This window comes from Thermobia domestica, chromosome 1 (assembly GCF_964235325.1).
Source record: "Thermobia domestica chromosome 1, izTheDome1.hap1.1, whole genome shotgun sequence".
Classification (NCBI taxonomy): Eukaryota; Metazoa; Arthropoda; class Insecta; order Zygentoma; family Lepismatidae; genus Thermobia; species Thermobia domestica.
In genome coordinates, this window is record NC_137454.1 from 22,912,339 (window position 1) to 23,463,313 (window position 550,975).

The 550,975-nt window shown below is 35.8% G+C and overlaps 3 protein-coding genes across 5 annotated transcripts; all 3 read right to left on the reverse strand.

Moving 5' to 3' along the window:
• Positions 1-38,449: 38,449 nt before the first annotated feature.
• On the reverse strand, positions 38,450-68,746 carry LOC145683728 (dolichyl-diphosphooligosaccharide--protein glycosyltransferase subunit 4). Of its 2 annotated transcripts, XR_014131173.1 has the most exons (3): positions 68,622-68,746; positions 54,684-54,845; positions 38,450-38,542 (listed from the first exon to the last, which is right to left on the reverse strand). XR_014131173.1 is itself a non-coding variant. In XM_081755220.1 (2 exons), the coding sequence occupies exon 1, from the start codon at positions 54,842-54,844 to the stop codon at positions 54,728-54,730; it is 117 nt and encodes a 38-aa protein (XP_081611346.1). In that variant the 3' UTR covers positions 38,450-38,542; positions 54,684-54,727. The 2 variants fall into 2 exon arrangements, 1 of the variants encoding a protein (XP_081611346.1); XM_081755220.1 differs by lacking the exon at positions 68,622-68,746 and having other exon boundaries at positions 54,684-54,844.
• A 37,596-nt stretch (positions 68,747-106,342) lies between these two features.
• Src42A (Tyrosine-protein kinase Src42A) lies at positions 106,343-445,438 on the reverse strand. 2 transcript variants are annotated; one of them, XM_081755251.1, is made up of 8 exons: positions 444,612-445,438; positions 152,865-152,986; positions 144,709-144,872; positions 121,562-121,730; positions 118,914-119,072; positions 112,741-112,919; positions 110,932-111,088; positions 106,343-108,351 (listed from the first exon to the last, which is right to left on the reverse strand). In XM_081755251.1, exons 1-8 carry the CDS (start codon positions 445,007-445,009, stop codon positions 108,143-108,145), a joined length of 1,557 nt encoding a protein of 518 aa, XP_081611377.1. In that variant the 5' UTR covers positions 445,010-445,438; the 3' UTR covers positions 106,343-108,142. The 2 variants fall into 2 exon arrangements, with proteins under 2 accessions (XP_081611377.1, XP_081611367.1); XM_081755241.1 differs by lacking the exon at positions 444,612-445,438 and adding an exon at positions 212,804-214,220.
• Positions 445,439-501,702: 56,264 nt separating this feature from the next.
• On the reverse strand, positions 501,703-537,504 carry LOC145683737 (BAG family molecular chaperone regulator 2). Its single transcript, XM_081755264.1, has 3 exons — positions 537,011-537,504; positions 524,760-525,098; positions 501,703-511,362 (listed from the first exon to the last, which is right to left on the reverse strand). The coding sequence occupies exons 1-2, from the start codon at positions 537,216-537,218 to the stop codon at positions 524,767-524,769; spliced, it is 540 nt and encodes a 179-aa protein (XP_081611390.1). The 5' UTR covers positions 537,219-537,504; the 3' UTR covers positions 501,703-511,362; positions 524,760-524,766.
• Between the last annotated feature and the right edge of the window lie 13,471 nt (positions 537,505-550,975).

Sequence of the window (550,975 nt, forward strand, 5' to 3'; positions counted from 1 at the left end):
AGGATACTAGGAGGAAAATTGCATTCTAGTTATGAACAAGACATTTAAAAAAAAATACACTCAAATGACTACTGTAGTTGAGAGTGATTTTAAGTGTGTGAATTACGATTTTCCTATGAATAGGAGACTACCAATCTCTGCTACTTTCTAATGCTGTCAATAAATGAGTTTTGTTAACATACGATAGTTGTCAGTGTTGCAAGTTTTAAAGAATTTATGCAAAAATCACGTTTTGTCCCAAAATTTTGGGTTTTGCGCTTCTTCCACAAATTGGGGTTGATTAGTATAAGTGTTACCTCGTTCGAATTTACGTTTCTTAAGATTTCTAATGATATATAACTCTTGGTCCTATGTGATAAAAGAAGCTGACTAGAACCGTGAAAGTATATGTCACCTTATGCACTTTTGTACAAAGAGGTCAGAAAGAAAAACATAAGTTATATTTTTTCTCGGCTTGTATTGCACCGATTTGTGTCATTGTTGGCTATGATTGAGATAAATATCAAGGATATCTTTTGGTGGTGTTTCGTTAGTGTGCAATAACTGTCAGAGTTGCAAACTTCTCATGATTTCTGAAAATATCTTTTTTTTTAAATAAAAAAGCTGTTTTCTTCTTCCTCTTCTTTTAGAAATTTAGCACGATGGGCATATATGTTATTTACTTAGATTCTCTGTCTTTCAAGCTTTTCAACCATATATGATTCATTGCTTTGTGATAATTAGAACGGTGGGTAGAAGAATAAACATAAAGGGTGGCGATTTCCATAAATTGCTTGTCGTCATCTAAAGATGGCGGACATTTTTCAAAATTGCGGGAAAAGCTACAGTGGGATTTTAGGGGACTTTCAGTATGTTATTCCTGACACATCCCCCTACTTCCATACAAATTTTCAGCTTGTTACTAATTTGTTCCTTTCTTGGCAGAAAAATGGGCTATCTTTACTGGACTAGTACGCGCGATGGAGTTTTCATAAATGCTTTCTTTATATTTGATACAAGCTCGTCTACTTCCAGGTATTAGCATCTGATTGTTTCTGCTCCACGATGAAGAATGTGCGCAAGACAAGTCAGGTGGACTAATTTTGGATACAACATTTTATTCTATTATTCCATACAACGTTTTATTCTATATCTGCGTTTACAAAGTGATTCAGTTGAATTTAAATATAACCTACTTTGTTGTGATATAGTCTGAAATATGCTAGTATGCAGCAATAAAATTCGGAAATATGCAGTATCCTGCAGTTTACGAAATATGCATGCACATCGAAATTCACTCAAAATATGCACTTATATGCTCTATCATATGCGTCTCAAAAGAATCCTTACAAGTCAGTCGGAAAGACAAAAATATTTTCCATACGTTTCTGCACGCTAATATAAACATGCATTTTGCATATAAATCTGGGCTGTATTCATGAGTATTTGCTTTCACCTCTCAGTAGATGCCAATTTTATCAGCCAAGAAGTCGAGCTGCGGTCATGCACGGTATTCAAAGTCACACGTATGTCCTTATCGTGTTGTTTCGAAAATGACCGTGGGAACACAGGTTAGTGCTGTTGTAACGAGTGGATTATAAATTCGGACTTGTTGAATCTACAGTATTGATAAGTGAAAAATTAATAAATTCTTTGTACGTAGGTGTTTCTTTTAAATAAAACTGTGGCTGCTGTTCAATCCGGTTTCACGGTTGCCCTTGTGTACTCATATATTACAATTGCTATTACAGCAAGAATGGGGTATTCACATAAATTTTTAATAAAATTATGTAAACCGAAATGAAAATTCATTACACCATTTTCTGGTAGCAATATTAAGATTTACTATTGATAATTTCTTTCCTGATCTTTTATCATGTCGCAACCTTGGTAGGTAATTCCATTACGACCACCCTGTAGGCCTATGTGTTCACATGATTTGCATAAATACACAAAAACTGGGTACTTAACACAGTTCGTGGATCACAAGTGCGTAGTGAATATTCATGTCCTTACGAAAAGATTTGGTCGTGCCTGTTCCGAAGGGTATATCCTCCCCCCCCCCCCCGAAAATATTTCGGGCTACATGCAGTAGGCGTTCCTTTGCAGCTTATCGTGCCCCTTGTTCACGTATACTGAATTCGCCAGTGCTAACTTTACATTAATTTGTCCGTATTTTTTTTTTTTTTTTTAATTACAAATTTCAGCCATCCTAAGGCGAGATGAAAAAGATTATGCTAATAATTACTGTGTTGTTCTCATAAATATTGCTTCATAACATGTACCCGGATTCTATATTATAATATAATGGTATAATGTACGATGTGGATACTAAAGAAATGTGTGCTTTATCTAAGATGATAGTGTACTTTTATCGTGAGAAAACAGTTGGCAATTAAGGTAATGGTGATTGGAGAGCATTGAGAATTCGGGGCCAACACAATATGTCAGCCGCCGAGGCTTACTAGTAGCCAGTCCGGCCCTGTTGGACCCCCATTAAATATTAAATCCTTCCCAACCAAAATTTCTGAGTGCGTGCCCGATCCACACACATTCTTTTCACCTAAATCTTTCTTGAAACACTGTATTTTGTGTTGTCGATCTCCTTGCGAGTTTCATGTTTTGTTCACTATAAAAAAAATTAGCTACTACGTTTGAGAAAGAGATTACACACACACATGTTTCTAGAATGTAGTTTAAAAAAACTGCCTGTTGATTTATTCTTATTTAGTACAGTCTCATTGAAAAATTATTTCACAAACTTGATCAAATTTTCTTGTCTTGATGACGGCGAAAATATGAAGGTTTTTTTTTTTAAAAAAAAAAGAACTAAAATAAATATCTTAATTTTCTTTCTTTTAAAGTATAATTTTAATATTTAGTGAGCAAATAAAAATTTAATTAAAGTGAAAATTATATAAAATGTAAGTTTTGACAGGCACCAAAATCTTCCATAACTGTATTATTTAAAATAAGTATATCTTGTTCAAACAAATCCCAGCGTGTGAATTGCTTGATCGTTGTCAAATACAAGAACGCAATTCTCGAACAATAGCAAACTCCTTTTCCATTTAGGTAGTTATCACAGTTTTGACAGAGAAAACTAGTTTTGTTTTTGTCATAAACTAGTTTTGCTTATCACTGAAGGTGGAAACAAGTTTTTTTTTTTTTTTTTAATTTTTAAGAGATTGTAACCGTTTTCCGGGATCTGTCCGTTGCCCTGCCAATGAGTATTTTCATGAGACCTGGACTTACCTGAGTAAGACGCTGAAGGACATCTCCAAAAAGGAATTACAGAATCGTTCCCAAATTGCCCGCCGGTCTCAATAACGAGATGAGCATTGGGCACCGAGAGGTTCGGATGTCTTGTCTCAAAAACCTCACGGACGATCAGGCGGTCATTCAGACTACAACGCACACAAACATTATTCATACATACAACAAAAGTATACTGGATTAAACGACACTATGCTTATAAAATACTATTACAAAATAACGTAGTAGAAAAACAATCACAACACTCAACACTGAATACATATAATTATTTTCACTAATAAGATCACACTTCGCTTTTTCACTACACTATATCCCTGTATCACTTTTATATACTAGAATGGAAGATTATGAGTAGGATTCCACTACAGATACTTTTCTCACACCGTTAATGTACATGGAGGATTAGCACTGTGGTAGTAATATCGGGATGATTCCACGAAGTAATACGGTTGCTGCTCCAAAAATCCTTGGAGGTCGACGTTAGTCTTCAACAAAAATATGTAGTCACCAAAATGAAATGATAATGTTGGAGGGCGCGTTTATAACTAAGACGCACTAGGTATGTGAACCTGGAATTTCACTGATTTGGGGCTAGCCATAAATAGGTCCTTGACTGGCTAATAACGTATGCCCCTTAGCACAACATTATGCTTGATGCCCGATGAAACGTACATGGTTGCTGCTTCGAAATACGGAGTAACACTCCTCGAACTCAGAGATATGAGCTGCACAGATCGCCTAGTAATGCTGGCAGTTCATTCCAAAAAAACACTCAGGTTAAATCACCTGTATCTACATGCAAATTGAATATAAAAAAGAATTAATGTTAATTTTAGTTCACTGGCCACGACGCACAAGACATTGCGAGGAAATTTTTGTGGATTGCGGGAAATTCAGATAACGAACTGGTAAAACGATGTGGCTGGCGTCGTTCTGGCGCTCAGACACCTGATGTACTCTGGGTCGCAGTATTTCCATAAATGATTGGGAGATACTTGATTCAGTTCCAAGTAACCATTGAATGTATTAATAAGTCAGGGAGAAACACTGAGAACCTTCGTCGCTCACTAAAACACTCTCACCACAAAGCAACGTTTCATATATATATGAATAAACGATGAAAGACTTCTTTGGCCTGTTGCGTCGGAAGAAAAACAGTTCCCATCGAAAAAAGAACTATTTGCGTCGCAGAATAAAGTATAATTCAAAAATAGTTACTGTCTTTACGAAATATACAGAGCGTCCGCAAAATCTACTTCTATAACCTGGTGACTTATATAGATTTATAAATGGAAAATCTAGAAATAAAGATAAAAGAACAAGTTCCACTCTAATTTCAACCAATATTTATAGATGTACTACTTCAAGTTTGAGTATTGAATTCGTATAGTTTGGAAGTCTACAATATTTTCGCCCAGTGAAGCAAAGCTCGCTTTCTTTTTTAATTAAATTACTTGTATTTAAGTTGTGGTATTTTAGTTGATACATTTCCTTCTTCTCTCCCCCATTATAGCGGGTCTAGGTCAAAACCCCCACACTCAAGAAATGTCAAAACGCCCACACGATCGGTCATAACTCCCACACAAATGGACAAATCCCCCAAACACACGAACGGTCAAAGCCCCCACAGCCAAAACCCCCACACTCAAGAAATGTCAAAACGCCCACACGATCGGTCATAACTCCCACACAAATGGACAAATCCCCCAAACGCACGAACGGTCAAAACCTCCACAGCCAAAACCCCCACACTCAAGAAATGTTAAACGCCCACACGATCGGTAAAATCTCCCACACAAATGGACAAAACTCCCACATATAGCAACGGTCACAATCCCCACATAAATGGACAAAACCCCCACACAAGCGGACAAAACTCCCACACGCAGATATTGTCACAACTGCCACACAAATGGACAAAACCCCCACACAATCGGACAAATCCCCCACACTCTGAAAATACCGGGAACCGGTCAAAACCCCCACAGCCAAAACACCCACACTCAAGAAATGTCAAAACGCCCACACAAACGGTCATAACCCCCACACAAATGGACAAATCTCCCAAACACACGAACGGTCATAACCCCCACAGCCAAAACCCCCACACTCAAGAAATGTCAAAACGCCCACACAAACGGTCATAACACCACACAAATGGACAAATCTCCCAAACACACGAACGGTCATAACCCCCACAGCCAAAACCCCCACACTGGTAATCGGTCATAACCTCCAACATGGAGAAAACAGCCACACATAGCAACGGTCACAATCCCCACATAAATGGACAAAACCCCGACACAAATGGACAAAACTCCCACACAATCGATCAAATCTCCCACACTCTGAAATAATCCTGGTTGTATGTCTTGCCCTTGTACTTTTTAATAACATTTTTTATTCCACTTAAACCGATGTTGCAACTATTCTTCTTGCACTGTTTTGTAATGACAGAAACACTAAAGTGGGCGTCGTAAAGAGCCGCAACAAAGACATGCAATCACGATATTTTCAGAGTGTGGGGGATTTGTCCGATTGTGTGGGGGTTTTGTCCATTTGTGTGGGGGTTTTGTCCATTTGTGTGAGGGTTTTGTCCATTTATGTGGGGATTGTGACCGTTGCTATGTGTGGGAGTTTTGTCCATTTGTGTGGGAGTTTTGACCGATCGTGTGGGCGTTTAGACATTTCTTGAGTGCGGGGGTTTTGGCTGTGAGGGTTTTGACCGTTCATGCGTTTGGGGGATTTGTCCATTTGTGTGGGGTTTATGGCCGATCGTGTGGGCGTTTTGACATTTCTTGAGTGTGGGGGTTTTGGCTGTGGGGTTTTGACCGTTCGTGCGTTTGGGGGATTTGTCCATTTGTGTGGGAGTTATGACCGATCGTGTGGGCGTTTTGACATTTCTTCAGTGTGGGGGTTTTGGCTGTGGGGGTTTTGACCTAGACCCAAAATACCGTGATTGCACGTTTTTGTTGCGGCTCTTTACGACACCCACTTTAGTGTTTCTGTCATTACAAAACAGTGCAAGAAGAATAGTTGCAACATCAGTTTAAGTGGAATAAAAAATGTTATTAAAAAGTATAAGGGCAAGACATACAACCAGGATCATTTCAGAGTGTGGGAGATTTGACCGATTGTGTGGGGGTTTTGTCCATTTGTGTGGCACTTGTGACAATTTTTGCATGTGGGAGTTTTGTCCATTTGCGTGGTGGTTTTGTCCATTTATGTGGGGATTGTGACCGTTGCTATGTGTGGCTGTTTTGTCCATTTGTGTGGGAGTTATGACCGTTGGAGGTTATGACCGGTTACCAGTGTGGGGGTTTTGGCTGTGGGGGTTATGACCGTTCGTCTATTTGGGAGATTTGTCCATTTGTGTGGGGGTTATGACCGATCGTGTGGGCGTTTTGACATTTCTTGAGTGTGGGGGTTTTGGCTGTGGGGGTTATGACCGTTCGTGAGTTTGGGAGATATGTCCATTTGTGTGGGGGTTACGACCGTTTGTGTGGGCGTTTTGACATTTCTTGAATGTGGGAGTTTTGGCTGTGGGGGTTTTGACCGGTTCCCATTATAGCTATAAGCGTGGTTCCAGTGATGATTTCAGATTTTCCCCCGGGAGGAGAAACTTCAAAACACTGCGGGTAAAAAGTAGTAATACGGAAATATTGAAAATCCACAATTGAGATATAGCCCTGGGGGGATTCGCAGCTCCGAAAGAGGTAAATCCTCCAAGGCCATCCCCTGATATTTCCACTGTGTCCATGTCTCATACAGTAGCAGCACACTTGGTAGGTCCAACGTTGGCTAATGGTAGCTTCAACGTTGGCTAATGGTAGCTCCAACGTCAGATAATGCTTCACATAAATTTGGGAATTAGTAATTGTAAAATACAGTTGAAAAATACATTGTCCCAACATTGGTTTAAAGTTTATGTTGGCCAACCAACAATTTGCTGTCCTTTATCCAACAGTTAATGTTGGCCAACGAGTAATTTGCCGTCATTTACGCAACAGTTTATGTTAGCCAACCAACAATTTCCCATCATTTATCCAACAGTTTAAGTTGGCCAACCAACAATTTACCGTCATTTATCCAACAGTTTATCTTGGACAACCAATAATTTGCCGTTATTTATTCAACAGTTTATGTTCGCCAACCAACAATTTGCCATCATTTATCCAACAATTTTTGCTCCGTACCCAACAATTTAACGTCATTTATCCAACAGTTAACGTTGGCTAACCAGTAATTTGCTGTCATTTATCTAACAGTTTAGACCTCGCACTTCAATTTGCTACTTTATTTCATTCGTAGGGCTACATTGGAACTGAGATGGCTGGTAAATGTTCGGCAAAGTGACGAATTACACCGTGGAGCTAACGCTGGCAATTGACTACTGTCTGCGTTGCTACGCTAGTGTTTCCAATCATCCTACCGTTTTCCGTATAATAGTCTTCAATATTAGGTAGGTGCAGGTAAATATGCCATGTTAAGGGTGTTGGATTTTTTATGGCATAATTTTCATAAGGCATAAAGAACAACATATGTGTGTTGCAGGGTAGCCTTTTTTGTGTGTAGAAAAACATGTGACAATGATGCGACTCACTTCTATTTTGCACCCAAGGTAAAAGAGAAATTTGCAAAGTGGCGTATTTACCAACACGTGCAGGTAATTACGCTAAGCCTAGGATACTACTAGAAACCTGTAATAAATTTTGCAGCTGCTTACATCGTCTGTATTGTACGAACTCAAATATTACTACACAACATGACTGAAGCAGAAAATAGAATAACCAAACTGCAAGATGAAGATTTAAAAAAAAAATAAAATAAAATGTAAAAATGATCATCTTCAAAGTTGAAATGAAGTTCCAAACTGAAAAGTTTTAGTCCATAAGAAGATTAAGAGTGTTACTGTACTATGACTTAAAGAAACTACACCGATATTACATGGAACATGAGGCAGAAATGAAAATATCTTTTGTTTTCTGCAGTCAATGTTGCACAAGCCCTGGCATATTTCGCTGCACCATTCTTGGTATTGATTTAGTAGCCATGGATCACAAATACTGAAATCTAACTAAAACTAACTAACTCTATGGCCTATGGAACCCGGAGGTTCAGTGCCGCGTTCACAAAAGCTCTCCAATGACTTCTATCCTTAGCTAATTGCATCCAGTTTCTACTTTGTATTCCTATCTCTGCGAGATCCATCTTAATATTGTCCTCCCATCTGCGCCTAGGTCTTCCTAATGGTCGTTTTCCTATGGGTCTACCAGTCAAGACTTTGAAAGCGTTTCTACTTTCTTCCATTCTAGCTACATGACCCGCCCAACTAAGCCTCCTAGACTTGACGACCCTAACAATGTTGGGTAAACCGTATAAACTATGTAACTCCTCGTTATTAAGCTTCCGCCATTCCCCATTCTCGTTCCTCTTGGGTCCGAATATTCTTCTCAGGATCCTGTTCTCAAATACTTTCAGTCTATGTTCTTCCCTCAGAGTAAGCGACCATGTTTCACAACCATACAGAACAACAGGCATGATTATCGTTTTATATATTTTAAGCTTCAAATTCCTCGACAGAATTCGCGACGACAAGAGATTTTGAACCGAATAGTAACACGAATTCCCTGCTTTTAGTCGACATTTAATTTCTTCGTGAATATGATTTTCGTCTGTTAATATTGATCCTAAATATTTGAAAGTATCCACTTTATCAAAAGCATTATTTAATATTTTAACGCCTCCACAATTTGCCGTATTACGGTCCCGACGCACTTCCATGTATTTAGTTTTCTCTGCATTTACTTCTAAGCCCATGTCCCTGCAAGCGTTTAATAAGATCTCTGCATTTATTTCGACTGTTCTCCTATCATCCCCTATTAAATTTACATCATCAGCATATGCCTTAACCTGGTGAATGCCGTTCAACTCTAGGCCCTGGTTGCTATCTTTGATTTTCCTTATGGCGTATTCCAGCACAAAGTTAAATAATAATGGCGACAACGCATCTCCTTGTTTCAGGCCATTTTCGACGTGGAAGCTCGTGGACAAAAATTTTCCTACCCGGACTTTACTTTGGGATTCACTTAAACATATCTTAATTAATCTAATTAACTTTCTCGGTATTCCAAGTTCTGTAAGAACGTTGTATAATGTTTCTCTCCTAACCGAGTCGTAAGCCTTTCTAAAATCAATAAATAGTTGATGTACCGGGGTATTGTATTCCCACTTCTTTTCGAGTATTTGGCGAATGGTAAATATTTGGTCGATAGTTGATCGATTTTGTCTAAATCCGCACTGATAATCTCCAATAATTTCATCTGCGTATGGGGTCAATCTTGCTAACAGAATATTTGAAAGGATTTTATAGGATGTTAACAGAAGAGAGATGCCTCGATAATTATTACAGTCAGTTTTGTCGCCTTTCTTGTGAATTGGAACAATGATTGATTCTTTCCACTCTTGTGGCAATTCTTCCTTGTTCCAGATAAGGAGAATGAGTTTGTGTATCTTGTTCCACAATTTTTCGCCTCCAGCTAAAATTAACTCAGCCGGAATTTCATCTACACCCGGAGATTTGTGTTTCTTCAATTTCTTTATAGCGGCTTCCACTTCTATTCGATTGGGTTCTGGAATATACGGTTCTGCGGTGTGTATCTCCTTTTCTCCACGCACATTAGTTTTTGACTGCGTGTTCAGCAAATCGTCAAAGAAATCTTTCCATCTATTTAAGAGGCTATCCGTATCGGTGAGAACTGTTCCGTCAGATTTCTTTAATATATAAGCACGAGGTTGATAGCCTTTCTTAAATTCGCTGATCCCCTTATACATGTCCCGAATATTTTTATTTTTACTATTATCTTCAAGTTCCTTAATTTTAGCTTTCAAAAAATCCCGTTTTTTTGTTCTAAAAGTTTTGGAAGTTTCCCGCCTGATATCTGCGAAATTTTGTATAGTTGTTTCATTCGGATTTTGTAGCCACCGTAATTTTGCCTGTTTTCTCTTCTCTGCTAGTTTAATGCATTCTTGGTCGAACCATGGTTTGTTCCTACGTATTTCCGCGTGTCCCACTCTAATTTCAATCCAAGTATCCTCAACACTAGTGCACTCCGAGTCTTCTAAAACCGCGAATCTATTCGAAACTTCAAATACTGAAATCATACTTACAAAACAAAATGTTCCTAGACGGACACGAAATAAGGTGTACATTGCTGTAAACAACCTGCAGTGTTCTGAGTTAGCACGGTACTAATAACGGGAGGATTCTTACATCTATTGAAATAATAACGTCCTTCCATGGAAGCTACCCGAAGTAAACAATACTACACGGCGTGGCGGTCTCACCGCTGTCTCTCGAAGTATTCGTCAAATCGGACTTGTCCAAGACCGTGGAACATATTGAAGGCGCGTTCTAGCGGATTTCGTCGGAAACGTCCCAGCACTGAACACATGGCGCATTTAACTGCACTGGCGTATATACCTGCGGTTACCTAACTTCTATAATTTCCAACACTCCGTCATTCGATACTTTGTGAAAATAAGATACGTGAATGAGATTTTATCGGCATTTAAAGGAATTGAAACATTAATTATCCCTGAATCTAATTTAATATTTATGACGAATAGTTATAAGAATTTTTAATTTTCACTATTATATATATTAGATTACCATTTTCTGATTATTATTTTAGTGAAATGTGGTTTACAGAAACCGCTATCCACTATAAATAGACCAGTACGAAAAACGGTCCTTAATCTTTCTGTATGGACGTCTCTTAAACTTCAATATAAGAGTCAGGAACACTATTCGTGTTTTACAGAAAAATACCTTTAAAAAAAGCCTTAATATCACAAGTTTAACTTTGAACATGAAAATATTTTCGCGACATCATTTCAGAATTGTAATTCTTCTCCTTTCATTTAAGGCTTTAGGACATACTATTTGCATAATAAAATGTTAAAATAAATCAGAAGCATTTATTTTATCTAATCCAGGCTATGAGAATCTTTTAGACTGCTGTACCTGGCAACCCTATTCATAATCAGGTAGATACAACAGCTGAAGAGATTATTATGTTTGTGGTTTCTGTGGGCATAGACTGGAAGCATTTGTTTTCGGTTAATGGCACAAAATGATACAATGTCCTTGACATACGAGCAACGTGCAGAACCTGAACTTCCTGATTTCTTTGAACCAATGTGGCGTTAGTTGAGTAAGTAATAGTTCAGAGAATTGCAAACAAGAAATAAATTTTTAGCAAAGAGCAGAAACTTTAATGACATGAATATTGATAATTCCAAAAAAAAAAAAAAAGTCTACAAAATGATACGATAGAACCAAACATATTCAACATGTCAGTCAGTAAATAGTCGCATAACCAGTGGTGCTATTCTAAGCTTTTAACAACCGGTTCAGTATTATATATATATATATTCTGTATTATATATACAGTGGCGGTGGTTGGACATTAAATGTGGGGGGAAATAAAATCTTCGAGTTTTACGTCCCACGTTTATGCCGGTTAGGCTAAAGGAGATGGTGATGATGAGTAATGAATGAAAAAAGTGGGAGGAAACGGGAAAACCCCGAGAAAACTCACGAACACGGTGTTTATCCACCACAAAGTTCACTTGGCGGGGGCTGGGATCGAACCCGGGACCCCACGCACCAGAGGTGAACGCTCTACCACTGAGCCACCGCGGCCCGTTAAATGTAGGAGTTAAGACATAATGTTTGTATATTAATGTTTGTATATCAATGTTGGTTTCCTAGTTGTTTCTAACATTTTGTTTAACTAATAGGATACTATATTTTCCAGTTTAAATACCGAATCGTATTTCATATTTTCTTAGGTGAATTAACAAGAGCAACGGAAGTGGGTACTAGCTCTTTGTACTCTTAAACAACGAAGGTGTAAGAAGAGATTTGATTCCTTGCTCATGAACATCTTAAAATTCTGTCTGGAAAATTGAGTGATCAGATTATTTAATAACCAAATTTGCAAAAAAAATTAAAAAAAAGGATAAAGGAATCGAACCAAGGACCTCCGACGAATAGTATCGTAACAGTAGTAATGAATAATCAGGCTTGTTTTACAAAAGTTATATTGAAATTGGGAATTAATGAACAACTCAATTTTTAATTCCACAGATGCTATTAAATGCATGTTATTACTCTAAGAAAATGAAAGACAGTAAATACTATAAGCATATGCTACGACATTTAAAGAAATATTTGCTTTTGCAGCTTCCCAAAACATGTTCGTTGTCATTAGATGCAGTTTTCACTTTCTTTGAACACATCAAAACACAACAGTACTTAGAATCACTTCATACTCCAGTTATACAAAATAATCCCAAAACTTAGAATTATGTTGAATTCACTAAATATGATAGTATATACACTCGTACACCCCTAAACACACCACTTCATTCGTATATTACACTGCAAAACAATGGAAAAGGTAGAAGTTCTTTCTTATTACTCTCTTTTTAATCAATATTCCTTACTATTAGAAAGAATAAAAGACATTTTAGGAACCGTCCATTTTTGTGCAATTAAGGAATAACTTGTGAAAGACTTTTTTTTTTTTTTTTTTTTTTTTGCGAAATGTTCTCTCAATTAGTTTGAAAGCGGCTGACTAACATATCGAGCCTTTGTAAGAAGAAGTTAAAGTATGCTGGAGTTGTTTTGCTCCAATAGGTTAATTTTTGGGCCATTTTTCGTGGCAATTAACACGCAATTCCTGTAGCTTTCTTAACTCCACGGGAGGACAACCAATACGTACGTACTCACGCAACGACAAATATTATATGGCACAATTTTTTTTCTATGAACCAGTGATACTTACAAAAACTAAACATTTCCAAATGAAACTATATACATTAATGGCTTACTTCAAAAAAGTGGAGGAGCAACTGCCCTCCTTTGTCCCCCCTAATCGCCGCCCATGTGTGTATATATAGGGTGTTCTAAAAGTGGCGCCCACGGACTACAGGGTGCTATTTTACAAGTCAAAAGAAAGTAAACAATATATATAATTGTATACCGTTCGGGCCCTTGTTTGGAGACGCGAATTACACTATGTGGCAACGTCGCAGGTAAAGAACCACAGAGAAGATCTACCAATCTATCAAATAGTTACATCGATTCTTTCCAGGTGGAAGTTAAAGTCGAGAGATATTGACTTTATCATACCTTATTAGTGTAGCAATCGATGTAACCGCTTGATGGATTCGTAGGGCAATGCTAATGGTTTCAAGTTAATCTGCAACGTTGCCACATATTGAAATTTTGATTCCCCATAGGAGCTGACGGAGACCCCGAATGGTATGCCATTAGGATTTTCACTTTAATTTTACCTGAAGAACAGCGCTCAGTTCTTCGTGGGCGCCATTTTTAGAACACCGTATATATATATATATATATATATATATATATATATATATATATATATATATATATATATATATATATATATATATAGTGAAACCTCTCTAAAGCGGACAACCTTGGGAAATCAAAAATTGTCCTCTATAGAGAGGTCTCCGCCTTAGACAGGTTTCAATATTTTCTTACGTAAATTAGTAAACAAGGTAATATGCAATTAGAAAAAAATGCACGAATCAGGTATTTACAAATATTACCAAAATGTTGCTATATCTGCATTATTCTCCGCCATCCAGTACTCTATGTTCGAGGCACAATATGGAAATAAGATGATATAGTTCTCTGCACTTTACACTTATTACTACTTACCACGTTTTCAGTATGACGCTTTAAGTTGTGAGTTAATTGCAGTCCAGTAGTGTCTTTTTTCAGACAATATGCGTTCCCGAGGGCAAAAAATATCTAACTTGTCTTCTGCTTGCTTAGAGATTCCAGCGAGACAGTAGCATAATGTGTCATCCCAAACGGCGGGCAACTGTCAATCACTTTTGTGTCTAAAACAGCTTGAGTGGGAGTGGGATGCAAGCAAAGGACGTGAGTGTTATTAAGCCGAGATCCTTCATTTGGGTTGCTGAGCAGACAGTTGAGGAGGCAAAATGTTGTGACAATGCTTCCTTGGTGACACATGTATGAATTACTAAACATGTATTTTTACTATACTTTTCAACTTGTTTCTAGAGAAAGTGTCCGTAAGATGGAGGTAAATAATACATAGAAAAGACAGATAAGACTGTCCGTGTCCGTAGTAGAGAGTGTCCGCTTTAGAGAGGTTTGTCAATATGTTTTCCTATTACAGTGTTTGGGGATTACAAAATATGTCCGTTACGGGAGATGTCCGCTTTATAGAGGTTTCACTGTGTGTGTATATATATAACCACAGATAGTAGATGGATAGGTAGATATACAGATACAATTCTCTTAGAAAACAAATCATGCCAGGTAGATACAAGAGTAGTTACGTTCTAGAACGCTACGCAAATTTTACTACCTTGGGTTCGTACTAAGAACTGTTTCTATTGTACTTTGTAGCGTCACGTTCAAACAAACCCGACTGTAGGAGGGGAAAACATCTGAGAGATTATACAATAGTGTATTTTTGTTAGTGAAAGTTAGTCAAAGCTTTACTAAAACCAGCCTCTTCTGCTGTCTGAAAATTTCAAACGTTTATTTTCACCAATACAAATATGGTACACTCAAAAGTAGGGTTGCCATAATTTTCTGATTCAAAATACGGCTTAAAATGACGACCCATCACAGGCACGGTGCCCAAACACAGAATAAATATTTTGAAATTTCTTACTTAAAAATCACCTTTTTAGGTTATCATAGAATTGTTTACTGTAATACTTAAAACACTCTTGGACACTAACATCCCAAGTAGCATTTTGGGTTGGCCAACGGTAATTTTGTCGGTACTGCAAATCGTTATGCCAACAATTATTTGCAACGTTGGGCCAACAGAAGATTGTGTACAGTTGGCCAACCAATCAATGGACGACAGTGTGCCAACCATGGAGGAGTTAAGTCAACGAAATTGCAACATGATGCCAACAAGAAAATCACAGTTGGCCAACGATCGTTATCCTACAATCTACCAACTATGGTGTGGTTGGGCCAATGAAATGCCAACAAAACATCAACGTGAAAAAACAACAGTTGGCCAACGATCGTTATCCTACGGAACGCCAACATTGTGACAACAAAATAGAACATCTTTCGATGAGTTGCCGAAACAACGATGCACCTACATTGAACTACTGTTTTGTTTTCGCTTGTTTCCATCGATGGTTGATGGATTGTCGAATTTGCCGTTGGCTCTTTGATAGTGGCTTTGCCAACGATGCCTCCAAATAGACAACGGTTGGCACACCGTTTGACAACGAAAATGTTACTTGGGATGTTTCTTTTCTTTTATTAACACAAATATAATAAATTATGCAATTAAATTACGCATATTAAATCTAAACAAAAGAACACTGGAGTGGAAAAATGAGATACATTTTAAAAACATAACCTACTTTTTTTAATATTGACTAAAATATATGGTGAAAACACTTCTTTTCGCCCAAGATTTTAGCGATTCCCGACACGGAAATTTTCGTGCAGCTCCACAACTGTCAAATACGGACATTTTCCTCTTTCATGCTTTGTACGATACGGACACGGACACGGACTCAAAAATACAAACAGTCCGTACAAAATACAGACATGGCAACCCTACTCAAAAGAATAAAAAAATTAAGACCCGGAAACCTTTCATTGACATGACTGGAAAACTCTTTATCGCTCCCATCAGATAAATATCGTGGCGCCCGTCCATTCAAATTTCTGTCTGCCCATTGAATTGTAACATTCCAAAGTTGCTTGTTTTCACAATGCAAGCAAGTGAGAAAAACACAGAGGTGTTTTCACAAATTTGATTGGTCTTCTTTCTTTCACTATTGGTTAGGTCATGCCTTATGTATGTGTATGTCTGTTTATATCTGAGTTTAACAAACGGTTCTGCGCAGTGTTCAAAGTGGAAAAAAGCAGAGGCGGTATGTTTTATTACGATTTTGACTCAACATACCGGCTATTTAATTATTTTCTTGATCACTGAAAAACCAGAGACGGTATGTCCTCATTATTGAAAAACCAGAGGCGGTATGGCATACCACTGCATACCGTCTCACTTCGACCACTGGTTCTGCGAACTCGAAAACCGGCTGAATAGCACTACTGCACATAACTAATCTATTACTTTAGTTCATATCTGTATATTAATAAAAAAAATACATAATTTAGTGTAAACAACTTGCCTTTACAGCCTAATTATGTTGGCATTACATAGGTATTATAGGGAGCTAGCTTTAATGCGAGGCTGAGGAATTCAGAGTTGATTGGCAGGTTCCCCACCCCGTCGCCAAGAAACGGTCACTCGACGGTCCTGGGCAGGGTTGCCAGTGCGTTGTGAAAAAATTCAGCTAATACTCACTTAATTCAAAGAGTTTATGCAATTATGCAATCCCTATCGAATATCTCTGTATACGTGGACACACGCAAATTAGGCTGTGATAACAAATGCTTCAGTTTTTTTCCCTCGTTTCTTCGTCGCACTGCACTATGGCCTTCCTTATTACTTCTCTAGCTTCGCTGTGTATAGTTTGCCCTCTCTTACGCTGTGAAGCCATTGTCAAGTTAATAATAAGCAAAAAAAACCGCAACCACAACAGCACACAACAAATAACCAACTCACACTAACTCTTCAGAATGACATTCATGTGACAATTTTTTAACCCTGGCAACGCTGACATATAGAAGGAGGGTAAGGGAGTATTGCAAGAGTCAGGAAGAAATATTGTTGAAATTTTTCCCCCTTTACCTCAGCCCCCACTGGTAAACAAGCTAGCTCCCTATAATACTAGTACGGAGCAGGGGCACCCGAAGAAAATTTTCTAGGGAGGGGCCCATCCCCATGGTTGCTATATTACATCTGGTATTTAATATACGTGGTTTGCTATATTACGTATATATTTTCATGAGCCAGAGGGAGGCCCGGGCTCCACCCTGCCCTCCCCTTCGGGCGCCCATGGTATGGAGGGTATACGGTGGCTCAGAGGTAGAGCACTTAGCTCATGTACGTGGGTTCCTGATTCGATCCTCGCTCAAGTAAGTTTGTGATGAACAACATTGTGTCCGTGAGTTTTCTTGCGGTATTTCCGTTTCCTCCCACTTTCTCATTCCACCAATCCTTCCTTCATCATTCACTTGCTTTAATCATCGTCTCCCTTAGCCTAATGGACATAAAAGTGAGACATTAAATTGAAAATTTCATTTCATTACTATACTAATAGCTCAGGTTTTGCAATGGAGTAAGACAGAAGGAGAGCAAGGCAGTTCATCGACATAAAAACTTCAAGTTTTTTATAAGTATACAGTTTATTATTTTAAAAAAAGATTCTAAAATTCAGGGGATATATATATATATATATATATATATATATATATATATATATATATATATATATATATAACCCTACAAACAATAAATATGTAAGACAAACAAATACTTTTCAGGTGTTTTTCAAACGCTTTTTTAATGCTTTTCTTCGGCCGTTCGTCTGTTTGTGCTCCTTCTATATGTAACTTCTTTGGTAGCAGCGGGCAACGCTGGAAGGCTTTACAAGACTATTCCCAAGGATAAATCTCCGGAAAATGAAATGACACTGAAAAAGCTCTCTCGAACACGGTGGGATTCAAGTCATAATTCCGTGTTCGCACTAAGAAAGAGAGACATGTGGATGTTATGAAATGACTTAATGTCATGCGCCTTACTGGGACAGAAAAATAACGGACAGAAGCAGCTCGTTATAAACGAAAAACGGAAAGGTTCGATGTCGTGGCAATGCTTGTGTTGTGAGAAAAAAGTTCTAAGAAACATTAATGTAGCGTCAAATAAGCTACAGAGTTGTCCTAGTATGTGCTTGTCAGAGTGTCAACGAGAACTGAAAAAAAAGCTGTACAGTGGTGCAAGATCTTAGAAAGAATGTGTCTCATCTCAAGTATTCGAGAAAGTCAGTGTTTGTTCGCGCAAATTTGGCGTTCAGATAAGTTAGAAGAAAGAAAATGAAATGAAATGAAATCTTTGTTTTACGTCCCACGGTTATGCCGGTTAGGCTAAAGGAGACGGTGATGATGAGTAATGAATGAAATGGTGGAAAGAAGAAGATGGGAGGAAACGGGAGAACCCCGAGAAAACCCACGCACACGGTGTTTGTCCACCACAAAGTTCACTTGGCGGGAGCTGGGATCGAACCCAGGACCTCAAGCACCAGAGGTGAATGCTCTACCACTGAGCCACCGCGGCCCCAAGTTAGAAGAAAGAAAGAAGCCAGTGCCGAAAATATTCTTTGATTAATTGGCACAAGATACGCGATTTACTGACCCTGTTAAAGAATTCGAGATTGCTATTGCCTATCCTCGATTTCGGAAGAGTAAACATAAGGATACGCTTCGAAGGAATGGGGAACTTTGTAGATTTTCGTTCTTACACCCGTCAATGTTACAAACCACTCCTGAAGAAGAGATCACAAAGCAGTCTTATGACTTTGCGCTTCTGTATGCAGTCGATTTATCCAGTGACTTTCCACGAGAAATATTGACTTTCAGAGACACTTTTCAAGACAGACTTTCAAATTTTTCAAGCCGCGAAGAGATTCTTCATTTTGAATCTGACCTCATCTCAGCATTTCCAAATCTGATGACAGCACTTTGTTTATATGTGACTCTTCCTGTTCTCTACAGTTGCAACTGCAAAGCGATCATTCGCTGAGTGAAAATTAATCAAGCATATCTCGGAAATAGTATAACCCAAGAACGCCTATGGGATGTACGCCATGCTGAGTATTGAGCGAAAAAGAGCTCATGAATTGGACATCTCTGATTTGATAAAGAATTTGCAGAAGCAAAAGTGAGAAAGAAACGCTTCTGATTTTGTGTACAATTTGTCGATTAAAAGAAATAGAAAAAAATGCTTATAAGAGGTTCCTACTTTATAACTATGTAAAATCGTAACATACTATCTAAATATATATATTCATTTGAAATCCTTTTGGTTGATATTATTGATTTTATATTATACTGGCTGTTTATTTACACTACCACTGCAGAGTGTCCGAATTTTATATGAATATAGACGCTAAACTAAAAAAACAAATCAAACAAACCATCTCTAGAAGAGCTTTCTGCTACCCAAGCCTTAAGAGATTTTGTAGCTGAACAAAAATGCATCCTGAATGGGGTGTTGATGTTTCCCAGATATTAAGAAGCAGAGAGACTAAATTGAAAACTTATAAAAATTAAATATGTAAGTAAACAAAAAAATAGTGTGCATTATTTGTGAAATGATCCGCCTATATTATTTTGCTGACTTCTATACTAATATTATAGAAGAAGAGTACCTTCGTGAAACGTGTCCCAGGAAAGCTGGCACTCAATTATCTGAAAAGCAACGCAGTACAGATTGAATTGCTAAGTACTGCTCTCAAAGCTGTAAGTAAACTCACCAGTAACCCAAATGGCTTTTTCCAAGCAACCTGATTATGTCACTAAAACAATACATACAAAGTACTATGCAAAGTATAGTTATTAAATCTTGAAGAACTTCTGCAGTTTTTAACGGATAAGATAAAAACTATTTTTCATTTTTTACAAGATAATACAGGTATGTAACGAACCTTTTTTTTTATCTGTTCTATTTTACACAATGCACTCTTGCTCCTTTTATTGGACATGCAACAACCATAATTATTATAATCTAGTAAACGAAAACAAACATTTCATGTGAAAATTTGTTAAGTCCTTGTTACACATATAGTTCACTAACAATGTTTTATCTTCCACACAAATGGATATAGAGTGGGTCAAAAAAAATTCCGTACAGAAGTTTTCCGGTTATTTATTGTAATATACCTTACAAAGTACAGAAAGGAAATGACAATTTCTATGAGTTTTCCATAAAGAACTCCATAATAAGTAGGGGGAGAAAATCAAATACACACGAAATACTGACCATATTTCAAATCAAAAAGTTTCCGTACACATAAATAAATGCACGTAAATAGGAACATCATGTTGCGTTTCGATTGCAATTAGTAACCAGTTTCTCCTCGTCTGGTCTTAAGTACTTCTCTCATTCGTTTCTACATTGCAGTGACGAACTTTGATGTAGTTGCAGGGGGAATGTTCCTCCATTCTTCACGTAATGCATTTTTCAACTGGTCCTTGTTTCTAATATTGTGTTTCCTAATGCGCCTCCCTAATTCATCCCACAGATGCTCAATTGCATTACAGTCAGGAGACTGTAGAGGAGTATGAAGTTGTTTCGGTACATTACACAACAAACACTCGCTCACTTTTCGAGTAGTATGTTTAGGATCGTTATCTTGCTGCAATATAAAAGAGGCTCCCATATTCAGTTTCTGTACGCTGTCGTGGAGATTCTCTTTCAGAATGTTCAGTTAAACATTCTGGTCCATTTTATCTTCGATAAAATGCAAATTTCCTACTCCAGTTGTACTCATGCACCCCCAAACGAGCACACCACAACTTCCGTGATTACAGTAGGACACAGATGCTTGGGTTCCATGTGAGTATTTGGTTTCCTCCACACAATAACGCTTCTGTTGGATCCATGAATGTTGAACGTGCTCTCAGCACTAAATAAAACGGTTCCAGAAACTAATTGGCTTGTTCACATGAGCTTTTGCGAACTCTGCACGTTTCTTGGCGTTTGCGTTACTAACATATGGTTTATTTCTGACTACGCGACCGTTGTAGTCTGCTTTTCTGATGACAGTACGATCTGTTTCAGGAACCACTTCTACACCATAGTCAGTTTCAAGCACACTAGCTAGCTTTGGAGCGCTAGTTTTGGGTTCATTTCGGATAGTTCTTAAAATAGCAGATTTATGATTATCCTTCAGCTTTGTTGGACGGCCACTGCACTATTTGAAACTATTTGTTGCAATATACATATTTAGAATGTATTGTACTGTAGAATGTGATTTCTTTAGTATCTCTGCTATATTTCTAAGAGATTTACCTTCTTGTCTCAATTTTACTATTAGTTCGCGTACTGGAATTGGCACTTCCATTTTGACGCGTCGTTTTATTGGCTTTGTAGATCTCCCTTGCCCAAATGTAACTGTAGTAGTACCTTATCACTAGTAGAGCACGCTACTGTCAACTGTAAACACTGCAAAAGCTATTTGGTGTGTGTTTTGCTTCTTTCTTTTGTATATTTGTGCCGTGTACGGAAACTTTTTTGACCTCAGTTTTCAGCAACTTAACTTAAATCGTCCGTTATATTATTGCTATATTTAGTACCCTCACTAAAATGTGTACACATTACAAGTAGACAGGAACAAATTCAGCTAATGTAATTGCGTTTTATTATTTATATATTTTAACATATTATAACATTTTAAAATTACTAATCTCTGGTGTACGAAAACTTATTTGACCCACTGTATAAGTTTCTTTCGCTGGTTTGTGTCTATTTCTTGTTATTAAAAGAATACAATCGGAATACTTGTATATTACATTTTCAACCCCAAACTACCGACAAAACATACAATATTCTATAAAACTCTGGTTGTGTTTAATAAATGTTCAGGAAAATATGTTATATAAAAATGGAGAGAAAGCGGCCCCTTATTATTGGTCCATTTCAACTGGGAAGAAATGAGAAGATTGGAAATTCTCAGAAAACTGGAGTATTTTGTAAAGTTCTCTTTTAGGGTAGAGCTTGAAATGGAACGCGGGAATTTTGGATATTCCCAATCACTTTCCATTATAAATATTCTATCTAGACAGTAATAATGATTACAGTGTCAAATACTAAGTTTTTCTTAGATATTTGGGGATCCCAAAGACCGAGCGTCCTAGAATGATAGAATCCAAGGCTCTTCTGGTCAAGGAGTATATGTAAGTACCTCTCAAAGACCAAACGTCCTAAATAAGTGGATAAAATTCAAAGACCAGACGTCTTAGAGCGTGGTGAAGTTATTGCGAGCATTAGGCGTCCTACAGTGTGGTGATGACGATCAATCCGTGAAGATTGATGCCTTCCGTGGTGCTATGTCTTCTTTTATAATAAAATGTCGGCAGTCTTCGTTGATCTTCGTTATTTGGCGACTGTTGACGATGGTCGACGACGTCTTCCTCGTAGTTATCGTCTGAAGTTGTTTACAGCCAGCACGTCGTGTTGGGAACACGTGCAGATCATTACAATATTCAACAAGGTTGTGCTTTTTACAAAAGTTACCGTGTAACTTTTATCTAAATCTTCAGGAGGTGGGGTGGGGTAAGTCAATCCTTATATTTAATTGACTTTGAGAGTTGGGATTATGTGAAAATTTCAACATATTTTATTAAAATCGAATAATATTACGAATGTTATCATAGGACATATTTTTAAACGGCATCGAAATTGTCTCAGCGACCCAGAAAACTATAGATTCGACATTAATATCAGTCGTTTGAAATCATTTTATATATATATCTGACCCTCCTCTCCCCTAAATTATGGGGATGAATTAGGATTTATGCGGCATCGGAAGTGTCACTGTTCATCTCAGCGACAACGAAAACTATGGATTCAGCATTAATATCGGTCATTTTCAATCATTTTTATATATCTCCCCCTCGCCTCCCCTAAGTTGCACCGTCAAAATGAAAATACAAAAAAGCCTAAATGACTTTCTCTTTATAAATAACTATTTTAGATGTTCTACTTATAAATAATAATTCTATGACTTTTTACTTATAAATAAAAATTCTATTTGGTCTAGGAATTAATTCGTGCGGTTGGTACGCACACATTGAAGCTGTAGTACAAACACAAAATACATAAATACCTTAAGAAAAATATAGTCCATCGCTAGCCACCACTTTCGCCCATCTGTCAGGCAATGTACGGATTCCGTGGCGAAAGAAGTCCTCATCCTTGGAAGCGATCCAGTCAGAGACCCATGTTTCGATATCTTCTGAAGAAGTAAACCGCTGTCCAATCAAATCGTTGTTCATGCAATCGAACAAGTAGTAGTCCGAAGGAGCAACGTCTGGTGAATACGGCGGGTGGGGTAAAACTTCCCATCCGACATTTTCTAAATAGGTTTTGACCGGTTTTGCGACTTGTGGGCGAGCGTTATCATGTTGAACAATAAGTTTATCATGTCTGTTCTCCCATTCTGGTCGTGTTCTGGCCAGAGCTTGCTTCAAACGCATTAATTGTCGTCGATAACGTTCTCCATTCATAGTTTCACCCGGTTGCAGCAGCTCATAGTACACCACACCTTTCATATCCCACCATATATACAGCATAACCTTTGCACAGTGAATATCTCGTTTTGGTTGTGATGGACCTGGTTCACCTGGTTTCACCCAGGCCTTTTTTCGTTTAGGATTCTCGTAATGGATCCACTTCTCATCACCCGTAATAATTCGATGCAGAAACCCCTTTCTGCTCTGTCGTTGAAGCAGCAATTCGCAAATGGTTTTTCGTCTTTCAACGTCTCTGTCTTTCAATTCATGTGGAACCCAATGTGACATCTTTTGAATCATTCCCATGGCTTTCAAGCGTTTGGAGACTGTTGTTTGATCAACGCCTAATGCTGCTGCAAGTTGTTCCTGCGTTTGACACGAATCCTGCTCGAGCAATGCTGTCAATTCTTCGTCTTGAAATTTTTTTGGCTGTCCAGCTCGCTCTTGGTCTGCCAAGCCGAAATCACCACTTCTAAACCGTGCAAACCACTTCTGACACGTTCGCTCAGCTAGAGCACGGTCACCATACACTTCCACCAAAATACGATGACTTTCAGTCGCACTTTTCTGCATGTTAAAGTAATGCAGCAGGACACCCCGCAAAAACACTTTATCAGGCACAAATTGCGCCATCTTTTATTTATACTCCATTTCTAGACACAGACAAAACAACTTTCCTCCATTTTATTGTTCTTAAACAAATCACATAATGACCCATACCTTTAGTTCGGCCTTATTTGTTAGCTCTAAATTTCATGCGTCTCGATTAATTTTTATTTACTTTTTTACTTGTGTTCAAGAATTAAAAATGGTTCTTCGCGGGAATCGATCCGTGGACTACAAGTTTCTCAGACCACCTTGCTATCGAATACTGTACGAGAGAGGATGGCCAGAGCAGAGAAACTGATTTCTTTGTTCAAGAGACATACGCACATTACTCTGGCTTGGTTACCTCGATCTGTGCGCGAATTTACACAACTAACTCGGTCTTCAAATTTTACACGTGATTTCGCCAACAAGTTATTACTAAATTTAACGCTACATGCAACGTTGATAAAGCATTAAAGGAATAACACAAATTACAAATAGTGATCGAACTTACAACTCTAGTCACAAGAACGATTCTATTCAAGGTGTCACCTCACCTTCCTATCGAGAAAAAGTCCCGGGTTCGATTCCCGGTAGGAGCTCATGTGTTTCAGATTCCACGTTAATCAGTAGGTCCCGTCTCATATAGTCTTGCTGCTGAAAAGGATGTTAAACTCAAAATCAACTCAACCTATCTAGAAGAAGGGCGAAACAAGATTCATTACTGCTACCAGCTAACATATATTTATACTCCATTTCTTGTTCTCATAAAATAATAATTCTATCTGTCAATCTATAAATGTAATAATATTATTACGTTCATGTGTAAACCTAAAAAGAATCTGATATAAAGTATATCTCTTCTGTTCCTATCAATAGCTTCGACTATGTGTCTTTTTCTTTCCTTCTTTTGTTATTCTAGTAGTAATAATAATAATAATAATAATAATAATAATAATAATAATAATAATAATAATAATAATAATAATAAATGAGCACTGTTTTCCTCAGAAACTTGCGACTTTAAGGTCTACAGTATAGAGCTCTGCCGACGACAACACACTGGATATTGTTTATAAAAAGACCGAAAAACATTATTCACTAACTTATTGTCTACGGTTTGAACCGCAAGAAATGATCATATTTCTTCGCGATAATATGAATACAAAAGTGAAATGTTGTGTTTCTACACAATTTCCTTTCCTCGGATAACTGGATAATTTAAAAAACATCTATTGTTTTAAGAAAATAAAAAGTATGACTTCTGGGGGAATCGATCTGAGGACCCCATGAACTTGAGCTCACGGTGTTACCGATTACACCATCAAGATCTGCTTGCAAGGAAAGCGCTACATTGAGTGATTCATCGAAAGAGTCCAAGAACTTTACATCGCATTGTATTTCTTTCCTTGTTTCGTTTTTTATTGCGTTCACTCTTTGTGTTTTTCGTTCAATGCACGAAAAAGCAAATACACTTTTCGCCACGATGCCCAGGAATATTGTTTTAACTGATCAGCAAATAGAGAGCTACTGGCGAAATGATATGGGGTAATGTATAGTATTTTATTTTCATAGCAGCAAGGGGCAAGATACTATCCTGTAGAAACCATGCATTTATTTGTTTGACAGACAATACAGCTCTTGCCAAGACATTCATTTCGACACAAAGTTGGAGGTTGGTGGATTTGTAATACTTGATAAAACCTGTTATTAAGCTTTAGTCTTGTAAGAGTGTTTAACCTTTGTATAAATTCATGAGATACGCTATAAACTTCAACTATGCTACATAAAAAGGGTTGTGCGTGAAACATGTCCAACATATGTGAAATGTATTTATTGGTATTACACGTTTTGGAATAGATTGTTACGTAGTCGGATATATGCATGGGCGCCCGAAGGGGATGACAGGGTGGGTCCCTAACCCCCCTCCCTCCGGCTCACGAAAATGTTTTATATTTCTTAAAATTTTCTTTATATAAAAATGAAAAATACCAAACGCAATATAGTAAAAAGGGATTTGTGTCCCGCTAGAAAATTTTCTTCGGGCACCCATGGATATATGGTAGAGTGACTCCTGATGTTATTCATATAACAAAACTGTTTACAATATAGCAGTAATCATGTCACCATTAGTAGTATTCAATAAATGCTGTTCGATATTATTTTGTGTATACATATCGGTACAAAAATAATAATAATAATAATAATAATAATAATAATAATAATAATAAACACAATGTAATTGATACCATGTTTATAATTTTAAGTACTAAATACTGTATACCTATATCACGTATTTGAACATTAAGTTTTCTTTTTATATTCTAAAATATTAAAATCATTGTAACAAGATATAAAATATAGGCAAGGATTAGAGGGGCACCAAAAGTCACTTTACCCGGGTGAAAATTTTGCCTTGGTCCGCCCCTGTGTGTCTCACTATAGTGCTTGTTTACCCTCCATATTCCACTATTTTACATCAATTATTTCTTTGTACACTTTTCATTACTTGACATAATTCATATATTCTACACATTTTATTTCCCAATAGTTAGCATATCGTGCATTAATATAAATTGCCCATAAGTTTTTCTCGATGTATTTCGCAATCTTTTGTGTTACTGTTGTGGCACTTAACAGCAAAAATTTTTAAGTTCGTGGAAATGACATTTCTTTTCTTCTAGCTTGCGTGTTAACCTATGACACTGTTTTCTTTACAGGTAAAGTCATTATTCAATTTCTGCCGGAAATACCAACGAAAGGAATCAAAGTGGAGAAGGTGGAATGATTCATGCACGAGTCAAGGACAGCAATGGAGAATTATTACTGCGAGCTCAGAGACAAAATAACTGCTTCTTAATTTGTAATTTCTTTTCCTTTCTTTTTTTATTGTTATTTTTCTTTTCTATTCCACCCCTTGTACACTGGAGTTCGCCTAATCCGAATTAATTCGGACCGAGCCCTGTTCGGATTACATGATTGTTCGGATTAGTCGGAATAACAGTAAAATCGCAGTATGAACGGGTCTATTGTGTTGTAATACATAGCGTATAGTATTTCAAAATACGTTTTCTGACTACAGTATATGAGGAGCCTAGTGTCAAAATGCGCTAGAGCCATTTCGCTTAGTTTCGAGTAATCTCGCAAAATGTGCAGTGAAGTACACGTATACAAAGTCCCATATTTGAACTAGTTTTTTTAGTATGAAATATTAAGCTTTTAAACAAACTTCACTTTTCATGGAATTCTTTTAGATTAAATATATAACAAGCGATATATAACTCAATTTCGGTTTAAAAAAAAAAGATTTATCGGCTTTTAAAACTAAAGATATGCCACATTGACTTGATCCCTAGTCTTCCGTAACAAGCGCTGCTATCGGCTGAAAGAATTCCACTCGCTTTCTCTCGCTTAGCAACAGCTGAACCCTTATTGGCTCAATGCCTGGGTGTGAGCTTTAGTTCGCATTTTTGCCACGGCTCAAGACATTTTGGCAGCACAATAGGCACCTAATATGTACTGTTGGAAAAACTTGATGCCTTTATTTTTCCACGTATAGCACAGTACAGTTGTTACAAATCTTTCCATTAGGGGTATTAATATCTTTGTGTATTTAAAACTTTCCATTACTTTGTTTTCTACGAAAACATGCACCCATTTTCATCCTTTTAGTTATTAATTTCCTCAAACTGAGTATTTTCGCCATAAACATAAATAAATGAGTGAAATTATCGTCCCGGACCTGTTCGGATTAAATGTGTTCGGATTACCGGTACTCCACTGTATATTGAACATCTCTATTTAATTCGTGAAATGAAACAAAAAATGAAATCTTTAACGTCCCACGATTATGCCCTTTAGGCTAAGGAGGTCAAGGCAAGTTAATGATTATGGAAAAATAGGTAGAATGAGAATGCGTGAGGAAACGAGAGTACAATGAGAAAACTCACTGTCACGATGTAGTCCATCACAAACTTACTTGGCCGGGATTGAACCAGGGGCCCTCAGCACAAGAGGAAAACGCTCTACCGCTGAGCCACCGTGCATCGCATTTATTTCATTCGTAACAGACCTAGCAATAAATACAAATTATTTCACAAAGTGTTTTTAAATCAAATTTTGTTCAATTCTACTATATATAAAGGAAACCAAGAAAGTTCTGTCGCTTTTGTGGAGGTCTGTGTTCAATTGGCTCTCACACCGTGAGTTGAATGCGAATGGAGATAAGGCGAAGGTCAGTTGTTGGTATATCCAATATACTACCTGGTTGTGGCATTTCAGTTACACCGTGAACTTGCGTAAGGACAGACTGAACATAGGATCTACACAGAGTGACATAAGGGCGTGTATGTTGTACGAGTTCAAACTGGGGTCAAACGCCGCTGCAGCGGAGCGGAAGATATGCCAGACGTTTGATGAGGGTGTCTATGTGGACAGTGAAGCGGTGGTTTAACAAGTTTAAGGACGGTGACGAAACACTCGAAGATGCTCCACGTGCCTGAAGACTGACACATGTACAAAATGTAGATCTTCAGGCAGCAATTGAGGCGAACAGTGGCCAGACATGTGAGGAACTGGGACTACAATTCAGTGTGAGTGGAGAAACTATTCGGCAGCACCTCCATCAACTTGAAAAGCACTATAAGTTGGGTCGATGTTTCCCACATCATTTGACTCCGAGCCAGAAGGCAACACTAGCAGACACCTGTGTTTCTTTGCTGTCTCGTCTGAGGAATGAGCCATTTCTGGACATGGTATTGACATCTGATAAGAAGTGGATCCTGTACGAAGCTCCATGGCGCCGTCATCATTGGTTAGCATCCCATGAACCGGTTCCAAAACAGCCGAAACCATCACTGCACCGTGTTTGGAGGACTGCTCGCGGCATCGTGCATCGGGAACTGCTACCAGCTGGTCAGAGCATCAATGCAACGGTGTACTGTCAGCAGTTGAGCCGTGTTCAAGAAAAACTCAAACTCTGGATCAGGGGCGTCATTTCAGATTTCCCTTGAGGGGGGCAAGACCACCACCAACATTTCACGTTTTGTACTAGGTAGACAATCGACTAAAGTATACGTATTCCTCAAACTCTTGGGGGGGGGCAATTGCCCCCTCCTGTCCCCCTAAATGACGCCCCTGCTCTGGATCCAGCATTTCTGAATCGCAAAAGGGTCCTCATATTACAGGACAACCTAAGCCCCACATGGCTAGGATGACCCTGGACACCATTCTACGCCTTGGATGGGGAACACTATTCCGTCCACCATACTACCCAGATATAGCACCCTCCGACTATCACCTCTTTCATTCCTTGGACAATCACCTTAGAGGACGAAAGTTCAAATCCCTAGTAGAGTTGCAAAATGCACTTGATATCTTCTTCGCTTCACGGCCCAAGCTCTACCGAGATGGAATCCATGGCGTTCCAGAACGTTGGCAGAAAGTCGTCGATACTGGCGGGAACTATTTTTGATCTTCCAGGTACGTCTTAAGTGGCATATCGATGTTCGAAGGTGGTGGGTGAAAAATCGATAGAACTTTCCTGGTTACCTAAAATTGGACAATAGAACTTTGATACGTGTTCTTACATTATGTTTTCAATGAATATAACTTCTTGTAGAAATAGTGTTGCTCAACAGAAGAGCTCGTTTTCTGGACAAGATTACCATGCTTCTGGTCTCGTCTCGCGTTTTGTAGTCAACTTTACACCAAGATTCATGCTTTGTACAGTACTTTACTGCTATTACATGGAAGACTTGTCAAAAGTGCAACTGCTTCTGAAAGATCATGATCCCTTTTTAAAAATGTGTTCCCAACACTAATTTTTAAGTTACAGTTCCTTAGTTTAGCAGGCTTCGTGTGACACCTTGTCTGCTGAGCACAGGAGCTAAGTGCTGTTCTTAAGACATGTAAGGAAGGAGGGTTTTTACGGATGGATTTTTTTTTTCATTTAAAACAATTGGAATTGTTACATTGTACTTACAATCAGGGTGCAAATTACCGGGGGGGATGAGGGGGATTTTCCCCCTCAATCACATTTTGTTCCCCTCCAAAGAAGTCAGCTGAAGTATCCCCACCGGGGATGCTCGCTTTCCCCCTCAAACTATGCTTAGTATAACTCCAAATTTCACTGATTTTTGTTATTTCTTGTAAATTTAATCTTCTAGCTGTATTTCGAAATGATCGATGTAAACTGATCAGTTTTGGTCATTTCTACTTACCACCTAATTACCCACTATTTTCAACGTTGTTTAGCAGAACTATATTATTATGTTAACGTACACGCTGGGGGATACGCTCCTAGTGAGCAGACATGTTAATGAAGGTGATTTTTAGGTGAATGAGCGAATAATTCAAGATTTGTTTCAGCATTTGTTAATACGACTGGTTCTCCGTGTCATTGTCCGTGTCTGTATAAGTATTTCAACTGGAGCAGTTTTTTTTTTTTTTTTTTTTTTTTTTTTTTTTTTTTTTAAGTTAACCCTTCATTTTTCCATCTTTTCGCTGTACAGTTTGTTGTCCCCACAATTAATGTTGTCTGAAAAACTTCAGTATAATGTTTTACTTTATTTGAATAACGTAGCCCATAGTGAATTAACTCATCTTCAACCTAACAGTAAAGTAATTTTTAAGTGTTGACTTTCCGTGCCCATCACGGAATCGATATTTGGAGAAAAAAAGTCGTGATGAGCACAGCTTTAGCGGGAAGTAGAAGCACAAGTTCGAAATTTGAATTGAGAGATTTTAAATATTTGGCCTTCGATTTGACCTTGATGTGAGAAATCGGGACCAGCAACAATCCATTTCTTATTTGATAGGCTAATATCTAGATTTTCTTTAAAAAAAAAAATGTCCAGTTTAACTGATAATTTTAGTGGTTTTCACAAGACTGAAGTAGGTTTCTTTTCGCAACCTGTATGTATTAATGCAAAGTGGAAGCTTTCAATATGAGTGGAAAAATTAACATATGCTTGTGATTATAGCTATCGCTCAAGCCGAATTATTAACTAAATAAACCTTAGAGAGCTACAGGGACAAGAGTGAGTACAACATTAAAACACGTTCAGAAAGGTTTAGTGGGGTGTGTGTATGTCAGACAATATATATGTGCATAGTTATTGTCGGAGGATTTATTAAATTAATAAATCTCTTATTTATTACAGATGTCACACACACACACACACACACACATATATATATATATATATATATATATATATATATATATATATATATATATATATATGGGGGTAAGGCGTTTATTGTCTCATTTTGAAATTTGAACCTTCAGACTATGTCCTTTGGCCTAATTTTATCCCCCCCAATATACACTATCTAATTCGCACACTGCTTACAATCAATATAGAAACAATAAAACAATGTTTGAAATCTATGACTTTTGTGAACCTAGTGTTGTCCAATAGATGATCTCGTTTTCAGGACAAGAATTTCCATACTTCTAGTCTCGTCTTGCGGATCGTGATCAACTTTACTCCAAGATTTGTGCTTCTTACTTTACCGCTAGGTAGAAGACGGGTCAAAAGTAGTTTGAGAAGGGCTTCACTCACAATTCCTGGGAAGAAATTTTTGGGAGGAGGGCTTGCAGCTTATACGCATAGGAATGATTAACATTAGATTAAAAAAAAAAAAAAAAAGCATGCAATTTGGGTGGGCTTCAGCCTGAAAGTCCCAAACCCCGTAAATTTTTCACTGATTACGGTTGGGATGATATTCTTGGACATAAGGAACAACCAAGACAAATCAGTTCACGGGGATTTTTTTGTTCCTGATTTGGCATTTTTGTGGTAGTACATAAGCTAAACTATTAGAATGTAGTTCCTGTGCCGGTACTAGAAAATACATAATTTTCTTTACAAATATCGATAATTCAAATTAAGTACTGATACCGGTACCATCATTCTAAAATATCAATATTTGTAGACTGCATGCAGTTTTGTGTAGCAAGTAAAATGTATAAATACTGAAGGGATAACATTGTACAGAAACGTTATGTTCGCCTATGGAAGAAGAACTTGTCTTAAAAATGTTTCAAATACTAACTTTTTACGTTAGATTTTGCCAATTTTTCAGCCTTCATGTGACACCATGTCTGCTGAGCACATGAGCTAAGTGTTGTTCTTAGAGATGCAAAGAAGTAGGCTTTCTTGGAACAGAGTTTTTCATTTAAAAAAAAAAAGTAGGAATTGTGCAAAAAAAAAAAAAAAAACTGGAAATTATCACTCTTTTATCTTTTTGTTGACTTTCTTGATCAATTATCAGTTTTGTTCTCTTGTAGTCAATTCTACAATCAAGAAGTTGAGTTTACAACATCCAGTACTTGTGAGTTCCTGATGTTCAATCAGGAGCAGGGCTCTTAATTGATTTTCAAATTGGCATTACATTTGTTGCCAGTAAACGTAAGTTATGCAACCCACCATATCCTAAGTGTCATTTTGGCTGCCTAACCACCTAATCAACTACCGTAAGACGGAATTATTTCGCACAAAATATGAAAAAAAGTTTCACAGTCCTTTGTCGGCAAAACCATGACGAGTAAACAGGAAGTTTCAACTGACCCCGTAAGATAGAATATCTAACTGTATTTTGGCTATAATGTTGGCGGTTAACATCAGTTCTAATTACCGAGAGGGTTCGCTGTTGTAGAGGTATGGAAAGCACTCACTGTAAAGGCAGCCAAAATTTGAAAGATATCACGTACAAGAATTTCTGTCTAAGTCAAGTCAGTTTCGTAGAATACTACTGTGTATAATGGGACTTTGTTGCAATAGTTGAAATGTGGAAGTTTTAAAGTCACAAAAAAGTAAAATTGGGAGAAGGCGGTTTCAGCTTCTACTCGAGGTTACTTCGCACCGGTTCAAAATACCGCTTAAATAGGAAATTAACTGGAACCTCCTGCATTCTAAATTTAGGTAAATTTCCTATTTAGGTAGATACCGAAATGAATTTCTTATTGGAAAATAAATTATGAACAGTGGCGGATTCAGAAAAATAGTTTGAGAGGGGCTTCACTCACCAAGGTTTTTTTTTTTTAGAAATCTTCTGGGAGGAGGGCTTGCAGCTTATACGAGCTGGGATCGAACCAGGGACCCCAAGCATCGGAGGTGAACGCTCTACCACTGAGCCACCGCACCCCCTTATACGCATAGGAATGACTAACATTAGATTTTTTTAAAAAAAAATCATGCAATTTGGGTGGGATTCAGCCTGAAAATCCCAAAGCCCGTAAATTTTCCACTGATTACGGTTGGGATGATATGCTTGAACATAAGGAACAACCAAGGCAATTCAGTTCACGGGGATTTTTTTCTGTCCTGAGTTGGCATTTTTGTGGCTAAACTATTAGAATGTAGGTCCTGTGCCGGTACTAGAAAATACATAATTTTCTTTACAAATATCGATAATTCAAAGTAAGTACTGATACCGGTACCATCATTCTAATATCAACATTTGTAGGTTGCATGCAGTTTTGTGTAGAAAGTAAAATAAATACTGAAGGGATAACATTGCACAGAAACGTTAATTTCGCCTATGGAAGAAGAACTTGTCTTAAAAATGTTTCAAATACTAACTTTTTACGTTAGATTTTGCCAATTTTTCAGCCTTCATGTGACACCATATTTTCCTTATATATCTAGCTATAATCTGCTTTATGCGGAGTCGTTTTGACACATGATTAGCGTCATACTAAGAGCCTGACTACTGCAGGAAACATAATAGTTGAACTTTAGTATGGTACTAGTCACGCGTCAAAACGACTCCGCATGAGGCCCTATGTTTAAAATACAGTGTTCTAAATCATGTTTGTAAGCTACATCAATACTATTAAACTTTCCATTTAAACATTTTTATCATTGAACGTTAATCTAAAATTTCTATAAACAATTCTTTGGAACTAGAAATTAACTGTGTTCACCAATTTACTTTTTTTTCTTTCCCATCGAATGACTGATTTCCGTTGATTCTTGAATATTTTAAGGATTTTTTCCCTTCAAATTGTAGTAATTAAATGTTTCTTTGTGTTATAATGGGAAAATAATTGTAGAACGTGCTGTTACATCTCCATTAAAGCTAAAAGATTTTAAAGTCCAAAATTTCTCAGGCGAAGCAGAAGCGGTTTCGAAAAGAATAGTCTTTTTTCTCCACGAGTCCTTGCATTGTTCTAAATGGAGGAAGAGAATCAAAAGTGGAAACCCGCGTCACGTACCTTATATTTTATTTTCTCTTCACGTGCATAACACATATACGAGGGACAGTCAAAACGTTCCGGGAACTTTATTGTAGCTCTTTGTTACCACAATATAAGTACACATTTGCTTAATCGCCTTCAAGGGGGCGCGGTGGCTCAGTGGTAGAGTGTTCACCTTCGGTGCTTGGGGTCCCTGGTTCGATCCCAGCTCGCGCCGTGTGGACTTTGTGGTGGAGAAGCACCGTGCTCGTGGGTTTTCTCGGGGTTCTCCCGCTTTCTTCATTCCACCATTTCACTCATCTCTCATTATCACCGTCTTCTTTAGCCTAACCAGCATAACCGTGGGACGTTAACTTACAGATTTCATTTCATTTTCATTTTTAATCGCCTTCAAAGTAGGCGCCTTCGGAATATACACTTTTTTTTCCACCGCTTCTCCCATTGCAAGAAACACCGAAGCATCTTCCGAAGTTCGGCCGTCGTGTTGGTTTTGGTGTCTTCTACGATGGCGAAACGAGTACCGGTGCTGTTTTCCTTAAAGCATTGTCACCGTAAATTGACTTTAAGGCTATCAAAGTAGGTATATGAGACATACTTCCCCAAATTTGTATAAAAGCTTAATATTTGCGCGTTGCTCCAACTGCGACAATTCATCGACTAATTACTACATACTCCTCCATTTAGCTACACTACATGTAATGTTATGACCTGTTCACACTTGTCATATTCATAATTAGGGAATCTAAGGACCGTATTGTACAAGATTCATTGGGATTACATGACAAATGCTAAAACTACAACATTTCGGAAACTTCTTGACTGCCCCTCGCATTTCCTACATTTACACTGTTTCTGACACATTGTTTTACATTATACACCCCCCCCCCCCGCCTCGTTTTACGTTTGTCCACCTGGACACTAAGCCTTTCATTCTATGAACTCCTTTCCTGATTTTGATGTTTCTTGTTTCCTGATTGTGACCTTTTGTTATCTTAACATTCCTTGTTCAATTACTTTACCATACTTTTTTTTTGTTGTTGTTGTTTATCTATTATATAGTCCAGAGTAACATTCGATATCTCACATCAAACTTAAAAAGAAAAGAATTAATAATTTGCAGAAAGAAAGCAAGAATGAAATGTTGAGGGTAAATTTTCAAAAAGGAAGAAAGAAATGTTGAGGATAAATTTTCAAAATGAAACAAAGAAAGAAATGTTGGAGGTAAATTTTAAGAAAAAATGTTGAGGGTAAATATTCAAAAAGGAAAAAAGAAAGAAATGTTGAGGTAAACTTTCAAAAAGAATGAAAGAAATGTTAGGGTAAATTTTCAAAATAAAAGAAAGAGAAATTTTTAGGGTAAATTTTCAGAACGAAAGAAAAATGTTGAGGGTAAATATTCAAAAAGGAAAAAAGAAAGAAATGTTGAGGGTAAATTTTCAGAAAGAAAGAAATGTTGAGGGTAGACTTTCAAAAAGGAAGAAAGAAATGTTGAGGGTAAATTTGGAAAAGGAAAAAAAGAAATGGTAAATTTTTAAAAAAGAAAGAATGCTGAGGGTAAATTTTCAAACAGGAAAAAAAGAAAATGTTGGTAAACTTGCAAAAAAAAAAAAAAAAAAAAAGAAAGAAAGAAATGTTAATAGTCCAGTAAATTTTCAGAAAGAAAGAAACGTTGAGGGTAAATTTTCAGAAAGAAAGAAATGTTGAGGATAAATTTTCAAAAATAAATAAATGAAAGAAATATTGCGAGTAAATTTTCAAAATGAAACAAAGAAATATTGGGGTGAATTTTCAAAAAGAAATGTTGAGAGTAAATTTTCAGAAAGAAAAAGAAAGAAGTGTTGAGGGTAAATTTGTGCGTAGCTTTAGAGAAATCAAGAAAGACGAATTTTATGGATCTACTTAGATAAAAAGTATGTCGTTTCTTGTCGAAAATAATCGATATTTTTTAATCTTCTGCAACAGTACATATCTTGAGTTTGAAGAAATTGAGGATGCTCCACAGACTGTGATCTTCACAATAATTAAAATATAAAGTAATGATGAAAGGATGAGAATTAAATATAATCATATGCACGTAGCACGGGATGAACTAGAGCATTTAGATAGTAAACTCTCATAATCTGGAAATCAAACCAAAACTTTCTTTAAAATTTACCTAGTTTGCAGTTCATAGTAAAGGTAAGACTTGAGAAGTGGAAAATAGAAGGAATAGAAGAGTCTAAGAAATCCTGCAAGGTTTAGTCTGTTTGGCTATACTTCGTAAGTGATAACATCCATGTTAGGCTACTAGGCATAGCAGCAATCCAGGCTCCCCTGAAAGCATTCCACTCGGTAACTCAGTTTGCTCCTAAGGCTTACAACTATGTCATCTTCCTGCACAAAAGTTAAGACTTTAAGCAAGTATGTCAACAATGCTGCTCATTCTAGCCTGGAACTAGAATAAACTTGACAATAATACCTGACTAAAGCCACTTCATCCTTAACGGTTCACTACCTTTTCTGTCTGCTATTCATCCTTAACGGTTCACCACCTTTTCTGTCTACTATCGGCACTGCTTGCAAAACAACATATCCACAGACTACTTCCCGCGTAAAATTCACCAGAGTTGTCACCAGGGGGCAATAACTGCTCTATCATCGCGGAGAGTATGTACACAAATAACCACACCGAACAATACCCGAAAATAATGCTCTTCAAACGCAATAGGCAAGATCAAAAATATGTGTGGCCAAATGGTAACGAAAACTCGTTAAGGGTTACGGTTTCGGTAATATATCATTGCCCTCATGGGATTGCTTTGGTCAAATCTTTTAAATGTCAACTAATGGTGATACATTTCTTTAGTGTTATTTTAATTGACAAGACTTCAAACAGCGCCTGCCCCTGCGCCCTCTCTGTGCTATTTCCCTGCCTGCTAACGGCGAGACTTACTTGTAGCTTGTTCGAGTCCCGTTCAGGGCACAGATATCATGTATAGTCCTCTCACCGTTCATTTATCATTCTTCGTTGTCTGCCTTAGCTTAAAGGGCACAATCGTAGGTTGTAGAACTCAAACATAAGTAAATAGTTCAATGTTTCTCTTTTCCCTTAGCCTCAGGAGCATAACGTGAGATGTTAAACTGGAATATTTCATTTTTGCCTGCTTCTGTTCAGTTTCACACCCTTTGATTCTTGTTCTTTCCAATGGTTACGAAGAAAAGCTCTCTTAATCATGTGACTCCTATAAGTTATGCGACATTGACAAACATACATACATACACTCTGCATAAAACATACAACATACAAACAGAAATTGCTGCATATGTTTAGATTTCGCTTTGCTTGATTCAAATTTATGAGACTAATGTTTTTCGGTGATTATTTCTCCGAACTGGTTCAACCGATTCCAGATCTTTTCTCTAAACCTTGCCATTAATGATGTCAGTTTTGAACACTATGCGAAATTTGATCAAGATGGGTCACGTGGTTCGAAAGATGCATCGGGAATGTAGTGCACTTCTCGGGGAATAATGAGACTCCGTTCAACCAGATTTTATCATGTCAGTAAAATATAAATGCAATGATTATAAATTATTATAAATTTATAAATGCAATGATTATAATATATGTAAATTACATATATTATAAATGCAATGATTTCAAAAATATCTCAAAATAGAAATGAAATGAAATGAAATCTTTAAGTTTTACGTCCCACGTTTATGCCGGTTAGGCTAAAGGAGACGGTGATGATGAGAGATGAGTGAAATGGTGGAATGAAGTGGGAGGAAACGGGAGAACCCCGAGAAAACCCACGAGCACGGTGTTTGTCCACCACAAAGTCCACACGGCGCGAGCTGGGATCGAGCCAGGGACCCCAAAAGCACCACTGAGCTCTTGAACCACTCCAAGCACCCACCAGTGAACGCTCTACCACTGAGCCACCGCGCCCCCTATCTCAAAATAGAGTACGCCTTTACACCAACAAATACAGTAAATTAATTAAATTACGCCTGTATAGAAAATTATAGCTTTATATGTTTTATATCGCTTACAGTTCCAAATTTAGACCAACATACAAAAAGTTCTTAATTACCACAATAGTTTGGACTTCTTCTCTCCGGTGAAACTTTCGTGACAACTCTTATGAAGAAAACAACAGTTGAGGTAACTCAAAAGATTTTATTTGAAAGTTTTATTACAAAAATACATTTAACAAAAAGAAGAACTTCACGTGTTATCCTCACATTTACACCTGAAACGATAAAAAAGAAAAATGCAATTTATTTCTACTTGAACTTACATATCATTGAACAACAAAAAATCTACCAAAGAACTATTTTACTGGTACTAACAAATACGAGGGACATCCAGAAAATAAAGACTAGTTATACATAGTACAAAACACAATATTTATTGGAAAAAACAAGTCTATTACACACCTAAAGCTGCCCTCACTTCTCTACATAATTACCACCTTCATTTAAACATTTGTCGTATCTGTTCTAAAAATTTAGGTTCCCAATGTTATCATCTTCTGCCAGTGGAGGAACAAGACAAAGTCTTCGATTAGAAATAATGTTACAAACTTGCAAGTAGTCACGAGGAAGCTGATATAAAAATATTTTATAATGTTTACATGTATCAGCCCTTGGTTCTACTCCCCACATCCATTCAAATATAGATGTCTTTGTTCTGTTATTGAGCTAGTCACAGTTGCTCCCACCAGACAATGCGTTTGTGACCGGAACTGGAGCTAATAGGAGGCGAATAGAACTTAATCGTATTTATCCTTGCCTAAATCCCAAACTAGTTGAGGTATTATTAGGACTTCATTCTCTGTCTGGGTGTGACACAGTAGGTTGCTTCAAGAATAGAAGAAAACAATCTTTCTGGAAAGTTTTTTGAATCTTCTGAAGAAAATGTTCTAGAAGCATTTGATAAATTAGGCTCCCAGAAAGTTTTACATTTGAAAGAAAGAAAAGTTGATAGAAAAGTTCAATTGTCGCGTATATTTACAAGGTAAACAATTTTCAGACATTGGTAAGCTCCGGTGGTAGCTGTTTACCAAAAAAGACGTTCAAAGTGAAAATTTGCTGCCAACAGGGCCAGTTTCTCATCAACACATCTTAAGAACTCACTTCCAACTGATGGAGTGGCAGCGAGCTAATCTTCCACAACTGGATGTCCCTGACCATTTACGTTTTGATAGGAAAAGAGTATTTTCCTATCATGCGCTCCAGAAGCTATTTTAAAATTGATACGTTGCGGTTCTGTCAAAGGACGATGTGTTATCAATTGTATCAATTGCAAATGCTATGCTCAATCACTTAGACGTACAGAACTGTGCAAATGTGGAGTAGAGGAAGAGCATTGTAACAAAGAGTGAAAATGACGATCAAATGCAATTGTCTTACTCAGATGATGACTCATAAGACAAATTGTTATTATTAGTTTCCTTTCTAAACAACTGTGTAATAATAAAAAGGGTTTGTTTGTGTATTCCAAATATTTTACTAATTGTTTTGCTTTCATAACCCAATATCTTTACTGATTTTTATTTTTGTTTAATTAGGATGCGAATCTTTCTTTTAACAGTAATAAAGAAGTAGTCCACTACAATACGAAAATAAATTACCCTATAATCGGAAACTTTTTGTTTAATTTCACGTATTTATCGGCATAATGATTTGTTAACATTTTATACTTCACACCATTTTCATTATCGATATTTGACTGCATATCTTTCAAGAGACCCAATTTTACATCAATTTTGCCGACTTTCTGTTAAATCTGTAAATAAATACAATTATATATTGACAAATATCTTATGCAATATATATAAATAATAGCCATGGAGGAAAACGACACTTATTAAAACATATTCGATAGTTTAGTCGATATACCCATTGAAGTTCGAAAAAGCAATTTAATTTTACCTCAGTTTTTATAGTTTTCTTAATTTTTGACGTAGTGAAACTATTTATTTGGCAAATACAAAGCCACATGTAGCAGCCAGAAGGAATAAAATGGGCCATCTCCCATGAAAATCGGTTAAGCACTTTATAGCCTGTATAGTGCTAAAAAAAAAAAATCGATGTCGGCTTTAGTGGCGATCTTAGAAGTATGATGTCATACACCGGCTCGGTCACAGTTTGAAGCAAGACACCAGGTAGTACAAGATTCTATAGTTCATGACCCATCCATCGCCACCAATCATATAACTGCTCCATTCAAAATCAAACGGACTTTGTTATATTTACACATGCCCCTATACTATTAGGCAAGGAAAGATATCCAAAATAAAGAGGTGGTGTCCTATTAATTAGGTGAAAGGTATTTTATACCAATCCTTATAACATACTAAAAGTTCCCATCGATAGCATGCTGGCTCCACTTTCAAAATGGCGTTTCAAGATGAAGGCGCGGGAATTCCCACGCTCGCACTTGAACAAATATTCATGGATTTTCATCTTGTAAACGTCAAATTGCACCGAAAGAAGTGGACAGGTTAATTATATTTACAAAACTAATTTGGTCGCTAAAATCTTCTTCATGTTCTTCACTTTCGTCAATCTCATTTTTATTTTACTTTGAAATATCTAGAAAATACGAGGATTTTCAGGGGAAAAAAAAGTTCCTAAGAAAGTTTTAGATAATAATGTCTATTTTCAAACTGTTTTTGGAACATCAAAATTAATCAATTAATTCATGAGATATGGATAAAATTAGTGAGCGATACGCATTTGATGCATGAACATGCTATCGGTATTTCCCCTCTTCATTTTCTTTCGATTACATTGATTATTATATTTTCTCATCCAAGTTTTATTCTCCCTATAATATTTGCCATTTCTTTACTTAGCTAGTGTTGCCTACGATTGTCCCCATTTTTATTTATTTACCATATTTCATTCAGCACTAGACCAATTAGCTGAAACTGTACAACATAAAGACAAAAAGAAAAAGAAAATAATAAAAAACAGATAAAATACAGAAACAAGTTCTTCTGTCAATATACAAACTTCTCATCAATTGAATTCTAAAGCTTCTCTCAAAGGTAAAAATGTTACATCAATTGACAATGTATTCTAATCATGCACTAGTCTATAAAACAAAGAGCGCTTTACAATTGATAACCTAGGTGTCTCATAAGTTAGCCAATTGAGAAAGCGAGTTCGCCGCCGAGGAACACGAAAGTTAATGTGATAGTAAAAATTCAGAGTCAATTTTGCCATTGATGATTTTACACAGGTAAAGTAAGTCAGCTCCGCGGCGTCGTTTGTCAGGGGAACATAAAGACATTAGTTCTGGTTTCGAGAAATTATAACTTAGGAATTCTAAATCTAACTATGGCAAGAAAGAGGTTTAATACAGAGTCAATGCAAGATAGATTTAGTAGGTACTGCCCTGTTCCATACAGATGAACAATATTTAATGATCAGAGAAATACAACATTGTAAGAACAGGGAGACGTTGTAATTCCGGAAATCTAAAAAGCAGACCAAATAGTTCCATAGTCCTGGATGAAATCGAACTTATATGATGCTCAAAGGAGAGTTTTCCATCAAAGACAACACCTAGATCTTTTTGAGATGAGACGTGTTTGATAGATACATTGTTGACATTATATATCTGTTCGAAGAACATTCTTTTTTTAAGGAAATAGAGATTGTAATACATTTATTGAAATTTAGAGACAGATTCCAGGTAGAGCACCAATTATAAAACATATTTATGTCAGCTTGCAGTGAAAAAGCATCGTCCATGTTTACAGTCATAGATTTTCTAGATTACTAGAAATTTTACGACTTTCGTCCACAACAAATAGTTTATCCAAATCTTTAGATTTCAAACAGTTTCAGTGTTACATGATTCATAGTATAAAAGCTACAAACTGATGAAGTGGTTGTAAATCAGGGTTGGCAAAAACCATGTTTCTTTATAGAAAAAAACAAAAAAAAAACAGGTTTTTTTGGTTTAAACCAGGTTTGTTTGGTTTAAATAATTTACTCTATGTATTTATATTAGATATGGACAGAAATTAGTTTCTTTCGCCTTGGTATTATGCAACAACAAGGTTATGCTGGAAGGGGTCACATAAGCTTAACGCGGAATCCAAACCGCTTCTCGACTTCATCCAAGAAAAATTGTCCATTTCGACACGAAACCGGGACTAATTGCTCACAAATGCGATTGCAGACTCACTCACGAAGGACTCCTGATAAAAATAAGTTGTACTGATCTTTACATAGGCCTAGTTGTTAATATAATTGTCAAGAGTCATTTCAGAAGGACAAAAAGATAAACAGTTACACAAGTAAAACAATTATACAATTATATATAAATCGGGAAACTCCCTTTATGTATTTGTATATAAAATTTTAAGGTCAACGTATCATAACCACTACGCTAAAACTGAGGTATTAAATTACAAATTTGGTATGTAGATATCATTCAATAAAATTAAAACAAAGTCAAATCCAAGCTGATGTTGGAAGCTGCGTAGGCAGTTGATAAATTTTGCCAATTTCTATCAATATATTTAAGCAACCTTGGCTTCTTTATAAAATAACAGGTATTCAGGCAAGTACAAATATATAATTTGGTTTCGTTTCGTTTCGTATGTTTAGGCTTAACATTCTTATGAAATACCAAGGTTATCACGGAGAAGACTTTCGCTTAAAGGGACACCTCGAATCGCTACTTGGTTTACACTTGAAATATGGGCTGTGGTTTGACCGACAATTGAACACGGGACCCCTTGATTAAAAGGTGAAAAGCAGGGTTGGCTGGTTTAAACCAAAAAACAAAAAAATGTTCGTAAAAGTGTAAGTGTTTGTAAAATCTTGATGAACACACATTTGTGGGTTATCACGTTTCGCTCCCGTATATTATTCGTATTATATTCAGACCTAAATTCCCCATTCATTACTCAAAAAGATTATACTACAAAAGCAACTTTTTTTACAAGTTTATAAATGTTTATTTTGTGATTTTTTTTTTTTTTTTTTGTAGTTATTATTGTTATGTAATTGCAATCGAAAAAAATTCTAAATATTGTTTCGTTTCAATGTTTACTATTGATAAAATACATCGAAAATGCCGTACTTTTTTTGTGTGGGGGGGGGTCATACAGACCCCATGAGAGGCATTTAGTGAAATAAGTATCTTTGGTATCTATTTATGTATAAATGAGTTTGAGCAAAAGTGGACTCAAATAATTCGTATCTTTATTCACTTTTCTTATTGATATGCAGATTAAGTCGGTGTATTTCTTTAGTTTGGACCAATAAAAGTCGTTGTTAACTAACTTGAACTAAATTAGTTCTTCTGTACTCCGTAGTACTTTGAAATTGTTCATATGTAATTCTGTGTAATGGTTTCACTTGTGCAACTGTTTATCTTTTTGTCCTTCTGAAATGACTCTTGACAGTTATATTAAGAAGCATATAAAGATCAGTACAACGTATTTTTTTTATCAGGATTCCTTCGTGAGTGAGTCGGCAGACGTATTGCATTTGTGGCCAATTAGTCCTGGTTCTGAGTTCAAATGGAGGACAATTTCTCTCGGATGTAACTCGAGAAGCGGTTTTTATTCCGCTTTAAGCTTATGTGACCCCTTCCAGCATAACCCGGTTGTTGCATAATAACATCAAGGCGAAACAAACTTATTTCTGTCCATATATGATATGAATATATAGAGCAAATCATTTAAACCATAAAAACCTGGTTTAAACCAAAAAACCGGTTTTTTTGGTTTTTTAAATAAAAACCATGGTTTTTGCCAACCCTGGTGAAAAGTACATAAACGTAATGCAGATGGTTTCATATGTGGAGACGTCACCATGAGATTCCCACGATTTAAAGCATTTTTCGTTCTTTTTTTTTTTTTTTTTTTTTTTGTTTGGTTTAAGCCAGTTTTTTTTTATTTATTTATTTATTTTTTAAACAACTGGTTTAAACCACATTGGTTTAAACCAGCCAACTCTGTTGTAAATACAATAAAAGTACATTTATCAATGTTCAAAAATACGCAAATTATCACACAATATATTCCAATTACATATATAGTTTAAATGTACATTTTGCTATTTGATACGTTACAATCGTACATCAGGGTGTACACTGAGTTTCATTTTCAAAATTCCAGTATATTTCCAGCATACTCAGTATAACTATCAGCAAAATTCCAGTACCTAATATAATGATATTTTAAAGTTCTTTAGGAATAATCACTCTCTTGATAATTTCAGGTTTGTAATTGTTTTACCATCAAAAGAATATTTTTTAATTTAGTTAACCTTGATTTTTTTAAAAATACAATGACTTTTTAATGTTTTTTTTAACGGGCCTCCCAACCCCCCCTCACAGCCCTCCACTTCACCCATTATTTAAATGTCTAATTACAAAATATATATACAACTCTTGATTTGGAAAAATTTACAATCTCAATGAATACAAAATTGTTTCTAAGACTACTAAAACAATTACAAAAAAAGTATTGCTGACAAATTATCAGCAGTTTCATAATTTTTTCCAGTATGTGGATCAAAATTCCAGTATATTTTCAGTATTTCCAATATCAAAATTAAATTCCAGTATTTCCAGTATCAGTAGACACCCTGTATATATTTTCTATATCATTTAACATCATTTGAATACATAGTGCATTCTAAATATTTAATTTCCTCTTGTAAATAGATCACGTAATAGACAAGAAGGACCGAAGTTAAAAATCTGCGTCATATGTCATTACACGATTCAATGATTTCGGTTTTAACTATTTATACAATATTATTTAACTATTTTCTTTAATTAAACATTTGAAGCAGTTCTAAATGAAACGTAACTGCTAAGCAACCAACTCAATATGAAGATCATAAGAGGAAAACAAAAATTGGACATACGATAGAAAAGAAACATGGAAAGTCAACATAAGATCACCGGCAGCAGAGGAACATGAATTCTATTACTTAAAGAGGTACAATAACAAGCAATAATAAGTGCAAACAAGACGTGAGATCAAGCCGAAGAAGACGTTTGAACCAAGAGCTTCTGAGGAGAAATATAAACACAAAACTGAAGAAAATGCTGATGAACACATATGTATGGAGTGTGACGTTGTATGGATGTAAGGCTCGGACACTAGAAAGAAAACAAAAACTTCTAACAGAAAACTAGTCTACTTCTAAAATTTCTTGGTTAGGCTTAGAATTTATGTAACAACACTCATAAAGCAAACTCTGAAACTAGAAATGTACTCAGAAACAGTATTGAAAAAAGTAATTATGGTCACATTAAGTTAATTATTTCAATTCACGTTTGAAGTGTATATTTTTCGAGGTGGATATTGTGGGTTTTACCTGAAAGAACCTACTGGATATTTTTGGGCTGGGGAAAATTGCAACCATCCTAATTGTGTAAGAAATGAAGATCGGTAGCCGAATTCGGCCAGAGACAGTCTAGGCTCGACTTTTATGTGGTACTTTATTTCTCGGAAACTACAGGCCGGATCTAACAAAAATTTACTGGTCAAGTAGCCAATTGTCTCAGAAATAAAGATCGCTATATTTGGTGCACGAGCTCGGCCAGAGACAAGCTCGGTTTGGCTTGTATATGGTACTTTGATTAACGGCAAGTACTAGCCGGACCTGTACGAAAATTTGGTAGGGAAGTAGCCCAATGTCTATGGAATAAAGATATTTGGTGGTCTAGCTCGGTCAGGGACAAGCTTTGATCGTCTCGGTTCAGACACAGATTTGCATGCTGGGAGCGAGTTCGGTTCACCGGTTGTTGTAAGCACTTGTTCAAAACGCAAATTGACACCTGTCCAGGGTTTTAGAAAATTCTGCTTAAAAGGCAGACGAAGGCTGCAATTTTTACATTTTAATTTCCCATTTTATATTCGTAAAATAACGAAAGTTATGAAACTGTTAAACTGAAACTTTAAAATTATTTTTTCAACATAGTTAGCATATTTGAGTTGACCTGAATTTTCATTGAAATGCATACCCTAGGGGACAAGGAGTTTTTTTTTTTTTTTTAAATAATAATAATAATAATAATGGCAGAACAACTTGAAATTGATTGGGTCGAGCTGTTATAATTTCATTTCGATTCAAATACGTTTTCTAAGTACAAGGTGTTTCAAACCAACACTGATAACGTTTGGGAGGTGATTCCTGACACCAAGATAAAACAAAAAGTATAGACCAACCTGGGTACAGAAATTCGTTATTTCGGAGTTATAGGCTGCTGAAAACATGAAAAAATAAACTTTAAAGATCCATAACTCTAATACTATGAGACATACCGTTGTCGGGTGAAGACTTCACTCAGAAGCAAATATGTGCCCTATCCAAAAAAATACAGGTTTCAGAATCCTGAGGTAATCAGGACGTCGTCTCTATGTTTTTTTTTCTTTCTTTCTTTCTTTCTTCCAATCTCTTCCCTGTTTCTCCTATGTACTTCACATTACATTCTTTACAGCTGATTCGATATACTACTCCTTCCTCTTCTGCCTTTATCTCTTTCCCTTTCTTAAATTTTCTTTCTGTCTTACTTAGTCTAAAATCCTCCTTTTTTAAATGCTTAAACGTCTCCTTTCCTCAGAAACATTATAAGAACCTTTGTTTTATCACCTAAGCTCTTAATTCCAAACTACCTTCTTTCTTCTTCAAGCGCTCCTTCATGGTTAAGCGGTTAACGTAGACGCCTTTGGCGTGGGAGACCCAGATTCCACGTTAATCAGTCAGTTCCGTCTCATATAACCTCGCTGCTGAAAGGGACGTTAAAATCAACTCCTTCTTCTTCTCTTTTCCTTCCTTTCTGTCTCTTCTCCATTCCTTCAAAGTTTCTCTTTTGTATTCATTTCTAATTAGTAATTGGTGTAGTATTTCCATGTCCTCTTCCATCGTCACTATCATTTCTATCCTTTGCATATTTCTTATGAAGTTCTTCTTGGTTCCTATATCTACATTATTTAATTTTTTTTATAAGTACCTAGGTATATGAGAAGTTTTTTATTGTTGATAATAGCGATATCTTGATTTAATTTAGATACATTTTATTTTTCCTCTTATGGCAGTATATTCTAGCAGAGCATTCTTTCCTGTACCACCTTGTCCGGAATTTTCCACTGACTTACTTTATCGTCATATCTATAAGTTTATCTTATTCTTCTCTTCCACTTCCTTTTCTACCTTGATCCCTTTATGTCCATCCTCGATTCTTTTACCAAATTTCTCCAATTGCTACCTACTGTCTTTCCATATTCCCACACAATCGTCTATATATCTATAAAACATTATACGATTCTGCCCTTCTTCTTGAACCTTATGTTCTTATTGTTCATTACGTAAAAATCTTTCTGTCCTACGTCCCATGGTTATGGCGCGTAGGCTAAAGGAGACGGTGGTGATGAGAAATGAATTAAATGGTGGAAAGTGAAAGTGGGAAAACACCGGAAAAACCCACGCACACGGTGTTTGTTTACCACAAAGTTCACTTGGTATGAGCGGAGATCAAACCAGGAACCTCACACAACAGAGGCGAACGCTGTACCACTGAGCCACCGCGGTCCCTTACGATTTCCGAGAATACCGGACTCAATCTCGACATTACGCTTAGCCCTTCTTTTATCTTCACCAGTTTTTCACATATAGTACACACACTATTCTCCCAACTCACCCTTAAGGGGTCTTAATCACTTTCTCCTCTCTCCACTTTCTTATAATGTTATCCTTCATTTCATCTTCTACTGCTTTTATGACATTATCTCTTAATGCTATGGAACACGGCCTTCACATCTATACTAAACAAATTGCTATTTTCTCTCCTCTTATCTGCACTAACCTTCTCTTCACCTCTTCTCTGTTTTTCATTCGTCTACTTTCTTCTTCTCTTATTTCTTCCGCAACCCTTTTCATTCCTTCTTCTAACGGTTAAAAAATATTATTCCTACAGTCCATCACTGGACTCAATTTAACTTACGTATTTTTGGAAATACTTTTATATTTGGTATTCTACCTGTCTTATTCATTAATTTCTTGAATCCTTTCCTCTCTAATATTCTCTTCCTTACATCTTCTTTCACGTTCTTATCCCGTATTACTTCATATGCTTCATCGCATATTACTTCCAAAGGTGTAATGAATAAGTTACAAGTTGCTTTTTCATTTAATATTGGACGCCTTACCAGTGTAGAGCCCAAACAGCTGGTGCGATTGTAAAAAAATTCCAACATTTTAATTAAAAATAATCTATTTCCAACAGCTTTTCTCTCTTTCCATTTTTTTCGTATCTTCAGTCATAATGGGTTTGGCCAATAGCCCCGGATTTTTTATACACTCGGCACCGTACATACAGTCTCTTTCGAAAAAAGGAAAAGGAAAAAACTGACCAATTAACTTTTCTTTCGAAGCCCAAATTCTCGTATGTACAGAACTTTAACACTTTGGCGTGTATTAAAGATTTCACCTGAGACATGGAAAGTCACATACTGGATCTATTTGGTTTCATTTCATTTGAAAGTAAGAAACAAAATTGGGGCTCCAAACCTGTCTACTCTTATATTAACACGAACAGCCCTCCCGTTGATCTAATGGTTAGCGCGCGCCCCTTTAGTGAACGAGGTCCCGGATTCGACTCCCAGTTGGAGAGCATTGAACACATTACAGTAGTTTCGATTCCATCTTTAAAGTGTAGGACAACCTCTCATATAGATTCGGTGGTTAAAAGGGACGCTCAATTTAATCAAACAAACATGTACAATTTCTTACTACAAAATATGGCTAAACAATAAAGACTGGAACTTCGTACGTCATATGTCATCCCTTTCGTACGTCATATATATATATATATATAAAATAACAAGAACAAGAAGGCATGAGCAATTAATAACACTTAGTTTACGGTGATTCATTCTGTATTTTCTTTATTCATTCTGTCGCACATGCACAATTCTAAATTTGAAGTCATTTGAATGACTTGATTTGATTTTCAGTTTAGCGTCCCTTTCAACAGCGAGACTATATGAGATATGGACCTACTAATTAACGTGGAATCCGAACCACATGAACTCCCGCCTGGAATTGAACTTGAGTCTCCCACGCCAAAGGCGCGTACGCTAAGCGCTTAGCCACGAGGGAGCTCTGTTAATGACCTACCGCAATTTTCATTCTGAAAAAAAAAAAAAAAAGTCACAAGAAAAGTGGAAAATAATACATAATTCAAAATGTTCTTTTACATATTGTGGAACTAATGAGAAATTGTCAGGTGCTTATAGATGGGATGGTTATTTTTGTTATCTTGCAAATCATACAGAACTAGGGAAGATGTCGATATATTCACACACTCGTCCAAATCTGAAAATAAATTTGTGTTCCTGTTCATGACTGTTTCAAATGTCTTCTTCCTTCTCTACCCTACCCATTCATATGGGTTGCTATCAGATCATTGACCTCCCAGGACAATAGTATACTTGCCACGTTCAAATCATCCCCAAATGGCTTCCTTTATACCAAAGCAGAAATTTACCTTAACTGCATTCATACATAACACTCTAAACAAGCTATAAATGACACAAATGCGGTCTCGACGGTGCGAGTTGTTGCCATTGTTAAACTTATGTTAAAAATGGTTACATTTTGGGTATGTATCAATAATAATAATAATAATAATAATAATAATAATAATAATAATAATAATAATAATAATGTCACTAACATAAAAAGCATTAAAAATATCCCTTTCAAAGTAATCAACATATTAAATATGGAGCTATAAAGATGAAACAACGTGTTGACTAAGTTTGTACATCGCTTTCTGTACAAGAGGATTTAAAAAATTGCAACATCGCTTTTTTTTCAGCAGATCAATTGGAAGATCATCCTCAACTACAAGGACTTGTTGAAATATCTCTCTGATGTTAACAAAGAAACATGTTGGTTACTTTAATGGCGTTCCGCTTCTTTCGAAGCCGCCTGAGGATGATTTCTCCGCGCCAACTTTACGTCTCGGGAATGAATGTTTTTGTCACTGTGAATCAAGAGGTGTACGAACACATGAACCTGGCTCTTAAGCTCAGTAAATCAGCGCCAGTGCGTGTGAGAACGAGTTCTATAAATGGATAGCAAGACAGAGCCCGAATCCGACCGAATGCGTATCTGAGAGAGCATGAGCAGACTAGAAGTGCGATGTCCATTGAGATCAGTGAGCCTGAGCTTGAACTCTAGTAAAACAAGACTGCAGTCTGGTCAGTCCACAGTGTTGATTCGCATGCAGACCTCCCTTTGACAAGTTTGAAAGTCAGTTGTTGCAACTACCTACCCAACTTTCTTGGTGGTTACCGTGTAAAATTTTCTTTCATCACAGAATTCCCGTATTTTCCCAACTTTTAAAACTCACCGCTTATTCCCGATTTTTCTGGTAGAGTGGCCACTCTGTCTTTCAAAGCCATCTTCTTAGCCTACCTAAAGGTCATTTAACTGGATGCAGAATGATTAATGAAGATAAATGGTAATAAAGCATTGCTGGAATGAGAAAGTGAAAGGAAATGGAAGAACTCCGGAAAAACTCACGGACACGATTATCTAGATCGCAAAATCAACCTGGGTCGAATCCTAGCATTAGAGGAAAGATTTCCTGGATAAAATGGTAACTGTTGATAAAACATGGATAAACTGTTACGATCATACGATCAAAAAGCAGTCTAAGGAATCATGACACAGTGGCTCCCCCATCTCAAAGAAGTTCCGTGTGCAGAAATCAGCGCAGAAACAAAGGCAAACAATCTTTTGGAATCACAAGGGAATTCTGCTAGTCCACTACCTCCAACAACGTTCAATCATCAATCTAATACATTACTGTTCTCTATTGGCGGAGTTTAGGGAAAACATCTAGAAAAACGTCGAATAAAGCTCTCCAAATGTGTCAACGTTTCATGATAATGCCTCATCGCATATTGCAAGTGAAACAACAGCGAAATTGACTTCCTGAGGCTTTATAGCATTACCCCATCTATCCTACAATCCTATTCGCCTTTCTGACACTCTCCGACTACAATCAATTTTTCAATCTCAAGGAACACCTAAAGGGACGTATTGGGAGTGTTCAGAAGGCATGAATGCTGCAAGTAAGTGGTTACACCAACAGTCAGAGGAATTTTATTTGCAGGGATTTCAGAACATACGTCGCAAGTACAGAGATTTATAGAAGATATATATGCAATGACTTACAGGGGGAATATATAGAATAGTGTGACTGGTTCAGATTCCCAGCTCAATTCTTTCAAAGCAAGGCTAAATCTTTATCAGCAATCCCTCGTATACAATGCTGTGTATGAAAATGTCTAAACTCTGCAGATCTGCATAGAAGGGAATGATTTATGAACGATTATAACTGCAGGAAGATCCACATGCGTGAGCTCATTAACGCCTTCGATTCCTTGAGCGTAATAGTATCACAAGAGACAGTTTACAAACCACTCATGAAGTACGTTCCTTTTTATTGTGAAGCCAATTTATGTAATTTATCTTTTATTTTGTGACTGTAAATAAATAAATATTTACTTATCACAAAATAAAATATTTATTTATTACATAAATCAACTCTACAAATAGAAAGAAACTTATTTGACAAGGGCACAAAATTTCAAAGTCAGACGCACTGATCAATCGAAAAATGATGGCCACCAGTATCTCTTACGTACAAATTATGAGGTGCTCCCCTAAACGATTTTTGGTTTGACAAAGAAAGACTTCAAATTCCGTGTTTTCTCTCACTCAGTGACAATTATTTTCGTGCGAAACAAACTGTGCAGCCCCTGTGAGTTTGGGGAAAAACCATTCCTACTGAACACTGGTCGCCAGCTCTAAATTTCTAGGGCGACCAGAAATTTTGCGCCCTATATTTCAGTCTTCCTACACGTGCACAAAGAATCCAGAATTCAATACACAGGAAATTCGAATAAAGACTGCGGTTATTACCATCAACAGTTAAAATTATTTACTCGCCCACTTCCATTTTCAATGGATATACAAATTCATTTACTTATTGGGCTTACCAACACTGAAAAATTATATGGCAGAAGTCACAACTATTAAAAGCAACCATTCCCCCCCCCCCCCCTTTCTCCCAGAAGTTAGTGCCTGTGAAGTGATTAACGCAGTGCAAGTTTTTGTGTTACTATATTAACAATTTAGTCAAAAATGTGTTTTATTTTGTCAAAGTGCGCTGTATTCTTTGGTGTTTCCAGTATTATCTCTTCTTAACAAGTAAACTTCACTAATCTTTGGAAAATGATACTACAAGACAGGTATTTATGTGTAAGGTATGAATTATGAATTTACGATATTTTATAATAATTTATAAACGTATTTCTTTTTTTATTAACAATATTACTGCAGTACTTATTACATCTTAATAAACTGGCTATGTAATATAAATATTTATATATTTTGAACAATTCCACGACAAGTTAAAGAAGTGTGTAATTACCGAATTTTAACGTATAAATAACGTTTAACATAGAAGTAAGATTATACCCACATTTTCATAAAGTGCCTTTTACAAGAGAGTGAAATTTCTAGAAATTAGGTCATCAAATTACAGAAGTCTTCATAAAAATCTACGCACGCTTTACACAGCAATATTTTCACAAGATAATCCTAGAGCAAAGATTTCATATTATCAAGGTTTTTTCTCTCTTATCAAAGATTACAGTGCACACATTTCGATTTTGAGTTTTGAGTCACTTTCAGCAGCGGAACTATATCAGACGTGGAGCTACAGCTGGACGTAGGATTCGAACCACCCAAGCTCCCGTCAGGAATCGGACCCGGGTCTGCACTGCAGACAAAATAGTGCAAGATAAAATTCCGAGGAAAAAAAAAAAAAAAAGATGAATTGCACGGTAATTGCCCAGGCCTACTAAGGAAGATGGCAGGGAACACTGACACAATAGTTACAGTACGCTGAGTATTAAGATAGTAAATACAAGAAAATGAAAATGAATCTTAGTTTTACGTCCCAGGTTATGCCGGCTAGACTAAAGGAGATGATGATAATGAGGAATGAATGAAATGGCGGTATGAAGCAAGTGGGAGGAAACGGGGAACTCCGAGAAAACCCACGCACACGGTGTTTGTCCACTATAAAGTTTACTTGGCGCCAGGGTTGGCAAAAACCATGGTTTTTATTGAAAAAACCAAAAAACCAGTTTTTTTTGTTTAAACCAGGTTTTTTTGGTATAAATAATTTGCTTTATGTGTTTATATCACATATGGACAGAAATAAGCTTATTTCGCCTTGGTGTTAGTATGCAACAACCGGGTTATGCTTGTAGGGGTCACATAAGCTTAAAGCGGAATCCAAACCGCTTCTCGGCTTACATCCAAGATAAATTGTCCTCCATTTGAACTCGAAACCTGGACTAATTGGCCACAAATGCGATACGTCTGCTGACTCATTCACGAAGGACTCCTGGTAAAAATACATTGACTAATCTTTACATATTTGTCAATATAATCATCAAGAGTCATTAGGACAGAAGGACAAAAAGATAAACAATTGCACAAGTGGAACCATTACACAGAATTACATATGGACAATTTCAAACTACTACAGAGTACAGAAGAACTAATTTAGTCCAAATCAGTTCACTACGACTTTTATTAGTCCAAGTTAAAGAAATATAACTACTTACTTTGCATATCCGTAAGAAAAGTGAATAAAGATACGAATTATTTGAGTCCACTTTGGCTCTGACCCATTTATACAAAAACAGTTACCAAAGATTCTTGTTATTTCAATAATTGCCTCCAGTGGGGTTTGTATGACACCCCCTCCTCAAAAAAAGTACGGTATTTCGATTTATTTTATCAATAAACATTATTAAAACGAAACAATGTTTAAAATTTTCATTTGGTTGCATAACAATAATAACAAACTATTTAAAAAACCACAAAAGAAAAATCCACAAAGTTACATAGAAAGTTGCTTTTGTAATATAATCTCTTTGAGTAAAAAATGGGGAATTTAGGTCTGAATATAGTACGAATAATATATGGGAGTGAAACATGATAACCCACAAATATGTGTTCATCAAGATTTTACGAATAGTTGCACTTTTACGAACACTTTTCGTTTTTTGGTTTAAGCCAGTTGCTTTTTTTGAAAAAACCAGCTGGTTTAAACCACCTTGGTTTAAACCAGCCAACCCTGCTGGCGCGAGCAGTAAATATAAGAGTACGTTTACAAATTATTACAGGAGCGGTAGTTAAGTTATCAAGCTATTTTCAATTAAAAACACAAACAATAATATGGTTAGTAAAATACCAAATGCGTTCCACGCTAATAACTTTAAAATGTATATGATATAATTTAAACCATACCTTGTTCCACTGTGGATATGGATTTTCCATATCCGAACCCGGTTTCATTCCAATTTACCCTTTGAGTAATTAGCCGAAATATAGTGATAAAGCACCACAAGTAAGAACAGCGTTACTCCCAGAACATTGGAGAAAATCGCCAACTGAATGTCTGTTATCATCCTGAAAGAACAATGATACAGTTAGGAATGAATATTACGTAAGATTGACATGAAAGTTGCACCACAACCTTTATTAAAGCTAAATACATCAGTCTTGCTTATGAGGAGTGTTCAAACGAAAAGGTACGAAATGTCACTGTGAGTATAATCGAAGTCTTTATTCAAAAGTAATCAGCAGAGACCTGAGCACAACTATCCTATTGTTTTACGAGCCGAAGGATTCCCTGTTCCCAGAATTCCTGTGGCTGTGACAGCAGCCAGTCCTGCACCTGTGTCCTTCAGTTCGTCGTCTGAGTTGAAGAGCTTCCCTTTGAGATGTTTTTTAGAGGATCAAATAGATGGATGTCGCAGGGCGATATGTCGGGGCTATATGGCGGATGATCAAGCTGTTCCCACTTGAACTTGTCCACTACACTTTGTGAGACCTGGGAGACGTGTGGACAAGCGTCATCATGGAGCAGAATCACTTCCTCTGTGAGAAGTCCAGGTTGTTTGCTCTTGATAGATTTCCGTAGATTACGGAGTATTTCACAGTACACGTCACTGTTAACGGTTTTTCCGTACTCGAGGAATTCGATGAGTATCGGACCTCGGACGTCAAAAAAGATGGTGAGGATCACCTTTCCTCCTGGGAACACAACTTTGAATTCCATTGCAAGCTGTCTCGCTTTGGCTCGAAGTTATGGCACCAGCAATCGTCACTGGCAACGATCTGCTCCAGGAATGCGAGGTCTTCATGATACCGGAACAGGTGCTACAGTGTTACGTTCTCCCAAAGTGACTTGTACGACGTTTCGTTCCTTTTCATTTGAACACTCCTTATATATACATATTATAAATCCCCTAATGTTAGGGAATACCTATAAAGCCCTACGGAAAAACAGATACAAGGTCTGTATGATAAGTAATGAGACTCGCCGCGCCGCGGCGCGCGTGTCGCTGGAGCGGGTTTGTCGGTGATGGAGGATGTAGGGGGGGGTCCGAGCAAAGCAACGCACCGCGCGTCAGTTGGCTCCGAGCCTTAGTGGAGCGCGGACAAGCCTTGGACAAAGCCCTTGTGAACATTCTTGTCACGGCGGAAAATCAACAAACATGGAGGGTTCCATCGAACAGCGTTATGCGATCAAATTTTGCGTTCGCCTGGGGAAAACGGCTACTCAGACGCTTTCTCTCATCACGGAGGCCTACAAAGAGGAAGCCCTATCCAAAGCCCAGGTGTTTCGTTGGCACAGTGCGTTCCGGAACGGCCGGGAAAGCGTTGAGGATCTGGAGAGGGCTGGACGCCCGACAACAGTGACTACGGACGAAACTGTGGCAAAAGTGAGGGATCTCCTGAACTCAGACCGTCGATTATCGTTGAGATTGATTGCTGATGAACTCGATATGAACCACACAACAGTGCACAAGATTGTGACGGAACAATTGGGAATGAGAAAAATCTGTGCGAAACTGGTGCCGCGAGTGTTGACTGACGAACAAAAGCAACGACGTGTTGATTGTTGTCAGGAACTGTTGAACCTCATGAACAGTGACCCTAACTTTGAAGATGACGTCATAACAGGTGACGAGTCGTGGGTGTTCCAGTACGACCCTGAAACGAAACGTCAAAGCGCGGAGTGGCACACTCCTGCGTCCCCGCGCCCCAAGAAGGCCAGAATGTCGAAGTCAAAGGTGAAAACAATGTTGATTGTTTTTTTTGACAATGTGGGGGTGGTCCACAAAGAGTTTGTACCCCAAGGACAAGCCGTCAACGCCGCCTTCTACAAACAAGTCCTTGAGAGACTGCACAGGAGCGTCAAGCGGAAAAGACCGGCGATCGCTAGCCGGTGGAAGTTGCATCACGACAATGCCCCTGCCCACACCGCCTTCTTAGTGACCTCCTTTTTGACCCGGATTGGGGTGGAAGTCCTTCCACAACCACCCTACAGCCCAGATGTGAGCCCGGCCGACTTCTTCCTCTTCCCGAAGCTGAAGCCACGCTTGAAAGGAACCCGTTTTGCAGACGTCACAGCCATCCAAGCAGCCGTGACCACATTTCTAAAGGACATGCCGGCTGCTGACTTCCAGGGGGCGTTTGCAGCGTGGAAACATCGATTGCAGAAGTGCATCGACGCAAGAGGAGAGTACTTCGAAAGCTTTTAAGTCCCTGTACAGATCAGATCAATAAAACAATGTTTCCAGACCTGGTCTCATTACTTATCATACAAACCCTGTATTAATACACCTCACCTTCACCCTGGCAAATCACTCAGGTGTAATCAAACCTGGTGCACGTTGAAGCTCACCCAGCATGATATGAGAAGCAATTGTGCAACCTTTTATTAGTAATCCGAGACAAGAGAAGGAAATTTGCAACCTAGCAGGCCATACATTAATTCAATACAAAAAACTGCAAGTTCATAATCCACAAAGACGCCTTACCGACTTCAATTGTTTACTACTACCAAATTGTTAGAAGTTTTAACATAAGTGTGCGAATCCAAATAGTTGTTTGTATCTCAAGGAAAAAACACAGACATTGATTGTCATAGCTTATGATAATTCACTCAACAAAAAATTTATAACATATCAAAATTACTTTTAATTATATAACATTAAAAAATATATTTTGTTACAGTGGCTAGTTTTCACACCTCAGCTTTTACGTCAAAATAGAGTTGTCACATCTCAATTCTGCAACCACTTAGGTATTTGCTAGATAAGAGCATGATATAAATGGTTTATTAATATCGTTTCTAAGCGAATTCCTGGGTGTCTCCTGGCTAGATAACCTACTGAACGAGTTTAGGGAAGATATATACATACTGGCTATATATTCTACGAGACTCGCAGTAATAATAAAATGAATTTACTTATCACAGAATAATGAAAACATAATAGCATACAACGGAAACTACATGCTCTTTCGTTAAACACTTTATCAGTTAAGAAAATGAAATGAAATCTTTAAGTTTAACGTCCCACGATTATGCCGGTTAGGCTAAAGGAGATATGAGTGATAATGAGAAATGAGTGAAATGGTGGAAGAAAGTGGGAGGAAACGGGGGAACCCCGAGAAAACCCACGAGCACAGTGTTCGTCCACCACAAAGTCCACACGGCGCGAGCTGGGATCGAACCAGGGACCCCAAGCACCGGAGGTGAACGCTCTACCACTGAGCCACCGCGCCCCCTATTTATCAGATAAGAGGCGGAAATGAAAACTTGGAACATGAGCGTATGGAACATATTTGAAATAATAATAATAATAATAATAATAATAATAATAATAATAATAATAATAATATAATGACTTACGTGTAATGTTCCCGTCAGTGCGTGTTTTTTAACCAACAGCGCCAGGTACACAGCTTAAATTATTTTTCTGTATAGACCTTTACATATTTATTAATCTAACAGAGGTATGTTGTAAAAAAAAATTTATTATTATTATAGGGTCCTTATATGAGGAATGCACAACGAGCTAACTATCTTACTAGTTAAGAGTTCTTAATCTATTAATATCATATAAATACCAAACCAACCCACTTGGAGTAACAGCCCGCAACCGGCTGCGACGCCCTGTCCCTATCAGGCGCATCACGAGCTTTCTAGACCACCTAGTGGTTGCCACGTCTAGTTGCCACGTGACTTCCCAGTTTGCCTCACGACGGTGGGTAGACGCCGAAAATTGGGAAGCACTGGCTGGAAATCGAACCCGGGACAACGCAGACATGAATCCAACGCTGTAACCACTAGACTATAATGTCAATATTACATTAATATTTTATTAATATATATATATATATATGAATAAAGTAAGAGAAAGCTAAATACATGGAAATACATGGAAGTGTATCGGGACCGTAATACAGCAAATAATAGATGCGTTAAAATAACAAATCATACTTTTGATAAAGTGGATACTTTCAAATATCTAGGATCAGTATTAACAGACGAAAATCATATTCACGAAGAAATTAAATGTCGACTAAAAGCAGGGAATTCATGTTATTATTCAGTTCAAAAGTTCTTGTTGTCGCGAATTCTGTCGAGGAATTTGAAACTTAAAATATATAAAACGCCTGTTGTTCTATACGGTTGCGAACTCTGAAAGAAGAACATAGACTGAAAGTATTTGAGAACAAGATCCTGAGACGAATATTCGGACCCAAGAGGAACGGGAATGAGGAATGGCGGAAACTTCACAACGAGGAACTACATAATTTATATGGTTTACCCAACATTGTTAGGGTCGTCAAGTCTAGGAGGCTTAGGTGCGCAGGTCATGGTAGCTAGGATGTAAGAAAGTAGAAACGCTTTCAAAGTCTTGACAGGAAGACCAATCGGAAAACGACCATTAGGAAGACCTAGGCGCAGATGGGAGGACAATATTAAGATGGATCTCGCAGAGATAGGAATACAAAGTAGAAACTGGATCCAGTTGGCTAAGGATAGAAGTCAGTGGAGAGCTTTTGTGAACGCGGCATTGAACCTCCGAGTTCCATAAACCATAGAGTGAGTTAGTTTTTTTATGAATAAAGTAAACCTGTTTCTTTCTTTTAGTAGACCTCACAGATTAGTACAAGAAAATAGCATCGAGAACGTCTTTAAAAAATCGCTCAGACGCTCAGGAATTCTATCATTCTATTTACATATCTATGCAATTCCTGAATACCACTTACACTTCCGAGCTTTCGACTCTCCTTTGAAGTGTTGGTCACATAGGATAGAAACAGGAAAAAGAAAAACACCAGGAAAATAAAAGTAACGGACCTATCAACGGTACAGCTGTGCTGGAGCACTTTGTCCAAACTAAGATTACATGTCAAATGGTGGAAACGTGGGTTGCAAGTATGGATTACTTTGACACATTCTCTTGTTTATTGGTGGAAGGTTGCCAACTCACGTTGTTATTTTTATTGTTATGCCAATGCTGTACAAAATTTTATAATTGTTGCTTCCCATTCATCGTTTAACCAACCACTATCTAAATTTATTTATTTATTTTTTTTATAAATAAATAAATTTTCTTTCATTTTTAGCACCAAATAAAATCATTATTCTTCTATCCTCTGTTTCTTTTAAATGTTTCGACAGATCTGACACCAGACTTTCCGACTTTCCTTCATACAGACCTTGACATGAATCAACGAATTCGTAATTTAGTTAATGCCAACCACATTAAAATAGTCAACAGATGTAGTTGATGTGTACCTACTCATTCCCTTGCTACTGGTGTTTGAATGTGTAACAGCCACTTCGTACAACAAAGACTTTAGTTCCTTTAAGGTGAAAAAAAAAAAAAAATACTTAGGGTCCTTGAAGGTTGCTTCGTATAAAATATTCTCTCTTTTGAAGGTAATATTTACTATCAAGTCGAAGATTTAGCCGTAAGGAATCCATTATCACCTTTATTAGTCAATCTGGTACTTCACACGTTTGAAAGTAAGATATTGAAAAAACAGATACTGGGTACAGTACGTTACTACAGATAAGGGACGACGTACCTTTCCTGTACAAAGATAATATACAGTTTGATATTTTATTGAAAAAATGAATAGTATACACAGTAATTTGACATTCACGGTAGACAACCAAAAAGAAGGCAAACTTACTCCCTCAGATCTCAATATAAGGAGAGGCAACAATAAGTTCGTTACTAGTGTCCACAGCCGGCACTCAACACAGGATATAAGATTCAAAAATTCTATTTGCTGCTAAAAACAGAATAGAAAGACTCGTGTTTGAAAATCTGTTTACTCATTTATAATAATAATAATAATAATAATAATAATAATAATAATAATAATAATAATAATAATAATAATAATAATAATAATAATACGGATAGGGATGGTTGAATGGGAAGCAGTAGTTACAAAATTTGTACAGCATTGGTGTAAACAAACATGAGTTGGCAACCCTCCATCAACAAACAAAAGAATGCATAAAGCAACTTCGCCGTATTGCAATCCATCAACCAATCGCGCCATGTTTCCATCATTTGACATGTAATCTTCGTATTTTGTTACTCCTACTGCACAGTTATAAACAATCAGAGCTTTAATATGTTTCTTGCTATTTCTCATGTCGTTTTATTTCCATATGTATGGTGTTCCAGCTGTAGTGTTAAATGTGCCAAATCGGTTCATTTTCGTCTTTGCTTTGGCATGTGCACTATGTGTAAGATACGAATTTCTGGAGATACTTTCCTATATTTCGAGTACGTCATATGTCTGAGAAGACGTGGGACATGATACAAGTTTGTTATTTTCACGCTCTATCAGAATTTGAACCATGCATTAAGAGATTTCTTTTCATATGTGTCGACTGTGGGACAATGTCCCAAACAAAGAGGGACATTGATACAATCGTGTTCTAGTTACGTTCTACCAAAAAGTGCACCAGATGTAATAGCAAAATGTACAACGTTATTTTCCTAGTTTTCGCATGTGAGATGGTGTCCCAGCAGTAGTGCTACATGTTGACATTTGTCCATGAGCTAATGTCGATATCAACACACACATCAGCCACATTTCAAAATCGATCATTCGATCCCACTAGTGGCATTCCTTTGGTTTACCCAGTTTCTTAGTGAGTCCAATTGCACAATTTGAACTTGGAATCAGTTGTTGCATCCTTATTGGTATGCAACCGTGTACATCATATTGCATCGGGAATATTATTGGTGAATTAGCAATGGCTTTCATGTTCTTGACGCTAATCCTTACATTTCTGACGCTTTGAACTCACGTTTACTGAGCACGAGTGCATTTCTGGTCATTTTTCGTTAAGTGTTTCCACACATGTGAATCACCCTGCTTCATCTGTTATGCTCTACCGACACTCCAGATGTCTTTCTAGAGCATTTGAGTACAAATTCGGTACACTTAATACTCAGAACGTCACTGTTGGCCAGCATCTGTACCTGGCGATTATGCAACCACACACAACGAGCATGAAGGTGTCCGCCATTTTGTATTTCTTCCAGATATCGACTTAATACAAACAAATTATTGTTACCTGGTAGAAAGCCTATCAATTCATATCCATTTAGACCAAGTTTAATTTGGCAGATTATCCGGGACTCCCTACGTTCCTTTGGGGAATCCCTTGCGCGTGCATGGTAGGATTGTGAAACATGCAAAATTCAATAGAACAGGTATGACTTCTTTAGTGAATTTTTTACCCGCCCTCTTTATGTTGGATAGTTTCCGAGCTATTGGCGTCCGAAAGTCATTTTCCCACGCTTTCGGCACCTTGTAGATCTGAAACTATGTCCGATAGCAGAAACTTGAAAAGAACTTCTCTTCTTGTCTCTGTGGCAGGAGTCACCTCCCAAGAGTTGTAACGCTTATTTTGCAACACCCGATATATATATATATATATATATATATATATATATATATATATATATATATATATATATATGTGTGTGTGTGTGTGTGTGTGTGTGTTTAATTGAATTTAATCGTATTCTTTTAAGTTTCTTTGTAGTATATGTTAAAAACTGATTTATGTACAAAGCATCATTGACATAACTCACAATAATTTTCTATTCACTGGAAAGAGACATGATCGAAAAAAAAAAAGACACTGGAAAGAGACATGTTACAAAGCATATAATTTTTGTTATTCTCTGTAAAAATTTGGATGCTATCCCATGTTATAGGGCTATAAACGTGTAAAATTACGGAAGAAACATGTTAGTTGATTTCACCATAGGATTGTACAAGTAATCAAAATATCAGTATCAGTATCGGGAACTTACCTCCTACGTGTATAAGGTAAAAGTACGAAATGGAAAGTGTGCTCCTTATTATGTAGAATTCCATAAGAAAGACACGATGAAGTAAAATGTTATGTAAAGACAATGTACAAAGTTATCATACAACAAGAGTCGCAAAACTGTGCCACACGCACGGTATGTGCTATTATGCTATATAAAGTGTCCACCAACGTCGTTCATGCGTATACACACCGTCACTGATGCGTCTGCTACCTACGGATGCAACTCGCTACCGCTTGGTCCCACTGCTATGCTTCTGTCCAGAGTCAGTTAGGTAGCATTCGTGTTTTTAGAGGTCCCTTAGCACAACTTCGTTCATGTTTTAAGTTAATTTGTACTTTATGTAATGCAGTTCTTACAGTCGCGGCCCCCGATAAGCATCCCTTACCCATACCCTTCGCAAGAAACAGCCCCTTCCGCAAGCATGACCACAAGTGACCAAAAAGTGTTTTCTGCACGTGCTGAGGGACAAAGCTGTCACATTTTTTCCTGAAAATGTCTGGACACCATATGTTCTTTCTTCTACAGAAAGCCATTGAATAAACTGTAGTAGAAACGTATTGATTCGTGAATTGTGTAATAAAAAGTGATCTAAGAAAACTGTTAAATGATCGAGTGCCAACAACATAATTCAAATAGGACGAAAATACTAAACTGAACACGAATTATTTATGAGTTTTTAAAAAGATATACTAGGTATATACACTATTATATTTAAAAAAAAAATAAATGTGACTTACTCATCAATACCTTACTCAAACTATTATAGATAGAAACATGGATTTGTACAGAATATTCCTTTATCAAAAAGCAAAGGCTAATAAAAGAATTTTAAAAATATATGTTCTATAGAAGACTGAAAGAGTTCAATTTCTTTTTCTTTTTTTATTTTCTAAGAATAGAACATATCGTAAATTCTTTGAAGTTAAGAAGATGGAACTAAGGGATAAATTCTTTATTAAAATTAACCGAAAACACGTTTCAACGTTTCGCTTCTATAGGAGAAAGGAGGGGATTTGTATTAATATTCAAATTTCCGATTATTTGTTTAGGAAATGCCGAATGTGAGGATTCGCTTAAGAAGGCGTAAAATTCAGCATATGCACTTCTCATTAAAAATTACAGACCACGACCTTTGGATTTTTTTTTTTTTTTTTAATCCGTTCCTGAGAAGGGGAAATGGGGTCAATTTCTACAATATTATAATTTTAGTTTTATAAAAGAAATGTCCTCAGGTAATTAGAAACAAACATTAGTGCAAAATGTTAGCAAAACTGCAAATTTGATTAGCACTCGGTTGATAAATCTGTCAGCATCGAAACTTAAAATAAAATTGAAAATAAGCTGTTGAGAATGATATATGTAAATACTTTACTTTTGTATTGAAATCAATGTAATTCAATTGAGTGCAAATATCTTACATGAAAACGTACCCTAAGGTTAGTGACGTGGGCTGGATATATGGCTTCATCATTGAAGCCAAGAAACTGGTGATATTAAATAAAAGTTGTTTACAATTATTTTATATTATTCCGATATGTGATCTCCTTTGATTAAAGTAAGGTCACTGGTTTTGAGACGCGGAAAAACGATTTAACTCGGCCTTGACTAGTGTTGTCCACGAGACTAGATGTCTTGTTAAGTTTGAAGAAGTTTCGTCTTGTCTCGATTCTCAAATAATTCTTTATCCTATTTTTCGAAAATTTTCTCGTTTTTTGAGTAATTTTATATCCTCGACTTTTGAAAGTAATGTACGTCAATTTTGCACTTAATAATAAGAAAATTAAATGCTTTATGGGGCTAAGTGTTGAATAATTAGTATTAATTAAAAAAGATACATATCGCCCGGATTTCTTAACCAATGTTCATATCGAAATCAGACCCTAGCTAGGGGTTGAGCCCCTTTCGACCACCTTCAGCCCCGAGAAACTTGCATGTTTTGTTTCCTTTGCTTTGCTTCACTTCCAAGTACACGATTTATCTATTTGTTACTTAGACTTCTCTGACCAGAAGGACCAGGTTGCTTATTATCTGGTACCGCCGAAAGAAATTAGATATTTCCAAACAGCGAGCAAATACATATACACCACCAGCATACTACAATATCTTCGAACAAAATCTCAAGGGCAAGCAGAGAACTAAAACTTACCAACTGACAACTATGAAAAACATTGATGGTCATAAACAATAAACTGAAGCATTCTATAAGGAATGAAACTTTTTGAGAAAGTATTCCAAACTAAGATTTCACTTCCTTCTCTTCGTTTCTTTAGTTTTCAAAACAATACAAAAAAAAAGTTTTAACTTGTTTTTGTGTTGTTATTCAATCGTGGATAAAGACGTAAGACACACTGTCTTTCTTTTTTATATATATTAACTTCAAAAAATTCATGCTTAAATTTACAAATATATGATTCATTTTATTATGGTTTGCAAAAAACGGAAAACTATAAAGGGAAAAAAGGAAAATCACCCTACTACCTGCCTTAAGTTGTAAACTATAGCGCCAAAAGTTCGGCTCTTGCAGAAATTGAGAATAAATATTTACCTTTTAAGTGCATAAATTTTTCCCTTTCCATACTTTTTTTTTCCTTTAAAAAAATGTCATCCTGAAGAAAATAGAATCCGTTTTTTTAAAAAAATGAGATACTTCGTTAGCTGATTTTCCCTACAGATCTTTTATGGGTAATAAATAAACATATCACTTTATCGAAAACTTTCTAATTCTAACATAATACAAGTTGGGTCTAGGTTGAACTAAAAAGTTTTCTACTCCTGCTACGAAGTTTTTACTTCTGCTGTTCCCATATGACAATCTGGAAAGGAAACCTTCAAACAGAGAGGAACAAGTTCATTCAGTTTACAAATCCGGCAGGATTGGCTCCTTCGCGACCTCCAGTGCATTTTGCGGTTGCTAAGCCACAGAGGGTAGAGGAAAGTCTTTCCTCTTCCAGGAAAAATAGTCGCTTATCCATGGCCCCGAGATTATGTCATAAGTGCACAAGTTGTAGTTATACTCAGCTCTTCTAAAGTCAATCTGAACGCATGAATGCAACTCCTTCCCCTACGAAACACACTCTAAGGCAGTAAGAGTTGCTATGTATCCCCTTGTGTAGCAACCTAACACAGGAAAGAACTATTTTCGTAAGCTTTTTGTAATTTTTGATGTCCCAGTGATATATATTTGATTGAGGGCTCCGCGCCCTCTAGAACTTGATTTACATAATTCTGTAGTATTGTGTTGTTTATAGGGAAATCTTTAAGTTTTATGCCCAATGGTTATGCCGGCTACGCTAATAGAGACGGTGATACTGAGAAATGGTGGAATGAAGAAAGTGGGAAGTAACGAGAGTACCCCGAGAAAACCCACGCACATGGTTTTTGTTCACCACAAAGTTCACTTGGCGCGAGTTGGGATCGAAACAGGGACCACATGCACCAGAAGTAAATACTCTACCACTGAGCCACCGCTGCCCCCTGTTGTCTATAGGGCTGGGTGTAAACATGAGAAGGTAAGGACTCTTGCTTTTGTTATTTCTGACTAAAGTACGGAAGGTATAACGTCGTTGGATTCCGTGAAAAGTTGTAGTGACGTTTATGAGAAGTTGCCTGCTTGGTTACTTGTGGCTCGCTGAGCGCAGTGAATGGTGGGTGGTGATTGGTTACCCTCTTACCACACCCCCAGTGACGAGCAGGTTCAAGCACGGGAAGCCAACGATGTTATACCTTCTGGACTATAGTGACTGTAACACTTAACAGATTGAATGTACTAATTTTTTGCAGTAACGTAACACAGGTGAATATATATCTAATGAAAAGCAAAGAAAGGAAAAAGTAGTAGAACACACGTCCCCCTTCCCATTGAGCTGTAATGAAGACAGAAAACAACGTGCCCCGCGAGGCTCTAACCCTTCACTCGCTAATGCTCGCTCGGCAATACTATGTGAATTAAATATTAAACTTTGGTACAGAAATGGGCAAGTCTTTACTTTGACTCCAACTGTGACTTTAATCGGTTCTTATAGGTTTAGTCACTTCCTGGAACTGTTTGTGCGTGAGTCACTTGTTGGAACTGTTCGTGCCTTTGGTGTGACGTCTTAGTTCATATTTTTCCCACTAGGTGTCTGTGTAGTCATATGGTAGTTTGTTAGTGTGATGTCACATGTTCTGTGTGCATGTATGTGTGTGCTGCTGTTCGTGGCATGCGGGAAGCGCGTAATTGAATTGGTTGAATTGAGTTAGAGAAAATTTATCATGGTTGTGGTTTAAAGCTGAAGATATTTTCGACGTATTGTAAAAGTGGACGTTTATTGCTTTCTTGTTTGTAATAATAGCAAGTGTGCTCGGTTTAATAAAACGACGTGTGTGGGGAAAGGAACATTTTTCAGTAATGTTGAGTATTGCGCATGTGTTCTTGGTATCTTATTTTTTCGTGTGTGGAATCAGCAGTTATGAGTTCATTATTCATGAGTGTTCTCCTATGGCAAATTGGTGAGTGTTCTTTTTTTAATTCATATTATTTTTATTCTTGATTTGTTTTGCATTTGAGTATTAGGCAAAGTATTTGGTTTGCTGCTGCTTGTCCTATTGTCTTGTTGAGATGTAATTTTTTTTCTTTGTCATGCACTGATTTATGATTAGAGACGAGTGTTTTTTTTTTTTTAATTTTTCCCTTCTTATCTTAGCTTTATAGTAGTGGTGTGATTATTTATTATTATTTTGGATGTTTTTATGGTACTTGAGCTGGGGGTTTGGGGGGCAGTAGCCCCCCACTTAGATCTCAAAATTCATAGTCACCGCTTCACCTGAATTGATGTTTAGTAACATTGTGGCCCTTGTACTTATAGTATAATTCTTAACATCGTACATTACTTTCACTGTGTTAGTAATTGTAATCGATTCATCTGATCCGGTTCCGGGAGCAGTTTAGGAATGATTCCTAAACTGCTCCGGGAACCGGATCAGATGAATCGGTTGAAGTCACTGTTTGAGTCAAAGTAAAAATTTGCCAAAAGATATTTTTGATTAATAAGGTCTAGTCAAGGGCTGTTATCTCCAAATTAGTCTTTGATGAGTGCATATACAAGGTATTAGTACGTGTATGGAAATCACATGACAGTGAGACTGTTTGGATTGAGTATAGCCCGCTCCCCCCAGTGATTTTTAACGAATCATAGTGATTCTAACGATTCATATTAGTTCATAATGAATCGGAATCGCATGTTATAAAGATATAAGGTGTAAATCTTGTTGTAAGGAAGCTTTTGTATAAGTAGTAGTAGTAGTTAGTAGTACTAGTAGTGGTGGTGTTTAGTAGCAATAGTAGTAGGAACGGGTTAGAAGCCCTGCAGGGGTTGGTTGGGTTCTGTTCTCTATATAAGTAGTAGTAGTAGTAGTAATGACTCTTCCAGTTCCGGTTATAAAGATGGGGGGGAGCGGGCTATACACAAGCCCTCTATTTCCTTAGTTATACTCATGCAAGCTGCGTAAATAAATTCGTGGTTTTACTGCACGGATCCATAGTAGAAGTAGTAGGAGTAGGAGTAGCAGTAGTAGTAGGAACGGGCTAGAAGCCCCGCAGGGATTGGTTGGGTTCTGTTCTCGACATGAAATGGGCAAATTAAAGACTTCCTCACATTTTCCGTGCAAAACCCGTATAGTAAAACTGCTCCGATAAATTACCTGCATACTAATTTTTTATTTATGAAATAATAGAATTTACTCGTGCTATTTAAATTTTTATGCTAGTGTATTCCTTATCTGCACTTACTTGTATCAGTGCAAGTGTGATTTGTGAAACCTATCTTATGTTGTTACTTCACGAAAAATTGTAAACTTGGTTCTCTCTTTTTACTACATAAGAATAGATATAAATAATTCCAAAGTTTTACTGTTAGTTCATTTTACATCATCTTGCATGTACCACGTCACCGTTCTGTTCAGCACCTAGCTCGACCATATTTTAAAAATTTCAGTCTATATACGTATCTTTTAAAATTCTTCATACCTGTATAAGTGTATTGAAAACTACACGCTAATATGGTGATAATTTTTCCTGCCGTAATAATGTACACAATCTTCCAACCACTTAATATCTGTCCCTATGCTTCAAGCACTCTTTTCTACCGGTCTCTCTCTCTCTCAATGTTTTGATGCTCCAGGAACTCGTCCGCTGAGCAATACAGACGGTTAAATGGGTATCTATACTTGTAGAGATGAATGGTCCAGGATCAATTTGGGAACAAAATAAACAAACACAATAGAAACAATCACTTCATGCGGAACACTAACTATGTCGAAGAAACTATATATTACAAACTGCGATGAATAACATGAGCACTGCACTGTTGATCACTTTGACACCATTACAAGTCGTAGTTGTTCACTATGTAATATTGAAGCAGATGATACAGAACAAGGTGGTTTTTGTTAGCTAGTAAGAAAGACACTGTTACGGGGCTTGTGAAATAAACAGAATGAATGACTGTGTTGAGTATCGGACGGTAGCCAGGCGTTAGAGAGCACTGAAAGGTCAGGTGGTCAATAGAACCTTCAGTTAGTCCACAATAACACAAGCGTGAGGGGCGCTGCTGCTGTTTATACTGCTGGATGGGAGTCTGAGCAGTATGTAGACGAAGGCGAGAATATAAACAATGATGTTTTCTTGTCCAATTATGAGGGGCCTCCCATTTTCTCGTGGTGGGAGTCGGTTCTAGTTGCCAATAATAAATTCCTGGTCCTGATCGTTGTTGTTGTTGGTAGGTTCGCCATTCGGTTTGCCGTTTCTGTAGCAGCATCTCGGCGAAAGAAGATGCTGGGAGCCGGAGATCTATCGGTGTGCCATGTTGTGTTGCATATCTGCTCAGGATATCGCTAACTTCGTTCCCGGGGATGTCGCAGTGTGAGGGCGTATGAATTAACGTAACCACTTGATGATTATTATGTAATATTCGAAGCTGTTGGCGAATATTGATGTGTAACCATGTATTGGCAGATGCCCATGGGGTTCTACATATTCCTTGTAACGCACTAAGGCTATCACTACAAATTCCCACGTTAGGTAGTTTTCGTTGTAGGGCGACTTTCAATGCCGTGCGAATTGCCCAGCTTTCTGCTAAATAGATGGATGTATTCGGTGGAAGTCTGTGAGTCTCTGCGTAATTAAGCGCTGGTATATAAATTCCTGCTCCAACCACAGATCCTTGTTCGGTATGCTGTTTAGAAGCATCCGTATAAATTAAAATGCTATTGGAGTGATGCGATTGAATGTGATGTTCCCAGAGATGGCGCACTATCTGAGGCTGAGTGGAGCGAAGACGTTTGAAAGAGACCACCGGTTGCTCAAGTGTGGGAGAATGTAGAAGAGTATAATATTGTGCAGTATAACATGGTAGTTTCGGTCCTCGATGCAATAGATTGAGCCAGTTATGAATACTAACGAATGCTCGATAAATCCAAGGTAGCTGTTTATAATATGGAAGTCGGGTCTGAAGGTTGCTATTGTATAGGAATTGTAATTTCGGTAATAAGAGGGATGAGGTGCAGCATATGCGTTGAAGGAGGAATTTTTTAGCCTCAAAATATGTTTTCACTGGGAAAGGAATTATTCCAGCTTCTTCTAAAAGTGCTGAGGAAGGTGCCGTCTTTGGTTGTCGGAATATAATTCGCTGTGTTGTGGCTTGAAGACGGATGTGATGTTCGCTGATCCGTTTGGGTAGTGGAGAGAGTAATATTCCGCCATATTGAAGTTTTGCATCCACACATTGGGTACTGACTTGTTGCAGGGAGGATATATCTGTTCCCCACCCCTTGTGGCTGATGCAAGACAGCAACTTAAAATAAGGTTGGGCTTTAAGTGCTATTGTTTTGAGATGATGCTTCCAATTTAGTTTAGAATCAAGATGAAAACCAAGATATTGTAAAGTAGGTGTAACTGGTAAAGAAGTGTTATTTACCGTGAGATGGATGGGAGGTTGAAAACGTTTCCGGGTGAAGAGAGTGCAAGAAGATTTCGCCCAGTTGACTGACATGCCGTTTTCAGAGGTCCAGGAGTGAAGTTCTAGGAGAGCGTCGTGCAAAATGCGTATCCCGTCCACTATGTTGGAAGTTTTGACATATAACAACATGTCATCACAGTATTGTTGAATACGAACCAGTTTTCTAAGTCGTTGATGGAGAGAGAGTGTGTATATATTAAATAAAGTGGGACAGAGACTAGAGCCTTGAGGAATACCCAATGATGTTGAACGATAAGAAGAATATCTGTTATGGTATTTGATGCAGATGCGACGTTGTACCAACCAATTATGAGTATATCGGAGAAAAGGTGTAGGAAGTTGGAGTTGTGCCATGTGAGTGATGAGGCGATCGAGAATGATGGAGTCATATGCATGTTCCAGATCCAGTTTAACAGCAATCAAATACTGTCGATGTTGGAATGTGTTCCAGATATCGAGAAGAAGAGCAGCAACCGAGTCCAAAGATGACATGCCTTTCCGGTAACCAGTTAATGTGGGTGGGAAGACTGAAAAATATTCCAAGTGCCAGTTCAATTTAGAGAGGATGATCTTCTCAAAAACTTTCACGACGCATGAAATAAGAGTAATCGGACGATAACTCTGAGCCAACCCGATAGGTTTGTGTGGTTTAAGTATAGGGACTACCGCTAAATCTTTCCATGAAGATGGAATGTGTCCTGTCCTCCATATCTGAGAGTAGATTTGAAGAAGTGCGGCTCGACCATAAGGAGATAGGTCGTACAAGTGTCGATATCTAATCTGATCTCTCCCAGGAGCTGTGGATCGCCGAGCAGTTAACACCAGATTCAATTCTTGGATGGTGATATTCTTGTAGATTGGTGAATCACACTCCGGATCAAGAAGAGGTTGTATAGTTCGTCTGTCATTCAGTGGTTCTGGAGGCGTGAGAAGGCGATGAAATTCATCAATCCAAGGCGGTAGACTGTCAGTAGGAACTGCGCGTGGAGGAGATCCTGTAATTTGGTTTCGTATAAACGTCCAGATAGAAGACGAAGTAGCCTGTGGGTGGAGCGTGGCACAAAATTGTTGCCAGTGTTGTTTGCGACATTGCTGGATGTATCGTTTATACATCGCTTGGGACTGGCGATAGAGTACATATGTTTGTTGACTCTTTTCTTTAAAAAAGGCCTTTTGCTTCTGTTTACTATCATTTAGGAGTTGTTGGCAACGTCTGTTCCACCAAGGAAAATGGGAACGGGATGTTCGGGTTCGAGTCTGGCCAGGAATTTGAGAAGTAGATGTGGAGGCTTCTGATGATGCTGCTTCTATAATATGTATGAGAGAAGAGGTGTTGATAGGAGTGACTTGTACTGAAAAATACCGGAAAAGTTCGTCGGTCGTATTCTGGTATGTTGTACGATTGTATGATTGAGAAATGCGAGAAACGGTTGGAGCATATGGCGAAAGGTGAGCCTTGGGCGTTCTCGGAAAAGTAACTCCTTCAAGTGTAGTTATAATAGGAAAATGATCGCTGCCACCTGTATATCCATATACACTCCAACTATGGTTTGCATACAGAGCAGAACTGAGGATGGTGATGTCAGGCGCACTGGGATAACCATTGAGGTTTGGGAGGCGAGTAGCAGTCCCATCATTTGCAATGAGGTGAGTTGTATGGTCCATTGCAGCGAGAAGGTTCCGAGCAGCTACGTTGGTGTAACGATTGCCCCATTTTACACTTTTACAGTTCGGATCACCCCCAATAACACAGGGACCTTGGATTGAAGTAAATAATTGTTGCCAGTAATGAGTTGTAGGAGGGCTGTCTGGTGGGGCGTAGATGTTGATAAAAGTGAGTCCAGCACATAGCACTCCGAGCACTTGTATTTTTGTTGAGCCGGTTGGTGGAAGTGTTGAGATAACACGAGCCGGTAAGGAGGTGTGGATACCCAAGGCGATCCCTCCGTAGTGGTCATCTCGAGGACGATGATAAACTCGGTATCCAGGAATTCTTAAGTTGTCTTCAAGGCGGGTCCAGGTTTCTTGTAACAGTATGATAGCCGGAGTAAAAAAGCGGCATATTTGCGATAAAAACACCTCCTTGCCACGAAATTGTTGGAGATTCCATTGTAGTATTCTTAACTGCTGCAACTGAGTCATTCTTGGATATGTTCCAGAAAGCGAATAATTCGTAGTAGTAGCGCCTGTAAATCTAATGCGGTAAGTGGCTGGGTGTCGGACTGAAGTTTGGGAGTTAACTGATGCAATTCCTGTAATAGTTCCTGTTTCTTGGCATGACTAGTATCACTTTCTTGGTTCCAAACTGGCTTCGAAGAGCCGGTGTACAAGGTATCTCCTCTGAACGTGCGAGTCCGTCTAACCGGAGAGGATCCTGGAGAACCTATTAAAGCACGTGCTTCTGAGGAAGAGTAATTGGTCGAGGTTGGAATAAACGATTGCTTCTGTGAAGCCGATTGGTTAGGATCATGTCCAGTAGGTCGTCGTCGTTTTGGAGAAAGAACGTGGCGATGTTCATCGTGGAGTTCTATTTCATTACGAGAGGGAGGTCGTTGGGGTTTGGGAGAATAGTGGTAAGAAAGGGTGTTAACTTTCGTGGAAGAGGAAGGAATTGGCTGGCACTCGGGCGTGAGCTGCTGAGGTAGTGCAAGGAGTGGGGAGTAGAAATTAGAGGTTGGTACACCCGAGGAAGGGTTAGAAGATGAGCGCTGCAAAGGAGGCACTCGTTTTTGCGCTTCGTTATAAGATAATTTTTCCAATACCATGAGTTGATTAATTCGCTCATGTCGTTTCCGGGCCGGGCAGGTGCGTTCAGTGGCAGCATGCGGTCCGTGACAATTGATGCAGCAAAGTGGCTTGATGCAAGTGTTAGTATCATGTGAATCTCCACATTTAGCGCATATTGTTTGTTTGGAGCGGCACCCAACTTTTCGGTGTCCCAGGCGGAAACATCCCCCCCAGCACTGTTTGACTGAGGGAATATACGTTGCTACTCGGAATTTCGAATAGTAGAGCGAGCATTCCTCTGGCAGATTTTGAGAAGCAAAAGTAAGTACCACTGTGGTGGTGGGGACGAACTCATTATCGCGCCGGCGATGAATGCGGCGGATATGCGTTATTTCTGCCCTACTTTTTATATCTGTTTTGAGTTCGGCATCCGTTATGTCAGTGTCCACCCCTGTGATTACGCCAACGGAATGTGTGGCGTAGGTTGGTATGTATGCTTTCCAACCATTTTCTCGTAGAATCGGGTTAGTCAGAAAATCATTAGCTTGCTGTCCGGTATAAAAAAGCACTTTAATTAGATTTCGTCCCGTAGGTTGAAAAGATTTTATTCCTGGAACCTTATTGTGAAATAGTAATCTACCAAGACTTAAGGGGTGTTTGCGCCCAATATTTGGATTGGTATTAGAAGAGGGATCAGATGTCACGTGCACTACGAAATCAGGAAAGTGATGTGTTTGGTAAAGATTTACCGGTGGTATAGTTTCAACGGTGACCTCTGACGCTATAGGGATTGCAGAATCAGCAAATGTAGTGTCTGTGGGAGGGTCCGTGACCATGGAATGTGCAGGAGGAGGGTCTCCTCCCGATTGTTCAGCCATGATTAGCACTTCCCTATATCATATAATGCGTAATATGAATTAAATGAATCACTGTCACAAGTAGAACAAATGAATGAAACACGTCAATTAATAACACTCAGCACTTCACTCGCGATTATGTAATCACTCGACTACACAGTACCACGCGCGAAAACGAACTCGTACACAAGATCACTTCACTCCTTAATGAACCACAACAGACTAACCTTTCTACCGGTCCGTGCACGGTCCGTGCACCGCAAACACAGCAGAGAACACAATAACAGCATTGGAAACTTTTTCATTATGAAAAAACAGAAAATTCTAGAAGAGTCTAAAATTCATATTCCGTATCGATCTACGCAAAATTTGCAGATAACAACTCAGCGCAAACAGTTCTATAGCTATACAATTGCAACTGTTATGCCCATTCACGCAAAATAAAACTAAATATTGCATTGTTGAGTTGCGATAACGCAAAACCGGTATTATACTATATGGTACTTAAAAAAAAAAAATACTGAAACGAGGACATTACACAAAAGTGATGAAAAACAACTGGAAGCTTTCGAAATGTAGGTGTTGAAAAGGATGGAAAGAATTAGTTGGGATGAGAGGAAAATGAATGAGAGAGTGTTATATATGGTGGGGGAGAAAAGAACAATTTTAGCATCTGCCCCAATCTTGGTAGACCTAAGATCATCAGCAGCGGCGTGCCGTCAAGGGGACTAGGCTAGTCCCCTGGAATTTTAATTAAAGTATTTTGTGATAAATATATACCAAAGAAAACGAAAACATTGTTTGTATTTCTCTATTTTTGTAAAATAACACTATTTCAATTGTTCTGACACAACTATAGTCAGCGCCCGTGTGCTGGGTGCGACAACAAAGTGGAGATCGGAAACGCTCGGGTTTTGATAGGCTTTTCTCGGGAAAGGGAACAGGGTCCAGTCAGCTAGTCCTCATATTATGTTGTCTAAGCTCTAAGCACGGGCGTTCTGTCGTAAGCGAATTTAATGCTCGTTTGCTTTTTACAGTTAATAGTTTTAACGCTATTAAATTTACAGTATTAATCTTGACACTTTGAGAAATCTAGTGAAGTGTGAACTTTTTAGATTATCAATATATTTTGCAAATGACTCGAAGAATAAAGTATGGAAGAGGACTCGTCTGAGAAATCGAGTCCCTTGCAGCAAAGCGATGGCGCAAGCAGTGATATTACTTCAACTGGTATAGGGGACAGTAGGGGTGGGGATCGGCCGTTTCAGTTTTGTATTCTGGACCATTGGATTCCTTAATTTTCAAGAAATGCAACAAATAATAACCAGTGGTAGAACAACTCCAAGCATTTTCATTTAGACAAAAATGAAAGATTATATACATAATATCAAAACGGATTATTTTGCTTCTTCGAAATAGTTAACTGCATATAAGACAAGAAACAAACTGTATTGTATTCTGTTCCACATAGAAAAGGACGTGTAGAATAATGATGGCTTTTGTGACATGAACAATTTTCACAAACCCAAGTTGCGCCAAGAAAAATGTTATTCACACCTGTCCACAATAACTAAATTGAAAACTTTCGGGAAACCAGAATTGATTTTTAATTGAGCAAGCAATGCAGAAGTTGATTGAAACCGAGAACTAATGAATCGATTGATTTATTCCTCTTGTTTTGTGGCTAAACAAGAGCTATAACAAACAGGAAGATTCTGGCAATTAGGGAAATTATATTGAAGTAATTCAGTTACTTTCTAAGTACGACACTAAATGGACTTGCTGGGGCGCCTGAAGAAAATTTTCTAGGGAGGGGCCCATTTCCATGGTTGCTTTGTTGCGCCTAGTATTTCTGGTATTTAATATACGTGGTTTGCTATATTACGTATACATTTTCGTGAGCCAGAGGAAGGTCCGGGCCCACCCTGCCCTCTCGTTCGGGCGCCCATGTTGACTTGTCATCTTCACAGCATGGGAGTGTTTAAACGAACGTCAAACAGAATTCAGAATTATGTTATTAAATGTGTTGGTGAGTAATTCTGGATAAAATTAGTAAGTCAGAAATAAACAATACACTTCTTACAGCAATAATGTTGGACAAAACTACGGACATTGCAAAGATCTCTCAACATTCAATCGGTACGTGAAAGACGGCAATTCATGAAATATTTATTTGTTTTGCAGATGTTACTAGTGATTGCACTGCGACCGCTCTAAGTGAGCATGCTTTCCAAATTCTCTCTCATTTTAATTGTAAGCAAAATCTTGTAGCACTAGGCTATGGATGGAGGTGCCACATTTTCTGGACATTTGAACGGTTTACAATCTTTTTGAAAAGGTGTTTGAGTGCACTCACCATACACTGCTATCATCACAGACTCAATCTCGTTGTTCCACAGTCTGTTAATCACATCAAGGAATGTAAAATATTTTTTTAGAATAAGTTTCATTCCAAATTTCTTTTCATATTCATCGAAACGCTGTAACGCGCTTGTTGAATCAAAGTAACTAAGCGATTTCCAACGGTTGCCACTATAAGATGAAATTACAATTCCAAAATTGTGAATACAGTACATGAAAATCAAATAGAACTCTTTCGGTGCTCTGAGAACATTGTAGAAGATTCAGATAACTGCGACACCGAAGCTTTCATGACTACAAAAAAGAAAAAAATGTGTGAGTTATCATTGAAGGATTTCGATTTTGCATTTCTCCGCACGGATATACTATTCAACATTCTTTAAAGTGGAACCTTGGATGTGAAATATTGCATCCAAAAAGTACAAAAGATGGTATCTCAACTTAGAAATGCAAGAAACGATTTTGAAGACTTATAGAAAAGTAGAATTGGATGACAACGGGAACCTTCTAATAAAAGACGTAAAGTAGATGACTCAACAGATTCAGAAATTAAATATGTGCGTATCTTCAATGACATTATTGATACTGTGATTTCAAGAGCTGTTAGATTTAAAGAATTTTCAGTGCTTGAATCTCGATTTCCTGATTGCTTGTTTTGACCCTTAAATCAATTTACGGGAGTTTTTTTTTTTTTAATTTTAACAATTTGCGGAGTGAATTACTATAGGTTTGCAGACTCTTAGATTTTTTAAAATAAAACTGTGACTGAAATTATCCATTTCTTGAAAGAAAGAGGCTTGGTAGAAGAAGCGTTTACAGAAACATATAAATTGTGTTATTTGGTGTCAACAATACTACTCAAGACCTCCACTCTACAGCACACATTTTCTTCGAACCTAGTCCCCTGTGAGAAAAGTCACGGACGCCACTGATCATCAGTGTTACTTATTTTAAAAAAAATATAGCTGAGCCAGCGACAGCCAACAAAGGGGGTTAAAAGCTCCGCAGGACCCGCGTTTTCTTCCTTTATCAGAATTTCGATAAAAACAAGGTACTCAGTTCTGGAGCCATGAAACGCGTCGGGGGAGATACTAAGTGCCATCCGTAGATATTATTGAAAAAAGGAAGAGAAACTGGTTAGGACATTGGCTAAGAAGAAATTATATCATGAAGGATGTACTACAGAGTATGGTGGCAGGAAAGAGGGAGAGGGTACGAAGAAGGCTACCATTAATGGACGGTATCAAATGAGAACAATCATAAGTCGGAAAGGTTAGCTGAAGACCATGGAATAAAGAAGCTTCTCAGTTGCTGCAAGTGATCTTCCAATAATGACAGAATACTATGATAATGACGATGATACGCAAAGTTGCATGTAATGAGTATACTAGAGTCAATTTTGTTAATGTAATAATAATAATACGTAAGGAGAATAGAGACAGGAAAGACATCTGTATCTCATTTATTCAGCTTTATTCCTCTTTAATCTTCATTCAGAAAGCCGGAAATATATATCAATATATATCCGTCAATATATATATACTAGCTGAATCTGTGCTCTCTACACAGCGCATCATTCACATATGAGCATGAATCTCCTTGTTATTCCTCACATTTGTACATGTCCCTTTACAGACACAAGTGAAAGACGTTCTGATAAAAATTGGCAAGAGATACCATAAAAGGGAGATTTTTTTTCGATTACTTGTTCAATATCTCGCACCGTTTGCAAAATTTGAGCATACTTCCGGTTGAGTTTTTAATTCATGTATGGTCAGTGTTTTCTTCCTTTTCAACACTTCCAGTGTACCCGTAAAAATGTAATAAAAAATAATGGCTATGTTTTTTTAAAAAAAATATTCGGTTAGAACTGGACAATCTACACAAAATTTGCAATCGATCAGTGAAAACGTCATCTTTCTAGAGCCTGTAGTTTCCGAGATCTCATTGTCGAAAGGATTCGCCACAAACATATAAACTTACAAACGTATAGTTTAAAAGAACTCCAAAAGACGCCAGCACAATTCATTTGCATTGATTTTGGAAAAGGCTTATTAAAATGCAAAGGCTTTGAACAATATTTTAAAAGCATAAACTTTATGGAAAAGGTCTATTTAAATTATTTATTTAAAGTACACATACTTTAAAACATTTGTTTTTGTTAAACGTAAAATCACAAATAACCGTAAATCAAAGGTTTGAAATCTAAAGTTAAAGGTTGGAGCTCAGGCGCTTTTGTTGATATTGTAGCATTTTAAAAGATAGATACTCAGTAGGTTATATCCGTCCGATATATATATATATATATATATATATATATATATATATATATATATATATATATATATATATATATATATATATATATATATATATATATATATATATGAATCGGTGAGTTGAAAAAGGTACACATTCCAAAAATACAAACTTTCGGAAAACTAAGAAAAACTGTTTTGTGAGAAAACTAATTGTTCTACCAAAACATTTACTATTGTCAATTTGTGTCGTTTAGTGTAGCAAACCTATTGCACATGGTACCTGTACATGATTTTTTTTATATATACCATATAATTGTGTAAAGATGTTTAGGAATATGTTCCTTTTTCAACTCAATGTTTTTATATGCAGAATACTTTATCCCAATTAGTGGATTATGTTAAACAGGTTTCAGAAATAAGTGAGTGATATTATTCAATCTTTGTATAAAGGCAAACAAATGTATTTCAAAACTGTTAGCTACATATACTGAGAAAAATCACAATGTTTTCCGATAAAACAATGGTTATTGTTGAATTTTCCAGATTAGACAATCGTCAATCATCTTGATCTAGCGGATCAGCAGCTGAAAAACAAAAGCCTTGATCGAAAAACATTATAAAAACATGTTCCCTTTCAGTTTAACCATCATTAGTAATTTCTTTATGTGATTAAAACACACCGAGCTGCGAAAAAGTGCTGAGATAATAAGATTAAAAGGATTTATTTTACTTTGCCATTGCAAATCAGTCTTTTTTTGTTACATACAGGGTCGAATGTCATAACCTACCATAAAACATGTCTGTAATAAAGATAGCAATACTTAGGTTAGGTTAGGTTAGATTGTATTATGAAGTTTCGTGTTATATTCAGACTATAGTTAGAATAGATAAGTTCAGGTAAAATGAAAATAGTCTAAACTAATTTACAAAATATAAAATACTGAATATAAAATTTACATGTTTTCCACTGTCATTAAGCGTATTCGATTTAATTTTGATATTCAGGTCTTCACAGGTACTGCAGACACTGACCTGAGGTCTGCCAAATAGGTAACCTAAGTTTTTCGTGAAATATTCCAAATAAAACTCATACTAAATTACATTCTACAACTCAGGAAACTTTTCTATGAAAAGTTCATGCATTTTTGCCACATTAGGCTGAGCATCGAGATATATGACTGATGTAGACGTATAATGTGCAACATATTTATGAAATTAATGAATATGTTCATGTATTTTAACTAGATGTGATGCTGGAATAGCATTAGAACGGTGTTCGTGTTTACCTCTCATGTCAATAGGGAATTTCCAAGAAGCCAAAATCTTTGCCAACTTAATAACAACTTTGTGTGACACCGCATGAAGGCTTATGTACGCATTACGACATACTTCAACTCTGCTCGTTCCTTTCATGGCAAATTACTTGAAAGAGGACTGGTATTGCTTTGGGTTTTGATTTGATGGTCTGAGCCTTGCAACCTCATGCGTCTCAATTAGCTCACTAATAATGTATCCTGCTCTATCTTAGGTCTACCACTATATAGGGTTTTAATAATTTTCTCCTTTTCCTCAATAGAGAAACTATCCATGCATTTTTTTCCTACACTTACAGTTTGGGCCGGTTGTTTTGGCTGGAACAAGAACGCCTGCTGAATTTACAAACTCCTCACCTCAACGCCTTGCTAACTTTTCCATCTTCCGTACACGTTTTCCTTTGTTAAGTCTACCCTTTTTACGGCTTGGTTCACCACTGTCACCGTCTGTTTTGGACATTGTTACTAGGTTAAAACAAGAAACACTAACTCCACTACACTACTTTTCGCAATGATCTTCACTTTCCACTTTAAACATAACCAACATGACCTTAAACAGCAGCTCACCTGTTAAGTCATAATACATAACTGAGCACTAGCGCTGTGGCGGCACTAGCGCGGCTGTGAGTTGAAGAAGGGACATATTCCTGGAATATGTTCCTTCTTCAACTCAATCGCTTCTACATATTTTTGGCAAGCTTATTTGCAATAGTGAAATATGTTTCTTTCTCTGCTCTATGGATGTAGATACGTCCAAAGAAAAAAATGGCTATCTCAGTTTAATTTGTGATATTTTTGGAATATGTACCTTTTTCAACTCACCCATTCATATATATATACTCAATATGTATTGTAATATACTCAATAGATTTTACATAATACTAATTTTATATATATTATATTAGCTGAAAGCCCGTTCCTCACAAGGGGAAAATATGTTTCTGGTATTTGAATCCTTTTCTCCTTAGAATATTTATTTCAATAAAAGTTTAAAGAAAAAAGTATGGAAGACACTATTTTTGATATAAATATTGAAATACTCTACCCCACAAATATACCTTTAATCAATTTGATATGATTAAAAGGCCCAGCTTGAAGTGAGTACTAACTACTAATTATCTTCCAAAAGTCATTTCAAATGGGTCAAACGTTTTCCCAAGGCCCAGCTTGAAGTGAGTACTAACTACTAATTATCTTCCAAAAGTCATTTCAAATGGGCCAAACGTTTTCCCAAGGCCCAGCTTGAAGTGAGTACTAACTACTAACTATCTTCCAAAAGTCATTTCAAATGGGTCAAACGTTTTCCCAAGGCCCAGCTTGAAGTGAGTACTAACTACTAATTATCTTCCAAAAGTCATTTCAAATGGGTCAAACGTTTTCCCAAGCCCCAGCTTGAAGTGAGTACTAACTACTAATTATCTTCCAAAATTCATTTCAAATGGTTCAAACGTTTTCCCAAGGCCCAGCTCGAAGTGAGTACTAACTACTAACTATCTTCCAAAAGTCATTTCAAATGGGTCAAACGTTTTCCCAAAACCCTTCTCATTCACTGGAAACCGTGCTGTGTTGCAGAAGCACTGCAACGACCAGACCCTTTAACTTCTGAGATATTGGAAAGGAGACTTAACATTCGCTCCAATTCCCACACTGAAGGAATCTGGTCGTTGTATGCTCGCTGCAACACAATATAAATTAGAGACTCTGTGACGGATTATTTTTCGCTTTTCGAAACGGATTAACAAAACGGTCAGTTACAGAAGTAAAAAAAAAAAAAAAAAAAAGTTATTTCAAGTATATATGGGAGAATTAAAAAGTATTTTTCTGTTCTTTACTACTATTGCTAAGAATAATAATAATAATAATTATATATATATATATATATATATATATATTTCTTGAAATATTTTGGTCGTTGCGCAATGCTGCAACACTAACATTAGCCGTCACTGGTTGATACTGTAAATATCATTCTCTGGTTTTCGCTCAAAAATTCTTATCCATTTCCCACAAAATGTTACCGTATATTACGATAAATTACGAAGGGGTACTGTCCGATTTTTTTTTTTTTTTTTTTTTTTTTTTTTTAATGCTATGTGCTTCTGATCCAAAATTAAAGCGCTGGGACTAATGGACCTATTTTTGTTGCAGGTGAGGAGTGAAGAGACAAGTCAGCAATGATGTTGAAACTAAAACAGTCATCGAGTTCCTCTTCCTCCAGGGAAAATCTGCACAGGCCATCAACGATGAGATGCTACAAACAATGGGAATCGGCGCTCCGTGCTATAGCACTGTTAAGAACTGGGTTGTCAAATTTAGAACACAACATTGAAGATGAACCCCACCTTGGGAGATCCTGCATACTGATTGTACACAAAACAACTGAAAAGATGCACGATTCTCTCAGACCAACGGAGTTCTGCTTAAAAGTTAACAGAGAATTTAGACGTCTCTCATCAACTCGTTGGTGTCTTCATTCGTGATCGTCTTGACATGAGAAACTTTCCGCAAAGTAGATGCCCAAATGTTTGCATGCAAGGATGTTTGCTTTCAGACACGTTTTAAGCCGTTTTGAGAGAAAGCCACTACTTTAGTCTCACGTTTGGTTACGGAGGGTGAAACATGGATCTATTTGTATGATCCAGACACAAAAGAACAATCAAAAGAATGGTGTCTCAGTGGTTCATACCGACTCCAAAAAAGTTTCGGGTGCAAAACTCCAGTTAATATTTCTTGCAAGTATTTCCTGGGACCAGGATAGGGTAATTTTGTTGACTATCTACAAGGTAATACCAAGGTAGTCCATAGGGACTTACTATGCATCATTACTAGATAGGCTTCACTCAGAACTGAAGACAAAATGCTGCGGACATTTGTGTATCTTCGTGATAATCATCCCTCACAAGAGTAATGTTGCAATGGAGAAATTGGCAACATTAGAGCTTGGTTTTTAATTCTAAATTTGTAAGATGTACTATGTATATGTTCCTTTCTTCTAGATCTGTATTTCCTTCTTGTAGTATTATTATCATTATTACTATTTGGTAGTGCATTTGTTATCCAATCGTTAAGTTTATTTTGTCTTTATTTTGTCTTTATTTTTTTCATTTTTAATTCCGTTTTTCTTTTGTCCGGCGGTGTTACTTTGCGCTCATTACATTTTGTTGGTTTATTGGTTTTCTGTATCAAAGAAAGTGGGTATTTATGTATTTAAAAATCTATTGTTTTGCAATTGTTCTTTCGTGTAACAACAACTTACATGTGGCGCATTCTTTTTATTTTATTATTATTATTATTATTATTATTATTATTATTATTATTATTATTATTATTATTATTATTATTATTATTATTATTATTATTATTATTATTATTTTGTTTCACATTTTTCACATACGCAAATCTTTGTTCTTACAATTGACCTTTTCGTGATTTCTCTCTCTGCAAAACAAACAGGCTTTGTTCTCTTCGTTGCAATGTCTAATCACAGGTGGAACATTTAGGCACTGTCATGATTCCATGTTGAGTTTGATTTGTTCCATTGAGTTTGATTCCATGTTTTTCCTACATCAAGTGAACTCTTCCATTGTTGACTAATTTTCTCATTTGTCCACTTGTTTCGATTACGAAATGACACCTGTTGTGTCCTAGCAGATCTGTCCTGAACTTTCGCTTAATCTCTCTCTTTTCGCTTCTTTAATCTGTTTTCCAGGAAAATTTTGGTCTATCAGAGTCTCTACAATATTTACATTCAGTTCGCACAATATAGATTATTAAAAGTGAGTTCTATTTCTTTAGTTTTTCTATTATTACTGTCTCATTTTGGTGTTTGGTTTTCGATTAGCTTCTTTATATGCACCTCTGTTGCTGTCTCAACGATTACTGTTTCTTTGTCATTTTTACAGCTCTTTTTTATTTTTCTCCTAGCAGGGTTTACTGCTTTTATAATTTTCTTCTTTGTTATCTCCATTCGTTTCTTTATCTTCTGCTTTGAGGTAGATTGTCGGTCTTTGTTTCGACTTTACTCAATAGTTTGTTGTCTTTTGTTAGTGTGTTATCTGTGTTGCTGGAGTAGTTATCACAACAGCCGAATACAATGGTTTTGCTTTAATGTTTCCTTTTTCCATCTTTGTTTTACCATTTCTGCCTTGACTTTTTCAACTTCCTCTTCTAATTACTTGTTTTGTCGACTTGATTTATTCCCTCCGTTTTAGCTTGTTTTGCCCAACCATTGAATTAGATGTGTCCTAATACTGAGATGTTGCTACTAGCTTTCCTCTTTTCCTACTACTGTCTATGAATTTTTACCGATTTCTCAAATTCCTTCGTTATGGGTCTAGCTGTATTTTCTGTTTTTACCATCCTCGTCTTCACTTTTAGTTCCCTCTAGTGAAATAAGTTCGTCCTTTTTCTCTCTCTCTCCACGGGTGATTCCTTTTTTTTTTATTTTCGTGGCCTCCACTTCGTTTTATTCCGATTTCTCTTCCTTCCATGTTCGTAATTTCGATTTTCCTCACTTACCTGTATATGTATTTTGAGGGCGTAAAACACTGATAATTGAATTCAATATCAGTGGCAGCAAGCGAGTTCCACTCACACTCCGCTGTGAACGCCAAAAGAATACTGCTTAAAATGTATTGATTTGCTGTATGATGTGTCTGGATTAAAAAACAAATATTTAGATATTTGAAATATTTAATTATGGTTTCTAGATTTGTTTTGTGTTCAATTCATATCCGAGTGAATACACAACTTGCCAACAAAATGTAACATCATATGAGCAAGACTAACTTGTGTGCAAAATGCTCTGCTTCCACAATCCTCCCTCGATGTCGGTAGCGATGAACCTCTTCCTGGCTGGTCGCCTATGTTGATCCTTTTACAGCGTGGATCATTGATCTACGATGTTTCCTGATGACGTAGTAAATGTTCTTCCTTTTTCAAACTCATTTTGACTGGCTTTACTTGTCTACAGTGTTGTCGGTCCGTAGTTTAAAGAAGACCAAAACTGTTGAATGAACCTCACAGAATATATGATGCCGGTTGCCCAAAGATGAAGTTGAAGTCAAATAAAGGAATTTAAGACCAAATATAAGTACTGGGACCTTAGGCAAGAGAATGACGACGATTTTAAGATGAAGCTCCGGATTTATCAAGACGAAGACGCAAGACAAGGCAAGATGCAGGACGAGACTAAGACACTTGCTCATTCCAGATTTCAGTATTAATATCGTTTTCCTGTCTGTTGCCTTTTTGTTTTCTTCACACTTGGTTTTTGTTCTTTTCTTCCTGATATTGAAACCAAAGGGTTTCCACCTTAGTTCTTGCTCAATATGTGTTCATTAGTTAAAATGTTGACAACTTGTAGATTCTACTAAGCATTCCTTGAAACACAAGAAACTACAACGTTTGCTATTTCATAACAGTTCCACATATTGTCGCATGAGAACAAGAGGAACGTAACTCCAAAAATGCTGTTTCCGTTTTCTTCGTGTTTGGACATAATTTTGAAAACTGCACTTGGTGTAAATGGAACGTAACGCCATCTGTTCTCCTTGTTGATCATCTTTTGAAATGCAGCTCAATTACCATCTTATTAGAAACACATCTTTATAAGAAAATAATATTTTTGTCCTCTCGCCTGTAAACCTACGAAAATGGAGTTACGTTCCTCTGGTTCTCATGCGACGATATATAAGTGTACATTACTTTGCAGTTTCATTCTTTTAAAAGTTAGTTACAATTTCTTTTGTTTTATTCAACACGCTATTTCTTCCTGATTCTAAGGTTATTGTCTCTACGTTACATTCTACAAAGAAGCTACATGTTAATAATTTCTATCAATGAATGAAAGTAATACCAGAGTAATATCCCTGCAGATACTTGTAGACTTCTATCTTTTCTCAATTTCTTCTATCATTTCTAGATAGGATCCACCTGAAAATGTTGCTGCCCTGTTCATCTAGTTTTATTGTGAATACGAATGTATAAGGGAAATGTACCTCTCCAGGGGCTATTAATTTAGATTATTTCTTGTATTACCTTGTGGTGTCTTTATTATGCGTTATTTTCCATTATGGTACGCGACCCAGTCGTCCCTAGCGTCAAACCCGGTTAAGAACCTTGCAGTCACTTACTAATTTGTAAGTTTTTTTTTAAGTTTATTTATTTTCAGGAAATATGTTTTCACAGTTCCTTTGGTCCCTCCTGTGGCACTTATGTAGCTATAGTTATATACTAATTTTGATAGAAGTTCGTACTTACCAACTGAGGGGTAGAAAGTACCTAACGCCACTCACATTGGTTTGTTTCTGTGTCCTTTCCTGGTAAATGCATTCATCACATACAAAGCTTATTATATGCCGCAAACACACGCGTATTCATTCCTATATTCTCCTATTTTGTTTACGATAATGTTAAATTTTATTTAACCTAGCTGCTGAGCAAAACAATACGTTTATCGTAAATAATATTAATATGTAACAGTTTCGCCAGTTATCCACGTTGGCTTCATCAGACACTATGAATACACAGGTAGTGACAGATTTAATGACAAGATGAAATGGATTGATGAATATGGAAGACTGTCTCACAAGACATTGTTGAGCTAAGGGGCATAACTGGCAGCAGTACTCAAAAATCACCTGGAGGGACCTGTTTCTACAAGCATAATCCGACGAGAGCTACAAAATTAAAACATTTTTGTACTGTCAGCTTCCAACTTCAAAACGCCAGGTTTTCGCCGCATTAATTACCAACAACGATTGGGGGGAAGTTGTATGAGGTATATCGAAAGTTAGGGACCGTAGACCAACTCCGTTATGGGTAAAGGTATATATATATATATATATATATATATATATATATATATATAAAATCTGGGAAATAGGTTGTTTTCCATTCTAATATGGTGGGATTTTTCCAACCGCATACTATTTGGGCTCCACACTGGCGAGGCGCATTATATTAAATGAAAAGGCAACGTTGTCAGTTCAGCAGATGCTTTTCTTCGATCCTCACCACACTAACAATACAACATTGTTGGAAAATGTATTCCAGGTGTTTTAGATCTCCCCTCACACAACAATGTGCGCTTTCCCCCGAGTCATTTTTGAAGCTCAAACGACTTGTGCGATTGGAAAAATTCCATCATTTTAGACTTCCTAACAATTTTCCATTTTCGACCCCGAACTTTTGATACACCCGGTATATCATGGTTATCCTTGTTTTCAAAAACAGGTCAGAATACGTATAGTGAACACCTTAGAGGTGTATGCTCCGGAAAGACTATTTTCTACCGTTAGACATGCCAGGAGTTTTATGTTGGTGAGGGCCTGAATTTCGAATATGAATGGGCAAAATTAAAAAAAAAAAAAAAAAAAAAAAAGTAAAATAAAATAAAAATATGAAACCAGTTTGTAGAACCACCAAAATCCGTTTTGATACAAAACCGAAACTGTTTTCAAAAACCAGTGTCGGTTTAAATGACCCCGTATCTATCTTTTACTTCATACCTCTTGACCCACTCGTCCGATCTCAATCAAATTTTCAACGTAGATGAGGTTCGGGCCTATGATGGTAGTTATTATTTCACTTTGACGATGCAATTTAGAAGAGTGAAAAGGGGATATTTAAAACTGATCGAAAATGACCAATATTAATATCGAATCTATAATTTTCGGGATCGCTGAGATGAGCAGTGACACTTCCGATGCCGTTTAAATCCAAATTCAGCCCCGCAACTTGGGGAAGATATATATATAGATGTATATATATAGATATATATCTATCTATCTATATATATATATATATATATAGGATGTTCTAAAAATGGCGCCCATGGACCACAGAGCACTATTCTGCAGGTCAAAATAAAGCAATATATATATATATAATTACATACCTACTATGTGGCATCATCGCATTTCAGGTAAAGAAGCATGCAGTTAACTTACCATCAAATAGTTACATCGATTCTTTCCAGATGGCAGTTAAGTCTATAGACGTTGATACTAGCACCATCTATTAGCATCGGTACAAAATAAAACAATTCAGATGCTAATAGAAGAGCAAATACAGTACTTGTCGATCTAAGCCAAACTGTTTCTACAAAAATACGTATTCTAACGAAATCAGTGAAACTTTATTTTGTAATGAATCTCAAATAAAGAATTGTTTTAAAAAAGAAAATGACTCAGATCAAAAAATTTGCTAGATTCAAATAATAAATTCTGCTTCATTGCTTGGATGTTTTTATAATGTCTCACCGTAGTCTCAGTGAGATCTCAAAATATAGGCCTGTACATAAATTTTTAAAATTCATTCTAAAAAAGGCATAATTACATAATATAGATATTGAAAATGAATACCTTAATCATACAATCAGATCGCAAGGGGAAAAAATAAAACGTAGAACACAGTGAGATTTGAACCAGATAAAAATGCATCTTAAATTTACGAAATAAGTGTTAAAGAAACATGACAGCATGCTCGGCTACCAAACCAACTGCGAAATAAGATGCTGTTACACTATACTGTATACAATCTTACAACTATCTTTAGCTTTTTTTATTCATTACTGTCTTTGGTAAACAAAGGACATAAATTATTTTATTCTCAGTCAGCAAAGATAAAATAATATTTTCGAAAGATAATTTAAACATACTTTATGTAATAACAGAATATTTGACATTCCAAAATTTGAAATGGCGGAATGATTGTTGATAAAGTTGAAACATTTTAAAATTTAGTAAAATAAATGAATATAATTGTTATTTAGATAACTTTAGCTTGTGTCTAAAACCTAGATTTAGAACCGGACCAAAAACCAAAACAAATGTCCTCTAGTAATTAAAGCAACTTCCCAGGGCCGTGCCGTGGAAAATCAGCGCCCGGGGCGAAAGTATACGACGGCGCCCCATACATATATTCCAAGCAATTTTTCCTATCTTTTTTCCTTTTTTCTCCCGAATTTTTCGCCCCCTTACTTAGGCGCCCGGGGCCGTCGCCCCGCCTCCCCACGGCACGGCTCCGCAACTTCCCAAATCAGAAGAAAACTTTTGAAAGAAGGACAAGTACATCTAATGTTCGAAGCTCATGGATAAAAGGACTTTATTACTGTCTCAAAATGCAATATTTGTCTTGATTATGGTCACATCAGTAAACACTGTAAACAAGAAAAAGTATGTTTTTTTTTCTGTGGGCAGAGGGGGCACGATAAGTCGGGATGTGTGAATACAGACAAAGCCAAGGTTTGTATCCCATGCACCAAGAGAAAGGAAAAGTACAATGCTAAAACCGAACAAGAGTGTGCAACATATAAAATGCTATACGAACGCACAATCGCAAAAATCGACTTTTAAATACAGGGAAAAAAACAATTTTAAGATAAATTATGACAAACTCAAAAGCATTTTATGACAAATTTCTTAAATGAAGAAAAATTAACAATCATTCAAATCAATGCTATGGGAGCAAAGACGGCTATGGATGAAATTAAAGAACTAGCAAATAAAGTAGAAGCAGACATAATAGTTATACAAGAGCCTTATACAAGAAATGACAAGTTGATTAACATGGGAGACTGTGAAACAATTATTGAGAAAAACCACACAGGAGAGATCCAGATTCCTCAAAACGTAGGTGAGAAACCAAAAGCTGCAATCATAAACAGAAATAAAAACATCAAAACATTAAATATAACACAACTTGGAAATAATTGGACGGTATGTATGGAATTGAGAATAAATCTAGGGAACATTAAATTAATCAACTGTTATTGTCAATTTTGCATGGACATATAACTTTTTCTTTTTTTCTTTTTTTTTTTTTTTTTGGATAATATAGAAAGATTTTGTCAAAAGTATAAAGAAGAAAACATCTTAATATGTATAGATTCAAATGCCAAATCAACACTATGGCACGGCAATAAAACGGACAATAGAGGGGAAAGGATTGATGAATTGGTCATGAATAATAACCTAATAATAATAAATGAGGAAGGGAATCCACCAACATTTAAGAACAGTCAGGGGGAATCAAACATTGATCAGACAATAGCTTCTACAAGGTTGAGTAATAAAATAAAAAATTGGAAAGTACTCGATTCAGCAACATAAGTATTTGATATCATAAAACCAACCAAACAAGAAGGAACAAATTATTTTCAATCGTCAGACGAAACATTAATATATAACCCAGAGAAGATAAATTGGACAAAGTTCTGGCAAACGATAAATCTACCACAGATAGAAGAAGAGAGCAACTTAGATGAATTAGTCCAGAAAATAGAAGATATAATAAAATTAGCAATTAAAAACTCAACAAAAACAAAAAAGACAACTAAAGTATTACACAATAAAACAAATACCTTCTGGACCAATGAACTACAAGACCTGAAAAGAAAAAGCACGTAAAGCTAGGAAACTTTATCAACATACAACAGAAAATAATCTAAGACAAAACAGATTAAACAAATATAGAGAGTTAAAACAAAAATATGAAAACAAAATAATAGAATCAAAGAAAAATAGCTGGAAAACATACATTGAAACTAATTTAAATCTAGATCCCTAGGGTGAACCCTACAAAATTATAAGTAATAAAGTTAAAACACCTACCACCCTCTCAACTCTAAAAAGAACAAATGATACATATAAAAATAATTGGGAAGAAACAATAGACTATCTAATAAAATCTCTATTACCACAGGATATACCTGAAGAAGATAATAGCTCACAAAGTTTCATTAGAAGAGAAATGCAATTACCACCTTTAGAAGACAGAATAGAAGTAATAGAAAACCAAGAAATAATAAATCACATAAAACGACTTAAAAGCAAAAAAGCTCGGTCACCATACCTAGCAAAACTTTTCAACTTGTGTTTTAAAAACGGACGAATTCCAAAAAGGTGGAAACAAGCATATTTAATCATATTCAAAAAGTCAGATGACAAGAAAAATGACGATCAAAAATCTTATCGCATCGCCCTATCTGCTTATTAAATGTAATAAGTAAACTTTTCGAACGAACCATTGTGAAAAGAATAAACAAAAACAGAATTGTAAATAATGACAAATTGCAATATGGTTTCAGAAAAGGAAAAAGCACCGAAACAGCTGTAAAAAGACTAATTGACCTCATAGAAAAAGGTAAACTGGAGAAGTACCAAGTTGGTATTTATGCCGAGATTAGTGGTGCTTTTGACAATCTATAGTAGCCCGCACTTTTTAAAGAACTCAAAAAACTAAAAATTAATAAAGTTCTTTACAACATCATGCTAGATTACTGTACTGACAGAACGATTACATTAAAATTTCCAGGAAAAGATATAACAACAATAAGCACTAAAGGATGCCCACAGGGTTCAATATGCGGACCTACAATGTGGGACATTACTTTTCAACCATGCTTAAGAAAACTAAACAATCTAAAAGAAACATTGGACGTAGTTGAATATGCGGATGATTTAGCAATTGTGATGACAGCATTCTCAAGAAGACAAATAGAGCAAAAAGGAAATATAATATTAGAAAATCTAGAAAGATGGTGTATATAAAATAAATTAACTCTATCGGTTAATAAAACGAAAATTACAGTATTTGGCCAAACTCTAAGAGAACCTATAATCAAAATTAGGAACACAAAAATAGAAATTGTGAATGAATTCAAATATTTGGTATATGGCTAGACAAATGGCTAAACTACGAAAAACAACTGAAACAACAGAGAAGATAAAAAAAATAGCCAACAAACTCTTAACAGTTCTATAAAAGATTTGAAAATTAACAGAAAAATTTTTAAATTGTATAACAAAGCTATTCTAATGGCTATTGCACAACATTGTGCTGAAATCTGGGGTCATAGACCAAGGATCTTATAAAATAGAGGATCTGCCCTTACAACAAAATCTTGAAGCCATACATCACAGATTCGCCACGCCTACTCTACCCACTCTGCCCAATAGGATTGCAATGTTTTGAGCCAACAATCATGGCGGAAACGAAAGTAGCCAATCAGACGATGGCGGAAACGAGAGTAGCCAATCAGACGTGCCGATGCTCGATTGTTTTTTGGCTTCATTGATTTAATAGGATGAAGATATATATGGGCAGATTCTCTATTTTATAACATCCTTGTCATAGACTGTTTCTAAACAAAAACCTACGGCAAAAATTAATAAGAATGCTGCGATTAATGCTAATTAGAACCCATGGCATCATAAAAACTATCTCTGCAGAAACAATACAACTTTTGGCCAATGAAGAACCCATACACCTTCAGATATTAAGATGTATTAAGACGTGGCTAAAGAATAATGAGAGAACCAAGATATTGGAAATCACGGGAGAACTGCTAAGCACCGAAGACGATATTAACAAACTGATTAAACGGAAGTGGGAAGATGAATGGAGGGATTCGATAAAGGGACAAAGAACAAGAGCCATTATCCCGAACTTAAAAATAAGAGAAGAAATGGGGACAATAAGTAGTGAATTAATAGAATACGTCTCTGGACATGGACCGTATAAATCTCATCTGAGAAGACTTAATATAATTAACGACGATAAATGTACATGTAATGAAGTACAAACACCAGAACATGTCTTCTGGGATTGTAATAATTATATAACAAATAACAAAATAAGAGAAATAAGAGACCAATTAAAAAGGGATAATATACAAACTATAATAAACTATAAAATGAAATTAGAAAAATTACAATTTGTTGCAAGACACGTATCAAGGAACTTGTGGAAGGAAAGAAAGGATGAAAGAAGAAGAAATTAACAAGACCCACACCCTACATTGTAAATATAAAGAAATAAAGAATTAGAAGAAAATACAACTAATCAAATCAAACAGATAAAAAAAAAACTAAGTTCTGATGACAATTCCAGAACTTAAAACCTCACGATCTTTCCTTGTGTTAGTGTTAGTGTATAGTGCCTTGTTTAGTGTTTTGCTAGTGGTGACAGGATTTTAAAATATAACAAGCGTTTTAAAGGAAGAAGAGAGAAAATAAGACTTTACAAAGCTGGTGAGAGATATTCAGATAGACCAAAACAGTTCTGATGTTGATTTCCAGAACTAACAACTACCGAAAAATTGGAAATCTGGAAGTCAGATTTCCTTTCAAAGAACTTTCTTTTTTAGTGGGAAAGACAGGTATAAATAACATCAAGAAATAAATTCACACAGAGGAGATAACTATTTAAAGAAAAAAAGATCCTGGTAATACTTGTTTTAAATTATTTACTAATTATTTCTTTTTTCTTTTCAGCTTATACTTTTACAGGTTATGCAAGGTGTTTCCTGCTCATGTATATGTATGTATGTATGTATGTATGTGTGTGTGTGTGCTATTGTGTATGTATCTTTTCATTAAAAAAAAAGAAATAAAAACAATAAGAAAAAAGAAAGAAAAAGATAAAGAATAGGGCATGATATAAACTTTGTTTTAGGTATCATGCCAATAAAAGGTAACCCTCGCCTCAACCTAACAGGCCAATCATAAAAAGAGGAGAGAAATCATACGAAAAAAATAATTAATTAAAAAAAGTAGTAGTAGAGAGAATTACGAGTAAGAGGCAGTAGCGTCTGCCATTTAACCCTTAAAATGATAAGGTGAGTCCATTGGACACATCTCGGAAAATAAATCAATTCCAGTAGTTTACTATAAGCATTATAGATGCCACCGTCAATATATGATCCCTTTTCTTTACTATCATCGAAGAATAAACAAACATCCCTGATGCATGTGAAAAATTTATTACGTAAAAATATGCCTAAAATTCAAAATAATCACGAAAAACAAGTTGAGTCGAATGGACTCACCTCATCATTTTGTGTTACAAAAAAGGCTTATCATTTTAAGGGTTAATAAGACCATATAAAATGGCAAAGGCAGGGGAAAGTGGAGGCTTAAAAAAAAAAAAAAAAAAAAAAGGAGAATCTGGTGTACCCGTGCTCACTCGTGTCAGCACTCATAAGAGAAGGTAGTGAAAAGAAGTGGGTTTTGACAATGATACTCATTTCAGTTGCACTTGTCATGGTTTTATACTAGTAACGCTGCACTTGTAAACATAAAATACAACTTCTGTACACTATGCAGAAATACACTGCCGGTGAAAAATAGCATCTAACAGAGTCACCTTTCATACGTACTCACTTATTTTACCCTTCATAAAGCACTTGTATTGATTTTACACTACTAACTCTACTTCTAAACCTAAAATACAGCTGTATTACTTTGTATTTAATTCTGTAGCCTGCAGAAATTTGTTCCTTTCAAATATGTCTTTTCAGGTAAAGTATCTAATTTTGCCTGTAAATCTTTCAAAATGTAGTGCGCCAAAACTACACCAGCACCCCTTAATTCATTCTAGAGTGTTATTTTATTGGTGCATGTTCAAATAATTGTACAGATAGGGTTGCTATTCATCTCGGAATCGAGATCTGAGTCCCGGGGTCCCGAAAATATTTCTTGGGACACTTAAATGTTCCACATTTCAAGAAGAAGAAAGGAAGGTAAATTATAGTTCATTTTTTTCACAGGATATAATAATTCTCTTGAACTTCTGAGCATGGCAATTCAAAAGTTGAAAAAAAAACTTGAATACATAAAACATGGATTTAATTAAGTTCACGATTTAACTTTTTTGACATTGAACGAAGCATTCATTTCATTGAGCCAGGAACTAAAGGTTTTACTGCTTAGTTTTATTGTTATATTTTGTACTTTGTTTCAATCTGCGTCTTCCTTCTGATATTATGTTAATCAATAATCCCTGAATGATATTTTTGGTAATTTTTCGCTGGCGATTCAAGAAGAACCAGTTCAGAATGCTCCAAGAGCATTGCCATAACGAACTTCAAAAGATTGGTGAGATGGAGCGGGAAGAATAACTGTGTTCCTACATGTAAAAGTTTTTTTTTTTTTCTTCTTTTTTCATCCGCACGTTCTGTTTCTCGCAAAATATCCTCTCTCTATGGCATACGGTTCCTGATACATGACTCCTTAAATCTCCCGAAATCGGAAATAATTTTTGGCCAATATCTCGGGAACGGTAAGTCATAGAGAGATGATGTTCGTGTTGATCAATACCTAAGAGGATGGTAAACATTTTGGTACCGATATTGACTGTTGGCAAGTGGCCAAACTATTTGGTACCAAAATGTTCATCATCCTCTTAGGTATTGATCAACACCAATATAATCTTTCTATAACTTATGGTTCCCGAGATATGGCTCCTTAAATCTCCGGGAATCGGCCATTTTTTGGCCAATATCTCGGGAATTGTAAGAGTGACGCGAAAAATTCCATCACTTTCTTAGATAGTTTTTGATGCTCTATCGAATGGAGGGCTTAGACTTGAAAAAATCGCAAATAACATACAGACGGACAGACAGACACACAGACATAGAGAATTCAGTAACGAACTTTTTAAGTTTGTTGAAAATAATTATTTTAATTAATAAATCTGAGCAGACAACAATGGGAAAATGTTGGAGTTTTTTTTTTTTTTTTTTTTTTTAAGTAGAAGCTTATGAGTTGGGGAAAACGGATTCTGAAACATAACAAACCCTGAGAAATTTTTAAAAAATTCTTACCAAGGGGGCGGTAGGTCATCTGCTTACATTTGCTTAACTTGGGAGAAGGTCTACTAAAATGACTAAAAATGTGATTACGTAATACTTGAACAACTCTATCTCGTATATAACACTTCTTTTCATTTTAAGCAGTTCAAAGATTCTCGTTATTTAGTAGCGTTTTGGATTTTCATTTTTGAAATATGCCAACGCTATGTGCAGATCAATAACATGCCTGCAAACTGATACGCCTTTAAAATGTTAATATAAAGAAACATATAGCAACTGTGCAATAATTGTATATATAGTCTCCTTCATGGTTGGACGAAACTTATGGGCCTGTGCAGGGTTAAACCTGTAGGGTGTAGGCGCAAAGCGACGGTGAATATAAGCTTAAACGAAGATCCTTTGGAAACTACAGTAGCTACCAGTGTTGGGCTAGGTACTCATTTTTTGTACGTAGGTACAAGGTACTAACCAAAATTGTACCTAGGTACAGGTATTAGGTATTAGCTGGCCAATGTACCTAGGTACAGGTACAGGTACTGATCAAAGTACCTAGGGTATTTTTCTTCGTACATATAAGTTGCCACCCAAAAAATTTCACATATAAATGAACAGTCGTCTGTCAAATGAAGTTAGAATATATGATCTTTAATTATAGTATTAGACCTTGGGGGGAGGGGAGCTTATTATACATTAAATAAGGACAGTTGAGTTTTGTAGATTAAGAGGGGATATCCATTTTGAGTTCAATGAACATATTTGCATTTTCTGGTTCATTTCTCAAACGTCTTTCAATATATAAAATATTTTCTTTCGAAAATGTGTGCCGTGTAAATAAAAAAATTTAAAAAAAGTCATCAGAATCGCAGTCGACGTGTGAAGTACAGAAATTGTTTGGTGGTTTGAAGCCATGCAATGGTGAGCAAAGAAAGCAGTGATGCCAGTTCTTACCAAATATAACCAACCGAAAAAAGTGAAATTACATCAGGTCTTGACTTATTTGTGCTTTGGATTTGATACTATCTTAAACTAAAACCAAGAACAACATGAGCTAACGAATAATGATATAGCTGAACTTTGATCATTGATGAAGCAGGTAACAAATTATGATTCACTGAAAATCAATGTCTGCGAGATGGATCAAAAAAATTACTTCAAAGAAACAAGAAAATCTGCAATATTTGTTTTATATGCGACCTACCTGAAAATGTACCTAAAGATAGGCACTAGGTACTGTACCTAGAAATAGGCACTAGGTACAGGAAAATCGTACCTAGGAACAGGTACTAAGTACTAAATATTAATGTACCTAGGTAAGGGCCTTAGGTACGTGTTTTGTACCTCCCAACACTGGTAGCTACTCATATTATAACTTAAAAGCACTAATATCTCTACTAAGGACGGAAGTGTTAGAAATCTATTACCACTTCCGGTTTCAATATTAATTGAAAAATATATAATGCCATATGAATAAATTCCTTCACGGGATGTACACGTAACACTGTTACTTGTTTTTATTCGTATGTTACAACTATAAATTTTGAACTATAATTTTCATGCTTGACATATATCACGACTGACGTTGAAAATGGCGTGGCGAGCACTAAGGTCGGGGGGTTAGAATCTTAGAGTATCCCTAGTTGCAACGCAATACCCTCATCTAAGAATACATATTTTCCACTGTGAAAAAAACAAAGAAAAAAGAAACACGATAAGAATCCATTCATTCAAAATACCTGAAATTGTCGTTTTAGGAGAGCCAATTTCATGAATTATCTGAGAAAGGGTCCTCCTCCCATAAGCTTGAGTGGTTTCCGTACCCCTAGATTCCCGGTCTTGAACAGTTAATTGAAGGACCTCTACTGATTTACAAAAACAGGCGTTTCTCCATCGAAATATTTCTGAGGATTGGCATTTTTGGTCCTGTTTCAAAGAAAGTAGGTGTACTTTCCTGGTAATACTAATTATTAAAAAATAATAATAATAATAAGTTTTCTTATATTTCTACAGTTACATTTAACATGTCAATTATTTCACTACAAGTATTTACAAATTGTTATGACGTTAAACAAGATAGCACCACGAGACTTGCTTCTGTATCAATCCGCTGCCTCAGTTGTGTAACACACACACACACACACACACACATATATATATATATATATATATATATATATATATATATATATATATATATATATATATATATATATATATATATATGTGTGTGTGTGTGTGTGTGTGTGTAGGGTGCGGCAGCGTTCATATCGTAATTTCACTTGCGTAGTACAATGACGTACTGCATGAATGCGCGCCAGCTCGTGCTGCATTCGTGTACTAATGAGCTGCCATTTCGAGAGTGACAGTGATATGGAGTGGTGGAGTGCACAGCATCGTGTCTTTGCTGTTGAAAGTTGTTTCAAGAATAACGACTCTGTTATTGCTACCCAGCATCTATTTCGGCAACATTTCAACTTGGGACGTCATGGGAAACCTCCAGATGAACGGACCATTGTGAGGTAGGTACGTGCATTTCGAACAACAGGTTCTGTTTGCAGTGGCAAACCGGGAAGAAGTGAAAAAACTGTGCGGACACCAGAAGCCGTGGAAAATGTTCGTGCTGCAAATTTGCGTAGCCCAAAAAGATCTGCTCGTCGTCATTCGCAAACTGTACATACGTCCGATCGCTCATTTAGGAGAATATTGCACGAAGATCTCCATTTTCACCCATATAAGCTGAACATTGTCTAAGAAATTAGGCCTCGCGATTGGGTTTCACGAGAAACATTCTGCGTAACCATGTGTGATCTCCTTCGCCAAAATCCACAAATGTTGCACACCATCCTGATGTCAGATGAAGCTCATTTCGAGTTATGTGGTTCAGTGAATAAACAGAATATGCGTTATTGGAGTGATGTAAACCCGCATGAACTGCACATCAAGCCCTTGCACAGTTCTCGTGTCACAGTGTGGTGTGGAGTTGCTTCCTTTGGAATTATTGGCCCTTACTTCTTTGAGGATGACAGCGGTGTGGCTGTAACTGTCACCAGTGAACGCTACCTAAAGATGCTGCAAGACTTCGTTCTTCCCCAATTAGGTATGGTCGATGTGGATGTGGAACAATTATGGTTTCAACAAGAAAGAGCGACCTCGCATACAGCCAGAATTTGCATGGATTTCTTGTGACAGACATTTCCAGGTAGAGTAATTTCCCGTTTTGGTGACATTTCCTGGCCGCCTCGCTCACCTGATCTTTTATATGCAGACTTTTTCCTTTGGGGCTACCTGAAGCAAGAAGTTTTCCGAACACGTTGTGCCACCATTCCTGAGTTGAAGGATCTCATCAGAACTGCCGTCGGCAATGTTCCAGGGAATACATTACGCCGAGTTATGGAAAGCTTCCAACGCCGCCTAGATGAATGTATTGTGCAGAGGAGGCATCATTTGACAGGAGTCATATTCAAAAAGTAATCCACGCAATGGACAATGACTTACACATTAGTAAATGGCATACCTTTAACTATTAATTGACATAAGAGGTAATAAATAAATTACAGTTACTGCCTGATGGTGTGTTTTTAATATCCTACTATGAACGCTGCCGCACCCTGTATATATAATTACTCTAGTTGTGTCTTTTCTTGGACTGATATAACGCTACCGATGGTACTGCTATAGAGCGTCTCACCCTTAGATTGCAGTACAGGAGTAAATGGCAATGCTTTTCCTTATGCCTATTGTTGTCAAATTTAGCCTGAATTTTAGAAATAGTTTGTTTTGCTAGATATGGATAGGTTATTGTAGAGCAGTGTATTCTCTATCAAATAATCTATTTTTCTCATATCAAGAAGAATTTTCAAGTATTGAAATAAATTGAAATAGTGAAATCTTGCTTATGACAAATTCTAAGTCGCCTTAAATATATAACGTCATAAGTTCGGAACTATAAGAGATACGAAATTGAGACTTATACAGCTATTAACACCATATTTGATGCCAATGTTGGAAAAGTTTGCATTCAAAGAACTTTTTGAATTTTAAAATAAAAAAATAAAATGTAAGGGAAAATGCGTACACTATTGCAATCCAATATCTAAAAAGTTGAGTAGTGAGAAGCTTTTTATTTTTCAGGTTAGATGGGGGTGCAAAGCGAGAAAAATATTGAGTAATGATTGAAGTTATTTTAAAAACAATTCGCAGGTCGATATCTTTCTTTATTTGGGTTTTATGACTTTTACAGTTAAGAGTCAACTTTCCAAAGCGCGCGCATCTGACCAGAAGAAAGGCAGTGACAAATCTTGCCAATGCTATTTTCCTTATAATGTTTGTTTTAAAGTTACTGATGTAGAGTGTCGTGCTATACCGATGAGAATTCACTGTTGATGCTATGTGAGCATGAATCTACTGATATACAGTAGGTATACACCCCTGCATTCATCAAATATAATATTCTAGTTTATGGGTTTATTTGCTTCAGCTCTTCGATAAGTAAAAGCATATTCAGAACAAATAATGAAAAAAACTAATGGGAAACAAAATGAATTTTCGGAGGGTTTATTTTGTTTGGGTTTGTTTCCTCGCCCAACGATCTGTACCTTGTTGGCTGTCACTATACGTTATTTAAAGTCACAACTTGGTGCGTTTGTTTAGAATAGATATAATAGGGTTTCTTTTCATTCTTCTTCTGTTTCCAGACTGTCATTGTGTCTAAGGTGTCAGAAGTGAGTATAGAAACAAGAGCGGTTCAGTTTCGGGTGGAGATTGTTGAAATATTTAAAATATTTGCTGTGTCGTGTACAATAATATTATATTTACTGTATTGTTCATAATGGAAAGTGAAGTGCGGAAAGGACGTTCAATTGGTAGGCTGCGTGCTGAACGTGTTTAAACATTTTGCACAAAGTATGAATGTTAGTTCTGCAGTTAAAGATGCCTCAAGAGCTACAGGATGTTCAGAAAGAACTATTTACACATTACGAAAGGAAGAACAAAAGGGAAAATTGATGACTCCTGCGAAGGTCAAGCAAAGAAGAAAAGAACTGCACAAAAATACAAGATCGGTGATCTACGATGATATTGTTCAGAGTGGAGTGCGCCGTATTGTTCACTCATTACTTTTCACAAATATTCCACAACACTGAATATCATTTTAAAAAACGTTAATGAAGACGAAACTTTGCCTAATTTTTCAAGATGTACTTTGCACAGGTTTCTACATGACATCGGATTCCGATATGTAAGGCGAAGTAATAAGTGTGCTTTCATAGAAAGCGATGATATACGTTGGCGTCATAGGTACCTGAGGCAAGTCAAACAGTTTCGAGCAATGGGTTTACCGATCTTTTTATACAGATGAATCTTGGGTAAATGCTGGGCTTACAGTGGATAAAGAATGGAAGGACACCAACATTAAAAGTGCTCGACAAACTGTGTTAGAAGGTGTGAGTTCTGGCTTGAAACCTCCACTGGTAAGGGGACCGCGATTTGCGCTAGTTCACGCGGGGAATAAAAGGAGATTTGTAAAAAAATTTGTCGAGTTGACATTTCTTTGTAAGAAAAATATCGCTGACGTCCACGATGAGATGGCAGCAGATACTTATGAAAAATGGTTTGCGGAACATTTAATACCAAATACACCGGAAAAGGCTGTTATTGTACTTGATAACGCATCTTACCATAGTAGATTGTGCGAATCCATTCCAACACAAAAATGGCGTGTAGGTGAAATCAAACAATGGTTAAGCGAAAAAAGTATTGCATTCGAAGATATGATAAAACGAGAGCTTTTAAACATAGTGGCAGGAGTAAAAGAAAGAAAAAAAAAAATGAAAAGTACCGAGTCAATGAAATGGCAAGAAGTGTGGGGAAAACAGTGATTCGGCTACCTCCATACCACTGTGAGCTGATTTCATAGAATTGATTTGGGCGCAATTAAAAGCATTCATTAAATTACACAACATTCAAAGTCAGTGATATGGAAAAATTAATATCTGAAGGTTACTCCCAGATTTCCCCACAAAAATGGAGCGATTGTGTGGACCAAGGATATTATAAAATAGAGGATCTGCCCACACAACAAAATCGTGAAGCCATACGTCACAGTTCCGCCACACCTACTCTGCCCACTCCGAGCCACTAAGATCACAATGTTTCGAGCAAACAATCATAACGGAAACGAGAGTAGCCAATCAGACGTGCCAGCTCGGACGATGCTCGGTTGTTTTTAGGCTTCATATAGTTCATATGATGAAGCTACGTATGCAGATCCTCTATTTTATAACATCCTTGGTGTGGACCATGTAAAATATTGGAACAAGAATTATGGAAGGCCGATGAAGAACGTCTTCTCATAGCACTATCATCATCATCTTCAACTTCATCGTCGTCGTCGTCGTCGTCTTCACCTCAACCATGCTCTTCAGGTTTTCAGCTACAGACTGAATACATGGAAGGCATTTCACCTTTAAGTGGTGGCAGTGACAGTGATCAAAAGGTATTTAGCGTGCGTTCTTTTCTTATCCTTTTATTTTACATTTACTAATCCTTCGTTAATATTCACAAATACATTTATAATGTCTACTATAGTGCGGTGTTTCATTTAGACCTCCTGGTATTTGTTAAAATATCATACTGTTGTTCCGCGGAGAAAATCGGATCTAAACCATCAGAATCGGGGAGCAGCCGCCTTCACAATATACTTTACGATATAACTTTTGTTTAACAAACGGAATTGGATTTGCGTATATTTTGCGTACACAGACGGAGTGAGCGTTTTCGTACGTCATATTTTCTGGTCACGTATCATCATCACCCTACTCCAATTTTCACTCTTATCCAATTTCAGTAGCAGTATCTTACCCAATGCTATTCCTTAGTTTGCAGCACAATCGGTACAGAAAATTTTTTGTGTGAAACTGTTTAGTCTGTAGTCTATTTCAATCATATGTTTTCTATTCGTTCATATGTTCTCTCGATTCCCTATGGCCCTTATCGAAATTTGATTGCAAATATTTATAAACCATCATAAAAGGAAACCTCTAAACACACAATTATTAGACTGTTTCGTACCCTCCAATTCACCGTTCCAAGTGAATTTGCGCGAATGGAATGACAAAAAGGTTGAAAATATATGAATTTAAAAAAGATTTATTTACAGATACAGTCACTCTGTCTTTCTTCTTTCTTCAGAAGAAAACATCGGCGGTAGAAATGTGGCAACAGCGCGCTCCATTTACTCTCTACTGCAATCTAAGAGTAAGACGCTCTATAGGCTTGTTCACACGTAGTTTCAGATTATCAAAATGAACTTCATCAGCTAAATACTCCGATTTGGAAATTTATTAAAGATTTATGGTCAGCTTTGGAACAGCAAGTCTAGGTCAGAATTATTCCTCCCAACATTACTGATGCTAGTGAGTACCGCCGCGCTGCATGGAAAATGGATCACTGTATCCCTAGAAACAGTTCAACAGTTATATGCCTCAAAATTCTGTGTTGACTAAGGGTGGCGGTCCAATGCTATATTAACCAGATGTTTTATTTTGTGGCGAGATGTCCGGGAAGTCCTCATACTTCTAGATTCATATGAAACTTCTTTTCTAATGTGGTCATGCATTGTTAAACGCGGTATATTCAGTTCAGCTGCTATTTTGCGAAGCAATTTCCTTGAAGACATCACAATTGACAGAGTGACAAGACATGTGTTTTCACGCGGTTTCTTACGTCCACAACACACACAGTCTGTCTTTGACACTTTTAGAAGCACATGAACGTTTCTCCCAACAAGATAAGGTTGCTTTACGAGGTGGATCCTTGCCAAAGCAATCTCTAAACGCAGTCATTACCTGTGTTATCGTTTGCTGTGTGTGTGCTCATTTGTGCAGCCGTACATATGCTATAGAGAGCTGTTATAAAGTCCTTGCTATAAAACAAATGCTTATAATTGTTTTGTAAATAATGGTATTGCAGTGAAATACATTTTAAATTGTGCGTTGATCTGAAAATTTTTGGTTAGCAACACTATCACAATGATGAGGCTGACAACACATCCATGACATTTCTGACAACGCCAGACGTAATAGCATTCACGGATTTTGCCGGAGGTTGCAGGAATGTATGGATGTCAACAGAGCCCAGCTGGAAGTGTGTCGATGACGGCGGCGGTGTATCTTTGGATGATGATATAAGTCTCACTAAAGATCTTAACATTTATTTCATTTACTGCAATATTATTATTATTATTATTATTATTATTATTATTATTATTATTTTTAAAGTTATAAGCATTTGTTTTATAGCAAGGACTTTATAACAGCCCTGTAGTGTATTAACCGTTCAACTGTGTAACTTTAATCACTCAATCAGACATGGCTTCACAACTGAAATACTCCAAGTGACCATGAATACAGGAATACTAGATAGTGCTGTCTGTGAACATGAAAGCAATGTTAGCAATAAAATTCCACTGCACATTGCTCTCAGTAATATTCAAACCTAGGGGTACAGGGGCTTCTCGGATACTCTGTATACAATGAAATCCAAAAATTCCACTGACATTGCCCTCTGTGATACTGAAACCAAGGAGTACAAGGACTTCTCGGATACTCTGTATACAACGAAATTCAATAATTTGTTTTGAAATGTTTTACAAGTTTACCACACAAGTAAATAATCTATCTATTAAAATGCTACAGTACCACTTAAGAGCGACCGAGCTCTAACCTATAACCTTAGCTTTCAAACCTTTGATTTACGGTTACTTGTGATTTCACGTTTATAACAAAGACAAATATTTTTAAAAGAGTGTACTTTAAATAAATTGCTTAAAGAAATATTTTTCACAAAGTTTATCCTTTTAAATTATTGTTAAAGGCCTTTGCCTTTAATAAGCCTTCTCCGAAATAAATGCAAATGAATTGTGCTGCCACCTTTGGAGCTCTTTTAAATTACGTTTATATGTTTCTGGCCAATCCTTTCGACAATGAGATCTCGGAAACTACAGGCTCTAGAAAGATGACGTTTTCACTGATCGATTGCAAATTTCATGTAGATTGTCCAGTTCTAATTGAATATTTAAAAAACATGGGCACTATTTCTTTATTACATTTTTGCGGGTACATTGGAAGTATTGAAATTAAAAAAAGCATCACATCCTAAGTATTATACATTCCAACACCACACTGTTGTATATAGGGGTTGTATATGTCTCAGGCGTTTGTTTCATGGCCAAATAATAATGGAAAAGGAAGGATAACCATTTCTCCAGTCTAAGATGAACCTTTTTTTTTTTTTTGGGGGGGGGGGGTGTTTTGCCCAATGAACACCATATATAACTGACATTATAATTAATTGTGTATGTAATGTATTTGCTTATTACATACTGCATGCAAGAAGAAAGAAAACACTGGTCATACATGAATTAGAAACTCCAACCGGAAGCAGGCTCAAATCTTGCAAACGGTGCGAGATATTGAGAAAAAATAATCGAAAAAAGTCTCCCCTTTATGATACCCCTTGGCTTTTTTTTAAATGAATACGTCTTTCACTTGTGTCTGTAAAGGAAATGTACAGATGTTGTAAGGAATGATAAGGAGATTTATGCTCATATGCGAATGATGCGCTGTGTAGAGAGCGCAGGTTCAGCTAGTATGATATAACATTTTCACTTTGTTGCTCATGAACTTAGAATTCGTTAAAGCAACTAACTCGAGACTTCTCTCCAAAATTCATTTTCAACAAAGTTAAGTATAAGTATGCGACAAGAGTGTACAGCAGAAACATATAAAACATGCTGGTTACTTCTGTCAAAAACTTACAAAATGGATATGCAAAATAATAACAGTTTTGATGAAATAATTGGTTTATTGGAATCAGTATCAAACTCAAAGTCCTACACTACACGTTTTGGCTTCCGATTCAAAATATTAAACAAAAGTACCCGAAACAAATCAATATTCATACACTCTAGTCTTGGAACTATCCAAGAAAATAAAATAATAGCAATATTATAATAATAGAAAAAAAGTGTCTGGCAAAATACATATACATTATGTAGGTACTTTGTTTTTATAAGATTGGATACTTATTAAATAAAGATATTATATACAAATACATATACATAGTATAAGAACATGATTATGTTCACGAACAAAATACGAACTGTAAAAAGTTTTTCTTTTTCAAAAACAATTGAAAAAAATGGTTGTGACAAGTTCATTTTTCACGTTAATACTACGAAAAAAAAAAAAAAAAAAACTGCAAATACGTTTTTCAAATCTCAAAAATCTGTCTTTCACTCGAGTTCATTCACATGCCACTTACTATGTAACTTCCATTCACGCACCACATATTCAATATAATTTACACATATTTCCTTGCAAAATAATCTGCAGAAAACTTGTATAAAGAGTATAGGTTAAGAAGGAGAATCCAAATTTTGCTTGTTTATATGTATATATATATATATGTAAATATGTATATATCTTTCACTAAAAACAGATTCGTTTTTGAAGTTTATATATTATTCTGTCCATAATATATATGTTCTATCATGAGTTTTAATATGACGTCACACGGGCACTACTCAGTCCATGAAAAAAAAGGAAATCTTTTTTAAAAAAAAATTATCACACAGTACTGTTCTTGGTTTTCTTCTGATCATCGATATTACATATTAATTCACCCTGTTTATTTCATGACAAGAAATAAGCATGTAAGTCCAGCAGGCTGTACACACACGAGTGAAAAAAAATATTTATAGATGTATGTAAATGATGACAGAAATATAAGCGTATCATTCAAAAAAACAAACAAAAAATGACTCTTCTTTTTTTTTAAAACTAAATTAATGTTTTTACCGTCACCAAAATATTCACAGTTGTACACACGTATTTGTAGCTATATATACTATTATTATGTGAGAGGAAAAACGTATTTGATAAAACATAAGAAACTCGTATTTATATATTTACACACTGTTCCTATTTATATCTCCATATATATAAAACTGTGATTCTCTCTCACACACACAACACACATGCATACACAGAAACATTACATTAAAATGTCATGCATTTTACATATTTTTTTTCTTTGCTTTTATTTTGACTCATTTCTTTTTTACAGAAACCCTGGTGCTACATCGTTGTGTTGAACTAGTATATATATATTTTTTTTCTATTATAATATTATTGTTTTGTTATATGGCTAGTTTATATACATTTTCTGTAATAACTTGTTGAACCAAATCATGTTCATGTTTATTGGGCAACATTCTTTAATTGTATACCTTGTTTACGAAGATAGGCATTAATTATTTTTTTTTCTCGTAGTATTTACAAACATGTGCAGTGTATTCATATATCTAATTACATATACATGATGATTATGACTGTCAATCATCATCATTATCATCATCATTATCATACACTCATCACACTAAAATTCATATATATGTGTATTCACATACAGAAACGAACAACAAGCAAACGAAAAGTGACACACAAAGTGAATGTGTGCGTGTGTGTGTGTGTAAAAAGTTTGTTTTTTTATTCAAAAGAGTACATACTACATACGTACATAACCTAATACAGAATGGGAATGTAAGCATAATCTGCAAGTTTTCTGTGTTTTTTGTATTACACACACATATATATAAAATATATACATAGACATATACAATATAGTGATTGCGCCACAAATCTCTCTGGTGAATATAAGTATTTAAAAAAAAAAAAAAAAAAAAAAAAGTTAGAAACAATACATACGGGGAGAGAGCTGAACTCAAATATTTCCACACACACATTACAAAAACGTAGGACATGGTTTTGTGAGCTTATCTATTTTATCTTATTTTCTACACGAAACTAAATAGTATTTGATTCATTTTCTTTTTTTCATAACTAGAGCAAAACACAAACGTCAAAACAAAAAGTTATTTCCCGATCATTTACATCGTCTTCTCTATCTTTCTTTTCTTTGAAGTTCTTTTGTTTTCTTTTTTCTGGTATCATGTCACTGGTACCTTATATTTATCAACTATTAGAACTATCCCCACCATTCCCGAAATTATCCTCCTGCAAATTCGTTATTCGTAGCATTTCCATTAACCTTCACTTTCGCTTTATCTTGAACCTTCCTATTCTTAAGTGGCGATAATGCTTGCCATGCGTACGATCGCACAAAACTTAAAACAAAAAGAGTCAAGAACTTTTTGTATTCAATCAGCAACAGAAATATCGTTAACACAATATTTTTGTTTTTCTTTCGTCTTTCTGCGGAAGTTCTCTCTACGCTCTACGTTGCCATTATAAAGATCTGTTATTATAAGCTTCTTCGAGGTCACTAAACAGGTATCGGCGGCAGCGGTAGATGAAAGTGAAGAGGATTAAGAGGCCATTCCGGGAGGTGGGTCTCTACTCAGTAAGCCGATGCTTCTTTATACTCGGAGCCTTCCATAGTGAAGAAATCCTCCAGCTTCCATTGTAGCGTCTCGAAAGTTGGTCGCTTCATTGGGTCCTTATGCCAACATTCCAACATTATGTCGTACAAAGTACCTGGACAACCTGGTGGGCAAGGCATCCTATAGCCATGTTCTACTTGATGCAGTACCTCAGCATTCGTCATGCCTATAAAACAGAAGACATTCCTTTTGTTATACAATGAAAACTTACAGGTTACAACATTAAAAGATAAAAAAGCACAGAGAAATCTAGCAACACGAGTGGAAAGGGAAATCTCTAACTTCAATGTCGGCATCCCAAACGGTTGCCCTGCCAACTTAGGTTCCCGTCAATCACTAGTTAATCCAGAAGGGTCATACTAGAACAAAGAATACTTGAAGAGGTCGATCAATTTAAATATCTGGGAAGTATTTTGACGAAAGATGCGTACTGCACCAAAGAGATCAGGTAAGAATTGCCATAGCCAAAGAAGCATTCAAAAAGAAGAGGAAGTCACTCTTAACAAGTAGCCTTAATATTGGACTAAGGAAGAAATTGGTCAAGTGCTACATATGGAGTACTGGACTTTATGGTACAGACACTTGGACATTACGGAAGTTAGAGAAGAAATATTTAGAGAGCTTCCAAATGTGGTGTTAGAGGAAGATGCACAAAATAAAATGGACAGAAAGAGTAACACACGAAGACGTTTTAAAACGGATAGGAGAGAAGAGGACGCTTCTAGTCACCATCCTTCGTAGAATGGCCAATTGGACTGGACACATCTTGCGAAGAATTTGTCTTCATAAAGCCATAGAAGGAAAGATGGAAGGAAAGCAAGGAATAGGAAGACGAACACAAGTGATCAATGATTTGAAAAATTGAAGAAAATATTGGGAGCTAAATGAGGAAGCTGCTATCGAGAAACATGGAAAAAAACATTTCCAGGCCCAAACTGAAAATTAACAAGAAGAAGAAAAGACCCTCATTAGTCCCAGAACCTGCCAAAAGGCAGAATACTTAATAATAAAAATATACAAATTTAGGAAAATGAGAAAAACAAATTAACAGGAATCAGAAGAGAAGAAACTACCGAAGAGCAACGAAAACACTAATACAGTTTTACAATTACACCTTGCTTGAAATGTGAATTCTAAGGGAAAGGGGTTTGCGTATTTCGTAAACAGTAACGAATGCAACGTTTGAAATATATTTTTAAACACTTGAATTTTTACCATTTCGATCGAAATACATATATTAAGGGGAACAGAAACTGCTTTCGGGAACTCAAGACCAACGCGTTTTTTTCAATTGCATTGAACTAAGAAGAGTATTAAAATACAGAATAACTTAAATTATACGTGATCTTCGATAAGAATCAACCAGCTAAGTACGCAAGATCCTTGGCCTCCTAAGCAAGAAAACAGTAATGAAGTATGAGAATTTATGGTTGAATTACAAAAGATGAAAAATACAACCATTCCACAACTGCTACTCTTCAGTTACGACCTATAAACATTACACTGAAAGAGAGAATTGTAATTCATGTCGAAATTTCTGAAACAAGATAAGTATTGGTATGGTATTGGATAAAAAACAAACCGGACTATGCTTTGATTACCTGGTAGCCATAATATTTGGAACAAAAATGCAACTTCTGGACCTTTGCACTTTTCTTAACACCGGGATTTACTTAATTCGTCCATTATTTAAACTACCTTAAATGCACAGCATTTCCATAATCTAGAAGCAACAGTTCTAAGAACTGCTTCTAAGGTTCTACCTAAATCCCTTATGCAATTTAAAATTCGTGGAATGTAAGCGAAAAGATCGTCTTTGAAGTTCAAGCCACAAACAAGATACAGAATGATTTAAAATACTTTAACAAGCAAACAAATACAATATAATTACCTACATAATATTTATTTAAATTGACTTTTCAAAGTTATCTGACCTGCATATTTCCCAATGACAGCAACACCAATACATATTTTATATATATAAATAAGGATCCCCACTATACAGTATATTTTCCTTCAAGCACATGTCACAACCAGAGAACACGTACTAATGTTTATAACCATTCAGTCAAGCAGACAACACACGGAATAAACAGGAAGACACGAAGCCAGCACGACGAAACCCGATGAGGAATGAGCTTCCCAGAAATCACTTATAAAAGAAGCCCAGAAGAGAACCAAATTATCGGTGGAGCACTGCTCAAATAACCTACAACACTTGCTCCCGAGGTCGCATTGGGCAAGGGGGATCCCACTTCACCTAATCTCTGGTAGCTGCATTAAGCGAAGGAGATTCCTTGCTACAACCTACCTGCTACACTCCTGGAGGATGCACTGGGCAGGAGTGTCCTCGTGAGACCAGTCTTTACAACACCTTCGAGGCCGGATTGAGCAAAGCATGTTCGTAAAACCCTCCTTCATCCTTCTACATTCTTCAAAACCGAGGCCACTTTACGTGTGCCGAAAAGAACTTCGTATTCATTTTATAGAGAATCGTTTTATAATAAAATTGGTGAAGAGAAAAATCCCGGACTATTATTGACTCTACCGAACTATTATTGACTACAGTATGTGATTGAAATACCTTGTTCTACCGATAATGTTACCGATATCTGAAATATTAAAACTGTCTCGGAATATGCAGGTCACTAATTTGAAGTCAATTTAAAGAAACGCAACTTGCAATTACTCTTGGTCTTTTGTTGTTTCATTTCAGAAGTAACATAAAAAGTAACTCTCCACTCACCTGGATATGGAATCCTGCCATACGTAACTAGTTCTGTGAGCAGAATACCAAACGACCATACATCGGATTTAATTGAAAATTTGCTGTAATTAGCAGCTTCCGGTGCTGTCCACTTGATTGGGAATCGGGCGCCCACACGAGCTTCATATTCATCCTCCTGTAACGAAAATAGAAGAAACGAAATAAATAACGGAGCATACAATGAAAAGCCTCATAACAAAAGTGCTAGTGATGTATTAATTTTTTTTTTTTTTTTTTTTTCGTGTACGTACAACAACTGAATTATAACATAATCCTGAAAACACGTTATAGACAACGAATTGTTTATTCTACATTAAGTTTACCCCATGTCTCTAAAACCCCGCAACATTTCCGAATATCCTCATGTAAGTTCAACCCATCAATTTCCTCTAGTTTATATAATGTTGTTGGATCAAAACAATCCGGGGTTGAATTTAGTTTGTAATAAACCAAATTGTTTTAACATGCAGTTATTAAAATTAAATAATAATGTTATTTAAAAGATAGTTCACAGGATACCAAAACAACATGACACATCATCAAATGTAGTTAAGTTCGTTCATCTAGTCGCTGCCTTCAACTTTGATTTTGGGGGAAATGTTATTCTGGCAACACTGTAATTTCTATGGATGACAACATTTAAAATTCGTCAGGTTCATATTTTCTGTTGTAGAATAACATTAACTATAATTGTGGTAATTTGTATTTCATTATCTCCTTTCACTTATGAATAAACAAATAAAAGAAAAATTGTAAATTTTGTATTGTTTTTTATTATGTCAGTTTCTTAACGACATTAAACTGTCATCCTGAGTATGTGGGGCGCTTTGTTTAAACGTGCTGGTCCATTTTGTTCACACGCAAATTGAAGGTAATTTATTTCAATTCATTTAAATCACAAAGTTCGTTAAATGACTCACGACTAGGAAATTCACTCAGACTTCTACAACTTATTATTTATTCCACGGACATTACTTACAAACATCAACCGATAATCAATGAGTACTAGGAAAATTCAAATTCTACGCAGTAATGTAATAACGTTCACAAAATTATCTTCATCCTTTTCACGTTTGAGAAGGACCAGAAACATCAACAGTTAAACAATACTAAGCAACTGATTAACAACTTCCCCTATTCTTTCAGTTTAGTTTCCAATATAGGAAGCACTTATCGCCAAATCATATAATTCGTACTATACAATATACAGCAAATACAACACATGAACAAGTAACTCCAAATCCATGAACACTGTAAATCCAAAATCATACATTACACATTAAGAATCGTAACTGTGGAAGAAGAGGAGTAACACTGTAGATTCCAACCGGCTTCAGAGGTTTGTCCTGAAGATGTTGGTAGATAGATAATCGAAATAATAGCCCCGATAAATTAATCTTGAAATGAAATGAAGTATTAAGTTTTACGTCCCATGGATAATGCCAGCTAAAGGGAGCGGTGATAACGAGAAATGAACGAAGTGGGAGGAGAATCCCGAGGAAACCCACGCACATGGTGTTTGTCCTCCACAAGGCTCTCACTTGGCGCGAGCTGGAATCGAACCAAAGACCTCATGTACCAGAGGTGAACGCTCTACCATTGAGCCACTGACCTCTCCCCGAAAAATTACATCACGGCATATACAGGTAAGCAATTTCCTTGGCCCATTTAAAATGTCATTTTTTTCATTAAAAATAAATAAATAATAATATCTGCATTTCTACACTGCATTCAGCTTTTTTTTAAAGTAACTTTAGTGTGTATCATCATAAATATATCTATGCATACCTTGATGAGACGAGCCAATCCAAAGTCAGCTATTTTGACGATATTGTTGTCTCCCACGAGCACATTTCGTGCAGCCAGATCTCTGTGGATGTAGTTCTGGGATTCTAAGTAGGCCATGCCAGCTGCAATCTGGGCTGCCATGTCGATCAGCTGAGGCAGCTTAAGCGTTCGACCTTTCCCTGAAAAGTAAATAATGTATGCTTATTATATTGTGTGCTTTCAGTTTTTACAGTAAATATTGTGTACTTTCACTTTTTACAGTAAATATTGTGTACTTTCACTTTATTATATTGTGTGCTTTCAGTTTTTACAGTAAATATTGTGTACTTTCACTTTATTATATTGTGTACTATCACTTTTTACAGTAAATATTGTGTACTTTTACTTTATTATATTGTGTACTTTTACTTTATTATATTGTGTGCTTTCAGTTTTTACCAGGGTGGATTGATTTAAATCAGTCTGATTTAAATCACGATTTAAATCAAGATTTAAATCACTTGATTTGTTAAATAAAAATCATTGATTTAAATCGAATTCCGAAATAAATTAATTTAAAGTGAAAATAAGTAAAAATCCCGTTTCTGTTTTGTTATTTCGATTATGGAAATTAATAATCATGATACAATGAGACTCAAATATACAGTATAGTATGAAAACAAATGTGATGCAGAGGATGATTAGGGAAAATCCCGTTTTGGACAGGTAACGGAGCAATCCTGCTTCCTTCTTTTCGTAACATTGGGTTTGGGTTTTAAGATCGTTAACTATTCAAACGGGGAAATCACTATCGACATTCAAGACGAAAATTCTTTTTTGTGTGTGTCTGTTTGTTCCTAGATAATAGGGTGTATTTAGAGGGATCCTATCCCCTCTCCATTTTTGTTTTTTGTTTTATAACTTTTGGAGAAATTTATGTATTTCATGCTGCAAGCTAGTTCTGAGTTTTTTAAAATAGGCCCCTGCCAAATATAAGTAACTTTTGTGAAAAAAAAGTGTCATTTTGATAAACGTTGCTGTACTTGTTCCTTAATGCTTAACCTTTTAAATTATATAATTAAATTATTATATTTAATTTATATTATATTTTTAAGTGATAGGGTAGAATCTTCATTATTCTATTAAAAAGTACCAATAAGGCTTTTTACTTCGTTTTCTTCAAGACTGGAGGCATTCTAGAACACGTTACATATGCTTTCACGCCTTTCTGCGTTGAGGCATAGTGTGTGATGACGTCATGAATTTAAAAAGATGATATTTTTTGTTATGCGTATTATTATTATTATTATTATTATTATTATTATTATTATTATTATTATTATTATTATTTGGCGGGTTATATTTTGCATTCAGAAGACTGAAATTTTGCACACTCGTTCAGTGCACCCCTTAATAATTTTCAGATGTTTTCAGATCTCTGTGTGGAAACAGCGGGGTTCAGAGGGGCAAAAATGATTTAAAAAAGAATATTTTTAACAAAAACAGATTTTTTCGTGATTTTCCCGCCTCAGATGGAGACATATGAATGGTACGGTTTCAAAGGCTGTTCTATTCTGAAGAAAATGATGGGTACTATGCTCCTAGGATAAATAGGGAAAACTGTTATCTGAGATCCTGTTTTATACGGGAATCTGGGGTATTTGGGGAATATTATTTTTCGCGGGCTTACTTTTGCACCTACAAGATTGAAATTTTGCACATTTACTCAGTGCACCCCTCAGTATTTTTCAGATTTGTTTCAGATTTCTGCTTTAAAACAGGGAAGGGGTCCACAAAGGTAATTAAAAAAAAAAAAAAAAAAAAAAAAGATATTTTTAACAGAAAATTCCTTTTTTTTATGATTTACCCGCCCCAGAAACATGATGGGGACATTTGAAGGGACCCATTTGAAAATTTGTTTTATTCTTAAGAGAATAATGAACAAATCATGATCCTAGGATAAATAGGGATGTCTGAGAAAATTTTTACATTACATCTGGGTCATCGTGGGAATGTTCTTAGCTCATTGTTAAATAATTTCCTCACCCTTACTACTCAAGATAGAAGTTGAAACTTTGTACACACGCTTAGTACACCCCTTAGTATTTCCCAGTTGATTTTGAGATCTATGCGTTAACACAGGGGAATCCAGAGGGGATCAAAATTTAAAAAAAAAAAAAAAAAAAAAAAAGCCGATTACTCTCAAAATTTCCCGCTTCAGAGACATGATAGGGAAATGTAATGTTACCGTTTCAAAAGCTGTTCCATTCTAAAGAGAGTGATGTATGTACCATGATCCTAGGATAAATAGGGATGATGCTGTAGCTGCTTGACTGAAAGTCTATAATTTACGTTTAAAAGGAGCCATAATTTAAAAGGGTTAAGAAACATTGTTTGGGATTGATATAGGTTAACGATTGGGGATAATTCAAAATTCAACCCCAATACTTTCACTTAAATGGCATAATTAGCATTTAATACTAATTCCTAATGCTTTTTCTTCAGTTCGCGACTTGCATTATACGAGGAGAAAGATTTGATTTAAATAAAAAAAATCGATTTAAATCAAAAAAATCAACAAAAATTATTTTTTTAAAAAAAAATCATGATTTTTTTCCACCCTGGTTTTTACAGTAAGTAAAATACATTAAACTTTCTTAACTTAGCCGCCTGCCTACCTTTCTCTTAGTTTTTTTGACACTGAATTTTTCTGTGACATACATTATTTTCATTGCAAGTTGACCACCTTTGTATCTTGAAATTTCGCTACACTGAAGCAATATTATTCCTTCCTCTTAATGTTAAAATTTACTCGTCTCTGTTGGAGACAACCTTCGATAGTATTCATAATCTTCATTTCTTATAAATCCTTTGCTGTTATTATGACTCGGAAAGAAAATAAACTCAAGCGAGACTTGTCCATTGAATGTAATTTCTCAAAAAAGATTTTGTTTGCTTTGTATGTCAGTGAGTGTATGAACAGATGAGTGGCATTAACCTCTCTATTCATATCTTCGACTGAAAAAAAAAAAAGTCTCAAAACGGATTTATTCAATTACAGATGAACTTTGTTTCATCCACGTGTTGGAAGTCTTTTTCTTCTGAGTAACCGGGGCAGACTCTACCATATGTGCAACATGTGCATTTGCAAGGAGGTGGCAAAATCTCTCATAACTATATTATTTAAAATAAGCATTTCTTGTTCGAAACAGACTTCATGATGATGGTATATTTACTAAGCTAGCCTTCTTCTATTTGAATACTACAATCATAAATCATGGTTAGGTCTCCTAAAGTTTAAGATCACATGGACAGTGGTAAAGCAAATAGTCAAACAGATCTCAGCATGAATTGTTTGATTGTTGTCAAATACAAAAATTCAATTTTCGAACAACTGTTCCATTTAGTTAGTTATCACAGTTTTGATATGAAAACTAGTCTTGTCTTTGTGACAAACAAGTTCCTTATCACTCAAGGTGGGAACTTTTTTTTAGATGTAGAAGGAAAATCAACAAGTAGAGATAAAAAAATTAGTTGCACTGCAATTGCAAAGTGATATATTGAGATTGACGCTCGATATTGAATTCTATAAAAAGGATTACTTTTCCTCTGCAGGTGTGTTTGCTTTAATCTTTCAGTAACATATTTTAAAGAAAGAAACAAACACAACAAGACTATATTTCTAATGTTTAGGCCTTTCGGGGTGCGATGCTTTGTCCCTCCTCATCATTGCGCATGATCGTGTAGCAAACTTAAAATCGTGGCTTTCAAGATTTGTTCTTTCTGGAGAACCGGAGGGGGTGTAGATGATACCATTGCACGAGGCGGCAAATTGCCCTGTGGGTAACTTACAGAAAATTAATAACAAATGACGATTAGATTCATGTAGAAAAGTGAAAAAAAGATTTTTTTTTTTTTTTTTTTTTTTTTTTAACTTAGAGGGGTAAAACAATACGGATATTTCATTGAATTGATTATCTTATGTGCACCCACCCTTGAGGTGGAAGGGATTTAATAATCAATAAAAAATGTTCCTTGGAATTTTTCAGGTAACTAGCATACCGAAATTACATCGAAAAGTGTCCGATAATTCTAAGATTCTCGGATGCTGAAAATTTAACAGTTTAACTCCAATGTCTGGCAAGCTTTCGTTACCGATTACTGGATAGAAAATCTCTTCCCATCTTCCCGTTGACCGCCTATTGTGACTTTCATTTCGTACATTAGATACTGATCAAAAACAAAAGGTTTCAGCTCTTCGTAGTAACTGTCTTGAGTTTCTTCGGTAAGAAATGCATTATTTTGTAATGCGTAGGCCATTTCTCCTTACAAGACTTTAATTATTTAAAAATTTAATCTTACGAATACCAGTAAGATTTAAGTAATAAATGGAAGTTCTTAATAAAATATACCATTCCTAAGATACCACTGTCAATTTTCCCATTATATATATATATATATATATATATATATATATATATATATATATATATATATATATATATATATAGAACCGTGGAGCAAACGAATCCCAAAGTGGTTACAGTAAACACGTACTTACATTCGCTTAAAAAACTATGACAACTTTCGCTAAAATGCGTCATCAGATAAAAGGGGAAGAAGTAAAGAGAAGAAACTAAAGAACAGAAAAAAGTCGGACGCGCCCAGGTCTGTAAAAGTTCGTATTTATATAAGAGCAGTTTGTACATCCCTGTCTAAACCAAGAAATCCAAATGAGGAACTATAAATTCTCCGAAATATTCACAACACGAAGATCTACAAAAACATTTGTTGTAACATTTCTAGATAAATTTCTTTTAACAAGATAGGTCTTATTAACTCCATGCCCAAATGAGGACCACACATGTATTAGTCAGCACATCTAGTAACACCTGCATACAAATCCATTAGCAAAGAAAGTCCACCGACCTTTATCCACATCCGTTATTCATAGATACGTTATACACCACTGTGCAGGACACCGTACGGAATAAACCTGCTTAAATTTCTAATATACAGAAAAACACAGGAAAAACTGCACTTTCATTCTGAATTGGTAATACTATTATTACGTCAAGCATCTTGTTCATTATAGCCTTGTAAATAATCCACTCTTAATAAAACAAAAGTGACCAAAGCATCAAATATGTATTAATAATACTTGTGTAACATCACCGTCATCAGACATTATGAAAGAGCACGAATGAATTGCTCTGTCACAACATGTCTAATGAAGGCGATGTTACATTGCCAAAACTGTTACACAAGTATTATTAATACATATTTGGTGCTTTGGTCACTTTTGTTTAGTTAATCAAATTCTACTTAAAAATACTATTTTGTCGCTCAAAGTAGTTACTTCATTTGGTTACGCTACTGGTCTCTAAATATAACTGGCTTCCAAAATTTGCAGAAACTCCTGTAAACATTCTAGAAACATACTACTACAGAAGTTGTAAAAAAGCAGTATCGCACCGTAATTTGCGATGCAAACACATGGAAATGCGATACAAATTTTAAAAAAGTATCGCAAATTGCGATACATTTTTGGTCTTTCATTATTACCACAGAAGCTAATATTATATATATATCCCTTGAAGAAAAGGCGCATTGACAGCAGAGAACACAAGTTTAAACTATACTGGGCCTAGCCGATGTATGGTGTAGCATGAATGGGGCTTGAATATGGTTAGTAAAATGCAGATGTGCGTACAGCAGATCACTGAAACAGTAACGGTATTCTTCAGCATCGAAAATATAGAAAAAGACACTTTTCGCTTTTCATTTGAAGTATTGCCCATTTACGCCCCTTGTAGAAACCAACACACAGTATTTGCAAGATTTCTCCTCGCGAGACGCCACGAACCTAAATCGAAAAACATCCTGACCAAAGGGAAACACACACTCTCTCTCTATAATTATTCTATGATTACTCGTTATAGTATAGAAAATACGGTATCTACAAAATTTTCAAATTGCGATACAAATTGAAATTTGTACCACAGTTTGCTTCACGGAATGTAAATTGTAAAAAAAACACGCTGATATATCATATATATAAAAGTTTTAGTACATAATCCATTTCTAATAAACTTCCCTGACTCAAGATATTTTCCAACCTGTCCTGTAAGTTGATATACATATAAGCATGAATTGTGTGAAAAAACAAGAGGTAGATTAATAAAATAATTTACCTTGAAGATATTCCAACAAACTACCATTCTTCATCAGTTCTGTAATAATGTAAATGGGTTCCTCCATTGTGCACACAGCATACAACTGAATCAGTTTTGTGTGCCTTAACTTCTTCATAATTTGAGCTTCTGCTAAGAAGTCCTTCGGATCCATTGTTCCTAAAAACAAAATTAATATTTAACAGTAAATTCTTGTACAGTTAAACTTAACATCAATCCGAAAACAGTAGTTTGTCCATATTTATTTTACAATTTGCATACATGCGAAATTTAAAAAAAAAAAAAAAAAAAAAAAAAAAAAAAAAAAAAAAAAAAAAACTTATTTTCTTTGTTTCACTGAAAGTACTTTGCAAACTGGAACTACTTTTAAATTTCCATACGCAGTCTTGTTTAGCTTCAAATAATAATAATAATAATAAATAAAAATAAAAATAATGGTGCTCCTCATAAGTCTGACATTTGATACACGTATATACAGGTGAACAATAATATCAGTTACATACATAAAGTTTCATTCTTTCCTACTTCTTTCATTGCTTACTTATAGTATTTTTCATCCTTTGCAAATAGTATCTTGATTGATGCAAAACTGTATTTTTAAAGATATTTGAGGCACCTGGTCCTCATGTAGGTAAAAGTTCGCAATATTTATTTACAACTTTCGCTATAATCTTCATAACACTGTTTATAGTGAGGGCATACACTTCGCATAAACACTATATTCTTGAACCGCTGAGACTGGTACCGTGGTTTTCTAATCCAGCTCTTGCGGGCGAGATAATGTGGTGAACTACCTGTACAGTGAGGGCTGATTTCGCAAAAGGTCTGTGCATCCGTCTAACTGCAATGAATACAATTCCTTGTTATAGTTCCGTGCCCACGTTAACAGTAAGTAATGTTCTTGAAAGAAAAAGTATGAAATCTTTAAGTTTTAAGTCGCACTGTTATGCTGTTGGCTAGGCTAAAGGAGACGTGACTGTAGATGGCCAAATGAGAAAAGATTACTGGGGGACTGCAGCGAGGACAAAGTTTATATATATGTAACGGAAACTATATATATAAAATCAAAATGCGAAAATACGCCTAGGAAAACTGTATACAAATTTACAAGACATATTACATGCCCTCAATAACTTACGCTCCGGAAACATGGATACTGATGAAAAGAACGTGGTGAAAATTCCAAGTAACAGAGATGAGGAATCACAGAAAGACCAAACGTAAGTAATTAAATAATCAGAAAACCACTCAACTGAGCTTGGATCCAAGAAAAAAACTGTAAAATCCAGGCTACATTGAAATGACCATACAGAAAGAACCAAAGAAGAACGCTTGCCTAACAAGGTTCTACATATGGAAAAATGTCAGAGAAACGACTCTGAGGAAGACCAAGAAACAGGTGAAAGGACGTGGAAAGAAGCAGAAGGTTCACGATGTAAATCGGTAAAACGAAAGAGGTCTTTGGATAACTATCATACGAATTCCGATCCGGCAAGATGAATCGGAAATTTATGCTAGTGAAATATAATATAGAACAACGAGTTGAGTTTAACTTAATGTTGAACAATGGAACTTAATTACCAACTACAATAATTATGAAGAGTTAAAGTGACTGTGATATAAATATCTGACTGTTCCACCCCGTAGTTACTACAATAAGCGAAAAGTCAAATACAATATAACCTGTATTATGAGATACACTTAACCACAACGAAAATTAGATAGTATCATAAAATTCCCATAAGCATTTCTGCATTGCTTATACTAATGTCCTGTACTGTACAAGAAACCTATAGTATTAAAGAAACATTTGATTGCATACTGGTATACTTCCACAAATGATGTGTCGTACTAATTTGCAAACATCTCACACAAAACTATCATCAACTTAAAATCACTGTTTGTTTCTTTATATTATTACGGAAAAGACAGGTTAGTAAATAAATAAATAAATAAATAAAGTGTTAGTTACTACAGGATTTATTAAAACAGTGTTCCGAAAGTGGAGAAAAGTTGAGCGATGATTTGTCGACAAATATTTCAAGTAGATAGTTTGGCAATATTTCATTACATAGCCTTCCTCAGGCACTTAGAAAAGTGGACATTTATGGGAAACTCTTTCATAAAGAAAAAAGTAAAGAACGTTAAGAATTATTACTTTTTCACTAAGTTTGGTCATACGACTTTTCTCAAACAAGACATGAAGATCGACAGAACGAAATCTAAAAACATGAGAGCACTACGTTCATTTTACGACCAGAATTTTGCGGAATGTTATGTTGTCATTGTCTGTATGAAGACATTATTGTTAAATTAACATCTTATAATGATAATATATAGTTTCCGTCTCTACGTATTTTAGTTCAAATAATACACACATCTATACAGTGTATCAAACAACATGTACTTATTCCATATTTTCATATCTTTGTCTTAGTATAAACCTGTAAAAGCACCCATTTTACCGCTTATAAACGGAAATTACGATTTCAGTTTTACAAGTTCTGCAATGAAATAGCAGTAAAGCTAGTAACATTGTCAGTGTTCTGCTATTCGATTTTGAACATTGCTAGGAAGTAATTTTCTTTACAACTCCTAGCTTTACCCTAGACTTCAATCTTCTCAGCAAAACTAATAGCAAATCATACCTGGCTTGAGAGTTTTGATGGCGACTGGGGTAGTGTTGTTCCACAATCCTTCCCACACTTCTCCAAACTGTCCATGGCCTAGTTTTCGTACAAATTTGAGAGACGATCTGTCAATCTCCCATTGGTCCCTTGTACTGTGTGATAGGCCTCCAGTTACGGGCTTCTCAACCTAAGAAAACAAGAATTGTATACATATTATAACAATATTCAGTAAACACTGTAATTATACTGTGGAGCGCGCGCACACAATTGTCAGTAATGTTTAATTATACAAAAGTAATCAATCAAATTAAAAGTAACCACACTATCTATCCACAGTATAGTATCTAACTATGGATAGAAAAAAAAAAAACTTTTAACATTTATAGATAATACAAAATATACTAAGCGTTCACTGGAAGCTTTAAAAGGTAACATTTAGCAACGAAATACACCGAAAAGCACTTCAAATACTACAACACGTAAAGCTGGTTGGTAGTGAAATAAAGACGCTGAATTTTGATTGCAAATTGAATTTCTACTGGGTGAAAAATCAATTAACTAAAAACTGTATAACAATAACTGAAGCCTGAAGTAACTGTCTACAGGAAAACTGACATAAAAAAAAGCACATATTTTACGATACGTACAACAACAAACATTATTATTTTGGAATATTTACACTGTACTTATTTAGGACGATTGTAATAGCAAATAAAATTATGTAATAATTTGGTTTCAGAGATTCTTTTCATGACCGCACCCAATTTTCATTTTCTTTTTAATTGTGATTTATTTTCGTATGGCTCTTATAGCTATGCTATTAATGGATTTCAATCAGTTCTTATTTCTCAATACATTTACACATAAACACTTTTTTGTTCTTTTCAAATTTCCCGATAAAAAAACACGCTTTCGACTATAAAAAAAAGAGGACTTATTCCTAAAGTTTACGTACTGTAATATTTTTTATTAATTCCTAACAGGCAATATTAAGAACAGGACAAAGACAAAAACAGTTCAATCGTCGATGATAACCTAAATCATATTAACATTTCCGTAAATCCAAATGAACAGTGAGTTGCCAAACTGTATTACAATACGGAACATAATCCATCAATGTACAGATTATTCATAACAACAACGATACCGTAGAAAGTTAATTTTTGTCCCAAAATGTACCTGTATTGTTTAACGTTCCATGTTCTGATTTCAATCTAGTTTGTTCCTGTTTTATAAGTCACGAAGAGACATTCAATGTTGTCAGGGTTTTCTGAGTGATTACATTCAACTTAAAGCAAGCATCAAGGCTTACCGGAGTGTCACTTAAGTTGGAATTTTCTTCAATAGTTTCTGATATGCAGTAATCGAAATAACAGTAGTTTCTGACATGCAGTAATGGAAATGATAATAGCTTCTGATACTCAGTAATGGAAATGATAATAGCTTCTGATACTCAGTAATGGAAATAATAATAATAGTTTCTGATACCCAGTAATGGAAATAATAGATTTCTGATACTCAGTAATAGAAGTAATAATCAAGTTACTATCATACTAATTTTCATTACCTTGGAGAAATTACGATAAAACGCTACTTAAATTACATCGAAATTTCCGAATAACTAAACAAATACAATTCTGAATTCGTCAAGTTCAAGTATTGACAAAGTTCGTTAAGTAACTGAAAACTTGTATGTTAATTCAGCCTTGTAATATCCGACTAACAAATCAAGTAACTAACTAGAGAGAAAAAAAAAAGTCATACTTCGAGTATATTTTCGGCTATCCTTGTAAATATTTTGCAGTGTTGGTACATATTCCTTAAAAACGCACCACTACAATGCTTATCTCTAGTGTATATGACTGAAGGTTCGATTTGAGATTATAATATACAGTATCACGCCCAAGAAATTTCTCGGAGTTATTCCGTTTCCTCCGTATTTCGAAACTAATCACTGATCGCGAGTATATTTAATACAAGTTTCCCTTTAGCGTATACAGAGAGAAGTTTACCTGCTAAAAATTTACATTGGTCTTTTCGCTCACACTTTCCAAAGAACTTTTCAAAATTGTTTCTCTGTAGCAGTTCCCTCAACTTTTCACAGATATTCCTATTTGTTTCGTGTGAATTCTGTCTATACTTCCAATATTATATGAAGAAGTTCCTTGAAGCATCAAAACGACAATTTCAGCACTTCATACAGGTTACTATGCTTAAGAAATTAGTCTGCCGCGCCGAAGATACGTGTAAAATGTCGGTAGTAAATATTCCAGTAAACTATTTCGTTGATCAAAAAATTACAATCTGCCCTGATACTTTGTACATAATTCATGAAAATAAAATGAAGTCTTCGAGTTTTACGTCCCACGGTTATGCCGGCTAGGCTAAAGGAGACGGTGATGAGAAATGAAAGAAACGGTGGAATGAAGAAAGTGGAAGGAAATGGAAGAACCCCGAGGAAACCCACACACACGGTGATTGTCCACCACAAAGTTCACTTGGCGCGAGCTGGGATCGAACAACGGACCCATGCGCCAGAGGTGATACATAATTTATAGTATATAAAAATGTAATGCTTCCAAAATGATGATGTTTACTTTATGTGGTGATTTATTTTAAGACTAGTACTGTGTACATATCTCTAAATATAGTTATATTAGAACAAATATCCTAGTATTTCACATTGAACATGATTAAAGGCGTTCACCAGTACTGATGAAGTTAGCAGCAATACCGTGAGAATATTCCACTCAGGTTAGAGTAATCGAATTACACTAATTTTAAACTCTTAATTGTATAATTTGGCACCTAATCTTGTATAGAAACAACACGACTAAGAACTTGCACTATAAGTGAATATAATACCACTTTTACAAAAAAAAAATCCTCATTTGTTATTATAAATATTGAAGTGTTTCAGAACTGTAAACGCAATTATTACAAGTGATAATATTTTAAAATGTACAAATACCGTATAATGCTTAAACTATGTGACATAATTTCGATATTTTTTCAATGAAATTCGACCATTTTTTGTAATTCTTCACAATAAACCAGCTTTGTAACAAATTTTCAAATGTAAATTCTACAGCTCACGAGACAATTCGTTCCTAAGTAGATCCATTGACACTGTCTTCGTAGATTTACTTAGGTATATTCACGTTTATAAGTATATCGTCATTCCATTCTTTTGTTCTTTTATAAAAATTGTGTTTGTTCCAATTACTTCAAACAACAATTGAGAGAAATAAATTAATTTCAGTGAATATATATACTGTTATGTATAAAATGCACAATAATTCAGCCACATTAAAGAAGCGTGTGTTGAAACTGCCCCAAAACGAACTGAATTAATAGAGAGAAACGTAAGCAAAAAGCTAGTACTCATCACAAAAAACAAAATAGTCTTCTAAGACTAAGTAGTACTTTCGGAAGATCCTCTTCCATCTTCAGTTTAAAGCCAGTTCGAAGAGGATTTAAAACATGAAGGGGGAATATGGATAGGTAAAAAATGATTAAAAGGATTTTAAAAAGAAATGTGGAGCACAAGTCTCCTGTCAAAAATAGACACATGCAAATGGTCACTCACTCGTCACTGTTCACTGTTGTTCACTATTTTTTCCCTGCCTTCCAGACGGCGGAAATATGTAGTAAAATGACTGCTCTAAATCACATTTATTTCTCCTTTATCTGGAGAAATAAATGTGAATAGTCGAGGTGTTATACGCGCTGGTCAAGTGATCCCAAGGTCCACAGTTCAAATCCACTCTACAGCAACAGTGACGAGTGAGTGACCATTTGCATGTGTTTATTTTTGATAGAAGACTTGTGCTCCACATTTTTAAAATCCTTTTAACCATTTTTACCTATCCACATTCCCCTCCATGTTTTGAATCCTCTTCGAACTGGATTTCAGCTGAAGATGGAAGAAGGATCTTCCAAAAGCGCTACCTAGTCTTAGAACAATATTTTGTTTGTTGTGATGAGTACAGCTCTCAGATGACGAGAACCTTAGCAGAAGTAGTGTGACGTAGGTATGCGCTCGCCCACTTTTCGCATGGGGGTTTCAAATGACACCACGGAATAGCACACAGATAACTACCCGGAGTAGCAAACGACATCTAAGTATAGACCACACCTCAAAAACCGAAAATGGACTTCACCGTGTCGTTGATCTTTCCCCGCAACCCCTGTTTTAGGGTTCTTCTCGTCATCTGTGAGCTGTACTAGCTTTTTGCATACATTTCTTTCTAAACATCATCACAGCTCGCAATACTGTGAAATAATAAAGGATTATATGTATATTTTATTGTAGCATATACATATATTTTCCATTATTAAAAAGATATTAATTCAACAGTAGTCATGTAATATCGTCTCTTCCGGGGGACAACAAAAGCCCAACATTTTAAATGATCCTAAATAGTATGGTTGCTAGATAAAGAGAGCAAGATCAGTGTATAATTCACGTTTATTTTACACTATACGTTTCCTTATCTTCCTTATGTTTAATGTGTTTTTTCTTTAAATTTTCTGGTTTTGAATATAAACATTACAATTCTCTTTGTCATTGTAATGTTTAGAGGTCAACGCACAACAACGATTGTACGTTCCATAAGTAACACATTTCTCTGGAATGCACCTAAAACACATAAAGGCGCAAGTACTGGCAAAAGTATGTCATATTTGCCCCATCCATTTGTCTTTGGGTGAATGTTTCAACATCTCTTTCCTGAATTTAACTGAATTATTTTCAATATTGCTACTCTTAAGAAAAAAAAGTTCAATTGTTATCGATTGTGCAATAACATTCTTTTACACACTATTTGTCCCTCTATATATACTAAACTGAATGGATACACGAGCTAAATACAACTATTCTAGCATCTTGTTATGAAAGAATACACTAAGATATTTTATATAATTTCTTTATCTTGTATTTCAACAACAGAATTCACAGATTAATGATCATAGCGTAAATACAGCAGACCACAACAATGTAAAAATTCTAATTTACTTTTCACTATGCATGAATAAGTCGACTATTTGACGAGGATGAAAAATAAAAGATATACCTAGACAACAATTAGATCCTATTATTTTCCCAAACACTAAATAAACTACAATCCTTTAAAAAAAATATTAATATACTGAAGTAGACGTAGATCGTTTGAAAAATACACTATTTATTGACTGCATAAATTAACCCCCTAGCATTTCTAGCGCACCGATTAATGAGAAATAATTTTTGTTTTCTTTCAAATTAACTCGAATTTTACTTATGTAGATTTACTGATTTCTTCTTCTAGTTCAATATCTCTTGTTTTTTCAAAATTAATTTACATTGTATACAAAATTTATTTTCAGGAAGTAAGGAACATTTAAACAAGTTTCAACAAGAAATGATTAAAATCGAAAAATTAGTTTATTTCAAAGAAAATATTTTTTTTTTTAAATTCTCCATATAATTAAAAAAAGAAAAAAAGATGGCACCGGCATACAACCGTTAAATCAACAATCACAATAATTTCAGAATTAAAAAAAAAAAAATCAATGTGTTAAATTATTCATTGGAATAAAATTACACTGTTAAAGATAAACTATTTGATTCTATAATACCCTAATAAATTCTTAACTTAATCTACAGCAAAAAATGTTAGTACCGTAACTAGATTAAACCTAATATTTGTAACGCAGGGTCTCATTCTGCTAGCGACAAAGAACATGCTTTATATAAAAATGTATAAGGGTAAAAAAAAAAACCTAAAGAAATTTAAATAATCAAATGAAGATGCCTGCCAGAAGGAATATGTTGCCAGTTAATAGATTAAGGAAGCTTTATGAAACATATCAGCCGAAAATTTGTCTTCTTTATCGTCAGTATTAATAGAATATTTTATAAAGATGTTTTGTTTCTTAATAAATCATGCAATTTGGCACTGCCAATCACATTACAGTGTCACATTCACTGCTCCCCTTATAAAAGACAAATCAAAATAATAATGAAGAGTAAAAAAAATTACGTATATAAATAATTACAAGCGAGATGCATGAAATAATTCCATGACACCGAAAGAATAACAATAATTGAAATAATATCTTTCATATGGAACTTGAACAATACATATTTAATATTAACATTTAGGAGTAGTTTTTATTTAATACTTACCATTCTATATACTTTACCACCACCACAACAGGTGTAGACGAGTTTTAATTCTATTATGATGGAACGTCGTTTTGGTTGATACAGTTTTAAAAACAAGACACAACTGACAGCAAAATAACTTTAATTTCGCTTAACGGGGACAAACATGCATAACATGTAGCGTTTGAACTAAATATGAGTAAAAATGACCAAAAAAAAAAAAAAAAAGTAAATAAATAAATAAATAAATAAATAAATAAATAAATAAATAAATAAATGACACGCGTTTCTCTTACATTAAGTCTACTGCTAAACGCTCAATATCTTCAATCCGTTCATTGGTACCAGTTATTAAAATATTCGAGTTCTCCGTTTGCCGAGAGGAAGAAAATAAAAAAAGAGGTGAAAATCAAATGCTTGCATCTCTGCATTAAGAGGCCTCATCCTGGTGAAATTAAAATACCGCTAATTTTACAGTAATTATGTGATAGCTTCAAATAGATAAAAGATAATTGAAATGTGGAACAAGAGCGCCCTAGACAATATTATTTTGCGTAAGGTACCGTTGTCACAAGTCACCTAGTGGCTTTCCGTTTCCAGCCGTTTAAAAACGCGAAAATAAATGCCGATTTTCAAAATGGCTCGAAATTGAAAGCAGATAAGTGAGTCGTGATAACGGTTTCTCATGTAAAATAATACTGTCTAGGGCGCTCTTGTTCCACATTTCGATTATATTTTATCTATTTGAAGATATCACATAATTACTGTAAAATTAGCGGTATTTTAATTTCGCCGGGATGAAGACTCTTAAGAGCCTGATAGTAAAAATAATTCAAAGTTTACCATTTATCTTTTGCTTGTTTTTTCCATAAGTGAACGGAGATAATGAAATGCAACTTACCACAATCATAGATAAAGTTATTCTACAACAGAAAATATGAACCTGAAAAATTTTCAGTGCTGGCATCCATACAAATTACAATGTTGCCAGAATAACATTTCCCCCAAAATCTACGTTAAGGCAGCGACTAAAGGAACGAACTCAACTGCACTTGATTACGTATCATGCTGTTTTGGTATTCTGTGAATTACTTTTTTAAATAACATTATTATTTAATTTTAATAACTGTATGTTAAAACTATTACGTTTATTACAAACTAAATACCACTATTATTTAAAAAGTTCACAGGATTGCAAGACAACACGATACGTAATCAAATGAATTGAGTTGCTTCTTCTAGTCGTTGCCTTTAACTTAAATTTCGGGGGAAATGTTATTCTGGCAACACTGTAATTTCTATGGATGGCAACACTGTAATTTCTATGGATGGCAACACTGAAAATTTTTCAGGTTCATATTTTCAGTTGTAGAATAACATCTATGATTGTGGTAAATTACATTTCATTATCTCCGTTCACTTATGAAAAACACGCAAAAGAAAATATTAAATTTTGTATTACTTTTAGTATGTCAAGCTCTTAAGACTGAGGAGTCTGAAAACGCTGAAACTTAATCTTCTTGCTGTTTCAATACTTCTTTATAAATTACTACCAAACGTTAGAAGGTACCTCAAATACAATTTTAAGAACATGTTACTACTCGCAAAAGTATAATGTAACACGAGCTTTCTTATCCACCCGACTTAATCCACTAATGCATTATTAATGAATTATTACAATTCCCAGTTTTCACTTGTTAATATTAATGTGATTTCAGACATTTGATACTTTAGTTCATCTAGCCACCTTCGGGTGATCCTTCCTTGTTACTTAGATATTTCTTAATTCCTTCTAAGAACATTACGTTTGGTACGACTCTTTTTGTAATTTTTCTTGAGTAGTAATTATTTCAAACACTTAATATAAAATTCGGTTGTTCGGTTTAGCTAGCAGCTAGACGCTCACTGTCATAAATTTTGATTTACCTAGGTATTTAACTTATGAAGGGTATATCATTCTTTCTCCCTCCCGTATACGAATATGGAGATTAAAATAAAAGTTATTTTCATGATTGTTTAACTGTTAAAACACTGAAAAGGGGGACTTAGCTTTCAAGCATGAATTGCCCCGTCATCAGAGAGTGAGGAAGAAGAAGAAACAAGTATTTTAAGAATCATCAAAAAAATACATCTTAAGATTGTGATCTTAGCCAATAATTACTTTTCTGATTTGTTTTTTAACGGAATAAGCACATCACACTGAGTTAAGTGATAGTTTGGGTTTGGCACTTTGGCTACACTATATGTAGTTCTCCAGATATAAGGCATACGACAAAATTTCTGATTAAAATATATTGGATCTTTTGATGCGTTTTTGGATTAAGGGCCACAAAATTTTTGAACGATCCCTAAATCGAGTTTTCGAAATTTTTTTACAGAATAAGCACATCATACTGAGTTAAGTGATAGTTTGGGTTTGGCTACACTATATGCAGTTCTCCAGATATAAAGCCTGTAAGAAAATTTTTGCCTGAAATATATTGGATCTTTTGATCCAATAATAGTAGAGGGGGGGGGGGGGGGGAAAGTGTTCGTTAGACAAGAAACTGCTAAAGCAGAAGGAATTAGTTTGAAGAAACAATATTTAGGACAATGATGAGGTAAAAAAAAAAAAAAAAAATAACAGAAACGTGAATAATACCAATATAAAAAGCTACGAGATGTCATACAATATATAGTGATGCGATCTGGTAGTTTACTCGTATTTAGTGATTTTTCACGATCTGTACATCTGTCTCTTCATGAAAAAGACCTTACAAAAAAAGATTACATGCTATTCACTCTGAGACAGTCGAAGTTTCGGACATTACTATATTATCAACTGAAAGTGAGTTCTTAACAGGCACTTATTTCGATAAAATTAGAGAAGTTGTAGCTTTGAACTTCAGAAAAGGAGCAATTTGATTTACCATGTGGTCTGTAGGAGAGCAGGTGGGTATCTATAAATTCCCTAACTTTATTGTCTAGCATTCGTTTTCTTCTTTACACTCTGTTGACGAGCAGTTGGAAACTTGAAAGCTAATCAATTTTCATCAGGACTTTCATTATTTTCTAAGCAATTTTGTAAGTATCTTTTAAACGTATAAAAACAATGCATACTTTTGAAGCATAGCACACATTTATACACTAGTAGCACATTAAATACAGTATTGCACTCTGAATTCGAATTCCCCCAAACTTGAACAACTTGGAATATGTGAACCATTCAAATAGATTTTAGCCCAGAATATGAATGCTGCTTTAGAATGCTAACGCCCAGCACGTTGTTTGTGTGTATTTTTCTCCTGTGCTTAGACCACCCATATGTTTTATCGTTTAGTTCCATGTCAGAAGCTCTAATGAAAGCATGTCCTGTGATATTATAAACAAGTGTATTCGCCATGGGTTTTAAGAGGTTAATTTTTATTCAAGTATTATTATTTGTTAATGTTTTACCTTAAAATTCGCTATATTTACTATTAAAATCATTTCGAAGATGATGGTTTGTGGGATCCTGGAACGCACTAATTCAGTTTATATTATTTAAAATGTATTTAAAAAAATCTTGGAACTCGAATAGTTCTGGAAGGGATTGAGTTCGTATTACAAGGTATGACGGTATAAAAATGATTATTTTCAGTAGTTAAACGCAGTTACATACTACACATATCTGCCTTAATTAAAAATAAAATCTGACCAAACCAAATAACTTTTAATAAACGATAAATGTTACACTTTCGGGAATGTATCACTGTCGAAACTATGATACTATTATTTATTAAAAGTGATTTGCTTTAGTCAGATTTTATTTTAATTAAGGCAACGTATTTTTAATTAAGGCAACGTATTTTTAATTAAGGCAACGTATTTTAAATTAAGGCAACGTATTTTAAATTAAGGCAACGTATTTTCAAAGCTTGAATGAATGGCATTCACACACAGATTGCACTGATGATTATATGTTAAATTGTATTGGCCGACTAAAATTCTTTCGTTTCTGACCAAGACATACACAATGACACCGAAATTGAAATCATAATAGTTCTGAAATCACCTACTCTTTGTTACTGTTTCCCTACACTAAATCTCCCTTCGCAAAACGAAAAGGAAACAAAGGTGACTCAATATTCCAATGAAGCATTTAAAGTTAAAAATAAATAAAACGCCGAAAAAAAGCACTTTTAAAACTCATTTCTTTAGTTTTGTAAGCTTTCTTATATATATGCATGCTCTGCGATTAGTTAAGACGATTTGACACATTTATTGATCAGATAATGATGAAAACAACAAACTTAACGATTACAGTTTCCGGAAGTGGAGGCAATTAGAACACAACGACAGAAAAATAAGTACAAATATAGTAGCTAATGAGTGCTACAGGATATAATGTAATATCCTTTCGGGATACAAAAATTAGTACTTAATTTTAATAAATAGAGCTTGTTGATTATACATTTAACAGGTATTTAAAACAGACAAATACATCTTTAATTTATTGGCATGCAACGGCCGTTTTTAAGGAATTTGTGAAGAATCTTTCTTCAACGCTGACCTACACAACTTCTAACTGTCAGATTACAATTAATATTATTTGTTTTGAAAGTGTATTATTGGTCATAGACTCTCAACATGTGTAACTATATTTTCCGCATGCTATATTTACAAGAAAGGAACAACCCTAATTTTGGAAACTCGTAAATTAAACTGATTTTTTTAAATAATCTGCTCTGACGACACCCTAGTACGGCTATGAGCTAAATACTAGCAGCACCGAAGACAAAAGGCGGGAAAATGTTTAAAATTTTATTTGCGTAGTGGATTTGTGCATATAAAAAGTAGACTTAATGACATTTTCATTTAGTTTCTGATTATTGTATGAAAGAGGATTTACTATTGCTTCGCTATGAATTAATAATATATATCGAATATTATTGATTATACGAGAATCTCGTAAATAAATAAGAAAATATAATTTAGAATGAGTTTACTTCATTTTATTTTTTCCCCTTATCACTCGATACTGTAGAATTGTACAGCCAAACTGTCACTTAAATACAAACTTATGACCTATAACACAAAATGCTGCCGATTTACATTATATAATTGAGCACAAAGAAGTTTAAAATGGTAATTTAATTACGTTTTCAAGCTACTCTAAAGTCTTAAAGTGGAATTGAAGAAGAAAAAAACATTCTATTGGTTTAGTTTTCAAAATATGAGGCCTACACTACTTCTAAACTATCATCAATGTCTTATTTTCTAGTGCAGACAACGTACTTATTGTTTTTCTTAAAACTGACCGTTACGAGAATAATACTAAGGATTTTCAGCTGTCATGGGATTTCGAGAATTTTTAATACCAATAATAAGAACGCAAACAAATATCACACATGCAGTTGGTACATCACGTTTGACGAAATAAGAAGCGCCACTAGCACAAAAAGAGGGCGAATGAACTACTACTCAGCGCAAAAAATCTGAAACGATACATATGTACATTCTGTTTATTTCGTTCGGGGAAAAGTATTAAAAAAGCAGGGAAGAAAACATTTCCTTTCTCAAAACTTTTTTTCCTTATAATTATAATGTGTATTCTAAAAAAATATATAAATACTGTGCATAAAAACACTGTTTAAAAATCTATATCAAACAACGTTTGCTACTCCAAATTTTTATTTATGCAGGCCATGTGCAACAGCTGGACCCCGGGACAGTCCCGTTCCACTGAACCCTTTCAGCTTTATTGACTCCTCTGAACTCTTTCATCCGTCCTGTCTGACTCAATCTTAAACTGAATTGAAAATATTTCTTGGATAACTGTTGTCCATCTTGGAAAATACTATCCGCGTTGCAACATCTAGTGTACCAGGGAACACTGAGAGACTAGTTCAGAACATGAAAGAAACAAATTTCCCACTAAAATCATAAATAAATATTTTTTTCTGCCTTTCTTCAGTAAATAAATATTTTGGTTCCCGTTATAATAGTTTTTGTGCTCTTGTGATGTTAGAGCAGGATAAACCAATTTCTCCATTAAATATGGCCATTCGATTGTTATGAAAATGTTATACATAGTTTCATACGGCCCTCGACACCAGTAAGTAGTGTCTGATTGGCCCATCCCCTGTTCCAACGTGCACATACCTGATTTACACAAAAATATTATGAAGTTTTTACAGATATTTTTGCAATACATGATATTTTCTATCCTCCCCCCGCCCGTGTGTTTCCAGCCGACTCATGGTAAATAAAATAAATTGTTAATGTTCTGTTGCCATGTCTATTACCTTGATTTGTAATTCAATTAGTAGTTTTAATTATACTTATTTAATTTTATATACAATAATAATTAACTTGATTTTATTTATTTATTTATTTATTTATTTATTTTTTTTTTTAATGGAGCACCATACAAGTCGGTGATTCATTTTGTCCGCTCTTCAGAACAGGATTAAAAGTAGTTACGCTAAGATAACCCAATGAAGAAGTGTCAATTACAAAGTTATTTATTCTGATTAGGCAGTTAAGAGGAATTTCAAAGTGGGTTTATTGTACTTATGACTTATTTACTTAATGAATTAATAAGTGCATACGTAGTATTAACAAATTATTTTAATATGCAGGTTGTTCATTTATTATGTAGCCAAAATCCACTGTGAAATTCTCACACCTAAACAATAAAAAAAAAAAAAAAAAAAAAAAAAAAAAAAAAAAAAAAAAGTCCATATGAATATAAGGTGAAAAACGCGTTATTTCTAAGTTACGAGATGCCGAAATCGAGAAAATTGTAACTTTGAGGCTGCCTAGCTCGAAAACTATGAGATATATCAAATGCGGTTAGAGAACTATTATTAAAGGAACTAGTACACTCTCTATCTAAATACCTATGTTTCAGAGCGGAACCTATACCGCAGCTCCCTCTATAAAATCCGTTGCGCCGATACGTCCCAACTCTGAAACATGGCTATTTAGATAGACATTGTACTCTGTAGTAGTTTCTCTAATATTTCTTTAACCGCCTTTGATATCTCTCAGTTTTCGAGCTAGGTAGCCTCAAAGTTACAATTTTCTCGATTACGGCATTTCGTTACTTTAAAACAACGCGTTTTTCGCCTTATGTTCATATGGACTTTTTTTTTTATTGTTTAGGTGTGAGAATTTCACAGTGGATTTTAGCTACATAATGAATGAACACCTGTATATATGCAAAGATGTAAGCTATATTGACTATATTTCAAAGTTTGAATCCAGATAAAAGGAAAGCAACATAAAGTAAAACTAAGGAAACTTACAACAGTGTTTCTTTAATCCATCAAGAGTTGATTTTCTGCAGTGAAGATGTACATTCATAGTCACGAAAAACACAGGTCAGTTCAAATTGTTTCTACAGTGCAAGGTATCTACCGAGGATGTAACTCAACCAGTAACGTTGATTTCTTAATGTACTAATGAAGCAATTGGTGAAACGTTTACGTCAAGATTTTTCTATTTATGTGTTCAATCTAGTGAGTTAATGCAACATTTAAAATAATTTAGGTTACATATCATTTTTATATCAAAAACAATGACCCAAAAAAATACTTGATGTTAATTGCATTTAGTCCTTCAAAATTTTATCTTGTAATCAAAGTTCAGACTTCTGTGACATTGCCATATTTTTATCGTGACATCTTTGTTTTTACATGTCTTACTAATATAAATAAGCACATTTCTGACACTTGTGGACATGACAAGTTTTTATTGATCACTTTAAATGTATATTTTAACCAGATTTTATAGCTTTAGAACATACATGGAGTCAAGGTGACATGAAAACATAATTTTTGAACATATTCGAGGCGAGTTTGACTTCTTGTTCAGAAATATTCTCCTAGTATCGACAATGAAGAAAGTGTCATTCAGTTTCTCCTTGTATAGTGTACGCAAAGTGCTGTAGTGATGCTTCAGAACTTACAAATATTTATTCAGGACAAAACTTCGTGAACTTCTTAATAACTGCTTTCTTCAGAATTTTTGATAAATATTTATTTATTTATTTATTTATTTATTTATTTATTGTGGGTCATTCTTCCATATTTTAGATTATAATCTGCCATTTTAGGTTATGAATGCATATTTTCGAAATTTTTCGGTCATAGAAATCCGAGCCCTACTTATGATAATCTATTAATTGGTCTCCACTTAAATTTGTTACCGCAAGCCGCCACTGATTAACTATTCTCGTGCATGTGTTGAGAAAGGAAATGTTACTTAGCTTCAATGCAATTAACTGAATGACCACTACGCCTACGACAAATATATATATATATATATATATATATATATATATATATATATATATATATATATATATATATATATATATTATTTATTTATTTATTTATTTATTTATTTTTTTCAACTGACTTTGGCAAAATTCACCTTCTGGTTCCACAGCCATAGGAAGAGATTGGTAAGATCAAGATGGTTTCTGAGGGGAACACATGCATAGACTGAAAGAAAGGTGACTACACATCACAGCAAGATGCCATATAAAACATGTCTACACTAAATACATGATCATTTACCAAAATATCCATTTGGGGAAGCAGTGAAAAAACAAGATGATTGGCCAATCAGCACCAAGTAGCATATATAGAGAGATATTACACATGATTGATTCACTAATGTTGTTTCATTTAGCTTACACTTTTGGTACACATTCAATCTAACTACACCCATACACACGAAAACAGTTACACACACACACACTTTCTAATACCATTTTTCTAATTATAAAGTTAGTCCCAAACCTAAAACGACAAAAAGTTTTCTACTAATATTACCACAAAATAAAACCTTACCTCCTATTACACTACGAAAAATACAAGAAACATTCATTTGCAGATATTATCATTAATATGATAATGATTTTTAAAAAAATAATCAGAAAATTATAACAGAAAAGGAAGGTACTTTTGAGACCCAATCACTTTTTGACACAGTCTGCTAATTTCTTAAAGAAAAGTGCCGAATATTCTTACAAAACTTCGACGAATCTGAAAACAGAAGTTATCTGAATCGTTAGTTTCTTCAAAAAATTGATTCAATCAGAATTTCCATTCAATAATACATTCGTCCCTTTATACGTAAAAAGTCCTTGAATAATTACGTATATATATATATATATATATATATATATATATATATATATATATATATATATATATATATATATATATATATATATATATATATATATATATAAAAATACATTACTTGCAGTACTTTCACAAAAAAATTATTGCTTGTTGTAGTAAAGAGTAATTTTATCTATATAAACCTGAAAACAGAAGTTTGAAGAAAAAAATGCTATCCCATTGTGATTTCTACAAGAGAAGCAGACAGACAACTTCTCTAAAGGTAGTAACATTTTCAGCTCTAATACAGAATAGTAAATAAGAAGTACTATAATTCTAATATATCAATTGTTATTCTCGTGTTTCCTTTGAGCATGAAAGAAAGAAAACAAACGCTCAGCTGAGATGGTATGAGGCATAATGGGAATATAATATATTTTCTTCTATCTTCTTCACTAAAGAGCTTTATTCCTTGCACTCTCTACAAAAACGACTTTTAGTTTCTTTATTTGGAAGTTAGGTATTTATATAACGCATTCTCTGTAACGGGAAATTACTTACTTTTTAATGTATTCTTTGAAATATGAAAACAAAGCAATGAAATAAAAGTTGTACTAATTTTATTACTACCATTGCACTTTCTGCACTTACAGATTCAATTATTCATCACAATGTAACTCAAAACACAACCAATAACAGTGTCTAAAAAACAACGTAACACATTCAATATTTAATAAAAGTACCTTTATAAGATCCCCAAACTTTTTTTTTTTTTTTTTTTTTTTTTTTTTTTTTTTTAAATTTTCGACTTCAACCCCTCATTTTCTTCTCCGTAAAAAAGTTGTTGTTGTTCGAAGTTAAAACCATGATATTTTATTCTCTTAAATATTGAAGAAATTTTTGAAATAAATGAGTTGCCAGCAAGGGCATTTCTCTTATTGCAAACGCTATAAGACGATTGTTTGCCATACATAGTATTACAATAATGTTACATGTACGATCCCGTCACAATGACCTTTTCGCCCACCAGCTATTGCTAGCACTTGCTTAGACTGATTAATTTAATCTTACAAACCATTGCAACGTATCACACACCTTGCGAGACATCGTACATTTACTTACCGTATTTGCGCGAATATAGGCCGCACCTGACTTTTGCAGAGTGTCTACAAAAATTCCAAAATGAAATTTCGTGAATTTTTCGTGACCTTTTCTTTACCCAATCTTAAAATTTCCTAACATTTTCAAGAGCGATTTGGATGCGAATTAGGCCGAATTTCCATCCATGAGATAGAAACGTACTTTGCTTGCGATTTGATAGCGTCTAAAGTTGACCATAAACATTTTTGGTGGTGAAGTTTGACGTTTTACGGAACAAAATTTTCCAACTTGTACTTACATTTGCACAGAAAAAAAAAAAAAAAATAAATAAAATAAATTTCGTGACTTTTATGACCGTTTTCTGATTTCGTGATTTTCGTGACCGGTAGACACCCTGTTTGAAATGAAATGAAATCTTTAAGTTTAACGTCCCACGGTTATGCCGGTTAGGCTAAAGGAGACGGTGATAATGAGAAATGAGTGAAAATGGTGGAATAAAGAAAGTGGGAGGAAACGGGAGAACCCCGAGAAAACCCACCAGCACGGTGTTTGTCCACCACAAAGTCCACACGGCGCGATCTGGTAGACACCCTGTTTTGACACGAGATTATAGAAAAAAGTAAATCCCGAATATAGGCCGCACTACTAAATTTACGAGAAAGTCTAATTAGATAGTACTTTGAGTTGCATCTCTCTTCTTTCCCTTCTTCAGTTTGCATAACTAAGGATGACTTACCACCAACAGAACAGGTTTTTCGTATTGGGAGGTCTGGTGACAAGACTAATTTAAGCGACAGTATAAGGAAGTTCAAAGTTGATTTTAGTCGAGAAAAGTTGATTATTTGATTTCTGAATGACGATGGGAAAGGAGCATATTAGTTACACTACGAAATTTAAATTTCAAGTTATGAAGCTATGCAAAGGATCATGGAAAGCGAGAAGCTGGACATAGATTTGATGTTAATAAAAAAAAAAAAAAAAAAAAAAAAAAAAAAAAAAAAAAAAAAAAATTGTCGGTGGTGTGCAAGTGAAGAGAAACTCTTAAGAGTCTTCATCCCGGCGAAATAAAAATACCGCTAATTTTACAGTAATTATGTGATATTTTCAAATAGATAAAAGATAATTGAAATATGGAACAAGAGCGCCCTAGACAATATTATTTTGCGTGAGGTACCGTTATCACAAGTCACCTAGTGGCTTTCTGTTTTCAGCTGTTTAGAAACGCGAAAATAAATGCCGATTTTCAAAATGGCTCGAAATCGACAGCAGATAAGTGAGTCGTGATAACGGTTTCTTATGTAAAATAATACTGTCTAGGGCGCTCTTGTTCCACATTTCAATTATTTTTTATCTATTTGAAGATATCACATAATTATTGTAAAATGAGGGGTATTTTAATTTCACCGGGATGAAGACTCTTAAGTAGTTTGAAAAGTCGGTATTCGTTTCAAGGGCAAAAGTGCAAATATCCAGATGTGAAAAAAGATTTGCTTTATTTTGTAGTTTAAAACAGGAAATGTGAATATGCCGTTACAACTAAATGATTCAAATTGAAGGCTGCAAAATAATACGTGTACATGTGATTTTGAAACTGACGATTTATGATCTGAGGGGGGGGGAGTATCTCGATTACAGGCCGCACCATTATTTTTCAAGCCAAAATATAGAAAAAAAAAGTGCGGCCTACATTCGCGTAAAAACGGTATTTATGCAAGGGTGATAGCGAAATTCTAATATTTTGCTAAGTAAAATACTTTTTGAGTGCACTGTGATGTTTTCACGGTCAAATCAATACATCTGCTGGGTTCTTGCCCTCTGCCGTTAACGCTGAAAAACATCAACAGTGTAGTGCACACAAACTGTTCGAAAGAATAAAACTCAATGCTCAACACAAAGTAAGATTTTTATTGCTACAACAGCAATAGCAAGAAACTCTAAAATCCAATAATACGAGACGCTTCGGATACTTTATTTGACTTGCAGCAAAATCAAATAAACATGGCTTTCCATCAGATTAACGTTAACATCTTGGGGGAAACGTTTTCGCATCGAATCCCTTCTGAAACCTTATTACGTTTTCACAGCAACCTGTATTTGTCAGGAGGAACAAACAAACAAACAAAATGAGACGAAAGCACAAATATATGTCTTATCCTGGAAACAATCTTTTATATTTGATAGCAGTTTTTACTTACTGTTTCGTTCACAGTGTAATAAAAAATTTAAATTAACAATTCTCTAATATATTTGATTTCGCACCCTACACGAGCTTAAAAGTGTCGATTTTAAATTAAAATACATTCGTAATGAAAATATATATATATATATATATATATATATATATATATATATATATATATATACACACACACACACATATATATATATATATATATATATATATATATATATATATATATATATATATATATACAAGACACCATTGGTTACAATTATCCGTCCAATCATTTTCAGACTAATAAAATCACTACGATTAAAGTGAAGATCTGGAAAAATCTAACAATCGTAACAGAATAAAGAGAAAATGTTTCAGTCTGTGTGTCTCGTTAATAGATGTTGATACCTGCACTATTAGGTGCTAAGCCATGTTGCCAATACCCCATTTTTTTAAAATTTTTTTTAAATTTTTTATTTTTTTATTTTTTTAAATCGTGTTGATTTAATTTAGGATTGCCAACTGGCCGGTTTTCTACTGGTCGGGTCGGAAATATTGCTGTTATTTTGATTAAAGTCGGTGACCGATACAAACTTCTTACCAGCCACTTTATGACCGGTTTTTTCAAATTTGTATCTAGTTCGAAGGAATTTCACCTAGTTCGAAGTATAGATTAAAAAGTAACTTTTCATTCTGTAAATCCAAAACTGTCACCTTTCACGAACTAACAACGATTAACATATTTTGTTCATCTGTTTAGATAATTTTAAAGAGATGACAGGGACTGTATCAGGGAAAATTTCTAAATTTACTTGTAAGGATTTTTATACATTTATTAAGAGTGAAAAAGGACTTCTTAAAGCAATTTCCTGTGGTTGAAGTATAAGTTTAAAGAATAAATTTCATTTTCCAAATCCAAAATTGTCACGTAAAGATTAATATACTTTGGTTCATTTGTTTCGATAATTTTAAAGAAGTGGCAGTTACTGATAAATACTACAATAGAATGACCAATGCCGGTTTCAGTTTATCATTTATAGCACAAGGTATCTATTAAGCATATTATTGAATGTACTAAAGATATGTAGAATACAGGTGCTAACACACTTTTGTTTATGATAGTACATTTCCTTCCCATGGGTAGGTCGAACAGATACACTTGACACTTAGACCTATATCATATGGAATCTTGAGGAGGTGCCGGTTTTATTTTCCAGAGTTGGCAATCCTAATTTAATTGCAGGTTGGAAGCTGTATTGTTTCAATTTAATTTAAAAAAACAAAACAAAAAACAATTAGAGCTTTTACTTAAGCATAATTTTAACCTATAGTGTACAGCGAGCCGAAGGCTTGATCGTCACAATAAATAATATTGAAAGAAAGTAATGGAAACATTTTTCATTGATACTTTATGAGCTAGACTAAATATGAACTAGATAGCTGGATCACGATTTGGTATACAAAAATTTCGGTCCATAATCGTAGTAATAAGAACCTGGCAACCTTGCGTAAGAACAATAACATAGTGCAAAGTAGACTAAACGGCTATTTTGAGGTTCACCAGAAAAGAAAGAAAAAAAAAGTGCCTTTAAGAAATGTCCTTTCAATTTTACCTGATAATTGTATATTTCCTATTTTTAATTTGCATCTATTGAAAGGGGCCCGCGGCGCCTCGAAACGTACCTTGGAAACAACGTAGTTAATTTGAATGGCAGATTAGACATGTTTATTTTAGCTTTTAGTCGAATAACAATAACAGTTATACAAAGTGATTTGAAACTTTTTAATAATAGTCTTTAAATCCTGTTTTCCACTTCCATAGTAGCTGCTACTAGTATCCTCGCTTTCAAGTCTGGGAATTCTTGAGGCAAAACGAAGTAAAATTGGCGGGAAAACTTGCTTTATTTCATTCAGCCTTTAGTCTTTCACGTGTGTAGCGTGTGTCATACACTCATGCATTATTATGAAAGTGAGTTGGCCAAATTCCATGGCGCATTGACGTTGCTAATTGCCTCAAGTTGCTTCCATCACCGGAAAAAGAACTACCAGTCGATAATCACTTTTAAACGGTACATACAAACTGTCGACCTTCAAGCTGTTAATTTTTGAGGAATGTCATTGTCTTCCGTATGTTTACAAGTACAATGGCATTGCTAAATCAACGAGTTAAAAAAAAAAAAACACTAAGATGGCGATTTTTTCGTTAAATAAACATTAAACTCAATCACTGAATATAATCTAGAATGGATTTTATGAACGTTTCATTTGGAACCCAACAGTAGTAAGTACACTAAATAACAGAAGTGGAAAAATGCTTCAATTATTGTGCGATGTTCGTTTATTTTTAATGAACCATTACGCTTAGAAACGTACTCAAGCACATACATTTTCAACGATCTTCCTCTGCAGTTGATGACATTTTATAGCCATGGAACGCAAACGCAAAAATATAGTGTAAGACAGGCTTTACATTCAAACATCCGTAAAAGCGAAGTATTCCGAGAAAAACAATGAGCACTTAAAAAAAAAAAAGATTTTCAATATCATGACCTCTCAAGATTTCCTACGTAATGGAAAAAGGCATTTTTTAGACGTCTACCTGTCTGTAGATTATGTAAAGAAGTGTTACCGTTCGAATCTTTGTTCAACGGATTGAAATCTGAAGTTTTTGTTTCAAAATATTACATTATTATTATTATTATTATTAAACTTTCCCTTAGTTCTACAACTGCGAATAGAATTTCCATATTTTCTAGTAAGTGCCGATCACAATATTATCCACTTTCTATTGCACGAAGTGATCCTTTGATATCAGAGACGTAGAGATTTTAAAATTCTGAACACAACAGGAAGGGGGGGAGAAAAATGAAATCTTTAAGTTTTACTTCCCACGCTTATGCCGGCTAGGCTAAAGGAGACGATGATGAGAAACGAGTGGAAATGGTGGAATGAAGAAAGTGGAAGGACACGGGAGAACCTCGAGAAAACCCAAACACGTGGTGTTGGTCCACCACAAAGCCTACTCGGCGCGTGCTGGAAGAACACAAAAGGGAGAGAGAAATAAAATCATTCACAGTAGGACATGGAAATCAATAATTATTCCACATAGAAATTAATAATTATTCCACATAGAAATTAATAATTATTCCTTATGGAAACAAAAATTATTCCCGATAGAAATGAATAAGCTTAAAAGAAGAAATAAGATAGTGCAGATACTGAATGCACTTAACACCGTAAAGAAGAGAAAAATAATTTTAGGAATAATGTTGATCAAATCCTATACATTTAACAAACACATTCCGGTATTCTTCTAGTGGAACTGAAGAATGTTTGTTTCCTTTTAGAGTTTTTTCAGTGCAGTAAAACATTCACCATATGTTGCCAATCTTTTGTTTCCCATCAAACAAACAAAAAAGACTGCTTTTTTTATCAATTCAAAAATGAATATATGATATACTAAATAAATACTATTTCCTTGAGTTATTGAAAAACATGAAAAATAAACTAATATATCAACTGAAATGCATTGCTGAACTGATATCAAACAAGAAAATGTTAGAGTGGGATAGATATTTCTTTTAAATAAATAAATAAATAAATAAATAAAAAGCCCACTTCAGAAACAAGTGTGAAAAATTTACTTTTTATACTAAAAGGAACTTCAAGAAATATTGGGGCCGCGGTGGCTCAGTGGTAGAGCGTTCACCTCCCGGGTTCAAACCCTGCTCCCGCCAAGTGAACTTTGTGGTGGACAAACACCGTGTGCGTGGGTTTCCTCGGGGTTCTCCCGTTTCCTCCCACTTTCTTCATTCCACCATTTCATTCATTTCTCATCTTTACCGTCTCCTTTAGCCTAACCGGCATAACCGTGGGACGTAAAACTCACAAATTTCATTTCATTTCATTTCAAGAAATATTCCAGGTATTCTGGTTAAATTTCAGGCTTTTCCTAAGTTTTCCTGGCGAACAGACAATCTAAATTGAGGAACATCTTTTGGTATCTCCAGTCATAAAGCAGAGTTCGTACGTTCCCTCAAGAAAATTTCCCTCGACCGACACAAAATTTTCCCCCGTTTGTTGAGTGTTCAGTTCGTATGACAGAAGTTATGTCATAAAATTAATATAGCTATGCACAAATATACCCAGTCAACAATGAGTGTAAATTATGCTACTTCGAACACAAACACAAACAAACAATTGCAATGTATTGGTTTATATCTGAAGCACAAAGGAAAATTTGAGCATTTATATTAGCCAATCAGTCACGCGAGAATTTTCCAATTAGGTTTTCTCGTTTTATCGGAAAGTTTCGTTTTTCCCTTTTTGTTAAATTTACCTATGAAACTTCTCTAGAGAAGAGAAATTTCCCTGTAACTACGAACAATGGTCATAAGACGGGACTGACTATTGCTCATTTTTAAATATAAAATTAAAAAAGAAAAAAGAAAAGAAAAGAAAAGAAAATAGGGACTCCCAAATATGCCTCATACTTCCTCATAGATTTTCACACGTATTTTCAACTTGCTGTAATTAAAAATCATTAAAAATCATTTGGTTACGTTTGATTACAACCAAGGCTGTAACATCTACGTGGAAAATGGCACACAATTTCAGTCACTTTATTAGTACTAGTACTAACCTGTACACAAGGCTTTCGCAGATTGACACAAAGTCCATCGGCGTCCTTACTGTAGTGTTCGACGAGTTCCTGCAGTGTTCTAAAAGTAGTTCTGCGTGCGATGAAAAACCCACCTTCATCCAGTTGACGAATCCTATAATGTTTAACCGTGTCGCCATCGCGAACTGAAAAGAAAAAAAAAATTAAACAATCTCATATAACACCAGATGAACGTGACTTGAAAGCAATGTACAAGTAGGAAGCAAAAGTTCATAGTTATGCCAAAGTTTTATAGCCTTCCTATGATGAAAACAAGTTTTCCGGAATTTGAAACCCACTTTTATTATAAATGCAGCTAATATCACATCACATCATTTGGAAGCTTTCAACAAATACCATTACTACTTAATTACTTAATTTAGTGTTGACCCTTATATTTTTAATATGTTAATATTTATCCCCATATGTTAACATTATTTTAGATGCAATTTCTTTCTTTCGTCCCCCCCCCCCCAAAAAAAAAAAAACTTTAGTTGTAATTCACTAAAATGTGACTCCTTCCATTTGTATCTTTTTAAAAAAATCCTTCCAGTAAAAATTCTCTAAAAGGTGGCTCTTTCCAGCTAGAATTAACCTAGAAAGTAATCTTTCCAGTTGGAATTATCTAAAAATGTAACTCATTCCACAAAAAAAAAAAAAAAAAAAAACAGCTATAATTTTTAAAAAGTGATTTTTCAGCTGTAATTCTTTGGAGTGATATCTTCCACATATAATTCTCTTTAAAAAGCACTCTTTTCAGCTGCACTTCTCTAAAAATGACTCTTTCCAGCTAAAATTAACCTAAAAATGTACTCTTTCCAGCTGGAATTCTCTTTAAAAAAATAGCTCCTTCCACCATCAATTCTTTAAAAAGAAAAAAATCTCTTCATCTACAATTCTTTAAAAAAAATTATTATTTCCAGCTGGAGTTCTCTAAAGATTGACGCTTTTCACCTACAATTCTCTAAAAAAGCACTCTTTTGAGCTGCAATTCTCTAGAAATGACTCTTTTCAGCTAAACTTAACCTAAGAAGTTACTCTTTCCAGCTGACATTCTTAAAAACACCTCCCTCCGTCATAATCCTGCTTGTTGTTTTAGAAAAAAATCAACTATAATTCTTTTAAAAGTGATTATTTCCAACCGCAGTTCTCTAACGAGTGATATCTTCAACATACAATTAAATTTATTAAAAAAAAAAAAAAAAAAAAAAAAAGAACTCTTTCCAGCTGCAATTCTCTAAAAAGCAACTCCTTCCATCACCAATTTTTTTAAAGAACCTCTTCAGCTACAATTCTTTAAAAAGTAATTCTTTCCAACAGCTATTCTCTATAAAGTGACTCTTTCAAGCTGTAATTTTCTTTTCTTTTTTTTTTTTTTTTTTTTTTTTTTTTTTTTTTTTTTTTAAGTGTGTTACTTTTTCCAGTTACAACTCGTAATAATCCCTTGTTCTTATTACCTCAAAGGACGAATTAGTGCCAGTGATAATACAGACGATTTAGATAACGAAGTACAGATGTGGTGTTGTATAAGGGCGCCGATTACTCTGTAATTTTGGGGGAGCCAATTCGGATGCAGAAGGCATATATGATAATTTTAAGACAAATTTAATGCAACTTATGCCAAATATGGTATTCATAAATTCAATGAGGGGGCCACATGAGCTTTGAAAGGGGGGGGGCATGATCGGCGCCCTTGGTGTTGTACCCTAACAATGACACTGTCTTTCCAATGCGTCAATATATATAACCAGAACCGTTTAGGGGCTGTTCACATATACCGACATTTTAACGCCAGCAAAATTCGCTTCAATGAATTTTGAATACGTAAAATGCTCACATAGGCTGCCAACAGTAATGTTTACCACTGCGTAGAAGAAAAAGTTACGTTCGCGATGAGTGAATACATGCTAAGGAGGGAACTCAATGTTGCCGGGTCTGATAATTACCATAAACAGTAAGATAAAGTTGGATTTTTATAGATATTCGACCTTTGTATGATTAATAATGGATTTTACTGAAAAACTTGAATTTAACAGAACTAAATTCTTATGAATCAACAACTGTTCCGTAAGTTTAGTCAGAAGAAAGTACTTACATACGTAGGATAAATATTTCTATTAAACAAAATCTTAATAAATTGAAAGAGATTGTTTGATGTACTAAAAATTCCATTATCCAGGTTTGGAAGCAAGGAAGTATTATATAACTGCGTGTTAGATTAAAAACAACGTAATAATGGTTTGTTTGTTTGTTGAATTTATATATCTGAAAAAAAAAAAAAAGACTTATTTTACCATAGGTACTTTGGAAGCACATGTTCACACTTGGGATTTCAATTGGGGTGCAGTTATGGTTTCTTTTCAGCATTATGAGACAATTGGAGGGCTACTTGAATTAAAAGGCTTTTAACTTCAGTATTAAAAGCAGATGTATACAGGGTTTGTATGATAAGTAATGAGACCAGGTCTGGAAACATTGTTTTATTGATCTGATCTGTACAGGGACTTAAAAGCTTTCGAAGTACTCTCCTCTTGCGTCGATGCACTTCTGCAATCGATGTTTCCACGCTGCAAACGCCCCCTGGAAGTCAGCAGCCGGCATGTCCTTTAGAAATGTGGTCACGGCTGCTTGGATGGCTGTGACGTCTGCAAAACGGGTTCCTTTCAAGCGTGGCTTCAGCTTCGGGAAGAGGAAGAAGTCGGCCGGGCTCACATCTGGGCTGTAGGGTGGTTGTGGAAGGACTTCCACCCCAATCCGGGTCAAAAAGAAGGTCACTAAGAAGGCGGTGTGGGCAGGGGCATTGTCGTGATGCAACTTCCACCGGCTAGCGATCGCCGGTCTTTTCCGCTTGACGCTCCTGTGCAGTCTCTCAAGGACTTGTTTGTAGAAGGCGGCGTTGACGGCTTGTCCTTGGGGTACAAACTCCTTGTGGACCACCCCCACATTGTCAAAAAAAAACAATCAACATTGTTTTCACCTTTGACTTCGACATTCTGGCCTTCTTGGGGCGCGGGGACGCAGGAGTGTGCCACTCCGCGCTTTGACGTTTCGTTTCAGGGTCGTACTGGAACACCCACGACTCGTCACCTGTTATGACGTCATCTTCAAAGTTAGGGTCACTGTTCATGAGGTTCAACAGTTCCTGACAACAATCAACACGTCGTTGCTTTTGTTCGTCAGTCAACACTCGCGGCACCAGTTTCGCACAGATTTTTCTCATTCCCAATTGTTCCGTCACAATCTTGTGCACTGTTGTGTGGTTCATATCGAGTTCATCAGCAATCAATCTCAACGATAATCGACGGTCTGAGTTCAGGAGATCCCTCACTTTTGCCACAGTTTCGTCCGTAGTCACTGTTGTCGGGCGTCCAGCCCTCTCCAGATCCTCAACGCTTTCCCGGCCGTTCCGGAACGCACTGTGCCAACGAAACACCTGGGCTTTGGATAGGGCTTCCTCTTTGTAGGCCTCCGTGATGAGAGAAAGCGTCTGAGTAGCCGTTTTCCCCAGGCGAACGCAAAATTTGATCGCATAACGCTGTTCGATGGAACCCTCCATGTTTGTTGATTTTCCGCCGTGACAAGAATGTTCACAAGGGCTTTGTCCAAGGCTTGTCCGCGCTCCACTAAGGCTCGGAGCCAACTGACGCGCGGTGCGTTGCTTTGCTCGGACCCCCCCCTACATCCTCCATCACCGACAAACCCGCTCCAGCGACACGCGCGCCGCGGCGCGGCGAGTCTCATTACTTATCATACAGACCTTGTATAAGTATAATAGAATATAATCAATAGAATATACCTCACACTCAAGAGAGTGACAACCGCACCCTAAAATGGCACCCCTGCCCCTACGTACCTTTAAAAGGCACGTAAGAAATAAAAAAATCTTTGTAAGTATAAAGTATTATGAACGCTAAACACTGGATTTTACCAATACTTTTATCCTGCTGGATTGAAACCCACGTATGGCATGGAACAACGACGAAATATTCTTCTGTCTTTCGTCGCTGTATGTACTGACGTGGCAGCACCAGTAAATGTGTCAATATTTGTGTCCATATCGATGAAGATCGTACAAAACTTTGGTGCTTGGTTTTATACGTAGGTGTCACTAAACTAATGTAAATACAAGACATCAATAGTCACTTTTGGATCAATACAAATCTCAATCAGACAGGGATAAATCTGAAGCTTTGAAACTTTATAATAGTTTTTGAATTACATTTAGAAAATCGAGTTTAATTCTAATATATCCGAAGACTGGATACAGTCCCAATATTTCCCAAATTGGGTAAACTCCTCATATTTCCAAAATTTGAGTTTAATCCTAATATTTTCTAAATTGGGTATAATACAATCTTATTTTTCCCACATTTGAGTTTAATCCTAATATTTCCCAAATTGGGTAAAATACTAATATTTCCAAAATTTGAGTTTAATCCTAATATTTTCCAAATTGGGTATAATATAATCTTATTTTTCCCACATTTGAGTTTAATCCTAATATTTCCCAAATTGGATAAAATCCTAATATTTCCAAAATTTAAGTTTAATACTAATATTTTCCAAATTGGGTATAATATAATCTTATTTTTCCCACATTTGAGTTTAATCCTAATCCTAATATTTCCAAAGTCTGCATATAATCCTAATTTTTCCCAAATCGGGTATAGTTCTAATATTTACAAAGTCTGCATATAATGCTAATATTTTCCAGATTTGAGTTTTATCCTAATATTTCCCAAATTTGAAGTTAACAGTGTGTGACTTTAGACTGCCATCATCTGATCGACATGACAAATGTAGGCATCTTCCTCTTCAATAAAAAAAAAAAAAAAAGTATAGAAAAGCATATCTATTTCTTTATTTTTTTAATAGCTCCTTATTAAAACTTGACCGTTTTAATGGGAATTCTCTTCAAAGCATCCTTAAAATAAGAATAATGGAAGCACTTGCGTAACTCCACCCTGTCTGATGAAAATGCAATACATTTTTGATAAACATACGTTGTAACAGCCCAATCATTTAGAGAAACTTAAATAGGGAATCTAAATAAAGGGTAGATACACATTCTTTTCCATTAAGGCTAAGCATTTCCAGGAAGCTATCAATAAAGAATATGAACTCTGAAACTAAAGCAAGCTCAAGTATGCGAAAAGCATTTTTTTTTTTTAACAGACTCTACCAATTACCTGCAATCTATGGTATTTAATCACTCTTTTGTTCAGAAAGCTTCGCACACAAAATGCATTCCATTGCCCTAAAGGAGAAGTTGATTAAAAACAACTTTTGTTCCTGCACATAACAAGTTCCTTTAATCGGGCGGAGCAATAACTAATGAACCTTTCTCTTTGCTTAGTTAACGATCTTTTCTTATTTAAAAACACTGTCTTTTTTTATAAGATTAATTTGCTATTTCAATGAGTATAGCAGACGGCTTTCATATTTCCAGAGAATTCATCTACTTGAACCAACTTCAAGATTTGATATAATGCCGCTTCCTGCCAACTTACAAACAAAGAATGGCATGTAAGACTAAGCTTACGTCCTTGTGTGTTTCTAATATGACCTAAATAGTTTGTCATCTCAACAGAATAGTACAGACGCTGGAAAAAGTGCATACTCGTTCGTATCCATTTCACACATCAATACATTCCAAATCGAGTAGCTTTCTTTTTGACCCAAACGTAATATATCTTTCAATTTGTTTTGAATTTGTGTATTTACGGAAAAAGAAAAGCTAATTCCATACAAGTCGTCAACGATTTTTGGTAGTTAAGGTAGTTTCTACAAACCGAGAACCTTACATGCATAACGGTTCCCAGCTCATCTCCTCGTCTTGACAGCGATTTTGTCTTAATACCATGAACTGTAGACTCTCTTGCTCCTCCCTCTTTCTCCTTCCGCCATACCTTGTCACGCCCCTCATGATATAGTTTCTTTTCAACCAATTTTCTTCATGTTTTGACTACATTTAGGCTTATTCCCCCCCCCCTACAATTCCTAACATTTTCTGATTCGTTTTCCATTGTAACCAGTTAACTTTCTTTATTTTTCTCCATACCCACGTTTCGAATGCCTACGGTCTTTTTTCCTTGAGATGTACAAAAATATCAAGTCATATACGGGGTTCTCCTGATTTGATTGATTCAATCGAACTTAATCTTCAGAAATATTTCATTCGGAGATATTATAAAATGATGAAATCCATTTTTTGTTGGAGACTGCAGAAAATAATAGACAAAGCAATTTCACGACGGACAAATGTTATTTCAGGTTACAGAACTACAATAATCATGACACAAAATTATTGATTTTGCACTATGTCCTGGATTAATTGAAACTAAGATAATTTGCAACACAGGGTGCTTCAAATAGGCAGTTCATTAGGCGGATGAAACTCAGGGAAAAATCACTGGTTGAATCTAATGTCTGGATGGCCAGACGCGAAATCTCTCGATTTCCAAGACTGGCACTCGTTCGTCTACGTCCGCAGTGAAGAACATGGCAACCTTTTTTAAAAATGTCTTTCTATACTACCCCCGAACACATTGGCCAGACTTCATGGCGCATCCTTTTCCCTCTTGAGACTTCTACAGTTTTGTATATGTGATATACATTAGTCTCATCTGTACTACTTTGCCTTGCTTCTTTGCTTCCATACATACGTAATTAATTAAACTCATTAAAAAAAAAAAAAAAAAAAAAAAAGATTGTTCCCTGAACAAAAAAAAAAAGACTTGCTTTTAACTTGATTACTCTTCCAACTCATTTCTTGCCATAACCCCTTTACTCTGCGTTGGTGGCACCATTGTAAACATGATTTTTATGTAAAGAAAAAAGTACAAAAAGATAGATTTTCTTTTCATGTCAACTGTATGCCAGATGTAGTCTCCCCCCCCCCTTTCCTTATTGTTTCTGTTCAATTTTCATAATGAAAGAAACTTCGAGTTGGCGAATGAGTGTTATCTCGCAACGTCCGTATAACTAAAGTATATACTTAATTCTTGATTAAACAATACTACACATTTTTGACATGATATAAACTGGAATGGAAGTAATATCTTCTGACGGCAATTTTATCTTTGACTTTCTAAATAAAAAAAAAAGGAAAGGAAGTATAAGTACGTACGAGGGTAAGTCAAAAATAAAAAAGGAAATGAAGTACGTACGAGGGTAAATCAAAAATAAAAAAAAAGGAAATGAAGTATAAGTACGTACGAGGGTAAGTCAAAAATTGTCCGCAATTTTAGCGTAACTCTTCTTACGTTGTTGATACTGACCTCTGTCCTCGTTTATTTTATTGCTATGTTGTTGTGGCCACGCTGTAAAAGTTTGATCCTAATTCCTCCATTTGTCTTCCTTTTGTTGCAGATAGATCATGGCCGCTCCATTAGAAGTTTGCATCAAAGAGGAACAACAAGCAATGATCCAGGTTTTGTGATCAAAAGGTGTATCAGTAACTGCAATCCATCAAATACTTTGGGCACAATACGGGAGAAGTGTCTTGCCGCAACGGAGTGTCTACGAATGGATTGAAAAAATTCAAAAATGGTCGCACATAGATTATGAACGAGGAAGGAGCCGGACTACCATATACGACCACAAATGACATAGAGCGTATACGTGACATGGCACTGTTAGACAAATCGTCTGAAAATTAGTCATGCTTCCTGATACACCTTTTGACCACAAAAACTGAATCACTGCTCCGGTTCCTCTTTTCCCCGGTTTGTTCCTCTTTGGTGGAAACTTCTTATGGAGCGGCCATGATCTATCTGCAACAAATTGGAAGATAAATTGATGAATTAGGATAAACTTTTCATAGCATAACCACAACAGCCTAACAATAAAATAAATGAGGACAGAGGGTCAGTATGTACGAAGAGTTACGGGTAATTCTGACTTACCCTCGTATATATACATCTTGGATATACTCTTGAGTTCAAACATCATCATCATTATTATTATTATTATTATTATTATTATTATTATTATTATTATTATTATTATTATTATTATTATTATTATTATTCGTAGACAGGATGAATCGTACTCGGAGGTTTAATTTGGCCATCATTGCTTTTTTTTAGAAAAAAAAAAAATAAGAAGAAAAAATCATGAAGGGCTAAAATAAATACCTGATAAGGAATAGTCGTTCCGCCTGCTTTCGGAGTCTCGGATGAGGAACGCTCCATGGTCGTTCTCCGGTAGAAGCAGTTTCTTCTCAGCCTCGATTCGTTTGATTTTACCAAAGTACCATCTATCGGAGAAAAAACAGAATTCAACACATTAGAGAGACTCAATAAATAAATGGTAATACGGAATGTACATTACTCAGAAATCAAAATATTAGAGACTCTCAATTAGTAAATGGTAATACAAAATGTATGCATTATTTAGAAATCAACACATTAGAGAGACTCAAGCAGTAAATGAATTCAGAATGTATGGGTTGCATCAAATAAAATACGAAATTTGTATTTTCTAGCTACAATTACTTTAGATATTATACACATCGTACAAAAGAATTTTCCAACGTTAAAATTTACTCTAGAAACTCTTTACTCCTTTAACTGTGTATTTTGATTTGAAGAAAGTCGTTCAGCTTCATAATTTAGGTAATCTAAAGAAATTTTGACATTAATTTCGAAACTTGTCACCCGCCTGGTTTTCCACAAAAAGCATAATAACAGCTACGGAAATTTAAAAATTATCAATTTTTAGGACCGCTTTAAAAGGGTATAATAGAGTAGAGTAAGGTAAGGATAAGTAGGGTAGAGTAGGGTCAGGTTAGCTTAGCGTTAGGAAAGTTTTGCTCCATTTTATTAAAATTAATGCAGTGCAATTTCTCGTTTCTGAGTAAGGATACCAACTGAAGCGTCTCTGTACACCTATAACCATGTCCAGAATACAAATGCTCATTGCTTTCACACAATCCAACCATGCAGTAATCTTGCGCGGAATAGTTCCCTCCGCTTGCCAAATAGTTTCATGTTGGTAACCGCTTATAAAATAAAATAAAATAAACACAACTTCCGTTCATGTTACCTATTATCAAGCACACAAATGATCAAATTATCCATTTCTTTCCGCTAAATTTTCAAAATTTTACTAGAAATGAACAACCAACTTTAGAAACTTAACTCGAAATTTAATCACCTATACAGTATTTTGTTTTTCAATCAGCAATAATTAATTTTGACGTTCTTTTCCTGGTACAGAGGTGCAGGTCCCCCTAAATTTCTGCTGCCCCCCCTAAAATTTTCACGGTAGTCTTGTAAATGAACTCTATAATATGGTGATGAACTATAATATGGTTGGATCGGGCCCCCTTAACTTCTACCGCCCCCTACATTTTTCGGCTGGCTACCGGCCTGCACAGGTATTTCATATCGCTAATTACATATATACCTTATTATGATATTGCCGTGCAGATGTAGTTTACGTCGACAATTATAGAAATGATTGTTCTACAAGTAATGAATTAAATAAACATTAAAATTTGACAATAAAATAAAGAATATAAAATAAACTATAAAACAAAACTAACTCTGTAATGGTCCGGAGGATTGCATGTTGATGCGGACTTGAATGATCGAGTTGAGCAGCCTACTAAATCGTTGCATTGTGAAATTAAAGAACCTTAGCAGCAAGGGCCAATGGCAGCCTATATTGTAGTTGGCCTCTGTCAAGCAAGGGCCCCAATAAACATTTCGGATAACACATTTGCAACCTTTTATCTACACTGGGCTAACGTGTTTTATGGTTGTTGAAACTGCACTTGGGGTACGAAATCAAAACTGATGGATAAATATTGGCAAATTGTTAGTAGGCCAACTTCTATCCTTTAAATTACGTCGGTCGTCGTATTATTCAAGTAATTTTTGCAATTACCAACTCTCAACCATGTCGACAATGCAAAACCAACCAAATGTGCTCCTAGGGCATGTTTATATGAGTAACGACAATATCTTTAATCTACTACGCTGGAATGATTTGTTTACTTCCTCCTTCAATTAAACATCAAAAATACTCCTCCGTACGGGGGATTCTATATTCTGTAAACTATTTAGTGAATATTCATCCCCAAATTTTCATTACACCTCCTACATATAAAAAGTTCTAATGAAATTTGTATCGCTTTTTGCAAAAAGTGAAATCCAAAATGCGACACTGACTGTTTAATTAATACATAAGATTTAAAGAAAATAACAAAGCAAGATTTTTGTTTGTTCAAAGACGGTTATTAATTTTTTCTTGTTCTTTTGAGAAAGTTTTATTATAAAACCTTAACATTTAACATCATTATTAAAATAATTGTAACCTTTTCCACTTAAAAAAAATTAACAATAATTAGGTCAGTGCATTGAGAGTAGTAATTATCTTCAGGTCATAATGGTTTATCTACAAAATTGCTTGTTACAGGATTAATTAAAACGTTTTCCGCCCAAGAAACTCCAAGCACTCTTTATTTCCCTTTAAACCAAGGTCACTAATTGACTTTTTATTATTATTATTATTATTATTATTATTATTATTATTATTATTATTATTATTATTATTATTATTATTATTTAATGTAAACACCAGAACTATGGTTGAATTGAGCTGACCATCTAAGTCATCCTTGAAATGAGAAACTGAACAGATGAATTTTTCAAAAAAGTCAGGAAGCGAAAGTGTTGTTTTGTTTGTTATTCTAACGTACAATGAATGACGGATGGTCTCTACACACATATTACGCAAGGCATTACACATATGAACACAAATACATCACACGTCTTGCATTAAAGGTTGTTTACAGCAACTGGAAGGTTCTCGACAGACACATTGCCGAATTGCATAGTAAAAAGGAACGTGTTTCCTTTGGAAATTCGCCAACACTGAACTTGTTTGCCGAATTGAAAAAGGGAAAAAAAAAAAAGATTCAATCTGATATTAGTATTAGTATTGAAGTGGGCCAAGAATTAAACAAGGAAGACATTTCACTGAACATATAAACAATTTGAACAAATAAGTAAGAATCTTGTGTTCTTTCCAGTGTGTTCTATGGGTTACTTGGCAACTATGAAAGCCTTTTGTACCAGATCCAGAGAAATGAATTATACACATTAGCGTAAAAGGAAAGTCTACAAAAAGAAGTAGCGTGATGCAGAACTGTAACCGTGTCGGAGTATTCCTTTCAATGCCCAAACTATCATTTTCACAACTATTTTGTAACTGTATTAGGTACTTCTGCCATCATTATTTTTATGCTCATTGATTTGTATGATCAATTGTTTTTTTTTTTCTTATTTTCTTTTTAGTTAACTGCAATTTTAATTCTACATTGTTTTACACGTTTTTAGAAGATTTCATCCAAGGGCAAATCCAGGACAGACTTCTGGGGGGGGGGGGGCAGTGGGTTGTAATACTGCTACTTAGATATTCTTTTAAAAAGCTCCAAACTCTGGGATGGGTTTTATTTATATACAAAGTTTAAAAAAAAATCTTTCTTCTTCCGGGGAGGGGGTTGCCCCCCTTGGATCCGCCACTGACACATACATAAGCAGTCATTCTTGGATAGTTTTTGAGTGCTGAACACAAAAATGATCATTAAAAAAGCGAGATTCGTTCTCACAGTGTAGCCAGATTGGGCTAAAAGTAGCGGATTGAGCGACAGTGCCCTCGCTACCAAAATTTCAAACTGGGCGACACGCTACTTTTAATTATCTGCGGGCTATAACTGTTAAGAATGCGCTACATTCCTATTTTCATATGTGACGTCACAAATTATTAGTCTTATATAATAGAATAAAAGTTTTTTGTTTCTGGAGCATTTTATTCACAATGAACAATAATTATAGTAGGACTGACATATTCAATACTAGTTTAATTTTTGTTTTAAGTCTCTTCATCCCGGCGAAATTAAAATACCGCTAATTTTACAGTAATTATGTGATATCTTCAAATAGATAAAAAGATAATCGAAATGTGGAACAAGAGCGCCCTAGACAATATTATTTTACATGAGAAACCGTTATCACGACTCACTTATCTGCTTTCGATTTCGAGCCATTTTGAAAATTGGCATTTATTTTCGCGTTTCTAAACAGCTGAAAACGGAAAGCCACTAGGTGACTTGTGATAAACGGTACCTCACGCAAAATAATATTGTCTAGGGCGCTCTTGTTCCATACTTCAATTATCTTTTATCTATTTGAAGATATCACATAATTACTGTAAAATTAGCGGTATTTTAATTTCGCCGGGATGAAGACTCTTAATATTTTATAATTTCCAGATCTGACAACACTATACTTCTGTTGATTTTGGGATGCTACAGTATCACTGACTGTGCTCCTGTCTCAGTGCCTATGCTTATAGTTGTGCTGGGTTCTGTAAACGTAAACATCGCAATTTTAATTGTGTTACTATATTATCCATATTAAAATAATGAGTAGTGAAGTTACAACGAAAACTTCCAAAATTAATGGCTCCCAGATAAATAATTTAGCAAATGAATTAATTAAACAAGTGGGGAATAACAGTGGAAAAAAAAAAAAACTGTACACGTTGTAAAGTATATTTAAAAGCTGTAAACTGATTTAAGCAAACATGTCTCCTAGGAAATCAGAAAGGCTGAACATTTTACACTATCATATCTACTGTCCCTAACGAAGTACGGATTTTGTCCTAACACACCACCCCCAACAGTCCGAAACTGAGGTCGCTGTTGCAAACGCAGATCTCTCATTCCAACTCCAGATGTTTCCATTTAATTGATATGGATATATCGATTCGTAAAAGTGAGGCTGCAAAATAATTCATTTTTAGGTTTGGGCTACAAATGGTTCAAATCCGCTATTTTTGGAGCAGCACCTCGCTATTTTTTAATCTCCAGATCTGGCAACGCTGGGTTCTTGTATTGAAGTTTAAGATATGTGATGTGATTTGAGTTTAGTGTTCCTTTCTACAGCGAGACTATGTGAGACGTGAACCTACTTGCTTAACGTGGAATCCGATCCACCTGGGAAACAAATCCGGGTCTCCAGTGCCAAAGGTGCTTACGATACCCATATATCCATGAAGAAACCCATTAGAATTTTTAGAGGGAAAATGAAAAAAATCCCAACAATAACGAGAAATGTACGTATTTCTGCGATTTTCATGACCCCCATTCTACAAATTTCTTCATACTCGAATCTTCGTACTGTTTTACGGACAAAATCTGTATCACTTTATTCGAAAGGAACTGGGAAAATTTAAGAAAATAGGGGAGTGTTTAAACTATCATGAAATCTGCCCAAACAAAACGTTACACGTCCTTTACCTTTCTAAAAATGGATTTGTAATACATAATTAATTAACTCTATGACCTATGTAATACTGTAAATTATGGACGCGTTAAAATATCTAATACTTTTGATAAAGTAGATACTTCCAAATATCTAGGATCAATATTAACAGACCAAAACTATATTCACGAAACATTTAAATATCGACTAAAAACAGGGAATTCGTCTTATTATTCAGTTCAAAGTCTTTTGTCGTCGCGAATTCTGTCGAGGAATTTGAAGCTTAAAATATATAAATGATAATCATGCCTATCGTCCTATATGGTTGCTGAACATGGTCGCTTACTCCGAGGGAAGAACGCAAACTGAAAATAATTGAAAATAAGATCCTAATATGAATATTCGGACCTAAGAGGAACGGGAATGGGGGAATGGCGGAAATTTCATAACAAGAAACTACATAATTTATACCGTTTACCAAACATTGTTACAGTCATGAAGTCTACGAGCCTCAGGTGGGCGGGTCATGTGGCCGGAATGGAAGCAGGTAGGAACGCTTTCGAAATCGTAACTGGAAGACCAAACGGAAAACGACTATTAGGAAGACCTAGAGGTAGATTATGAGGACAATATTAAGATGCATCTCGCAGAAATAGGAACACAAAGTAGAAACTGGATCCAGCTGGCTAAGAACGGAAATCAATGTAGTGCTTTTATGAACGCGGAATTGAACCTGCGGGTTCCATCGGTCAGAGTTAGTTATGACCTATGGCACCCGAAGGTTCAACGTCATATCACAAAAGCTCTCCATTGCCGAAGAGATTAATATCAATTTTCATTTCAGTGAGTGTAGTCGTCCTCGTATAGAATCAAATTTTTAGGTTTACAAATTAATTTGTTTTCCCACCATACGACACACGAGCTTTTATATCATTCTGTTCAGTTCATTAAGAGCTATCGATTGGTAAGTGTCTCATATTTGAAGATTTTTTTTTTTTTTTCGTTAAGCGCTAATAAGATTTTAGGGGCATGGTTACAATGGAATTCTTTAATTTAACGTTACTCGATTAAGCCGTAAGGGAGACGATAATTATTTAAAACAAATGAATAAAGATTGAATACTTGGTAAAATGAAAATGTAGGAGGAAACTGGAGTACCCGGGAAAAACTACGGACACGATGTTGTCCACCACAAACTTACTTGAGCGGGGATCGAACAAGGGACTCGACACGTCAAAGATAAGAGCTCTACCAGTGAGACACCGTGCCCCCTGCAGATAGTCACGTTAAAATTATCATGGTTTTTCAATGTTTACTTTTATTCCATCTTTCCTTCCGCTATATTAAAGTAGTAAAAAAAAAAAAAAAAACACTACATACAAACACAGAGATTATATAGAATTTTAAAGGTTTTGGTAAGACGTGAAAAAGTTATGGTAGAACTTCATGGTAATGCATTTTCTAAACCACTGGAACTCACCTGTAACCTTTCCAACCCCGTATTTACCCTTTGGGCTCGACCCAACCAGTTAACCTGACACCAGACTCGAGTAAGCGACAGCAACGCAAGAATAATCAATGTTGAACAATGGAGGAAAAAAAAAAAACGTTAATTGAGAGAGAGATGATGATGCATTAAGAGCCTAGCTTACCTAATCTCCTTCTGCTTTCTAGATGGGTTTTAAAACTTTCATTACGTTTACATCAGATACACTAGCTACTGTTTCTAAAACAAACTTTTTTTTTTTTTATTCATTCATATAACGGAACGAAACTCGAAACTACACGTAAGCTGTAGTCGTTTGAAACACCGTGGACCGAGATTTAGCGAATATACACAGAAGCGGATTGTCATACAATTTTCACAAGGCTAAATGCAACAGACAGGAACCTCACAACATGCTTTTCAAGGTTGAAACGATGACTTTTTAAAAATGTAATCTACAAACAAACAAACAAACAAAAAAGATTCACATTCTGCTTGAACTAACAAACAAGACACATTCGTTAATAATACATGAATTTCCTCAAGAGAATACACGTCCTGCTCTACGGATTATGTACTCTTTACCAACGTGCACTGGAAAATGAAGAAAAAAGTATTGCCTGGAAGCTTTTAATGCTAAATCCAATGCCAGTGTTTATATACAATTTTGAAGACAATACATTGGAAGAGCAATACACAAAAGTCTTTGAATAAAAGTCTAAAACATAAAATAATCAAAGGGTTGGGGTATATTTTTTTAAAAGCAACAAATCTTGTAATATATATATTGTATGTAAAAGTCGTAGAATATCAAGAGAAAAAATCTTTTAAATTTTACGTCCCACGATTATGCCGGTTAGGCTAAAGGAGACGGTGATGATAGGAGATGAGTGAAATGGTGGAATGAAGAAAGTGGGAGGAAACGCGAGAAAACCCACGAGCACGGTGTTTGTCCACCACAAAGTCCACACGGTGCGAGCTGGGATCGAACCAGGGACCCCAAACACCGGAGGTAAACGCTCTACCACTGAGCCACTGCGCCCCCTAGAATATCACGAGATAGGAAACTCTACGTAGAATAACAGTAATTATTTGTCCATCTATTTTGTTGTGATTTCATTATTTTTATACTATATTAGAGATCCCTTTTCGGACCGAACCAATATGACATTTGAACAACACTACTTTAAATGGTATTAAGTATCTATCCTATCATTGCTTTTTAAGCCCGGTATTTCCCAACTGGTGGCCCGCGGGACAAATTTAGGGGGTCCGTGACATTTACATCGTATATAATTTATAACAGATGAAAATATTACCATAAAACTCTTGTATGCATGTACTGTATGCTGTATGCTTATAACAACATGAGAGACCGCGGTGGCTCAGTGGTAACGTACAACTACGATGCTTGAGGTTGCTGGATTGATCCCAGCTGTTATTTATCTGTCAACTGCTATCATTATACGTACTATTAACTAGCAGATTGTTCTTGCCTCTTCCTAATGAAACGTACTCTTTACGCGCATACTACTTGTGAGCAAGCAAAATAGTAAATGTTTCCAGAGGCGTACACAGCGGTGGGTCTGGGGGCTCCGGACCTCCCGACTTTTCTGTAAATTGAGACTAATTTTAGGATTGATTTTACAAATTTTAATATAATTTATCCCCATATTGAATTTGGATAATCTTTTCGACCCCCCACTTTCCGAAATAAATTCCTTCGTACGTGCTTGCGCACCTCATAAGACCAAGAATCTGGGTTCGCATTGTAAATTGTCATAATTGCCGAGCGCCTAAGTTTCCGCGCTTCTTAAGAGAAGAATCTTAACAAATGAGTGTATCACATTCATCACAAATAATGAATTCGATTGTAAAACACGAACGCCAATAGCGATAAGGATAGCATCTCTCTCCATCGCCAAATTAAGACTTTCAATACTTATTTACATTATTAGCACTTACAACATGTTTTCTGTTGTGTTCGCGGACAACACATTGAGAGACACTGAGCTTGAGTTTAACGACCTTAGTTTTTATTAATACTTTTTTTCTATCCCAGAAAAAAATCCAGAGCTTGAACAATGACAAAACACTGCGTCAAAAGGTATTTATTCTTTTTTTCTCCTTCTATAATATCCCATGTTATCTCTGACTCAAAACGATTGTATTAAGACTTCTTTCTCAGCGAAACATCCTGTTTTTCGTCCACGCCACGATGCACTTGAGGAATGTGGAACAATTTTCTCTGCCTTTTGCCTTGAATGCATACGCCCTCTTATCAGAAAAACTTGTTTTTATTCATTCAAATGTTTTCTACGCCCGCCCACTTTTCTTTTTTTTCCTTCGTCTGCACTTATTATTCAAGGTCAATTGTCGACATTGCTCTCAAACTAAACATAGTACGAGTGTCAACTGTTGTTACTTTATGGTCGAATGATGGAGCGCAATGTTTGCTAACAGTGATCTCATAGGAGCGACACTCCTACCGAGGGATTTACAATGTTTAACAATCTCCATGACAATAAAGTCAAGCGTTAACTTTGTGCGTTGCAGCATAAAGTTAAAATGGTTGGACCGATGTTATACAAAGACTTAACTCTGCTTGGCTTCCATATATATATATATATATATATATATATATATATATATATATATATATATATATATATATATATATATAAAGTAAATTGTATGATTAGCTAACTTCAACTGCTTTACTTACTAAAACATTTTTCTTATTAGTATGATATATTGCCGAGTTTCTCAATCTGGGGGTCGGGATCCTTACCGAGGGGTCCCAGAGAGAATTTTAAAAAATACAGATATAATTAGGATCTATCAACTTTTTTTAAAGATTATTTTGTATTCCTTATTTTGGTAGACATATTTTTTTATATCTATACTTACTAACAAACTGTTATTCCTATTCCTATACACGCTTACACATATATACAACTATGAGTGATAAGTAAATTAAAACCTTAAGAAGAAACGGAAATAACACACGGGATCGCTGACAAGAGGATGTGACCAAACGGAGCCGTGATGCGAAATAGATTGAAAAGGGATGATCTATTGTATTTATATATAAAATACATATATTATGCACGATATAAACTCTCTCTCAATATATATACACCTGGAACCGTATACTTTACGAGAATTACCGTATTTCTAAGGTTAAAACCGTACGTCTAGTAATGCTAGTGCAGTGGAACAAATCAGAAGTTACACCGGAGCCGTTCCAAGAAAAGCCTACTGCATGGCTCGTACAGCTCGATTTTGTATTAAAATGTGTTACACCCTCGAAAAAAGAAGAAGAAGAAAACGCAAAACTTTTCTATTTTCCCTTGGAACATTTGCATATTTCCTTTTCATTTTATTCATATTTTCTACTGCAATAGCTTTTATCGTCGTTGTATGGAAGTCTGCTTCAGGGGTACGCGAAGATATCTCTGGGGGTAGGTAATCCTAAAATAAGCATATTTCCAATATTTATTGAATGATCATAGTTGAAGAAAATTTTGAAATTTCCCATGTTAATTTTTTCGGATGTGCATTTTATCCCCCTGTAAATACTATTTTGATTGGCATATTGAGTGTCCTTTTGTTAAGTCTCTATTTGTCCCCCTTTTTAATCAATAGAACATTTGTATTAAGTTTAATAAGTTCATTTCGATTTAATTTCTTTTAAGCAGCTTTAGGGGTACACAATTGGATGGCGAACTGTGTCTAGGGGGGTACGCGAGTAAAAAAGGTTGAATGGCACTGTATTATCAGATTTAACGAACCATGTTTCCGCTACAGATGTTGGTACAGTATATTATGTTTGTTTAACTTAGTTGTCCTTTTTCCATTATTTGCTCATTTGCTTAAGACTGTAACATTACGGGAATTTTATACGTAGAGATATCCATTCCCAGCTACAAGGCACATTTCCCTGAATTCTCTTGACATGTGTCCCCACAAATGGGTTTAAATATCTCCTTCCCCCCCAAAAAAAAATAACGACTCACTTTTTCCTCTCTATGGGCACCCTTGATATATACTTTATAGCTGTCTGTAGATAAAATTTAAGCTATTCTCTAAATTTTCTCTCTCTCTGATAAGCCTTTAACCAAAGCTCTCATGAGGCTGAGATAGTATGATGCTAAAAGCCCTATGCTATTAGGGCTATCTCCGAATGATGGTCTGTGCACCCGACAGATTAAAACCCCGAGTCACGGTTCGGAGCCCACGTTATTTTTTTCGACTTCCTAGGATTATAGTAGTATAGGCATGTAGTTCAATATTTTTTTTTGAAATAGAGAAAAATATACCCGACAAAAAAACTCAACAAGAAACCACAAAATTACTGCAAGAAGTCACGACAGCATTATAAACTCGTCTTGGATGGGCGGGATACGTTCCTCATGATATATATATCTACATGAGAAACATTATTTTATTATTATTATTATTATTATTATTATTATTATTATTATTAATTATTATTTACTTAAATATTCAGATGTAACCTCCGAGGTCAACATACACTGGAATCACCAATATGCATTGGAAAGATAGTGGGAGTAAGTCGGAACTGACGCATATTTATAAGAAAAAAATACCATTTTTTTATTCGCCTCGTAAAACTGCAGAAAAACAGAAAAATCCTGTCAGTAGGATTACCTACGAGAAGAGACAACACTTTCACGATACATTTCCGAGACGAGACAGCTTCAACACTTGTACTGTAGGCAACTCTACTTTTCAGGATGACCGACTATTGAATTCGAACCTGCAGCCTCCTGACAGGAAAGCCATAATCATGACCGCTAACCTACGCATGTTAATCTTACAAAAGAGAAGTCTCCACGAAGGAAATTTTCGGGAAGAAAATGTATAAAGTTGCAAAACAGTCAAACATTACCTTGGAAAATGAAAATGAAATGAAATCTTTGAGTTTTACGTCCACGGTTATGCGGTTAGGCTAAAGGAGACGATGATTATGAGAAATGAATGAAATGGTGGAATGAAGAAGGTGGGAGGAAACGGGAGAACCCCGAGAAAACCCACGCACACGGTGTTTGTCCACCACAAAATTCACTTGGCGGGAGCAGGGTTTGAACCTGAGACCCCATGCACCAGAGGTGAACGCTCTACCACTGAGCCATCGCGGCCCCAAACATTACCTTGGGTAGCTACAGGATAACATTCAAAGTACTATTTCTGTTTCGATGAACCTTCAGGTTACTTAAAACCAAAATGTGAGTTCCAGATACAGCCGGAAGTCCATTTTTACTCTTTATAAACATGAGCAGCGGTAATTCGGAAATGTATTATTTGTAAAGAGCAGGCCAGTGCCAGGGTCTACATTAATAAAGGTAACATCCTACCAATCGCCTTGTGGAACTAAGGAAAACTTCATGGATAAATATTCATCAGGATTACGAACTTTTTGATTGCAAAGCGAGCACGATACCCATTCATTTCTGTCAGTAAAATATAGGGCTAGCATAAATGATTCATTCATTTTGAAAAGGCTATATTTTCAGAAGTATTACACGTGCACACACCGGCAATACTCGAGCTCATACAATACATTTTGTAGCATAGTTCTGTCAATTGTCTGCAGGAGCGTCATTTCAGATTTTGCTTGGGGGCAAGACCCCTTGATATAAGTAAAATTTCGCGTTTTTCACTGATTTACTACTATTCTATTGATAAAATCTATATACACCTCAAACTCAGGGGGGAAATGCCCCTCCCTGCCCCCCCTAAATAACGCCCCTGATTGTCTGCAGCGCTAATGCGTTCTTTGAGCTCGACTAAGGACTGTGGTAGTTGAAGTACGTAAACAAGGTCCTTAACGTACCCCCTCATAGGAAGAAGTCGCAGGGCGTTAAATCCGGAGATCTGGAAGGCCAGGTGCTTTTCCTTTTACACAAGCAACCAGTCAGTGTCCTTGAATTGCCGATACCATTGCAAATTGCTTTGTTTACATGGCGGTTATTTTCCTTATTCTCTTCTGAAAGCGCGTAACAGTCGAACATCTGCCATATGCAAGCACAACAACAACTGTCTTCTTGCTTTCCCTCCATTTTCGACAGGTACTAACCTTGTACAGCCACACTACCACACCCGATCGGAAAGATAAGGGACTCGTGCTGCCACACAGTACAAACTTGGTGAATTTGTGGTTCTTTTCATGTATCTTTCATGTGTGTACGCAGTGGCGTATTTAGGGGGGTGGCTTCCGGGCTTAAACCCCCCCCCGAAATCTTACTTAGTATAGTAAAATAAAAGAAATATCTTGCAGAATTTTCACATTTCCAGGCAAAGCCCCCCCCCGAAAGTTAGCAAAGCCCCTCCCGAAACAAAATCGTAAATACGCCAATGTGTGTACGCATAATACTTTTAAAAATATAGGCTTTTCAAAACAAATGAATCATTTATGCTAACCCTGTATATTTGCCTGAACAAGTTAGTGTACTCTATGAATCTGCATGAAACACGTATAAACTCTAGGATAAGGGTAATAATAAACTCTCATTTTTCTGCTCTAATTATAAACAATACTAAGCACATAATATCAATTTGATCAAGAATAATACTCGTGAAGACACGATTTCATAGAGAATTTTGATTTGAAAGAAAACAATGAAAAAAATGTTTACTGACAAAGTAACAAAGACATTTGAAGATGTATTGTGTCTTCCCCAACTAATCTCCAATCGTATAATGACACAGAGTGATAACCTCATTTCTTCTTCTTCTTCAAATTTGTAATGAAACTAATTTTCATCTACGGTGACATCAGTTTTCCCATCCCAACACAGTGTTAATGTCTTCTGACAGTAAATCGTCTTGATGGAACAAAGACATCAGAAAACAGATCATCACATCACAACAATTCGTACGAAAGCAGCCCAGAACACTGTACAACACTTCTCATTAGTGGAGAATATACCGTTGGAATAATCTGTGTCACTTGCTTGGATTTTTTTTCTTTCTTTTTCTTTCTTCGCAAACATAGCCTTACTTTCCAAGGGCACACTGCTTGCGTAACCAAAACAATTCTTGCAAACAAAAGAAATAATTTACAACTGCTCCTACATAAAATGATTGGAGGCGTAATTAAATAAAATCTTAGATTTCATTGTATTTTTGTCACTCTTAATACTGTCAGAAAAAGAAAAGATCAGGCTAGGCCAGCATTGATGTCGAAAACAGGGCCAATAAATTATCTCATTCTTGAAAAAAAAAAAAAAAAATACATGAACAGGCATATCACATTGGGCAGTCCCGAGAACGAACCGAGTGGCCAATCATCTACGCTGCTATTATCTCAGAAATTTACCCTCAGTTCCACAAGGGGAATATGTGAAAGGACAACACAGGATACGGAAAGAAAAGCATTTCTTTCTATAATTATAAGTAGCCGGGGCCGGTGGTAACGTGCGAAGAAGAAATTATCTTGCATGAGGTCCGTCAACTGCACCAGATTCGAAGACCATATTAAGTACGTTCCGCCCTTCATAACCTTGCTGCTGCATATGGGCACAACAAACAGAACCTCAAACCCCAATTATAATTTTAGTTGCTTCAAGTTTGGAAGGACTAACAAGTATCTCGCTTTTGGAAAATGAAATGAAATGAAATCTAAGTTTTACGTCCCACGATTATGCCCGTTAGGCTAAAGGAGACGACGATGATGAGAGATGAATGAAATGGTGGAATGAAGAAAGTGGGAGGAAACGGGAGAACCCCGAGAAAACCCCGAGCACAGTGTTTGTCCACCACAAAGTCCAAACGACGCGAGCTGGGATCGAACTAGGGACCCCAAGCACCGTAGGTGAACGCTCTACCACTGAGCCACCAAGCCCCCTATCTCGCTTTTGGGAAGAGTGGGGGAAGGTACCACTATATTGATTGATACATTGCAAATTACCTTCTGCAACACAATATTATTTACGTGGAGTTCCAGCCACGCTTGAACTTTACAATTAGTGCAGTGTGCAGGTGCACCGGACAACCTCTAAGAGCACATTGCACGGAAAAGGACCTTCCCCACCACAAGGCCTCGCTTCCACGACAACTGGATCCACATAACTACTTTCGACTTTAGGTGCCAAATTTAGGAAAATTCTCTTCGAATTTGATTTTTTTTTTACATATTGCTAATGAAAAGGTAACCAGATTTGGTTATTTTCCCCATACTGCATCGAGCGGGATTGTTTTTATGATGTATGTAACGCTTCTCCAATTACAAACACTACTTATAAATTCGGCTTGCACTCTCTTTACTCTCCCTACAAATCTGCCTTGTACTTCACATAACAGATCCAGATATACCATGAAGTTTGTAAACAAAAACGCACAGTGAAGGGGAAAAAAAAATACACAAATTGTTAATCGTAATATTCAAATATTTTCTTCCTTTGGAAAGAAAGAAACTAATGACTAGTTCTTTTGAGGCGGAAGTGAGTTAAAAGTAGTTATTTCAGGAGACTGAATATTGATCGCCTGGTGAAAGCGCTAGCTGAATTCTTTGGTCTACATAATGAATACGAAAGCATAGACGGACGGAAGGGTTAAAAGAAACGTCCGTCAATGGTCGCCATCACAATTCAGAAAACGAACAAATATAAATTATACGCTTTCAACCAACTTTCACTAGAAGTAATTCAAGACATATCACAACCTGTAAACGACATTACTTTTAATTGTTGATACAACGTAAGAATTTTAATATGTTTCTAATTTCACAGCTAACTTTAACTTGTCTTGGCCTGTTCCAGCATTCGAGGAGACTCATTAATATTGTAAAGTACAATTCTAGTAGAAAAGAGGTTCGATCAAAGCTGATCTTGTAACAAATACAGTGTTAAAGAATTTTAAAGTAAAGGACGTGTAAGAATGCATAATCACTGTGGTTATGAAAAATCATACCTAGTCAGGAATACCACAATGATTTGAAGATGTAAGTGTTTATAGGCCTATCTTACAAAATTTGTGATAGTTTATTCAAAATTTATGCAAAAGTAGTATGAATATGTGAATGCTCACACGCCTAGTCGTCTTAACCAACAACACTTTCGCGAGAGTATGGGTTGTAAACAGGCCCGTATCCAGGGAGGTCTAGGGGGCCACCCCCTAAACTTTTACTGGACCCCTCTAAAATTTTCACAGTAGGGTTGCAAATGAACTATAATATGGTGATGAACTATAATATTTTTTGATCGGGTCCTCCCTAACTTTCATCGCCCCCCCCCCCCCACCTTTTCGGACTGGCTACGGACCTAGTTGTATAAGCAGATTATTGATAGTTATTTGTAGATTGATTTTTCAGTAAAATTATAAGCTCAAGCAACAATTAGAAAAGTATATGTGAAAGTATTGTATTATGTAACATCGAAAAGTCGAAAGTCATGAGAATATTCCGTGAAAACGCGCCCTTACGGGTTAGAGTAGAAGAAAGAGAACTTGAAGAGGTCAAGAATTTCAAGTACCTGGGAAGTGTTTTCACGAGAGACACTTACTGCACCAAAGAGAGCAGGTCAAGAATGGCCATAGCCAAAGAAGCATTCAACAAGGAAAGATCACTCGTAATTGGACTGAACTGTATGGTTCAGAGATTTCAATATTACGGAAGTTAAAGAAATATTTGGATAACTTCGAAATGTGTTGTTAGAGGAAGATGGAGAAGATAAAATGGACAGAGAGAGTAACAAACGAAGATGTTTTAAAACGGATAGGAGAGACGAGAACGCTTTTAGCCATCTTTCTTCGTAGGAATGGCAATTAGATTGGATACATCTTGCGAAGAAATTGTCTTCTTCATACCGCCATAGAAGGAAAGATGGAAGGAAAACGAGGAATAGGAAGAAGAAGAACACAAGTGATCGATGATTTGAAAAATAGAAGAAAATATTGGGAGCTAAAAGAGGAAGCTGTAGATCGAGAAATATGGAAGAAAGATTTCTAGGCCCAAATCTAAAATTGAAAAAAAAAAAAAATTGTCGCAGGACCTGTCGAAAGGCAGAATGCTTAATATAATCGAATTTATGTATCTGTATAAAAGTTTCAGTACTCTATAGTGCGTATGGAAATTTCAATTGCAAGAATTGAATCTAGCTAACATACTGAAAAGTAAACTAACAAAAGGATTGTATAATTAATAATAAATTACTGTTTTCAGGAAGTAAAGGAACTTTTTTATCTTATCGCAAAATATTCTTTAAAACTAAGCATTGGGTTAGAACTCTTGCGTTATCGCGTCTCGTTAAAATAGGGAAAAGTGTGTATGGTTCTGGAGTTTCCGCTGTAAATAAGGAATATTGCCTCAAGACATTAATAAAGGGGAGTGCATTGACGTCATGTCCAATATCTCTTCCATAACTAACTCAAAGCAACTTTTTTTCTCTCTCTCTCTCTCTTCTTTGATACGATTTTATTTGTTTCACGCTAATGTATAGCATAGATATCTAAACATTTCCAGCGTAATAGATTACACACAAAACAATACAACGCGTTAGCTGCTTCCATACATTATATCAGCGTTTCCCAACCTTTTTCAACATACGGCACACTACGGGTGTTACTTGGATTCTCGCGGCACACTTACAGATATTATTATTTGTAAATATAAAACATAGTGGTATTTTTCTGTGATTATTGATCTCCTTCTCACAGAAAAGAATGCTCTATCACTGGTTTTTCCTCGTGGTAAATCATTATGCTTATTTTTCATTCTAATTTTAAAATAGAAAACAATTCCAATGGAATATTGGACTCAGGTTTTTAAAAATACGCTTTCCTTTTAAAAACTGTATCCAACCTTTTACTAAGAAGGAAGATCACTAAATAATGAAAGAACAAACGAATCTCTTTCACTTTTAAAACACAAATGTAGGTAATCTGTCTTAAGGATTGAATGATATTTTAAATTTTCAAGTTACGAAATAGTCTGAAACATTAAAGAAGCAATAGTGCAATAATAACAATAACAGATACTTTTTTTTTTTTTTTTTTTAACATTAGAAATGTAGAAAACAGTAACACGGTATGAAACTTAAAATTGTAGATTCATATTAGAGGTTCATAGTAAGGTGAAATACAAATATACATTTTTCCCTACGTTTTGCAATTTGATTGCTATAAAATTAATAATTTAATTTCGATTCCTCGCGGCACACCTGCGGCCCATTCACGGCACACCGGTTGGGAAACGCTGCATTATATCAACAACGTGTAATCTTGTATTTATTACTATAGAAACAATGTCATATTTTCACCCAAAGACAGAGACTATTAAAGGAAATCATACGTACACAATTTTTTTTTTGTTGTTGTTGTTGGGGGGGGGGGAGAATTAGGAAAATATTGAAACAAATTCAAATTCTCTAGAGCAGTACCGGTAGTTCCCAACCTGTGTGTCGCGAATTTTACAATTTTAAAGTCATGAAGCATTTAACTATTAGTTAAAATCAGTTTTGAGCCTGACTGTACCAGTAAACGCCTCCAGCTGCAGTAACAATACTTAGTACTACATATTAATTATTAGCGTCAATTACATGCTTCACTGGGTTAAAATAGGAAAAGATTGTAATATGTTTCGTTAGTCAGCCACTTTTTACTACTATTAAAGCGCTCTCTGATATCGGTCATTTTCGATCATTTTTATATATTCCTTCCTCCTCCCCTCTCCTCCCCTAAGTTGCGGGAATGAATTTGGATTTAAATAGCATCGGAAGTGTTGATGTTCATCTCAGCAACCCCGAAAAAAAAATATGGGTTTGACACTAATATCGGTCATTTTCGATTATGTTTAAATATCTCCCACTTCCCTAAGTTGCACCCCGATGAAGTGAAATGATAAAAACTGTCCCAGGAGGCCCGAACCTCATCTATGTTGAAAATTTAAAGGAGATCCGTCGAGTGATTCAAGAGTTAATTCTTCACTACAGCGAAATTACACTACCGCTAATTTTAGAGTTTTTTTTTCTGTAATATCTTCAAAACAAATAAAAAAAAATATTCAAAAAGCAGAAACGAAGTGAAGTAGATAATACGATTTTGCATGTGATACCTTTACTACAATTCACCTATCTGGTTTTGCTATGCCACTATTTACACAACCCGCAAAAAAAAATGCTAAATTATCTACAGTTGCAAATCGAAAGCAGATAGATGAGTTGTGATAACGGTATCACATGCAAAATCGTATTGTCTAGTTCACTACGTTTCTGCTTTTTAAATATTTTTTATTTGTTTTGAAGGTATTACAGAAAAAAGTCTAAAATTAGCGGTAGTTTAATTTCCCTGTAGTGAAGACCCTTAAGTCACTTTCATTTTTATTTATATAGACAGATAGACATAAAAATCAAACAGATGAGTTGCAATGTTGTGAGTCTTCGGTAAAGTATGCCATCACTCAAAAGAAGTTCGGAACCACTGCCCTAAAGTTTTATGCACCAGAAATGTTCACTAGCTCTACGACAAAACATATAGTAGTAGGTTTACCACCAAAATATATTTCTATAAAAATCATGGCCTCCAAACTGATCAATTCCCAAGGATTTTCAACAACAGTATGTGTAGAAAGAGACTTTTCCCCCTGCATGCTGAATCAAACTGAATTATGCAACGGTCCAAAACCTTCAACTGTCAACAGTTCGCGAAGAAAGGAAGGAAGGACAGTTATTATTTTTGCATTCAACTAGTATCTAAGAGGATTGGATTGAATGAATTTAATGCAGTCAACCGAGAAGTGCATGGGAACACTAAATATAATCACCACCATCACCATTAAGTATTCTGGTATCGCTGCCAGATTACTTGTCGCAAACTTAAAATCTTCCATGCGTTAGTTTCCTCTTTAACTTCTTCATACTTTCTTCTATCACACGCCTAATATCACAATTTCTTATCAAATTATGTTCAACAGAGTTAATTTTCTTCTTTCTATCCATCTTCACTGCTGCTGCTCTTTTCCTTATTGTTTTTTTTTTTTTTTTTTTTTTTTTTGTTCAGCCCAGATAATTTTCTCCACTATTCTTCATGTCCACATTCCGAACACTTCTACTCTTTTTTTTTTTTTCACCAATCTTTCGTAATGACCACCTTTTTGCTCTACGTACTATAATGTAGAAGAAGCAAAAACCTATTTTTCCCTAACACTTTATTTAATGACCCAGAAAACATGCTTCTATTCTTCATAAATGCTTCTACTGGCAATCCTATCTTTGATTTTATTTCCGTTTCATATGTCAGATCTTCACTAATAATAGTTTTCTTCTTCCTCAAGGCTCCTTTCGTTATTCCTATCCTTCCCTTTACATCCCATTCACATTTCATATCTTCACTAATAATGCTTTTCTTTTTCCTAAACGCTTCATTCACCATTCCTATCCTTACTTTTATTTCCCCTTCACATTTCAGATCTTCACTGAAAATGTTTTTCTTCTACCTAAAGGAGTCTTCCCTCTTGGGATGCGCACGAGACGAGTCGAGAAAGGATTTTCCTGACAAAATTCGAGTCGAGACACGGCTCTTCCAATATAGAAATATACATTTTTCAAGTCGAGACATCACTTTTACAGTAGATTTTCGAGACGACACAGCTACAAATCTTGTTTCGTGCGCATCCCTACTTCCCTCATTCCTATCTTTACTTTTATTTCCCCTTCACATATCAGATCTTCACTGATAATGCTTTTCTTCTTCCTAAAGACTTCTTTCCTCTATTCCTATTTTTTGCCTTTATTTCATATTCATATTTCAGATCTTCACTAATAATGCTTTCTTTCTCCCTAAATCTTTTCTCGCCATTCCTATTGTGGGTTTTATTTTCTATCCACAGATCATGCCTTTAAGAGTCTTCATCCCGGCGAAATTAAAATACCGCTAATTTTACAGTAATTATGTGATATCTTCAAATAGATAAAAAGATAATCGAAATGTGGAACAAGAGCGCCCTAGACAATATCATTTTACATGAGAAACCGTTATCACGACTCACTTATCTGTTTTCGATTTCAAGCCATTTTGAAAATCGGCATTTATTTTCGCGTTTCTAAACAGCTGAAAACGGAAAGCCACTAAGTGACTTGTGATAACGATACCTCACGCCAAATAATATTGTCTAGGGCACTCTTGTTCCATATTTCAATCATCTTTTATCTATTTGAAGATATCACATAATTACTGTAAAATTAGCGGTATTTTAATTTCGCCGGGATGAAGACTCTTAATAATGTTGGCTAGTCCCTGAAACCAGCCTGTTACACTTTCTCCCTTCCAAAGAGTGTATGAAACACAATTCCTTGCTCCACATCACCAAGGCAGGAGGTAACATAACTCAGTGGTAAAGAGCTCACATCTGTTGTGAGGAGCACTAGTTCGATTGCAGTCTGCTGATTTTCTGGTAGACAATACAGCTCTTGAGTTTTTTCGGGTCTCCCGTTTCCTCCTACACTTTCATTATGTCAGTTCTTTTATAATGACATCACTTTTATTAATCACTTGCCTCCTTTATTCTTGAAAGACATAATAGAATCAAAGTTTTCACGACTTCAACTTACACGTGAAAAATATCATTTTAACACAGAAAAAAAAATTGATTGTGCTGTTGTAAACTGATATTCATTGTGGTTACAATTGACGGTATATATAGTATATTACATTCTCTGACTAATTACTCGAACGACTTTTCGTTATTCGAACAGTAGTTTGAACAAGTATTTGAATTTTAACAACAATAATAATTTAAGCAAAGCATTTCCCACACAAGACATGGCAGGCATGTTCTTATTTCTGAATCATAACCCATAGAATATTATAAAAATGAAACTGACTATGTTTGTGGCTTAAGTCTTGAACGACCCGACCAATCACGATTAAAATTTGAACATAGATGAGGGCTTAGGTTGGGTTTTTATCATTTCGCTTCGATGGTACAATGTACGGGAAGGGGTCGAAAATGACCGATATTAGTTGAGTTGAGTTGAGTTGATTTTAAAGTCCTTTCAGCAGCGAGGCTATATCAGACGGGGACCTACTGATTAATGTGGAATCCGAACCACATGAGCTCCCGCCGAGAATCGAACCAGGGACCGATATTAGTGTCGAATCCATAGTTTTCGGTGTCGCAGAGATGAACAGTGACACTTCCGATGTCGTTTGGATCCAAATTCAGCACACAATTGTAATATTTATCTTTTATTTATGTCGATTACTTATTCTTTTGTGTTTTTTATTATATTTTATTTGTTTCTATTGATTTAAATTCTTATTTTAAAACAGTAAGCGGGGAGTTGACGCTAATAATGTATAAATCTCTCAATTATGAGCACGTGTTACAAATGACCAAGGGCGTCCATGTTGTGGTTTCCAAGGGGGGCAAATATAAGCGAGGTTTCAAATACAGTTTCAAATTTTGCTATAACTAATGTAAAAATTCTATTGGGCTTTCGATATTCCCAAGTACGATTTCCTCTTAGGGGGCGGCGAGCACCCCACCTTGCCCCCCCCCCCCTGATGGGCGCCCTTGCAAATAACATACGGTATCAATGTGCAGACCATACATTGCCATCCATTATATGCCAACTCTGTAGTGCTTGCTCCCATACTGACATCTATCATAATTTCCGAATAAACAAATTTAGTTTAACTAATTGCTTTCCATTTTTGATATTTATGAGCAGTGCGACTCTACAGAACAAGATGTATATTTCAAAGAGAGATCTGATCTATTCTTTTGCGTTCCATTCTCTCCTACCGAGAATCGAAACCCGGTACCTCGGTACCAAAGCCACATACCCTAACCATTACACCAGGAGGGGAAGCTGATTTTTCACAAAACTATTTCCAATCTACATTACTATTTCTCAGCTTTCTTATAAATTTTGAAAACTGCAAGAAAGAAAACGTAAACAAATTAATACTGTGTTTCGTTCAAACAGAGCACTAAGACTTATAATAACAAAATATACTACAGAGGGAGAGGAAGTTTGGTTAATATCTTCTGGACGGCGCGCCCGCCAGTCATGCACAGTGTATGGAGGAATTAACGGAAAAGCCTGACCTCTACTGCACTTTTGGAGGTGAGCTCTCTTAGCACCTTGACCTCAACAAAAGTTCACATTCTGTAGGTACGATTCTACTTTACACCAATTTTCTTCTGTGTTTTATTAGTTTCCTTGTCGCTGGTGGTCTTGGATTTATCTGAAACAACTATTTCCTCAATGACACTGTAGGCTACATATTCAAGAACATTAATTTCATTAAGTTCTATTGGATTTTACAGTATTTACATATTTGCTTGACAACCGTTATCAGAAAGGCGTATAAATAATCAAATAAATGCTCTGATATAGCAGGCTAACAACTGTTGGACTAAATATAATGGCTATCAATGTAGAGGTAGTGTTTCTTGAAAAGGAAAAAAATTAGTTTAACGTCCCATGTTTATGCCCTTCCGGGCTAAGGGAGACGATGATTAAGGGAATTGGATGATGGAAGAATTGGTGGAATGAGAAAGTGGGAGGAAACAGGAAGTGGGAGAAAACCCATGAATACGATGTTGTCCACCACCAACTTGGTTGATCGGGGATCGAACCAGGGACCACACACACCAAAGGTAAGAAAGCACTCTACCACTGAGCTACGAGCCCCCATAGATTTAAAAAGCGAATTGAGTACATGTTGGTACATTGTTGATTAGTACTAAGAATAGTACAACCTCAATATCCTATTCTATACGCTTTAATTTACAAATGAATTTGTGGAGGAGGCGGAACGACGCATTAGCGGTACATACTTTTTTTTTTTTTTTTTTTTTTTTTTTGGGGCGAGAGGTCACTTCGGTCCATGTAACTATATTGATTAACATTGTGTCTTCTCAGGTTCTCTGATTTCCTCCCTCATTTTTATCCTACCAATTCTGCCATACTTATTCACTTTTAATTAAGACAAAAACCATGGTGATTTGAACTAAGCAGTGGGTGTCAAACATAGAAACACGAGAGGAGAAAATAGAACAGGTGACTAGTTTTCCATACCTGCGTAGTATTCTTAGTAATGACAAGAAGTTTGAGCGTGAAACAAAAGCAAGGATAGGAATGAAAAAAAGAAGCCTCTAGGAGGAAGAAAATGCTATTTTGTTGGACCTTGAATAAAGAGTTGAGGAAAAAAAAACAAACATAAAATGCTTCGTGTGGAGTATTGTACTGCATGAGGCAGAAACATGGGCATTACGCAAAAACGATGAAAAACGACTGAAAGCTTTCGAAATGTGAGTGTGGAGAAGAATGGAAAAATTAGCTGAGTCGAGCGGAAAACGAATGAGAGGGTGCTAGAAATGGTGGAAGAGAAAATAACAGTTTTAGATATTATTAAGAAGAGGAAGAGAAACTGGTTTGGATATTGGCTAAGAAGGAATTGAATCAGTGCTAGAGGATATGGTGGCAGGAAAGAGAGGGTGGGTCGAAAGAGGTAACAACTGATGGATGGTATCAAAACAGAAAAATCATACGTAAAGACGAAGAGGTTAGCGGAAGACCGTGGAGCACGGAAGCTTCTCAGTTGCGGCAAGTGATCTACCAATAATGGCAGAATACCTATGATTCAGCATCAACTGTCTAGTTTAGCCTTGAGGACATGATTGTAGGATGTTCAATTAAAGATTTCGTAAAATAATACTGTTTTGTTTTATATTAGTGCAAGTAGATAAAATTTGATATGTTTTATTGATACATTTCCAAATTCACGCCAATCTTTTATTATTTATTTATTTATTTATTTATTTGCCCGTTATTCACCTCAAAAAGAGATATAAGAACACAATCCTCGTAAAATCTTAAAACGCGTATCCGTATTCTAACCGCATGTATGAAAATAGAGCATTACATAAACTAAATTTACAGTACAAGTATCTTTTTCTCGTCCAACACAACGATCAATACAACAATAGAAATGACAAAGCACCACAAGGCGAAGATAATTATAGGGAACAAGGGTAATCTTACAGGGATGGCATCACACATTTTTGGTGATTTTCGTATTGTAGTTTCATAGATAAATGTGGCATTTAGCGCAGGGCGATTTTTCATTATGTTCTCCCAACGTGTAACCATAATCTTAGTTAATTTTATATCCTTTCATACAGTGGTCCATGAGGGAAACTCCTTCAAGCAAAGAAATTTCTCCCCGGAACCATATATATCCTGTCGTCTTCAATGTAGATTCCCAGTACTTTCGTAATATTACTTTTCACTCCCTGTATATTGAAATCCCCCCTCCCCGGAGAAAATCTTCTGAAACCATTACTTCTTTCAGATGCTCTGCAAGCAGAGGCGGATCTAAACCGGTGCCCCAGTTTTTTGAGTGACAAAAATAACTGAAGCTATTATTTATATATTTTTGAAAGTTTATAGTAAACTCATGAATATATCTATCATAGTTCGTGTTCTGATTACCCCCACCCTCAGTTTTTACCTTTCAGATCCGCCACTGTCTCCGAGACATAGAATTTCAAGCTACGCGGAAAATATTGGTAAGAATGGACAACCAAACTAGTCTATTATGCTATTATATCAAGGTTCATACGGCAGAATCTGTAATAGAGTAACCTACTATTCTATTGATATATATACAGTTTATAATAAGCAGAAGCACAGAATACAACTATGCTCTAACTGTCTATGAAACTTGTTCTAATAGTCTAATGCAGCGATTGGCTTTGCTACCCTTTGTTCAAAAGACAAATTTGTTTCAGGAAGAAAGTTTAATTTTTTGTGACTTCTTAATAACTTAAGCATATGGTCTTCTGTCACAGTTAAGACCCTACGCGCTGCTATTACACAACAGTTGTTACATGTTGTATCAAATTACAATTCCCGGATGCATGTTCGTACACAAACACACTGCTAGCCACAATGGAAGTGCTTTAGAAGGAACGTAAATTTAAGCACAAAGAGAAAATATATCGAAACACTCCCTTAAGAGGCCTCATCCCGGCGAAATTAAAATTACCGCTAATTTTACAGTAATTATGTGATATCTTCAAATAGATAAAATATAATCGAAATGTGGAACAAGAGCACCCTAGACATATTATTCTGCGTGAAGTACCGTTATCACAAGTCACCTAGTGGCTTTCCGTTATCAGCCGTTTAGAAACGCGAAAATAAATGCCGGTTTTCAAAAAATGCTCGAAATCGAAAGTAGATAAGTGAGTCGTGATAACGGTATCTCATGTAAAATGATATTGTCTAGGGCGCTCTTGTTCCACATTTCGATTATCTTTTGTTATCTATTTGAAGATATCACATAATTGCTGTAAACTAAGCGGTATTTTAATTTCGCCGGGATGAGGCCTCTTAAATGTTGCGTCATGCAATATTTCTCCGTTTTAGTATCAATTAATCATTATTATTTATGACCTCGGTACAGTAACGTACAAAAAATTCGTTACCCTTTCTCTTTCATTATATAGGCTTACTTGCATCCTATGCACATTTTCTTTGGTTTCCTCATTTCATTGACTCCCTTATAAACTACGAGGATTCATTATCAGCTTTATTAAGTCTTAATTCGTTTGCACGAAATCGCCCTAACTTATGCTGACACTTTTAGAATGGTTTGTTTCAGTGCCGAAGAAAAATTCGGAATTAATGAAATTATCTACATTAGTAATCATAAAGGTTATACATTCAAATATTTAAGTACTGTCAAGTAAGAGTAAATCACAAAATTACAGAACGCCAAGTGAACTTTGTGGTGGACACACACCGTGCTCGTAGGTTTTCTCGGGGTTCTCCCGTTTCCTCCCACTTTCTTCATTCCACCATTTCACTCATTACTCATCATCACCGTCTCCTTTAGCCTAACCGGCATAACCGTGGGACGTAAAACTTACAGATTTCATTTCATTTCAAAATTACAGAAGACAAATCAAATTGAACGTACTGATCCTCTGGTAACCTTAACATTGCCCTATGTTGTTCCAAGCTAGGATGTATTTTGAACATTGTTTCCTTACTAATCTAGTGGCTAGAAGGCATGCCTTTGGTACATGAACTCACAGGTTCGCTTCCTGTGGGAGAACACCGAACGCACCACAGTGGTTCAGATACCATTTTTAATTTAAACTGCAGACCTCACCTTATATCGGGTCATTGCTGTGTTGGTAAAGGGCGTAAAGCACAAGTTACTCAAACGAACCCTTATTTCAAAGCATATTGCCTTTATTTTAAAAGAACTACATTATACGAAAAGAAGTTTGAGAACACCCTCTGATTCGTTCCCTGCTTTCTTAAGTTATTGAACCATTTTCTGAAAGAACGACGAGAGAAAGTATAGATTTACAAAAGCCCGTCAGTTTGCGTTCTAAGAAGACGCAGAAGAAGAAAAGTGTAATTTGCATTTTTGAGCTTCTCCATTCTGATGAAGAGGCCAAGTTGATTACGTCATTCTGAGCATTCCTTACACCAGCAATTTCACAGAATTTGACGAAATATTTCTCTCTCTTTTTTTTTCCCAAAAGTATTACAGTTATTTCCTCCAGCTGCAACCAGAAACTGTTTTTGGTAATAACCAAAGATTATGTCTACACTCTTGTTCTTCAGGTTTACGGCTAAAAGAAATATTATTGTATGTTGTAAAAGAGTCAAAAGTGTAAAGAAATGTTTTATTTTGATAATTATTTATTTCCTTCTCTTTATGTGTACGCATTACTTCAAAAACTCGCGTAAAAATTGGTGAAAGAGGTGATGAATACACGAAAATAGGAAATAATAAACAATACTGTACATCACAAACTTATACGACGTAACCATAAATCTTTTCATCTGAGAAGGGTGTTCTACCATTATGTAATTGTATTCCCAAGATCAGTCGCGTACCCAGACATTTTTATGAAAAGGGGTCCCAGCTTTGGTGGGGGGAGGGCAATGCTACAAGCCACTACGTTAGGGTGACCAACCGTCCCGTAAAAACGAGATTGTCCCGTTTTTTCCACTACCATTCCCGGTGTACCGAAAAATTTTCCCGGTAAGCCAAAATGTCCAGTGTTTACGTACATTGGGTACGAAAAATCTTTCCAATCTAAAATTTCCATATTTATATTATTTTTTTTTATAAGTTATGTGATTATATTGGAATATGTCTAATTAGTGAACAACGTCATTACAACGTTTGGAATATTGGTTGTGGTAACTATAATGTTTTCCCTCCAAGACTTCCACTATGCAGACGACAGTCCAAGGGGTTAGAAAGTCTTATGAAAAACAAACTGTTTTTACTCTCTGTTTCGGACAGTGGAAGACTGAGGCGCAAGGGCGCCCATGTTGTTGTTTCCAAGGGGGAGGGGCAAGTATACGCGATATTTCAAATATAGTTTCAAATTTTGCTGTAACTAATATAAAAGTTCTATTGGGTTTTCGATATTCCCAAGTACAATTTCCTATAGGGGGCAAGCGCCCCACCTTGCCCTCCCCTTGATGGGCGCCCTTGCTGAGGCGCTGTCATCAGTACAGTACAGTGTTTCTGTGATTTGACTAAGGTGTAACATACTGTCATTTACGAAAGGGGAACAAAAGTATAAAACTATAAAAGTGAAAGTAAAAAAGAAAAACAGTTGTAAGTGAAATAATGTTTAAAAGTAAAAAAAAAAAAAAAAAAGCAAATAAAGGAAATTGCAATCAGATGCTGAGAGTAGTTCGTTTTCGTTATAAATTGTGTCGGTGACGGATTTTGTTGATTGACAGATATTGATAAATGTTTTACATAGTTTTGGTAATGTTTTCAAAATTTCATTTTTTTTCTTTCTTTCTTCTTTTTTCGTTACTTGCTGATAGTTACTTGTTATTTAATTAATTCCACAACCATTTCAATAGGTTTTAAACCAAAAAAGTGTAAATTTGTCCTTTTTTGTGAGAGATACAGAGAGAGAACTAGAGAACGGAAGTGGCAAAAATATATATTTAGAGGAGCAACCTATCCAAAAGTAAAAAGTTGTCCCGCTTTTTTCTAGTTGACGATTTGGTCACCCTACACTACGTCAAAGTAGTACTGAACGCGTATTACTCTGTATGCGAAAACACGATAATTAATTGTAAAATACTTTCACTTGTATTTTCGAAAAAAAAAAAGAAAACTAGATTGTTTTTATAAGAGAAGAAGAACAGATCAAATTTTCATATTGCAGGATCAAATTTGTGAGAGAGGAAGTGTAATATCAATTTTTTATGCTATATCAATCATTTTCCTGTTAAACAAGTATCGTTTTAAGTATACAAATGTATGTGGTTAGGAAGTTTTTTGGGGGGCAGGGGGGGCTCGGACCCGGTTGGCCGGGGTGTGACCCTGCTCAGAACGGAGAAATGGATCAGGCCCAAAAAGAGTTGTATTTCTTTTAACAGACAGAGAAACGAGTTGGAAGTTTTATGTTTTACGGCATTATACAACACCGAGTTTATGAACGACAGAGCCTACTACGTATTAACGAGAGTTCCGAAGTTGAACCGATGCAGTTGACAGATGGACGAACCATAGGCCTAATGCAAGATCAAATCTCCCTCAAGGTTCTTCCCCACCACTCCCTCCTCTCCTCCAAGAGACAGAAGTTACATATCCTTATTTTCCTTATTTGTTCTATATACTTTAAAAATATATCTCCGAGTTTAATATCAAAATAAAGTTTCTGCAAAAAATCAAGCATTTTTGACTATTGAAATGTATGACCGATTTTTTTTTTTTTTTTTTAATCCGTGATTTCGGTTTAAAATGAAATCTTTCAGTTTAATGTTCCACGATTATGCCTTTTACGCTAAAGGAGACAACGATCAAGACAAGTAAATGATGACTTGGTAGAATGAGAAAGTGGGAGGAAACGGAAATCCTATAGCATGATGTTGTCCACCATAAATTTACTTGGCCGGGGATTGAAACAGGGACCCCACACACTAGAGGTAAGCGCTCTACCAGCGAGTCATCGTGCTCTCCCCCCTTCCTCATTAACGAATTGGGCGAAGATAATCACACTAGCTATTACAAAAAAAAAAAAAAAAAATTCAAAAATTCGCTTACATGCATGGGATACAGGTTACGGATAGCCACTGTTAAAAGTCGTAAAAAAATACAATTTTGTCGAATATGGTCTAATGATTTCTGTGAATTAATAATCGTTTCAACTGACTGTAGTTGAAAGAGACCAATAATGAATGATAACGTTCACCCTAATTTTATTTTGGCCTAACATTTTTTCCTGAATAAAAGCACTGAGATTTCTATAGACTATTGTGTCTGTTTAGTCAGGGATTGGAGACTGCTTGCTAAAACAATGCACAGTATCTCTATAATAATAATAATAATAATAATAATAATAATAATAATAATAATAATAATAATAATAATAATAATAATAATAATAATAATAATAATAATAATATACGGGCGGTGGTGGCTCAGTGGTAGAGTTCATATCTGCTGGGGTCCCTGGAAATCAGTTTAACTTCCCATGATTATGCCTGTTAGGCTGAGAGAGACGATGATTAAGGCAAGTGAATGATGGTGAAAGAATTGGTAAAATTACCAAGTGGGAGGAAACGGGAGTGCCCCGATAAAACCCACGGACACGATGTTGTCCACCACAAACTTACTTGGGAGGGGGATCGAACCAGGTATCCCCACACACCATAGGTAAGTGCTCTACCATCGCTATCGTGCCCCGCTGGGGTACTTGGTTCGATCCTAGCTCACTCCAAGTGAACTTTGTAATGGACAAACATCGTGAGCGTTGAATTTCTCGGGATCATCCCGTTTCCTCCACTTTCTTCATTTCAGTCTTTCTTATCATTACAGTCTCTTTTACCTTACATGGTCCAACCGTGGGACATAAAAGGTATTTAATAATAATAATAATAATACATATTCAACTTAGTAACAAGTAGGATATATGATGTTACCTTATTTAAGCTGAAAGCAAGACGTCAAGCTTGCTTCATTTTATCTGCACCGAGTCCCATGAACCATTAGCTACGCCACTACCAGCAGGAAGGAAAAAAATGAAATCTTTTAGTTTTACGTCCTACAGATATGTTGGCTAGGCTAAAGGAGACGGTCATTATGAGAAATGAATGCAATGATGGAATGAATAAAGTGGAAGGAAACGGAAGAACTCCGAGAAAACCCACGTACATGGTGTTTGTCCACCACAAATTTCACTTGGCGCAAGATGGGATCGAACCAGGGACTCCATGCACCAGAGGTGAACGCTGTACCACCGTGGTCCCCTGCAGGGAAGAACAGTCCCTACTTTCCCCCACCCAAAAAAAAATCGTTCTTACATTTTGTACTCATGAAACTAGCAGACACGTAATTGGCTGACCTCTTTTAATGTCTATTTCCCTTTACCCGAATATGTGGGCCACGATACGCTTCTGGAAGCAATTCTCAGAATTTTGATTTCCCCAATGACCTGGTGCTTTATACCAACAATAAACCCGGTCAAGGTTACAGACGAGCTAGTTCAATTATATATGACCTAATACAGTCAAAAACCATATAAGCCTCAATCTAAATATAGCCCTTTTATTAATAACGTCGTGCTAGAAATGTCTCTTTCGTACACACAAAAGTTACTTAAAAATTAAAACTTCTCCGTGACCTGATGCAACGCTTAAAAAAAAAAAAAAAAAAAAAAAAAAAAAACTTTTAGCAAACCTCTCATAGCTCACTTTCGCGTCGAGATATAAATAATCTAACAAGAGCAATGTCTATTACTTAATTATGCAATTTTCGGTTGCATGTTACATGAGAAAATTGCAACGCACGGGTAAGCTTCACCTTTCGTGCTATATTCTGCCACAAACAACCAGCCATCCAATAGACCTTAACACAATTCTCCTGACCTATTAGCCTGAGAAACTAGAACAGGTCAAATCAATACTCACCAATCTGAGTCATCAATGTTAGAATAACAGGTTGATAAAGTCTCGGATACTTACCTAAAAAAAAGAAAAGAACGAAAAAGATTAGAATTATGTAATAATTGGTAATTCGAATTCGTAATATTATAATGAAAATACACACAAAATATGTTTTTATCTGATAAGGTTACGACAATCTATCGTCAACACACACAAAAAACATGTATTGCATACATAACAGGATACACCACAATAACTACACATGTTTTATAGGTTTACAATGTAGATTATCTTTAATTCATCATTCAAAAATATTACCTCAGAGAAGCGTCTTCTGATAATTTCGTGTAAGTTTACACTGAAGTAGTGTATACTCTATTTTCAAAACAGTTGATTATATGTTTAATTACACGTGATCATACTGGTAAATTTAACAAAGAATGTTAATTTATTACTAGCTGAACCTGCGCTCTCTATACAACGCATCATTCACATACGAGCATGAATCTCTTAGTCATTCCTCACAACATCTGTATATGTCCCTTTACAAACACAAGTGAAAGACCTCTTGATAAAAATCGGCCAGGGGTATCATAAAGGGGAGATTTTTTTTCAATTATTTTTTTTTCAATATCTCGCACTATTTCCAAGATTTGAGCCTACTTCAGTTGGAGTTTCTATTTCATGTATGAACATGTTTTCTTTCTTCTTGCATGCAGTATGTAATAACCAAATACATTACATACACAATTAATTATAATGCCAGTGAAATAAGGTGTCCATTGGGCAAAACACTCCAAGCAATAAAGATTCATCTTAGACTGGAGAAATGGTTATCCTTTGTTTTCCATTATCATTTGACCATGAAACAAACGCCGGAAAGATATACTAACCTCATATACAAATATGTAGTGTTGCGATGTATAATTCGTAGGATATGATTTTTAAAAAAAGAAAATCAACACTCCTGGTGTACCCCTTATAATTATAATAAAGAGATAACGGCCATGTTTTTTTTTTTTAATATTCAATTAGAAATGGACAAATCTACACAAAATTAGGAATCGACCAGCGAAAACAGCACGTTTCTAGCCCTTGTGGTTTTCGAAATCTCATTGTCGAAAGGATTGGAGACAAACATATAAACTTCTCTTGAGCACAAACATATAAATCTAGCATTTTAATATATAGATTAGGGTGTCAACGCCTCATTCATATGCGTTTAGGAACCCTTGTTGCCTGTTTAGTGCACATCTCATTATTATTTGTGGCTAATTAAGACAAGATCACCTACCAAGAAACCGAACACGGGACAATATCTAGAAAAAGGAAAACACAAGTACCATTTACGCTGATATCTAGAGATTCGATCCTCTAAATGAGGGTGATGCCTCGTCTCGGAAAGTATGTATTTCTATTGGAAGAGCTCTGTGTTGTCTGTAAAATATTGTGAAAGTGAAGTCTCGTCTCGGAAAGCATATCGGTTTCTATTGAAAGAGCTGCGTAATCCCGAAAAGGTGTCATGAAAGTGAAATTTCGTCTCGAAAAGTCTATTAGTTTCCACTGAAAGAGCTAAGTATCGTCTCAAAAGCGTGTCGTCAAACTGATGTCTCGTCTCGGAAAGTATATTTGTTTCTATTGTATTTGAAAGTGTGTCTTGTATGGTATCCCGTCACGAAAATTCTGCTTCGTCCTGTCTCATGGCAAATCCTTTAAGAGGGTTAGTTCATACATAGAAAAATTTGGTTTTCGATCAACTGTTAAACGTCAAGATGGTTCTTTCATTCACCACACACAATTTCCTTTTTGCATACCTAAATTCTGATCACAGGAAGGCAGGAATTTTGAATTCCGCGTTACTTGGAATCAGTAAACCCAAAAGGCCTATTCTAGAAATTTTAATTCAAGTTGAGTTTAGTTTATGTACTGGAATTAATTATTCTTTCTTGTAGATATAAAATAGTCATTGTTTATTATGCTGGCTGGGAGTAACAATACCAAAAAGTTCGTACTTGTTTTTGCAAAGGAATTAACTAGGATAATCATGCCTATTGTTGTGTATGACTGCGAAACATGGTCGCTTACTCTGAGGGATGAACATAAACTGAAAATATTTGAGAACAAAAACCTGAGACGAGTATTCGGACCCAAGAGGAACGAGAATGAGGAAAGGAGAAACTTCATAAAGAAGAACTACATAATTTATACCGTTTATCAAACATTGTGAGGATCATCAAGTCTAGGAGGCTAGGTGGGCAGGTCATGTAGCTAGAATGGAAGAAAGTAACTAGAAACACTTTCAAAGTTTTAACTGGAATTCAACTGGCAAATGATCATTAGGAAGACCTAGGCGCAGATGAAAGGATAATATTAAGATGGATCTCGCAGAAATAGGAATACAAAGAAGAAACTGGGCCCCGTTGTCTAAGGATAGAAGTCAGGATTGAATCTCCGGGTTCCATAGACCATCGAGTTAACTAGTTAACTAGGATTGTCACCTATTTTCAAAGAAAACACAGTAGCAACACACAGAACTAGCATGTAAGAAAAATCGTGTCAGGATGGCACACCACGAAATTTGAACCGAAATCTTCCCGATTACGAAGCGAGATCACATTCACCCGTAAGCCTGTAGGATATTGAATTGACATACTCGACAGGTTAATAACTGACAAACATTTAAAAGAAATAATAATAATAATAATAATAATAATAATAATAATAATAATAATAATAATAATAATAATAATAATAATAATAATAATAATAATAATAATAATAACAATATAAATGTAGCTTTCTTCGCGGCTGATAGTCCAAAATAATGTGTATATAATGTGGGGCACAATAAGCTTAATCGTTTACCATGTCATCTTCAGGCTACCACAACTTTCTCTGCACAAGTTTCTCTTGGTTGTACTAAAAACAAATTAAACAACCAAGAAAATAAGGAAAAAAGGAGCGGAGAGATGATGAAGAAAGTAACGTGGAGTTATGTGTGCTGCTTGGCATTTAATGCAATATCAATATCTAATACCTTTCTCCTTTTACACAGTTTTTAGAGAAATAAATTACTTTATTCATTTGTATCACATCACATCTATTCTCCACATATCCTTTCTGTGTTTTTCAAATACTCAAATGTTCCTTTATGTTTTTCAAATACTCAAATGTTCTTTTTTGTGTTTTTCAAATACTCAAATGTTCCTTTTCGTGTTTTTCAAATACTCAAATGTTCCTTTTTGTGTTTTTCAAATACTCAAATGTTCCTTTTTGTGTTTTTCAAATACTCAAATGTTCCTTTTTGTGTTTTTCAAATACTCAAATGTTCCTTTTTGTGTTTTTCAAATACTCAAATGTTCCTTTCTGTGTTTTTCAAATACTCAAATGTTCTTTTTTTGTGTTTTTCAAATACTCAAATGTTCCTTTTCGTGTTTTTCAAATACTCAAATGTTCTTTTTTGTGTTTTTCAAATACTCAAATGTTCTTTTTTGTGTTTTTCAAATACTCAAATGTTCCTTTTTGTGTTTTTCAAATACTCAAAATGTTTCTTTCTGTGTTTTTCAAATACTCAAATGTTTCTTTTTTGTGTTTTTCAAATACTCAAATATTCCTTTCTATGTTTTTCAAATACTCAAATGTTCCTTGCTGTGTTTTTCAAATACTCAAATGTTTCCTTCTTTTGTTAACGTGTTAATGTTCCGTATAATACACTTTTTCCACATCTTTAGTGTATTACACAGATGGTGTCGGTGATACAGTTTCAGTTCCAGATCACGTGGATTTGTGGAAGACAACATGTATCCACGAATTTTTAGCGCGATTTATCTCATTTTCTCTCGTATTCTCGTGATGATTCACTTGTATTTATGATGCAAATTATTCTACTTATGGATACGAATAGTTACTTCACAAATTAAGGTGTATTTTAACGTTCCTCTTCTGTATTGATGCCGTTATGATACGAACTACGAAGCCCACTTGATGCAGTTTTTTTTTTTTTTTTTTTTTTTTGGTGGTATTTTGAGTCTTATCGAGGAAGAAACTGGGAGCATTGGTCCTAACCAGGCGCCCAAAACTTCCAGGGAAATGATTGATGTCGAATGAAAATTTGATCTTGCACTTTATCTGTACTCTTTCTCTTTGTGTGTGTGTGAAAATATTGGTGGACTGCTCAGGTTTAATCGTTTCATTTAAAGAAACAAGCGAAAACGTCTCTCTTCTTCATCATTTAATGCTATTTTGATCACAATTTTCTATAACTTATGGTTTTCTTACATTGAATTTCTCAGCTAAGAAACATCGGGTGCTTCAATTATTTAACGTTCCCAATAAACTTCGGAATCTTATACAGTTTGACAAGTAGCTTAGATGACCAACTACTAACCGTGTTTGTAACTCCAGAATTTCAGAAGATTCCTCCTAGCTATGGTTAGCGAAAGTGCCTTTGGCGCGGGAGATTCGAATTCGATTCCCGGTAGAAACTCATGTAGTCCGAATACAATGTTAAGGTATACATTCACGTCTCATATAGCCTCGGTGCTGAAATGGACGCCAAACTTTAAAATCCAAGCAACCAGCCCAGAATGACACAAAACCGATACTTTACTTTGCAAGTAAGATTTCCGAGTTTTACGCGAAAGTAATAAAGAGATTTAGGAAATATTTATTCGAAGAATTAAAAGAATAAATTACACTAACAGCATAAATTTGCTTTTCACGTTTATCCATATCTGAGTTTTACATAGTGGGTAGTACAAATAGACAATCCTAACTATATATTAAACTACATTAACTGACAAAATAAAGGAATACTTTCAGTTGACGTGGAAAGTTGAAATTTGGCATGATTGTAGCTTCCCTGGACTAACTGACAGGAAAATTGTTAAAAGTAACTATTTTTAGTTTTTAAGGGATCTAAAAGAGAAAGGAGGAAATTCCCATGTTATTTAAATTGGAGTTTTCTTGGGATACAAGATCTTATCTTTTAGATAGTTGACACAGGAAAAGAAACTTGAAATTTGGTAGAATTGTGGGTTTAAGAAGTGCAAGGCCGTACGCCGATTTAACGCGGGGGGCAGGGGGTGAAGCCCCCAGCTGGGCCAAATTCAGGAAATGTAATTAAAGAGCTAGTGCATGAAATTCACTCTTGCAAAGGGTGATACGTAGGATATGAGAGGTCGTAGGCCGAGCAAACGCGGGGGCTTGGGAGCGGAACTCCCAGCTAGCCAAAGGCTAATAATATTATTCTATATACGTATATTAATTCACTGCAAATAAGAATTTAGATAAAATCAACTCATTTCGAACTATATGTAAAGGAATATCAACAAATATTGGAATGCCTAATATCGTATTTTAAGAAAAAGTAGGAATCAGAATCTGCTTTCGATACGTGCTGACGCATATGCTTAACTAAAACTTACGTGGTTTTTAAACTGAACTATGTTAAACAGAGTGCTTTCTCTAAGTCTCATCTATTCTTTTAAATCTTTAGAACGCAAATGGATTATATATATATATATATATATATATATATATATATATATATATATATATATATATATATATATATATATATATATATATATATATATGTACATGTATATATATACTAGAAATGCAATGGATATACCCGATTGCAATGAAATGAGCTGAGCGAGCTTAAACTACGTAATCAGGAAGCGTTTTTCGGTGATTATTCCTCGATGGTACATCGGATTTTTGATTTCGACCTATGTTCTCACTCAGCACGACATACTCTATCAGCGTGCTAAGTTTGGTTGAGATCGGCCAAACGGTCTAGGAGGAGTTCGCGGACAACCAAACGGCTAACCCGAGTATAAGAGCTTCGCTTCGCTCAGCTCAATTCTGTGAAATGTCGGAAGTAGCTTTATAATTGACTGTGGAAATCCCATATTGCTTCAAGAGAGAAATTTCGCCGAAAAAAAAAAAAAAAAAAGACGGTGCTGCAAGACAAAACGGTTGCAATATGTCTACCAGGATATTATTGCTTTGCCTTGCTGTTGCCCCTACCCACGCAATAATAGAAAATTGGTGTACACTTTGCCCCAAGTCACTTTTTTCTTGCCCTCGGTATTCTAGCCCCCAAAATTTTTCTTTGGCCATAACTTCAGTGAAAGTATCAGATACTTCTTCAAATGCGGACAGTTTCTCTGTCAAAGCACCTTAAATTGATTACGATTACACGCCATTAAGAAACTACTGACTAGGTTATAATCTTTTAAATTATGTGTGTGTCCAGCGCCGCGCGTACAGTATAACAATTTATTACGTCACATTAGAAACAAGAAAACATTACTAGAAACAATCATACATGCAAACAGAAATAACTAGAATTAGGTCTGCCACACAGGTCATAAAGATGAAAGTACTTTTAAGAAACAGAATCACGGATCCTGTAGGAAAAAAAAAATACGAAAAGGCGCCGACACGCACAAATTCTCACAAGGAAAAAAGTGTAACATGTACCACAGACTGACTATTCCTCGAAATAAAGAAAGTTAAGCCCGACCATCACTTGAAGAGAAACATATAAATAATAATAATAATACATGACGATTTTTATAGTCCTTCCTGATCGGGCATTCACTGAACATACATACATACATACATATGCACACATTTACATCGCATTCACTTCTTCCTTACTGGAATTGTCATTACCGAGAATTTTAAAGATTTCACAATGCGCAATATAACGTTTGGGATATTTTTGGTACGGAGAAAGTATGCTGCAGGCTCTTAAATGACGTAAAAAAAGTTATCATTGGCGCCAAGCTAGAAACTAACCTATTTTAAATATTTTTTATTATTACTACTACTATTCTTATACTTCAACCAGTATACAATTAACAAACAACATGCAATTACTACACATCTCGTACAAAAGAAAATTGGTTAAGAGTATGACTTGTACACATTTCTCTTCGCCATAATCACGATGCATCGACAATAAAAATGTTATTTTTAGAAATATGTTTACAGGAAATGTAATATAGAGAAACACCAAAACGAATAATTATGTGAAAATATTCCTTGTACGTCGTTAAATTATAGGTGTTTCATTTTGGATTTGTTTCATTTGTTGATTTGTGTGTGTTTCATTTTGGATTGGTTTCATTTGTTAATTCATAGACGTTTCATTTTGGATTCGTTTTATTTGTTAATTTTATACGTGTTTCAGTTTGTTTTATTAGTTAATTCATGTTTCATTTTGGACTCGTTTTATTTGTTAATTTATACTTGTTTCATTTTACATTGGTTTCATTTGTTAATTTATGTGTGTTTTATTTTGGATTGGTTCTATTTGGTACTTTATACTTGTTTCATTATGGATTGGTTTTATTTGGTAATTTATAGGCGTTACATTTTCGATTGGTTTTATTTGGTAATTTATACGTGTTTCTTTTGGACTGGTTTTATTTGTTAATTTATACTTGTTTCATTGTGGATTGGTTTCATTTGTTAATTTATACTTGTCTCATTATGGATTGGTTTTATTTGGTAATTTATAAGTGTTTTATTTGTTAATTTAGACGTGTTTTATTTTGGATTGGTTTTATTTGGTAATTTATACTTGTTTCTTTATGGATTGGTTTTAATTGTTAATTCATAGCCGTTTTATTTTGAATTGGTTTTATTTGTTAATTCATACGTGTTTTACTTTGGATTTGTTTCGTTTGTTAATTTATATGTGTTTCATTTTAGACTGATCTTATTTGATGATTCCTGTACGTATAAAATGGATTTTGGTTTGGTTGTGAGTTTAACGTTCCTTTTCAACACCGCGGCTATATGAGGTGGAACCTAATCCACAATGCGAATCAAACACGTGCATTTGTCACTTGCATACGAAGAAGAACAGTCTATTATTTTGTTTCATAGAAATATGACTAGAGTATTTGAGGATTTGGATTATTTATATTTAACCGAATGGCTAGCACACGGTTAAGAGTTCAGTTACCGGTAGTAAATCAAAATTGAAAAGTGTTGACTCAACATCATAAAGAAATTTTTTAAAAAATGGATTAAATTTAAGAGGAAGTGAATTCCGGTTCAAGCCAGAAACAAAGAAGTGGAGCAGACCACCAACAAATTGCTGGAAATTGCCTCTCATGCGCTGTGAAGCTACAGACAGTTTAATTTTCAGTATATATATATATATATATATATATATATATATATATATATATATATATATATATATATATATATATATATATATATATATATATATATATATATAATTTTAAATGGAAGCTACAGATAAACTAGTTTCTTTTTTAAAATTGCTACTACTGTATACTGGAATCAACCCTCCTCCTGTTCTAGTGCCTAACGCGTGTGACCTTGATGCACGCGGTCGCGGTTTCGATCGCGGTCGAGAGCGTCGAACGCACACTTTAAACTGTACGCATTGTCCTGTTATAGCCTCGCTGCTCTCATAGAATGCAAATATTGACTCAATCAATCAATCAAAGAGCTGGAAATTGAAACTAAACAATGTTAAGAGTTGGGGAAAAGTATCTTTTGCCAGACATTCTGTGTAATAGAACTGACAAAGAAAAATGAAATGAAATCTTTGAGTTGTACGTCCCACGGTTATGCCGGTTAGGCTAAAGGAGACGGTGATGATGAGTGATGAATGAAATGGTGGAATGAAGAAAGTGGGAGGAAACGGGAGAACCCCGAGAAAACCCACGCACACGGTGTTTGTCCACCACAAAGTTCACTTGGCGGGGGCTGGGATCGAACCCGGGACCAGAATTGACAAAGAAGTAATGCGAAAAAATAATTTTAAAATGTTGAACAGCGTAAAGTTTTTGTAAAGAAGTTCGTTGTTCAAGCAGATTGAGGATATCTGTACACAGTATTTATGTGCAAAGCACTAATACTAGAGCTACAATAACTAACAAGTTGAATAAAGAAAGTGCTTATCGAAAATATATGCTTCCTGATATTATCAGCATTGCTGACAGCATTACGATAAAAGTTTAAATTCCAAGACAACCTAGTTTGGGTTTTACCACTTCATTTTTCCAAACGCAGTGTTTTTTTGACCAGAACGTATTGTTATACGAAATGTACATTTTATTCTATTCTAAATCTCAACTAATCTTAATCCAACATGACCTATTGACCTATTTTATGTCAATTTTTCTATTCTCTCAACCTCATTATCACTCCTCAGGGTCAATGATGTTGTCTACCTCTAGTTGTTATAATCTAATTTTGTTCGATTTGTTACAAGGTACCATCTTCTTAAGCTTATCCTTGCATTTAGATAATACTATTAAATCTGTAAGAAAAGTACAGCAAGCTTTCCCCCCTGATCACTACCTTAAAAGGAAACATTGGTTGACAGGATATGCAAAATCCACTGAAGAAAAATACAATTTTCACAGTGTATCGATTGGGTTTTTCGAGGTCCCCAGTTCTTGGTTTGATTTTAAACGCAGTGAGAAAATAACTATTATCAGTACTGCATGTGTCCCTGAAAAAAAAAAAAAATGACCTCAACAACATCTTAATTCACGTAAGATATTATATATATTTCTAGAACTTAATATTCGGATTAAAGTATAGAAGAATCTCATAAACGTATAGTAATGATGACTAATACATCTAAAGAAAAGAACTTCAACCCTGCCTTAAAACAGAAATTAAAAAAAAAAAAAAACTCTTCCCAATTTACCGACCACGTCTCATTGTGTGTTAATGAACCGCCTCTTAAGTCACTGAGTTCACCTCGACAATTTACCAAGGTCAAACACACACGTTAAGTAGATACTGTGTATGCACTCACATCATGCAGCGAGATGTATGGAGTAACCTAGTTATCCCTCTTTAAGCCAATATTGGCTCTGCAAATAATTCACACGCGCAAGAGATGTTTATTGTATGTAGTATGTACTATTCTCGCGGTCGTTGGTACACGATGAAGCCGCAAGATAAGGCATTGTCTTCTATGAGAATTATGGGTAAATGTCAGTATTGAGTAAGTTACACAGGAAGTATTAATATTTTAACATAGTCATCCACTTGTTATAGTGTTTGAACACGATTCAGAGGACAATTCTAAGAAAATTACGCGTTAAAATTCGACACACTGAATATACCACAAGGTTACAATGTCTTAAAACAAGAAAAGTTGGAAAGTAATAAGAAAAGCTACGAATATCAAAGTCTGAATCATTCAAGGATCTGCCCTTACAACAAAATCTTGAAGCCACACGTCACAATTTTGCCACCCCTACTCTGCCCACTCCGCCCAATAGGATCGCAATGTTTTGAGCCAACAATCATGGCGGAAACGAAAGTAGCCAATCAGACGATGGCAGAAACGAGAGTAGCCAATGCTCGGTGCTTTTTGGCTTCATCGATTTAATAGGATGAAGATACATATGGGCAGATCCAATATTTATAACATCCTTGGAATCATTATACACCGGGTTCGTTTCCAAATACAATCTAACACTTCCAGTCCCTCAGCTCCAATGCTAGCCATTACGGTAAATAAGGAGAGAGCAAACCTCAAATTCACGAATTTCTTCATTTTACACAAGAATCTTAATGCGATATCCGATATGATTAGATTCATTCCAAAATGCATTCTATTGGCCGCCTTTGGTAAGATGTCGAGACGAACTTCGTATACTGTATATTTTTCTACACGGAAATATGTGTAGATAAATGTCGAACTGAGATATTTCAGATTGCATATCCCTTCTGATCCTATTTATTTCTTTCTAATCACAATCTTGAACAGTCTTTGCAAAATGAATTTGTCACTTTCAAACCCAGGCTGTAAATATACAGCAACTGGACAAAGGAACGAGAAAACATTCCTCTGATTAGTACTCGACTACAGAAGAATTGGAATTTTTACAGGGTATATTTCAGCCATACTAGTAAAGAACAGTGCGGGAGAATACTAATTCGCCGCTGTGTCGCGAATACAAATCAGGTATGTCGCGAAATTTTTAATGTCTTTCACTATCTCACTAGTTTTAAATTTTAAGACTTCTTATATTTCTGATGGTAATATTTCTTTCTCACATTCCTGCTTAAGAGTCATAAGTTTCTTTTATGTTAAGGGGGAAGAATACTAAATATTTTTCAAAAGCGAACAATTTTTCTTTTGCCCGTTTTTCGTAAGTGAAAAGAGATAATGAAATGTAACTTACCACAATAATAGATAATGTTATTCTACACTCAAAAATAGGAATCGGAAGAATTTTCAGTGTTGCCATCCATAGAAATTACGGTGTAATCAGAATTTGAATTACTCAAAAATCTAGATTAAGGCAATGAACTCAACGGTAATTGATGGCTTATCATGCTGTCTTTGTTCCTTGTTAACTACTTTTTAAATAATACTTGTATTTATTTTGATATTAACTTATATATGTTGTAACAACTTATGTAAGTTATTACAAAATAAATACAAATATTATTTAAAAAGTAGTTAACAAGGAACCTAGACAACATGGTAAGTAATCAATTACCGTTGAGTTTTATTTTTCTAGCCACTGCCTTCACCTAGATTTTTGGGTAATACAAATTCTGGTTACACCGTCATTTCTATGGATGGCAAGACTGAAAATTCTTCCGATTCCTATTTTCGAGTGTAGAATAACATTATCTATTATTGTGGTAAGTTACATTTCATTATCTCTTTTCACTTACAAAAAACGGGCAAAAGAAAAATTGTTAGTTTTTGAAAAATATTTAGTAGTCTGCCCCCTTAAGATGTTTCTATTCAAGAGTCTTACGTAATTTTCTTCTAAGATTTGTATCTCATAGTTCTATCACTTAAAAAAAGAAGTATTTATGTATTTTTGTGTATATGCTTTTTTGCATCTAGGAAAAAAATCACATGGAGGGGTATCGCGAAAGTTTGAAACATATTTTGGTGTGCCCCAAACGAAAAAAAAAAAGGTTGAGAAACGCTGTACTAAGCTACTCCAATGTGCACTACTTCTAGTAATCTCCTTAATTTCTCTACTTTTCAATTTCCTAAATGTTTTACTTGGCAAAACAAACAAATGTTTGTGAGATACTGTTTACGAGCAGTTCGTCCGCAAAATATATGACGTTGGTTATACCTACTTCACTTGAAGTTTTATTTTTAACAATTTAACAAGGAATACCATTTAAACAAAAGTAACTATTTCACCTCATAACGTTTTCTTATTACAAGGAAAAAAACGCAGATACGAGATCAGCCTTCAAATTTACCGTCGTTATATATATATATATATATATATATATATATATATATATATATATATATATATAAGTGGTAGACCGATAAGCAATCTTGCAATTAATGTACTAAAAATATCAAAACTCAAAGTGTAAAAGTTCATAAAATGTTAGCAGATTTATTATTATTATTATTATTACGCGAGTACAACTGATATTTCATAATTATTGCTAACATTCTTTGGAACATAAGGTTAAAAATATACACATATACTGTATTACATAATAGTTTATTACCGCACTGCCAACCTCAGCAAAATTCTGTGACGTAACCAAACTGAGGTAACAAGCGGTAATTAAATTACAGTAGGAATTCAATAAATAAAAACTAACAAAAAAAAATGTGCATAAAGACACGCACGCATTTTCATTCCAAATAGATAAATCTGCAGGTAAATATGTTTTTGTCTGCGGAGGTAACTGATTTCGGAAGTTAACGAAATCGTGGTCCGGAAAGCTTAAAATAATAATAATAATAATAATAATAATATGAAGAACGGGTCTAGTATTAACGTGGGTTTCAAACATGATCGAGAGTTGAATCCGATGCACGGCGATGGCAATTCTCACTGTAAGTACAGGGGCCGCTATGGCTCAGTGGTAGAGCGTTCACCTCTGGTTAATGGGGTCCCTAGTTCGATCCCACCTCGCGCCATGTGAACCTTGTGGTGGACAAACAAAGTGTACGTGGGTTTCGTCGGAGTTCACCCGCTTCAATCATTTATTCTATCATTTCCTTCATTTCTCATAAGTACACATCGTTCCTCAGCACACTATCTCAGCCCCGAGAACTTGATCAAAGGACCACGCTACCAATCCTGGCACAAATAGCGTTGGAAATGAATGGGCAAAATTACATTTGTCAGCACACGTGATATGCTGAAATGATCCAATGTAATAATAATATCCTAATAGAAAAGAAAGAAAATGCCATTCTCACTGGTCTAGTGGGTATGACTACCGCGAGTACGTTTTTCCACGAAGTTACACGACACACTGTAGTCACTGCAGTGGTTCAAGTCTCCCTTTCTATTTTTTTTAGGTTTCGACTTATACAGCCTCAGTATTGACAAGGGAGACAAATATTAATCAATCATGAAAAGAAAATATTTCATACACATAGCGATACTAATAAGAAACAATATTTTGTACTTTTACTAATATTTTTTTAATTACCTACTTTGTGTCTTAATTTTATGTGTATATAAGTTTCTGTAAATTCTGAGTTTCCAATGAACTATTGTAGTGATGTATATTATGAATAGTGTAACTTTTTTTTTTAAGTAGTTCTTAATAATCGAGTAAACTATGTTAAAGACAGTAAACAGCATCTAGAGAGCATTACGCGAAATATATGTTTTAAATATAGACAGCCACTGTTTGCCGTTAAGAAGTTACTTATCCTTGTATTGTAGGCAACCAACATTTCTTTGGTGATGTACAGATTGCATAGAAGCTAGGGAATGTTAACGGATTTTAAACAAGATATGAATTGCCACCATTACCCGTGAAGATATTAAGGGATTGACTCCATTAACGAGCTCAACCAAGATAATTGTACTAAGAAAAGTTACTTATCCTTGTATTGTAGGCAATCAACATTTCTTTGCTACTGTGTAGGTTGCATAGAAGCTAGGGAATGTTACAGATTTTAAACAAAATATGAACAACCACCGTTACCCGTTAAGAGATTAACGGATTGGCTCCATTAACAAACTCTGCAGAGGTAATTACTCTAAGTATCTGTTCCACCCGCCATATCCGTGCGACGTAAAACTTAAAGATTTTCAATTTTCTAAGTATCTGTTACAAAAAAAAAAAAAAAAGAATTAAAAGTAAGCTATATGTATGGAATACGGCCTACAGATAGCCACCGTTATAATCACCGTTATTCGTTAATTCACTAACGGATTCACTCCATTAATGAACCTTTACCGACAAATAAATTTTCGCATACTTCAAGAAAATGAAATGAAATATTTTTTTTAATCTCCCATGATTATACCTTTTAGGCAAAGGGAGATGATGATTAAGGCAAGTGAACGATTAAGGAAAAATTGGTGGAATGAGGAAGTGGCAGGAAACGGGGATATCCCGAGAAAACCCACGGGCATGATGTTGTCCACCACAAACTTACTTGGCCGGGGATCGAACGAAGGACCCCACGCATCAGAGGTAAGCGCTCTACCACTGAGTCACCGTATCCCCTCCCCACATTCCTCAAGTTATTGTTCGGAGTAACGGACAGACGTACGTACGTACGAACAACACCATCTTATAAACCTCATTAAGTGGTCCTAATAACATGAAGAATATGAACAAACAAGGAAGAGTAACAACAGTCCCGTTGATAATATCAATTGCAGTAATACTTCCACCAAAAATCAATCATAATGAGCGAAATTAACATCACCTTCTTTCCCGAATTACAAGAATCACTACTGTTATGAGCAAACAAAATAGCAAGAAAGTTCTCCAATGAACAACACGCATAAGAAATATGAAAAGGTCTTGGCAAAGTGCTACCATACAAATGCCTACCACAAAAATTCTGATATAGTTTAAGGTTTGTCGTAAATATATAATTTATCTCGTTCTGACTGGTATTGAAGTTAGTAATCGAGGTTCTTTGCCAGTTGAATCAAATAATTCTTGCGACAAAACTGAGTTCGCAAGAACGTACAAATGATTATTTTAAATCTATGTCATGTTTCCGCAACATTCAGACCTTATTTCGTAACTAACCTAGTGGAAATCTCCATTGCTCACACATATACTTTGTACGATCTAAACAAAGAATCCATCCATCAAATTAAACTATTTATGGTCGTTTCGTGTTTTAAAAATATTACAATCGACATATAAAACACTGAAAAAACACGAATAGGCCCTATATGTTGTGATAATTGATGTATAACTACTTGTCCTTGAGGTCGACCTCTAAGGATTATGTCAGAATACCGGGAACAGTTTCCAGTGATTTATTGATTCATGTTGTCTCTCCTCTATAATTATAATGCTGGAGTGCAGAAAGGAAATCGACGAAGGGTTTTGATGTTCAGCCAATAACACTGACGCGAATACAAGGCCAAGTAACATGTCATTGCCTTTATTTATTTATTTATTTATTTAAGATATATTTTCTTCCTGTATATTCCTCTCCACTAACAACGACTCTTTTCGAAGCTAATCTCTACAATTGCGGGGTGTTAAAATTGCGGGGTCTTTTATTTTCATTAGCGTATAAAAGGCTTTGTCTTCGTATTTATCTTTTTGACAAAAACAAGAACGTACACACAAGTCTGTTTGTATTTCATTCAATAAACAACTGTCTTAAGAAAGATTCTCAATTCACATTGAATTAGCTCCTTACACCATTTTTCACCGTCATCCAAATTTAGTCTTCTATCCGTAATGCAAAGAAAGGAATGCCGAAAGAAGATTACGAAGAAGGCAAAGCGTATCTTATTATTTTTAAGTATTCTGGCTTTTGGTAGGTCCTGGCACTACTGAGGGCTTTTCCTCCTTAATTTTCAGTTTGGGCCTGGAAGTGTTTCTTCCATGTTTCTCGATCTTCAGCTTCCTCTTTTAATTACCAATATTTTCTAATATTTTTCAAATCATCGATCACTTGTGTTTTTCTTTTTCCTATTCCTCGCTTTCCTTTCATCTTTCCTTCTATGGCGGTATGAAGAACACAATTTCTTCGCAAGATGTGCCCAATCCAATTGGCTTTTCTACGAAGGATGGTGGCTAAAATCGCCCTTTTCTATCCTATCAGTTTTAAAACATCTTCATTTGTTACTCTCTCTGTCCATTTTACCTTCTCCATCTTCCTCCAACACCACATTTCGAAGCTCTTTAAATATTTCTTCTCTAACTGTTAATATCCAAGTCTCTGAACCGTCTTGACCAATTTCTTCCTTAGTCCAATATTAAAGCTCTAGTTAAGAGTGATCTTTTCTTGTTGAATGCTTCTTTGGTTATGGCAATTCTTACCTGATCTCTTTAGTGCAGTACGCGTCTTTCATCAAAATACTTCCCAGATATTTGAAATTATCGACCTCTTCAAGTTCTCTTTGTTCTACTTGTGAATCGCTAACTGAAGATATATAAAAAAAACGTTTCGTGAGTTTTTGGGTCTTTATGTAACATCAAGGTTATTAATGGGAGACTTTATTGCGAAGGACTTGAAACAACAAGTGGAGCTTGAATCCCTCACAGGTCGTTCCCCATCACGCTTTTGCGCCTTCAAGAGAGCGCTAGATTACAGGATCACACCACAGGCTGCGGTTAAAATATTTCGTACAGGGAGGAACAAATGCATGAAACATTACGGAAAACCAATTTAAAAAATATGAAAACGTGTAAAGTATGGGTGTGAAGAAGAATGGGGGAAATTATGCTATCTGCAACGAAATCTAAAAACAAGTTTAACGAAATTTAGTGAAAAAGAAAGCAATATTGCAAGAAGGAAATGGAATAGAACAGGACCTTATTTGGGAAGTCGTCTTACAGAGCACTGGTGGTGTAGTTAAGCACGATGTCTTACTTTTTCAATTGACGGCTCGAATTCGACCTCCAGTGGGAGGCGGGATTTATTCTTTCGTTCAAATGTAGCTTCACTTCTTAGCCTGTCAAATGAGTGCATTAAGGAAACCAGATGCGCATCGGCATCCGGTCTGATATAGTGTTAATAAAATTTCGAATTCGAATATTGAAAATGAATATTTAAATAACAGCAGAAAATTAAATTTTAATAATTACAATATGTTAAGTTTAATTCAGCAAAATTAATACTACAACTACCTTTCCGAGATAGGGGTCCACGTCCATTTCCTAGAAATTTCAAGTTTTACATTTCATGGTTCTGTCCCGCAGGCTAAAGGAGAAGGATGGATAATAAGAGTGAATGATCATTAAACAATACTGGAATGAGAAATAGACAGAAACTGGAGTACTCGAGAAAACACGAATACAAGGTTGCCCACCATAAATTTACTGTTGTTGAGTGAGTCTGCTATGAAATGAGGCTGAAGGTCACGGACTACTAATATTATGAAATAATGCACATGCCTAAAGCATGATACTGTGATACTGTGTTATAGGTTTCATGCTGTGCAAATAATGTGTCTAGAACATTGAGATAATATATATTATCTCAACGGTCTAGAATTGGAAGCGGATTAACATGAATTAGGATTCACGGAATATTTTGGATGTACTCTTTGGAAAGAAGACGTTCTTGCTCTATGATGTTATTTGCATTATTATGTGAATTAGATATAGCTGATTAGTTGCAGTAATTCAATGTGGAATGGATCCTATGGTGTAATAAATATATAGGGCCTAAAGTGTCTTAGTGTGTATGTTGATTGGATTAGATGCTTAAGTCTAACGGAAAATAGGAATATACTCTTGGGATATTAATATACTCTTCGGTGGATAATAAATAAGAATAGTTCTGGTGCAGTTCCAGTTTAGACGCTCTCCCTTAAAATTCATTTAAAAGATGAAGTTTAGGAATGATTTTTTTAAAAAATGGGTCAAATGATTGCGATCCTGCCCAAGATTTTTAAGGAATGATCCAAAAAAAATGCATCAAAAGATTGCGATCTTGGCCAATAATTAGTTTTTGAATTCTACGGAACAAGCATATCATACTGAGTTGAGTGATAGTTTAGGTTTGGCGACACTGTATGTAGTTCTCCAGATATAAAAGGCGTACACGAAAATTTTTGACCGAAATATATTGGATTGGAATCGAACCAGGGACCTCTCGCGCCAGAATTGAATATTCTGAGCGCTATCCACTAACCCACCGTAACCCCCCCCCCCCCGGATGTCCATTTTCATAAGTACACTATTGCCCCATACGTGCTTTAATCTAGTAGATTTAATTACGTGTATTGAAACTAGTAAATGAAAATTTAATTACAACAGTTATTAGCAGAATACTCTTTTACACAAGATATGTATTTTTAAAAATCAAATTTACTCAACTGAGTGAGCACATCAGAACCGTAAAGGTTAAAGCCATTGAATAACTAAATAAGTTAGTCCACAAATTACGCATTAAGAGGCTAATAAATTGATTAAAAACAAAATCGATGACAGAGGAAACATAAATGACCCAGAACAATTTATTCTGCTTCTATCCTGAGTCATTCTTATACTTTTACTGTCAAGCTGACAATCAAGATAACATCTATAACCAAACATCAATATCACATTCTGCGTATTTTATTACTCAGCCACGTGCTTCTGTACTATTGACTGTCAACAGCACGAATCTAATAAAACGTCCGAACTACCACAACTGACTAGAATCTGTAATAATTCGGAAAAACATTTGGAAAATGAAGCAAGGGTTATTTTCGTCTTCCATGTTACGAATTCTAAATTGATTTTGCTTTAGGTTGTATTTGTTTTTATGCTCGCATGCTGAAGTTTGAAAAAAAAAAAAAAAAAAAAAAAAAAGTTTCAACATTCTCATTTATTCGCATCGACACAACATCGCCTGCAATATTTATAAAATAGAGTGCGTTCAATCTATCGCAAAACAAACTAATTTACTTTTCTTTAATGATGGTGCTGTGCTATGTCACATCTGAAATCATGTGTAATAACGTTGTTACTATAGTTTTTTTTTAATTCGAAGACTAAATACTACTCAATTAATAATAATAATAATAATAAAAGCCGTTAGGAGGGATATTATTATATATATATATATATATATATATATATATATATATATATATATATATATATATATATATATATATAAGAGGAGAAACGATCAACTATTTCAAAACTATTTTAAATGAAAATATAAAAGTTTGTTCCAAATCTCTGTTCTCATTAAGTGTAACACACACAAAATAAGACATTTGCGAAGACGAAGGTAATAAAGATAGGTACTGTATCATCTAAGGAAAATCTTTATGTCAAACTTTTTTTCTCGTGTGATCTCTGCTATTGGATACTATACTAGGATTTGGTCTCTAAATAAAGAAATGAAATTAATGATACAGTACTTAAGTAAATGAAGCACAAATCAAGAAATCATACATTACTTTAAAAAAAAAAAAAAAAAAAAAACATCGTCGTTTGCTTTAATGTTTAATGTTATTGTGGCTAGACAACAGCGAGCGTCAGAAACGAGTTTGTGCATGTAGTTTTTGAGAAACTTTGATGATTCCCATTCCTCCCTGATCCTTATTACCGCCATCTCCCCTAATTATTGTAATCTGACGACTGAAAAAATATTCAATAATAATAAAAAAGGATCATTATATAGTATATATGAATTATACAGTATATATGAATGAATGAAATAAAGATATTCATATATATAGATATCTATATTAAATGAGGCGCCTAGTATGAAAATCCGACACATCCATTTCGCTTAGTTTCGAGTAATCTCGCAAAATGTACAGTGAAGCTCCATATACACGCGTACATCTCGCAAAATGTATAGTGAAGCTCCATATACACGCGTACAAAGTCCCATATTTGAACTAGTTTTTTTAGTATCAAATATTAAGCTTTTAAACAAAATTCTGTTTCCAAGGACTTCCTTTAGAACAAACATATAACAAGCGATATATAACTCAATTTCGGTAAAAAGTGGATTTGGCGGCTATTGATACGAGGCGCCTCAAATAAAGTAACTGTTACTATCGCAACTAAGGATTATACAACTGCAATTCATTTCTTTAATTTTGAAAATAGAACTCACATTTAGGCTCTTCAAGGTTTTTAAAAAAAAAAACTTGCTGAAAAGTGTGTTTCAACAAGTATGAATCGACATACTAGGAAATCTCCAAAAATTTAGTTTCCGTATTTTTATGTACCTCTCTTGGTTCAAAAAGGTTTTTTTTTTGTTTGTTTGTTTGTTTGTTTTTGAGCTGAAGTTAGGCAACCCAAGAATTTGGGATGTATAAAATTTAGGCAACCCACATAACATCAATGATAAATGGGTTGCATAAATGTTGCTGATAAGGTAACGAGACAAAAAAAGTCAGTCAGTGTTTCGGAAAGAAAGTAGGACTTGTAATTATTGCATTTCTAGCAAAGCAAAGGTGGAGGCTTTAAACACGCTCTATGCTCTTGAAAACCCTATAATTTCCATAATTGGCCCTTAAAATGTAGACTCAATTCAAGAAAAAATCATCCCTCCGTTGTTTTCCTAATGATTCTTTAGGTATTGACTAAAAGAAGTTTTAATGATTTAATGACCTATGCTAAGACTGCAAGTAAAGTAGCTACATCGACTTTTGGTTGGACTCCTTCAGTCACACATGGCTGCTCTACATGTATATTGCTCAACATTGGTATGCATGGCTGGCGATTCGATTTCGAGCCACGTGCTCTTTGAGATACACCATATCTACAATTGTTTTAGAAATACTGTTATCATGGTTTGAAACATGTTACCTAGCCCTGGTAAAATACTTTTGGTTTGCATCCTATTTCCAAGTGTAAATATTAGTTTCGTACAACCTTTTGTGCCGACTACTAACGTTAACAGTGTACTACAGATTGACCTTCAGGTTTCACAATTTACATCGAATATTAGGGTAAATAGTTTACTACTTAAATTCTTGAATAACCGGACAGTTTGAAGCATGTGGTTTCAGATTCGATCCCCACAAGAGACAACTTTATTACCGTACAAGACAATCGTCAAATAAAATATAGAAATTTTATTTCCATCTTGTTGCTGCGATTAATTAATTATAATACTTTTCATAGGAGTTTTATTTCACGCTCTCGTCTTACTACCAACTACTATAATATTTATTTCATATCGTTTTAGTTGAAAAAAATACATTCTCCGACCAAAACAATAAGTCATAATTATCTACACAAAGTCAACTCATTAATATTTGCAAATCAAGAAGAAATTGGAGCGCAGATCTATTGATTCGTACCTCCTAAAAATCATGGCAGCATATTGCAGCTTTTATTTCCAATTCAAAGGCCCTTTCAACAGAAGGAAGTATGTTCGCTGAGAAATATGCAACATAGGAAAATCTTTCCGTATTATCTTGAGATTTTTCAGCCTTGCTTGTTGTTTAAATGCACTTAAAAAATTAAAAAGTTGTTCATGAACTAATTTTTACAAATACTGTCCACAAAATGACAACTGCTCGAGGCCAATGTTGATAATCACGCTTGCGTGCATATGAGTTATTTCATTTGAACTTGTTCCACCGGAAGATCAAAAGCATTTCCGTGACTTTAAGGAGATATTTCACTCCTTAAAACGAAAAAATAAAGCCTTGCTCTTGACGCTAAATACTAGCTCTAATTGTCATTCAATTATGAAATGTCTTAAGTTTCCTTCGGACACTGACAAATTAATGTAAGCTAAACTCAAGTGGCAAGTTTTTCAGTTTCAAAATTTTAGCGGTTCAAGACTTTTTTTTTTTTTTTTTTTTTTTTTTGTTCATCTCAACATAAAAATATGAATTGAATTCACGTTTAAATGGATATTGAACATACACTATAGTCCCTACTATCGGGCTTACGCTTTAAAAGAACAAATGAATGTTGTCGCAGTAATAGTACAAGATCTTAATTGTGCAGTTTTGATTCTGTACTTTATGTGTCCCTAGTAAACTCCCGTAGATACATTAAATTTGGTCCATTTGACCTTTCGGTTCGTTTCCCCACTGAGCTTTCTGATGTGAACCGTAACCAATGAATGATAATGTCATGTTAACTATCGAAACCAATTAGAAAACAAGGTTTCTTCTGGCGTTATCCTATGTTGACAAATTTCTGAAAACATTTGGCAAGTGGTTAAATCTTCGTAACAATAGCAACACTGATTTACAGTCTGAATGTGGCCTTAATACAATTTTGACAGTTTTACTAATTGATAAAGTTGGTTTACTTTGTATTTTACAATAAACAGAATGGTTATGATTTGCCAAACTTGGCCACAGTAAGTGTTACCTGAGCCTAGATGCTTATCTTTTTTATTATGGGATCGATGACACTGGATCTTGGTGTTGCCATATAATTGTGTACTATCCATCTTTCATCATTTTTTTTTCATTAAAATTACTATAATACAAAACAATTATTTATAACACAATTCGGCGATACAGATAACTGGGACCTAGGACTGCACCTAGTGATGTAAAACCACAATCCAGGTTACGGAAAAAGTATATAATTCTAAAAATAATTTTTCCATATTTGACCTGATTTTCATGTTATGTTGGAGACTAATTTTCTTGTTTAGCAAGTCAAAAAAGTAATTTACAAAATAAGTATCAGTAAGGAAGAGAGACAAAGCCATGGAAGAAAGATGATTAGGTAGAGAAGAAATAACCCAGAAAGTTTGGATGTTACTAGTTTAAGAACACAGGTATCTCGTTTAAATTTAAGAATCACACACACATTTATTGTATTTATACATTGATATTGATCAAGCTACGAAGAAACTTATCATAATACACAATTTAATTCATAGAATTTCTGTTGGGCGGAAGCAGAAGACGGATTCTGTGATTACAACGAACCGTTTTGATCTACAGAGAAAATTATATGTTCCACGTGGAATATTCAAAACTTGACTTCAGCTTTCACATACACGCATCTGTTTAAGAAAGCAAGAAAGAAAAAAAACTACAAAAGTAGAAATGATTCTTTTTTAAATTCTCTTTTTCGTCTACCGCTATGATTATTGCTTGTTCACAGAGTATCATCCGGATACAAACTAGTTAGGCCAGGCTCTGTGACGCCCTTAAATGTAGAATTAGCCTCAATACAAGATGGTTTCTTGCTATTTCAGATTATTATTATTTTCTTTAATATTTAATTTTTTGTCTTTTGTTTTTGTTAGCAAACAAAGTTTATTGACTTCTTGAAGAGTCAAAAAAAGGGAAATGCATGAATGAAGTTCGCACGCGATATACATTCAGGATTAACGACCGCTAGCAATCATCTTCAAGTTATATTTCGAGCAAATGATACGAAATACGAGCACAGAAGACTCCTAGATCAGTGATTTTTTTCTCGTCACACTATTATATAAACGGAAACTAGTGGAAGTTTTGCACCCGTTCATCGCACGAGAAAAATATTTTTAAAAAACTACGGAACAAGTGTTTAATTATCTGAAGTGAAAAGTACAAATTCCAAATTTCATGCCTTTAAACTTAAAGCATTCGTAGCTCAAGTGGTAGGGTGTTGGCTTCGCATTCGGGAGGTCGTGGGTTCGTTTCCCGTTGCCGACCACCCTGACTGGGGTTTTCCTTAGTCCTACCAGACAAATGCTAGGGTGGTACCTACTAAACAGGCCCTGACCGATACCTTCCCAAATCCTTTCCATTGTTGTTGTTGTTGTTAGATATCCAGTATAAAATGGCACCTGAGCTGTATCTGATGATTGTTAAATAAATAAATAAATACATGTGGACATCATAATAAAATAATTGAAACCCCCACCCCTTTTCCCCCTTTCAGTGCAAGTATTGAAAAGACAGGAAAATATTATTTTAAATGAAAATTCCAGATGCCAAATTTCATATCACTAACCTTAAGGGATTCCAAGATCCCATTATATTTACAACCCTATCCCCTCTTCCACTCTTTCAAGTCGAATTAAAAAAAAAAAATTCATTAGCGGTACCATATATCACAAATGCTATGAAATATCCAAATTTCAAGCTTCTAACTTAAGTGGTGCTGTGTGGTTGCGAAACGCGATTGCTTACCTTAAGGGAAGAACGCAAACTCAAAGTATTTGAGAACAAAATCCTGAGACGAATATTCGGACCCAAGAGGAACGGGAATGGGGAATGGTGGAAACTTTATACTGAGGGACTACATAATTTATACCGTTTACCAAACACTGTTAGGGTAATCAAGTCTAGAAGGCTCAGGCAGGTAGGTCAGGTAGCCAGAATGGAAGAAAGTGAGAACAGTTTTAAAGTTTTTCTGGAAATCCAATCGGAAAAGGGCCATTAGGAAGACCTAGGCGCAGATAAGAGGACAATATTAAGATGGATCTTGCAGAAATAGAAATAGAAACAGCGTCCAGTTGGCTAAGGACAGAAGTCAGTGGAGAGCTTTTGTGAACGCTGCATTGAACCTCCGGGTTCCATAAGGCACAGAGTTAATTAATCAGTTGGTCACGTTACTCAGGACTTATATAGAGAGATTCTGTCGCTACTGAAACTGCACATAAAGCAAATGTTAAAGGTTAGAAGAATAAAAAGATTAATAATTTCATATAATAAATCAACAGCAGTGGGAAAATAACTCATCGAGAGCCAAGAGTATTGCAGGTACTTCGGTAATGAAATGAAATCTTTAGTTTTAAGTCCCTTGATCACGCTTTCTGCAATTATATCCTCTTGGCAGCGATCTCCTAAGTAATTTCCGATGTTTAAGAGCTTTCTGACTGTTGCTGCTTATCGCTTATCACGTAAGCCTGATGTAGGAATAAAATTGAACGTTAAACACGGATTTTTTAAAATGTGTCTTAAAATAATCTTTATTATCACTAGATCCTAATTACATTTATCTTATTCACCACCTTTCGTGATCCCCAGTCTGAGAAACCCCATCCTAGATTACGCATTTTGCTGGGCTTGTGATTGGATCTTGTAATCCAGCTGTTGTGGATGGGTGATTTACACATTACGGTTATTATACATGCTTAATAATCTTTGTCGCCTATTTCCTATTTTGTGGTTTCTATTCCGTTTCAAGAATCTTTGGCGTGGGAGTACCCGGGTTCGATTCCCGGCGGAAGCTCATGTGGTTCGGATTCCACATTAATCAGTAGGTCCCGTCTCATATAGCCTCAAGACAAGTAAGTTTGTAATGATCAATATTTCTAGGGTTTAGGAATTAGATTTCTGGGGATTCAGCATCTATGGTCAGTAACGTACGCAGGAATTTATTTCGGAAGGGGTCCAGACTTAATGTGAGGGTATTTTATATTAAAATTCCTAATATTGCTCCTAAAATTAGGCTAAATGTATACAAAAGTCGAAATTTCGGGGTGGGGGGGGAGTCCGGTCCGAATTAGAATTAGAATTTAGAGAATATTTTCTTTAAAGTGAAATTGTAAGAATTTCCTAGAGAATCGCTTTCCAAAGTAAGGTAGGTGGCCAAGATTTTTAACCCTTTATTTGGCAGTGTTGCTCTCAAGCAACATGGCATTCTATTGCGTTATCCGCACGAATTATAACTTCAATAATTATTTAATTGGCATTATTGCTTTCATACAATATTCATACACATGATTTGTGGGTCGCTTATTTAGATATTTCTAATCTTCGTCAACAGGGAACAGTGAAATTTCGTAATGTAGAAACTATCTCCTCCTACGTTCCGCGAAAGTTATTTTTTATTATTTATTTATTTATTTATGGTTCCTTGCTCTGTAGGAAGATATTTCAACGAAAGTACTGCTAATTACAGAAAATGTTCTTATGATACTTGACCATAATTAGGACAATACTGCTCAGTAGCAACATACAAGACCTATTTTATGGCAATGTTGCTTTGAAATAAGCACCCTGTATTTTGTAAGCAACGTACAAAAATACTTTAAAAATTACGAAATTATGATTAGGTAGACATGGTTCAACCATAAAAGCAAACTAAATATTTTAATGGTAATGCTATCAATGCTTTCCAATTAAAGGATTAAAACAAGATTGTACATTTAGAATAGGTCTGTGTAAAGCAGCGAAGATAGGTCAGAAACTGGCATACGTTGAAGAAAAAAGAACGAAGGAACTTTACAGGTGTTTATATTTGATGCTATAGTAATAATACATTGGAAAGTGTAACATATCCTACTACTCGGAGACCATCAGTAAAATTACTGTGAATCCCTGGCAACTCTCCTGGCATCTCATTACTAATTGGTAAATAATTCTAGAAGTCTCCAACAGAAATATATAGTTTTGAAATTATATAGTTAACGCTATAGTAAGTTTTGTTAAAGCTGTATACACCCTGTACTAAAAGAGACTTTTACAACTATGGAAACGAAGTATATAAACGTGGAATTCCATTAACTATATGTTGTCTATATTTTCTGAAATACAATTTAAAAATCGAATGCCACCTAATTTGATACATGACATGGCCAAGATATGGAAAGTAACCACAGCAGATGCGGAGGCAGGACCACTGCTTTTCAAGATATCGTGTGAAGACCATGGCAAACTATGTGAAGAATGTGATGAAGGGGAAAGGTGGAGGGGACTCACGAACATCATGCAAATAATATTTGCGTCAACACTAGACACGCAAAAAGCAAATATTAAAAAAAAAAAAAAAACCTTGAAAAAAAATATTGATGGGAAGTCAGTCGAAATACAAATATGTCGGGGAAAGTTATTCTAGAATTCTCCAACAGAAATAAATAAATCGATTGGAATTCTTAAAATTTAAAATTTAATGTCAAAGGGTAGATCATGGACGGATATTATTTATTATTCATTACGGATATCAATGTATAACATAGCAAATGCATTGTATATAATAAATAATATACAACGCGTTTGCTATATTATACATTTGATTATTAATTAACGTGTGTCTATTTTTAAGGACTTAAAAACAGTCACTGTAGGCATACCTTAACTTTTTTCTTCTTTTTTTTTTTTACAGTATTGTAAATAAAAAATAATTTTTAGAAATTTTACGGTTCTCAAAATAAACTTTTTGATCTAAATACAATTTACGAATTAGTGTATATTGTTAAAACTTCTCACACAATTGCATGTGGATTAACAATGACAAAGGTGTATGTATGATCCTTCTAAATTGTACGCTGTGATTAGGTGTACTAGCTTCGATTCCCGGAGGAGATATTGACTTTTATCAGTGCTAATTCAGTATGGTGAGGCAACTGAGGAGCTACTTAAATTAAGAGTCGTCGAAATCCTGTTCAAAAAGCCAAAAAAAAATGCCTCTGATTTGCTGACTACACATCATGTATCTAAAAATCAGTTGGCTGACAGTAGTAGTTCTAAGTGGGTTGTAATACAAACTAATGTTGCATTAAAAAAAAAAAAAAAACTACTAGGAGTGAACAATCTGCAATGCTATTTTAAGCATTAACTCTACATGAGATATATTTCGGATTAGATATAAGTTTTGCGTACCTTTCAGAAGCGAGACTATATGAGACGTTGACCTACAGCTTAATGTGGGATCCGAACTATATGAGCCGGGAATCGAGCCCGGTCTCCTATGTCAAGGGGGTTTGTATTGGTTTGCAAAATGTGGCGACCTTACTGCTTGTAGCAAAACAAATATTAACAAATTAAACCACTTAGCCAATGTTTCTTTTTCTTGCAGTTTGAATTAAATTTACAATATTTGATCATAATCTACAAGTAATTTTGATATTACATGGGAAATCAAAGAAGTTCGAGGCCTAAGTTTTATTATCTTAAGAAACAAGATAGGATTATGTTATTTAGTGCCTACTGCCTATAACAATTTCGTTTGGTTTTGGTTTAATAAAACTCCTCTTTAAAATAATGGAAGTTTTCGTATGGAGACGATGATACTTCTGCAAATGAAGAATGGAAAGAAAACTTCCTTATGTTTAAGTAGTGTATATACATACAGAAAACATTTAAATAAATTTATCAGTGTATCATCATCGTCTAGATACGAAAACTTCCCATTATTTTTAAGAGAACTTTTATCAAACAAGACCAAACGAAATTGTTCTAGGCAATGAGCACTAAATAAAATTATCTTGTTTCTCAAGTTAATAAAACTAGCCCTCTAACTTTTTTTTTTTTTTTTTTTTTTTAATTTCCCTTGTTGACGTCCAAAAAGCTGAAAGTAAAATACAGAATGCGTCAACTTTCACGAGCTAAATTGATGTTTAATTGAACCTTTTTTAGTAATGAACAACATACTTGTAAACATACAAATAAAAAAAATCATGTCCTATATATTGTATTAGCTAACAACATTAAATTCACTTCCCTCCAAAACAAACAAACAAACAAAAACAAAAAAGGAAAATTGTGGTTTCTATTCCTCCAGAAATAACAAGTTAAAAAGAAAACGATAAAAAAATGAAAACTACTCACTGAGATGTGGCAAGAACACAGTATGAGCTGCTAGAGCCATTGCTTAGCTTTCTCATGTGAGCCGCTTTCTTTTGGAGGTCTTGCAGCTGATGTTCATGACGATGCTGTTGCAATGATAACTTACGATGTCGTGGGAGTTGGTCGTTTTGGGGCCGAAATGGATGATCATGCTGCAAAGAAAATTTTCGGAGTCGAATCGGCTTTCTTCTTGTAAACGGAGCTGGCGAGTCTTTTGTGTCTACAGGAAGATCGTCAATACAAACTGACGTATTATTATCAATAAGAGTCGGAGATGAATTGTCAACCGGTTCTACACCAACGGAAGCGCTATTTTCTATTTTGGTAATATCACCAACTGTCTGGTTCGTAGATTCATTGTGCTGAACAATTACGGATTCAATTCGTATACACTCACTGTTAACAGTTCCACGTTTATCACTGTCTTGTAACAACGTTTTACTAGATTCACTAGCGCCAGTATTTTCTAGAACTTTCCTTTCTCGCAATAAATATTCCAAATCTAGTCTTTGGTCTTTTTGGAAATTACTACACTGTGATTTATTATTGGTTGTAGGTATTGGTAATACTGTATTATTTGTTTTTCTTTCGGACAACTTTTGGGATTCTCCTGACGTTGAGTTTGCATCACGATGATTTTGTAAAACGAGATCTTGAGGAGATGACGTACGCGAAGTAACGTCTTGAGTGACTTGATGAAATATTAACTGTTCTTGATTACTAGTTTGGGTCTTTTCCTGTTGCTGGCCAGTCGACACCTCGTTATTAGTTTGTTTGAGTAACTGTCCACTAAGTTGACCGACTTGTTTGTTTTGTGGCTCATGATGGACAAGCGAAATTTGATTATGGCTTCCTGGTGGATCTTTCAGAAGTTGTAATTGTTGTTGCACAAACACTGATTGCTTCTGCTGCAAAAGAAGCAATTCTTGTTGTTGCTGTGCGGAGAGTGGTTGCTGGTTGTCCGGTTCTCGAAGAACGAGTCGCTGAGATGCTACCAATGATAGAAACTCACTCACAGCATCCCAATGAGCTTTGGTCAACGTCCCAAAAAGTTTAATAGACGAGAGTCGAAGGGGTACCCACTGACCATCGCGTAAACACCACACCAAAGATCCTGTGACCATACTTTGATTGTTGACGCCACTTCGAAAAATCAAAATGAGAGATCAAGAAATACACGTAAGAAAACCACACTGCACACGGACCAACTAAAGAGAAAGCCCGACTGGAATGCACTGTTCAGCTGTGAAGGAGCAGTGGACTTGGATGCTAGGTAACTACACGAAAGTCTTCTCTTTCGTTTTTTAGCGTTTTAGTGTTGCTGTTCTTTTAAGATCACCTCCCTTCTAGTACTCCTGGAGCAATGGACTTCCCAGAAAGCCATACATAAGTACCGGCCGCTAGTCGCCACACAACTAGACTTGATCCACGAAGTAGGTTAGGTAACGTTGTACTGTCGCCAAAGTGTCGGCAACCGTCTGCCCATAATGGTAGGTAGCAAGTGGTCTTGAGAGAGCAGGAGAGATGCAACACGGGCGGAGAGGAAGGAGATGCCCACGGGGGGAAAGGCAAAAGAAAAGAAAAGACATGACTGCGAAACACCAGTTGAAGAGAACTCGTACTGATTTATTTATAATTTCCAACAGAAGCCGGCGAACTGACGATACCAAACCTCGAGGGTAACAACTGCCCTAGTTTCCGTAATGGCTACTACAATATAATAACCTCCAGTTCTTAATTACCAATAATTTTAATCTCTCGATAAAAGTATTTCTCCTCAAAAGTTCCAGCGACTCAATACACAAACTGTCGCTGTACATTTCACAGATAGGTCAGTTACAGCATTACAAGGTTACATGTACACCAACACGAATCACAAAGACATTAGCGAACCCAAAACCAAGGATCTTCGAACCACGTGAGTTAATCGTGATGTGACGCACAAACTAAATCGCATATACGAAAAACTAGCGTCATCGTCAGAAGACAAGTATCAATTTACTCCGAAATTCTACAACTTTTGTTGTTATTATTGCTGTACTTAAACGAAAAATTTACTTCCCACTTCCTTCTGAAAAGCACATGGCACGAAACGAGAACACAAAGAACATAAATTCTATTCTAATCAGGTCCCTTCACGTTCGCATTCGTATAATCATCATCGGGTAATTTCTATCAGCAGCCACCGAAAAAAACACAATTGGTTTGGTTGGTCATGAGAAGAGTCACGTTCGAAAATGTGCCACCGACCGAACGGTGGCCTCATTGATGGTATCAATGTCTGTGTTGTTTGTTTGTTTATTTACTGTCATTTAGTTTTTGGGGGAACGAAGGTATGCAAACCCCCAAACTCATGGAAAGTTCTGTAGGAAGAGTGTCTCCGTTTACTGTTTAGTGGCAATGTTTGATGTTTCTAACTTGAATGTAAGAGCTTCAAAATCGTTAGTTCTTTACATTTCATTTCTGAAAGGAAATTTTCAGAAGTTTTTATTCTAGTGGATATTCCATAGGTACAGAAGAAAAACTTTTTCGCAACAATTTTGATATTTTGTAGCATTAATTATCACAATTGTCGCATTTATTTTTTAAAATGTAGCACAAGTTTTTTTTTTTTTTTTTTTTTAATATGGTACTTGTAAACAGTATATTTTTGGTAGTAAGTTGTATCTAATACAAAAATGAGGATAGACCTTTATTAGGTGCACATTCTAGCTAATGTATTCACTGAAATATAGAAATTTAATGCAAAAATTTAGCACTTCCTTTAACCTCATACTTAGTTAAAGGATAACATGCAGCGAGACATTATCAATTCTTCTTACTTTTTCTTTTAAGAGTCGTGCACGTTTTCGGTAAAATGCAACGATTTTTAAGTTAAATAATACTGGAAATGCGCTTTTTAGTTATTATTAGCAATAATTAGCAAGAATTCAAGGTTTTCGTTTTCATTCGCATTTATCACAAGTAATGTCGAATTTCTATAAAAAAAAATTCGCGATAAGATAAACGTGATTTCTGACTCTCAAACGAAATGTTTGAGGATTCCTGAAACATATACGCATTTTTTTTCTAACGTTTCGCACACACCGCATTAGCGAAAAAGTTTTGTCTCTATCCATAGGCCATTCATCTATTGCTAGAGTAGAGCGGTAGAAATGAAATGAAATGAAATCTTTGAGTTTTACGTCCCACGGTTATGCCGGTTAGGCTAAAGGAGACGGTGATTATGAATAATGAATGAAATGGTGTAATGAAGAAAGTGGGAGGAAATGGGAGAACCCCGAGGAAACCCACGCACACGGTGTTTGTCCACCACAAAGTTCACTTGGCGAGGGCTGGGATCGAACCCGGGACCCCAAGCACTAGAGGTAGAGCGGTAGAGTGGGCTAGTGGTACAGTGTTCACTTCTGCTGCAAGGGACCTATAGTTTAATCCCAGACCATATGAGTTTGTGGTGGACAATACTCTGTGGTTTTTCTCTGATTTTCCCGTTTCCGCTCACGATATTATTCCACGAATTCTTTCATTAATTATTCACTTTCACTGATCCTCCATGTTCGTTAGCTCACAGCGCAGAAACGTGGGACAACAAATTGAGAGATTTCATTTCATTTATGTACAATCACTTTATCTAGAGAAAATTTGTTATTTAACAAATCGCTACAATCCCATCATGCACGCTGGGGATTTAAACTTCACAGAAGGGCAGAGAACAAAACATTTTTTTTTAAAAAAAACTAGGAATTCGAATGGATGTTATTACCACAGGGAGAAATTTAATTTCATTTCGTACAGTTGATGGTTACAAAATAACTCAATTTAATTTCCGAGAAACAAAACTATTTATCTCTAAAAATTAAAATTGTGGACATTACAAATAAAAAAAAAGAAAAAGCCGCACCAAGCCAGATGCAATATTGAATATGATGAATATGACGAGTGTAGCTACCACAAGATAATACATACATACTGTAATATGTGATATTGCAATTTTTTTATACGTGAAAATGCAATATTAAACTTCTCTTTCGCAATACAAAACAATCACGTATTTTGAACAAACGTAATTATTATCGTTCACTAATATTTAAATTGATGTGAGAGCAGGGTACAAAATTTCAGACAGACACACTCGCCAATCCAAAAATGATGGTCGCCAATATCTCTCAACGTATAAATTATGAGAGATACCCCCTTCCCTTGCCCTACGGCCTTTGGTTTGACAAAGAAAGAGGTTACATCAGGGCATAAAAGACGATTCCAAACCATACGATTAGATACAGGACAATCAATTTTGAATTGGACAATCCATATACGTGTTTAAAATACCTTATATTTTTTCATTGAGAGTGGGGAAAAGAGGGGCGAATTACAACGTTGTGAGGACTTTATATTTTCCATGTCTGTTGTGAAGACTTCACATTTCGTGTTTTCTCTCACTCAGTGACAATTATATTTGTTCGAAACAGACATTGTACAGCCCTGTGAGTTTAGGCAGAAACCATTCCTACTGGACACTGGTCGCCAGCTCTGAATTTCTAGTCGCCAATGGCGACCGGGTGCCCGGAAATTTTGCGCCCTGTGTGAGAGAGTACTTACTATGTTAATTTAAGAAAAGTACTCACCGACATCTTCAATAATTTAGACTTCTTAGTACATTGTTCGAAATTTGATATAATAATAATAATAATAATAATAATAATAACAGAGTGCTTGTGGGGTTATTTTTGTGAAATTAACATATTATAGCTATCTTTCCTGTGGTTCACATGGCATCTGCTTTGGTATACATACACCAGGGTCGGATCCAGGGGGGGGGCGATCGCCCCCAGAAGAGGAAACTTTCTTATTTTATATATATAAATAAAACCCATCCCAAAGTTTGGAGCCCTTAAAAGTAGCAGTATGACAACTCACCGCTCTCCCCCAGAAGTCTGTCCTGGATCCGCCCCTGACATACACCTAATTATAATGACTAACTCCCGAATGCTTCGTACCAGCCGGATCTATAGAACTTAATCATATCCTTCACTCTACCTTATGATGGGTTGTATTCCTCCAGAGCCCTTTTAAACCTATATGAAGTGTCGTAGCAGTTGGAAACTAAGTCATTACAATGTAGGAATGTAAATGGAAATTTTCGTATTATCCTGGTTTCATGGATTAATCATTAACATTTTTTTTAATAGACTTGTGACAATATTCACTCTTAACTAGACTTGATATTGAACTAAAGTAAAAACTGGTCAAGTGCTATATATGAAGTATTGGACTGTATGGTTCAGAAACTTGGACAGTGCAAAGTTAGAGAAGCCATATTTAGAGAGCTTAAAAATGTGGTATTAGAGGATAATGGAGAAGTCAAAATGGACAGAGAGAGAGAGAGAGAGAGAGAGAGAGTAACGAAAATGTTTTAAAACGGATAGGAGAGAAGAGGAAATTCTAGCCAGCATCTTTCGTAGGAAGGTCAATTGAACTGGACATATCTTGCGAAGAAAATATCTTCTTTATACAGTCATAGAAGAAAGGATGGAAGAAAAGCGAGAAACAGGAAGAAGAACACAACTGACCGATGATCTGAAATACAGAAAAATATAGGGAATTAAAAGAGGAAGCTGAAGATCGAGAACGTGGAAGTAACATTTCTAGGTACAAATCTAATTAATAATAATAATAATAATAATAATAATAATAATAATAATAATAATAATAATAATAATAATAATAATAATAATAATAAACTCCATTAATTCCAGGACCTGCCGAAAGACAGAATACTTAAATAGTGACAATATTCACAAGTACTTAGTGAATTTAAAGAGATGGGTGTTAATAAAATTTTTATTTACGGACTAAGTGAATCAGTCATTATCTAAGAATTATGAGAGCATTTATTATTTATTAAGCAAGTTTAATTCTTGAGAAATATATTGTGGAAATGCACTGACTCGAGTCCGAGTCCCTTCAACAAAGAAAAATCAAATAAACTAATGAATAAATACGAATACCAACATACTAGCCAAAACCACTACTTTTAAAATGAGATCGGGTCGGGTTTTCATTATTATTTAAGTCGGGTTTTCATTAAGCTGTGGAACCCCCTCCCTACTGCCATAGTGTCCGTTTGGTTCTAGGGAATCCCGGGTTCGATTGCCGGTGATAAAGGCTTGAAATTTGAACGTATTAAAATTGTTGGGATTCCACCTTAAAACTGTAGGTCCACTTCTCGAACAGCCTCGCTGCTGAAAAGGGCTGCTAAATCCAAACCAACCAATCAATCATTATATTCAAGCCGGTGGCGTACTCCTGTCATCAAGCTCTCTTGGAGGCGAAATAGTGTGATGAGCAACGGCCAAGTCCTCATACTTCATGACCTTGGTGTTACATAAAGTCGCAGCAAAACACGAAAATTCATTAGTTCCCAATTTGCTGCAACTGTCGCTTTAAGTGAGTCGATTGGTTATTGGCTTCTTTAAGACCAATGACAGTGCATTACATAAAACATTTACTCTTCTTCATAACGCAAAGAAATACCAACCTATACGTGCACTAACAAGTGACGATAATATAACAAAAAGTCTTACTATGATTTCAATAGTTACTCTGTATTTCGAATCCTCTTTTCTTTAGTTCAATCACACTATTCAATGAATTCCTGGAATATGAGTTGTCAGTCAGTCATTAATACATTTGCTTTCAAGTTACTTCCTTTTCTTATCGCTTCACCCTCTCAAGAGGCAGCAAAGTCTTTTTATCTTGGAACTGGATGTTCAAGGTCCGAGATAGAAGGTTCCCCAGACACGTATAAATAAATACTCCTCCTCCTCTTTCTCCCACAAAAATGTGTACGACATATATAGAGTGGTATCCGCGCTGAAGAGTTTTTTGTATATTAATTTTACTTTCTTTCCTTATCATTAGCTGACAATTTATAACCACAATTTACCCAGATTTTTCAGTCTCCTTACTAAATACTTTCTATTTTTTTAAAGAACAACTTTGCTAGTCGTTTTAAGTTAATCTTGATTGAAGGTGAGAAACGTGAACATTACGCAAAAATTATGAAAAAAAAAAAAAAAGACTGGAAGCTTGCGAAATGTGGGTGTGAAGAAGAATGGAAAGAATTACCTGGGTAGAGCAGAAAACGAATGAGAGTGTGTTAGAAATGGTTGTAGAGAAAAAGAACAATTTTACATATTATTAAAAAGAGGAAGAGAAACTGATTGGGACATTGTTTAAGAAGGAACCGTATCATGAGGGATGTGCTAGTGGGTATAGTGGCAGGAAAGAGAGGGAAGGGGCGAAGGAAACAACAATTTATGGACGATACTTGGAAAAATTTTAGATCAACTAATAGGCACTTAAATCTTCTTCCTGCTTTGGGAAGTGGTCCTATACTGTTACTCTTGTTAGGAAAATACATGTGCACATATATAAAATGGAAGGGAAAAAAGTGATTTAAAAAAAAGTGCTCGAAATCAAGGAAAAGCAGGGTTTATTTTTGAATTTTTTTTTTTACGCTTCGCGGCAGGTCTGTCGACCTCACTCATATGTACGGGGGCGTCGTCTTATACTGCCGCCCGTGCTCTAATTTTTTCACAACACGGCACTGTTTGTAAGTACTTCTTAAGCTTTCTCCAAACAGTTACTCCATATTTAGGGAGATTAAATTTGTCATTTTGTGTATTTCAGTATATGTTAAATTATATATGTGATTTATTTAAAATTAACTTTGGTGGGAACATAGATAATAAGCCAACACAAAAAATGACTAATAGTATTATGCTATGTAACCAGACAGAAGTACATAAGTGTTCAAATTATCCCCCCCCCCAAAAAAAAGAAAATAAATTAATGTCCCCACGACTGTCTCCTTTAGGCTAAAAGAGATGGAAGATTAATGAAACTGAATAATTACAAAACAGTTGGTGGAATGACAATGAGAGAGGAAACAAAAAACCCACGGACACGATGTTGTACATCACATATTCAAAATGATCTGGGACCGGGCCATGGGCTCCTCGTATCAGGGATGAAACCTTTCTCACTGTGTCACTAAAAGAGATTTGCACTGCTTAGAAAGTAGTGGTGGGCACAAAAACCGGATTTTTCGGTTTTCGGTTTTTAGAAAAACCGGTTCCGGTGTTTTCCAAAATTTGTTCTATTTCTGACAAGAACAGGTTTCGTCGCTCTCCGGAAACCAAATCTGTTTCCACACGAATAGTTTTGTTTTCCAAAAGTTTTCATTGGAACCAGTTTCGATGAAAACCGAAACCGGTTTCGGTGAATAGCCGAACCGGTTTTGAAGAAAACAAAGTTGTCGGTTTTCGGTTTTCTAGAAACCGGTTTTGCCCACCCCTAGTAATGATTAACGTATCATTAATTTGGTCAAAACCACACAGAAATGTAATTCCTAAAATCTTTCACTGTTTAAATTTTCCAAATTTTGTTAGTTACATTTTCCAAATTGGACGAAATGAATTCAGCGTAAATTTATCCTAACTTCCTGTTAGGTTGAAAATGATACTGTAGAAAAAAGATGGATTACACCGAACTATTTCCGCCTTTAAAATATGCAAGAGGCGTACAGTACATAAATTGAAGTGCTTCTTAATGGAGATCTCCCTGCCCATCAGACCGGAAACATTGTTGCGAGATAATAATCAGACATAAATTCAAAGTAATGAGAATTAATTTGCTACAATGTTCTACAGAGAGAGAGAGAGAGAGAGAGAGAGAGAGAGAAAAGAGAGCAAGAAATGGATAAACATCGGAAGCTGACCATTCCGCACAGACTGTCCAGACACAATTGTAAATAAAAAGTTTCTTCTTGCATCGTGACTAAGCTCTCGGACGAGGAAGGAAGCCCGTGAAGAGGTAAAAGGAACGGTACTTCAACAGTAAAAAGACATCACACACACACACTTTCACCCTTTGGCCAGCCACACGTGGCACCTCAACACTTATAGTTACATCAACCAACAAACAAACGCCGCCAATCACCAAACTACATTTCTGAAAGTTTTATACCAACAATTTTCTGAACGTTCGAACAGACGCGGGTATGACATATCGTTGTTGAAAGAATAAAGTCTTTCATTTGAACGTCCCGCGATTATATGCCCTTTGCGCTAACGGAGACTATGATTAAGGCAAGTGAATGATGATGGAAAAATTGGTGGAATGAGAATGTGGAAGGACAAAAGTATTCCGAGAAAACCCATGGAGACAATATTGCCTATAGAAAGCGCGTCCAGACGATAGTCAGTCGAGAGACTTTGAATTTAGCACAATGAAACCGTTATCAAGTTTGTGGTCCATTTGGAAGAAAAAAGCTAAACGTTGCCATACGTAGATACTGCCTTCTTTTCTCTCTCCCCCTCTCTTCCATCCATGTTTTTAACAGTGTGTGTGCTGGGTGGTGTATGTGGGGGAGGAGGGTTGTATCAAAGAAACAAGATCATTGACAAAGATTTGGCAACAGTTTCTGTTCAGTTTATTTCCTGTCAGTTACTTTTCAAGGGAGAGGAAAACCGAACTCGACAGTATGAAAATAAACCGCACACAGGGGCGGCATCGCTTTGTGAGCAAGTGGTTGTCTTTAGACTGAGGCTACTATACCACAAACTTGCTTGGGTAGGGATCGAACCAGGGTTCCCACGCACTAGCCACTGAGCCACCGTGTACCGATATCGCTGTTGACAAATGTCTTACTATATGGGTATCCGTACAAATATGCGACCTACCGACAATAAAGTTAACACCATCATACTGGTGTTTGTATAGATACGCGATCCACTCAGACAAGTGCCTCCGCGAGCCTCCTACACAAGATCACCCAAGGTTATTAAAAAAAAAAAAAAAAAAAAAAAAAAAAACTTTCATTCTAATGTTTTCATTGTTCGTTACCAAAAGAGACTGCTGAGTTATACAAAGCACCCAGGACGACTCAACTTTAAGGTTAGTGTAAAGGGACAAGTTTTGTCGATAGATGTCAGTACAGTCTTCGTATCTCTCCCATGTATTTTTTACCTTTCACGAAAATTTACGATTTCTTTTATAAATTCCAACCGAGAGACTTCAAACTTTTAGAGAAGGAACTTCATAACCTATTAAAGGGAACCAACCACCCGTGCCGATTTTTTATTTAGAATGTTCTTTATTGTTGAAACAGTTCCATTTTTAAAGGTTTGAATAGCTATTTCAACAATCAAGCTATTTCAACAATGAAGAAAATTTTAAATAAAAAATCGGCACGGATTAATACCTTCGATTGATTATGAAGTTCCTTCTCTAAAACTTTGACGTCCGTAGGCTGAAATTTGTAAGAGAAATCGTGAATTTTCATGAATAGTAAAAAAAAAAGGGGGGGGGGAGAGATACGAAGACTGTAGTGCCATCTATCGGCAAAACTTGTTCCTTTAAACCAATAAAACATACCGTACATACAACAGAACTGCAAGAAAATGTTCTATATAATTTGTAAGATCCTGAATTTACAGACTACTTCGGTTACGTCTTCATACGTTCCGTATATTATATAGTACGAATTATATGATTTGGCAATAAGGAATTAGATTTCTGAACTTTTGGCGTCTATAGCTATGTCAGCCCGTCACGTATGAGGCTCCTCGGTGACCACACTATTCGTAGAAAGGGAAGGAAGAAAGGATTGGAGAAAGAAGGCAGCGGTCTGAGACCTATATATTAGGTACCATCCCGGCATTTGCCTGATGTGAATGAGGAAAACCTCGCTCAGGATGGCTAGCCCGAAAAACAATGTTAAACCTTTTCGACCGAATGTCCCCACCGGGAATCGAACCTAGGAACCTCGCACCAAAGACGAGAGCATTAGCAACTACGCTACGCGAGACCACAACTTTTGTTAAGAATGAAATTACTATTTTCATGAAGCATAGCGTCGATTTGCTTGGGAGGATTACGGATTATGTCTACTGGTTGGAGATTGAAATCGGTGAACTGTATGGTGATGTAAACCTCATAACTTATAAAAATTCTTTCTCTCGATTCTACAGTGCACGATACCATTAGTTAGTAACATATGGGACTATTAGATTAACAGCATGGTAATAATATATCAAAATACTCCACACGTTCCGGAACAGTGATTACCTGTGACTTTTCCGTCATTTTTTTTAAAGTAGAAAAAATCACGGAAGTTACACACACACACACACACACACACTTATTCGTATTCCCACGCACGTTCACATATTTACAGGAGGAGAGAGAGATAGAGAGAAAGAAAAAGAAAGGCATGTATGTATATTTAAAGAGAAAGAACAGCTTTTTCGAAAAGTGCCCTAAAGGAAAATTATTAAAAATAAAATTTCCCTTCGTTCAAAGAGTAATTAGCATTCCATTCTACGAGAACTAAACAGCACTAACAATTTCAGCTCCCCATCTCTCTCTCTCACGACTTAATCTAATGCATAGTAAAGGAAAACAAAATATGAGCGGATCCCAAGTCAATGACACGATTTTTACTATATATATTGTTATAGAGCACTTTCCTGGATCGTGATCCGTTGTAAAACTAATGTTCACGACGGCTTCAGGCCCTGCGTCTGACTGACGAGGTAGCATAATTCAAAACCTGAAACCGTAAATACGAATGTAACGGTATTATTATTATTATTATTATTATTATTATTATTATTATTATTATTATTATTATTATTATTATTATGTGCACGCGGCTTTGGCATGGAAGACGAAGATTCGTTTCCTGGCGGGAGCGGTCACCTCTGGTGCATGAGGTCCCTTGTTCGATACCAAGTGGACTTTGTGGTGGACAAACACTGTGTGCGTGGGTTTTCACTATGTTCTCCCATTTCCTCCCACTTTCTTCATTCCACCATTTCATTCATTTCTCATTATCACCGTCTCCTTTAGCTTAGTCGGCATATTCGGGAACGTAAAGATTTCATTTATTATCCTTATTTCATTTTCCTGGCGGGAGCTCATGTGGTTCGGGTTCCATATTAAGCTATAGGTCCACGTCTCATATAGCATCGCTGCTGAAAGGGACGCTACACTGAAAAAATCAATTACTATTTATAGTGTTTTTCATGGAACAGAAGTTCCCAAATTACGGATATAGGAAAAAGGGTTGGTTGAGTTTGATGTGAGTACTTGTGTCTTGGTTATAGATATCACTCATATACACGGTATTCTTGACCTCTTAACACTATCAAGAAGCCAGATATTCCACAGAGGAAAGAAAGCGTCCTACGGATTAAAATACATGTGAAACATAGGCGTACACTATAAGATGGCTAAGCCCCTTTAGAACACTGTTGCCCTCTAGATTACCGACGAACCACAGATAAGGTTTCACTCAATTCTTAGAAGTAAGGGGCCATGCCCTCTCCGTAGCAAAATCCTAGTTACGCCAATGATGTGAAACATACCCCGATCTCTTTGCTTTCTTTATCTATAAATTAAGATGTTTTTGTAACTATACATACAGAAACTAGAACATGTTTCGTTGACATCTGAAGTGGCGAAAACATTTGACTCATCCATGGCATGTCTCATAACATTGACTTTCGAAGAATGCAGAGGAACTGGCTAACATTACTCATAGATTATCAGGGAACGACTAGTTTTTCTTTTCTGTAATATTTCAACAAAGTTGTATACGTATGTTTGGACACTTGCCATTATTATTATTATTATTATTATTATTATTATTATTATGAGTTTGATCTCAACTTACAAGTTGAGAAAAAGTGAATGAGTTCTTGAACCCCAAAAGTTGTATCCCGTGTGTACGTCTATGGGTGCGACTACAAAATTTGTTTTAAAGAAAATGTTATGTGACCTTGCGAATTCGCAATATTCATGCAAATTTATGTATTTATGAAATATTTAACGTTCCACAATTGTTTTTAGACCAGTGGTTCTAAATAGGAATGACCTTTTTCAAAAAAAAAAAATAAATAAATAAATAAATAAATAAAAAAGTTTTTAGTTTTTCGGATTTTTTTCGTTTTTTCGAAAAATTTTTCGTTTTCGAAAAATTCATTTTTCGAAAAAAAAAGTGGTCATCCCTAGTTCTCAACCGATGTGTCGCGACACACTAGTGTGTCACGCATCTCCCAAGTGTCGCAAAATTTTAGAATTTAAAAATCGTGAAGAATTTAATAATAATTAGTTAAAATGGAGGCAGACTGTACCAATCAACATCTCCTGCGGTAACAATAATCCCCAGTACTATATAGAGTCATTATAAATACTACCGGTAATAGGCTTTACTATTATAATGGATATTGTTTGTTATTTATGATAAAAATATCAAAGAAGTATGTCGCGATGTGCTGGACTATCAGTAGTGTGTCGTCAGTCAAAAAAGGTTGAGAACCACTGTTTTCGGCTAAAGGAGACGGGTGATTAATGATATTGAAAGATTATGAAAGAACTAATGAAATGAAAATGTAGAAGGAGACGAGAACTATAGTAAAACCCACAGACACAATGTTAATCACAAATTTATAAGGAAAGGAATCGAACCAACGATCCACTGCACCACAAGTGTGCGCTCTACCACTGATCTACCATTGTCTCTCAAAATGATTATAACACATGTACGTGTGTAAATTATGGAAGAAATTAAAAATGACATTTTCGAAAGAAAAGAAAAAAATACCGTTATGATAATGTGTCGGCAACCTTGGTTAATTTACCAGAAAATGAATGTTGTGTGATTGAATAGGTAGTTACGTAATTCCAGTAGCAGTTACCAACCTTGCAATTAGCAAAAGAAATTAAACACTGTGAAGGAAAAAGAAAATAAAGGCAGTAACAACAACATCTTTATACTGTATTTGTTACGCGTCCTCTCAAATAAATTAGACACCACAACTGAATCAGTGCCTTTTAAAGCAAGGTTACTGATCGTATATTTCAGTAGCAACGGTCAGCCATGTAAAGGTATTTTAGATTAAAACTATACTCAATGCAACAAAAAGAATAGAAAAATAACCTGTTAACTTTCATAGGGTGTTATTATGACATACTGCAAATTAAGGGTGAAACCAGAAGTAGTTATAGAAAATGCTTTTTTGACTTTGTTCCAAGGAAGACGTGGTTCGGTGTTACATAACTGCTTACCTCACATTGAGTAACCATTAACAGCTACGGGATGTGCATTGAGGTCTTCACATATCATTAAACGATTGTTGATCTTGAGTAAAAGTGATTTAGCATTGACGGACTCATTTAAGGAAGGATAGTTCTCATAAGTTACAGCAAGTTGAAGGTTTTGGCTAGTTGTATTTTCCAATGAAGTGTCGCGTTCTAGCGACTTCCATGAGTTTAAGGCCAGGGTAAACCCTTTCTCTACTTTTCCAAGAACCATAATGCCCTCCGTGCTATTCGAGGTGGCTAGCTCGCGTGCCTTCGATACACGGACTCCTGGTGGGAGAGCCTTAAAAGTTCAAAATATTAAAGTGTTCAGACTCCAACTTTAAAAACGAAAACGCTAAATTTCTGCTAACGCAATATTCATAATATTCGGATTTTACACGTTTTCTTGGAATTTAAATAAACGCTACATCTAAGGGTGTGGTCGACAAAGTTGATAACCTACAAGCACCAAGTTCTTGAATAAACGCGATTAAGTTATAAACAAATGTGTATCCTAGTGTAAATTAATATATATAAAATCGTATCTTCCAACCATACGCTCGAACTTCCCTTTTTAATTGATTTTTCCTCATAATTGTCTATGCTTAAATTGTTATAATGCAGTATTTATTACTTCGATGAATACATTATGTTGAAGAAAATGCATGCATCAGGTGTATACAAGGTTGCAATGAGATTATTTTAGTTTTTAGACCACATCACCTATTTTTACTTTTTTTGGAATCAGTAGGACTTTTTCTTTTTTTGTGTGTGTCATGAATCACCTCCCGCAGTTTGTGCCTATCCCTCAAGTTCACCCTATATGATAAGCACGAACTATAAAATGACCTAAGACCTGAATATACCAGGTTTATAAGTGTCGGTTGGGGTTGAAATACATGAGCTAACATTATAGTCATTGTATTTATGGAGTCTAATACAAAAACAGTAGTGTCATACACGATAAATATGAAAAGCACAGATATCCAATGTCGAAACTTGTGTCCACAATATATCAAAGAACAGGGCAACTGTATTCACGCAGAGACATCAGTATAGAATAGAATATGCCCTCCTCGAACAAAAATACACGACTGACATCGACGTGCCATAATGGAAACAAGATTACCACGCAGTTCTTGTAGCATGGCTTGCCACTCCTCCTTGAGGGCCCGTCGCAGGTCTGGAAGAGTACTGAGTGGAGGTATACGCTCGGCAACATGTCTCCCTAGAGCACCCCAAGCATGCTTAATCGGGTTGAGGTCCGAGGAGTATGCTGGCCACTCTTTTCGATGAATATCCTCTTGCTCGAAGAGGGTGGTCACGACAGTTGTACGATGTGGACGAGCATTAACGTCCATAAAACGAAACTCTGGACCGACAGCTCCACGAAACAAACGAACATGATGGAGATCATCATCATTACAATATCTGGCGCCAGTTAAAATCCCTCCTTCTACAAACTCCAACTCACTATATCCTCCATCAATATGCTGGCGCAGACCATGATTCCGACGACTATTATGCTGCCAAAATGTCTTGAGCCGTGGCAAAAATGTGAACTAAAGCTCACACCCCGACACACCCACGCGTTGAGCCAATAAGTGTTCAGCAGCTGCTAAGCGAGAGAGCCTTAGCGAAAGAGAGTAGAATTTCTTCAGCCGACAGCAGCGCCTGAAACGGAAGACTAGGTGTCAAGTCAATGTGGTATATTTATAGTTTGTTCGTTCCCACAATGTTTTCTTGGCGGTACCGAGTGCCAGATTCACACCAGATATACTGTTGTCCAGAATCAGATGATAGACAAAAGCGGCTTTCATCAGAAAACATCACTCGACCCCAGTCCTCGTCCGACCAGGTAATGTGCTCTTGACATCATCGCAGGCGAGCCCGTTTATGATGCGATGTTAATGGGATACATTTCACTGGTTTACGAACATAAAGTCCTACCGCGCGTAATCGTCTAGTTACAGTTTGGCGCGATACACGTGTCCCCATGCTGACATGAAGTTAAGTAATCAATTGCCGAGCACCAATGCGCCTATTTCGTTTCGCACTTAACGCCAAATAACTGTCTTTTCCAGGGGTGGTACATCTGAACGACCACATCCTTGACATTATGTTGTGGTGAATTCCCAAGTCTCGTGCCACACTGTTTATTGTCGCCCCTTCTTCGAATTTCAGTATGCGACCACGCTCAAATTCATTCAGATGCTGTCTTTGAGCCATACTACCAATACACACTTAATTGCTGTTTCAATGTCCTTCAGAAAGCAGCCGTAATTGATTGCCTTCTCACCATGCACACGCACACAATTGCACTAATCACGCTCACTGACTACTGCTCAACTCGCGTATGCCATTCATTCATGGGTAGATTAGGTGGCTTTGCTCTTCCTTTCCTTCGTGTATGACATTTGTTTTGGCCATAAGCATCAAAATGAGTACATTTGTGGGAAAACCACACCCGTGCTTAAGTTTTGGACATCAGTGTATTCATACATATTATATGTATACGAGAATATATACAAACACGAGAATACGTAGAGTAACAGGAAATATAATGCTTCTATTTATCCGCATCACGCGTTAAAATTATAATTGTAAAATTAGCAAAGATTTGCTTTCTAAAACTGGGAATCTATAGGAATCTGTACTTCACACTGAAATGTAAAAATATTTCTCGTATGAAAATAATAATAATGTTATAAGATAAATACAGAATATATTCTAGTATAATACACATACATACACATATTGGCATTAGTAGATCAGTGGTAAATTTCGATTTCTCTCGGGGAACATTCAACACACATGGGGTGGGTGGGTGAAAGTAGTAATACGAAACTACTGGTAAATCATGTTGAGTACGAACCTATTACTGAAATAGATGTTTGGCATTATAGATTAAAATACTTCGGAAATGAGGTTCTACTTTTTTAAAAAGTAATCTTCAATGATATCACTCATTTCTGATTTGATTTAAACTATTAGCTGACCAAATAATATGTTTATTATAAAAAATTATTAACGCGTAATAGTTTCACCAACTATCCACTTTGGCTTCATCAGACACTATGAATACACAGGTGGTAGTGACAGGTTTAAGAGAGAGATGTTGCTTTCCTTTTCTGTGATTCGCATGCGCCTATACTCTGAGCTCTTGCAGTTATATTTCAGTGTAGTGCTTTTACACACATACAAGATCAAATACTATGATAAATTTAGCGAGAAGAGACGGACAGGGATAGAATTACATAGGTTAAATTTTCGTAAGCTAACAAGCGGTTATTCTTATGTATGACCCAAGTTCACGGGTCTTACTGCTTTCAGACACGAACTTCATAATCCGTTCTATCATTGTTCCATTCGATTTAGTTATTTTCTCCATTCCTCCCTGCATCTACATTTCAAACGCTTGTAGTTTTTTCTTTGCTTTCACGTAGTGCCAACTTGCATGTTTTACAAATAATAATACTATGCAGAAAATATAGGGCTAAGCGTTCCTCCCCTCTTCGACATTGATTTTATAACGTTCCACGTTGGCATCATTGTACTTTACTCACAATTATACAGACTATACTCTCTCCTGAGACTGATTTTGTAACGTTTGAGGTTGGCATCACTGCATATCAGTCAGGCAATCATCGGTTTGACGCTGGGCAACTCATATGCTAATTTCAATTTGTAAGTACAAATCGGCAGACCATTTTTTACTGTAACAGAAAACACAACGCTGTGACGTAATAAAATCGTTGTTTAAGAACAAACATAAACAGCACACCTGTGGATATTTGCAGTATTAAGTAATTAGAACATTGTCTAGCTTAGTTACACAAGAACAAATGAGAAATGACTTACTCACACGGTTAAGGAAACAGTATAAAAAGAACGAAGAACAACAGAACACAGTCATAAATTACATTTATAGATATGGGAGACAGGGAGTTAGTAGGTTACCAGAATAATTACTATTTTAACGGACATACAAAGAGCATACATCCTCGTTGTTCAGACGCATCAACAGAAATAAAAACCCTTGCAATATTTTTCAGTTTTCTTCAAATGAATGTTTCATAAACATTCAACTAGCATTCATAACAAATACTGAGAAATATATTTACTTGGAATCATACCAAGTCAGGTCACACACTTAGAAGCATAGTAACGGAGTAACACACTAAAGTTAGTAGTTTCTTCTCTGCACTACCTAAGAATATGTTAAATCATTATCGATTCACTGCTGGATGAAGGTCTCCCAAAGGCCTACTGAACAACGATATGAGATTTGATTTTGAATTTAGCGTCCCTTTCAGCAGCGAGGCTATATGAAACATGAACCTACAGCTTAATGTGGGATAGAACCACATGAGCTTACGCCGGGAGTTGAATCCGGGTCTCTCAGGTCAAAGGCGCGTGCGCTAACCGCTTAGCCACGCGGGAGCTTATGACGACATGAGAGAAGAAAAAAGTTTTCTGACTGCGAAAAGGAAAATGAATCCGAGAACTTACACATCTCATGACCCCTACGTTTATCCTGATATATGTACACACAGCGTTAAGTCAATTTATCCAGACCAAATTTTAAGCTTACAGGTAGAGAAGCTGGGGTTGAATTTTCTTTCTACTCTCAAAAATATAAAGGTAACCAAAAAGTTCTGTCGCTTTTCCACCTTCGAACATCGATATGTCACTTAAGGCGTACCTGCAAGATCGAAATAGATCCCCATCGGCATTGACGACCTGCCAACGTTCTGGACGGCCATGAATTTCATCACGGTAGAACTTGGTGGGCCGTAAAGCGAAGAAGGTATCAAGTGCATTCTGCACCTCTACAAAGAATTTGCGCTGGTGTCCTTTAAGGATTCGAACTGATTGTCCAGGAATGGAACAGGTGATAATCAGACGGTACAATGTCCAGGGAGTACGGTAGATGCAATAGTGTTTCCCCTTCAAGTCGCAGAATGGTGTCCCGAGTCTTCCTACTAACGTGGGACTTAGCATTGTCCTATAACAGGAGCAGCCCTTTGCGATTTTAGAAATGTTACCTCCCAAGTTTTAAGTTCTTCTTGAACATGGCTCAAACTGCTGACAGTACACAGTTGCATTGATGCTCTGACCAGCTGGTAGCAGTTACCGATGCACGATGCCGCGAACAGTCTTTCAAACACACAGGAGGGCCATCTTCTGATGCAGTGCTAGTTTCGGCTGTTTTGGAACCGGTTCATGGGATACTAACCAATGATGATGGCGCCGTGGAACTTCGTACAGGACCCATTTCTCATCACATGTCAACACCCTGTCCAGAAATGGCTCCTTCCTCAGACGAAACAGCAAAGAAACACAGGTGTCTGCTCGCGTTGCCTTCTGGTTTGGAGTCAAATCACGTCGGACCTACGACCCAACTAGTAGAGACCTGCACGGGCCTAATTTTTTGGCCCGAGCCCAATCCAGTCCGAATGTACCTAGGCCCGGCCCAGCCCAGGCCCGAAAAGTTTTTTTTAATTCCTGGCCCAAGCCCGGCCCGAGCCCGAAAAATTTTTAAAGTCTCATTTTGTAACATTTTTCACGGGCACACTTCTTCATTTGCCTTTATTCTAATTATTGTTTAAAGAAAGTGAATAATTATTAAAGAATTGCAATTAATTGGTCCTAGCCCTCCCGACTTGAAGAGAAATCAGTGTCGGCCCGCCCAAGCCCGGCCCAGCCCAAAGAAATAACAGAGTCGGCCCACTCAAGCCCGGCCCATGCAGGTCTCTACCAACTAGTAGTGCGTTCCAAGTTGATGGAGGTACTGCGAAATGGTTTCTCCTCTCACACTGAATTGTAGTTCCAGTTCCTCACATCTCTGGTCAGTGTTCGCCTTAATTGCTGCCTGAAGATCTTCGTTTTGTACATGTGTTGGTCTTTACACACGTGGTGCGTCTTCGAGTGTTTCGTCACCGTCCTTAAATTTGTTAAACACCGCGTAATCACGACACCCTCACCAAAGGCCTGGCATATCTTCCGTCTCACTGCAGCGGCGTTTGACTCCAGTCTGAACTTGTACAGCATACATGCCCTTATGACGCTCTGTGGAGGTTCCATGTTCACTGTATCTTTATGCAAGTTCACGGTGTAACTGAACTGCCACAACCAGGTAGTATGTTGAATATACCCACACCAACAACTGACCTACGCCTTATCTCGATTCGCATTGAACTTACGGTGTGAGGGCCAATGGAACACCAACCTGCAGAAAAAGCGACAAAACTTTTATAAAAGGTAATTTGGGGAGTGAAAGTCTCAAACTACAATTCTCTTGAAAACTGCTCTAAATATTTTCTTTGTATTTAATTCAGTAAATATTTCCTTAACAAACGTCGTACAAGATAAGAAATTTCTTCTGAAGGACCGCAGTTTCTCAGTGGTAAAGCCTTCGCCTCTGGTGCGTGGGGTCCCTGGTTCGATCCCAGCTCGCGCCAAGTGAACTTTGTAGTGGACAAACGCCGTGTGTGTAGGTTTTATCGAGGTTCTGCTGTTTCCTCCCACTTTATCATTCCACATTTCATTCATTTCTCATTCTCACCGTTTCCTTTTGCCTAGTCGGTATAAGCGTGAGACGTGAACTGAAAGATTTCATTTCATTTTTTAAAAAAAATTCTTCTGAGAAGACACACAAGGGAATTAATTTTACTCTTGGAGATAAATTTTCTCCCCAGATGAAATTTTCCAAAAACGCATACTGTAATTTCGTGTGTTTCATAAACATTTCAGCAATAACTGACGCATGAGCAAGAAAAGTTTATTTCAGTGATCCATACTTCTTACTTATTTCGTGTTGTTCCTGAAACGACTGTCCCAATTTGGATTTATAGAAAATTGGTCTCGTATGAAAAGCCCTCTTACCATATAGCCTGGGTGCTGGACAGAAATGCGCTAAATTGGAAATAATATTTAAGAGTCCTCATCACTGCGAAATTAAAATACCGCTAATTTTACAGTAAATATGTGATACCTTAAAATAGATATAAGATAATCGAAAAGTAGAACAAGACCTCCCTAGATAATATTATTTTGCGTGAGATACCTAGGAATGCGCACGAGACAAGATTTGTGGCTGTCTCGTCTCGAAAATGTGCTGTAAAAGTGATGTCTCGACTCGAAAAATGTATATTTCTCCATTGGAAGAGCTGTGTCTCGACTCGAATTTTGTCAGGAAAATCCTGTCTCGACTCGTCTCGTGCGCATCCCTAGAGATACGGTTATCATGACTCATTTGTCTGCTTTCGATTTCCAGCCATTTAGAAAATCGGCATTTATTTTCGCGTTTCTAAATAACTGCAAACGGAAAGCTACTAGGTGACTAGTGATAACGGTACCTCATGCAGAATAACATCGTTTAGGGAGGTGTTGATCCACTTTTCGATTATCTTTTATCTATGTGAATATATCACATAATTACTGCAAAATTAGCGGTATTTTAATTTCGCAGTGATACGGACTCTTAAAGAACCCGACTGACTTTTGTCCAAAATTTAACTTTAATGTTTCATTTAAAACACACATTCTCAGTTTAAAATTCGTACAAAGAAACGAAATCTCTAAGACGAAAGCGTTCTAAAATGCTGTGAAATGAATTGATAATATAATGAGTGAAGCCTGGTTAACTTGATCATCTGCTCAGCGAGGCGACACTTTTTGGAATCTGCATTTGCCCGTAAGATATGCATTCCCCATTACTTATAGACTGACCACCTGTCTATCTCGGGGCTTGGACGCACTGACGCCACGTAATTTCTATCTTCTTAATAATAGATTCATTTCTGTAGCTAGGTATGTTGGACACAGAGAGCTAAACTGAACATTCGACTGTATCCATAATCTTATCACGTCTTAAGAATTTTATTCACAAAAATCTTTTTTCGATTCTTGTTTCAGATAGTCATTAAACTCGAAGAGGAAGGATAAAACATGTAATACTTGAGAGTGGCTTGTCCAATGAAAACAAAGGATGTAATGATATCTTGAATTGCTTTTCACCGTATGTATCCTCGGAAAGTGTATTAATAGGTCGATGTCATTCAAGTTTTTCTTAATATTCTAGAATTTCAAAATGAAATGGAATTTTCAATTTCAGCAAACGAATGATTTATGGATGTTGGACTAAACGGATACAACAAGAAAGAAGAAAAAAAAAAAGCAAGAACACTATATTCTCACCGTAGACTCACATGACCTAGGACCAAACCAGAAATGACCCCTCCAACCACTGATGCACTGTGTGCCTGCCCCTTCTAGAATTTCACGATCTTTTTGGTAGTCCATTGAAAGATATTTGTGTTCTCTTCATGTATTCAAAGAGTATTACTTCTGGAAAACACATGTAATCTGTATCAGGAAATTTCGGACAAATGACAATCAGATTCTTGTTGCAAACTTAGGGTTACAGACGTACTCTTTTACCTGAACATATTCTTTTGGGGGCTCTGAAACTGGTCCGGGTTGATTTTTTTTTTTTTTTTTTTTTTAGAAAAACTGGAAAATATCTTCTGTTCTGCGATAGGTGAATATACGATAATTTTAGAACGCGCACTTTTTTTTTTTTGCCGTTTTTGAATGTGCAAATAAATTGTAGATGTGCCTTAAATAATTATAAAACACACGCACTGAGATCTCTAATACTCATTCTGGCTAAACATAAATCAATAATGATTTGAGAATTGGAAAATGGCATCCTTGCATCTATGTCTTAAAATTCAATTACGTTTATGAGATTATGGAAATGATGATGTTCAGACAGAGTAGTTAATAAGTTTTTTTTTTTTTTTTTTTTTTAATGATGAGTCATTGAGCTGATTTGGAGTTTGAAACTAAAGATTACTATCGTTGGACTTCGAAACTAAAGTTTATTATATATTATTACTATTATTATTAGTAATATTATATTTCTTTCTACAAGTATTAAGTGCATAACGAATATACATTTTTTTTCTTAATATAGCTATGATAATTTTAAAGACGAAAATCAATAATTTTATATTCTGAGGTTGGCAACTCTGGTACAGCGCAACAGATAAAGATTCGATCTACAGGATTAAGACCAAGATCTACATAGTTCAGATCCCACATTAAGAAGCCTCATCCCGACGAAATTAAAATAATCGCTAATTTTTACAGTAATTATGTGATAATCTTCAAATAGATAACAAAAGGTAATCGAAATGTGGAACAAGAGCGCCCTAGACAATATCATTTTTACATGAGATACCGTTATCACACGACTCACTTATCTGATTTCGATTTTCGAGCCATTTTGAAAATCGGCATTTATTTTCGCGTTTCTAAACGACTGAAAACGAAAAGGCACTAGGTGACTTGTGATAACGGTATCCCACGCAAAATAATATTGTCTAGGGCGCTACTGTTCCACATTTTAATTATCTTTTATCTGTTTGAAGATATCACACAATTACTGTAAAATTAGCGGTATTTTAATTTCGCCGGGATGAGGCCTCTTAATTGACTGACCACGTCTCATATCTGTGTGCTGCAAGGGACGCAAAATTTTTAACCCACCAACCATCCAATAACACATTCATATATCTGGCATATCCAAAATTTCGTTAGGTAGGGTTCAAGCACTTAATTTCACTTCCATTGAGGACAAACGTGATTTTTATACATGCGTAAGTTAATATAGTAAATATTTATTTTTTGCTCATAATTCTTTGTTCTACGGAGGGATTTAAACCCCGAATACACCCTTGTGCACGCCACTGTTCAAAATTATTATCAAATCATTTCGTACTTGTTTCTAAATGCTAAAATAGCACGTGGTCTTCAAATTTTGCTTTTTATTTCTTAATTTTGAGAAATAAAAAGAAGTAAAATCACGTACGTAATGCTATTTCGAATGATTTAACTTCTCAATGTAAAATGAGTTTGGCGACCGATCTTAATGCCACTAGAGGATAAACTATTTGTTTCTCGTTCGTAAGGTAAATACTTTCGACAAATGATTCATAACGAAATCTGTATTATTGTTAACCGGAATAGGAAACAGGAAAGCCGAGATAGCCACTGGTTTTGCCCCTCTCCCTTCAATTTAAAGAGAGGAAAAAAATGATAATATGACGTGGTTTTTCAGTAAGTCATGGCGCGCTCCGCTTCGCTTCTTGCATTTGAAAGTATTCACAAGCATTCAACAGATGTCAGCACCATCTGTGAAGTAATTTTCTTCGCTTGGCAGTTTACAACTACTATAAGCTCAGGGAACTTTGTCGTCGACAAAACATCAACCACACAACATGCAGATGTCGCTCTATTCAACAGATATTCCATATGGAATTTCTATGTTCTACGTTTCCTTATAAACTGGATAATTACTTTAATATTCAAAAGTCGTGTGACATACGAACACGAAATGCCTGTGTTCTACACAGGGTTATCATATGACAACTATTCAACCTTATCTTACATTTCCAAATCTGAGTTGAAATCAAACAATATACTAGATCAGTGTTGCTCAAAGTGTGGGTCGCGACCCATTAATGGATCGCTTGTTTTTTGGTGGATCGCTTGTTTTTCCTTTTAATTATGAAAATTTTATTTGATGCAGAAACATATGTTGTAAAGTAAGTAATATTCAGGAAATGAAAATTGGAAATGTTTGTTAATAAGGTGAAGAGTAAGTGGTTACGCAGAGCCTTGTCTTGTTGTACAGTCAGTAGAGATGCTGGGTTAGGATGGAAAGAGAATGGTTGAGTCAAAAAATCTGTTAAGGGGTAGGATATTGCGTTGGGAATAGTGTTAGCTCAGAATATACCTTTATATGGAAAAATCAGAAATATGATTTACAAAATTTAATTGGTTTGAAATACACCACCATTGCGTAGAATGACAATATGTATTTGAATAAAAATAGGTGGGCCACAAAATACTTTTTAATATTTAGTGTGGGTCGCGGTAACAACAAGTTTGAGAACCACTGTACTAGATCATAGTCACGCTGCCTACAACAAAATTTTACCTGAGATGCTCTCCGTGGCAAACAAGAAGTATTTAAAAACAAAATCTAACGAATTTATTAAAATATTATTATTATTCTCTACGAATGAGAACATCTAGTCTGTGCAGGGGCGGCTTTAGAATTTTAATTTTGGGTAGACCCGCTCCCTCGTTTATGGATACATATACGAATTTGATTGATTAATGACAGTAGGAACTTACTTGTATAGTAGTGGTTGATGCTATTTGTTAAATAATTATCTACCATTAATATAAAAAAGTGGAAAATACATTAACTCTTTATTGTATCTTTTAGCGTTTATATATTTTTGGGTAGGCACGTGCTTATCCACTAAAGCCGTCATTGGGTCTGTACCGACTCACAATAGTTTACGCTCACAATATATATATAGGATACGCTCAAATAAGTACGACCATGAAAAGCGAATTAAAGGAAAAGACAATTTCTTTCTTTTTTTAAAAAAAAAAGAAAAAAAAGTACTTCATTTATCATTGTACAGATTGTCTAAAGCTGGTTTCGAGTGTGTCCATATGAACTTTTTTTTTTTTTTTTTTTTACTGAAAGTGGAATCCATAATGCAGAGGAAGAAGGAATTGGAACAATGCAGTCCACAAACTGAACCTCCATGTTTACTCAAAAAAAAAAAAAGTAAAAATTTCACAAACACACATGTCCATTCCTTAATTCGTACCGAAGCAGCAGTATCATTTCACATTTTGCTTACGGGAAGGGGGAAGACTCCCTGATGTAAGTAGACGTTACGTTTTTTTACTGGTATGGAACTTCTCAAAACTCATGAAGGGAACAGTGCCCCCCCCCCCTTGAAGACCCAAATGACGCCCCCGTATTGAAATCCAATGTTATGAAGATCCAACCACTTTTTTTTTTTTCATTTTTATACATTCTAAACCGAGCACTACTTTTCTTCCGCTATTTCAATAAATAATACGAGGATGTGATAAAAAAAAAATTATTTCTGGGTCGATATTATGATAAATTAAATACGTCATTTGTGATCCTCTATCAGAGCTTGACAGAACTATGAAAAGACAGATGGGCAGAAAAGAAAGTACTGCTGAAGTCCTGTGTTTTTGCCAGCAATCTAGTTTCCTAAAAGTAAGCTTGGGGTCCTGTATTTCGTTGGAATGTACATTCTCTCTTTCTCGTTAGGAAGCAAAAAATGAAATGAAATGAAATCTTTGAATTTTACGTCCCACGGTTATGCCGGTTAGACTAAAGGAGACGGTGATAATGAGAGATGAGTGAAATGGTGGAATGAAGAAAGTGGGAGGAAACGGGAGAATCCCGAGAAAACCCACGAGCACGGTGTTTGTCCACCACAAAGTTCACTTGGCGGGGGCTGGGATCGCACCCGAGACCCCAAGCACCAGAGGTGAACGCTCTACCACTGAGCCACCGGGCCCCCCTCGTTAGGAAGCAGTTTCTAATGATATGGTGTGCGGTCTGGAGTGAGCTGATTGGTCTCATTGGAAACATAAAATGCACTTAAAGAAAACATCCAGTTTTCGAAGAGACTTCTATCACCGAACTTTAATTGTGAGACCGAAAGGAAATCGAACTGCCATGAAGAAAAGATAACGATACACTGTTTTTTTTTTTTGTTTTTTTTTTTTGTCACAAAAAAAGCTCACTTAAGGTAATACATTATATATAAGAATCATAATGCATATAAGAAGCCTATGAAGTTTTATTTAACGAGCATTATAATCAGGGTTTGCCCAAGTAGGCCCAGCCCGAAAAAGCCCACCGGTTTTTTTCGGGTTGGACCCACCTGAAAAACCCCACTTTAAAACCCACCTGGGATTTTGAGCTTCTTGGTAGTATATTATGGGTACAACTAAGGTGATCACATTAAAAGTGACTTTTATCAGATTTTGGACTTCCCTTGGGCGAATTAGATGCTTTCATGTTAGAGTATACAACAACATTCAATGCTAGACCTTTATAAAGTTTTGAATCCACTGAATGAATAAAAGTAGTTTACCTTAGCTTGAGATAATTATAGAACAAATTAATGTACGGATTGTGTTTATAGCCTAGTTGAAGTAAAATATTATTTTAGAAAATACTTTCCGTGGATAGTGTGCTCGGTGACGCCGTGGGACTTTATCCATCGTACATTTGACGAGTTTAAGGCCATAAATGCATGTACTACCAGTAAATATGTAAATACACTAGATTTTTGGGTAATTCAAATTCTGGTCAAACTGTAATTTCTATGGATGGCAACACTGAAAATTCTTCCGATTCGTATTTTCGGGTGTATAATAACATTATCTATTATTGAGGTAAGTTACATTCCATTATCTCTTTTCACTTACGAAAAACTGGCAAAAGAAAAACTGTTAGCTTTTGAAAAATATTTACTAGTCTGGCCTCTTAATAACTTTACAAGGAGTAAAAGTACTGGGTTTGTTAGTTACTTCTTTCATTTGCATAAAACGGGACAAATATTGCTTATCTCCCACCTACTGACGGGACGGTCGGGACACGCCGCTAAAACGGGACTGTCCCGGTCCATACGGGACGTATGGTCGCCCTTTCAGTAGATCCCTAGATTTCCGCCATGCAACAGTTGAACTGAGTTGGGTTAGCTTGCTCCCTTCCCTGTGGTTCACAAAAGACATAAGGAAATTCAATAATTTTATAGGTCAGATAAATTGAAAATCAGGATGCCACGTACATAGAAAAAATATATATATCATTGCATAGATTTTATATATTCACACTATTTACACCTCCAATAGAATGTTCCAGCAGAAGCAGAAAAAGAATTTGTCTGCTTGGCGATCAGTCAGTCGGCCGGCAGGGCGTCATAAATTACAAAGGAAGAAAAAGTGAAGGTAGAGAGCGGAGAGAAGGAATATGATGCAACTCATTAATCACGACACTCTATGACCTCCAATGGGAGACTCGTTCCTTCTCTCTCTTTTTTGTTCCTCCTCTGATTCAAGACAAGAAAGAAAAAAAAAAAACGAAAACACGAGGAGGAACTGCATAACTAGCAGTCCAGTTCCAGTGAAATTGGCATTAATTATACCAGCATTTTAAATTTTAGCGGACGTGAATCCGGATGCTCAGAAACCGGAGCTGGATATAACGAAACTGTCGAATCAATATATTTCGCATAAGGAGGTCATTCCTATAATATATTAACTTCTGTACGTGCCTAATTTTAAACCAGCATAGATAAGAAAATATTCGATTTTTTTTTTTTTTTTTTTAACTGGAATCAATATAAAGACAAGCTCGAATTCGATTCAGCTCATTTCCTACTGCGAAGGATGTGAAAGAAAGAAAGAAAGAAAAAAAAAAGGAATGAATGATGAAATTCTGTAATTGATGTGCAGAAGGAAAACAGAACCCCGAGATAGTCACGCAGCGCTTCTTTTTTTTTTTTTTTTTTTTTTTTTTTTTTTGTTGTTGCTTTTTTTATTCTGACGATCCAAGCCACAGAACACGATTTGCCCCTGAACACACGACCCTCGCCTCAATAGATAAGAAAATGAAACAAACTAAATCTTTTAGTTTAACGTCGTACGATTATGCCCTTTAAAAGCTAAGGGAGACGATGAATAAGGCAAGGGAATGATGATCGAAGAATTGGTAGAATGAGACTGTAGGAGGAAACACAAGTACCCCGAGAAATCCCACGGACACGATGTTGTTCATCACAAACTAACTTGGCCGGGGATCGAACCAAGGGCCCTACCCACCAGAGGTAAGAGATCTTCCATGAGCCACCGAGTCCCTTCCCCTCCCCCTTCCGTCAATAGGTAAGAGTTATACTGCTGAATCTTTACTGATCGAAAGATAAAACAGTGACATAAGGGTTGGTTCAACAAAGATACTGGTGGAACTTCAAAATACATTTTCACACCCCCTCTCTTTTTCTTTAACAAACAGTGGCTATCATTCCGATGGAAATGCATTGTTTCCAGCAACTAATATAGTACTTTATTATTATTATTATTATTATTATTATTATTATTATTATTATTATTATTATTATTATTATTATTATTATTATTATTATTATTATTATTATTACAGACCGTATGTTAGGCAAAATGCCTATGGTTTAATATTAAAGGTATGGTCAAAAATAAGTTTTAAAGTTTATACGGGGGCCAATTTTAACATTTCAATGTAAGCCAATTTATTTTGACTATTTCGCTCATTCCTGCCTAAATAATTGCTTAATGCCTAATATTGTCTATTCTAGGCATTTTATAATTTAGTATTTCAAGAAAGGATTCTCTCTCTTCCGAGAAATATAAGTGTTGTGTGTAGTGATAAGATGTCGGTAAAACTTTGGACTGCTGTGTATACTGATAAGTGTATAAAATTTGGACTGTTTTGTGTAAAAGTGCCGCAGAGAATGTATTTATCAAATATAGATGGACTACATGTCAACTTCATTTTTTTATATACAGCAAAAGAAGATATTAACTATTAGGTATGTTTCTATATTCTTTGAACATTATCTATTACCTGATTTTTTTTAAAAAATTGTATTGAGTATCTTCATTATTTCGAGTTACATTTTAGTGCCTATTTTTTTAAAAATTATACGTGTCTATTTTCCAGGTTTTTAATGCTTAAACATCCGGTCTCTAATTATTATTTACAAATATCCTAGCAATACACTTTGGTGGTTTTGTGCCTGTTCTTTCTCGATGAAACGTTTCCGTGACACAACTGAACTGAGATGATCTGATTTCATGGCACCCTCGTTTACCACATATTAATCTGCATGGACTTTTTCTGGTGGGTGTATCGAGTCCGTCTATCGTACCAAAGAATGAGATATTGCACATCTGAAGCCAAGGATTTAGGACCACTTGACCCCACCCAACGCCTAGAAATACACCAATTATTGAGCCGCAGTTACACCGAACAGCAATAGGAAGTTGAATACTGATTGGAATGGATGCAGAACAAATGATGCACACACTGAGATCCGGTGATTGATTTTAAAAAAATAGACAAACCGTAAAATATTTTTAAAGTAATACTTTTATAAATGCACTAGAAAGGAGAAAATAATAAAATGAACTAAAATGGAAAAAAAAAATAATAAAGTACAATACAAAGAAGAAATAAAACAAGTGAAAATAAAATGCACTAAAAGGAAAAATGGATGCACTGAAACTGAAAATACTGAATTGCACTAAAAAGGAGAAAATAATAAAATGCACTAACATGGAGAAAATAAAATGCACCAAAAAGAAGAAAATCAAATGCTCTAAAAAGATAAAATAAAATGCACTAAAGAGAGAAAATAATAAAACACAAAGAAGAAAGAAAAGAACTGAAAATGGTAAAATAAAGGAAAATGCACTAAAAAAGAGAAAATATTAAAATGTACTAGAAAGGAGGAAACATTTTTGTAGCAGGGTAAAACGGAGAACTAAGACTAAAACAACTGGATGCAAACCCTCAACCTTATGAAGAGAGGGGAGCGTTATTGTTACAATTATTATTTATTTAACATTCTGCAATCATTTTATTACTACCAACTTCCTTCACTTTTAAAATAATGCATGATTTCAATGTATGATTTTACATACAGTAAAACCTGTCAACTTGGCCATCTCTCTAAGTTGGCCACCTGCTTATCTTGGCCTGCTTCCTCTTGAACTTGCATTTTCCTGTAAGACAATCAGTGCTTTTTACTCTAAGTTGGCCACCTGTCTATCTTGGAAGTTGGCTACATTGAAGCAATGTTTAACCTATGATAATGATAATAAATGTACCTGCGTATCTTGGCCACACAAAATACAGTTTTATTTTCCCATATGAGTATTCCCATATGAGAGGCACTTGTGTCCCTTATTTGTTACTGAAGACTAAAAAAAAAAAAGCATGAATTTCCACGATTTGTTCTTGGAGGTCAATGGCCATAACATTACCCTGATAAAGGGGTGGTGAAGGAAGACGCGAATAAGAAAAAGCACGTACAGGAATTCAGGAAATGGTTGTATGTATATGTTTACCATGTCTATTTTGGTATAACTATTAGCTGTATCGGCTTCTTTCATTAGTGGGGAGCTATAGTAATTTCGGAAAATTCTCAAGGTTAAAGCTAATCATCTCAATTGTCAACTATTGGCATCTGACGGCTTGTCAAAAGGTAGCGGAGGTTTTGAGATATGAATTCCCTTCATTTTCTCAAAACATCTTTTGCTCCGAGGGAAACATTTGTAGCTCATTAACAAGCCAAAAAGAATCAAAGAAATACGTTTAGAATGAACCACCATGAATAAATTTGTTTCATCTGTACAACAGAATTGAAGCACGTTGGTTTTTATTCAAAATAAAATGAAAGCAAAGAAAAATAGGGGACAATTTTGCAATAGAAAAGAACAGTAACCACTGAAAAAAAAAAAGTCTCAAACTCCATACACATTAATTTATAATTTTGCTTTTTTTTTTTTTTTTCAATCTGAGTAACTCATTGTGCTACAATATCAATTTCAATAAACTGTGAACATACAGTATGTTTCTATTTTGTGGTTGTTTGTGTTCTTGTGTTTTCAATCCGAATAATTCAGTGTAACAGACTAATTTTCAGAAAGAGGAAGGTATGTAGCCTACATATATTAAACATATGCAATATTTTTTCTACTACTCTATATTGTTATGACCACTCTATATACGTTATTGAAAAGTAGATGTTGTGCCATTGCTTATTACAATTTTAAAATCAAGTAATACTAGAAATCCTATTCTAAAAATACATCAATCACACTTATTTTCCATAAGTTGGCCACTTTTGAATGGAACCGGTGATGGCCAACATAGACAGGTTTCACTGTATTTTGTTTTCTAAGGTCATTCTACAGAACTTACCAATTTATTGTAAATTTTTGTAAAAGGATATTTTTTTAATGTGAATACTCAAACTTTTTGATACGAAATCAACAGAACGCCTGCTACCAACAACACTTCTGTGAGGGTCTCGGTTGCATAAGCGACAGGCGCTCCATAATTACTTTTAGAATAGAACTATAACCTACAGCAAAATACACTGTATGTGCAAAGTATTGTATTATTCTGTGTATTACGTTTCAGAGCTCTAACTACGTGGAATTCATGCCGTAAGATTCGATGCTAACAAATAGAAAAGTTATCTGAATAAAGCATTGTTTTTAATCACTGTCCTCGTTGCGGGAAACTCATCATTACTGAAATGCTGATTCCTTTGCATGTTCAAATTATTAAAATGCTCTTATGAACGATTTTCAGCAGAAATGACAGAATTAATTACTGCCATGAGCGGAATTACATGTATCGTACTTATATTTGTGTTTATTATCTCAAAGTAGTGTTGTTCTTTACGTGTTTTTAATCTAACACACACAGACACAGAGAGAGAGAGAGAGAGACATAAGAAAGAGAAGGAAGAGGGAAAGAAAGAAAGAAAAAGAAGGGAGAGAAAAAAGAGAGAAAGAAAAAAAGAAACTAGATCAACTGAATCCAAGTCTTTCTATGATACACACAGTCGTGTAAAAAAAAAGAAGAAGAAGAAGAAGAACTATTATCTAGCCAGACACGAATTTCCCAATGGATTGATTGGATTATTGATCGAGCCTACAGTGACAGTCTTGTAAGAGTAGGCAATTACTTCCTTACCTTCTTCTCTCCATTTTTGAATAAATTCTGCCTTTTTAAAAAAGAAAAAAGAAAAAGAGAACGCAAAACGTATATTTATGAATGAACGGACTTGCGTTCGTATCAACGATTAATATCCACTAAATATGTTCCGCCTGGATGTTTATACAACCCGAAACTCATAAATGTTCTGAGGGTTTGCATATTATCGTAACTTGGAACGTATTATATATATACAGTAGTGTGCGACCAAGCGCTGGCTTCCTTTCCCTGATGTCGCTATGTAGCTTGTTTATATGGTAGCAGACGGTGATTTTACATAATTGCGAACGGCTCAAAGCATTACGAAACTAAACATGCTAGAGACAGAACCTGGAAGTAATCGAGAGGGAGAGGCAATATCAATAGTAGATAATACATGTTAGTCTTCGATATCTTATCTTTCTTAAACGATCGGCATACGAACAACAGAAAGAATGATTATTTCAAAAATAATAAAAAATTGTGCTTTCTTATAGTATTAAACAAGACGGCATGACCATTTGAAAATAATAATAATAATAATAATAATAATAATAATAATAATAATAATAATAATTATTATTATTATTATTATTATTATTATTATTATTATTATTATTATTTAAAAGTTATGATGCATTTGTCGTGTCAGTGACGTCGCAAGCGGGGGGTGATGACCCAGGGTCTCACACTTTTAGAGACCTCATAAAGCCAAAGAACCTAAACACAATTTGACACTGATTTTATGAAGACCCATCGATTCAATGTAAACACAAACAATTATGAATTCGGATTTGTTTACATAAAACATTACATAATGGTGGCTTGAAACAAACTTATATATTCTTGTAATATTAGGCCACTAATATAGGAGACAGGCAGTGAGCTTACTTTAACATTGCAATAAGGAAACCAAACAAATATTTCATTTGTTTAGTACTAACAGCATCGTTGAGATTAATTGCATTGGAAAATTTATTATTATTATTTATTTATTTATTTGTTTTAAAAATCGGAAGCGTTACAAACTTTTCTTGCCCAGGAATCCGCGAATATTTCTCGTCAAGGTCATCGTAAGAATTTACTTCTGCTCTAGCTGTATGTTGCCACACTAAATAGGAATTAATTTCTTTCTAACAAGCAACGTTCGAAAACTGCTTCTGTCCAACGCAAGTGTAATGTTATACTGCAGTGTATCATTTCTGTAAGCTTCTCAGCTTTTAATATGATGACTACCGACTGATTTTTTTTTCCTTTCTGGTTCTTTATCAGAAACAAAGGAGATTATCTGGAGTAGATAAGACATGAGGGTAAAAGAAATGTTCAGGTGGTGAGGTTAATGAATGGACCCCGCAGATTTCGGTGAAATAGAAACACCTTACAACTTCTTGTCATACTTTTCGTGGAAACATTCGAAATTCCAGTACGATGAATCGGTTCGCACAATTGTCACTAGTGACAGAGTGTGAAACTACATGAGTGATTAAACGGAACTGGTCGTGTGATCTTAGTAAACACTGCGTAGATGTCATGCCATTAGTGTGCGTAATTGGTATCGAGTTGTATTTTGTGTACACGGTATGTGTACTTGGTAGAACAAATAAGAAGTTAGCATTTAGCATTCTGGTTACAAAATCGCTTAAATCTCAGGTTCAAATCCTAGATTCGTCTATTAGTAGTAAGAACAATTGTTCCGCGAACTAGGGATTATAAATCAATGTTACTGGCGAAAAGTCCAATTGACCATCAATTACCAGTTATCCGACTAAATTTATCAAATTCCCTCTAAGCACAGTATTGAATAATCTTGCACAACATTATTAAATTAATAATGTACTGAATAATATTTCAAAGTTCTCGTACATTTCATACGACATTCGATCAAACAAAAATGCGTGAATGGTATTTTACTTGGGACGCAGATTATTGAAACATATTCTGTAGTTGGTAACTCTGCTGGCAAGGAATATTTTCATGTTAGTTCCACTTTCGGCCACGACCCGCTCACCGCTCTGTCGACCTGTATATATGAATCAACAGGATACCCACCGTTAAAGTCGCCGTAACCCATGATAGATGTTAACGATTTGACTGCATTAACGAGCTATGGCAGATATTCACTCTAGCTGTCTACTGTAAAAAAAAAATAGAATTCAAAATTCGCTATCGTTTAACATCGTTGCTCTCGTGTGGAGTAACGTACGTACGTAGTTATATTACAGTCTTGTAAGTTCCACTAACATGATCCCCTAATAACGCTATTTAATGTGTTATAGTCTAATATATTGTCACCCTTACGAGAATGAAAGAAGTTCTTCCGTTTATAAAAGAAGCACCAGCAACATTTCGCTTGTCAGCAAGGGCGCCCATGTTGTGGTTTCCAAGGGGGGGGGGCAAGTATAAGCGACATTTCAACTATAGTTTCAAATTTTGATGTAACTCTTCTAAAAATTCTATTGGATTTTCGATATTCCGAAGTACAATTTCCTCTAGGGTGGCGAGCGCCCAACCTTGCCCCCCTGATGGGCGTCCTTGCTGGTCAGTAACCTTAAATCAGTTAAGGAGTACAATCTATTGTCAGTTAAGGGGTACAATTTATTGAAGTTCATGAATGTACAGTACTTCCAACTAGTACCTGAACAAAACAAACAAAAAAAAGTCATAATAAATAGTACTTCAAAAAATACTGGAAATCGCTATCAAACACTAGCGAACGGTCCTCGAAGGAATGCCACTGAAATCATTACCGGTACTATCTCTAAGTATAAGCCCTTTAAATGGGAAAAAAATAACTAGGTTCTTTTAACATAACCGTAAATTATTAAAATTAGCTTTAAAATGCTATATTTATGGGTTAATGGTGATGAATTTCGCGGCCCAGCCCGCAGCAACGATATGTTCGACGTTGATTTACTGCTTAAACGTGGGATCCAAATCCCGAATCGAACCCGGGCGAACGGTACGTACGCTGACCTTCACAGCTACAAGGGAGCTCATTTATGGGTTAAAAGGTTTGATGCCATTATCAAAACTATATATTAGGCTGATAGCTCGAGAAACAGAACAGCAAGACATGAAAAGATTTTGCGCCAGCCATGTAATGACAGTTAGTACAGATGAGACAAAATACCCACAAAACTGCAGCAGAAAAGTAAACTTGGGGAGATCATTTGAAATTTTTCTTCATTTGCAAGTGCAGGAACGTACGCAGAAATTTATTTCGGGGGGGGGTCCAAAAATTTTCAGGGAGTCCTAATTCAATATGAGGATAAGTAATAATAAAAAAAAAATTAATTGACTTCTGAAAGTAGATTACATTTACAGAAAATAGGAATTCCGGGGGAAGTTCGGACTCCTCCTCCTGCGTACAATCCTGTGCTAGCGCCACCTCTGGAATTATACGAGAATTGCTTGAAGATTATTTGAAACAGAACAATGGTAATACAGACTTTTAATTTGTTGTGATAATGCCAGATTCAAAAAGTATCAAAACAAAACAATTTGGTTTCCCACTTTATATATATCTTTCAGCGCATGCAATCATAATTATAAAACATCTTTCAGGCAATCGGGTATTTCCGTCTGGTCTAACCAACTCTGACGTTACAGTAATCCATCAATCTGTCAGCACAGAGAATACTATCTTCCACGTAAAACAAACTAATTAACAGTTGAATGAAATCTTATCTCACGCACGCTACTGATTGTACCACTTGCACGTGCTTATCTCTTTATCAGTACTTGTATGAAATGAAATGAAATGAAATCTTTGAGTTTTACGTCCCACGGTTATGCCGGTTAGGCTAAAGGAGACGGTGATGATGAGAAATGAATGAAACGGTGGAATGAAGAAAGTGGGAGGAAACGGGAGAACCCCGAGAAAACCCACGCACACGGTGTTTGTCCACCACAAAGTTCACTTGGCGGGGGCTGGGATCGAACCCGGGACCCCAAGCACCAGACGTGAACGCTCTACCACTGAGCCACCGCGGCCCTATCAGTATTTGTATCGCTATCTATTGGCTTTGGATCCAATGAAGAAATTCTGTCAGCGCCAGGAATAGTATTGCCTACAAGACAAGATTGAGGGCTACTACTTCATCTCGAGTTGAGTTGATTTTAGTTTAGCTTCCGTTTCAGCAGCGAGGCTATATGAGACGTGGATCTACTGATTAACGTGGAATCCGAACCACATGAGCTCCCGCCAGGAATCGAACCCGGGTCCCCTACTTCGTCTCGAAAATGACCTGAAAGTCCAGTCTCGTCTCGAAAATTATATTGGTCTGCATTGGAACTCGTCTCGTGAGGAACACACCCTATGAATTATGCTCAAAAGCGAGCACCCAAACATATTGACACTAGTGTCCCATTAAAATAATAATGCCCACAGCATTTACTTATCTGCGGTGACTGCCCCTGCTTTTAAAGCATATATCGGGTGTTGCAAAATAAGTGTTACAACTCTTGGGAGGTGACTCCTGCCACTGAGACAAGAAAAAAAGTTCTCTTCAACTTTCCGATATCGGACGTGGTTTCAGATCTACAAGGTGCCGAAAGCGTGGGAAAATGACTTTCGGACGCTAATAGTTCGGAAACTATCCAACATAAAGAGGGCGGGTAAAAAATTCATTGAAGAAGTCATACCTGCTCTATTGAATTTTGCATGTTTCACAATCCTACCATGCACGCGCAAGGGATTCCCCAAAGGAACGTAGGGAGTCCCGGATAATCTGCCAAATGAAAATTGGTCTAAATGGATATGAATTGATAAGCTTTCTACCAGGTAACAATAATACGTTTGTCTTAAGTCGATATCTGGAACACATACAAAATGGCGGACACATTTATGCACGTTGTGTGTGGTTGCATAATCGCCAGGTACGGATGCTGGCAACAGTGACGTTCTGAGTATTAATTGTAGCGAATTTGTATTCAAATGCTCTAGAAAGACATCTGGAGTGTCGTTAGAGCATAACAGATGAAGCAGGGGGATTCACATTTGTGGAAACACTTAACGAAAAAAGCCCAGAAATGCACTCATACTCAGTAAAGGTGAGCTCAAAGCGTCGGAAATGTAAGGATTAGCGTCAAGAACATGAAAGCCATTGCCAATTCACCAATAATATTCCTTCAAACTGATGCAATATGATGTGCGCGGTTGCATACCAATAAGGATGCAACAACTGAGGCCAAGTTCAAATTGTGCAATGGACTCAGTAAGAAACTGGGTAAACTAAGGGAATGTCACTAGTGGGATCGCATGATCGATATTGAAATGTGGCCAATATGTGTGTTGATATCAACATGTAGCTAATGAACAAATGTCAACATGTCCCACTATTGTCGGGACATCGTCCCACGTGCGACAAATAGGAAAATAAGTACTTGGGTCTTGAATCTGAGGCCGTGGGGTCCCAGTAGGATTGGAAACTGCGACTACGCGAGCAAAAGCGAGCCTCACTTTCTTTTTTTTTTTTTTTTTTTTTTTTTTTTTTTTTTTAGGAGTACCCACTTTCTTTGGGAAGCTCTCTTGTACAGCCTCCCGACATACTTGTGTGTTTCATTTTGTTACTCCTACTGCACAGTTGTAATCCATTTCTCATGTCGTTTTATTTCCCATATGTATGGTGTTCCAGCTGTAGTGTTAAATGTGCCAAATCGGTTCATTTTCGTCTTTGTCTTGACATGTGCACTGTGTGTAAGATACGAATTTCTCTAGGCATTTTCCTATATTTCGAGTACGCCATATGTCTCAGAAGACGTGGGACATGATACAAGTTTGTTATTTTCACGCTCTATCAGAATTTGAACCATGCATTAAGAGGTTTCTTTTCATATGTGTCGACTGTGGGACAATCACAGAAACATAGAGGGACATTGATACAATCGTGTTCTAGTTACGTTCTACCGAAAGGTGCACCAGATGTAATAGCAGAATGTACAACGTTATTATCCTAGTTTTCGCACGTGAGATGGTGTCCCAGCAGTAGTGCGACATGAAGACATTTGTCCATTAGCTACATGTTGATATCAACACACACACGGCCACATTTCAATATCGATCATGCCATCCCACTAGTGACATTCCTTTAGTTTACCCAGTTTCTTTGTGAGTCCAATTGCACAATTTGAACTTGGACTCAGTTGTTGCATCCTTATTGGTATGCAACCGTGCACATCATATTGCATCGGTTTGAAGGAATATTATTGGTGAATTGGCAAAGGCTTTCATGTTCTTGACGCTAATCCTTACATTTTCGACGCTTTGAACTTACGTTTACTGAGTATGAGTGCATTTCTGGGCTTTTTTCGTTAAGTGTTTCCACACATGTGAATCCCCCTGCTTCATCTGTTATGCTCTAACGACACTCCAGATGTCTTTCTAGAGCATTTGAATACAAATTCGCTACAATTAATACTCAGAACGTCACTGTTGGCCAGCATCCGTACCTGGCGGTTATGCAACCACACACAACGGGCATAAAGATGTCCGCCATTTTGTATGTGTTCCAGATATCGACTTAAGACAAACGAATTATTGTTACCTGGTAGAAAGCTTATCAATTCATATTCATTTAGACCAATTTTCATTTGGCAGATTATCCGGGACTCCCTACGTTCCTTTGGGGAATCCCTTGCGCGTGCATGATAGGATTGTGAAACATGCAAAATTCAATAGAGCAGGTATGACTTCTTCAATGAATTTTTTACCCGCCCTCTTTATGTTGGATAGTTTCCGAACTATTAGCGTCCGAAAGTCATTTTCCCACGCTTTCGGCACCTTGTAGATCTGAAACTATGTCCGATAGCAGAAAGTTGAAGAGAACTTTTTTTCTTGTCCCAGTGGCAGGAGTCACCTCCCAAGAGTTGTAACACTTATTTTGCAACACCCGATATATTACCCAAGGAAATTTAATCAAATGAGAACTTTCCTTGCAGTATTCATTTTCAATGTAAAATATCTTCAGAAGGGACTGATTCACATTTTAAAAAAACTTGAGTTTTACGTCCCACGATTATGCCGACTAGGCTAAAGGAGATGGTGATGATGAGAAATGAATGAAATGGTGGAATGAATAAAGTGAGAGGAAACGGGAGAATCCCGAGAAAACCCACGGTATTTGTCCACCACATAGCTCACTTCAAGCGTGCAGGGATAGTTCCAAGGACCCCATGCACTAGAGGTGAACGCTCTACCACTGACCTACCGCGGCCCTAATTCACTAAAAGTATCTATCTTGTAATGCAGGTGTAAACTGTACATACACAATATCTGTTTTCGTTTCATAATAGGCCTATTAGTATTGTATGGCTTGTAAGATATTTTTTTAAACTTGTAATTTTTTCTCACTCCACTATCAAACAAGAAACATTCTTTTTTTTTTCACTTTATTGAGAAAGTGCATTTGTACAGCTGACATCTGCAACTACGTTTTTTTTTCTTTAAACAAAACGTAAAATATTTGAGTGGTAAATGCTTTCAAATGGGCAAATAAAAAAAAGCGTTATGCCTTGAGGGCTTGGAGATCCTTCGAGAAACTCGGCAGGTGAAAACTGCCAGCGAAAGCAAGCATTAGGGCGTATACCTTGAGAAGCAGACTGGTTGGTCACTGTACAGCAGCGACCTCCGCCGGCAAATATTGTAACTACTATATGAAGATATTGCTTTTGAAAACACACCTTGGATGACCAAGTAGTTCAGCATTCTCCAGCAGGTAGAGCCACTCGAAGGTTGTGAGAAAACTCTCGTTATCTTCGTGTTACTTCAACGTTGAATCCTTAGTACATGTCAACACAGTGAATTTTCCTTCTTTAATTGAATTAGCTTGTATTATAATTCTTAAAATACGAAATACAGAGTGTAAAGGGAATATTTAAGCAATTATCCAGATACACCATCAAGTTATTTTATATTGAAAGTAACCAATTGGAAAGTAACACTAAACTAAGGGAAGGTATTTTGGAAGGAAACAAATTACACTGTTCTATCAACTGTTAGATATTCGATACATGAATAATTATTGTTTATATATAGTATATTAGGGAGCTGAACACTAAATGACCGAATATCAAAGAAAAGTAAAATTGTTTCTTGTTTGGAAGTTTCTAGGGAAAGAGGGATACTGTATTCTTATGGTCAACCCTATTTTACTGCTTATAATTGTACGGATGCTGGAATATTTTCATTTAAAATAACAGGTGGAGACACTCGGTCAAAAAGGTGTAAAAGCTTTTTCAGGCCAACCATTCTGAGAGGTTTTCCTGGGTTTTTCTCATTCACACTAAGTAAATGTCGGGACGGTACCTAACACACGTCCCAGGCTGCTTCCTTCCTTCCCTTTCCGTCGGATAGTGTGATCGTCGAGGACGTCATCCCTCATACGTGAAAGGCTAACATGACCATAGATGTCGAAAGCCCAGAAATCTAATTTATAATCCTAATTAACTTAAAAGATATTTCGTTAATATTTACTGTTCGTATTTTCTATCACATATGTAAAGACAGGACGAAAATTTCCTTTTTCTGATGAAGAGATGCGTATTTCTGATGATATAGTCCACTGACAAATAAAAAGAAAGAGGCTTTGACTATTTCACGATGGCAGCTCTATTTGATTGCAGGAATTTATATCTTAAACTAATCTACAAGTAGAAAAGACTATCTTAATTCTTTATTACAAAGAAATAAGTTATTTTATATAATTTATGTATAACTACAGAATAATAATAGTTTTAATATTAAGCTGTTACCGCTGTAATTAACTACGTTCGTAACAGCATTGCAATTGTACTGTACTGTCGCAATTCTATGTAATGGTGGCAAATTTCAGAACTAAAGGAACTCTGTGGAACAAGCACAAGTCCTAAACGGCAGAAGACTTAAAATTTAGAGTGTGTCCATAATTTTAGGACTTGAGGCGTTTAGGGTTTATGTATGTTACTCGTGCGCGCCTAGCCGCATGTGTTACTGCTATGGAACCAATGAATGCTACTAACTACTGTCCTGGTGTTAGGCAACCAGTACAACAGTTATGTAAAGCAGGTTACCAGACATTCCAGGATCTTTGCTTAAATCTAAATGATGTTAACCCTAGCAGGACCAAAGGAGAAACTACAAAAGTCCACTTTTTTTTTTTTTTTTTTTTGAAATTTCCGTTTTTTATCTTGTTTTTTGACTCCCTTCTGCATATTTTTATTTTGTCAGTAAGTGTCTCACATATTACTTTTAATCGGACAAATGTTCCTCCTTCGTCTCCTTTATGAGTAATATATAAAAAAAAATTCGGGTCGGTGGACACAAAATACACCCCCTTGGTTTAATTCCGGATCCTGAATTTTAAGAATTCTTTTTGTCTAGTTACAGTCTTTAGTTGGCAACTATGCTGATATATGGTTGACACATTACTGTCTACATCTTTACTATTAAGCTGAAGAAATGTAAGTTTTGAAAGCGTTACACAACAGAGTACATACAAAATTGTGGACAGTAAATTCAATTACTACAGTGCTGTCAAAATTCAGTTTTTATTATTTTAGCACATAATTTACTCTTATATTTTGCAGCAGGGATGCAAATAAGCAACAAAATTTTACTCACCCAAGAAAAAAAAGCTACTAGCCACATCCCAAAATAGAAATCATTTACTTACCTTCTATATGATATTAAATACTTGCCCGCACCGATGAAACCACTCGCCCCGGGCGAGTGGTTATTTGCATCCCTGTTTTGCAGACTACAAATATACTTTAAATTCATGTTCACTTCGCATAACGTATAAAGATACCTTACAGTATGTTCGAAAATATGCCGTAACTAACATTATAAACAATTTACATAAAATAGAGAATAAAAAACATATACTGTAGGTTAGTAACAATTTCCAAAACAATTTATCATACTATATCATATAAAATAATTTTCATCATGTGACATGTGCTTGCGCTGAAGGTGGGGATTCTTGTAATATATATTATATTAGAAGGATTCCCACCTTCAGCGCAAGCACATGTCACAACAACACGTGCTACTATTTACAAATACCACAAGCAGACGAGAAACTACAACCACGAAGACACGAAACCAAACGATGGAGCCCCAGAAGGAACGAGCCACCAGGAGAACATCTATAAAAGCGAAACCCGAAGAGGAACAAACTTTTACAGGCATTTCATCCCCCTTTCCCCCGTTGCTTCTTAGTAAAACGCTCTGACGCTTGGTCCTGCAAGGGTTAATAAAATCTATTGCCCTCTTGCAACTTAAAGAAGGGCACAATGAAGGGTTACCAGGTATTGGTTTATAAGAAAGAAAAAAAAACTTTTCTCTTTGACATCTTGACATCGGTCACCGTTTCAAGTCTGGTAAAAGCTCATCTGAACATCTTGTATATACAATATTGGACAGCATTAACCATCCGTAACACAGCCTGAGTAAAACAGTGTTGCTGAACTACTCAAACTATCTTCGATATTACTCCTAAACAAATTTACGGGTTCAAGAGACGGAAAATCAGATATTTCAACAAGACGCGAAATTTTTAAGCAGTATTACCTACAAAAACTGATTTAGTACATGCTCAAAGAAAATGAAGCTAATAAGATTACCTTTCTTTCTTTCATTATCAGATAGAACTTCTAATAGGTGCTAGAATCTTATGACGAAAGACAAATCGATTATTTACACGAACTGTGAAAATGGACAAAACTTGAGAAAAACTGTTTTTGACAATGAAAAATTTTAACAAAAGTTACAAAATTTAGACGTGAATTTTCCAAAGTTTTAGTACTCGGAACCAAGTACCTGAAGATACCTAATATATCAAGATACAGGTGCTCTCCACCTTCGAAAAGTCTGCAGTTGGAACTTACCTGTCTGGATTAGAAAGTACAACATAAGCTGATGATGGATACGAGTGGATACTTACCTGAAAAGAGGGAAACAAATAATTAAACATGGAGCTTTTCTTTAAAATAATAATAATAATAATAATAATAATAATAATAATAATAATAATAATAATAATAATAATAATAATAATAATAATAATAATAATAATAATAATGCTTACTAGAGATCTTAGATCAATAATATATACACCTTTACAACAAGCATTACAAGAAAGATATAACTACCAGCAGCATAATGACTAGTGCTGCTTAGGGGACGGAAAATTTCTCGTCTCAATTCGTCTCAAAAACAAGTCGAAACAAAAATTTCATTTTTGAATTCGAGACTAGACTAGAGATACAATCCTCGTCTTCCTTAATTGACAAAAAAATTTCACAAGTCTTGTGGTAACATTAATTTACTCACTAAGATATCTCATGATGTTTTACTGTTAATATTGAAATTGATTTATTATTGTTGGGTGTTTTATAATTATGTAATAATTAATTATTCATACAATAAATGATGATTCAATTATGAATAAAAGAAAAGACCAAATTTTATAAAACGTACCCTATATAAAACCAAATGCGCTTGCAGCTACATCTGTTGCATTTCATTGGAAATTGAACATTGCACAAATAATAACTATTATAATACACTACGAATCTTCACGTTGAAGCAGTGTCTGTACACACTCCCGCCCCACTCCCTAAAAGAGGACATTTTTTATTTCGAATTTTCTAAAAAGCTCGCCCGGAATAAGCCCGAAAATGAGGACATCTGTCAACTTTAGGTGGAGATACTTGCTTCGGATAATACGCCAGTAAGGTTCGAATTCTACTTGAAACGTCAGGTCCAGTTTCACAGCCTAAGTGCTCCAAAGGAATTTAATTTAAATTTTAATCAATCAATTTTACCCGCTCACACTTTTTGACATTTCCCAGGATGAAATCCTGAGCCGCATTTGGATTAGAATAAAACGAAAAATTAAGATCCCCACCCCCAAATTGAAGCCTTACCGCCTGCGCTTTTTTTTTTTTTTTTTTTTTTTTTTTTTTTTTTTTTTTTTTTTTTTTTTTTAATGATTGTACGAGTATACACCTCTAACTTCACAGCTACGAGAACCTCTCCAAAAGTCGTATATTCATTCACTATAAACGCGCAACTTGTTGCCTTCCATAAAGCACGCCTACACTAAACACTGTAGTTGTTGATTTCCACATGCGCCTTCTTTTCTAACAGAAAGAAAGAAAGAAAAGAAAAGAAAAAATGCCGTTAAATATGCGGTAAGCTTTTGCACAAGATTCAAAATGGCAACAAGTTGAATTTCCTGATGTCACGATATAAAACATTTATATTCGAACAACAAATGCCAGTGTATTTGTTTCTATTACCTGACCAGCGAACGAGTGCGGGCGGCCGGTTTTGGAACTAAAATACAAACAACAGTGTTTCTAACCGGATTACTTGTAATTAATTTATCACAGTTATTTTTGTCCTGTTCGTAATAAACCACTTTATGCACATGTTCAAGTTAAGACAAACACAGTTTCAAACACGAGAGTCTCTGGCGGGGGACGAGGGGGACGCGTTCCCCCGAATATTTTGAAGTACAAAATATTCTATATTTTATTCTAATTTAATTTATATATTAACGACAGAATAATATATAAATACTATTATATTTATTTGGAATATAATATTCAGGTTGTGAAACGATTATAACACAGTTCTTGATACACCTAAGGGAGTCTGTGAAGATAAGCAGAAAGGTAAGAAATAGAATCGAATATTATACACAGGTTCGGCTAGGTAGTGTCATTTTAATAACTTTCGTTGATGCCCCCCCCCCAATTTTACATTGTAGAGACGCCAGTGGTTTCAAAAGTTATAGAAGCTATTTCCAGAACACTTTAAGGGAGTACAAAAAAGTACGTACACTCTCTATATTAATTTGGCAGTAACTTGCGAATAAACCTCAGTGTTGTACAAAGAAACACTACGAACTTCGTAGCATTAGAGTGAAAGAAATTCTTACTTCTTCTATTAACAAAACCTCGAACTTCAACTATATGAATCTAAATTATACTTTGGTAACTGCGTTTTCGTTGTTTAAAGCAAGTTCTATTGTGTAATTTTGAGATAAGACATCTTCGGAATTGCGATGAAGTTGGGCCATGTAATCTCCGATCGACTATCTAAGCAGTGTCTTGAGTAACAAAATTCTTTTACATTGAGATCATTTTCGGATGTGCTGCAATAATCCGGTGAGAGAGAAACTGATAATCTTTCACCGCCATACTCTAACCACCTCCGAAGGAGACTTGAATCCGCCCCTGATTGAGATGGTAGATAAAGATAACTCTCTCTGATGTCTAACCTGCCATTATTTAGCATGGTTTGGCAATTTAAAAAATCCAGTATTTCTGCCATATTTTGAAAACTTTATTTAAAAGAAATATACCAACCAGTGTTACATTGGAGGCGATGGGGGAGCGATTGAAGTTTAAAGTGGGATGCCTAACAATTGAAGGTTCCTTGTCCTTCCAAGGAACTGAACTCCAGTGAAATTCAGGAAAAAATGAATTATGTATTAAAAAAGAAATACAAAATATATTTTCAGGGTAACTTTACAGGCATTATGTTATTATAAAATTAATGCTACTTCTCAAACTGATTAGAGTGAACAGATGAATATTTGAATAACAAAACCACTTGCATAAATTTCTCAAAGTATCAAGTTTGAAAAACAAAGTTTGTCTTTCATTGTTATCTCATTGCACAAAGATACCGGTGATGAAACAATTGGCAGAAAATCACGCGGCCGCTTCTTTCATCAATTCATGAAAAAGATGAGTGCCAATATTAGGTACCTAAGTTCATTATTAGCAAAAAAAAAAAAAAAAAATCTTGCAACCATACTTAGCACATTTTAATACTTAGACTTGAAATCAAAATACAGCTGTTTAAAGATGATTGCCTCTGTCTTTGAATTTCATATGTGGACAACAATATAGGGCTTTTCAGATAGAGGAGGGAGAGGGGCAGGTTTTGTTAAACAAGACCGTACATCTGATATGTTTGAACTATATGCAACTTGTGCTTACGGGCTAAACTCAGTCCTCTGAAGTTAATCGACAAATGATTATGTATTGCAGGCACAAAGATAACACTAGGCTCCCAAGTTTTAAAATTATATTGTGTGTGAAAACAGACAGTAGAATTAATTCTTTGTCACCTGAGACCTAGAGTCTGAAAGAAATTTAGAGTGAGTTCAAGGGAAATTTCTGTAATCATAAATAAAAATTGTGAGTTTATCATGTGTTGAAGCAATGATACGCTTATATTATCCATACGCTGACGTTTTATCAATACTTTTATTCCACATTTACCAAAAGGCTCGATTACGATAATAATTCTAAAAGAAAGATGAATTGTAATCAGATTTTACATGCCAATGCCGAAAGGCAAGTTATCCAATCCCATAGCCCTTTAAAAAATGAAGGAAAAATTTCTTCTTCACCTCCTTTTTCTCCCAAAGGGTTCACATTCATCGAAAAAATGAAATGAAATTTCTTTAGTTTAAGGTCCCATTATTATACTCTTTATGCTAGAGAAGACAGATGATTAATGAAAGTGAAAGATTGTAAAATTAATTTTTGAGTTCACTCGGATTTCAACCTAGAACCACGTACAACAAAGGCACATGCGCTAGCCAATAGACCAACGGAGAAGACTTCCACAGTTCTCGAGTGGAAAGGAAACCGGAATTCTTCCTTGGCTTAAACTCGAGAAAATAACTTACCAACCGATAAACATACATTTAAAACAAATACAAGCATCACGAGCCTTAACTTTATTTAAACTTACAGTTACAAGGTATTGCGCAAGTCTCTAAGCTATCAACCCTAATTAATCTTTTAGTCATTGGCATTGTTATTCCTGTGTTTTACAGGTTGCTCCTGTCTTATAATGAACTCAAATAAAACACAATTTCTATACAAGCTGCCTAATACATGGTAGAAACTCAATTGCGTGCTATGTTATTCTTAAATTGTTAATTTCCATGCATATGTCATTATCCACAATACATCTGCATTACTGCAGGAATAACCATTCCTGCATTCAATAAAAACTATATAATTTATAGCGTTCTTATTAAGCGAAACAGATTAGGCTACTTATAACATGTAAACTGCAACTTTTAGAAATCGTTGGATACACTGCAGAGTGACACTCTCCTCTCCCCTGTCCCACGGCGCTTACCGAGAAACTGATGTAAACACAACAGCAGCGACCTCCTCGAAAAACCGCACTAATATCCTGGTCAGGTTATAACAGCCGAATAGCGCAACTATCCTTTTCTTCTGCTGGTACATATATATATATATATATATATATATATATATATATATATATATATATATATATATATATATATATATATAGAATTAACAATTATATGTATTGTAAGGTTAAAAAAAAAAGAAAAGAAAAGAAAAGCACTGAAATGAAATACGCAACCTTTTCCTTAACAAACACCTCCATATAACACGGACAGAAATTCCTGTCCTTGTAAATGAATCTGACATATAACGGGACAAAGCACTGTCATTTACGAAAATTTGCAGCACAGGGATAAGGACAGTTTTCCCCGCTCCTAAATATTTTAGTCACATCTTCATAGGGGACCGAGTGCTATTCTCAGTTCATAGGGGAAACCATACAGTTATTGGCACTTTAAGGATTTGTTTTCATTCATATCATTATAACAGACTCATTTTATAACATATACTGGCGATTTTTTAATATATACTTTCTGGGAATCTCTAATTGAATAGTATGTTGAGAAATTACAATACAAATGTAAAGTTTGGCAATAAAAATATAGGGGAAACCATATAGTCGTTGGCACTCTGACAATTATTGGCACTTTCCTTAGTTTTTTCACTTTACTAAGGAAAAATGAATACGTGTTGGTAAAAATTTCCTCCAGCTGGCAGCTCTGATCCTCTCTGCCCGCGTTCCCGTTGTTTGTTTTGCCGGAAACCTTTCAATTGGAGGCAAGCTCTAGTCGACAGTGGAAGCTATTTGGATTTTTCAATTTTGCAGGTAATTCTTATACTTTTTGTTAAGGATATCTATCAGCTTAAGAGAAATGTAATTAGTTTGCTATTGTTTAAAATGTTCTAATATTTTTTGCACGAGAGGAATTGGGTCTACTAATCATTCCAATGGTACATTTTCAACGATTTGTTTGTCCTGCGAGTGAATACGTGGGGTGCCAATAACTGTACGAATGAAAATATAAAATGTCAGTTATTGGCACTATAGTGCCAATTACTGTCTCTGATGCTGAAGAATAAAATAGCTTGAAAACTGTCCGATAATGCTTTCCATCTCCACATCTGTTCTTGGTCAAAATTTTAGTTTCCTACTCTAATAAGTAACAGTTATTGGCACAGTGCCAAGAACTGTATAAATGACCATGCCAATGACTGTAAGGATTTGCAGCAGAATAGGTTCTGGTAATGAAATATGTCTAATATGCCTATTGAAATTATTTGTTCATGTAGTCGAGTTCAGGGGCAGACTGGCAAAGTTTGGCCCACCCGGCTGAGTTACAGAGTTAGCCCACCATCAAAATTTATTATAATAGTTTGAACTTTGAGTTACAGCAAGAAAGTATTTTTCAAAACTCAGCTAGTCGGCATGAAGTGCGCGTGGTCAGACAGAAACATAGTTATTAACAATAGCGAGCTAGCCTAAGTCAATGTGAGTAACGGAGTAAAGAAACTCCGGTAAAGAAAAGACTGCTGTGAGATTCAAAACGTTAGTCCCAAACGTCTGGACCGTTATGGACATTGTTGGTTTTAGCAACTGGGCATTTATTTTCTACTTTTTTTTTAAATGGTAGGGCCTAGATCAATGTCAAACTTAAATTATTTCATATAAAATTAATTACAAAACGTTTTCTTATTGTTGCAGAAATCGGCACGCAATGCCAAAGATTGGAAGAAAAAGATATGCACTATAACAGAGAAGTGCTTCCCTTGAAGCAATATCAAAAAGTGTAGGAATAAAGACAGATCGAAGCAGTATGGCGTTCCTCGGTCTACATTACAATTCCATCTGAGAAATCAAGATGTGAAATCTTCCGGACCACGACCCATTTTAGAATAGGAAGAACCATTGTTGGTGAAATTGTTAATAAAATGTGCTGAAAAGAGTTTTCCCAGAAAGAAACAGGATATTCTTAAAAGTGTTAAGGACTTTCTCGTGAAACATCCTCGTCCTAATCCGTTTCCAAATAACATGCCGGGAGATGGATGGTATAAATCGTTCTTTCAAAGAAATCGTAAGGTTGCGGAAAGAACGTGCGAATCTGTTACAGGTGCGAGTGCTTGTGTAACAGAAACCGACATAAGATCATGGTTTCGTAATATACAGAAGTATTTTGAAGCCAATAACCTTACAGATGTTCTGCAGGATGCAACACGTGTTTACAACGGTGATGAAACTAACTCTTTGCTTTCGCCGAAAACTGGAAAGGTGTTAGCGGAAATGCAAAGGAGTCTTTAACAGTTTTTTTTATGTTTACTTTCAGTGCTGCAGGTGACGTAACACCCCCAATGATAGTTTTCCCTTATGTTCGTGTGCCTAATGATGTGGCTCTATCTGTGCCTACAGGATAGGGTATCGGTCGCAGTGAGAACGGGTGGATGAAAGCCGAAGTATTTTATGGATATATAGGTAATATGTTGTATCCGTAATTAAAATCGAAAAATGTCAAGTTCCCGATTATATATTTTGTGGACGGTCATAAAACTCATCTTACTTACCAACTTAGCGAACTTTGCTGCAAGCTTCAAATTGAACTCATTGCTCTGTATCCCAATTATACAAGAATATTGCAACCTGCTGACGTTGCCGTATTTACACCATTGAAGGATGGGTGGAAGCAAGTGGTACGAGAGTGGCAACTTTATAATCAATTGCAGTCTCTGACGAAAGCTAAATTTGCTCCTCTGTTGAAACAAGCACTTGACACTTACATTTCGCCATCTATTATACAAAATGGATTTAGGGCATACGGTTTACACCCATTTGATCCCAACGATATAGATTACACTAAATGCGTTGCAAAACCAATACAAATAGTTCAAGAAATATGCGGTGGTAATGAGCAAACTAAGAATGTAGTATTAACCAGAACCGAGTTTGAAAGTATAGTAGGAACTGATGTAATGAGAAGACTTCAGGAAGTTGACAATGAACAAGTCCTTGTAAATAAGAACGAAGAATTCCATGTACTGTATCGCTTATTTCAACATTTTATAGATAATAGTAGGCCTAAGTATTCGGTAGAGAGATGTGTTAATCTTCAGTCGGGGCAGGCGAACAATCAGGAAGGTTTACCTGTATCATCTGCATGTATCCAACTCAATGATTTCAACCACTCAGATACTGCTAGTGATGCTCATACTCTTTGTGAAGTAAACCCTAGTACACCTACCAATGGCAGTACTACAGATGCAAATGCTTTACAAAAAGGTTCCGGCTCAACTCCAAAAAAGTTAAAGACCGAACACCCATTGCTGCAAGATGTTTTAGTATGGCCAGAAACTCCTAAGAGAAAGGGGAAACGAAATGTAGAAAGATTGCCGTTTGCAAGAACGTCTCATAAATATCAAGCTATTTTGCACGGCAAAAATGAAGAAAGCAATGAGCTGAACAAGAAAAGATCAGAAAGCAAACAAGGAAGATGTCTGAGAGAAAAGAATAAGAGTTAAAACGCAGGGGAAAAGCATCTGCAAAGAAATCAAAGCATGAGGTCTATCTCGATTATTCAACGCAGATAAGCGGTCCTTCAACTTCTAACCTTAAACAAGACAAAGAACTGACTGAATCATTACAAAATGGAACGCTTACAAGGATGCTGAACTTCGATTCGTCATCAGCTGCGAGAAGCAACGTAATATCCTGCAAACACTGTTTTCAGCCATTCTTTTCGGGAAGGATGGATCTTGAATGCGAGTTGTGCCACAGTCGTTGCATTCCATAGTACCATAAGGAACACATACCAGAAGACATAGAAGATGGATTTGTGTTTCACGGGTGCTACGTTCTACAGGATGACAGTGAATGTGGTCTCAGATGAGGACGAGATTAATGAAACGGATTGACATAAATCATTGAAACATACAATTTTGATTGTGCATTTCCCATTTCTTCAATTTTAAAAATATGTTGTGCATTCCCCGGTTTCAATTTGTATTTACTTCATAATGTTCAAGGTCTAAAATGTCTATTTCTTGTCTATTAATACATATAAAAACTGATATTACTTCCAGTCAGGCCTACAAGCCTTATTCCTGTCAATCGTATCTTCTACTGTATGCTTTATAATGGTGCCAATAACTGTCCTCATTGGGTGCCAATAACTGTTTTTTGAGTGCCAATAACTGTAAGATCATTGTCACATTACAAAATATATTTTTATTGCCAAACTTTACATTTGTATTGTAATTTCTCCACATATTATTCAATTAGAGATTCCCAGAAAGTATATATTAAAAAATCGCCAGTATATGTTATAAAATACGTCTGTTATAAAGATATGAATGAAAACAAATCCTTAAAGTGCCAATAACTGTATGGTTTCCCCTATTTTGTAATGTGACAATGATCTTACAGTTATTGGCACTCGAAAAACAGTTATTGGCACCCAATGAAGACAGTTATTGGCACCATTATAAAGCATACAGTAGAAGATACGATTGACAGAAATAAGGCTTGTAGGCCTGACTGGAAGTAATATGAATTATTATATGTATTAATAGACAAGAAATAGACATTTTAGACCTTGAACATTATGAAGTAAAAACAAATTGAAATCGGGGAATGCACAACATATTTTTAAAATTAAATAAACGAGAAATGCACAAACAAAATTGTATGTTTCAATGATTTATGTCAATCCGTTTCATTGATCTCGTCCTCATCTGAGACCACATTCACTGTCATCCAGTAGAACGTAGCATCCGTGACACACAACTCCATCTTCTATGTCTTCTGGTATGTGTTCCTTATGGTACTATGGAATGCAATGACTGTGATACTTGCTGTGGCACAACTCGCATTCAAGATCCATCCTTCCCGAAAATAATAGCTGAAAACAGTGTTTGAAGGATATTACGTTGCTTCTCGCAGCTGATGACGAATCAAAGTTCAGCATCCTTGTGAGCGTTCCATTTTGTAATGATTCAGTCAGTCCTTTGTCTTTTTCGAGGTTAGAAGTTGAAGGACCGCTTATCTCCGTTGAACAATCGAGATAGACCTCATGCTTTGATTTCTTTGCAGATGCTTTTCCTCTGCGTTTTAACTCTTGTTCCTTTCTCTCAGACATCTTCCTTGTTTGCTTTCTGATCATTTTCTTGTTCAGCTAATTGCTTCTTCATTTTTGTCGTGCAAAATAGCTTGATATTTATGAGACGTTATTATAAACGGCAGTCTTTCTACATTTCGTTTCCCCTTTCTCTTAGGAGTTTCTGGTCATATTAAAACATCTTGCAGCAACGGGTGTTCGGTCTTTAACTTTTTTGGAGTTGAGCCGGAACCTTTTTGTAAAGCATTTGCATCTGTACTACTGCCATTGATAGGTGTACTAGGGTTTACTTCACAAAGAGTATGAGCATCACTAGCAGTATCTGAGTGGTTGAAATCATTGAGTTGGATACATGCAGATGATACAGGTGAGTGAAACTTGCTGATTGTTCGTCTGCCCCGACTGAAGATTAACACATCTCTCTACCGAAGACTTAGGCCTACTATTATCTATAAAATGTTGAAATAAGCGATACAGTACATGGAATTCTTCGTTCTTATTTACAAGGACTTGTTCATTGTCAACTTCCTTTAGTCTTCTCATTACATCAGTTCCTACTATACTTTCAAACTCGGTTCTGGTTAATACTACATCCTTAGTTTGCTCATTACCACCGCGTATTTCTTGAACTGTTTGTATTGGTTTTGCAACGCATTTAGTGTAATCTATGTCGTTAGGATCAAATGGGTGTAAACCGCATGCCCTAAATCCATTTTGTATAATAGATGCCGAAATGTGTCTACTGCTTGTTTCAACAGAGGAGCAAATTTAGCTTCCGTCAGAGACTGCAATTGATTATAAAGTTGCCACTCTCGTGCCATTTGCTTCCACCCATACTTCAATGGTGTAAATACGGCAACGTCAGCAGGTTGCAATATTCTTGTAGAATTGGGGTACAGAGCAATGAGTTCAATTTCAAGCTTGCAGCAAAGTGCGCTAAGTTGGTAAGTAAGATGAGTTTTATGAGTGTCCACAAAATATATAATCGGGAACTTGACATTTTTCGATTTTAATTACGGATACAACACATTACCTATCTATCCATAAAACACTTCGGCTTTCATCCACCCCTTCTCACTGTGGCCGATACCCTATCCTGTAGACACAGATAGAGCCACATCATTAGGCACACGAACATAAGGGAAAATTATCATTGGGGGTGTTACGTCACCTGCAGCACTGAAAGTAAACATAACTGTTAAAGACTCCTTTGCATTTTCGCGTGTCTACATCGTACACGTTACTTACTTCTTTTTTCCGCTAACACCTTTCCAGTTTTCGGGCAAAGCTAAAAGTTAGTATCATCACCATTGTAAACACGTGTTGCATCCTGCAGAACATCTGTAAGGTTATTGGCTTCAGAATACTTCTGTATATTATGAAACCATGATCTTACGTCGTTTTCTGTTACACAAGCACTCGCACTTGTAACAGATTCGCACGTTCTTTCCGCAACCTTACGATTTCTTTGAAAGAACGATTTATACCATCCATCTCCCGGCATGTTATTTGGAAACGGATTAGGACAAGGATGTTTCACGAGAAAGTCCTTAACACTTTTAAGAATATCCTGTTTCTTTCTGGGAAAACTCTTTTCAGCACATTTTATTAACAATTCCACCAACAATGGTTCTTCCTATTCTAAAATGGGTCGTGGTCCGGAAAATGATTTCACATCTTGATTTCTCAGATGGATTTGTAATGTAGACCGAGGAACGCCATACTGCTTTTATGCTGTCTTTATTCCTACACCTTTTGATATTGCTTCAAGGGAAGCACTTCTCTGTTATAGTGCATATCTTTTTCTTCCAATCTTTGGCATTATGTGCCGATTTCTGCAACAATAAGAAAACGTTTTGTAATTAATTTTATATGAAATAATTTAAGTTTGACATTGATCTAGGCCCTACCATTTTAAAAAAAGTAGAAACTAAATGCCCATGCTGCTAACACCAACAATGTCCATAACCGTCCAGACGTTTGGGACTAACGTTTTGAATCTCACAGCAGACTTTTCTTTACCGGAGTTTCTTTACACCGTTATTCACATTGACTTAGGCTAGCTCGCCATTGTTAATAACTATTCTTGTGTCTGACCACGCGCATTTCATGGCCGACTAGCTGAGTTTTGAAAAATATTTTCTTGCTGTAACTCAACGTTCAAACTATTATAATAAATTTTGATGGTGGGCTAACTCTGTAACTCAGCCGGGTGGGCCAAACTTTGCCAGTCCGCCCCTGGACTAGACTACAAGAACAAATAATTTTAATAGGCATATTAGACATATTTCATTACCAGAACCTATTCTGCTGCAAATCCCTACAGTCATTGGCATTGTCATTTATACAGTTCTTGGCACTGTGCCAACAACTGTTACTTATTAGAGTAGGAAACCAAAATTTTGACTTAGAATAGATGTGGAGATGGAAAGCATTATCGGACAGTTTTCAAGCTATTTTATTCTTCAGCATCAGAGACAGTGATTGGCACTTTAGTGTCAATAACTGACATTTTATATTTTCATTCGTACAGTTATTGGCACCCCATGCATTCACTCGAAGGACAAACAAATCGGTTGAAAATGTACCATTGGAATGATTAGTAGACCCAATTCCTCTCGTGCAAAAAATATTAAAACATTTTAAATAATAGTAAACTAATTACATTTCTCTTAAGCTGATAGATATCCTTAACAAAAAGTATAAGAATTACCTGCAAAATTGAAAAATCCAAATAGCTTCCATTGTCGACTAGAGTTTGCCTCCAACTGAAAGGTTCCCGGCAAAACAAACAAAGGGAACACGGGCAGAGAGGATCAGAGCTGCCAGCTGCAGGAAATTTTTACCAACACGTATTCATTTTTCCTTAGTGAAGAGAAAAAACTAAGGAAAGTGCCAATAATTGTCAGAGTGCCAACGACTATATGGTTTCCCCTACTTATTTGGCAAAAAATAAATAAATAAATAAATAAATAAATACTTTCTGCAATTTGACAGAAAATTCGCAATATAGAAAACAGTACAGGATCACCACACACTATTCCACAAAAAAACTCAGACAGTCATGATTGCTGAGTTCTATGTATAGTCATGTCCAAAATGATTGTCGCACACCAATAAATATGTTGTTGTAGGAATATAATTTGATAACGAATTCGCCCGGTATTTCTTATAATGTTAGTAATGTGTATAATCGGCAAAGACATGTATGTGGTAAATTTCATGTCAAAAGAGCAGAAAATAAGAACAATAAAACGAAAATAATAAAAAACAACTTTCTTGTCCATTTAGCAACATTTTGTTTTACTCATTCTAATTTTCCTATTAATAATTCTTTTCCTATGGAATTTACCACAAATATACATTTCCCGATTATACACATAGTAACGGTATTAAAAGTGCCCTATTCCCACAACAAGACAGTTATAGATATGCGACAATCATTTTGGACATGACCGTACATTTTCCGTAAAAATGATGAGTGTTCTTACTGCGTTCATTTTACTTTTGGTATAGTCAGTATGAGTTAATAGATTTTTACTACGGGAGACGTACTTGAGGTAATTCCCATACATGAAGTAAATTTTATAGTATACATCCATATTAACGCCCCTCCCTTCTCCGCTATAGTCATCTTTCTTTACAGAAAACATTCATTTCCTCCCCTCCCAGCAATTCGAAGTATTTCGATATTACCCTATATTTATAACTAATGTATTTACTGCATACAATTACCTCAGCTATGAATAATCAAACTGTGTAAACTCCCTATAACGGACACTTCTTTTTAACATAAATAATCATGTCCCATCGATGTCCGTCATTCACAAGTTTCACTGTATTGCTGAAATATAATGTGTTTTTGAAAGTGTGTAGACATTCTCTTTATTATTGTTTTGATGCATACCGGACTTCGCAACGAATTAGTATACAGGGTGGCCCAAAAGTAGGTATACACCCCTGCATAGATCAAGTATAACATTCTAGCTTATGGTTTAATTTGCTTCGGATGTTGCGAGCTTAAGGTATAAGTAAAAAGACTTTAAGAACAAATAATAAAGGAAATGACGGAATTCAAGAAAAAAATTATATGAAATGCAGTGAGCTGATCAGTACGGGACTGTATACCTACTTTTGGACCTCCCTGTACAATGGGAAACAATGGCAAAGTTTTGTTCAAACGGCTACGAATTTTCGATTTTCCTAAGGCAATTGTTCCCAATTACTCCAGATTTGTGGACCTTTGGAGAACGAAAAGTCTATATTGTGGGACCTTAAATAAAGATTCGAGAAAAAGATTCATAATATGATTCGTGTTGAATATTGTGCTGTACCGGTCAGGAACTTGGACATTACGCAAAAATGATGAAAAGCGACTGGAAGCTTTCGAAATGTGGCTGTAGAGAAGAATGGAGTGAATTAACTGGGTCGAGCGGAAAACTAATGAGAGGGTGCCAGAAATGGTATGGGAGAAAAGAACAATTTTAATATTATTAAAGAAAGGAAGAGAAACTGATTGGGACATTGGCTAAGAAGGAACTGTATCATGGAGGACGTGCTAGAGGGTATGATGGCAGGAAAGAGAGGGAGACGGCGAAGGAGACTACAATTAATACCGAGCGAAGTAGCTAAAGTGGTACAGCGTTGGCTTCGCATTCGGGAGGTCGTGGGTTCGATTCCCGCTGCCGACCATCCTGATTGGGTTTCCCAGCGTTTTCCTCAGTCCTACCAGGCAAATACCGGAATGGTACCTATTAAACAGGCCCTGGCCGATACCTTCCCAAATTCTTTCCATTGTTATTGTTGTTGTTGTTAGATATCCAGTGTAAAATGGCATCTGAGCTGTATCTGGTGATTGTTAAATAAATAAATAAATATCAAAATCGTATGTGAAGATGAAGAGGTTAGTGGAAGACCGTGGAGCATGGAAGCTTCTCAGTTGGAGCAAGTGACCTGCCAATAATGGCAGAATACCTGTGATGATGATCTACGTCACAGAGGAAACAACGTAGCAATCTCTCTTCCCATGATGGCAGAATACCTGTGATGATGATCTACGTCATAGAGAAAACAACATAGCAATCTCTCTGCCCATAATGGCAGAATACATGTGATGATGATCTACGTCACAGAGGAAACAACGTAGCAATCTCTCTGCCCATAATGGCAGAATACATGTGATGATTATCTACATCACAGAGGAAACAACGTAGCAATCTCTCTGCCCATAATGGCAGAATACCTGTGATGATGATCTACGTCACAGAGGAAACAACGTAGCAATCTCTCTGCCCATAATGGCAGAATACATGTGATGATGATCTACATCACAGAGGAAACAACGTAGCAATCTCTCTGCCCATAATGGCAGAATACCTGTGATGATGATCTACATCACAGAGGAAACAACGTAGCAATCTCTCTGCCCATAATGGCAGAATACCTGTGATGATGATCTACGTCACAGAGGAAACAACGTAGCAATCTCTTTGCCCATAATGGCAGAATACCTGTGATGATGATCTACGTCACAGAGGAAACAACGTAGCAATCTCTCTGCCCATAATGGCAGAATACCTGTGATGATGATCTACGTCACAGAGGAAACAACATAGCAATCTCTCTGCCCATAATGGCAGAATACATGTGATGATGATCTACGTCACAGAGGAAACAACGTAGCAATATCTCTGCCCATAATGGCAGAATACATGTGATGATGATCTACATCACAGAGGAAACAACGTAGCAATCTCTCTGCCCATAATGGCAGAATACCTGTGATGATGATCTACGTCACAGAGGAAACAACGTAGCAATCTCTCTGCCCATAATGGCAGAATACATGTGATGATGATCTACATCACAGAGGAAACAACGTAGCAATCTCTCTGCCCATAATGGCAGAATACCTGTGATGATGATCTACGTCACAGAGGAAACAACGTAGCAATCTCTCTGCCCATAATGGCAGAATACCTGTGATGATGATGATCTTTATTTTCTAGTCTTAGTACAGGACTCACACTTTTCATATTTTGGCATTTGGTACTGATACCAGCAATTAGAGAGATAGGTATAAATATTAACAATTAAACTACAAACCTTTATTTATGTTATGTACATGTAATATACACTGCAAATATACACAGATTTTCATGGCGTCATTCACATATTATATAAATTATGAGACTGAATAATATCGTGAACCCACTAAATTTGTTCCACGGACCCGGATCATCAATTGAGAAAGATTGTCCTAAGGTACACGTTACAAAAATTTAATTGTTTTATCTATGGACGGTGCAGAGATGGAGTGGGTCAGTGGGTCGGTGGGTCAAGTTTTCTGGGTGGGTCAGTGGGTCTTGGGTCAACATCATGTGACCCACTGTGACCCACTACCCACCGTGACCCACTGTGACCCACCACCCACCGTGACCGACTGTGACCCACCACCCACCATGACCCACTGTGACCCACCACCCACCATGACCCACTGTGACCCACCACCCACCGTGACCCACTGCGACCCACCGACTCAGTATGATCTACCGACCCTCTCTGCTCACTGCATTGTAGACAGTATCTTCTGAGGACTGGTAAATTTGTCTCCGTTTTACTTTCAAGACCTTCATTTCCCTTTCTTTTCCACTTGTTTCCGTCTACTTACCTGAGGTGACTATATCTAAAAAAGTGAAAAAAGAACTTCAGGCACTTTTGGATATTGATATTTTTAATAGTAATACTAGCAATAGGACTTACACTACTACTTGGCTTTCGAGACCTGTGAGTTTTTAGAGCTAACTACTGGAAAAAATACATTTTTGAATCACTGTAATATATAAATTATTATATAAAAAAATTGAATGTAACTATGTGTGCCTGATCATCACGGTCAAATTGCAAAGTCAAATGAAATTACTTTTGGTATATAGTTAGGCCTTAATCCAAATTGGGATGTTATATTGCTTTTATTATAATGCATAATATCCTAAGGAGGTAGTGAGGATCCGAATTTTTGCGGAAAAAAAAAATGAGTATCTCGCAAGCCGTTAAACTTACGGAGCTGAAATTCAGTGTATTAACTCTTTATTGAAAATAAACAATGTGTGTCCTATCATTTTTTAAAATTCTCCTTTATGTGGGGGGGGGGGGCTTCCACTTTCTATATATGGAAAATTGGTAGTGAGTTGGTTTGTAAAAATGATCGAAAACGATGGATGTTATTTAAGAAAAAAAAAATAGAAACAAAAAATACAGTGCTTGGCTTCATATATCCATTGTTTTCTGCTATAATAATTGCTGAAGCTTATGTTTATTATTTGGAGCGCTTACAACACAGGGCAATCCACCCATAAAGTTGTGAGAAAAATAGGCATAAAATTTGTACTGTAAGCTTAATTACACGGAAATTTGAAGTGTGGATTGTACGCATAATTGTATGGAAAATTTCACGCTTTTTCTCCCTTTACGTTGGTCTACTTACTTTGATTTGGAACTTTAAAATTTCATCCTTTTTCCACTGAAAAGTATTGATAATTCAACAAGGAAATAATTATACTATGATAATTTAATTGAAATTCATCGTAATTTGGCACATGGCAAACAGCAGTGTGGTAATTGAAGTTGAAGAAGGAGGGAAATTCCCACTCAACTCTGAACACTTTCCAGGAACCTCGTTCCCTTTCGCTTTCTAGACGGGGGAGGGAACTTGGTAATGGTATCAAACCTTCATGTGTAATTACAAAAATTAAATTTATAAACAAATAAGAAATCATCAGTTTATCAGGCTTTAATTGATAATTTATTCACAAGATTCCCTATCAAAGGCGTGGTAGATGAAGTTTGTTCTACATGGGTCGACATTACCAACTGACATGGTCGATATGGAAAAGATGTTGTATGGTGATAGGGAGATGATACTTCTTGCTGAGTATTTCAAACCTAACCAAGAAAAATCGTTATCAGACTTAAGTCGAACAAGTAGATTGTCGATGAGAAGTTGCAGAAATCGGGTAGAAATATTATCAATTTCCACGACAGAGTGCGAACGGGGATTTCCCCTTATGAATTTACAGATGACTAATATTAGAAATAGACTAAGTGCTCAAACATTGTCTAACTTGTTGCTCATCAATGTTAATGGCCCACCGCTAGACAAGCTGAAAATAGACGAGCTAGTTATTTCTTGGATGAAGAATGGACATCATTCCACTGCGGATGATTTACCGCCAAAAAGTTACCAACAGGAAATAAATCCGATTTCAGATTTGTTTTAAGGTGGAAAATTACGTGTTACGGAAAATGTATATTTGTATTACTAATGGCTTATTTGTGTTATTCAACTTTGTACCTAATTTTTAGGAAGTCTCTTCTTTGCTTTAGGTAAACTACTTTGAATAAATATTCATAATAATTGCAATTATGCATATTTATAACTTAAGTTTAACATGGTGTTTTAGTGATTACACAAATTACAATTATGAGCATACTTTATGGAGATGGTCTCACAGAGGGTAACCGAGCACCTTTATACCCTATGAACAACTGATTTTTCAGATCTTTTGTGACAAAAATATTGTGAACTGAGAAACCATAACCTTTTCCATATTGTACAGGGGTGTTTTCCTGCCAATAGAAGTTTCTTGTGGAATGCGTTCAGAAATTAACACTTGAAAGAATACTCTCTTAGTATAAGTATATTTTAGGCACACACTAATTTCCCCCCACCTCGAACTGTTTCAATTTCCTCACTGACAAACACTTTACTATTTTATATTGTAAAGGTCAGATCCACTGTTATTGTAACAGAGTGGTGCTTGAGCGATTGACTAGAAATTCAAACTCCGATTAGTGACAATTTCACAGTCTTGTTTTATTACAAGTGTAAACTCTTTAGTCAGTTTAGAAGAGCCCATGGATCGTGTTCAGAGTTGATGACGATGGATTTTGGTGAGTCAGAGTAGGTCAAAGTGGATGAGAGTGGTTCATGGCGGGTGGTAGGTCACGGTGGGTGGTGGGTCAGAGTAGGTCACGGTGAGTGGTGGGTCATGGTGGGTCGTGGGTCAGAGTGGGTCATGGTGGGTGATGGGTCAGTGGGTCGTGGGTCACGGTGGGTGGTGGGTCAAGTTTTCATTGACCCACGCCAACTCTGGGACGGTGTTTTCCTGTTTCCATTTGACACGACAATACTGTCCAGAAGTTATCAGGGAAAAAGTAGAAAAAAAAGCATTCACTAATCTATCTTCTGTCTAGAAGTTATGGAGCCTTCAAAATTCGATTTATTCTTGGTGACAATGAATCAAAAGAAATAATATACACCAGGCGCGCACTCACGAATTTTTATTGACAGGTGTCCAATACTGCAAACCACTACGTCTATGTAGTATTGAACGTGCATTATTTTGCATCCGAAAAGACGATAAAGTTATTGCAAAATACTTTCATCTATATTATGAGCAAAAGTGATAGAACTACATTGTTTTTATAAGAGAAGCAATACAGATGAAGTGTAAGATCACATTTTCACGTTATATCAATCATTTCCGGACCCGGTGGACCCTCTTCCCGCAGATGCGCCCCTGATTCTGCACTGAACAATAGTTTTAGATATCTTCGTGTGAACAGAAAAGTAGAGCAGATTCAACTAATGACGCACTAAGCGATACTGACCAACGGAATTACCTATTAAGTGAAAAAGAATTGTTGCCTTATCAGGGGGGAAAAGCCACTAAAAGTACTATTATTTTCCCTTTCCTATCTTCCAGCTCTGCAGCAAGCAGCAAAAACCGAGAGAGAGATAATTCCGTCACGCGAATGGGTAGCGCATAGCTACAACACTTGCCATAGACGACACACGTAGAAATGAAAAGGTTATTTGAAATGTGGATAAACAAAATATAACACGAGTGAACTTATCTGTATACAGTAATGTCATATATTTATGTTCGTGTTGGTGGAAATGTTTCGCATTTGACATTAATGGACGTTGATTTACCAAAAAAAAAAAAAAAAAAAAGCTTCATATTTTAAAAGATTCTGTAAATACGCTACTAGGGCTCAAGGACACAAAGCGAATGAAACATAATAAACTCTGGTAAATAAACATATTAAACAATATTGTGCGAAACTAAGGCTAACGAAGATACTACAGTAAGAAAAAAACACATATCCTTTTACACTAGGCAACTAACAACGCTTTGTTGCTGTACAGGTTGCATATCATTTAGGGAAAGGCATGGCATTTTAAAAATACAGTAATGTTAAAATTAATGTTACTCATGAAAATGCTACCGGATTGATGCAGTAAGAAAAATTACATGTCCTTTATCATAGGCAACCAAAAATGCTTTGCTGTTGTACAGGGTTGCATAGAAGTTAGCGAATATCATGGCTTTCTAACGATCCAATATGTTAAAACTAGGAATGCAATGGATGTACCCGATTGCAATGAAATGAGCTGAGCGAGCTTAAACTACGTAATCATTCCTGGCCATTATGCAATAATAAATGCCATTTTTAATTGTTGACAAGAAAATCGCGTGAAAACTTTTTCCCCATGTTAAGTCTATGCAAGCGTTTTTCGGTGATTATTCCTCGATGGTACATCGGATTTTTGATTTCGACCTATGTTCTCACTCAGCACGACATACTCTATCAGCGTGCTAAGTTTGGTTGAGATCGGGCAAACGGTCTAGGAGGAAGCGTTTTTCGGTGATTATTCCTCGATGGTATATCGGATTTTTGATTTCGACCTATGTTGTCACTCAGCACGACATACTCTATCAGCGTGCTAAGTTTGGTTGAGATCGGCCAAACGGTCTACGAGGAAGCGTTTTTTGGTGATTATTCCTCGATGGTAAATCGGATTTTTGATTTCGACCTATGTTGTCACTCAGCACGACATACTCTATCAGCGTGCTAAGTTTGGTTGAGATCGGCCAAACGGTCTAGGAGGAGTTCGCGGACAACCAAACGGCTAACCCGAGTATAAGAGCTTCGCTTCGCTCAGCTCAATCAATGTTACTCATGAAGATACTACCGGATTTGCATAGTAAGAAAAATATATATAGATATATCCTTTTACCTTAGGCAACCAACAATGCTTTCCTACTGTACAGGGTTGCGTAGAATTTAGGGAGTGTCAAGGATTTTAAAAATGATACATTAGGTTAAAGTTGCCATTACACATGAAGGTGTCAACAGACTGACTTCATTAACGAAGTCTACCGAGATCATTTCTCTAGCTATCTGGCTGCAAAACAGAGTGAAAAAGATGCACACATGTATGGAATATGAGCTATAGCGATATGCGACAAGAGATATATACATCCATAACACAGCAAAGATGCTTAAACACACGAGCATGGCTCTCATTAGGATCACTCGGCTCTAGAACGATCAACGAGCTTAAATACTTGAGTCCTATAAGCAGTGGCGGCTCCTAAGAGAAGTCAGATCGCTCAGAATTTAAACTGTATCGCTACAAGCTTACCTAATATGCTTTTTGTACCTGAAGGTGAATGAAGTTTTGTTGCCTTAAGTTGCTGCGACAAAGTTAAATTTTTTTTTACTGTCATATCCCTCAACGGCTGCCAATGACAGAGTACCATTTCAAGAGAATATGAGGCCCAATAAGGCTACTAGTGATCGCAAACACGAGCGACTGCGTGCCTTAGCTATAGTGAGGCTGACTCTGACCCAGCGTGAGCCTCATTCAGTACGGTGAACCTGCGCCTATGCGGACCGCGATTGCAAAACTATTGTCTTTACTAACGTTCTTAAAATTATTCAAGTTATTCGGGCATTCGTTAATTAAATATTTTTTCTGTTATTCTAATATTTTCAAAAATTCCAATAATTATACTTTGTCCGAATATTCGAAGAGCCCATAATTCGAATACTCGAATAATGAATTGTTCGAATTTTAACAGCACTAGTTTATACAACAGAACAGTGTTTACTTGTTACACGTGTATAACTCGACGCATGAGTAGGACTTTCACCATTTTAGCCTAAACATCCGGAACACCTAAAAGGAAATTTATAGTGCAGTCATGGAAATTTACACTGCAATCATGAAAATTAACAGTGCAGTCATAGAAATTTACAAGTCATGGGAATTTACAGCGTACTCATGGAAATATACAGTGTAGATATGGAAATTTACAGTGCAGTCATTTGAATTTACAGCACAGTCACATTAGCTCATTGCTGAAAACCAGAATTAATTAGATAATTGGTCAACATTCACTACAACCGAATGGCAGTCATTTATTCATATTAGCTGAATATCGCTGGCTAACAGAAACGGGATTTTTTTAAACATCGCGCGAATTATAGTAACTTCACCTCTGGAAGCCCTAAGTATGAGTCATCATTGTTGAGTGAACGTTACCTGAAATTCACTGTTAGAGCGTTCACCTCTCCTGCGAAGGATCGCTGGTTTTATGTCGGGACACGGGAGTTTTCAATGGATAACAATGGTCAGTGGTTTTCTCAAGGCAGTGCTCATTTAAGACGGTTTCTCCCGGGGGAAGGAGGATTTTCATACGCAGAGTTAAAGTAGTACTACGAAAATACTGGTAACTCTTACTGAGCACAGGGGGCACGGTGACTCAGAGCTAGAGCGCTTATCTTTGGTGCGTGGGATCCCTGGCCAATTAACTTTGTGGTAGACAACATCGTGTTCGTGGGTTTTCTCGGGGTACTCCCTTTTTCCTCCCACTTTCTCATTCTACTAACTTCCATCATCATTCACTTGCCATGGTCACTGCCTCCCTTAGCCTAAAGGGCATAATCGTTGCAGTTAAATTGAAATATTTTATTTCTCATTGAGCCCTATCGAAAAATTTTACCCCGGGGGTAATTTCGTAACTCCGGGGGGAGTTCTCCCAGGCCCCCTGAAATAATCACTCTTCTCAGTTCTTCAGTTTCATTTCAGCAGATCTACAACCATTCACTTTCATTAATCAGAGACTGCTCTATCCCACAGAGCGTAACAGCGAGACGTTCAAAACGAAACATTTTTATTCTTTTAATAAAAGGCCGGTCTGCTCGACCACTGATTGTCCTTCGTGGGTTGAACCGCCAGAGAAAGGCTGGAGCAAAACGGATTCCATTTTTTTAAAAGTCTCCAACTTTCTAGCACAAAAAATCTACAACACATTTTTATATATATTTTTTTTAATCACATGCTAGGTTTATGCGACAACAGTACATTTTATTAAAGAAGTAAACTTGTATATAACACGAATAAAAACAAGAATCAACACACCGGTTGTTGACATGTTCATCATTTAAGAATGCATGTGGTTTCGCATGGGTGAGTAAGCAGGCAGTCTTGTAGTCGTAAAACCAACAGCATGACAAACCCGGTCACCTACAGACCAACCACATCACGCTGCTATAAATGTTGGATGCAGAACACATATGAAGCATCAACATCTCCAATTTCAGAAAAAAGAATATGGAAATACTGTATTTTTTCTTTCTTTTAAAAAAAAAAGTTACACTATGCTGCAGTAAACAGTTTTATAACGAACGATATTCTAACCGTCTAGCATCAGCTCGCTTATATATTCTGCAGTCTTTTTCTTTACACGATTCTGACCTCCAATTTGCCCTGTAAACTATTCGATCCATCTAACTACCGTACACTGAATTTTAATCTCAGAGACAGTAGCGAATCTAGCCTGGGGCCTAGCTCCCCCATTTTTTTTTTTTTTTTTTTGAGTGGTGAAAAATGGAAGCTATTATTTATATATTTTAGAAAGTTTATAATAAGCGTTGCGTTTTCCTCTTTATTGGAGATTTTTTGAAACATTGGGTATGATTTTAGTTGCAGTTTTTCTGTTATGTAATGTGTAAAACAATGCTTAAGGTCCACAATGTCAACATCTAATCTAGCCATAATATCCTTCGGGAAAGAGTTAAGTTGGAAAGTTCTGCAGGACTCATGAAAATTTGTAGACTCATGATATACTTATCATAGTCAGGGTTCTGGCTAGTCCTCTAGTTTTTAACTTCTGGGTCCGTCACTGCTCACAGAATTGTTCAATTACTAAAACTAAAGAATTAACGAAACAATAACGGTTATGTATTTGAAGTAGTGGTAATTGCTTTAACAAAATGTGTTCATACCAATCACAAAGCAATCACTGAGATTATTCAATAACAATCTCTGCTTTTAATTATTCTCAACCTTAGCTTCTTACGTATCTCACAAATCAGTCAACAATACGCCCTTTACCGGAAATACTTCAGCATATCGTTATACCTTGATACATTCTTACTAGAACTTATCTATCTTCCATATCTACGAAGACATTTACGTAATGTAGCATCAATATTTCATTTTCTTCTGCTTACTCTACTGATTGGGAGTACAAAACTAGTCCTTACAACAATCAACTATTATTTAAATGAAGTTCTCCGAATTCAATCTTCTAACAAGAATGTTATCTATAATTCCACTAAACTTCAAAAGTATTCTCCTTTTCATACACTCTGTATATTATTGTAGTTGTTTCTTTTTCTTTCTTTTTTCTTTTCTTTTTCTTTTTTTTTTTTGACCAACGACACATTTTAATGAAATTCCACGACATTGTAACAAACTTGATTGATTGATTGATTTATTAATATATTAGTAGTAGTAGTAGTAGCAGTAGTATGGAATTATCAGGTCCAAGAATATGCTAAGTACTTTGTCATAATCCTAATATGATTCATTTTTTTTTTAATGTAAAGACGTTACCGCGTGATTTATTTCATACTTTTCCATGTTTTTCATACTCTGGGATACAAACAATGAAAACTAAAACAGAATTGACGAATAAATAAGAGATTACAGAAAATTAAAGCCTCTCTATTCCAACTGTGCCCCTGTTTGCGCTGCTGTCGTTGTGTGATTTCCCGTACCTCCCTCGAAACAGGGGCGGATCCAGGACCGACTTCTGGGGCGGGCGGTGGGTTGTCATACTGCTACTTTTAAGGACTCGAAACTTTGGGATGGGTTACATATATATATATATATATATATATATATATATATATATATATATATATATAATAAGAAAGTTTCCTCTTCTGGGAGGGGCAATCGCCCCGATCGCCCCCCTGGATCCGCCCCTGCCTCGAAAGAGGAGGGACAAGTTGCTGCGGACGAGATCTTTCAATTGTTAGATGCGGAAGCGTTGCTACAATGAATTATTTCATGGACTTTGCTCTGTACTGTCTTGTTAGCCATTCTAAGTAGCCTATGATCTTCACTCATCAAAACCAAACGACTGAATGACAAATTGGCAACATAGCTGAGGGCATTCATTTCTTTACCTTAAGCAAAGGGAGGGTTTCCTCCGTCACAGGGTGGCGGGGGTTGGGCCGAAGTATAGTTCGCATAGTTTCCGAGGGCACAGGTGGAGTAGACAGGCTCTAGTAATTATTTTACTCATGCACTATTTCGACGTTTTCTACGTACAAAGTTTTGGGAGTGCCATGGGGGGAGGATGATCGTTCCTTATCCCCTATCCCAAACAGTGTTTCTTTCAGACATGTTTGGGGGACGGTCACTGGCCCCCAGAGTTCTGAGTGTGCCACCCCCAGAGACGACCAAAATAATACGTCTATAATTTAATAATAAATAGAATAGTACCAGCAGTGCCCCCTCGGAACATTTTTTTTCTAAAACAGCGACTGCCTCCAATATGGACGACTATAGATACTGTTGCCCATGAACATCTTTCAGTTTCACGTCCCACGATTATACCTTTAAGACTAAGGGAGACAGTTGATTAAGGTAAGTGAATGGTGATGAAAGAATTGGTGGAATGAGAATACGGGAGAAACAAGGGTGCCCGGGGAAAAACACGGACATGATGTTGCCCACAAGAAACTTACCTGACCGGGAATCGAACCAGCCATGCAGCCACCGTGCCCCCAATGTTACCAACGAGCCAAGACTAGTGGAGAAATAAGGTTATATTTCATCTCGATTTTCGAAGAATTCTTTCTCATCTTGTCTCGTCTCTCAAAAAGCTTTTCTCGTCTCAATTTATGTAAAAAAAATGATGCCCTGATTTTTTTTCTTTCTTTCATGTAGATGTAATTAGAAATCATTCCAGGTCCACACCGGATGTGATATATTCAACATTCAAATCTATTTAGTAATTGGAGTATATTGTATAACGATTTGTCTATCTGATTGTGTAATGACTTGCCTATCTGATTGTATAACGATTTGCCTATCTCCTGATTGTGTAATGATTTGCCTATCTGATTGTATAACGATTTGCCTATCTGATTGTGTAATGATTTGCCTATCTGATTGTATAACGATTTGCCTATCTGATTGTATAACGATTTGCCTATCTGATTGTGTAATGATTTGCCTATCTTTAAATGTTGATAAATGATCTTCATTGTGTTCGCACAATCCTTTATCGATTTGTAGTTTTATACCATGAATCATGTAACACTAGATTAGTGTTTATGGTCTAAGATTTTAGTGAATTAGTGTTTCCCACGAGATTCATGATATTTCTTGTCTCGAATTCAAAAATATTTCTTGTCTTGACTTGTTTCCGAGATAAGACGAGACAAGAGATTTGCCTCCTGGACAACACAATATATATATGAGACACTTCCATGACCTTTTAAGAATTATTGGTTTTCGTTACGTTTAATACATTTTAGATGATGAACTTTCTCGGAGCTCGTTTAAAAAAAAAAAAAAAAACTCGGCAATCTCTGATTATTGTGAAGAAAATCTTACTTTCCAATTATTTCCAATGGTTTTTAACATGTATCAAAGGAATCTATCAGCGTTCTTTGCTTTCCTTCACGATTCTCATGGGTGTGAACAACGGAAATTGATGTTACGGTTACAGTTTTCGCTAGAGTGCTGAAAATTACGTTAATTCATTCGGAAGTCCTGTGCATGAGAGTAAGAATATGCATATAAGAGCTATATGAAATCTTTGTTGGACACAGAAGCACTACAAGAAATGTGGAACAGCTACACTTAAAATTTGCACATTTCAGAAGCACAATCATTCATAAACCACTGACGAAATCTATTCACATGCAGATGCAAAGTCATCTTATATTCAAAGGTGTGAAACGAGGCTATACACACACAAGTGAAGTAATTATTAACTGGCACAGAAGAGAGGTTTATGGTATCCGTATTGATGATACTAAGGCCTTGTGAAATGGAAGAACAATCACAATGCATCCTAGTTTATTTCACTGACAGGTGATAGTCGTCATAGTTCAGTTTTGTCTGCGTGTTCGCTCAGTCATATTTTAGCTTATTTACCTTGCGTGGGTTCATGAGATCACAAAACTTGTACAGCACGGGGCCAGATGGTCAATTCTTTACCCTGTGATTCTTCTTGATTTATTGATTCATTTGTTTCTGACCTTTATCACCAGAGGTGCTGTATAGGGCAAAATTGCCGTTTAAAGTGGAATTTGAACCATTGTAGTGAGTTGAATGGTCTCCCATTGGGAATCGAACCCGGGAATTCGTGCATCAAAAGCAGGCGAGCATACCTTATGGTTCTAAATGGTAGGCTAATTATATGGAAAACTATAAATTACACACATTCCTAGTTTCAGCGGACTAGAAAGGTACAATAAGCAGTCCCATATTGACCAGATAGGGACGGGGAAATACTATTACGATGAAAAAAAAAAAAAAAAAAAAAGCTGGGAACTACTGGTCTACAGTAATGCACTAAATGTACTGAACTTGGATTTTTAAAGGTGCAACGAAATTTCTCAAACTAAGTTCAAGTTAGAAGGTTCGATTTTGAACTCGTTTACATAAACGTTCATTTGCACTTTGTTGGTGCACATGGCTTTGGCAAATAAATATCCACAATTACATTATGAAATAAAGAGGAATAACACAAGTACTGTTCTTTTACTCAAGTACATTGTAACTACGTACAATCTGTCAGCGTACACTGTAATTATACACTGCAATATCGTAAAAATCAACATTTTAAGTTTCAAAATCAAGATTTCCAGACTGAACCGGCTCTTAAGATTTCATTTCGTCCGTTCGGAACGAGATGAGAATTGACTAGTTTCGTCTTGTTTCTAATTTTTTTAAAAAAGGTACTTCTGGTCTCGTCTCGTGAGCAAGGGCGCCGATTCCGGGGGCCCAAGGGGGCCCGGCCCCCCAAAGCTCATGTGCGCCCCCTTACTGTATTCGTAAATTACAATATTTGGCATAATTTGAATGCAATTTGTTTTAAAATTTTCATATATGAATGCCCCCCCCCCAAATTTACAGAGAAATCGGCGCCCTTGCTCGTGAGCAATAACTAATCTCATTCAACTCTCAGGCCGAATCTGTTAACCGAACTGAATAAGACGTTTCGTACAAACATCTCGTCTAATGTGAGGAGATTGTTCAAGTCTTGTTTTCAAATACTCCAAGTTTCATGTCACTTAGTTATGAAATCTTTCAGTTTAGGGATGTGCACGAGACGAGTCGAGACACGGCTCTTCCAATAGAGAAATATAGATTTTTCGAGTCGAAACATCACTTTTACAGCACGTTTTTGAGACGAGACAGCCACAAATCTTGTCTCGTGCGCATCCCTATTTCAGTTTAACAATTATGCCCTTTAGGCTGAGGAAAATCATGATTAAATCAAGTGAATGATGATGAAAGAAAAATGCGGTGCAATGAGAAAGTGGAAGGAAACGGAAGTACCCCGAGAAAACGCCAGAGACATGGTGTTTTTCACCATAAACTTACTTGGCCGGGAATCGAATCAGAGACCGCACGTATCAGAGGAAAAGTGCTCTACCATCCACATATTATACAGCACCACAGGCTGTTAAGATTTTCAAATATTCTTATCGGAATATCTGAATTTTAATTTTCAATATTCGAATAATTGTTCGTCGCCCGAATAAATATTCGAACATTTGTTCGAATAACGGATATTTGCAAGGATTCATTATTCGGATAACGGATATTCGAAGAATTCATTATTCGAATAACGGATATTCGAAGAATTCATTATTCGGATAATGGATATTCAAAGAATTCATTATTCGGATAATGGATATTCAAGGAATTCATTATTCGGATAATGTATATTCAAGGAATTCATTATTCGGATAATGGATATTTAAGGAATTCATTATTCGGATAATGGATATTCAAGGAATTCATTATTCGGATAATGTATATTCAAGGAATTCATTATTCGGATAATGGATATTCAAGAAATTCATTGTTCGCATAATGAATGTTTGAAAAATTAATTATTCGGATAATGGATATTCGAAGAATTTATTATTCTCATAATGGATATTCGAAGAATTTGTTATTCGAATAAAGAATTATTCAAATTTTAATCAGCACACGTTTGAACTCTCTCGACAGAGTGCGATTTCAATTGGGACTATAGTAAGCTGGGTTTTCAGCTTATATCCTTGGTTTGACATCCGTGAACATGGTGCATTCTTTGTTAAAATCACTCTCCCAGATATTTGAGCTCATGAACCCTCATGTGTGATCTACTTGCCAATTTTCAGTGGCTGAATTGGTTCTCTTGAATATATTTGGTTCCTCATGGTTATGACATCAACTTGATTTGCCCTTCTCTTCCAACATGTGAAATTAAAGCCACCCAGAAGTACCAATCATTTCCTATGGTTTTGCTAAAGCAAAACACAATTTACATGCAAGTATGTCCTCATACCATCCCTCTGAATTGATTAACTCGCATACCAGTCAATATACTTAGAACGAAAATTCCCCGAATGATAAATCAAGAACCGGAAATAACCAAAGTCCGCTCGCTCGCTGTATGAAGCCCACACGTCATTACGATTTACCATGCCAATAACAGACAGGGAAAAACCTGACAAGGTAATGAACGTATGGGAAGGGGAAATGCATGCAAAGTCGCTGGCCTTGAAGGAGGGGGAAGGGATTGTTGTGGATATGTATAATACACATACGAATACAGGAAGTATAGTGACAGGTGTAATGCCTTTTGCGAGCGTTACCTTATCGATTCGCTATACAATCAATAATAATAATAATTTTATATGTTGTTATCCGTTGCTTCCCGCTCCCCCATGTCTTCTTGGAAGATTAATGATGTTACTGAACCACAAATACGAAAAATATTTATTGTTTAATTTGAATTGCACATTCAGTGACTGTTCTGTGAGTTCTTTTTAATCGACTACGTAACATATTATTCAACTTAAAAAGTAAATAAATTTATAAAAGGTTTTGATAAACAGATAAGGATATGAAATACGTAGCACGTATTGTCATATTATGTTCACTGATAAAAACAGTAAATATTGATATAACAGTACAATGGTGCAGCCCCAACATGTCTTGACACGATGTCGTCATAAGCCACTGGAATTCAAACTTCCATGAATAAAGATAACAAGACCTCGTGTGATATGTGCAATAAATATCTGAAGTAATGCGCTCTATAAATATGCTACTAGCACTAGTCTCAATTTCTGTATAGCTTTCTGGAGGAAGGGGTATTCAAGTATGTTACAAACAATGATCCAAGCAAATACATCCAGATCATAGGGAACCAAGCAAATTTTTGCTCCCCTCTCAACTGAATTGGCCACCATGGTCATAAAGTCAATGTTAACAGCAAATTCCCAGCTACTTCAAACTTGAGACAAGTAGGGCCGCGGTGGCTCAGTTGTAGAGCGTTCACTTCTGGTGCATGTGGTCCTTGGTTCGACCCCAGCTTGCGCCAAGTGAGCTCTGTGGTGGACAAACACCGTGTGCGTGTGTTTTCTCGGTGTTCTCCCGTTTCTTCTCACTTTCTTCATTCCACTATTTCATTTATTTCTGATCACCGTTGGACGTAAAACTTAAAGATTTCTTTTCTATAAACATGCCATTAGCAGTGGCGTATAGCTCTGGGGAGGGACGGAGCATTCAAATATATCTACTTCGGTGTGAGATAGGCAAACAATGATCCAAGCATACGCATCCGGATCCTAAAGTACCAAGCAAATGTTTTCTTCCCCCGCCCCTCGAGGATTGGCTCCCAGGGCCATTCAATAAACGTTAACTGCAAATTTCTAGTTATCTATTATTACTTAAAACTTGAAAACAAATTTTAATTTCCTAACTTGACCATTATTTTGTTACTTCTCGAAATTACACTATCCGAAGTACAATAAGACTTACATGGTGTGGCCCAGCTCTTCAAGGCAAAATAGTGTGGTGGGGAATGACCTATATGTTAGCGTTAATCTTGCATAATAGTCTACACACATGCCAACTGCACTGGATTTAAGCTCCAGTAGGTTTGGAATCCACATTAACGATACCAAGAACTGGTTTCAGTGGCGGATCTAGAAGGTAAGAACTAAGAGGGCCAGTCAGAACACAGACTACGCTACGTATATCACGAATTTATAATTTTTCGTGGGTCGTGCAGAAATTCCAACTTAACTCTCTCCCTATGAATATCATATGTTTCATTTTCTAATAAAAGAATAAAAGGAAACACTTACTAGGCCTATAAACTTTCAAAAATATACAAATAATAATTTCAATTATATTTGTCACTCAAAAAGCTTGGGGAGGGGGATAGGCCCCTCCGGCCGCGGCTCCGGACTAGAGCCGCCTTTAGAATTCGTTTCATTTCTGTCCATATTAACCTACTGAAAACTTACGTCGTATAATTTCAGCACTTCCGGTTTGAATCTTCACTTCTGCGGATCGCGAAAGGAGTGAAGAAGAAACATAAGCGAAATATTTTTAGTAGCGCAAAATATATCTACTTTCATACATACTGTCGAACAGTTATTCATATTCCTATACAAGTCTTTACACACATAATTATGCAACTATCAGTGAGCAGAGACAGTAATCGTAAAAACTGTTACAAGCCGGAAAATTATTTATGGAAGTTGCTGGTAAGAGGATGTGATGAAAGAAGAGGAGGGTCACAATATGAAATACGTTGAAGAAACTGCTCTAATAAAACCCGAGTGGTAGATTTAAAGACTTCCGGTTTCAATGATAGTTCCGTGTATACCAAAAAAGGATTTTAGGATTTACATTTCTGGGCTTTCGGCATCTAAGGCCATTCAGCCCGTCACGTTTTGAGGGATGACGTCCCTCGGCGAGCACACTATCCGCGGAAAGGGAAGGAAGAAATGATGGGGGAAGGAAGGAAGCGGCCTGGGACCTATAAGTTAGGTACCATCCCGGCATTTGCCTGGTGGGAATGAGGAAAACCCAGGAAAACCTCATTCAAGGTGGCTGGCCTGAAAAAGCGTGTTACACTTTTTCGACCGAGTGACCCCACCGGGAATCGAACCCGGGACCGCTTAGCGACTACGCTACACGGGGCTACTATATACCAAAGAAGTCAGATATAATGTTAGCAACAAATATGTTTTTTGATAAGAATGTGTTTCATCTCCTTTCTTACCATAATAGTGAAACTGGTGTAGCACTTCCGGATTTAATATTGTATGACATAGAGTGAACATGGTAAGAGACTGCAAGACTTTTTTTTTTCTTTATATCAGGGTCAGCTCTACCATATGTGCAACACGTGCAATTACATGGAACGACAAATTTCAACGGGTGGCAAAATCTGTCATAACTATATTATTTAAAATAACTATTTCTTGTTGGAAACAGACTTTATGATGATAGTAGTTAAATTTTACTAAGCAGACCTATTTGAATACTAAATTCATAAATCATGTTTAGGTCACATTAGTTTAAGGACATGGACAGTGTTAAAGCAAATGGTCAAACAAATCCCACCATGAATTGCTTGATTGTTGTCAAATACAAGAACTCAATTCTCGGACAGTAGCGAACACCTGTTCCATTCAGTCAGTTATCATAGTTTTCATATGAAAACTTGTCTCGTCTTGGTCACAAACAAGTTTCTTACAATTAAAGGCGGAAACAATTTTTTACAACTTTTTAACATATGTAGAAGGAAAATCAATAAATAAAGAACTAGTTGCACAGGAATTGCAAACTGATATATTGAAATTGAAGTTCGATATTGAATTCTATAAAAAGGATTACCATCTTTCTTCTGCAGCAAGGGCGCCGATCCTGGGGGGCCAGGTCCTCCCCAAAGTTCATGTGGGCCCCCGCATTGTATTTATGAAAATGTACAATATTTGGTATAATATTTGGTATAATTTGAATGCAATTTGTCTTTAAATACTCATATATATGCCTTCTGCATGTGAATGGGCCCCCCAAATTTAGAGAAATCGGCGCCCTTGCTCTGCAGATGTATGTGCTTTATCTGTCACTAACATAATACATTATTATTTAAAGACAAAAACAGACACAACGAGATTGTATTTGTAGTGTTTAGGCCTTCCTAAGTGGAAGTCATTTTTTCCATCCCCTTTGTTGTTTATGATTGCGTAGCATACTTAAAATTGTGGCTTTAAGATTTTTTTCTTTCTGGAAAAAGGGAAAAGTAAATTATGACATTGTACGGGTCGGTTCGGCACATTGCCTAGGGCTGGCCTTGCTTCATATACATAGTTTCTTCCGAAGAAAAGTTTTTCTCTATATTTCAACAAGGTATGTCTGCAAATTTGGAAATCCACACTTTGACACTAAAAAAAAAAAAAAAATGAACGTCGCTTGTTTCTTTTGAAACCATCTATCTGACCAACAAATCAAGTATTAGCATATGGTTTGTTAATGCAAACAGAGAAACGTTATTTTAAAACTCATTAGCAAAGTTCAATACTCAACATGGTATGTAAACCTGGAATTTGATTAATTTTATTTACTGTTTAGAACATCAACCTGTAATCTGCATTCCAAATCCTCCTGTGAAATTGGAATGAATATAAAAATCCTGGTCATTACACTCGCGACAGTACAGTATGCTATGAATTTTAATGAAATGAATTAATTTGTTTTGAAGCAATGTATGTAGGTACAAAACTTTTAAGTACTCATATGTTTTTAAAAGAAAGAAAAAAGAAAATATAAAGTACGAAAACATGTATTTAGAGAATTGCATAATTTCAAAGTTTGTTTTTTATAACCGCTAATGTGGTATTAACAAATGAGAATATCTTGTAAACAAGTAATTTTATATGCAATTGAATATAATTTTTCCTCTCAGTGAACACAGATGTTACAGCTCTGAGTAACAGAATCAGTTATAGAGAGCTTTGGAATACCTCAACCTCAGTCACCCCTCATATTCAGTGCGTACGATTGAGGAACTAGAGGTATTTTGAGGCTGAGTAATGCTGAAGGGTTACTCCTTTCAGAGAGTGGCACAGTTACAAGTAGCCCGCATCTCCTTTAAATGCGAAGGCAACATTTCGACTTCTGAAATTGAATAAACAGCTACAACAATTGACAGGTTGTGCAATTATTGATATTTTTATTATTGATTATTTCTTCAACAATCGATAATATACAAAAATCGACATATAAGAATTTTCGATTGTTAGCATTCTTGAATAACATCAAGGATGGTTTGTTAGACCCTTTCCATTACATCATGAGTGATGAAGCATGGTTTCATCTTTCCAGTCATGTGAATTCACTGAACACGAGGTACTGGGCAACGGAGAACCCTAACATTGTCAGCAAACACTCTATGATTAAAAATTAAAAAAAAAAAAAAAAAAAAAAAAAAAAAAAAAATCGGTGTTTGGTGCGGTGTAACAGAAATGCGGATCACTGGATCGATATTTTTTTATATTACCCTCAACACGGTTGCATATATGGATTTTTTATGCATTTTGTGCTCAACTCACTGAATGTGAAAGACAACACTGTTTCTTCCAGCAAGGCGGGGCAACATGCTACACTTCTAAGGTATCCCTGGAGCGAGTACATGATGTCTTCTCTGAGAAACGAATTGTCAGCGAAGGTTTGTGGCCACCATTTCGCCACAAATATCTAATAATCTGTGGGGACATCAGAGGAGCAAGATCTATGAAACTAATCCACCCACAATACAGGAACTGAAAGACATTAGCCATGAAGTTGCCACCATCAATATCCGAACTTTACGCCGGGGGTATCTGAATATACTTATACGTGCAGAGCTGTGTATTGATGTCGCAGGGGTCCACTTTCAACATAATCTATAAATTTATTTTTCTCTCTATTTTTCATTGTAAATAAATGGTAAGTCCATTTCAGTTTTTTGTATCTGTAATTTCACTGCATTTCCTTTATTCTTACATGGACTACTTTCTTCTGCGCCACCCTGTACCTGTAACATGTTTAAATATGTTGCTCTAATTTGCACCAAGTACCTTGCCAGCTATAAGGGATAATAATAATAATAATAATAATAATAATAATAATAATAATAATAATAATAATAATAATGTTTTGGAAAAACGTTCGAAAATGATACATTTATCATCGATTCATCTCATGAGCGAGCTGAAGAAAATGATATATGGGTGAATAAATCCTCATCACTAGTTTTTAGAGAAAATCAAAAAGGAAAAAAACTTTTTGTAAACCTAAAATTTGATGTACGAAAAACACGCTACCTATTAAGGTTGATGTAAAGGGACGAGCTTTGCCGGTAGATGTCACTACAGTCTTCGTATCTCTCTCATGTATTTTTTTTTTTTTTTTTTTTTTTTTTTTACCTTTCATGAAAATTCAAGATTTCTCTTACAAATTTCGACCTAGAGACTTCAAATTTTTACAGAAGAAACTTCATAACCTATTGAAGACAACAACCCATGCCGATTTTTTATTTAGAATTTTCTTCATTATTGAAATAGTTATATTATTAAAGGTTTGGATATCCATTTCAACAATCAAGCCATTTCAACAATGAAGAAAATTCTAAATAAAAAATCGGCACGGATTGTTGCCTTCGATAAGTTATGAAGTTTCCTTCTCTAAAAATCTGAAGTCTCTAGGTTGAAATTTATAAGAGAAATCGTGAATTTTTGTGAAAGGTAAAAAATACATGAGAGAGATACGAAGATTGTAGTGACATCTATCGGCGAAACTTGTCCCTTTAAACTAACCTTAAAATGAAACAGACTCAAGTATACTCTTATTAAGCTTTTTTATTACGACACCAGCAAAAACGATATTACACACGAGTATGGCTAGTCAGATATACCTCAATATTATGATTAACTCTTTTAGCATTTAAGGTATATTTTTATACCATGGCGTAGTATCGTCTTTGACCATTTATTTAGGTTCTACAACAGCTATTTAATCCGTTCTTTTATTGGTCAAATCAAACATGGACCAAAGAACACTCCAGATGTTAGAGACCTGCACGGGCCGAATTTTTCGGCCCGAGCCCAATCCAGCCCGAACGTGCCTAGGCCCGGCCCAGCCCGGGCCCGAAAAGTTTGGACATTTTCGGCCCGAGCCCGGCCCGGCCCGATAAGTTTTTCAAAATTCTTGGCCCAAGCCCGGCCCCGATAAATTTTAAAAGTTTTTGGCCCGATAATTTTTTAAAAAAAATTAGCTCGAGCCCGAATCTTTCTCAAAATTTAGTACTAATTTTTACCTAACCCTCAGAAACATTTTCTAAACTTTGGTTCACAACCTGACGCTTGCCTTCCGAATCGTACCATTGCCTCCTAGAACTTTGCCTGTCATAGAGAGAACAAAAACTCCATTCCCTGCAACAAAAATCTAACTTTAATTGATTTTTAGCATAAAGTGAAGATGGCAATATTGTTTAGCGACAGGCAAAACATTCCCATCCCTTCTTTTTATATTTTGAGTTCAGTAAAGGTCAAGATCAGAGCTCAATTTACCGCATAATGCCTGTAATCCTCTATAGTGAAAGTGGAGCCGCTAAGCAACACAAACTTTAAATAGCTAGTGCATTCTTTGTAACGTTTTTCACGGACACACCTCTTCAACGTATTCCAATTATCGTTTAACGAAAGTCAATAATTATTAAAGAATTGCAATTGATCGGCCCCAGCCCGGCCCGAACTGAAGAGAAATCAGCGTCGGCCAAGCCCAAGCCCGGCCCGACCCAAAGAAATAACAGTGTCGGCCCGCCCAAGCCCGGCCCGGCCCAAAGAAATAACAGAGTCGGCCCGCCCAAGCCCGGCCCGTGCAGGTCTCTACCAGATGCGTTTTGGAACTGGATAGTCAACTTGGCCGCGCCAAGTGGTGGGGCGGAGGGACATGACTTTTCTTTCTTTCTTAAGGCAAATTTCAAAAAAAAAAAAAAAAAAAAAAAATTCACGCCTTTAGTATTCAAGATATCAGATTGACACTTTGCATACGGACTGTGTGTACCGTTGGGTATTTCTCAAAATTTTTTGAGATTCCTACGTGAAACCGGGCCCGGGCCCGAGAGGCGCAAGTGTTCCGAGGAGATTATTTTTTCCAGAAGAAATTCCAGATTTTCCAATTCAGATGTATGATACGGACATGTGAGTGGTACCGTTGGAAAGGGGTCGTTATGCTAAAGGAATTGGTGTTTGAACCATGACTCTAGGTCAAATAGTAATGACGCAGTACATTTTTGAAGTATTATATATATATGAAAAACATGGGTCACCTTCAGACTCAAAATTTCTCCTAACCTCAGTTTTCAAGATACAAGACTGAAATTTTGCACACGTATTATGTACATTTTTGAAACGTTGTATATTATGTACAACGCTTTTTAAAAAAGAAAACAGATCCTTACGTAAACTCAGGCCCGGGCCAGAGCGGCGCAAAAATTTCAAAAAACATTCCGAAAAATTTCCCGATTTTCCCGTTTTTGGTGTATAATACGAACATGCGACTGGTACCGTCGGAAAGCATGCTCTCTTGAAAAAAAAAAAAGAAAGAAAGAAAACTAGGTATGAACCATGATCCTACGACAAATAGTAAGGAAATAGTAGCTGTTTGAGTGAAAGCCTAAAATTTACCTCAAAAAGTGGAAATCCTAAAAGGGTGAACTTTCGAACGGGCGAACCTACTTCAAAACTTTCAAATAAACAAAATCAAACTTCTCATTTGGATGTCTTTATCAGTATATTATCATTTGTTAGGTTATACGCCTTTCAAATAGCACATAATTTCAGTTCACAATACGCAAGAAAAACTGCCCATACTTTATCTCTCTCTTATAACTGCTCACTTGTTATCGTTTCCTGACGTCACGATTACTCACTTCCGTCATACGTCACAAGTTCACACAAGAGAGAGATCCAAAGTCTTTACCACAGATTATTCACTGCCATAAACTACTATCACATGAAAGTAATTATCTCTTGATTCTGGTCGGCCGATTTACATACTAGGAGCTGGAGACAAAGAAGAACGGAAGACTCATATCAGTATTTCCAAAGAGCTTGTTACACATTTTACTTGTATATGATAGAATTTGATATATGAAAAATAAGGACTTTAAAAAAATGCTATGAATTTGTCATTATCTTCTCTATTTATTTAATTTGAAATAATACACAAACATAGAATAAACTTTGGGCTTCGCTGAGTAACATTTGAGGAAGAGCACCCTAATCAGCAGTACAATCCGTGAGTTCTGACCCGCGTCTGTAAAACGCGTAAAAAGTAGGGTTGGGCAAAACCGGTTTTTATATAAAAAACGGTTTCTAGAGGAACCGAAACCCGAAAAACCGACACTTCGGTTTTCTCCAAAAATCGGTTCGGTTTTTCACCGAAACTGGTTTCGGTGAAAACTTGGAAAAAACAAAATTATTTCTGTGGAAACGGATTCTTTTTCCGGAGAACAACGAAACACTATTCTGGTCAGAAATAGAACAAATTTTTGGAAAAAACCGGAACCGGGTTTTGAAAACCAAAACCGGTACAAAACCAAACAGTTTTGAAGAAAACAGACACAGTTTTTTGAAAATTTTCAAAAACCGGTTTCGGTTTCCCTAAAAACCGAAAACCGAAAAACCTGGTTTTGTGCCCACCACTAGTAAAAAGTAAGGTTACCAGACGTTTTCGGATTTGTAATCAGGCTTCCAAACTATGCCATGCATAAGTAAAGAAATTCTTATAGAATTGCTGTGTACGTCTGTCGACATAACAGATATTGAAAAGCTTTTTTAAAAATATTCTTTTGGTCTATAGTATGTCCCACAAATAGATTTCATACCTTCTCTTAATACTCTATCCCAGTGGTTCTCAACCTAATTCCTACCACGACCTCCATTTTATCACACCTCTTGCCAGCGAGCCCCTTATAATTTCTCATTTTAATAAGCTTGTGTGAGATTTTTAATAAACCTATTGCGGAGATCTCACGATATCCATCTATTTCTATAATAATAGAATCCATTTCTTATATATAGTGGATGTTAAACACCTTCACTGAAGAGGCCATCAAAGTACCTGATCTAAGCCCACAACTTCCTGACGAACTAATAGAATTATCCTACGAGAAGTCATTGCAATTGGTTTTCTATAACGAAGACTTGGATAAGTTCTGGCTGAAGGGGAGAGAAGAATATCCTGGTCTGGGTATCTGATGCTTTAAAAGTAAAAATTCCATTTCCTAGATCGTACCTGTGCAAAAGTGGTTTTCCTCCTGTGGTAAGCATTAACACAAAGACAAGGAATCGCTTATCAGCTGAAAATGACTTGATAATGTGCGTCACGAAGATTGAACCGGACATTGCCGCACTAGTGAAATCACATCATGTCCAGGTATCTCGTTAGCTTTCCATTTTAATTGTATTTCAACACTCTGCACCTGTTGAAAATGTTTAGTAGACCTGTTCTTAACAGTATGTATAAAAATAAAAATATGTCTATCAGAACAAAACTCAAAATAATAGCTATTTTAAAATATTTTTCCGGTGTTAGATTCTAATTATATTTCTCTCTTCCGCTTATCTTCGCGACTCCCAGGTTGCAGAGGTCTCCATGGGTTAGGGCAGAGCCCTTAATCCCGACCCTACCCGCTTGTCGGACTCGGACCTACACAGCACAGCATATCGCTTCGGGCTCGGGCCGTAAATTTTTAAATATACAATCATATTTCTCGGGCCTTTTCGGGCCTAACTTTGTAAATATAATATAGAGTGTACAATGATAGGACTATTTATCGGACCACTCTTTCTGGAAAACTTTTTAAAGCACAACGGCAAAATTAAACCTCTAATTGCTGTAAATAAAAATACAATTTTGCGTTATTATTAAGTTTCTGTTCTTCTGGGCTTATCTCAAGCTCATCTGATTATCACACGAGTTCGGGCTGAACTCGGGCCTTAAGACTAAAACATATTTCAGGCTCGGGTTGAGCCTCACCAAAAATTCCGGGCCGTGCAGATCTCTACCAAATTGAGAAACCTTGCTCTATCCAAATCAGAGAAATTGACCATTTCTGGTTCTAACGTTTATTACTATAGAGCAAACACAGATAACGATAAGCGATTTTTTAAAATTGATTTTGATTAATTGAAGTTTAATTGGAAGTCCGCAATAAGGCTATTTGTCTCTGTCACGATCAACAACGATTACCGTAAACACGGACTGCAGTAAATAAATAAATCTTAAAAACGAACACGTCAATATATACGAAAAAAATTATGAAAGAATTGGTGGAATGATGAAGTAGGAGTACTCCGAGAAAACTCACGGATACAATGTTGTCCACTATAAACTTACTTCGCCGAAAATCGAACCAGGGACCCCATGCGCTAAAGATGAGCGCTCCCTCACTAAGCCACCGCGTCCCCCCTTCAGTTTTTGGAAATATATGTTAAAATATAATAATTAGCTCTCATATCATATAATACCTTATATATTTAGCGTGAATGCTATAGTAATATAGTTTATTTACTGTAGTACTATAAGAATACGTGCGTAAATAATTGTTTTATTGATATATTATTTGCACACGTTCATCAAAGTGTGTATTCGCAACTGTATACTTGTCTCCTCCTCTCCCCCTCCCTCTTTGGAAAATTTCTATTAATATTTAAACAAAATATCAAAAAACAAACACTGTAAAGAAATCGCTCCTTTGTCTGTTGAGAAATGTTAATTTGTTGAAAACTAATTAGAACAAAAAAGCCTTCTTAAGTTTTTATTTTGTTTATGAAGTTTCTTGACTCTAGTCAGCTCTAAAGAAACGTAAGCCAACAACACATTGAAATGCATATATTTTAAAGCACAAATACGAAAAAGAAAGATATATAAAAAGAAGATCTAATTGGCTGTTGTATACGCGTCTAATGAATACATCACACCTCCGCCAGTGGAACGAGAAGAATGTTCCGTACTAATCAACTGCACTTAGCTGCTGTTTTTCTTAACTTTCACTCAATAAATAGACGTAATTAACGGTAGACGAAAAGTCGTGGGAACATTGTTCTCATACCACGATTCTGCCCAATACCATTAGCAAGAGAGTTGTGTAAAGGTTCAATCTTTCGATTTTCTAATGGATGCGGGAATGATAGCTCAATGATAAATCGTTCACCCTATGCTGAAAATTGATTCCGGTACGATCCCATGCAATAGTGGACTGGCCCGCTAAGCAAACGCCTTTTTGAAGGTGCATACCTGTAGTTACAGCTATAATTTCGATGCATCTCGGCTGTCTTTTGTGATCAAACATCAAATTAAAAACAGCTCCTTGATATCCTTCGAAGTTAGTCATGCCGTATGTCCTTTGACAAGATGCAACATCTATAAAAGACACAATATCCTCCAGAGCATAATCATAAAATCACTTCGCCTACAGGGTATAATCATAAGACTTTTGCCTATACGGCATAATTAGACTCTTTCGCCTACAGGGCACAATCATGAGATTCTTTCGCCTATAGGGCATAATCATGAGTTATTTCGCTTGCAGGGCATAATCATGAGATTCTTTCGCCTATAGGGTATAATCATGAGATTGTTTTGCCTACAGGGTATAATCATGGGACTATTTCACCTACAGGACATAAATCATGAGGTTATTTTGCCTACATGGTATAATCATGTGATCGTTTCGCCTACAGGTCACAATCATATTCTTTTGCCTACTACAGGGCATAATCATGAGACACTTTCAGTACAGGGCATAATGAGATTTTTCCCGCCTACAGGCCATAATCATGATTCTTTTTCACACTACAAGGCATAATCATGAGATTTTTTCGCACACAGGGCATAATCATGAGATTTTTTCGCCTACTGGGTATAATCGTGATTCTTTTTCCTACTACAGGGCATACTCATGAGATTATTTTGCCTACAGGACATAATCATGAGATTATTAGGCCTACAGGACATAATCATGAGATTATTTGGCCTACAGGACATAATCATGAGATTATTTGGCCTACAGGATATAATCATGAGATTCTTTCACCTACAGGGCATAATCATGAGATTCTTTCGCCTACAGGGCATAACGTGAGACATGAAATTAGAAATTTCATATCATTTCTGATAGGATAGCACTGAACACATTTATGGTGGTTCGGAATGTATTGTAAACTGTAGATCGTCGTCTCATATAGTATCCACCCTTAAAAGAGAATCATAACTTTCAACAATCAAACTATCCTTCAAGTTCTTAAGATGAACGGTTTCGAAAGATCTGGTGGTGAGTGAGTCAACTAATCCTTTGAAACCTAGAATTTCTGCAATCATTATGAAATCAGACACTACTAGGATGAAATCGGCTGAGAATTTTGCAATCAAGGTATATATAAACTACTGTGTAGGCAATTGGCACTAAAATTTTTTTCATTAAGACTTTTTTTTTTTTTTTTTGAGAAAATTCCGGATAGTTGTATAAAGACTGTATAATCAAAGCGATCCCTTTCCAAAATCGAAGCTGAAGAACACATTATGTAGATCTAAACCCACTCTTGCTGGAGAATGTGTATATATTAGCTAGAAAGCGAAAGGCATCAGCACTCCGAGTATTGATCTATGAACGATGCTAGCTGGAAATCTTCCAGAGTACCCGCCTGGAGCCTCCAGCATTTCCGGTGGATACACAAAGAAATGACAAGAATACCAACAGAACCCGCATCACATTATCAATTAATAATTCCGCCTTTCCCTTCAGAACTATTAACATTAAAATCATTCGCCAGCCCAATTCCATTTTACTCTTCATACAAAATATCTAAGAAAACACTGCTCTTCAATTTATTACGTCTTAAAAATTCTGTGTAGAAAAATTGACTCGTTTACCCCATATAATTCCGCATTGTTCAAACATTCTACTTTAAATTAGTTACAACTTTACGGATTAAGAACATCTTTAAAAACTTATATATATTTGGTTAAAATCTCATCGATCAGGAATATTTCGAAATTTTGTTGATCAGAATTTGGAAGTTCTAATGAATTAACTAAAGGGGGGGGCGTGTATATCTATGCAATGAATCGATAACTTACGTGATACTCCTACTCTTATTTAATAAATAATAATAAAAAAAACTTTAGCTGTGTAATGCCTAGTTTTCCATGGGACGAACTCCCAGTGGAAGTCCATGTACATCAGTTGAGCTCTCGCCCATACCATAACGGGGACAAATAGCCTTGCAGGTGACGTCCTCATTCACCCACTCCATGTGCATCAGAGCCATGGGATCGAACCAGGGACCCCTGAACTAGAAGTGAACGGTGACTCCGCGTAGCATAATCGCTAATGCTCTCAGCTTTGCTGTGAGCGGTCCCGGGTTCGATTACGGGTGTGGACATTCGATCGGAAAAATGTAACGATTTTTTTCAGGCCAGCCATCATGAGTGAGGTTTTATCCAAGTTTTTTTTTCATTCACTCCACGCAAATGCCAAGATAGTACCTAACTTATAGGTCCCAAGCCGCTTGCTTCCTTTCCTATACTCGAATAGTAAGAGCCGTGATCCCTCGTACGTGACGGGCTAACATGTCCATACATGCCGAAAGCCCAGAAATCTAGTTCGTAATAATCCTAACCAGAAATGAATGCTTCCTTTAAGTCACACCGTCAGCTCAAAAAAAACTGAGAAATTTAAGGATCTTCAACTTTCCTCTCCACTATTTTGAATTTTAATAAATAGCTTCGAAGCAATGAAGAATGTCAAAATGTAGGAAACAGTCCGCATAGTGCAAAATGCTGTTACATAAATATTAATAACTGTTCCCAAACCTTGTATTGTACACCACACATTTGGGTACTTGTCTTAAGTCATAATAGGTGGTCACTCGAATTTAAACAGATACGAAAAACAACTGAATCGGAATTTGTTAAAACAACATCAACTATGTGACTTCCCTCAAGACACGCCACTGACCGTGGCGATTATATGTATAAGTTGGCATGCTTATCATCTGATCTCCAGTTACCTTTTTTTATTCTATCGTTAACCTTCTTTACTTCACTTCACTTGCGGCCTTTAATCTGACAAAAACCTTCGATTGAAGTCCAAAAATAAATACATAAAACTGCCTAAAAACAAATAAAATTTCGCCATAAAACCACGCATGACAGATATCATCATCACCATCACAGGTACAGTATTCCGCCATTATTGGCGCGTCATTTGCCGCAGCTGACAAGCTCCAATATTGCAGGGTCTTCCACTACCCTCTTCCTCTTCACGTACAATTTTTCTGTTTTGATCTCGTCCATTAATTGTAGTCTTCTTCACCCCCTCCCTCTCATTTCTGCCACCATATTCTTAGCATGTCCATCACGATACAGTTACTTCTTAACCAATGTCCCATTCACTTTCTCTTCCTCTTCTTAATAAAATTAAAATTTTTCCTCCTCCACCATTCCTAACATCCTATCATTGGCTTTTCGCTCGACCCAGGTAATTCTTTCCATTCTTCTCCACACCCACATTTCGAAAGCTTCCAGCTCCTTCTTCTTATTTTTTTGTAATGTCCATGTTTCTGCTCCATACAGCACAATAGTCCACACGAAGCGTTCTATGAGTCTTTTTTCTCAACTCTTTATTCAAGGTCCCACAAAATAGTATTTTCTTTCTCCTAAAGGCTTCTTTTGCCATTCCTATCCTTGCTTTTACTTCACTTTCGCACTTTATATCACTAATAATAATACCCAGATATCAAAAACTAGCCACCTGTTCTAGATATTTTCTCCCCTTTCTACTTTTATAGTTAACATCGATCGCTTCGTTCCAATCACCATGACTTTTGTCTAATATATACAAGGTGTTTCAAAACAATATCGACAACGTTTGAGAGGTGATTCCTGACACCAAGATAAGACAAAAAGTATAGAACAACTTGGGTGCATAAATACTTCCTTTCGGGATTATAGGCTGCCGAAAACACGAAAAAAAAAAATGAACTTTAAAGGTCCATAGCTCCAAAATTATGGGGCCTACCGTTGTCGGATCACTTAGGAACTAATATCTGCTCTATCCAAAAATCAAAGTTTCAGAACCCTAAGGTACTCACTCAACAATTTTTAATAGAGGGAGTTTAGCTACGGGCATATAATTTGAAGTACTCATCAACTACCTCTATAAAAATTGTTGCGGAAGTACCGTAGGATTCTGAAACTTGAATATCTGGATAGGGCACATACTAGTTTCTAAGTGAAGTGTTAACCCGACTACGGTAGGGCACATAGTTTTGGAACTATAAGACCTTTAAAATTAATTTTTACATGTTTTCGGCAGCTATAACTCCGAAAGGAAGCATTTATGCCCCCAGGTTGTTCTATACTTTTCGTCTTATGTTGGTGTCAGGAATCACCTCCCAAACGTTGTCGGTTTTGTTTTGAAACACCCTGTATTTTCATCCCAGATTCTTCGCAGCCGTTCCTCAAGTCTTCTAATACCTTATTGATTTTCTTGTCCGATTCTGAAAGAAGCGTCGTATCATCTGCATTCGTAGTATAAAAACTATAAATTAATAAAGTAATAGTAAAACTATAATGTAGAGCATTTATCGACTTTAAAGACACGTAAATCATTGCACAATGTAATTACTACAGTAATAAAAGTTATAACACTCCCTTCGTGGGCCTCTTGTTGTGAGATAGTATTCTGATATAACTAGATGAAATTATTAAAAAATCAAATCATAAATTTTCAACAAAATAATTTTAAAAACGAGACGAGATCCTTTCCGAGACGAGGTGAGATAAGAAAACCTTATTCTTCGTCTCGTCTCGTGAACAAAACTACTGATAAAGACCTCGTATATAAATTCAACCAAGAGACAGCTTTTAAAAATCTTCCGAAATGTGAAGAACAATCGCCTGAAACGTACCCAATAATTTTATTTATTTATTTATTTATTTATATTAAGAAAAGTTTAAATATAAAGAGAAAGCCATAATTTACAATGAAAATTTACACGTAAATATGGTTAAGTTAAGATCACACTAATTAAAAACGATAAAAAAAAAAACGCTTTTCTTTATTTCTTTATTTTCTTTATTTCTTGTGACAGCTGTTGTAGATAGGAACAATGCGCTCTCTGTAAATGTTAATAAAAAAGATTATCAGCTGTATTTACTAAAACAGAGAAAGTGTTAATACCGTTATTAAAACAAAGTGAATCTAATGCGCTTGTGATATAATTTGGTAATCTAAAAATCGAAATCAATATAAGAGTAATTAAAGAATTTGAACTTTCTGTTCTGTTATCGGATTTAACATCTTATTCATTGTATTGAAACATCACATCTTTTTTTTTAAAAAAAAAAAAAAAAAAAAAACTGCCTTTCCCAGGGCCACAATAATCAAATATTTATGCATAGGAGCGGATCCAAGGGGGCTATAGGGGCTATAGCCCCCCTTGACGCTCTGATATACACTGGATAAAATGGGCTTCAATCCTTCTTTACACTAAATAAAGCGGCAACCTATGGTTTAGTCCCTCCCTTAATCATATTCTGGATCCGCCACTCTTTAAGCAGACAGGCCCGCATTTTCAGATTTAAAATTTCTCTCCGAAGTTCACCTGTACTGTCTTCCTTGTGTGGGTGGTGTAGTCGCTAACGCTCTCGCCTCCGGTGCGAGAGGTCCCCGGGTTTGATTCCCGGTGGAGGCACCCGGTCGAAAAAAAGTGTAAAAAGCTTTTTCAGATCGGCCATCCTCAATGAGGTTTTCCTTGGTTTTTCCCATTCACACCAGGCAAATGCCGGGATGGTACCTAACGTATAGGTTCCAGGCCAATTCCTATCCCTTTCCCCGCATAGTGTGCTCGCCGAGGGACTTCATCCCTCAAACGTGACGGGCTAAATGGCCATAGATGCCGAAAGCCCACAAATCTAAAATCCTAAATCCATCTTCGTCTATCAGCGCTCGATCAAGAATGTACGGGACTGGCTGTGTTAGCACGACAATCGCTCTTGTGATGTCTCGGTGGTTTCTTTTTCCGATGCTGCCCACCACAAACTAACTTGGCCAGGAATCGAACCAAAAGACCCCACGCACTAGAGGTAAGCGCTCTACCACTCACCCACCATGCTCCCTCCCCTTACACACCATCAATCTCGACACCACGCTCACTCGATATTGCATTCACATCACTTACCGAACATAACACTCACTCCACTCTCTCAACTTTATGCTCACTCAAACCAATGTTCGCTTTGTGAGTGACTCGGGTAAATTAGAACTTCCACTCTCATGAGTTCAAGCATGTATGGGGGGACGGGGAGTGTATTGGAGAGAGGCCGGCCCGCCGGAAATATGTGAAGTTCAAGCGGACTATACCTGTATTCTACGTGATATATACGTTTACGTATGATATATACGTATAACCAGAATATATAAAAAGCAGGAGCGCCATCTGGAGAGTACGGGGGGGGGGGGTAGAAATTCTCAACTGGGTTATAGAAGCATGTGTCTTTAATAAATTATATACTAATATAAAACGTGGGACTTTTATGTCGGTGAACAATTCCCCCCCCCCCCGCAAAATCTGAAATTGCACTATTGACAAATTAGTCCTACTTGGCTGATCAACAAATAGGCAAACTGCTAGAAAACGGAAATTTGGAATTTATGACTTATCGTAAAGATTTTTTTCCTTTCTAATTTGACGTGAAAAGGGTTGCAATAGGGGTTGATAGCCATGAATTTTGGTATTTAGACTTATAACACATATTTATTATAATTATAGAATAATTAAACAAGTGCTTTAGTCTTGCTTGATAAAGAAACGGGATAGGAGTAGGTTATTAAGGTGTCCACTTTCCGCAATTCCTTAATTTTTAAAGAAATGAAATTTGCTATTTCGACTTTTTATTTCAAATAGTTACACACGTGTTTCAACTGTTTTTCTGTACCTGACCTAGAAGGAAAGAAAAAGAGGTAAGGATGGTGCATCTTCGTGAATATGGAATGTTTTACGAGTTCCGACCAATTCCACACAAAAGACGCAGAAGGGGTGACTCAAAATATTGATCGCAGTAACATGTAATGGTATTTGCTACTATATATTGTATACTGTATATATTGTTTGTGTGTATGCATGTACGTTCAGAGCCATGCACAAGCGAACGAAATCGCTTTGCACTCTTCAATTATTTGCTACATAAATACCGTCAGAAGAAGAATGCGTGCATTGCGTTTCGCTTTCTCAAAAACACGCACACAGGCTACTGGCCAACAAGAACTCTTGAGGAAGAAAGAGAGAAAAAAAAAACACATATATCCTTGATTAAGAGAGAAAACACGCCACGAGGAAATAATACAATTGTTCGAACAAAGGAGATACTTTAGTTTTTTTTTTTTTTTTTAAGACAGTGTTGTCAGATATAATGAATTACTTTTCCTCTAACGTAAGATATATATTTTTTAAAACAAAAAAGATCTGTATTATGATATTCCGTATATCATTTAACAACTGCTGTTATATGCAGAGGATACTGCTTAAATTTAGACCATCTTTATTATTTTTTTTCTTTTCATGTTATTTTGATTAGCAAAATAACATCCCGTCGCCGTGACACTCCATGTTTTATAATCTCCCCTCCCCCTCCTCTACGTCAGCCTTAACCAATTCAAACAATTACGCGTTTGGATTTGTATTCTCAGTTGCAAAAAAGTTTCGTATACCAGAGCTCCATGGTTTTACGTTCCGTTCAGTGGCGGCTTTGACGGGTACTGTAAAAGTAATTTCCTACTGTCATTAACCAATCAAGTGTATATGTATCTATAAGCAAGGGAGCAGGCCTACCCAAAATTAAAGCTGCCCCTGGTTCAGTTGTTCAAAATTCTACTAATTAATATTGTACACGCGTGTACATACATTATATAAAAGAACACTTACTTACGCAATATCCTTATCAATAAATAAACTACAGCACTATAGTTAGGGATATCCTTTTTCGAAAAATTTTCCATTTTCAATTTTTTTTTCCTTTCTCGTTCTTCGATTTTTTTTTTTTTTTAATCAAAAACTGCGGTCATCCCTACTATAGTATTTAAGATTATTATAGTATGTGAGTACACAAATTAGTGTGTCTTTGGACATGTACTTCCAAGAACTATACAGCGTTCGAAAATCGAAGAGGGGGTAACGGGTGGCCATGATAGTATAGAAATCTTCAGAGGTATTTTTTTTAAGATCCTAGCAACTGATACTGTACGATGACGGAAGTGATACTGAAATATATATATATATATATATATATATATATATATATATATATATATATATATATATATATATATATATATATATATATATATATATTAACAAATAAAACACAGTTCTGACCAGAGCAGAATGAAATATATTAAAAACTATACTTACAATGTGTTACAGTTTCAAGGACCTAACGTCCTCTTCATCCGACACCAACACTCTGATGAAACAGGTCCTTGAAACTGTAACACATTGTAAGTATAGTTTTTAATATATTTCATTCTGCTCTGGTCAGAACTGTGTTTTATTTGTTAAGCTACTTATCCAGAGCTATGGAGTTTGTTCATATATATATATATATATATATATATATATATATATATATATATATATATATATATATATATATATATATATATATATATATATTAATAGAAAACAACAACTGTATACAGTATAGTTAGTTGATCGGCAGGATATATTGGCGTTTATTTCAGCATCCAGGTAATATGAGACAGTACCCAGTGTACGGTTGAGATCAACGATGTCCAAACTCATGAGGTCGGCGGAAATCACGCTCACTCAACCTCATCCTCACGAAGTGAGCGTGAGATCGAGTGAGTATGATGCTCGGGTTTACGATGTACGAATCATGTCGGAATAATGTGAGCGTGATAACAAGAGGATATTTTAAGTGAGAGGTCGCGTGAGCGTAATGTCGACATGATGCTATAAGCGTGATGTCGGGTTGACGATATGAGCAGGCCCGTATCCACGGAAGGTCTAGGGGGCCAGCCCCTCTAAAATTTTCACGGTAGGCTTGCAAATGAACTATAATATGGTTAGACCGTCCCCCCTACATTTTTGGGCTGACTACCGGCCTGGATATGAGTGTGGGATCGAGAGAGCGTAAAGTAGAAATGATGTGAGTGTGAGTTTGAGTGAGGTTAGCCCAAAGTGGGCACTTTGAGTTGAGATACAGCTTAAAGTGAAATGCATGAGGGTAAATTCTCATTAATAAGACATTCCCAGGAAAAAAATGTACTATCATTATATTGAAAAGAATGTCGTTCGTTCGTAATAATAATTAATAGTATTTATTCTGTTGTTTATAGCACTTTTTATATCGCTGTATACATAGAAAACCCACACTTAAGTATTTGTGTCTATATGACATACATGATGGATTAAGAAAGTTTGCAACACTGAATGTACATTGGTGTGGTCATAGGAAACAACCTTACGATTTCCCATTTAAGGACTGTAAAACTGTTCTTTATATTATATCTAAAGAGAACATACGAACGATTTCCTTCCTTCCTTTCTGAAACACTTTCTCTTTTGTTAATTACAGCCATTATCTTATTTCGCTTCAATGTATTTGCTCTTATAATGTACTTTTAATAACAACAATAATCTTGTCATGAAAACTTTCATATATCAGGTTTGTTTATTCATTAATAAGCTAAATATTGCCTCTAAGTTAATTCATACTGCGTATAATAATATCGTACCTCTAGAAAGGTTTATTAGAACAAATCAAATATTCATAAGAAAAAATGAAACATTCACAAGACCGTCAGATTAACTTTTTTCTTTTTTTAAGCATACAGGAACGGAGACATTTGTCTGTGGCCATACACTCAACCCATTTCCCTCTCTTCCGATTCCCAAAACTCTATGGGTACATATGCTATTAAATAAATTAGCAGCGTTCTCAATCTCTTTTATCGTAAGGCGGATGCAGTTCATGACGCCAAAACTAATGATCACTAACATCACTCGTATTCTGCCATTACTGGCAGGTCAATTGCCGCAAACCGATAAATTTTCATGCATTACCGTCTTCGGCTAACCTCTTCACGTAGCAATTTTCTGTTCTACTTCCGTCCATCAACTGTAGCCTCTTTCTACTCCTCCCTCTTATTCTTGCAACCTTTAGTTCGTTCCTCGTAATACAGTTCTTTCTCTACCAATATTTCACTCACTTTCTTCTCTTTTACGTCTAAAGTATTGATTTGATCTTTTCTTCCCTACCGTTTCTTAACTTTTCTCATTCGTTTTCTCGTTCTACCCAGCTAGTCTTCATTCTTCTCCATACCCACCATTTAAAACCTTCACCTTCCTTTTCGTCGGTCTTTGTACAGTGTGACCCATAATGATGTATATGATTTTTGACTGACTGTAATATTTGTAATTATGGACGGGCCGCGGTGGCTCAGTGGTAGAGCGTTCACCTCTGGTGCTTGGGGTCCCGGTTCGATCCCCGCCCTCGCCAAGTGAACTTTGTGGTGGACAAACACCGTGCTCGTGGGATTTCTCGGGGTTCTCCCGTTTCCTCCCACTTTCTTCATTCCACCATTTCAGTCATTACTCATCACCACCGTCCCCTTTAGCCTAACTGGCATAACCGTGGGACGTAAACTCAAAGATTTCATTTAATTTGTTTCTAATTGTGGACAAAAAATGTCGATATGGCAACACTGTGCAGCCTGAAAGTGGGGATAACGGTCACTGGACTTAGAACACAGCCTTTCCGCTGGATCCAAGGACGCCCATCAGGGGGGCCAAGGTGGGGCGCTCGCCCCCTTAGAGGAAACTGTACTTTGGAATATCGAAAACCCAATAGAATTTTTAGAATAGTTACAGCAAAGTCAAACTATATTTGAAATGTCGCTTTTCCTTGCCCCCTTGAAAACCACAACATGGGCGCCCTTGGCTTGATCGGTCCACGGGGATCTGTGAAGTGGCCAGTTCAATCTCCCGACTTGACCCACCTGATTTTTTCTTAAGGGTTAATGTACAAAGTGTATCAACATCATACACACACAATTTGGCCGAACTACGAGAAGCTATCACAGAAGAGTCCTACAGGATACCATTACGGGTCTGTCAAGTTGCTTGTGACAACGTTATTCTTCGTCTATCGCTACTCTTCGGCATGTATCGATTTCCATGGTACATTGGTGGAACATGCCATCGGAAACAGAGATTAAAATTTTTGTAAGGAAAGATATGAGAGTAGTGTGTATATTCAAGTTATGAAAAAATAAAATCTTGGAAGTTTTACGTCCCACGATTATGCCGCTTAGGCTAAAAAAGACGGTAATAATGAGAAGTGAATGAGATGGTGGGATGAAGAAAGTGGGAGGAAACAGGAGAACCCCGAGAAAACCACAGTCCACACGGCGCGAACTGGGATCAAACCAGGGACCCCAAGCACCGGAGGTGAACGCTCTACCACTGAGCCACCGCGCTCCCTATGTTCAAGTTATGTTGCTAGTTTCATTACTGCAATCTTGGAAAATACATAATTATAGGGTACCCTGTATAATGCTCATGCTTCTGACCCAGCACACTACGCGAAACATTTTATGAGTCATTTGCTTAACTCTTTTATTCAAAGACGCATAAAATAGACTTTTCGTCTTCCTAACTGCTTCTTTAGCCTTTCCTATTCTTGCTTTTATTATTTCACATTCGCACTTTTATGTCCTCAGTAATAATACTGGTCAGGTATCGAAAAATAGTCACCTATTCTCATTTCTCCCCGTTCTTTCTTTCTTTCTTTCTTCCTTCTATGAATATATTTGATAGATTGTTTTGTTCCAATCATCACTGCGTTTAGATTGACTATTGATTGATTGATTGAGTGATTTTGAGTTTTACGTCTCGTTCAGCAGCGAGGCTATATGAGACGTGGACCTACTGATTGACGTGGAATCCGAACCACATGAGCTCCCGACGGGAATCGAACCCGGTTCTCCTGCTCCCCGAACCCCGTACGCTATCATTGCCTTTGTCTCGGGCACTCAAATTTGTGTACTACAAATATCAAAATAACCTACTTTCCCCATTTTCAATATAATTTTCTTTATATTTTTTTTTAAAAATAAAAAATAAAAGTGGGGAGAAGTGCAGGGAAGAACCTTAATCGTATCTTTTTGTTTTTAAATCGCCGCATCCATATTATATATATATATATATATATATATATATATATATATATATATATATATATATATATATATATATATATATGAAAATTTACTCTCACCTATGTTTTTTTCTAGGGACTGAGTAGACGTGGTTGTGTCTGAAGGTCTTCCACCTGACAGTGAAACAGCCATAGAAAACATTCTGTTCTTGCGCTGAACGTCTGAAAACGATTTGGTATGGAGCGTGGCGCTTTACGTTTCAGAGACGTGAACATTGAGAAAAGTTGAAATATCCAAGCTGGAAGCATTTCAAATGTGGTGGTGGCGCAGAATGATGAGCATATAATGGTCCGAAAGGAAAAGGAATGAAGACGTACTAAAGGACGCTAATGAAGGACGACAGATCATGAAGATAATAGGAAAAAGAAGAAACAGTATGCTTGGCTATCTTATTCGGCACTCCGATTGGATCACCGTGTTGACACAGGGAAAGGCAGAAGGAAAACCAGCAAGAGGAAGACCAATGATAGAATATCTAGATTCAGTTACGAAGAATAGACTTTATCAAAGTATAAAACAGCTCTTCCAAGGGAGAGAAAATAGTTTTTAAAATATCCATGTTGCCCACCAACCTATGAGGAGAAGGTGAGAAAAAAGACGACCCTCACTCTGTAAATCGAACAGGCATACAATCACGAAGTAGATGGGCAGTGTGGCAGACGATTTCATGTACGTGCTTATACGTGACAAAAGAAGTTAGAACTACTCCCGTTAAGCGAGTTTTCCCATTGAAGGAAAAAAATAATAATAAAATACATTCATATAATCTTTTCTTCTTTCTTTTTTCATATGCTAATACACACACCATTGCGTGTATGTTTCTATTTTGTGTACAGGAAGAAGCTGCCGTCAAAGCAGATAAAGTTTTCTTTTTAAACTGTGGTCTACTTTATTAAAGAAAAAAAATAAATAAATAAACATTAAATATCCATAAAATAAGCCGCACCCAAAATAGCATTACTACTTCCAAAGACCTACTTGAAAACAAGGTCACTGATTTATTTGCTAAAGGAAGTGAACACGTACGGACCTTGTTTCAAGACATTTGCTACCCACGTTTCTTCCAACAGTCAATCCATTAATTCTCACACAAGAAGTACAGTGGAGTTCCGCTAATCCGAACTAATTGGGATCGAACCCTGTTGTGATTAGCCGGAATAATAGTAAAATTACGGTTTAAAACGGATGAAATGGGTCTATTGTGTTGTAATACATAGTGCATAGTATTTCAAAACAAGTTTTCTGGAAAAAATGTTTTAAAATGTTGGAAAAAACTTGATACCTTATTTTTCCACGAACAGTACGTACACTAGTTACAAAACTATTTAACGAAAGTTCACTTTATTTTCTACGAAAACATGCATCCATTTTCACACTTCTAGTTATTAATTTCCTAAAACTGCGTATTTTCGCTACAAAAAATAAATAGAAAATTTTTTTCTCCCGGACCTGTTCGGATTAAATGTGTCCGGATTACCGGGACTCCACTGTATTAGTTTAATAAAACAGGAAATCCTAAACTTCGTGATTTCGTGTACATATTATATATATATATATATATATATATATATATATATATATATATATATATATATATATATATATATATATATATATATATATATATATATATATATATATGATGTGCACTTTGCTGAACCCTTAACTATTTCGTTAACAGAACGTAAGAAAATATTTTTGTATGTATGGTACTACCTATTTTTCACTATCAAATTTAGTGCTTACGTTCGACTGTCAAAAACAACTTAACTTAAAAAAGAAAAAAAGGTTACATAATAGATATCGGCATCATGATCATTATACTCGTATAAAGTAACAAAGTTAAATTTGATATAAACTAGTAGCTGAGCTAAGCAATACGTATTGTAAACATTATTAACATTAAAAGTTTCGTCAACTATGAAAGTGTCTGATGAAGCCAAAGTGGATAGTTGGAGAAACTGTCCCACGTTATTATTATTATTTTTTTAATATAATGAATGTATCGCTTTACTCAATGAGCACTTTAAATCAAATTTAAGTCTATAAGAAGCACCGGACTGCCGATTATATGCCCCAAGAACCCTCAGGGCAGTAGCAAAACTGATGACGCATGCCCCTCCACCCCCACCCGCGAAAATAAAAAAAAAGCTCCCTCTTGGTATTTCAACAATACGATATGTTTATTATTATTATTATTATTATTATTATTATTTAGATCGAAAAGCAGTTGATAAATCTTTTGAATGGAATACACAGTCTACAACTACACAGTTCCTTTCTCACCTAAGATACAGAATAGTTATGGCTGCAGTAGTAATAATTTATCGATGTCCATACTTTCATAACGCAGTTAATTTATTTTTATCATCATTGAGTTGAGTTGATTTTGAATTAAAGTCCCTTTCAGTGGCGAGGCTATATGAGACGGGGCCTACTGATTAACGTGGAATCCGACTCACATGAGCTTCGCCGGGAATAGAACCCGGGTCTCCCACGCCAAAGGCGCAGACGCTAACCGGTTAGCAAGGAAGGAGCTCTTTTTATTATTTATTTAACATTCAAAACTATCGTACATTGTCGAGTAAGATAAAAATGAAAAGAAGGTCGATTCGGCCCATTGACAAATTAAGGTGAAGGCATCCCTTGGAAAGGTCTACTCTCCCTCCCCCCCCCCCCCGGCGAAGTTTTACGCCATAGTAGTTACGCCTCTGCCCCAGTAGTCAAAAGTTCATGAATTGCTGATTTAACGGAATCTGTGCATGCGGCAAAAAAAAAAAAAAAAAAAAAAAAACTCTTGAATAGGGCAAAACTAGGTTTAAATTTCGTAAAGCACCCTGCAGCTGTATTAGTGAGTAATTATATAAATTGTATAAATTTACTGAATTGATCTCTTCAAGCTTTTTGTATGGTAACTTGAAAACTTAAAAAACAAACAAAAAAAAACTGTTAATATCAGAGAATAAAATACGTATAGACGGACTTCCTTACATAATTATTTTTTTTAACCTTTTACTTTCAATTATACTGATTTTTTTTTAAATGTTAGGAAAATACATATTTATATACTTATCTACACATCTTTTAGTGTTTTCTTTCCTGGTGAAACTCCCACTACAATTAATTATGGCCTTCATTATTTTTTCTTTTAAGTAAATAGGACAAATTAACTTGCATTATTTTGTTATTAAATTAACACATAAATATTTCTCCACTTAAAAATCGGGTTTCATTGAAGATAATTACGATGTCAGTCACATTTTTTTTTTCTTTTTCGAGGGAAAAACGCCATACATCCTCCTGGTATTCTCATTTACTAGAATATCATGACTTTCAAATAATTTCATCGTATACTTTATATGTATAAACTTTTCTTTTTCACCTTCTTTTATTCTACAGGCGATATCGATGAAATGCTGATCTAGAGACGTCATTTGATTTTGCAGTAAAGTACCAAGTGACTTCCGAAAAAGAAAATGCAATTAACTCTGTACTTTTATGTCCGACGTTTATGCGCTTTAGGCTGAAGGACAGGAACTGATGGATTAAAATTGCCCACGAAACAAGAGGTGAAGCTGTTCTTGTTTCGAAAAAAATGACACGAAAACGTAGTCTCGTCTCGGACAATGTTTATCGGTTTGTATTGAAAGAGGTCCGTCTCATCGTGTTGTATCTCGTCAGGAAAACTCTGTATGGTCTCGTCTCGTGAACAAGTCTACGTATGATTAATGAACGTAAATGATTTTGAAGTAAAGAATTTGTGGTATGAGAACCTCAGACAAAAAAACGGAAGAACACGAGACAACCCACCGATACGATGTTCCAACACCTCAAAATCACATGCCTTGCGATCGAACTAAAGACTCCCTTGTAAGAGGTGAGCGCTCTACAACTGAGCTACCATGCTTCCTGGTTGATGCGACACTGAGAAAGCTTTACAGCGTTAAAAAAAAAAAAAAAAAGTATTTATAGGAAACAATATTATCTTTAGAACCGAAACTTCCTTTTCGCAACATCTTGATAATGTATTGATAGCATAGTAACTGAAATGTGCAAGAAAATATCCTGGTAAAATAAAGCCACTCTGGTGTGCTGCATAGTCCCATAGGGTGTGTCGCGAAATTTCAGGATATAAAAATTATGAAGCATTTAATAATTAATATTAGTTGAAATCAATTCTGAGACAGGTTGTATCAACGAAGCTCAGTGACTACTTCCACGGAGTAACAACTACTTTATAGGAACTTATAGTCTTCATTATTATAATTAATTTATTATTAACAAAAAAAATAAAACAAGTGTTTCCTGATATGGACGTTCAGTAAAGTTAGGATTAGGATTAGGAATTAGATTTCTGGACTTTCGGCATCTATGGCTATGTTAGCCCGTCACTAGGATTAGAATTAGGAATTAGATTTCTAGACTTTCGGCATCTATGGCCATGTTAGCCCGTCACTAGGATTAGGAATTAGATTTCTGGACTTTCGGCATCTATGGCCATGTTAGCCCGTCACTAGGATTAGGATTAGGATTTAGATTTCTGGACTTTCGGCATCTATGCCATGTTAGCCTGTCACTAGGATTAGGAATTAGATTTCTGGACTTTCGGCATCTATGGCTATGTTAGCCCGTCACTAGGATTAGGATTAGAAATTAGATTTCTGGACTTTCGGCTTCTATGGCCATGTTAGCCCGTCACTAGGATTAGGAATTAGATGTCTGGGCTTTCGGCATCTATGGCCATGTTAGCCCGTCACTAGGATTAGGAATTAGATTTCTGGACATTCGGCATCTATGGCCATGTTAGCCCGTCACTAGGATTAGGAATTAGATTTCTGGACTTACGGCATCTATGCCATGTTAGCCTGTCACTAGGATTAGGAATTAGATTTCTGGGCTTTCGACATCTATGGCCATGTTAGCCCCTCACTAGGATTAGGATTTAGATTTCTGGACTTTCTGCATCTATGGCTATGTTAGCCCGTCACTAGCATTAGGATTTAGATTTCAGGCTTTCGGCATCTATGGCCATGTTAGCCCGTCACTAGGATTAGGAATTAGATTTCTGGACTTTCGGCATCTATGGCCATGTTAGCCCGTCACTAGGATTAGGAATTAGATTTCTGGACTTTCGGCATCTATGGCCATGTTAGCCCGTCACTAGGATTAGAATTAGGATTTTGATTTCAGGCTTTCGGCATCTATGGCTATGTTAGCCCGTCACTAGGGTTAGGATTAGGATTTAGATTTCTGGGCTTTTGGCCATGTTAGCCCATCATGTATGAGGGGTGACGTCCCTCAACGATCACTATCCGATGAAAGGAAACGAAGGAAGGATTGAGGAAGGAAGGAAGCGCCCTGGGACCTAGATGTCGGGCACCATCCTAGCATTTGCCTCAGGAAAAACTTTACTCGGGATGCTGGCCTTAAAAAAAAGTTTACACTTTTTCCACCAGGAATCAAACCCGGGACCGCTCGCACCAAAGACGAGAGCGTTATCAACTACGCTACGCGGGTCAACTTCGTTCAGGAAACTGTGTCGTCAGTTTAAAAAAGGTTGGAAACTACTATATTATTGTACAGCTCCGATATTGTGAGCAAAGTAGTAGGTTAAATAAAAATTAGGAGGGTAAGAAGAATACACAAATAATTAGATATATAGTTAACACGGGTAACTCATACGTCGCTCATGCCCAAGGAGGTTAGATTTGTTTTTATTATTATTATTATTATTATTATTATTATTATTATTATTATTTGCAACTAGTGACAGCAAAATGCTCATGATTATGATAACTACAGATTCCCATCCACTACTAGCTCACGAGCCAGTTACATGGCACAATTCGACTGGAAGATGCATAATTAAGAGTCTTCATCCCGGCGAAATTAAAATACCGATAATTTTACAGTAATTATGTGATATCTTCAAATAGATAAAAGATAATCGAAATGTGGAACAAGAGAGCCCTAGACAATATTATTTTACATGAGAAACCGTTATCACGACTCACTTATCTGCTTTCGATTTCGAGCCATTTTGAAAATCGGCATTTATTTTCGCGTTTCTAAATAGCTGAAAACGGAAAGCCACTAGGTGACTTGTGATAACGGTACCTGACGCAAAATAATATTGTCTAGGGCGCTCTTGTTCCATATTTCAATTATCTTTTATCAATTTGAAGATATCACATAATTACTGTAAAATTAGAGGTATTTTAATTTCGCCGGGATGAAGACTCTTAACACGGAAGTCATCCCTATCGTCCCAATTACAAACGCTGAAATATAATCTTTCTCCATCAGAAATCGAACCTGGGATTATGTGTACTAACGATTTGGCTGCAACAGAGTACTTTGCCATATCGTAACACGTACACTACAGCGATCTTGGAAACTAAACGTTAAGGATATTCCACTTATCTTTGCTGCGCTAACAATTCCATATACATAACTTCCGCACAGTCAACATTATATGTATATATCAATGTAATTTAATGTAATATCTGATAAAATTAAAAAAGCGATAATGTGAAACGTGCTGTGGAACAAAAGCTAAAACCCTCCCACCATTAAACGCAAGAAAAAGAGAACAATTCTTCCCCATAACTCACTTTCTAAATCACACATTGTTACATTCAAGTTTCCTTGTTTATTTTTATTCAATTTTCATGAAAAAAAAAATATATATATTATCGGTAACAATCTACAGTTGTAAAGTATTTGAATGGTAAAATTAACGTAAGAAATAAATTCATATAGTATCCACGTTGTTTGAGGTGCTAATATTATATATATATATATATATATATATATATATATATATATATATATATATATATATATATATATATATATATAAAGAATATTACCTTTTGAATTTAGATTGCCTCTTCGAAAATATTTGCTTATTTGATAATGTACTGGTAGAAAATTAGTTTATATGCAATAAGTAAATATTGCGTTATGTAGCCAGCCATTAACCTTAAATTGCAATTTGATGGCAATTAACACCATAGTGAATTAATAACAATAAAGAAGAATAGCAACATTAGCAAATGCTGCACGCTGATGCCACGCAGCATCAATACAGAATGTCATCTACCACGTTGTTTCCGACAAAGTGGCAGAGGTCACACCACTACCGTCAGTAAGCACGTCCAGATGAACAAAATATACGTGTTTGTTTCCGGTAAAATAGCTTAGAAATTCTTATTTTCTTCCTGCCTAAGATCAGAAAGTAATTGCTTCACAATCTTCTACACATGATTTGTACTGACAAGCAAGGTTTTCCAAGTGTCACACTCTAATTTGCTTGAAACTTCTACAGTGAGTAAAGGAATCAAAAGTAACGAATACATGTTATATATATATACATACAGTAAAACCTGTCTTCAACGGACCCTTTATTAAACGGAAAACTGTCTTAAACGGAAATATTTCACGGTCCCATTAATTTTGGAGAACAAAACGTGTAAAAAGTCCCTTCATTAAGCGGAAACTGTGTTACGCGGACAACGGAAAGAAAAATAAACATTTAACGGAAAATTCTGAGTTCCGGACTACAGCGTTTAGAAGATGTTTAGACATTCTGTGAGACATATACATTACACTGTCTGTGATAAAATGTTCGTTCTTTTGTTAAATATTTCTGGACAGTGTTGACTTTCCCCAACCACTACTCATATTCACCCCCACAAATTGTCCTTAATCCCCGCAACTTAATCAAGAATCATACGGAATGTCGGAAAGAAGAAAACGAGATAGAGGAAGAAGAGGAATACGATACCGAGTTCCAAGAAGAGTGTAGAATAAATACATATCAAGATTCTCTCAGAATTTTAAAGGAACTGCAAAAATTTGCCTTACGAAAAAATGATTCTGATTCACTTAGTATAATTTCTCAGGCTAAAGTGTATGCTGAAAGTCAGGCAGCCAAGCAGCAATGTACACAAAAAACCCTACTTGGCTATTAGAAAAATAAAGAAAACGTGTGCATAGCATATTTTGTATTCATTTTAATTTTTTGTGTATTTATTCGTAGAAGAAAGAAGTACTGTAATCGAACAATGTACGTACAGCAATATATTTTCTCAGTATGCCCCTTTATAAGCATTATTTTTTTTAAAGAAAGGAAAGGTCTACCTCCACTAAGCGGAAACTTGACTTAAACGGAAATTTTTGCAAGTCCCGCTCGATTCCGCTAAAGACAGGTTTCACTGTATATATATATATATATATATATATATATATATATATATATATATATATATATATATATATATATATATATATATATATATATATATATATCCGCCAACGTCGGGGATAAAGGGGTAAACATCCCATAAACTGCGAACATAGGGCAATATGACACCTTTTAGCAAGGTCATAACTAGCAACGCACAATGCGTATTTTCTTGAAACTCCTGCAGTCAATAAGGGGGGATTCCCCCCTTCATCCCTTACGTTGGCCGAGATAAAAAAAAAATCTTTATCTTACTTTTATCTTACTTTTGATTCCTTTATTCACTGTAAGAGTCTCAAGCTAATCGGAGTGTGACACTTGGGACACCTTGCTTGTGAGACTGGCAGCAAAATTTGTTTTTACTAGTGTAGCATTAAGATTTGATACTTCACACATATGATTTTTAATGTGTATTAACTCTACATTTTCCTAGGTAATACATAAAGATTTTTTCAACACCACCAAATTATTGTGCATTAAGGGGTAATTTATTCTTTCATTCCATTGTACTTACCTAGAGTCGGCCGAAAAAAATCAATTTTTTTTTCGAGTTCGTAATACCACAGTGGAAAAGTTCCGAATTGGGGAGACTAAAATGGGGATAACAAAAATAAATGTTCCGGTCGTGCATGTGTTTTAAAGTTTGCAGAAATTTGGAAAAAGTCACATTTTTACGGTAATTAACATTTTTTTTAAATTACCCTCTTCCCGAATGTAATACCTGAAATTCTTATGCATTAAAATTATAGAAAATAATGTTTAAATATTATATTAATTAAATCCATCAATATCTTCTGGACACGCATTTTGTTTTCTTTATTGAATGCAAGTTTAAATGTTTCATGTTTCAACACAAATTATTTTAGACCATTAAAAATTATCGTAGAAAACAAAAACAAAATCGTAGAAATGTGAATTTTTTTTTTCAAATTTCGGCATATTTTAGAGCACATGTGCGACCGGAAGATATAAACAGATTTTATTTATTTTTTTGAATCAAAACATCCAATATATTTCAATCAAAAATTTTCTCGTAGGCCTTACATCTGGAGAACTACATACAGTGTAGCCAATATGCTTATTCCGTATAAAAAAAAAAACTGAATTTAGGGGCCCTTCAAAAATTTTCAGGCCCTTGATCCAAAAAATAATTAACAGCCAAGATCGCAATATTTTCTTCCATTTTTGGATCAGTTTTCTAAAATTCTTGCTTTACTCCTTATCTCCCCAATTCGCAACTTTTCCGCGGTATTACGACTTGAAAAAAAAAATTGAATATTTTCGCCCCCACCAATACTTACATCTAGTTTCTTCTATATATAAACCAGGTCGAAAGAAACTTACCATCCTACCTACTGTGCTAATGTACTTGAGCGACAGGGACTTTGTCAATACGTCATACTTTTATGATTTAACAAAATTATTTTCGACAATGTTCTGTACATCCCAGTGTATCTGCAAGTGCAAATGGTCTTTCTCGTAGAAATTTCCCCCTTTCATATAGAAGCACAAGCATCTTTCTTCACAAGAAATAAAGAATAATCACGTGTTCTGTTTATTACAATCCATATACCATACATGTAGCACATAAATCAACCAAGTAATTTCTCTTCTTTACCGTGTCACTTACGACTCTTATTTTTAACCAAAAAGATTTATTTTTTTCGAGAGAACAAAACATGAAATATCGGAAGCAAGTCAGGCAACAATCACTGCAAGATACTTTTAGTTTTATTCTCCTTCTTCCGAAAGCTAGACGAATAAAATTAAGAAGGAAAAATTTTAAAAAATGAAGTTATTCCCTTGCACGACACAGACAGAAGGGAAAATCTGTTAGGGTAATCTCACGATTTCTCCATAACGCAATCTTTCCTTCTTAAGTTAAACGCTGTATCTCCATGCGTTGGCCTCAATACAAAGCACAAGAGATAACAGCATCTCAACATTAGGTTATCCCAACAGAGATTAAATGCCGATCTGCTCTTTTTTTTATATATATATTGAAGGCATGTTAGAAAGATGACACTAAAAAACACATTCTATTATTTTTAATATGTTATTATTTTTATGGGGAACGACAATAAGTTACATTCTCATAGGAAGAGTTATAAGAAATGCTTTACAAGGTTCACTTTATATTAGAAATCAGTTAATTTTCGTTGGTTCGGAAAAGTGGAGCAGGGGATAGGTAAAAGAGCCTAAGAAACTTTGTATTTCGAACACTATCATTTAAATGAGTTAGCACTTCAAATAATTTTGAAGATAATGAACTTATCCTAACAATAAACGAAAAACGTCTTTGTCAGTCCATGTGTTTTGCTAATTCCTAATAATAAAGAGTTGCGCTAGTATACGTCGATAGCTGCGCTATTGCTTCCTACTCGATTTATAAATAAAATGTTGTGTAGAAAACAAGTCCTTGAATAATTACACAAGCATCGTTGTGAAGTTTTTGGGATTACTGTTGAGCGAACTACAATAATAATAATAGGCCTAATAAATAAATACATTGTTAAATGAAAATAATTAAGAAGTTTAAATTAAACCAGGGAGAACCAGGGGCGTTATTTAGGGGGCAGGAGGGGGCAATTCCCCCAAGAGTTTGAGGAATGCGTATACTTTAATCGATTGTCTACTAATATACTAGTACAAAGCGTGAAAGTCTTATATGTCAGTAGTGCTTTTGCCCCCCCCCCTCAAGCGAAGTCTGAAATGACGCCCCTGGGGAGAAAAAAAAAGGAGTATAGCAACATTTAAACTAAACTACTCTTTGATAGCAGCAGGAAAACTGTCAGAAAGGCAGTTCTCAACCACTTAGCAGTTGCTGCCATAAGAAAATTAGCTTCGTGTGATTGCCACTAACCACTAAGACTCAACGGACACTGGTCACAGATTTTCAGATACAAATTTCCTCTCAAACACACAAAAAATTAACATTTTTTTGTTAGTCTCTCTAGTTTGTAAATGATGACTTTTCTGTACTTACGATAATAGTCTTAGTAGCATGGTAATGAAAGGATGCATTTCGTTCTATGTATGATGAAGAATGTGTCAAACAATAGTTCAAGAAAAATTCTATAAAATACAGGGTATGTCAAAATGAAGGACACGAATTCAGAAATTCTGTGAAATCTACTAGACATAAGTTGTTATGAGACATGTGCTAAGGAAAGTAAATTGTGAATGTTTGCTTCAGCCATAACACAAGCGCAGGAATACAATGCTATTAATCCCAGAAGTCCAGAACACTGTTCAAACAGGTAACATTTGCCGTAATATTTATTTTCTTCATTTCTTTTTCATTTTTTTTTTTGTGTGTGTGTGTGTGTGAAGGAAAGGAGAGCAATATGATGTTGTGTTTCCTATTCTTAAATATTATCGGAATAAAGTGCGGCAAATAAATAAATAAATAAAATAAATAAAAATAAAATAAAATAAAAAGTACAAAAAGGTGATGATATTGAGAAAAGTTGCTTACATTTTTAAAAAGTACAAAAAGATTGGAAAATACAGGAATATTTGTTTAATGTTTTCTTTGCGAGAGACAAGCAAATTTGGGTTTTTAATAGCAAAATAATAATACCAATAATAAATAATGCTAATTTGGGGATTTTAATACCAAAATACTAATACCAATAATAAATAATGCTAATTTGGGGATTTTCATAGCAAAATACTAATACCATTAATAAATAATGTGCAGCACCTAGCTCTAGTCATAACACTTTTTTGGGCAACAGAGGAAGAAACTGGCCATCCTACTTGCTCTACTGGATTAATGGCTCCACTTATTTAGCTTTGGATAAGTTGACTAAAATCCGTCTCCGGGTAGAGCATCCAAAATAAATACGTCAGTAGCTGGTCGCTGTATAGGTAAACGTGCTTCCTTGAAACGACCTGGAGGCGGTATAAAGAATGAAAAACGTGAAAACAATGTAACAGCATTGCTATTGAGGACCCACCCATTGCAAGCAGAGAATGGAAGATTAACAACTTCTCCTTTCACTAGCTGTAGTTGTAGTAGTTAGATGTGCATAACAAGGCCAGCAGCAGATAACGAAGGCGAGGAGAGAAGTGCATTTAGAAGCTGCTTACGTTGAGGCAAAAAGCATCTGCAGAAAGTAGATAGTCAAGTCTCTCTTCTACTTCCTCAACAACCAGGAATAATTAATCTCTCTCTGTTGGCCTTTTACTTTCTATATAGCAACTGCCTCTTGACAACAAAGGAAGTCCCACAACCATTTTATGCAAGGTTTTCGTTGCCCTACACTGAACAAAAAGCAAAATAGTAAACCAAGTGTAATGCAACACAAAATTTGCATTAAATGAGGGAGCGCTGGGTCTAAATACAGGACAGGAGTACAACGACAGCTTGAAACTTGTTAACCAACAAAAATATTATTTCTAGGGGGGGAAAAAAGACGTAAGTCGCTAGTACAATATTTTCAACAAACTTAAAAAGTTCGCTACTGAATTCTCTATGTCTGTCTCTCTCTCTCTCTCTCTCTCTCTCTCTCTCTTTGTGTGTGTGTATGTGTTATTTGCGAATTTTTCAATTTTGAGCCCTCCATTCGACAAAGCATCAATTATCTGAGAGAGTAATGGGATTTTTCGTGTCACTCTTACCGTTCCCGGGATACTGGCCAAAACATAGGTCTGATTTCAGGAGATTTAAGGAGCAATATCTCGGAAACCGTAAGTCATAGAGAGATAATATTTTGCGATTTTTTTTCAATTTTGAGCCCCCCATTTTGAGAATGTATTTTCATAAAACAATATATGGTAGTACGTGTTAACAGAATCTTTAAACAAAACATGTGAAAAAAATTGAGTACTCAAGGAAATTATAAATGGATAGATACCTTACTTACAAGAATTGAGGAGTTTCATGCAATAAGGGCGTAAGTGTGAAACATGCAGCTGGAGAAAAACGATGTTGAAAATTTAAGTAGTATTTTTTTCGTACATAAAACAATGTAATATGCAGCATTTTATTCCGATATTGAATTGAAATATTACCAGGAGGCTAAACAAGCATGGCAAAAGCCCCAATTCCGTTTGATGCAAAAAGGGCGTAAACTCACTTACGCCCTTATTACAATCAACTCCTCAATTGTTTAATGAGTATAATAATTAATGAATTTAATTTCGTACATAGAACAATTAGTATGATGATTGTAGAAGTTAATAAGAAAAAATAATTCTTTTTAAGTTTGTTCTGGCAATGCTCTTGGAGCATTCTCAACTAATTTAAATTGTATCAGTCATACAGAGTATTTATTCTAGGTATCAAGGAAGATATCCATCGTATGATATAAACTGTAACCTACCCTTCTCAAAATTTGCCTCAAATCAAAATGGAACTAATTTTATAAATATACACTGCGTTGAATAATGAAATATCTACTGTGTTATCCACTATAATTAAAAGTAGTTTGGAGTTTTCTTTTGTTATTGGCTGCAAGCACTCATCGTCGCCGGTTCTTAATTCAGAACCTAGATAAAAGCAAGAGAATGTCCACTGCCCGGACAGTTATGTAACCCCGCATTACCAATATGTAATTTGGATTGCATATAAACAATGAGTTCTTGGAAACTGCTATAAATGTGCATACATTTTCGCATATATTTCCAGCCACCCTTATGTGGATTTCTCCATCCCACGAGCCGAAAAAAGAAAAAAACTGCTCGGTACGAGGTACGGTCCGGGGCTCTAGGTGAGTATGTGACATGCATTATTTTATATAGGCCTACAAGTATAGTTATAATAATAATTATTATTATTATTTTAAAGAAACTGCATACAATAAATGGGGCAACTTTTAAAACATAACTGGCTCAATAATTCTTTATACTCCTCTTCTTTTATGGAAGGGGTACTTTTTGTTTGTTTTCTTTCCCTAATCAGTAGTTGCTTTCAAGGGCGCCTATGTTGTGGTTTCCAAGGGAGGGGGGGCAAGCATAAGCGACATTTCAAATGTAGTCTCAAATTTTGCGGTAACTATTCTAAAATATCTATTGGGTTTTCGATCTTCCAAAGCACAATTTCCTCTAAAGGGGGAAGAGGCAAGCGCCCCACCTTTCCCCCCTGATGGGCACCCTTGTTTGCTTTAATTTAGTCACATGCATAGCGTTCTTGTCTCGTAATCATAAGCTCTGGGTTCAAATTCCCCCCTTGGTTATCTCGACAGATTCTTCAGGTGTTTCTTTTCCCATAACCACAGAGAAATGCGCTTAGATGAGTTTCTGGAAAGATCACTGTCAAATGAAAAGGATAAATAAATATATACTACAGAAGGTGCAAATAATAATAATAATAATAAATATGTTTTCTGTTAGAGACAGCCTTATAAAGGGGGAGGGGGAGTTAACCAAAAGGAAAAACAGGAGCAATTTTCTCGAGGAAACCTTCAGTAACAACGAGAGGTCTTCCTTCTTCATTCCAAACGTCCTTTCCCGAAAAGAATCAGAGACCGAAGAACCACAACACCAAATGATAACAATCTGACCCTTTTCTTTTTCCACTCCATCCACAGATATTTAACATGATGGAACTCAAGTGAGTTGAGTTGATTTTGAGTTTAATGTCCTTTTCAGCAGCGAGGCTATGTGAGACGGGATTTACCGATTAACATGGAATTCGAACCACATTAGCTCCCGCCGGGAATCGAACCCGGGGTCTCCCACGCCAAAAGGTACGTAACGCTAACCGCTTGGCCACGAAGGAGCTCGGAACACATTAGAATATTATTGAACTGCAGTAGTGCACGCAAAAGGAGATTCTGGGTTTAACCCTTCCCCCCCATTCCCCGAACAAGACCTGGAGAGAGAAACATATATCATGCTTCTATTGAAAGGGTATGAGATTGAACCAGTCTCTTGATGAAATTCTGTGTACGCCACCCCTGAACTGTGTATCTGCTATACTAGAGATCTTCACAATAATCGGGGGTCATTTTTAAAACCCGACATTGTTCATCGATTTAAAATCTAAGGAGCAGCCGGAACACGAAATAAGTTTCCATTTTAGTACCAAAGTTTGCCCTGAACACGCCACATTTTCAAATGATTCTCAATTTTTAAAAACGTATTAATTTGAGAGGCTCAAAGTTTTCATCTCGAGTCAATCTTCCCGAATTTACGGGTATAAAAGAAATCTTAAAAACTACTCAGAAAAGGAAAGGAATGTAGAACACAGGTTTTTATATTTTCAAATTCACGTTCCGAACTCGAAGACCTCAGCACACTACAGATGCCTAGCTTGACCGAGGTTCGTTTTCCCTATTGGCAGCCCCTTCCCTTCACTCTGACAGACTCCTGTGAACTCCGCATTTATGAAAGTACTCAAGGAATAATTCAAAAGTTGCTAAATTTTTTGTACTATCGACACACTAAACTTTATTGATGTCATCAAAAGGTGTTTAGAAATTTGCTAAATTTATACTTTTCAATTTAATGTTATTTAAATTTAATCTCTAGAAAATGAAATAAAGTCTTTACGAGTTTAACGTCCCACGATTATGACCTTTAGGCTAAGAGAGACGATGATTAAAACAAGTGAATGATGGAAGAATTGGTGGAACAAGAATGTGGAAGGAAACGGAAGTACCTCGAGAAAACCCATGGACACCTAAAAATACATCACGAGCTAACTTTTCCGGGGATCGAACCAGGAACCCCACGCACCAGAGGTAAGCACTCAACCACTGAGCCACCGTGCCCCCTATTTAGTCTCTAGACTATTATTCTGTCGCTGTTGAAATTTCGAAAAGTGAAAACCCAAACTAAAAAATTTTAAAAATTTCACAGTTCCCCTACCCCCAATAACTGCCAGGGTTGCTTACTTAAGGGCAAGCTTTGCTACTACTCTAATGGCTATAGAACCGATCTTGGGTTCGATTCCCGGTGGCAGAGCTTTGAAATTCGAACGTATTACGATGGTCCAGATTCCACTTCAAACTGTAGATCCATATATATCTCTCATAGCCTCAGCGCTGAAAATAGACGCTAAATTCTAACCAACCAATCAACCGACGTACGAGCAGACCTCTTAATCCATACACATTTATACATATGCTAGCGTTGGGTTACGTTTCTACAGCCTCAAATAAACATAACCGCAAAAACCAGCGGAATCTCGTGTTTGAACATCCTGTCATCGCATGAGTATACGGGAATTATTTATGTATTCAATCACCTTCATACATTTTTACGTAGTAATCATATAGTCACGAAATAAAACACGTTTCAGAATACATACATAAACATATCAGGTTTTTATCGACAAAATGCTAAATAAATAGACCTGCGCTTTGGAAAGTATCTGGCTAAACATTACCGTTTAGCAAACAACTGAAAAGAAACTACGTTTTCACTCGTGCATTTATATTGTAATGTATCAGTTAAGTAACAGAAACGAAGGAGATGGTTTTCACCTGGCATTGAAGGCGAAACAACCAATACAAACTTTAAAAAAAAATAGCTGACCTACTTTCTCGAAAAGTGAAGACCTGCCTTCAGCTTCAACAGTTGAAATGTTCCTGAGAAACTGTGGATATATTTGTATTTGCCAGTGGCAATTTCCGTGCTTTTAGGAGAATCTGAGGCATACATTTTAATTAAGAATTACAGCATAAAATCACGTCCTTTTCTATGGTCGTTACGGAACCTCAGCTCATAATTGACAAACGATGCGGCACGAAGCTGTAAATTAAAACTTCCGACATTGTCCAGAACGAGATTCTTCGACAATTTAAAAATAAATCTCAGTTAAGTCTGACAATGTTGTGCCCGAGCATTAGACCTGCTGAACACTATAGGTTAAAATCGCACTTAAATAATAGCTCTAATCATATAAGCTTTACTTGTATTTATTTATTTATATAGATTTATTATAGTTATCTTACTTTGATTGTATATACAGAGATTGATTCATTATTAATATACACTACCGCTCAAAGGTTTTGGAGCATTCTGGATTTTTGTAAGCATCTACTGTGATCCTATTATTTTGGCACGAGAACTTTACCGCCAGGCATCAGAGATACATTTGTCTAAAGCATAGAATTTGACGAGAGTTGAATCGAGATCTGAGAGGTACCGTACTGTCATTGGCGCAAATCCCGGGGAAGACATTGGGGGACTGTCCCTCCCAATAATCCGATTTGAAATGTGTTTTGGGGGAGAAATGGGATGATGTGTGTTCGACTACCACACAGGAAAGTGAGATGTAATTAATCCCCCCACCAGAATAAGCCTCAAATCTGCCCACCTTTCAATGTTGAAGACAACTCTGCTCCCCTGATCCTCTACAACATTGTTTTTCAATTTCATAAATATTTTGAATATCGCTTTAAAAAATGGAAACTGTCTTACCCCCCCCCCCTGGTTGAAGAAAGATTTGCGCCATTGGGTACTGCAGGTGATGTCCCAAATTATAGTTCTTAAAACTGAAGCCAAAAACAAAGAACATTTCATATAGATATTACATAGAATAAATAAAATTGTGGAAGGCGAGGCAACTTGTTAGTACTGTTGAAAGATGTAGACACAGGGAGGCAATGTATGACAGAAATTTAAAAGAAAAAGCAATTTTCCGGATTTTGCAGTTCCCTATATACCTTGTGCAGTCCGCAGCAAAATACCTGCAACATGAGCAGGTAAGTTTATTGTGAAACGACGAAGTCTTTTGCTCCAAAATAAGTGTGCATGGGAGGACGCCGAGGTTTCTCCTGGCGTGATTCGTACCACTTAGACTTTATATTGATTCCCTGAGCTTTAAGGCGTAGTTTCACAATAAACTTACATGCTCATGTTGCAGGTTTTTTTTTTTTTTCTTCTGCGGACTGTACATATGCTGGCGTTTAAAAAGCCAAAAACGTCATTCTTTGAAAATTTTTACGACGGACAATACATATCCTTCTGCTCAACTGTCGCTCGAGTAACTGGAACATACAAAACCATCGTAAACACTTTTCATGTATGGTATTTTTGGGGTTTTAAACGTTAGAATACCAATAAGGTATAAAGAACGGCAAAATTTGGAGAACAACTTTTTCTTTCAAATTCCTGTCACTACATTGGCCCTCTACGTCTACACTTTCCAAACAAAACTAATATCTTGTCTCACCTTCCACAATCTTGCTTATACTATGCAATATATATATATATATATATATATATATATATATATATATATATATATATATATATATATATATATATATATATATATATATATATATATATATATATATATTACTTTTTTATTTCAATTGAAAAATTATAATTTGATATATCATTTGCAGTACCCCTTAGACCTCGATTCAACTGTCATCAAATTTTATGTTATAGGCCGGAGTACCTCTGATACACAACGGCAAACTTCTTGTACTAAAATAATGTAATCACAGTAGATGCTTACAAAAATCCTGTATGTTCAAAACCTTTTGAGCGGTAGTGTATGTATATTGATGATTTGGTCAGTTTCTGCTTTATTAATACTGTAGAACAGTGGTTCTCAAAGTGAGGTACGCGGACCCCTGGGGGTCCGTGGGACGTTGCCAGGAGATCCGTGGCGCCTAAAAATTAAAATGTATTATAATAAAATGGCACTCACAGCTGTTATGCAAGAAGTATTCTTTTCAGTTACTAAAAAGAAAGCAATTAGAAATTATACTTAAGTTTGCAAATTTAAATGTTTTCCTACTTTACTAAATTTCTGCCCTGTAAATATGAATAGGGATGCGCACGAGACAAGATTTGAGGCTGTCTCGTCTCGAAAAACGTATATTTTTCTATTGGAAGAGCTGTGTCTCGACTCGAATTTTGTCAGGAAAATTCTGTCTCGACTCGACTCGTGCGAATCCCTAAGTATGAAGAGTTGCAATATTTGAGGCCTAAAAAGGCATTGCAATATTTGATGCCTTTCCCTGCAGCGTACTTTTGCAGTATTAAAGCCTGAAAGCGAAATCGTTTTAATGTGGAATCGGACCTAAGATTAATGGTGCCAAAACTTATTCCGGATCTCAGTGCAATTATGGAAAAACAAAGAATTTCATTCCTCATATCATCATGAAATTCTTCATCAAGTGAATTTTCTTTATAGTAATAATAATAATAATAATAATAATAATAATAATAATAATAATAATAATAAAAGCATTGATTTTCAGTCTTGAAAGTTACTGTATTTTCAATTGAAATTTCGTTCAGTAGAAAACAATCATGTATCTTTAGAATAAATTACTTATTGCAATATTTTTCTTGATCTTTTTCTTGTCAGTAGTAATTCTAATCAGTATAGTTTTTAATACCATGTGAAATTTCAGATAGCATTGCCAAAGGGTCCGCGGATCACTTTCCAAATGCACAGGGGGTCTGCGTTATTGGAAAGTTTGAGGACCACTGCTGTAGAATATTTCAGAAGCTACAATGAACAATATAGCTTCGTACATTCTTCAATTACCTTCAAATTATATGCACCTTGTACACGTATCACGGGAAAAGTATTTAAAACACTAATGCTAAAAATCTCACCTAATATACACAAATTTTAATTGTTTAAAAAATGCCAATGCTTATTAAATGATAAAAATATCATGTTCTTTTAAAACGTATGTATTTCTTCTCAAAGTGATAAAAAATTCTCTCCTCCCTTCTTTTTAACAAATTATTATCACAACATCTAAAACAATTGAGTGGTGTATATATATACGTATATATACACATCGCGCTTTGTAATTCGATTTTCATTTAGAAAGTTGTTTTTATTACAGCCAAAGATCCATTTGGTGCATTTATGTATACAGTATGTAGCGATCCCACAAATTTACAAATAGCACAAATGATAGCAGTCATAATAAACTTTATTCGAGCACTGCTCTCTATAGTGCCTGTATAACGCAACATCAAACTTTTTTCTTTAATATCATATATGTATACTGTACGTACACATATTTATGGAATACGGTATTTTTTTTTTACATCAAAGCTATAAAACTACATGTGATTTACATATATGGGCTATATTTCTTGATTTAGTTCACGGCAGGATACGTAATGAAAATTCAGCTGGATTGGCTGCAATCCTTTCTTTCTATATTATGGTAATGCATTCAGAATAGCTTCATGGTTGAGAGAACAGGAATTAAATGAAATGATTCCCCCGCCCACCCAACGAACGCATTATGCGTATTTTTTTTTTTCAATATGTAATAAGAAACATGGATACGAAAGTTTTTCTTTTCTTATTTATAAAAAGACATTTTAAACGACCTCCGATGTTACATGTAATAAAGGAAATGATCCAATCCGTAGTGTACTTTCCGCCAAATATTTGTTTTATGAATTTTAATATTTCGAATGTGTATATATAAAGATTCCATACTCCCAGTGGCGGTTCTTCTGAAAAATCACCTAGGGGGAAAATCAAACTTTTATTGTAACAAAGGGAAAAACAGCCTCCTTAAGAGTCTTCATCCCGGCGAAATTAAAATACCGCTAATTTTACAGTAATTATGTGATATCTTCAAATAGATAAAAGATAATTGAAATATGGAACAAGAGCGCCCTAGACAATATTATTTCGCATGAGGTACCGTTACCACAAGTCACCTAGTGGCTTTCCGTTTTCAATTGTTTAGAAACGCGAAAATAAATGCCGATTTTCAAAATGGCTCGAAATCGAAAGCAGATAAGTAAGTCGTGATAACGGTATCTCATGTAAAGTAATATTGTCTAGGGCACTCTTGTTTCACAATTTTATTATCTTTTATCTATTTGAAGATATCACATAATTACTGTAAAATTAGCGGTATTTTAATTTCGCCGGGATGATCCAATATACATGCAGAAGCGGAGTTTGGGGGTGGCCAATGGGGCAACCGCCCAGGCCTCACGCTTACAGGGGCCCTGCGTTTTGAGCATGTTTCGTCCAAGTAGATTAAAAAGCACATCGCACACACACACACTCGCGCGCGCTAACACACACACACACACACAGGAATTAGACAAAAATGAAAATTTTTGAGTTTTACGTCCCACGGTTATATGCCGGTTAGGCTAAAGGAGACGGTGACTATGAGAAATGAATGAAATGGTGGAATGAAGAAAGTGGGAGGAAACGGGAGAACCGCGAGAAAACCCACGCACACGGTGTTTGTCCACCACAAAGTTCACTTGGTGGGGGCTGGGATCGACACAGGAATTAGAGTCAAGCATCTGTAGAAACAGCTTATTACTTTATCGGCTTTAGAACTAGCACATCCGCGCTCGGCGAATTTTATCAGTACTCTGGCCCCGCGGGGTCATCATTGGGACCAGGGACCAGGGCCCGCGCGCACCTAACGCCGCTTCTGTATACATGCATTAATAGGCAAGCTTCCTTTCCTTAGTTTGCAGTGATAAAATTCTAATATACTCACTGTAGTGACTTCCCTCAAGATACGCTACTGCATTTCATCAGATGGTTATTAAAGGCCTGCAATATTTCGATCAAGTTTTTATATGTATTGATATTCGAAAGTCTGATATGCCATTATCGTATTGACTCTGAAAATTGATATTACCTAAACACACAATATAATTCGTGTGTAAAACCACCATCCTCAACACTGTTTCTTGAATGTTCCTCTTGTTACTTCAATGCTCTTACACCAGTGAAAATTCAGAGAAACTACTGGTTGTATCGCAGTACAGATGACTTCGAACTCTTCATAACTTTCTGAGTATAAAATTATAGTTAACTGCAGTAACCTTATACGTAATAAAAGCACTTACTTTGGAAACTTACTTCACAGCAGTATCATCAAGCAGAATCCCTTTGTTATAAGGCCTGGGTCTCCAACACATCAGGCTACACAAGTGACCAGAACGAAGACTAACCCACCAGAGATGCATGTAGCACAGAAATTACACTTATTTGAAACAAGCGACAAACCAATATATCGCATTTACTGATCTGCACATCCATATTACTTCCAGAGAACTAAACCACATAACCACTTCCACCACTAAAACTATATCATTAGCAATTGCATATTGCTATCGCAGTAGGGAAATGAACATTTCCTTTTTCTTACATGTTTGCCAGTCACGGTTGTTTTTTTTTTTCTCATTCTTTGCCTGTTATTTGAATAAATAATGTCCAGGGAACTGACTTATTAAAGTAGGAACAGTGTATATTCGCTTCATAAATAAAAAAAATAATAATAAAAAAAAAAGAGTTTGATACATTCATTTCTAAACAATTTTCAATTAAGATCAGCTTAATGAACAACTCTCTTCCCTACTCTCCCTTTGAATGAAGAATGTTTACAGCTGATGAAAGATGTACAGGAATTCTGTTACTTAGACAATAAAAGAACAAGCGATAATACGTACAAACGAAATTTTAAAAATCCAAAATAGATCACGTAAACGAAAAAAATGAAATGAAACAATCTATCAGATTAACGTCTCATTATCATGTTCTAGGCTAAGGGAGACGATGATTAAGGCAAGTGAACGATGATGGCAGAATTGGTAGAATGAGAATGTGGGAGGAAACGGGAGTAGCACGAAAAAATTCTCGGATACAATGTTATCCAGTACACACTTACTTGGGGAGGAATCGAACCAGGGACCTCAAGCACTAGAGGCTAAGAGTTCTACAACTGAGCCACCGTGGCCCCCTAGATCACGTAAAGAAGAAATTCGAAGAAAAAATACTTCTAACTGGAAATATCAACATAAAAGAAAAGACTGATCAAGGGATAAGCCTACATAGTGGAGTAGGACGTTGTACAGAATAGGGATGCGCACGAGACGAATCGGGACAGGATTTTCCTGACAAAATTCGAGCCGAGACACGGCTCTTCCAATAAAGAAATATATATTTTTCGAGTCGAAACATCACTTTTATAGCACATTTTCGAGTCGAGACAGACATAAATCTTGTCTCGTGGGCATCTCTAGACCAGATGTGAGGTATGGGCTCTAGGAGAAAAGGAAAACTGGAGAATAGAAGGATATTGATAAGTAGTACTATAGAAGGATGTTGAAAATTAGTAGGCTGGATAAGTATCAAATAAAAGAGAATATGATAGGAAGAAAAGGAGTGTACTGGCAAATAATTCGAAAAGAAGTGATAGGATGATTGGACGCATGGAGGAATCATATTAGCTATGGAAGGAATACGAGAATACAAACCAAATAATACAAGATGTAGTGAAGAAAAAGAACATGAAGTTTGAGTCAGAATAGGAAAAAATGGAAAGTTGTGTCAAAACAATCCGAAGTTTGCTTGATTTCAGAACACATCAAATATTCAAGCAAACAATTCCGGGTTCTTTCATAATAAATTTTGTCTTGAACACAAGCTTGACGATTCTCATGAAATAGTTTTTGAATGTGATATAGTAAATGGGGTTCGATCTCGATTTCGAAAAATCTTTTTCGGGAGTATCTACGAATTTTCAATTCAAAAACAGACGAGAAACTTTCCCAACGGTACTACGACATTAGAGTGTACAAATATGACTGAACACCGATATGAAGGTAGTTGTTTTATTATATTTTCTTTCTTTCCATGTAAAATTTCGGAATTGTATCTAAAAAGATAAAAGGGGACGAAACTGAAAACAAGATCTAACTTTCTAATAACAATGCCCGTCTCACCGCCCATTGGTTTACTCCCCAGGCTCAACTCGTGATATAAATATACTCCGAGTTCGCTACGAGATAACGCTACGATTGAATTGATACTGCATAAAAGTTAAGTGGTTACATTATCAAGAAAATAGCTTGTGTTACGTTTCTTTCAAAAGTCATTAACGATGGGACAGGAGGATTTTTTTTTTTTTTTTTTTTTTTTTTTTTAAGTTTTAACTGGATCTTACCTGGCTGAATTACACACAAGACAGACTAATAACGGAACTGGATACTTACCTAGAAAGAAAGAAAAAAGTATATTAATATTACTTCATATAAATTACAATTTGAAATATAACATATTAGCATAATACTTCATTACTTTATACATATAATTATATGCACAGAACAACGTCTCACTGATTAAAATATTAAACATCCAGCAAAACACAAATAAATGGGGGTACTATGATGAATCATATTGTGTAGAGGTAAGCCCTCACATTTACTTTGGACCTTACGATGATAACAGAACTGAATGGTGATTAGTGTTGCACACACAACGAGACGTTTCTTCTTGTCTCGAGAGTCGAAACGTATGTTTTCAAGTCTGAGACGAGAAATATGACAATTCTTGTTCCATTTTCGAGACATTTCTCGACTCTTGTGGGCAACACTGCTTTTCCTAACTCATAGATCTCAAACACCGTTTTTGTGTTATATATTGTTTTTAAGAAGTTATATAAAGTGATTGCTTGAGGGTCAATCCATCTGAAGTGGTACAAAAATGGTGAAAAAAGTTGCTCAACCATCTCCGAAAATTATAAAAATGAAACCCAATGCTCTACCAATAGAGCTGCTGCAGCTCGGAATATACTATACATCTATCTGTGATATATAAGGATAACGCAACCTTCTGAACACATTAACTTCCGTAACTGGGATTGGATTTCAATGGCACTTTGCTGATACATTGAGTGCCTTAATACCGAGGCCCAGTTAGAAGATGGGTGTCGTGGGTGCAAGGGGGAGCTAACCACCTCTCTCCCATATAGACGTGACAATGACCATAGACCTAAAAAGACGGAACAAACGCCACTCGCAAGCTTTTGCAAAACTGAACGCAAACGAAAGCGGGCCTAATTGCTGAACCATGTTTAGTTTTTGAGATCTTGCATGAAACGTATCAAAACAGGCCCCCCGCCCAGAAAGTATATAAATTATTTTTGTCATTACAGGGGCCTAGGCCCCCCGCCCCGGGCCAGATCAGCCACTGATAACTAGCAACTCTTAGGGATGTTGACCCGAATTTCTTCTCGGTCCATTTTTGAATCAGTAACTACAAATAACTTCAAAATCAGACGAGAAATCAGCAACAGCAAACATAGAAACGACAAGCATTCGCTGGTTGAACTATAAAAAAATATTGATAAAAAAATCATAAAGAGAATGATGTGAGTGAGGTATACCGCATAAACAGACTCCATCACGTACGAACGAAAAACCAGAAACAAATTCTATACGATCCAACTTTGGATTCCACGAATACCTTTTTATTTTAAACACTTCACCGACCGTAATAATAGACTGCAGCAACGCTTGGCATCAACGCGGTTAAATGGCCGACACGATTGCATGCCATGATTTCATGAAAGGAAAACAAAATAAAAATAACTTCCTTATGATAATAATAATAATAAAAAAAAAGTTTCTCAAAAGTTATTTTAAACCTTTCAATTTTATGATTAATTCTACATATAAATGCTAATGGTTGGTGGAAACATGTACAGCGTATTAGTGTTTGGTAAGCGGTACAATTCAGTAGTGATGTCACTAGATTGGATTTCAGAGAGGTGCCATGCATAACGAAGACTGCAATTTCGGCAGGAGGTAGTACGTTTAGATGTATACGATTTTCTGTTGATATGGCGTTCGTTGCGGAATCTGAAAAGAAAATCATTAAGATGTTGAGAGAACTTGAGGAAGGGCTGTGAAGAATATGGGATGAAAATAAATGTAGAAAGACAAAAGGAATGGTGATTGGAACAAACCGGTCGGTGTCAAATATAGAAGTTGGAGAGAAAATAGAACATATATAGAACAATAGAACAATAGCAGGGGTAGGAATGGCGAAAGAAGCCTTTAGGAGGAAGAAAAGTATTTTGTGAGACCTTGAATAAAGAGTTGAGAAAAATACACACAAAAGGCATCGTGTGGAGTATTGTAGTGTATGGGGCAGAGACATGTGCATTACATAAAAGTGATGAAAAACGAATGGAGGCTTTCGAAATGTGTGTGTGGAGAAGAATGAAAAGAATTAGCTAGGTTGTGCAGGAGACGAATGAGAGGGTTAGAAATGATGGGCAAGAAAAGAACAATCTTACAAGGGAACATCTTATACTGATAGTAGCAATGCCCAATCAAACAATGAACAATCGATAGAGGAGTGAAGAAATGTGAGAAATCCAAAGTTTTACGGGCCGACACCCAGAAACACAGGAAATACAGACGAAAGAAGGATCTAGAATCATGTGAAGATAGCAATGCAAAAGATACACTGACACAGAAAGAACTTCAAAATGATTAAAGTGATCAAAATGATATTTACACAACAGTATAGTAAGCAAACGTTGTACCCACAAACATGCTCAATAACATCATATGTAATGCAGTGTTGCCAACTGAGCACAAAATGAAATTTTATTAAATGGCACGGAACACAAATTATAACATCTAGCAAATCTTATTATGGGTAGAACCATACCTGTGACATCTTGATGTACAGTGTTGCCAACGTTTGAGAACAGGTAATATGAATTACGTTATGAATCTTGGATTTAGAAGACTACATACAGTACAGGATTCGAACTAGTTAAAACCAAAATATGAGACCACAAACAAGAATATAATCACTGAAGTATGAAAATAAGGAAGGAAGCACAGTGTCGAAGCAGTTTTGTCCAAATGGAAAATGAAAATAGTATCAAATACAACACATAAAACTTCATATAGGAATTCATATAGACCTATCTTTAAACATTGACAACACTGTACATCACGACTTCACAGTTATGGTTCTACTCATAATTAGATTTGGTAGATGTTATAATTTGTGTTCCGTGAGATTTAGTAAAACTTCATTTTGTGCTCAGTTGGCAACACTGCATTACATATGATGTTATTGAACATGTTTGTGGGTACAATGTTTGCTTACTATACTGTTGTGTAAATATTATTTTGATCACTTTAGTCATTTTAAAGTTCTTTCTGTGTCGGTGTATCTTTTGCAATGCTATCTTCACATGATTCTAGATCCTTCTTTCCTCTGTATCTCCTGTGTTTCTGGGTGTCGGCCCGTAAAACTTTAGATTTCTCACTTTTCTTGACTCCTCTATCGATTGTGCATTGTTTGATTGTTGAGCAATGCTACTATCAGTATAAGATGTTCCCTTGTTAGATATTATCTAAAAAAAAAAAAGGGGGGGGAAGAGAAACTGGTTGGAACATTAACTTAGAAGGAACTGCGTCATGCGGGATGTGCTAGGGGATACTCTCAGGAAAAAGGGAGGGGGCGATCGAGGCTACAATTAACGGACAATATCAAAACAGAGAAATCGTACGTGAAGGCAAAGAGGTTAGCGGAAGACCGTGGAGCATGGAAGCTTCTCAGTTGCAGCAAGTGACCTGCCAGTAGTGGCAGAATACCTAAATGATAATGATGATGATACATATTATCAAGGAAGTCCGAAAAGTATATTAGATGTAAAGCTGTTCAGTAATAAATCTTAGCTGCCAGTAAGTGTTTGTAAGCAACTTTTTAGTTATGCTGTGAATATATAGTGGAATTACAAACTAAACCAACTTCTATCAGCAGCAGAACTGCCAAAAAGGGATTCTTGTGGCCACGTGCAAACTATTAATGAGTGTAATTTTTCTTCCGTTACAAAGCGTTAACTTCTTTCCATTATCACAAGCGCAGAACTGCCAACGAGTAATTGCTGGCCACGTGTGGACTATTAATAGTCTTTTTTTTTCCTCCTACAAAGAATTAGCTGCTTTCCATTATCACAGAAGAACTGCCAAAACGGGACTAATGGCCACCTGCGAACTATTAATGAGTAAATTTGTCCTTGTTATAAAGTGTTCGTTTCTTTCCATTATCACATATCACAAAAAAAAAAGATTGATCTATTCTCACCTTGAATAGTGAAATGAAATGAACTTTCTGTTTAACGTCCCACGCTTATGTCTCTTAGGCTAAGGGAGGCAATGATTAATGCGAATATAAGAAATGGGAATGTGGGAGGACAGGGAGAACCGCGAGAAGACCCACGGACACGATGTTGTCCACCATAAACTTACTCGGCCGGGGATGGAACCAGGGACCCCATGCACCCCAGGTAAGCGCTCTGCCACAGCCGCCGTGCCCTCCTTTAAAAAATAAATGAAATATTTTTAAGTTTTAAGCGCCCCCGGTTGTGCTGTGTAGGGTAAAGGAAACGGTGATAATGAGAAATAAATGAAATGATGGAATGAAGAAAATAGAAGGAAACAGGAGAACCCCGAGAAAACCTACGCACACGATGTTTGTCCACCACAAAGTCCACTTGACACGAGCTGGAATTGAACCAGGAGTCCCAAGCACCAAAGATGAACTCTCTACTACTGAGCCACTGCGGCCCGCGTGCCTACCTAAGGTCTTTTTTTTTTTTTTTTAAGTATAGGTCCTACAGTATGATTAAATAAAATCGGACAATGTTTACAAAATATGCATATCATAAAACAGATAAATATGTGGAATGACAGAAACTCTCTTACGCTCATATATTACAATTACGTATTCATTTGGATCTATGAATTTATGAAGTATCATTTAACGTAAAACATGTTCACTTTGCAACAATTTTACTGTATATCGAACAAAAGTAATCAGACTTGAACAGGGTATTTATTCTCTCAAACGCTTCTGCAAAATGATACACGCTTACTTGTAACCGCCTCCAGAAAATATGCTTTAAAATATTAAAACAGGTGGGTTAGCCATTCCAGGTAGTTTTTCTATGTCAAATTCTTTTGCTTTTGGGCATTTCCATACGTATAACAAAAAAACAAAACAGTTTAGCCTCGTTGTTGATTGCATATTTGCTACATCTTGAAATGCCTATACAAAGAAAGAAAAAAGAGAGAAAAAAAAAAACTCTCTCGCTTCAATAATGCTAACTGCGTCACTCTATAATGAGAGTAATGACCCCTCCAGTAATGCAGACGGAATTCATGTCGACTCCATTTAACTTCTTTTGCTTCTTCCTCTTCCAAGTACTAATGAAACTCAAAAACACTTTTGCTGTGCCTATTACTTCCTTATTTGCAGGCCAACATAACTTTACTAATTAATAACCAAACGAAATTGCTTTCTCGCCTTTTCGCACTATTATGAAAATAGGAACTCTCCCAAAGATAAAAATAAATAAATTTCGCGCTTAACATTTTTTTTCCCTCTCAACGTCATAAGCGAACCCACGTGGGGGGGTTAACAGGTCCGGACCTCCCAATTTCGCAGCTTGACATACACTTGTACATTTTTTAAAAAATAATAAAAATAATAATAACTAGTTTAGAAAAGAAATTATTGAAGAAGCATATAAAGATTTGACCTTACACTTAACCATTTTTCCTATAATTTAGTTTTTTTTTTCTTGGAATAAGGGTGGCAGCACTTAAAAATTACTTATCGTATTTTGGGTGCCAAATAAAAGTAGTATCTAGTAGTATTCGACCCCGCAAAGAAAAATTTGACCCTTCCCAACAAAAATTTCTGGGTGCGCAGCTGTTCAACGCTAAACATAATTGTCCTTAAAATAACTTATTATTATTATTATTATTATTATTATTATTATTATTATTATTATTATTATTATTATTATTATTATTATTATACAGTGAAACCTCTACTAGCGGACACCTTCCGTAGCAGACATATTTTGTAATCCCCAAACACTGCAATAGGAAAAAGCATATTGGCAAACCTCTTTAAAGCGGACACTCTCTAGTACGGACACGGACAGTATTTTCTGTCTTTTATAGGTATTATTTATCTCCGTATTACGGATACTTTCTCTAGAAAAAAGTTTAAAAAAATATAGTAAAAATTCATTTTTAGTAATTCATGTGTGTCACCAAGGAAGCAATGTGACATTTAGCTTCCTCAACTGTCTGCTCAGCAACCCAGATGATGCGTCTCTGTTTATCAACACTCTCATGTCCTTTGCTTGCATCCCACTCCCACCCAAGCTGTTTTAGACACAAAAGTGATTGACAGTTGCCCGCCGTTTGGGATGACATGTTATGCTACTGTCCCTCTGGAATCTCTAATAAAGCATAAGTTTTTTTTTTTTTTTCGGGTACGCATATTGTCTCAAAAAAGACACTTCTGGACTGCAATTAACCCACAAATTAAAACGACATACTGAAAACGTAGTAAGTAGTGATAAATGTAAACTATAGCATCTTATTTCAATGTTGTACCTCGAACACAGAGTATTGGATGGCGGAAGATAATGCAGATACCATAACATTTGGTAATATTCGTAAATACACGATTCATGCAAAAATATTTTTTTTTCTAATTACATATCACCTTGATTACTAATTTACCTAATAATAAAATATTGAAGCCTCTGTAAGGCGGACACCTCTCTATAGCGGACAATTTTTGATTCCGCACGGCTGTCCGCTTTAGAGAGATTTCAGTGTAATAATAATAATTGTTTTTGTTTGTATGCGTATTTACGTACTCTATTTCGAGTTCTAAGGCCTCATTCCACAGCTAGGATTGTAGCTTTTGTGGTTTACCCAAAATGAAATCTTCCAGTTTAACGCCCCATGATTATGCCCTTTAATTAACATAAAGGAGACGGACGATTAAGACAAGTGAATGACGATGGAAGATTTGGTGGAATGATAATGCGGGAGAAAACGGGAATGTCCCAAGAAAACTCACGGATACTTGTGGTTTACCCACCAAATGGGATGAGTTCTGCTACTTTGCAAATAAGAAAAGATCCATCTAGTGCCAGTGCAATATTATGTTCACCACTAACTTAGTTTACATCGTTCGGAATCGAATCAGTAACCCTCCACACTAGAGATGAACTATCTACCATTGGATCATCCTGTTCCCTCTTAAAATTAGTACAATTATATGCAAGTTCTGTAATGTTTATTAGCAGTTAACGAAAAATGTCCAAAAATGAGACTTATATAACACCAACCCATATATCTTATTAAGCGAAACAAAATGTTATAACAGATCGTCAATACTCATGCGCAGTTTTCGCGGAATTCGAGAGAAAAAAGAAACACCTGATACAGAACCACGCCATCTATTAAGACAGAACTGAAACTAAAGTATAGTCTCATCAAGTTTTTTTTTCAACATATTTAATTAATAACGAACAGAATAATAAAATAAAATATTTAGGTTTAATGTCCTATGATTATGCCTGTTAGGCTAAGGGAAATAATGGTTAAGGCAAGCGAATGATGGAAGAATTTGTGAAGGAAACGGAATGGAAGAAAATGAAATGAAATCTTTGTTTTACGCCCCACGGTTATGCCGGTTAAGCTAAAGGAGACGATAATGTGAGTAATGAATGAAATGGTAGAATGAAGGAAGTTGGAGGAAACAGGAGAACCTCGAGAAAACCCACGAATACGGTGTTCGTCCACCACAAAGTCCACACGCGCGATCTGGGATGGAACTAGGGAACCCAAACACTGGAGGTGAACGCTCTACCACTAAGCCACCGCGTCCCCCTAACGGAAAATGAAATCTGCTTTTTATGTTCCATGATTATGCCAGCTAGACTAAAGGAGACGGCGATGATCAGAAATTAATGAAATGGAATGGAATGAATAAAGTGGAAGGAAACGGGATGACCCTAAGAAAACCCGCACACGGTGTTTGTCCACCACAAAGTCCATTTGGCACGAGCTCGGATTGAACCAGGGACCCCACGCACCAGAGATGAACACACTATCACTGAGACACCGCGGACCCGGAAGAATTGTTGGAATGACAATGTGGAAGGATGGAAATGGAAGTACTCTTAGAAAACCCACGGACACGATCTTGTCCACCACAGGCTTACTAGGCCTGAGATCGAACCAGGGACCCCATGCAACAGAGGTAAGCGCTCTACCAGTGAGCCACTGTGCACCGCAATAATAAAAAAAATAACATTCCGAGATTATGGTAGCATAAAATCAGTATGCGGTGGGATCCTAGTAAATTTTGATCAGTAACCTGCTGGTATAATTTGTGTTAAAGGAATATTAGTTTCTAAAGCTTGCCTTAAAACTCGGCGGAACAGGGTTATGGCCAGAAGCGACTACATTGCAACTGTTACTATCCGGAAACACTGTTTACAACAATGTTCTTTCTTAAGTACAAGAACAAAAATAACTTGAAATAATAAAACAAGTAATAAAGAAAACTCGCGCATCTTTCGCATGCTTTTGTCCTCAGTTGTTCACTTGGTTCAGTCCCTTAAAAAAGGAAGAAGGATTGTCACCAACAGAACGCACGTGGATTTCTTACATTCCAACCTGATACGCGCTGGACATTTACAAAGGCAAACCGAAGTGTATATCGCAGAAACTAAAAAAAAAAAAAAAAAAAAAAAAATTCCACAAAACGAACAAGCACATAGCTAGAGCCGATAAAATACCTTAAAATTGCATGTCTTACTTTTTCTTCTCACAGACGCAGCTCCTCTCTCGATCTGTTAAGTAACAGTTTGAAAGGACTTTTCGCTGCCAGAAAACACTTTTGTGAGTTATGTACGATGATCGTTCAAACACGATATCATAAAACTTGCAAAACAAAGCTATTCCACACCAAACATTACACATTTGACTACACAATCCGACACGATTATAGTCGTAACACAAATAGCTTCAATTCAGACAATCACTTTTGCTATTTATGACGGAACAAATCCATTTTACGTGATTTATCGTCAAATGTAATATGGCATACTTTTTCCTAGTATTCCGCAACCAGCCAATTTTTTTTTTTTCCAGCGGAAATATTAACCCTGTTGTGCTCTTCTTGCCTAGAAGTGAAGAATGAGGGTCTTAATGGTTTGATATTATTATTACGTTCTCCAAATCTACCTGAACGGCCCTTGCTTCCTTAAAATTAAATTGTGATGCAAGAAATGAAATGAAATCTTCTACGAATGAAGTTCTACGTCCCACGGGTATTGCCGACTAGGCTAAAGGAGACGGTGATGAGAGATGAGTGAAATGGTGGAACGAGAAAGTGGGAGGAAACGGAAGAATCCCAAGAAAACCCACGCACACTGTGTCCACCACAAAACTCACATGGCGCGAGCCAAGAACCCCATGCACCAGAGATGAACGCTCTACCATTGAGCCACCGCGGCCCCAATTGTAATGCAGGGTTTCATTATGTATTCTATTGGAGACAAGGGCTCAGTGGTAGAACGCCCATCTCTGGTGCGACGAGTCCGTGGTTCGATCTCAAACCATGCGAATTTGTAGTGGTGCACAACATCGTGCCCGCAGGCTTTCTCGGGATTCTCCCGTTTCCTCTTACATATTCATTCTACTAATTCTTTTGTATTCATTTCCTTTCACTAATCAGTCTTCTTTACCCTGTTTAGAATATATATATATATATATATATATATATATATATATATATATATATATATATATATATATATATATATATATATATATTACTCGTAGATCGAATGTAAATAATATTATTTTCATTAAATATTTGGGTTCAATTCCCGGCGAAAGTTCACGTGGTTCGGATTCTACCTTAACCTCTACGTTCATGCAGATCTATATTCACAACACTAAAACAGGTGGCATGCGACCATATTTGGGTGGTCTAACTTGAGCTCCCCTTACGTTTATATATACGAACAAACCAACTAAAAGTATCAGGGGAGGATGAAGGTGGTCGCCGAAGTGGTTCAATGAAAATGGAGTATGATCGGTTGATTTTTTTTTTTTCAAGTACCTAGCACAAGAACCTTTACTGCACTAATTTCCAAGTTCAATTACCGGTTAGAGAGCGTCGAACGCACTACGTACAGTAATTAAGATTAGAGCTGTTAGAAATTAGTCGAATATTTGTTTTCAATGTTATTATTCAAATAGTTATTAGAAAAATATTATTCGAAATTTAAAAGCAATAGTTCAGACCCATATACGTAGATATTGCCTCATACAACCTCGCTGTTGAAGAAGGACGTAAAACAAAAATAAAATCAATTTATGGTGAAATTAGCTGATCTCAAAATGTTGTTTTAATCGAGCATATATACTGTACTTCGGCACGTTTGTTTCTTATATAAAACACGACTGTGACAGTCTTACAGTCTTAGATCACGACTGTAAGGACACGGACACTATTGTTGTGTACCATGGACGCCCGTAGCGCGCAACAAGAGAAGACAATTGCCTTTCTGTAGACTTTCGCAAGGAGTTCGGGTCTTCAAAATACATGTCTAAACATATTATCAGTGACGTATTTAAGAGTCTTCATCCCGGCGAAATTAAAATACCGCTAATTTTACAGTAATTATGTGATATCTTCAAACAGATAAGAGATAATCGAAATGTGGAACAAGAGCGCCCTAGACAATATTATTTTATATGAGAAACTGTTATCATGACTCACTTATCTGCTTTCGATTTCGAGCCATTTTGAAAATCGTCATTTATTTTCGCGTTTCTAAACAGCTGAAAACGGAAAGCCACTAGGTGACTTGTGATAACGGCGGTACCTCACGCAAAATAATATAGTCTAGGGCGCTCTTGTTCCACATTTCAATTATCTTTTTTATCTATTTGAAGATATCACATAATTACTGTAAAATTAGCGGTATTTTAATTTCGCCGGGATGAAGACTCTTAAGGAGGGCTTCCGGGCTTAAGCCCCCCTCGAAATTTTATTTTGTCGGGGCCGGTGGCAGGAGGCGATCAGAACTTTTGCGGCCACTGGTGAGGGAGTCCCACCACAGGTCACGAACATAAAAAGAGATTATTAGCGACAGTATCTCTACCAAAGGTAGCCGAAATTCAACTAACAGAATAATTAATAAAGGACCACGAAAGGTCTCAACAATATCACTGACTTAGAGAGTTGCCTGACATTAAAAATGTAATGGAGCTGAGCAGTCTATGGGGCTCGGCAATTTATTAGTACGGTAAGGAGGAGGTCCGTCCTGTTCAAACAATGTCCGACTAACAAGGCTGTCGGCAAGGTGATTTGATAGGGAGAGAGAGAACAGGATGAGTGCCTATGTATGACAATAATTAATTACAAAGTTCAAGCACGAGTTTACGAGATTATAAGGGAGCCTTGATCCGTGAATGTCCCGCAGGTAATTGCCAGCACTTTAGGGCAGTGGCGGCTCCAAAGGGGGTCACTAGTTAACGTGAAGCCCTCACAACAACGAGATTAATTAGCACACCAAAATAATAGACACTAGGACTCGTGCAAAGAAATAAATATTTGTAGCGGGACGACAACTTAATAATTAGGCACGTATTATACAACAATGAATTAAAATAAAGCTAATGCAATGTAAACAAGATTATTAACACACTTAATGGACCTCAAGTACATAAACTTCACAAGACAAGGTCAGGCTTGGCCATACTTAAATAATTCAGCCTAATAACAATTTAAACGATAAAACAATAAAAATGGAAGAGATAGTTATCGCTAACAACCTTAGTTGTAGAATCACTTTATAAAAACACAAACATTGAAATCGGATATTGGGTGCACAGAAGTAGACGTGATTCTGAGTCGATGCGAGGAATCAAGATGCACAATTAAAATCACTAAAACAATTTAAATCACTCACCTCGCAATTGAACACCTACTGAGATGAAAGAGTTCCAAGTGGCCTCTGGAGATATCGTCGAGTCCTGTATAAGTCCAGTTGAGCTTAGCGTGGTAACAAGATGTTCGTTGCAACCAAGAATTCCCAGAAGATGTCTGTATTGGTTCGAGCGGTAAACCAACAAGATGCTTCCACTTCCTACGGAGAGTGAAGTTCTTTCTCCAATCGGAATTCTCACGGCGAATGCAGGAATAGTACTGGAGTCGCAGAACACACACAGAAGGGTGATGGTTCACTCAACTACAGAAGATAAAGAGTTCGGTCCTCAACAGGCGTGACTGGTGTAGTGGTTCACGTAGGAACCAGAGAACGAAAGAGATATGATAATAATGACTTCGACGAATGGCTTCTTCGGAGGTATTTTCTGAGAGAATATGAGTAGGTGAGGTCGTACTTTGAAAACTTTAGATAGGCGTTTTAAATGACTGGAACGCCGAGTTAGAAGTAGTATGAGTTTTATTGTAAGTTGCTTTTGTACAGCGCAGAAGAGTTGTTAAGCAATAAGTTGTTATACATCAGAGGTAATTTTAGATGACGCACAAGTCTAGTGGCGTATGCGTGAAACTTGAGAGGGGTCAGAATATGACCAATGATAAAAGAGAAACAAGGGCAGTTCAATGAAGAGATTGAATTACGACTGCCTGCATGTGGTAGTAGTAAACTTACTAGAAACAACGTTCAGCACAGTAACAAAGTTCTTGCTGTATTGCACACACGAAATGAAAACAGAGATGGTCCTTGGTAGGAGAACGGAGATGACGCAGTTCTCCACTAACACAGTGTGATAACACACTCTGAGAATGCACTAGTAAACTTACTAGAAACAACGTTCAGCACAGTAACAAAGTTCTTGCTGTATTGCACACACGAAATGAAAACAGAGATGGTCCTTGGTAGGAGAACGGAGATGACGGAGTTCTCCACTAACACAGTGTAATAACACACTCTGAGAATGCACTAAGTTCTTCTCTCTATGACTCTAACAAAGTCAGAGAAGAAACGCAAGTCCGGCGGGCGAAGGACAGAAGCCTGAGCCCGAAGAGTGGGCCGGAGCCCCCGGCGACGAGCACGAAGCTCGTGCCTCGTAGACACACAATGATTTTCCCCTGAGAACAGCTTGTACAGCTATTTTGTATTCAGGGAGTTTATTCACACGTTACGTACGTGGGAGTATAGTAGGGTGGTATCTTCCCAAAAGGGCGGATACTCGTGTGCAATGAAATTAGTCTTTACGTTTAGATTGGGTACTGATAATCTAAACGACTATTTAGGGTGTTAACTAGAATAGTCACGCATGCGCGTTATTACAAACAGTATAAGGCTTTAGCGTCATCTAGTACATAATATCCAAATTAAAAGTCAAAGGTTAATTTGATATTACAAAGAAAATCAAGCTTTATCCAGATTTTACAGGTTTCTTAATCGTTTCACAATGATACCAAAAATACAAGTGTTCCCAAGACACTTATTTTATACGGTGTCAAAATAGACATATTTAGTATTTTCGAAGTGTCAACTTCGGCGCCAAAATGTTAATTATACGTCTACCATGTTTTTGAGAACATCTGGGCTTAAACAGAGGACAATGAGAGTATTCAGAAAATAACATCAGACTCTCAGATAAGACACAAGGGTTAGATATTCCCTTGCACGTGCAGCGAATCGAAGGTTATAGGTTACCAATTCAGATCTGTTTCTCAAGATGCAAAGAGGGGAGAAAAAGATATGAGTTTCCTCTTACGAGAAAACAGCTAACTTTAAGTATTCGTCTGGCTTAGTTATTCCACAGAAAGAACAAAATATAAAGAGAGAAATTTAACATTGACTAATACCTGCAATAATTACATGGCAATAAAGCAAGTAAAAGGTTTTTAAATAGTAATTATGAATTTAATAACAGTAAGAAAAGCAAAAAATTAGGTCGGCCCGAAGGCGCCTCAGGTCGGCCGCTACAATTTATTATTTTAAAGTAAATGAAATATCTTGTAGAATTTTCACATTTCCAGAAATAAAGTTTGCAACCCCGTCGCCCGTCCCGAAACAAAATCGTAAATACGCCAATGCATATTACATTCCCTTAGTTTAGGGCGACCAACCGTCCCGTAAAAACGGGATTGTTCCGTTTTTTCACTACCATTCTCGGTGTCCCGAAAACTTCTCCCGGGACACAAAAATGTCCCGTATTTACGTACACATTGGCTACAAAAAAAGAAACTTTCGAATCACTAAAATTTCCTAATTTATATTATTATTTTCTAAGCTAGGTGATTATATTGGAAAGTGCCTAATTATTGAGCAACATCATTACGACGTTTGCAATATTGGATGTGGTTGCTGCACTGTTTTCCCTCCTAGGAATCCCCACTCCGCAGACGACAGCGCAAAGGGCTGAAAGTCTTACGGAGAACAAAAGTAGCATGTTTTTACTCTCTGTTTCGGGCGGTGGAAGATTGAGGCGCTGTCATCAGTACAGTACAGTGTTTCCGTGATTTGACTAAGATGTAACATACTTCCATTTACGAAAGGTGACCAGAAGTTTAGAACTATAAAAGTGAAAGTGAAAAGAAAACTAGTTGTAAATGAAATAAAGTTTAAAAGTGAGAAAATGCAAATAAAAGGAGTTGGAATCCGATGCTGAGAGTAATTATAAATCTTGGGGATAGATTTGAGCACTCATATATTTTTAGTAATGTTTTCAAATATTTCATTTTTTGTTAGCTGCTGATAGTTTCTTATTATCTAATTAATCCCACAACCTTCTCAATAGGTTTTGAAACAAAAAAGTTTAAATTTGCCCTTTTTTGTGAGAGATTCAAAGAGAGAGAGAACGGAGAGGCTAAAATAATATATTTAGGGCAGCAACCTATCCAGAAATAAAATGTGTCCCGTTTTTTCTAGTTGACGATTTGGTCACCCTACCTTAGTTGCCCCTACAGCATTTAATACATTTACTGTGGTTAATAAAGTTATACAATGTTTGTCATTTGTATGAAGTATTGTGTGGATCAAGGTATGTATAAAGGGTGTTAAAAAATGGGTCACAATATTTTAGAAACCGATTTCTCACATAAAAATTAAAAAAAAAAAGTTCATACGCACTTTTGCTCAAAAGTGGATAGTTTCGGAGATATAGGGTGCCGAAAACGTGAAACAAGTGATTTTTTTTAAGTTCATAGCTCCACTACTATGGGACCTACCGTAGTCGGGTCAAGACATCACTGAAGAAGTAGTATGTTAAGTATCCAAATATCATGTTTAAGAATGCTCCAGTATCTCCACGCCAATTTTTAGAGAGGTAAGTGGAGAGTGATCCAAGCACTCCCAAACAGCCTGTCTAAAAATGATTGTGCGAGTACCGGAGGTTCTGAAAGATGGATATTTGGACAGTTCACATACTAGTTCCTCAGTGGTGTCTTGACCTGACTACGATCAATTTTAGGGTAGAACTACAGACCTTTAAAGTTTTTTTATTATTATTATTATTATTTTCGGCATCTTTTAACCCTTAACTGTTCACTAACTTCTGTCTGCTTCCGCCACTGCTTGCAAAACAACATATCCACAGAGTACTTCCCGCATGAAATTCACCAGAGTTGTCACCATGGAGCAATTGCTGGTCTACCATCGCGGAAAGTGAATACACAATTAACCACAACGAACAATAACTGAAAATAATATTCTTCAAACGCAATAGGCAAGATCAAAAAAATGTGTAACCAAATTGTAACGAAAACTCCTTAAGGGATAACTATGAAACCACGCACTTTCGACTAGGGATGGCTAGAACCGGTTCCTGGTGGAACCGGTTTTCGAATCTGAACGGATCCGGTTCTAGAAGATCCGGTTCCGGAACCGGTTTTTCGGATCCAGGTCTGGAACCGGTTCTTCGGATCCAAGTCTGGAACCGGTTCCCAAGATCCGGTTCTGAAACCGGGTTTTTGGATCCAGGTCTGGAACCGAAACTTTGTCACCATCCCTACGCTAAACCCGAGCTGTGGCAGGCGTGAACAGTGTGCTAGATGAAATGGTGGAAGCGACAGGCAGGCGCCCGCTGGTCTCATTTGGCTAAATAAACTGGGTAACTGGCAAACTCATTGGTTAAACAGGCAAACTGGCCAACTCATTTGGCTAAACACCCAATGGTGGACCAATTTTTTTTTCCTGGGGGCACAATCGGGTCTGGGCGGGGAGGGCACAAACGCATGGTACTCTTTGCAGTGTTTTGAAGGTGAACTTTGTGCCTCCTTTACGGGTCTTTGGGGGCTTTCGGATCCAGGCCTGGAACCGGTTCCTAAGTTCCGGTTCTGGAATCGGGTTTTCGGATCCAGGTCCAGAACCGGTTCTGAAAACCGGATGTCCGAGAACCGGTTCTTCGCGGAACTGGTTCCGACGGAACCGGAACTTTTTGGCCATCCCTACGGTCGACCGCATGTCCATATGAATTTTTTTTTCTTATTTTGATATAAGAAAGTTATTCCCAAAAGATTGTGACATTTTTTTGTAACACGCTACATACGTGACTTTGCTTGTGGGTTGGACTTTTTTTCCCGTCCCCCCGGCCTTGGACAAAAATCTGGGACACTTTCTGTTGAGTATTGTTATATTCAGTGGCGTATTTGGGGGGGGGCTTCCGGGTTTAAGCCCCCCCGAAATCTTACTTACTATAGTAAAGTATATTAAATATCTTGCAGAATTTTCACATTTTCAGGCAAAGCCCCCCCCCGAAAGTTAGCAAAACCCCTCCCGAAACAAAATCGTAAATACGCCACTGGTTATATTATATAAACCAGTCAAAATCCCTGTCTAAATAGATTAGATGGTAAATAGTAGGGCTAAAAGAAACAGAAAACTACGAAAATTCGCTAAATCGTTTACAAGATTAATTCACACATTCCAATAGTTACACGTAATATTGTGTCCTTTGAAAAGTACGAGAAGTAACAGCGGATGGCAGTGAAAGATGGCTGTGGTTTGTATGTAGCGACATCGCGGCGTTCCACTCGGCAGACGACGGGAAATGGTCTTTATTAGATTCTTCACACGAAGTCCCGTAAGAAAAGGAGAGGTATTTTTTTTTCTTTTTCATCTCTTGTGTGCGTGTCAGAATGTATTGTATAGAAGCGCTTTCTGCAAGAATGCCAAGCCATGCTCACTCTCTGCCATACGAAACAGTCTGTTAACAATGAAAAGTTAATAAAGTCGCTACGTGTCAACTCTGGAATCCAATCTCAGCTAACGCTGATCTGCCATTTTAGTAGTATTTAACAATGTATAAAAGGCATTGTGAGGAGGCTAAAATCTTTCGCAAAACCAAAATTTCATGGATGGAAATTGTTACAAATAGGATTTCCTATATTAATCAAATCCATGTGTTCAAACGTATAAGCTTATTTTTTTGGAACTTAATAATAAAGAAATTATTTCGTATTATTTCAAACTTACAAGGATGCTCTTTATGTTACAGAACGGTTTTGTTCATTATTGGCAGGATTAAGGAAGAGACGAGATGGTACACAGCATTTGCAACAGGAACAGATAAACCTTCCAAGGCGAGATTACTTTTACGGCTTTTCGAAAAAATGGAATCTTTCAGTTTAGCGTCCCATGATTATATAGCTTTTTGGCTACGGGAGACGACGACTAAGGCGAGTTTATGATTATGGAAGAACTAGTGAATGAGAAAGTGGGAGGAAACGGGAGTAGCCCTAAGAAAACCCAGGGACCGATGTTGTCCACCACAAGCTTATTTAGCCGCGGATCGAACCATGACCTTACGCACCAGAGGTAAGCATTCTACCACTGAGCCACCCTGCTCCCTTACAGCTTTTCGAGACGAGACAGGGTTCCATGTGAGACAAGTGTTACGACTATCTCGTCTCGAAAAAGTGTGGGGAAAGTGGTCTTGTTTCGGAAGATGTATCTGGTTCTACTGGAAATACTCTGTACAGGCGGGCACCTAAAAGTTTCATTGGGAGGGATCCAAACTTTGGAGAGGGGCGTCCAAGGATGTTATAAATAGAGGATCTGCCCATATGTATCTTCATCCTATTAAACCGATGAAGCCAAAAAAACAACCGACATCGGCACGTCTGATTGGCTACTCTCGTTTCTGCCATTGTCTGATTGGCTACTTTCGTTTCCGCCATGATTGTTAGCTCAAAACATTGCGATCCTATTGGGCGGAGTGGGCAGAGTAGGGGCGAAGAAACTGTGACGTACGACTTCAAGATTTTGTTGTAAGGGCAGATCCTCTATTTTAGAAGATCCTTGGGGGCGTCCAATAATACACGCCACTACGTCTATGTAGCATTGAACAAGTATTATTCTGCACTCAACAAGACAGTAAGTAACTGTAGAATATTTCCACTTATATTTTCAGGAAAAAAATACAAATTGTTTTTATGAAAGAAAGAAAGAGTACAGATGAAGTTTAAGATCAAATTTTTATGTTACTTCAATAATTTCCCTATTAAACAAGTATACTTTTATAGAGAAAGTGTACAAGTGTACCCTGAGTTAGGAAAGTGAAGCCCCATAACCCCGGGCGCGCCCCTGGCTGTGTACCATCTTCGCGTCACAAAAATTGTATGTCGTCCCTTAGGCAATCCTAGATAGTTGTTTAGGAATTTAACATCCATATCAGCACAAAGGCTATGAGACCTAGACCTGCAGTTTCACTTAGGACCCGAAACATATGAGTTTTCACCAGATATTTATTCACCGTTGGGTCCTCAAGAATTAACCCGTCAAGTTTCAAGATTGATCAGCTTGATCCATTGATCGATCAGCACAAACTCAGCTTGATATGTCGAAATGTCTGTAGCCAGTGCTGTAGTCCTAAAATTTTCAGAGGGTATACGCTGTTTTGTGATCATTTATGTAAAAGATATAGAAGTCACTTTTAATGAACAATGCTAATTAATTAATTGAGTTTAAATATAGAGGATATATTACTATCACATAATCTAAAAGCATTTCATGTTATTTTCTTGATGACATTCCTTACTTAAATCACACCATTAAGGGTCTCCAATACAGCGAAATTAAACTACCGCTAATTTTAGAGTTTTTCTGTAATATCTCCAAAACGAATAAATATATTCAAAAAGCAGAAACGTAGTGAACTAGACAATACTATTTTGCATGTGATACCTTTACCACAGTTCACCTATCTGCTTTTGGTATACCGCTATTTACAGAATCCGCAAAAAATACTAAATCTACCTACTGTTGCAAATCGGAAGTAGATAGATGACTTTGTGATAACGGTATCACATGCAAAATCATATTGTCTAGTTCAATACGTTTCTGCTTTTTGAATACTTTTATTTGTTTTGAAATTATTACAGAAAATCTCAAATTAACGGTAGTTTAATTTCGCAGTAGTGAAGACCCTTAATGACATACGTAAATGGGTGAAGATATGGAGAGGAAACCAACTCATTCCGAGAAGGAAAAGAGAAAATCGCGCCCAACGTGCCAGGAGTAAGGAAATTGTCATGATTTTTTTTTTTTTTTCAATTAATAGGTTCTGTATTGCTCAAAGTTACGTGTTAGCATAATATTGAAAATATTTATACCTTAGTTTAAAAATATCGAACAAATTTGCTTCTCTTCAGCAGAGAACAAACGAAATATCAGAACCATCGACCTTCAAAACGGTAGGATATCGTCTCAGAACAAAAATACGCCACTTTGCATCGATCTATCCCCATAGCCTAAAACTAACAATTTTGTGTTTTGGTCTGATGATATAATCACTTTATCACTCGAATAATGGCCTGATTAAATAAATTAATTAATTAATAAATATAAATGAAACAAGTACAGCAGAAGCAGAAGGTACACTCGAATGACTAAGATTACGCAGAGGGTATACGGCGTGTACCACCGTGTATCCTCGACTACAGCCCTGTCCGTAGCCATGTTTTCTTCACCAGCTTATTTATTAATTAAGACATTTTAAGTATCTTTACTTACATTTGCGTGTAAATTAAACTATTGATATAGATCATGTTTCGGGCCGTAATTCTACAAACGTTAATATCAATTCTATAAACCAAACAAACAGGAACTTGAAACAAAGAGAGAGAGAGAGAGAAAAGACAAGCCCACTACAACCTGACTTTCAGTGCTGAATCCTCAACATGATGATCAAGGATTTTTCTTTTTTCTTCTACGTCACGAAGCGGAATATTGCCTTGAAGTCAACAAGAATTATTTTATATTTTAAGCAACGGAGGAAAGAAACTTTTGCCAGTTCAATATCAACACCTGTGTTAGGTAAATGGGCTAGAACCTCTAGCTGGTTCAGGAACCAAGACGTCAAAGGTTTCATTCTACTGTAGATCTTTGTGACAGTTCATATTCTTATTTCGCTAAGTTATGAGAATGCTCGAAAAATACCTTGATAAATTCGTTTCTTACCTCCGTTGTAAATCTGTGTCCAAAGGATGCCTGTTATCTCTCTTAAAACCTCATGAATACAATTACACACTTTGTTTAAGCAGGACAAAATTACATCTTTAGTTTGGCACCTTTGCAGCCTAAACAAGGCGGATACAACCAGAGTTAACTACGAGACAACAGTTGAAATGAAACGGAAGAACCCAGACGAAATCCACGGACACAAACTCGCGTGGCTGTGGTTCGAACCACGGACCCACAGTACTAGTGGTGGAAATAATAAATTATACTTGTCTCGTTTTCGAACGTATGTTTGTTTTTATTGGCAGAGTTTTGTGCCGGCCTGTTTCGTATGCAATCATAGATGCAACTATGAATGACAAAAAAATTAGCTGAATTGAGATTGTGGAAGGAAACGTGATCTACATCGCATGTCTTCCATCAGAAGCTCATCTAGCTTCAGATTTACCACATATCCTTTGCACTATAGATATTTAGTTACTGTGTTCCCATAAAATTAGAAAAAGAAACCAAATGTATTTTCCAGAAATTGAACGTTACAATAACTACTTAGAATTTATCACAGATAATCTCGAACTCAACATTGGAGATACGAAAAAACACAAGACAAATACACAGACATCAAATTAAAACAAGCAGAAAACCCCAAATAAAAAGTTTCTAAGAATAGACATTAAATTCTAGTGCAGAAACACCATACTATAAAATTTTGCTAAATAGTTTATTAGATTAGATGACACATTTTACCAGTTGCAATACTGTGAAATGAAATTATTAGTTTGATTTTGATTTTGAGTTTTGCGTCGCTTTCAGCAGCGAGGCTATACGAAACGTGGGCCTACAGCTTAACGTAGAATCCGAACCATATGGGCTCAGCCGGGAAAATTACTAGTTTTATGTCTCTTGATTATACATAGTAGGCCAAAGAACGGATAGTTAATAGTGAACGATTATGAATAAATCGGTAGAATACGAATTCTGGAGAAAGCTGGAGAACAAGAGAGAATCCACACACACACACAATGTTGTCAACGACAAACTCACATGGCTTGGAACCGAACCAGGGACCTCTTGCGTCAGAAATGAGCCCTCTAATATTGAGCCCTCACAAGTAAAATTGTTCTTCGAAAGTACTCAATGCAGATGGTAGCGAGGGAGAAATGTGGTTTCAATGTAGAGACTTTGCGGCGTTCCAATCGGCAGACGACGGGAAGAATAAATAATTTAGGGAAGCACTTTAATGAACTCAAAATATTCTGGATGCCTTGAAACTTCCAGTCCACACGATTGTGGTGTATCTCATCTCTATACGCTTAATTATTTTCATTTTTATTTAAAGAAACAATCAATTTAACTTCCCAAATAGATTACTACACGTTCCCTTACAGGATGTCGCGAGAACCTACTTCTATACATCAATCAGCCTGTCTTCGAGAGGGAAAATTTCGCCAGTTATGCTCTAACGAAGCCAATTTTGTTCACTCGACCTTCTCGACTATCTCATAACGGCCGCAGACAGTTTTTATGTTAATGGGTAGCGCAGACGAAAGGAATAGGGTCGATTTTTGACACCATAGCAGCGTAAGTATTGGAGAGAATAATGGGTGGAAGACGTCGTTTTTTCCTCGCTTAGCTCATTCGGCTATTTATAACTTCTGGTATCATCGCCAACCATGTGGCTTCCACCGACTGTAGCGTCTTCCACTCCTTCTCATTCAAACGACCGACTGTGGTAGCTATTTTCCTTGACACCAAGTGCATAGAGAACACACACGGGAAATTGTAGAAAGATGCATCAGCATACAGTGTGTATAACTATGCTACACAGTATAACTGAAAATATAAGTCCCATAAACGTAATTCAGCGATGATACAATATCGTAAAATTTGTTATATTACAGTATTTATAACATTGCAGTATTTACAGTATTTATTTTACACTTAACAATACAGTATTTATAATATAGTTCCAAGCCTGATATTTCACTTGTTTCAGGGTATTTCTTGCATAAACATGTTTCTTGGTTAAAATCATTCTAGAATTCTTATCTCCTTAACGTTTTTAAATTCTGAGACTTTCACTGAAGCGGCTACAGTATCATCCCTATTTATCCTAGGATCATGGCTCATACCTTATTCCTTTCAGAATAGAGATCCACTGGACCCCCCCCCCTCGTGTTAACGCACAGATCTCAAAATCAACTGAAAAATACTAAGAGGTGTATACTAAATGTGTGTAAAAAATTACGAACTTCTACCTTCAACAGTAAGGGAGGGATATTTACCAATGAATCCTATAATGCTTTAGATTACCACAAAAGACCCGGATCTCAGGTTAAAAAAAAAAAAAAAAAAAAATCCTGAGACATCCATATTTATCCTAGTGTTATGTTTTGTACCTTATTCTCTTCATAATAGAAGATATTTTCAAACGGTACCATTGACATGTCCCCATCATCTATCTCAAACGGGAAAAATCCCCAAAATTGAGTTTTTGGTTAAAAAATCCCATTTTTCACCTTTTTGATTTTCTGGAAACCCTCTGTGTTATTTCAGAGATCTGAAAAATATCTGAAAAACACTAATCGGTGCAGTGAATGTTGTACAAAATTTCACTCTTCTAGATTCAAAAGTAAGCCGGCCAAAAATTAATTTTAAAAAAGGCCTGACATTTTTTTTTAAAGTTATGTCATAAACTCATATGTCTCGACGCAGAAAGGCGTGTAACCATACATAATGTGTTCTACAATGCCTCTATGTTAAAAAAAAAAAAAAAAAAAACTAGGTAAAAAGCTTTAGTGGTACTTTTTAAATCGAATAACAAAGACACTACTTTAGTACCTAAAAATAGGTACTAAAACTTAAAAGGGTTAAGCGTTACATATTTCAGTTTAACGTCCCACGATTATGCCTGTTAGGCTAAGGGGGACGATGATTAAGGCAAGTGAATTAATGATGGAAGATCTGGTGGAATGGGAAAGTGGGAGGAGAGGGAGTATCCAGAGAAAATTCACGGATACGAAGTTCTCCACCGCAAAGTTATTTGGACGGGGATCGGACCAGGGACCCCACATACCAGAAGTAAGCGCTCATCAACTGAGCCACCGTGCCCCCCCCCCCTTAAGTGTTACATAGCACATAAATTCAAAGAGATGATCAGAGTTGCACAAAATTCAAGTTTGCTCTAAGTGATATGTAAGTTTCGGAAATAACACTGGAAAAATTTCGGCGATGATGCCGTAAAAACAAAGTGATTTATTTTTATTTATTTAATTTTCAAATATTTTGTTTAACTTTGTCTTTTCCCGGTTATAAGTGGTCAACATTTTAGTTATGTTTCGCTTCCATTTTCTCGGTCCAAAACATCATCCTCTAACCGCATTAACACATTTTTTTCTTCTAAGTCCGTAGTTGTACAATTTATCCATCTTTTTGGTCTGCCTCTTCCTCTTTTACCTTCTACTTCTATCTTCCCCACTCTCTTCCCGACATGACCACACTAGACCGCATCTTCTCGCTTGTGCTTGCTTCGACAAGTGGGTGACTTTAACACTGTCTGTCCCTTATTCTTTCATTTCTGATCTTATCCAACCTAGTAACACTACACATCCAACTCAGCATTATCATTTCACCTACGTCTAGTTTCTTCTCTTGCGCCACCTTGACTTTCCAAAAGAGAAAACAGTCAAGGAATGGAGCACACTGTTAACTATAGCCAGGGGTGTAGCCACGGGGGGCATCGGGGACAGCCAGCCCCCAAATGATTTTCTGGACCACCCAAATGACCAGTTTTATAACATCATCGTAAGATTACCTCGCTTCACTCATTTAAAAATAACAAAGTTTACATATAATTAATAATTTACGGTGAATTATTTTACCGACCCTTACCGATCAAAAAATACAGAGTTTTTATCCCTTCCATGTAAGGAATAACCAAATGCATAGCTACCGTATGTGATACAATCAATTGATCTAATGCTCCTGTGCGGATCATGTCCAATATGAAGTACGAAAATATTTTATATAGGTCTATTTTAAAATAATTGTCAATCTATACCAGTACAAGCATTTGTATCGTGAACGGAAACGTGAAACTTACTTTTAAAACAGGGATGTATCAAATTCCCTTGAGATGGAGAAACTATATATAGCTATATATCTGTTAATAAAATAATTATGGTATTTTTTAGTCACGAATAATAAACAAATATTTATATCAGGAGATCTTAAAGAAATTAATTAAAATTTCAAAGAAAATCAGTCTTATGTACACTCATGTCCAAAATGATTGTTGCATATCTATAACTGTCTTATTGTCCGAATATAATTTGATAACGATTTTGCAGGATACTTTTAATACTGACACTATGTGTATAATCGGAAAATGTATATTTGTGGTAAATTTCATAGGAAACGAATTATAAATACTAAAATTAGAATGAGTAAAACAAACTGTTGCTAAATGGACAAGAAAGTTTTATTTTCGTTTTATTGTTCTTATTTACTTCTCTTTTGACATGAAATTTGCCACATACACGTCTTTGCCGATTATACACATATTAACATTATAAGAAATACCGGGCGAATTCGTTATCAAATTTTATTCCTATAACAACATATTTATAGATATGCGACAATAATTTTGGACATGAGTGTACATAGATTCTCTGTACAAGGGCTTAAACAGTTATGCACAAAGGTATAACGTTTGGTCCGAGACAGTAGTTCTTGGTTAAAAACTACCTGGTATACACTATATATGGAGAAAAGGAAAAAAAAAAAAGAGAGAGAGAGAGAGAGAGAGAATTGTTTTTAGTTTATAGACGGAAACCAAAATTTTCCGTTTTTCTCAGGTCTCAAAATCACTAGCTGCGACCATTTTTTTTTTTTTTTTTTGTACATTGTAGCTGCCCCCTCAAAAACGACGGGCCCCTCCTTGATAAACCAGCTGGCTACACCCCTGGCTATAGTTGTAGTTACGTATCTTTCTTTTAAATTTAATGTCCCACAATTAAGCCCTTTAGGCTTAGAAAGACAAATAATTAAAGCAAGTGAATGATGACAGAATGAGAATTTGGTACCAAACGGAAGTACTCCGAGAAAACCAATCGACCGAGGATTGAACCAGGGACACACGCACCAAAGGCAAGTGTTTTTAGTTTTCTTTCAGCAGTGAAAATTCAGTACAAAAACACTAAGTTTTTAGCTGAGAAGCCCACATAAAGACCATTTTGGATGTCTAAGAATGTGAGAAATAATAATAATTTTGATTCAATTCTTCTGGCAGTGGCAGAACTGTTTCTGTTGTAATAAATCTTCGAGCTTCTTAAGCCATGAAGTAAATTTAATTCCTTTCAATGGTACAGGCCAGCTAATTACTTTAAAAAAAAAAAAAAAATACGAAATTATTGCGAAATTTTTTCTGTTTTTCGTATAAATCTGGAAGTTCGTTTCCCTTCATCCTTGCAACTTTCTTGCTCTGCTGTTTCGTCACAACCTTGGATAGCGAACGAGGAATCCACTGTACAGCAGGGCGGAAAAAGGAAGCCATGTTCAGCAGGATGTTCAAGTGGAAAAGCACACAACACAACACTGCGTACACAAAAACAGATACGCGTTTCGTTGTTTTGGCATGCGTCGAGATAATAACAAGAGATCATGTTTTTGATTATCACCAAAAAAACAAAAACACGCGTACATCCGCTGCTTTTACACTATCTTCAGCAGCAATTTTCATATCCGTTTAATGATAACAGTATTTTCGGACTGTCTCCAAGCCAGAAAGTAGAGAGAGCAAGACGAATCTTGAGTAGTGGAATATTTATCAAGCTGGTCTTTGTTTCAGTATTGGAATAGGTTCAATTGTCAATAATTAAGTTTAAACGTTCTCGCTTTAAATTGGACAAGTCCTACAGCTAATAACACTTTTTTATCTAGTTTTTTAAAGAGAGTTTCCAACAGTCTTTGGGTTGGTCGAGTGCTGTCCGTTTCGTAATAGCAAATTTTCCACCCTACACTATGAGACTTCTTGATCATATGCAGTATTTCCTACCAAGAAATGAGATATTTCTTCCTGACATTCAAACATAACAGTGACGCCTATGTACGGCCCAAAATGTAAAAAACATATGGTACTTGTAAGTATATTGATATACAAGTATTTTCCGCGCCTGGTTCAGGGTTAAGATTAGGAATTAGATTTCTGGGAATTGGATTTTATGATTTTTTTTCTGAACGCTTCGTCCAAGTCTTGCGTTCAGCCTTGTGCACAGGTGAATGGGGTTAAGATGACGAGGGGTACTGAGGACAATTCTATTCACCCAAGGAGGCGCTAGGCTCGAAAAGGTTGAGAATCACTGACGTAAGGTACCACGTAGGAAGAAGTTTTGGAAATTCAAAACTGGTGTGTAGAAATGTTGGTTGCAATTATTATTATATGATGTCCGTATCTCCAAATCCTTTACAGTTACAGACATGGAATTTCGTATTTAGACTTTTCGCTTTAAATAAATAAGCACGTATTTCAGCTTTTTCTCGTACTTAGAAATGGGTGAGGTGATTCGCTAAGACGCCCATACGATGTGTTCGAATTTCGTGCGAGACTTGGAAATACAAATGATATCTTTTAGTTTAACGTCCCACGATTATGCCCTTTAGGATAAAGGAGACAATGATTAAAGCAAATGAATGATGATGAAAGAATTGGTGGAATGAAAAAGTGGGAGGAAAACACACAAACACGATGTTATCCACCACAAACTTACTTCGCTGGGGATCAAACCAGTGACCCCACGCACTAGAGATGAACGCTCAACCACAGACACCACGCCCACCCCTGCGAGACTTCGAGTATAGATGAATTCTATATGGAAGATGTAAACAACAAGAACGTGATTGCTACAGTAACACGTGGGGGTCACTTGCTGGCATTTTATGTACCTAAGTTATTCCCAATTAGTTTTATTTATTTATTACTCCGAAGACCCGTTAACTAGAGTCATGAGATTTGCATATTGCCGCCACAAAGGTCAAACATAATAAGAATCAAACGTGGCCTTGACCTCTTGAGCTTTAAACTGACACCTCTAGTGTTATGCAAAGAGCCTGCCAATTAAACTCCGTGGAAATTCTTCAATGGTTCCAAGTAGGACACGAAACAAACACAGCACTTACGTATTTTATTGCCGCTTCCAAAAATTACCTGCATATTACAGCTACATTCTGAATACGTTATATATGATATGATGAAATGTGAATGCTATGATAAAACATCGAAAAACAAAGACAAACCTCTCTGAATGAGGTCACAATATTACACGATTGCTTACAGCCGCAACTGCAAGTAGGTCACATGTCTTCCACAAAAGCGATACAAATTACTTCCTTATCAACGTACGAGAACCACCGTCGCGTCGCCTTGGAAACGTTCTGTGTTAGGATATTCTACACAGGGAGAACACAACTTTTCTTTTAACGTTAGTTGACGAAGGAAAATATCGCCACACATTTCTAAATGAGGACAACACTAATACGAGAAAAAGTAAATAAAGTGAGTTTGGTTTTCCTCAAGAATACCCAATAAATTCTGGGGTATTCACATTCAGGTAGATAACAAGGTACAAACAATGGTGATTATCATTATCCTCATCATCAATAAGTACTTTGTGATCCTTGGGAGGTCGCTTGCCGCATATTGAGAAACTTCTAACGGATACGATTAGAATTTAAAATTCGAACAATTATTCGTATAATATTCAAACAATTATTCGAATAATATTCACTAATCGGACATTTATTCAAATAATATTCATTATTCGAGCAATTATTCGAGTAATATCCACTATTCGAACAATTATTATTCGAATAATATCCACTATTCGAACAATTATTATTCGAATAATATTCACTATTCGAACAATTATTATTCGAATAATATTCACTATTCGAACAATTATTATTCGAATAATATCCACTATTCGAACAATTATTATTCGAATAATATTCACTATTCGAACAATTATTATTCGAATAGTATTCACTATTCGAACAATTATTATTCGAATAATATTCACTATTCGAACAATTATTATTCGAATAATATTCACTATTCGAACAATTATTATTCGAATAATATTCACTATTCGAACAATTATTATTCGAATAATATTCACTATTCGAACAATTATTATTCGAATAATATTCACTATTCGAACAATTATTATTCGAATAATATTCACTATTCGAACAATTATTCGAATATTAAAAAGGAATATTTGAACAACAGCAGAAAATTATCTGAATAATAGCTATTCAAATAATTTTAACATCACTAGTTACGACGTTCCTACAACACTGTATGGGAACACTAAGTCAGAAATCAAGTAGATGGCTTATACAAACATTCAGGACTCGACTATAGTGCTCAAGAAGAAGGAAGCATGTTTAAATCACTGTATTATATCCGTAGGTCTATTGTTGGCGTTGGGGGGGGAATACTGCCGTTTGTAAATGGTTCGATCTTCTTTTTACGATGCCTCCAGATTATTTGGAACATCGAATTAGCAAAGATTCACATTATCGAGCTTCTTCTACAATAGTTTTCAGTATTTTGAATACTACGACTGCCTTGTTCCTTGCATATAAAAACAATAATAATGTAAACCACCTTTTGACGACGACCTACCGGTTGAGAATAACCACACTATATTATATGCTCTCAAAACGGGACGTGGCTCAGTGATAAGAGCATTCATCTCTGATGCAATTGGTTCTTGGTATGATCCCAGCTCATAAAAATTTGGAGTGGACAACAGTGTCCATGTAATTTCTCAATTTTTCCCACATTCTCCTTTCACACACTTTTTCAAGGTTATCTGTCTTCTTTAGACTGAAGGCAAAACTGAACACCGTAAAAGCCAAATTTCATTTTAATTCTGTATTGTCTCAAGCAAGTAACAGTGTCACAGTGGACGAAGTTTGGTTGAAACTTATTTAGTTTCATTTTAACGTTATATCCCACGGACAGACCAATATTTTGCATCCTGAGGATTATACTAACCCGCTAATCTCAATCACAATGCGGGTAGTGTATAAAGCTAGGATATCCATAATTACTCCCATAGAAATGCATGGAGAAACTGATTTTTGACTGGGACCAACTGGATTAATCACTTCCAGCAACGAACTAGAATCGTAACTTCTTTTAACCCTGTCTGTACACCTTGGCCAAAATTGATAGTGAACCATCAAGTAGTTCTGGAGGTTTTGTGTTTTCCGGACGGATACACGGACAGAGTAAATACATTTTTTAAAAAAAAGTTTTGGTACACGAAAGTCCTTGAAAAAGAAAGAAAAAGAAGGTAACACAAACATAACGAAGTAGCTATACTGCATAGTATAAAGTAGCTACCTCATGGAAAGGAATATGTGACTATAAGGCGGGGAGCACGAAACGTGTTATCTGTATCCCATGAAATCTGTCCTATCCTTTTTAGAAATGCTCACTTAGGAACAAGGTCGCCCAATTCTTCTCGGTCTGCTTAGATCTTTTGCTATCTTTTCTTCTCACTTGCGCAAAGAGTTTAGTCTGGCGTCAAGACATCAGTGAAAGTTTAAAAATCAACTTTCACTCCGTTCTCATCTGACTGGAATTCCACCACTCACAAGTCTTCCTCTCAACAGCACACATCTTTGTTTAATTTATTGCTCCATTTATATCAATAAATACGTTTTCTCAGGAAAATATTTCCTTTTTCTTTATTTATTAAGCTGCAAACATTAAGAAGCGAAAGGATAGGTGAATCGAAAACCAAACCATGAGAAGAACTGCTTTTCAATAACAATACATGAGGAAAGATGTTTTTCCCTGCCGCCAACCCCACCCTTATCTATTTCTCCTGCCTTCAAAACACAAAATGTTGTCACAATGTTTTTAAAAATACTTTGACACTTATTTTAATGTCACTACAAAATACTGTAAGTATTTTTATTGTAATATATCTTTCAATATGTAACACTGCATTATTATGTTTCCAATTACACACCAAGTATTGTTCCACATCTTAATTCTGCTGCACTGTTTTACTTGTGAAATTACTAATTTATTTCAAAATAAAACTTCTGTTGCAACTATCTTTCATCTCTCGCAGTGCTACAATTGCGTTTGTAGGCTCAGCTGTGGTTATTTTTTTTTTCCTTTGCTTTTGGTACAGACCAGGCCCGTATCCACGGGGGGCTAGGGTGGACCTTCCCTTAAATTTTCACTGTCCCCTAAAATGTTCACGGTAAGCTTGCAAATGAACTATAATATGGTTGGGTCGGGCCCCCCTAACTTCTACCGCCCCCCCACATTTCTGGCCTGGCTACCGGCCTGGTACAGAAGATGGGAGTTCGATTCCCGGTATGGGCTCACGTAATTCAGATCGCACTTTTAAGTTGTTGTTCCACTTCAACGTCTCACACAGTCTAGATATCTGGAAACAGCAGTTAAAACCCAAAAAACACAAACAATACTCCGCGCCTTTGTCTCTTCAGTTAGGCATAAATACGAGTAAAGCAACGACATTCTTAACCTTTGACATTTTCCATAATAATAATCACTACGAGAAACTCTGTAATTGGAAAAGGTGTCTGAAAACAATAGACCTACTTGAGTGCATAGTTAATTCTAAAATGTCATATTGTCTACATAACAATTTACGGTACTGTTAACGATTTACCGACAATAGTTCATTGCTCAGTTTTCTTGCACATTAACTTCAACACTTAATTCCATCATCCTACCGCACCCCACCTGCCTTCACTCCCGACAGGTTTGGAATTCTCGTCTTGTCTCCCTATCAAATTGGCAAAGGAGTTACCACACGAAGTTGTCTTCAATAATGATCATTCGCAAACAACTTCCGTATTGGCAATAGGCGAAGTAATTAACCAAATAACGGTACCACCTTCTCTTCGTCGTCTTCTCTCCTTTTACTTGGCGTAAATTCCGTTTGGTGTTCCTATCTAGACAAGAATATTAAATTTGCCACGATCTAATGATGACATGCCTACTAAAATTGCAGGTGAGTGTGTGTGTGTGAGAGAGAGAGAGAGAGAGAGGGAAAGAGAGAGAGAGAGAGAGAGAGAGAGAGAGCGTCGGTAAAAGCGCCCAACTAGTTCTGACGCTTCAAGGTAACGTAACACAAAGTATATAGCTACATAATGGTTATGTACAAATTATCTTATAATCATACTATAAACAAGGCCTCTGAAAATGTTAGCCTAGGTGTATGTATTATTTAGCTACACAAAATATTTAAGCCTGAGGAAAGAAAATATAAAAAAGAAAGAAAGAAAAAAACGTGAGAAAGCGGTTAGTTCTTGTCACACTTTGTCTCCTTAAGGGCAAACTAATTCAGGACAAAAGGAATCTGTTTTGTTGTAAAAAGTTTTCGAGTAATCAAGCGTCTTACAATCAAAATATAGTATATAGAAACGCTTGTGCCGTCTTTTTCACCCCTCGTCCCTTGGAAATTTAGTGTTTAACCCTTTTCAAGTTCTAGTACCTATATATATACGCACTGAAGTAGTGTCTTCATTATTCGATTAAAAAGTACCAATAAAGCTTTTTACTTAGGGATTTTTTTGGTTTGTTTTTTCGAATGTAGAGGAATCATTGTAGAACATGTTACATATGGTTTCAAGTGTTTTTTTTTTCTTTTCCGTCGAGATATAGTATGTGATGACGTAATAACTTAAAAAGAGCTAATTGTTTTGGCGGGGTTACTTTTCTACCTAGAAGACTGAAATTTTGCAAACACATTCAGTGCACCCTTACTATTTTTCAGATCTTTACCAGATATCTGCGTTAAAACAGGGGGTCAAGAGGGAGTGAGGTAAAAAGAAAAAAGGGACATATTTTTACAAAAAAATCCCTTTTTCACGATTTTTCCGCCTCAGATATATGATGATGATATATGAATGGTATCGTTTGAAAGGCTGTTCTATTCTGAAGAGAATGATGTACAAACCATAACTCTAAGATAATTAGGGATGTCTCAGAAAATTTTTATATTACATCCTTCTTTTTTTTTTTTTTTTTTTTTTTTTTTGGAGTAATTTGGGGCATTGTGCAGCTTACTGGTAAATATTTTCCCCCGCCCTTACTATTCAAGATACAAGCTTGAAATCTTGTACACAGATTTAGTTCACCCATTACTATCTTTCAGTTGATTTTCACATCTCTGTGTTAACACAGGAGGGTCCGGAGGGGCTTCAAATTAAAAAAAAAATCAGAAGAAATTTAGATTTCTCTCAAAATTTCTCTCCTCAGGGACATGATAAGGCAATATAAAAAGGTACCGTTTGAAGGACTCTTCTATTCTGAAGAGAGTACACTACGAACCATGATCCTGACACAAATAGGGATAATGCTGTGGCTGTTTGAAACTCTATAATTTACCTTAAAAAAAAAAAAAAAAAAAAAAAAAACAGAACTTAAAAGGATTAATAAATTAGTTTGGAAGGATAAAATGAAATCGACTGATTCTATAAAAGAAACATTGATTACTCTAATTGGTTCACCAGAATCTAGTATAACCAATCACGCCCAATTCTTTTATAGTCTTAGTGTTATTTCTTCCTTTTACCCCATAAAAATATACTTTTTGTACTTTTTACAGAATATTTTTTTCTTTTTTACTTTTTGTTGTGGTTTTACATTCAATGAACTCTTGACGCCTATCCGTTTCATTATCTGCATCTTAATTCACTATAATATCCTGGATGTTATACTGTACACGCCAACAGCACATAATTTTGGTTGCATAACGACAAAGGATATATAGTTAGAAGAAAATTAAATCTTACCAGGGATGATATTGAAACTGCACCTTGAATTGGGAAACATTCTATATATTTCCTGATAGGACTTCTCGAGTAAGTTTCAAAACAGGTGTTCGTTTCGTGCCCGGAAGTGACCCCGCCTTTGCAGGGGCTAAAATATATAGAACATTCTTACCTATTTTCTATAGCAGGTGTACATAAATTACGTTACTACCCCTAAAAGTTGAAACCTATGCTAAAACGCCCAAACACCTGTTTCATCATTGTAAAAGCATAATTTAACGAAGTGAAAATATTTGCCCCAGGGTCCCCGCAGGGTCCCAGGTGGGGCCCAACTCAAAATTTGCAATTGAAAAGAGGGGCAAATTGCATATCGTTTGAAAGCTAGTGTTAAAAGAAAAACGATAACAGAAGACTCACATCTCTAATCAAACTCTGTGCGAAATGGCGGAAGATTCAAAATTTGAAAACAGTCTGCAGCTAACAGTGCAGGGTCACCACTAGAATTCCAAAATGGTGGAACAGGTGTCAAAATTCTAAAACACGTGTTTCATTATTTGAAAAGTGCTATTTATCGAAATGATAATGTTTACGCCAGGGTCCCCGCAGGGTCCCAGGTGGAGTCCAACTCAAAATTTTCAATTGAAATCAGGGGCAAGTAGCATATCGTTTGAAAGCCAGTGTTAAAAGAAAAGCGATAACAGAAGTCTCACAGCTGTAATCAAACTCTGTGCGAAATGGCGGCAGATTCAAAATTTGAAAGCAGTGCATGGAGACCACTAGAATTCCAAAACGGTGAAACAGGTGTCAAAATTCTAAAACACGTGTTACAGTATTTAAAACGTGCAATTTATCTAAATAAAAATGGTTACCCCAGAGCCCTCATAGGGTCCCACGCGGAGTCTACCTCGATGTTTTCATTTGCAAAGAGTTCAAGAAGTATATCGTTAATAAGCTATCGCTCTTCAACTTTCCGAAGGCCCGTCTGGTAGAAGCAGTCTAGAAGACATGGCTCCGTCGAATGTTGTTTGCTGAAGCTTGGGTTTTGCTCTGGTCTATGTGTGAGAGCCACGTAAGTCACACGCCATGGTCGTAGCAATGGGTAGCTGCCAGGACTTTATGTTTTTAGGCAGGTATAAGGGCCATATGCATGACGATCACTCTACGGCGTGATAGTGAAGCTTGAGTGTCTCGTAGAGGGGTGCGGCCATGCTGTTGTTCATGAAGAAGTGATAAAAGCACAGTGGTTGGAGACACCAACTGCACTGAATAAAACTCTTCTCCATGCAGTGTTCGTCGTCCGTAATCGAACATGTCGAGAAAGCTGGATCCTTTGTGTAGAAACTGAAAGACAAGTTTCTCACTTACTGGTAAATAAAATCGTTAGGAAGGTCGATGTATCCACATTTGCCGAAAGCGAACTTGATCATATCTTGGAATCGGGGTGATTCCAACTGATTTCCCAATCACGTGAGCACTGGAATACCGATTTGTCATGTCCAGCTTGTCTCCAAGTCCTTCATTCCGAACATGCTTGTGGGCATGCTTCACCATCATTTTTCTGTAAAGAATATATCCCACATCGAATGGCTGTCCATAGGAAGTACTGCCTAGAGTGATTGTTCCTGGATATAAGTCAGGACACTCTCGATACAAGTCCGGATCTCTCATGATGGCTGCGTCGTCCTTCAACAAAAGACACGAAGTTCCAACGTCTCGAACAAGATGTGGCAGGTATTCCTTGAATATTGACTTTGTCATCATTCCTGACTTGTTGTCTCTGATTATGACTCCAGGGATCTGAGGGATTTTACATTGGACCCTTGATCCAAATTTCCCGGATGGTTCGCGGACCACAATGACAGTCGGGCCCACGAGCTTTCCTGATGCCGAAATCGCTTCCTGGACTGTGTAAGAATGTGTTATTTTTGATCCGGATCTTACTTGAGTTTCGACATGTTTTTGCTCCACGTTGAGTTAGAGTTCGTGGTGTTAGTAATTCATAATTAAATCCACTTTGATCAAGATTCACAATTTGATCAAGGTTGTCGTTACCCTCTTCAATCTCCCGCCTGATTTGTTGAATGTAGCTGTCGAATTCGTTTGAACTTTCCAGTGCTTTTGTTCTGGCTGCCATTGTCATGACTTTTGTGATTTTGACATCTGTATCACCGTTTAGGAATTCTAGTGGTGGCCATGCACTGTTTTCAAATTTTGAATCTTCCGCCATTTCGCACAGAGTTTGAATAGAGTTGTGAGACTTCTGTTATCGTTTTTCTTTTAACACTAGCTTTCAAACAATATGCTACTTGCCCCTCTTTTCAATTGCAAATTTTGAGTTGGACCCCACCTGGGACCCTGCGGGGACCCTGGGGCAAATATTTTCACTTCGTTAAATTATGCTTTTACAATGATGAAACAGGTGTTTGGGCGTTTTAGCATAGGTTTCAACTTTTAGGGGTAGCAACGTAATTTACGTACACCTACTATAGAAAATAGGTAAAAATGTTCTATATATTTTAGCCCCTGCAAAGGCGGGGTCACTTCCGGGCACGAAACGAACACCTGTTTTGGAACTTACTCGGGAAGTCCTATCAGGAAATATATAGAATGTCTCTCAATTCAAGGTGCAGTTTCGATATCATCCCTGGTTAGAGTAAAACGATACGCTATCGAAAAATACGTCTGTGAAAATGTATTGTTATTAGGTTTCCGTATATATACAAAATCTCAGAGCTCTAATTGGTGTGGAAGTAGATGAAATTAATGATGCAATATTTCAGTCAACAAACAACAGAAAAGTAACCAATATAAAACACTGTTTATAACATAACAGCAAGTTATTGGAATGAAATTAAATCGTTGGGTTTTATGTCCCACAGTTATGCTGGTTAGGCTAAAGGAGACGGTGATTATTAGAAATGAATGAAATGGTGGAATAGAGAAAGTGGGAGGAAACGGTAAAACCCCGAGAAAACCTACGAGCACGGTGTTTTTCAACCACAAAGTCCACACGGCGCGAGCTGAGATCGAACCAGGAACCCTAAGTACCGGAGGTGAACGCTCTACCGGAGTTGAACTGCGAGCCCAACACGAAGTTATTTTTATTTGTAAAAATGAAATGAAATGAAATTTTTGAGTTTTACGTCCCACCGTTATGCCGGTTAGGCTAAAGGAGACGGTGATGATGAGATATGAATGAAATGGTGGAATGAAGAAAGTGGGGGGAAACGGAAGAACCCCGAGAAAACCCACGCACACGGTGTTTGTCCACCACAAAGTTCACTTGGCGGGAGAAGGGTTAGAACCCGGGACCCCAAATACCAGAGGTGAACGCTCTACCACTGAGCCACTGCGGCCCCATTATTTTTATTTTTATTTGTAGTAGTAGTAGTAGATACATAAAAAGCTTATCACCGTGAAATGAACTTATATTTATAGTATAACTTTGAGTGCGAAATTTCCTTTCCATATCAATAAACTACACAACTAAATCCCCTGCCGTCACAGTGCTCGAATGGACATGGCAAGCAGCTTTTGTTTGGATGACCAGTGGTCCGCTCAACACAGAGTTCTCTTTTCTGGTTTTCTAAATTGGAGTTTGTTCTCTTAGTTCGAAGTAACTGTAAAATCCCTTATACTGCTGGGTCAACTTCAAATATGATGTGCCCTACAAGGAACCGATTTTACACGCGTTATCATTTGACCATACCATAACGAACACTACAATCAATGTTTTCCTTGATTATAAGACCAGTATATCTTATCGGACATTATGACAACGAACTTTGAAATACGGGGTCGAAGTCAAGCATTAAGAAAGGCAAATTTATCCAGAAGAGACTGTGGTTAAAACTAGTGGTGGGCACAAAACCGATTTTTCGTTTTTTTAAAAAAACTGTTCGGTTTTTCACCGAAACCGGTTATCGATTTTCTCCAAACCCGGTTCGGTTTTTCACCGGATCCGGTTTTCTTCAAAACTGGTTTCTCCAAAATTTGTTGTATTTCTGACCAGAAGTGTTTTGTTGTTCTCCGAAAACCGATTCAGTTTCCACGGAAATAGTTGTGTGTGTTTTCCAAAAGTCTTCACCGAAACCGGTTTTGGAGAAAACCGAAACCTGTTTCGGTGATAAAACCGAACCGGTTTTGAGAAAACCGAAATGTCGGTTTTTCGGGTTTCGGTTTTTCTAGAAACCGGTTTTTGTAAAACAGATATTGCCCATTCCTAGTTAAAACACGTTACGATTCCAGTTGATACCATATCGCATTTTAAACAAAGCTGCTTCTATAATTCTTCAAAAATGTGTGATCTATCCTGCTCAAAGACGTATTAGCTGCCAAAAATACTTTATCAGATGACGTCAAGAAGTAAGAAAAAGGTAATATTTTATGTTATAAGGTAGATGTTGGATAAATTACGGTTGAAATGTGTACCGAACAGATAAAAGATTCATTCGATATCTCAGCTACTTTTCTGCACAGATAATCTTTTTGCATAGTGGGTACTCATAAAGCTCATTGGATGGTAAATGCAAAACATTCATAATTATAGATTTTTCCTTTCCGAGTGTACACTTACCATCCTTCATACAAATTTCAAGTTGTGAACAATCTAGGTTCCGGTGTAAACTTAACGTTTGTCACCAATTCGTTGTATTTTTACAATGACATTACAGTTTAGACAGATGTCAGTGTGACTACTATTGTAAAATTTCCGGAAATTTTTAACCTGTTGGTTAAAAAAAGTTTTTTCCGGTTTCTTTCCGGAAAAAATTGGGAAAATAACAAAAATCTTAGTATTAGGTTTATTTTACTATAGTAAAATAGTTTTCTTTTTTGGAACACGTGAAAAATATAAGCTGAGAAATTGCAATATTGATAATATTTATAAAAAGAAGCATTTGAAAATAAAACTGTTTCAATTATTCTAGAAAATTAATACTCTGCACTCGTTTCCTTTATGTGTTGTTTAGTCATTTATTCGTGATTGTGCATCAATTACAGATCTTTTACAGTTCCATACACATGTATCATCATGAAGCGTTTCTGTTGCAACAAATAGGGCTTTTGAATGAAACTGAGTTCTTAATGTGCTCTTTGATCTGGTGAAATTTTGTTAATTTTAACCAAATTACGTCTTAAAAGAGACAGCAGTAGGTTAATTTCACTAATACTCAATCACTGAAACATATAACTACCCTTATTTAATATTCTAATATAGACTTTTATATAAACTTTATGTACAAAATTTTGTATGTAAACAAATTGTTTTAGTGCGATAAATTATCTATCTATCTACATACGCACACACACACATTGTATATATATATATATATATATATATATATATATATATATATATATATATATATATATATATATATATATATATATATGAAAGTAACTATATTTGTAACTTAACAACTCGTGAACCACCACACAGATCTCGATAAAATTTTCAACATACATGAGTTTCGAACCTGGGATGGGTTTTATCATTTCACTAATGAAGGTACAACTTGGAGGAAGGAAGGAGGGAGGTATATCGAAAATAACCGATATCAGTGCCGAATCCATAGTTCCCGGAATTGCTGAGATGAACAGTGACACTTCCGATCCCGCTTAAATCCTAATTCCTCATTCCAACTTGGGGGAAGGGGGAGACGAGACATAAAATGGTCGAAAATGACCGATATTAGTGTTAGAATACATAGTTTTCACGGCCACTGAGATGAACAGTGACACTTTAGATGCCATTTAAATCCAAATTCAGGCCTGCAACTTGGGAAGGAAGAGGCATATAAAAATGATTGAAAATGGCCGTTATTAATGTCAAATCGGGGTTGCTGAAGTGAATAGTGACACTTCCGATGCCGTTTAAATCCAAATTCAGCCTCCATTAGTATTCCTAAAACGGGAGGGTGACATGTAAAAGTAATTGAAAACGAGCGATACGAGAAAACGTCGAATTCATAGTTTTTGGGGTCCTAAGTTTACTGGTGACAGATTTAGTGCCTTTTATGTCCAAAATGAAACTTATTCTCCCTATGCGAAGAACGGATAGTTTCACATGTTAAATTCTTTAAATACATTTCTTGCTGCTCAAATTTACGCACTTGTGCGGTGTTACTGTGTATGTGTAAATACGATTCTCTCTTTTTCAGTTGTTCGAAAAATATACAAATAATAGAGAGAGATTTTTACCAGAAATCAGAAAACTAAAAAGTAAAATTAAAACCTGTTACTTTAAGTATTTCCTGTTAGCGAAATACTTTGTATAAGTATATGCTGCAGACAGGTTACGGGAAATAAGATTAACATCAGGAGAAATAGTTTCTAAATTATATTTTCCGGTTTCTGCCAATATTTCCGAACAAAATATTTTTTCTCCGATGGGTTCAAATTTTCCGGAAATTTTTACACAGCACAAGAATGTATCTCCATAAAATATACATTTGATTTTCACATATTAACAAAAATGATTCTGACCCCATTATTATTTTAACACTTCCCTGTCATAAAGCGGGAATTTTATAAGATTGCTTATGATAATTTAAATGCGTCTATATTAATTAATTTAACTAAAATTATATTTTAGTATCTTTTGTAGCCGTAACTCCATTCTATCACGGTTCTAGCTTTAAAAGGAGTAGTGCACATATATATTTGTTGCCACAAATTTTCCTTATTCCAACATAAGAAACGTAAGTACTCAATGATTTTATCTGTAAACTAGTAATTATAAAATAGTTTTCATTTTAAGAGGATAATGTAGTAAAATATTCGAAAATTTCAACTTTTTCCAAATTTTCCGTTTTTTCGAAACGGTAAAAAAAACTTTTTAACCCAAAATTTCCGGGTTCTTCCCCACGGCTTCACAACACTAAGCGTGACTGATTTCCAGGTTTCGTGTGTAAATTCGGTAGTCATATATACAGGGTGATTCAAAAAAATCTGTAATAGGGTTTTAACGCAGGTCCTAGTGCACAGAAATCTTTGTAACAAAAAAAATGTTAATATCAAAGTACATGTACCGAATCACGTGGTGATACTTCTGAAATCAGTGGCATCTCGGGAATACCTCTATGGGGGGGGGGGATAACTTCAAAATTTTAAATGAAAACGTGAGTTGATTTTACTCCCACTGACACAACAGCTAAATTCTGAACAACTTTGAGAGGAAATACTTTGCTATCTCTCTTACTGTTTGGCAGCTGCACAAGCTCACAAAAACCATACCACATATCAAAATGGGACTGATGCTTTAGATCACCATCATGGAACTATTCATTATGACGTCAGCAAAATGACAACATATAGTATGGTTAATGAAATACTGCACAAACTCAAGTTTATAATTAACTGTTAAACATTATTATCTGATTAAATCAATCAATGAGATCTTTTCCTTATAGAGAAATCTAGAACCATATGCAATGAAGATTTTACTGTTCAGTACTTAAATATCACACGTTATACTAAAATGTCTTGAAGCAAGTAGTAGTCCATTTATACGCTCTATACAAGTTGCATGCTTTTCAAAACCGTCAAATACGTACGTTTGTTATTGAGTTAAAATCTATAATAAGTGATGATGAGTGTACTATAAACGCTTAAAAAGATATTTTAAAAAAAAGTAAACAAAATAAATAAATAAACTCACATGAATCTAAAATTCCTGCTTTTTATGTCCATGTACATCACAAGTCAATAGAACTGATTTCATCATAAACATATATACGAGGTGGTATCAAGGACTAGTTTGAGACTAGTTCTGCAACATGCCGAAAGATGGCAGTGCAAGGCTGCACGCATAGGCACCGGGAGCACTGACCTTCGTAAGTCAGTGTACCAAGAGACATCGTCTTGTGTAAATCGGGAATAGTGCAGCTGGTGCTATTCTGATCACACAACAATGAGCGAACGTAAAATGCTCTGTGAAACGGCAAATCTGCCACAAAGAAGCTTTTTTTCTTTCTTTCTTTCTTTTTGAACTCCACACAAGCTAATTTACTGTGTTCACACCTAACAATGTAGATCAACTGAACAACAGGTTATCACAATTTCAGAAGATATGATAAAAAGAATCAGATAATGTTTTCGAAAACTGATAAATAACAACGCATTTTATTTTCTATAAAGAAATTCAACTTGATTACAAAACTTTAGCATTTTAAATGGCTTACAATTGAGCATCATTCTGAAACGGATTAGTGAACATAACATAGTGTACAACCTGAGTCTTTACAACTGTTCGTAGCTCTCCGTATCCGGAAAAAAAACATTGAAGGGTAAATTTGGATAAGGGCGTAACTAGCAATTCTTTAATTTTTCAGGAGAGCAGAAAAACAAACGCCCTTATCCAATTAACCAACGTATTCACACAATATTTTTGGAGACAGGCGTTCGCTATGGAGCAGAGATATTACCTTAACACCACCTAGACACATACGGACATGCCCAAACTTGTAGAAAATATGTATATCTAATTTTACTGGAAATAGGTCGATACGCCCTTATCCAAATTACCCCTTCAATTAAATGGAATTTTCAACATCTCTTGCTTATGATCTTTCGCCTAAAGAAGACAGACGAATAATGAAAGTGAATAAAAGGAATTGACGAAACGTGGTTGAGAGAGGAAGAAATGGAAAAACCCCGAGAAAACCCACGTGACACGATGTTGTCCAGCACAAACTCAAACAACCGTGGAAAGGCACTACCACTGAGCTACTTGCTCCAACCCTTGAAAACTACACGAAGAAAAGCTATATTTAATGGTTGGTACTGTGTTGAACAGGATACTTAATACGTTACAAACAAGAGGTTAGCAGAGACCAGTAGCACATAAAAGCTCTTTCATTTGTCAGTCACACATTGTAATAATAATAATAATAATAATAATAATAATAATAATAATAATAATAATAATAATAATAATAATAATAATAAATAACGTGCAGAGAATAGGGGAAAGCAACTCTATAGCACCTCATACCAATCAATGTTACAGTAATATAGGGAGACCAGACGTCCAGTTTTAAACGGGATTGTTTTCTTTTTCAGAAAGTCATCCGGTGTCCTCACAAAAATATAAACAAGATCCAAAATGTCCCTTTTTTAAAAATAGCCCTTTTCGTTCGTACTTAACTAGACATAATCAAAAAGCGTATATAATCAGTAGTATATTCCATTTGACATGAAATGCTTCCAATTTGAAGGAAGTTATTGGGATGATTTCTCCATCAACTACTTGTATCGCCAGGATTTTTTTTTTTTTTTGTGTGTGTGTGTGTGTGTGTATATACGTACCAAGTTGTGTGATATTTTTATCTATCTACATACATACAATCATATACACATATCAAGGGCGCCGATCCTGGTGGGGTGGAGAGCCCCGGCCCCCCAAAGCTCATGTGGACCCCCTATTGTAGTTATGAATATACAGTATTTGGCATAATTTGAATGCAATTTGTCTTAAAATCCTCATATATATATACCCCAAATTTACGGAGAAATTGGCGCCCTTGACACACATTATATATATATCTCACACACATATATTAACAAATTTGTGTATGTGTTAGTGTATTTTCAATATGTTAATTAATAATATTATAATAAGTAGTTTATTATAAGTAGCCTTAAATTCAGAACTTTCATTCATTAAGAAATTAAGTACTTATTATAATTTCAAACATATGTAGTAGCCAAACTATATTTTGGATTTTAAACACAAACATGAAACATATTCTTCATCTCCATCGGTCAATATTGAAAAATTCACAAAGGTATTACGAATGTCCGCTATATTTCACAAAATATATTTTACCGCAAAACAATCGAAATTAAAATGCTATTTGTGTGGTTATGTACAGAATAAAATTTGAAAAGTTTACAATTATTACTGGATATTAATGCTGGTACCCACTTCGAACATTTTAAAAACACACAGTTTCTAATGCATTGAAAATTCCTTTATTATCGATAGTATGAAACGTTGTAAATAGTTGTAAATTTCTATAACTGTTCTTCAATTTGATTTGTATACTTGTATACTCAAAAACTTTTAAAATTACTGAAACAATTTTCAATATAAAAGTTTTTTTAAAAAATATGACATGAGTCACTTCAATAAAATTCATGGATCCTTTGAACATGTTGAGAGAGGGCCCATCATAAAAGTTTTGATAGGGCCCCCAATGGTCTTAATCCAGCCCAGTATATTTTCTATATGGAAAACAAGGTTCTGTAAATTGTAAATTATTACCGTATTTACGCGTGTATGCCGCGCCCCCGTGTAAGCCGCGCACCCCCAATTTCTGGAACGTTAAAATTGAAAAAAAAAAAAAAAAAAAAAAAACTCGTGTAAGCAGCGCACATGAATTTTCTGAAAGAAAAAAGGTACAATGTATATTTCATTCTACTTTTAATCATTAAAATTGTTATACACAGAGACAATCCAACAATACTGTAATTATTAACAGAAATCACTCCCGTGCCTAGCTTTCTTCTATTCGTCGCCGATGAGCTCGAGCACGTATCACCATCGGACTAAATAAAGTCTTCGCTCCCATCGTTAGCATTGGAAATCCAACATTTTTTAAAGCTGCGGACGACAAGATCCTCTGGAATTGAATTCCATGCTTCAATAATCCATTCGCACAAAAGGCGAAGTGCAAGTTTCTTAATTCGGCCAGTTGGCGTAGTTTCGTGTACTGCAGTTGCCATCCATTCAGTGTACAGTCGCCGCAAGTGGTTCTTGAAAGGCCGGTTGATGCAAAGAGGAAAGATGAGCTGTAACTTGTCATTTTATATTAAAAATTTTCTACTCTTGTAAAATTACTCACAATATTCCAGTATTAGGTTAATAAAAACTCCCCGTGATTTTAAATGCTTGGTGGCTCAGTCAATTCTACATTTCCTCGTGTATGCCGCGCACCCTGTTTTTTGACTTCGTTTTTGTGCAGAAAAGGTGTGCGGCATACACGGATAAATACGGTATTTAATTTCAAGTTATGGAGATTTCAATTTAGCTTAATGCTTCAATATTAGCAAAAGTATAAAGCAGAGTGGGAAATCAGGAATCTTTCAAGGGCTGAATTACGAAAAATGTGAAAGGCTGTTTTCGCAACATCATGGACTGGCAACGCTGGTCTGGGATTAGCTGACTGTATTGCCAGTACTCGACATGCTATTGTCCTTCGTTCCCTTACTCCCGTATGCGAGGAGTGCGTGACGTTCATATACCGATACTTACGATACTAGGCGGATTGCCCACTAAAAAATTCACTGTCCAGGGCCCACCGGGAAATTTCCCAGTTTCTCGCTTGGCCAGTACGGCCCTGCCTCTCACAACAAAAATTTCTAGACGCGCTCCTCCACGGGAAACAAATTACGCCGGAAGTATTGGATTAATTACATCATGCCTGAACATTACAGTAAGGAACTAGAGTGAACTGATTATGACTTAAGATTACATATACTACACATTCAAGAGTTTCATTAAAGACATGACTTCATATACATTTCACTTCCATGTGTCAATTAAAATGATGTGTTCCTCCAGAAGACAGTTTTCCTCTAAAATTTACGGGGGAAAACCCACTCGTTGATAACAATGGGACAAGATAAGAAGACCTCTGTTTATGCTTCTATCTAGAAGTGATTAAGCATGTAAATAATAATCATCTCTGATATTATGGTTGACTAGTTGTCCTGTTGTGCACTACAGATTAAAAGCTTTTTAAAGTTATTTAAAAGCTTTGATTGTTTACATTTATCAAGTATACTGGATGTTTCAAAACAACACCGGCAACGTTTGGAAGGTGATGGAAACTATCGTAGTAGGGTCAAAACTTCACTTAGGAACTAATATGTATCCTATCCAAATATATGTTTCAGAATTCTGCGGTATTTCCGCAACAATTTTTATAGAGGTACTTGGTAAGTACTTTAAATTATATGACCTTAGTCAAACTTCCTCTATAAAAATTGTTCCATGAGTACCGCAGGATCCTGAAACATGTATTTTTGAATAGCGCATATACAAGTTCCTAAGTGAAGTCTTGACCCCAGTACCGTAGGTCGCATACTTTTGGAGCAATGGACTCTTGATATTTAAAAGTTCATTTCTTTTTCATGGTTTCGACAGCCTATAACTCCGAAAGGAAGCATTTGTGCACCCAGGTTGGTCTATACTTTTTGTCTTATCTTGGTGTCAGAAATCACCTCCCAAACGTTGTCGGTGTTGTTTTGAAACATCCTGTATATTTTTTCTTTACCCACCAACCATACCAAACTCCATATGCGATAGTTCAAGTCTTTTGTTATACAGGCAAGTGATAGCGCAGGTCTAGGTAGTGTGGCCATTTGTATTTTTTTAAAATATATATATATATATATATATATATATATATATATATATATATATATATATATACTAAGCTATATTTAAATTCTAACAAATATGTCAACAAAGTGATATATTGTTTGCCTGGTATATGCGATACTTTACTTACATTAAATTACAATGGCATTTTGGGAATTAACTGCTTTGACATTTTTATTTTTAAAACGCAGTTTGAACCCATTAAATCTGAATATTTTAATCTCATGACGATTTCCTTAATCTATTACTTGTATTTGTCAACTATCTTCATAATTCATTATGTGCTATACTAGCAAAGTGCCTTTCTTTGAATGAGAATAATAAGGTTAATGCAAACTAATTCCAAAAACCTGGAAGGTATGCAGCCCGTTCAACAGGGGAAAGCGTTAGGTTGCCTACATCACGAGTACTATGATTTAACTATAATTTTTGCATGAATTTTGATTTCTTTAAATCGCCCCTAGTCGAAAATCGAAAAACTACTTCGTACGCGATTAAATCTGATGACAGACACGCGATATTTTATACACAATTGAACCTCGATAGCTCGAATTTCTTGATAATTCGATTTTTTTTTTCACATTCCCTTGAATTCTCCATAACATACTATGTTAAAATAACCTCCATAAGTCAAGTGTTTAGTCTCTAGAAATTGCAACCTTGGTAAGTCGAATTTTAAGGGTTTCGTAACCATACTTAATAACCTCGGTAGCTCAAACTTTCGTCTCTGCGAACCTCTACAAATCGAAGTTTCTCTCTATAAATCGAATTTCTTTTAATGTGACCTCCACAGCTCTATACTTTTACGTCATTGTCAATATTGCTAGTCCTGTCATTGTTGCTGAGTTTTACTCATGCCTAGACATCAAAGCCCTCTCCTCTACATAATAATACATTTTATTTCTACTAGTCATCTTATTTAATTTAAGGAGCTTTCACAAATTCGAAATGAAATGTTTAAGTTTTACGTCCCACGTCCCCGCTAGGCTAAACGAGACAGTGATAATGAGAAATTAATACAATGGTGGAATGAAGAAAGTGGGAGAAAATGGGAGAACCCCGAGAAAACCCACATACACGGTGTTTGTCCATCACAAAGTTCACTTGGCTTCAGCGGAGATCGAACCGGGCACCCCATGCACCAGAGGTGAACACACTACCACTGAGCCAAGGCGGCCCCTATCACAACTTCTTGTTATAGAGGTTGAATGAATAAAACTTCGAGTTATGGAGGTCATATTGTCATAATGAGAAAAGCTAAACCTCAGTATCTCAAATTTTTGTTCTGACCGCCTTGATAACTCAAACCTTGATTACTCGAAAAACTCGATAACTCGAATTTTTGTCTATTCCCTTCAGTTCTCAATTGTCGAGGTCCCACTGTATTAGTACAGATACATACAATCATCATTAGAGTTAGTAATAGTATAATAAAGAGTGGAGAACAAGTCCTTTTCTAGTTTCTAAAACTAATCTTCCCTGAATTTTGAAGGCTTCTCCCTGAGTATGGGGAGGGGTGAACCTTAATTTAACACTTCCATTAATGTCTCTAAATCAAACTTTAATCCCTCCTAAGAACAAATAAAAATAAAAATATATTACTCACAATTCCGCTTCTACAGTTTCTAATTTGGCAACGTAGTTCGACGGAATATAACCTTCCTGGTTGGTAGATTTACTGACAGCGAACCACCAATCACCTTGCGTATCGTCCAGAATTTCTAAATGGTCACCTTTACGAAAGCGCAAATCTTCGACCGTCCTTGGTTCGTAATCATACAAAGCAACAAACACTCTTGCCATTGTCAACCCAAAACACTCAATTCATTACTACATGCTCGTTGATGTTAAGATCTCCTGACCATACACTGCGCTGTTCTCGCACTTACAATAAGAGAATCTAGTATCTTACCTTGATTATCTCTTTGTATCAATCAAGCAATTGAAAACTATGATAAAACAATGGCGATAAGTGTAACGTCGGAAGTAACGCGGCGCCAGAACGAAAAAAAATGAATGTTTACTCAATCTTAAGTTACAAAAAGCAGAGTTACCAATTTAGATTGTCAAGCTACTATCAGCTTACTTAAATGACCAGTCCGTAACCAGTGGCGTAGGGAAGGGGGGGCCGAAGGGGCCGCCCCCCCCCCAAAGAGGTCCGACAATGTACTTTGGTACTTTGATGTTTGTAATTTTTTATATATATTTATGTTTATATATTTTTTTGTTTGTAATTTTTCTATATGTATCTATAACAGCACTTGGGCCCCCCCCAAACGCACATCCTGGCTACGCTACTGTCCGTAACGGAATGTTTATCACCAGTCCTGCTTTGAAATTTTGTTTCTTGTACTTATTGACTGACTAATTCTCGTGTTCAAGAAATCATTGTGACTCTTATTTATTTATTTATTTTACAATCCACATCATCTCGGATACAAGTCTTATCTACACAGTTTATAATATATAAACTTCCCCATTTCTACAATGTTATTGAAGTGAAGCCGTATAACTTATATATAAATAAATATTTCCTTACAAAGAGTGTAACTGACGTGTACAAGCGTATTATTCCTGCAATGAAGCCACAATAAATCAACTCTTGTACATGTGGCATCTCTAATCCTAATTTCTCCATTTATTTCTCTACTCCAGCTCGCAATTTCCGATTTGCTATGGCGCATTTTGAATCGCAGGATAAAGAAACTGGCCACCCACTTTTGCTCTATTGATTTAATGGCTCCACCTAGAGGCCTTAAAGGGGGTTGCCACGTTGGGAGAACTTGTAGCTGTCATAAAAAAAAAATCTAGAAACCCTACCATATTTCACCATGTACACATAGTCTTGCAAGGGTCATAAAACATTTTTTTCCATCTTGCAAGGAATTGAACAGTGTGCAACTTTCTGGGACGCATTGCTTGCTACCTGCTATCGCCCTCCCGCTGACAAAGGAAAAACCAGTTTCGCCGCTTCCAAAACAACGGATTCTTTTCGACAGGGAGGGGGAGTGCGCCAAAATACACATTTTTAATGAGGAGGTTCACCGTTTGTCCACTGGAGTGCAGTGCTGCATAGGTGGAAATACCTTTCTTGCTTTCAAGAAGTTGTAATATGTACACAGTAAATAGAAAGATTGGGTTTCAAGATTTTATTCAGTTACAAGATTCATGTAAAATGGAAACGTACCATGGGCTAGAAACTGCTATTAGGTTAGAACAATCAAAACGAAAACTTCAGACAGTATTCTTTGTTCGAGTTCTCTTTCAAAATCTTTTAAATCTTAAATTTATAAGCAGTTCAAACGGCAGTGACGAAACCACTGTTACTGCTTTACTCGGAAATATCGTTCTTCGATATTCACGATCTTTGTTAATATCGTCATCGGATGACACAGTGAGACGGTCGTTCCATTCCATTCCAACATTTAACTGTTCTCAACTGGCTAATTAAAATCTTACCTGACTGAATTATATACAATAACAGAGGCTGACAACAGAACTGGATACTTACCTAGAAAGAAAAAAGAAAAAAAACATCTTTTAATATTACATTTTTAATGAATTATGATTTGAGTAGTACATACATACGTCACATAACACTTCATTACTTTTGTGCATCTGTAATAAATTTTCAATATAGCTTCTAGCTGACTTTCGAAAAACTTATTTTATTGTTAATTGTTTCCCTAACTTAAAATGAATCACAGTTCTCTCTATATAGTATATAAATAAAATAATATTTTATTAAAATAGTAAATAATTATTTATTTTTCATCCCGACTAATATCGGAAACAGGAGCGTCATTTCAGATTTTGCTTGGGGGGGGCAAGACCCCTTTATATAAGTAAATTTTTGAGTTTTTCACTGATTTTTCTACTATTCTATTGATAAAATCTATATAAACCTCAAACTCAGGGGGGGAATTGCCCCTCCCTGCCCTCCTAAATGACGCCCCTGATCGGAAACATTTAAATATAAGGTAAAACTGTAAATATTTCTGTTGTGTTGAATGGATGAGCCAGCGTCGATGGCATGCTCGTACGACCCATAATCCAGGTCTCTTAAAGGCGATATAGTGTAGTGAGGAAAGGCCTATATTGTGAGAATTTATGTTGTATGATGGTCTGTGCAACTGCCAATCACAGGGGTCATTTGGGGGAGCACAGCAGTGGGCACAGTAACTCAGATCTTGTACATACGGTATCTTGAATCCTAATTTGTCCATCTATTCTTCTACTCTAGTTCGCAATTTCTGTCCCTCCTGAGTTTGAGAAACACATGATTTTAAAAATGTACTACTAAAAAACTATACTAATGTATACTAATGTACTACTAAAAAACGTGACTGTACAGACATGGTCAAATCCAGAGAAAACCAACGAAAACCAGCAACGAGAAAATTAGTGAAGTCGTTTACGAATGGCTCACTAACCCAAGGTCAAAGAATATGCATATATCTGGACCTTACTATAAAATGATGCCCCTAGAATGTACTGCAATATAGTTTAATATAGAATAAGGCAGTGTAATGAAGTGAAATACAGTAAAAAATCTAATTTACAAGTAATTACTTGATTAGTAAATGTACTGCGGGATTTCACGAATGTAAGAATGAAATCAGTGAGAAAAAACTACACTGTTAAACAGAAGATATGCGTATTGGTATGTACTTGAAATTAGTATAAAATTATTCAGATTTATAGTAATCTCTGTATACTATTTTGTATAATGTGGAAACCTGTCCAATTTGGACAAAACACTTTGGGTCCTTGTGATTCCACTTCGAATAAGTTTTACTGTACAAACATTATTATAACGAAGTCTTCTAAGAGATTCAAGCAATTTTTAGAAATAAGGGGCAATGGCTCCTCCTTCGACCAAAATATCCTAATTACGCCAATGTTAATGAAGGTGGATGATCATGAAAAGAATTGGAATGTGAGAAAAAAAAAGGAGGGATGTCGAGAGACAATCCCACCATGCTGACCACCACAAACTCACCTGCTCTGGTACCGAACCAGGGAACCCTCGCACCAAAGAAAGCGCTGTGCGATTGAGCCCTCGTATGTTTCAAAGTGTAGGGTTGGATAGTATAGGCACGTTTTGCGGTGCCAAGTAATTTTGTAGCATAGAAGAAGATGGAAGTTTGTTGTCAGATAAATATGGTAATCTGTATATAGAGAAACCCCGCATGGGTAGTTAAAAGAATAATTATATGATTGACATGGTTCAAGTGTAGATAATTGTCGGAAGGACAAATTGTGTGTAAGAATGTTATGAAGACATGCTTGACGAAAGGCATTAAGGAATAAATATATTATGCATAATTAATCAACGGTGTGCATTTGGAAACTATTCTAATTGTTTTTAAATATACAGTTCAGTTAATAATATTTTCCATCTTGAATCAACAACAAAAGAAAGAAAGAAAAAAGCTCCCTTATGCGTATAAATCGATTAGTTAAAAGCAAAGATGGCGAAGACCCCTGAAGAAAATGTGTTGGTTATAATGTACTGGTTTTGAAAGTGAAATTTGCACAATTTTGACGGAAAAGTGCAGCAAAAAAAATTCTTTTTAAAAATATTTAAAAAAAAAAAAGTCCGAGAAAAGGAGTGAAATTTGCACAATTTTGACGGAAAAGTGCAGCAAAAAAATTCTTTTTAAAAATATTTAAAAAAAAAAGTCCGAGAAAAGGACGCGCTAAGACTCTTGGATTACTTTCTGACACCAAGCGAATCCATGTTTGGAATCCAGTAATTTCCAGAAGAAATATTATGAAGATCTGAAAGTAAATGTAGAATGAAATCTTGAACAGTAAGTATACTGTAGCAGAGACCCTCTTACAAAACTCGCCCATCGTTGTCTAAAAAAACGCTCCTTTTTTTTACCTGTTACATTGAATTGTTTTGCCTACGGCATCCAACTCGTTGACCTTGGATCCGTCCCGTACAAGTCTTTTGTGTGCCGTAAAACATGTTTAATCGAGCTATTACTTTTTTCTTTTATTTTATGTACGTAAGATAGCAGTGAACAGACTGCTGAAGAGAGCTGCGATTTCCAGCTACTATTTTTTAAATAAACACTAGATAAAAAATATATATATTATACGAATTTACATTATGGCAAATATTACGCAATAGCTTATCTTATAAACTGTATGCTTAATTTTTTTATATGTACAGCGTAAACATTTTATACGCTACAAAATCCAAAAGAATAAAACTTTACTTTCTTTGGTAGAATCAGTTCTAAGCTGCAAGGAGGATACTTTGCGTTTTGGTTACAGGTACACTCATGTCCAAAATGATTGTCGCGTATCTGTAACTGTCTTCTTGTAAGAATTTAATTTGATAATGATTTTGCAGGGTACTTTTAATACTGATACTATGTGTATAATCGAGAAACGTGGCATTCACTTCTTAAGTTTCCAATTTTGGACAGTATATTTTATGTTGCCTAAATAGCTACATTCCTCAAGCTTATATAGCAGAATTTTGTGTTATATTGTATCAAATAATAAATCCTTGTTACATCTAAAATTAATACTTATGCTTAAAACTTCCAAAGATAAATAAATCAGCTTTTCATGCAAAATGAAAAAAAAAAATCGGGAAATGTATATTTGTGGTAAATTTAACAGGAAAAAAATTATAAATACGAAAATTAGAATGAATAAAACAAAATGTTGCTAAATGGACAAGAAAGTTTTATTTTTCGTTATATTCTTCTTATTTACTGCTCTTTTGACATGAAATTTGCCACATACATGTCTTTGCCGATTGTACACATACTAACATTATAAGAAATACCGGGCGAATTCGTTATCAAATTATATTTCTACAACAACATATTTATAGACATGCGACAATAATTTTGGACATGAGTGTACTTATTAGCTTTTCCTATATCTTACTTTTATTTTCTAAGACACTGCAGAATATTTCTAATAAAATGTAATATATATATTCTAGTAACTTCAAAAAAATAAGAAAATGTATTTCAAATAAGTATGTCATGACTGGAATACCTCACGGTTCAAATTTTAAGCCTCTAATTTTTTATGTAGTGCAAAAATATGAAACACGTAATAAATTAATGGGGAATATCGTGTTCTTATTTGGATCTCCTTACAACTAATCTAGAACAGCAGTTCTCAGCCTTTTGAATACTAAGACCCTGGTTTAGTTAGTTCCATAAAGGTCCCTTCTTCCTTACACATAATAATAGTAAGAAAATGTATTAAAAACCATGTTAAAGGTAACCCACCGACATTCTATCTGTGACTCATGAAATGATGCTTCTCACCACTTGTAGGGATGCACACGAGACGAGTTGACACAGGGTTTTCCTGACAAAATTCGAGTCGAGACACGGCTCTTTCAATAGAAAAATATACATTTTTCGAGTCGAGACATCACTTTTACAGTACATTTTCGAGACGAAATAGTCACAAATCTTGTCTCGTGCGCATCCCTAAGCACTTGAGAATAACTGATCTACAAGAAAAGCGTACTTATCGTTTCCGGATGAAGAAAATTCTACGAATTTCATACTTATAGAGTCAGAATTGTTTGCATATTGGTAGTATAGTATTTACTTAACCGATGCACCTATCAGAATCATAGATCTTCCTCCAAAGTGGGGGCACTGTGGTTCAGCAATAGAGCGCTCTTTTCTGGTGTGAGGGTTCCCATGATTTTCGTACATGATAGTCTGTGGTGAACAACTTCCTGTTCGTAGGTTTTCTCGTGAGTTTCCCCCGTTCTCTTACCCTCATCCCACGAATTATTTCCTAATAGCTAGCTTTCATTTATCAATCGTCTTCATTACTGTAAAGACATAACCGTGATACGTTAAAGACTTCCGTTTCATTTCAGTTTTGCTTCTAAAAGTTTATTCTGTACTCAGATGAAGTACATCAATCAAAAATGTGTATCTCTACTTCTTTCGAATTCTAACAGTGTTCCTCTATCTTAAATGAGGTACTGCGATTGTTGCTCATTGAAACGTTGTGTCTGATTGTTATTTATTTTCCTTATTCAACATTTGATAAAATAGTCCGGAAATTTTTCAATTTCTGAAGTCAACCTTGCGCCACCCCTGCATCACATCAAATTTTGCACTAAATGGAATTTACGACTAAAAATAATGGACACGCCCTTTTATCAGGTTTCAATCCGATATTTTGTGCTGGAGTTAATGGCTGGATTTTTGCATTTTCAGCTAGTCATAGCACCGAAAGGAAGCATTTCTACACCCACGTTGGTCTATACTTTTTTTTTAAAATCTTATCTTGTCAAATGCTGCCTGTGCTGTTTTGAAACAACTTACATAGAACAGGGCATTAAGGGAGGGTAAATAACGATCTTAACTGCATATATTACAATAAGGTAGTGTCCAACTGCTTTCTTGCCTGTGACAATGAATTGAAGCCATAGAGCCAATTTATTTGTCATTAAAAAGTTAGTTTGATAATCACAGCTATGTCCATTCTATAAAAAGACGATTCCCGAATTGACGCCGTTAGCCAAACAGCGGAACCCGTAAAGCGTTGAAAATATTTTAGTTTTACTGGTAGAACACAATTAGTTTTGCTGGACATTACAAAATCAATAACAGATAAAAGTTAATGGATGAATGATAAATGTTATTCGCAGAATTTCTATTTCTAGGATAACATATTTGTTGGTAGATGCACTGCTCAAAATAGTTAAACCTTACGACACCCGGAAATGAACTAAAAGAGAGCTAACTTGCGTGAACTAATCAGCTCAATCTAAAATCATAAATCAGACACGATAAGAGGAAAAGAAAAGGAACAAACTATCCGGTCGCTTTAAGAATTTATTGAATACCAAATACGCGTCGTCGTTTCCCTCCCCCCCCCCCCTCGCAATCTATTTCTAGAAAGGTCTCTTGTGCAAATATCAGTCCAGTCGTCGTCCAAAGAAAACTCGTTCAATTATTCATTGGTCTGTCTTTGACATGCAGCGAAGCTACAGTGTAGAGAAATAAAAAAGATCATTTTCTCTCCTGACAAGACAGAACGATGGGTTTTTAGCACCGGTAGTCACGCCAGCCACCTGTAAAAGGGCGGTTGGGAGGACGAGAGGGGAGAATATCTAATGAGGGCGGGTGTGAAGAGAAAGAACGATCCAGCTTGGCTACCGGCCATGACCCGTAGACCTCATTCCACTCACGTGAAAACCTCTTCCTCGCGGTCTCCTCCCAAAACCTTTTACATGTTCATTTCCGCTTCACTACTGTTTAATCAACAAAATATTACAGCAGCATTCATTGTAAGTAACTAAATCTAACACTATATCGACGTTCAAAACCAGCAGCTGACCATCTACAGCAGCGTTTCCCAACCGGTGTGCCGTGAGGAAATCGAAACAAAATTATTAATTCTATACCAACCAAATTGCAAGACATAAAAAAATGTATATGTTTGTATTTCACATTACTATGAATTTCTGCCATGGAAAAAATTACTGTAATTGTAATATATTATTCTACATCTATTACTGTGTAGCAGACAGTATTTCGGCTCGTACACATTTCCACGGTTAGGTGTTATGTTACGCTTCAATTGACAGTCATACTAACACCGAGAAATGGAAGCACTTGTACGGTACGCGTCAAGTGAACGTTCGTAGAACACTCATTCGCACGTGAATGACAGAACAACACGTTGTTCAACAGGTGTGTTTTGACTTCGACGCATCGCAAGCTGTGTGATTGCAATAATATGCACCGTTTTTGGTTAAAACAGCAAAGTTAAAAGTACAAGACATTTGTTTGTTAGTTCGTTATTTAGTGATCTTCGTTCTTAGTGAAAGATTTGATACAGTTTCCAAAAAAGAAAGCGTATTTTTAAAAATCCGAGTCCTATATTTCATTGCAATTGTTTTCTATTTTAAAATTAGAATAAAAAAAACATATTGAATTAGCATAGGGGAAAACCAGTGCTCGAGCTTTCACCTCTGTGAGAAGGAGATCAGTAATCACAGAAAAAAATTATCATGGTTTTTTATATTTGCAAATAATAATAACAATATCTATGGATGTGCCGCGAGAATTCAAGTAACACCTGTAGTGTGCCGCAAGTTGAAAAAGGTTGGGAAACGCTGATCTACAGGGTGGCCCAAAAGTAGGTATACAGTCCGGTACTGACCAGCTCACTGTACTTCATATCATTTCTTATTGTTATCAAACAGGTACACCTAGTTTGTTTATTATTTGTTCTTAATGTCTTTTTACTTATGCCTTAAGCCCGAAACAGCCGAAGCAAATAAACTCATAAGCTAGAATGTTATACTTGATCAATGCAGAGGTGTATACCTACTTTTGGGCAACCCTGTATTTTTCTTCCAAATGTAAGCATTCGTCAACCTCTTTTCACTTCCTTTCTCACTGTTACTGTTGATTGATTGATTCATATTACTTCAGCGTAAACTAGACTGGTAGACCCTGATGTTGTGGACCCCCCAGTTTAAGGTTGAATTCTAATTACCGGAATGCGTTCAAATTTCACTGTTCTTACAAAGGGAATCGAATCCAGAACCACATGAACCAAAAGCTCGCGCGCTAGCCATTCGATTAGTAGAGACAGTAAAAGAAAAATAATTACAAAGATATGACGTAGTGTTGAGGGGGGGGGGGGACGTCCTAACATTATATTGGTGTGGCGTAAGTATTTAAATAAGTTCTAGATTCTAGTTTTAGATACTAAAGTACAAGAGCGCCGATCCTGGGGGGCCGGGCCCCCCAAAGCTCCAAACACCAAGCGCGTGTGCGCTAGCCACTAGACCATCGAACAAGGCAGTTATATAGACAATAAATACTACCAGAAGAGAACAACGAATTCCATTTTTAAACAGAGAAATATTCGTCATTTTAAACTTGTGATTAGCAACTCAAAAACTACAACATAGACATATTAGCAACTTTGGCTTGAACCCATTTTCCATAAGATTGTTGGTCTTTTACTGAAGACTGACCTGTCAATGACAAAATACTTACGATAATGGGTTAAACGGAGCTAGAATGACATCTATCACAAAGTGTCTACCGTAGTTTACCAACAAAATCGAAACAGCAGTAATATTAAAAAAAAGGAAAACACTATTACAAGGAACTGGCATGTTCTTTCCTCGACATGAACTCAAAGAATGTCAGACACCCGTATCTTCCATGTAGATGGCTAATGGAAACATCTAAAGAATTGATTATCGGAATTCAATATCAAAGGATCCCCCCCCAAAAAAAAAAAAAAAAACTCCACCAAGTGACGTCGAAACTGCAGCAGAAGCAGGACAAATTCCAGTAAACCCTCAGGCGCGTAAAATATAGAAAGATAAGCTTCCCGCGATCCTTCGTAATACCCACAAGCATATGTAGTTATTTAAAAAAAAAAAAAAAAACTGATACTATATCCATGATTAGATAGCTTCCTGATTTGTGGAGGGGAAATCATTTTTTTTAAAAAAAAAAGAAAACCTTTGTTACGAGTACACACTGCATGTACACACTAGTCAACGGCTTATTTTCATGTCGGTAAAGGGTGTACTATTTTCCACCTGGAGTTGAATTTTTGTAAACAGTGTTAACGAGATGTTGAAAAGTTATTTCAATACAACAGCCTTTGCCATTAATCGGATCGTCTCCTAAAACAAGTACAGTACAACCCCTCAAATCCGAACTAATTGGGGCTGAAGCCTGTTCGGATTACCCGGGAAATAATATTACGTACTTATTTCTTCACTGAATTGGTGGTAAAACAACGACTGAGGTTAGACAGGGTGGCCCAGTGGTCGAAAGAGCAGTGACCTTGACTGGCGGGTGTACACATGTCCAAAATGATTGTCGCATATCTATAACTGTCTTCTTGTAAGAATATAATTAGATAATTTATTTGTTTATTTATTTATTGAACAAATTCCCAAATACAACATAATTGTGCCATTTTACACAGGGAAATGTCAACAAGCGGGAAAAAAGAAAAAGAATTAAAAATATAACAACAGTAACATCAATAGTATTAACAAAGAGTGCACAAGTAATATCATTTAGCCAGCACGCGTTTTATTGCTCTTTCAAACACCGGGTAGCTTGAAAAAATGTCCACCTCTCTAGTTAGATTATTATAATAGTTGGGTACTAGGTAATGATTTTGAATAAGTATTAAGTCTAAAAATGTTAAAACCTTAAAAAAACTAAATTTGTGTGATTAAATCTATTTTTTTTTTTTTTTCATTTTCCAGCTGTAGTTATTTTTTTTCTCCTGAGAACGTGTTCGGATTTGCCGGGTTCTCGGATTTCCGGGGTTCGGATTTGAGGAGTTGTACTGTATCACAGTTTCTTTCATATATTTCTCCTCCAATTATTCTTCTATATAGCAAGTACTATTTTTTTTTTCATGGGAATAACGGATCTGCCAATGAGAATATTTCAAGTGTGTGGTGAGATGAGGTGATTTTAATGTCCCTTTTAGCAGCAAGGCTATATGAGACGGGACCTGCTGATTACGTGGAATCCAAACCTCATGAGCTCCGCCGGGAATCGAACCCGGGTCTCCCACGCCAAAGGCGGCCGCTTAGCCACGAAGGAATTCTATATTTCAAGTGTGTATTAAGCACGTTCATGTGTACATTCATGCAGTGATGTCGGTTTCTGTATAATTTGGGGTAGTTCGTTGTCACAACAAGGCATCAACCAGAATTTTAATTGCAACACCGAGGCCCCAGGAAACTTCAGAAGGCTCCAGGCACCTGAACTTCCCCAGGATCAGTGCCTTTATGGCAAGTTTGGACCAGGTCAGATAGCTCTGTAGATCGAGTACGATACTAGATCTCGGGTGTGTAGAAGGCGATAACCACCACATCAGAAAAATTTTGTGTGAATGAACTACAGGTTGTCACCGTATACATGCGTAAAATTCACCACACTGGCATGTCACCGTTACCTTCCCTTCATATTATATATATATATATATATATATATATATATATATATATATATATATATATATATATATATATATATATATATATATATATATATATATATATATCAAAAATCTTTCACCTTCAACAGACGGAGAAATAGCCTTTCGTCTTCTTCATTCACAGAACTAAAATTTTTGATATGTGGATTATTCTACAGCCGACGTCTAGTGTCCTCACTAATTTTTAAAAATCAAATTAAGCATTTTTTTAAAAAGTAATAATGCACTAATTTGTATTAAATATCGAAATTTATCCATTTAAAGTAATTTTAACATAAAAGCCAACACTGGAGCAGGGGCGGATCCAGGACCGACTTCTTTGGGGGATGGGTTGTCATAATGCTACTTTTAAGGGCTCCAAACTCTGGAATGGATTTTATATATATATATATATATATATATATATATATATATATATATATATATATATATATATATATATATATATATATATATAAACAATAGCTTCTTCTTCTGGGGTGGCGATCTCCCCCCCTGGATCCGTCCCTGCGCTGGACTGTATCAAGTAGTCCTAACTTAATTTCTACCTTCAATTTTCTCTCCTTCCCTCTTAAGTTTTTCTCGAGGTTCTTCCATTTCCTCCCAAATTCTCAATCCACAAAATAAGTTTGTGTTTTTTCCTTTTTCTTCTAAATAAATAAATAAATTACATTTATGTGAGGCAGAGCAACATAAATTACCTTCGAAAAAAAAAAAGAGAAAGAAAAAGCGGAAGTCTTACTTTCTTATGTTCGCACAGTTAGTTAATATCGAGAACTGGGACACCTAACAAAAAGTTGTCCTTCAATTTTTTAATATATATATAAAATACAGTAAAGATAATAATATACCTGGAGGGTAAGGCGTGGCACTAACTACGTTATGTCATGATGTAATGTTTTTCAACAGCTTCTGTACAGGTACACTTTACTACATCAATTATAAAGTAATTGAAGTCCAGTGGGTGGAACTAGATTGAAGTTGAGTTTATCAGCAGCGTATTAAGTAAATGTAAGCATTTCATAGAAATCTGTGAGATATCCTACGATTCTGCTTGCTATATGAATGACACAGATAAGAAACGCCAACTGACCTATGGTCGAATCCTATAATCATATTGGCAAATTATTATTATGAAGTATTCTGCCTTGTGGTATGTAATGGGGACAAACGTTTTTTTTTTTTTTTTGTTTTTTTTAATTTAGGTTTGGGCCTTAAAATTTTTCTTACACGATTTTCAATCTTTAGCTTCCTCTTTTAAGTCGTCCTATTTTTCAAATTTTCTCCTATTTTATCCTATTTTTCAAATCACCAATCAGTTGTGTTGTTCTTCCTATTCCTAACTTTTCTTCCAACTTCCCCTCTATTGCAGTATGAAGAAGAAAATTTGTTGACACGATGTATCCAATCAAATCACTTTTAAAGAACGATGTTGACTAAAAATGTCCTCTTCTCTCCTATCCGTTTTAAAGCATCTTCGTTTGTTGCTCTCTCCGTCCATTTTATCTTCCCTATCTTCCCCCAATAACGAAAAAAAAAAAAAACGTTTCTACAACCTCATTAGCGATAAACTAAAAGAACCAATGATCCATTATATATATAAATCGATACATATTACTGGAGTGAACAAAATAATATTAGTGACTTAAATCATCATGCGTAATTTTTGAGAAAACTAAATACTTTGTATACTTAAATATATATATATATATATATATATATATATATATATATATATATATATATATATATATATATATATATATATATATATATATATATATACAATAACCACGTATTGAGATGGAATTAATACTGAAGTAATTATATATCCTTATCAAGTTATGTTTTTATGATACTAGGAAGACAAGAATACACAATATAATTAATGACACATAGCCCAAAAATTACGATTGGAACTATAATTTGTTAATATTAAACGAAGATTAGGCATATCGACCTTACAATAATAATAATAATAATAATAATAATAATAATACTAATAATAATAATAATAAAGGTGTATTTTAAAATTTGCAATTTTCGAGTCAACACTGGTACCTTATATGATTTTACAAGATTTATCGATCGCTCCGCCTTCGAATCGAAACTATTTTCTTATGAATGAAGCCTCAAGTCGTCTATGATTCTTACAGCGATCGATAGATCTAATAAAATCTGATAAAGTATATGAGTGATCTAACATATAGATGTTGGGGTGAGTTTGTGCCGAACTTGGAAGAAGTGATGAATGAAATCGAATGGATTTTTTCCCCTTTATAAATCCATGCCCGTGTAAGCCTCGCTCATTATGGTTCTACAGGCTCTTGAAGTAGCCAGACCACAATAATAAGTTTTGCCACTCAGACTAAAGCAAAACGCTTGCAATGTCCGTCTACCAGTTTACGCAGCACTTCTACTGACTGCTAAATACAAGGATACCAACCTTAGCAATGCCCTAAAAACAACGTTAATCTTAATGGGATCAAAACTACCTCTAAAACGTTGAATATAAAAATAACGGAACACGTTGTAAAAATTTCAATGTTAACTGGCAGAACTCCACAAAATTTGAAAAAGCGTGTTTCTACAGTTTATGGGTTCCAAGATCTCATTGTCGAAAGGAACTGGCCGCAAACATATACACGTAACATACACACATAAGAGAAGGACAGGACGACGCACGAATTATTATGAACAAACATATAAACGCAGCATTATGATAGATTATGTCAAATGGAGTTTTTCCCTTTATAAACCCATATCCGTCTGAGTACGCCTGCGGCTCTTGAGGTCTTTCCTTTCAAGTTATCATCATGCAATACGTTTTGCCTTTCAGATGTAAGCAAAGCGCCTGCAATGTCCGTCAACCCGCCAGACGTAACTCCTCTACTGGTTGCCTAACATAAAGATGTAAAATTTAGCTTCGGCCTAGCGTAGAGATGCAAGGGCTCGGAAGAAAACGGCTTTTTTGAAGAAAAAAAAAACTCGGTTTTCTCTGCTTCGCTTTTTTGCTTGGGAAATTTTGGGCTTTTTTCAAAATTCTGCTTTAAATTGATAAAGCAAACTTTGTTTCGCTTCTCTATAATACAAAAAGTCATTTAATTAGTGGTTGATGCCAACAATATAAAACCTCGAAAATAAACCATGAATTTCGAAAAGATATTTCAAACAATTTTACTTCAACATATTAAATTATGAATTCCAATGGATTAACCAATGTATATAATGTTTTTAACCTCCTATATACAAAAGTAAGCAAAGTTGGCACGAACCATGGTTTGTTATGAAAATGCCAAAAACCCGTTTTGGGGGGGATGTTTAAACCAGGCTTTTTTGGTTTAAACCAGGTTTTTTTATTTAGATATTTTGCTTTATGTGTTTATATTACATATTCACAGAAATAAGTTTGTTTCGCCTTGGTGTTGTTATGCAACAGCGGGGTTATGCTAGAAGAAGTCCCATAAGCTTAAAGAAGTCCGGTCAGTAAATGTCTTAAATTGAGGAGCTTCCGCCCTAGCCATCGGGAAAATCCCGTCATTACTTGAAATGTAAAACAATAACGGGAAAATCCTGTTATTGCTTTACATGTAAAATTTAAAGGTCAACGTATCATAATCAGTACGCTAAAACTGAGGTATTAAATTACAAATTTAGTGTGTAGATATCATTGAAAGTCCAATCCAAGCTAATGTTGGAAGCTACGTAGGCAATCGATAAATTTTGCCAATTTCTATCAATATATTTAAGCAATCTTGGCTTCTTTATAAAACAACAGGCATTTAGGCATGCAGAAATATACAATTTGGTTTCGTTTCGTATGTTTAGGCTTAACATCCTTACGTAATACCGAGGTTATCAAGGAGAAGACTTTCGCTTAAAGTAACATCCGAACCGCTACTTGGTTTACGCATGAAAGAAGGGTTGTGGTTCGACCGAGAATTGAACATGGGACACCTTGATTAAAAGGTGAAAAGGAAATAAAACTAATGCAGATGGTTTGATATGTGGAAACGTCACCATGAAGTTTACACGATTCGCATTTTTCGTTCTTTTTATTTTTTTGGTTTAAACCAGTTATTAAAAAAAAAGTTGGTGTAAACCAGCCAACCCTAAAAGTAAACACTTCTTTTAAAAAAATACACAAATAACTAGCAAAATTGTATGTAGTATTTTTACTTCAAAATATTCCATACCCTCTTTTTGAAACAAAATAAAACTAAAATAAAACATAAGAGAAATATTAGGCTGCACATCTAGAGCGTTTGGTTCTGTATATTCTTGAAATTCTAGAGTTAAGTTTTATATAACCACCATCACGGTTTACCCAATCCTCAAGTTTTCTTAATTTTTAACAAGAGGGAATCAACATATCATTACGGAACTCCCCCCCCCCCAAAAAAAAAAGGACTACGGAATATATTTAAGTTAAGCTAAATACAACTGCACAACAAACATGACTGAGTGGTTAGCTTTTGCGCTTCTATCGGGAAGTCCGGGATTCAACCCAGCATTCGACCATTCTGACAAAGCTTTTCTTCATTCTATCTATGAATGTAGAAATAGTGCGTGTACTGTGAGTTACCCGTATCCTTTCTTATTGTTTTTAAATCGTTATTATTATTAATTACCAGCAGTAACGGTTTTTGCGAAGGTTAGGGGGGCGGTCTTTTGGACTGAAGCCTGTTCCCCAAAGTTACGGAATGTCTGCAACAAACAAAATATCTATTAGTTATGCCTTTACTCATAAACTTTAAGCTCCCGTCAAGTGCAAATTACGAATATTTAGAAAACTAAACATTAGTAAGAAATACCCTTTCCAAAATACTTTTCTAGATCCGCCACTGATTCTCAGTATAAAATGATCCGGAAGATTACTGCTAGACATATAATTGAAACGAAATATTAGTTATGCCCGTACTCATAAACTTCAAGCACCTCCCAAATAAAATTAGGACTTTTTAGAAAACAAGACAATCAGAGAAACCCTTCCTAAGTACTTTTCTAAATCCGCTACTGATTATTTGTGTAAGTTGGTATTCAAGGTTGTGTCTGGAAAATTATTGCTAAATCACTGCACAGCTACAGTATAACAGAAATGTGGAAGTACGATTTGACGGATATATTGAAAAAGTACGCTTTGACGAATATATAGAAAAACGTAAGTTTAATTTTTGCGCTAGAAGCTAGAGTACTAAATTCTTAGAAATGAAACACGGATGACAAATTGAAATGATCTAGAGAAGAAAAAAATGTCGACAACTCAAAAGTTAAAATAAAGTTAAATAGCTTCTAAAATTGCCTCAAATACTACATTCTTCATGTTAGCTTTAATTCGTAAAACATGTGCTCCATCCATCTTGATGGTGAATTTCAGAGCGAAATATCGCATTTAGACCATGAAATTCTTATCTAACTATAGAATATACTATAAGAAAGCTATTTAGATAGAAAAATCATGAAAATGAAAAAAGCCAAAATTTCCAAAATTCTCGTTTTTTCCAAAAAAAAAAAAAAAAAAGCCGGCTTTTTATGTGATAAAAACCATCGATTCAAAAAAGCCAGCTTTTTTTGCATCTCTAGCCTAGCGACAATGTTAATCTTCGGGCTCAAAACGACCCATAAAATTTGACGGAACAATAGTGGCATTTTTTGTTTAAAACAAAACTGAATAAGAATTGGCGGGTCTACATAAAACTGAAAATAGACCAATGAAAACAGCACGTTTCTAGAGCTTGCGGTTTTCGAGATCTCATTGTCAAAAGGAATTAACCACACAAACTTCTTGACACAAACATATACGGTACATAAAAACAAAGAAAAGCTGTGATCTTTTCAGTCCACAAAACCCTTCTACATGTAAATTAAAACGAAAGTAATTTTTATCAATGAAATAGTATGTTATTCTTTTCCCCAGAAAACCAGCATTTTACAACTGCTCGGATAGTTCCCAGAAATTAAGACTGGTCTTGGGTAACCACACATACACAGGTCGATGACTACATCATATGAAGCAACTTGACACTTCGTAACATCCAAGTCTTCATACATCACTGCTGTTATTACTCACTGCATTTATCGTATGTACTCTTCCTTACGATGGAAAAGGCAAAAAAATATGTTTAACAACTTGCCAAGTACAACAAAGTTTAAAGCTAAAAATACGGAATGACAGTATTGTATTCTGGCTGTTTCTACATATGAATCGGAGATGCAAACACTAATAAAATCATAGACATTTCGCTGTCTCCCGACTATACAACGAAGCACGAAAAGAAGTATGTTACGGGACACCCGCAAAGATACGAAAAGAATCACGTGGATCAGAAACACGACATGACTGAAACATATGAAAATACAATGAAATGGCACTGGACTGGGCATGTTGCAAGAAAACCTCACAGTCGACGGACAAAAAGTAATTTCTGATTGGTGTCAAGAGGAAAGAAAAATTTAGGAAATGTTCTCATACAAAATGGTATAACGAAGCATTGCTGAATAACGTAGAAAAGAATTGTTCAAAATAGATGGTTATGAAGAGGAGTTAGAGAGACCTTAATGCAGGGGTTTTTAAACTGTGCAGCGTGCCTCCCTGGGGAGGCACCTAAGGTTCAGGGAAGGGGCGAGGACTTTTAAAAGATCATACAAAAGAACATATTTACAATGTAACACGCATACTAAAGTCTGCATCCTTCTTCTTTAATAATAGTATATATAGTGGACTATCCCATTGACTTTGCTGAATATTTAAATGTCCCGGCTTTTATTATTTAAATTCCCTCTCTGCTCATATTTTTCAATTTTCACAAACATCTGACTTATCACAATTAATAATTAAGATCACCTTTGTTAATGAGATATTTCCATTAGTGATTAATACATGAAACATAGTTTATCATAGTGATACTCTTTCTTCTAGGGATACACATATTTATGTTGTGACACATTTCATTTTTGACAGGGGAGGCGCGTTTACATTTTGGTGATTGAGGGGAGCCTCAACTGTAAAAAGTTTGAAAACCCCTGCCTTAATCCATGACAATGGTTGACTGACGATGAGTATTTTCTGGGTCTAATTACGTAGAAATAAATGTGCTACCATTCTTTGGCTTAAATCTTTCTTTATTCTTTATATTTTTTTAATGGAAAATAGAGTGATAGCCAGCCTTTAATAGTTTAAACTGTTGTTTTACCCCGTGTAAAAATGCAAATTTCGTGCAGTGTCGTTCATCGGTTGTACAGTTCTAGGTCTTTATTTCCGTAAAATGTCTGTTTCTCCTGTTCTATTTTACCACGACTGCTCTTAAACGGGTCGGGTTAGCTCAGGTCGGGTCATTTGGGTGAGGTCACACGGGTCGGGTCAGTCAATTCGGGTCACGGGTCGGGTCGGGTCACGGGTCGGGTCGGGTCTGTCTTCAACCCGACCCGACCCGTTGAGAGCACTATTTACCACATACCATACTTCTATTTCACTTGCGGCCACGGTGGCTCATGGTAGAGTGTGAACTCTGCTGCGAGTGGTCCGCTGTTGGAACTTTTGCAAAATAAAGTTGTACCGGGTCCGGACACCGTAAACACACATTTGAACACTTTCTCAATCAAACTATATTTGTTTAACAACAAAATGATTGATGTAGCATAAAAATCTCAAGACTTCATCTGTACTCTTATAAAAACAAGCTAGTTCTATCATTTTTTTTTCTGAAAAATACTTACTTTTCGTCTGTTCTGGTGCAGAATAATATCCGTTCAACGCTACACAGAGGTAAGTAGCTTGTAGTGTTAAGATACCCCCTTCCCTAAGCTTGAACCCATTCCAACGACAATTTCTGGATGCGTGCCTGGTGGACAATATCGTATCCGCAGACTTTCTCGGGATTCTTTCGTTTCCTCCGACATTCCCATTCTACCAATCTTTCATAATTAAACGCTTTAACAAATCATTCCATTTCTTCAGCACAGAGGACATAATAGTGAAACGTTACAAGATTTTCTTTGTTTTACACTGCCCTCTGAGGACAGCCTGCTCCCAAAATATCTAAATATCTTTAGAATATTTACACGTACATGACAATTTGTAGGGCGAGAAACTTAACACCTTGGTTAAACAGGTAGAGTTTGATCCCATTTCCAATGCATCTCATATAGCTAGGATTCTCACCACGCCTTTTGCAAAGCAAAAAAGAAAGAAAGAAAGAAAGAAAGAAAGAAAAAACGACTTCTAAACGAAAAATAAACGAGACACGCAAAGGACGATGCGCACCCACGTATTGAGGCCGTGGGATCAAAGACAAGAACCGAGGAGCAAGACATCTCCGTCATTCCTGCAAACAACACGAGATTTTTGCCAACCTGTTAACAAATTTACATTTTTCATTATGGAGAGAACAGTGTATGATTTATTGATAAACAATTCCACTGCGCTTTCATGTTTTTGCCACCTGAATCTCCACAAAATACACCGTAACGCAGTGGGAAATAGAATACAGAAACTGGTAATTTGCGTGTATGAAACTACCATCATCATTATCTACCAATGGAATACAATCTTGACCTACTACTGAGATTGACATGCTCGGGTCTACTGTTGGTGCCACCCAAGAAGAATATATAAATAATAAATCACGCAGTACTTGTACTATAAAATTTAATCCATCTAATGGCTTATCATTATGCCTTGCAAGGTCTCTTACTTGGTTTTGAGAGCAAGAAATCATAAATTTTAATACTGTACAAGGGAAATAATTTACGTTCTAGGATATTTTTATGCGGAATTACAAAAAAAGAATCTATTTTGGGGCTACACCCAACGAATAATACATATTGTTACGTTGTTAGCTATCCTAATGCCGCGTTTTGTCCTTAACTTCATGCAATTCTTGGGCTCCTCAAACATTATGCTCTCTTAAATTGTTGAATAACAACGGCAAATGAGGATGAGGTCGGGCCTCGTCTTTTGAGGTTCCCCATTTATGCTAATTGATATGAAATCTTTCAGTTTAACGTCCCGTAATTATGTCCTCTAAGCTAAGGGAGACGGATGATTAAGCCCAAGTCAATCATAATGGAAGAATTGGTGGAACGACAATGTGGAAGGAAACTGGAGTACCCCGAGAAGACCCTGGACACGATGTTGTTTACTACAAACTTACTCAGCCGGGAATCGAATCTGGGACTCTATGAACCAGAGCAGGCACGTAGCCAAGATTTCGTAATAGGGAGGGAGTCCGTGACGAAATACTGTGGTTATCAACACCAGCGGGCTCGATCACTCTACACTATTTTACTGGCAACATGTATTGGTTCGTTTAGCCAGGATTTCGTAATGGAGGGGAGGGGTCGTGACATGAAATACTGTGGTTTTACACTCTGGGCTCGATCAATGTAAACTATTTTACTAGCAACATATCCATATTGGTTTGTTACGACAATAAAATGAGGATATGTTATAAGTACTTTAATAACGAACTATGAAGTAGTCTCGAGTAAAAGAATACTATTTTTAAAAAGTATTTAAAAAGATATAGTCTCCTGAAGTCATTCGAACTCGGTTCTTCTTCTTGTTTTTATTATCTTCGTTTAATACCGTCAAAAATAGCAATGAGATCTCTCTTGGCAACAAAGACATCCTATAAACTGGGTTAGTATTGCCGCGAAATTGAAAAAGAATCCAACTAGTGTAACTGGAACCTATGTTGCCATGCTCATATTATTGGTAATTATAAGCATTTCTTAAGTTCTACCTGAGAATTTATCTGATAGAACCGATTTATCGATCATCATTTGTAGTCCATAGGGTTAGCATGCAGCTAGATGGAATTCGGAATGCTCCGTTACAATATCCATTTCTAACTTCCTTTTCCTCCACACAAAGCTTCTTAAAGAAAGAGTAACCAAACGCTTGATGTAGCTTTTTATATTTTACGTTGCTTCTTTTTCTCGCTTCTTTTTGTTACATCCTTCCTGAATTTCTTTTCATTTCTGATTTTGACGGGGGTCCGGACCCCCTGGACCCGCCCCTTGGCTACGTGCCTGACCGGAGGTAAGCGCTGTATCAGTGAGCCACCGTACCCCCTCCCCATTTATGGTCAAGACAGATACGAGGGCTGGCAACAAAGTAATGAGAATTGTTGGAAACAGCAACTTTACTTACATTTTTAACCAACCACAATGTCACCACCTTCAAAGTACTCCCCTTGTGCCTGCACACACTTACTCCATCAGCGTTTCCATTGTTGGTAGCATCTCTGGAAGTAATCTTTTGGGATGCTTGCCAAAGCCCGTGTTACAGCTGTTTGAATGTCTGTTTCTGTTCAAAATGGTGTCCTTTAAGAACCTTTCACCTTAGGAAACAGAAAAAAAATCACACGGGGCGATGTCCGGTGAATAAGGAGGGTGTGGTAGCACTGTAATGGATTTTGATGCCAAATACTGCCGAACAGACAGTGCAGCCCCCATAGTCCTCCGGTGATCTTTTTGTTGCTGTGTGAGATTTTTCGGAACCAGTTTGGCACATACTTTTCGCGTTCCCAAATTTTCAGTTAATATCAGACGCACTGTTTCTCGATTCATGTTCAGTTCATTCGCAATCATATCCAAGGTTAATCGTCTATCCGCTCGCACAAGTTCCCTCACCCTCTCTTTCGTTCGTGTTGTTGTGGGTCGTCCACTCGGTGTTCATCTTCGATTTTTGTTCTCCTTCCGCAAACACTTTGTGCCAACGATACACCTATGCCATTGATAACACTTCATTTCTAAAAGCTGCTTCCGGTACGTTACTGCGGCAGTCTCACCAATTTCATACAGGAGATTGCGTAGCGCTGCTCAATATTACGTGCTTCCATTGTTGTGACGAGGTCTAACACACGACCACACTCTTCAACTTGTAACTCCACAATGAATAATATTTCGTGAGTGCCACGTGCTGTGCTAGTGGAGCAGGCCCAAGGTCGCACGCTTGCGGCGCTTACAGTCTGCAGAGTGGCCAGCATCAGCTGATAAAAGAAAAAAAAAATAACATTCTCATTGCTTTATTGTCGGACCTCGTATTAATCATAGAATTACGTAGTTACGATATTTATTCCTTTCTTGGTATAAGTGTAGGCCTACTATTTGTGCCTAGGAAAATATTTTATGTTTTTAGCTTATCAACTAAACGAGTGTTATAAAACGAATATCTCAATATCTGTGGTGAACTGGAAGCAAGCATCTATTTCATTTATATTGGTCGCCTCGAAAAAATACAGACAGTACATAATACCAATACCTGCACGAGTGTAACTCGCACTTAGATCGTATTTTTTCTTCAATCAAAGAATAGCACGCAAGATGGAAAGATTAAATTCGGTATCTACTTAGTGTAAAGATTGTTTGATTCGTTGATATGACTGTCCTTTCCATGTACTTTCCAGATATACAGCAAAATGTATGTATTTTTTCAACTGTCTATTATCATTTTGTAAGTACTGAAAATATCTACCTATAGCAATATCACTAGTAATATGAATTCCCTTTGATATATTAACTCTCTAAGTACAATTTTATAAATTTAATACCCACATCTCCCAGGGTGCAAGATCATAATAGTCGGAACTGGAGAAGACTGAGTGTAAAAAAGATAAAAGAAAAAACTCATCACACTGGAATGTTTGGATATAGAGAGTTTACATATTTGAATATCCACAATTATTAAAATATGTAATGTTAGAGGTACCATTAATCCCTAATTGACCCATTAATTACATGATAATTACATATAAATTACTGTAATTAATTTCAAAACTTTCTGGCAAAAATGTCGCTTTATTCACATTCAATACGTTATTAATGGGATGAATTTCCCCAAGTCTTCTCCGGGATTTCGCATCCTGAATCAATTATCTGCAAATCGATATGATACATTCTTCTTCCTTCCACTATGGTAATACAGTCGGACTTCGATAACTCGAATTCCTTGATAACTCGTTTCTTTTTTACATTCCCTTGAACTCTCCGTAACACTGAATGTTAACATAACCTCTGTAAATCGAATGTTTAAAAATTACCAACTTCGATAAGTCAAATTTTAACACTTTCATGATCATATTTAAAAACTTCGGTAACTTTCGTATCTGCGAACCTCTAAGAGTTGAAGTTTACCTCTATAAGTCGAATTTCTCCTGATGTGACGTCGATAACTCGAAACTATAACTTTATGCTTTTACATAATTGTTATTGTTGCTAATGTGTACTGTAATTGTATTCTACTCCTGTCTAGATTTTTACTAGTCATCTTATTTAATTTAAGGAATATGAATACAAACTTCGAGTTAATCTACAGAGGTTGCGGTAGTCACTTTCATGAGGAACGCGGAATCTCGTTATCTCGAATTTTTGTTGTGGCCACCGTGATAACTCTATAACTTTGATTACACGAAAAGCTCGATAACGCGAATTTTTATCTATTCCCTTAAACTTCGAGTTGTTGTGGTCTCACTGTATTAGAATTTTGCAGGCATTCTGCAACGTGTACCCGTTCACTGCTTATTGGAAACCAGAAGTGAATCCCACCAAATCCAGAGATGAATTTTAACACTAGAAGAATAGAAACGAAGGATTTCTCATGTTAACAAATTGAAAATAAAATATAATTTTCAGTTTTATGTTCTACCGTAGAGCTCTGTAGGTTAAAGAAGACAGATTATTTATGAAAAGGAATAGTTATAAAAGCAATTCATGGTACGAGAATCCCGGGAAAACCACCACAAGCATGTTGTCCATATGCCCGGGGATCTAACCTCAGACTCCTGGTACTCGATGAGAGCTCTACCATTGACCCACAGCCAAGTACAAGATACACAGGTGGCCAACTTATAAAATAATATACCAGGTATTCCAGAATTCCTTTTCTGATTACAAACATTCATAGAGCATAAAATATGACACAAACAGATACTTTTTTATCTTGAATTGCATATAACATATTCAAGTTTTGTGTACATACTTACTGTTATTTTGCTTGTTACAGGATCCAGTCATGTAACAGCAGAATCAGATACCATTCTTATTTTATTGTGCCTGTAGCAGCAGCCTGTAACAGCAGAATCAGATACCAGTCCTGTAATTTTATTGTGCGGTCTTATGCACAATAAAATTACAGGACTTTTTTTTTTTTTTTTTTTTTAAAGTAAAAAGACGATCACAGCCAATATCTAACTAGATATGTTGCAGTTATTTGTTGTGACACAGATTCAGGACATTCCGGACTTAATTTTCTAACAAAATGGTGCGCCACTTCATTGGAGGGTTAAATCTCCGTGCCTATTTGAATACAACATTTTCAGGAAGATGGATCGGGCGTGATGGTCCCATAAACTAGCCTCCGTGATCACCGGACATAACACTATTGGATTTCTTCCTTTTGGGTTATGTCAAAGACCAGGTTTACCAAACACCAATGAACGACATCGCAGCATTACGGTGCAGAATTACTGAAGTCATAACATCCATCCCTCGCGTAATGTTGATCAACACATGAGTGGAATTGGAATATTGCATGGGTATCCTTAGGACAGCGAAAGGATCACACATAGAAATTTATTAATTATGTGTACACACACTTTAATATGTTACGTGCAATTCAAGATAAAATATATACATATTTGTCTATGTGTCATATTTGATGCCTTATGAATGTTTGTAATCAGGGAAATTATTCTGGGACACCCTGTACTACATGATCTTACGTTAAATTTAAGGTAATATAAAAGTAAAACCAAGTTAGATAGGTGACCTAATTAACGGGTTGTAGTGTTTCAACCATATTTATGCTTCAGATGATCCTTCAACTACATTCAGTCTCAACTTCGCATATCGACATTAATAGTGAATATAGGTGTAGGCGGACTTCTATGCTACATCTGTGGGTGAGAATAACGAACTATTCTCGTCAACTAAAACGAGAAAATTGATATACGAACAAAAATAACACCAGTTCAAAATAACTTTCAGCATGCCTTTGTCATTATTGCATGCAAAAACCACGGTACAATGAATGAGTGCACCGTTGTTTATCTCTTCGGTGATGTGATGTAATCAGATGAGTTTTCGCATCAACCGGTCTGTCACAGAAGACGACATGAAAGTGTGTAATGAGGACACAATAAAGCCGCCTCTGCTTGTGTATGTTACCTTCTGATGTTATAGAACAGCACTTTAGTGCAATTGATAACAACACAAGCAGAAACGGATTTTAAAAAGGTCATCATAGGTTATTACAGAGAATGAATTGACCGATTTTCCACACGAGCGACGGGTTGAAAGAGCAGATTGCTCAAAAACTTGTTAATAACACGGGTATGAGCTCTAAAGAGTTTTTTTTTTTTTTTTTTTTTTTTTTTTTTTTTTTTAAGACAAGAAACTGTGAATTGTGAACCCATTGTAACTGCCTTTTGTAATTTCAGCGTTTCTCTCTTGTGTTCTAGAGAGAATAGCCTATTGTTGAGAAGCGTGTTAGCGATTGTTACCAAATAAGCCTCATGCATCACAGGCTATGTCTCCAATACTTCTTTCATGTCATCTCTGTTTCTATAGTTATCGAAGAGAAGGGAGAACTGTGTTATATTTTTAACATGGGAAATTTCTTGGCATTTTCCAAACTCAAAACTGCTTCATTCGTACTCTTCTGCATTCTTTTCTTTTTTACCACACTCATTCTCATTTCAGTAGCTATTATTACATGTAATATAATAATCACTAGTGTTCATATGTAAGTACATTTTCCGGGTTCGTTTCCCGTTGAAGAATTTACATCGATCACCCAGCATTATGAGACAACTGAGATGAGAAATTAGCTGAACTATGATACAGCGATCTCCGGTTACCAACAGATCATTAAAATCTCCACCCAATTAGTGTTAAAAACCTACCACTACACAAATATTACAACCCACCACAATCCTAACAGATAAAAGTAAATCCCACCACTACCTAATCAGATTAAAGATCAGATGTTATTGTTTTATAATCAAATGTCCTGGTGGTTCCAAGGGTAATAAACAATATGATGTTTTCTTTTTAGGTTTTACATTTATATGAATTTTTGCGTATAATATCCTAGGCTCGCTAGTTAATCATTATGATTTCATTTAGTTTTAGTATAGATTAACACATTCCCTGTTCTTCTCAGAAATACTCTATATATGTATGTATATGTATGTATGTTTGTACGTGTATGTATGCATGTGTACTTATATGTATACATGTATATATATATGTATATATATATGTGTGTGTATGTATGTTTGTATGAATCTATATATATGTATGTGTGTGTGTGTGTTTGTGTGTGTGAGTGTGTGTATGTATGTGCATGTGAATGTATGTATTTATATTATTATTTTGGATTATGAAATCCCATGTTAATGGAGATAACTTGTAAAGAAGGTATGGAATTCTCTCCTTTTCTTTTCTCTTATTGTAACTTTTATTTACTTATTTTGTTTCAATCTATGTATTTTTGTTCTATTTACGAAATTTTTATATTTCACTTTTTGTAAGCCTATTGTAATTGGGGTTTATGCCCTGTAATAGGTGCAAAATAAATAAATAAATAAATAAATAAAACCTACCACTATCCCACTAGATAAAAAAATATGAAATCTTTAAGTTTTATGTTTCACGGTTATGTTCGCTAGGCTAAATGAGAAGGTGGTGATGAGAAATGAATGAAATGGTGGAATGAACAGTGGAAGGAAACGGGACAACCCCGAGAAAATCCACGCACACGATGTTTGTCCACCACGAAGTTTATTGGGCGCGAGCTGGGGTCGAACCAAGGACCCCATGCACCAGAGGTGAACTCTTTCCACTTAGCCACCGAGGCCCCACTAGATACAGATTGAAACCCATGACAATCCATAATGAAGATTGAAACCCCACAATCCAATAACAAGATATATATATTTACTGCTCATTCCCGTTTATTACCATACCAGTAGGAAAAAAATGTACTTGCACGTATAATTATCACTTCTTTATAAACATTACATAAAATATTAATTAATCATAATAATTTCAGTAAGGGACTAGTGTATTGCTGGTTTAGTAATAGATTGCTAACCTCCAATGCGAGAAATTCGTGGTTCTATTTCAGGCCATGTGAACTCGCGGTGATCGTTGTACTCTACCAAACTACTACCCAGAAAACTTGCTGGTAGCCAGCAGAAGGCACAAACCATCAGATTTTGAATATTATATATATTACCCAGAGAAATAAATTATATGTTTGCGTAAACAACGAGAACAGGAGCTGATATACTGACTACATATAACCCCTAAAACCTTTTGTGGGCGACTTCAGTACTTTAAGTATACCTTGAGCCAATACATCGATCATTGTATATATTTTTATTACTATTACTATCATTATTCAACTGCTACTGTATTTGTTTGAGCTAAGGTGTGAACCTTCAAATTTCCAATACGTTGTTAATTTGCACATATTTTAAAGGGCCAGCATCGCAAGTGAATTGTTACGAATTATCACAGAAAGCATATTAAGCAGCTCGGATGCCTATTCAACATCGAATCCTCCATTCACATTCGAGTACTAAAGATAATTCATGAGGCTGCGTTTTTTGAATCGCACCGATGCATCTACGTTAGGGTGACCAGACGTACTGATTTTCGCAGTACAGTACTTTTTTTTTTTTTTAAGAGCTCTCCTGTGTGTTGCAAAGACGCCTAGAAAATCTACAAATATCTTCTTTTTTTTTTTTTTTTTTTCAAGTGTCCTGCGAAATGTCCTGAGTCAGCTTATTTGTATAATAACTTAATGTTTCATTCTGTATTTACAACATTTTGAATCAACAGGCAATCTTTTCCTGAATGATGAACCGGTGTGTTTTATAACACTCCTCAAAAGATTAGGGAAGAAGAACAATCAACAAACTGTTGTTTTGCAAAACATTGTTTTTACTGAGAAGCGCTTTGTTGACATATTATTAGTAACGTAGGGAAGATTTGTACTTCAAGTTGCGACAGTGATGCTAACCAAGTTAAGTAGAAGTTCCCTCATGCCTGTCTAAATTTTCCCTCGTTCCGACAATCGATTAAAAAAAAAATCTTCAGCCCTACACGAAGTTTCACTGTACGTTCATATAAATAAACCACTGTCATTCATCACAGTGTTTGGAGTTGTGTTGAATTCCTTCAACATTTTTGTTGGGTGCATAAAAATAAATTATTAATTTTAGATTAACGTTAAATGAAATAAGGACATGTGTATTGCCGACGCAATGAACTATCATATACTATTAAATTTATGTCCTAATTTTCACTGGTCAGAATCTGGTCACTCTAATCTACGATGACGCAGCTGATACTGGACGTCTCGAGAAGTCTTCGGAGAGTTTGCTGGAGAGGTAAAGGGGCAAGGGAGTAAATAAGGGCCCCGTAGACCCCACATTCCAGGGAGGCCCCAAGCCATCAAGGGGCCCTAAATCGTGAAGTGGGACGTAGAGAAGGGGCCCCACTCCATTCTGTCTACAGGAGGGCCCCCAAGCCTTTAGTTACGCCACTGTAAAGGGGAAACCTGAAATTATAGCTCGAAAATGTTTGATCCCTCTCATTAAAAAAAATCCTTGTGTATAAAATTAATTTTGATACCAATAACGCCTTGCTAGAATACAATATTACAGTGGACATTTTTAACCCCGTTTTCCCTTGGTCCACGGTGAAACGCGCTGACACTTGATCCTTTGAAGGTTAAGCACTAAATATATTATAGAATTTTACGACGAACGTGCGTGTATTACAATATCTCAGGTACAGTTGCACGAATGTTCTGCAGAAGGTATGGGAACCCAGATTTATATATATATATATTTTTTTTAAACAAGACTTAGGGTCATTTTGCTGGTCTATACAAAAATAAAACTCGAATCAATAACGTTCATTTCTCGTCTTAAAAAAAAAAAAAACATTAACAAAAGAAAGAAACAAATAACGAAATTCTTTTATTAATATAATATTATTTAACACCAAAAAATTTACGACCATATGTTATCTCTAATGACACTGTTATAGAATCAAAGATTGCTTTGTTATGTTTAAGTAGGCCGTATGCAATTAAGAGTGCAATCTTATCACAGAAACGCACTGAACCATCTTGATTTATTGTTATTTTTTTCTCACTTTACCGTGAAATTATTTTACACTATTAAAAAATCCAATCGAGATATGGATGATAAAATTAAACAAAAACTACCTGGGATTATAATGGCCAGCAAGATTGATTTTATTTTAGTTATAGGCTATACACTCGTTGACAATTGCAAAGGATGAAACACATTTTCAGGCATAATGTTTTATAATATAGGTCAGGGTACAGTAAGTGACCAATATATGAGTACAGATATTATGCAAGATTTATTGACAAAATATGGCAAGAATTTGTCATTATGGAAAGGAACAGACGGGAAAAACCAAACGAACACATGGAGAGCATTATGGAGTAATGGCATGAAATGTCAAGTGTCATGAATGGAGAGGAATTCGGAGCAAATCAGTAGGCATATAACCATCTCGGGCACCAATGTATACTACACATGTTTGTCATGCTGTCCACGACAGAGTTCATGACTTTCACAGGTATGTTGTCTTACACCTTAGGGCAGTTTTCAGATCCTGAAAAGCCGAAGATATAAAATTTCTCTGTGCAATTCGTCGTCCAAGAGTATCCAAGACATGCTCAATGAAATTAAAATCAGGAGAATACGGTGGCCAGTCCATACGGTAGATATTCTCACGCTCCATGGTCTCTTCAATTTGCGCGGTTCTATGTAGATATGCGTTGTAATTCATGAACACAAACTCTGGTCCCACTACAAAGACGAACCACGAAAAATACGAACGTATCCTGCCAGGATCTCATTACAATACTGTTTCCCGGTTACGGATACGCCTGCAAAAATGGGCAGTGGGGTTCGTTTCTTTTTCATGATGCTCGCCCATACCATAACATCAGTGCCAACATACCTGTCACACTCACGGATGTTTGGTGAATCGTAGCGTGTTCTTCGTTCTCGCCATACAACAGATGGCCAAAATCAATGCACATAAGGAACCGTGACTCATCTGAGAACATGTGTCCAGTTCCCTTTGTCCTAATTACGATGTGCCATAATCGATTCTGGGAAGGCTGTGGGCGAGGAATATTGGACCACACTTAACAGGCTTCCGCGCATACAACCCGACATTACTTGCTCGGAGGGACACATGAACACCTGACGTCCGGCAAACTCACTAGCAATTTGCGCAGGAGTGAAACGTCTATTCCATGATCTGGCCAACTGACAAATTTAGCAATCCTGTCGAGCTGTAGTACTCCTACCACAATCTCCACCATATACGCGTACAGCTGTTTCTCTGAACACAGTAGATTTCTTAATTGGGAAATAATAACGCTTTGTCCTATTCCCATCTCATGTGCAACTCTGTATAACACTTTGACCTGCCTCAAAACGACCAACAGCTCTTCCACGATCGTAATTACTGAGACGAACTCTGTGCATCATTTTCCAATAGACCAATTAGCTTACACTACAGTACTGTACTAACAACAGCGGCTGTTGTTCTTGTCAGTGTTTTTTGTTTGCAACCCCCGGACTCAGTCTGGCGTTTGTTCGTGAGCAGGAACCTCCCATAGCCCGGTTGCTTCTCTTCAGTGCAATGGCTCACTAGTGTTCTTTACGATATATCTATACCACTACATAGCCACAAAACCACATTCTCAAAACTTATAATTGAATATACAGCGTGTAACATAAATGTATGTCCAAAGTGACGAGGTGATTGCGGACATCCAAATAAGTTCCTATAAACATGGGTTCGATGTCACTTCGTTTCCGAGATACAGGGTGTTCAAGTGTCGAGTTCCTCCAATGGCTCACTATGGGAAAGTGAATGAAAATGTTCAATATTGCAGGAATAATACAATCAAGTGGAAGTATGGCTGTGTAAATACATTTACATACATAAAGAATGAAACTAATCAACATTTTAGGTTATAGCGTTGTCAGTGTTGCCATATCTATGAACAGTTGTTTTCTATTGTGCGCCTTTAATTGACTTCACACTTGGACGCCTTGCCGTTCGAAAACGAAGCGGAATCTGTCCCACGTTTGGGAATGTTTTGATGTCAACCATCATATGCTAACGTGTGGACGTCTAGAGCTATTTAACATAACACTTTTTACCAGATTGGCAACACTGACAACCTAACAACCTTAAAGGTTGATTAGTTTCGTTCTCTATGTTAGTATAAATGTATTTGCACAGGTATAATTCCACTTCGTTGTATTATTCCTGTAATATTGAACATTTCCATTCATTTTCTCATAGTGAGCTACTGGAGGGATTCGATATTTGAACACCCTGTACCTCGGAAACGAAGCGGTATTGGACCCATGTTCATAGGAACCCTTTTACTTATTTGGATGTCCGCAATCACCTCGTTACTTTTGGCCATGCATTTATGTTACACCCTGTATATTTCACTCCTACCAATTATCAACGAGTGAATGATCAGCACACCCGATGCAATACTCGATGCTGGCTTTATCCGCTTGGGTTAGCTATTCTTTAATTCAAGTGAAAACTTAGTACAGTATCACCAAATTAACTAACATTCAAGAATACTCGCACAAAAGGCACATACACCTAGTTATCTCATTGCGCTTGAGAACGAGAATATAGACGATAGTGTACAATAGTATGTACAAAAAAAAAAAAAATAGCTCTCTCGTGGCTATATAGTTCTTATAAGCACCTTCAGCGTAGAAACTAGAGTTCGATTTCTCGTGGAAGCTCATGTGATTCGGATTCCACGTTAAAACTGTAGGTCCATGTCTCATATAGCCTCGGTATTGAAAAAGACGATAAATTCCATAAATAAAACTTTAAAATTTCTGGCACGACAACCCACGACGCAATATGGCCGGGCAGATAACTCAAGTTCAACCGCGTGCTAGGTAGCACCGTGATATTTCATTTTTTTCCCCTATGTTCTGTAATTCCATGTTTCAATGTTTTGATATGTCAGTTGAGCTTCAATATTTTATAGATAACTATATTTCATATCCAAATCCGGATATCGCACAACGCTACTAGAGAGCTCCCTCGTGGCTAAGCGGTTAGCGTACGCGCCTTTGGCGTGGGAGACCCGGTTTCGATTCCCGGCGGGAGCTCATGTGGTTCGGATTCCACGTTAATCAGTAGGTCCAAGTCTCATATAGCCTCGCTGCTGAAAGGGACGCTAAACTAAAATCAACTCAACTCAACGCTACTAGATACTCATTCGTGGCACAGTGGCTAATGAGCGTGCTTTATACACCTGGTTCACGGTTCAATTCTCGGTAGGAATACTTGCTTCGAATACAAACCCAAGTTGTGTTTCGTATCCTACTTTAAGTAATACATTTGTCCCTATATTATGCCCTCGGTTAAGGAAAGGGGTTTGAAACTTCAATCAACTGAACAATTTTAAAAACGAAATGAAATCTTTCAGTTTTACGTCATACGATTATGCTGGCTAGACTAAAAGAGACGGTGATGATGAGGAATAAATGAAATGGTGGAATAAATAAAGTGGAAGAAAACTGAGGTACCCCCGAGAAAACCCACGCAGACGGTGTTCGTTCACCACAAAGTTCACTTGGCGCGAGCTGAGATCAAACCAGGGACCCCATGCACCATATAGGTGAACGCTCTACCACTAAGCCACTGAGCTCCCTCGTCAGTGAACCAGTGTAGTACTCAGGATCATTATGATCTCAAAAAATAAATAAATAAATAACATGCATATATCATGGTGATAAAATGTTAATGCATAGTGCATTAAAACAGCAGGTAGCTTTTTCAAACTAAGACTTCTGAGGAAGGACAATTTGTAACACTCTCCTTCTCAGTAATTCTTAAGTAAGGCACATTTTGGGCGCCACATCACGTATGGCAAGATAGCCCCCCCACACACACACTTTAGAAAATTGAAACAATGTTTAGGTCATTCGTTTGTACTACGTTTGTACCGTTTGTACCGAAAATATTTTCGTTTGTACCATTTTCCTTATAGGGTTACTTGAGAGGTCGACTGGGGGGCTATCTTGGCGCCAAGATAGCCCCCCGTATCACAGCACAAAAAATTGGAATACACCATTCGAAAGCAAATCGTTTGTACCGTTTGTACCGAAAAAATTTTGTTTGTACCCTGATAGTTTTCGAGAAACATGGGATGATATTTGGGGCGGGGGGCTATCTTGGCGCCAAGATAGCCCCCCCGTATCACAGCACAAAAAATTGGAATACACCATTCGAAAGCAAATCGTTTGTACCGTTTGTACCGAAAAAAGTTTTGTTTGTACCCTGATAGTTTTCGAGAAACATGGGATGATATTTGGGGCAGGGGGCTATCTTGGCACCAAGATAGCTTCCCCGTATCACAACACAAAAATTTGAAATACACCATTCGAAAGCAAATCGTTTGTACCGTTTGTACCGAGAAAAGTTTTGTTTGTACCCTGATAGTTTTCGAGAAACAGGGGATGATATGTTGGGGCGGGAGGCTATCCTGGCGCCAAGATAGCCCCCCCGTATCACAGCACAAAAAATTGGAATACACCATTCGAAAGCAAATCGTTTGTACCGTTTGTACCGAAAAATTTTTTGTTTGTACCCTGATAGTTTTCGAGAAACATGGGATGATATTTGGGGCGGGGGGCTATCTTGGCGCCAAGATAGCCCCCCCCCGTATCACAGCACAAAAAATTGGAATACACCATTCGAAAGCAAATCGTTTGTACCGTTTGTACCGAAAAAAGTTTTGTTTGTACCCTGAGAGTTTTCGAGAAACATGGGATGATATTTGGGGCGGGGGGCTTTCTTGGCACTAAGATAGCTTCCCCGTATCACAGCACAAAAATTTGAAATACACCATTCGAAAGCAAATCGTTTGTACCGTTTGTACCGAGAAAAGTTTTGTTTGTACCCTGATAGTTTTCGAGAAACAGGGGATGATATGTTGGGGCGGGAGGCTATCCTGGCGCCAAGATAGCCCCCCCGTATCACAGCACAAAAAATTGGAATACACCATTCGAAAGCAAATCGTTTGTACCGTTTGTACCGAAAAATTTTTTGTTTGTACCCTGATAGTTTTCGAGAAACATGGGATGATATTTGGGGCGGGGGGCTATCTTGGCACCAAGATAGCCCCCCCCCGTATCACAGCACAAAAAATTGGAATACACCATTCGAAAGCAAATCGTTTGTACCGTTTGTATCGAGAAAAGTTTTGTTTGTACCCTGATAGTTTTCGAGAAACAGGGGATGATATGTTGAGGCGGGAGGCTATCGTGGCGCCAAGATAGCCCCCCAGGTATCACAGCACAAAAAATTGAAATGCACCATTCGAAAGCTAATCGTTTGTACCGTTTGTACCGAAAAAGGTTTTCTTTGTACCTTGATAGTTTTCGAGAAGCAGGGGATGAATTTTGAGAGCTATCTTGTACGCAAGATAGGCCCCCTAATGTGTTCTTTTTCCACGTCTATTAATAAGTATTATATGTTTATCCATGTGAATTGATGTGTTTAGAATTCTGGTTGTGCATATCAAAATAAAAAATGAGTTTTTCAGTAATAACTCAACGTTAGAATTGAATCCCCGAGTGGGAAAACAGTGTGAGTCCAAAGTAAACCATTTTGAAATAAAGGCAAAAATACAAACGGTACAAACGACTTGCTTTCGAATGGTGTATTTCAAATTTTTGTGCTGTGATACGGGGGGGGGATATCTTGGCGCCAAGATAGCCCCCCGCCCCAAATATCATCCCATGTTTCTCGAAAACTATCAGGGTAAAAACAAAACTTTTTTCGGTACAAACGATTTGCTTTCGAATGGTGTATTTCAAATTTTTGTGCTGTGATACGGGGGGGGCTATCTTGGCGCCAAGATAGCCCCCCCAGTTGATCTCTCAAGTAACCCTATAAGGAAAATGGTACAAACGAAAATATTTTCGGTACAAACGGTACAAACGTAGTACAAACGAATGACCTAGTCATTGTTTCAATTTTCTAAAGTGGGGGGCTATCTTGCCATACGTGCTACATAGGCTTCCAATGCCATTCATTACCAATGGAAGTTGATCTCCAATTCCCTCACAATGTTACCGTACGTCACGACGGAAAATTGTATACTTCAATCACGAATTAAACCAAGGACCACTGGCTACACGGAAACACAAATACTGACTGATACAAAACTAGCAATTCACTCAAATTATTATTATTATTATTATTATTATTAATAATAATAATAATAATAATAATAATAATAATAATAATAATAACGCAGTCATGAAGAAAGAAGTACAAGATTTGACAAATAAAAAAGGTTGAATTGCACGAAATTCCTTACTTATTTTGTTTTATCAAAAAAAAAAAAAAAAGCTTCTAACCTCGATGTTACACGCTTTAAATGTAGTGCGTTCCACTTTCTGTGGATTCCCGACGGCAATTTTGAAGAAATTATTAAAATGTCCCACATTCACTGTCATACGCGTACAGCTGGAATGTGGCGGAGATCATGTCACAGTAATGCTTAAAAACAAAATACTTATATCACGAGTTTTTTTTTTTTTTTTTTTTTAATTGCAGTGAGTGGCAAGCACTTAAGATCTTAACAGGATAAACAAACCACGCTCACCTTCAGCATCAGATGTTTAATCAGAGGCTTCTTTTATTAATTTTGAGTTTTGTCTATGATTCGTACTAGAAGGCAAAAAGAAAAAAAAAAAAGAAGAAAAAATGTGTCAATTAACGAAAGCACATCAATCGCATCTTTGAGTTTTACGTCCCACGATTATGCCGGTTAGGCTAAAGGAGATGATGATGATGAGAAATGAATGAAATGATGGAATAAAGAAAGTGGGAGGAAACGGGAGAACCCCAAGCACACCCACGCACACGGTGTTTGTCTACCACAAACTTCACTTGGTGCAAGCTGGGGCCGAACCAGGAATTCCAGACAGCAGAGGTGAACGCTCTACCACTGAGCCACCGCGGCCCCATACATCTTGGAGTAGCATGTATGTAATCGAGTGGTTACAGCGATAGCGTTTGGCTTGTATACCCCAAGCTCGGTTCCAATTGGGACACAGTACCCCATGCCCACTAACATCGAGAGAACAACTTTCATTCCACCATTTCATTCATTTCTCATCATCGCCGTCTCCTTTACCCTAGCCGCCACAACTGTGGGATGTAAAACTCAAAGATTTAATTTTCATTTTGGAAGTAGTAGATCGGAAAGTCAGAAAAAAAAAATAGTGTGATTGGAAGTAGTGACCATGCATCACTACGGCATAATTATTAATATTTAATGCAGTAGATTGATTTTGTGTACCTTAAATACTTACTTGTCAGACTTGTTACTACATTAATGTCTCCATTAATTTCTTTTTTCCCTATTTTTTTTAAAATAAAATACGAAGATAGCAATCAGCACCCTGACAATCTCACAGAAAATAAGTGTTCCAAAACTGTCTAATGAACAGTGAAATTATAAAATGTTTTTATTCATACCTTATACGTATGAACATGAAAAAAGACATCTTTGAAATACAGTATAGAAATACGAAATGAAAATTTCGTAACAGAATGTTAAGTCTTGTACCGTGCGTACGTACTACATCGATAGTTGTGGCAACAGTGTCCAAAAGAGAGGATCAATACGAAGGTCAATGACCTCTTCTTGCAGCGCTAATTCCCCTTCTCCTCTTGATTCTTTTGACCAAAACATCCACAAAACACACTAATGCCACAACCATATGCATAGCAAACAACTCCCAACTTCTCCAACAGATACTTATGCATTCACATGGTCCATGTCGTGACAGAGTAACGGATTATAGGGAAGGGTATGAGACAATAATGGTCGCTCGTTGGATAAAACGATATTTATTATTACTTTCGTACTTTTTCTTCTTAATATACATTTACCCAATCCCTGGGTAAGAATTCATAATATGCTGTTGGAGCTGGAGCCCATAAAATGGATCTGGCCGACCAGACAGTGCACGCTCAACTGGTCACCGCATCGATTCCCGATGCCATTACTCGTCTTTCTGGAACTTCAATCTGCTGCTTCTTCATTCAAGCAGTGGTTAGAAGTTGGAAGAAAAAAAATGTTGAAATTTTTTCAGGTTTCTGCATCACAGGCAAAGCCTACTAATGTGGGTGCGAAGAGTTTAAATAATTTTCCTATAAGCCAGCAATGCTCAAGATGCAGGAAAATATGGACAAGGGCTTATGTAAAATTTTCTTCAAAATACTTTTATTGTAGAAATGTCTCTGTTTGGATGATAAACCCATATCCACATACGTCAAGTGGGGGGAGGGGGGATCTACAAAAGAAAAATGACAAAAAAAAAAAAAAAAAAGAAAATAAAACCAATCTTGTAAACTGTCAAATCTGTTACATGAGTGGTCCTTATTCACACTAACCCTTGAAATTTTAACACGGTGTTTTAAGTAGAACTGCTTTTTAATGATACCGATAGAACAAACAGCATTTTCTACAAGAAGTTCCAATAGACAGCACCATATACAGGGGTTGAACAAAAAAAATCTAAAACGTTTGCAAAACTGTGGAAATCGTACCTAGTATGGTGTGGGGCCTACTTTTGCGTCCAAAACAGCTTGGATCCGATGTGGAATGGACGTATACAGCTCCTGAATTGTGGTGTGTGGAATTTTGTACCATTGTTCCTCCAAAACATGCTCCAGTTCCTTAAGGGATGCTGGTGGAGGGTAATGAGACCGAACACGCCTTCCTAACTCAAACCACAATGGTTCAATGATGTTCAGATCTGATGTGATTGTGGGACCCAGGGGAGGTGTGATAGCTCCTGGTCATGCTCCTCAAACCATGATTTCACCGTTTTTGCAGCGTGACAGGGTGCCAAATTATCTTCAGGGAACAATATTTGGACCATGGGTAGAACCTGGTCCCCCAAAATGGCCTCATACGCCTTTGCATTCATTCCATGCAAGGCTATGATGGGACCTGCAGAAAACCACGATATCACCGTCCATACTGTAACAGAACCACCCCATGCTTTACAGTTGGGAGCAGATAGTCTGTATCATAGGCCTGCGACGGTGTTCTCCATACGTAAACACGACCGGTTGTTGGAAACAAAGTGAAGGTCGATTCATCGGACCACATTACGTGTTTCCACTGCTCATGAGTCCACGCCTTGTGGCCCTTGCACCACTGGATACGCCTCTTCGCATTTACTGCTGTTACCAGGGGTTTGGCGATAGTGGCCCTGCTATGAATTTTCATTTTATAGAGTTCCGTCGCACGGTTTTCGATGAAACCGGGTTCTGTAGGCTGGAATCGAGTTCAGACGTAATTTTCATTGCAGTGGTCTTCTTTTTAGCTGCTATAATCCGTTTTAATGCCCTCCAGTCCCTATCTGACAGGGTTGTCTTTCGACCACTGTTGTCCTTTGCAGACGTCGTTTGCCTATGAATTGTGTATGCCCTCGTAACATTGGACACAGTGCCTTTCGACATCCCCACAATGTTCGCCACTGTTGCCGCTGAAGCTCCAACCAGACAGCACCAACGATCATGCCTCTCTGGAAGTCTGTCAGGTCGCCCATTTTACCGCACCACTTTCACACTACGACACTTACAGGTGAACTGGTTATTGCTGACGGAAGAGGAAGGTCCACATGACACACTGAAAACAAAAAACGATCGGCAACCGCAACACGAGTTGTACAGTAGAGGGCCAAACTTACGTGTCCTGTATGAAGAGTTTTTATTATTTATTTATTTATTTATTTATTTATTTATTTTTGTCTATCTTCTGTGCGTGTATCAGATTTATGACGTACTTAATATATGGTTTTACAGTGACACGCAGCGATCCAGACTAGGGATGGCCAAAATTTTCCGGAATCTGGAAAAAATCTAGAATTTTTCCTAAATGTGGAAATATTCCGGATTTTACTCTCCGGATTCCGGAAAGTAAAAATTCCGGAATTGGCCATCCGTAATACAAACAACGTACATTCTGGAGATTCGAAGAGCATTACTTCTTGAATATAATAATAATAAACTTTTGAGGAGAGGTACGGACCTGGTGGACCCCTGCGTGGGTGCACTCCTGCGTTTAATATTACTGGGTGCTGAAAATGGATATTAAACACCAATCAACCAATTTTCCAAAATCCAACCGAGTGGGATATTCATATTTTCTATTTCAAATTTTGTGCCTTACGTTCAGTGATTCAAAAAAAAAAAAAAAAAAGGCTGTAATAGTATAGAGAAACTTCTAATCTCTCCCCTACAATTTCACTCCTGGGTCAACTTTCGTGAAAACCCTATTTGTACCGGAATCTTAAAATCTTTATAAAAAAAAAAAAAGTTCCTATACTCAACGCTTTCGAGGACTTGTTGAAGAAAGGGAAAAAAAGAATACTTTCCACCATCCCTCACCTAGACCTAAGAAATTCAGTCGGGGAATTGTTCCACCAAACTTCTTTATACTGTATATTATATATATATATATATATATATATATACCCTGTCAAGCCATGTATATATATGTATACCCTGGGAAACAAAAAGCTGAATTACTTAGTGGATCACCATGAATTTTGACCAGGTTATAGAATGTCAAAAGTTAACCCCAGAGTTCGTTGACGGAGATGATATTCATACCGGAAGTGGTAGAAATTAACCATTTCCGGTTTTAATGTTGATCGTTATAGAGCAAAAGCTGTTTCCTGCAACAGATACTAAAACTGGAACTGATACACATCTACAATTTCCGGTTTCAATATTCCTCTGCATAGAGCAAAAACCAATGACAGATAACAAGAAGCGGGGTTTTGAGAAGAGATTTAGCGTTCTAAACTAAGGACCATCTACCTTAACTCTATTCAAATCGGAAGTTGCAGAAATCAGCCACTTTCGGTTTTATTGATTAAAATTGATACGCTGCTGAGGAACGTTGTTTTTTATATCCGATTATTCGTTCCAAGAATATATATATACCATCTCCGCTCTAATCTCTCTACTAAAATCACAGTGGTTGAAATCTAATACCACTCCCGTTTTCAATACTGCGAAAATGTCATGCCGTAGGAACCATACTCCTTTACGTGGTGTACACGTGGCACTGCAACTTGTTTTATATTATACTAGCAGAAGTCCCCATTTTTCCCATTAGTTAAAAGTATGCAAGCTGGAACACATCAGTGTCGTCTGGGTTATCTAGCTTCAGGAGCTTATGAGACAGTTTCTAAATCTTGAACCCATTATCTCCCAGTTTTTTTTTTTTTTTTTTTTTTTTTTTTTTTTTTTTTTTTTTTTAAGGCCTATGTTACGCAAGAAATACGCCAAATCAACGTGTGGATTTGTATTAAGGAAAACAAACACTGAGCTTTATGTATGAGATTATCTCTCAATCTTTTTTCTAGTGGAGTTACGTGGCTCAGTGGTAAAAAGCTTACCTCTGGTGCGTGAGGTCCCCGGTTCAATTCCCCGCCCAAGTAAGCTTGTGGTGGAAAAACATCATGTCTGTGGGTTTTCTCGGGGGTACTCCCATTCAATTCCATATTCTCATTCCACCAATTGTTCCATCATTCACTTGCCTTAACACCAAGGTGACCAGAACTTTTTACTTTCAAAAACGGGACGCATACGAATCGGCGACGGGAGGGGGGGGGGTAACTTCCATATTGCATTTTGGGACTCAGCAGTGATTTCAATTTATAAAATACAGAAGTAAGAAGAATAACACAGTGTTTCTAACCGAAGTACTACCCAACAATACTTTTAACTACTTCAACATTTAGAATTCCCACTCAATTCCCACACAGAACACTCAATTCTCATTTGAATATTGAGAAGCTCTAGGCACGGCTGAACCTTCCCAATGCAGGGACGGGTCGAGGACCGACTTCTGGGGGGGGGGGAGCGTTGGGTTGACATACTGCTACTTTTAATGGCTCCAAACTTTGGGATGGGTTTTATTTATATATATATAAAATAAGAAAGTTTCCTCTTCTGGGGGGGGGGGAATCGCACCCTGTCCCAATGAGTGTTGGTATGGAAGAGTGTAGAATTAGTATTGACCATTCATATTTTGAATAATAATTACGGGACACCTGGGTCGTTTGCTTAAAAACGGGACATTTAGGCGTCCCGTTTGAGAATTAAAAAAACGGGACAACGGTTGAAAATAAGGGACTGTCCCAGCTAAAACGGGACGTCTGGTCACCTTGCTTAACACCTCCCTTAGCCTAAAAGATTTTTTCTAAGCCTACCCTGAGATATCATACCTCAAATATTTCCAAATAGAACTCTCTTCTGTTGCTACTTCATTTTAAAAACAATATAGTACAATACACCAACACAGATAATATAAACATACAAGGAATGGGAAAGAAAACCAGTACCGGTCTACAACAAAAGCGAAAAGTGTTGTTGCATAATGGAACTGGTATGTGTACTGCTTGCTTAGCTACAGTCAACATCTTCCAACTCTGTAAAAGAGGTCAGAAAGTCGCCCAAGAACGCTAAAAGAACAATCCTTCTATTACTCCAATGCACATACAAACTGACGGCCTGCGCAAAATTATTATTATTCTAATAACCAAACCACCGGCTTTGTTCTTCGCGACCTTGAAAATACAACGATCATTTTGTACGAGTCTCTCTTTTTATTCTTTGATCAAACGCTAGGAGGAAAACAAAAAGGACAGGAGTTTATGGCGGTTCGGCGTTTATGTAAATCAAGAGATCTCAACTCATGCACCGTGAAAGACCAGCAAGACAGCTGGAGATGACTGAGCGATTGTGCATACAGCCAAAAAGCAATAATGAGAATTATTGAAAGTATCCCACGTGAAATACAATCAAGGATCACACACATGAAAAGCACGTACGGTATGAACTTCGCCTGCTTTACAAGGGACGAAGTAAAAAAAAAAAAAAAAAAAATGTTGGTAATCTAGGATTTGATTGAGTGATCCTGACTACAAAAATTGTCAACTGCACAAAGACCCACCAAGGAGAAGGCAAAAGGTCATTGTCCCACCCTGAAATTCACAATAATTTAAGTTTCCAGACACGAGCAACACTTCCCGAATTTAATTCTTCAATACTTTGTTTCTTTACGTTATAAAAATACCTGTTATATTCTATTATCATCACAGGTATTCTGCCATTATCGGCAGGTCACTTGCCGCAGGTGAGAAGTATCTATGCTTCACGGTTTTAAGCCAACCTCTTTGTCTTCTCGTATGCTTTTTCTGTTTTGATACCGTCCATCAACTCTAGGTTCGTTCGCTTCCTTCCTCTCTTTCCTGCTGCCATACTCTAAAACATTCCTCATGATACAATTCCTTCTCAGCCAACGTCCCATCCAGCTTCTCTTCCTTTTTTTTTACAATTACATTAAAAATTGTTCTTGTTTCTTTCGCCTTTTCTAACACTCTCGTATCAGTTTTCCGCTCATCCAGCCAATTCCGTCCATCCTTCTCCTCACCTACATTCCGAAAACTGTCAGCTTTTTCATCTGTTTTACGGAATATTCATGTTTCTGTGAGTACAATACCTCACAGAAAAAGCCGTTTATGAGTCTTTTTCCTCAACTCTTTATTCATGGATCCACAAAACAGACTTTTCTTTCTCCTAAAGGCTTCTTTCGCCATTCTTATCCTTGCTTTTATTTACGTTTGTAATTCATATCATCATTAATAATACTACCCAGGTATCGAAAACTACCCACCTGTTCTATCTTCCTCCTCCTCCTACTTTTAATATTTGATACTGACCGCTTCGTTCCAATCACCATCTAACATTTATTTTCATTCCATATTCTTCACAGCTCTTCCTGAATTTTTTTCGTTATTTTTTTTTTTAAAGATTCCGCAACAAGTGCCATATCATCGGCAAACCGTATGCGTCTAATATTCTACCTCTTCTCGAGATGACGTCTTCATTATATACGTCCTTTTTTTTTTTTAAACTATATCTGATAGTTTTAAATAATGTTGGCATGAGGCAACATACTTTTTGAACTCTTCTTCCAATTGCACTTTTTTTGTCATTTCTACACCTATTCTAACACTTACTTGTTGGTTCATACACAAGTTTCTTATGTGTCCCCAATCTTTTCATTCCAAGCCAGCCTTCTTTACATCTTACAACAATTCTCAAACCTTTTCTAGATCAATAAATAAAACATACACTTCTTTCCCTTCTATAAAGCTTCCACAGATTACCCTTAATAAGGCAATCTGCCCTTGCATCTCTTGTGCCCTTACCTCTCCTAAATCCTAAATCTTCCTCAACTTCTTCAAATCAGCAAAATACAAGAAGTATTTGCCTTTTTTTTTTTTGGTAAAACTGTACTGTACATATTGGAATAAAAAATATCTTTGAAGAGAGAACAAAGGACTACGAATTTTACCCGCTCCTGCGAAACATTTGCGAACGTTTGGAACCTACAGTTTAAGATAGAATGCGAACCACCATGCTCTCTAACAGGAATCGAACCAAGTATCCCACACATCAAAGGCAAGTGAGAGGAGGAACTTGGTAAAACCGTAATTATGCAAAATTCTAACGACCAGTGTCCCGTGTTTACTCAAAGGACGATGTCTTTCACCTGTAACAGCTTGTACGTTCTTTAAAATAATTATACAATCCAATAAATCCATCTCGATATTACAGCACACATAGAATAAAACATATTTATTCAAATTGTTTCGCCGAACCATAATATTAAAATGAAATGGCATTTTTCCTGAAACACCAGAATTTTCTCTTAACCCAGTTTAGAACAACAACCTGTTAGTACATACGAATAGAAAGCTTACATTCCATATGCAAATAACGTTGTTGAAAGCATCCACAAACTGCAATTTTATGATGGAATATAATCGTAAATTGACTTAGAAAAAGAAGAATCATCTTACTTTCTCTCCAAGAGTGTTTTTAAAAACTACTTCAGTACTGATCAAATAAACTTTAGTTCAATTATTTTTTTCCCTACCTCATCATCGAGTTACATAACCTGCGCTGTTATTGGATGTACTGTCAGTGAATGTACAGTGTTGATTCAGGGGGAAAAATCAATATTCAAAACATAATCGGAGAATTTGATCTGCTGTTGTTAAGCATATTAGCATTTTGTTTTTAGTTTAACGTCCCACGCTGCTCCAAGGCTAGAAGGTGTGATGTTCTTAATGAAAAGTGATGGAGATTAAAGAAAGTGAGAGGAAAAAGGAGAACCCTACAGGGAAACATCACCACATGGTTTTATCCAACAAAAAGACTCAATTGGCGGGAGCAGGAATCGAACCAGGAACATAACGCGCCATGTGGGTTCTCTACCACTGACCCACCACGACTCCCACTTCTATATTATATATATATATATATATATATATATATATATATATATATATATATATATATATATATATATATATATATATATGTGTGTGTGTGTGTGTGTGTGTGTAAGTTCAACGGACCTTCCCAGGATCAACACTATACCGGATGTTTACTTATGCAAGCCTATTTATTAGAATTTACGGTGGTATTTTATTATACAGGGTTATTCAAAAAGAAAGAACAGATTTCAAACATTTATTTCTTCCAAACTACAAAAGATAGAAACATGATTCGAACGTTACTTCATTAAGAAAAGTTTACAAATTAAACAGCCCGGATAAAAGTTCCAATCACGGCCGCATTGGCGCTGTTGTTTGTTGTTGTTTGTCTGTAGTGAAATGGCGGCATCACCACAGAAGTCTTCTCGTGTCCATTGTTGCAGTTCAGCGAGCATTTCGCCGTCAATTTAATAAACAACCGCCGCATCATAAGCAAATTTACGAATAGCATCGAAAATTAGTAGAAGATGGTTGCATCTGCAAAGAGAAAAGCACGGGACGTCCACGCAAATCGAATGAGAATGTCCAGAGTATTCGTACACTTTACGAAAGGAGCCCAAAGAAAGTGATTTTTTATCTATGGGGTTACGTAAAAGACCGTGCTTTTATCCCTCATTATTTTCATGGTAATATTAGTCAGTCCTCCCGTCGCTCTCATGCACGCAATCCATGATGTATTATTTTAATAAATGAATGGTATTTAACATTATTTTATTAGTCTCCACTCTATTTCAGGGGCGTTATTCAAAGAGGGCAAGGGAGGTAACTGTCCCTCCCCGAGTTTCAGAAACAAATGCTTTTTAATAAATTGTGTACTAATATAGCACTGTACTAAGAAATGTGAAATTCTTATGCTGCTGGAAGGGCAGTGGTGGCTCAGTGGTAGAACGTTCACCTGTGGTGAATATGATTCCTGGTTCGATCCCAGCTAGCGCCAAGTGAGCTTTGCAGTGGAAAAACATCGTGTGCGTGGGTCTCTTCTCGGGGTTCATGTTTCCTCCCACTTTCTTCCTTCCACTATTTCAGTTATTTCTCATCATCACCGTCTCCCTTAGCCACGGTGTATAATCGTGATTCATTAACTTAATATTTCCTTTTTTATCATTTTATTATGTCAGTGGACATTTTTACATCTCATCGTGAAAAATGTGAACTGACTCTACTGCTCTATTTGGTGTTTTTAGAGCATAAAATTGATTTCTATTCCTTTGGTTTATTTTACAAAGTATGCTAATTCTAAACTGTATTAAACAAACAACATTTGCCCCATACTATAGCTGAGGGTTCATCGTCACATCATACGTTTCGGTGGCGTTCAATCGTATATTACTCCTTGAAAACACTGACAAATTATAGTACCTTTTTAAAAAAAAAAAAACTAATAAAGTAACGAAAATTTACAAATAAAACTTTGCAATATTTGCGAATATGAAAACACTGTAAACATAGGCGGATCCAGTGTTAGTGGCAAAGTATTGTTCGCTCCCCTCCCAGCAGCAGAGGCACCAGTGCTGCAAAATGTCCGTTGAAAGCTGAGAATATTTGACCATCCCCCCCCCCAGAGTCCCGTCCTGGATCCGCTCCTGACTAAAATTACCAAATTACATAAGTTCCTCCAAGGAATCGAACCCAGGTTGCCCATACAAAAAGTAAGAGAGCTTACCACTTAGCCAAGTGCGCAGGAAGCAACAAATCAGATATGAACATGCATACTTTCTCTGAAGTACATTAACTGTCATCATTTTAATACAAAATGACGTTAATTCTGATACTAAAATATTCCACACACACACGTTAGTCACGAGATTATCAAATAACAATGTCAAAAATGTCCAACAGAGAGACCAATTTGTCATTTACGTAAATCCCACATGATCCACCCGAAAGTCCACATATTGAAGGCCTGAAAGCATTATCTAATGAAAGGATTAAGTTAATTAATCGATTATATCGTATTAAGCATAAAATACCTTATTAACTTGAGCTATAATAAGAAATTAAAGCATCCAATACTTCTGTCATTAACTTTAATTATCTTATACTATCAGTCAATTATACGTTGACAATTCACGTTCTTCTATTATGTCCATTATCTCTTCGTTTGATGATAATCCAAATTAACTGCTATCTGTTGCGGTTCCTTCTATGATCTTTCTCCACAAGAAAACTTACAACTGTCAATCTATAATAGATGGAACGTGAACGGTAACGTTCGTTAGTGTAGAAAAGCAAAAGTAAAATCTATATAAATAAAAAATGAAAGTGACTATGTTTGTGACTTAAGTCTGTGGCTATTCGAGAATGCGTTTTCGAAGCGTTACCCCCGCAGCGAACGCGACCTAGGTGGTTACTCGGTAATTTTATTTTCGACAGAGTTATAAATCATACTGTGAGCCAGTCAGGGTTTCACAGGTCTTTCTTGCCAAGTCCAGGTCTATAATAGCAAAGTTCCAATACTCTGCACAAAGCATCTTCAAAGCAGCTGTTTCTTGCTGAAATCCCCTTGCTTGGCAACACGTCTTTTTTTTCCCCCCCTTTCTTTTGACATCTTTTAAACAGCAGACGGTCTATTGTTCCGAAACGCACCAAATACGCTCGAGCTGACGTTTTTTTTCTTTTCGAGTTTTTATTGCTTTCGCTTTTCTGATTAGTCATTCACATTTAAATACATGGTCAGCGTATTCCAAGCGTACGCATGAGCAATAAAAACGTGTTGCGATCGCTTCAAATAGCCGCCCTGTAACTCTTGAACCACCCGACCGATCTCAATTAAATTTTCAACATAGATGAGGTTCGGGTCTGGAAGTGTCTACACTTTGACAGTGCAATTAGGGAAGGGGAGCGGGATATATAACGCCGGATCCAAGGGAAGACATAGCCCCCCTTGACGCTCAGGTATACACTGGATAAAATGGACTTCAATCCTGCTTTACACTGGATAAAGCTGCAAACTATGGTTCAGCCCCTCCCTTGATCATACATCCTGGATTCGCCACTATATATATATATATGATACAAAATGACCGATATCAGAAAGAGATTCAATAATATAGGTTAATTCAAAAATCGCGCCATTCTTCCTACTTCCATATGCTCGTAGAGTTACATAGGAGACAAGTATTACAGACCTGACCCGAAGAAATTCATAAATTGTCATGATTGGTTAGATGGTTACTTCTGTCTACATTTCAGTGTGATATGTTGCAATCCTTAATAGGCTACTTTCACTTTCAGTACAGTCAAAGAGCAAACTAAGGGACTCTGATAGAGATATGAGTTGAACTTGAGAAGAGAATTCACAGAATATTATATTTTCTAGTGCACGCCCATATTAACACCCCTCTCCCAGTAAGACTTTGATATCTTTTCAGAGGAAGATTACCCCATTATTTCTGCAATAATTTAATCACTGAGTAACAGTATTTGAAGCGTAGCCTATATTTACATTTATAAGCAATATATTTATTGTATATTTCAAACAACTGCCACATGAGATTGTACAACCTCCTCTTGACGGACATCTCTCATTCGTGGACAAATTATCATGCTATCGGTGTACGTTACTGAGAGGTTTCACTGTAACAAGAAATAATTCAGTAACATGGGATCAGAAATCCTTATTTTAGACACTAGAAGCTTAAAAAATTGACGGGTTCAAAATGAATGGATAGCTCATCGTAAAACAAAGTCAAATTAAAGTAAATTTTAGTCATCGAACCCAGCAGCACCATTTCAGGTTTTGCTTGAAGGAAAGCAAAAAAACTGCGATAAATAGAATTTCCCGTTTTCCATGGCTTTATTATAATATTGATTAAAATAGATATTTATCCCAAACTCGGGGAGCATGAAACCCCAAATGACGCTCCTGATCGAATCTAATTGTTTGGGGAGAGTGGACTACAAATTCTAACAGGGTTCAAAATTTATGCCAATGATTTAATATTTTACAAATTCCTTAAGTTACGAAGATTAAAATCTGTATACAAATCCCTCGTTAAAAAAAAAAAAAAAAAAAAAAAAAAAAAAAAGTGAACACGTATCCCAGCATTTTCGAGAATTCTGCTTTTAAAGAAGGGGGGGGGGGGGGAACAGGCAATTTACATAATATTTTCTCCACATTCAAATCGCCGCACAGTGGTACATTTTCCCAAATTCCTGGCCAAAATCCTAAAATCAAAATCGTTAATTTAGCTTTCTATGTTTATTATAAATTGAAGAGAAAGGATGTGGCTTTAAACTCTTGTTTATCTTATCTCTTTTGAAAAATATACGAAGCCAGAATAATAATCTAAACATGCACTTCAGTCAGCTTGAGATAATCCTGTGAATGGTGATTCTGAAATTCTACTTTCCTAAAGTTATTATATTGTAAAGATTAGTGTTAGAAAAGAAAACCACATGGATTAAATTCCCGGAGGTTTGTTGAATATTTTAGTATGATATTTACTGAGAATTACTAATAACGTTTTACCTATATACGTATGTGTATTATGTAATAATGCATCTTCGTTTAAATTTTCGCACAGATTTAAAGTTACCGATCCTGCAAGATCAAGTAACACTGTGGCTCAAATTTTATAGAATGGATATTATTATTTCAGATTGCAGTCATAACTGCTGCTTTTAGCTGCCATTTTACGAGTAACCGTACAAATTATCTGAAACTGCACAGTTAGGTTTACGCCAGTGTTTGCTAATTATTTGAACAAATTGTACAAAAAGTACTTTTATTTACTTTCAGGATCAGGAAGCAGACATATAACTCTAACAAGGACGGAATTATTTTATATTATGGAAGAAAAGACAGCACTAAAATTCGGAGGGAAATGCAAATTTGTGAGGGAATATATAGACTTAAAAGTTGGGTTAAATCATTTAATATGCGATTTTAAAAGTAGATAGCAAAAGACAAAAAGAAATACACAAACATCTCTTGACCAGAACCAACAGTGCCTGCAAAAGACCATCAGTTTTCCTATCAATGCTGCTGAAACGCATCGGAGAGGTGGGCGTCCAGTGACTGAATTTGGGAAAAGTAGCGACCGTTGATAAAGGAGGAAAACAGTTACATTGCGAGCAACAATAACTAAAAGTGAACTTGCATATGCAACGCAAATGAGCCTATGAGCTGCAGGAGAAACTGAGACTGCAAGATTAGTCAAGGGCCATTATTTTTACTACTCCGACCAGAACTTCCAAGCACAGAAAGGCATATACAACATCGTCGGATTCCATAGTCCCATTAACAGAGGAAAACTCATTGTTAGCTATTGTTGAAGCCAAGCTAACAAAATCGAAATATAATGTCATGAGATTAGCTGCAAATGATGCCAATAATAATAATTTTCCCCGAGTACAGAACTGTTCCGGAAGTTAAGAGAAAGTGCTACCCTGGGGAGACAGTGATTAGTGTTTCTGAACAACGTTGCAAGGGAATTTAAACCACAGAGCTAAGAGAGTAACCGAAGTCCAAGATGCTGTTTATCCATGACTTGAATTCGGGGGAGAAGGAAAATATTGAGCTCGATTTCAAAATGATGTGACGGGAGTTCCTGTCACAAAGAAAATCATCAGAAGTTCGAAGATAAAAATACATCTGATGCAAGCATGTTTGACACATCTTTTGTTCCCATTCAGATGAGAATTTAAAGCAGGAACATGACTTGGAAAAACCCTCGCCCATCATCTCCCCAATTCTGCAAACCTATAAGACTTCATTATACCCGTGAAAGTCTGATATTATTGTTGCAGAAATGGGATAGAAACAGCGCTGTAACTTACATTTTCTTCTGGAGGGGCAAGTATTAATATTTGGGCCCCTAGGAAAAGTTGTTTTGGGCTCTCCCGCAAAATTCGAAAATAGGCCCCTTCTTTCCATTTTTCTCTTACTCTTTGTGGGTTCCTGGAGCCTGTGGGCCTTCCCTCACGCTCCTGAGTCATTCCAATAAGGGGACAATACAAATCTCAAAGTCATATGAATAAATATTATTTCTAGGGGCTTAAACAATAGAATATTTTATTGAAATGAGCCCACGACCTTTTTTTTTTTTTTTTAATCTTTTGTGTGCTGTTCTGTTTATGTAATGTAGTGAACCTGTTCGGTGCTTCATTTATGATTTCATGTTCATATCGTATATGGAGTAAGAAAATTTTGTGTTAAAGTGGGGCCCCCTCGAACAGTGGAGAGCTTCCCTGGGGGCCATTTGCCCCTCCTGCCTCCCCCCAACAAGTTACGGCCCTGGATAGAAAAACAAACAGATGACCTATAATATTCAGTTATAAATTTTGATGGTGACCAAATTACTGTTAGGCATAAACTTCTAATTATTATTATTATTTATTTTTTTTTTAATTTTAAAACATTGTTTGATTTTCTTTTGGTTTATTTTGCAACATGCATATAGCATTTCAAATTGTAATTTTACTGGTATATAATTATGTGTGTTAAATGTATATTTATTTAGTATTTTTGAGAGTACATTATGAGCATTTTTAGTTAATATTGAGACAGTACATCATTATTGATAGCTTTATCTGAAATTATGCTCACAAACTTACAAACTGAATACATAAAACATGACTACTGAATGTTATAAATTTAATCCATTGCATAGTTTCACTTTACTTGCCAAAATTAAGATCATAAGACTTGATTCTACTACTCAACCACGGCACTACAACGATTTTAAGCTTTTCTATTTATGCATTTAACAACTGAGTAGCAAAAATATGGAATTATATGTAATTAGAGTGTTACGCCTCACTTTCGTGGGTTACGTTTGTTTATCAGTATGAATATGAAAAATGTATTATTATTATTTGTTTGAGTCGCCATGTTGCTTCACAACAACAATTCTTTTAATAGTTGGTTTTCAAAATAATCCTTCAACTACATAATATAGGACCAGAACGCTTCTAACGCATCTCACACATATCAGGTATCCAGATTCTTGTACAGTTGGTGCAGATAAAGTAAACAGATTATACTAATATGATATCTCAGCAGTTTTCAACGTAAAATATCAAGCAAAGTAATGATTAGTTCAAGAAATAGATAAGGATTTTTATATTTCAGGAGAGCAAATTTTATAACAATTTGTATATATTCTATTTTAGGCAAGATGATACCATCAGTAGTTTCAGCGGCGAATCTGCAGCAACATATCTAAAACATTCATATCTTCATATGTACATATAGCTCATTGTAGGAACAAATTACTAAATTATAACAGAACACAACAGAGTGCAATTGTCAATTAACCGGGTACTTTCTCATTCTTCATAACCATCATAAAACATTTATCGCGGACATTACATATACTCATTTTATACATTATCATTTTCATTTATTTATTTATTTATTTATTTATTTGTTTATCGCCGTACTAATTATAATCTTCCCCTGTTGATACAACTCTGACATACGATATTCCTTTGAAAATTATACTATTCCAACATTTGCTTGACGTACATTTAATGATCAGATTGCTGCTACAAATAAGCCTAAGTAGGATACAAATTTTTAATTTCGGTACTTCAATGCTCCTGATATTTTATATTATTTAAATAATAGATATATCGAACTAGATTTGCTTGATATAGTCTTATAAATTGTAGATTTATTTTTGGCAACTTAAATTTTAGGCATTAAAGCTTAGCGACATATAGGGATTAGGGTCAAGAGCTACTTAGAACGACATTTTTACTATATTAATCGTAGCTACTCAATAATTTATATTAAAACATTAATTATTTGATTACGAGATTCACAAAATTAGGTGTAGTTCTTTCCTATGTCTAATTGTAGATTACCTACTTTGGTATAACAAGTACATTTTAAGATTAATAGTATCACAATTTTCTTTTCATTCCGAACTAACAATTTTTTTTTTCGTTCTTTTTCTTCAAGACTTCAGTACTTAGAAAACCAGAGAAATGGCACTCATGGAGATGACAAAGCTTCTGTACAAAGCACCTAAATAATGAACAATGTAATAGTAGCAATAGAATGGAACATAACACATAATACATAGACTGGCACAATTGGTTGCTCAAATTCAACAATAACAATATTTTATAACATTTTAAATAAGTTAATAAAAAGAATAAGGGCACACATTGACAAGACCACATAATTCCTGTAATGGATCAAAGTGGTCCATTACAGTTTGCCCCGTCTTCAAATAAAAAAATATTATTATTTTTTTTCAAAGCAATAAAATTGAACGAACTAGATTGACTCAACAAGTTAACATCCTGTCACGGTCGCCAGTTTGCGACGTTCTTTAGTACGATAAAATACTCTAGGATAAAATTACTCAACCGATCCTCAACTATTTAAAACTAATGTATCCTTTGTAGTTACCTGTCGCGCCAATCTCATTAACAAACTACAAACCTAATTTCGGTCATAACACATTGAACATATAATTAGAAAATCTATATGTGAATAAGCAAGTTGAACAACTTAAATTAATGAAAGTTGAACACATTATTCGTGTCCTCCCTTGGCTACTAAGGTGAGCACATCTCATAATAGCAACATCATAAAATTTCCTCCGAAATTTCCAGTTCAGCAGTTCTTTTACGTGAAACCAGTTTATCATCCATCCGAGTTCACGTGCTTTCTTTCTTCTTTTCCTTTTGTATACATCTTGGCACACGAAACTAGCTTTCTTGAAGCTATTCACCCAACGTACTTTCTTCTTTATTTTCTCTTTCATCCTATTTCGTTTACACCTCCAAATTCTTCTCTTTTTTCTTCCTTTCGTAGTATTCATTATCCTCTTCATCACTTTGTTCCGTTCGGGCTTCTTCAGATACGTACAACACTCTTTTGCTCGTTTAAGTTCACAAAATTTCATTTTCTTCTTCTTTCTGTGCTCTTCTAGTTCCATTCCAGGCTTCTTCAGATACATACATCCATCTTTTGTTCGCTCAAGTCCACAAAATTTCATTTTCTTCTTCTTTCGGTGTTTTATTAGCTCCATTCTTTTTCTCCTATTATTTGCTTTCTTATATATCTGTTGTACCTCTTTTGATGATGCTGTTACAAGTATTTTATTTGATTTTTTGCTGTCCAATTCTTCAAGAGCTTTAGGAGCTTCATATACTTGTTTCAAAATAAATTTACTATCTCCTGGTAATTTTTCAGGTAACAACGTAATGCATTTCCGAGTATCGTCTTGTTCATTAAAAGCAACACTAATACCAACGCTTTCATATTTATTCGCAATAGCGAGTACACCTTCCGACGACACAACCACTCTATCTTTTGGCACTACTTCGTATGAACCTGTTCGTACTTTGTGACACTGTAATAGATCCAACTGACTTGGCTCAGATCCATCTATTATTCCTTCCATATCCAATTCTCTTCCAGATCCTTTAACTCTTTGCTGTTGCTCATAGATATCACAACTAGCTTCGTCATAGTAATTCGTAATGATAGACTCCTCATTGCTGCAACCAATCGCTGAATGCACTTTATCTAAAGAAGGATTACATTTCACTCTTGACTCATTGTTCTCATTTGTACTTGAATGCTCTTCTTCTGAGGAGAGTGTTAAACAAACTGGTTCATCATATGCTTTGCTTTGAGTATGTTTGGCTGGTTCTGAAGGGTTAGTTTTTGTATTAGCTGAAGCAGTTCTCTTTCCACTATGACTGGTATTTCCATCCGTCCTATTGGTCATTTTATAACATTTCTCTGATGAGATTTTATCTCTCAACTTAATACCATCATGATTACTTTCAGAAATTATTTTCACTTTTTCAGGAAACTTTTTCTTACATCTCTGACAATGATTCAAATATGCTGACGTATAACCACAAAAACAGCAAACAGCTAGTTTCCCTGGTACTACCTTAGGTTCTTCGTGTAAAACCTCCCTTTGTACAACTTGCGAGATGTCTGCAGCATCCTTCACCTTTTCCACATTTTCAAAATATTTTTCGTTGCTTATCTGATTCTTTTGAATGTTTTCACATAACTTTTTATTTTCACTTTGGGTTTGATTCTCCTCATTTAAATTACTCTTTGACTGTTGAATTAAAATTGCTAACAGTTTCTTAATAGCTTCAAAACTTGCTTCTATTTCATGTTGATTAGGGTACTTTTCTTTCTGTGGTACTTCTTCTTTCAAAACAAATTGCCGCACAATTTCTTCTTCGCAATCGGCATTCATTTTCTCATTCTTACAACGATCACATACCCAAGCTTCTTCTTTTAAAATCAATTGTTCCAATGTTTCGTACGACATGTTTATACATTTACAGTGATAAATGGAATCACACTTAGCACATATTAGAGACGCCACTATTTTACGTCCTTCCTTATCTGATATCGTTTTATTCATACAACAGGCATGCATTCTCACGTTACTCTGATCTTTCATATCATCTGTCATGCAAACAGGAAGACCAGAATCGCATGATTCATCCAGTTCTGAATATCTTCTTTCTCTCTTTACACTACATTCAGTTACGTTACCTTTATCTTCTTTTATATTCATTTTTATGTTCGTTTTGTCCCTAATAAATTCCCTAAGTCGCCTTTGCCATTTATTAGCTCTCATTCTTACCATTCTAGATATTTAAAACTCGTATCACCTGCAATATCTATTTGTTGTTCTATAAATTTCTGTCCACAGTCCTGGCGACCAACTGTACGTGTTTCCATCACCATGAAAACGCATCCTGAGATGGGTTCAGCCATTTGTTACGCCTCACTTTCGTGGGTTACGTTTGTTTATCAGTATGAATATGAAAAATGTATTATTATTATTTGTTTGGGTCGCCATGTTGCTTCACAACAACAATTCTTTTAATAGTTGGTTTTCAAAATAATCCTTCAAATACATAATATAGGACCAGAACGCTTCTAACGCATCTCACACATATCAGGTATCCAGATTCTTGTACAGTTGGTGCAGATAAAGTAAACAGATTATACTAATATGATATCTCAGCAGTTTTCAACGTAAAATATCAAGCAAAGTAATGATTAGTTCAAGAAATAGATAAGGATTTTTATATTTCAGGAGAGCAAATTTTATAACAATTTGTATATATTCTATTTTAGGCAAGATGATACCATCAGTAGTTTCAGCGGCGAATCTGCAGCAACATATCTAAAACATTCATATCTTCATATGTACATATAGCTCATTGTAGGAACAAATTACTAAATTATAACAGAACACAATAGAGTGCAATTGTCAATTAACCGGGTACTTTCTCATTCTTCATAACCATCATAAAACATTTATCGCGGACATTACATATACTCATTTTATACATTATCATTTTCATTTATTTATTTATTTATTTATTTGTTTGTTTGTTTATCGCCGTACTAATTATAATCTTCCCCTGTTGATACAACTCTGACATACGATATTCCTTTGAAAATTATACTATTCCAACATTTGCTTGACGTACATTTAATGATCAGATTGCTGCTACAAATAAGCCTAAGTAGGATACAAATTTTTAATTTCGGTACTTCAATGCTCCTGATATTTTATATTATTTAAATAATAGATATATCGAACTAGATTTGCTTGATATAGTCTTATAAATTGTAGATTTATTTTTGGCAACTTAAATTTTAGGCATTAAAGCTTAGCGACATATAGGGATTAGGGTCAAGAGCTACTTAGAACGACATTTTTACTATATTAATCGTAGCTACTCAATAATTTATATTAAAACATTAATTATTTGATTACGAGATTCACAAAATTAGGTGTAGTTCTTTCCTATGTCTAATTGTAGATTACCTACTTTGGTATAACAAGTACATTTTAAGATTAATAGTATCACAATTTTCTTTTCATTCCGAACTAACAATTTTTTTTTCGTTCTTTTTCTTCAAGACTTCAGTACTTAGAAAACCAGAGAAATGGCACTCATGGAGATGACAAAGCTTCTGTACAAAGCACCTAAATAATGAACAATGTAATAGTAGCAATAGAATGGAACATAACACATAATACATAGACTGGCACAATTGGTTGCTCAAATTCAACAATAACAATATTTTATAACATTTTAAATAAGTTAATAAAAAGAATAAGGGCACACATTGACAAGACCACATAATTCCTGTAATGGATCAAAGTGGTCCATTACAAGAGGGTTTGGCCAGGAAATTGGGAAAATTTACCACTGTGCGCCGTTATCTAAATTTTCATCACGGGAAAACGGCTGAACCATTTGAAATGAATTTTCTGTCTACCGTACTCAGGAAGTGTTTTCTGTGCAAAATCGTTTGAAGTGAGAATAGTTCCTGTCCATTATGAAGAGGTTACTAAAATGTTGTGGAGGAAAAGGTGCCTGCGTCTGTATCTAAGAGCGTTTGTGAAATAGTGGGAACTGTCCCGTAATAACACATATGCTTTTGCTGGCACAAAAACTAGATTCGTATTATGTAAATGTCCGTTTATGCTGGTTTTACTGTATGTTTTTATTTTATTTATTTATTTGCTTGTTTTTACATAGAGCTTTATACAGTACATACAACTTTATTTCGAATATTCTACGCTGAAGAAATTACTATGGCGAGTTATTACCCCGCGAGATTTTGAACAAATTTTGTACTAGGTCAAACTTCGTCCCATGAGAGTTTGACCCGCGAGGTTTTGAACTCAAAGCGACAGAGCTTAATTAAAACGAGTCTCATTTATTTATTTATTTATTTTTTATTAGCTTCCTTGCGTACTTTTTCTGATACATTTCCTTTAGCACCCTTTAGTATTATCTTGTTCTATATCCAGTTCCCCTACTTTCTTTAACATTTTTTGAGTACTGGTAACCCATGGCTTATTAGCCCTTCTTTGATCCTGATGTCCTTCTATTTCTTCTGAAGATGCATCCCGATAACGCAAAGTTGTTTCTACAACTATTGGTTCCTATGTTTTTCATCAGAATGTAAGTGCTTTACGTAAAATTTCGGAATTTAATTTTGGTTTCCACCCTTCAATATTCAACTTTTATATTCTCATTTTATATTTGCTACAATTTAAACAAAATATTCACTTTGATCAGTATATGTTGTGATCTAAAATGTCGGCCGTAGGGAGAAATGTTAAGGCGTTCCTAATTAGCCTACCTCAGTCGAAACGTATTACATGATCATCTAAGTGACAAACTTGCGTCGAAGTCTATGATAATCTGATTATCTTGCGTCAAACGCTCTCACTTTTTCCCACTAAACAATATTTGCCTACTATATTACCTTTCAGTAAAATCCAGTAATACTGTATATATCAAGGACAAATGTCCCTTTCCTCTATGGTATCATGCTTTTCTTCCCATCAAATTTCCCCAGGACAACCCTTTCCTCTATGGTTTCCTCTTATTCACCATGCTTTTCTTTACACACCAATTTTACATCACAGTATATTTTAAACACACTGTGTATGTATTTGTATTTGTATTTATTTCTTTCGTATGAACTTACAAGTACGAGGAATGTCCTCAAGTAAGTGTAACATGCGTCATAGGTACAAAGAATTTACATGAGTAAAATAAAGTAATATTACCTTGTCATGATATTTACGTACTCTTCAATCGTTTAATAAGAATTTTCTAATAGAAATGATTTTAACTTTAATATGTCAAGTACGCTCACTCCAAAACAGATCTTGCAAATTCCTAAAATCAAAGAAAATTGATAATTTAGAACTACTATAATCTAGAAAATTAGGACAAACCTTGGAAGTTAAATCTCAAGTAGTTTTGGTATCACTGCCTTTTCAAGGTCTCTTTATCAGTTGAGAAAATCTTTGTGTCTATAATACGAAGAATACAAGTACGGTATATTTACGGAATCATAGTTTCTAGGAGATAAATGAGTACAATCCTTGCTCTCAAATTCTCTTTTATTTTGCTTATACTTGGGGTAGAATACAATAAATCATTCCTCTGTGAAGATTTATGATAATGATTTTTACCTATGTGTTGATCACAGCTCAAGATAAAACTCGCGTTTTAAAAGTTGACTAGTTGAATTTCCTGTTAAGAGCAGCCACCTAGATGTATTTTTATAGAGTTTATCCGACTTGCATTAAGCCTCATCCTGTTATCTCGAAATCCATCTATTTTCGAGATTTGAAACTAACAGATATTACAAAACATTGCCCTTTGAAGAATGTGCTTCTGCAGTTATGATGAAACATGACGTTTCAAAGCCTCTAATTTACAACATGAACAACAGCTGTCAATCTAAAATCTTTTAATTACAATAATGTTTATATGCAACTTCCATTTCATCGGAAAGATAACAAGCTGAGAACACTATACTGATTAAAATAGTCTGCTCCCAGATTCCACTAGCGTGGGTTTTCTCGGAGTTCTCCCAATTTCATCATTTCGACATTATCATCCATCTAATCATGACCACCTCCCTTAGCATCGGTGTGTAAACATGGGACGTTACGCTCAAAATAATAATAATAATAATAATAATAATAATAATAATAATAATAATAATAATAATAATAATAATAATAATAATAATAAAATCCTCTATATTCTAAGATCTTTCATAATATCAATTGAAGTTTTGTACCGTCAGGTGCAGACCTAGATCCCAATTACCCATAACATTATTTTGAATCAGTAAATTCAATGTAAAAAAAAAAAAAAAACAATGAAAATGATGGATAATAATGGAAGATGGATGAATGCCGGTCCTAATAGATCGTTTTCGTATGCGTAGGAGTATAGTGATGGTCTTTTAGCACGGAAGTATGTCCAGTCCTTTTGTTTCACTACGAGAAACAACTACCTTGTTGTGCCACATGTATTTAACGAAGTCAAGAAGTAAACAAACAAAAGGAAAACAAACCGTCAGAATCAGAACATAATTTGACAAAATATCTGGGGTAGTTACAATTTTTTAAACCGTAACCGGAAGATATGGGTCTTGGGGACCCAAGCCAATTTTATCTTGCCTCTCTTTCCGCTTGTATTGGCAACAAATCAGTGGTTATCGCAGTACTTGTGGTCACTGCTGTTCTCGTTCAAACAGTATAAGGTAGGCGCTTGTTGTGTCTACGGTCTCTGTGAACTGGCTTTGTTCGGGCCCCTGGGGACCCATATGTTCCTTTTGTGTAACATTTTTACAAGTACTTCAGAAGTTCAGAGGAATGGCTTGTGCTAAGAATGTTGTGGTCGAAGAAGTAGAACGTGCACTTCGTGAAGTGTCAAGTACCGATGATGGTATTAAGTGTATCTGAAAGTGATTTTGAGTGCAGTGAACATGAAATTGAGTCTGAAACAAGTGCGGACGAAAGTGATGGTCAAGTGATTATTGAATAACATATTTTTTTTATGGAAAGAATCGATACAATTGGACAAATAAGCCTTCATTCCACGTAGAACACCACAACATAATATAATGAAATGGCATTTACCTAACCTAATAGGAAATGCACTTAAAATATCAAAATCAGAATTGCCATCTCTCTTACAAATGCCACATTTTAATTTTCTTACAGAACACATTGCAGTTTTTTTACTGTATTAAGAACTCAATTAAACTATTGCAGTTAGATGAGACTATGGACTGTCAAATTCAAAATAATTTTATACATCCTAAAGTAAAATTGTGGTGACAAAATCACACTTAATTTCATTATGTATCCCTATGAGTACTAACTAATAAATAGGTTATAGAATATTTATCTGTAAATTTCGTATTTCATTAAAAACTCAGAAAACAAGAGTGTTGATATTTTCAAGAAAGTCACATGTGATTGCACAAGTGTTATAATCATTTTTGAATGTATGTGTCTTATGTTAAACATAAGTAGTTTATGCTGGATCCCAGGAACCCATTTACAGTATTCCTTAAGTGTAACAAAAAATACAGTATATGTGCCGGTTACGGGTTAAAGGAGAAAAATATTCATTAGGGTAATTTTCTTAGTATTTCTCTTCTTTTATCGACAGAAAAATAGTGATACGTTTTGGAGGACAGTGATTTACAATCTTAGATACAAACTCCAGTTTTAAGTACGAAGAAATTTTAAAATACATAGAAGGAATCTTAGAATAAGAAAATAAGGTATATACTTCAGCAGTACAACAAATATCTTCTTTAAATTCTTACCTATTTCGGTGCACTTTTTTTAGTCACCCTATTACAGTTTGTAATACCGAAGATTAAGAAACTAATCTAATCTAATTAGCTTCTTAATCTATGGCAAGACTTTACTACAGATAATTGGCTGGAAGATTACTAGATAAATCGGTATCAGAAAAATTCAGTAACAAGAATTTTAGGAATAATAATAATAATAATAATAATAATAATAATAATAATAATAATAATAATAATAATAATAATAATAATAATAATAAAGGATTAAAAGATTGCGATCTTGGCCGATAACTAGTTTTTGGATCAGGGTCCACAAAATTTTGAACGGCCCCTAAATCTAGTTTTCGTATTTTCTACGGAATAAGCATATCACTGAGTTGAGTGACAGTTTGGGTTTGGCTACACTATATGAAGTTCTCCAGATATAAGGCGTACAAGAAAATGTTTGATTGAAATATATTGGATCTTTTGATCCAAAAAGCTGCCCCTCTCCGGGAAGGTTCTAGATTACTGGTCCCCCTATATTTTTCATAAATTGAATTATTTGCTTACCTGATACATGCTCCTTCTTCCTCATGCTTACGATGATGATGTTTCTTTAATTGCTGTGAACACTATTTATAATTAATTATATTAATATGTTCTTTTTTCTTTTTCTTTTTTTCTTTTTGGTTAGAAGTTTTTCCGCCATACGTGTGTAGAAATGTTTATTGTTGTCGGGGGATTAAGGGGGCTTGCTTCTCTATGCTTTGGAAAAGTATTTAACATTTTGTAAAATAGTGATATTTTAGGTTTTTTGAAATTGTCGAAGGTTGCCCTGGTATACTTTTATAGAAAATTTTGTTGTTGTCGGGGTGGGTAGGGGGTTAGGGAGATGAAGGTCAGTGGTATAGGTGACCCGGAAGATCACAAAAAGTGTATTATTTTCTTTTCGGCTCTTCTGGATCATCTATATCACTGACCCGCATCCAGGGAAGGGGGACCAGTAATCTAGAATCTTGCCCCCATCTCCCTACCTATCAACTTATTTGTTCATGTTTGTTTATTGTTATTATTAATTTATTTATATATTTATTTCGTTTTAACTTTTCTTTGTACTCTATATTCTTCGTCCCAAAGTCTTCTAGCATTGAATCTTTTGGTAACTCGAAAGTATGAGACTCTAAAATAACCGAACGGTTTGTTGCTCAATTGAACCTTTCGGTTTACCTTAAAAATGAGTGTAAGATCTTGAGGAACGAGAGGAAGCAAGATTCTTATCCAAAACCTATTGTTTTATGTACTAGAAAAGTAAGGTTGCGCTCTAATATGAAGGGAATAATTTTACAGAAACGGTTGCCACGAGATAAGAAGTAAGCAGTATAATATTTGGCTTGGAATTTCAAATATTGCAAAAAGGTTTTAACAATGTTTTTCATTTGCTAACGTTAAAACAAGCCTATCAATTCTTACTGGTATTTGTGAGCGCAGCAGGAAACACAAAGGCAGCTTCAGCGTTATCCAATTCATACATCTTTATTCTTTCGCTCTCTCTCTCTCTTTTTCCCACTTTAGTTCAGTTTCTTCCCGACCATTCGAGGATACGTATTCCATTCCATCAATGAGGATGCCGAAACATTTAGTTTGGAGAAAAAAAAAAAGCTGTCTTTATGCTTCTTTGTGTGTGTGTGTTTCCGTGTCCGCCCCTCACTATGAGTATTAAGCCTACAAAGAAGACCTGATTAGTCGTAATTTGGGGAAACTGTAATTCAGTGGTAGAGCGCTCTCTTCTGTTATGAAGGGAGCTTGGTTCGAACCCAGATCATGTGAATTTGTGATGGACAATATCAGGTCCGTGCATTTTCTCCCACATCCTTAGCCAATTAATTCCTTTCACAATCCACCATCCTTTCATATCAATTTTCGTTAATCCTCATCCACCTTTATCCTATAGGGTATAATCGTGAGGCGTATAACAATGATTTATTATTATTATTATTACAAGTAGTAATTTGGACACCAGCTCAAGCAATACGTTCTGTCTCCGATACCTTCGATATTGTCAAAGAAAGTTAACGAGAATTAAATCTATTTCTTCCTAATACAGTGATTCAAACTCAGGTTTTCATTCATCCAGCACCTCCCAGCCCACCTTAGTAGAACACGTATTCTCGCAGACGGACTACTTTACATGATACAAACAAGCATGGCAGATGAACAACTGGTGAAACCAGTCTTGTACCGACCGACACCCATTCATTTTGTAAGCTGTCGTAACTTCTAATCTTCTCAAAAAAAATTGCTAGACAGCAGATTTTTTTTTTTTAAAAAAAAGCTAAATTCGTTCAATAGTTTTGTAACTATTACGAAGCTGATGATTCATTTATTTTTACTAAGTTAGCTAAGACAGTTTATATTGGAATAATTTGTAATCAACAACATAGAAATCGGTCCAAGGTACTATCCTGACGAATAAGAGAAAACAATCACGATAGCCGCCAATGGGGTTTGAACCCATGGTATCCTGATTAAGAAGTAAAAAAGCTGACCAACAGCCTGCTTTACACAAGCAAAGAAAGGCAAGCGGTCCATTCGTTGATGATGATTACTTAGTATTTTATTTGTTATTTTATCTATATTTCAGGCGAACGTAAATAAACAATAAAATTTTAAAGATTTAGCAACCGCTTGGTATTATTATTATTATTATTGATTTGTATCAATATCTTCAAATCTTGGTCAATGACCCAAACACAAAACAAACACATTTTTCAAGTCTAAATCTGCACCATATAACTATTTTTTCGTGTTATGAAAGCCAGGAGCGGATCCAGGGGGGGAGGGGGCGAACGGGGCAATCTCCCCCCCCCCAGAAGACGAAACTTTCTTATTTTATATATATATAAATAAAAACCCATCCCAAAGTTTGGATCCCTTAAAAGTAGCAGTATGACAACAGACCTCCCCCCCCCCCCCCGAGAAGTCGGTCCTGGATCCACCCCTGATGAAAGCGTGGAAAAACAAACAAACAAAAAAAATATTTATATGTGGTACTTACGGTTCTGCTTCTATTGACTTCAATTTCGCAACGTAATTCGATGGAATATAACCTTCTTGTTTCGTGGCTTTGCTTCGAGCTAGCCACCAATCACCTTGAGTGTCATTAAGAATTTCTAAATGTTCGCCTTTACGGAAACTTAAGTCCTCATCAGTTCTAGCGTCATAATCATACAGCGCGACAAATATTTTCGCATTTGAGCTTCCAGATCCCTCGGGTTCTGGTAAAGGGGGTAGATTTGGTCCATTCCTAACCTCTCTATGTCCTGTAGGATCATGAGGAGGCAAGGTCAAAGGTGTGTTTGAAGCACTAGCACTCGGATTTTCCTTTAGAGTTGGTGCTGGAATCCCTTCTTTCTTGGTGGTACTGTTTCGTGAGCGGCTGAAGCAATTCCCCATTGTGACACTCACTCACTGCTTTTACTGATGGGGAAAGAAAACACACAACAAAACAAAACTGAAAATATTGAAACTACAACTGCTATACACTTAGCGAATACATATGTATTTGCATCTCCGCTTACAACACAAAACCTTCAAAAACACATCACACTCGAAAACAATCTAACGATTCGGTTACAAACGAACAAACCAAGACACACCACCATCCTCTTGCCACTTGGTTAACAGCACCATTCATGCGCTGTAATCCAAGAGGAAAACAAGTCGACAGCCATTGCAGTTGCGCGCCTTAGCACCTCCCACTGACTTCCCGAAACTTAGTTCTAATATGCGCGAAGAGTAACTCATCAATATTTAAGGTTGTAATGTGTTGGAAAAATATCACAACACAACTGTGTAGAGAGTTATATTACTTTATATGAGAGAGAAAATGTACTACAATCGAAAATAATGTCCCAGGAACTGTAAAAGTAGTTCATGACGTCACGGATTGTTAATCTGGAGGATAGAATGAATAGCACTGCCATCTAGAAGAGAAAGTAAGAAATACTAGCAGCGCTCGGGAACGAAACAGAACATATTCTCATAAAAAGATTTTTTTTTTTTTTTTTTAAGAGTTTATTTAGAACTCTATAGAAAAGAAAGGGTCAAGTTCACAAATCTATGTTCCTTACGTGTAATTATGTTCCGAGTATATAGTTAGGGGAACAGGAGCTCCAGAAAATTGGAATGCGTTATTTTCTAACAGCACAGCTTTCTGGTGGACAAAAACAGTGTGCGGGGAGAGGGGGTTCTTGGGGTTCTTCCGTTTCCTCCCACTTGTATCATTCATCCATGTCATCATCCCCATCTATTCTAGCCTCAGTGCATAAGCAGGAGACGTTAAACTGAAAAAAGAAAACATTGTAACACAAACAAACAATAAATACATATTAGTTTTACGTCCGTTAATAATTCTCTGAAGGCTAAAGCAGCGAGATAATTAATAGAAATAAATCATCATGAAATAATTACTAGGAAGAAACAAAGAACCGCTAGAGGACTCACGGATACAATGTTGTCGACCACAAACTCACATCATTTGAGATCGATCCAAAAATCCCTCGCATAAGAGGTACCGGTAAGCATTCTACCACTAACTCACTATGTTCATTCTGATGATTATGTACTTTTTTATTTTTAAGTCCTTTGGTAGTAGCTACAACTGTAGAATTTTATACTAGATAATAATTGGAACAGGAAAGGGAATTTCTTAATATATATATATATATATATATATATATATATATATATATATATATATATATATATATATATATATATATATATATATATATATATATACTAGCAGAACAGCCGTTCTTTGCATGGGGAAGAATAAGTTACATTTTGGAAAGAAAGTACTAATGGAAGCCGAATTTGGATGAATCGGAAGTATCACTGTGCATCTCAGCGACCCCGAAAACTATGGATTCGACACTGATATCGGTCATTTTCGATCATTTTTAAATATCTTAAGTTGCACCGTCAAAGTAAAATGATAAAAAAAATCATAGACCTCAAACTCATCTATGTTGTAAATTTGATCGAGATCAGTTTATTTTTTACATATATATCCCCCTCCCCCACGTATACCCAGAAAGAGAAAGAAAGTTTTTTTTTCGGAAAAAAAAGGAATTTTCCCTGATTTACGGACACGTGACACATATAGGGCCTATAAGGTATCATCCGAAACACTTATTCATTTTAAAGATAATGGCGTACAAGCAACGAAAACAAAAGAATTACGGTTCGGGGAGAATCTTCCTAAGTAAAGTATCTTTTCCGATTTTTTAAATTTGTATTATATACATGGTTCGATTTTTAAAATAATTTTCATATGTATTAATCATATTTCAATGAAACTTGGCAAATATGTATATAGCCTAGAACACTTTTTTTTTTTTTTTTTTTTTTGTAAGATATAATGCCTTAAACTGATGTTCTGGTATCCAAATTTAAGAAAGAAAGTTTTCTTGGCAAATTTTCCCAAATCCGTTCCAATTTTATGAATTGTGACACATGCGGGTGATGCTATTCAAAAGTTTGACTCATTTTAAACACAATGTATCATGAATCTAAGATACATTCAGCTTCTATGAGCAGCAATTTCCTAAGTGGAAGTTGTAATTTCCTTTAAAACCCATCGGTTTCAATTAACTATTTTATTTAAGGAAAATCAAAAGGTATTATTTTATACACGAGTGTGTAGCTAAACATTTGACCATATTATTGGGTTGATTTTGCTTAAACTTCCACTGATTGTTTTTAACAGAATATTTTCAATACAGATTCTACTAAGTTGATGATATAGATCTGAGTTTATTGGCAACCACCTCTAATAAGCGCGAGATTGATCTTGGTTATAAAAAGGACCGCGGTAGCTGTAGTAGAGCGTTCACCAATGGTGCTTGGGGTCCTTGGTTCGATCTCAGCTCGCGTCAAGTGAACTTTGTGGCGGACAAACACCGTGTGCATGGGTTTTCTCAGGGGTTCTCCCGTTTCTTCCTACTTTCTTCATTCTACTATTTCATCCATTTCTCATCATTACTGTCTTCTTTAGCCAAGCCGGCATAACCGTAGGACGTAAAACTCAATGCGCCTTATGCAGAGTCGTTTTCACTTATGATTAGCGTCATACTAAAGCAAAGCTGGACTACTGCAGGAAACATATGTTAGTCAAACTCTTTAGTATGACACTAGTCATGCGTCAGAACGAGTCTGCACAAGGCCCAATGATTTCATTTCTTTTCTTGATTTAATTTTTTTTTTTTTTTTTTTTTTTTTTAAAGTGGCAGATTTATCAATAGTAATGTAAGGAATGTTGATACATACTCAGTGGTCGAAGTGAGACGGTATTCGGTGGTATGCCATACCCCCTCTGTTTTTTCAGTGATCAAGACATACCGTCACTGGAGAGTAGATGCTAAATAATCCATTTTTACCCACGTTTAATAAATCAATTTTTGTACATAGTGATTGAAGAATAGCTTTGCACGTAAAAATATTATATTTCTTATGTAGAAATAATTTCTAAGTTCACAACACCGATATTTTTATCTTTTTCCTATCTTTTGTTTTAGTTCATTTAGTTTATATTTTGATATATTGAATTGTTTCTTTTTATTATATATGTGTGTGTCCTTTCGCCTTAATGCATATAAATGTCGTATTTTGAGTATGGGCGGATTTAGGGTTGTCTACTGTGGGGGCGGATCTTCCGGGGTTTGGATTTCCCTCAGTCAAGTGAGGATGCGGGAGTTTTCCCGCAGGAAATTGTTAATATAATAACTCGGTTTTTTGAGAATGTTCGTGCATAATTATCTATAATACAACATAAGGGAATATTTTTTTTTTATTTTGTTTTCCTAGAAAATTGTTGGCGACGGATTAAAGTCTCCCAACCATGTCGCCCCCCCCCCCGCCTCACCCGTAACTATAGAGAAGCTCTCCAATGGTTTTCAATCATTATCCAAATAGAAATGCAATCCTTTAGGCAACATACCCTCACTGTATTTCAACATTTAGATAGCTGGTATGTCGAATCAAAATCGTAGTAAGACATACCGCCTCTGGCTTTTTTCCACTTCGAACACTGTGCATACTACTTCTAAATTTTAGAAAGTATATAATACAACTTTAAATAAAATAAGTTTTATCAGTTTTCTGTTGGAAAGAATTAGAAATAACTAAGACTCTACGAGTATATTCGTATCTAAATTTGTTATACTATTTTGTTTTATGAATAAGGTGGCACAGTAGCTTAGTGGCTAGATAGAGGTATCTAGTGCCTGGTCTAAGTCTACCAGAACCAAGTAAGTTTATGGTGGACTACATCGTGTCCTTGGGTTTTCTCGGGGTACTCTCATTTCCTTCGACATTTCCATTCCATCAATTTTCCATCATTCATTTGTCTTAATGATCACTCTTCCTTAGCCTACATGGCATAATATTCGGACGGTAAACTGAAAAATTTCATGTTTTATGGTTGTTATTAATTTATTTGGTTTAAATAAGTTTTTATTTTATATTTTTCACTTTTATCTGTTCGTGCACAATAATAAGTTTCTGTATATTAAAAAGAAAATGAGTGACTGACCTAAATGTACACGAGCTCTAAAAATGAATATTGTGAACGCAGCGAATATAGAAAGCATATCAGATATTTCGGTATGCGTCTTTCGGTAAGTTTAAGAAAATCCTTGTAAGAGTTCAATAATAATAATAATAATAATAATAATAATAATAATAATAATAATAATAATAATAATAATAATAATAATAATAATAATAATAATAATAATAATAATAATAATAATAAAAGTACTATTAACAAATAATAGTAAGAACTGCTTTCACTAATCTTATGTGTCATGTCGAAGATGTTGAATCCTCTTCTCCCGGAAAGATAATCCTGTATACGTCCATGCCAACATTTGTCCCGGAAGTGTCACCATTTTGATTCGACTGAAACCCACTTGATTCTGTTTATCCATGTTCGCAGTCTTTTATGAGCAATTTGACAACTAGTCTATCTCTGTAACACTACAGCACTGCCATTACGCAATGTTGTAACAGAAGGAAAAGGTTATAGATGTCTATTTCATACCAAGAACATTTTAATTTCTTAATCAATGCCGACATTAGTTGCCTTCTTTCAGGGGGGAGGGTTACAACTAATGTGTACATTAATTACAATTACAACCACATCAATTGGTGCTTACAACATCTCAGATTTAAAATAGGCCTACTTGAAAATGCTGGAAAGTGTTTATGGTCTTATTCCCTATAGGAAATAAGCCTTTGCAAAAATTGCAGCCATAATGTAACGTAAAACATGCAAAGACAATGATAACTGCTATACCTATTATCGCAAACTAAGACGCAGTTTTTGCGTAGCATTGACGCAAACCATTACGGAATGTGGCTCTATATGCATACATTTTATAATATTTTACTTACTCGGACAAAAATTGATTCATAATCGAAAATTCGCATCTTAACGTTAAAAAATAGTAATATTTATTTATTTCTTGACACAACAGGCTACATAATCCAATTACAGTGTCCGTTACTTGTATTAGGTAATTATAACACATTCATACATTCATATCGTAATACACTTACAGTCAGTGGTGGCGCTACAGAGGGACGAGGACGGGGACCGCCACCCCAATACTTTTCTCGCCCCCCCCTTTGCCCCTCTACTTTTCTATGCACAACCGGTGAACCCATGATCACAAACTGCTGCTGTAGAATTCAAAGGCGGATCCAGGGGGCGATCGCCCCCCAGAAGAGGAAACTTTATTTTATATATAAATAAAACCTATCCCAGAGTTTGGGACCTCGTAAAAGTAGCTGTAAGTAGCAGTATTACAACCCACCGCCCTCTCCAGAACTCCGTTCTATCTGCCCGTGGTAGAATTGCCACTGAAATCTATATGACTGACATATTTACAGATATAGAAGCTACCTTTGTTCATTAACGCATTTTTTAATGCTGGTTCTGATTCCTAATTAATTAAGCTCTTCTGAGTATGGATAACCACTGAGTATTTCCATGTTTTACGTTGAACATTTTACAATCTCTTTGTACTTTCGTCTCTTGGTAACTATTGATAAACTGCAGCTACATTCGTGTTATAAAGTTAAATAACATAACCACAACAACCTATATATTTTTTGGAAGTGACAGGATTTCATAATTCGTTTTGTGAATAGCAAAAAGAATCATGAAAATATTCGTTATATTAAAAAAGGTAGTGGAACTCACTTAACCCTTAACGAGTCACTACCTTTTCTGTTTGCTTCCGGCACTGCTTGCAAAGAACATATCCACCAGGGGCGTCATTTAGGGGGGCAGGAGGGGCAATTGCCCCACAAGAGTTTGAGAAATACATATACTTTAATCGATTGTCTACTAATATACTAGTACAAAACGTGAAAATCATATGTTGGTGATGCTTTTGCCCCCCTCAAGCGAAGCCTGAAATGACGCCCCTGATATCCACAGACTACTTCCCGCGTAAATTTCACCAGAATCGTCACCAGGGGGCAATAGCTGCTCTACAAGTAAACACAACGAACAATACCTGAAAATAATACTCTTCAAACGCAATAGGCAAGATCAAAAAATGTGTACCCAAATGGTAACGAAAAGTCGCTAAGGGTTAACATTAAGAGCATATGAGAAATTGGAAGCTCAATTATTATTTAAAAGATTTGATTTGATTTTCTTCTTTTGCCTTCTGTGACGTTCTTGATACCCTGAAGATTCTATCAGATTACATGAAAAAGTCAGACTGTAACCTAGCAACAACAATCATGCTTGTTTAAGCTCAAGTGATTTCAGTGATCTCAGGGGAAAAAAAAAAAAAAAAAAAATAGTGAATAATATTTGATGCAACTATACAAAAATCAAGATCGTTTAAGGAGTATAATGGCATTTGTGTTTCGGCTACAGAGCGTTCCCCAAGAAGGTTGTAACTTTTATTACGGAGCTGAGAAGCAGTGAAAAAAGATTATCTGTAAACAATGATTTATTTTCCCATAATTGACAGAATTATTCGTGAACTAAAAGCCAAATTCACTGGTAATGGTTCGATTCCGAAAGCAGTAAATGCTTTGAATCCCGGTAGTGACTACTTTTTAAAACCTGTAATCTTTTTGCCGTTAGCAGCGCAAATGCGACATAGAGACTTTGGAAACAGAGGTGAAATTGCTACCAAAAGCAATCGAAAGGTATGAAAAGGAAAGCCAAACTAAAGTTTCCACCTTGTAGAAACTGCTGCTTATGCTGGAATCCTATAAGCTCGCCTTCAGTGAAATTCAGCGCCATTAACTTGTTCCGCCACCAACGAATTTCGAGGTCGTTTTCTTCACATCGTTTTGTGAATGTTTTGTACCGTTTTGTGTGCCTATTCCCACGTTATGTGCATCACCGGAAGTGAGTCAAAATGAACCTCCAAGATGGGGCGACAAGACTCACTGTTCCGCCATTATCGAATTTCGATGTTGTCTCATTTTCATTTTCTTCACATCATTTTATGCCGTTTTGTGTGCCTATTTCCACGTTTTGTTTGTCACCGGAAGTTGGTCAAAATGGGCCTCGAACGTGGGACAAAAAAGACCTACTGTTCCACCACTATCAAATTTCGAGGTCGTTTCTTTCGTATACTTTAGTGCATATTTTGTACTGTTTTATGCGCCTATTTCCACGTTTTGTGCGTCAACGGAAATACTTCAAAATAAGCCTAGAAATATGTGAAATAATTTAATGCTGTTTCGTCACCATCAAATTTCAAGGTCGTTTACTTCACATTGTTTTGTGCGTGATTTGTATCGATTTGTGCGTCAGTGGAAATGCGTCGAAATGGGCCCTGAAATTGGGACGAAAATGTCTTTTTCTGCCATATTTTGTAGGCCTTTTTTGACCGGTAGCACAAAAAACGTGGAAACATGCGCAAAAACGGTAAAAAAAAAAAAAGCCACTAAACGATGCGGAAGAAACGAACTCGAAATTCAATATAGGCGGAACAGTAGGCCATTGTCTTCCCAACTTAGAGGGCCATTTTGATCAACTTCCATTGACACATAAAACGTCGAAATAGGTGCACAGAATGGCACAAAACATACACTAAACGATGTGAAAGAAAGACCTCTTAATTCGTTGGTGGTGGAACAGCATTAACTTATTCCGCCATATTTGTATGTCCATACGCACAAAACGTGGAAATACGCGCACAAAACGGTACAAAACAGACACTACACGATGCTAAACAAACAAACTCAAAATTCGATAGTGACGGAGCAGTGGGTAATTATCGTCCCACTTTGGAGGCTCATTTTGACCCACTTCCATAGACAAAACGTGAAAATAGACACACAAAACTGTACAAAACACGCACAAAATGATCTGATGGAAACGATCTCGAAATTCGAGGGTCATTTTCGTTGAAGGCCCATTTTTGACGTATTTTCGGTGACACACAAAACATGGAAATAAGCGCACAAAACGATATGAAGGAAACGACCTCGAAATTCGTTAGTGGCGGATCAGCATTAACTTGTTCCGCCATATTTGTAGACCCAGTTGTAAGGAATTATTATAAGTATTCTGCCTTTTTGAAGGTCCTGGGACTAATGGTTGTTTTTTTCTTTTCTTCTTAATTTTCCGTTTGGACCTGGAAATGCTCCTTCCACGTTTCTTGACATTCAGCTTCCTCTTCTAACTCCCAATATTTTCTTCTATTTTTCAAATCATCAATCACTTTTGTTCTTCTTCCTATTCCTCGCTTTTGTTCCATAGCGGTATGCAGAAGAAAATTTCTTTGCAAGATGTGTCCAATCCAATTGGCCCTTCTACGAAGGATGGTGGCTAGAAGCGTTCTCTTCTTTCCTATCCGTTTTAAAACTTCTTCATTTGTCACTCTTTCTGTCCATTTTATCTTTTCAATCTTCCTCCAACACCACATTTCGAAGCTCTCTAAATATTTCTTCTCTAACTTCTGTAATTTCCAAGTCTCTGAACCATCCTACAACAATATATTTTGTTGCGTCCACGAATGATCTCAAGGGGAAATAGACCTTCGTGGCCGACTGGTAGGATTTTCAGTGTTTTGAAATTGTGAGGACACCGCTTCTATCACTTGCATTCAAAGAATATTGAATAGTTTGTTCTCGCTCCCAAGTAAGCTTTGATAGAATCCGAAAATATCGATTTAAACAGACATGAGCGCTTAACTAATTTATGGGCGTACTAACAGGGTGTTAAGACATCGGCAGAGAACGATAGCCAACAACAACAAAGTATTTATATACCAGCAGATCATAAATATCACGTAATAAGAACAATTCACAACAATTTACCACATTGGTGAGTCATAAATCATATCAGGGCCCATCGGGCATAATAGCATGAGAATGAGCAGTCTCGAGGAGACTGTCGGTCACCAACCAATGTATGTCAAGGTAGCGATTCGTACACAACAAAATATCAATATTAAGGAATGAGATAAATTGATGAGATGAGATTAGATTAAGGAATGAGACAAAATATCAATATTAGCCTTGAAAAAGGCTCTTTATATTAGTCCGTATCTAAGGCGTTAATAGATGTCTCAAGAAAAACGAGGAGAGATTCGAATAGGGAAGTGTTGAGAATTTAGAACAGCGTTTCCCAACCGGTGTGCCGCGAATGGGCCGCTGGTGTGCCGCGAGGAAATCGAAACAAAATTATTAATTGTATTACACTCAAATTGCAAGACGTTGAGTCTCAAATTATATTTATGACGAAAAATGTATATCTGTGTTTCACATTACTATAAATCTACAATTTTAAGTTTCATACTCTGTTAATATTCTGTATATTTTTATTGTTGCAGATTATTTCGTAACTTGAAATTTTAAAATATCATTCAATCCTTTCGACAAAACAAACATGGATACAAATGACCTATATTTGTGTTTTAAAAGTACAAGAGATTTGTTTCTTTGATCTTTCATGATCTTCCTTTTTAATGAAAGTTTGGATACAGTTTTCGGAAAAAGCGTATTTTTAAAACCTGAGTGCTATACTTCATTGTAATTGTTTTCTATTTTAAAATTAGAATGAAAAATAAGCATAATGATTTACTACGGAGGAAAACAAGTGATCGAGCTTTCTTCTCTGTGAAAAGGATATCAGTAATCACAGAAAAAAAAAACAGGTATTTTATATTTACAAATAATAATAATAATAATAATAATAATAATAATAATAATAATAATAATAATAATAATAATAATAATAATAATAATAATAATAATAATAATAATAATATCTATATGACTGTGCCGCGAGAATTCAAGTTACACCTGTAGTGTGCCGCAAGTTGAAAATGATTGGGAAACGCTGATTTAGAATGATGCAAGCAAGTAGTTCGATGTGTAAAGAGTTTTAGTGTTGGCTCAAATAAGTCCGTGGACTTGGTACAACAACAAGTGGCTTCCTACATGAGGTTTCGAGAATTATGTTAAATCAGTCTTAGCATAAGTAGACAGTAGTTGACGGTCTAGGAAGCATTTAAGAGCCAATGTAGTTAGAGTTAATGAGGGATCGTTAAGGGATCCGTGAATAGCCAGTTCTCAAAGATGGATAGACAGTCTTATTAGCAGCAAATAAGTTCTACTCCATACTCACAAGTAGACAAATAGTACTGTCCAGCTGAAGTTAGTACTGATGAATGAATTGACGATAACACACGAACTGTTCGTTACGAAATTAAGAGATGGAAGTTCTTAACTGAGTGACCGTGGTATTTTAAGCATTTGCTTCATACGTCTTTAGATGGAATTAAGGGTCAGTACCGACACAACTAAGTAGCACTAGTCGGTAGTGGACGTGACGGGAGAAGGAGTGTCTCTTTCGGAGAGGGATTTGGAAGAACTTTCCGATAGTAGTTCTTTGCTGCGACGGACAATAAGTCCTTGTCGACAACTTAGTAATTTTCTCCCGAAGGAGCAACAGACGTGAAATCTGCGTATCAACGTCCCGGCGTAATTCTCCCTTAGACGACGGACAGCATGTCCTCGTCATGAAGTTTCTAAGGAGTTCCCCCACGAGAGAGAGGGTGCATTAGGTTTTTGTTTAGCCGTTATCAATTGCACTCGGCACTCCAGAAGTGTCGGGTAGATATGTGGGTAAACTTGAGCTTTACCTGATTGTTTAATTATCTACAGAACGAAATTGAGAGACTGAGTTTGCGCAAGACAACGAAGAGGCGTTTCCTAAAAGCTTCCTTTACATGAGATATTTTTAAAATACAGAACCCTGATAACTTTAAGAGGTTGACATCTGACCTCATGTTTACAAAGAGTCACGTCTGGTTACAGAAAGTAGAATTTAGTATGACAATTTTAATTACTCCATTGCTCGCCAGACACATTATGATTCTAATAAAATTTGTAGAGTTTAAAAGTTCAAATTTCGTATATGTACTGTAAAAATAATAATTTAGGATCTATTACAATTTTTATTACGAAAACTGTCAGAAACAGAGTGAGTAATAAAATTTATAATAGAACACTTGTGGTTCTGGTGCGAGGAAACTAGACTTTGTGTCAGTCTTACAGAATATATTGCTGGCAAGTAAAAATAACCTTTTCACCTTTGAACAAAAATAAAATTTAATTTGGAGTATTCCTGTCTTCTATTTATTTAAAGCTTTGATAACCAAGTGAGGATATGTTACTTTTCTCTTAAAAAGAAAAAGGTTCTTTTTCCCAGACGGAAGAGATTATAGGTTAACTGCTTCCAAAGCAGACAGTCAGCTTTCGGAGGGAGGATGGAATAGACACAATAGGCCAATTTCATCCGAGAAAAAAAAAAAAATAAATAAAGCACCTGGAAGGAACTAGGTGAGCGCGAAGAGAATGCCTAACTTCTATACGTTCTTCTCTTTTCCCTGTTTTAAGATTTTAAGAAAAATATTCTCTAACGTAATTAGCAAAGCTAATTGTTGTTAATTATTTTTTTTATGGAGTGCGGCTCAAAATTCGCGGAATTTTGGCAAGGCATGAGGGCCGACACTACAATTTATAGACATTCGACAATCATTTTGGACATAACTGCGCATTTTTATAGCGAGTAAGCTGTAGGCATACGTGCTCCTAACATTCACAATTCACTTTACTATATTTGTATGATATATTCTTTCAATATGTATTGTAAGTTTATGTTCCCGTGTGGTGTTTATATTAAAGTGTGTCCAGAAACGTGCCGATGTTCATTGGCTACCCACAAGCATAAAGCTGTGCAGTTAGAAATAAATTTGATTGGTAGAAGCTCAAAATTAAATAATAATAATAATAATAATAATAATAATAATAATAAAAACAAAACAAGTGTGGTTGCCTCCCCTCTTGCCCCCTACTTTTACGAGCGTAGTGCCGCCACTGCTTATAATGCGGTTGCAATATCATTAGTGTTCTTTCATCTACAATTATTTTTATTACATTAAGAAAGAGTTGCCTTGAATTGACTTACCTGTTCCAGATCTATTCTGTATTTTGTTAACGAGGTTAACCTATTGTAGATTGTATTCAATCTCCATACTGGTGACATCTTGCTTGCATTCGTGTGTAATCTGCCGCAGTAAAAGAAATTTTCAAGACGAGTTACATTTCTAGAAGTGCGTATTTTAAATTCTTGAAGTAAATCAGTGCAGTGGATTTTATTAAATAACTTACATAGAAACAACATATTCGTCGCTGTTCTAGACTTAAGGGACTTTATGCAGAGTCGTTCCGACACGTGATCAACGTCATACTACAGATAACGATTAACATATTTCCTACAGTAGTCAGGCCCTTAGTATGACGTTAATCATACGTCAAAACGACTCTGCATAAGGCCCAAGGTATTTAAGTTGAAAGGGTGGCTATTGTATGTCTTCGGATATATTTCTATCTCTCTATATGACAAGTACCTTAAATATTTATTCTGAACTTTTTCTATATTATTTATGTTTGTTTTTGTGTGAGGGTTTCATATAGTGACTGCGTATTCAAGGTTGCTACGAACGAAGTGCTCATATAGCTTTTGGATAGCGGTAGTACTGGTAAACTCTTTACTAATCTTGATAATGAATCCAAGGTTTTTGTACGTCTGGCCAATCATGTGGTTTACGTGATTGTTAAATGTTAAATTTGTATCATCCAATACCCCTAAATCCTGAGTTTACGCGGTCGGTAAAATTATGTCATTCATCTTATACGAAATTTTCTGTGGAATTTGCAATTTGTAAAGGACACTACATTGCGTTTGTTAGTGTTCACGTTTATGTTCACTTTGCACCAATCCATTAGTTTATTCATGTCATTTTGAAGAATTTTACAGTCTTAATATTTCTATTGCCATTATATTTTAACATCACCTGTAAATATCAGCGTCTGAGAATTTTGTATACTTCACGGTAATCGTTGATAAATAGTGGAAACAACAGATAGTGGCTCCCCAGATAGTTGTACATACTCTGAAGACTTACAACCTTTGTACACGAATTGTTTTCTGTTTTCCAAGATAGATTTAAATGGCTCAATAAGTTCGCTGCTCAAGCTTAATTGCTGAGCAACCTATTATGATTAACACTGTCGAATGCTTTCGCGAAATCTATGTATATTACATTTACTTGTCCCCACAAGTCTACGGTTTTACTTATAAAGGCATATATTAGACTAAATTTGTGATCATTGACTTGCCTGTAAGAAAGCCGTTATTATTGTGATAAGATGGCTGCGCGTGTGCTATTATCCGTTGGTGTAAGATTGTTTCATATATCTTAGCAAAGGCGCTTAAGATTGAGATGGGTTTATAGTTTTTTGTTATTATTTGATTTTGGAATAGGTGAAACACTTTTTTTTCCAATCATTTGGAAATGTTCTAGCTTTAATTTATAGGTTAAATATGATGTCCATTGGTATTAGGAAGTATTCAGTAAAACCCTTTACATTATAGCCTGAGATCCCATTGGGACCTACCGCTCTTTTGGATTTTTCTTTTTTAAAATTTATTATATTAGATGAGTAGGAGAGGCGTAAAAATCTCAGTTTTTTGGTAATTGAAGTAATGAGTATTTTCAATGAGAGTCTAATTACGCTAATAGCGCAATGAGTATTTTGCAATTGAACTCATGAACGAGTACGATGTATGTAATTGAACTTATAAAAGAGTATGGGTTGTTAATGATAATATGAATTAATTTTTTATATGACTTACATATGTAATTGTTATTTACGTATGACATAATGTTCCGCATAATGAGATGAATCCCTAATTACGATTTTTTTATGATTTACATATACATAATGTTTCGCACAATGAAACTAATTTGTAATTATGAATTTTACTTGTACTTTTATTAGACTAATTACGAATTTACCTTGCACTTTGTTAATGGGGAACAACTAATATTTTTATTGAATTTTAAACTAATTAACTTATAGAATAACTAATTACCTTTTAATTTACCTTATGTACATACTTACCTATTGGAATGGTTTTATTGATACGTTCTGTATATATGACTGAACGAATGTAGCGCCACGAAATTAATAGCGGGGAAAAAAAAACTGGCAGCGTTTGCTGCATGCAACTTTGAACACGAAAGATAAATGACGGAGCATTAATGATTTTTTTTTTTTAGCTAGCCAACGGCTAGCACCCTGTTAGAGGGTTACGCCCTCTTTTAGGTAAGGGAAATTGGAACAATTATTGGATTAAGGATAATGGTTGGTCTAAGGGGTGTTATGAAGTAGAAAATATTTATTTAACCATATCAACAAAACAGAGGACTTAAGGCCATTTGCGGCCTTAACATATTGGATGGAACAGGAAAACAAAACAAGGAAACAAACAAACAAATAAAATACAATATATGCTGTGATACACAGAATCAGGAAATTACACAATATACATATTGAGAAAGAAACAAAGTATTATCATATTATGAAGCAAGGGTGATCGATGAAAGGAAAGTAATGATGATGTGAAAGTGAGGCTAGCGGCATATGTTTATATATAAGATATAGGCTGATGTAGGTATAAGTCTTGTGATTATGGAGATGAGGAATGAGATGAGGTGCAAATCACGCCACAACACGCAGGTTATGTAAGAACACAGATGAAATCATCTTCTTGCCTAGGGGCTACTCTAGGCTATAATGGAGACAGAGGGAAGCCCATGTTAGTTAAAGGGAATGTCACTGTGCACTATATGATGGGAAGATGAGAGGGTGATGAAGGTGAGTATGAAAATCATCAAGTAGAGTAAGATCAGGATGATTCGGTGGAAGTGTGTAACAGTATAGTGTGAATAATAGTGACAGGGGTGTGTGCAGAAAGCGAGAAGGTGCGGGGTGTACTGCTGAATAATGCATCGTATCCAACAAAAGAGGATGATGATCTTGGTAACGTCTAGTGATATAATTTACCCGGAGTTTCTCGATGTGGTACTGTAAGGTAGGAAATGTAATGAGACGGTATAGGTATTGTGTAGGACTGGGTAATTTAATCCGGTATGCAATTCGGAAGGCATGTCTTTCAAGTATGAGTAGTTTCTGGTAAAAACTGTCTGGAGCAGATACCCAAGCTGTATGGCCATGTGTAAGGGTCGGACGCAAGAAGGCTTTGTAAGTATTGAGTACGGTGGCAGGTTTTAAGCCCCAGGTTGTGCCAGTTAAACGCTTCAGAAGATTTAAGCGATTGTAAGCTTTACTAGTAATCGTAGTAAGGTGTTTCTTCCACGTAAGATGCCGATCGAAGGTTACACCTAGGTATGTTGCTATCTTACTGGCTTGTATTGGAACGTCGTCTACCTGAAGTGTTAAGCGGTTTGGATTACGGCGTACTTTGGTTGACTTTTTCGGCGGTAGGAAGACGATTGCCTGAGTTTTAGAAGCGTTAATTAATAAATGCCATTTTTTGCACCACTGATAGAAATTATCTATGGCTGTTTGTAAAAGTGTATTGATTTCCTGGACTGTATTACAAAGGGCAAGGAATGCAGTGTCATCAGCGTACTGAAACATGTGCAGTTTGTCTGGAAGTTGAGGCATATCCGTAACAAAGAGGAGATATAAAAGAGGCGATAAAGCAGAACCTTGAGGGACACCAGAAAGTATAAAGATTGGATGTGATAGATGATCGTTTATGGAAACGTATGCAAGACGGCCAGTCAGAAAGTTGAAAATAAATCTGATATAAGGGATTGGAATATGAAGGCGAATAAGTTTATGAATGAGAGCTAGATGCCAGACTTTGTCAAATGCTTTTTCTAAATCGAATAGTACCAGACAAGAGGGTTTGACGCTATTATAATGTGTGGTGATCAGATTCGTAAGTCGAAGAAGTTGGTCGTTGATGGAGAAAGCAGGTCTGAAGCCGGCTTGATATACCGGAAGAATGTGATGATGAGCAAGGTATGTATGAAGTCGTTTGACCAGTATCCGTTCGAGGATTTTGCTAAAGGTGGAGGTCATTAATGAATTTTGAAGCTTGTATTACTATCCTATAAGCAACTGTAAGAATTGTGAGAAATTTAATTTAATGCTTGTTTTGGTGTAAATTATATATGCTTTATACATATCCTTTGACACTTGTGATTGTATTATTATTATATGCTTATGGATAAAAGAAAATTATATAAAAATTGTTAAAGTACTTGAGTTAATTTGTGCAGAATACTACTGATTGGTGCTGCCATCTGCTGTACATTTTTACAGTTATTTTAGGAGTATAAGAGGAGTATGTGTATATGAAGTGAGCGAGATTTGATATGATTGGAATGAAATGAACTATGAAAGAGAATGAAGAGATATATTTACAGTTATGTTAAGCCTTATTGATTAAAAATTGTGCAGGAGATATATTATAATAACCATTTTTTATGCTTGATTGTTGAATGATATAGAATGGCAGGTGTAACTGTGGTATTACTTATTTTGTTATTTTTAAACACTGATGTTATTTAATACTGGATTGAGGAGAGTGATATTTGCAATTTAGCGAGTAGAAGAAAGGAAACATTATTTACGTATAGACATAAATTTATGTTTTTTTTTTAACTTTTTGGATTGCAAGAGAAATACACAGTGCAGATTAAGTTACTTATGAGAATTAATGCTTATTGTAAGTACATTATTGCGAAAACAAGAATCGATTGAGGACATGTATATTTCACAGTAAATGGGTTGTTATTTTTTATTATTGCAAAATATTACGGAAAACATTCCTTATTTGGACATATTTTTTTAAAGTTGGATTTAGCCTTGCAGGAATATACAGTGTTAACACATATTGGAAACGAAATATGGAGTAGGATTTTTTTTTAAAGATAGAGTGCGCTGATGACAGAATTGCTCACGGAATTTGCATTTTATGTTTTGAACAGAATGCACTGAACGTTATATATTTGATTAAACTTAGTATTTAGGAATAATATTGCATTTAGAAATACGTTATTAGTAACATTTAAGAAAGTACGTTATATTACTGACCTTTTGAATTAGCTATCACTCTGTATGATACAGTCAGTTACTGAATGCTAGGCATTAGACACAGTCCTTTTTTATTGACGGCATTGAATAATAATACAGGAATAACATTTTTTGACTTGATTGCTACGCTATTGAAATATATTTTTTATAGTTTACTTTTTATAACTACATTTTAGAAATATTGCTGTCATTTTTGAAAGAAAATTGCGTCCTATTTTTACGTGCGAGGATTTACATTTAGTTTTTTTTAAAAGGAATGAAATAGATGTTATGATTAATAATTTAATTTGATTTGTTATGAATAATTTTTTGGGGTTGGGGAGCATTTATGACAATGTTAGCTTGTTACGGTGAAGGGTTTAGCCGTTTTATTACGGTTTTGGGGTTTTAGCAGCATTGTGCTGCGGAGTGTATATTGTTTTTAATTGGCTTTTGTGAAGAACTTCCTATTTTTTGTTCGCAAATAATACAGCTTTGCACTATTTTATTTACGGGTATGGAAAGTTTGTTTTCATGACGATTGCTTAAGGAAGGTGCGATATACCTTACCGTTACGGTTCAGATTTGGACGGGAACCACCTGGGTGAAGATTTAAGATGTATTGCGAAAATAGATGAGAGCATTATTTACTTTTAAGAATTATGTACAGGTTATTTAATAATTACCTTTTTATTATGTTATGCAATTTGTAAAAGAAAAACTGACAAATGCATATTTTAACGTGTTATTTATTTAAAATGAATAAACGTACTTGAGATAAACAATTTTTTTTACATTATTTGCCTCGTTTACGTAATGAGTTTGTAAGTGCATTTTATTACTTACTTTGTTATATTGTTTGTCATGGTTTGGTGAAAGACGTGATTACATTTTAGGTTGGAACACTATATATTTGTTGAATTTACTGATCAAGATTGTTTTTTTTTAATATTGAGAATTTAGTAGATGGTTATTGCAAGTGAACACATTGATGACATTATGTTGTGGTTTTGATTAGGAGTTGACCAGTTTTGGGATATTTTTGTGTTGGTTGTTTATTACATGTTTGTTGTGTTTTAGTATCACCTTTTAAGTTTTTTGTGCTTTTTTTTTAGTTTTCAACATGCCCCCTTGTTGTTATAAAATACCACTTGGGGCTAATTTGTTTTGATAATGAGTAGCATAAGAATTGTTAAAATGTTTAAGTTAATAATACTGTTTTTGTTAATAATTTTTACATATTTGAAGACAGTGACGAACGTCTAAATTACAAGGTAACTAATATTTTACTTAAAAAAACGTTTGAGGATGAGATAACGTAGTGATTAGCAAAATAGCTGAGTTACTTATATTTACACACACCAACACAACACAACGAAAAACTAGTTGTTCTTTTATTACTTTTTTTTATTTTGTTTTTTAACACCACTAGGCGGCAGCACAATCAACAAGAAGCATACACCGCACAAAGTGTACGAATTCAGACGAACGTTACATCACGCTCTAACGCAGAATTTGCGTTTATACGAAAAACATTATAAGCAGAATTTTGGTACAGTTACATTGGCGGTCGAAAGGAATGTACGTGCGCCATTGGATAATGGTAAACGTTTAAGAACCTTGATTGTAATTTCACTTTAACACTTACCACTGTTTTAAAGTGAAGACGAGCATTAGTTTACAATGAAGTTTATAAGAACTTTTGTTGAGTTACACTTTATTAGATGAAAAAGTTTTATTAAGTTTTATTTAACGTAGAAAAACGATAAACGCGTGGGGCATTTATACTTTTACATAAAAGTTTTATGGGGCTTTAATATGTAAAGTTTTTAAAGTTTTTTTTTTTTACATTTGGCACTGCTACTAAATTAAACATTTATAGGTGCATGACTTACAATTAATATTTAAATAATTTTTATGATATACCTTTAATATGCAAATTATTATATTGCTATATGCGCTTTTACCATTAAAAATTAACACAAACATTATATGAAATTATGGCATTATTTAGAAGTAAAATATTTATATTATTTACTTTACGATATTATACAAAAACTATAGAACACGAACAAATAATTATTATGGACAGCTCAACTTTTTAACAAACAGATAAAACAAATATTATTTGAATAATATACTTCAATATTTCACGAAAGTAAATGAACAAACTTATTTTACACACATGATATTTAAATTGCATAAATGACAAAACATACTTGCGTTTTTTAAGCTATTTTGACAAAAAGTTACAAAAACAAAATTGTTATTTACAAATACATAGGTTACACATTATTTAAACAAACAACTACATGAAACAAATTTATTACCACTCTATTGTATTGTAACAATAAGAGTGAGGCCAGATAGAAGTAAGTTTGCCACACTTTTACGCTAATAAGCGCCTATTTACTTAAGTTTTTAAGTTTCCCTTTTTTATTATATATTTATATTATTATTTTACCCCTTTGGAATGGCAACAAGACCTTTTAGTGAGGTAGGAATATAAAGCAACATAGAAAAATGTATTTAAAGGTTAAAAATAAATGAAAGGGGGGGGAGGTTGCCATTCATAATTTAATTTTTGTGTTACAGTGTTTTACTGACACATAAAAACTTACTTTTACTCTGACTACATCAGAGCATATTATTGTTTATATTTTTAATAACATATGAATGCTACACAATTTACCTTGTACATAAGGTGTTTTAAAATTTTACAGTTAGCCTTGATGACTTATTACAAAGCATTAACAAGATAATACAATTATTTATGTAAATGAGTTTTTTTTTTTTTTACATGTCACGTTTGTTTAGTTTAGGATTTAGCAAATGATTTAAAGCTATTACAAGAGTATGATATCGACAATTTAACTTGTTGTTTAAATATTGCAAATATGTATTACATTTTAACAGTTTTTTTAACAACAATTGAACATTAAACTTATTACTTTTGCTCTTGTTGAAAACAGACAAACTAACTTTTGTTATATTCAAAGAATTTACATTTATTAAAGTTTCTGGCTCACAAGAATTGTTTTTTTTACTATTTTTTTTACAGAATTAAATTTTTTTTATGAATATGTTTTTTAGCTAATTTTAACCAGATGTTCCTAGTTTTTTGAGTGGGTCTTCACACTCTCATACGATTAATAGAATGTACGCTACAAGATTTTCCAGTTAAAGGATCTACAAGCTTAAAAACTTTGTTTGAAATTTTATTTTTACAAAACAGTGGACCTTTGTAAAGCATGAAAAACTTGCGGATTTTTTTGTTTACTGCCGAACTTAAATGTGATTGCAACAAAAATACCAAATCATTTTTTTTAATTTTGTATTTTTTTTTGGGACGCATTATATTTTTTGTTTTTTTTTTAACTTTTTTATTTTTACGGTAGTTAGCCATTATGAGTTTATTTTCCCAATTTACAGGTTTACTTTCATCATAGCTTTCGTTTGTTACAATGCCAAAATGTTTTAATACAGAATAATTTGCTTTTACATTTAAATGAAGACTAGCAGGGCTGACACCTAAACTATTACACACAGAATAATTTAATAAAATGACAATCTGAGGTATGTATCTTTCCCAAGAAGTATGTTCTTTGTTACATAACAATTTGAACAACCTATTTGTTTCCCTATGGATACGTTTTACAATTGAACTCTTTGGATGGTAAGGTGTTACATAATGAATTTTAATACCATATTTTTTCATTTTAGATTTAAATTTTGTTGATACAAAACATCCACCATTGTCTACTAGTATGGATTTTGGAATTCCCATGGTTACAAAATAGTAATATTCTAAACATCTTAAAACATATTTGGTCGTTGCATTTTTGATTGGGAACATTGTGTAATATTTACTAAATACATTTAAAATTGACAATGCAAATTTATTTCCAGTATGAGAAGGTGGATAAGGTCCTAACAAATTGATCGAGACCATGTCTCTTACATTTTTTACAGCTACAGTTTGTAAAGGTCTAGCTGGTGGCGAAGTTTTAACTTTCGTACGTTTACAAACAACACAGTCACGCAAATAATTGCTGATATCTCTACGCATGGACTTCCAGTAACAACAATTACTTACAAAGCCTAAAACCTTTTTAAAACCAAAATGACCTTGTTTATGATAATTTTGAATTACATCGTTTACAAGTGAAGGAGGAATACAAATTTTCCATTGATTAGGAAAATGGTAACTACGATTTAACAAAATTCCATTTTTAATTTTGTAAAATTTACCAATATTTCGATTTTTAACCTTAACGTAAGGATCGTTGGGATTCTCTAAGTACTTTATGATATTTTTATACTTCGGATGTTTTTTTTGCTTGCTAATTAAATCTTGAACAGTTAAATTTTTAAAACAAGATGGCAACACTTTGTACTTATTAACTTTATACTTTTCAACCTCAGGAAACAGAATGATACGTGACAATGCATTGCTAGCTTGATTATCTTGACCTTTAATATATACAATTTGTACATCAAATCCCTGAATTTGCAAACTCCAACGAGCAAGTTTAGAATTTTACTGTCTTATTTTGTGCAAGTATACTAATGAGTTATGATCCGTGTAAATTTTTATATGCCTTTTATACAACAATTGAGACTAATGTTTGAGCGCGACTACAATTGAAAGGCACTCACGTTTAGTTACAGTATAATTTTTTTTAGCAGGTTTTAACGTTTTATTATAAAACCCTAAAATATGTTTTTTACCATTTACTTCTTGAAAAAGAATGTTTTCTAAAGCAACTGAACTACAGTTTGTAATTAAACAAAAATCATGATCTAACAAAGGATGTGCAAGCATTACCTTTTGAATCAATTCATATTTCAATTGGTTAAAACTATTTTTACAAGATTGATCCCAGATCCATTTTTTATTTTTTTTTAACAAACCAAATAAAGGTTTAGATTTTTGAGCGAAATCTTCAACAAATTTGGCGTACCACTGAAACAAACCTAAAACTCTTTGTAATTCTTTTAAATTTTTAGGCCTTGGTAGGTCTTTAATACACTGTACATAAGAAGAATTTTTTGTTATGCCTTGCGGACTGATGTCGAACCCTAAAAAACTAAATTTTGTGTTACAAAAAGTACACTTTTGTAGATTTAATGTTATGCCAGCCTCGTAAACTTTTTGAAATATTTGATCCAAAAACTGTAACTGTTCTTTAAAAGTCATAGAAATTACAGAGACATCGTCGATGTACGAGACTACTTTTTCATATAAACTTGCCCCAAGGACAGTTTGCAAACACAACATAAAAGCAGCTCCTCCGTTTATGTAACCAAACGGAACTTGAGTATACTGATACATTTTTTTATTTTAACAAAAAGCTGTGTATTGTTTACTTTCTTTACTTAAACATACTTGTAAATAACTTCCCACAAAATCTAAACAAGACACGAATTGGATTCTTTGAAATTTGATAAGAAGGTTATTGATTTTATTGACTTTTAACTGCTTTAATTTTACAAATTTGTTCAATTGAGTCAAATCTACGACAGTACGAAGTTTACTAGTGTTTTTTTTAGTTACACACAACAAAGGATGACAATGCACAGAAACACATTTTTTCATTACGTTACATTTTAGCCATTCAGCTATTTGCTGTTTAATATTTTCTTTGTACTTAAAAGGTAATGGGTATTGACGTTTTATAATTGGTTGGTTTGTTTCAACTTTGATGGTGTATTCAAATTTATTACATTTACCTGGCAAATTGCTAAAAACTAATTTATGTTTCAACAATAAATCATACAGTTGCTGTTTTTGAACATTAGACAAATTTTTAATTTTAAGAACTTTTGTTCTAATTTTAGTAACAGAAGGAAAGTGACTTTGGGTATTACGAGTAATTTTACTTGTATTACAAACATTTAAATTTATTTTTACATTGTTATGAGATATTTGAATTTTTTTATCCAATTTATGTATTTGTTTCCCATAAAAATGATACAAAAAATTTACTTTAGCAGCTTCGTTTAAACGTGCTTGTTTTATTTGCTTTATGTTTAAATCATTGTTGGTAGTGTACCTATTTACATGTTTAAATGTTTTACTATTTTCTAATAAACTATTCATTTATTCCTGCGTCAGCTGTTTCTTATGAATTTCTAAATTTTGAATTATCGGACACTCTAGCACAGGTTTGACTACATTTTCGTTTTTGCTTTCAATAGTGGAATTAGCGTCAACACAATTTGCATTATTTAAATGAAAACTAACTTTATTAACACTCTCTTTAGTAAGTATTTTTACTTTACCTTTACTTTCATTACTCAGAAGGGGGTCACTACCAAATCCGTGTTCATACTTTTTTATTGGTACCTTACAAGTGTTAGGGTCATAACCTACAGTAACGGATTTTTTGCCAAAGTTTAATTTCGCATTAACTAGCGATAGGAAATCTCTGCCTAGCAGACAATTACAATTAAGGTCATTGACAACAATAAATCTAACATCACAAGTTACAGGACCAACTTTTACATAGAGGGTAACCTCGCCCTTAACTGATTTTGTTTTTTTACCACTATAATTTACTAGAACAATTTGAGGAGCGGGTTGCAATACAGCGTTTGACACTATATTAGATATTTTTCTTTACGCATTATAATTTAACAAGCTAGCTGAAGCACCTGAATCGCACAGAGCATACAGATTTTTATTTATAATTTTGACAAGAATTTTAGCAGTGGCACATGAATTTACATTAGTTTTACAAAAATCTTTAGTTTCTTCTTCATTAGATGAGAAAACATCATCCCACTGTACTACATTTATCAGATTTTTATCAAGCTTTACAAAAACAGTCTGACTATTTGGAAGGAGTGCATTATTTAACTCATTACTACACGTTTGAATTAATTTCCTGCTATGAGCACTCTTCAGGCAGGGTGCTTTTAGTTTGGGGGAGGAAATCTATTTTGAAACCCAAAATTGCCTGCAGTGACGTTTGTAAAATTCGGTTTTGGTGGCCTAAAGCCGGTAGGATTACCAAAATTTGAAGGATTTACAAAATTTCCATTACTGTAACCGGTCTGAGGTGAATTTCTTGTTTGGGAATTACCATTCACTGACCTATTAGTCACATCACTAGTGGCTTCATTTTGATTTACATTAGCATTGCTATTGCTTACAATTGTACTATGATTGTAAAAACACATACTTTCTTTATGCCTACCAGAACTACTGTTGTTATTCCATTTTTTCTTTTTGTTTTTACGAAAGGAATTTTTTTTTCTGATTACTTCTGTTGTTTGGATTTTCGTTCGAGCACGCCTGATCCGACTTATTACAATCATTAACATTATTTTGATTACTTTCACGCTTACCATTCTTATTAACGGACACCTGGTTGACTTTCAGAAACCTATGATTGTTGCTGTTGTTACGATTATTAGACCTGGGAATTGCTTCTAATTTTTGTATAACGGACAATACAGAAGACAAATTCATAGTAGACAAAGTTGTTAACTGACGCCGGTAGTAAGGTGGAATCAAATTAAGAATCATACTGATAGCTAACGATTCTTTTATGTTGGGATTGATTTTTTGAATTTTATTATATCTATATGACACGAAATTGTACACACTTCCGTCAACTTTTGCATCATATGGTTTGTATTGCAATACCATTAACTTGTTAGCGCGAACCTGTTCATTCTCAAACTCTAATTTGAACAATTCGGCAAAACGATTGTAAGAAGTGAAAAACCCACAATTGTTTATGTACCAATTTTGTGCAGAACCAGTCAACAAAAATTTGATAATGTTTAAATATTGACTACGAGAAATTGACATAAGCGAAGCTTGATCTTCAAACTTACGTAAGAACGCAGTGGCAGTCAATTCATTCTCGTGACCGGAGAATTTCTCGAAAGATTCTAAATCTCGTAATTTCAAAGCTACTTTTCTTTCTCGCTTTTTCCTCCGTTTGATTGTTTTTACCCCAACAAAGCTATTATCACTGTGAGAGTCCGAAGAATCGTTTGCACTTAACACCGAACTAACATCATAGTTAAGAAAAGGGTTGGTATTTTTACGTACACTGGTATTAACTTTTTCTTCTTTAATTTTTGCCTCGGGCTTTACATTTCCCACGAACGTAGATGACCTAATTTGACTTTCGATCATACTCACGCGCAAGTTTTTGACTTCTTGATTTACTATTTTGAATTTACTTTCTACTTTACCCTTAACATTATCTATTATCGTTTGAGTATGATGAGCTATTTTTCGTGTTGCAATACTTACATTATAAATTTCACGAACACTTTGATTTAATTTTGTGATTCTACTTTCGTGTTCACCCACTTTTTCCTGCGCTCGCTCAGCTTTATCATTCATTAAATCGACATCGGAACTTAAATCCTTAACTTTATTTCCAATCATTATAATACGTTCTTCAGTGTCCCTAACTTGATCTCCTAACTGATTAGCTCTAGCATTGACAAAACGTATTTTGTCTTTATTATTTTTTACGGCAAGCTTAACTTCATTAACCTTTGTTTCTTGCACATTTAATTTCTCCTGAAACTGTGCTGACAGTTTTTCAAAGTTATTCGCACAAGTACGACTAACCCTGTCTATTTCACTTTTCATTTGTACTAACTCAGTCGACAGTGTCTGAATTTGCCCATCCATCCTATGTTTTAAAGTTTCTAATTTACCTGTAAGGTTGTTAGAGAATTTTTTTATTTGAGCTTGGGTTTCACTTTTTGACTTAGTAATGACATCATTGAGTTGTTGCTTAGTGTCATTAATAGTTTTAAGCAAAGTTTGCAAACTCAAATTTTCACTTTTTGCCATGATTGCAAGCTACAAGTATATGAACACAACAAACACCAATTTAGCGCATATAGCATATCATGAGAAATAAAACCTGTCAAATATTACACCCAGATTTTTTCCCAGATGTTACATCCGTTACGAATCAATTAATAAAAACGTGAATTATTATTAATTAATCCGTCCCTGGAGGGAAACGCCATTCTGTTACGGTGAAGGGTTTAGCCGTTTTATTACGGTTTTGGGGTTTTAGCAGCATTGTGCTGCGGAGTGTATATTGTTTTTAATTGGCTTTTGTGAAGAACTCCCTATTCCCTGCCCGCAAATAATACAGCTTTGCACTATTTTATTTACGGGTACGGAAAGTTTGTTTCCACGACGATTGCTTAAGGAAGGTGCGATACACCTCACCGTTACGGTCCAGATTTGGACGGGAACCACCTGGGTGAAGATTTAAGATGTATTGCGAAAATAGATGAGAGCATTATCTACTTTTAAGAACTATGTACAGGTTATTTAACAATTACCTTTTTATTATGTTATGCAATTTGTAAAAGAAAAACTGACAAATGTATATTTTAACGTGCCATTTATTTAAAATGAATAAACGTACCTAAGATAAACAATTTTTTTTTACATTATTTGCCCCGTTTACGTAATGAGTTTGTAAGTGCATTTTATTACTTACTTTGTTATATTGTTTGCCATGGTTTGGTGAAAGACGTGATTACATTTTAGGTTGGAACACTATATATTCGTTGAATTTACTGACCAAGATTGTTTTTTTTTTAATATTGAGAATTTAGTAGACGGTTATTGCAAGTGAACACATTGATGACATTATGTTGTGGTTTTGATTAGGAGTTGACCAGTTTTGGGATATTTTTGTGTTGGTTGTTTATTACATGTTTGTTGCGTTTTAGTATCACCTTTTAAGTTTTTTGTGCTTTCTTTTTAGTTTTCAACATGCCCCCTTGTTGTTATAAAATACCACTTGGGGCTAATTTGTTTTGATAATGAGTAGCATAAGAATTGTTAAAATGTTTAAGTTAATAATACTGTTTTTGTTAATAATTTTTACATATTCGAAGACAGTGACGAACGTCTAAATTACAAGGTAACTAATATTTTACTTAAAAAAACGTTTGAGGATGAGATAACGTAGTGATTAGCAAAATAGCTGAGTTACTTATATTTACACACACCAACACAACACAACGAAAAACTAGTTGTCCTTTTATTACTTTTTTTTTATTTTGTTTTTTAACACCACTAGGCGGCAGCACAATCAACAAGAAGCATACACCGCACAAAGTGTACGAATTCAGACGAACGTTACATCACGCTCTAACGCAGAATTTGCGTTTATACGAAAAACATTATAAGCAGAATTTTGGTACAGTTACAAGCTTGTAACGTATGAGGGATGACGTGCCTTGGCGAACAGATTATTTGATGAAAGGAAGGAAATGCTTAGGTGAAATATTGAAGTGACCTGGAGCATGTATACTAGGTATTATTCCGGCATTTATTTGATGTGAATGAGGAGAATTCAGGAAAATTTTTATGCAGAATAGCTGCTATAATTGTTTGAATGGTATCGAACATGGGACCATTTGTACTGAAGGTGAGAATGTTTGTGACAATGCTATGTGGGGACACAAATTTTATTTGTGAACCTACGTCTTTTATATTTTTATGTATTTGTTTGGATAGCTTGTAGTGTATGAAAGATGACGCCCTTTGGCGAGCAGATTATTTGATGAAAGGAAGGAAAAGATAGAAGAAGGAAGGAAGTGACTTGGAATTTGTATACTAACTATTATTTAGGCATTTACTTGGTGTGAATGAGGAAACCGCAGGAAAAAATTACTTAGGCTGACTGTTTGACTTTTTTTTTGAGTGGCAACGAATTTAGGACCATTTGTATTGAAGGCGAGAACGTTTGTGACAATGCTATGTGGGGGAAGAAAATTGATTTGTGAACGTACGTGATTACAATTTTTATGTATTTGTTTAGAATGTGAGGAGAGGAACCTTTATTTTTACTATAAATATATAAGATTTGTAGAAATTATGGATGAAGGATGTAGCGTGTATTGTGAAATATTTGAAACTAATGAAGGGAATGTTAGGGGATTTGAAAATTTGATATAGTGACTTTAATATTTTAGAGTACATTTATTTAGGAATATATGTAGGAAGTTGAAATATTTTACTTTTTATGTTTGGAATTGAGCAGAACAGAGACCAGAGCATAGCGTTTGGTGCCGTGATTTTTACTGAATGAAGTATTTGGTACTTTAGTGTTACAGATTTTGTTTGTTAGGTTTTGTTTTGGATTTGTATGATGGTACTTGTAGTGAGGAATAGTTATAACTGGTTGCAGAGCGACAATACAGAAAGCATATAGAAATGAAATTATGTGCGTATATTTGTAGGATTTGATTTTGGCATATAGCAGGAACAAAACTTAGCCGTTTAAAATTTTGCAGTTGTAAGGATTTTCTTTTTGATTTACTTTATGAGCTGCAGCATAAAACAGTATTATTGTTTGGGAAATAAAGATACTTACATTGCCATTTGGTGGTAGAAAAAAACATAATACATGATATAAAGATGTGGAAATACTAATTTGAGATTATTATTATTTCCATGTAAAATAAGGCTATGCGTTTTGGAAAACAAGGATCAAATTTGATTATGAAATTATATTTTTTTAATTAGTGAACATACACATGAACTATAGGCATTGGAAATTATAATTTAACCTATTTAAATAAAGTGAGATTAGTTGAGGAAAAGGACACTTTTGTAATCAATTTTGTATAATATTTATAATTTTGTTTACTGTATATGGGTTGTTATGGAAATATATTTTGTAGACTTTGTATGATAGGTTTTAATTATTGTGGCTGTGGGAGGAAACGGAAGAATTTCTTGAAATTTGCATGTGTATTGTTGTATATTGTAAGTTGAAAGCTTCTGTGAACTAAGCCAGTTTGCTTTAGAATTGAGGAGTACGGAATGATTTGATTGAAAAATATTGGTAGATACGTAACGACTAGCTTTTAGAATGTTATGTTCTAACGTGATTTTTTTAGTTTAGCTCTTATTATTTATATCTTTAAGTATTGAACAGCAGTATTTTATAATATTTATTATATTTAAAGAAGGAAACAGATAAGCAGAAGAATGAAGAAAGTTATGAATATATGGTTTAACGATGTTATTAAATGACGAAACTTGATTGTGTAGTTGCTGAAACGCGCTTTGGGTAGTATTCAATGATGATTTACTTAGGACTGTAATATCTATGATTGACTAATTTTTTTTATTTTAGGTATTATTTTATGTAGATCTGAAAGAAATTTACTGTAAATTTGGTTTGCTTTACGTTTGAAAATGGAATTTTGATGAGAGATATAATACAGATATCTATATAATCCCTATGGATTTGACTTTTTTGGTGGGAAGTTATGTGGTTTGAATTTTGGATTAATTAGTAGTTGCACGTTTCATATAGCCTTGCTGTTGAACGGCACGTTAACCCCAAAATTAACTCAACACAACCTTTGGATTTGCTCAGTTAAAATTTGGAATATTACAACGTATATATATTTTATTGTAGTCTTTTGAACATGTGGCATGCATGTCTTTGGTGTTAGGGTTGATTTTTTTTGTGATGATACGTTTGACGTATGTTGATAGTAGTAATTAATATGTTGATGTTATGTTGTGGAAGGATTGAGAAGTTACGACTTGCCATATATGGAAATGATTATTAAAATTTTGAGTTACAGAAGTACTGAACATTAGTTATTTTCATTTTTTTCTTTGCAGTTTTAGGGATGCACTTGAAAAGATTTATTTACGTTATATGATTGTTGCAGAATATTTGTATAATACTTTGATTTGTAATTAGCATGGTATTGAACCTTTATTGATGAATGAAGCAATCTTTACTAATAGAACTATCGTACAGATTGCTTATTATAGCTTTGGAAATATTTACTAATTAACTAACGTAAAACCATATGGATTTTACAGGTTTACAAATATTTTTTACTGACTATGATTGCAGCTATCAATTGTATTTGATTATTTTTACTTTGTATTTTTATTTGTAGGAGAATTATTTTAACATTGTTCAATGAATTACATATAGGTCTTCTTAACGGTTGTTTTTCGATTTGATTTTTCAATTTTGGCTTTGAAAGGCGTTTTACTCTTTGCCATTTTGGATATATGACTTGAATACCTTAGCCACGTATACACTTGGCTTTATTATTGTTTTGGTAAACGTAATACATTATTTAGGTGTCTGCTGTGAAGTTTGTTTATTTTTATTACCGTTTTAGGATTTGAATGTATGGCTTTGAATTTCGTTTAAATAACTTTAGTGTACTTTTTCTGAGAGTAACCAAATATGTTTTTTATTTATATATTACAGAAGCCATAGGTATTGTTTATATTTAAGCTTTTGCATTCTTTGATTGAATTTGTGTCCCAAAAATATTTTATTCCGTTTCAATTACCATTTATTTGGTATGATTTGTTATTATTGATTTTAGATATTTGAAACTATTTACTTTGACGAGACTATTACTGGATATTTTAGTGTATTGATATTTTGCAGTATTACGAATGCAGCGTAGCGTATTTTTATGTATTTAGCTTTTTTGGCAATTAGTTTAATATTTATATTACTGCAAGCGTACAACAAGACTGTTGTATTTGTTTCTATTGTTTTTCTATTAGATTTATATCATCAGCATATGTCATAACCTGGTGAATATGATACAGCTCTAGATTCTGTCTTTGATTTCCTTATAGAATACGGCAGATCAAACTTGAATAATATTTTGAAAATGCATTTTCATGTTTTAGGTTACTTTGGACACAAAAGTTTGTGAACAAGACTTTTTTAAAAATTGAACTTTACCATGGAATTGACTTAAAGATATTTTAAACAATATAACTAGTTTTGGAATTCAATTTTCTAAGAATACTATATAATGTGTTTTCTGTTTGAAAAAAAAAACACTTAAAAGCTTTTGTCTTTAACGTTCCACAACTAGGCACCGAAGATAGGAAAGACGATAATTGTTACGAAAAATAATAATTACGGATTAAAGAAAGTGGAAGGAAATGGAAGAATTCCGAGAAAACCTACGAATATGATGACTTTGAAATGCTTCTAAATTAACACATATTTGACGCATCAGAATTTTACGTTTTCATTTTTTGGGGAATATTTGTGGAATAGTAAAATTTTACACGATTTACACAAACTTTATTGATATTTTCGTTAAATTTTGGTACGCAGGATTATTTTTAATATCCCGATGGGTGAGAGGACTTATAAAATGATGACAGAAGAGAAATACAGACTTAATAACTATTGCTACTGTTTTTTTGTTTATGAACAGAAAGTACGATGATTTGATTTTGTACTACTACTTTTTTGTTACAAATAATGAAACTGATTTTATGTATCTTGTTTACATTTTATTCCAATTAGCATTAAGTCGGTTATAAAATACATTTATGTTTGAAGGCAACTATTTTCTTTAACTTTTTTGTACTAGCTTTTTAAAATAAATAATTGTCTGAAATCATTTTTTTAAAAAATTTATTGGTGATTTTATACACATAATGAAGGATTTTTGGTTAGTATTAACCGCAACCTTATTATCTTTTGATATCAAAATTGTATTTTTTTTTGCTCTAAATATTGAAAGTTAAATGTTTGATGACAAGGAATTTTATGTAGATATTTGTATGGATCTGGGAACGATTAAAGTTTTCCATGTTTATGTATGACTTAAGACTTTTTTGTTTGTATGTGTCACGAGTTGTTGGTATGTATGTTTGCATATTTATTTTGCTTGTTACTGTCTGCAATTTTAAACTTATTATTTGTATTATTAACTAACGAAAGTTACAGTGCGCTATATAATGCTACTCACAGACTGTGATGTTTAGTATAGGAAATTTCGATTTGACTTAGCTACGGTATTTAAGTAAATACAATTTTGTTGATTATAAGCGACAACTAGAGACCAATTTGTGGACAGTTTTTTTTTTTACTAAGTACAAGATTTGAAAAGGATAGGAACATCCCGAGAAAGAAAATCATGTATTAATAACTTCATACTGATTAATTAACAAATAACAAAACCTAGAAACTTTTACTTAGTAGTATTTACAAGAAAAAATTAGGTAGTACGCAGAACTAAAATTAATAAGTTACATTAAGAAGAATGAAACGTACAATCATAGACAGGAATATCAAAGAAGTGAAAACTTAAATTAATTCAAAATAAATTACTCAGATCATCTAGGCAAGATCATACTAAAAGCCATCAAATATGTGTCGCAACACGACATCAGTAAGGAAAGCAAGCAGAAAAGATCTACCAAAACTACGAATGAGGAGACCACAGAAATAAGTTAGAACATCTTGAAATCAATTTTGAAAAAGACATAGTACTAATAAAAAGAAAAGCAGAAATAAGTTAACTGAAAGATACAAAATATAAACAAAGTTACTTAGAAGGCACGCTGTCAAAGCTAAGGTAAATTAAGTTGTAGTAGCATTAGGTTCCATAGGATTTTTTTTTTAAAAGTTGTGAAACTCAAGCAAGAGAAGATATTATTATGTAAGTGGACTATAGAAAGAAATACATGCAGAAAACTGAAAATAAATATTTTAAAATAGCAAAAGGTGAAATAGAATTTTAATAGTATACCACAAAGAGCAAAGAAAGAAGACAAACAGAAAAAATATAGATACATAACTACATAGATCTAACTAAGTAGCTGAAGAGAGAAATGAAAGAAAGATAAGTACACAGAACTAGCTAAGTAATTGAAGAGATAGAGAAATTTTGGTTAGGCAAAGATATACATTACAAGAAAGAAAGTAGGTCGTGTGTTAAGTCATTTACATTAGGATCTTAGAAAATGTAAATTATTCCCTTCAAGCAAAGTTTTAGTTGGGGAACCAAGGCAAATCGCAAATACAATAAATTAAGTTTTAGTTCACATTAGGAAATAAAATCAGAAAACATTAGTGGGTAACAGAAAATGAAGACTTGAAGGTAAGAAATCACATAAGGAAAATTTCAGTTCATAGGAAGAACACAATAAATGATAGCTATATTACTTTATCAGCAATGACAGGTTATGTTAAATTAAGAAATCATTTAAACCTATAGTACTAATTAAGAAAAGTTAAAAAGTAAAGTTGGAAGGCCAATAAACATGCACATCGAATCAGGTCATACCTTAGATTAAGTTTAGTTAGAAGCCAAAAAAAAGTCAGACAAACACATTATGTAATACCAATAAAAAAATCAAATTCATAAAGAACAACACTTGGATATCATGTCAAGGGAAATTTGTTCCTTAAGCAAAATCCAAAATTTGTAGTATCAATAAGCTTATTCAAATTAATGTAAGTCACCTTCATCTCTTTACGTATTATCGGTATTACAAAAATATTTCTGTTGTTATGTTTCTTCGTTTCACGCTATGATAGTACGATTAACTTGAGTGTGCAGTAACATTACCTTATAAGCAAATTTTCGTTCGGTTGGTATAGTAAAACAAGAATCCAACATTTCGTAACGTTTCCTTATAATCAAAGTATTTTTTCTCCATACTCACATTTCGTACAAGTCAATGCAGCACAAATGGAATCATTGACACATTTGTTTACACCGTTTTGCGTTCTATAGATACATAATTACCCGCTTCCATATTTTTCTCGCCCTATTGTTACTTTATACTAAGGATACTTAGAATAATAATAATAACGTATTACTGGAGTTTAGTTACCAAAAGTGTAAAATAGTCTAAAATCAGCAAAGCAAGTGCAATCAAAATAAGTATATGTGGTTTTATTCTCTATATAATGAAAGAATTCTTTAATAAAGAATCAGGCGCAGACAACGTTCAGAAAAGCAAGGCAAGTGCATGACTACTGCTAATTAAAACCTTTCACCCGTAAGCCAATAAAAGCTTCATGGCGCCCCAAAAAATAAAATACTATGTACCACTGTGGTAATAGAGAATAAGGTAAAAGCTAAACCAGTAAGAGGTAGACAAAACATTCAATATCTAGATGCAGTCATCAAAGAGTAAATCTTAAGTCATTCTTCTCCATACATACATTTTGCAATATATATGCTGCATCAATGAATATATGTTTCCCCTCGCAACGCTAAGTAAACAGCTAAAATTGAAAAGCAAACACACTGAAACTACAGTTCCTTCGTTTTTATTTCTACAGCCATTTGTTCCGTACCAATCATCGGTATTCTCCACACCCACATTTCAAAGGTTTGCCATGCATCTTCCCTAGAAGAACGCATAAATCTAATAATCATTAGATTAGGTCTTATCCTAATTTCTCAATTCCTTCATTTAAAAAAAAATCGAGTCCTATTAGTCACAAAAATGAATTAATTTCCAAATATAAACAGTCTTTCTTTGACCCCGTCAAAATGGCCTTAACACCGTTTAAATACGTGTTTCCGTATCTTTCATATAAGTAAAACTCTGTTCTTTCCCTGCTCTAATATTTACTTAATGATTTAGGTAGCATTTCGGTGTAAACTACCTCGAATTTCTGAGGGACAGCACAACAAATAATGGTTTTCAAATGCAATGCTAACAACCCTCTTCGCCAATTTTCAAGACCTTCGTTTCTTCTTAGCGCCTAAAGGAGTATATAGTAACATTACTTTCCAATATGCATTTGCAAGCAACAATATATTTGATTTTACTTTATTAAAAAACATCTCTTCCCCTCCGCTCCTGCCTTTTTTTGATACACTCAAAAAGTGTAAATACTTTTCAAGTCAAACTCCACAAGTTTTTTGCAATATACCACCGTAACTATAATAGTTATTATAATTAGGGCGGCTTAGCAGAATGAATACTATTTTCTAAATATTGTGAAATCTTTCAAAGTAAAAAATGTACAGAAATTCAGTTTTTAGCTTCAGTCGTTGTCAAAAATTATAACTTAACATCGTCTAAAAAAAAAAACATTTATTTTTTTTTCAGAATAAACTGGGTAATGCGCAAATAACACAATATTCTTCCTGCCAAGCAAGTAAAAGCAATCCTACATTTTCCTGCTCCATACAATAAACAGAATACAAGACCAGCTCCCAACAAAAAAAAATTTCCAACTACTATTATTTAAAATTTTCATGCCAATGCCAGTATCTCATATAGACAAACTATACAGAATGTTCCACATCTTAGTCAAGAGCAAATTATTTTCAAAACCCCATCACAAAATTATAACATTAAAACTATCTTTTGTTTCTGCAAATCGTTCTAAAAATAATGTTGCTCTTGACTAAGATGTGGAACATTCTGTATAGTTTGTCTATATGAGATACTGGCATTGGCATGAAAATTTTAAATAATAGTAGTTGGAATTTTTTTTTTTTTTTGTTGGGAGCTGGTCTTGTATTCTGTTTATTGTATGGAGCAGGAAAATGTAGGATTGCTTTTACTTGCTTGGCAGGAAGAATATTGTGTTATTTGCGCATTACCCAGTTTATTCTGAAAAAAAAATAAATGTTTTTTTTTAGACGATGTTAAGTTATAATTTTTGACAACTACTGAAGCTAAAAACTGAATTTCTGTACATTTTTTACTTTGAAAGATTTCACAATATTTAGAAAATAGTATTCATTCTGCTAAGCCGCCCTAATTATAATAACTATTATAGTTACGGTGGTATATTGCAAAAAACTTGTGGAGTTTGACTTGAAAAGTATTTACACTTTTTGAGTGTATCAAAAAAGGCAGGAGCGGAGGGGAAGAGATGTTTTTTAATAAAGTAAAATCAAATATATTGTTGCTTGCAAATGCATATTGGAAAGTAATGTTACTATATACTCCTTTAGGCGCTAAGAAGAAAGGAAGGTCTTGAAAATTGGCGAAGAGGGTTGTTAGCATTGCATTTGAAAACCATTATTTGTTGTGCTGTCCCTCAGAAATTCGAGGTAGTTTACACCGAAATGCTACCTAAATCATTAAGTAAATATTAGAGCAGGGAAAGAACAGAGTTTTACTTATATGAAAGATACGGAAACACGTATTTAAACGGTGTTAAGGCCATTTTGACGGGGTCAAAGAAAGACTGTTTATATTTGGAAATTAATTCATTTTTGTGACTAATAGGACTCGATTTTTTTTTTAAATGAAGGAATTGAGAAATTAGGATAAGACCTAATCTAATGATTATTAGATTTATGCGTTCTTCTAGGGAAGATGCATGGCAAACCTTTGAAATGTGGGTGTGGAGAATACCGATGATTGGTACGGAACAAATGGCTGTAGAAATAAAAACGAAGGAACTGTAGTTTCAGTGTGTTTGCTTTTCAATTTTAGCTGTTTACTTAGCGTTGCGAGGGGAAACATATATTCATTGATGCAGCATATATATTGCAAAATGTATGTATGGAGAAGAATGACTTAAGATTTACTCTTTGATGACTGCATCTAGATATTGAATGTTTTGTCTACCTCTTACTGGTTTAGCTTTTACCTTATTCTCTATTACCACAGTGGTACATAGTATTTTATTTTTTGGGGCGCCATGAAGCTTTTATTGGCTTACGGGTGAAAGGTTTTAATTAGCAGTAGTCATGCACTTGCCTTGCTTTTCTGAACGTTGTCTGCGCCTGATTCTTTATTAAAGAATTCTTTCATTATATAGAGAATAAAACCACATATACTTATTTTGATTGCACTTGCTTTGCTGATTTTAGACTATTTTACACTTTTGGTAACTAAACTCCAGTAATACGTTATTATTATTATTCTAAGTATCCTTAGTATAAAGTAACAATAGGGCGAGAAAAATATGGAAGCGGGTAATTATGTATCTATAGAACGCAAAACGGTGTAAACAAATGTGTCAATGATTCCATTTGTGCTGCATTGACTTGTACGAAATGTGAGTATGGAGAAAATAAAATACTTTGATTATAAGGAAACGTTACGAAATGTTGGATTCTTGTTTTACTATACCAACCGAACGAAAATTTGCTTATAAGGTAATGTTACTGCACACTCAAGTTAATCGTACTATCATAGCGTGAAACGAAGAAACATAACAACAGAAATATTTTTGTAATACCGATAATACGTAAAGAGATGAAGGTGACTTACATTAATTTGAATAAGCTTATTGATACTACAAATTTTGGATTTTGCTTAAGGAACAAATTTCCCTTGACATGATATCCAAGTGTTGTTCTTTATGAATTTGATTTTTTTTATTGGTATTACATAATGTGTTTGTCTGACTTTTTTTGGCTTCTAACTAAACTTAATCTAAGGTATGACCTGATTCGATGTGCATGTTTATTGGCCTTCCAACTTTACTTTTTAACTTTTCTTAATTAGTACTATAGGTTTAAATGATTTCTTAATTTAACATAACCTGTCATTGCTGATAAAGTAATATAGCTATCATTTATTGTGTTCTTCCTATGAACTGAAATTTTCCTTATGTGATTTCTTACCTTCAAGTCTTCATTTTCTGTTACCCACTAATGTTTTCTGATTTTATTTCCTAATGTGAACTAAAACTTAATTTATTGTATTTGCGATTTGCCTTGGTTCCCCAACTAAAACTTTGCTTGAAGGGAATAATTTACATTTTCTAAGATCCTAATGTAAATGACTTAACACACGACCTACTTTCTTTCTTGTAATGTATATCTTTGCCTAACCAAAATTTCTCTATCTCTTCAATTACTTAGCTAGTTCTGTGTACTTATCTTTCTTTCATTTCTCTCTTCAGCTACTTAGTTAGATCTATGTAGTTATGTATCTATATTTTTTCTGTTTGTCTTCTTTCTTTGCTCTTTGTGGTATACTATTAAAATTCTATTTCACCTTTTGCTATTTTAAAATATTTATTTTCAGTTTTCTGCATGTATTTCTTTCTATAGTCCACTTACATAATAATATCTTCTCTTGCTTGAGTTTCACAACTTTTAAAAAAAAAAATCCTATGGAACCTAATGCTACTACAACTTAATTTACCTTAGCTTTGACAGCGTGCCTTCTAAGTAACTTTGTTTATATTTTGTATCTTTCAGTTAACTTATTTCTGCTTTTCTTTTTATTAGTACTATGTCTTTTTCAAAATTGATTTCAAGATGTTCTAACTTATTTCTGTGGTCTCCTCATTCGTAGTTTTGGTAGATCTTTTCTGCTTGCTTTCCTTACTGATGTCGTGTTGCGACACATATTTGATGGCTTTTAGTATGATCTTGCCTAGATGATCTGAGTAATTTATTTTGAATTAATTTAAGTTTTCACTTCTTTGATATTCCTGTCTATGATTGTACGTTTCATTCTTCTTAATGTAACTTATTAATTTTAGTTCTGCGTACTACCTAATTTTTTCTTGTAAATACTACTAAGTAAAAGTTTCTAGGTTTTGTTATTTGTTAATTAATCAGTATGAAGTTATTAATACATGATTTTCTTTCTCGGGATGTTCCTATCCTTTTCAAATCTTGTACTTAGTAAAAAAAAAACTGTCCACAAATTGGTCTCTAGTTGTCGCTTATAATCAACAAAATTGTATTTACTTAAATACCGTAGCTAAGTCAAATCGAAATTTCCTATACTAAACATCACAGTCTGTGAGTAGCATTATATAGCGCACTGTAACTTTCGTTAGTTAATAATACAAATAATAAGTTTAAAATTGCAGACAGTAACAAGCAAAATAAATATGCAAACATACATACCAACAACTCGTGACACATACAAACAAAAAAGTCTTAAGTCATACATAAACATGGAAAACTTTAATCGTTCCCAGATCCATACAAATATCTACATAAAATTCCTTGTCATCAAACATTTAACTTTCAATATTTAGAGCAAAAAAAAATACAATTTTGATATCAAAAGATAATAAAGTTGCGGTTAATACTAACCAAAAATCCTTCATTATGTGTATAAAATCACCAATAAATTTTTTAAAAAAATGATTTCAGACAATTATTTATTTTAAAAAGCTAGTACAAAAAAGTTAAAGAAAATAGTTGCCTTCAAACATAAATGTATTTTATAACCGACTTAATGCTAATTGGAATAAAATGTAAACAAGATACATAAAATCAGTTTCATTATTTGTAACAAAAAAGTAGTAGTACAAAATCAAATCATCGTACTTTCTGTTCATAAACAAAAAAACAGTAGCAATAGTTATTAAGTCTGTATTTCTCTTCTGTCATCATTTTATAAGTCCTCTCACCCATCGGGATATTAAAAATAATCCTGCGTACCAAAATTTAACGAAAATATCAATAAAGTTTGTGTAAATCGTGTAAAATTTTACTATTCCACAAATATTCCCCAAAAAATGAAAACGTAAAATTCTGATGCGTCAAATATGTGTTAATTTAGAAGCATTTCAAAGTCATCATATTCGTAGGTTTTCTCGGAATTCTTCCATTTCCTTCCACTTTCTTTAATCCGTAATTATTATTTTTCGTAACAATTATCGTCTTTCCTATCTTCGGTGCCTAGTTGTGGAACGTTAAAGACAAAAGCTTTTAAGTGTTTTTTTTTCAAACAGAAAACACATTATATAGTATTCTTAGAAAATTGAATTCCAAAACTAGTTATATTGTTTAAAATATCTTTAAGTCAATTCCATGGTAAAGTTCAATTTTTAAAAAAGTCTTGTTCACAAACTTTTGTGTCCAAAGTAACCTAAAACATGAAAATGCATTTTCAAAATATTATTCAAGTTTGATCTGCCGTATTCTATAAGGAAATCAAAGACAGAATCTACAGCTGTATCATATTCACCAGGTTATGACATATGCTGATGATATAAATCTAATAGAAAAACAATAGAAACAAATACAACAGTCTTGTTGTACGCTTGCAGTAATATAAATATTAAACTAATTGCCAAAAAAGCTAAATACATAAAAATACGCTACGCTGCATTCGTAATACTGCAAAATATCAATACACTAAAATATCCAGTAATAGTCTCGTCAAAGTAAATAGTTTCAAATATCTAAAATCAATAATAACAAATCATACCAAATAAATGGTAATTGAAACGGAATAAAATATTTTTGGGACAAATTCAATCAAAGAATGCAAAAGCTTAAATATAAACAATACCTATGGCTTCTGTAATATATAAATAAAAAACATATTTGGTTACTCTCAGAAAAAGTACACTAAAGTTATTTAAACGAAATTCAAAGCCATACATTCAAATCCTAAAACGGTAATAAAAATAAACAAACTTCACAGCAAACACCTAAATAATGTATTACGTTTACCAAAACAATAATAAAGCCAAGTGTATACGTGGCTAAGGTATTCAAGTCATATATCCAAAATGGCAAAGAGTAAAACGCCTTTCAAAGCCAAAATTGAAAAATCAAATCGAAAAACAACCGTTAAGAAGACCTATATGTAATTCATTGAACAATGTTAAAATAATTCTCCTACAAATAAAAATACAAAGTAAAAATAATCAAATACAATTGATAGCTGCAATCATAGTCAGTAAAAAATATTTGTAAACCTGTAAAATCCATATGGTTTTACGTTAGTTAATTAGTAAATATTTCCAAAGCTATAATAAGCAATCTGTACGATAGTTCTATTAGTAAAGATTGCTTCATTCATCAATAAAGGTTCAATACCATGCTAATTACAAATCAAAGTATTATACAAATATTCTGCAACAATCATATAACGTAAATAAATCTTTTCAAGTGCATCCCTAAAACTGCAAAGAAAAAAATGAAAATAACTAATGTTCAGTACTTCTGTAACTCAAAATTTTAATAATCATTTCCATATATGGCAAGTCGTAACTTCTCAATCCTTCCACAACATAACATCAACATATTAATTACTACTATCAACATACGTCAAACGTATCATCACAAAAAAAATCAACCCTAACACCAAAGACATGCATGCCACATGTTCAAAAGACTACAATAAAATATATATACGTTGTAATATTCCAAATTTTAACTGAGCAAATCCAAAGGTTGTGTTGAGTTAATTTTGGGGTTAACGTGCCGTTCAACAGCAAGGCTATATGAAACGTGCAACTACTAATTAATCCAAAATTCAAACCACATAACTTCCCACCAAAAAAGTCAAATCCATAGGGATTATATAGATATCTGTATTATATCTCTCATCAAAATTCCATTTTCAAACGTAAAGCAAACCAAATTTACAGTAAATTTCTTTCAGATCTACATAAAATAATACCTAAAATAAAAAAAATAGTCAATCATAGATATTACAGTCCTAAGTAAATCATCATTGAATACTACCCAAAGCGCGTTTCAGCAACTACACAATCAAGTTTCGTCATTTAATAACATCGTTAAACCATATATTCATAACTTTCTTCATTCTTCTGCTTATCTGTTTCCTTCTTTAAATATAATAAATATTATAAAATACTGCTGTTCAATACTTAAAGATATAAATAATAAGAGCTAAACTAAAAAAATCACGTTAGAACATAACATTCTAAAAGCTAGTCGTTACGTATCTACCAATATTTTTCAATCAAATCATTCCGTACTCCTCAATTCTAAAGCAAACTGGCTTAGTTCACAGAAGCTTTCAACTTACAATATACAACAATACACATGCAAATTTCAAGAAATTCTTCCGTTTCCTCCCACAGCCACAATAATTAAAACCTATCATACAAAGTCTACAAAATATATTTCCATAACAACCCATATACAGTAAACAAAATTATAAATATTATACAAAATTGATTACAAAAGTGTCCTTTTCCTCAACTAATCTCACTTTATTTAAATAGGTTAAATTATAATTTCCAATGCCTATAGTTCATGTGTATGTTCACTAATTAAAAAAATATAATTTCATAATCAAATTTGATCCTTGTTTTCCAAAACGCATAGCCTTATTTTACATGGAAATAATAATAATCTCAAATTAGTATTTCTACATCTTTATATCATGTATTATGTTTTTTTCTACCACCAAATGGCAATGTAAGTATCTTTATTTCCCAAACAATAATACTGTTTTATGCTGCAGCTCATAAAGTAAATCAAAAAGAAAATCCTTACAACTGCAAAATTTTAAACGGCTAAGTTTTGTTCCTGCTATATGCCAAAATCAAATCCTACAAATATACGCACATAATTTCATTTCTATATGCTTTCTGTATTGTCGCTCTGCAACCAGTTATAACTATTCCTCACTACAAGTACCATCATACAAATCCAAAACAAAACCTAACAAACAAAATCTGTAACACTAAAGTACCAAATACTTCATTCAGTAAAAATCACGGCACCAAACGCTATGCTCTGGTCTCTGTTCTGCTCAATTCCAAACATAAAAAGTAAAATATTTCAACTTCCTACATATATTCCTAAATAAATGTACTCTAAAATATTAAAGTCACTATATCAAATTTTCAAATCCCCTAACATTCCCTTCATTAGTTTCAAATATTTCACAATACACGCTACATCCTTCATCCATAATTTCTACAAATCTTATATATTTATAGTAAAAATAAAGGTTCCTCTCCTCACATTCTAAACAAATACATAAAAATTGTAATCACGTACGTTCACAAATCAATTTTCTTCCCCCACATAGCATTGTCACAAACGTTCTCGCCTTCAATACAAATGGTCCTAAATTCGTTGCCACTCAAAAAAAAAAAGTCAAACAGTCAGCCTAAGTAATTTTTTCCTGCGGTTTCCTCATTCACACCAAGTAAATGCCTAAATAATAGTTAGTATACAAATTCCAAGTCACTTCCTTCCTTCTTCTATCTTTTCCTTCCTTTCATCAAATAATCTGCTCGCCAAAGGGCGTCATCTTTCATACACTACAAGCTATCCAAACAAATACATAAAAATATAAAAGACGTAGGTTCACAAATAAAATTTGTGTCCCCACATAGCATTGTCACAAACATTCTCACCTTCAGTACAAATGGTCCCATGTTCGATACCATTCAAACAATTATAGCAGCTATTCTGCATAAAAATTTTCCTGAATTCTCCTCATTCACATCAAATAAATGCCGGAATAATACCTAGTATACATGCTCCAGGTCACTTCAATATTTCACCTAAGCATTTCCTTCCTTTCATCAAATAATCTGTTCGCCAAGGCACGTCATCCCTCATACGTTACAAGCTAACATTGTCATAAATGCTCCCCAACCCCAAAAAATTATTCATAACAAATCAAATTAAATTATTAATCATAAGATCTATTTCATTCCTTTAAAAAAAAACTAAATGTAAATCCTCGCACGTAAAAATAGGACGCAATTTTCTTTCAAAAATGACAGCAATATTTCTAAAATGTAGTTATAAAAAGTAAACTATAAAAAATATATTTCAATAGCGTAGCAATCAAGTCAAAAAATGTTATTCCTGTATTATTATTCAATGCCGTCAATAAAAAAGGACTGTGTCTAATGCCTAGCATTCAGTAACTGACTGTATCATACAGAGTGATAGCTAATTCAAAAGGTCAGTAATATAACGTACTTTCTTAAATGTTACTAATAACGTATTTCTAAATGCAATATTATTCCTAAATACTAAGTTTAATCAAATATATAACGTTCAGTGCATTCTGTTCAAAACATAAAATGCAAATTCCGTGAGCAATTCTGTCATCAGCGCACTCTATCTTTAAAAAAAAAATCCTACTCCATATTTCGTTTCCAATATGTGTTAACACTGTATATTCCTGCAAGGCTAAATCCAACTTTAAAAAAATATGTCCAAATAAGGAATGTTTTCCGTAATATTTTGCAATAATAAAAAATAACAACCCATTTACTGTGAAATATACATGTCCTCAATCGATTCTTGTTTTCGCAATAATGTACTTACAATAAGCATTAATTCTCATAAGTAACTTAATCTGCACTGTGTATTTCTCTTGCAATCCAAAAAGTTAAAAAAAAAAACATAAATTTATGTCTATACGTAAATAATGTTTCCTTTCTTCTACTCGCTAAATTGCAAATATCACTCTCCTCAATCCAGTATTAAATAACATCAGTGTTTAAAAATAACAAAATAAGTAATACCACAGTTACACCTGCCATTCTATATCATTCAACAATCAAGCATAAAAAATGGTTATTATAATATATCTCCTGCACAATTTTTAATCAATAAGGCTTAACATAACTGTAAATATATCTCTTCATTCTCTTTCATAGTTCATTTCATTCCAATCATATCAAATCTCGCTCACTTCATATACACATACTCCTCTTATACTCCTAAAATAACTGTAAAAATGTACAGCAGATGGCAGCACCAATCAGTAGTATTCTGCACAAATTAACTCAAGTACTTTAACAATTTTTATATAATTTTCTGTTATCCATAAGCATATAATAATAATACAATCACAAGTGTCAAAGGATATGTATAAAGCATATATAATTTACACCAAAACAAGCATTAAATTAAATTTCTCACAATTCTTACAGTTGCTTATAGGATAGTAATACAAGCTTCAAAATTCATTAATGCTCCGTCATTTATCTTTCGTGTTCAAAGTTGCATGCAGCAAACGCTGCCAGTTTTTTTTTCCCCCGCTATTAATTTCGTGGCGCTACATTCGTTCAGTCATATATACAGAACGTATCAATAAAACCATTCCAATAGGTAAGTATGTACATAAGGTAAATTAAAAGGTAATTAGTTATTCTATAAGTTAATTAGTTTAAAATTCAATAAAAATATTAGTTGTTCCCCATTAACAAAGTGCAAGGTAAATTCGTAATTAGTCTAATAAAAGTACAAGTAAAATTCATAATTACAAATTAGTTTCATTGTGCGAAACATTATGTATATGTAAATCATAAAAAAATCGTAATTAGGGATTCATCTCATTATGCGGAACATTATGTCATACGTAAATAACAATTACATATGTAAGTCATATAAAAAATTAATTCATATTATCATTAACAACCCATACTCTTTTATAAGTTCAATTACATACATCGTACTCGTTCATGAGTTCAATTGCAAAATACTCATTGCGCTATTAGCGTAATTAGACTCTCATTGAAAATACTCATTACTTCAATTACCAAAAAACTGAGATTTTTACGCCTCTCCTACTTAGATGTCCTGCAATTCAATTGTATATAAGCAGTATATTTAGACCGCTGTCTACCCACATTGTTCTGTCGTACTGTCTTTACTTGTGCTAAACACAGACTGAAAGTAGTCAGCGAACTCCTTAGTGATGACGTAATTATTGTTTATTTCTTTGTTATTATTAGATAAGAATTCAGCATTTAAATGCCGTCCCTTACTTTTTACAAAATTCCAAAATTCGGATGGATTTTGTTCTAAGGGTGATTCGGACACTAATACACAATTCTTATACGCATTCCGTACCTCATCTTTCTTCCACGCCAAGTGAACTTTAGGTAGACAAACATGATGGGCGTGGGTTTCCTCGAGCTTCTTGTTTCTTCCCACTTTAATTTCACCATTTCATTCATTTTTCATCATCACCGTCTCCTTTAGCCTAGCCGGCATAATCGTGAGACGTAAAACTCAGAGATTTCATTTTTTAAATTTCCCTCCGTTATCTGTTGAACTCTTATTGATGAAAACTTTTAATTTTCTTAATTACATCCAATGTAAACCACGCAGATAGTTTTGCGGAGGTTCTATTTTCCTTGAACAACAGAGGTCAAATGTAAAAGCATTTAACAGCTTCGTCTACATCACTGTATACTATAAGGTATTCCCAGTTGACCCGCCAAAGTTTTTTTCTTAATCGTCCTAAAATTATATCCCGTTACATTACGCTTCGAGTTCCCTTGTTACCGATGCGATCTAATCGTATCTCAACGTTTAAAGTTGGGTGATGTTAATCTTTTACAAAGGGATAACTTTTACGTGGTCTAAATTACTTAGAACTAGTGGTGAGCACAAAAACCGGTTTTTCGGTCTTCGAAACCGGTTATCGGTTTTCTCCAAAACCGGTTCGGTTTTTCACCTGATCCGGTTTTCTTCAAAACCGATTCCGTTTTTTTTTCAAAATTTGTTCTATTTCTGACCAGAATGGTGTTTCGTTGTTCTCCGGAAACCGAATCCATTTTCACAGAATAAGTCTTATGTGTTTTCGAAAAGTTTTCACCGAAACCGGTTTTGGAGAAAACCGAAACCGGTTTCGGTAAAAAAAACCGAACCGGTTTTGGAGGAAACCAAACCGGTTTTGGAAAAAAACGAAACCAGTTTCGGGGAAAACATTGTTAGGGTCATCAAGTCTATAATTCAATTGATAAAACTTGTTTCTTATGACAGTTTCTTTCCTGTTTTTTCCCCCCTCCTGCACGTGGGCATAACAATCAGCCAAGAAAAACTTTCTATGGCAACAGCACATTCAGCCAATTATAGTAGCTCATTTCTCTCGCTCTGCAATGGTAAACAATCCACCATTTCCGCATGTTGCCAGTTTGAATATAAACAAATGCACATTGCTTTAATCGAATGTCAACTTGCGCAGTGGACCTGCTGGTTATAGAGAGCATTCTTTTAGTTCTCTTTTGTGTCATTTAATTCTATAAAACTGAGATTTACTTGCGGTGAATAATTTCGTATAGTTTCAACACCCGACGCAAAGGCTAGCAACGCAGCATTGAGCACCACGTGCGCGCAGCGAGCTGTCACAAGGAACAAGTAATATCATTTGCATTGTATGAGGCTTAGGTGGGCAGGCCATGTAGCTAGAATGGAAGAAAGTAGGAACGCTTTGAAAGCTGACTGGAAAACGTCCCTTAGGAAGACCTAGGTGCAGATGGAAGGACAATATTAAAATGGATCTTGCAGAAATAGGAAAACAAAGTAGAAACTAGATTCAGTTGGATAAAGACAGAAGTCAATGCAAAGCTTTTGTGAACGCGGCATTCAACCTCCAGGTTCCATAGGCCATTATTAAATATTCTGCCTGTTTGCAAGTTCTGGGACTATTTTTTTTAAATTTTAGGTTTGGTTCTGGAAATGTTTGTTCAACGTTTCTCGATCTTCTGCTTCCTTTTTTTTTTTTTAACTCCCAATATTTTCTATTTTATTTTTCAAATCTTCGATCAGTTGTGTTCTTCTTATTCCTTGCTTTCGTTTCATTTTTCCTTCCATGGCGGTACGAAGAAGACAATTCTTACCAAATGTGTTTAATTGACCTTCCTGCGAAGGATGACTAGAAGCGTTCTCTTCTCTCCTATCCGTTTCAAAACAACTTTATTTGTTGCTCTCTCCACTTTATCTTTTCCATCAAGGGCGGCTTTAGGATTTTAATTTTGGGTAAGGCCGCTCCCTCGCTTATGATACATATAAATAGTGGAAAATATATTTACTCTTCATTGTATCTTTTAGCGTTTATATATTTTTCAAAACTTTTGGTTAGGCCCGTGCCTACTCGCTAAAGCCGCCACTGTTCTCCATCTTCCTCAAACACCACATTTCGAAGCTCTTTAAATATTTCTCTAACTCTTAATATCCAAGTCTCTGAACCATATCACTGCTCCATATATAGAACCTGATCAACTTCTTCTTTAGTCCAATATTAAGCCTGCTAGTTAAGAGTGATCTTTTTTTGTTGAATGCTTCTTTGGCTGTGCCAATCCTTGACCTGATCTCTTTGGTACAGTAGGAGTCTCTCGTCAAAATACTTCCCAGATACTTAGAATGATCGACCTCTTCCAGTTCTCTTTGTGCTACTCTGATCCGTAAGGGTGTGTTTCCACGGGAGAATGAGTTTCGATTTTCCGATGTTGATTTCCATTGCATATAGTTTCAAAATGTCAACTATTTTGTCAAACATGTCCCGTAGTTGTAATATGCCATTACAGTCTAATGAAATTATGTTTTAATAGGAGGGTGCCCGAAATTTTTTGCACCGACTGTACCTGACGTTTAACAAAAAATTTCTGGCTGTTCACATTATTCGTAGTTTTATTTGTTATTCTATTTCAAATTAACATGAAAAAACTGTAAAAAATTCATTGGGAATGATAGTTTTGGGAATCAATATCTTTATTTATATTTTAAATTAGTTGTAAGTCTTGCATATGTATATGTAAATGGATTATTACAATTCTTACGGTGTCAGTGCTATCCGAAAATATAGATCCACTATTGGACGGAACTTTCCAGATCAAATAACCAATCTAAAATTCGACAGAATTTTCAGGACCACCCTTCACCTCTCTTTTAGATACCTAGGTCCTTCTAAAATCTAGTTTAATCCAGATTTTACCAAATTTTATTCGTTTCAAAGCCCCACCGCCAAAATGCTTAGTTTTGATTGGCTGATAAACCCACGCTATGATATTAGGGCGCAATTATTCCATTCCAAGCCGGAAAATCTTGCTGACAACAGCTAGATTTGGATCTTCCCAGCAAAAACGTTGAAACGGAGTGAGAAAACCTGCAGTAAAAGGTAAAACTGATATAATAGTCGAATAACTACCAAGCAGGAAGCTACGGAGCCATAATTTGTTAGTTTTTCATAGTAAAAACCGGACTGAAGAAATAAAAAATAGATGACGCCATGTTGTGCAGATATTGTTAGTTATGGACAGGCTTTGTAAAGTGCATCAGTTTGCGAGTTTTCTTAGGAATCTATAAACAGTTTCGGAGGAGTGGTGTTTTCTCCCCTTAAAATATTTTTATCCTTAAAGTTATTTCCTTTCGAGTTACGTAAGACCTGTCCATATATAGATTTGTTTATGTAGTTAGTGAGTGATTTTTTTTTTACATACATGGCGGTATTTAATTTTGTGGTAGTCAGTCCAGTAATCACAATGCACGTGTAAATTTCAGTAAGGGCTCCTATCTGACTCCCAAATTGGGAGTACGGCTTCCAGCGGGATGAGTTGAACATTCAGTTTGTTCCGGGTTCCTGCCCCTTCAGGGCAGGGGTCCTATTGCTAGCTAATACTCCGATATGTCCCCTCAGGGCATCGATTAAATAGGTCAAGTAAAGAATATGATTTAGTAAATATAAGGGCCAGTTGGCCCTGTTCATTTCTTTCCTTTCGTTACCTTTCATAGAGCCGATTTAACACGGTAAAATCTGAATGATTTCTGTGTATATTTATTAGTATAACATGTATTAATGTAGTGTGTAGTATGAATGTGGCATGATGTGTCTTGTAGTTCGAGTAGTATGTGTATATTTGTAATGTAGTATCAGTGATAGTGATAATTAAGTGATGAAAGAGTGTGTTGGACAGTGTAGTATTTACTATGCGATAAATTTTTATTTTTCCGTCATTAAGTGAACGTAATATAGTATAATAATTCCGTGTACAAGGTCACATTCAGTTGTTCAAGGGTTGATTATATCGTCGCTAGCCCTAGTGTCAAAAGTCAGTACTAACCGCCATTCTTCCGTCGAGGTGCTTAGTGATTTAGTTTTCATGAAATTGACCTTTCTTTCCGAAATAAAACCTAGAAGGTATAATTCACAGCCCATATGAATGTACAGTTAGGTCAAGTGACCCAAAATTAATATATTCTGAAAGTTTCAACATTCTGCATAGTCTAGAAATCTAAATATTTAAATAAATAAACAATACGTAAATTTTTAACAGAAGTCGGGCGATATGATGCTAGTTCTTCGCTTTGAAAATATATTAAATGTCCATTTTTCTTCGTGGCTGTAGAATTTCATTGTTGATGCAGAATTTTATAAACATTAGACATTATCGCAGATAATTCTATTTTCAGTGAACGTATGTAGGATTTTTTTTTTCTTTCGTTATTAATAAAGCTACCAAGTATTACATAGTATTGTGTGTGTGGTAAAAGAGTCTTGGGTTCGAGTGAGGTTGTCGTGCGGTGATCGGAATGGGAAAATGTTTGTAGTGATTATAGATTTTAAAGTATTATGATGAAATGTGTAAATAGGCTGGGCGTAGATAGAGGAAACAGGGTGTTTGTAGAATATAGCGTCGTGGCAAATGAATATTAATGTGAATATGAATATTAATAAGTATATGAATATTGTAGTAAATGAACATAGAATATAGGACACCCATATAGTTAAATATATAGTAGCCCAGTGAATACTTCGCCGCGTGTTGATATATAGATATTGAATAGATACGTGTAACTACAAACATCTCAGGTTCTGACCCCTGCACCATAATATCACGCGGACCGGAGGGCGATATATAGTCGGACTACGGTAATACTTTGTAGTTTATGTGTCATAATAGTAATCAACCATAGTAATACCATCTGATAGAATGGGTAGCATCATATAATCGCTGACTAGACATATTGAATAATAAATTATGAAAAGACAATAGTAGTTAGACAACAGGGCTGTAGTGAATCATATCTTCTGGTCGGTTTTAAAAATAGAATGTACCACTCCGTGAGATTTTTTTTTTCTTCACGTTACCTACTCAGGCTAGCTTACAATGTTCATGGAGGCGACAGCTCTGACTGGGTACAGAATCAAAACAATTAGTTATTGAAATTTAGTTTCGCGTACCCGGATGTCGACCCCTAGTCCCTTTAAGTATTTTCATTTCTTTTCTTAGTTTAATTAGACGAGGGAAATTAACGACATCCCAGACTGTGGCGTGTCTGCGCGGGGTAGCTATCGGTGAGGTTTGGCATAGAAATCACCGATCCAAAATTCAGTTTATTTAATTTTTTTTTATTTCGGCAAATCATTAGTTAGGGATATCTTAGCTAATACTTCTATTCTAGTTTCATTACTGTCCTCGAACCTTCTTAGTTTTCTAAGGGGTCGAATATTTTTTTTTACTTAGAGATTTCAAAATTGGGGACGCAGTTACCTGGTCCCTTTCCCCCTCTCCTTTTATCCTGCTGGTCTGGGCCGGATACGGGGATCGGATTTCAATCTTACAAGCCAACTCTTGTGGGATTGGGATCTGATGGACACAGAACTTGCATCCTTGGCAGCAGGGCGCCCCTTGAGTCTACGTATTTGAGTAGACCACCCTTTTTGGCATGTTAAGAATATTTTGGCTATGGATTTTGTTGAGAGCGAAATTCGACTTCTAACTTTGTAGCGTTAGTTATTTCTCACTTAAGTCTTTGGCGCCCCTATTCTTCGTCTTCCTTCTTCTCTATCTCTCTCTCTGTCTTCATTTCTTCAAGTTTTTTTAAATTTTTTCAACCTCCCCCCCCCCAAAATTTTGAACTTGTTACTTACGATTTATTTAACGTACAACTCTGATCTGAAATTACCAGCTGAGACGTTGCAAGACACGATTCATGGATAAAGTAGATAGTGATTGGGTCCTCCATCACATTTTGACCTATCGCTGAAATGAACAAAGACTTAGTATTTGACGACACTTCGATTATGTTCTTTCACCGTCGTCCCTCTTAAGTTTTTTTTTTAATCCGTTGGTCACTTTCCTTTCTGTTTTGGTTTTCAATTACTTTGTAGTTAACCTGGACCCAGAAATTGTATTTTGATTTACCTAGTTATATCTAGAAATGCTCTGTGTTACGTGCCTGCCTCACAAAGTTTTTTTTTCCTTCATGATTTAAATCCGAATTGATTATATAAAAGTTAAAAATTTATAGACGCGCGGTATCAGATAAAAGTTAATTTGTTTCCAAATGTAATGTTGGAAGTCATTTGTTTTCTTGGACAATGTTGCAACCTTGAAAAATTTTATTGTTGGGGTGATTAATTTAAATGTGTGCGCATTTATTATAAATATATATATATATAGAGAGAAATAAATACTTCGAAATGTATGTGTAATTAGTATGTGAATATGATGTTAAAGTAAAAGTATGATATTAAATGTATTATGAATATATGTAAGAGCGCTCGTGTCAGTCCCCCTAAAAAACGTGTATTGGTTGCTATAGTTTACCAGAAGTCTTCCGACGAATTTAAGAATGTAGATTTTGTTAAGAATACCGCCGTGCACTTAAATAATTTTCCTTTTCTTTTGAATAAATGTAATTAATAACCTCTGTAATTATATAATGGCATGCATTGAAAAAATATCGGCAGGTCTAAACGTAACCCACATCATAACAAATATTATCCCTGAACAATTAACCTAAAACCATTGTGGAAAGTGTACCTTGAATCCGTCTCACCTTCATGTGTATCCTGTGACTTGACCAGTTTTTTTTTTATCCTCAATTTGAACCATCATACTCCGTACACCTGTGGAAGATCAATTTTTTTTTAATCCGAACCATGTATAAACATATACGAAAGTGATCCTAATGAAAGGTCTCGTGAAGTGTCCCAGTGTTGGATAAATAACTTGAAATTATTCGATTAATAAATTTGGAAATAGACCGTCTAAGAGGAGAAACTTCCTCTAGTGAAAGTTATTTTCTCGAAATCCCTAGATGGGTATAGACGTAGCAGTGTGCGATTGCAGATATAAACTGTTACCAGTTACAAACCAAATATAGACGACGAATGGTTTTGTAAACCAATAAATATATATATATACATATAGAGATATATATAAATGACCACAAACTAAGTTAAATGGAGCGAAACGTTTTGGACACTACGACTAGTGCGTGAGTTGTGATTTGGACGCTCGAAATTATTAATATTTTAATATCTCGACGTGAGGTAGAGACTCATATAAGTTCTAATACACCAAAAAGTTTTTTTTTCTTTCCTCTTTGTCCAATTTTTTTTAAGTGAAATAAGTTTTTTTTCTTTTGCGTATGTCGCAAATCATCATTTTGCTTTAGCATGCCTAAGATATAATACATGTATTTATTTTTTTTTCCTTTCTTTTCATTTGTCAATATGATTGAATATATAAAAATTTACTAAAATATAACTCTTTGTATTCTATTGATATATAACCAAGAACTTGTGCTTTTAATATTTTCTTCATAATTATTTGTTTGTCTTTTTTTTTTTTCACTATGAATGTAATAAACTATTTGTACCTTTGTAGTTAGTTGGTTTCCTTTAAACATATATACACTGTCCTGAGTGAGTGAGCGTGTGAATGCATGATAGATTTAATATAAGTAATTTTAGTGATATCATTTGTCATATTAACATCTGTAATATATGTGTCATGTTTTAATATATATGTGTTAAGGTAAATAACCTAGGTCATGAAGGACCGTCACTAATGGTTTAAATCGGCTCGAGGAGTGAAGCAAAAATAGCAGGATAAGCCTAAATACGACATCTTTCTTCCAGGAAGTTGAGACTTTTATTGATGCGATACATAAATTTATATTGAGTTTATAAGTGTGATTTTTTTTTTTTCCTCGGCTAATTTATATGTGTGGTCGATCCTAGAGGACAGAGTTCAGATGCTGGATAGTTATCAGTCACCGGTCGGAATAACTTTACAAAGAATTAAATTTCACTTTTCTCATTTCCAGGTCTAGGTCTGGGCAACCCCATGATCGTGGTGCCTGGAGCTAGGTCTGGGTGGTATGAGGGAACATGTGTCTATTCCGAAGCATTCCAAAATTGATTAGTTGTTAATAACATTTAGAATGATTCATCTTTCAACGACTCTCCCGACCTTTTACTATATTTCCGGAATTATCCAGTAATCTGTTTCTCATTAAAATACCCTATTTCTTTTCTTTCTTCTTTACCTACCTCCTTCTTTTACCCTTCTACTTTCTTCTCTTTCTTTCCTATTTCTAAATGAAAGAAAACGGAGTCATGATTGAGAGTAGTCGCTATTGGCACGGTCAATAAGTTGTTTCGATGAGTTTTCTTCGGGAGTCCGATATGGAATAATTAACAATAACAAAAGGTTTATTGGAAGTTACTCTATTGGAAAATAATCTGGATTTCAATCAGTAAGTGATCTTTCGTAATCGTCCTCATTAAAGAAAATTAATTTTAGCGACTCCTCTCCAACTCTACATTAGCTCCTTTTATCTTCGTTAATATTTTTGTTTTTCTTTCAATTTTGGCGACCGTGACAGGACAGTTACCATGTCCTTCGGTTCTAGCTATAACAACCGTTCATCCACATACGTGATCTTGTTAATGATCTCCCAATCTTAAAATCCCCGATTCCCAATAATGCTTCCTTCATTATACATTCACTGTAAATGTTGAATAATTGGGGCGACATACTACATCCTTGTCTGACTCCTCTTCCAATCTCCACACTATTGGTTTCTCCTTCATTCAAGCTCAACTTAAGTGGTTATCCTATGCACAGGTTTCGAATGATTCGTCGGTCTTTCCAGCTGACCCCAATTTCTTTAAGAACTTTGAAAAGCTTCGTCCGATTGACGTGGTCAAAAGCTTTTTACCAGTCGATGAAGCACAAATAACTCTTCCTTTACATCAAGATCTCGTTATACAATTCTCATCAACACAATGGAATCTCTGGTGATTTTTCCTTTCATGAATTAAAACTCCATCTTCCTCTAACATCTCTTGTATCTTACTTTCCAGCCGCCTGTTCAGTATGCGCGTAATAATCTTTCCAGTGTGGGAAATAAGCCTAATGGTTCAGTGATCGCTGCACTTTGCTTGCCATTCGTTTCCCTCTCAGTTGTGAATGAGATGGCTATCGTGGAGCACAAGGTTTTCTGCGTTCTACACCTCTGGCCACCGAGATCTCCTGATCTCACCCCATGTGACGACTTCTTATGGGGTTATGTTAAGGAAGCTGTTTACGTCCCACCTCTACCAATAACTCTGGACGATCTGCGGAATCGTATCACAGCTGCCGTGCACTCAGTAACAATAGATACACTTGCTCGCGTGTGGGACAAGTTCAGGTACCGCATAGATGTTTGCCGTGCAGCAGACGGTGGACACATTGAACATTTATAATGTATTGAAAAAAAAAAAACTTTGAAACTTCCACTTTCCATTGGTATAAAGATTGTTCATTTTGGATTTGTACTTTAATCAATACACACCTTTAAAAATGGGTCTATTATTTATAACAACCCTGTATTGGGTCCCTTTTTTAGTGCCCCCTTTTAGCAACAAGACGTGGGCATACAGTATAAGCTGAATTCAAAACCACCACAATGTGGTTAACGCTCCTCCACCGGGAATCTAAACCGGATCCATGTACATCAAACCGAGTGCGCTACCCACAAGACCTCTGGACACACACACACACACACACACAATACAAAGTACTCTGATACTAGCGGCATATTCAAGTTTAACAATGAAGCAAATTAGCTGTGATATTCAGTGCTGGTTTGTTCTGATTGAAAATGAATATTTTTTTCAGCAGAGAGGCTATTTAAGACAAGTACTGTTGTTTAACGCGGGATCGAATGCTGAATGAAATTTTGAGGTCTCGGTACTGTTAAGTAATATAAATTACAATTAGTCTCAGCTATTCAGTAAAACAATTTTGATACTAGCTTCAAGTTAATATTATTTATTCAACTTTTTTTTTTTTGGTAATAAATCAAGGAAGTCTACGAAGTATGTGCTTTGTGGTTATTTATGTTAATTTGTAAATATTATTCGGAAAGTAAGCATGGTGGTGAAACCACATTATGTCATCCTTTTTCTAAACTTTAGTGACACCCTATCAAATAACATAAAATGTAGTCTCCAAGGGAGAGTACACCCACCTATATATATTTTCTTTTCTTTAAAAAAAAAAAAAAAAGTCAGATTGAATGGAATTATTTGAGTATAACTTCTTGTAATCTACAGAAAACTATATCCTGTTTCAGATATTAAAATATGCACTCAAATAGTTTTGGTTGTTTAGCGTCACTTTTAGCACCAAAGCTTTATGAGAGGCGTATCTACAGTTTATTGTGAAAGCCGAATCACAGCGCTAGTGGTGCTTTCAAATTTAAAGGCTGTCACACACTTTTAAACACAACCAAATTAATTCGTACATTAAAGGGCCCGGGAGGAATTTTCAGATAAAAATTAAATTAAGCCCTTAACATGATTGTACGCAATTTTTTTTTTTTACTGTATTCAGCATATTATATAGGGTGTTCTAAAAAAATGGTGTCCACGGACCAAAAAGCACTATTCTATAGGCCAAAAGAATGCGAAAATGTTATAATGCTATGCCCTCCGGGGCCACCTTCAGCCGCTATGGGGAATAAAAATTTCCAATGCGGCAACATCGCAGATTAAATTCAAGTCATTATCATTACTCTACGAATACAACAAACAGTTGAATCGACTGCTACATTAATAAGTGATGCTAGTGTCAATCAATATAGCCTTTAGCTACCATCTGGAAAGAATCGATATAACTATTTGATAGATTAATGGATCTAATATATGGATCTTTATTTGAGACGTTGTCACATAGTGCAATTTGTTATAAATTAACGAGAAATGTTACAGTTTCGGAAGTATATCACTTCCTTCTTCAGTTAATTTATAATAAAGAATATAGACAGCCTTCTAAGAAAGTTATGTTTAATTTGTGTTTAAGATGGACACAAGGCCTTTTTATAAAAAGTGCAATTTGTATCTCTAGACGAGGACCTGAAATGTATATAGTGTTTTCACTTGTAGAATAATGCTTTATGGCCCGTGGGCGCCAATTTTTTGAACACCCGAAGAGAAATGAGAACTTAGTGCTTCATACATTATTCTGATGCATACAATTTAAGTCAGTTTACTTTTGATCCTTTTTTAAAAAATGTTTATTACACTGCGAATAATTATTCAAAGTAGGTGAACAAAATAGTCAACAATTTTGCACATTAAACAAACTGACAACATAGGTTCTCATAAAAAATAGTTTTAACCACACGCAAGACTTTCAATTTTAATTTTCATAAACGTAGCTAAAACCAAATACAAAATGATACAACCAGTTTTCAAATACATAATAACTTACCTTGCCTTAAACACCAGGCAAACACAACACTTAATAACTTGACCCGTATTACGTAAACCATCCAACAGTACAGTACAACACAACCTTTATTATACAATTTAATTTTTAAGATTATTGATTATTAGACTAGATTTTTTTTTTAAGAAAAGGTCAAAAACAAACTTTGGTTCATATCTATCCCTCCAATAACAGAAAACAAATTATGATTTATAAATAAGGATATCAGCACCATTCTTATTTGCTAATGAGAAATTTGTTTCACCTTTCCCAGCAGTGAATCCTTCACATTTTTGTCCATATATAAAGCTAATCAAATTTTAAATCCTGATTATTCCACCTTATTAAAAGGGTTAAAAAAAGTTTTATTTATTTTTAACAACAAAAAAAAACTTTGATACAATACAGATAAATTACAACTAAACTAGGAATAACATTAATGTATTCTTACGTGCTATCAAAACGAAACGACCAATAGGATACTAATATCTAAAGCCTAAACAAAAGTGCAAAAATTGAAGCATAATCTACAACACTAAGATTTATTCTAAAATCATATGCAAAGTTTAATCATGAATTTTTGATTAATTTATCTAAGTAAAATATCTGTTAAGGAAGACAAAAAAAGTATCTTTAATCTTGAACTTAGATCCTTGCTAGTTGTGTCTACAGCAGTAATCGCCAAACCGTTACTCACGTTAACGCTGCGGTTAGCTAACCTTGATTTCTCCACTGAGCTGACACTAACGACAGTGGCTATGACAACTGCTTGTTTCTCCCGTGTGCCACTGTCAGCCTCATCTCACAGTTGATTTTATACGCGTGGGGTTGTGCACGTTATGTTTTTCGTGTGTATATTAAACATTTGCTATGTTTTTCCTGTATATTAGACATTTGCTGTTTTTCGTGTGTATATTAAGACATTTGCTAATTTCTATGGTTTCTATGTTTAGATTTCATATTTACTAGAAATGTAAGTTTATAGGCAATAAACAAATGTATTTTTTTTAAGGTTGGTAGTTCGCAGTAGGATTTAAAAACGGTTTGGCGAGCACTGGTCTACAGAATACTCAGGGTGTCTACTAAAATTCCAAAATGAAATTTCGTGACCTTTTCTTTACCAAATCATAAAATTTTGTAACATTCTCAAGAGCGAATATGCGTGCAAATTACACCGAATTTTCATCCATGCGATAGAAGCGTAATTTGCTTGCGATTTGATAGCATCTAAAGCCGACCATAGACATTTTTGGTGATGAATTTTGACATTTTATAGAACAAAATTTTCCAATTGGTACTTACATTTGTTCAGATAAGGAAAATCGTGACCCAAAAGCTAAATATCGTGACTTTTTCTTTACTTTCATGACTGTTTTCTGATTTCGTGACTTTCGTGACCGATAGACACCCTGGTACTCAAGATACCAGAAAGTGAACATTACATTTTGGTTTGACATGTCCAAGTTGCTCAATTTATCTGGATGACATAATACAAATGAAGGAACCAATGCGGAAGTTACATAAGATGCTTGAAATGCCTGGCTTATTATTTTATACTCTATAAAAATCTCTTCTCACGTAAAACGTAAAATATAGAAGTGATGTTCTCGTCATTTAATGTTGAACATTAGGAAGGTTAAAAGAACTGTAGTGAAATTAACTCTTCCGGGGCTTCATGAAATAACTTTCCCAGAAATCATTCACGAAGAATTTCTTATTCCTGGACAGACAACTTCCTCTGTTCTGCATTTACGCTCGTCGCTGTTCAACGGGGTCGGACTTCAAGACAACTTGATTTATTTTCTCCTTAGAAGTATACTTCCTTATACTGTGTAACTATATGATACTGAATATAGCTAGGTACTCAATGAAATCTCACAATACTGTAATAATCCAGTAATAAAAAGAGCACAAAAGAGTGTAAATATGCCGTTTTAGGAGATCTGAACGATGAGGGACTGTGAAGACAAAGATTCAGAACAGTAATAATTATTTTAGTAATGAATATTTAGTAAGTACTACAAAAATATGACAAAAGTATCAGTTTATTCTTTGCACAGGGTTTAACATTGACCTTTGAAGTCATGGAAGGTCATGAAAAGTTACGAAAATGCTTCAAAATATGCCTAGAGGCAGGGAACATGGAGATTTCTTTAAAATACTCGGAGTTCCTGTTACTTAAGCGATTTTAAGAATTAAAGCTGTTCAAAAATGAAATGAAATGAAATATTTGTTTTACGTCCCACATTTACCACCTAGGCTAAAGGAGACTGTGATGATAAATGGTGAAATGAAGAAAATAGGAGAAAACTGAAGAACCACGAAGAAAACCCAGGCACACGGTGTTTGTCCGCCACAAAGCCCCCTTGGCGCGAGCTGGGATTGAACCAAGGACCTCATGCACCCGAGGTAAGCGCCCTATCACTGAGCCACCGCGGCCCTACAGCTACTCACAGATTATATGAAAAATATCTCAAAGAATCAATGCAGACTCCAAAAGAAGATACAAAGACTGTAAAGAGAATTATCTTTACAAATAAACAAGACTGAGGAATACCAAAAGGTCTTAACACTTCAAACCTTGAATGAAACAACAAAGTAAATAAAAAAATAGATATTACATAAGAAGACAAGTTAGGGTTGACTGTAGCTGATCAACGAAATAGTCCAAATTACGATATACATTTACTTGTTTATGCTTGAACGTATTCAGAATTCCGAGATATTACATTAATGTATAATTACTGTTTGACACTAATATTTTATTGTATTTCAAATACAGGAAGTTTGACTCAAAAGATGGAAGCGAAAGGAGGAGGGGATAACACTAGAACTGCCGGTCAATATTGAATCGAATAACTGTTTCTCTCATCAAATGCTATAACAAGACTTGTCAGATAAGGATTGTAGAGCCATGAAAGATGAATTTACGGCAAGAAACCTACCATTGATGGCACAACACTTATAATGGTGATGACTGAAAGGCGTGAACACGGTGGGCGGCAAGCCAATGCACACTGTTAAGCTGGCTATTACTGTAAATTACTCTCGGATTAAGATGTACCACCTTGCAAGTAAAATCAGAACGAAGTGATCTTCCGATTACGCCATCTTAACATCAAGAATGCATTTACCAGACAACACCTATTATTTCAATACATTGTTTAAACAAATAAAACGATGCATTTTTTCAGAAATTCTTAATGTAAAACCTGTATAGTTGTATTGTACTTTTTGTAAATACTTAAACCTCTTTGTACTACTGTTTCAATAAATGTACTTCTTACGGATTAACATTCCTCACAGATAATCATAGAGAGAATTACCTAATTAGCTACTGCTGTATATTTGTAAGTTCTTCGTAGGTCACTTAAAAAATAACAATAATAATATTCTGGCAGTGATTTCGGAGCTAGATTCCTTGAAACTATGAACCAGTAAAATCAGGTTTAAGTAAAATGTTATATTGCATAGTACTAACTTTATATACATAACATCTCATGTTGGAACACTGACAAATATCTAAAATTCTGAGAGCTGTATTCCTATCTTTGAGATGATTCTAGATATGCGAAGGTGTTCATATATTTTCATCTGAAATAAATTCAGCAACTATTTTCTTCAACAGTACATTACTATTACCACAATACAGCAAATAAATACATAAATAAATAAAAAAGTCTCAGTACAACGAAAAGCACGGCACTGGATCACGTTGTAACAATTCAATCCAATGAGAGTTATTTTACAGACTTCCTTACGACCCATTTCTATATTATCCTCCTATCTTTACTCGGTTTGCTCAAAGGTCTCTCTCCCAAAACTATTCCACCCAGAACTTCACACTGCACAAGTGTTTCTTGTGCGACCCATCTTAGCCATCCAGGTCTAACACATTGGAATCGTGATGTCTAGAGACCGGATGTTATGTTAGGCAAAATGCCTATTCTTTAATATTGATATGATCAAAAGTAACGTTTTGAACTTTACATGGAGGGTTACAGTTTTGATTTAAGCCAATTTTATTTTGCCTATTTCGCCCCTTACTGTCTAAATAATTGCTTTAGTACCTAATGTTGCCTATTTTATGCATTTTCTTCAAAATAAAGCTTCATTGGGAAAATATATAATTTATACAATATAAATACCACACATACATACATTATATATATTGTAATGAGTATTTATCTTCTTTATTCCCAGTTATATTTTAGTGCCTATTTTACAGGTTTTTAATGCCTAAACATCCGGTCTCTAGTGATGTCATTTCCTGCCATTACCATGATGATCTGCTCTGCTCACTGTAGCTTGCACTGGGTTTTGCTGTGGGTAATTACTCTAGTGCTTGCTGAAGGAATTTATTACTTCATTTTTTTAAAAAATCTCTTTTGATCATCTGCTGGAAATCTAAAAACTTGCCAGTATTCCTCACTTCAGAACGCAACACGCTCGTATCGTTATTTTAGCTCCATTTTAGACTTCTTAGCATGTGTTGTACATTTGGAGGGAAAAAAAAAAACTTGTCAATCAGCAGGATGTGACGTCACATAATTCCAGTCCATTACTCTATTAAGTGATGATAACGACCATAATCTATCGAGTAGAGCTCCTCTGTATCCACAAAGAAACATGTATGTTCTTAGAGAACTTTTTATCACACAGAAATATTAGTATGAGCTTAATACTTTTAACTACGTATCCAGCCGTTAACATATTGGGCAATTTATTAATTTTTTTGGATACTCAAAATAAAGCATGTTCAATACCAAATACATTTTACCTTCTAGCATACTAAAGTAACTCAAATACATATCTAGGTTATCGTACAAAATCCATATATATTCCTTTTATGTAACAAATTCTGTCTACTCCGTTTTCAAACATAAAATTGCATTTGAATAGGTAACAAACTACATATAACCAAATAAAACATTCTTTGTTCATTTCGAGGAGCACTGCCCCAAAAATTAGGTACTGCTTCTCCTTTAAGTACACTGACCTGAGTAGATATTTCTGCAACTTGAAGAGAGACTGATATTCTTTGATTACACTGGGGAAATCTTTACCCATCGAACAACGAGAAACTATGTATGCATGTTTTGAGTCAGCTGTATTTGTAAGATTGCAAGTAAGGTAACTGTTAGTAATTTCTTGTAATCGATATTTGTAACAAATAGAAGGCTAACAAAAGAATTTTGTTTGGTTAACTTTACAAATCTGATTTTATCCTTATGTTTTACTGTATCTATTGTTTTAGGGAATTGGTCGAGTACTCCAAATAGTCCTTACTTTTTCCAGTAACAAAGGAAGGAAGAAAGAAAAAACAAACTTACTTTTAGGGTACGGAATGTTATTTTGATATGTAATTCATCTGGAATGCTAACCTGATGCACTGTATTTAAAACGTACACCCAGCCACTTCTTTTCATATACAGTACTCAATATACCAAATTTAGACTTCAAAGATTTAGAACGGAAACTTCCTAGAAAAACTCACCAACCAACTCTGAAAGTACTATTAGATCTCCGAGTCTACTCTTCCCTTTGTTTCATCCAAAAGTCCTCTACTCCTACTTGTAAATAGGACTGTACAAAGTCCAACACATCATTGCCAGAAACTTCGAAAAGAAGTGTTGTGGTCAATTTTAATATGGTTTTCGGGCAGTAATGGAAAAATTACACTTTCTTGACGTCAAAAGGAAGAATACTCATTAATCTACTCGTTACGATGTGATAGCATATATAGGCTGCGGAAATACCACCACCAAGCGTCAAGATATCAAATTAAAGAAAAAGATGAAGAAATCATGTCGAATACTGCCTCCTTTCAGAGTTACAAGCTGTCGAATGCTTTTAAATTGCCCTAACTTGAAAACTGAGACACCTGGCTGAAATACACGAATAGTTGAACGAATTAGACGTATTAGTATATGTTCTATTTAAATAACCAGATTTACAAAACCGGACAGTACCTGCACCTACACAACCGGGCAGTAACTGTTGGAAATTCTTTGGATGATTAGCCTAATCTTCTGATCTATATATACAAAAACTGGAATTAAGTTTGTCTATAATTTCTCGAACCGATAAGCAAGGGTGCAATAAAAACCGACTTTTTAAATTCTAATTTATTATTTACTTTATTATTATTTTGAGACTTTCAGTAGCTAATAATTCTAAAAGAAGGTGTATATGAGCCCCATATTTAATAATAATTTTCTCTCTCATTTGATATAAAGGATCATTTTCCAAATTTTCCGCATACTATATGTACGTGAGTATGCACTTCTGCTGTCGACTGTCAGATTAGGATCTGTTCAACGAAACGGCTGACTTCGTTCATATTTTTCGTTACTTTAAATCTAAAATGGAATCAAACTGATAATATAAACGTTTCAATTATATTCGTACTCAATAAAAATACTTTATTATATACATACTTAATATGTATAGCTACATTGTTTAAAAAAAAAAAAAAAAAAATCAAAATGAACTGCCTCCACAAATAATTGCCAATAAAAATTTGGTTAGTAAAATCGTTCCCCATGGCAGTTCTCACGTAATCCATGTAAGATCATGAATTTCGTTCAACAATGTATTGACTATTTTTAAACGTTTAACGGGCGCTTAATTCGTTACCGAACTCTGAACGCATCCATACCAAGTATTTTTTACACGTACTAGGAAACTACGCAGATAAAGCTTTTATTATTATTATAATTTTTTTTTTTTAATTATCTGCAAGTTTGGAGCAGATGATTTAAAGCAGTTTCAGATGCAGATGCAGTTCAGTTCATCTGCAACAATAAACACAAATTTAAAGAAGACAAAACGAAAATCCCCGAAGTGTATCGCGTAAATGGACAGAGGACTTGTAACACAACTGCAGCCCAATATTTTTCGGAAAAAAAAAAAAAAAAATGTAGAATCATGTTCAAAAATGAAATGCTTTCCATTATGATAAATGGAGAAAACCATTGTTTTTTTTTTTTTTTTTTTTTTTTCATACTAATTCCTCAGTAGATGTGAATTGAATAACACGTATATGAAGAGTGAAACATACTCTGGGCCGAGATTCAAACCCGCATCCCCAGATTACTGTTCGTGTTTTTATGGTATAGTACATGTATTTTGAGTGGCTAAGCACCAATTCAAGTGATAAAATATATGGAGCGGACTGGGTACTATAGTGGTTAACGCACTGGCACGGTAAGGCAGAGACCCAGGTTCGAATTCCGATACAGTCCTGCATTTTCACTTTTTAAACATCATGAAGCGCTATCCGTTTTTTTAAGGACTTCCAAACAAAGTGGTCCGTTAAAATACAATATTTGGCGCGTTACATTAAAATAATTTTTAAAAAAAGTTTTAAAAAAAGATCGGCTTATTTATCCAGTTATTAAAGTAACAAAAATATAATTTTTAATCGTGACACACAATCGCCAGCGAAAGAGCGTGCTCACATGCCCATATTCTTAACTTTTGAATGAATAAATTAATTTAAATAATTTTCTTTAACATGGAAAACAACATTTTCCCGTACACTGTCGAAAACCACACTTAAGTACACCAATTCGATGTAATTTAAAAGTGTCATTTTGAGGAGAGATTTCACCCGTTCATTGAGCTAAAAACTTCTGATTAGTCATTGAACACAGGAGAAAGAAAGAAAGAAAGAAAGAAAAAAAAAAAAGCTCTATGCATACAGAGAATACAAAATTATCTTAAATCTTTAACGCGAGGAAAAAGAGTCTTAGCAGACAGCACCAATACCTTGAACAGAACTGCAACAGAAAACAGTTAATTTAGCAAGAGGTTCAACTATTTTGCACTACTAACAATAAAATAAAGAATATCTTCTACAAAATATTAGATTAAGAGAATAATATTTCAACGAAAATAATGTTATAACCTATTGATGTACGTTAGCTTCTTTAAACTTCGGAAAAATCTTATGTGTAAGTACTTATAAAATTTTAAATAAAAATTTCTCCCGAAATTTGAAAATGGCTAATACTATGTTTATCAATAGATTATAAACACGAGTTACAAAGTTGCAAATCATATTATCTTGTTTTCTAAAAGTTAACGCACAAGATGCTGTAATACATTTGAGAACAAAATAGTAGTTTCCATTATCACTAAAATTTTCACTACCTCTGTTGGCACTTGAATGAAACTCTCACGTTTTCTGTTAACAGCCTGACTTATCTAGATCTGGTTTCTGTGTCTCTCCCTTTTTCAAAAAATGATTTACGCCACTGTAACTTTAACCCGTCCGGCCATATAATAATCTAACAATGTTTATATCTTATTTCATATATATATATGTATTAGTTTTACTAACAGAAAATAATATTACATTTAAAATTACTAAATTTTTATCAACTGTTTTGCTCTGACAAAAATTTGTTTAATCTGTCTACTTTTCGTATCCCCAGTTGTTTAGATATTTGAACTACAGGTAGATGCAAACTTCCTACAAAATGGTCGGCCTAGGAAACTGACTGTAGGCATTACACATTATAATATAGTCGATCTACGTGATGCGAATTATATGTGACTATATATCTATCGTATTAAGACTACCAGCTGTTAAGGAGTTTCATAGTATAACCCCATTTATATATCTGGAATAAGCCTGTGAACGACCATTGGCATAGATATAAACCTGTTTATCACTGCCGAAGAACAATCGAGTATGTTGTGTGAAATATCCAGACCATTTGAGGAATCTTGGTCTTTATAGGAGAATGTCTGAAGTCAGTAATTCTGATTATAATATTAAATTAAATTCCTTGTGCTCTATAAGAAATACCAGAAAATAGTTGAACTCCATACTAAAAACAGAACATTTTATCTTGTCAAAGGTACTGTTGGTACTTTAATACATAAAGAGCCTGAAAAGTGCTAAAACGGGTTTACTGCTGTTCCCATAGCGGGCCATGCACTCACAGCTAATGAATCTACAGACTTAAAGCTTCCGGAGCCATTAATACAACAGTCTCTCATACTTCACACCTCTTATGTACAAAACCATTGTACCATCCTTTCAAATCACCAAATTAAGAAATTAAACCCCGCTTACAGTGGCTTTGCGACATGTAACTACTAAATTCTAATCTAAATAATCAGTACTAGTGCTAATTCTAAGATAACATTAATATATATCTATACAATTAATATTTTCATGGAACTTTCAATCACAGACTGAACTTCCTTTTTAATTTCACAAAAGAATATTTATTTACATATTAATTTTTCACTTCTGTTCTTTCGTAACAGTATGATAATACTTTCGATGGAAAAAACGGTTTGAACTTTAGCTCACAACATATTCAATAACAGAACAACGTACTGAAGTGCTAAGTATATCATTTTTTAACAATGATAGCTTTGCAAATTAAGCTATGCTTTTAATAAAAAACATATGTACTTTTATGGTTCCTTTCCCTGGTTTCCCACTTGAATTTCACTAGTATCTGTAATAACTGAAGAAGAACATCAGCAAATCCAAAAATGAAACTGGGCAGCATAACTTCACTGGCATTAGATATTTCACTCCTGAAAAAAAGGAAAAAAAAAAATCATAGTATTTAGTTACCAGATGCTTACTCATTAAGTGTTTACTTACATTGTTATCCTTGCATTAGAATTATTACGCAACAATATTTTTGTACGTTTTATTTGCAAAAATTGTGGTCGGTTTTTATACGCATTTGGTTCAAACGTACTAACAAAGGACGAAACACTGCAACGTACTCTTTTACATATTTGATTGTTCTGTTTTGTTCTTATTTATTTAAATGGACACTCGCTGATTCCATTAACACTTACTTCGGTTCAAAGACAAAGAACGTCGGTTCAATGATTCAATGTACTGGTGAATGTGAAAATAACTATGTCAGGTTAGAGAAAGATATAAATTATTACGCGATTTTATTTATTTATTGAGAGAGAGAGAGAGAAAGAGAGAGAGAGAGAGAATGACAGGTCAAAGCAACAACTTTTCAAGATCATTCTGCTCACACAACTGTTTCCTAAGGTCGAGAGAAGAAGATGAAGTAGGTCCATTGTTTCCCATTAATTAGCCGACAGGTCCTGCTATCTATGTGGTTTGACGCTCAGTTCGTTAGATGGAAATCTGTAATAAGTACGATAATACGTACTTTATGTATTTAACAATCTTGGTAACATTTTTGCTAAAATTATAATTTTACGCGGTTTTTTTTTTTTTTTTTTTAAACAAAACATTTTAAACATAAAGCAGTAATTATGGGGTACCATAGAAATGAAATACGACATCCAATGAAGCTAAAAGTAATGCAAGAAGTGATGAAGGATAGATTCAATTCTTAAGTTTCGATGTTTAGAAATACAGTTAAATGTAGACTTGTAATACTTTTGTCATTTAAAACCTTAAATATTAGATATGTGGTGTACTCAAACTCATGTTGTAAAGTTATAGTTGTGCTTTCAATTAATTTCTGTTGTAAATTTTGGCTAATGTTCCTCAGTGTTGGAGGTACCTTATGTTACAAAAGTTACATAAAAATTTTCCAATTAAGAACCTGCAAAGCGAGATATGAAATTCATGTCTAAATTCCTTTTCAGACCTAATTCAGTTTTCTGAATTTCCTTATTTTTATGTCTTTGTTACAGTAGACTTGCGATAATCCGGCAAGGATGAGACGTGGCCAATCCCTAAACGCCAAGTGATAGAGTAAACACTGTCATAGCAGCAACGTTTGGCAGCAAATATTGTTCATCAGGAACAACAGGATAATCGTTAATCAAATGTACTGTACAACCAAAACCATTTTAAATCTGCATTTTGAATAATTAAGTCTGATAGAAAATTATTGTACCGTACTGTTCCGATTAGTTTCAAACCACGTCGACGTATTCGCGCATAGCCTGAGGAGTGATTGTTTGATTTAACCTGCGTACAAGCATTTACAGCTTTAAAAAACTCTACCATTTCGGTGCCGAGCCATCGGGCATTCTGGACTGTTGGATGCTAAACTAACGGATGTCTACTGCAGTAATAAAAGCTTTATTATTGATATTAAATGTGCCAACTTTGATTCCAAAACCTTGCCAACATATTGCACTGAGAACCTAATACTCGATCCAACCTTGCACATGTTTGCAATAAGGTGTGGCATAACAAAATGTATACAGTTTTGTTCAAGAAATTCTGTCCAACTATTTCTCTTTGGAACGTACTATATTGATATGAATAGATGCAAATACGTGGCGTATTAGAAAAGTAATGAGACTGATTTTCTTTTAATGATGAATTTCATTACGATTATTATAAATCAAGGTTATCCCCTTCAAAATACTCCCCTTGGGCAGCTACACAGTCATGGAGGCTTTTTGTTTCCAGTCTTCGTAGTAGTGCTGGAAGGCTTCTGTTGGAATATCTTTCAGCTCGTCGGTTACATTCTTCTGGAAACTATGCAAAGTACAACAGCGTCTTTTTAAGTTGACTTTGAGCAAAGATTTAAAAAACAAAGGACTGAGATCCGGCTAATAGGGGAGGAAGGGGGCTGAAGAATCACACGAGAGCTTTTTTTCTGCCAAAAAATAATAGATGCAGAGTGCCATGTAACATTATGCGTTGTCGTGGTGCAGCATCTAAGTACAAGCAATGTCTGGTCGCACACGTGCTATCCTTTTCCTGAGTATTTCAAAGACTTCTCTACAAAAAGTTTGACAATTTGTCCTGGTGGCACTAATTTCTTGTGAACACTCCACGAACGTCTACCAAGGTTCCTACTAATCTGGAGAAATCTATTTCCCTGACTTTTCCTGACCTTTGGAAGGAAATTTCCTGACTTTTGTAACAAGTATCGGATGACGTTGACATAAATAAGGTGAATATTCATATGAGAACATTTATTCTATAGAGACAAATAGTAATCAATTGCTTATACGTACAGCAATAAAAACCAAATAGGTATTGTAATGGTTGGCTAAGCTGAAATTGGTATACAATTAATGTTAGAAAGAATATATTTTGTAAAATTTCCCTGACTTCCAGTCTTTTTCCCTGAGCCTCCCTGACTTGTACCATTTTCCCTGAGTTTTCCGTGACCTTCCTGATTTCCCTGTCTACACTTTGATTTTGGATTTGTTTACTCTCACTTTCTTCGAGAATTTGAACGCTTGTGCTCTGGATAGGGATTGTTCCCCATAAGCCCTTTGCTACTTTTCATACATTACAGTAGCGGAATCGCCAAGACTTACACAAAACTTGATGGCAGAACCTTGCTCAAACTCTTGCTAGTCCATTTTTTGTAACGCACCTCACAAATGTAACTCCATTTCAAACCCTCTCAATAATCGTGCAGCAACTGTAGCAAACTCAAACTTGAACTGAGTCAACGGCAAGGGTTCACTTAACTACTATGTCAAGATGGAGGCAGAAGTGTCGTTGGTTTGTGTACAGTGTTGCTACTCTCATTACATTTTTTACACACTATATACACACACATCAAGAAAAATACAAACCGACCACTTAAACTTTTTTTTTTTTAAAGACAAAGCATTGTAATTTGCTATGTTTGGTTGCATGAATATAGTTTTCAAATAGAGGCTTTTATATATTAAGACTATATACTGAAATATGTCCAACTGACAAATTAACTAAAGCAAAATATTAATATAAGTAGAAAATACGTGTAATGTTAAAGAAGTAGAAAAGTTTGCGATAAGTTGCACACGGCTTGTTGGTACGTTTTTGTTTCCTTCAGGATATACTAACTAACTAACTCTATGGCCTATGGAACCTGGAGGTTCAATGCCACTTTCACAAAAGCTCTCCACTGATTTCTATCCTTAGCTAACTGCATTCAGTGTCTACTTTGTATTCCAATCTCTGAGAGATTCATCTTAATATTGTCCTCAGGATATACTGTATTGTTTATTCGTAGTCTTCTTTGTTTCCTTCAAATGTGAATTTTAAGTATAATTCTCTTAAGGGATTAAAAGAGATGACTCTAGTTTATTAATATTGAAAGAATAAGGTAATATATAAAGATAAAGAATACTGGAGTTAATTTTGTGGATCGTCTATGAAATATATGCTGGATCATGTAGCAGAATAACTGCGGAGATTGCCGTATGTTCTTACGTTTCTCTGTTAAATACTTGAGACATCTTCCTTATGTACGTTTCAGAAACTCAAATGACCAGTAACCACAAAACAGCATACAAGTATTAAGCCTCCCACTAGCATGGCATATTCATCAATGTGTCCTGCAACGTTGGTTTATGTTCGAAATTTCCCAAAACAACTGTTTTTTTTAAATAAATAAAAAATTCACTATTTTCAACTTTTCAGCACAGAGAAATACTTATTCTATACCCCTATGTTTCACGGAAAATATTATTTTCTGTTAATTTGATGAATTTCTGGCCAGAAGCCAAACACGTCGTTATACGACGAATGCCTGAAAATGTTGGCGTGACATCTAGGAGCAAACACCTGAACTACTTCGACTAAATGATTTAAACAATGAATCCTGTGAAAGAACCAGCACATCATCTACCAGAGTAATGCAAAATGCGCTGCACCATGCAGTCATAAAATTGTGATGCAAAAATGAATCACTATGCTGCAAAGAGTTAAAGCTCATTTCAATCTAATATGAATAGGGGCATGGTCCTCATTTAGCTTGGACCTTTAAAATTTCAAGGTTGTTAAGAACATTATTTCCTTTCCTTTTCTTTTATTGTTAGGAATCTACTGTTTAATTTCCGCAGACTGAAAAGTGGCCGAATAAAAGTCTACAACCTGCACATACACACATCTTCGTATTATTCTTGTAACTACGAAACAAACCTGAAAAGATGTATACAAGTTCTGATACATTCACTTGCATCGCAAACATTAGAACTATTAATAATGTATATTTTTGGAAGAGGATCATAGTTTGCCAAATCGAAATCTAATGTTTGACTTCTGAATAATAAATTGCGTATATGGAAATTGAGAACAACGATTTTTTTTTTTTTTAATGTTTCCGTGTTGTTTTTAAGAATGCTCCAGTACTTGCACACTAATTTTTTTAGAGAGGTTGGTGGAGAGTGATCAAGTACTCCCAAACAGCCTCTCTAGAAATGATTGTGCAAATACTAGAGGTTCTGAAAGTTGGATATTTCGACAGTTCACATACTAGTTTCTCAGTAATGTCTTGGCCCGACTACGATCGGTCCCATAGTAGTGGAACTATGGACCTTTAAAGATCATTTTTTCACGTCTTCGGCACCTTATAACTACCAAACTAAGCACTTCCAACGATTCATACGAACTTCTTTACTTATTTTGATGTGGGGGCCGCGGTGGCTCAATGGTAGAGCGTTCACCTCTGGTGCTTGGGATCCTGGGTTCAATCCCAGCCTCCGTCAAGGGAACTTTGTGGTGGACAAACACCGTGTGCGTGGGTTTTCTCGGGGTTCTCCCGATTCCTCCCACTTCTCATTCCACCATTTCATTCATTACTCATCATCGTCTCCTTTAGCCTAACCGGCATAAGCGTGGGACGTAAAACTCAAAGACTTCATTTCATTTTGATGTGATGAATCTATCCCCAAAATACTGAGACAAATTTTTGCAACACCCTATATATATATGGTGTATCTTTAATGATGGGTCAAACTTCAAGGGGTGATGGAGAATGACAAAAGAAGCTGTCATCCGAAAGTGCGTCAGTTCTGAGCTATAGCCCGCCGAAAATATACTACAATAGAACAGAAATGAATAAATCTAGAGAACAAATTGTCGGAGAAAGGCCGGGTCAAAGAAAATAGTGCATTATTTGACCTGGAGAACCGATTCAGGTACAAATCGATGAGGAACAGTGGCGGCACAAGGGGTGCTCATATAACAGCACTGGTTAAGATTGGAAATATTCGGTAAAACTTACCAGAACGATGAAAAAGGAGACAGAAAGCAATTCGAGATCCCTATTTCTGAAATGAAGCAATCCCGAGCTACAGCCTGCCGAAATTGCGATTTACTAATACAAACGAGCGAGAAAGAGAGAACGAATTGTCGGAGAAAGGGCGGGTCAAAGAAAAAAGTGCATTATTGGACCTGGAGATTCAAATCAGGTACAAATCGATAAGGAACAGTGGCGGCGCAAGAGAAGAATCACAGGAATGTTCTTATTACTATCGAAGCGTTGGGAAAAGGGCCAGGGAGAATTGACGGCGATTCAAGAGGCTATAACAAAACAGGAGGCGATTTGCCTGCGTCACGAAAGCGATATAAATTGAGGCAGTTGACAGGGGTGTAGCAGAATGTCAGATCTCAAAGCCCGGATATCACCGAAAGTTGAGAGCGATCTTAGGAAGCAGGATCCTTGGAGCAAGAAATACGTACGGCATAAATAACAAACGGAGTGACGTAGAAGGTCGGGTGCAACAATCGTACAGTGCGTGTATGGTAATGGAGAACGACACATATTAAGGCTAGACAAGACTGAAAATAATACTGGTAGGATGTGCAAATGTACTTACATTCACAGCTGATGCTCTAAATGGCGTCCCCCTGGTTTCGATGCAGACATGGCATCGCCGTAATAAGTTTGGTTTGTACAGGGTTTCTTCGATCTGTACAGGTGTGTCGTAAAACGAAAGATTTTACATAACCCCACAAGAAATCAATTGGGTTCAGATCAGGGGATCGTACCTCCCTTTCCGATCCACCTATGCAGGAAGGAATAGCTAAGGCACTGACGAGCAGCTACTCCAAAGTGTGCTGGGGCCCCGTCATGCTGAACCCACATACGTTGACGAACATCAAGAGGTACACTCATGTCCAAAATGATTGTCGCATATCTATAATGGTCTTCTTGTAAGAATATAATTTGATAATGATTTTGCAGGATACTTTTAATACTGATACTAAGTGTATAATCGGAAAATGTGTATTTGTGGTAAATTTCATATGAAAATAATTATAAATACGAAAATTAGAATGAGTAAAACAAAATGTTGCTAAATGGACAAGAAAGTTTTATTTTGGTTTTATTGTTCTTATTTACAGCTCTTTTGACATGAAATTTGCCACATACATGTCTTTGCCGATTATACACATATTAACATTATAAGATATACCGGGCGAATTCGTTATCAAATTATATTCCTACAACAACATATTTATACACATGCGACAATAACTTTGGACATGAGTGTACATCTTCTAATAATTCAGGGAGTCTTTCTTGCACGAACAATGCGTATACTGGTGCAGTTAATCGAGGCGGTAAGAGATATGGGTCCTATAAGTTTGTCACCGACGATGCCTGCCCAGATATTTACACAAAATCTCTGTTGATGCCAATGCACAATGGTACCCTGGGGATTTTCGTCGGCCCACACATGACTATTCCGGCTATTGAATACACCCTCTCTCGTGAAACAGGCTTCATCTGTGAAGAATATCACGGCATGAAACTGCAGGTCGTGCAAACAACGCTGCACTAGCCATTCATTAAACACCACACGGGGTGCGAAGTCTGTAGGATGCAGGTCTTGAGCTTGAACTTTCTGTGGATGATAGGAGTGTAGTTGTTTACGAAGTACTCTCCAAACAGTACTGTGATCAACCCCCACTTTATGTACTAATGCTCTAGTGCTTATCGAAGGTTGGTCTGTCACACGACCTCTTCAAGAACCTCTTCTTTAAAATGTGGACTCCTGGTTGTTTGTCTCCTTCCGCGGTTGTGACGTAATGGGCGCAAGTGTCCCGTTTCCCGTAAATGCCGAAATAACCTCGGAAACATGTAGTACTTGGGATGTCGCCTGTCTGGATACCTGTTGTGATACAACCTTGCAGCTGCACGACTGTTTCCATTAGCTAGCCCATACACAAGCACCATATCTGCAAGTTCTTCAAAATTGAACTCTATTTCACTCCCGCACTAAACCCACTACCAACCAAGAGCACAGAAACGCACAAGTAAAAATACTGAGAGACTACCTTTGGAATAGAAACACACCTCCTTCAGTTTAATGAACGAAACACTTCCGCCAAACGATGACGTCCATGTTCTCCGAGTAGTGTAATACAGCGTGCGTATAACTACAGAGACTCTTGTTGTTTTCTCTGTTGGTGTGAAGCAAACAACGTAGGCAACGTATGATATTCAAGCAAGGACAAGTGTCGAATGACGCTTTGAACAAGACGAAACGTGTTTTGTTGTGGGTTATTAAATAGGGCTTTTAAGAGAAGATTTATGCAAGATTGCGTGTGGGGCATTCTACTTGCTACAGCGTCGCGAAACAGGAATAATTGAGGCTAGTGAAAGTCAGGTCTGCTGATATTTACAATAATTGGTGGAATAAGGAACTAGGAGAAATCCGGAGTCACCATTTACAAGGATGTCGTCAAACACAAAACCTTACATGATTTGGGATTCAGATCTGAGTGCTTTACCACGCAACCACGATGCATCAAGGATGATCTTAAAAGACAATGTTTACATATCGACAATGTTCGAGCAATGGAGTATAGGAGCTCTCTTGTAGCTAGTGGACGCCAAGTCTAGTAGACCACTGATGATAACTCACATTTGTAGTACCGGTAGCTAGTGCAACCTACTTCGATATTAATTCAGCCATGTCTTTTCCAAACAAATACCACAGTGTACACCCTCTATTTATGTTATTCGCTCCCGACATTTCAAACGGTTCTACGTACAAGAATTATAACAGCTTCCACGTCGGATATTTGCCTCCGGCACGAAGAGTATGTCCATTTCCTGTGAACATACTCTTACGCCGCCACTGTTCCTCAACGATTTGTACCTGAATCGAATCTCCAGGTCCAATAATGCACTATTTGCCGACCTTTCTCCGACAATTCATTTTCTCGCTATCACACGTTTATAGTAGTCAATCACAATTTCGGTGGGCTATATCTCGGGATTGCTGCATTTCCGAAATAGGGATCCGTCTCTCGATTTGCTTTCTGTGTCCTTTTCCATCCTCCCGGTAAGTTTTACCCAATATTTCCGATCTCAACCAGTGCTGTCATATGAGCCCCCCTTGCGTCACCACTGTTCCTCATCGATTTATACCTGAATCGAATATCCAGGTCAAATAATGCATTGATCTTTCTGCGACAATTTGTTCTCTAGTTCTTTTCATTTTCGTTCTATTTTGGTACATTTTCGGCGCAGCTGACGCATTTTTGGATAACAATCACTCATCTTCAATCAGTTCTCTTGTCATTCCCCATCATCCCTTGAAGTCTCAGTTCTCAGGGTTATTGATTCCGCTTCAGCAGAGGGTTCAGTATCTTGTGTTGGGGTCTTTATATCTGCAATCCCATTAACCGAGGATTGCAGATGAAGTACAGACCCTGGTGCTAAGAATCTTAATGGGTTGAATTGAAAAAAAGAAAAAAGAAATGAAATCTTTATGCCGGATAGGCTAAAGGAGACGGTGATGATAAGAAATGAAGGAAATAGTGCAATGAAGAAAGTGGGAGGAAACGGGAGAACCCCGAGAAAACCTACGAGCACAGTGTTTGTACACCACCAAGTCCAGACGGCGCAAGCTGGGATCGAACCCCAAGCACCGGAGGTGAACGCTCTACCACATATGCTCTGGTGACATATGTAATGAGCAAATATGTTGCTGACTGTCATATGCACGTCTGTATTACCCAGCTAAGAGTACAGAAATCAATTAGCAGTATACCTGAGCTATCCATGGTCTAAAAGAAAGTGAATAACATGAAACATCTTATTTATTTAGTGTTTGCAAGCTTTATTTTATTTATTCGTATACAAACTTTATTTTATTTATTCAGCTATACGTACCCTTTTATTTTTGAATTTGTATTTGCACTAGATTAGCAGCGATAATACGGGAGAGATTATCGTTGAATAAAGGTAATCCTCAATGTCCGAAAACGGAGAGATTTAATTTAAAGAAATTAGAAGAGAGCAAGGTAAGAGAGGAATACCAGATGGAAGTTTCGAATAGATTCTCGGTTTTAGAAGACTCGGAGTGCACTAGTGTTGAGGATACTTGGATTGAAATTAGAGATAGCATTAAAAGTTCAGCAATAGAAAAATTGGGACACGCGGAAATACGTAGGAACAAACCATGGTTCGACCAAGAATGCATTAAACTAGTAGAGAAGAGAAAACAGGCAAAATTACGGTGGCTACAAAATCCGAATGAAACAACTACACAAAATTTTGCAGATATCAGGCGGGAAACTTCCAAAACTTTTAGAACAAAGAAACGGGATTTTTTGAAAGCTAAAATTAAGGAACTTGAAGATAATAGTAAAAATAAAAATATTCGGGACATGTATAAGGGGATCAGCGAATTTAAGAAAGGCTATCAACCTCGTGCTGATATATTAAAGAAATCTGACGGAACAGTTCTCACTGATACGGATAGCCTCTTAAATAGATGGAAAGATTTCTTTGACGATTTGCTGAACACGCAACCAAAAACTAATGTGCGTGGAGAAAAGGAGATACACACCGCAGAACCGTATATTCCAGAACCCAATCGAATAGAAGTGGAAGCCGCTATAAAGAAATTAAAGAAACACAAATCTCCGGGTGTAGATGAAATTCCGGCTGAGTTAATTTTAGCTGGAGGCGAAAAATTGTGGAACAAGATACACAAACTCATTCTCCTTATCTGGAACAAGGAAGAATTGCCACAAGAGTGGAAAGAGTCAATCATTGTTCCAATTCACAAGAAAGGCGACAAAACTGACTGTAATAATTATCGAGGCATCTCTCTTCTGTCAACATCCTATAAAATCCTTTCAAATATTCTGTTAGCAAGATTGACCCCATACGCAGATGAAATTATTGGAGATTATCAGTGCGGATTTAGACGAAATCGATCAACTATCGACCAAATATTTACCATTCGCCAAATACTCGAAAAGAAGTGGGAATACAATACCCCGGTACATCAACTATTTATTGATTTTAGAAAGGCTTACGACTCGGTTAGGAGAGAAACATTATACAACGTTCTTACAGAGCTTGGAATACCGAGAAAGCTAATTAGATTAATTAAGATATGTTTAAGTGAATCCCAAAGTAAAGTCCGGGTAGGAAAATTTTTGTCCACGAGCTTCCACGTCGAAAATGGCCTGAAACAAGGAGATGCGTTGTCGCCATTATTATTTAACTTTGTGCTGGAATACGCCATAAGGAAAATCAAAGATAGCAACCAGGGCCTAGAGTTGAACGGCATTCACCAGGTTATGGCATATGCTGATGATGTAAATTTAATAGGGGATGATAGGAGAACAGTAGAAATAAATGCAGAGATATTATTAAACGCTTGCAGGGACATGGGTTTACAAGTAAATGCAGAGAAAACTAAATACATGGAAGTGCGTCGGGACCGTAATACGGCAAATTGTGGATGCGTTAATATATTAAATAATACTTTTGATAAAGTGGATACTTTCAAATATTTAGGATCAATATTAACAGACGAAAATCATATTCACGAAGAAATTAAATGTCGACTAAAAGCAGGGAATTCGTGTTACTATTCGGTTCAAAATCTCTTGTCGTCGCGAATTCTGTCGAGGAATTTGAAGCTTAAAATATATAAAACGATAATCATGCCTGTTGTTCTGTATGGTTGCGAAACATGGTCGCTTACTCTGAGGGAAGAACATAGACTGAAAGTATTTGAGAACAGGATCCTGAGAAGAATATTCGGACCCAAGAGGAACGAGAATGGGGAATGGCGGAAGCTTCATAACGAGGAACTACATAGTTTATACGGTTTACCCAACATTGTTAGGGTCGTCAAGTCTAGGAGGCTTAGGTGGGCAGGTCATGTAGCTAGAATGGAAGAAAGTAGAAACGCTTTCAAAGTCTTGACTGGTAGACCCATAGGAAAACGACCATTAGGAAGACCTAGGCGCAGATGGGAGGATAATATTAAGATGGATCTCGCAGAGATAGGAATACAAAGTAGAAACTGGATTCAATTAGCTAAGGATAGAAGTCAGTGGAGAGCTTTTGTGAACGCGGCACTGAACCTCCGGGTTCCATAGGCCATAGAGTTAGTTATTTGCACTAGATTTATTTATTCATTTATTTATATCTAAAAAAAAAAAAAAAAAAAAAAAAAAAAAAAAAAAAACACTTATCGTAACGGCCCGATTTGAGGGCCTGAGCCGCTCCACGCCATCTGTTAGCGATTGGTGGAACTGTGTCTAGCCTAGCGAAGAACGCGTGGTTAGCGCGTCGCGCCGCCCTATCGCTAACCAGCGTATCGGGAGCTTACTAGATTTAGTGGCCTTCACGTCTTTTATTCACGTGACTCCCCAGTTTGCCTCACGCCCGGTGGACGCCGAAAATTGGGGAAGCACCGACTGGGAATCGAACCCGAGACCACGCGAAGATTAATCCAACGCTCTATCCACTAGACCAGAGTTTCTCAACCTTTTTCAACTTGCGGCACACTACGGGTGTAACTTGAATTCTCGCGGCACACTCATTGCAAATATAAAATACTATGGCATTCTTTTTTCTGTGATTACTGATCTTCTCACAGAGATGAAAGCTCGAGCACTGGTTTTCCCCTATGCTAATTCATTATGCTTATTTTTTATTCTAATTTTAAAATAGAAAACAATTGCAACGAAATACAGGACTCAGATTTTTAAAAATACGCTGTCTTTTTCGAAAACTGTATCCAACCTTTCACTAAGAACGAAGATCACTAAATAACGAACGAACAAACAAATGTCTTGTACTTTTAACTTTGCTGTTTTAACCAAAACCGGTGCATATTATTGCAATCCCACAGTTCGCCATGCGTCGAAGTCAAAACACACTTGTTGAACAAAGTGTTGTTCTGTCATTCACGTGCGAATGAGTGTTCTACAAACGTTCACTTAACGCGTACCGTACAAGTGCTTCCATTTCTCTATGTTAGCATGGCTCTCAATTGAAGCGTAGCATAGCAGCTAACAGTGGAAATGTGTACGAGCCGAAATACTGTCTGCTACACAGTAATAGATATAGAATAACATATTACAATTACAGTAATTTTTTCCATGGTAGAAATTCATAGTAATGTGAAATACAAAAATATACATTTTTCCTATGTCTTGCAATTTGGTTGCTATAGAATTAATAATTATGTTTCGATTTCCTCGCGGCACACCGGTTGGGAAACGCTGCACTAGACTACCGTGTTCAATTATTTATATCTTACTGTTTTGAAATGTCCCTTGCATTTTAATGTAACCCGGTTTACGTTCCTCTTTATTAACGAAGAGATTACACGTTATTCATCTAAAGTGCCGAAAATTAACAAAGACCATTTCGAAGGAACAGACATAAATAATTTAATTCAGTGCACTGTTCCTTTGCTACTATATTTATAAAAATTTCATTCAAGTGCCTTCTCTGTTGTCTACTTAGGTCAAATATATAATCGTAAATCATACCAAGACACGGATCAGATCATTCATACGCATTATCAATAGTAAATATAGATACACATTGCAAGAATGTCCAATATTTTAAACTCATGCGAGTTCGTTCCGTTCACATCTCATCTCATAGTATTATTTTGCTAAGGGAAAAAGGAAATCAAATGAAATCTTTTTAAGTTTTACGTCCCACGATTATGCCAGCTAGGCTAAAGAAGACAATAAATGGTGAGAAATGAAGGAAATGGTGGAAGGAAGAAAGCAGAAGGAAACGGGAGAATTCAAAGAAATCACACACACTGTGTTCATCCACCACAGGTGGAAGGAAGAAAGCGGGAGAACCCAAAAAGACACACTGTGTTTATCCACCAAACGTTCACTTGGAGCAAGCTGGAATTGAATCAAGGACTTCATGCACCAGAGGTGAACACTATCACTGAGTCACCACGGCCCCGTTTTGCTAAGGGAAAACCACGGATAAAATTAAACTGGTACTTACCACAAACTTAAGAAGTTTCCTCAATGTATTCCAACAGACCCTGCAAGCGCTTTTTGATTCTTTTTTGATCATCTATAGTGCAACCTAAAATGGCAGTTTCAAAGTTCTTGTCGGATGCTCCCTGACTGTGAGAGGAACAAGCATTCATATACATGACACACCGTGTTTTAGTTCCTTCAGGGTCTCCTCGCAGGTTCACCACCAGATTATCAATGAACCGATTCACTTGATGGAGAGCGTCCTCTTGCATTTGGTCTCGGTTTGTCTTCACCATAACTTCCACCGTCAGGCATCGACTGGTTAAACTATCAGTGTAATACATTACATCATCTTTCTCAGCTGAAATAAGACATCAGCAATCATTATGAATGAATCGCATTATATTGCAGTTATGTTGTGTAAATTAAAGATTTTACCATAAATTCCCACCATATGTAAAAGGTGGGATACATCATTTATCATTCGATCCTTTTACTAGGGATGTACACTCATGTCCAAAGTTATTGCTGCATGTCTATAAATATGTTATTGTAGGAATATAATTTGATAATGAATTCGCCCGGATTCCTTACAATGTTAGTATGTGTATAATCGGCAAAGACATGTATGTTGCAAATTTCATGTCTAAAGAGCAATAAATAAGAACAATAAAACAAATAAACTTTCTTGTCCATTTAGCAACATTTTGTTTTACTCATTCTAATGTTCGTATTTATAATTCTTTTACTATGAAATTTACCACAAATATATATTTCCCGATTATATACAAAATATAAGTATTAAAAGTACCCTGCAAAATCTTTGTGAAATTATATTCTTACAAGAAGACAGTTACAGATATGTGACAATTATTTTGGACATGAGTGTACCAATGTATTGGTACCGGCAAATGGACACCGATACATTTTCCGAACTATTTTCAATTTGTTTAATATTAACAGTGATACTTATATTTCATCAGTTTCTTTTAGACTTAAAGTTAATCTAAATTAATATGAATTGTACAATCGATTTCTTTATGCATATGTACGTTTTTGATTTGCACTACAAGTACTCAACTGATATTTTTAGTCCCGGCAAGTCTTTACTTTGACTCCAACTGTGACTTTAATCGGTTCTTATAGGTTTAGTAACATTGTGGCCCTTGTACTTATAGTATAATTCTTAACTTCGTATAGTAACATTGTGGCCCTTGTACTTATAGTATAATTCTTAACATCGTATAGTAACATTGTGGCCCTTGTACTTATAGTATAATTCTTAACAGAAGTCACAGTTGGAGTCAAAGTAAAAATTTGCCTTAGTCCCTCGATGCCAAAGGTCCTTACTAAGGTTCATGGGTGTCCGAAACAAATTTTCTAGGGAAGGGGGGGGGTCATTCTATGGTTGCTATATTACATCTGGTAGTAAATATACGTGGTTTGCTATATTATGTATACATTTTCATGAGCCAGGGGGTCGCACCTTGCCCTCCATCTTCCCCTCCAAATGGTCAGGATAGTAGACCCGTAATTTGAATCCCAAATGAGATAAGAGGTTTTGATTCAGATGAAATTGCTAAGGAAGAAACCCACAAGACGCTCACTTATTATTTTCTTCTAATTACTGATTAAAAACAATTAGTTCTAAAATTAATAAATAGTTTTATCGTTTTCGACTTCGCTTGAATAATCCTTTTAATTTTCGTGGGTGTACACAGCAACACCTGGTTCAGCAAGCATAATTTTGTAAACAACAAAAATGTTTAACGGTAGTATACGTTTGCATTATCTCTATGTAATAGAAACTAGTAAATATAAGGTTCAGTCAAATGAAAAGGTCCAATTACAAATATCCGGACAATGTGTTGCGGGAGATATTAGCCCTGTTTGCTGTTTATATCCACAATAATAAATGTTACATTTGTTGCACACGGGCATAGTGTGGCATGTTAGCAGAGGTTGGTTACTTGGAAACATATTTCCAGAAGAATAGGATAAATATCCTCCTGGAAAACATTTTAAGAAATAAAAGTAGGGATCAAACAAAAAAGTTACATGAAATACGGATCGCGATTGCCTCCTTTTCGAGATATCAGTACATCAAAATAAAGACCAAGGGAGAGAAAGACTTTTTAATGGAATAATAAGATGTAGCCAAGAATCCTGTTGGAAGGGACTATTCTGAAATTCGTAATTAACTTTCCCGAATACAGGGATACGATTGTTATCGTTGAAAATTCTATTTCCCTTCTTGGTCTTTATTTCGATACATCGATATCTCGAAAATGATATCCAAGTGCACAGGTAAACATGTGGGGATTGCAAATTTGGAATAAACTTTCCTAAAAACATAGGAACTTAACTGGAACTATTAATATACCACTGCAAAAACCTATTTCTCGCCCTCCGTCTTTATTTTGATATATCGATATATCGCAAACGATACCCAAGTACATGTGCAGGTACCCATGTGGCATTTTGCAATTCGGAATAAACGGTCCTCCCACCAAACAGGTTGCTTGACTATCTTATTATCCCATTAAAAAGTCTCTTTTTCTCCCTTGGTCTTTATTTCGATATCTCGAAAAGGAGACCATCGCGACCCGTAGTTTATATAAACTTTTTTGCTTGTAAGGATCCATACCTTCATTCCTCAAAATATTGCCCTTTCCTCCTGGGGCACCTTATATATGTATGTGGATCCTTACGAGCAAAAAAGTTTATATAAACTACGGGTCGCGATGACCTCCTTTTGATATCGAAACATATATATATATATATATACACCAAATTATAGATAAACCGAAACCAGTTTTCCAAATAAAAATTCTCAGAAACCAGTTTCAATTTTCTAAAAACCTGTTACCGTGCCCATCAGTAGCAGAAATACGGACATTACACAAAGGCGATAAAAATAAGATCTTGTTGGCATTCAAAAATATTACGCATAGAGAAGAAAAAATGAAATCTTTGAGTTTTACGTCCCACGGATGTGCCGGTTAGGCTAAAGGAGACAGTGATGATGAGTAATGAATGAAATGGTGGAATGAAGAAAGTGGGAGGAAAAGGGAGAACCCCGAGGAAATCCACGCACACGGTGTTAGTCCACCACAAAGTTCACTTGACGGGAGCTGGGATCGAACCCGGGACCCCAGACATCAGAGGTGAATGCTCTACCAGAGCCACCGCGGCCCCCCAAGCGTCGAGAAGAATGGAGTGAATTAGCTAAGTTCAACGGAAGAGAAATAAGGAAGTGTTAGGAATGGTAAGGGAGAAAAAAATCATGTAATTACAAGGAGGAAGAGAAACTGGTTTGGATGTTGACCGAGAAGGAACTGGATCATGACAGATATGCTAGAAGATACAGAGCCATAGAAAAAGGGAGCGAAAGAGGATAAAACTCACGAACGGTATTAAAACAAGAAATTTCTACGTAAAGACGAGGTTAGCTGAAGACCGGAATGAATAAAAGATTTACAGTGTGCGGCAACAATGACAGAATAATTATAATGACGAATAAATATCTTAAGTAAATCGAAAATTAAAATATATATTACACAGACAGACTCGAATCCCGAATTCCCACTCAACGAGAATCTTTACGCAATTCATCAATCAGCGATATGATTAGTTTTGTGTTTTGGGGATTCATTCCTTAAAAAATAGAGACCATTCAACTGTTCACAATTTGGAGAAGAAACACCACATAATGGATATTTCAATAGAGAACGTGTCAAAATGAAATTGATATTTTTCAGTTTAACGTCTCATAATTATGGTCGTTAGGCTAAGGAAGATGATGATGAAGCAAGTGAATAATGGAAGAGAAAAATTTATTTGGACGGGGATCGAATCAGAAAAGATCTCACATACCAGAGGTAGGCGCTTTACTACTGAGCCACCGTGGCCCCCAAGAGGACGTGTCAAAATCTTGGATATACAATCACTATTTTTATGACATTGAAACACTTTAGGTATTGTGCTGCAATAAGTGGAAAACTTCACTATCTCTTCACGATGCAGAAAAAACGCCTGTGGGAGTATCACCATTGATCTCAGCGACCGCGAAAACTATGGATTTCATACTAATAACGGGCATTTTGGGCTTTTTTTTTTAATACATATCTCGGCATCCCCCCCCCCCCACGCATACAATTGTAACTAAATTAGCAAGTCATCGCTAATGGAAGTGTCACCATTGATTTTAGCGACCGCGGAAACTATGGATTTGACACTAATATCGGTCATTTTGCATTACTTTTATGTGTCTCGGTATCTCACCCCCCCCCCCGTTGACCCCCGACCCAGAGCCGAATACTGTGAATTTGGAAGTTAATGCGATCGGAGTTTCACCACTGATTTCAGGGACCGCGAAAACTATGAATTCGACACTAATATCAGTCATTTTCTACTACTTTTAGTAGTGTCCTGGCAAACGCCCCTCTGGTTCGAATTTTGACAAAAACGTTTAACTATGATCAGGAGCCTGGACCAAGGTATTCGTGACTAAAATTTGGTAACTCTCGGCCAATTTGTCTGGTTCCCAAGCCGGTTCCGGTAAACGCCCCCCCTCCCTGGTTCGAAATTTGAAAAAAGGGTTTCGTCTTGATGTGGGGCCTGGGCCAAGGTACCGATGACCAAAATTTGGTAACTCTCGGACCATTTGTCTGGTCCCCAGGCCGCACACATACAGACAGACAAACACACAAACAAACTATTTTATCTATATTAGATAGATTCGGAAGAAGGACGACCGTTCAGCGTTCGAAATTATGGGTGAGTGATCAGGTATCGTCCTCCTAGAAGAATTTGAGAGGTAAAAAACGTCCTCTGTGCTATGTTTTCACTTATAAATAACTAGCTATATGGCCTATGGAACCTGCAGGTTCAATGCCGTTCACAAAAACTCTCCACTGACTTCTATCCTTAGCTAATTGCATCCAGTTTCTACTTTGTATTCCGAACTCTGCGAGATCCATCTCAATATTGTCCTCCCATCTGCGCTTAGGTCTTCCTAAGGGTCGTTGTCCGATTGGTCTTCCAGTCGAAGCGTTTCTACTTTCTTCCATTCTAGCTACATGACCTGCCCACCTAAGCCTCCTAGACTTGACGACCCTAACAATGTTGGGTAAACCGTATAAATTATGTAGTTCCTCGTTATGAAGTTTCCGCCATTCCCCATTCCCGTTCCTCTTGGGTCCGAATATTCGTCTCAGGATCTTGTTCTCAAATACTTTCAGTCTATGTTCTTCCCTCAGAGTAAGCGACCATGTTTCGCAACCATACAGAACAACAGGCATGATTATCGTTTTGTATATTTTAAGCTTCAAATTCCTCGACAGAATTCGCGACAACAAGAGATTTTGAACCGAATAGTAACACGAATTTCCTGCTTTTAGTCGACATTTAATTTCTTCGTGAATATGATTTTCTTCTGTTAATACTGATCCTAGATATTTGAAATTATCCACTTTATCAAAAGTATTATTTAATATATTAACGCATCTATAATTTTCTGTATTACGGTCCCGACGCACTTCCATGTATTTAGTTTTCTCTGCATTTACTTCTAAACCCATGTCCCTGCAAGCGTTTAATAAGATCTCTGCATTTCTTTCTATTGTTCTCCTATCATCTCCTACTAAATTTACATCATGAGCATATGCCATAACCTGGTGAATACCGTTCAACTCTAGATCCTGGTTGCTATCTTTGATCTTCCTTATAGCGTATTCCAGCATAAAGTTAAATAATAATGGCGACAACGCATTTTGTTTCAGGCCATTTTCGACGTGAAAGCTCGTGGACAAAAATTTTCCTATCCGGACTTTACTTTGGAATTCATTTAAACATATCTTAATTAATCTAATTAGCATTCTTGGTATTCCAAGTTCTATAAGAACGTTGTATAATGTTTCTCCCCTAACCGGGTCGTATGGCTTTCTACAATCAATAAATAGTTGATGTACCGGGGTAAAATTATAAATAAAATTTATTTATTATTTAATTATTTAAATATAAATAAAATTAAATATTAAATAAAATTTATTTTGTGGTACAACTAATTACAAAAAAAAAAAAGTACCAATTAGTAAAAGAAATATTAATATCATATTGCAACGCTTTTGTGACGTAAATTTCCATAATTTTCAACTAACAAAACCTATTAGAAAAAGTAAGATAGAAAACACGAAAACAGAGCAAAGGAAAACAAATATAAACAAAATAAATGAGGTGAAAATAAAGTCGAAAACAAAAGCACTTTCGTATGGTTCTCGATAACCTTCTATGTTATGAAAACTATTTTCTTATGTATTGAATATTTTACTAATGTATTCGATTTGAAGAAGAGAACCATTACTACAAATAACAAGTTGCCCAAGAATATGCAAAAGGTGTAGAAGAAATGCATTGTACGGAACTCCAAATTAAATAGCCAGGTCCGGATGGTCATGTAGTTCAGAGTTTTTGGGGCACACAACGTTGTACAGTATGGCCTATACCAGTGGTTCTTAATTTTCTAATGACGCCCCTTAATCCAACCTGTACGCCTACATCTCAATCCTTTGTATATATATATATATATATATATATATATATATATAAAGCAAAACGCTAAATTCAAAACGGTGCAGATTTGCTGTATGGATCCACAGATTTGCAGAAATTACACAACAAATTTATAATATTTTGAAAGGCCAAGGTGTAAATAACCGAAACATATTCTCTTGTTACCTGTGCAATACGTATCCACTCTACATTAAGGTGATCTGGTACCCCTAGCAACCTTGAAAGTTAGTCCATTTAAAAAGCATTGCAAAGTTTTTTACTATTTTCTTCTTTATTATTAAAGTTACAAACGTCAAAATTTGAACAAACCTAGAGGAGACACATATCTATGCCTTGTGTGTTTTAGATTTTGAAAAAAATACAGTAAGGAAACTTTTATCTTCAACTTTGGAAACTTGGCAACAGTAAGACCTGAACTCCCTGCGACGGTATAGTTTTTCCTTTCCGCCCGAGTCGAGCGGCAAGTTCAGTTCTCTGCCTCGCTCAAGTTGTTCCAATCAGGTGACTCATAAACAGCGGTACAACCGAAACCTTCTTTTCTCATCTCTCTCCCTCTCTCTTTTTTTTCTTTCTTTTCATTCTGCGAATTCCTGGAAGGGTAGTTGTCGCTTGTCAGCTTACCATTTCCGCAAAATAACATAGTATAGATGTCAGTTTGTGATCTTTGGGAAAGATTATAGAAAAAATATTGTTGGAATCAATCTAGGACAAAATTACCCTTTGAAAGCGAGGTCAAAACCCTCTCTTCAGAAATAATTGAAAGATATTTACATGAATAATTTTTGAGGGAAATATGATCAAGTAAAATGGCATGTGGGCAAAATTCCTGGGGCCTGCTTTTTTAAAAATCACTTTCGTTCTTTGTTGCCTGTCCACATGGCCACTTCTATACTATCCCCTAGAACTTTTTTAATTTTTCATGCACATATGTCCGATAACAATACAATATTGTATAAATTACCATATACTCATGTGTAATGTCTACATCTCCCTTTTCCTGGAAGCGGAGAAGGAAAACAATCCATGTAATGTTCACACTAGCATTTCCTAATTTTAGATTATTTTTTTTTTAATAAATGAAGTTCGCAAGGCGCCTGAAGGCTGTGAGATTCTACCTGGGTATCATGTGTATAGATACACCCTCGATCAAATTCGTGTGAAATATCTTGTGCAAACTTTCATTGTGAGTTCGAACAGAAGAGAACCAAGTTTGATAAAGCTGGGTAACGGCTCACGCAACATTTTATGTTCTTGTAAGTAAATGATGTTGGCTTATTTTAAAATTGAGCATGATTAGGGATGGCACGAGACAAGATTTGTGGTTATCTCGTCTCGAAAATTTGCTCTAAAAGTGATGTCTCGACTCGAAAAATGTATATTTCTCTATTGGAAGAGCCGTGTCTCGACTCGTCTCGTGCGCATCCCTATGCATGATTTAGTAGTAAATTTATTTTGCATTATACAAATTTGTTTAAATTATGTAATATCTGTGAAAACCTTGTTGACCAGGCTCGCAACCAGCCACTGAAGTTTGGGAAGCATAAATATGCTAGGGGGGCAATCGTAACAATTCTGGGTCTCCATATCAATGTCATACGGATGCATTGTGGATTGAGGGGCTAAAAAAATTAGGAAGGGAGCAGACCCCCTAACCCCCGCCGTAGTTGCACAACTATGTAAGTAGATTCCTCAGTACCGGTACTTTATTTCACAAAATAAACACCACTACTTTATTTCGCAAAAAAAAATCTTCACTACGTTATATAGAAATTGGATAACTCGACGGGTCAGTGTGCAAATTGAATATTTTTCCCAGGGCGGCTGAATTTCACTCATATACGCACCCAGCCATCACACACGTAAGAGTGGGAAAAAGTTATTCCTGTCTGGAATGAAAATTTTCTCTTGCAGGGGGATAAAAATTTCTCAGAGGAGAAATCCCTGGCATCCCCTCGTCAATTAGCACACTAGGACGGGTCTCTCACAATTTATAAGGAAATCGACGCAAAAGGCTGTAAGATGACATTTTTCATACCTTTTCTTTTCACATGACATATTTTCGACTCCAGACGACACAGGGACGGATCCAGAATGGATTCCTGAGGGATGGGGTAGCGGTGAGTTGTAACACTGCTACTTAGGGTTACTTTAGTTTTATTATGTACAGACTTGAGCTTTTGCATCACTGGTGCTTGTGACATTGGAGGTGGCGAACGACCCTTCCCTCAGGATCCGCCTACAAGTCTCTATACCATCCCTACAGGATAAAATAAGATACGCAAGAATGTTTTCCACTTATGTTTGAAGGCATACGCGTAGCCAGAAATATTCGTTAGTCAGGTTTAATTATAGAGCCCCTAATAATAATAATAATAATAATAATAATAATAATAATATCCGCTTAGTATTGTGTTTCGTAGAACAGATGTAGACTTCTTCCTCTGACACTGTCCACCCCCACATCTTTAGATTCCAATCAGTCTCGGTGGTCCGTCTCTCTGTTTATTGTTAATTTCACTGGAATACATTTCTTTATAGTCTTCAATCTTTGCATAAAATTAACAGTCCTCACCTAAAAGATGTGTGGTGTAGTGTGCGACGCAATACTTCCCTCTGGGAAACCCTGGAAATGTACGTATTGCAATCGGGCATCTCACCTGAGTCTCCCGTTTAATCAGTAAGTACACTGGGAATTTTATTTTGTGAGGTGTTCAAAACCCAAGAGGGGGAGCATTTAGAAGAGTGATACATATTTTTACAGAAACGCAAAGGATGCAATATATTTTGTTACGCCCAGGGATGTGTGTAAAGAAAGTTTGGTTGGTGTTAGGGGGTGTTTATGGGATTGGGAAAGGTTTTAAACAAAGAAACTTCATTTCCTAGCCTTCTCTGGATTACAGGGCAGGTTTTGGGGCACAGGTTGCACCTATGATTTTTTTTTTTTTTTTTTTTTTTTTTTTTTAAAGAGGAGGGACATAATTTGTCATTGAAAGTGGAACAATCGAATTTTAATTATACCACAATGATGCTTTTATGAACACGAGTGGCGTATTTAGAAATTTGTTTCGGAAAGGGGTATGCACAATACGAGAATAAGCACTTATATTTTTCCTTTTAGGTGCCGACAAATTTTAATGAAGTTGGGAATATAACAAATTTATTTCGGGGGGAGAGGCTTGAGCTCGATAGCCACCGACTGATGAACACTAAGTATGAAGGAGAACTTAGCATGAATAACATTTTTAAATAAGTAATTGTCATAATAAAGAATGGTAAATTTGGGGGGAGGACAGTAAATGGGAAGAATGGTAACCTTCAGGGGAAAATAGGGACCTCTGCCTGGGTGTGTATATTCTCTACTCATTTACATTTTCTAAACATTGTGATGTGTCGTCGTACGTATATGTAAGCCCCTTCTCCACACAGGAAGATTGTTGTTGATCCAAGATGAAAGCTAAAATCTTCTAATTTCAATAGATATGAAAGGAGGGATTACAACCTATACCAACACATCTTAAAGTACGCCACTGTTTGAAAGTATTTCTTTACTAATGTACATACTTTCCAAGAACTTCAGTTTGATGTGTTAGGTCCTATATATCGTTTCTAGCTATTTATCATTTTTTAGAAAATATTTTTTCTACATTTATATGCTTATCTCTCTCTCTCTCTCTCTCCCTCCTTTTCTCTCTCTCTCTCTCTCTCTCTCTCTATATATATATATATATATATATTACTTCTATCTGTTTACCTGCCTATCAACCGTTCCATTTATCATCTTTCATTCAACATTCAAATACTGTATTGAAATAAAGGTATATAGAAACGAAAGAAATAACCACAGAAATATGAAACACAATAGCACTTCTTTCTTCTCTTTTCTCATGTTTCTGAAGCCGAAGGTCGTGCGATATTTTTCCTCGGTCGGCAGGAATATCTCGCTTTCCGTTGTCTTTTCACGGCACAGACATTTGTACTGCTATCCCTCCTGCTGTCACTCATAAAGTGATTATCCATCGATATTCACATTTCAAGCAACCACGACTCGAAGGACAGGCAGAAAGACGACTGCTAAACGCGGACAGGGAGGTTCACACAGGAGTGAATAGACATTTCAACAAAAGGAGACACCAACTCAAAATTTGAGTGGGAGGGTTACATCTGCGTTGCCAAGTTTTTAAAGTCAAACATGGAAGATTTTTAACTGTGTTTTTTTCAAAATCTAAAACACACAAGGCATAGATATGTGTCTCCTCTAGGTTTGTTCAAATTTTGACGTTTGTAACTTTAATAATAAAGAAGAAAATAGTGAAAAACTTTGCAATGCTTTTTAAATGGACTAACTTTCAAGGTTGCTAGGGGTACCAGATCACCTTAATGAAAATAACTACTGGTGGGCACAAAAACCAGTCTTTAAGAAAACCGAAACTGGTTTCCTTTTTCTCCAAAACCGGTTTCGGTTTTCTCCAAAAGCGATTCCGGTTTTTGCTTTTCAAAATTGGTTCTATTTCTGACCAGGGAAGGTTCTAGATTACTGGTCTCCCATGTAGATTAGTAGCTGGGTAAGTTCCTTTCTGTACTAAAGTTTATACACAACTTATACAGTATTGCCGAGCGAGCGTCGGCGGGTTACAGCCCCGCAGGGCACGTTGTTTTGTCTTTATTACTGCTCAATGGGAAGGGGGACCAGTAATCTAGAACCTTGCCACTGACGAGAATAGTGTTTCGTTGTTCTCCAGAAACCGATCCTGTGTCCACAGAAATGGTTTTATGTTTTCCAAAAGTTTTAACCAAAACCAGTTTTGGCGAAAAACGAACCGGTTTTTAGAGAAAATCGAAATGTCGGGTTTTCGGATTTTCTAGAAACCGGTTTTACCCATCTCTAAAAATAACCTGTTAAGTAGAACTCACCCATAAGGTAACCATTAACCACAGTATACAAAGTGAATTGAAGTGCAAACTCACGACACTCAACCTTAGAAGTGTCCGAGAATTAAGGGATAAACATATTTGTGTGAGTTTCGATATTTTGGAACTGAAATGTGTAAATAGTGAGAACATAACATCCATGGGAAAATGCAAATGCATACTCTAACATACAAGGTTTATTTATGCGATATACAGTGCTCTGCGCTGCCCTCGTTTATGTGTATACCAACCAGCCGCTGAGACATCTGCTTGTTATAAACACCCCCCGAGGTCCCCTCCCCCAGCTATCCTGCCTTAACTCGGGTAGATAGTATTTGTGCTTTTAAGTGGTCACTTTGCACAAGTTTGCTTAGTGTATCTTGGGTGCAGTTTTATTATACCGATCCACAGATTCTAAAATGTGTGGACATTTTGGGGAAATCTTTAATTTGCCAATTTTATGTCGAGAACAAAACCCAACGAACCACTGCGGGGCTTTAACACTTTCCTACTCCTACCCCTACTACCACTTATACTATGGATCCGTACAGTAAAACTGCACGATCTTTTACATAACAGTTCTCATCGTGTACGTACACTGAAGGCCTCCTAAACTGAATCTGCACAGAAAACAAGTTCCAATCCAAAAAATGATTTGATATAGAGTCGCTGAAAAAGTACATATACAATGAATTTATATATAGATCCGTACAATAAATCTGCACCTTAAAATCACATTTGATTCGCGGAAAAAATCAATAAGCTAGGAATTAAAAGCCAAAGATTACATACTCTGTTCAAGTTCGGCTAGGAGATCCGAATTCCGTATGGTGTCAAGTGTTGTCAACAATGTATCTCTTTCTTCTTCTAATCGAAGAGCTTCTCTACGGAACCTCTCTACATGTTTTTCTACTTGGTCTAATATACCCAACATTCGTTCCTTTGGTGTTCGCTGAGGACCATCATCGTCTTCAATTATAAATTCACCTGCGTTATCCATCCTAAACGACAGAGTCAACCACTGCAACTATCTCGGACAAAATTTAATACATTCAAAAATATTTCCAAAGTATTTTTCTATATACTCCTATTATATTCACAAATACTTGTCAAAATTCACAATTATCTTCTACGATAATTTTTTCATGCCATTTACCAGCCAACTTCCGTTTCACCATGTGCACTTACACCTTGCACCGACAAACCGCAGAAAACTTACTGTTCCTTTCGGTATGGTGTAGCGATTGCATCTGTATATATGATAGTCAACTGTTACAGTATTCTCTTAAGTCCTACGTAGATGGCACTGAGATGGCATAACGTGTTTTATTAATATTTTCTTTCAAATCACTATATCTCTTCAATTATTATGTATAACTATTAAATTATAATTGCTTTCTAATATTTAAAATTTGAAACAACACACACTTGTTTATATGAATATAAATTTTCTAGAAAAAAATGTCAACAGTGATACCAACGACCCCTTTCTAACTTTGTGTAAAGCATTAAATTTAAGCAGGGTTAAAATAGAATTTGAACGGAAGAGTTGTTAAAACTGCATTAATGAGTGTCAAACAACGTTTATTAAACAATGATTAATAGTATATACAACTTAGTTTCGTAATCGTGTTACAGAAGAAGTATCATGGATTGAAAAAACAACAGGCTACCATCAGATGGGCAAACACTGGAAAATGCTAGAAAGTAACCGTAGAATTTGCAACATTGGAGCTAAATCTCGAACAATCCACTCTTATCAATAGCATTTGTAAGGTTACCTAGAGATAGTTAAAAACGGTGTTGACAAGTACGATGTTGAAGTATATTTTTCTAAATGAATAATAAATAGTTATCGCAAACTTATACTTATGTTGTATTCTCGTAAGGTGACACTGGGGCGCATTCCGTAACAGTTTGCGTCAATAAAAGGAGACACTTCACGATTATTTTCAGTGGCTGGTACGGAATAAGGTTCCATATTTTCCTATTAATCGGGAATGTCCCGCTTTTAAGAACACAAATAATATTTTCCCGACTTTTTAAAAAGAATACATTATACATGCTGTTCCGAATTCTAATACAACATGAATTATCTTTATAATTTACTTCAGCACAATGATGTATTAATGTACTATTTAAGAAAAGCCCTTTCCCTTAACAAAACAAAATATGCTACTTTTTGACACTAGCAACACAAAATGAGAATAGAATCGTGTGGGGCTTGGATTTGAGATTAGCGTTCCGCTCACCAGCGAGGCTGTATGAGACGTGAACCTAGAGCTTAACATTGGATCCGAACCACATAAGCTTTCTCTGAGACTCGATCCTGGATCTCTAACGCCAAAGACAAGTACGTTATCCACATAGCTAACGAGGGTGTTCAAAGAAAGATTCGTGTGATGATGATCAGAATAATATTAATGTAATGTTGAAATAGGTAATGTCATTGATACTGTAGTCAGGCTGCTTTAGCGGGTAGGTTGGGTAGGCACGGACCTACCCCAAAATTTAATATATATATATATATATATATATATATATATATATATATATATATATATATATATATATATATATATATATATATATATATAAACGCTAAAAGGTACAATAAAGAGTACATGTATTTTCCACTATTTATATTAATGGTAGAAAATTATTTAACAAACTGCATCAACCACTATTATAAAAGTAATTTTTTCCTGTCATTAATCAATAAAATGTGTATATGTATCCATAAGCAAGGGAGCGGGCCCACCCAAAATTAAAATCCTAAAGCCACCCCTGACTATAATGGAGTAGTATACGAAGCATGATTACATATATACTGAATGGAAAGCGTAGTAAATAATAATACGTAATTTCCCTACACAAATAAATTTCCTTTATTTTATAGAATATTGTATTGAATTTATAGAAACCCATAACCCAAACCATAATCACTGAAGTAATTTCTGAATTTACCTGCCCCTCAATGTTAGGAGTAAATTCAACAATTATGTTTCTATTTTTGTTTTTATTGTTTTTACTATTTTCTTCATTTTTTAACAAAAAGTACGCACAAACACACCCAGCCAACAATTGATTATGTTACTTTGAACAGACTCTCTCTCTCTCTCTCTCTCTCTCTCTCACACACACACACACACACACATACATACATACAAAACTATTGTTATTGTATTGGTTCATTTCTGAAGAACAAAGAAAAGTTTAAGCATTTATATTGGTCAATCAGTTAGAGCAAGAATTTCCCTGGATTTCACAGGTTTTAATGAAAAATTCTCTTTTTTTCCTTTTTGCTAAATTTACCTATGAAATTTCCTTGGATTAGGAAAATTTTCCTCAAACTACGAACACTGATGAGATCTCTCGATGAAACAAACCCGTGTCTCCCACGCCAATGGCGGATATACTAACCGTTTTATCCATAAGGGAGGTCAGCATTTCAATATTGTCTATAAGTTTCTGCTGTAATTGTTTTATTGTAGTAAAACAGATAAACTGTGTGTACCTTTCTACAAAAGCTTATTTTTGTGCCTCTGCTAAGTTTGATTTTTTAAAGATTAACTTTTCTCTCAAATGTACTTAACGAAGAACAGATACGAAGCATACAACACTTACTTGCTTTATCGAGTGGAGCGGAGGCGGGATCGAAAGAAAGAAACGTACAAAATGATAGGTTCAATACACAATATCCACTAGATTTCAAACAAAAATGATTCATGACCCCCAAAAGCTTTCCATTAGCCACCAGACTGAATATTTACCCACTAAACCATCACCAGATTTGGTGGGAAAACTACTAAATTGGCAACGCTGCTTTGCACAGACATGCATTATATATATGTATATATTTATATATATAACTTTCGAGAGTCATCCTCTGGAGACACAAATTGCACTATGTAGCAACGTCGCAAATAAAGAGCCATAGATTAGATGTACCAATCTATCAAATAGTTCTATCGATTCTTTTCATATGGCAACTAAAGTCGATATTGATTGATACTAGCATCACTTATTACTGTAGCAATCGATTCAACTGCTTGTTGTATTCGTAGAGTAATGCTAATGGCTCCAAATTAATCTGCGACGTTGCCACATTGTGAAATTTTGATTCCCCATAGCGGCTGAAGGAGGCCCCGGAGGGCATTTCATCATATATATATATATATATATATATATATATATATATATATATATATAGAGAGAGAGAGAGAGAGAGGCAGACAGACAAAGAGAGATATATCAGGATTTTCCTTTCCATAAAGTATTGAGCCAGGCGGTTAACAGTAGCTAATGCTAACTAGGAGTAAATTAAAATTTTACCTTATATAGTAAAATGTTCTATTTTCTTCTAGGTATTCCCTGCCATCTTACAGACTCATACCTAGCAGCGATGATTTCATAGGACAGCCCGGAGGAAATTTTTCCGGAGCATTCCTCCGACAGTGCTCACTTGGAACATCATCCCGTGGTGGTTTGCACCAATGGTAAATTCCATTTTAGTTTGCGACAATTGGCATAGCAGTTTAACTACTTGTTGCATTATTTGCGTTGCGATTCGCAAATTTTGTGAAAACCAATACGTAATGAGGTTTTTAGATTACTAGTATTTTCACAGTATTGATTTCACACTGTGTTCATTCAAAGGCCGCCTCCTCCGGGGGACATCTGAAATAATCATTGATTATACTTTTTTGTTCAAGGCCGGAGAAGGTTTTAAACGGTTAGCAAGCGATTATAAATTGGTACAAGCTAAGTCAACACATTCCGATTTTTCATTGCTGTTGTTGCTAGTTATTTTCACCAGGATTTTTTTTTTCATTTTAAGAAATTCCACATTTGTCCTTACTACGTGACTGAACACCACACTGCTAAAATAATCTTGTTATTCCCAAAGGCGGGAGACACGGGATCGATTCCAATGTGAGGTCATGCGATTCGGATTCCAAGTTAAGATGTAGATCCATATTTCATGTAGCTTAACTGCTGAAGGGGACTTTAAACCTCAAACCTCAAGTCAACTCTAGTTTTCTTTGGTAGTTACCCATGTAAATACTGATCAGACCCAACGCTGCTTAACTAAGACTATCTCACTAACACCGATAGACCAACTTTACTATATTTTGATTTGGTAGGGAATCTGGCCATAATGGTCAGGTTGATCCAGGATTTTGAAGACATTGTGTAAAAATAAATAAAAAATGTGCGTAGCAATTTCTATAAATTAAGCTGAGTCTTCCATCTAAGCAACAGTTACGACGCATCACTCCAATCCTCAATCTAGGCGAAGAGACAAGTGTCTTTGTTTGACAGGCGAGGAATATCTCTGGAAGAGAGTGAAGCGCACATCTCCACTAATGGACAGAAGAAAGAGAGAATGGTCTGGGATCATTCAGAACCTATGAAACATCTTGATGCTACGAGTACATCTGACATGTAATTGACAGCACTTAGCATCTAGTATGTTGACCATATATAATATAATTTCATTCTTTCCTCTGGAGAACAGGAAATAACGAAAATGTTGAATGTTGAGCATCTTCAGCAACTATTCCTTTTAGATCATAGCGATGGTTGGAGTAATAACATCAATCCGCATTTCCCTTGTGTTGTTGAATTCACAGAAATGTTCAAAAATAAATTTAGGTAGTATGCGTTACCCTACAAAAGACTGTTTACTAGTACATTAGTTCCATTGTTGTCAATTGAAATCTGAGTGCGCAGATATCTTGGATATTTCTGACACTTATCTTCTTGTAATCTCTAATTAAGTGAAGATAAAATATGAGGCGCAGATTTCTCACTTTTCAACTTGAGCTGTCAGAGTAGACGTAGTAAAACTATATAAAGCTAAAATAAATACTTCAGTACCGTGTCGGAAGCAGAATGTATTGTACATATTGGTTAAAGTGTTATCCCTTCATAAAATATAAATCCCACTTCCTTCCAATACAGAGAACCGATTCTTTTCCTGAAGTAAGACATTCAAAGAAAGTTAAAATACTTAAGTAGAGGTCCCGGCGAATAGCTAAAGTTCATTCAACGAACCTTCTGATCCTGATGTAAACATTGCAGAATTGTATTACTCCACCAGTCATCGGATGATTGGCTATCGGTCAGCGCTTCTTTCGAGAAGCACGTGCTTGTACCCTGTCGATGTTTTACTTATTCCCCGCATGTGACCATATTGTTAACTGTGATTCGCGCTAAAGTTGGGTCAAAACCACTTTCAATGCATGCGTATTTTCTTTTATTGCATTAATTCAATTTAGTTCGTAGATAAAGTGTTGTTTCTGTTGTCTAATTCTAAGGAATTCTGGTAATGAGCCTTATAAGCAAGGACTATTTTCTTCTGCCGTATGGGTGTTCTAAGGCTTCTAGCCAATAAAATCAAACAATCACCACGTGTATTTGTTTACATGAGGTACTGAACGTTCCTTGAATAAACTTTAGCTGGATTTGACCTTTTACCTTTAGGCCTGGCTTGGGAAAGTTCCCTGGGGCAATAAACCGGCCTAAACTAGTATTTTGCTATGCTCATGCTCTTGGACGCCTACCGGGTGTAGAAACAAGATGTAACGCCTTTTCCTATTCTTCTTCATCTTCTCGTCTTGTATTGGATAGCTATTTGGACCCCCCAGCCCAGCCCCTCCTGCGAAGCTAAGAATGAAAGCTTCTCATAGCATTGGGTAGCTATTTTGGACCCCCAGCCCTCGTCCCTCCTGCGAAGCTAACAATGGAAGCTTCTCATAGCATTCGGTAGCTATTTTACACCCCATGCCCCTGCCTCTCCTGCGAAGAGCGTAAGCGATTTAGCCTTGGTCGTATTCCCACTTAAATGCCTGTAGGTTATGAACTGAAGCTGTGATATTCAATGATGGAAGCTTCCCATCAGATTGTATGAAATTTGTCCTTTGAGCGAATTGGTCTTAGTTGCTACGGTGAATATCGTATTTCATTACTTTTTTTTTTTTTTTTTTGAAAACTTGGGATGAGAAGCGGTATATGCAGGTGCCCTCATAGACTGGGCGCTGAGTGGTTAGTTTCGAAACACATTCCCATAGAAAACGAAGACTAGTAATCAAAATCACTTATGCAGAGAATCCAAAGATCAAATTATGCCAACGAATTTGCTGCTTGTGTTGAAGCCGTGATGAGATATTTTTTCGAAACACGAAGCACTGCAGCTAAACACCATCGAAATTTAGCATTGATCGTATTCTCATAGAGATGTCTGTATAAACAAGATGAAACACGACTTTCCCAAGTCTTGATGTGAAAGGTGTTATGATGATGATGTCTGTATTGAAGCCGTGATGAGATATTTTTTGAAACACATTCCCATAGAAAACGATAACTAGTATTTAAAGTCTTTTTTTGTCCTTTGATCGAAATGATCTTAGTTGATAAGGGGGAACAGTTGCTATGTGATATAGTATTGTATACTTATATATTGATTGGGCCTTGGGTCCCCTGTATTATAGTATATGATATTTATCGTGCGAAGCTCCTTATTTCGAATAACTATAATGCTTTCAAGTGTTCAATGTTCTCTCTCTCTCTCTCTTTCATCGAGAATCGAATCCGGACCCCCATGTAAGTAAAGATGCGTAAATTAGTATTCAAAGTCACTTTTGCAGATAGGTCAAGTATGAAATTACGTTAATCGAGCTTAGGAAAGATGTGTTAATGGTTGTATGTATATTCGAACTCCCTAATGCTGAACAAAGTGGTATTAAAACGTAAAAAAAGAAAATATGTTTTTGCTTTTAATGGGAATCGAACTTAGGACTGTATTTATGACACCCGCGCTAAACACTAAAACATCAAAATTTCAGCGGTAATCGATTAGTCTTGGGTCCCATGTACTATAGTATATGATATTCATCGTTCGAAGTGTTCAATGCTCTCTCTTTCATCGAGAATCGAACCCGGACCCCATGTAAATAAATATGTGTTAATGAGTATGTGTATAATCGAACTCCCTAATGCTGAATAAAGTAGTATTAAACCGTAAATAACAAACATAAAAATAAAAATACAGCATCACATTATTAATTTTTTGGGGGGAGTGAAAGTCAAGTAGACAACTAACTTTGATTGTAGCTTCGTTAACTTACGATTTACAGATTCTGTGCACAAAATCCATTTTGGTGGGAGCTGGGATCGAATTTGGTACTTCACGATCTAGAGTTGAATTAAATTTCTCTGTGGTGGGATATAATCGTGGGACGTTCATCTTCAAGTTAACTTATATATGAAATGTTTCAGTTTAAAATCCCACAAATATGTCTTTCCACGGATATGATGTTGTCCATTATAATTGTACTCGCTCGGAAATCGAATCAGGAACCCTAAGAATCAGAAATAAGCACACTCTATTATTGAGACATCGTGCCCCCTTGTACTAGAGATAAACAGTTGTTTGCTTAGATTGAAAATTAGTGTTCCTTTCTGGGTACTGTAACGATATTAAACAAAAAATAGTTATATTGTTCTAGCATATGTTCTTGCCTACAGAAGACTTGTACGTATACAGCATTTCAGATTACATGTATTGTTTTGCTGTCGTGAGAAGTACACTACTTCCACTCTTCGCACACAGACATACACGAACTTACATACGTGCGATTGTAGATGATGTAATCTGAACGCGAAAACGCTTAGCTATGTGTAATGTATATTCAGTTTGTTAATAGATAAGATTTATTGAAGATGATATTTTGATACACTTATCGAATAATGTGTGAAGAAGGAAATGAGTTAATGTTATAACTTTGTTTCAGATGTGGAACTGAATGAGGATGTGAAAAGTAGCATGGTTGTATTCACTTAGCCCATATGTTCCTTGAGAAACTTCGATTTCATATATGTTGCACTTTTTTGTAAGTGATCGTATTGCTTCGCGATTGCGTTTACCTGTAATGTATATGAGAGTTATGAAATTTTTGTTCGTGTTTCCGGGATATCGTTTTTTTTTTTTTTTTTTTTTGCTGAGCACCTTTAGGTTTATATCACGTTGCATCAAGAGACTGTGTATGAAAGAAGAAGAAGAAGAAGAAGAATGCAATGTCATAGCATAAGAAGAATGCAATGTCATAGCATTTCCGGCTGCGAATGAGTAATAAACCTATCATGTTTCTGAGAACTGCCCTTATCATAATCTGAACTATAATACATTCATTCACTCACAGAGAAGTACGATGGCGTTACGAATAATGTAAATACGTTAGTGATACTTATTTATTCGAATACAATCGTATTGAAGTGACCAAAGTGACATTAAAAGTAAAATAAATATGAATCACTGTGCCGTAGACATTAAAACGTAAAATAAAAAGTGATTCTCAAGGAATCATTGCATTTCATTTATCCTCGATTCTGTACAAACTTGGAAATAATTTTCCGATAGTACATGGGATTCATCATGGTTAATTGATGCAGTACATATATTACACACATTTGTTAAACATAATTCATACTTTTATACGTTACAGTAATTTGAAATATCATTATACCAATACTACAGCATACCTTATACATAAATGAACCTATCTTGTTACTTTGCTACTACTATTTACATTGTGACTATTTAATTGATTATATTCATCTATTGTATAGAAGCAATGTGACAATAAGTATTCTTTTAATTTTCTTTTGAATGTAACATTAGACTTGATTACCTTTAATTTGTTTGGTAACTTATTGTATAGCATAATACCAGCATATTTTACTCCCTTTTCGTACATTGCTGTTCTATGGTTTGGTGGATGAAAATTAGTCTTTATTCTTGTGTTGTATCCAGTGGCGGCGGTTGGACGTTAAAAGTGAGGGGGCAAGACATGATCTGAATATTTGTATATAAATGTTAGTTTTCCTGGTTGTTTCTAACATTTTGTTTGACGAAAGGTTGTATAACTAATAGGATACTATATTTTCAGTTAAAAGACCGTATATCGTATATAATAGTTTATTAAGTAAATTGAGAAGAACAAAGCAAGTAGATACTAGCCCTTTGTACTCTTAAACAACGAAAGTGTAAGAAGAGATTTGATTCCTTGCTCATGAACATCTTAAAATTCTGTCTGGAAAATTGTGTGATCAGATTATTTAATAAATTTGCAAAACAAATAAATAGAAAGGATAATATTAATCATAGTAATGAATAATGATGATTGTTTTGCAAAAGTTAGATTGAAACTGAGGATTAATGAAAAACTTAATATTTAATTCCACACATGCTATTAAATGTATGTTATTACTCTTAGAAAATGAAAGGCAGTAAATACTACAAGCATATGCTACGACATTTAAAGAAATATTTGCTTTTGCAACTTCTTGAAATATGTGCATTAGGTGCAGTTTTCACTTTCTTGGAACACATCAAAACACAACAATACTTAGAATCAATCCACACTTCAGTTATACAAAATAAACTTAAAACCTAGAATTATGTTCAATTTACTAAATTTTATTGTATATACACTCGTGCATCCTTAAACACAACACTTCACTCGTATATTACAGTACAAAACAATGGAAAAGGTAGAAGTTGTTTCTTATCACACTCTTTTTAATCGATATTCCTAACTTTAGAAAGAAGAAAATACATTTTAGGAACTGTCAATTTTTGTGCAATTAAAGAATAACTTGTGAAATAGGCCCTACTTTTTTTGCATAATGTTCTTTCGATTAGCTTCAAAGCGGCTCACTAACATATCGAGCCTTTGTAAGAAGAAATGAAAGTGTGCTGAAATTGTGCTCCAATAGGTTATTTTTTTGGGTTATTTTCTGTGGCGATTAAAACGCAATTACTGTAGCTTTCTTTACTCCACGGGAAGACAACCAATACGTATTCACGCAACAGCAAATATTATATGGCAGCATTTTTTCCTATTAATCAGTAACACATACAAAATCGTTACATTTCTAAATGAAACTATATACATTAATTGGTTACTTCAAAAAAGTGCGGGGGCAACTGCCCTCCTTTGCCCCCCCCCTAATCGCCGCCCATTGTTGTATCCATGCACGTCACAGTTTGTTGTGTACTCATTTATATTGGATCTTACAAATTCTATTAAGCAATATACATACAAACATGGTAAAGGTAGTATAGCTAGTTCTTTAAAATATTTCCTACAGGACTCTCGGGGTCCTACACCAGCTAGGATTCGTACAACTCTTTTTTGAAGAGCAAAAATATCTCAATTTTTTACAGTATTTCCCCAAAATATTAATCCATATCTTAATATAGATTCAAATGAGCAGTAATATAATATTTTTGCTGTATTTCGGTTTATAGTATTTTTGATGGTTTGTACGGCAAAACACATTTTTCTTAACCTATTCGCCATTTTTTTCTATATGATAATCCCATTTTAAATTTGCTGATATATGTACACCTAAAAATTTTACAGAACTAACTTGTTTTATTTCGTTTTCTCCTATTTTTATACTTCCTTTATGTAGATTGTTGTTTGTTAATTTAAAGCATATTGACAAGGTTTTTTTTTTGAATTTACTATTAACTTATTATGATCAAACCAGTTCGTTAGCTGTTCTACGGTGTTTTATATGTTAGTATTTAATCGTTGATGGTTTTCGCCTGTTATTCCTACACTTGTGTCATCCGCGAATAATGTGGCTTTTGCAAAGTTTAAATTATCCGGGAGATCGTTTATATATATCAAAAGCAGTAATGGCCCAAGAATTGATCCTTGTGGTACGCCGCATTTTATTTTATTCATTGTAGATGTGAAAGTAGTTAATTTTGAATTTCTCCCATCTACTATAGTTATTTCCACCACCTGCATTCTATCTGTCAAATATGAACGAAACCAGTTTCTTATTACTCCTCTTATTCCACATTTCTCTATTTTATATAAAAGTTCTCTATGAGGCACTAAGTCAAAGCTTTCGTAAGGTCTAAAAACAATCCTATGCACTTATTTCTTTTATCTAGTAGTTCGCTTACGTAATTCAGATATTGATAAATAGCGGTTTCCGGGTCCACGTAAACCGAAGTCAAATATTGAGATTTCAACAAAGTGAGTGGTCTAGAGAGAGTGAGAAAGAGAGAGAGAGAGAGAGAACCCCCGAGAAAAGAGAGTACGATGTTGATCACAAATTTACTCGCTTTGAGATCGAATATAGAGAAGTATGACGGCGTTACGAAAAATGTAAATACGATCAGGAATCACTGTGCCCCTGGTTCGGGTGCAAGAGTGGACCATTATTCATTCATTCATTTGCGTTAATCATCCGTCTCCCTTAGCATAATGGGCAGAATCGTTTGACGTTAAACTGAAATATTATCTTTTCAGTACGGGTACTATTTAAGGCATGAACCAACAGTTTAAACTGGAATACAAACAAGTGAAGTGCGTTTAAATTTCAATGCTCTCGTTTCGGAAATCGAACCCAGGACCACTCTCATCACAGGCTAGCTATTAGAGACCAGCGGGAAAGGCTAAAAGAACTTTTTTAATTACTAGTTATCCTGCACTGTGGCAGAGAGCTTACATCTGGTGCATGGGGTCCCTAGTTCGATCCCTGAACAAGTAAGCTTATGATGAACAACATAGTGTCCGTGGGTTTTCATGGGCTACTTACACATTCTCATTCTACAAATTATTCAAACATTCCTTTGCCTTAATCATCCGTCTTCCTTAGCATAATGGGCATAATCGTGGGACGTTAAACACATATTTTCTTTTTAGTACCGGGACTATTAGAGGCATGAACCAACAGTTTAAACTGGAATACAAACAAGTGAAATGCGCTTAAATTTCAATGCTCTCCCTCCAAAATCGAATCCAGGACCACGCTCACCACAGACCCGTCACACCCTTTGTGGACCTCTAATAAAGCGAAAGGGCCAGAATAAGTAACGCTTTAGATGAGTGGTTAGGATTGTGGTTTCCTACTGGTGCAAGAGTGAACCGAAGTCAAATATTCATATTAATCGATATATATTATTGAATTGAACAAAACCCTATTCAATCACAGAGAGGAAAAATAACCATTTCCAGTTTAAATTTTGATCGTTAATCTGTAAAAACGGTCACAGATAACGATGGTTAAGAGAAAGGTAACAAGCAGTTTAATGACGTAAGAATATATCCCATATTCGTCCTATTCTCTTCACTAAACCTCTCTAATGTAAGGGGTTCCCACTTCGATCCCAGGCCAAGTAAGTTTGTTGGGGACATCATCGTGTCCATTGATTCTCTCGGGATACTTCCGCTTCATCTCATTATATCATTTCATCATTATTCACTTACCTTACCATCTCTTCATTTTAGCCTAAAGGAGATACTCGAAGGATGTTAAATTGAAAGATTTCATCTTCATCGTTGCACACTCGTTTTCCCGTTCAACCTTATTCGTGGTATAGAATCAGGGACCTTACGTGCCACTAACATTTAGGATTAGGATTAGGATTTAGATTTCTGGGCTTTCGGCGTCTAAGGTCATTTAGCCCGTCACGTTTTGAGGGATGACGTCTCTCGGCGAGCACATTATCCGGGGAAATAGAAGAAAGAAAGGATTATGGAAGGAAGGAAGAAAGCGGCTTGGGACTTGTAACTTACGTACCACCCCAGCATTTTCCTGGTGCGAATGAGGAAAACCTAGCAAAACCTCATTCAGGGTGGCTGGCCTAAAAAAACGTTTTACACTTTTTCGATCGAATGCCCCCACCGGGAATCGAACCCGGGACCGCTCGTACCGAAGGCACATCGCGCTTATTAAAGTTATTACAGGAAATTGTTCTTTATTATTGATGTTCTTCAATATTACCCAGATCCACAGTAAATGAAGAATGTCTTTAATATAAAAATGAAGTATCTTTAAATGAACAATGCAAATACGTTAAAATGATAATTTAAAATGAAATTAGTTATTCACTGCGACACTCTGCAGTGCCTAGCTTCGAATTTATTGCTATACCACGTTGAAGACAAACAATGACACAGGAAGCGAAACGTGTCATTCTCAAGCTCACGTAGCAATGAGCAAAAGAAATAATTTTGACCTACAAAGAAAGGCTGACCTTTCCTATGTACAAAAATAATATCCAAGAGTTTTATTATCGAGAAGATGTTAAACTTATAAGTCATAGGAGTCTCCATCCCCGAAGTTTTGTTTCCTGTACTGAAAGTTATTTTGTTCAAGTATCTAGTTATTTATAAGTAATACGTATACTAATATTAACGACGTATAGAGTTAAGAGATTCTTGTTTGATCACGATGGGATGAAGGCATAAATTTCACAATAAGATGTAGGTTTAATCTTGGGGATCAAATGTTCAATTTCCAATGGGTCGCTCGAACGAAAAATGGTAAAAGCGTTTTGCAGGATATCTACCCTATATCAGGCACATAGCCAAGGGGGGGGGTCCGCACCCTCCCCCTTCGAGACCAGAAATGATAAAAATTAGGGAAGGATGAAACAAAATGAAATGATAAAAAGAAGGATCCGCGTTAAAAATGAACTACAGGAAGCTTTTGGTTACTCTTTCTTCTGAGAAAATTTGTATTACTTGCAATACATGGTTGCGAGGTGAGCGATATATTCTGGAAGTGTCAGGGAATTTGAAATTTCTAGAAAAGTTGCGGAATTCTCAGAATTTCTGCTACTAAACAGGGAGATTTCAAGCTCCCGAGAGCATAGTGCCGTTGTGTAACAGCGTTGACATTTTTTATCATAATTTTTGGTCATCGCATCCAAAAACAATTTTC

What these genes read in the sequence shown, in the direction of transcription:
- LOC145683728 (XM_081755220.1), bottom strand. Translation starts at nt 54,844, where the DNA reads ATGATAACAGACATTCAGTTGGCGATTTTCTCCAATGTTCTGGGAGTA.
- Src42A (XM_081755241.1), bottom strand. Translation starts at nt 213,945, where the DNA reads ATGGTCACAGGATCTTTGGTGTGGTGTTTACGCGATGGTCAGTGGGTA. An exon ending in CATCAAAACTCTCAAGCCAG is followed by an intron (nt 119,073 to 121,561) that starts GTATGATTTGCT and finishes TTTTGTTTTTAG; the next exon opens with GAACAATGGATCCGAAGGAC. An exon ending in TGGCAGGATTCCATATCCAG is followed by an intron (nt 108,352 to 110,931) that starts GTGAGTGGAGAG and finishes TCTGTTTTATAG; the next exon opens with GCATGACGAATGCTGAGGTA.
- LOC145683737 (XM_081755264.1), bottom strand. Translation starts at nt 537,218, where the DNA reads ATGGATAACGCAGGTGAATTTATAATTGAAGACGATGATGGTCCTCAG. An exon ending in CCTAGCCGAACTTGAACAGA is followed by an intron (nt 525,099 to 537,010) that starts GTATGTAATCTT and finishes GTCTTATTTCAG; the next exon opens with CTGAGAAAGATGATGTAATG.